The 576,716-nt window shown below is 43.6% G+C and overlaps 2 protein-coding genes and 1 non-coding gene across 4 annotated transcripts; all 3 read left to right on the forward strand.

The window, feature by feature from the left end:
- The first annotated feature begins 48,996 nt into the window (after window positions 1-48,996).
- trnastop-uca (transfer RNA opal suppressor (anticodon UCA)) lies at window positions 48,997-49,083 on the forward strand. The gene has a single exon. It is a non-coding gene; the product is annotated as a tRNA-Sec (tRNA).
- A 133,190-nt stretch (window positions 49,084-182,273) lies between these two features.
- Window positions 182,274-444,025, forward strand: nebl (nebulette). Of its 2 annotated transcripts, XM_078234595.1 has the most exons (8): window positions 182,293-182,479; window positions 183,241-183,335; window positions 299,172-299,256; window positions 342,114-342,221; window positions 409,278-409,452; window positions 436,967-437,091; window positions 442,996-443,059; window positions 443,854-444,025. In XM_078234595.1, the coding sequence occupies exons 1-8, from the start codon at window positions 182,411-182,413 to the stop codon at window positions 443,928-443,930; spliced, it is 798 nt and encodes a 265-aa protein (XP_078090721.1). In that variant the 5' UTR covers window positions 182,293-182,410; the 3' UTR covers window positions 443,931-444,025. The 2 variants fall into 2 exon arrangements, with proteins under 2 accessions (XP_078090720.1, XP_078090721.1); XM_078234594.1 differs by lacking the exon at window positions 443,854-444,025 and having other exon boundaries at window positions 182,274-182,479; window positions 442,996-443,309.
- Window positions 343,391-408,976, forward strand: LOC144507399 (uncharacterized). The gene is made up of 25 exons (XM_078234593.1): window positions 343,391-343,590; window positions 344,034-344,129; window positions 344,607-344,696; window positions 345,910-345,985; window positions 359,164-359,235; window positions 359,613-359,717; window positions 360,393-360,503; window positions 366,935-367,045; window positions 377,760-377,861; window positions 383,514-383,618; window positions 388,031-388,144; window positions 392,320-392,424; window positions 394,535-394,639; window positions 394,732-394,839; window positions 396,107-396,217; window positions 399,359-399,469; window positions 399,626-399,736; window positions 399,851-399,961; window positions 400,702-400,806; window positions 401,000-401,104; window positions 403,659-403,763; window positions 404,274-404,366; window positions 408,006-408,098; window positions 408,276-408,368; window positions 408,658-408,976. The coding sequence occupies exons 3-25, from the start codon at window positions 344,671-344,673 to the stop codon at window positions 408,766-408,768; spliced, it is 2,289 nt and encodes a 762-aa protein (XP_078090719.1). The 5' UTR covers window positions 343,391-343,590; window positions 344,034-344,129; window positions 344,607-344,670; the 3' UTR covers window positions 408,769-408,976.
- Window positions 444,026-576,716: the final 132,691 nt, after the last annotated feature.

Below are 576,716 nucleotides of genomic sequence, written 5' to 3' on the forward strand. Positions count from 1 at the left end.
TTGTGTACAATTTAAACTGTCGTGGCCTCTCCTAGAAATATTAATATCCTGAGCAGGATAAACATTCACAGGTAAAACATTTGAGAAAGGGAGAGAGAAGAAAGATGACATATATTCCTGACCACCCACCCTTGCCCGGTGGTCGCAATTGTGATACCTTGCATTAAGAAACGACGTGAGCCCAAACTCAACGTACTTTGAAGTCTACACATAGGCACATAAATGTACTGGAATTTATTCAACTTAATTTACTAAGTACCCATGATAAAAACAGGTATTGTAAAGCATTGTGTTGGGCTATCCCTTATTTTAAATACGTGTTCTGGGAAATATATTTGGGCGAAGAAGGTATTTTTGTAACACTTGCTAATTTGAGGAGTGCGATCGTTTAGCGAGAACTCACTTTCATTTATCAGATGCTTGGGAATGGTACAATAATACCAAAGCCCTCTCAGCTATCTTCTGCAGATTCCCTCTGGAGTTTGGAGAAAAGGAAAGGTTAACGTTTGTTTTTGGAGGCAACCCCAACAAATGGGATTAGCAAAATAGCAATAAAATTTCCTGTTTTGCATGCATAGAGATTTGTGACAAGGAGGAATATTCAAATTGGAAGTTGAAGCCGAAAATTAAATTGGAATGACCTTACTCTAAAACCTGCTGAAGTCAGTGTCAACTAATATAATTGCAGAGCAAGGCGTGGAACATTTCGCCTAGTTTCACGTTTCTTCTACATATTCATAATTCAAGCTCAGTATCTCAGCATTAAAATTGACCTCTTGCAGCGTAAACGTTCCTAGCCGACAATGTAAATACTCATGTTTAGCAATGGGAAGTGCAAATATGGGGGGGAGCAGCAATACCTGTAATCATAGTCACAATCTAGGGTGAATGACAGAACTCCACAATGAATGAAAGAAAAGGGCACTTAAGGTTCAGTGGCTTGTATGATGAACTTTTGTAAACTCGAAATAAACCCGAGCTGTGAGGTACGCCAAAATGTGCTGTCGTGTTGACCAGGAGCCAACATTCCTTCAACTTCTGTATCAACGCTCACATTGTGATTAAACGTGGACGATCCCTTTAAGCTGTTTAATATATTGCACATTTATCTATCTACCGGAAAGATAAACGCTTCTGGCATCTGCATGTTCTGGCTGTCGGGTTTTACTTAACAAATAAGAAGATGGACCTGATATCCTGCTATAGAATGATATACAAATACATCATGTCTCTCTAAAGAGTTCCACACTGTGTAAGGTCGACATTTTACTGTGTTCACTGTTAATTCATGCAGTAGATATTCTGCAGGAAGCCACCTCACCTAAGTAGTGATATTTGGAAAACTTCGGATTCCCCCTCTTAATTTAATACACAAACCTTTCTAGGAAGTAAGACTTTAAACATAGTCTCCAGTCAACGTAGCTGAATAATGAATAGCATTCACGTTCACTTTCCAGCAATCTTTACAAAAATTCAGAAACAGACGCAAGCATCTGGCAGGGCGTACAGCATACTTCAGAATTCACCATTGTTACCAGACACCTTTAACAACTTATTTAAAGGACAAAATCCAAAGATGGCGAGTATGTTTGGACTTGTAGCTTTATCTTCTTTGACTGAATTATTTTGGAAATCCATTAAAGCTCCCGAGAAGGCAGGAACTAGAAAGCACATGACAAGGATTCTACCCCAGATAACCAAAGATAAGAATGATAAGAACAAACAAAAGAGTACACATAACAACTATTATGCCAGAGGGAAACTCCGGTTGGATGTTCAAATCTTTGTGCTGCACTTAAATAGAAGGCGACCACTTAAAAAGTCATGTATTAGTCCTATAGATTGGAATCCAGAATCAGCGTACACATTTATTTGGAGAAACTTTTGTATATTTATCCGGTGTGTAAAACCCTAATTACCGATGTCGCCAGAAAATGCCAGTCCTTATCATTCCACATAGTCGGTAAATAGTGTGAGATCAGGTATCTTCCCAATGATACCAGAACTCACAACCGCCGCTTTCCCTACATTTGCAACCTTGGAAAAAGAAAACGGAATTAAATATCTGATATGAGGCAGTGTCTCGCATTGCTTTAATGAGATGTACCACACTGCTTCTATTGGGTTTCCCGTCTGCATTCATTGTCCTTTCCAGTGGCTTGATTTAAATAAACCCAGAGTAGTCTCAAAACGTGCTGAGTAAACACGATTCTGTTTGTAAAGCGGCAGGCAACATCTCTAGCTGAAAGATTGGGACTTTTTTCCCCCTCTCTCTTGGATTTAACAAAATAATGACCTACATTACGAATGAGTGATCAGACGGCCATTTCATTGTAAGTTAATATAAGAGGAAAAGCAGTGACGTTGGACACAAACAATGGCATTCTGAATCAGCTCCTTTGATTGACGTTTGGGCTGCCCGACCTCGGGGAATAGGTTTCATTACGGAGAAGCACGCGAACATTAGGTAGGATTATTATATGTTTTAGGCCCAGCTTTACAGCCCTTAATTTTATTTCAATATCGCACATATCCAAAAACCAAAACAAAAATGTGGCGGGTTGCGGCAGGAAAAAAAACCAAGATAAAATGCAACGCCCCGACTTGGACACACGTTCCTGCCAAATACATTCAGTGCTTTCGAACGGTAAAGTAAGATTTTTTAAAAAAGATTAATAAAATGTGTTATTTGCGCCACCCTAATGAATTCACGGCGAGAGCGGACAGCTAACACGGTGGTGAGCAGCCCCATGTTTTACACGACTTCATAAAAGAGGCTTAACTTCCACCTAATTCACAGGAGAAGTATTCAATCCGATTTTCCAAAACTTATTTTTAGGAAAGGCGTGTTGGGAAAGTACGTTTTCCAAAGTCCCAGTAAATTCGGTCACCTGGATCGGCAAGAGTCAGGGATCACCAGGATTCGCTACCCTTAAGAAATCCCAGTCACCAACTCTGAGGGTCACCCAATTTTTCTTTTTTAAAAAGTGACACACAATTCTCCAAAGTGCCAATTTTTGTTCCACCTCCCCCCCTTTTTTTGCTTCAAAATTCTTCCTCCTGAATCGTGGGTAGCTCAGGGCAGAGAAACGACAATGGGGTTGATGCTGAAATCTCTGACTTTTTAACAGCTTTATCGCTGTGATTTCACTTGGGGTTCAAGAGCTGGTAATAAACTAAACTCCCCTGGTCACGTTAACAGCTTCACGAACCGCAGAATCGGGCAGCGTGAACTCAGAAGGAGAGAGAGAGAGAGAGAGATGGGAAGAATCCCTGCCACACGCAGAACATTCCCATTCTCCTAACTTCATCTGGAAGGATTAACTTGCACTAACTGTTTTACAGTTAAATCGCTCTCGAGATGAGAAAATCTCCGCGTGAGCTGCATCTGGTTGGACATGTGAACACGTCGCGACACATGTTTAACTTCGCCTTTCGAAACGGTTTCAAGAATAAAAGTGGTTTTGTATCCGGTGGTTGTCGCCTATCATTACTTGTGGATCACCCTCCTCATTACTTGTGGATTCCACCCCCCCCCCCCCCCCCCCGCTTTTGTTGTGTTGGATTATATTGCTGTAAATCGCAGGAGCGGTTAAATAAGCCTACATGTCCCTTTCAGGAGAGCAAACCTGCAGCACCCCATTCCGGAGAGAAAGGGAACTGCGGAGAGGCGCCTGCAGTCACACTGGTCACAATTTAACCCCTTCCAACCTCACACATTGACCAAGCGATACATTTTATTGAGTGTCTTCTCTTGACTAACAGACGTACCATTTTAAAACCACAAAATCAAAATTAGACTGATAATACTTATCTGTTCCGACATATAAATAAAAACAGAGTCTTGAAGACTTTACACAGGCTAATTTGATATATTCGTAATTATTATGTTATTAGTCAGAATCGCGTTGACAAAAAGTTTTTTAAAAAACAATTTCCAGTTCGCAGCATTGACTTTTTTCCTCGCTCCTATTCCAAATGTTTTACAAGTGCCGAGTCGTTTTTTGCTTCAGATTGAAATAAAACATTAATCTGAGATTGCAAGCGGAGCGTGAATAGAATGAAAAGAAAATGACCCAAAACGTGTCTGATGGGTTGCAGGTTGAGATTCCGAGTCGCTGAGGAAGGAAGCCCCATGTATTTCACAGGCTTCCTGCATCTCGCCAAGAATCTCTAATCCATATCTTCTATCAAAATCAGGAGCCCGGAGTTCCGCTGATCATTTCAGACCACGTCAGCTGCTGTACGAAGTGTAGAGTTGCAGCGAAATGCAAACACCGTTAACAATAATTCCAAATTGCTCCGTAGTAAGTATTGATTTCTGGTTTATTTTCAAAATAAAGAATTTGAACACCCCTCCAGCTGTTTCAGCTGCTGTTAAAATGAGCGGAGTCCCTCAGCGTTAGGATCAGCGGACATGGTAACCTTTAAGGACTGGTGTTAAAGCGCACAATACAACTCTACATGCTAGTCCTCTCCACACTTCTAGTATTTGACCCTCATGAAAGCACAGTTCACACTTTTAAAAGTTTAGAATCCAATTATGAACCAGACGGGGGTCAAAATAAGAACGTTCTGCATCCTAAATTGGCGTATTACATCGAGACAATTTTATTACCGGTTTCAACTGCAGAACCTAATTTATAACTGCCGAATGCATATTCGCCAATGAAAATTTAAAAAAAATAAGTTAATCTTGCAAACAAACTGGGAAGGAATTTAGTACAAAACGCAGTCGATGGATTAACTTCGCGCAATAAAGGCTATCGTTGCCATTGAACATCCTGAAATTCAACATGTTGAAATTCGTCACCCTTTCTCTTAAATGGCAACGAATCTGAAACAAGGACCCACGTGTAGTCTAAAAAGTATATGGAACCGTAGAGGTTTGGCGCACAAAGGGAGGCCACCCTGCCTGCGTCTGCCCTTCTCCAGAGTAATATTTATTAATTTAAAAGTGCGTTACTTGTGGTCAACATACCGTCTATAGATGTGGCATTGCATTCAAACAAGTAACCAAACTCCCAACCACGCATGCAGGAAGAATATGCTGTTACATTTGCAATTCGCACGAATTTCCCGCGGGCGTGTTAAATGCTTTTAAGTGTATTTAGTATCACGACCTGCACTTATTCCATTTATCATTTCATGCCAAGCATCACATTTTATTTCTACAATCTCAGGAATGTTATTACTAGGTAGTTAAGTGAAGTGCATGTGCTTCTTCATTTTATATGCAGTTCCACAAAATAGACAGCCTTGGATTTGCCGGTGAGTACACTTGCTAGGATGATAAAACGCTGTAATTCCAAAAAAGATCAAACTGCACTTTTAGATGTCCAGATGTGCTAACGTGGCGGTAAAAATCAAAGAAGGTATTAACATTCAATAACAATTTTAAATGATAAAATATACCCCTGGTAAAAATAATGTCATGATGTGGAGATGCCGGCGTTGGACTGGGGTAAACACAGTAAGAAGTTTAACAACACCAGGTTAAAGTCCACAGAACAACTGGGGTAAACGTTCTCGTGCTTGCTATGTGCGAACAACATCAAAAACATAATTGAAAGATGTTTAAGATATTTATCTATTAGTGTCACAAGTAAGCTTACATTAACAGTGCAATGAAGTTACTGTGAAAATCCCCTAGTCGCCACACTCCAGTGCCTGTTCGGGTACAGGGAGGGAGAATTTAGCGTGGCCAATGCACCTAACCTAAGTCTTTTGGACTGTGGGAGGAAACTGGAGCACCCGGTGGAAACCCATGCAGACACGGGGAGAATGTGCAGACTCCACACAGACAGTGACCCGAGCCTGGAATCGAATGTGGGTCCATGGTGATTGCAATAACATTTAAAAATGGCAATCATAGGAACTCTTCCTGCTATGTTTATGATTTCACTGACATAGTGGTTAGAAAAAGCAATCCTTTCTTAAGTGGCAAAATTCTTTTTAATATATGTAAAACATCAACATATCTCTATTTGAGAATATCAATAAACATAGGCTTTGGGCAATAAGAACAAAGTTCAGGTGATGCACAAATGATCAGTCAGCATCTGTAACCAGAAAATGAAGGTTCTGACTTTTTGAAGTCTTCATCAGTTTGAAATGAAATGAGCTGCCCTTTGACTTTACTGGTGTTGACTGACTTACTGTTATGCACATATAGCATCTTTTTCCTATTAGCAGCAGTGAAGAACTAGCAGCCAACTGCTGTGCATCAAAGATCCTTTAATCTTTCTCAACTTAAAACTAAAACATTATAATTATAATAATTATAAGATTATTATCGAAAAGAGGGACATGTTGCCAAAGATTTAACTTGCATTCATCAGGACAAACACAAGAATGCCAAAATTTCAAACCATCACAACAGTTTATACTACAGGAGAAGATTGTGCTGACTGGTTGGCAAGTTGACTAATTGGCCAAGGCATTGCTATGGAGAAAGTAATGGGGAACTATAGGTACCCAATCTCCAGCATAATTCAAAAAAAGGAATACAATAAGGAAAATTATATAGTCAATTGTTAATTTTAAAACTGCAATGGTTAGGTTTTTGTTCGCCAAAAGTATCAGAGGATTTGGGGCAAAAGGCAAAAGGGGTATATGGCGTTTAGTCACAGTTCAGCCATGATCTAATTGAATGGTGGAACAAGACCTAAATGGCCTACTCTTGTTCCGTGTTCCAAATGCTTACTTTTCAGGCTTTGATTACTGCTGTAGCAGTTCCTATTTAATTACCCAAGATGCAAACAAAAAAAACAGCCTTTTCTCCACTTTTGCTAACATTTGTCAATATGTTGTGGTAGGAATCCTTAGAGTAACACAAACACAGCTGATAGTTTGTTAGTGCTTTCTCCCCTTCATGTTTTCCAATTACAGCAAAGAAACGTGCAAAGATTATCAGAGTTAAATACTTTATTTGGAAGCCTTTCAGCCAGTTAGTTGGTATTTAGCACCGCACAGGTGAGCTCCTCAAGGTTCAGACGTAGAATCATAGCATGCTAGAGCATGCAAACAGAAACCAGAATTCAACTCATCAAGTCAAACTCATTCAGTTAGTAATTTTTACACACAAGCAACATAGTATAATCCTACCCTCCTGCTTACTTTTCATATCCTCTAATAGTCTTCCTTTAGAAGCAACTGTTCTCCCATTTTAAATAATTTCTGGATTCTGCTTGAACAATAATTTCTGGCAGAGAATTTTGCATCCTGAATACCATGTGTACGGGTGCTCCGGTTTCTTCCCACAGTCCAAAGATGTGCGGGTTAGGTTAATTGGCCATGCTAAAATTGCCCTTTAGTGTCCTGAGATGCGTAGGTTAGAGGGATTAGTGGGTAAAATATGTAGGGATATGGGGGTAGGGCCTGGGTGGGATTGTGGTCGGTGCAGACTCGATGGGTTGAATGGCCTCTTTCTGTACTGTAGGGTTTCTATGATTTCTATGATTGTAATTAATTTCTTAACCTTCAATTTTGCCGATGATGATTTTAATTTTGTGTCCCCTTGTTACTATTTCACCAACCAGTGGAAAAAAAAACATTATTGATCTTCTCATGACCCTTCATAATCCTGAAGGTTTTTAACTTCTTCCCATTTGTTTACTTTGAAGTACATCTTCTATTTATTAGTTAGCCTAATTCTTTTTTTCTGTAATTTACCATACTTCCAATTTGGTGTCAACAGTACATTTCAACATTCAATTTTTAATTCTAGATCATTCATGTATGTTACAAATAACAATGGGTTTAACAAAAACACCTGTGCAACATCACTTACCACATCTTTCCAGTCCATGATAATCTTCGTTACTCCTACACTCTGCTTAATACCTATCAACAAACTTTCCACGTGACCATATCCCTCTTAATTACCCTCTGTTTGCACTTTACCAAATACTTCTGAAAATCCATATAAATCACCTGCGCCTCAACTCCTTTATCTCTCCTCCCTGTTTTTTTTTACTAATTCAAAAAGGCTGGTCAATCTTGATCTTCCCTTTATGAATCCATGCTAGGAATCCATCCCAGATTAAGTCATGTTTTTCCAAGCGCTTAGCAATTTTATTCTGTGTCATAAGCCCAAGCAGTTATCCAACACCCTCAAATGAAATTAACTGGCCTATGACTTCCTAAATTAACTGTATTTCCTTTCTTGAAGAAAATAATCCACATTTGCCTTGCTCCAGTCCCTCAGCAATATTTTGTTACAATCCCTGTAGAGACTGATAACTTTTAAAAAGATATTTGAATTTCTTGTGACTGACTGGAAGGATCACATGACAAGAATTAACATTTTAAAGATTTTTAAAGCTAAAAGCAACATTGCCTAAACAATATTAAGTAGGAAACTTATACTCTAAACTACACAGAAGATCCCCCAATTAATTTTTGGAATGATCAAAAATAATTCATCCATGGTTATACATTACTCTATGCCTTAAGTGAACATTTCATTTTCCAGGAATCAGCCCAAGATATTCTTAGCTCCCGATGGCTTTCTTTATTTCCCATTTGCTAACCAGATTACTTCTAATCCTTGAACTGACTTTCACAGTGAGGATTACCACAGAGATTCCTCCCTCTACTCTAGCTGGATCGTCTAGTCTCTCTTTCTCTTGGCTCTCTCAAGTAGTATTATAGAAAAAAACCTGCAACCCAATCCCACAATTGCTTCCTATGGACTATTCCCTCCTAAAGCCCATCTACATGGCAACATGAATCAGATAGGCCTGGTATTGAGGTAGAAATGCTAATTACTTACCTTCTAAACCCTCAGCTCTGTTCTATCTTGGAATTAAATAGACAGTTTCATTTACAAAACTTGACATTCCTAACATTTCCCAGTGAGAATTGCAGACTAAAATTCTATCCAACCTCAGCAAAGTGCTTTAGTCATTGTTTACAGGTGTGAACATCTTGCACCTTCTTCTCAGTAAATCACTGTCCCCATAGCAACCAAATCACCCATGCTTGTTAAGACCACGTGACCCGCTTCACTACTCCATTTTACCTTAAATGTGCAAACTCCACACAGGCAGTGACCCAAGTCGGAAATTGAACCCGGGTCCCTGGCGCTGTGAGCAGCAGTGCTAACTACTGTGCCACCATGCCATATCTCAGAATCTTTGGGTGTAAAATTACCTGGTATCATTTTTATTTGAATAAACACCTCCAGTACAGTTTACTACCTACATCTGGTGGATGTACTATCTGAATATCCACCTTCTCTGTGAAAACAAAAGAAAAATATTTCGCTATCTGTCATTTCCATTCTACATTATAAGCTTGGCTCCTACAACCGTCAGTGGTTGCACTCTATCTTGGGCTATACTTAATTAATATGCATGTAGAAAGGATTACATTAATTGCTTTTTGTGATTTTTTCCTAATGTTTTTGATATACCTTAACCTTTCTGATCTACCTTTTATAGATTTCTGATATGTTCAATAGGATAAAAATGTTGAGTGAATTTAACATTCTAAAGGCGATCATCTGTAAATGACTAAATTGTAAACACTAGTTTGTATGTATCTGTCAAAATTATACTTTGATTGAATCCTCAAAATAAGCAGACAAAGTGGCAGGACAGAACATATCTAGAAAAGCTGTTTTTATTGAACAGAAATAAGCAAACAAATCTCCATTATGGAAATATGTAGACAGAAGAAAAAATGCCCGCTCACCGTTGTACAAGTTATAACCTCCATTTATTAAGTATTGAGCAAGTTTTTGGTCACCTTTCTGAGTAAATGTTCTGCTGCCATCTCAACTCTTCACAACTCAGCAAGTTTTGTGCACACCAGGTAAGTTCATGGCTTTGGTTCCCCTTCCACTGAGCAGGTTTTGACTCCCATTTCATGGTAGATAAGCTGGTCCAAGCAAACAGTAATTATGTTAGACACCGGACTCCGAGGGGAATTGTCAGCATTTGATTAACAGTAATAAAGGAAAATCAAGCCATGACTACCAACACCTTCCCTCCGACCAAAAGACCCCCAGCCGAGCAGGAAATATGAACCCCATTCTGCTGCACAGTTACTCTAGCCTGTGTGATGAGAAGGGTCATGGATTGCACTCAAGCAATCCTAAAATTTCCTGAGGGCCTGTTCTTCATCTCCAACTTTGTCTTTTTTCAGGAACTGAATCTTGCAGGTCTCTAGGGTTTCTGTGAACCTTGACAGCAGAATGGATTTGGACTGTCTCTAGTGCCTGATTTGTATTGATGTCATTTGGTGCTGGTGGCTCTAAGCTACAGGGAAATGGAAGCTGCCAGGATTCCCTGCCCTGTTGCCACCACTTGAACTAGGCAAAGTGTGGATGTAGATATGAAGATATGAAGAAGATGGACACAAGCAAATGTTTCCATTTATTGAGGCAGAGATTGGGCTTTATTTTCTGATGAGCCTTCCCATGCATATTTGGAAATGGACAGTGGAAGATCAAAGTCGATATGCACATTTTAACACTCCTATGCAGCTCGCAAACACTAACAACTTTGACACCAGTGCCCTAGTCTATCTTTAGTTTTGCATGTCAATTTGGTAAGCTAGCAAAAACTGATGAGCAGCTTAAAAAAATGGACAGAAGCCTTAAAGCCTGACAATTGAAGACTGAACCTGATTATATATTATGAAAATAGCCACTTAAACTGTAGGTTATTCAATTTTGGTTATACATAAAAGAATAGAATAGATTACCATGAGCAAACCTGTGAATCATATGTAAAATGCCAATCCAGCAAACAGTAGTCAGCATAGATTCTGGTTAGCTTTTTCTTTTAATCATTTGTTGGACATGGGTGTGGTTGGCTGGCCAGCATTTATTGCCCATCCCTAGTTCCCTGAGGGCAGTTGAGAGTCAACCACATTGCTGTGGCTCTGGAGTCACATGTAGGCCAGCCCAGGTAAGGATGACAGATTTCCTTCCCGAAAAGACATTAGTGAACCACCTGGTTTTTCCAAAGATCAACAATGGTTTCATGGTTATCAGTAGATTTTTAATTCCAGATATATTTTTTTGAATTCAAATTCTACCATGCGCCAAGGCAGTATTCAAACCCGGGTCCCCAGAACATTAGCTGAGTTTCTGGATTAATAGTCTGGTGATGATACCACTAGGCCATCACCTCCCCTACGAACTTGCTTAACTCCTTTGAGGAAATAGCAACCTAAACAGACCATGGAAAATTCCAAGATGTGCTGTACTTTTGCTTCAAAAGGCTTTTGATGACATTTGTTAATTAAAGAAGTGCTGCAGATGCTGTAAATCTGAAATAAAAAAACATAAAATGCTGGATTCTGCAGGTCAGGCAGCATTTGCAGAGAGAGAAAGACAGGGTTAACTTTTCAGGTCAGTGACCTGAAGATGAAAAGCCATTGACCTAAAACATTGGGCAGGATTTTATGGCCTGGCTTGAGTGATACCGGAAATTCCTGCCTGAGGTCAATGGACATTTCCATTGTCTGCCCCTCGCCTGCTCTGATTCCATGGTGTACGGGGTGGTAGAATTCCGGCGATTAACTTTGTTTCTCTCTCCACAGGTACTGTCTGACCTGATGAGTATTTCCAAGATTTTCTAATTTTAGTACAGCTATTTGTTAAGATTAACATTGAGGTTTTAGGGTAAATCCTCAGAATAGATAACAAACAGACTAAATGATAAGAAACATGAGATACCCATTGACGAAGTTATGCCAGAATGGTGCAGTTCAGTACTTAATGGGATTCCTTATGGCTTGGTGTTAGGGCAGCTGCTGTTTAGAATTAATATACATGACCTGAATTCAGAAACTCAATGCAGAGTAGTCAAATTTTCCCATGATGCTAAATTAGGTGGGGTAGTGGAATCAGAAGAATCAGTTGGGAAGCTATGGGATAATTTGGACAAAATATGTATGCAGGTGGAGCTATATTCAGGCAGATTCCATTAAACATCTTCAGGCAGGTGTAGTTTAATGGAAACAAGTGTTAAGATTTACACAAAGGTTGAAAAAATAAATGATGGGAACTCTGTGAAGAGTGTTGAAACAGCTAAGGATTCACTCTGAAAGGAACATAAGAGTTTTGGAGGGCTTGATGCTCAATATGTCCAACCAATGCAGAGTAGCAATCAGCAGAGCCACTAGGATGATGAGCTGTATAGCCAAAAAGAGTGGGAAATCAGAGGAAATATTACTCGAACTTCATGGCAGTTCTGGTCACCAAAAAAAATCAGAGAGATATTCAATTGCTGGAAGCAATACAGAGAAGAACCTGTACTCATTCTCAGAGCCAGAAGTTTTGAATTGTGAGTTAAGACTTCAAGAGATTTTGGCTTTTCAGAATCGAAAGGAGGCAGCTCAGAGGTGATCATAAAAAGATATACAAAATTGTTAAAGATTTAAGATAAAGCTAATCCTGAACATTATTTAAGTTAAACAGTGGCAACAGAACTTGGGACACAGGTTCAAACTTGTGAAGGGTAGCTTTTGCACTGATATTTGAAAAGTGATTAAGCTGTGGAATAGACTTGCACAGAGAATGGTGGAGGTAAAACCTTGGAATGAATTGAATTCTAAAAAGCAGGACTTTTGGAGCTCAATGGATGGATGTATTAAAATGTGCGGAATGACCTTCCTCATCTATAATCTTAAAATGATGTGAAGAAGAGATACATTTGTATTCACAAAATTAGTGATATATTTCTATTGGGGATGAAGGGGGCGGTCCTAGATGTGTTCTTCTAGAACATTTTGAATTTTTACACTAAGAATTATGCATTTTGTTGATTTTTATAAAACTTTAATGTTATAATACTTTCCTAATCTAAAAAAAGGAATGACAAAGTGACAAATGGGTCAAGATTTTCTTCAAGTTGTCAACCATTTTTGGGCAGATTTCTGTTGTCTAATAAAGGAAAATCAGTTAGATAGATAGATAGATACCCTACAGTGCAGAAAGAGGCCCTTCGGCCCATCGAGTCTGCACCGACCACAATCCCACCCAGGCCCTATCCCCATATCCCACCCACTAATCCCTCTAACCTAGACATCTCAGGACTCGAAGGGGCAATTTTAGCATGGCCAATCAACCTAATCTGCCCATCTTTGGACTGGCCAAGTCATTGTGCCAAATGCCCTCTCCTAATAACCCAGTAACATTTTGCATCTTTGAAGTTAATGGAAATGAAAATCAGAAGAGATGCATGACGAATGATGCAATATCTTTTGTTATAAACTATTGTTCATGTCAAAATTATCCCAAATAAACGTGAGGGCCAACCTACAATTGGCATCACCCTGCTGCTTCCTCCTCTGCCATTGTTTCCTCCTGTTCCCATCCTCATAACTGCTAGCCCTCAGCACCGGTCTCTTTCTTCCCATTTCACCTCCACATTTTACAAGCTTATCATATTTATAAGCCTCAGTTAATGATTATTCAACCCCCTTCTCAATGAATTCCTGATCATACAAATTCTCTTTTTGTCAAATCCTTGTTGAAATTATCAATAATTTCTTCATCTCAACAGCAATATTTCTTGCAGGAGGTCTTGTGGTGAAGTGGTGAGTGTCCCTACCTCTGAGCCGGAAGCTCAGGGTTCGAGTTTCACCCCAGGACCTGATGGCCACGGAGGTGTGTTTGTGGAATGGTCTGGCAGGTTGATTGTCAGTTTGTAAATCCTCTGATTATGCCTATGGCAGGCGGTAAGAACAGGAGAGTTTCATGGTCAGCCGGAACTATGTGGTAGTTGCAGTGCCTCCCCACATTATAAGACTCCACACAATAGGTGGGCTCTGTGGCAAGTGGTCACCCCATTTTCAGGGATTGCTGGAGCAAGAGATTCCTTTTCCCTCATCAAGATTGCTGTTATCATCCCTTTTCAAAACAACACCCTTGACTTTTCAGTTCTCATCAATTGCAATCCCATCTCCAACCTCCCTTTCTCAAGTAAGAAAAATGGACTGGAGTGAATGGTGACAGAATTGGACAAAGAAAGAGGGAAAGTGGGATCCTGTGTGAGCACATTGATGTTCCATCTGACTGTAACTGTAGTGAAAGAAGATGGAAGGATTCACTGAATGCTGGACAATGGAAAGATTGAGGAGGAGGATGAACAATGTACCACAGAGGATGTTAGTATAATTAAACAGTGTGTGATGTGATCATAAGTTAGGCAATATGAACAGTGCAGACAAGCACCAATAGAAGTAATTATCCACTGTTTAATTTTACGTGAACTGGATCCAAAGCTTTTATTAGAGGCAGACAAAAGAAAATCAAGAAGTTGCTTTCAGAATTTATTTTCAAAAATTCTTTTCCCCTGTGCTTTGGCAATTTTACACATGACCAGAAGAAAGAGGATTAAGAATAGAAGGGGAACTAGTGTATGAATGCCATTAGAACTGAAGATGGAATTGCTCCATTTAACTCACTTCCTAATGATGCTTCCATGTTTTGTTTGTAAATAATTTTCCTTCTTCCTGGCTTCTTGCACAACAAACTAACGATGGAGGACTCTTTTTTAAATTGATTCATGGGACATGGGCGTTGCTGGCTGGCCAGCATTTATTTCCCATCTAGTTGCTCAAGGGCAGTTGAGAGTCAACCACTGTTGTGGCTCAGGAGTCACATATAGGTCAGACCAGCTGAGGACAGCAGATTTCATTCCCTAAAGGTCGTTAGTGAACCAGATGGGTTTTTCCGACAATGGTTTCATGGTTATCAGTAGATTCTTAATTCCGTATTTTTTAAAATTGAATTCAAATTCCACCAACTGCCCTGGCGGGATTCAAACCCAGGTCCCCAGAACATTAGCTGGGCTTCTGGATTAATTGTCAAGTGATAACACCACTAGACCCGTTGCCACTCATCTGAGCTTCTGGAGAAGCTGAGTGCTTGTTTACCTTCAACTCATTTTCAATTGCATTCTTCAAGCAGTCTCTATACTTTGTAGACCAGTTTGCAATGATTCACCGGATCTGCTGGATAGTCTACTTTTCCACTGAGAAATTTTATAATGACTCTGAAATCCATGACATAATCCATGACAGGTCGGCGCAACATCGAGGGCCGAAGGGCCTATACTGCGCTGTAATGTTCTATGTTCTATGTTCTATAAGGCATGATTATATGACAAACTTGTAATGGTTTCTGCTGTAGAGGGGCACACTAAGTATGGTTAGCTTGTGACGATGGTGGCAGGAGCAATTCCAGTTTTCTTTTTTGCTAGTATGAGTATGTAGATATCCGTAGCTAAGCCAAGAGTCACACTTCATCCAATGAAAAGCTGAATTTGACTCCAAAATATCAATTGACTACCTTTGTTCCAGCTCATTTAGCCTGTATGGTTCAGTGACACACTGCTTACCAAAATTGAACCATTAGGGTGGCACGGTGGCACTGGTTAGCACTGCTGCCTCACAGCACCAGGGCCCCGAGTTTGATTCCTGGCTTGGGTCACTGTCTGTGCGGAGTCTGCATGTTCTCACTGTGTCTGCGTGGGTTTCCTCCGGGTGTTCTGGTTTCCTCCCACAGTCCGAAAGATGTGCTGGTTAGGTGCATGGGCCCGACTAAATTCTCCCCCAGTTCACCCGAACAGGCGCTGAAGTTGGCAACTAGGTGATTTTCACAGTGACTTCATTGCAGTGTCAATGTAAGCCTACTTGTGACTAATAAAAAAACTAACTTTGAGTTTTAAAAGAAATAAAAGGATTATGGAAGAAAAGTCAACAGAAAATAGAATGCTGGATGGTGAATGTAGTGCAAGATTCTTTAATAATGAAAGTGATGTTGTATGATTGAATAAAAACCTAAGAGAGGCAGAATGGAATATATTCCTTAAGTGTACAGTAAAGATAAAATCGAGAAAGAAAAAGAAAAATGGGAAAGAAACCTGCACTTAAATGTGTTGCAAACCCTTTCTCTTAAAAAGGGGTCAGAGACATTTTATTACAAGAATCTAAGGCTCAGGTTGCAGTGCCTGGAGCTGCAAATCTTGAAACAACTTACCGTCACCATATAGATGATTGCATTCGCTGCTCTCATTATTGAAGGGACTCATGTACCCAGCATGGAAATCAATCACGTCCCCATTAAAAATTGTTGGAAAATGTCTTCCTTATTTCCTGCAGTTTTGGAAAAGTAAATTTATATGGTTGTGAATGTGTTTTTGGATAGATGTAGGATCCTTCTCAGGACTACCAGCATGCTGGACCTCAATCCCATGCTCTGCAGAGCTCATTGCCAGCAACAGTGACACAAGGCTTGCAGGTATTCATTGGAGGAAGTCTTACCTCAATTACTGATGCTTGAAATCTGTGGTAGAAATGGCTGTCAAATGGGCTCTTTCCAGAATCATCTACCTGTGGATTATTTTAAATAGCTGGAGATAAACAGGATTCTTATGGGAACAAAAAAATCAAAATTCATTGGCCACAATATGAAAATATATGATACCGATATGGGGTATTTTCAAAAGGGTTACCATAATACCTCTGTGATGTGGAGACATCGACGTTGGACTGGGGTGGAGGAGCAGCGCTCCGAAAGCTCGTGATTCTAAATAAACATATTGGACTTTAACCTGGCGTTGTGAGACTTCCTATAATATCTCTGGACTCCCTTTAAGGTCCTAATTAAAACAAAAGGTACACTTGTTCAGCACTGCTGTAATTCTATGTAACTATTAATATTGTGCAACATAATCATATGAATATATTCTAAATGCACTATAGAAAATTTTAGGAAACTCAACTCAGCCTTTGCCTCTCATAGGTGGTTTTAGTTAAATAGATATACCTCAAACAATTAGTTCTCACTTCATGAGGTCCTTCTTTAATCTAAAACATTGCAGACTACAAGCGGTTGGGAAAATTTGTTTTCCAGGATGGTCATCAGAGAAATAAGTACAAAAGGAGACATTTCAGATAACTCAGTGCATTTGTTTGAAATGTTGCTTCTGATTACGCACATTCTTTCAATTTTATTTCATTTTTAACTCGCACAGGGGAAGATTTTTTAAACTGTTACAATTTAGGGGTCTGAAATTTTAGGTGTGCGGGTGAACATGTAGTCGGGTCTAAGTAATTTGAGGTGTTACCCAGATTAGTTGGATTTCTACCCTGAGAATGAGAGATGAGAATGAGAATGAGGTGATGACAGCAGATTCTTCACAGGTGAAGATCATGGGAAGGTTTGTCTCCATAAGTTGGCATGATCACTTGGCCACTTCTTGATCTGCAGGCTCTTCAACAGTTGGGGCACAGGAGCTCCTGGTTTGGAGGAGTTCTGGCATGGCGCGGCACGGTGGCACAGTGGTTAGCACCGCTGCCTCACAGCGCCAGGGACCTCAGTTTGATTCCCGGTTTGGGTCACTGTCGCTGCAGAGTTTGCAGTTCTCCCCGTGTCTGTGTGGGTTTCCTCTGGGCGCTCCGGTTTCCTCTACAGTCTGAAAGACATGCTGGTTAGGTGCATTGGCCGTGCTAAATTCTCCCTCAGTGTACCCGAACAGACACGGGAGACTGGCGACTAGGGGATTTTCACAGTAACTTCATTGCAGTGTTAATGTAAGCCTACTTGTGATACTAATAAATAAACTTTAAATAAGCAGACACCTTTCTTCCTTTGTCTACACTTTCGTTCAGCAGCCTCATGTCTTCTTTTAAACCTATAAGTTGTTGGTTGTTGTAATTTACTCAAAAGCGTAGTTTTTATTGCTGCGTTATTTTAAAAATGTTAAAATTGGGAGGGCTTGAACTTATCTAATTCACTCTGTCATAAAGTATGTTCGCTGTTTGCAATTTCACCCCGTGTATGGCTTGACAGGAATGGAACCCCCTGAGTTGTGGACTTTTACTGTACATTCTACTAGAGATTCCAGTGAAATGGTGAGCTCATTGGTGACCCAAACGGCAGCATTGCAACAGTTAGCTTCTACATGTAAATTTGACATGCTTACCAATAAACTAACGCACAACCAAATAATTGAACAGACTCCAATTCCAAAAATAAGGGAAAGCCTCCACATGAAGGGTGATTATTTAACCCTGGAAAAAGCCATGACCTGGGCAATCCAAATAAAAAAGAAATCATTTATGGGATGTGGGCATCACTGGGCCAGAATTTATTGCCCATCCCTAACTGTCTTCCATTTCAGAGGAAATTTGAGAGTCAACAGCATTGGTGTGGATCTGGAGTCACATGAAGGGCAGGTAAGGACAGCAGATTTCCTTCCCTAAAGGACATTAGTGAATCAGATGGGTTTCTACAGTAATCAACAATATTTTCATGGCCAGCGTTAGACTTTTTAATTCCAGATTTTTATTGAATTCAAATTTTACCCTCTGCTATGGTGGGATTTGACTCTGGGTCCCCAGATCTTGCCCTGGGTCTCTGCATTATTGTCCAGTGGTAATACCACTACAGCACTGCCTCTCCAATTGAGTCTGCCATGTTAGATTGAAAGAGGTTGCACAGAAGTGCACCCTCAGACTCAGTGTTGGAGCTTACCCAACCAGCTCAACTGCAAAGATTTTGGGTAAAGAGGCCTCAGCAGTATCATCAACATGTATCCTAACACAGTCAGATACCTTCAAAACTGACTAAATTGTAGGAGTGCTCATCGATTCACAGTGCCATATCCAACTCAACGGAAAAAGTGCAACTCATACTTAGAGTGGGATAATTTTGCAAAGCTGTGTAGGTGAAAGGAGAGGACTTGATCGGTTCAACATGTTGAACACTGCTCCAAGCCACGCACCATTCTGACTTGGAAACAGATCACTATTCCTTCACTATCATTGGGTCAAAATCCTGGAACAAATAATGAAGAATTCTTTTGAAATGTTGTCACTGTTTCAATTTTGGAAAATATGGCAGCCATTTTTCATGAAGATTAATGAGATAAATGTCCAGATAATCTGTTTTTGGTGATATTGATTGTGGGAGAAATGTTGGACACAACATTGAAAGAACTCTTCTGCTCTGCTTTAAATAGTGTTATTGAATCTAAAGAAGTTGGGGCCTTAATTTAACAATTCATCTCAGTACCACATTGAAGTGAAAGCCTAGAATCATTTAATCAGCTGGACAGGGGCTTGGATCCTCATACTAGCTCTGAACCAAGACTATAGACTCGATTCTGATGAAAGATTATTGACCTGAAACATTAATTTTGTATCTCCCTCCACGGATGCCATCTAATCTGCTGAGTATTTCCATCATTTTGTTTTTATTTCAGATTTCCAGCATTTATAGTATTTTGCTTTTGAGACAAAGAATTATGAAGATTAACCAAAATAGGATGATACTAATACCAAGAAACAACTCACAATGAGCACGAAAACACTCTTCAACACAAGAGAAAGGAAATTTTATACTGAAAAACATATGGCCGGAACTTTCTGGCCATTCATGCCGGCGGGATTCTCTGGTCCCTCCAGCAGCGCACGCCCGCCCCTGAGTTTCCGACCGGTGTGGGGTGATGTCATTGGGAATTCCCACTGACAGCATCGGGGCCAGAGAATCCTGCCGCTAGCAAACAACGCGCCATCTCCCACCGGCAGGAAACACGCGGCTGGGAGGCTGGAGAAACCCGGCCATAGGGCGCAAAATTCTTCTGTGTGTTAAAGCCTGTGTATGCAATAATTGTGCATTAGTTTTGTGCTTTAGCATGAACAGGACAAAGACCATTCTGGATAGACTCTTCAAATTTCTCCCAAGAGTAAACAGCACAATTCATTCTCAGCATAATTTCATAATTCAGCACACAGACAAAACATTAATATTTATTTTACTTATTAACTCCTTCTTAATCAGCACTTAATGGGAAATGAGTAAATTTAATCTGCAGTTACTTGATTTGCTCATTAAATTTACAGAATTGAAACTGACATAAAAGCACCTGAGGGAGCCGACAGGGGTGAGAAGTGAGCAGAGTAGGAGATAACTTATGGAAACTGTCAAAGAAAACACTTTAGGTGATTGCAGCAACATTGGTATAGCATGACATTTTAATCGTTAACACTTGGCTAAGAAGAACAGGAACAGTAGGCTATCCCAACTGTGGAGATTCAGTGAGATCTCCCACTCCACCTGACGAAGGAGCAGCGCTCCGAAAGCTAGTGGCGTTTGCTACCAAATAAACCTGTTGGACTTTAACCTGGTGTTGTTAGACTTCTTACCAGATTCAGTGGCACAGCATTCATTCTCAGCACTCACTGCTGTGCAAGGCAGCATGAACACTGCAGTCTTAGCAACTTCTTAAATGGTTTCAGGTCACTATTATTCTGCATGACGGTCCAATGCCCAATTGAACTCTTGATTATGAATGTTTAAATTAGCAGACTTGAGCTGGAGAGAGAACAGAAACTCATATGCTCAGTGAACTGAAGGCAATTAACTTTGAGTGGGATTTTCCAGCCCTTCCCACAGGCGAGACCTTACAATCCCACCGAAAGTGACCCCCAGTGGGCTGGCTGGCAAGCAATACAAATGGCCATTGACATTGGCTGGACCGGAAGATCCCGCCGGTGATCAATGGCGAGCTGCCTCCGCCTCTGAAAAACCTGTCATGGGGAGAATCCCGGCCTTTGTATTTTGTTGGTCAACATGTGTTCCATATGATGGGTAAAATGACAACTACCCTACTATAAAAGATGACACCAGAAATCACATGATTATGACAAGCCACAGTGCACAAAGGCAAGAGTGAATTAAAGTATTTCTTTGAACATCCCATTCCCTTTTCATAAGAAGAACAGAAAATACTGCACCCACTATCATTTGCAAGTTCCCCTCATACATGGGTTATAAAGAAAATCAGCACTCATGAACAAAAAAACTGTTTGTTCATTCTAGTCTGCCCCATTTTCATCTGCCCCTACAAATGAATTGCACAACTCACCTTTGAGGTGTTCATGTTGTCTAATGGTGCGCATTCGGCTTGTTGTTGGATGTTTGTCTGGTGTCTGCTGCTTCCTGGGGTAATGTTGCCTCTCCAGGCAATGTCATTGCAGTGGCAGCCAACATAAAGGGAAATTCCAGTCTTCTACAGGCATATAATTCGTAAAAGTGTGGTAAGAGGAGAAATACGGTTGATTAGGGACCTAAAAGGGAATTTACACATGGTGGCAGGGTACATGGCTGCGTTATCAAATTAATACTTAGCATCTGTCTTTACCAAGGAGGTTGATGCTACCCAGGACATGGTGAGAATGGAGGAAACTTTGTCAATAGAAGAGTTCAAAATTGATAAGGAGGAAGTACTGGATAGACTGTCGGTATTAAAGTTGATAAAGCACCGGGACCGGATGAGATGCATCCAAGGATATTGAAGGAAGTGAAAGCAGAAATTGCATGGGCACTGGCCATAATCTTTCAGTCTTCCCTACGCTCAGGGGAAGTGCCAGATGACTGGAGAATTGCAAACAGTACACTCCTGTTCAAAAACGGTTATACAGAGAAACCCAGCAATTACAAACCAGCCAGTTTAACGTCAGTGTTGGGCAAGTTTCTTGAAACAATTATTTGAGATAGAATTAGTAGTCACTTGGAAAAAATTGGGTTGATTAGGAAGAGTCAGCAGGGATTTCAGAAGGGGAAATCATGTTTAATTAGATTGCTGGAGTTTTTGAGGAGGTAGCTGAAAGGGTTGATGAGGGTAATGCTGTTGATGTGGTGTGTGCAGACTTTCAAAAGGCACTCGATAAAGTGCCACACAAAAGCCTTGTGAGAAAAGTTATAGCTCATGGAATAAAAGGGACAGTAGCAACATGAATACAAAATTGGCTGAATAATAGGAAGTAGTGTTTGCAATTCTCCAGTCATCTGGCACTTCCCCTGAGCGTAGGGAAGACTGAAAGATTATGACCAGTGCCCATGCAATTTCCACTTTCACTTCCTTCAACATCCTTGGATGCATCTCATCCGGTCCCGGTGCTTTATCAACTTTAGTACCGACAGTCTATCCAGTACTTCCTCCTTATCAATTTTGAACTCTTCTATTGACAAAGTTTCCTCCATTCTCACCATGTTCTGGGTAGCATCAACCTCCTTGGTAAAGACAGATGCTAAGTATTAATTTGATAACGCAGCCATGTACCCTGCCACCATGTGTAAATTCCCTCAAAATAAAGGGGGGTCAGTTTAGGACAGAGTTGAGGAGGAACTTCTTCTCTCAGAGGGTGGTGAATCTCTGGAATTCTCTGCCCACTGAAGTGGTGGAGGCTACCTCGTTGAAGATGTTTAAATCACGGATAGATGGATTCCTGATCAGTAAGGGAATTAGGGGTTATAGGGATCAGGCGGGTAAGTGGAACTGATCCACTTCAGATCAGCCATGATCTTATTGAATGGCGGGGCAGGCTCGAGGGGCTAGATGGCCTACGCCTGCTCCTATTTCTTATGTTCTTATGTTCTTATGATATTTTTAGGCTTGAGGAAGATTTGTAGTGATGTTCCCCAGGAGTCAGTATTGGGACTCTCGCGTTTCCTTATATATATTAAGTATCTAGACCTTGGAGTGTAGAGGACAATTTCAAAGTTTGTAGATGATACAAAACTTGGAAGTATTGCAAGTTATAAGGACAGTATAGAACTTCAAAAAGACAAACAAGTTGGTGGAGTGGGCAGATAGGTGGCTGCTGAAGTCCAATGTGGAGAAGTGCATGTGATGTATTTTGGTAGGAAGAACATGGAGAAACAATATAAAATAAGGAGTACAATTCTTAAGGGGGTGCAGGAACAGAGGGACCTGGGTGTGTATATGCACAGATCATTGAAGGTGGAGAGCTGTTAGTAAAGCATATCGTATTCTGGACTTTATTATTAGGGGCATAGAGAACAAGAGCAAGGAGATTATGCTGAACTTATACAAGACTCCAGTTAGACCTCAGCTGGAGTATGGTGTACAGTTCTGAGTGCCATGCCATAGGAAGAATGTGAACTTATTGGAAAGAGTGCAGAAGAGGTTCACAAGAATGGTTCCAGGGATGAGAAACTTAAGTTATGAGGATAGATTGGAGAAGTTGGGACTGTTCTCCTTGAAAAGACGAATGCTAAGAGGAGATTTGATAGAGATGTTCAAAATCATGAGGGGGCTTGGCAAAGTAGATGGGGAGAAACTGGACCCACTCTTAAAAGGAGTGAGGCTGAGAGGCATGGTTTTAAAGTGATTTGCAGAAGATGCAAATGTGATATAAGAAAAAAACCTTTTCACACAGTGAGTCGTTCAGTTTGGCATGCACTGACTGGAAGTGTGGTGAAGGCAGGTTCAATCCAAGTATTCAAGAGGGCATGAAATAATTACTTGAATAGAAACAATGTGCAGGGGTACGGGGAAAGGGCAGGCGAATGGCGCCAAGCCATGATGCTCATTTGGATGCAGACACAATGGGCCAAATGGCATCTTTCTGCAATGTAACTGTACAATTGTGTGATCGTAGATCTCACTGAGGAGCAGAAAAGCCAGATATGAAATTTTGGAGGCCTTGAAGACACACTTTGAACCTTCTGACTAATGTTATTTATGAATGCTATGTGGTTAACATCAGGGTTCAGGAAGAGATAGAGAATATTGGTCAGTATGTGACTGTATTGCGCTATCTAGCTGAATCTTGTGAGTTTGAGCAACTGAAGGATGATCTCATCAGAGATAGGGTTGTTTTAGGAACAAGCTATCCTGCCATGAGAGCATGTCTGCAGAGAGAAGAGAAATGTACTCTTAAGAAAGCTATTGACATGTACAGCAGTACAGCAACTCTCAGGTGGTCAATTATCAACTGAAGAGCATTGATGGGAGAACTAACAAAGCTTTACACTCTGCTAAGAGGCAGTTCAGGCCTTCCAAACATAAGTCAATGAAGAAAAGGAAGGACAATTTAGAGAAGGGACAGCAGAAAGGTATGTACGTCATCTTCTGTGATTTTAAAAGCTGCTCTCTTGTTTCTGAGAGAGTAGAATGGGTAAGAGCAGGTAGATTAGTATGCAATGGTCTGCCAAACACAAACTCTGCTGGTGATAGAATAGTTGCATTTAAAGGTGTCGATCTCAGATGTAACATTGTTTGATCTATTGACATTTGAGATTTGGGGATTTCACTGTACAAATCATTAATTTAGTTAGGCCATTAGATCTAGAGTAATGAGGAGAAGACATAGTGTGATTCATATTCCACTTATCACAAATATTCTGAAATGGCTTACCAATAAATTATTATTTGTAATGATCTCTCTAGGCACACCAAATACACTAAAAATATCACTTAGAGTCTGTGCGACAATTGTGCTTGATGTATTGTGCAATTGTTGAATCATAGAGGACTTGATAAAGTAGTTGACGATGAAAGTGAGGTCAGTGCCATAAACAGGAAGGCAGTCAGATGTGATTTTGGACCAAGTTTGGATAGTGGAAACTTCATGTGGAATCAATGGTGTTTTGTGCTGACTTGGCATATACTCTTGACATGCCTCACATTTCTTATTGTCAACTTCAATGTCATTGTTCATAACCGGCCATAGATTGTGTTGCTTGTCAGCCTTCTCGTCGAATCTATGCCCATGATGAAATTGTTGAAAAATATCAGGTCACCAAGTTTTGGTATGGTGACCTGCCTCCTTTAAAAATGATTCCACAGAAGATTTCTAGCTTGTCCTGGTAAGTCACATGTTCATGACATGCTGAACTGATTCATACTATCCCAAAGATGGTTTTCCATAATAGTGGAGAATCTTTAGCCATTTCTTCTTGCAGCTCCTGGCATTGCGTTGCTCAAAATGTGCCAGATCAATTTGGGCAGCATCTTCAAATTCGATGTCAATGAAGTCAACTTGTAAATCTAAGGACGTATCTTCTGTTTTCACTGGGTTAGGCAACATGTTAAGTGCATCCAATGTGACCATCAGGTTTTCTGGCTTGTACCTAACCTCACGGTTGTAACCTTAAATCTTTATTGAGCCATGTTGCAATCTTGATGGTGCACTGGTCAACGATTTTAGCCAAATCATCTCCAGTGGCATCTCCAGTGGTCTCTACCATAAATCTTTTGCTAAATACATAAGTATGAAAATACATGATTCCAAACATAAAAGCTAATGTTTCCTGTTAAATGTTGAAGTAGTTGGCTTGCGTTACGGGCAGAGTTGTTTTGAAGCAAATGCAATTGGTTTGCCTTTGTGGAATATGCATGCTCCCAAACCTTTCAGAGAGATGTCTATCTCCAAGGTGGTTTTTTTCCCCTTAGGATTGTAAATTTGCAATGTAGATGCTTCTGATGATTAATGTTTCAATGCTTCAACGAGGTATTCCTGGTCTCTGTGCCACAGGAAAGCCACATACTTTCTTAATAATTCCATTAGTGGTTAGCATTGCTACCTCACAGTGCCAGGGACCCGGGTTCAATTCCAGCCTTGGATGACTGTCTGTGTGAAGTTTGCACGTTCGCCCCGTGGCACTCTGGTTTCCTCCCACAGTCCAAAGATGTCAGGTTAGATGGATTGGCCATGCTGAATTGCCTTGTAGTGTCTCAAGAAGTGTAGGTTAGGGGTAAATACATGGGGTTAAGGGGATAGGACCTGGGTGGGATGCTCTTTAGGAGAGTCGGTGCAGACTCAATGAGGCGAATGGTCTCCTTCTGCACTGTCGGGATTCTATGGAGTAGTGATGAAGATTTTGGGCAAAATTGGAAAGTATGGATTCAAAAACATAAAGAGGCCTCAACATCTTAGCAGAATGTCTTATCTTGAGGCATTGGCACGACCTTAACATCTTCTATTTTACTTGGATCAGGATATATGCCAGCATTGGAATAAATGGAACTAAAGAAATTGACCTGCGTCAAGCTTATCTTGCATTTCAGACTGTTGAACATCAGTGTGTTCATTATGTGCCTCTTGCATCATAAATGCATATTGTGGCCATGATCTTGCTTTGTTCATCCCACTACAATGATATCAATCATCTGCAATACAGATGCATCCTGCCACAATGCATGTAATGTGGTCCATGTGAGTTTGAAAGAGATCCTGGCTAACAAATAGTCCAACAGGAAGCCATCAAAAACAGTATGGTCTGAATGGGGCATGAAATGCAGCAAGCTCTTGGGATTAGTTCACCGCTCTTTGTCTGGTTGGGTACATCATTGTCATTTTCTGGTTTGGCAGTCACCTCATGTATGTGTTTCTGCTGGGAAGCTGGATAGTTGCTCTTATTGCTTGAAGTACCAGTAGTGTACGCTCAGTTTGGATCAGTGCATGGCTCTTTGTAGCTGCATCAGCCTTTGCTCTGATGCACTGCTGTTGCCAATGGCCCTTCCTGTCACATGCCTTTCATAATTGATGAAACATTGGGCATTTCTTTGGTGCATGCAGAAGTCCATACTTTCCACATTTCTTGCTGGGTTCTATGGATGTGTCAACAGTTGGGGTCGTATTTTGGACCTGTATGCTTTGTTGACCTACGAGAATAGCTTTGTCCTTATGTCTATCCATGAGTAACTCTTCTATGCTTTACACTGGGCTTTTCTAACAGATCATTCATGGGAGCAGATGCAATCACCAACTCAACAATTCTGTCTGCTAGCTGGGCATTTGAAAAATCGCACCATGTGACTTTTTTTTTTCTATCTGTTGACCAACTGATCAATGGATTCTTTAGGTTGTTGTTGAAATGACATGAACTCTAGGTGATGAATACAAAAAATTAACCTGATTCTGAACCTGCCTTCTAATGAAGTCCATATCTTTTGGAGATCCTTTAGCTCTGCCTCTGTGATTCTTCTATTAATCCTAATGAGTTCAGCCTGTGTAGGCCCTCATTCCCTATTGCTAGGTGAATATTTATGGCTTGCTTGTCTGTCTGAAGCCAGAATTCAGACAGACCTGAATCAAGAATACATAGCTTTGTACATTGTTTCAACATTTTGATTTGGATAGTAGGCCAGCTGCATTCCATTTCAAGCTGGGAAATTTTGTGGACACTTTGACACTATTCCTTTAACTTTCCTTCTTTTGTAGTATCTGTGATGATTGTCACTGTAGTCGCTTGCATAGGTTTTTTAGAAGCGTTATCATGATGATGAGTTGCGGCAGGAACGCACCACAGAGTAACGGCATCCTTGCCTTTTATTCAAGTTATTGTTCAGTAACTCCCAAAGCTATCCATTATAATTGCAACATTCTTTGGCCCAACTTTTATGACTTTTTTTTGTTTGAATCTCCCTTGCTTGCTATCGTTCCAACCCACACCGGGGCACTTCCCTTTCCCGACTCAGCTAACCTGGTGATGATCCACTTGACATGCTGTCCCACTCACGGAACTAACAGATTATGCCCTGCAATCCTATCATGAGGGATTTTTTCTGCTTACCAGCTCATTACCTGAGTACCAGCTCAGCACTGTTGCTTCAGAGCTTTCCTTTGCATTCACGAATCTGGGTTTTCAAGTTTTTGATGCTGAGACTTTGTTGCAGTCTGATCAAAATGTCAAGGGCTGCCTCATGCTATGTCACATAATCTAAGGCATTCACCATGTTGTAATCTTGTTGTCACCTGCCTGACCATCATTGATATCTTGTGACATTATCATAATATAATACTTGGGTTTATTTACTGTACAAGACACAAGGCACCAATCATTCATAAGGGATTGGGTAAACAGCTTTTGAATTAATTTATTAACACTGGGAACAAGAAAGCAGTTGTACATTGATGTAAAGCTTGAAGACATTAGAGCTGTGCGTGTGTGCTTTGCTCAAGCAAAGATGAAACTAAGACTGGATCGCATGACACATTTCCCTTCTAGTGATATCATACTGATATCCTTTGAAGGAATATTACAACACAATCCAAGAGGACAAACTGAGCTGAGAGTTCAGTACAATAGAAAGAACAAAGATCTGCCGTTTTAGATAGTAAACTCTAAGTAAGTACGTTCGCTAGATTGATTCCGGGGATGAAGGGGTTGACATATGAGAAGAGATTAAACAGTTTGAGCTTGTACTCTCTGAAGTTTAGAAGGATGAGAGGGGATCTGATCAAGGTATATAAAATTTTAAAAGGGATTGATAAAGTAAATGTAGACCAAATGTTTCCTCTTATGGGGCAATCTCGAACAAGAGGTCACGGGTATAGGTTGTGAGACAGTAGATTTAAAACTGAGATGAGGACGAACTACTTCTCACAGAGGGTGGTGAATTTGTGGAACTTGCTGCCATGTAGTGCATCGGAGTCTGAATCATTGAATGGTTTCAAGAGGGAATTAGACATATTTCGAAATAAAAAGTGAAAGAGGGATCTGGGGAACAGGTAGGGAGGTGGATTTGAGACCAGGGATCAGAGATCAGTTATGATCTGATTGAATGGTGGAGCAGGCTCGAAGGGCTGAATTTGGCTACTTCACAGAATCACAGAATACTACAGTGCAGAAGAGACCCTTCGGCCCATCAAGTCCGCACTAACGCATGAAAAGTCCTGACCTGCCCACTTAATCCCACTTGCCAGCACTTGGCCCATAGTCTTGAAAGTTATGGCTTGCCAAGTACTCACTTTTCAAAGGATGTGAGGATGTGAGGATGCCTCCACCACCCTTACAGGCAGTGCATTCCAGACCATCACCATCCTCTGGATAAAAAGGTTTTTCCTCAAATCTCCGTAAACCTCCCACTTCTGCTCCTAATTCCTATGTTCCTATGCTCCTATGTTCCTAAAATCTCCTCATCTAACCAAAACATGCCAAAAGATTGGACTGGTAACCCTCCATTTGCAGGGGTCTGGGGAAAAGGCAAGGGAATGGCACTAAGTCATTATGCTCGATTGGACAGCCTGTGCAGACACAATGGGCCAAATGGCTCCTGCTCTGTAACAATCCTGTGATTCTGTGATGTGCCAGATGAAATTTGTGATGTTTCACACAGCACCAAGCTGAACAGATTCTGACAAATTACGAAAATGTTTTCACAGGTCTGGTGAATATCATCTTGAAGCAGATGAGACTGTGAGACCAACTCAGCGTCTTCCGAGAGGAGTCCCAGCCACCCTCAAGTCCAACCTGAAAGACAAGACAGAGGAGTTTGAAAAGATGGGAGTAATCAAGAAAGTGACATCTCTCACAGAATGGATTAGCAGCAATGAAAAAACATGGAAAGCTGAGTCTGTGCATAGATTCAAAGGACCTCAATAAAACTTTGAAGAGATCTCACTATCCCATGACAACCATTGAAGAAATTTTGAAACAACTTGCCAAAGCAAAGATCTTTACTATCTAAAACCCTTATTTACATAGGATGACAATGGAAGTCACATGACTACAGCGAACAACAGTGCACAAAGGCATTTCTCCACACAATGTCTTCATTTGGGCATCATAATCATCTACATTCTTGATCTGCTTCAATGGTTACTCCATCACAGATGCCTAAGGATTCATTTATGGATCTACTAGTCTCTCTTTTGCTACCTTGTAAAAGCTTAGGTGGTTAGACACCAATATGAGACCATTTGTCTCTTGCCTTTGTCCAACAGGAAATATGCAGAATGATGATCCTTGAAACATTTCCATAGTTACCAATTAGCTGAAGTACCTATGGATCAGCAATAAATGGGGTGTGATAAATGGCCAGATTGTAGTTACACTGCCAGCGTCATGCAACCATATTTTTTATGACCAATGTGTACACAAACATACTTTGAAGACTTGGACTGTGGGACCTGTGCATATTCTTCAGAAGTTGTTGTAAACTGGCAAATCCACAAGACTTGAGGTCTCTCTCTGCGTGGCCTTGCAGAGTAGTTTGTTCGCCAGGGATATGCCAGACTTAGAGATATAAAAGTAGGATAAATCCTCAGGAGAAAAGCTTGCTTTGTGAAGTTCACCGATTATATGGTACTGGCATGGGACGCAGAAAAGTACAGCAATTGACTACGCAGTTTTTAGAAGCTTTGTAACGGCATTTTACATGGCACTAGGAAGTCTTGTATCACTGATCAGTGATTTTCTTCATAAGATACGCAACACTCAAGTGTCTTGGGTAAATACGAATATATGAACTAGGAGCAGGAGTAGGCCACTTGGCCCCTCGAGCCTGTTCCACCACTCAACAAGATCACGGCTGATCTGATTGTCACTTCAACGCCACATTCCTGCCTATTGATACCTTGCCCCCTCCCCCCCGCCTTGTTAATCAAGAATCCATCTAGCTCTGCCTTGAATGTATTCAAAGATTCTGCTTCCACTGCCTTTTGAGGAAAAGAATTCCAGAGACTCACAACCCTCTGGGAGAAAAATATTCTCCTCATCTCTGTCTTAAGGTGCTAGCCTTAAGATAGAATCATACAGTGCAGAAGGAGGCCATTCGGCCCATCAGGCCTGCACCAACCACAATCCCACAGGTCCTATCCCCGTAACCCCAGACATTTATCCTGGCTAGTTCCCCTGACACTAAGGTGCAATTTAGCATGGCCAATCCACCTAACCTGCACATTGTTGGACTGAGGGAGGAAACCGGAGCACCCGGAGGAAACTCAGACATGGGGAGAACGTGCAAACTCCACACAGACAATGACCCAGCCGGGAATCGAACCCAGGTCCCTGGTGCTGTGAGACAGCAGTGCTAACTACAGTGCCGCCCCAATAAAGATAAAGGATGACTATAAAGTCAGAGTGGCTGTCTGTGTTATAACTGATTGGGTCAAGGTGTTCAGCTACAAGAGGGAATTTGCAAAGCTTGGTACCAGGTTTGTGAGGCTGCCACTGGATGGATTAAATGCTAAGTGATTTCTTGCTTCATTACCTAAAGTGATAAACTTCAGTGAAAGCCTGTTATTAACATTTATTGTTCCAACTGGTCCAATTAGTGCAACCTCCGAGCCAAGGAGAGCAGCTAGGCAAAAGTAGAAGGTCTTCAAAGTGGTATTTGGAACTAGTTGCATTGAAATATTTTGTGGCCGATCCAGTAAGGATGAGTGCTTACAATTCCAGGGTTTTCCAGCACAGATGAGTCAAGGCAATATTTCTACCTGCTGCCCTGACCCGACTGTGACCCTGACCCACTTTACTGGATTGGGGCTCATTAAAAACACATGGTGGCTTCTTGGTGGGGTTTACGACACACAGTGGGAGCCCACCTCTGCTGGCCAGGGACAGACAACCACTTCAAAGCCAGGAAGTGAAGAGCCACCTGTAAAGGGGGCAGAAACACTTTGATGATCAGCATTGAATTAAAATGATAAGACCATAAGATATAGGAATAGGAGTAGGCCTTTTGGCCCCTTGAGCCTGCTCCACCATTCAGTAGGATCATGGTTGATCCGACATTCCTAGTGCACTTTCCTGCCCTTTCCTTGTAACCCTTGATTCCCTTACTGATCAAAAATCTATCTCAGCCCGAAATATACATAAGGACTTTGCCCCCACAGCTCTCTGTGGCAAGGAGTTCCAAACACTCACAACCCACTGAGAGAAGCAGTTGGTGACGTTGTGGAATTGTTGCTGGACTAGCAATCTAAGGACGCAGAGTAATGCTCAGGGGATGCTGGTTCAAATCTCACCATGGCAGGTAGGTTGTAAAAACCCGTTTGACTCATTAATGTCCTTAAGCGAAAGAAATTTGCCATCCTAACTTGGTCTTGCCTACATGTGACTCTGAAATGGCTACTCTGTTGTATCCAACCACTACAAAGTCTACATAAAGGAATGAAACTGGACAGATGGCCCAGCATTGACCAAGGCACCAGAAACGACAACAGCAAACCCAACTCTGTCAACCCTGCTAAAATTGGGAGAGCTGTCTCACAGACTAGTCAAGCAACAGCCTGACATATTCATGCTGATGGAATCATGCCTTAGAATGTCCAATACACCATCATCACTATTTCTGGGTATGTCCTGTCCCATTGGCAAGACAGAGGTCCCCAGCATCACAGATGTCAGGCTTTGATTCACTTCACGTGATATTGTGGCATGGTGGCACAGTGGTTAGCATTGCTGCCTCACAGCGCTAGAGACCTGGGTTCAATTCCAACCTTGAGTGACTGTGTGAAGTTTGCACATTTGATGCAGACTCGATGGGCCAAATGTTCTCCTTCGGGAATTCTATGATATCAAGAAACAGCTAAAGGCACACGGTACTGCAAAGGCTACAGGCCCTGACAATATTGTGGCAATAGTACTGTAGACTTGTGCTCCAGAACTTGCTGGGCCTCTCGCCAAGTTGTTCCAGTACAGCTACAACTCTGGCACCTACCCGGCAATTTGGAAAATCACCCAGATATGTCCTGTACACAAAAAGCAGAACAAATCCAACCCGGCCAATTATCCCCCTTCGGTCTACTCCTGATCATCAGCAAAATGATGGAAGGGGGTCATCAACATTGAAATCAACTGGCACTTGCTTAGCAATAACCTGCTCAGTGACGCCCAGTTTAGGTTTCGCTAGGGCCACTCAGCTGCTGACCTCATTGCAGCCTTCGTTCAAACATGGATAGAAGAACTGAATTTCAGAGGTGAGGTGAGAGTGACAGCCCTTGACATCAAGGCAGCATTTGATTAATTGGGGCATCAAGCTGCCCAAGCAAAACTGGAGTCAATGGGAATCGGGGGAAAATTCTTGGCTGGTGGCAATTATAGCTATTAGAAAGGAAGGTAGTTGTTGTTGTTGTAAATAAATCACCTGAGCTCCACGACATCACCGTAGCAATTCCTCAGGGTAGTGTTCGAGGCCTGACCATCTTCAGCTGCTTCATCAATGACCTTCCTTCTATCATAAGATCAGAAGTGGGGGTGTTTGCAGATGACTGCACAATGTTCAGCACCATTTCCAAGTCCTCAGATACTGAAGCAGTCCATGTCCAAATGCAACAAGACATGGACAATATCCAGGCTTGAGCTGACAAGTAGCAACTAACATTTGCACCACTCAAATGCCAGACAATGACCAGCTCCAACAAAAGAAAATCTAACCATTACCCCTTGATATTCAGTGGCATTACCATCACTGAATCCCCACTAACAACATCCTGGGAGTTACCATTGACCAGAAACTGAACTGGACTAGACATATAAATATTGTGGCGATAAGAGCAGATCAGAGGCTCGGGATCCTGTGGCAAGTAACTAAACTCCTGACTCCCCAAAGTCTGTCCACAGTCTACAAGGCACAAGTGAGGAGTATGATGGAATATTCTCCCTTTGCCTGGATAAGTGCAGCTCCAAAAATACTCAAGAAGCTTGACACCATCCGGGAAAAAAGCAACCACTTAATTGGCATCCCTTCCACAAAATTTCACTCCCTTCACCACCAATGACAGCAGCAGCAGTGTGTACCATCTACACAAAGCACTTCAGGAACTCACCAAGGTTCCTTAGACAGCACCACTCTCCTCTAGAAGGGTAACTCAGCAGATACATGGCACCACCACCACCTGGAATTTCCCCTGCAAGCCACTGACCATCCTGAGTTGGAACTATATTGCCATTCCTTCACTGTCGCTGGGTCAAATGGCTCTGGTAGTTCACAATGGTTCTGCAGATATTTTGGCTGCATAATGGAATTCCACAGAATAGTGGTGTGAAGAAACCCAATCGGTCACCAGGAGATGCAAATGGCTGAGACTCACGCCTATTGTGTATCAGCGCTCAAGTCATTAGGGACCATTTATGTGGAGAATGGGAAAACAGATACTATGGTCACACGATAGAAACCAGGCCGTGATAAGAAACATCTGTTAAGACACATTTTGAAAGCAGCCTCAGTCAGTCAATTTGGAAGACAAGGAGACTCAGAGGAGTGAGATCCAGCCCAGAAACAGAAGAACCCTGCCTACAATCCATTAACAGGCAGAGAAGTGGCCAGCCTTTTGTCCACTGCTTTTAAGAACCAAGACAGATCTTCAGTACAGGGGCTCAACTGCACTTCAACTGGAGTAAAGACAGAAACCTGCTGCTGCCGCAGTGAGCCACTACAAATTAATTGCTGGAAACCTCCAATTTCCATTTGTTCAGTGAACTGAAAAGGAAATTTTGGGGCTGCGATGTTTTAAGCTTCTCGCTCAAGAGACTCAAGTATACCAGTGATTTTTTTTGGACTTTGTAAAAACCTAAGTGCATGATACCTCTTTTATAATCACCTTTTCTTGTGCTTGTATGCTTGTAGAATAGATTCATGGAACCCCTACAGTGTAGAAGAAGGCCATTCGGCCCATCAAGTCTGCACCAATTCTTCGAAGAGATCTTAGCTAGGTCCATCCTCTTCCCCTATAATACTGTGCACTTACCATGATTAACATGGCCAATCCACCTAACCCGCACATCTTTGGACTGTGGGAGGAAACTGGAGCACCCGGAGGAAACCCATGCAGGCATGTGGAGAATATGCAAACTTCACACAGAGAGTGACCCAAGACGGGAATCGAACCTGGGTCCCTGGTGTTTTGAGGCAGCAGTGTTAACCATTGTGCCACCGTGCCACCCCTCAGTTTTCGCTGATCCAATGAAAACAATCAAAGTCTATCCAACCTGACTTCATAACTTAAATGTTCCATTCCAGGCAATATCCTGATGAATGTCCTCTGCACCCCCTCCAGTGCAATTACATTCTTCCTATAATGTGGCGAGCAGAAATGCACACAGCCTCACCAAAGAGCTATATAACTCTAACATGACTTCCTGTTTTTGTAATCTGTGCCTCGATTGATGAAAGCAAGTATCTAACTTGCCTTTTCCACTGTGCCACGAACATGACCTTCCGCTTTCAGAGGCAAACACACCAAGGTCCATTTGACCATCCCGTCCATATCTTCCTGTAGCCCATGACACTCAATCTCACTGTTAACCGCTTGGCCAATCTGTGCCATCTGCAAATTTACTAATTTTATCCCCCACATGACCATCTATTTTGTTTGTATAAATGACGAATAATAGGGGATCAGCACAGATCCCTGTGGTACACCACTGGACATTGGCTTCCTGTAACTACAGTAAGAAGTCTCACAACACCAGGTTAAAGTCCAACAGGTTTATTTGGTAGCACAAGCTACTAGCTTTCGGAGCGCTGCCCCTTCACCAGGTGAGTGGGAATTCTGTTCACAAACAGGGCATATAAAGACACAAACTCAATTTACAAAATAATGGTTGGAATGCGAGTCTTTACAGGTAATCAAGTCTTAAAGGTACAGACAATGTGAGTGGAGAGAGGGTTAAGCACAGGCTAAAGAGATGTGTATTGTCTCCAGCCAGGACAGTTAGTGAGATTTTGCACAGGTTCATGCACAGGTTTGAACAAGACCTCTTCACCGCACGGGACCTTCAACCGAAGCTCACTAACTGTCCTGACTGGAGACAATACACATCTCTTTAACCTGTGCTTAACCCTCTCCCCACTCACATTGCCTGTACATTTAAGACTTGATTACCTGTAAAGACTCGCATTCCAACCATTATTTTGTAAACTGAGTTTGTGTCTTTATATGCCCTGTTTGTGAACAGAACTCACACTCACCTGGTGAAGGGGCAGCGCTCAGAAAGCTAGTGGCTTGTGCTATCAAATAAACCTGTTGGACTTTAACCTGGTGTTGTGAGACTTCTTACTGTGTTTACCCCAGTCCAACACCGGCATTTCCACTTCCTGCAACTAAACAGCCTTCTGTCATTGCCCTCTGTCTTCTATAACAAATGATTACTGATCTAACAAATTACTGGGAGCCAAGTTCCGCACACATGAGGACGGCCTCAACCGGGATATTGCGTTCATGTCACACTATCTGTAACCCCCACAGCTTGCCTGGACTGCAGAGTCTCACTGGCTGTCCTGTCTGGAGACAATACACATCTCTTTAACCTGTCTTAATGCTCTCTCCACTCACATTGTTTGTATCTAAAAGACTTGATTAGCTGTAAGTATTCGCATTCCAACCATTATTCTGTAAATTGAGTTTGTGTCTTTATATGCCCTGTTTGTGAACAGAATTCCCACTCACCTGAAGAAGGGGCTTAAGGCTCCAAAAGCTAGTGGCTTTTGCGACCAAATAAATCTATTGGACTTTAACCTGGTGTTGTTAAACTTCTTACTGTTATTCTATAACAAAGGTAGTCATGATGTGGAGATGCCGGCGTTGGACTGGGGTGAACACAGTAAGAAGTCTCACAACACCAGGTTAAATTCCAACAGGTTTATTTGGTAGCAAATACCATAAGCTTTCGGAGCGCTGCTCCTTCGTCAGATGGGAATTTGCTCCCATCTGACGAAGGAGCAGCGCTCCGAAAGCTTATGGTATTTGCTACCAAATAAACCTGTTGGACTTTAACCTGGTGTTGTGAGACTTCTTACTGTATTCTATAACAAAGCCAGTTTTGAATCCACCTTATCAAATTACTCTGTATCCCATGTGCATTTGCCTTATTTATAAGTCTCCCATGTGGGATGTTCTCAAAGGCACTGCTGAAATCCATATAGACTACATCAAGTGCACTATACTCATCTACACATCTGGTCACATCCTCAAAAAATTTTATCAAATTTGTTAGGCTTTACCTCCCTCTGACAAAGCTATGCTGACTATCCCTAATCAAACCTTTCTTTCTCAAGTGGAGATAGAGGCTGTCCTTCAGAATTTTCTCCAATAGTTTCCCTACCACTGACATGAGACTCATGGTCTGTAGTTCCCTGGCTTATCTCTACAACCCTTCTCAAACATGTTTCACAGGGAACCACATTTCTCCAGTCCTCTGGCACTCCCCCCCGCCAACCCCCGCCACCCCCCGCATGGCCAGAGAGGAATTAAAAATTCAGATCAAAGCCCCTGCAATCTCCTCCTATGCCTCCCACAATAGCCTGTGACACAATTCATTCAGACCTGGAAGTTTGTCCACTTTTAAGCATGTCAACACCTCCAATATCTTATCACTCCCTATGTCAATTTGCTCAAGAACCTCACAGTCCTTATCCCTGAATTCCATACCATCGTCCTCATTCTCTTGGGTGAAGATGGATGTGAAGTATTTGTTCAACACTCTACCAATGTCCTCTGGCTCTACCCATAGATTGCCCCCTTGGTCCCTACTGGGCCCTACTCTTTCCCTGATTATCCTCTTCCTTTTGATATACTTAAAGAATATCATGGAATTTTCCCTACTTTTACCAGCCAGAGCTTTCACATATCCCGTCTTTGCATTCCTAATTGCTTTGTTAAGCTCCACTAATGCTCCACTGATTTGCTTCCCTTGTACCTGCTAAAGACCTTTTTTCTCCTTCTCATTGTATTCTGAATATCTCTGGTCATCCATGGCTTTCTGAGCTTGTTACTCCAACATATCACCCTGGAGAGAACATGTTGGGCCTGTATCCTTTCCGTTTTCTTTTTAAATGCCCCCTCTGCCCACCTGTAGATTTCCCCACTCGTAGCTGTTCCCAGTCTACCTTGGCCAAATTCTGCCTTATTTTACTAAAATCTGCTCTCCCCCAATCTAAAACTGTTTTTTTTGCAACTTGTCTATTTCTTGGTCCATAATAAACTTAAATTGTATCATGTTGCAGCCGCTATCACTAAAATGCTCCCCTACCACCACCTCAACCACCTGTCCAGCTTCAATCCCCAGAGTTAGGGCCAGCATTGCGTCGTTCCTTGTTGGACCCTCTACAAATTGAGCTAAAAGTTTCTTCTGTACACATTTCAAGAAATTCACTCCATCCAAGCCTTTAACACTATGTCTATCCCAATAAGTGTTGGGAAAGTTGAAATCATCTAATATAACTACCCTATTATTGTTTTTACACACCTCTGCAAATTGTGCACACATTTGCTCCTCAATTTCCCACTGACCATCTAGACATCTATAATAAACACCTAGCAATGTGGCTGCCCCTATTTTTACTCCTAAGCTCTACCCACAAAGCTTAATTCAATGCCTCCTCCAAGATATCATCTCTTTTTACTTTTTACAGTAACGGACTCCTTAACTAATAATGCAATGCCTCCTGCTCTTTTATCCAAAATCCCACCCAACCCTTATCCTGTAGCCCCATGCATTTACCCTAGCTAATCCCCCTGACACTAAGTGGCAATTTAGCATGGCTAATCAACCTGAGCCGCACATCTTTGGACTGTGGGGGGAAATCGGAGCACCCGGAGGAAACCCACGCAGACACGGGGAGAATGTGCAAACTCCAGACAGACAGTGACCCAAGCTGAGAATTGAACCCGGGTCTCTGGCGCTGTGAGGTAGCAGTGCTGGGCCACCGTGCTGCCCCAGATTCTATGCTTCTGCCCACAAAGCTTCATTTGATGCCTCCTCCAAGATATCATCTCTTTTTACTGCAGTAACGGACTCCTTAACTGATAGTGCAATGCCTCCCCCTCTTTTATCCCTTCCTTTGCTCACCTGGAGATTCTATATCCTGGAATGTTGAGCTGCCAAGCCTGTACCCTTCCTCAACCACGTCTCTGTGATGGCTACTATATCACAATTCCACGTGTTAATCCTCATCCTTAAACATCCTTTTTTACCTGTAATACTCCTGGCATTAAAGTTGAAGCCATCCAGTTTTACCTTAATCCCTCGAAACGTAATACAGCTGTACTCTCTTTGATTTGATTGTTGTACTGTATGATGCTGTGTCCCTACTCTGCTAACAAGTCTGTCCCCTCCTCCTGCTGGATTAGTTAAAACTCCTTCCAACAGCACTAGCAAGCCCACCCACAAGGATGTTTTGCCCTGGTTCAGATGTAGACCATCCCGCTTGTACAGGTGCCACCTTCCCCAGAAATGGTCCCAGTGATCCAGGAATCTAAAACAGATATGGGGAGAACATATAAACTCCACACAGACAGTCACTCAAGGAAAGAGATAGAGAATCTGGGGAAATGGTGCAACGACAATAATCTCTCCCTCAATGTCAGTAAAATGAAGGAAATTGTCATTGACTTCAGGAAACATAGTGGAGGACATGTCCCTGTCTACGTCAACAGGATGAAGTGGAAACGGTTGAGAGCTTCAAGTTTCTAGGTGTCCAGTTCACCGACAATCTGTCCTTGTCCCTCCATGCTGAAGCTACTGTTAAGAAAGCTCACCAACACCGCTACTTTCTCAAGAGTCTAAGGAAATGTGGCATGTCCACTAGAACTCTCACCAACATTTACAAATGTAGCATAGAAAACATTTTTTCTGGTTGTATCACAACTTGGTATGGCTCCTGCTTTGTCCAAGACCGCAAGAAAGTACAAAGGGTCATGAACGAAGCCCAGTCCATCACGCAAACCAGCTTCCCATCCATTGACTTTGTCAATACTTCCCGCCGGCTCGGAAAAGCAGCCAGCATAATCAAGAAACCCACGCACCTCGGACACACTCTCTTCCGCCTTCTCTCATCGGGAAAAAGGTACAAAAGTCTGAGGTCACATACCAACCGACTCATGAACAGCTTCTTCCCTGCTGCCATCAGACTTTTGAATGGACCTACCTTGGATTAAGTTGATCTTTCTTTACACACTAGCTATGACTGTAACACTACATTCTGCAATCTCTCCTTTCCTTCTCTATGAACGGTATGTTTTGTCTGGATAGTGTGCAAGAAACAATACTTTTCACTGTATATGAGTACGCACGATAATAATAAATCAAATCACTAATCTTAAATTCCCTGCCCCATGATTGCCTGGCTCCCATTCTCAACTGACACCTCCCTAGCCTCCCACCTCGTGATTTCCATTTCTCCCCTCCCTGTTTGACTACTGCATTCTCTTCCTGCCTTCCCATTAATTTTGAACTCAATGAGGAAGATAGAGATCAGGGAGCACAGACATTTTGAAAAGGAAACAGTTAACATTGATGGACGCATACTGTACTTGCTGCTTACCTGAAGATGGCTCAAATGCATATTTGTTAGTTACCTCCAGACCAGATGAGTTGTTTATTGGCCTGAGTGGCTCTGTTTCTCTCCACAGATGCTGCCAGACCTGCTGAGTTTTTCCAGCATTTTCTGATTTTATTCCAGCTAGTCACTCTTCTCCTTGGGGAGTGGGGTCTCTTTGTGGTCAAGTTGACTCGAAGATGGCAGGGCCTTGGAACCCACACAGTGCTCTGCAGGAGATCTGGTAATCTGATAGCTGGGATACATAGGCCTGCAGGGCTCCAGGTGCTGCTGGTAATTGACTAACTAGTTTGACATTTTAATGGAATCCGGAGGGGTAGACCTGTCACTCAGATCTGGGTTTCTTCTCACTCACTTTCATCTAATCCTGTAAACCAATACTCTAATTGATAATGTGGATCGAGCTGGACAAGAAACGAGATGCTTCCCAACAATGTGCCTGATGTGAGTTCACACTTGCTCCCTATAGGGCTTCCTTTCATGAACTGTTCAGTTTTAGGTTGGCGAAGCCTAGTTGTACATCTACACAGACGTGAGTTTCCTAAATATTTGCTCCTTACAAAATGCTGCCAGGTTATTTGTATTTAAGTATGTGGGGTGACTCACTATAATTCAGAGAAAGCATATATTCCAAAATATAGACGCTTAAGATTGTTACTGGGTTTCTATTTGGGCAGATACCTGGATGACTAAAGGATAGCTGGATGTCATATCACAGATGAGGAGCTGGATCTAGATTCTGATTTTGGGCTGATTTGGAAAATCTCACCATTCTGCCGAATTATTTGTAGGCAACAATGGGAAATGTTTAATAGTTAACTGTTCACCATATTTGGACAGATGTATTCAAATAAAATGCTAATGATGCCTGTTATTATTTGCGTATTTTTGATTGCCCATGACTTAGCAACACTACAGCCAGTATTGTACTCCCAGCAGCAATGTCCTCGTGGTGTGGGATTTCCTGTGACACTGCTAGAACCTGGGATGGGGTTCATCATCCGTAGATCAACATCCATCAAGAGAAAGCCAGTCATTAGGCAGGTGCAAAGTCCCAGCCAAGCATTTAAAGGAGCAGAGGCTTCGCAATCAGCATGTTGGTGAACTTACGCAGAGACTATGGCCTATACGGGAAGGTAAGTGGGGGCTGGATTCGAGAGTGAAGAGGCCACCATATGGTGCCATGAGCAAGCAGCATTAGTGCTGCTTGCTCATGGCAAAATTGGGAAGCAGTAGTGGGCAGGACGGAAATCCTAAGGGTTTCTGAGCCATTTTCATATGACATTATACTTTTTTTCATTTTTCTCCCTTTGTCATGGCCCATGTCACTGGCTTGTTCTTTTATTCTATGGCATCCGTGGGCAACCTGCAGCCTGGGGGCCACATGCGACCCATTTGGGTTCTGAGTGCGGCCCATAAGACATTTTGTTGTCCGTTGTCCACAAACAGGGGTGCCACATTCAGCTGATTTCTGTCCACGTAGTTCTTTTCCCTCCCGGCATGACTGAAGTGATGCGTATGTAAAGCAAGGGCAAGTGAAGTGAGGTGCATGCTGGTTGCTCACAACATTGACTGTGAGAGCCGTGCGCTCCCTCTGCGTTCAAAGAGTAGATAATAAATATTTATTTTGTTTTTACCATTTGAAGTTGATGATAATTCCATTAATATATAAATGATTAAGCATTCTCTATAATTTGTTTTGAAATATTTGGCATGTATTAAATGTATTTAATCTTATTCATGAGGTCATGGTTAGTCAACAAGCCTGATTTCAATCTTGTGGCCCACTGAGATGAAGGAGGGCCACTCGTGCAGCTCACTCACTAGCCGAGGTTGCCCATCACTGTTGTATGGGATCCCAGAGACTGATCGAGCAGCACATAATCATCAACCCTAAAATGAAAGGCCACTCCTTGATCCAGCTGCGCGATTTCAGTCAGGACTCTAAGACCGGGCTCTCGCTTGGGGTAGACTTCTCTAACTTCTGCCATTGAATGCAAGTTGCTGTGATTATCTTTTGTCCCACAGAGGCAAATCCATTATAAAGGAGGGCTACATACTTAATATGACAAACAAAGGAGCAGAAAAGCCTCCTGATTGTGCTCAGTGCTATAATGTATGTCAGTGCATCCCACAGATTGGAGGTATCCTTTCACTGGATTCAATCTAGCCCCTGACAGGCTTGGGGTCCTGTGCCATAGCATTGGCTGCACAGCCTTAACAATGCCCTCAGGTGTTTAGAGCCACTCTTTTCTTACATATAGTTCAGAGATCATTGCGGAAGAGAACTGAGAAAGAATGAAGGGGCTACAGGTAGACGGGGAGTATTAACTGATGTAGATGCATGATGTGGTTTTTGGCAAAGCACACCAACTGCAGTCATTTGTTGTCTTTTTCAATTGCACTGATTGGCCTGATCCAGAGGAGTGTGTAGTTTGAAATGTATGCATTCAATGATTCCCAGGACCCTAGGGAAATCAGCAGTGTGACAGATTGTTGTTGAATTTGTTTTTGCTGCAGGGTTTTAGGGAAACAGATGTGACTCTCTGCTCTCTTACCCCCGATACAGCTGTGACTTGGTGGATATGTTTCCATGTGCTGAAGTGAGTGATTCTTACGTAATTGGCAAATAAAACTTGGATGATAACAATGGCGTAGGATGCAAGTATTCTGGTTACTTTTACTGCTACAGGCAATGCCTCGGTAACTATAGACTCAGTAATAAATGCTGGGACTCATATCCATCCACCCTTATCTGCTGATTCTGAATCACACGAGACACTGCTGCTCTGAGAGAATCAGGTTGTTATTTGAGGACCTCTGAACCATTTCTAAGGCTTGGGGCTGTGCAAGTCCAGTGCTTTACTGGGAGCTGGTGGCATAATCGCAGATCTTGTGCAACACAAATACAGCTGTATATCATAAGAAAAAAGGGATGTTTGCTTTATTCTCTACAAAGTGTAGACTTATTGAATGAACTGTCGCCAAGGGGCCATACTGGAGAGCTGAGTAGAGGTGATTTAACCTGAGGCTCACCACACTTCAGGTAAGGGGCAAAGTTGAGAAGGCAGGCCTTCATGAATGACTGCAGCAGGCACGGGAATTGAACCCATGCTGTTGGGATCGCTCTGCATCACAAACCAGCCGTCCAGCGAATTATCCCCCTACACAAAGTGTCAACTTAATTGACAACTGTAGTTATCTGATAATATAACTGAACCCAAAATGGCATAAGCTCTCTTTCCTCTTTCCAGATGCTGACTGACCCACTGTGTATTTTCAGCACTTTCTATTGTTATTTAATCTGCTCTTATAATCTTTTACAAGGTGAGAAAGGCTTGACAGGGTAGACACTGGGAAGTTGCTTCCACTGTATGGGGAACCTTGAGCATGGCAGGGTGTGGGGGGAGAGGTGGTGATGGGGGTAGCAAGTGGAGGAGGGGGTACAGTCTAAGGATAAGGGTTGTAAATCTTTGGAATTCTTTGCTCTATCGGGTATTGTTTGTTCCATCACTGAATATGTTTTAGATTGAGATAGATAGCTGTTTGGTCTCTCAGGAAATTAAGCTTCATGGAGAGCAGGCGGGAAAGTGAAGTTGCAACCAAATATTAGCTATAATCATATTGAATAGTAAAACAGGCTCAACAAGCCTTCGGTGTATTACTGCTCTCTCCGATGTTCCCATGTTGAGAAGTGATGTATCAAAAGAATAACTTTAGCTACTGTAGTAACTCAGCTAAATACCAGGATCACCAAAGATCCTTTATTGTGCACCAAAGAGAAGGGCCACTCTTGCAGCTTAGGGCTAGACAGTCTACACCTTGTGGCTTACAGTGAGACAGTCTACACCTCGCAGGTTACAGTGAGACAGTCTATACCTCGCGGGCTACAGAGAGACAGTCTACACTTCGCGGGTTACAGTGAGACAGTCTACACCTCACGGGTTACAGTGAGACAGTCTACACCTCGCGGGCTACAGTGAGACAGTCTACACCTCGCAGGTTACAGTGAGACAGTCTACACCTCGCAGGTTACAGTGAGACAGTCTATACCTCGCGGGCTACAGTGAGACAGTCTACACTTCGCGGGTTACAGTGAGACAGTCTACACCTCGCGGGTTACAGTGAGACAGTCTACACCTCGCAGGTTACAGTGAGACAGACTACGCCTCGCAGGTTACAGTGAGACAGTCTACACCTCGCAGGTTACAGTGAGACAGTCTATACCTCGCGGGTTACAGTGAGACAGTCTACACCTCGCAGGTTACAGTGAGACAGTCTACACCTCGCGGATTATAGTGAGACAGTCTACACTCCGCAGGTTACAGTGAGACAGTCTACACCTCGCGGGTTACTGTGAGACAGTCTACACCTCGCGGGTTACTGTGAGACAGTCTACACTCCGCGGGTTACTGTGAGACAGTCTACACCTCGCGGGTTACTGTGAGACAGTCTACACTCCGCAGGTTACAGTGAGACAGTCTACACCTCGCGGGTTACAGTGAGACAGTCTACACCTCGCGGGTTACTGTGAGACAGTCTACACCTCGCGGGTTACTGTGAGACAGTCTACACCTCGCGGGTTACTGTGAGACAGTCTACACCTCGCGGGTTACTGTGAGACAGTCTACACCTCGCGGGTTACAGTGAGACAGTCTACACCTCGCGGGTTACTGTGAGACAGTCTACACCTCGCGGGTTACTGTGAGACAGTCTACACTCCGCGGGTTACTGTGAGACAGTCTACACCTCGCGGGTTACAGTGAGACAGTCTACACCTCGCGGGTTACTGTGAGACAGTCTACACCTCGCGGGTTACTGTGAGACAGTCTACGCCTCGCGGGTTACTGTGAGACAGTCTACACTCCGCAGGTTACAGTGAGACAGTCTACACTCCGCAGGTTACAGTGAGACAGTCTACACCTTGCGGGTTACAGTGAGATAGTCTACACCTCGGGACATTCAGTGAGAGTCTACACCTCGCGGGTTACAGTGAGACAGTCTACACCTCGCGGGTTACAGTGAGATAGTCTACACCTCGGGACATTCAGTGAGAGTCTACACCTCGCGGGTTACAGTGAGATAGTCTACACCTCGGGACATACACGCTGGTCTGGATTGAGCAATAGGTTTAAAAACCCCCGTTGGCCATTTTTCACTGGGCAAGCCTTCGCTCGCTGAATAAAGAAGCTCGTACTCTATAAAGCCCATGGGGAGATCTATCGATGATCCCCTGTGGCCTTTGTGACCATCATCAACAGCTGCTTATTACTGCTTTTCCATAGATGAATAAAATATCTTTTAGCAAAACCTCTGTTGCTGTTTGTTGATTGACTCTTATCTCTAGTCGCTGCTGATTTTTCTCTACTCAGACTCTTTTTTGTTATGTTCTTTGAAGTTCACTCAAATTCATTTAGCTTGCTGATTTCTGGTAATTTGCAATAACAGACGTAACCTAACACTGACCCTGAGACATTTCAAAATTCTCATTTTTTCTTGACGTTCAGATCCTTATTTTCATCGCAGTTTTTTGTAGGGATTAAGATAATAACTTACCAAGCATATGCTTACACCATATTTCACTTGAAATGTTAACTCTGTTTCTCTCTCAACAAATACTGTGAGACTGGCTGAGTATTTCCAGCGTTTCCGTCTTTATATCAGATTTCCAGCATCCACAGTATTTTGCTCTTATTTAGTATAAACTTAGATCACCTTACCCAGTATGAGAACTCATTCCCTAGTTTCATTAGGGGCTTTTTACAGTCATAGAACAGTCGTCGAATCCCTACAGTGCAGAAGGAGGCCATTTGGCCCATTGATTCTGCATCGACCAAAATCCCACCTCGGTCCCACTGCCACACACTTACCCTGTTAATCCCAGGACACTAAGGTCAATTTAGCATGGCCAATGCACCTAATCCTCACATCTTTGGACTGTGGGAGGAAACTGGAGCACCCGGAGGAAACCCATGCAGACACGGGGAGAATGTCCAAATTCCACACAGACAGTGACCCGAGGCTGGAATTGAACCTGAGTCCCTGGAGCCGTGAGGCAGCAGTGCTAACACTGTGCCACCGTGCTGCCCCTTCAACAATAACAAAAGAAGAAGAAATTTGCTTCCTCTATCCTAAATTAAATCTGTCTTGTATCCAACATACTGAGGTAAGTTGACATAATATCAAGCTTATGTAACAAAAATGCATTTTCACCAAACTCAACCTGTGAGGTACTTAAGGACTACCGGATGACTAAGGACTGGTGTGTGTTCTCTGAACCAGTCTAGTTTTTAATCATATAATATGAAACTAAAAATAAGCTAAAATTCTGCATTTCCAATCTATCATGTATTTATGATTTAAACAACTGTTATCCTAAGATCTGCTTCTTCAGTTCTCTGCCTGAAGGCATGTCTGACCCCTGGTGCCATGATTTGCACCACAGGAATGGCAAGGAGACACATCTCAAATCCATCCCAGTTGGAACAGGGACCCAACCCTGTGATGTGGGCACCAATCTGATCCACAACTGCCATCCAACCAACTGAACCAACCGACTTCCCAAGTTGCTGTGGCTACATGCACTTTTACATGCATTTTGTTGTTCAGAACTATGAACAGTGATTGTAGAGGCTCCAATTTTATTTCCATCACGTGGCTGACCCAGGATCTCTCCTCTACCACTTACCATTGGAGTATGTTGGAAGGATTTGTGGATTGATGTTCACCCTGTGTAGCTGTGTTATGAATGAACCTTCCTTCACTATGAAGTCCTCGAGTGGGACTTGAACCAGGAGCTTCTGGTTCAGAGGCACCACCACCAGACCTCCTATCCTAATGTACCTGATGTGCAATACAGAACATTCAAAGCACTGGTGGTAGTATGAAGAAAATTCATAAGTTTGATCCCCAGTGTCAGGGGTTTGAAGAAAAGTTGGAAATGGGTGGCAGTGTATCAGCCTTATATTTTACACCTTGCTGCTTTTTCTTTTCATTGAGGTCCCTTGCTTTTATTTAGCCTACAGATGCTCACTGTCAAAGGTCACCCATGAATAACGGACAATAACAGAAGGTGCCAGAAGGTGGCTTTGAAAGAAAGGTCCACTAACTGCCTCTGCATGCTGGCAAGGAATGGGCAAGTGGGGCCATGGAATGAGAAAAAGATCCACATCTTCTGGTTACATTTAATGCCCGGGTTTGATTCCCGGCTTGGGTCACTGTCTGTGCGGAGTTTGCGCATTCTCCCTGTGTCTGCGTGGGTTTCCTCCTGGTGCTCCGGTTTCCTCCCACAGTCCAAAGATGTGCAGGTTAGGTGCATTGGCTATGCTAAAAACTCTCCCTCAGTGTACCCGAACAGGCACTGGAGTGTGGCGACTAGGAGATTTTCACAGCACCTTCATCGCAGTGATAATGTAAGCCTACTTGTGATGAATAAACTTTACTTTTTTTGGAATAAAGTGATTTTGTGTTATATGTGCATTTTCACCTAAATATTACAATGCATGCTGATGTATGTATATTAAATGCAAACGTTACTTCACAATTGACCAGTGGAAAATGCACTGTCCGCTCAGTTCACCCAAATGAAATAGCCAACAAGGTTATACTAAGCCAGATCAGAAAGGAAGTGACTCTTTAAAGGTGAATTAACTGTATTTTCCAATTATAGCTTTTCAAAGGACAGTTTAATTGTGGGACCTTGATCTTCCTCTGCTATCTTGCCCCAAATTGAGTGGAAAATCAGGGAAAATAACAGGAAACTAGCAAAGTGTGACCTTTTGCCCTCTTACTATCCTGATTTTGATTTTTCTTTTAATGCTCCTGATGCAGGAGCCACCAATCATCCTACCCTGCCCACTGCATATGAGGGAAGTGAGGCCCAGCAAGTTGTCTATTTCTCTGCCTTCTTCTGTTGATTCCTCTGATGAGATCAGAGCCTCTTGATGCACGTTTGGGGACCATCCTCCCTCATTCGGTCTCAGTTCCTTTCCAGTTTTAAGCTTTGGTCCCAGCCAAAGCACAGTAACTACCTTTTTCTTTCATTGCATTGGGTTCTTCTGCTCCTTTAACTTTGGCTTCCCTCCTCATTGAGTCCTCCAGCAGCAATCCCACTATAGGAGGCCAGTGGTGGGCTGTAGCTGTCCTCATTGCGTATTTAATATTTCTTCGTACTGGTTTGGGGGTCATGGTGGGGGTCAAAGTAACAGGTGGATGTTCTGCTTCAACATTCTTGAAGAAAGTCTTGGGATGGCTGCACAGCTCAATGGTGTCTTACAATTCAGCACAACAGGATAGCCAAGCTTGTGATATTTTGCTGCACATTGCATGGCACCTGCCCATTTTATAACACACGTACTGACTGAGCAAGAGAGACGGGCCGCTTCAGATGGTTTATTGTCCCAAAAGCTAGCAGCCTGTTGCAGCCGTGCTTCTGCTGCTGGGTTGTGCCTCAGCGTGTCTGGGCATCTGTGTTAGCAGACATCAAACAGCAATGAGGACAGTGCAACTCACCAAGCTGAAGCCAAATGATGAGATCAAGTCCTTCATTATAACATTCAAAAGAACTTCCTGAAGTGTGTGAAAGGCCTCCATAACTTGGAGGTCTGCTGCAGTTGCTCCTGAAGTTGAGTGTGCTTCTTTCAGACAAGTGGTCATGCTTCACAGTACAGGCATACAGTCATGGACTCCTTCACATTTGCTGCCATGTTTTTCATGGTTCTTGGTCGTAAAATGACAGCAAGATAGTTAATGTTGATATTTCCTCCTAACATTTAAATTCAGGCCCAGCGAGGTCCATATTCTTACACCCTGAGGTGAAGCTGACTAACGTCTCGGCCTGCGGTTTCCTGCTCTCCCTGGGCACATGCTCCTGTTCATCTGTGATTTATCTGGCATTGAAACATCTGTCGACATTCCTCAGGCTTGATGTAGGTAGCTGTTGTGGATAGAATGATAGCCCAGGATGCTGTGTGATGCTGTGTTTGTTGCCACCTGGAGGCTGATACTTAGGGTTACCCACAGAAACAGCTGAACGATATATGTTAGAATGCTGCAGGACAATTCTTTCAAACAATGTTCACATAACTGGCATGCATGTTATGATCACGTGCTGGAATGCACATCAATAAGTGAGTGAATAAAAAATACTGCCTGGATGACCCTCAGTGGTCTGGGGTGCAGGCTTCAAACCTGCAGCTGTCTAGTGTCAGAGTAGCTCAATTCTACCTTTCAGGCACTGTAATTCTTTTGACGGCATGGTGGCACAGTGCTTAGCATTGCTGCCTCACAGCGCCAGGGACCCGGGTTCAATTCCTGGCTTGGGTCACTGTCTGTGTGGAGTTTGCACATTCTCCCCGTGTCTGTGTGGGTTTCCTCCAGGTGCTCCGGTTTCCTCCCACAGTCCAAAGATGTGCCGGCTAGGTGGATTGGCCATGCTAAATTGCCCCCTTAACGTCAGGGGGACTAGCTAGGCTAAATGTATGGGGTTATGGGGATAGGGCCTGGGTGGGATTGTGGTCGGTGCAGGCTCGATGGGCCGAATGGCCTCCTTCTGCACTGTAGGGATTCTGTGGTTACATTCGTCAACTTAAGAGTGGCTTCCACATTCACTCTGGCTCAATCTCAATGTTCTCTAGCCTCAGAATGCGTCAGTTCAAAGGAACACACAACTTTCATCTGTCATTGAGGTAAGTATGAAGGACATTCACAATAACACTCTCCTGTCCACCCTGTATCCTAGCCTGTGGGTGAATAATGACTCACCTTTTCAGATGCAAAAAAAGTTTCAATTTGAAATGGCAATGGTAAAGTGCTGTGGTATAGAATGTACGTCAAATTTGCTTAGAGCTGTTTTCTGAGGGGTTAGCATATAACCTCAGCTATGGTGTAAACTTTATGGCCTACATACTTTGCCCATGATATTAGGAAAGACTGCATACCCTTAATTTGGCAGACTTCCTGAGCCTATTAAACTTTATTTCATCTGCTCCTTTGTCCTTTGGGCATTGGGCACATCTTTAACTCATTAGGCCAGATCTTTCCAAGCTGAGTGAACACTTCTCCTGAGGGGAGAGTACAATGGAGACCCTCTTTTCCTGCCCTTCTTTCAGAAGCACCTTCATTTGGGGTATCAGTGGTTTGCAACATTTTGCAGATGTCTCATAAGTGTCATTGTTTGTAGAAAAACAAGTAATACACACTCTGTTTAATCAGCAGTCACAGCCTTTAAGAACTGCAAAAGTGCACCATTTCCTGACCTGACTGCAGGCAGTGAGTTCCTGCTGACAGGCCCAATCCGGGTAGGGAGTTTCCTATTAGTAAATATGTCAACTTGGGAAATCATGTGAGATTGACCCTTCCATGGTTTCACTAAGTGTGGTTTCACTTGCTGCACTCCAGTTCCAACATTTCAACGCTGGGACGTATCAAATATAACTGTACAAAATCAATCCAAGGGAAATCAGGAGTGCAGAAAATTGGTGAAGATTTATTTTTAAGATTGCTTACCCAGACATCCAATGAGACAAAAGGGCTGGATTTCCCTCCATGGCAGGATTACCCGACTATAGGATCGGTGACCCTGCTCTGACCCCGTTGCATTTCCTGGGTCAGCTTAATTTTAATACTGAATAGGGGGCTCCAAGCACTATTTGCATCCTCCATTGGAGGCTGACCTCTGCAGGGGAGGAAGGAAATCCAATGCAGATGCAACAGCTTAGAAGGCAGGCCAGACAGACAGTGTTTGAGCAGAAAGCCTTCATATACTCTATTTTGTTCTTAAAGGAGAAATATTCCACATTCAGAGAATGAACTGCCACGGATGGTGGAGCTGGAATCCTCAGGTCTCTCATGACATTTAAGAAAAACATGCTGGAACTCTTGGGCAGGCATATGAGGAAGCTGTGAGTAGGGGGTGTTGTGCGGGGGTGGGGGAGTTCCTTCAGTTCTTGTTGCTCCAGTGCACATTTGCATCTCAATGTATTTTAAATGTTTACGCCCACATCTTGTTCTGAAAGCGCTATGACTAATGAACACCTTGTTTATCTATTTAATCACTCTCTTTTTTCGCTCCTTGGAGTACCACAGTAATAAGGTGATGTCAAGAACCAAGAAGAACCTAATCCCTCTACTTCTGGGTCACCTACCTCCCTCCCAATTTATGTCTGCTGGCATTCATTTCTTGTTGCCAAAAAGTTACCAAAAGACCCACACTTGGAGTAAGTACCTGTAGTAATGAGATGACAGGGAGTGCGAATGGTGACACACTGAGCACAAATGAGCAACAGGATGCTGTTGAAAAATGAAGAGGCAGTTGTTCCTGGATTTGGCTGAGGAAGCGTCAACCATCCTGCTCAGGTTTTTTAGGAGCCGAACCTCAGCGGTCCAACATTTATAGGAAAACAACGGTAACTATCCTGAGCTGCTTCCACACATGGAGTTGGCCTTGTGGCAACTTGGACTCCCCGCTTCTCCAGTTGATTTACTTATTGAATACTCCCGCCCCACGTTGTCTCCACTGAGGTCTTCAGTGGGCCTTTGTTGCAGATATTTGGGGTGCCTCTGATTTTCTAACACCACTTGCTGGATCTTTTGTGTGCCACAATGCTGATAGTTTTTTCCTTTGCACTGGGAAGCTTGCTCCTGCTAGGAGACCACGGTGCATTCTTAATGAGTCCTAATCCAAGAAAATGGTTATGAACCCAACGCAAAAGCAGACACATAAAGAAACATATGCAGAAGTCCTGCCCTGTTGAAACTCTGCCCTATTGAACAGAACTCTACACTCTACTACAAGGCGACACAGTAGTTAGCACTGCTGCCTCTCAGTGCTAGGGACCTGGGTTTGATTCCTGGCTTGGGTCACTGTCTGTGCAGAGGTTGCATGTTCTTCCTATGTCTGCGTGGGTTTTCTCCGGGTGCTCCGGTTTCCTCCTGCAGTCTGAGAGACGTGCTGGTTAGGTGCATTGGCCATGCTAAATTATCCCTCAGTGTACCCGAACAGGCACCGGAGTGTGGCGACTAGGGAATTGTCACAGTAACTTCATTGCAGTGTTAATGTGAGCCTACTTGTGACACTAACAAAATAAACTTTAAAACTTTATATTTACCACCTCCAAATAGGCAGATATAGATGATAGGCCATCCTAAAACGAGTTAATTCAGGGAAAATTGGCACTTTGATATAAATAAAATGAAGGTCCTGGACTGATCATAATAAACCAATCCTCAGGGTAGGTGGTATATATCCTTGAATGCTGAGAATACTGGATCAAAATTTATGAGGATTTGACCATAATGAACAGCACACCTGTTCCTGCAAAATCCACATTGGTGGGGGTTGGAGTTAAAATCTCATTGTTGATCTCACAGTGTCACAAGTTGTGAAAAGCAATTACAGGTCTCTGCAGGCAGAATGGCAAAACAAAATGCAGCTCCCAGTTGCAGAAACTGCGAGCGAAACTCTCCACCTTCTCCAGGCTCTGAAACACCTCACTCCTGCACGACTTAGTTGTTGCTGACAACAGCTGCTCCTTGTTAATGATCATTTTAAATTACCTTGAGTGATTTGTGAGCGCAAAAGCAGGAAACTCAGAGCCTGAGCACCACTGACCCTCATTATCATATATTTAAATGGGCTAGTTTGGACTTGACTGGCCAGAAAAATGCAAGGAAGTTGAATGGGTTAGTTTTGGTGAGGTAAATGGCTTCTGTCCCATTTTCCTGCTGCAAATGTTTAATTGCACTGAATATATCCTGAAATTGTGCCAAATCCAGCATGGAAGTTTTTCCCTGTGGTTCATCGCATAATTTGTCTAATTTGTCTCATGTATAGGTGTGGTACTCTGTTTCTGCAAAAACTCTGAACGTAGAGACAAATCATAAACAAATTACTGTAGACGGTTGCCTGGGTGAATTTGGATGAGTCATTATACGACTGCCATCAGTCATTATGTACATTGTACAATATGAATCATTGGTTACGTCAGCGAAAAAGATGAGAAATGGAATCTTGAAGCACCTACTGAGGCTGTAACCATTAGGGAGTCTCAACCAATGATCAAACAGATCATTGTCGTCAAATATCTCATTTGGTGTCCCATGGAAGGAAAAACCAGCTTTCAAGCAACTTATTGTTATTTTGCTAGTGGTGTTAAGTATCGTGCATATCCCTGGGGAAGTTGAGCAGTAGTCTGTAACTACCAAGGAAGGAGTGCTAAAAAGATGGTTACAATCTTTCACTGTAGTGTTGACTGAGAATTCAGTGGTTTCACTTATTGGTTTGGTTGACCTATTTTAAGTGGAACAAGCAATTTGCTACCAGATAAGCAACATCCTGATCTATTCATGAGCTTTTATGCTCACTAAAAAAATATCTGTGCCATTTCTCGCATAAATCTTTTTGCAGCATTTTAAAATAAGTTCTTTGGCATTATTATTTTATTTCTTCTGTATATTGCTCCAACTATTAAACATTCAGCATACTTGTCTGTGGAACATGCTTGTTTTACCTATTGTCATCCCACTAGTATAACTTATCTGAAAGATTTCTGAGATCTCCTCCCTTTTCTTTCTGTGTGATGTATTTCAACTTCTGGCAAGATATGAATAGGTATGTTAATATAACCTTCTATTTCCTCAACAGCTTCTTTATTGGACTTTTAAAATCCTGCTGCATTGCTCTTTGTACACAATATATATAGGCGATTTTTCACAGTAACTTCACTGCAGTGTTAATGTAAGCCTACTTGTGACTAATAAATAAACTTTATGGGCGGGATTTTACCAGCATGTCCACCCGAGGTTCGTACAATCCCGCCCGAGGCCAACAGAAAATGCCGTTCTCCGAGCCTCCAGGGGCGGGTGTGCCGGTAAAATTCCAGCCTATGTGTTATACACATATATACCTACCTGTTTCAGCACATGTGATATCTTAAGATCATCCGTCTGTAGCCATTCTTTGCACTTGCAAAGGAAAATCATTCAAAGATTTTGCCAAGATAGCAATAAGCAGCATACGGTGCATTTCAATGCAAATGATATAACAATGCCATTCTGATTACAAGCAAATGGAGTACTTAGAAACTCTTCTGAATCTATGCACATCCTACTTCCAGGTGTTGCAAATGCAGCACTGTCCATGTTCCTATTTGTGATTTTTTTTGATCTTTCAAGATCATTCACATCAGAAAAAGTTACTGCATTAACAATGCCTTTATTTTTCTCCATTTTGTGTTTCCCGTTCCATTTATTAATATTTTCTAGCAGTATTTCAAAAGCAAAATTCAGTTCCCTAGCACCGGTGGTTTGACTTCTGGCATGGTTTGTGCCAAAGACCATCTGAATGCGGGCATTATGAGCAAGAACCAAAACTATGCAAAGTAGGTGGATCGTAACATCGGTCAGTGTCCAATGCTGCCATTTTGGACCTTGCCACCCCAGATAATGTCCTTCCTTAAACATGTGCAGATGAACCTATGAGCAGCAGCTGAAAGAACTCCTCAACAACATTCAAGCTTGTAATAAAAACAGAAAATGCTGGAAAAATGCAGTAGGTCTGGCAGTATCTGCAGAGAGAGAAAAACAGTTCACGTTTTGTGTCCATATGACTCTTCATATTTAGGCTTGGGCTGATAAATGGCAACTGACTTTGTGCCACACAAGTGCCAGGCAATGAGTATCTCCAATAAAAGAGAACCTAACCATTGCCCCTTGACATTCAATCATTACCATCGCTGATTCCTCCCCTCTGTCAACATCCTTGGGGTTACCATTGACTAGAGACTGTACTGAACCGGCCATACAAATACTTGTGTCCATGAGCAACTCAGTTGTTAGGAGTGCTGCGGTGAGTAACTCATCTCCTGACTCCCCAAAGCTGGTTTCCCATTTACAAAGCTCAAGTCAGGAGTGTAATGATTTACCCTCCACTTGCTTGGATGAGTGCAGTTCCAACAAAAGTAAAGAGGTTTGATACAATCCAGGACAAAGCAGCCCGCTTGATTTGCACTCTGTCCACCACCTTAAACATTCACTCCCATGGTTTGGATCTTGTTTGTCTCTCTTGTGGGGACCATGAATTGGATTCAATTTGAATTTGGTTTTTGGTGCAAGCCAGGAATGGATTTGGGTCTGCCCGGTCCACTCTGAACATTGGCTTTGTATCCTTTAAGAATGGAGTGAAAATAAAAAAAACTGACACACAGTGCAGCAGTGCAAGAAGGCTTAAAAATCTACATCCTACACCCCCTAGAAGGACAAGTGCAGCAGACACATAGAAACACCATCACCTGCAAGCTCCCCTCTACACCACACCATCCTGGCGTGAACCTATATTGGCATTCCTTCACTGTCCCTGGGTCAAAATCCTGGAACTCCCTTCCTAACAGCACTGTGGATATACTTGCACCACAGGGGCTGCAGCAGTTCAAGAAGGTGGCTCACCACCACCTTCTCAACGGCTATTAGGGATAGAAACATAGAAAATAGGTGAAGGAGTAGGCCATTCGGCCTTTTGAGCCTGCACCACCATTCAATATGATCATGGCTGATCATGCATTTTCAGTATCCCACTCCCGCTTTCTCTCCAGACCCCTTGATCCCTTTAGCCCCTAGGGCCACATCCAGCTCCCTCTTGAACATATCTAACGAACTGGTCCCAACAGCTTTCTGTGGTAGAGAATTCTATAGGTTCACAACTCTCTGAGTAAAGAAGCCTTCCTCATAGAATCCCTACAGTGCAGAAGGAGGCCATTCGGCCCATCGAGTCTGCACCGTCCACAATCCAACTCAGGCCTTATTTCCATAAGCCCATGCATTTATCCTAGCTAGACCTCTGATACTAAGTGGTAATTTAGCATGGCCAATCCATCTAATCTGCACATCTTTGGACTGTGGGAAGAAACCGGAGTACCCGGAGGAAACCCACACAGACATGGGTAGAATGTACAAACTCCACACAGACAGTGACCCAAGCTGGAAATCGAACCGGGGTCCCTGGCGCTTTGAGGCAGCAGTGCTAACCATTGTGCCACTGTGCCGCTCATCTCAGTCCTGAATGGTTTACCCCTTATTCTTAGACTGTGACTCCTAGTTCTGCAGTTCCCCAACATCGGGAACATTCTTCCTGCATCTACCCTGTCTAGTCCCATCAGGATTTTATATGTTTCTATATCCCCTCTCATCCTTCTCAATTCAAGTGAGTACAAGCCCAGTCAATCCAGTCTCTCTTCATATGTCAGTCCTGCCATTCCAGGAATCAGTCTGGTGAACCTTCACTGGTCTCCCTCAATAGCAAGAATGTCCTTCCTCACATTAGGAGACCAAAACTGCACATAATACTCAAGGTGCTGCCTCACCAAGGCCCTGTATAACTGCAGCAAGACATCCTTACTCCTATAGGCAAATCCTCTTGCTATGAATACCAGCATGCCATTAGCTTTCCTCACCACCTGCTGTACCTGCATGCCAACCTTCAGCAACTGTTCCACCATGACACCCAGGACACATTGCACTTGCCCTTTTCCTAAATTGCCACCATTCAGATAATAATCTTTCTTCCTGTTTTTGCCATCAAAGTGGATAACCTCACATTTATCCACATTATATTGCATTTGCCAAGTATTTGCCCACTCAGCCAGCCTGTCCAAGTCACCCTGCAGCCTCTTAGCATCCTCCTCACAGCACACTCTGCCACGCAGCTTAGTATCATCTGCAAATTTGGAGATATTGCATTCAATCCTGGGCACCAAATGCTGACCTAGCGAGTGACACTCACACTCCATGAAAGAACTTTTTAAAAGTTATGTTATAGCTGTATAAAACACTGATTCTGCCTCAACTGGACATTACACTTTATGAAGAATGTAGAAGCATCAGTGAGGGTGCAGAAAGTACTCATGAGAGTGATTGGTGAAGTTGGGACTTTTTTTTTGAGAATTTAAGTTTAAGAGGAGATTTGATAGAGATATTAAAACTCATGAGATGTTTCGACAGGATAGATAGGGAAACACTATTCCCATGGGCAAGTGGTTAGGATCTGGAATGCACTGCCCAAGTGTGTGGTGGAAACAGGGTATTTTTAAAAATTCATTCATGGGACCTGGGCGTCGCTGGCTGGCCAGCATTTATTGCCCATCCCTAGTTGCCCTGGAGAAGGTGGTGGTGAGCCGCCTTCTTGAATCACTGCAGTCCATGTTCTGTGGGTTGACCCACAATGCCGTTAGGAAGGGAATTCCAGGATTTTGACCCAGCGACTGCGAAGGAACGACGATATATTTCCAAGTCAGGATGGTGAGTGGCTTGGAGGGGAACTTGCAGGTGGTGGTGTTCCCATTTATCTGCTATCCTTGTCCTTCTAGATGGACGTGGTCGTGGGTTTGGAAGGCGCTGTCTAAGGATCTTTGGTGAATTGCTCAGTGCATCTTGTGGATAGTACACACTGCTGCTACTGAGCGCGGTGGTGGAGGGATTGAATGTTTGTAGATGTAGTGCCAATCAAGCGAGCTGCTTTGTCCTGGATGGTATCAAGCTTTTTGAGTGTTGTTGAGTACATTGAGGCTTTCAAAGGGAATTGGGTCATTATCTGAAAAGGAAAAATATTGCATGTCTATGGGGAAAAAGCAGGGAAGTAAATTGTTTGTTCAGAGGGCCAGCACAGACATGATGTGCTGAATGGCCTCCTTCTGTGCTGTAATCATTCTGTGATTTTATGATTTAAAAGGATCATCAACAACTTACAGGTTAGTTGCTGATTACTTTCTACTGGCTCGGTTTGAGTTTGTCGAATTGCTTAGTGCTTTGAAGAGTTAATTACAGTTTGCAAAGTCTGCAAGGAGTTACCCTGTTCACTGGAAATGTGTTGGTTGTGACTGAAAGGGCCTCTGGCACACCACTTGTTCCCAGTCATGGGTGCCACAGTAATTCCTCTTGGGCTACAGCATGAGAGGGAAATGGTGCAGAGGGAGAAAATTAAAAAAACAAACTGTTCACTGAAGGAGGAGGAGGGGGAGAAAAGCTCTCAGTGGGAGCTCTTATCCACTGAGGTCTTCTGGGAGCACTTTTCTTATCTCCCCCTTAGCCAGGAACAATGTGTGCATCATATGTGATTCATTAAGGAGGTGTTTACAGAACGCTGCCACCTCTTGAAAACAGATCTGCAACCACAGAGCAGAGCAGGGTCGGCACTGCTATTGGCAGTGGCTCCGAATTGATTAAGATTGTTGGTGGGCATTGGATAGTGATGTGGTGAATGTTGCAGTGTGTAAGACTAGTGGTTTGTTTGTAAAGAAATGGCATGTGAAGATACATTCGCTGACCTTGTCTGCTTGTATGAGTTATAAAATGTCTTATAGCACTAACTCCGGTTCCTTAGAGCTGCACTGCTGGCATTAACTTTCTTCTCGCAATGTCTCCTGTTCTCATGAGGGAAGTGGATCTCTCTATGCCTTTGCACATCCTGCGCCAAGGCCTCTGGCATTGCACAGTACTGAACCTTGGACATGCTCTCTGGCCCGTTGCACCATTTTTCAAAGATTTCCCTTTTTCTTGTTACTTGACTCCTCATTCACCATTTCCAGCCCTGCTGCAGCCAGAAATCATCTTGTTTTTCATTAGAAGGCAGCATGAAGTTTGTTTGCTGCCTACATTACTTTGAATGGCAGTGGATTATTCATAGATTGTGCTCCCTGTGGCCAATTTCAGGGTCTATTCAATTTTGTTCCAGGACCATTAATATGAATTTGGAAATTGACCAGAGCTGGGAATCTCTGAATGTTTTTCTTTCACTCTGGATATGGCAAATGTTCAGTAACTCAGACTTTCCTTTTTTCAGTTTGCGTGCCTGTTGTCAGGTGTGGCTCAGTGGCAGCATCCTGGCATTTGAGTCGTAAAAGTTATGAGTTCAAACCCCACTGCAACCATCTGAGCACACAATCCAAGCTGACACTTTAATGCAGTACTGAGGGTAGGCTGGACTGTCAGACGTGCTGCCCTTCAGATGAAATGTGAACCTGCCTTCTCAAGTTGATGTAAAAGATCCCATGGTGCTGTTCAAAGAAAATCAGGGAATTATTCCTTCAACCAAAATTACTGGAAGCAGGCTATTTGATTAGTTATGTCATTACTCTTTATGGGACCTAGCCGTGTGCAAATTAACTATCATGTTTCTCCAAATTATGAGTTATTACTCTTGATCAATATTGAATTGGCTGTAAAATGTTTTGAGACATCCTGTGGTTATGAAAGGAGCTACATTAGTCCAAGTTATTTCTTCAATACTTTCAGGATTGATGATTTCAGTCAAAAAGCATGAGCTCAGTGACTTCAAACACATATTTGTCTTTATTAAGTGTCAAGTCATTTTTCAAATTTGCACAAATGCCAGACTATTCAGTCACCTATCAATACGTTGTCACTATTTATATGCTCAGGTATTGTCATATCAATGGATTTGTATAATAATTTTTGGACACTTCCAGATTAGGAGCAATGCCAAAGGGAAGTCACAAGTACACATGCCCCCCATCAGCAGTACTAAGTGTGCAATACTGAGAACTGACACACATCTGGCTCAAAGAAGGACAGGAGTTGATGCAAGTGGATACAAGGGCGGCACGGTGGCACAGTGGTTAGCACTGCTGCCTCACAGCGCCAAGGGACCCGGGTTCGATTCCTGGCTTGGGTCACTGTCTGTGCAGAGTCTGCACGTTCTCCCCGTGTCTGCGTGGGTTTCCTCCGGTTTCTCCAGTTTCCTCCCACAGTCCGAAAGGCTGGTTAGGTGCATTGGCCATGCTAAATTCTCCCTCAGTTTGTGCCAGGTGGCAGAGTGTGACGACTAGGGGATTTTCACAGTAACTTCATTGCAGTGTTAATGTAAGCCTACTTGTGAGACTAATAAATAAACTTTAAAAGGAAAGATCAGTATTGATTAAGGATAGGAATGCAGTGCTGGATGTCCAGAGGAGGCAAGGATGAAATCTATTTGGCTGGAGCTAAGGAATAAAAAAGGTGCGATTACATTGCTTGGTGTAGTCTATAGGCCAACAAATAATGGGAAGGTTCTAGCTGAACAGATTTGCAAGGAAATTACAGAGAGATGCAAAAATTATACAGTATTTATAACAGGGGACTTTAATTATCTGAATAGAGGCTGGAATATTGGCAGTGTAAAGTGCTGTTAGGAGCAGGAGTAGGAATTTGAGAAAATGTTCTGCAGCAGTATGTTTTCAGTGCACCACGAAAGGAGGCACTAGTTGACCTGATTCTTGGAAATGAGGAGATCAAGTGAATCAAGTGTCAGTGGAGAACATTTAGGGACGGTGATCATTGTATCATAACGTTTAGGCTGACAATGGAAAAAGACAAATACAATCCAGAGTAAGGATAGAACATAGAACATAGAAAGCCACAGCACAAACAGGCCCTTCGGCCCACAAGTTGCGCCGATCACATCCCCACCTCTAGGCCTATCTATAGCCCTCAATCCCATTAAATCCCATGTACTCATCCAGAAGTCTCTTAAAAGACCCCAACGAGTTTGCCTCCACCACCACCGACGTCAGCCGATTCCACTCACCCACCACCCTCTGAGTGAAAAACTTACCCCTGACATCTCCTCTGTACCTACCCCCCAGCACCTTAAACCTGTGTCCTCTCGTAGCAACCATTTCAGCCCTTGGAAATAGCCTCTGAGAGTCTACCCTATCCAGACCTCTCAACATCTTGTAAACCTCTATCAGGTCACCTCTCATCCTTCGTCTCTCCAGGGAGAAGAGACCAAGCTCCCTCAACCTATCCTCATAAGGCATGCCCCCCAATCCAGGCAACATCCTTGTAAATCTCCTCTGCACCCTTTCAATGGCTTCAACATCTTTCCTGTAATGAGGTGACCAGAACTGCGCGCAGTACTCCAAGTGGGGTCTAACCAGGGTCCTATAAAGCTGCAGCATTATCTCCCGACTCCTCAACTCAATCCCTCGATTAATGAAGGCCAGTACGCCTTCTTGACCGCATCCTCCACCTGCGAGGCCGATTTAAGAGTCCTATGGACCCGGACCCCAAGGTCCTTCTGATCCTCTACACTGCTAAGAATGGTACCCTTCATATTATACTGCTGCTTCATCCCATTGGATCTGCCAAAATGGATCACCACACACTTATCCGGGTTGAAGTCCATCTGCCACTTCTCCGCCCAGTCTTGCATTCTATCTATGTCTCGCTGCAACTTCTGACATCCCTCCAAACTATCCACAACACCACCTACCTTGGTGTCGTCAGCAAACTTACCAACCCATCCCTCCACTTCCTCATCCAGGTCATTTATGAAAATGATAATTAACTGGGGAAAGCCAATGGAGTAAGAACGGATCTGGGCCAAACAAATTGGAGTCAAAGATCGACAAGGAAAACAATAGCCAAACAATAGGCTACTTTTAAAGAGCAAGTATTTCGGCCACAGTCAAGGTATCCACCCTAAAAAGGGAATCAAAGAGCTCCCTGAATTACAAAAGAGAGAGAAAACAAGATAAAGGAGAGAAAATGTGCTGATGATAAATATCAGGTCAAAAAATATAATTGAGAACCAGGTTTAATATAGAAGGTTCAGAGGGGAGATGAAAAAGAAAATTAGAGAGGTAAATAAGGAAGTATGAAAAGAGACTGACAGCCAACAGAAAAGCCAAAATAAAAGGGAATCCCAACATCTTCTATAGACAGATAAATAGTTAAATGAGCAGTCGGGCCAATTAGGGCCAATTAATAGTTTACAGAGAGAAATTGATAGGTTAAGTGAGTGGGTAGAAAATTGGCAAATTGAATTCAATATGAGATTGTTCATTTTGGAAGAAAGAATGAGAAGGTGGATTATTACTTAAATGGAGAGACTGCAGAAAGCTGTGGCACAAAGGGACTTGGGGGCCCTTGTTCATGAAACCCAGAATGCTGGTTTTTATTTCAATGGGGCTGGAGTATAAAGGTAAAGAGGTGTTGCTGCAACTGTACAAGATATGAATGAGGCCACATTTAGAATATTGTGTACAGTTTTGGCCCTGTTATTTAAGGAAAGATATATTGTCATTGGAGGGACAGTCATATGAGGAAAGATTGGACAGATTGGGCCTGTGCTCCTTGGAGTTCAGAAGAATGAGAGGTGATATGAAACATATAAGATTCTTAGGTGGTTAGACAGGGGAAATGTTGGGAGGATGTTTCCACTCATGGGAGAATGTAGGACCAGAGGGCATAGAAACATAGAAACATAGAAAAGCTACAGCACAAACAGGCCCTTCGGTCCACAAGTTGCACCAAACATGTCCCTACCTACTAGGCTTACCTATAACCCTCTATCTTACTAACTTCCATGAACATATCCAAAAGTCTCTTAAAAGACCCTATCGAATCTGCCTCCACTACCACTACCGGCAGCTGATTCCACGCACCCACCACCCTCTGAGTGAAAAACTTACCCCTAACATCTCCTCTGTACCTACTCCCCAACACCCTAAACCTGTGACCTCTTGTGTCAACCATTTCAGCCCTGGGTAAAAGCCTCTGAGAATTCACTCTATCAATACCCCTCAACATCTTATACACCTCTATCAGGTCACCTCTCATCCTTCACCTCTCCAAGGAGAAAAGACCTAGCTCTCTCAACCTATCCTCATACGCATGCCACCTAATCCAGGCAACATCCTTGTAAATCTCCTCTGCACCCTTTCTATGGCTTCCACATCCTTTCTGTAAGAAATCATAGAAATCATAGAAACCCTACAGTGCAGAAGGAGGCCATTCGGCCCATCGAGTCTGCACCGACCACAATCCCACCCAGGCCCTACCCCCACATATTTACCCGCTAATCCCTCTAACCTACGCATCTCAGGGGCAATTTTAACCTGGCCAATCAACCTAACCCGCACATCTTTGGACTGTGGGAGGAAACCGGAGCACCCGGAGGAAACCCACGCAGACACGAGGAGAATGTGCAAACTCCACACAGACAGTGACCCAAGCCGGGAATCGAACCCGGGACCCGGGACCCTGGAGCTGTGAAGCAGCAGTGCTAACCACTGTGCTACCGTGCCGCCCCGAGGCGACCAGAACTGGGCACAGTACTCCAGGTGGGGTCTGACCAGGGTCCTATACAGCTGCAGCATTATCTCCCGATTTCTAAACTCAATTCTTCTATTGATGAAGGCCAGTATTCCATACGCCTTCTTAACCACAGCCTCTACCTGCGACGCTGCTTTGAGCGTCCTATGAACCCAGACACCAAGATCCTTCTGATCTTCCACACTTAATACCACCCTTAATATTATATTCTTGCATAGTCGCAGAATAAAGGTGTTCTCAGTTAAGGCGGATTTGAGGAAGAATTCCTTCGCTCAAAGAGTGGTGAATCCTTGGAATTCTTTACCCCAGGAAGCTGTGGAGACTGATCCCTGAACATTTTCAATGCTGAGATCAATAGATTTTTAATCAGTAGAAGCATTAAGGGTTATGGCGATAAGGCAGGAAAGTGGACTCAAGTTTTAGATCAGTCATGCTCTTATTAAATGGTAGAGCACGCTCAAAGGGCTGAATGGCCAACTCCTGTCCCTATTTCTTAGTCTTATGGTCATAAAAAGGGTATTTACACATGGAGGCAGGGGTCATGGTTGATGTATTAAATGAACATTTTGCAACTGTCTTGACCAAAGAGGAAGATGCTGCCCAGGTCATGGTGAAAGATGAGGTAATTTGGCCATTAGAAGGGTTTAAAATTGATAAGGAGGAGGAATTGGATAGGCTGTTTGTACTTAAGGTGGATAAGGCACCAGGACCAGATGAGATGCATCCAAGGATATTGAAGGGATAAAAGCAAAATACTGCAGATGCTGGAATCTGAAAGAAAGGCAGAAAATGCTGGAAAGTCTCAGCATGTCTGACAGCATCTATGGAGAGGGAATAGAGCCAAAATTTTGAGTCTGGATGACCCTTCGTCATTCAGAAGGGTGACCCAGGTTCGAAGCGATTGAAGGGAGGGAGTGTATAAGGCATTTTGATTTCTCCTGTATTTCCGTTACATTGTAAGACGTTTTTCATATCACGTACATTTCTGTTTGTATATAACCAGTTGTGGTGTGGACCAGGTGTGGAGCTCACCGGGTTTCAGGGCATGATGTGCAGAGGATATAGGAATAAAAGGAGAAAAATTCTGATGGAAGACATCATTGCTGGGACTCCTCCTATTAGGGCTTTTACAAAAAAGACAGTCTAATTGAACGGCGACACACGCACACAGACTGTAACCCCACACATTCACCATGGCTAATCTACCTAACCTACGCATCTTTGGACACCAAGGGGCAACATCTTAGGACGGTGGGAGGAAATTGGAGCACCCAGAGGAAACCCACGCAGACATGGCTTAATACTGATACTTAATAGTAAGTAGAGAATCACAGAATCCCTGCAGTGGAGGAGGAGGCCATTTGATCCATCGGGCCTGCACCGACAACAATGCCACCCAGGCCCTATCTCTGTAACCCCTAATTCCCCTGACACTAAGGAAATTTAACTTGGCCCATCAACCTAACCTGCATATCTTTGGAGTGTGGGAGGAAACTGGAGCACCTGGTGGAAACACGCAGACACTGGGCGAATGTGCAAACTCCACACAGACAGTCACCCAAGACTGGAATCGAACCTGGGTCCCTGGCGCTGTAAGGCAGCAGTACTAACCACTTTTTCAATATATAAAAGGTAAGAGAGAGGCAAAAATACACATTGGACCACTGGAAAATCAGGCTGGAGAAATAATAATAGGATACAAAGAAATGGCAGAGGAACTGAATAGTTACTTTGCATCACTCTTCATGGTGGAAGACACCAGTGGGATGCCAGAGCTCCAGGAGAATCAGGGGGCACAGGTGAGCGTAGTGGCCATCACTAAGGAGAAAGGTTCTGGGGAAACTGAAAGGTCTGAAGGTGGATAAATCACCTGGACCAGATGGACTACACCTCAGGGTTCTAAAAGAGATAGCTGAGGAAATTGTGGAGGCATTGATGGTGATCTTTCAGGAATCACTGGAGGCAGGGAGGTCCCAGAGGACTGGAAAGTAGCTAATGTGACACCGCTGTTTAAGAAGGGAGGGAGGCAGCAGACAGGAAATTATCGGCCGGTTAGCCTGACTTCGGCCATTGACAAGATTTTAGAGTCCATTATTAAAGATGAGATCGCAGAGTACTTGGAAGTGCATGATAAAATAGGACTGAGTCAGCACGGCTTCGTCAAGGGAAGGTCATGTCTGACAAAGCTGTTAGAGTTCTTTGAGGAGGTAACAAGGAAGTTAGATAAAGGAGAACCAGTAGACGTGATTTATTTAGATTTCCAAAAGGCCTTTGACAAGGTGCCGCATAGGAGACTGTTAAATAAGTTAAGAGTCCATGGTGTTAAGGGTAAGATCCTGGCATGGATAGAGGATTGGCTGACTGGCAGAAGGCAGAGTGGGGATAAAGGGGTCTTTCTCAGGATGGCAGCCGGTGAGTAGTGGTGTGCCTCAGGGGTCAGTGCTGGGACCACAACTTTTCACAATATTGATTTGGAGGAAGGAACTGAAGGCACTGTTGCTAAGTTTGCAAATGATACAAAGATATGTAGAGGGACAGGTAGTATTGAGGAAGCAGGGGGGCTGCAGAAGGACTTGGACAGGTTAGGAGAGTTGGCAAAGAAGTGGCAGATGGAAGTTAATGTGGAAAAGTGTGAGGTTATGCACTTTGGAAGGAGGAATGGAGGTATAGACTATTTTCTAAATGGGGAAATGCTTAGGAAATCTGAAACACAAAGGGACTTGGGAACATAAGAACATAAGAAATAGGAGCAGGAGTAGGCCATCTAGCCCCTCGAGCCTGCCCCACCATTCAATAAGATCATGGCTGATCTGAAGTGGATCAGTTCCACTTACCCGCCTGATCCCTATAACCCCTAATTCCCTTACTGATCAGGAATCCATCTATCCGTGATTTAAACATATTCAACGAGGTAGCCTCCACCACTTCAGTGGGCAGAGAATTCCAGAGATTCACCACCCTCTGAGAGAAGAAGTTCCTCCTCAACTCTGTCCTAAACCGACCCCCCTTTATTTTGAGGCTGTGCCATCTAGTTCTAGTTTCCTTTCTAAGTGGAAAGAATCTCTCCACCTCTACCCTATCCAGCCCCTTCATTATCTTATAGGTCTCTATAAGATCCCCCCTCAGCCTTCTAAATTCCAATGAGTACAAACCCAATCTGCTCAGTCTCTCCTCATAATCAACACCCCTCATCTCTGGTATCAACCTGGTGAACCTTCTCTGCACTCCCTCCAAGGCCAATATATCCTTCCGCAAATAAGGGGACCCATACTGCACACAGTATTCTAGCTGCGGCCTCACCAATGCCCTGTACAGATGCAGCAAGACATCTCTGCTTTTATATTCTATCCCCCTTGCGATATAGGCCAACATCCCATTTGCCTTCTTGATCACCTGTTGCACCTGCAAACTGGGCTTTTGCGTCTCATGCACAAGGACCCCCAGGTCCCTCTGCACAGCAGCATGTTGTAATTTCTTTCCATTTAGATAATAATCCAATTTGCTATTATTTCTTCCAAAGTGAATAACCTCGCATTTGTCAACGTTATACTCCATCTGCCAGATCCTCGCCCACTCACTCAGCCTGTCCAAATCTCTCTGCAGACCTTCTACGCCCTCCACACGATTCACTTTTCCATTTACCTTTGTGTCGTCTGCAAACTTTGTTACCCTACACTCAGTCCCCTCCTCCAGATCGTCTATATAAATGGTAAATAGTTGAGGCCCCAGTACCGATCCCTGCGGCACGCCACTAGTTACCATCTGCCAACCAGAAAAGCACCCATTTATTCCGACTCTCTGCTTCCTGTCAGATAGCCAATCCCCAATCCACGCTAACACCCTACCCCCAACTCCATGTGACCCAATCTTCTTCAGCAACCTTATGTGAGGCACCTTATCAAACGCCTTTTGGAAATCCAAAAATTTGGGAATCCTTGTTCAAGATTCTCTTAAGTTCAGGTTCAGTCGGCAGTTAGGAAGACAAATGCAATGTTAGCATTCATGTCGAGAGGGGGAGAATACAAGAGCAGGGATGTACTTCTGAGACTGTAAAAGGCTCTGGTCAGACCCCATTTGGAGTATTGTGAGCAGTTTTAGGCCCCGTATCTAAGAAAGGATGTGGTGGCCTTGGAAAGGGTCCAGAGAAGGTTCACAAGAATGATCCCTGGAATGAAGAGCTTGTCGTATAAGGAATGGTTGAGGACTCTAGGTCTGTACTTGTTGGAGTTTAGACTGATGAGGAGGGATCTTATTCAAACTTACAGGATGCTGCGAGGCCTGGATAGAGTGGACATGAAGAGGATGTTTCCACGAGTAGGAAAAACTAGAACCAGAGGGCACAACCTCAGGCTAAAGAGACGATCCTTTAAAGCAGAGATGGGGAATTTCTTCAGCCAGGGAGTGATGAATCTGTGGAACTCTTTGCCGCAGAAGGCTGTGAAGGCCAGGTCATTGAGTGTCTTTAAGACAGAGATAGATAGGTTCTTGATTAATAAGGGGATCATGGGTTATGGGGAAAAGGCAGGAGAATGGGGATGAGAAAAATATCAGCCATGATTGAATGGCTCGATGGGCCAAGTGGCCTAATTCTGCTCCTATGTCTTATGGTCTTATGTGCCACCTTGCCGCCCTGTTACTAGGGTTTAATACCAAGCCTTGATACTAAGGCTCAATCTCTTAGTTCCCAGTTGCACAGATTCCCAAACTTGCATGTGTCCTGGTGAGTAGAATTAGACACACTTCTCAAGGGGAACTATATACAGATTAAAATAACACTTGCATTTATATAGTGCTTTTCACATCGGACAGCACTGTTCAGCCAATGAAGTACTTCTTGAAGTGCATTCACTGTTGTACCATAGGAAATGCGACAGCGAACTTGCGCAAACAGCAATGTGATAATGACTTGTCTGTCTTTTTTGTGATGTTGATTGGGTGATACGTATTGGTCGGGACCCCAGGGATAACCCTTCTGCTCTTCTTCAGAATAGTGTTACGGAATCCTTTATATTTACCTAATCATACAGATGGGACTTGGGTTTAACATTGCATCCGAAAGACCACCACTAGAATTCTACCGCCTCGCCCACCACAGAATTGGAGCGGGCGAGTGCCGGACAAATGTCTGTTGACCTTGGATGGGCATTTCCGGTCTCTCTCGAGCGAGGCCTTAAAATCCCACTTGCGCGCACCTCCAACACTGCAGTGCTCCCTCAATACTGCACTGGAATACCCACCTTGATTTTTGTGCTCAGGCCGTGGACTGGGACTTGAATGTCAAATATTGTGATTAAGAGGTGAGTGTGCTACTAATTGATCCACGGCTGACGCACTAGATTGATTTGGTTTTATGAGCAAAGATATATTTTATTGTCAAAAGTGCCATAGTAGTAAACAGTTAGCGCTTACAAACAAACAAGTGTCGTTTTAAAAGAATTGGTCGCACTGAAGAGTTTCTCATCAATGTTTGGGAATGTGGAGCCCAGAGTGAACCCAATGTTAAGATTTATCGCTGACAAAGTCATACCTGTAGGAGTGTTCAGGTGCAGGTCAACTTTGGGTTATCAGCATGGCAATACTTTCAATTGAAGCCTCCAAAAACACCGTCTGACAAATGGAGGCATGAAAACCTCTGTCTCCACAGTCTGGTGAGGCGGGTAATGAATGGTGAGTACAGCTTAACCTGCCTGGCCTTCCTCTGTTGATCTTTCGATCTTTTTCTTTAAAAAAACACATGGGGTTTCCATGGTAACACTCATTATGCTATTGTTATGGTGATGGCTGAAAAATGGCTGTGCCTAAACAATGACCCCAAAAGCATCAGGCAATCCAAGTAGCAAAACAGGATAAAAAGTAATCAAGAGCTGCAATAGCAGTGCAATGCTCATTTTAATTATTTTACATAACTTCTTAAAACTATCTGACAGTTATTTTATATGGTCTGACACATGAAACAGCATTAGGCAAGCATGAATGCTGGACCATCTGAGGCTATGAAGTCGCTGACTTCATTTGCCAGGATTTTCCTATGAATTAGCTGACTTGTTTGATTCCCGTTATACGTAATATGGGGAAATGAGATGTGGCACTAAAGGGGCAAAATGGCTCTACACCCCAATTTCTCGTCAATTTTGAATGAGGTGGAATGGGTCAGAAATTGAACTCTTACACTATTTGTGAGTTAGATTGCTTTTAAGGTATTGACAAATCCAGCATCAAGTGATGAAGGAAAGAAAACAACATGACTTGCTATAGCTGGAAAGTATTATCTCTCCATCAGCACCCAGGAGGTCACTGTTAGCTTCCTAACTCCATGTGGCAGACGGACTTACTTCTGCAGCCTGGATCTAACCAGTTATTGCTTAGTTGAAATAGTGAGAGCGGGTCTCTGTTTAAAAATATCTAAGTAAATATATTTATGAGACACAAGTAGGCTTACATTAACACTGCAATGAAGTTACTGTGACAATCCCCTAGTCGCCACACTCCGGTGCCTGTTTGGGTACACAGAGGGAGAGTTTAGCATGGCCTATCCATCTAACCAGCACGTCTTTCAGACTGTGGGAGGAAACCAGAGCACCCGGAGGAAACCCACGCAGACACGGGGAGAACATGCAGACTCCGCAAAGACAGTGACCCAAGCTGGGAATTGAACCCGAGTCCCTGGCACTGTGAGGCAGCAGTGCTAACCACTGTGCCACCGTGCTGCCCCTCATTCATTTCACTCATTTCAGGCAGGGATGAAGATAATTTTTTTTCACTCAGAGGGTCGTGAGTTTTTGGAACTCTCTTCCTCAAAAGGCAGTGGAAGCAGAATCTTTGAATATTTTTAAAGGCAGAGCTAGATAGATTCTTGATTAACAAGGGGGTGAAAGGTTATGGGCGAGTAGGCAGGAATATGGGGTTGAGGTTACAACCATATAAGACATGATCTTATTGGAGCAGGCTGGAGTGGCTTACTCCACATTCCTCATTCGTATGTTTGTATGTTCATAAAATAATTATCTCTACATGTCCATTCTCAAAATGTTATATGATTACAACACATGCCCAAATGTATCAAAGAGCCTCATATAGACAGATTAATCTGAAGCATGGGGTCATTTGTTGTCCTTTTACAGCCACGGACAGAGTTCGTTTCTGCATTTCAGTCATGGTTCAGCTGGTTTATTCAGAAATTTACTTCCCCAAGTCAGTCTCCCACAACAATAAGTCAAGATCAAAGGCAGTATTGATGCCAAGAGGCTTACAGGGCAAGGGGAAGAATTGGACCATATGAGGAAGCAGGTGTGAAGGGAGCTAAGGAGCTAGGGAGGCACGGTGGCACAGTGGTTAGTACTGCTGCCTCACAGTGCCAAGGAGCCAGGTTCGATTCCCGCCTTGGGTCACTGTGTGTGTGGAGTTTGCATGTTCTCTCCGTGTCTGCGTGGGTTTCCTCCGGATGCTCCAGTTTCCTCCCACAGTCGAAAGATGTGCTGGTTAGATGGATTGGCCCTGCTAAATTGCCCCTTAGTGTCAGGGGAACTAGCTAGGGTAAATGCATGGGGTTATGGAAATAGGGCCTGGGTGGGATTGTGATCGGTGCAGACTCGATGGGCCGAATGGCCTCCTTCTGCACTGTAGGATTCTATGATACAGTAAGAAGTCTCACAACACCAGGTTAAAGTCCAACAGGTTTATTTGGTAGCACGAGCTTTTGGAGCATTGGCCCTTCATCCTATCAATTCTATTTTAGGAAGGAGAGGGATGAGGGAAGTGAGGTCAATGTGGGGTGGTGGGATGCAGTCAGAAAATCCAATCAGCAGAACAGGGATGCCAAAAGCGGGAAACCCAGGTTAGAGGAGGATGGGAGGGATACCAAAGATGGAAGGTGGAATGCCGAGAAAGAAAAATCCAGTGAATGGGAAGTGGGTGTGCCGAGGAAAGGGAAATCCCAAACAGATGATGCCAAGGCAGAGGAAGCTCAGCCTGTGGAACAGGGTGATACTGAGGACTGGAAAATTAAGGTGAATAGGGATAAAAACATAGGAAAAATCATCAGCAGGGGAAATCTATGTGGAGGAAGGGAAAATCCAGCCAGCTGAAGGAAGTGTTGAGAAACAGGAACTCCAACCAGTTGGGGGAGGGGAGAGGGGTGATCAATGCACTGGGGATTCACTGTTACACATTTATTGTTCACAACAATTCTTGTCATACATTCATTATTCGCCAGGAAGCATTGTGACACAGGCATTACTAATTACTGTGGCAAAATGCCCAGAAATCCTCTGTTATAACTGGGTTGCTGAACAGTTGAGGTACATTTTATAAATATTGTATTTTTCAAAAGGGATATATAAAACTGTTCCGATGTTGGTACACGCATGAACAAGTGACAGGGTTGCTGGGAGTTATTTTTTTTAGCGCACACTTCTGTGTTGCCCTGAAAGCATTACCTTGCTATTTAAAGATAATGACGTTTCTGCAGTGTCTCAAAGTGTCTCAATAATAGCATTTTAGGTATGCCTCCAATATTGCAGAATGGTGGGGGTTGAGGCAGACGCTGAGAGGGCATGCATGGTCGTTTGAGTGAAATGTTGGGAGGATGTGTGCATGGAAATCACACTCTGCAGGAGATTTATATTCCATTCAATGCCCTCTTTGTATTTGATTTAGAAGAATTATAGGTGGGTATACAAATGAAAAATACATTAGTTGTATGGCTTTATTCTGTAACCCGCAATTGCAATCATAGCTACAATCAGCAGTGTTACAACCTACAAGCAATTGTATTCCATATAGAGGCTAAACTTACTACTAAGACCAGAGAAGGTGAATTATTGTGGTGCTTGTTTTGGTTTTTATAGCGTTTCCCGAGGAATTTCCAGCAGATTTATTTCCAAATGCTGACGACACCCAAGATTGTCAAATAGTTACCCAGAAGGACCTGGCTGATGGTTGCCAACGTACTAACCAGTTTTGTATTACAGCAGTATTTATCACCTGCTTATTTTTTGAGGAAATTATTTTTGCAAATATGATATGTGTGCTGCGGGATAGATTTTAAATGTTCCCAGCCTTTGGAGGAATGATAAGAAATGTTGCTCTCAATCAATTGCTTTTTTTTGCAACCAAATAAGCCGGAAATTTAATCTGGAGATGTGCTTCGAAACTCGTAAGCAAGTCTTTCTGAAACTTAGAAAAGCGTGGTAGCTATCTATAGCATCATTCCAAAGCACGGACTCGATGCGATTCGAATCCATTAAACTAATATAGCAAATGCAATGAGAACTTCTTCCCTTCTCTATTCACCTGTAAAGCTGTTCACCAACTTGTAGACAAATTTTGAAATGGAGAAACTTCAGACCAAGACAAGTGAAGAATCTTTTATCTTCAATTGGAATGTAGTTAAAAGGCGGAATGGTTTCTGCATTTCTCTATGCAGGAATGTCCCTTTTATTTCTACCACTTAACTGGGTCTCTTAACAGAACGCGGCTGGAATTCCCCCTATTCATAGGCAAAGCAAAATGCCACTTTACTTTGTTCAACTGCAGCAGATAATGGAATCATGTAAACATGAAGAATTTGTCAACACAACCTGAAACATATAAATCTGGTTGTATAGGAGCTTGGTGGATGCAGTGGGTCAGCACAGTCTTCTTTCATCTACGCTGACAGGCATTTGAATCCAGCTCACACTAATGGGCTGAGAAAGTCTCCTCCCCTCTCTCTGGCAGTAAGGGTCAAGTTGCATGATTTCAAGCAGTTTCAAACCAGTGTCTAGTGAATGTGAGTTCACAGCTAAAATTGACCATAATTTGTCGCAATTCGTCACTAATTGGCACTTTCATGTCGAGACCACAATAGCAGCAATGTGGGAGATGAAAATTCAAGCAAGGCAAAAGGAACATGTACTTTTGAGGAGTTGAGAGAAGATAAGACACATGAGAGAGAGTAGCCATGTAGCCACAATGGATAATCTTGCACTCCACTATATGTAAATATACGTATAATTGTTCCCTTGGTGGGGCCAATGAGTGTTCCTTTAATTTGTCAGCCCTAAGGAGCTTCTCAGCAGAGAGGGAGGATATTTCCTCATCCTTTTTTTTACACACAACTGTAGGGCTCTTAGTTTGGATCCGTGCCACTCTGGCAGCTCCTCTTCCTCTCCTGGAACAACTCAGTGCTCATCCAACTCTCCAGCTGCTGCTCTCCACTCTCAGAGCCCACCCACAGCTCCGGGATGCTCTCTCAGCTGTGCTGTAACTTTGTGCGTGCTCCCATTGATTTGTGGAGGCTGTTCCTGGTTTTTTTTTGCATGGTTACTCATGCCGCTGACCCACAGCTTTCCAATCTTTTTTTCCATTGCTCCCATGACACCTTGCCACTCCCTCTGTTCTGTCATGGGCTGCACCCTGCAGCACTTTTGGGGGCTTCCTGCCTTTTTCTCGGCTTTCCCCAGGGCAGATCACTGCTTCCCGGTGTCTACTGATTGCTCCTCCCTCTCTCAGTGACACCTCGTTGCATCAAGATGGTGACAAATCCTTTCTTCCGAAGGGCCAGCCAATACAATCATTATTTTACTGCTGCCGATTGTTTACATGTAATCTAATGGTATCCCTTATCCTGGTGGCTTCTCCTGTATATGTTGTTAGTTTTGCTGCAGTACCTCTCAAATTCAATGGCTACTCCCTACTTGTAAATATCAAAATATGTGTTTTCCTATTACCATGGCAGAAACTCCCATATCAATTTCTGTGGTGGCACAATGGTTAGCACTGCTATCTCACAGTGCCAGGGACCCGGGTTCGATTCCCGACTTGGGTCACTGTCTGTGTGGAGTCTGCACATTCTCCTCGTGTCTGTGTGGGTTTCCTCCGGGTGCTCCGGTTTCCTCCCACAGTTCGAAAGATGTGCTGGTTAGCTGCATTGGCCATGCAAAATTCTCCCTCAGTGTACCCGAACAGGCGCGGAGTGTGGCGACTGCAGTGTTAATGTAAGCCTACTTGTGATGCTAATAAATAAAACTTTAAGGACATACCGTTTACCGAAAGCATCACAGTGAGAGGTGATAGCTTGTCTGCTTTCATGTTGGAAAATGAGTGAATGTTTAAATCCTTAGTACTGGCCTCTTCCATATTATACACTTGTGATGGATACTAACTCTGTTACTGGGTTGACTTGGCTTACATTCACATCAGTGCCTTCAGTGAGCTTTCCTCTGCAGAAAAAACATTCAGCCTCTTTATACCTGCAGGCTTCCGGGGAGTGATTACTCCAGCACTGGGAACACTACTTCAATTCTAGTTGATTGGTTGTATCTTTTAAATCTTCTCACTCTTTTTGTGGATGCATTTGCTTCTTTTTAAAAAATTACATCTTCATTTTTGGTGCCACAACTGACTGCAGCTTCCCTCCATAACTAGTGGACTGCACCATTTTACATGGTCTGAAGCTCCTGTGCACTCTTCTCATTGTTCGCCATCACTAGTGCTATCTGCAGCACCTGCAGTCCAAAGATGTGCGGGTTAGGTTGATTGGCCATGCTAAAATTGCCCCTTAGTGTCCTGAGATGCGTAGGTTAGAGGGATTAGCGGGTAAAATATGAAGGGATATGGGGGTAGGGCCTGGGTGGGATTGTGGTCAGTGCAGACTCGACGGGCCGAATGGCCTCTTTCTGCACTGTAGGGATTCTATGATCTATGATTACCTTCTCAAAATTTATATCTGCCTCTGCTAATGTCTTCCTTTGGATAACCTTGTTATTTACCCTGGGGACTAAACGGTCCCACAGCATATCATTGAGGGTGACTCCGAAGTTGCAGTGCTCTGAGATCTGTCTTAATTTAGTGATATAAGTTACAATAGTTTCTCCAGGGGCTCACCCGGTTGAGTTAAGCATAAATCGCTGCAATTTTACAGATGGCTTCGGGTGGTAGAGTGTTTTCACCAATTCAACTATCTCAGTGAATGACGTGGAGTCAGGTACGTTTGAGGATGTGAGGCTGTGTATTAATTTGTAGGCCTGGATCCCACACGCACTCTTTCTCTTCCCCATCTCCTTTATTCCATTGGTCTGGAAATAGTAGCCCAAACATTCAATGTATTGTGTCTAATCCTACACAGAGGCATCAAAAGGATCTATACATCTGAATTGGGGCGTATATGCAAACACCCTTCTGTTTCTCAACTTGAACTGAACTTCACCGTGACTTTATACTGCTTTTTAAAAAATCCTCATCATCAATGTAATAATTCTGGTTCACCAGATAGGTAAATAACAGCTGCAATGTTTATTTACATATAACAATAATAGAGAGGTTCATCACCTCATGGCTGCCAGTTAGCTTCCAAGATGGTTCTGGAACAAAAGCCCAAGCTCACCAGGATGATCCCCCACCCTGCTCCCAGACTCGTTAAGAGTTTTAACAACACCAGGTTAAAGTCCAACAGGTTTATTTGGTAGCAAACACCATTAGCTTTCGGAGCGCTGCTCCTTCGTCAGATGGAGTGACTCGTTCCCAGGGTCATGTGATATTGATTCTGCATTGGTCCTTAAAGGGACAGTCACTATTTCTGGGTGTTCCAGTTTCCTCCCACACTCCAAAGATGTGCAGGCTAGGTGGATTGGCCATGCTAAATTGTCCTTAGTGTCCCAAGGTGTGTAGGTTAGAAGGATTAACCATGGTAAAATGTGTGAGGTTATGGGGATAAGGCAGAAGAGAGGGTCTGGGTAAGATACTCTGTCAGAGAGTTAATCCATTCCATTGAAGGTCTTCTCCTTGTGGATATAAGTGTGCTTTTATTTCTTTTCATTATCTTCAGTCTCTACAAGATATGGTCTCGGACTTAGTGTTTTTTGGAGCTAAGAAACATGTGGCAGAAACTACTGGGGGATGTTGCTTATAGGTCCCCTAATTGTAATTGTAGTGTAGATCAGAATATACATCAGGAAATAGAGCTGCATGTAATAAGGGCAATACAGTAATCATGGAAATTTTTAATCTTCATATAGTCGGGGAAAAACAAATTTGCAGTAATTGTATGGAGCACAACTTCATAAGATGTTGAGAAAATAATTTTCTAGATAACCATGTGGAGGAAACAACTAGAGAACAGGCCACTTTAGATCGAGTATTAGGCAATGAGAAACGATCCATTAATAGCCTTGTAGTAAAAGAATCTCTGGGGAAGAGTGACCATAATATGGTAGAATATTATATTGAGTTTGGAAGTAGTTTAGTTAAGCCTAAAACTGGGATCTTAAATCCGAACAAAGTAAATGATGTAAGCACGAACAGCAAATTGAGACAATGGATTAAGAAATTATTGAGAGATATGACAGTAGATCGGTAACAGTGAGCATTTAAAGAATTAATACACAATTTGCAACAAATATGCATTCTTCTAAGGCACCACAATCTACAGAAAATGTGGTCCAACTGTGGCTAACAAGATGGTAGTATTCGATTGAAGGAAGAAGTTTGTAATATTAACAAAAATGTTACAAGCTTGAGGATTGGCAGGATTTTAGAATTCAACAAAGATAGACTGAGAAATTGATAATGAAAGAGAACAGAGAACATGAGAGTAAACCAGCACAGTTGAGAGGCATAAAGAGAGATTATAAATGCTTCCATAGGTATGTAAATAGAAAGAGATTAATGAAAGGAAATGTGGGCTTATCAGAGGCAGAGACAAGTGAAGTCATATTGGAGAACAAGGAAGTGGTGGAGATATTAAGCAAATACTTTGGGCTGAATAAGTTGCTGTGAAAACTGGAATGTCATGTAGCCGTACTGACCTATTATCAGGTGTCGTGACGTCAGGTCACCATCCCGATGTCATCATCCCTTATCTGGATAAGCAGGCGGATCAAGAACCTGTCCACATTACTCAGATTGTATTAAATGGTATAGTTAAGCTCATTAATTTCCCAGTTGACTGCATGTGGTGTAAGCAATAAAACACTTGAAGAGTGTGTTTCACGCCAGATAGGTTTCTTGTTTTTTTTATCAGGCAGCTTCTTAGGGCGGGTTTAAATTCTCCAGCTGAGCTGTGGGTTTCAACTTGGCAGTTCCGCTGCTGTCACAGAAAAGAGATAGAGAATCTGATGAACTGGTGCAGTGACAATAATCTCTCCCTCAATGTCAACAAAATGAAGGAGATAGTCACCGACTTCATAAAGCGGAATGGAGAACATACCCCTGTCTACATCGACGGTGATGAAGTTTAAATGGTCGAAAGCTTCAAGTTTCTAGGTGTTTAAATCACCAGCAACCTATCCTGGTCCCTCCAGGCTAACGCTATAGTTAAGAAAGCCCACTAACATCCCTACTTTCTCCGGGGGCTAAGGAAATTCAGCATGTCCACTATGACTCTCACCAATGTTTACAGATGCACCATAGAAAGCATCCTTTCCGGATGTATCACAGCTTGGTATGGCGCCAGTTCTGACCAAGACCACAAGAAACTACAAAGTGTTGTGGATGTAGCCCAATCCATCACGCAAACCAACCTCCCACCCATTGACTCTGTCCACACTTTCCACTGCCTCGGAAAAGCAACTAGAAGAATCAAGGACCTCATGCATTCCGGACATTCTCTTCCACCTCCTTCTGTTGGGAAAAAGATACAAAGTCTGAGATCATGTACCAACCGACTCAAGAACAGCTTCTTCTCTGCTGCCATCAGACTTTTGAATGGACCTACCTTATATTAAATAGATCTTTCTCTACACCCTAGCTATGACTGTAACACTATGGGGGGGGGGTGGCAAATCTCCCATCCTGTTGCGCTGCTTTCGTAGCGCAGCAGGCTAGAGACACAAGTGGAAGCCATTTCACAGGCTTCCTGCTGGGCGCCACAGCCTCCATGAGTCTCTGAGCGTCAGATTTCCAGCACCTTCAGGTCTGCGCCAGATATTGAGTGGAGCAGTGGAGCTGCATAATGTATGCAGCTTCTAATTTCAATACAACTTAAATCCCATTAACGGGCCAGGGACTGAAATCTCCGGGCACACTGTCATCTTCCCCTGCCATGAGTGGTTCACTCCAGTGGGGTTTTGTATAGCTCCCCACTTGTGGGGAGCTGGCGGCCTGACCCCGCTGGAGTGAAGGGGTGCGATCAAGGCTGCCCCCAAAGGATTGGGTGCTGGGGGGGTGCCCCCTGGGCATTGCCACCTTGGCAGTGCCAGCCTGGGCCCCTGGCACTGTCAAAGGGGAAAAGTGCCAATGTCCAGGAGGCATCTTGGCACTGTCCACCGGGCATAGGGCAGTGCCAAGGGGGCGGGGTCTTGAGTGGCGATCAGTGGGGGTGGGTGGTCCCACTGCCACCCTGCATTTGTGCTGAGCCATGATGTGGAGATGCCGGCGTTGGACTGGGGTAAACACAGTAAGGAGTCTAACAACACCAGGTTAAAGTCCAACAGGTTTAGGCGTTTGCTACCAAATAAATCTGTTGGACTTTAACCTGGTGTTGTTAGATTCCTTACTGTGTTTGGGCTGAGTGACAGAGGGAATCTGTCACTTGGGGCTGGCCATCAGGTTGGGGGGGTGCTCAGGGCTGCTGGGTGAGGTTCGGGGCTGCCGGTGGGGGGAGGATTGGGAGTTCGGGACTGCAGGAATGGGGGTCATTAAGCCTGGCTGGGGGCGGGGAGAGGGTCAAGGCTGGTTCAGGCATGTTCAAGGGACCAGCGATTGGGCTGTGGGGGGATGGGCACTGCTGCAGGGTCGTGGGGCTGGCCAGCGATTGGGAGGCCGACAGTGCGGGGCCGCTGTGCATGCGTCGATCTCCACTCTTGTGCTGCCAAATAAAGCTGTTGGACTTTAACCTGGTGTTGTGAGACTTCTTACTGTGATCAGCGCATGCGCAATGGCTCACTCAGTGCTATGTTGCCGGCCTCTCCAGACCCTCCCAGCATCCACTGACTTTTGGACTGATTTACGCTTGTGCACTCTGCAAAGCACAGAGTGTGGAAGATTCATTTTGAAACTCACGCAGAAAAAAACAGTGGGATTTACTCCAGTTTTACGCGAATTCGACACTTAGAATTGTTTTGGGAGAATTGCCCCCGATATTCTGCATCCACTTCTTTCCTTCTCCCCTTTGTACTCTATGAATGCTGTTTTTTGTCTGCATAGTGCGCAAGAAACAATACTTTTCACTGTGTCCCAATACATCTGACAATAATTAATCAAATCAAATAGTGAACCTATCAGCAGCAAACTGTCAGTGATTGGAGGAGCAGTTCCATGAAAAATCCTCCATTCAAACTTACCTTTTTGACCAACATTTTGAAAACTGGCTCTGGAGGCTACATTGAAGGGCTTTACAAGCCACATCTGGCCCACAGGCCGTACATTGGACAAGCCTGATCTACAAGATGCACTACAGCAACTCACCAAAACTCTTTGACAATACCTCCCACAACCTCTACCACCTGGAAGGACTAGGGCAGCAGATACATGGGAACACTATCACCTGGAAGTTCCCCTCTAAGTCACTCACCATCCTGATTTGAAAATATATGTAGGAATATGGGGTTAGCGTGGAAGGTGGAGGTGAGGTCGAAGGTGCCATGATGTTGTTGAATAGTGTGTGTGTGTGTGTGTGTATGTGTATGGAATGGGGGGGAATCAATTTGACTTTACACTGCTCCTGCCATGCATGTTCTAAAATGCATACAAAGTGGCAACTGAGTTGGCTGTGGAAATCTGCAGGATAATACTCTAAGCACTAGGATGCTACCGGGGCTTGATGGTTTGAGTTATAAGTAGAGGCTGGATAGACTGGAACTTTTTTTCCTGGAGTGTAGGAGACTTGAGGTGATCTTGTGGAGATCTATGAAATAATGAGTGGCATAGATCAACTCGATAGTCAACATTTTTTTCCAAAGGTAGGGGAGTCTAAAACTAGAGGGTCTGGAACGAGCTGCCAGGGGCAGTAGTAAATGTGGGTACAATTTTGTCTTTTAAAAACCGTGTAGACAGTTACATGGGTAAGATGGGTATAGAGGGATATGGGCCAAATGCGAGCAATTGTGACGAGCTTAGTGGTTAAAAAAAGGGGCGGCATGGACAAGTTGGGCCGAAGGGCCTGTTTCCATGCTGTAAACTTTATGACTCTATGACTCAAGCAGCATCATTTACAATCAGCAATAAATGTTGACTCAACTAACTACAAGCCAAACTGCTGTCAGAACTTGCATGGTGAGAAATTTTTGTCAGGTCACATAAATACAAAGTACTTACCTGGAAACAGACACTGTCTGCAGTTCGAGATAAATGGAACGTGCAGTTTTTTGGGGGATCTGAATTTTTTTTGAATAATTCAGCTCAAAGTTTAATTTTGTCACTGGACAATGCGATAATCTTTATCAGTCTTACCCCCAAATATTATTTGATCCGGTAGGAAATGAAATCATTATTGTATAAATATTGAGAACATTTATCAAAGCAGTCAAGATTTTTTGATTTAAAAGGTTATAAGAGTATATTAAATAAAATTGTTCCGAGATCTTAAAATTGCCATGAGTTTGTGCCAGTCTCATGCTGTCAAATTATCAGCACACGGTGGGACAAATCCACAAAAGGCTTTTAGATAACATCATCTCGCACAACGGGACTCAAATGTTGCAATTCTTTGCTGTAAGACAATGGCGATATAGAAGTAATCTAACGTTGGAGAAAAGAAGTGCTCATCCTCTGTGAAGAATTTGTCACGCAAGTGGGAACATGTGCCAACTTACAAAACCATGAACATCTGTCCTTCACTAAAATAAAAACCTGCTTACGTTCAGGGTTAATTAAAATTGAGAAATGAATAGCACAAGCTTGAAAGCAACTCTGTACAATGATGCACCACGGTTTATGGCCTTCAGCGTAGCTTTATTGTAAGTACCTTGCCCTCAGAGCGTTTGAGAGCTGACTGAGTGCTTTTTAATTATCAGCAATATGTGTAAATATCAGTTGTCAGTTTTCAATCGTTTTCAGATGCACTAATTCTTTATGATCCTGCCGTACTGGTTCCCAACCCATCCTCACACTTCACTGTATGTTACGATTGCCGAGATTGCTGGACCAGGTCAGGTTAAATGGATGGGATGTTCAACCTTTTGGAGCAGGCGTGGGTTTGATCCTTATAAGGCAACAGCCAGCGAGCGGACTATGTCTGATTAGGAATGCACTTCCAATGAGACTGACTATCATTTTAAATCTAAAGATTATTATATCCACAGAGTTGTTGTCGTCAAATTATGTTATTTCATTGTAACTTCTTCAAGATACCTTCAGATATGTTACCTACAGTGGTCTGTAATATAATTCAGTCAAAATATAAAGTGCTGTCAACTGGGAAGGGAAATAAACAGAGCGGAATATAAATGACAAAGCTCTAAGCTGAAGAACAAATGAAAGGGATTTGAAGATATTTTGGAAACCAAAGCCTAGGAATTCTATAATAAATAATCCAGCTTCAGGAGGCTGAATGGTTGCATATGCCTCCAATATTACAGTCGAGCAAGAAATGGCCAACATCAGACTGGCACAGGCAAATATTTAGGATTTAGGTCCTTTGCATTTTCAAATAAGGCATTGATAGGCAACCTAGGCTAGTGAGTAGATGGCCTGAGTGGCCCTCCTTCACTGGCTGCCAGGGTGGGGGGGAGGGAAGAGAATGAGAAAGAAAGAAAGAGAGAGAGAGAGAAAAAGACTGCTGGGGAGAGAGACGGACACCGTGGGTATGAGTTCGTGCACCCTGAGACTGGGAATGAGTCAGACACAAATGCACTCACCCTCATCATTATTAATCAGTCATTGAAAAAAATGATCACTGTATTGCTTTGACATTGCTTTATTTTTGCTCAACAAATTGTTGCTTTTCTTCATACTTCAACTTCTTGTTTTGAAATTCAGGTTTAACATTGTGCCAAACCATATCTTTCCTAAAACTTGCACATCAACCCCTTGAGTGAGGAAGAAATTGAAATGTGGTCCCTTGCGTCTAAAGGTTGCATAAGTCTGATCTACAAGATGCACTGCAGCAACTCACCAAGGCTTGTTCAACGGCACCTCACAAGCCCATGATATCTACCACCTAGAAGGACAAGGGCAGCAGATACATGGGAACACCACCACCTGCAAATTCCCCTCCAAGAGACACACCATCCTGACTCAGGATCACATCACCATTCCTTCGCTATCGCTGGGTCAAAATCCGGGAACTCCCTCCCGAACGACACTGTGGGTGTACCTACATCTCATGGACTGCAGCAGTTCAAGAAGGCAACTCACCACCACATTCTCAAAGACAATTAGGGATGGATAATTAAAAAATTAACAAATAGAAAAAATTGGATCACCCTGAATACAGGGCCCAATTCCCTCATCCTGACGCGTATGTTTCTAGCTCACCGGGTTGGGAGATGCACGTGTCAGCCATTTTGCGGGATTCGCCCATGCGTTCCCGACACATGCACGTCTCCCACAGCCGGAGAGCAGGCGCAATCAGGACCGTGCTGGAAATCTGTGGGAAGACAGGTAAGTGATTTAAGTCTGTTTTTAATCTGATTTAAATGCTATTATCGGGCTCAGCATGGAATTCTCTGGGCCCAATAGCATCTCCCACCCCACCAGGAGTACTTCATTCCAGCGGGGTTTAGAGTAGCTCCCCACTTACGGAGAACTAGCAGGAGACCCCGCCGGAGTGAAGGGGAGGTAATCGGGGCCCCACAGGGGGTTGGGCAGCGGGGGGATGGTGCCGTCTGGACATGGGCACCCTGGCAGGCCAGCCTGTGCCCCCGGCACTACCCAAAGGGGCAAAGTGCCCATGCCCACTGGGCAGGGCCAAGGGGTGTGGCCTATTGTGGATGGGGCCTATGGGGGCATTCGGTGGGGTTGGGAGGTCCTCTGCATAGGTCGGGCTGGAGGGAGACCAGAGATCAGGGTAGGCTGGGGGGGTTGGTCTGCTGGGAAGAGTCTGCCTCCCATGGCGGGGGGGGGGGGGGGGGGGGGGAGGGGTCTGCCTCCTGGGGTGAGGGGTGGGGTCAGCGGTGGGGGAGGGGGGCTGCCAGGGGATGGGAGGGGAATCATCACTGCTGGGGAGGGGGGGAACGGTGTCTGGAGAATGCAGTGCTCCGTGATGGGGCAGGGGTAGGGGGTGGCCTGGGAATGCTTGTGCGCGCCACGATCAGGCCATGGGGGGGCGGCTGGAGGGGCAGCACTGCGGGGTCCTGGGCTGGCCAGCGATTGAGCTGGCCCGCAAATGGGGAGTCTGACAGACCGGGGCCAATATGCATGTGCCGAGTTCCGGAACTGTCAGATTCTGGCGTGAATAGGCCCCGCCCCCGAGCTTTTAATGAGATTCACAATTGTGATCTCTGCAGTGCACAGAGTGGGGAGATTCGAGTGTGAACTCCCACTGAAAAACACAATCGTGATTTACACCATTTTTCTCACCAATTCAGCACTTAGAATATTTTTGGGTGAATCGGGCCCACAGTTTTTGCATTTCGGAGAATTAGGTTGAAATAGAGCCAAACAGAGATCTATAAATGTGTGCTGTCGGCTGCAACCAGCAAAGCAGTTGAACTTTGTAGACGAGTCAAATGGACTCGAAACGTTAACTCTGTTTCTCTCTCCACAGATGCTGCCAGATCTGCTGAGCTTATCCAGCATTCCCCATTTTTATTTCAGATTCCAGCTTCCGCAGCATTTTGCTTTTATTAAAGTGAGTGATCCTCCTGTCTTCACACCAAACCCGCATGATGCACTGTTTGTCATCACTCATCTCTCTCTCTCGTCCTATTGTGATCCTGACCGGCCAGCTCCTGCTACCTGAACAGCCTCCCACAGCTGTGTATGGGTGGGAGCTAACTGTTCTTACAGGATCCACATTAAGCTATGTGAACACAGAAAGCTTAGCCGCTCTTCAGGGGTCCAGAGTGGCCTCTTTAAGGACTGCAGGTTGGGCCTTTGTAGATATTTGAAAATGTGTGCGGCTTATGTTCTGTTTGATTTTGGGAATCCTGAAACAGGGCTTAAGTCTCTGATTGGTGTCAACAGGCCTAATGTGTATTTTTGCTGGGTTCCCTGTTACTCAGAAGTTGCTGGCTGCCAATTTGGCAATTGCTGTGTGTCTGAGGGATTGGGAATGGGAGGCCATGGCCAGAAATCTGTCCCATCAACATGAATTTTTCACCCAATGAACAGGCTCAATGTGGACTGCCACCTTGGTGGGATCCTAGCTAATCAAAGCCACACCTTCCATTGCCTTTATGGGGTGGCATGGTGGCACAGTGGTTAGCACTGCTGCCTCACAGCGCCAGGGGCTCGGGCTCAATTCCCGGCTTGGATGACTGTCTGTGTGGAGTTTGCAAGTTCTCCCCATGTCCACGTGATTTCCTCCGGGTGCTCCGGTTTCCTCCCACAGTCCAAAGATGTGTGGGTTAGGTGGATTGGCCATGATAAATTGCCCCTTAGTGTCAGGGTGACCAGCTAGGGTAAATGGATGGGATAATGGGGATAGGGCCTGGGTGGGATTGTGGTCGGTCCAGGCTTGATGGGTCGAATGGCCTCCTTCTGCACTGTAGGATTTTATGAGCTGTGAACTTACCCTTTATGTTAATACTATTGAATGCTCCAAACATCACACAATGTTATGCAACATGACCCTACTTTTACACTACCCTAAAATTCAGGGGGATTGTAAATTGCAGAGAGGATATGGATTTTCCACCGTCCGAAATTTGGGACAGAACCCGGATCTGTCTCCCGTAAAAATACTGGTTTGTTGTGGTGAGGGCTGATTGGGGCACTCGGCAGGCATATCTGGAGACCTCCCAGGTTTCTCCAGAAATGATGTCCATTCTGCCCAAACAAGTTGCTGAAAATTATTAGGAAGATAGAATTCCTCAACTTTATAAGATGGCTTCCTTGGGAGTTAAAGAAAATAATGACTTCCTTCTTGTTTTGGAAGGTCTTCCAGCTGGGGGCCTCCAGCAGAGCGGCTGCGTGATGCTCCAATTACACTCAGAACCTTACCCTTGGCATCTAGGAAAAGATCCGTCATCATCATGTTGATGGATGCACCTCACTTCTGCCAGGAGAGACGGAACCCCAGCCTTTCAGCCCCTATATCTCTAAGTGCAAAACTAAGTTATTTGATATGATTTGATTTATTATTGTCAGATGTATTAGTATGCAGTGAAAAATATTCTTTCTTTAATGCTATACAGACAAAACATACCGTTCATAGAGAAGGAAAGGAGAGAGTAGTGTTACAGTCATAGCTAGGGTACAGAGAAAGATCAACTTAATGAAAGTAGGTCCATTCAAAAGTCTGATGGCAGCTGGGAAGAAGTTGTTCTTGAATCGGTTGGTACGTGACTTCAGACTTTTGTATCTTTTTCCCGACGGAAGAAGGCGGAAGAGAGAATGTCTGGGGTGCACGAGGTCCTTAATTATGCTGGCTGCTTTGCCGAGGCAGTGGAAAGTGTAGACAGAGTCAATGGATGGGAGGTTGGTTTGCGTGATGGATTTGTAGTTTCTTGCGGTCTTGGGCAGAGCAGGAGCCATAATAAGCTGGATGCCTTGTGACAAATGTGGTTCTTTCTAACTCAGTTGTCTTGCCCCTAAAATGACCAACATGTTTATTTAGAGACACATTTTCAGTCTTGCCGTTCCCACAAAGGAAGCAGTTGCCACGAGAATTAGATTTAAACAAACAAGCAATCACACAGTGGCTTTATGCTGTAAGTAGCTCTGTTGCTTAGACCAGAAATGGCCCATGAACTGTGTTGATCGTTGCTGGATGTAGAAAAGTGGCCTCAGCACCGCCGAATTTGGGAAAGGGGAATCAACTACCTGTTGACATATAAAGAACTTGTATTTATATGGCACCTTGCCATGTCTCTAAGGACACCCAATGAATTAATTGTGAAGTGCAGTTGCTGTTATGTAAGTGAATGCGGCAGCCATCGCGCACACAGCAAGGTCCCACATACAACAATGACATGAATGACCAGTTCACAAAAAGAACAGTTTTAGGGAACTCTTTTTAATACTGTGCCTTTTTAAACCCCCGACTGCTTGCGGAGAATTTGTCAGTTTATTGCTATTCATGACAAGTCAATACAACCGGTAAAGATTTAAAAAAGGGGAGACTGTTCAAAGTAAACTCGTTGCAACAGCAGGGAACAGCAATAAAAAAAAATCCAAAACACCCACTAGCACACATCACTGAAATGCCATGGCACATATTAACCCTTCCGAGTACTCAAAAGAGTTGGAACTTGCACATTTGTTAACTGCCAAAAATGATTTTTCTGCAGTCGCTAGAAATCAGAAACAATAACATGAAAGATGTATCTGTCTTTTGTTTCCACAGAAGCTGTGAATCCTGCTGTGTATTTTGTATTCTCTTTCAAGAACAGGCAGGACATTTGATCGCCACATTGCAATGCAAACTTATTCCAAAAAGCAGCTATAATGTAAATGCCGCTGTGATAACCCCCACGAGGTCCATGGGGAACCACTGATTAATCTCCCTGAGAGGCTTGTTGGGCACGAGTTCCCCTGGTAGCAGGCAGTGGCCTGGCCAGCTGAGCCATTAAGAGGTGCAGGCTGGCTTAAAAAAGTGCAGACCAGCTTTAACTCACCTCACCATGCTCATAGTGGAACACCAACACCATGCATGACCTTGGAACTGTAAATAGTTAAAGCCTACCCTTAAAGGTGTTTATATTTAAACACACAAGTCCCGAGACCTCATCAATGAAATACCAGTACAACAACATAAAGAACCCACATCGTGACATGGTGTCAGAATGGGATTTGGTGATAGTCCAATGCTGATGAATGGTGATGATCAACGGTGATAAGAAAGTTGGCAGAAACGCAGAAACGCAGAACAGTATCCCAAGGTATGGAACACTGAAGCTGAATTAGAGAGATACAAAAAAGTTAAAGTTTATTAATTACTGTCATAAGTAAGGCTTACATCAACCCTGCAATGAAGTTACTGTGAAAATCCCCTAGTCGCCACACTCCGGCGCTTGTTCGGGTACCCTGAGGGAGATTTTAGCATGGCCAACGCACCTAACCAGCATGTCTTTCAGACTGTGGGAGGAAACCGGAGCACCTGGAAGAAATCCACGCAGACATGGGGAGAACATGCAAACTCCACACAGACAGTCACCCGAGGCTGGAATTAAAGCTGGGTCCCTGGCACTGTGAGGCAGCAGTGCGAACCACTCTGCCACAATGCCACCCAACACACCTAAGAAGAGATATTGCTAGGCCCTGAGTAATGTCGAGACATGGAACATGGACAGTTAGATGAGAAACGTAAAGAACACAGATTGATCCCTGGTTCAGAATCCATAAGAAGGGTGAACAAAATACAGAAAAGTAGCTGTACTTACATTTTAGAATAGGTGGTGGTCCCAAGAGGCTCGGCAGATTAAAGGAGTTGAAGCAGACAAAGAAAAACCTTGAAAGAAAAAAGAAAAAAGACCTGTAAAATCGGTTGGCAAAATCAAATGTTTAGAAAAGAAACTTACAGAGTTTAAAACAAGAGAACCAAGAAGTGCTGTGACTTTAAAACAAATTGCTGAAAGGTTCAAAATGCAGTTGCTTTAAATTTAAAACAAAGTCAAAGGAAGAGTGCAAACAACCTGCAGAGTTGAAGCCTCATGGCTTTTAAAATAAAGGTGCCCATCGGGTCTTCCAAAGCGGTGGTAGATCAATGACGTGAAGAAGATGATAGTTTGCAACTTCAAAAGGAAGCATGCCTGCCAAACCTCCCATGGCACAGGCCGTTCAATAAAACTGCAGTCATTTAAAACAATAAGATTGTTTTAAAGCAGCTACGATCGCCGATCTCGTTATTGGGGGAAAAATCGGGTGAAAAAGAGACTCAACTGGCAGTTGCTGACAGCTGCATGAGAAGAAACTAGTGACAGTCTTAAAGTGGCAACATATTTAAAGCAACCATAAGTCGAAACAATCATATCGGGTGCCTGTAGCTGCATCAAAGTAAGATGCAGGAGGCACGACTGGCGGGGAAGGGTAAGACAGAGGCTGGAATGGTGGAGGGGGTGGGAAGACGAGAAGGGAGGGTGAGGCAGAGACAGGACTCGAGGTAGGCAAGGATCAGAGGGGTAGAGTGAAAGACTGCCTGGGGGCTGAGGCCATAGGCTGACCTGGGGCTGAGGCCGCACTATGGGGGGGCATATTTAAGGGGCTATATAGGCCATGTTAGAGGGCCCTGCATGACCTGCATGTCGTTGTCCTGGTCTCGAGTATGGGAAGGCCTCTCTGGGCAGTGTCACGCCTGCACAGGTTAGCGTGCAGGCCATGGTCAGTCAACTAAGGCATTTGGTCCTGGGGGTTCGAGAAAGGTATAGGGAAATAGAGGGCACAGTAATGTTCAGGGGAGGGATCTGGATTATGTTGCCGGAATTTTACGGCTTTGCCTGCCCAAGGCTCGTAAGATCCTGCCCGAGCCCAATGGTGAATGTTGTTCTGCGAGTTCTGGCGCCGGTAAAAAGTCCCTGAAAATTATTAGGAAGATAGAATTCTGGCCTATACGTCTGAAGCTGAAGAGTCATGGGAGGTATTGGATGGTCTCTCATAGGGAATGGAGATGAGCAAAAGGCAATGCTGCACATACCTTTTCTTATCTAGGGATGTGGAAGCTCAGATTTACCACTTTCTTTGTGAGGAACATTCCGCAAGGACTTGGAGGGCTATACAGACAAAGCATACCGTACATAGAAAGGAAAGGAGAGAGGGCAGAATGTAGTGTTACATTCATAGCTAGGGTGTAGAGAAAGATCAACTTAATATGAGGTAGGTCTATTCAAAAGTCTGAAGGCAGCAGGGAAGAAGATGTTCTTGAGTCGGTTGGTACATGACCTCAGACTTCTGAATCTTTTTCCCGATGGAAGAAGGTGAAAGAGAAAATATCCGGGGTGCGTGAGATCCTTAATTATGCTGGTTGCTTTGCCGAGGCAGCAAGAAGTGTAGATAGCGTCAATGGGTGGGAGGCTGGTTTGAGTGATGAACTGGGCTTCGTTCATGATCCTTTGTAGTTTCTTGCAGTCTTGGTCAGAGCAGGAGCCATACCAAGCTGTCCTACATCTGGAAAGGATGCTTTCTATGGTGCATCTGTAAACGTTGATGAGAGTCATAGTAAGCATGCCGAGTTTCCTTAGCCTTCTGAGACAGTAGAGGTCTTGGTGGGCATTCTTAACTATAGCGTCAGAGTGGAGGGACCAGGACAGATTGCTGGTGATCTAAACACCTCGAAAGCTAGAAGAGGGCAAGGATTCAGTTGAGCAACACGAGGAAGCCATTGCACGGGTATAACGCAGCAGACATGCCCATGACAACATTATAGCTACAAGATTCTAGAAGCATTAAGGTAAACACAAATTGTCACCACTGAAGTTTCCTTCAGTCTTCAATCTGTGGGGTGCAACAACACCTCATGGAAATAGTGTTAGTCACTTTCTGCCCTAACAATGGGGTCAATTCTTGGAAGGCAGAGTTGCCGTGACAACATGTGGAATGTGATCAGCACTTCCTTACAACTCCACTTAGTACAGTCCTTTCAACCATGGCGTCACCAAGCCAGTGAGGATGGCAGCTTTTATGTGGCTGAAAAGTCAATTCACACAGGTATGCTCTCATGTCTGTATGACACCAACTTAGTAAGGTGACCTGAACACAGCATTCTTCAAAGTTTTGTGTTTGAATCTCCCAAGAGGGAGCAAAATGCAGAGAGCTTCCTTTCTTCCATTACCAGCTCTCAGCAACGTATGATGCAAAGGCATCAACTTTCTACTGAACCCCAATCACCCTTTGCTTAGCATGACGCAGAGACCTCCCACCGGTACCTGGATTAGAGAGAAGAGAGGATTAGTGATTGAGTAGGCAGGCTCCAACATTATAAATCACTCACAGTCATTGTACACATGTAGTTGATGTGTACTGGATGCACCCTCACTGGTTTGTTGTGAGGCGCTGACCTTGTCCTCCACACAGGAATGATCCCTAACCTCACCGTTCAGCTCTTTCACCCACTCTTCAAAATTGACAGGATCTGCAAGTCCTGAGGTGCCTGTCAGTCATACATCTCTCCCCTTTTTATGTGAGACCTTGACTCTGAACACTATGAATGAAAAAGTAGTTCAGAATATGAACCCCCCTCCCCCCCCACCCTACCCCCCCCCCCCCCCCCCCCCCACACACACACACACAATACGCCCCCCAACCATGGAACCCAGCTATTTGTGCAGGAACTTGCATGAGATGGTGAGTTAAAGTGGCTGTGAGACATTCAGTGCTGATGAGGGCAGCACGGTGGCACAGTCGTTAGTACTGCTGCCTCACAGTGCCAGGGACCCAGGTTCGATTCCCGGCTGGGGTCACTGTTTGTGTGGTGTTTGCACATTCTCCCCGTGTCTGCGTGGGTTTCCTCCGGGTGCTCTGGTTTCCTCCCACAGTCTGAAAGACGTGCTGGTTAGGTGCATTGACCCGAACAGGCGCCAGAGTGTAGCGACAAGGGGATTTTCACAGTAACTTCATTGCAGTGTTAATGTAAGATTATTTGTGACACTAATAAATAACCTTTTAAAAAATCTGCTGGTTGTGAGTAACATGCCTGTGGGCTCTAACCCTTGAACTACCCAATGCCCTTATGAGAGTGTGAGTCTGGAGTGTGTAGAAGCTTCACTTATCCTGGTGGACCAGAGCGGATCAGTTATCCATTTCCTGCACTGCGGGGTGGTCCTTCTCAGTGCACCATGAGCGCTAACTTCCCTGGCAACTCCCTGTCAGACCAACGTGGTCAGGTATAAAGATTCCTGCTCCCATCCCTCGGAAAGTGGAACCCTGGTCTTTCCTGGGTGGCCAGGAGGAGAATCACCAGGGAGGCTTTGTTGAACCATGGTGCAGAGGGTATGCTGCTCATGGGGCCATTGCTTTCCTCTCCACCACCACACCTGGCCTGCACTGAGTGAATGTCTGGGTGCCATTTAAACATGGCGCCCAGACCTTTGACCCATGAGGCAACAGCGGGGCCGATGAATTCCTGCTCGCCCCACCCTGAGATCATCAAGCTCTTCGCTGATGCAAAACTAGTGAGCTAAAAAGGGGAAAATCGCAAATGTTCAGACATCCAGCTGCTGGCAGGAATCAAATCACCTTTCCCATCTGTAGTGGATATCTAGAGATCTGTCTCCAAAAGGCTATTGAGGCTAAGTCAATTGAAATGTTCAAGACTAAGTTTGATTGATTTTGATCAGATAAGGCTGTTAACGATGAAAAAAAAATTGAGGTTACATATCAGCATGATCTAATTAGAATCATAGAATCCCTGCAGTGCAGAAAGAGGACATTCAGCCCATTGAGTCTGCACCGACTCTCTGACAGAGCATCTTATCCAGGCCCTATCCCCATATCCTCCGTATTAACCTCACTAATCCCCCTAAACAACACATCTTGGGATACTAAAGGGCAATGGAGCATGGTCAATCCACCTAACCTGCATATCTTTGGACTTAAATGGGGGAACATCTGAAACGGGTGAATGGTTTATGCCTCCTTAATGTTGCTCTGATTGTTTTCTATGGAATTGTTTTATACAGTTAGTTCTAAAAATTGTTCCTGATAATTGCATCATTTTGCACAGAATTCATGTAAAACTAATTAGCCTGTAGTTGCTTGTGTATGCTTTTGCATCTCTTGAATATGGGCACAATATTGCTCTGTTTCCGATCTACTCATTCCTTCCAAATGTCCATTGAATTCCTCATAACAACTGACTGTCTATAAAAACCCTTCCTCACCTCTCTCAGAACACTGGGATGATGAACATAATCTAAAGCTGGGGATTTCCTTTCAGCTGATCTAGCACTTACAACGATTACATTTTTGCCTTCTTCCCTTTTTTTTGGGGAGGGCATGTTGTTTTCTGGATTCTGCCAAGGAACTAATCATTCAGAATATTTATAATTTCATATTCACCCTCAGTTTCAAATATATTTGCATAACTTATTATGTTTACCTGCCCTTATTCTGACTGTAATATTACAAATCTTGCCCGTTCAGTTTTCCACTGCATGTATGTCCTTTTCTGTGTTAGCTTCTTTGATGTCTAAGTGCTCTTGTAGCCAACCCAAGCAATCCATTCCCCTTGCAAGATTTGTCAATGTAATTTTTCCTCTTTAATTTGGTTCGGTTAATCTGTATAGTGCTACACTTTATTTAGTCTGAACCTGCTAACCTATAATAATCATTTGTTCTGCATTCTCAATATTATTTCTTAAAGGTGTTTCACCAATACAAAGAACAAAGAAAAGTACAGCACAGGAACAGACCCTTTGACCCTCCAAACCCATGCCGATCATGATGCCCTAACTAAACTCAAAATAAACCTTCTGCCCTTACTCAGTCCATATCCCTCTATTCCCTCCCTATTCATGTACCCATCCAGATGGCTCTTAAATGTAGCTAATATGCCTGCTTCCACCACCTCCTCTGACAGCATGTTCCAGGCACCCACCACTCTCTGAGTGAAAAACTTCCCCAGCACATCTCCCTTAAACTTTCCCCCTTTCACCTTGAACCTGTGCCCCTTTGTAATTGACACTTGCACACTGAGAAAAAGCCTCTCTCTATCCACTCTGACTATGCCTCTCAGAAATGTTGATGAACCTTCCCTTCCAATCCATTTGCTTTAGTTGCTCCTTTGTTTTTGTTTCAAAGTTCAAGTGCCTCCCTCTGAAACTCTGTCTTTTCAATCCACGTTGCTGGCTGATGGACGTTGCCAGCCCGAGAACTAAAGTCATATTAAAAATATTTCTGCCTTCCTGATGTTCCCACCTCCCCCCCCTCCACCCACCCAGCCCCCAAACACACTCATGCAGGTCAACCCGAACTGATATTAGATTTAAATTTGTCTCCTTCACCAGCTGGGCCTTTCTTTGCAATGCAGTATCTGTACACATTGCACTGTGCTCCAAAACAGACTTCCAAATCCAATGATTTAAGATTTTAAACTTAACTTTCAGCATCCACCCGCCCTAATCTTTGCACAAGCCCATGGGATAGTAACAGGGCCAAATTTTGGTGCAACTCTCACTCAAGTATTGACAATGTTTCTCCTCCAATCTCTTTACTTCAATTGTTTCTGCAAAATCTTAAAATCCAGAAGCATCTCTCTAGAAATCTTTTCTTCAAGTTTACGTCTAAAAACAGGGCAGTAGCAGAACCACAATTATGGGAATATTTGAAGCACTGACCTCTCGCTTATTGTCCGCCCATTCCAATTGTTAGGTGGACCTCGACCTAAGCTGCCAGATCTCCAACTAGAAGCAAGTCAAGAGTCTAATCAGTAAATGGAAGTCAGGGTCAGGTGAAATAGTTATGACGCTTGACTTCAATTTCATCTCTGCCTATATTGATACCATCAGTCCCTGACACTGCCCATCAAATGTGGGTGGTTTGAGTCAGAAGGTGACAATTTCCACTGATAGTTAAAATGATCCTCAGTTTCTCAGGTAATATGATGGAACATTTTAGAAAACGTTTTACTTGTCTTCCATGGTGATTTTTCTGCAACTTAGTTAGTTTCAGCGAGCTTATAAATCCTGCAGAACGTACTGAACCTTTAAATACTTCTGTCAATGGATATATTTCTACATTTTGCCAAGAGGAAAAGCAGGAGCAACAGCTTGGCAAGGGAATGTAACAGACACAAGAAATAGGAGCAGTAACTGTTGTGGCTGCTCTGCCATTTAATACGATCTTGGGCTTCAACTCCATTTTCATGGCCATTCCCAAAATCCCTGGATCCCCTGAGAGACCGAAAATCTGCCTATCTCAGCCTTAAATATATTCAGTGATGGAACATCCACAACCCTCTGAGGCTTTGCTTCTTTAGGAAGTCCCAGAGTTGTGATGCCATATACAATGAGATATGACTGAAGCATTTGCAAAGAGAATTCCATAAGGTGAAGTAATTTCTCCTCATCACAGTCCTAAATGAACTTCCCCTTATTTTGAGACAGCGCCCCTGTATTTTGGATTTCTCGACCAGTGGAAACAATCTCTCCACATCCACCCTATCAAACCTCTTAAGAATCCTGTAGGTATCAATGAGATCGTCTCTCATTTTTCAAAACTCCAGAGATCATAAGCCTTATTTACTCAGCCTCTCATCTTAGGACAACACCTTCATCCCAGGAATCGATCTAGTGAACTTTCATGTATTACCTCCAATAAAAGCCTATTCTTCCATAAATATGGAGGTTGAAACAGAACCGCAATATTCCAGACGTTGTCTCACCATTTTGTACAATTGTCGAAAGACTTATCTCTTGTACTCCATTCTCCTTGCAATAGAAGCCAACATACCATTTGGCTTCCTAATTGCTTGCTGTACCTTCATGCAATTTTCTGCATCCCTGTATGAATACACCCGCGATCTCTCTGAACATCAACATTACAAATTTCACACCCTTTTAAAAAAATTCCACTTTTCTATTCCTACGGCCAAAGTGAATAACCTCACATCCTCCCACGTTGTACTCCATCGGCCATCTTGATGCCCACTTACTTAATCTGTCGACATCCCTTTGGAGCCTCTCTGTGTCCTCCACACAGCTTACCTTCCCACCTAGTTCATGAGCAAATTTTGATACATTACTCTCTGTTTCTTCATCTAAGTCATTAATATAGATTGCAAATGGCTCTGGTCCTAACACTTATCCTTGCAGCACTCCACTAATCATAGCCTGCCAACTTGAAAATGCCTCATTTTTGTCCACCCTTTGTCACCTGTCCATTAATCAATCCAAGCAGAGCAAATAGAGCTCTGGTTTTAGGGAGAGCAAATATAAGGAGATGTGTTCTCTGGAAACATTACCTTTCCGATAGCATGTATAGATACAGGAAAACATGGCTGCAGTCCTCTGAGGAGTAGTGCATGGAGGCATTGCTTCTTAAGGAAGTCACAGAGTTGTGATGCCAGACACAATGAAATATGAATGAAGTACTCACAACAATCTTCAGCCAGAAATGTCGAGTGGATGATCCATCTTGGCCTCCTCTAGAGGTCTCCAGCATCACAGATGCCACTGTTCAGCCAATTCAATTCACTCCACATGATACCAAGAAATGGACCATATGACATAGGAGCAGAAGTAGGCCATTTGGCCCATCGAGTCTGCTCGGCCATTCAACGAGATCATGACTGATCTGGTGTGATAATCCTCAACTCCACTTTCTTTCCTGATCCCCATAACCCTCGATTCCCTTGATTAACAATCTGTCTACCTCAGCCTTGAACATACTTAACAACACAACCTCTCCAGCTCCCTGCGCTAAAGAATTCCACAGATTCACTCCTCTCTGACAGAAGAACTTCCTCCTCACCTCAGTCATAAATGGGCAATCCCTTACTCTGAGATTATGCCCTCTGGTCCTAGACTCTCCCACAAGGGGAAAGAACCTCTCAGCATCCACCCTGTCAAGTCTCCGGATAATCCTACATGGCTCAATAAGGTCACCTCTCATTCTTCTAAGCTCCAATGAATACAGACCCAACCTGCTCAACCACCCCTCACAAGAAAATCCCTCCATACCTGAGATCAATGTAGTGGACCTTCTCTGGATTGCCTCCAATGCCATTAGATAAGGGGACCTAGCAATATTCGGACAATAGTACTGAACGACGAATACTTGTGCTACAGAGATTGCAACACCCCGAGCCAAGTTGCTCTATACAACCATGCAAAACCCCTACAATGCAGAAGGAGGCCATTCAACCAATTGAATATCTGCATCCATTCTCTGAAAGAGCATCTTACCCTGGCCCAGGCCCACTGCACCCCCACCCCCCCCACCCCCTGCCATTCTACCCCTGTAACTCCGTGCATTTACCATGGCTAATCCACCTAACCAACACATCTTTGTACTTTGGGAGGAAACCGGAGCACCTGGAGGAGACCCATGCAGACACGAGGAGAACGTGCAAGCTCCACACAAACAGTCACCCAATGCCGGAATAGCCCTGGGTCCCTGGCGCTCTGAGTTAGCAGTGCTAAGCGCTATGTCACTTTGCTGCTAAAGTACAGCCACAGTACTGCTAAAACAGGACCGGACAGGGTATTCCCTCGGACTTTGAAGGAGACTAGTGTTGAAATTGCAGGGGCCCTGGCAGATATATTTAAAATGTCGGTATCCATGGGTGAGGTGCCGGATGATTGGAGGATAGCTCATGTTGTTCCGTTGTTTAAAAAAGGCTCAAAAAGTAAGGCGGGAAATTATAGGCCGGTAAGTTTGACGTCAGTAGTAGGTAAATTATTGGAAGGAGTACTAAGAGATAGGATCTACAAATATTTGGATAGACAGGGACTTATTAGGGAGAGTCAACATGGCTTTGTGTGTGGTAGGTCATGTTTAACCAATCTATTAGAGCTTTTTGAGGAGGTTACCAGGAAAGTGGATGAAGGGAAGGCAGTGGATGTTGTCTACATGGACTTCAGTAAGGCCTTTGATAAGGTCCCGCATGGGAGGTTAGTTAGGAAGGTTCAGTCGCTAGGTATACAGGGAGAGGTAGTAAATTGGATTAGACATTGGCTCAATGGAAGAAGCCAGAGAGTGGTTGTGGAGGATTGCTTCTTTGAGTGGAGGCCTGTGACTAGTGGTGTGCCACAGGGATCAGTGCTGGGTCCATTGTTGTTTGTCATCTATATCAATGATCTGGATGATAATGTGGTAAATTGGATCAGCAAATTTGCTGATGATGCAAAGAGTGGAGGTATAGTGGACAGTGAGGAAGGTTTTCAAAGCTTGCAGAGGGAATTGGACCAGCTAGAAAAATGGGCTGAAAAATGGCAGATGGAGTTTAATGCAGACAAGTGTGAGGTATTGCACTTTGGAAGGACAAACCAAGGTAGAACATACAAGGTAAATGGTAGGACACTAAAGAGTGCAGTAGAACAGAGGGATCTGGGAATACAGATACATAATTCGCTAAAAGTGGAGTCACAGGTAGATAGGGTCGTAAAGAGTGCTTTTGGTACATTGGCCTTTATAAATCAAAGTATTGAGTATAAGAGTTGGAATGTTATGGTGAGGTTGTATAAGACATTGGTGAGGCCGAATTTAGAGTATTGTGTGCAGTTTTGGTCACCTAATTACAGGAAGGATATTAATAAGGTTGAAAGAGTGCAGAGAAGGTTTACAAGGATGTTGCCGGGACTTGAGAAACTGAGTTACAGAGAAAGGTTGAATAGATTAGGACTTTATTCCCTGGAGCGTAGAAGAATGAGGGGAGATTTGATAGAGGTGTATAAAATTATGATGGGTATAGATAGAGTGAATGCAAGCAGGCTTTTCCCACTGAGGCTAGGGGAGAAAAAAACTAGAGGACATGGGTTAAGGGTGAAGGGGGAAAAGTTTAAAGGGAATATTAGGGGGGGCTTCTTCACACAGAGAGTGGTGGGAGTGTGGAATGAGCTGCCAGATGAAGTGGTGAATGCGGGCTCAGTTTTAACATTTAAGAAAAACTTGGACAGGTACATGGATGAGAGGGGTGTGGAGGGATATGGTCCAGGTGCAGGTCAGTGGGACTAGGCAGAAAAATGGTTCGGCACAGGCAAGAAGGGCCAAAAGGCCTGTTTCTGTGCTGTAATGTTCTATGGTTCTATGGTTCTAAAACACTGGCATCTATTTGCCAATGTGGAAAATCACCCAGGTATATGCTGTACACAAAAAACAGGACAAACCCAACCTGGCCAATTGCTGCCTTATCAGTCTACTCTTAGCCATCAGTGAAGTGATGGAAGGAGTCATCAGCTGTGCTATCTAGTGACACATGCTTAGAAATAACTGGCCACTAATGCTCTGTTTGGGTACTGCCAGGGCCACTCAGCACCTGACCTCATTACAGTCTTGATTCAAACATGGAAAAAAGAGCTGAACATCAGAGGCGAGGTTAGGAATAGACTTAGGGTTAGGGGATTGCCCTTGACATCAAGGCCTCATTGATCGAGTGTGGCATTAAGGAGCTCCAGTAATACTGGAGTCAGTAGGAATCAGGGGGAAAACTCTTCGCTGGTTTGAATCATACCCGGCACAAAGAAAGATGGCTTTGGAGGTCAATCATCTCAGCTGGTGCAGGAGTTCCTCAGGGTAGTGTGATAGGCCCCAATGTCTTCAGCTGCTTGGGCAATGATCTCCTTCAATAATAAGGTCCGAAGTGGGGATGTTTGCTGATGATTGCACAATGTTCAGCACCACTCGCAAACACTCAGATACTGAAGTAGCTCATGTCCAAATGCAACAAGACCTGCACAATATCCAGGCTTGGGCTGACAGTGCCAAGTGACATTCTTGCCACATAAGTGCCAGGCAATAACCATCACCAACTAGGTAGAATTTAATCATCACTGCTTGACATTCAATAGCATTGCCATCACTGAATCCCCCATTATCAACATCCTGAGGGTTACCATTGACCAGAAACTGAACTCAACTAGCCATATAAATACTGTGGCTGCAAGAGCAGGTCAGAGGTTAGGAATCGTGCAGTGAGTAACTCTTCTCCTGACTCCCCAAAGTCTGTTCACAATCTGCAAGGCACAAGTCAGAAGTGGAATGGAATATTCTCCACTTGCCTGAATGAGTGTAGCTCCAACAACGCTCTAGAAGCTTAACACCTTCCAGGACAATGCATCCCGCTTGTTTGGCACCCCTTTCATGAACATTCACTCCCTCCACCACTAACACACAGTAGCTGCCATATGTACCATCTGCAAGGTGCACTGCAGGAACTCACCAAGGCTCCTTCGACAGCACCTTCCAAACCCATGACTGCTACCATCTGGAAGAATAAGGGCAACAGACATATGAAAACACCACCACCTGCAAGTTCCTCTCCAAACGACTCACCAATCTGACTTGGAAATATATCGTCGTTCCTTCTCTGTCATTGAGTCAAAATCTTGGAACTCCTCCCTAACAGTACTGTGGGTGTACCTACACCACATGGACTGCAGCGGTTCAAGAAGGCAGCTCAACGCCACCTTCTCAAGGGCAATTAGTATTCTAGGTCTTGTTGCTATTGCTCCTGCCAACCCAACCCAAAGGCCAAAGCTGACTGAAGAACCCAGCAAGGCCCAGAATCTGGTGATTACATGAAATTTTTTTGGCAGGAATTCTCATGAATACTTTTTTGTTCTGTCTCCCACCCAGCAGTTGATCATATTTTGACCTGGCCGGCAGATAGGAGGAGGAATCACAGCTGTGTCCAAGAGGTGATCCTTGGGGAAGATGTGAGTAATTGGTGGGGAGGTGGTGGGGGGGTGAGGGGGTGGGGGGGGGGGGGGGGGGTGGGGGGGGCATGAGGCTTCCTTCTGGGCCTTCCTTCTACCCCTGGCTGAAAGAGGCACTCTGTTTATGAAACTGGCAAACCCCTACCTCCTTTTACTGTTAACTGTCCCAATCCCAGGTAAACCGAGGAAGAAGCAGAGAGTTTTGAATTGGCTCCCAATTGTGCTCTGGGAGCCTGATTTAAACTTAATTAAGTGTCTTGCTACTCCACACTCAGACACATGGATGTCGCAATATCTGCTGCTGTAAAAAAGGTGCAGGTGTGTGGATATTGGAAATATGTTCCGCTTATTTAACTTTTTAATCCTGCCACCCTCTGTGCGTGATGGGGGTTAATATCGAGGCCCCAGTGCAGCTCCAGGTCCTGTTTCTCCCACTGCCCACGTCATATCTCTACTGCTCCTGCTGCCCCATTTCTGCTTTGAAGTCTGTCAAAGTTTAACTAAATCACATTAATCACAGGTTAAAATGTTCCACCAATTTTTATTTCTGATCTATTTTTTAAGAGGTTATCCAGCAAAACCAGGATAAAACCTAACAGTTCAATGCCAGTGAAACAATGGTATTTGCTACCAAATAAACCTGTTGGACTTTAACCTGGTGTTGTGAGACTTCTTACCGTGTTCACCCCAGTCCAACACCGGCATCTCCACATTGTGAAACAACATGCAGACCCCACAATAAATCATCCCTTTCAGCAACATGCCTCTTAATGTTATGTGTGCAGCAGCTACCAGCAAAGTTAAATGATTTTTTGATTTGACCATTGAGCACACAAAACGAAAAGGTTGAACTGGGGGAAAGAAGACTGAGAGTAACTATTAAGGCCCATGCGTTATACCCAGTCAGACATTTGCTGAAGCTCAGTGCAATATTTGGCTGACAAGTCATTCATTGTAATCAGTTTCTGAATAATTTTAATACTACTTGTGATTTATTTTATTAATCAGAGGGAGAGATGTTAGTGTGGAGGATCGGAACGTTTTTCATTTGAAGCATCGAATATTTGGGTTAAGTGATCCCGGGTAAAGCACTGGAATGTTGACTATAGATCCATTTATACTTTCTAACAATGTGTCTCTCACCTTCACTCCCCAGAAAGCACTGCCTGCTGCAACAGTGCGAATTTTCCCATTTCTCACACTAACTATTCAATGGCCTCAATGACTGATATTGCCAATTAGTGCTAAGTTAGGAGCAGTTTAATGCTGTGGGCCCACTAAGGACTGGATAACACTGCCCACGTTTATTTTTATCACTAATCACCAGAGGATACTCTGCTTTTCAATTCAATTTCAGCTGATGCACACAGTAATTTAATCTAAATTCACATACCTTAAGTCTGTCATCCACTTAACACTTCAGTCAATGCCTCTGGTCAGTCTACATCACTCGTGTACATTATTGCCATTACATTTTCTCTGTTGCATTGAAAATTGGAATCATTAGGATCCTAATTGTTTAAGTTTACCGGAACTTTCTGTTCATAGATACTCAACAGCCATTGTAAGATTCCTCCAAATGCATCAGGAAACACCGAGGCTCTTTGGCTCACCAAGATTCAAATTAAGCTTCTGTTTTTCATCTACTGAAGCATCTGTCTGTCTGAAAAAAAAAGGTCTTCTGCAATCAGCTGAAATATGGATGATGCTTAAATGATTTCTTAGACGACACTTTGAGTCTTCACTTTTCTCACAGATGCACGTTGCTGATGAATAATGATCTGGTAAAAGAAACAAGATAACAGCGGGGTAGAAATTGGTTTTATCGCTATATAAGAGAAAAGTAGAACCAATGATTTATCAGCTACTTGACAGCAGGTTTATAATCAAGAAATGAAAACAAAAAGAACTATAAATGCTGGAAATCTGAAATAAGAACAAGATAATACACAGCAGGTTAATCAGCATCTGTAAAGAGGAAATACAGACTGTGACAGTTCAAGAGTGCATCTTTCATCAGACTAAATTGATACTTTAGTGTGCAATTGCTCAATGCATTCATTTGACATCCTGTGTCCACTATCTTAACACAGGCAGATTAAAACCTTTTAATACAGGAAAAAGAGAAATGCCATAGTAACACATGCTTCTTTTAGGTATTGTTTTGCAAATTTTCTTTCAAAAGGCACTACAATTGATGCCAATAACACTGGCTACAAAGAAACAAGAAACAAGCCAGCCAAGGTTTCCTGCCGCTGATTGCTCAGTGACCCCTGCTGATAAAGATGCGCATGTGTGCTGCCCCAGCCTCCGCAACCTCGAGGTCAGAATTTTTCAGATGGCAGTGTCTCATTTCCCGCCATCCGGAGGGTTGGTGGGGGACACATTCCCGCCAACTCCGAGTGCCCTGCAGACATTTCATGTTCGAATGAGCATTAATTGGCTGCAGACAGGACTTCTCCCTCGGGAGAAGTCCCACATTAGAGAGCTGCCGGCCAATTTGAATGGCTGGCATCTCTCCAGTCCCTGTACCAACTGTGCTGCAGGAGAAAGAGAGGAAGAAATAGAGGACGATGCCTGAGACTAAGTCTGAGAACTGGATGTCCAGATAAAGTTTTCCCTGGGTGGGGGGGGGGGGGGGGGGGCGCAAAGCGGGTGTTCAGGGTTTCAGGGGAGAGGCCAGGGAGGGCACAGTTGGGAAATTTGAGAATCTGGAGAGAATCCTGTCCCTTCAATTTTGCACTCCCCTGCTGCCTAAAAGCCCGCTTGTTGGGGGGGGGGGGGGGGGGGGCGGATTGGGTGTAAATTCTGACCCCTGTCTTACATTCCATTCCATATTCTTCAGCCTTTGGTTTCCTGTGTTTCTCTCTCTTTCTTTGCCCCACATCTGCCGGCTGTTTTCAGTCAGCCCACTGTCTGAAACTTCTATCCTAAACCCACCTCGCTAAAGTTAAAGTTTTAAAATTTATTTATTAGTCGGCTTACATCAACACTGCAATGAAGTTACTGTGAAAATAGTTACTGTGAAAATCCCCTCGTCGCCACACTCTGGCGCTTGTTCGGGTAACACTGAGGGAGAATTTAGCATGGCCAATGCACCTAACCAGCACATCTTTTGGACTGTGGGAGGAAACCGGAGCATCCGGAGGAAACCCAGGCAGACACGGAGAGAACGTGCAGACTCCTCACAGACAGTGGCCCAAGCCAGGAATTATGTTCGAGTTATATAAAATGTTGATTAGGCCACATTTGGAATACTGTGCCCAATTCTGATCACCACAATACCAGAAAAATGTGGAGGCTTTGGAGGGAGTACAGAAAAGGTTTACCAGGATGTTGCCTGGTATGGAGGGTATTAGCTATGAGGAGAGATTGAATAAACTGGGATTGTTCTCCTTGGAAAGACGGAGGCTGAGGGGCGACCTGATAGAAGTTTATTAAATTATGAGGGGCATAGCTTTGGTAAACAATTGGAAGCTTTTTCCCAGGGCAGAAATGACAATCATAAGGGGACACAAGTTCAAGGTAAGGGGGGAAAGGTTCAGTGGAGATGTGCGGGGAAAGACTTTTACACAGAGGATGGTGGGGGCCTGGAATGCACTGCTAAGTGAGGTGGCTGAGGCTGATACGTTAGCGACATTTAAGACTGATCTGGATAGGCACATGAACAGGTGGGGTATAGAGGGATACAGGCGGTTGGTCTAGGTAGGACAATGTGATCGGCGCAGGCTTGGTGGGCCAAAGCCTGCACTGTTCCTGTGCTGTACTGTTCTTTGAACCAGGGTCCCTGGCACTGTGAGGCAGCAGTGCTAACCACCATACCACCATGCCACTGCTGCCTTTTAAAAGCCTTCTCAAACCAAAGTGCAGCAATTTGATTAAACTTGGCAGGATGTATGAGCCTGATCATGTGATCCCATGGACCATGTGAAGTTCATGCTGGGACCTCAGCAAAATTATTCGGGTATGTACCCAGTGTCCCCCGGGCTGTTCACTGTATGAGCGACATGGGAAATCAGGCATCTCTGATGCCATTAAAAAGCTACGTCTCTTTAAAAAGGAAGTGCATAATGCCTTGCAATCAGCAGGGAAGTTTTGCAAATGGGAAAAAATGGTTGGTAGATGTCCAGATGGGGCACCCACATTCTCCAGTGCCACACTAAATGCCTTTGGCCAGGCAGTTGATGGGAGGAAGAAGATCTTGTCACCACAAATTGAAAGAAAGCCCTCAGGACAACACCACTGCTACTAGTGGGGTGGGAAAAGGTTGGTTGAGGTGGTCTATGCCAGGGAGTGGCTGGAATGAAGAAAATTCAATGACCTCACCAGAGCAGTCATGGTCATAATATTTACCCTCTTACTTCCTCTTCACACTTTTACCACCTCCAGCCTCACTGCTCACAATACACTCTCTCTCATTTCCCTTCACTTTCCTGCAATCACTGCACTAAATTTCACTCCATCTTATGCTTGCATGGAGCCCTGGGAGAGCTGAGTAGCAATCTCAGGAGCATGGTTTCACAGGAGCAATACCAACTGTCCTCTCTCGGGATGAGAGCATTCCTGCCATACAGCCCCTGGTGCCCTCATTGGTACTACATGTTCTGCTGGACCAGACTGCCTGGTCTACAGTGAGATGCTGCAGTCTGTAGCTGGGTCCTCGAGGTCAGAACTGCTCTAGCTTGCCCATCAAGGCTATTTGAATTCTCCTCAATGGAAGCTTAGCAAGCTCCCATCTTGCAAGCTGTACACAGCCACTGGGGAAATAATTTATAGGAGCATTTGGAGAGATGAACAAGCACAGGAGACATTCACTAAAGGTTTGTTCCCCAAGGATGATTCATTATTTCTTTTTGTTAGCTATCATTTTTTGGATAACTTTTTTATTTGTTCTTGGTTTGGTGTTGTTATTTTAGGATTTGTTGTGAAGTGACGTTCTATCAGGCTGGATTGAAGGATAGCAATCAGAGAATGTTGGATGAGCAGCCCTCTGAGAGATCTGGCTCCTGGTAGCACTGGAGATTGATGCTGCCTATGCTGGTCCCTTTCTTCATGTTCCTCCTTCTGCTTCTCCTCCACCTCTTACACTTCTTGGTGACCAGATAATGGTAAAGATTGGTGCCTCTTGATGATAAAGTTATGCAGCATGCAGCAAATGCCAACAAAGTTGCTGGATACCTGGAGACTGAAGCCTTTTATATTTAGAAAGATGTCAAAATGGTGATGGGGAACATGCAAGGCAATATGGGTTTATGTATGCCATCTTGCACCACAGGAATCCCACAATGGTCAACTGTCTTACTTTGCTCTGTGGTGTTAATTCTGGTGTAGACAGTGGTCTCCCTATGGACTGTAAGGTATGAGATACCATTGAGGTGACATGATGTAACTGGATGCAATTATGGTTAAGGTTTACGGTGACCTTGATGAGAGTCAGGGGATGCTCTCCATGCCTGGCTTGTAGCCTGGGTTGTGGCTGCAGCAAGTGACATCAGAACTGGTCATCTAGAGGTCATCGATCAAAATGTTAACTCTGCTTCTGCACTGATTCCAGTCCTGAGTAAGTTAAAGTTTATTTATCCGTCACAAGTAGGCTTACATTAACACTGCAATAAAGTTACTGTGAAAATCCCCTAGTCGCCACACTCTGGCGCCTGTTCAGGTACACTGAGGGAGAATTTAGCATGGCCAATGCACCTGACCAGCACGTCTCTTGGACTGTGGGAGAAAACTGGAGCACCCGGAGGAAACCCATGCAGACACAGGGAGAATGTGCAAACTCCACACAGACAGTGACCCATGCTGGGAATTGAACTTGGGTTCCTGACGCTGTGAGGCAGCAGTACTAACCACTGTGCCGCCCAGTATTTCCAGCATTTTCTGTTTCTCTTTCAGTTTTCCAGCATTCACAGTATTGTGCCTGTGTATAAATCAGTGATAGCCTCCTATGCGAAGCAAAGCCAGATTTCTCCTCAGGTAAGAGCCCTGCTCTCTGATGACCCCATTGTGGGGGTGTGCTGTTCTCCACACTACCGTCCTCCTCCCCACTCTCTCTTGCCTCCCTGCTTTCTCTCCCTCACCCTCCAGCGCCAGAAATAGCCTTTACCAGCCTCCAATCACTGCAGTGAAGCTGATTTGAAGGCAGCCAAAAGCAGTGCTGCCCCAGCAAAATGTTCCTCGCGAAAGTCAGATGTGAAGTGAAAAAGAAAGGCTGGAAAGACACCCAGACATTAATTGGCAAGCAAAAAAAAGCAGACAAGCAACCAACTTCCGCGGATCACCCCATTAAACGGTGCAGCTGAAGTGTCTGCTCGGACCATGAGTTGCTGAGTGAACTTATCATGTGGCGTGTCGTGTGCTGGGCCAACTCGTTTCACAAAAGGATCCGACAGCACGTTTAGGAACCCCTATTCAAGTATTTTAATTACTGTAACATATATTAACATATTTCTGGTGTGCGCTGTGGATGGCGAGGGATGTGTATAGCCCAATATGAAAGGCAATGTGTGCAGAGCCAGGCGCGCTTGCACTTCCCGCCTCAGTGGTCGTTTCACCACCTGATTTATGCTTGTAAAACAATTCCAGTGCCGACGAATGTGTGAGGCTGCAATTCTTCAACCCAGATTTCAGCGGTCTCAGCCGAAATTTCCCCAAAAGACTGAATCTCCCTCTCCTTCCGTGGTTTCCTGGTACCTGCTGTATCGAGGGCAGCAGACAAATGTAAGTGATTGTTGTTGAGGGAGAGGAAAGGAAGGGGAATTCGTGAAGGTATTTGAACACAAGGTATTTTATAAGGTATCTGAACAAATATGTTGGGCGTTATATTCCACAGAATATCCTGGAAGATCGTGAGGAGAGAACAGTACAAGCTCCCAGTGGCTGCACACCGGAAATGCAACTTAATAAAATTACTCCTTTTATGCAGACAAACTTTGATGTTGACTGGATGGCTGGCGATGGGCGCTCCACTTTATTTTTGCAGAGCTCCCACTGAGCATTGCAATGTAAATGAGAGGAGAGCAACTCTGCATAATGTCTCCAAGTGAGCAGGAATACCAGAGTAGCAGCTCCTCTCCGTGTAAACAAGAGCCAGTTTGATGTTAAGACTACCTAGAGTGAGTTGTGTCATTCCTTCTGCTCGCGATAACCGGAATAATTATCTTAACGGACTCCCTGGAGGGAATAATGTTTTCGCTCTTTGACTTGATGACAAGAATGATTACTTAGCTGACTGCATTTACAAGCCCAGTTCACCTCTGCCATAGGGAACATGCTGGAGGCGCACGGGGAGGAATCCCTGATCAACTCAACAAAAAAACTACTTGAGATTAAATAAATAAATATAAGAGCTACTTCCAATTAAACTCCAAGACGCGGTTGCGTTATCTCTAATCAGATCTTTCTGTCCCTAAACAAGAAAATTCTTGGGGCATCTGTGTGACATGCAGGGAGAATGGATGAACACAGCCCACTGAGTTTAAGGGGCCCTAGTTGCTGTGGATGGAGGAGGGGGAAAGAGGACAATCAGTTTAGTGCGGACTGCAAACCAGATTACAAGGAACGCTCTCTCACTCAAAGGAGATTTTCATTCTCTCACACTTACACTGGGAGCGGGAGTGAATCATGGAGTAAGTGTAACTCACTATTGGGACATTAACCTAGATTTTCCTCTCCGGTTTATATCCTAAGGGTGTCCCGCTCATCTGACTGACCCGAGACTGGCCTTGGTGAAATTGATAAGATCAACATCATTTAAGTTTCTCCCCGGCAGTCTCCCTACCCTTTGGTGAAGGGTAAAGGGAAAGCGGCTGCTGGAGAAATTCAAGCGCCTCCAGCGAGCTGAAGGGCACGCATCAATTTCACAACATTCAGATTTTTCAACCGTGAAGAGTTCACATCCAGATATCTGGGTTCCTAAGTTTACTCAGGCTGCCATCAGAATTCGCACAACAAAGTTCAGATGAGGAGCGAGGCTCAGCTTGGAATGCGGGGAGGTTGGCACAGGAAACAGGCACAGTGCAGGGAGATTGGCACAGGAAACAGGCACAGTGCGGGGAGGTTGGCACAGGAAACAGGCACAGTGCGGGGAGGTTGGCACAGGAAACAGGCACAGTGCGGGGAGGTTGGCACAGGAAACAGGCACAGTGCAGGGAGGTTGGTGCAGGAAACAGGCACAGTGCAGGGAGGTTGGCACAGGAAACAGGCACAGTGCAGGGAGGTTGGCACAGGAAACAGGCACAGTGCAGGGAGGTTGGCACAGGAAACAGGCACAGTGCAGGTTGGTTGGCACAGGAAACTTGCACAGTGCAGGGAGATTGGCACAGGAAACAGGCACAGTGCGGGGAGATTGGCACAGGAAACAGGCACAGTGCGGGGAGGTTGGCACAGGAAACAGGCACAGTGCGGGGAGGTTGGCACAGGAAACAGGCACAGTGCAGGGAGGTTGGTGCAGGAAACAGGCACAGTGCAGGGAGGTTGGCACAGGAAACAGGCACAGTGCAGGGAGGTTGGCACAGGAAACAGGCACAGTGCAGGTTGGTTGGCACAGGAAACTTGCACAGTGCAGGGAGATTGGCACAGGAAACAGGCACAGTGTAGGGAGATTGGCACAGGAAACAGGCACGGTGCAGGGAGCTTGGCGCAGGAAACTGGCACGGTGCAGGGAGATTCGCACAGGAAACAGGCACAGTGGAAGGGGGTTGGCACAGGAAACAGGCACAGGGCAGGGAGGTTGGTGCAGGAAACAGGCACAGTGCAGGGAGGTTGGCACAGGAAACAGGCACAGTGTAGGGAGATTGGCACAGGAAACAGGCACAATGCAGGGAAATTGGCACAGGAAACTGGCACAGTGCAGGGAGCTTGGCGCAGGAAACTGGCACAGTGCAGGGAGGTTGGTGCAGGAAACAGACACAGTGCAAGTAGGTTGGTGCAGGAAACAGGCACAGTGGAAGGGGGTTGGCACAGGAAACAGGCACAGGGCAGGGAGGTTGGCGCAGGAAACAGGCACAGTGCAAGTAGGTTGGTGCAGGAAACAGGCACAGTGGAAGGGGGTTGGCACAGGAAACAGGCACAGTGCAGGGAGGTTGGCACAGGAAACAGGCACAGTGCAGGGAGGTTGGTGCAGGAAACAGGCACAGTGCAAGGAGGTTGGCACAGGAAACAGGCACAGTGCAAGGAGGTTGGCACAGGAAACAGGCACGGTGCAGGGAGTTTAGTGCAGGAAACAGGCACAATGCAGGGAGGTTGCCATCAGAAACAGACTGCAAGTTAGTTGGCATAAGGATCAGGCAATGAAAGGGGGTTGGCACAGAAAACAGGCACTGTGCAAGGAGGTGAACACAGGAAACAGGCACAGTGCAAGCGGGTTGGCACAGGAAGCAGGCACAGTGCAAGCGGGGTGGCACAGCAAACAGGCACAGTGCGGAGATAGTGTCCTGATAGCAGGCTGTTTGGTTGTAATTGTTTCAATTGTAACGGAACCTGACCATAGGAAAATGGTGCAACGCTACTTTAGGACTCCCATTGTCACCCCCAACAAAAAACATCCAATTTTATTTTCACTGAATTATTGGAGGGTAATAATGGCTGAAGTGCAGAACCAGCGTTTAATCTGATTCCTTGGGCTTCCTGCCTGTTGCATTAGGTGAAAATTATCCCCAATTATCTTACAAGATTAGGCAAAGAAGCATTAGCCACAACATCAGCTCTGATGAAGGGTCATCCTGACTTGAATTGTTGGCTCTATTCTCTCTCCACAGATGCTGTCAGACCTGCTGAGATTCTCCAGCATTTTCTGTTTTTCTATGAATGTGTTTTATTTAGCATTCCTTTCACCGCCCTCTCATTGTGTTGAAACTCTTCAAGAGCTTACCATGATTGGCCAGATTTTATTCTCCTGACCTTTGCAGGAAAGTGTGACATTACTCACAACCTAACATACATATACCCCACTAAAAGCCCCACATGTATGTAGTTGTTTGTTACATGCATCTTCTTGACGGTTGACGCTGGGGTTAAGCTATGTCTCATGGTAGCCAGAGGGCATTTATTTTTTCCAGCTGAAGTAATGACGGGAATGAGTGGAAGAACGGGAAAGGGATCACCCATAAAGTATCACAATCCAGCTTTGGGTCCTTACCTGCTGGCATCCTGAGGAAAATGTGGGCTTTCCTCATTCTATAACAAATTAATTAAAAATGCTATGATTTGTACACATGCACCCCGGACATTCTCTCTTCCACCTTCTCCCGTCAGGAAAATCATGCAAAAGTCTGACATCATGTACCAACTGACTCAAGAACAGCTTCTTCCCTGCTGCTGTCAGAATTTTGAATGGACCTACCTTGCACTAAGTTGATCTTTCTCTACACCCTAGCTATGACTGTAACACTGCATTCTGCACTCTGTCGTTTCCTTCTCTATGAACGGTATGCTTTGTATAGCGCACGAGAAACAATACTTTTCACTGTATCCCACTACATGTGACAATAATAGATCAAGTCAAATGCAATCATAAAGGAGGCGGTTAGTTCTCATCTGAGTGATCCCATTAAATGGCAATAATAGTGAAAAATGAGTAAAGCTTGGGTGAGGAAAAGAGATTTAGAATTAACAGACAAGCCGCACAGTAATCTAAAATTGCTGTCAGGTACCACACCCAGCCCCCAGTGTTGTGAGGAGTAGTCTCAGGGCCACACATAACTCTTTCAATTTTTAGCTAAACTCGCGAGAGCTGACCCACTGAGTCCTGATGAGACGGACCTAAATTGCCACCAACTATGAGATAATGGCTGAGATTTTCCTCCTTTTTAATCACCTGTTTTTGTGGCAGATTTGGATCAGCGGGGTCAGAAAAATGAGTCGGGGAGGCCTGGTGCTGACTCTCTGTGAAATAAACCATTGAAATTTCCCTACACCCATAATATGGACAGCCTGCAGTGCTGCTGCATTCCCAGCCTTGTGTGGAAATTCAGTTTACATTTCTGTTTTCAGTGAAATGTTTCATTTTTTTCCTTTAATGCCTGTGACCCACCTCTCTGAATGAATGCCAGAGTAAAAGAAGCACTGCTGGTTGCTAGGCAGTCATCGCCAGGTGGAACTATAGCTAAAGGCCACCATCTGAGGATTTTTTTTTGACAGTAAAACTTCGCTGCTCACTGCTTGTTTTTCGCTGCTTTGTGCAGCTCAACCTTGCTAATAGGTTCAGCCTTGCTCCTGGTGCTATGTCCCCCTCATTTTTTTTTCATCTGAATACATTCACCACAGGAGACTATGGTGTTTCCTTTGCGCATTTCCTTTTATCCCTGTCATGAGGAGGAAGAAGAGGAGGATTAGGAGGAACAATACGGAGATGCCAGGCTAATCAAGCACCATAGCCTGGCTTACTGGCAGCACTCTTCCCTCTGAGTTCGAAGGCGATGGGTTCAAATTCCACTCCAAAGACTTGAGCACATAATCTAGGTTGACACTTGAGAGCGGCACTCAGAGTGTTGCATTGTCAACGTTGCCGTCTTTTGAATGCAAAAGATCGCTTGGCACTATTTGAAGGAGAGTAGGGGAGTTCTCCTGGTGTCCCAACTGACATTTATCCCTCAACAATCAACACGAAAGAAGATTAACTGATAATTCATCTCATTGCTGTTTATGGGACCTTGCTGTGCGCAAATTGGCTGCACTGTTAAGCCTATTTAACAACCGTGACTACACTTCAAAATAAAGCATTCATTGTGAAGCACTTCAGGACGTCCTAAGGATGTGAATGGTGTTATGTAAATGCAATTCATTCTTTCCTCTTATACAGACAGCATTCATTCTCCTCCCACAGGTAACCACATTGCCAGTAAGAGTAAAACTCACTGCAGCTTTCCATTTTCATGCTACTGGATCACTCGGATATTTGGATTTCAGGCAGCAGCAAGAGAAATTTATGAACAGAGACTGATGCTGTGTTGTGCGGGCTGCCCTGTTCATTTTCTTATCGATCCATCTTGCACAGCCCTATGAGTGGGCTGGCAGTTTTTATATACTGAGTTTCTCCTGGTCAAAATTGTAGTCAACAGGAATGATGGCACTACATGTGCCCTTTCCAGAACACAATAAACATTCTCAATGACAACCTAGACAATTCCTCAAAGTGGCTCTGTTGTGCAATGGGAAATGATGATGTGTTTGAATGCACACTGTCAAGAACACTTCCATGTTCACTTGTTTAAAAATCGCCCACCATCCCACATTGTTCGTCAGTCAAAGGCTGTTGGGTAACTAAGGTTACCCAACAGCCTTTGGTTGACAACACCAGCTCATATTCTGGGAACCCTGAAGGAACCACCAATACAGAGGTGCTCGGGTTGCTATTGAACAGACCATAGGTTTTACAAACTCTGTTTGAGAATGGTGGAATAGCAGTAATGTTACTAGACTAATAATCCAGAGACATGAGTTCAAATGGCAGCATGGTAGCTTGTAGAATTTAAATTCAATTAATGAATACATTAATATAGCAGAGATGATCATGAAACTACTTGATTGTTGCTAAAATAACCTCTGGTTTAATAATGTGCTCAGGGAAGGAAATCTGTCACCCTTACCAGGTCTGGCCTACATGTGACTCCAGACCCACACGATGTACTTGACTCTTAAATGACTCCTGAAATGGCCTTAAGCCACTCAGTTGTAGCATACTGCTACAGAAAAATTGAATAAGAATAAAAGCAGGCAAAACACCAAGCTCTGTTTAGGCACAAGAAAAGAAGGCACATCCTGCCCAATCAACCCTGTGAAGGCCTCCTCACTAATATTTGGGGTTTGTGCTAAAATTGGAAAGATGTGCCACAGATCAGTCAAGCAACAGCCTAAGATAGTCATATCTACTGACCTTACAGCTAATGTATCATTGCCATCCCTGACTATGTCCTGCCCCACTGGCAGCACAAACCCATCAGAGGTGTGTGGTAAGCCACTGTTAGCTTATTGCCTGTGTGTGTGACATGCCTGGACACATCTCTGCCGGCCCGGGACCCCCCTCCCCCCCTCCGGTCCAGGTATAAAGGCGACTGCTCCCCACCCCCTGCCTCAGTCTGGACCAGTTCATCGGCATGGGTGTGCTCCAAGTCTTTTGCTAATAAAAGCCTATTTGTTCTTGCATACAAACTAGTCTTTGCTTGATTGATAGTGCATCAATTTTATTAGCAAAAGTTTTGGGATGGAGCAGATACTAAAACCCGATAAACTCGAATTGGACCCTCAAGCTGTAGGAGCCTCTAACAGCTTCGATCACTGGCTGTGCTGTTTCGAAACTTTCCTCACCGTCTCCTCCTCCGTCGTCCGGACCGAAACTGACAAGCTACACGTGCTCCACGCCCGGGTAAGCCATCAAGTATTCTCGATGATTAGAGACGCTGAAACTTACAAGGATGCAATTGAACTTTTAAAAGGCCAGTACAACAAACAGTCTAATGAAATCTACGCCAGACATCTTCTGGCTACTCGCAGACAGCGGCCAGGAGAATCGGGCGATCAATTCCTGCGTGCGTTGCGAGCACTTGGCAGGGCCTGCAACTGCAAGGCCGTAACAGCAGCCCAAAACACTGAGGACTTAATCAGAGATGCCTATGTCATGGGTATCAGGTCAAACTATATCCGACAACGACTGCTGGAACAGGGTGGGCTGGACCTACAAAAGACTGTGGCGCTTGCCGACTCGTGAGAGGTGGCCTTCCGTAATCTCGAGGCCTACACCCCCGACCACGGGGACGCATCATGGACACCGCGGCCGCTGCCACCTCTGTACTCGGGAGGGCCGCAGGCCTACGCCACGCCACGCCCCACCAATGATCCGACCGCTGCGGCAGTCTCCGGAGGCCCGAAGTGCTACTTCTGCGGCCTGGGGAAGCACCCCCGACAACGCTGCCCGGCGAAGGATGCGATCTGCTCCGGGTATGGAAAGAAGGGCCATTACGTGAAGGTATGCAGGGCGAAATCGACCTCCAAGCCCAGTGTGGCCACGTGCGACCCGCGGGGGCCGCCATCTTGGACACCATCAGCCGCGTGTGAGCCGTGCGGGCTGCCATCTTGGATGCCTTCAGCTCCGTGTGGGCCATGCGGGCTGCCATCTTGGACGCTGTCAGCCGCGTCGCAAAATCCAACGGTGGCTTCGATTACGCTGGACCAATCCAGGCCTCACCAACTCGCCAGGTCCATGATGGACATCGAGGTAAACGGTCACACTACAAACTGTTTATTTGACTGTGGGAGTACGGAGAGCTTTATTCATCCTAACACAGTGAGTCGCTACGCCCTTTCAGTACTGCCAGTGAAACAAACGATCTCCATGGCTTCAAAGTCCCACTCGGTGGATATCCTCGGGTACTGCGTGGCAACCCTGACTGTACGGGTCACAGTGTGCAAAGATTTCAGGCTCCTCGTGCTGCCACAACTCTGCGCTGCCGTACTCCTGGGGCTAGATTTCCTGAGTCACCTTAAGAGCGTCACCATGGAGTATGATGGGCCTTTTCCCCCGCTCTCTGTTTGCAATCAGCAGTTCTTAGATCGCCCACCGCGCACCACCTGCAGCCTCTCGACCTTTAAAGTCGCCCCTCCCTCACTGTTTGAAAATCTCACTCCCGATTGCAAGCCCATCGCCACCAAGAGCAGACGGTACAGTGCTGGAGACAGAGCTTTTATCAGGTCCGAAGTACAACGGCTCCCAGGGGAGGGGATCATTGAGGCCAGTACCAGCCCCTGGAGAGCCCAAGTAGTAGTTGTTAAAACTGGGGAGAAACATCACATGGTCATTGACTACAGTCAGACCATTAACCGATACACGCAGCTCGACGCGTACCCCCTTCCCCGCATATTTGACATGGTTAATCAGATTGCGCAATATCGGGTGTTCTCCACCATCGACTTAAAATCTGCATACCACCAGCTCCCTATCCGCCCGGAAGACCAGCAATATACTGCCTTCGAGGCGGATGGCCACCTCTATCACTTCCTTAGGGTCCCCTTCGGCGTCACCAACGGGGTCTCGGTTTTCCAGCTTAAGATGGACCGAATGGTAGACCAGAACGGGCTGTGGGCCACCTTCCCGTACCTGGATAACGTCACCATCTGCGGCCATGGTCAACAGGGCCACGACGCCAACCTCCACAAATTCCTCCACACCGCCACACTCCTAAATCTGACCTATAATAAGGAGAAGTGCGTATTCCGCACACACCACCTCGCCATCCTTGGTTGTGTTGTGGAAAACGGGGTCATCGGGCCCGATCCCGACCGCATGCGTCCCCTCCTGGAACTTCCCCTCCCCACTAGCCTCAAAGCACTGAGGAGATGCCTGGACTTCTTCTCATACTACGCCCAGTGGGTCCCCAATTATGCGGATAAAGCCCGTCCGCTCATCAAATCCATATTTTTTCCCCTGACGGCAGAGGCCCGCCTGGCCTTCGACCGCATCAAAGCAGACACCGCGAAGGCCACGATGCACGCTGTAGGCGAATCCATCCCGTTCCAGGTGGAGAGCGATGCGTCTGACTTCGCCCTAACCGCCACCCTTAACCAGGCGGGCAGACCCGTGGCCTTCTTCTCACGAACCCTCCAAGGCCCTGAAATTCGACACTCCTCTGTCGAAAAGGAGGCCCAAGCCATAGTGGAAGCTGTACGGCACTGGCGCCACTACTTAGCTGGTAAATGATTCACCCTACTCACGGATCAACGGTCAGTTGCATTCATGTTTAATAACACGCAGCGGGGCAAGATCAAAAGTGATAAAATATTGAGGTGGAGAATCGAGCTTTCCACCTACAATTACGACATCTTATACCGGCCCAGGAAGCTCAATGAGCCCCCGGACGCCCTGTCCTGGGGAATATGTGCCAGCGCACAAATAGATCAATTGCAGACTCTCCACAACGACCTCTGACACCCGGGGGTCACCAGGTTTTTTCACTTCATTAAAGCCTGTAACCTGCCCTATTCCATTGAGGAAGTCAGGTCTATAACCAGACACTGCCAGGTCTGCGCAGAGTGCAAGCCGCACTTCTATCGGCCAGACAGAGCACACCTCATAAAAGCCACCACGCACCCGACAATCGGAAGGGACTACAGACGACTCGAGCGACTACGGCCTGGCGCCTGAACCAACACCGCGGCCACCTGAACCGACACCACAACCGGCACTACGGCGGTCGCAGCGGCAGATCAAGCCCCCAGAGAGACTCAATTTGTAATTCTGTAAATATCGTTCCACCCACCTCACCCCCGCCGGACTCTTTTTAAAACAGGGGGTGAATGTGGTAAACCACTGTTAGCTTATTGCCTGTGTGTGTGTGACATGCCTGGACACGTCCCTGCCGGCCCTGCTTGGGACTCCTCCCCCCCTGGTCCAGGTATAAAGGTGACTGCTCCCCACCCCGTGCCTCAGTCTGGACCAGTTCATCGGCATGGGTGTGCTCCAAGTCTTTTGCTAATAAAAGCCTATTTGTTCTTGCATACAAACTAGTCTTTGCTTGATCGATAGTGCATCAAGGTGGTGCCATTGTGATATACAGACTGGAGGCAGAGACCCTGGAAGTTCTCAATAATGACTCCAGATTGCATGAGCCTGTGGCCATCAAGTCAAACATGGGCAAGGAAACCACCGCTGATTACCACCCATTGCGCTCCCTCAGCTGATGAATTATTTCTCCTCCATGTTGAAGGTAGCAAGTGCACAGAATGTGCTACAGCTGAGGGACCTCTATGTCCATTACCAAGAGTGGCTTGATGGCATCATTGTTTACTGGGGTAGCCATGTTCTGAAGGATATATTTGCCAGACTGGGCCTGTACCGGGTGGTGAGGGAACTTACATGAGGGAAAGACCTACTTGACCTTATTCTTACCAGTCTGCCTGTCATTGATGCACCTGTCCATGACAATATTTGTAGGCGGGACCACAGCACAGTCCTTGTAGAGACAAAGGCTGGAATTCTCCCGCTGGTAAATGATTCACCCTACTCACGGATCAACGGACGAAAAGAAATTGGTTTAGGTTGGAGGGTCACAGTTTTTTTTTAACTGGTCGGTGCAACATCGTGGGCCGAAGGGCCTGTTCTGCGCTGTAATGTTCTATGTTCTATGTTCTATGTTCTATGTTCATGTCCCGCCACCACTGCAAGCGAGGATGGAGAATTTGGCGCTCAGCCAAATCTCTGTTCACTGCAGTGGGACCAGAGAATCCCGCTGGCATGAACAGCCAGAAAATCCTGACTGAAGTCCCATTTTTACACTGAGGACATCGTACTGTGTGACACTACCACCATGTAGCTGGGATAGAATCAGAAACGATCTAGCAGCTCAAAAGTGAGTATCTATGAGACACTTGTAGGCCATCAGCATCAGCAGAATTGTTTTCAATCACAATCTGTAACCTTATGGCCCAACACATACCTCATTCTACAATTACTATCAAGCCATGGGAACAATCCTTGTTCAATGGAGAGTGCAGGAGACCACATGCCAGGAGCAGCACCAGATGTACCTAAAAATTAGGTGCCAATTTGGTGAAACTGCAAACTGGACTGCATGTATGCTAAACTTTGGAAGCAGCATGTGATAGACAGAGTTAAGTGATGACACGATCAATGTGTCAGATCAAAGTACAACAGTTGAGAATGGTGGCAGACTGTTAAACCACTAATACAAGGAGGAGGCTCCAAAATACATATGAACAAGTAGCAGGGGTAGGCCATTCAGCCTCCCGAGTCTGCTCCACCATTTAATAAGATCACGGTTGATTTGAAAATCAACCTCAAATTTGCACTCTGCCTACTCCTGATAACACCCCCTTGCTTACTAACAATCCATCTTCCACTGCCTTAAAAATATTCAAAGGCTCTGCTTTTGCTGCCTCTTCAGGAAGAGAGTTCCAAAGACTTACGAGCCTCTACGTGAACAAATTTTGCATAATCAGCAGTGCTAACCACTGTGCCATCGTGGTGCCCTATTAACTCCATTAGCTTTCCTAATCACTTGCTGTAACTGCATATTGGCCTTTTGTGAGTCATGCACCAGGACGCACAGATCCCTCTGCATCACAGACGGCACAGTGGTTAGCACTGCTGCCTTACAGCACCAGGGACCCAAGTTCAATTCCTTCCATTCCTGGCTTGGGTCACTGTCTGTGCGGAGTTTGCACATTCATCCTGTGTCTGCATGGGTTTCCTCTGGGTGCTCTGGTTCCCTCCCACAGTCTAAAAGACGTGCTGGTTAGGCCATGTTAAAATTCTCCTTCAGTGTACCCGAACAGCCGCCAGGTTGTAGCGACTAGGGGATTTTCACAGTGACTTCATTGCATTGGAAATGTAAGCCTACTTGTGACACTAATAAATAAACTTTAATCCTCAGAGCTCTGCAATCTCTCACCATTTAAGTAATAAACTTTTTTGTTCTTCCTGCCAAATTGGACAATTTCACATTTTCCCACATTATATTCCATTTGCCAGATCTTTACCCACTCACTTAACCTATGTATATCTTTTTGCAGCCTCTTCACAACTTAACTCTCCTACCTATCTTTGTGTCATCAGCAACTTTGGCAACTGTTCCCTCAATCCCTTCATCCAAGTCATTTATATAAATTGTAAATGGTTGAGGCCTCAGCACTGATCCCTGTTGCACACTACACATTACAACTTGCCAACCTGAAAAACACCCATTGTTGCTTACTCTCTGCTTCCTGTTAACTAGCCAATCATATGCCAATATGTTACCCCCTCTAACATAACATTCAACGTTTCTGACTGGAAATAGCAGTTTCTGTTAACAATGGGTCCACTGAAAGTAATTTTTACGCCAAAATGTTGACGAGGTTCACTGAGGAGAACTGAAACTTTAGTAGACTGAGAGAGATGCAATCCAGATATACTCCCTTCATGTTATATGAGCAAGTGGTTGAACTCAGCAAAGTCTATGGGCCCCGATGACATTCCATCTGTAGTGCTGAAGCCATGGGCCGGAATTTTACCGCCCTGGCCGCCATGGAAATCGATGCGGGTGAGAGGCAGACCATTGAAAGGTCTATTGACCTCAGGTGGGATTTTACGGTTTTGGGACGGGCGAGGCCATAAAATCCCGCCTATGTGTCCCAGAACTAGCTGCGTCTCTGGCTGAACTGTTCCAGTACAGCTCCAACAATGGCATTTACCCAACAATGTGGATAATTGCTCAGGTATGTCCCTTTTAAAAATGCAGGAAAAATCTAATCTGCACAATCCTCAATCAGCCCCATCAGCCTATTCTCAATCATCAGCAAAGTGATGGAAGTCGTGGTCAAGTGTTCTGCCAAGCAGCACCTACTCAACAATGATCTGCTCACCTTGCATGCAGCAAAATGTGGCCAGAATTTCAGTTTGGGCTGATACGTGCCAAGTAACATTCATGCTACACAAGTGCCAGGCAATGGTCATCTCCAATAAGAGAGAATCTAACCACCACCTGCTGACATTCAACAACATTGCCATTGCTGAAAACCCCACCTTTAACAGCCTGAGAGTTACCATTGACCAGAAGCTTAATAAGAAGTCTCACAACACCAGGTTAAAGTCCAACAGGTTTATTTGGTAGCACGAGCTTTCGTGCGAACAAAGGGGCAGCGCTCTGAAAGCTCATGCTACCAAATAAACCTGTTGGACTTTAACCTGGTGTTGTGAGACTTCTTACTGTGCCCAGCCCAGTCCAACACCGGCAACTCCACAGCATTACAAATACTATGGCTACAAGAGCAGGTGAAAAGCTGGGAATTCTGTGACGAGTAACTTCCCTCCCAATTCCTGAAAGGAAGTCCACAATCTACAAAAACAATTCAGGAGTGGGATGAAATCCTCCCCATCAAGAAGCTCAATGCCATGCCAGAGAAAGGAACCCACTTAATTGGCACACCATTCACCACCTTAAATATTCACGCCCTCCACCATCGATGCACAGTGGCCACCATGTGTACCACCCACAAGATGAACTGCAGCAACTTGCCAAGGAGGACTTTGACAGCACCTCTCAAACCCACAACCTCTAACACCTAGAAAGACAGGGCAGCTGAAACATGGTAACACCACCACCTGCAAGTTCCCCTCCAAGTCACACACCATCCTGACTTGGAACTATATAACTGTTCCTTCACTGTTGTTGGGTCGAAATCCTGAAAGTCTCTGCCTGGCAGCACTTCAGGACAAAATAGTAACTGCATTGTGTTAAACAAATACTTCATTACATGATGCTGACTGTGATAATTGTGCCCATAATAGACAGTCCAGCTCTCATGTATTCTGTCAAACCTGTTTATCATAGATTACACACAGTCATACTCTGTTAACCTGCTGTTGGAAATAATGTTATTTCACCTTGGCTAATACAAAACACTGATTCATGTCTGGCACTCAAGGACATTTCTTCAGTCAGAAAACAGTTTTAAAAACTTGACCTTGGTTTCATCCCTGTTAGTCAATGTAGCCAAGGAGCATAAAGTTCAGAGCGGACTTTGTGTTAACACCCACATATTCTCCCTCAATTACTTATTTTGAAAAGTTTATTAAAGCGAAGCATTGTACTTAAAATAAAAGTCATAAAATAAAAGGGAGGGACATTCATGGAAATAATTATTGGAATGGATGAGGGATTGTGCTTAATTCCCTTAATGATTAATGTTTATAATGAACATATAACAGTATATGTAAAGTAATGTATTATTTCCAAAGCCAGTGCTGTGCTAGTAAGAGGATTGTGGTGAATACTTGTGACCATCCAGTTTTCATTACTTAGGTATGTATATGACTGACAGGGGGCAAGATTGTCTCATTTATTGTACATAGCAAAGTTATTATTGCATGTTTGTATGAAGAACACATTTACGTTCGTGCTAAATGTAATGAATACAGGAGATCATCCTCTAAAGCTGGGAAGATTTATTGTTACAACTCCAAACTTTAACCTTGAAAAACAGAAGAAATTCCATACGAAATAGATTTGCTAAGAAACAGCAGATTGAATTTAATGGATACTAACTGATCTTCTGTATCCTTGTTCATGGGGCCAGTTGCATGGCTGTGAGATTTTATTGTGATCCCATTCCAAGATGAGGAAGCCAAGCAGAGCAGGGGGTCATGAGTGGAGCACGGGGTGGGGGAGGGGGACCCAAGCGAGTAGTGGGATACAGTGTTCTGAAAGTAAAATCACACAAGTTCTTGAAAGATGTAGGATTTGACTAGTTTAACAGCACATGGGGCATGGAGAAACGTGATGGCAGTCATTGCGAGAAAATATTTCTCTCTGCTCAGTCTCATTTCCCAGTCAGTAATGTGAGGGAAAAGTTTTTTTTGATAAAGTTAGCTTCATGTCTTTAAAGGGCGAGCACAGTATCCCATCTGAATATCAGAACTGCTACAATTTCTGCTGGGTTTTGGGCTAATGCCCTATTCACAAGCTGAATTGGAAACTCACCTGTTGCTTTAGAAATCAGGCTGGGGCCATTGTTAAAGTTAAAGTTTATTTATTAGTCACAAATAAGCTTACATTAACACTGCAATGAAGTTACTGTGAAAATCCCCTGGTTGCCACACTCCGACACCTGTTTGGGCACACTGAGTGAGAATTTAGCATGGCCAACACACCTAACCAGCACGTCTTTTGGATTGTGGGAGGAAACCGGAGCATCCGGAGGAAACCCATGCAGATACTGGGAGAATGTGCAGACTTCGCACAGATAATGACCCGAGCTGGGAATTGAACTGGGTCCCTGGTGCTGTGAGGCAGCAGTGCTAATTATTCTCCAGCTTCATGAGCACGCTGCCAGTTCACTTTCTATGGCAGCTCAAAACACTCAGGTAAGTGTGGGGAGGGAATCTACGGGAAAGTTTCATGAGAGTATTGATAGGAAAAGAGACCCGGGTTACAGGTACACAGGTCACTGAAAGTGGCAATGCAGGTGGAGAAGGTAGTCAAGAAGACATACGGCATGCTTGCCTTCATCAGCCGGGGCACTGAGTTTCAAAATTGGCAAGTCATGTTGCAGCTTTATAGAACCTTAATTAGGCCGCACTTGGAATATAGTGTTCAACTCTGGTCCCCACACTATCAGAAGAATGTGGAGGCTTTAGAGAGGATACAGAAAAGATTTACCAGGATGTTGCCTGGTATGGAGGGCATTAGCTATGAGGAGAGATTGGAGAAACTTGGTTTGTTCTTACTGGAATGACGGAAGTTGAGGGGAGACCTGATAGAAGTCTACAAGATTATGAGAGGCATGGACAGAGTGGATAGTCAGAAGCTTTTTCCCAGGGTGGAAGTGTCAATTACTAGGGGGCACAGGTTTAAGGTGCGAGGGGCAAGGTTTAAAGGAGATGTATGAGGCAGATGTTTTACACAGAGAGGGTGGTGGATGCCTGGAACTCGTTGCCGGGGGAGGTAGTGGAAGGCGATACGGTAGTGACTTTTAAGGGGCATCGTGACAAATACATGAATAGGATGGGAATAGAGGGATATGGTCCCCGGAAGAGTAGGGGGTTTTAGTTCAGTCGGGCAGCATGGTCAGTGCAGGCTTGGAGGGCCAGAGGGCCTGTTCCTGTGCTGTAATTTTCTTTGTTCTTTGAAAGAGCAGAGGGAAGGCCAAGGGAAGGACATCAAACTTTCCTTACAGGCCTCAGAGCAATGCTCCTGATTCTCCACACTTCCCAAAGGAATGGATCCGAGTGGGGTAGTGAGGGTGAGTAAAGCGACCTGGATGCATTTAACTCCCACCCATCGGGTTTCTGCGGGTTGGCTCAGATTAAAATGACTCCTTCCTGTTCCTAATCCCCACCTGACCAGTACTGAGGAGGCAAAGGCCTAACTTCTTAAAATATGCGGTGGCTTTGAGAGGCATTGGCTGCCTAGCCTCAGCAGCCCATATCGGAGACTCACGTGTACAACACGAACGATTTGCTGTCTGAATCAATATGTGGAGAATTGTGACCGACACACCTACGAGTTTCTAACATACGACTGCAGCAAACGATGCCACCAACGCACACTTGGAATGCTGCATTCCGGTAATTAACAGAGGAAACTGGCCTGCTTTAATTCACCAAGTACCTGCAGCTGGCGATCCTGCTCTGATTAAAGCTACCTTAGTATTCTTCCGTCTGGACAGCTGGTGTATTGTCCACAACATGTCCTTTTATATCATCCATGAGGCTATACCTTGGTGTACTTTCTAAAGAAAAGGAGGTGCAGCTTCAGCAGGGCCTGCACACTGCGATGATACTAGCCTCAACCCTGCTTGCCATTTACAATGCCACATTATCCTCAGGTCGGCCAGCCTAAAAAAACGTGTCCTGGGCTGCATTACCAAGGATACGAGTGCCTGCAGGGTTTTGTCTGTGAAATATGTTTTGAGTTGTTGTTTAACAGCTGCCATTGCCGACAGGTAATTGCTTGCTGCTCAGCTGTTGTAATGAACTTTCAGCCTTTAAATACTGGTTAAGTGCCTAATAATTGCTACTTAGGAGCACTCATTGTGCAAACATTGGCTGCAGAAAAGTTCATAAGCTGTGCCAGAATGGGTCATGCTGGAAGCACTCTTACACAGAGTAGGAAGTAGCGAAAAGTTTCTGACTGGAAATAGCAATTTCAGTTAGTAATGGGGTCAATGCATTTCTCATGCCCTGAAAGTAATTTTTACGCCAAAATTATGAAGAGGTTCATTGAAGAGAACTGAAATTATAGTAATCTGAGAGAGGTAGTCTGAGAGAGGTGGAGGCCAGACTTGTTGAATGTTGATTGCATAGGCAGAGTAAATTCAACAGGTTATTGAATGTTAACTCTGATCGTAGGATTAGAGAGCAAATACAAAATGATCAAGCGTCAATTATTGGATAATAGATCAAGTGAACTCCGTTATGGGTTTTCTATCCTTACCCTCCAGTTTTCCTCCACCTCCCCAGGTTTTTTTTATTCTGTGGGCGTCGCTGGCTAGGTCACCAATTTTATAGCCCGACCCCAATTGCTCTTAAGAAGATGGTGGTGAGCCGTCTTCTTGAAATGTTGCAGTCCATGTGTTGTCGGTACACCCACAGTGCAGTTTGGGAGGGAATTCTAGGATTTTGATCCAGCAACAGTGAAGGAACAGCAATATCGGCCAAAATTCTCCGGTCATTCACACTGTCGGGATTCCCTGGTGCTCCGTCCGGCAGGTTCCCCAGCCTCAATGGGAATTCCTACCGCCGAGAAAAACACTGAAGGGTGACTGGAGAATCCCATCCATAGTTTCAACTCAGGATGGTACATGACTTGGAGGGGAACTTGTAGATGGTGGGTGTTCCCATGTGTCTGCTGGTCTTGTCTTTGCAGGTGGTGTTGAAGGAGTCTTGGTGAGTTGCTGCAGTGCATCTTGTAGATGGTACGCACTGTTGCCACTGCATGTTGGGAGGAAGTGAATGTTTATAGTAGTGGATGAGGTGCCGATCCTGTTTTGTCCTGGATAGTGTCGCACTTCTAGTGTGTTGGTGGAGCGGCACTCATCTCAGATGATTATTTAGTGTGCGAGCACAAAGATGAAAACTGAACTAAGAATTACTCCTGCACAGAAGCATGATGTAGTGAGTATACAAGACCAAAGATAGCAATATCTACTGAAGAAAAACTCTGACTAAAAGCTAGATTGAAGTTACAAAAGATATTGGCCGGAATTCTCTGACCTTGCCAGTGGTTGGGATTCTCCGGTTCTGCTGCAGTGAATGGGTTTTGATTGACTGCCAACTTCTCCGTCCTCACAGACAGCAGTGATGGGGTGAACGAGATCAGAGAATTCTGGCCATAAACTCTTCACAGTGCTTCCAAACATTACATATGACAGTGGTTTTAATCATTTTACATTCAGTGAAGCTGCCCATGCAGTGCTGTCATGTTGTTGGAATTGAAGGAAACTACAAAGCATAATTTAGATTTAATTGTTAACATGGATGTCAAGGATTTTCAACTATTTTTCATATTTTTTGTTGCTAGTTGATGTTCCTCAGATGAAATAAGTTTGGGGGAGTTTTTGACTTCAAATTTAACCTGGTGCGCTACCTTGATGTTCCTAACCCTCAAACTATGAAGCAATGGAATGAAACAATTCTCCTGGAATTCCCTCCCTAAAGGCATTGTGGGTCAACCCACAGCACGTGGACTACAGCAATTTAAAAAGGCAGCTCACCATCATCTTCTCAAGGGCAACTAGGGATCGGCAATAAATGCTGGCCAGCCAGCGACGTCCATGTCCCACGAATGAACAAAAAACAAACATTATATACCTTTATAATAACTCCAGGAGTCAGCTATAAAGGAACTGCTTTATTACACAAAATAAAGTAAAAGACAAAACACCCTGTGATGAACACAACCGTTCTCATCCAGACTAAGGAATAACGGACCCACTCAGGGGTCTGCTTTAAATATGGCTCAGTATACGAGCTCCACCTGATTAGTAAATTATCTATCCCCAGGAACCTCGTATTCAACGATTCCTACAGGGCGATCAATCAAAGATTCCCCATGCAAGTCATGGGGGTTATCACAACCTTAGACTTTATCATTGTACTGCCAAAAGAGTAGGCTTATGTATTTCCTCTTGTTCTTTCTAATCAGAGTGCTCATTATTAAGCAATGGAATGAAACACTTCTCCATTTTTTGGACCAAGTGTCCGAGGAAAGTAATCTGAGATCAGGACTTGAAGAGGACAAATACAGAGTAAACTCAGGAGAGCACATTCTTCTGCGCTACTTTATATCTTGGTGCCCCTTATGTCAGTCATCATCATAGCCTTTTTGAGAAAGTTGTTGGATTTGAAATTGCTGGGCATGACAGTGTGCGACAAGAGTGTAAATTAGGCAAAGGAAAAGAGAGCTCTGACGAAGGGTCATCCTGACTCGAAACATTGGCTCTATTCTCTCTCCATGGATGCTGTCAGAGCTGCTGAGTTTTTCCAGCATTTTCTGTTTTTGGAATGGAAAAGAGAATTGGATGAGATGCAGATTGACTCTCTCCCTTTCATGCTACCACAGGAGTCCAATTTCATCCCCTTGAACTTTTAAATACATCCTTCCTTGCATATGGCAACATTGGATGCCACCCCTTCTTCACCACTCTGTCCACCTGTGACTCCACTTTTAAGGGGCTATGAACCTGTACCCCTAGACCTCTTTGTTCTACATCTCTGCCCAACGCCCTACCATTAACTGAGTAAGTCCTGCCCTGGTTTGATCGACCAAAATGCATCACCTCGCATTTATCTAAATTAAACTCCATCTGCCATTCGTCAGCCCAAAGAGCGAATGTAACTTGATTGGAAAGTCTAGGTTCTTCTAGTTTGCCTTTGGGCTGTCACAGCAATTGTATTCTTTATGTTTTAGTCCAATGACAATGGCTGGAAAATCGCACACAATCCACCAATGATTTTCTTGTGCCTTGTTGGCAGTATACAAGACCTTGTTGGTCTTACTTGGTCTCAGGAAAATTTCATTTCCAAACCAAACCCCTCACACTCTCCTTTTGTAAAAAAGTAACTAGCATCTCAGTAACATTTCTTTCCATTCCACCCAAATCTGTCTCTTGTCATTTTATAGATCTGCCGGCTTGTTCAAACTGTCTACGACCAAGAACATTTCTCCAGTTGATCCTTTACTATTTTGAAAAGCTCAGTCATACCTCCTATCAGTTTTCTCTTGTCCAACGAAATGTTGAGTTCTCTGAGCCTATCCTCAGATGTATTATTTTGCAGTTTCTCTATTAGTCCTCTTGTTCTTCCCTGTGACTTTTCCAGTTACATTTTTCGTGACGTTTGTGTTGCAAAACTACGCCAAGTTTTATATAGTACCAGTGTGGCCACTTTGGTCAACATTCTGACCATAAAAAAATGTGATGTTGCAATCCCTGAAATTCTATCAGGATTATTCCTTCCAGGAAGCTCCATTGCTGATGCCAGTGGACTTTCTGGGTTCAGGGAAGGTTCGCGGTTCCGCATGGCCCGATAAGGACCTCAGTACTAAGAGATGTATTACTGGGGTGGGAGGGTGGGTGGTTCTGAGGTAACTTCCTCTTTCTCGCTGGGCCTCAGTTTCTCTTGTCTCAGTATGAGGGTGCTTTCCAACAACCAGGTTCCAATTTCAAAATTGGATTGGAAATAAAGGTTCTGAATTGGGGCAAGGCCGATTTTACAATAATAAGACGGATCTGACCAAAGTGGACTGGGAGCAGTTACTTGTTGGAAAATCCAAACCAGCACAGTGGGAGTCATTCAAAAAGAAAATAGAGTACAAATCCAACATGTTCCCCTGTAAAGGTAAAAGGTAGAACCAAAAAATCCAGCAAATCCTGGATGTCATGGGAAATAAAGAATTGGATAATGGGAAAAGGGAAGGCTTATGCCAGATACAGGGGGCTGGAAACAGTGGATGCCTCAGAGAAGTATAGAAAGTACATGGGAGTTTTAAAAAAATAAATCAGGAGAGCGAAGAGGGGGCATGATAAACACTGGCAAGCAAACTAAAGGAAAATCCTAAGGTGTTTTATAAGTATGTTAAGGGCAAGCAAGTAACCAGGGAAAGACTAGGCCTCATTAGGGACCAAAGTGGCAACCTGTGTGTGGAGCTAAAAGACATAGGTGAGGTATTAAATGAGTATTTTGCATTTGTGTTCACTATGGAGAAGGATGATATAGGTATAGAAATCAGGGAGGGGGGGGAAACTGTGATATAATTGAACAAATTAGCATTGAGAGGGAGGAGGTGTTAAATGGTTTTAGTGGGTTTAAAAGTGGATAAATACCCAGGCCCAGATGAGATGTATCTAGGCTGCTGTGGGCGACAAGGCAGGAGATTACAGGGGCTCTGACGTTGGTTGTCAAATCCTCTCTGGCCACAGGAGAGGTGCCTGAGGACTGGAGGACAGCTAATACAATATCATTATTCAAGAAGGGAAATAGGGAAAAAACAGGTAATTACAGGCCAGTGAGTCTAACATCAGTGGTAGAGAATTATTAGAAAAGTTCTGAGGGACTAATCTCCACTTGGAAAGGCAAGAATTAATCAAGGATAGTCAGCATTACTTTGTCAGGGGGAGATCATGTCTAACAAATTTGATTGAATTTTTCGATGAGGTGATTGGGTGTGTAGATTATCAGACATAGGCATAAGATAAGGGCAGTCCAGTTGATGTAGCCTACATGGACTTCAATAAGGTTTTTGACAAGGTCCCGCATGGGAGACTGATCAAGAAGTTAAGAGCCAATTGGCAAATTGAATCCAAAATTGGCTTAGCGGCAGGAGACAGTGGGTATTGGTTGAACGTTGCTTTTATGACTGGAAGCCTGTGTCCAGTGGTGTGCACAGTAAGAAGTTTAACAACACCAGGTTAAAGTCCAACAGGTTTATTTGGTAGCACAAGCCACACAAGCTTTCGGAGCTCCAAGCCCCTTCTTCAGGTGAGCCACAGGGATCGGTACCAGGTCCCTGTTGTTTGTAATGTACATTAATGATCTCAGCGTGAATGTAGGAAGTATGATCAATAAGTTCATACATGATCAAAAATTGGAGGTGTGGTAAATAGTGAGGAGGAAAGCCTAGATTACAGAATGACATATTTAAGCTGGTCAGATGGGCATAACAGTGGCAAATAGAATTTAACCCTGATAAGTGTGAGGTGATGTATTTTGGGGGGACTAACAAGGCAAGGAAATATACAATGAACGATAGGACGCTAAGTGGTACAGGGGGACCTTGAGGTGCATGTCCATAGGTCCCTGAAGGCAGCAGGACAAGTAGATAAGATGGTTAAGAAGGTATATGGGATACTTACCTTTATTAGCTGAAGCACAGACTATAAGAGCAGGGAGGTTATGATGCAGCTGTATAAAACGGTCGTTAGGCCACAGCTAGAATAGTGTGTGCAATTCTGCTTACCACAACACAGGAAGGATGCGATTGCAATAGAAAGGGTGCAGAGGAGATTCACCAGGATGTTGCCTGGGCTGAAGCATTTCAGCTGTGTAGAGAGCTGGTTAGGCTGGGGTTCGGACCTGATTGAGGTGTACAAAATTATGAAGCAAATAGATGGTGTAGATAGGAAGAAACATTTCCCCTTAGTTGAGAGGTCAATAAGCAGGGGGCATAGATTTAAGGTAATGGATTGGGGATTTGAGGAAACACTTTTTCACTTAGAAGGTGATGGGAATCTGGAACTCACTGCCTGAAAGGGCAGTAGAGACAGGAACCCTTACAACATTTAAGAAGCATTTAGATGAGCACTTTAAATGCGTTAGCAGACAAGGCTTTGGACCAATTGCTGGGAAAATGGGATTAGAATAGATAGGTACTTGATGGTCAGCACAGACACGATGGGCCGAAGGGCCTCTCTCTCTGTGCTGTAAAACTCTATGACTCTCTGATTTTGGTGAATGAGAGGGAGATTTCAAGCAGGCCTAATTTTGCTTTGATGGGAGGCAGTATCTTCAGATTTTACTGCTGGGGGAGTGATCTCATTCATCAAAGCTACAGGTATCAAGCTAGATTGCACTGATTTGATTCTTGAGGTACTGTGCAAACATCGTCAAAAATGACTCCAGAACAATATGCGGCTGTTATAACGGGTGGTGCAGGATTAGGTTCAAGGGACTTTAATAAAGGAATTAAACTAGTGAACAGGGAAGGGAGTTTTGAGAAAATGGAAGATCCCTTCAGGCAAGGGAAGGTTTTCATACACGTGGTGAGTTCAATCTCCTAAAGATTACATCAGGTCGGGACCCTAACATCATCTTGCCCTTTTGTGGGTTTCTATAGGGCAGGATTGCAGGCAACCAGGGACGTCCCTTGGATATATCGAGTAAATCATTCAGAAATCAATGAAGAACTGGATTTAACCCTTTACTGGGTTTCCCAGCAGGACACGTATTTCCCGGTCAGACAGCAATTTGCCAGGTTCACTGAAGTTAGTGCACAGAGGGAAGAGTTTCTCCAGTGAAACTGACAGGCAAGGCTTTGATCAGTTGCATTGAAAAGCTCCATTCATGGCCATTGAGAAACCGTTGCTCAAAGCATTTCCACCCTCAGAGAGTGCTGTCAACTTCTTGCATGACATGTCACCTGTAAAGGGAATCACTGACCTACAGGTGGACTTCCCTGTTACCTGGCTTTGCCATAACACGGGAGCACCTTGCAACTCTGATCATTGAATCATAGCATTGTTACAACATAGAAGGAAACTATTTAGCCCATCGTATCTGTGCTAAACCTATGCAACCTATAGATTGTCCCACTCCCCTGTCCTTGAGGGACAAGAGAGGCCACACCACTGCCAACAGCTCTAGCAGCAGCACAGGCAACATTAGCCACAGCACTAACTGCCTTCTCTTCAGCCACATGGTCCTCCACAGGAGAGAGAGGATGATTCACTGGGATCTGGGAGGTGGACTTCCAGTGCAGGGTCCACAAGCAGAGAATCAGCTCTCTCGACATACCTGCACACAAGTACCTCACAAAGATTAGGCATTTGTGGTAGATCACTGCTGACATCTGCAGCCTCTCGGGACAGGAACTCTTTCCCAGTGGCACAGAAGGTGTTTGTCCCTGGTCCGGAGAATCTCCCCTCATCTGCACACCAGCCTCCATCCTGGGTCTCCAGCTTTTGCCAAGGTTGTGTGCACTCTTCTCCTGCAAGAAGAGAAAGCAGAGAGGTATGAATGTGTGCAATGATTTGTGTAGCGAGGTGGGAAGGATGACACTTGGTGAGGCATGGGTGCGTATTTATTGTTCAAATTGGGGTGTGAGGTACCTGGAGAGGGAGAGGAATGAATGGAGCCGGATGCTATGTTGGCCTGAGGAGTATTACGCAGGAAGATGCTGAGCAGGTCAGAGTCACACCACTCAGTGTTCCTGAATCCTGGATCCTCTTTGTGCACTGTTTCAGGGTTGGAGGGCCAACACTTCTGCAGTTGACTTCCTTGACCACTTACCTACTCAATTGGACAGGTTTTCCTCTTTCTTCTGTACTCAGAAGTGAGCTTGCCTCACTGCAAACCCTTAGATCCCAAAGCAGGGCATTCAGCTAAGTGTGAGATTCCTGAGCAGCAGCCTTCCCAGGTCTCTCTCTCCATTCCTGTGATTGCTGCAGCCTCACTACCCCAGTGTTGTTAAATCCTTGTAACCCATGCCGTGCTCCCTATAATTCAAACAGATTGGATCCATCATACTGACTGCCCTCTCTGATTTTTTAAAATTATTCATTTGTTGGACATGGGTGTCGCCGGCTAGGCCAGCATTTATTGCCTATCACTAGTTGCTCTTGAGAAGGTGGAGATGAGCTACCTTCTTGAATCACTGCAGTCCACGTGCTGTGGGTTGACCCAAATGGTCAGAATATTAATGCCGTGGCTTTCTTAAGGAGTCTCAACAAAGTCCGCACCTTTGCCATTTGGGTCCCTGACCTGCAAATGGGGGTCCTACTATTCCCAAAGGATTAAGTCTGGAAAATTCCACCCACTGGAAGGTTGGACCAGCTATTTGGCGAACTATGTGGGGTAGGGAGAGAACAGCTGTTTTGGGCACTTTGAGAGACTGTCTGGGAACCATTGTCATTTTGGCAGAATCGGAAGGCAGCAGGAAACTACTTTATGAAACAGATTTTAAATTTTCTCTTCAGCATTTCCTTAGCTCCCGTCATGAAGCCCGAGCGACAGATCACAGCCCGTGGCATATCCCCACCCAGTGGTAAGAGCTGACAATAGCATGGAGAATCACAGCAGTATTTCTTTGCATTTCCCTTTATTTACTCTCCCTATATACAAGTCAATTATGAAGCATTAGGCTGTCACATAATGTTAGTTTAAAAGTAGGATGCTTAATTACCTTGGAAATCTTTTATCTCAGCGCCATCTACAGGCATATTTTTACAATGAGTTTTCTCAGTGACTGGGACTATCTTCTTCAGGTTGGTGTTCCAGATCTACCTGTTTGTTTTTCAAAGTTGGACTCTTTTGCACAGTGGATTCCCAAGGAATTCCGGAGGCCAGAGTGAGCAGCATGTCATGTGAAATGCCAGCAGTGGGACTGGGCTGCTGTTAGAATACCCAAAGAGGTGGGCATGGCCTTAAGGGACAGAAGCCTTCTGAAGATGGCAGGATCTGTGACCTTGCAGGTTTCAGTGTAAGTTACTGGAGAACAAGCGGTCATCTATTTGGCCCTCTCCATAAATCCAGGATTGTTACATAGAATTCCCACAGTGCAGAAGGAGGCCATTCAGCCCATCGAGTCTGCACCAACTCTCCAAAAGAGCATCTTACCCAGGCCCACCCACCCCCCTCCCCCATATCCATATTCTCACGCATTTACCATGGCCAATCCACCTAACCTGCACATCTTTGGAGTGGCTTTGGTTCTGAGATAGACAGGCTGTGACAACCAATCTTGACAGAATTTCCCAGCAAGAACTCAAAGAGATATCATCAGAGAGGGTTCTCGGCCAAGAACAAGGAGGAAGATATTCAGGAACTAACTGCTGTATGCTGAAAATAATCTGAACATATTTCAAGTATCGTAACCACAGAACTAGTGAGGAAAAAGAATCTCCTCTCTCCCAAAACCTGCTGAGTCCACCTGAAAAAACAAACACAGTCCAATCAACTACAGAAACCATTGCTGCTGCTGAACTCAGTTCTTCAACTTCAACTCTTCACTCTCAAAGCTTCAACTCCAAACTATCATCTGAAAGGGCTGAACTGAATTCCAGCTTCCTAAGCATCTTTGTAACTCTTATCTGCATTTAATCCTTCTATGTACTCAATTATCATAGAATCCCTACAGTGCAGAAGGAGGCCATTTGGCCTATTGAGCCTGCACCAACAACAATCCCACCCAGGTCCTATCCCTGTAACTCCACATATTTACCCTCCTCGTCCCCCTGACACTAAGGGGCAATTTAGCATGGCCAATCAACTTAACCTGTACATCTTTGGACTGTGGGAGGAAGCCAGAGCACCCGGAGGAAACCCATGCAGACACGGGGAGAATGTGCAAACTCCACATAGACAGTGACCCGAGGCAGGAATTGAACCCGGGTCCCTGGTGCTGTGAGGCAGCAGTGCTAACCACTGTGCCACCGTGCTGCCTAAGTAACTCAATTATTTTTACTTAACTAACTTATGGCAGTAGTTTTATAATAGACAAACCTTTACCTTGTTTAAGACTAAAGCTTTCCTGCTGGTCATTTTTTAAAATTGAATTGCTCACAAATTAACAAGGAGGTTAGAAACACACGCACAAATTCTTATTTCTTGGACCACTTTGAGGAAATGAGTTTTACACGGTCAGGACAGTGGGATTAGTGAGGACAATCGCAACCAGCAATATCCACTCTAAATTTATTTTGTTGTACGTGGCCTGTTCATTTGAATGTGTGGTACCCTAAATTCTTTTGCTTGGACTTGGCCATGCATGTGCTGTAACCTGACAGGGACACCTTGTGAGTGGCCTGGATTGCTGGCTAATATGGCATAGTACTTTTTAATGCATTCTAAACTGTGGCAGAAGTGTTGGCAACCAACAGATACTAACTTAAGGTGGTTGGGAAAGAACCAGAGATGACATGAGGAAACCTTTGAAAAGGTTGCTATGATTTGGAATGTGGTGCTTGAAAGAGTGGACAAAGCAGATACGACAGTAACATTGAAAAAAGATCTGAAAAAATACTTTCGAAGAGCCAGCACAGGAAAAGTGGGCCAAATGTCCTCCTTCTGGGTTGCAAGATCCTCTAATAAATAATGAATGTTACAAGGTACAGTCCAAAGATCAGTGGGATTCCACTCATCACATTCCTTCACCCAGAATACTTTTACATTCACACAAACCCTTTGTTTTCCATCACTCATCGTACTGCTGCTAAGTCTGCTGGTTTTCGAGTCCAGTTTTCTCGAGGTACTGCATCAAAAGCTTTACTAAAATCCAAGTATGTAATATGTCCACTCTTCCCATGTTGATTGTTAATTTATCAAACAAAATCAGTTAAATTGCTCAATTATGACATCCCCTTTGTAAATTCCTACAAAGTTCTACCAATTTGCTTATTACCCCCAGGTGCTTTGTTGTTTTGTCTTTATTAATTGGTTCTAGAATTTGGCCTGGCACTGATGTGAGACTAACTAGTCTCTAGTTCTTGGCATCCCTCAGATCTCTTTTGAAAGAAGACACCGCTGTTCACGTTTTCCAGTGCCACAACATTTTGAACAGATTCCAAAATATTTTTGCCAGTGGCTCTGCCTTGAGGGCACTTAGGATCCGAGTATTCGTCCCATCCACCTCTGGTGCTCTTTCTCACTTAGAATTCATTCACCTATCCAACCACTGGTACAAACTCCTCAATCTGGGACACCCATTCTGCCAGTGCCAGTGTATTGTCTTTTTTAATCAAGGATTAAACATGTGTGCAATTTTTAACCCATGTCTACATCTTCCCTAACCGTGAGACCTGTTTCAAAAGCAGGAGATCCTGTATGTTTGCATTTCCCCCTCTTCCCCCACCCTGCCCAAAAAACTTTGAGAATAGAGCCAACGTTTTGAGTCAGGATGATCCTTCAAAGGCTCTATTCTTTCTTCACAGATGCTGTCAGACCTGCTGAGATTTTCCAGCATTTTTTGTTCTTGTTTCAGATTTCAGCATCTGCAGTATTTTGCCTTCATATTAAAGAATTTTGATATTGTCTTTGACTTATTGCCCCGACAAACAATGAGATCTCTTAAAGCATGGCTGCTTCACCCTCTGTCTTGCACTGTGCCTGAAGATTGTGAGTAGCCTTGACCTGTAAGAATAGCGCAGTAATGGAGATGATAGCAAGTGCTGGAATTTACCAAACTGCACTGGGTATGTTCTGACCTCTCTTCCTGTGCCAGACTTACTTACATTGTGTCTTTCTGACATGACGGTTTGATGGTGCCCTGTGAAGTGTTGAGATTGTGGGACTGTGTTTGGTGACAGTGATGGACAACCTCCGCTGAGCGTTGCAATTTCCTGTATGGAGCTGGGAAACCTGACAATTTTATGGCTAATATTTCTGATTTAAGCAATGTTGCATTTTTTCATTAACAAAATAAATGCCTATGATCGGAATTTTATTTTTTAGTGTCACAAGTAGGCTTACATTAACACTGCAATGAAGTTACTGTGAAAATCCCCTAGTTGTCACACTCCAGTGCCTGTTCGGGTACACTGAGGGAGAATTTAGCATGGCCAATGCACCTAACCAGCATGTCTTTCGGACTGTGGGAGGAAACCGGAGCACCTGGAGGAAACCCACGCAGACACGGGGAGAACATGCAGACTCTGCACAGACAGTGACCCAAGCTGGGAATCAAACCAGGTCCCTGGCGCTGTGAGGCAGCAGTGCTAACCACTGTGCCATCATGCCACTCATGGCATGTGATGTTTATGGACACAAATATAAGGTGTCATCTAAAATTCCTCACTGCAAAATTTGGTTCTGTGGTGCCACTGGTGCTGGTGGCATGGAAGTCAGGCATAGGAAAATTGTGGTGGAACTGCTTTTCATCACATTTTGCGTGGCCCGCTCAATGTGCCATGCTTCTAAGGAGACTACTGTGGGTGTGCCATGCTGTGTCTATGCCAGAAACATCCAGAGTGGGCAGATTGTGCCATTGAACAGTGACTAAGGTTTATTTGGTACCAAACCCTGGTCCTGTTAATGCCCTATCTTATACATGTCCAGCAGAACATGTGTTCAGCTGCGTGCAGGTCCCATCCGTAGTGTTACAAAGAACAAAGAAAATTACAGCACAGGAACAGGCCCTTCGGCCCTCCAAGCCTGCACCGACCATGCTGCCCAACTTAACTAAAACCCCCAACCCTTCCGAGGACCATATCCCTCCATTCCCATCCTATTCATATATTTGTCAAGATGCCCCTTAAAACTGACTATCATATCTGCTTCCACTACCTCCTCCGGCAGCGAGTTCTAGGCACCCTCTGTATAAAAAACCTGCTGTTTAAAGGCATCTGTATGGGACTTTCCAGTGAGGTGCTTTCAACCTTCTTGACTCTGAAGGTTTGGAAGCAGATAGTCTCCTAACACTAATAGGGGCTGCAGTTGCCTCTTGAGCTGCAGAACAAGGAAATGGAGCACAAGCAGCAGAGAGGGGTAACTGCACAGAGGAAAGAGGTGGAAAGCTCTCAGTATAATGCTGGGCACACCATGGTATTCAGGAAGCACTTCTCCTGCATTCAACTCAGCCAAGAGCTGAGGTGGCTACATTTCACCAAGGAGGGGGTCACCAAACTGTGCCAAATCTACTGTAAGAAGTCTCACAACACCAGGTTAAAGTCCAACAGGTTTATTTGGTAGCAAATACCATAAGCTTTCGGAGCAATGCTCCTTCGTCAGATGGAGTGGTCTCTGTTCTCAAACAGGGCACAGACACAGAAATCAAATTACAGAATACTGATTAGAATGCAAATCTCTACAGCCAGCTATGTCTTAAATGCACAGACAATGTGGGTGGAGGGAGCATTCAACACAGGTTAAAGAGATGTGTATTGTCTCCAGACAGTACAGCTTGTGAAATTGTGCAAGTCCAGGAGTCAAGCTGTGGGGGTTACTAATAATGTGACATAAATCCAACATCCCGGTTTAGACCGTCCTCATGTGTGCGAAACTTGGCTATCAGTTTCTGCTCAGTGACTCTGCGCTGTCGTGTGTCGTGAAGGCCGCCTTGGAGAACGCTTACCTGAAGATCCAAGGCTGAATGCCCGTGACTGCTGAAGTGCTCCCCCACAGGAAGAGAACAGTCTTGCCTGGTGATTGTCGAGCGGTGTTCATTCATCCGTTGTCGTAGCGTCTGCATGGTTTCCCCAATGTACCATGCCTCGGGACATCCTTTCTTGCAGCGTATCAGGTAGACAACGTTGGCCGAGTTGCAAGAGTAGGTACCATGTACCTGGTAGATGGTGTTCTCACGTGAGATGATGGCATCCGTGTTGATGATCCGGCACGTCTTGCAGAGGTTGCTGTGGCAGGGTTGTGTGGTGTCGTGGTCACTGTTCTCCTGAAGGCTGGGTAGTTTGCTGCGGACAATGGTCTGTTTGAGGTTGCATGGTTGTTTGAAGGCAAGAAGTGGGGGTGTGGGGATGGCCTTGGCAAGATGTTCGTCTTCATCAATGACATGTTGAAGGCTCCGGAGGAGATGCCGTAGCTTCTCCGCTCCGGGGAAGTACTGGACGACGAAGGGTACTCTGTCCACCATGTCCCGTGTTTGTCTTCTGAGGAGGTCGGTGCGGTTTTTCGCTGTGGCACGTCGGAACTGTTGATCGATGAGTCGAGCGCCATATCCTGTTCTTATGAGGGCATCTTTCAGCGTCTGGAGGTGTCTGTTGCGATCCTCCTCATCCGAGCAGATCCTGTGTATTCGGAGGGCTTGTCCGTAGGGGATGGCTTCTTTTACGTGTTTAGGGTGGAAGCTGGAGAAGTGGAGCATCATGAGGTTATCCGTGGGCTTGCGGTACAGTGAGGTGCTGAGGTGACCGTCCTTAATGGAGATGCGTGTGTCCAAGAATGCAACCGATTCCGGAGAGTAGTCCATGGTGAGTCTGATGGTGGGATGGAACTTGTTGATGTCATCATATAGTTGTTTCAGTGATTGCTCACCATGACTCCAAAGGAAGAAAATGTCATCGATGTATCTAGTGTATAGCATCGGTTGAAGGTCCTGTGCGGTGAAGAAGTCTTGTTCGAACCTGTGCATGAAGATGTTGGCATATTGAGGTGCGAATTTTGTCCCCATGGCTGTTCCGTGTGTCTGGATGAAGAACTGGTTGTTGAAGGTGAAGATATTGTGATCCAGGATGAAGCAGATGAGTTGTAAAATTGCATCTGGAAACTGGCAGTTGACGGCATTGAGTACTGAGGCCGTTGCAGCAATGCCATCATCGTGGGGGATGCTGGTGTAGAGTGCCGAGACATCCATTGTGACGAGGAGTGCTCCTGGTTCAACTGCTCCATGTAATTTGATTTCTGTGTCTGTGCCCTGTTTGAGAACAGAGACCACTCCATCTGGTCTCTGTTCTCAAACAGGGCACAGACACAGAAATCAAATTACATGGAGCAGTTGAACCAGGAGCACTCCTCGTCACAATGGATGTTTCGGAGCATTGCTCCGAAAGCTTATGGTATTTGCTACCAAATAAACCTGTTGGACTTTAACCTGGTGTTGTGAGACTTCTTACTGTGCTTACCCCAGTCCAACGCCGGCATCTCCACACCAAATCTACTGTCCAGGCTTACGGCTGCGCAGAGAGTCAGAGGATGTGAAGACCACTACGGCTCTCAGTTACTATGCAAGCAGTTCCTCCTAGGCAGAAGGAGATGGTATTGCCAATGTATCACAGTTTGTTATGCAACTCTGCACCAAGAAGGTGACAGGGGGTCTATATATCTGGAAAGGGGACTTCATTGTCTTTTCTTTACCCAGAGAGAAGCAGGGGGAGTGAGCACACAACTTTGCCAGTCTAATGGGCTTCCCAATGGTGGAGGATACTACCAACTGCACATATGTGGCCTTACATATTAACAAGGAAATGTATCACAACTGCACAAATCACCACACTGCGAATGTGTAATTGGTGTGTCGCCATGCAAAGAACATCATGCCAGGAAATGCCCACTGTCCTGTCAAGAGCCATCACACTTTCACCCTGTGTCAGTCAGCTGTTTGAACACCACAATTAGACAGGGGCTGACTGCTTGGTAATCTGAGTTACAGGCTCTATACATGGCTCATGACTCCTCTCTCACACGAACCACACTTGGACAGTGTGCCTTTAAGAAGAGCCATGCTGCCATCAGGAAAGTTCTGGAACTGGCCAGCAGCATCCTGACAGAATGGTTCCACTGCCTGAGTAACGTGGGGAGAGTCCCCCAGTACTCATTGGAGCTTGTCTATGAGTTTTTGGCCGTCCGTGTGTCCTCTACAATCCACTCTTTTTGCCACCAGGCCTTCAGAGGTGGAAGAGCAAAGGCATCTGGGACCCTTCACTCCAGCAGGATTGTCCATCACTGGCCACTCAGACTCCCCACTGCTCCACAATTCCCTTCCTTTCCACCCCTCTGCTCAGCACAGCGTTCTCTTGTCAACAATTCTGACAAGATGTGACAAAAAAACTCCATCACAACTTTATCCAACCAATCTTCCAATAATGAACACAAAACTGAATATTTGCCCTTTTGTATTCGCCCAGTACATGTCTCTGCCAGTCCTAATGCTCCAATGCAGTGCAACATACCACAGTGGCTGCTGCACAGCTGTTGGAAAGCTGCTGCGTTGCACTGGAGAGATTGCAGGTGGCCCCGCAGGATGCCCTTGAGCAGCTGTAGGTCTTAAAGGTGCAGTCTCAACTGCACCGCCTAAAACATGGATATCCGCTTTCTGGGCTGGCTGGCTGGCTGACAGCAATGGCAAGATCATAAATGCTGTCATCCCAAGAGGGGACAGCAGATTCCGGCTTCACAGTGCCACTGTCACTCCTATAGCGGCACGGTGGCACAATGGTTAGCACTGCTGCCTCACAACGCCAGGGACCTGGTTTCAATTCCCAGCTTGGGTCACTGTCTGTGTGAAGTTTGCACATTCTCCCCGTGTCTGTGTGGGTTAGATGCATTGATCCTAACAGGCAGTGACTCGGGAAATTTCACAGGAACTTCATTGCAGTGTTAATGTAAGCCTACTTGTGACTAATAAATAAACTTTAATTTAACTTTAACAGGGTCTGCACCTCAGCCATCTTAGTCATACGCTGAAGCACAGATCATTGCACAGGTTGAAACCTATCTGGTCCACTAATGTCCTTTTGGGAAGAAAATCTTACCTGCTCTGGCCTACATATGACTCCAGACGCACAAGTTGATGCTTAATTGTCCTCAGAGTGGCCCAAGAAACCACTCAGTTCAAGGGAAAATCAGGATGAGCAACAAATACTGACCAGCGACATCCACATTCCATGAAAGAATAAGATTTTCAAAAAACACTGGATGGAATTCTCTCATTCGGGATTAAGTCCCGTGGCAGGATTGGGGATAGGGATTGGGACAGAGGGTGTTTCCTGCTGTGGAGGTTGACATGAAACCACGCCACATCTTCCGTCCTCGACATAATTCAATATGCATCCAGGGGTTTTGTACCATCTTCTGTGGCGAGGTGGGTTTGATGGCGCGCAACCCGCTGTCATATCCAGGTGCCATATTTAAAAGGCCCACAGTATCACTGACCCACCATTGAAGAAAGAAGATGGACCTCCAGGAACACATTGAGGATGGAAGATGGACCTTCACGGAGATGTTGAATCAGGGAGATCCACCTGAAAGATGCTCCCCCAACTCACTGCTGTGGTGTTCCAAGGTCCAGGCTTGCTGGTGGCTTCCAGCCCCAACTCTGGAGCCAGCCCCAGGCATTGGTCAGGTAAATTCCATCTTTTGTATGCTACGTTTGCACAGACGTGTTCCGGACTGGCATATTTTTCCACTAGTATTGGATAGGCACATGGAGCACACCAGGATGATAGGGAGTGGGATAGCTTGATCTTGGTTTCAGATAAAGCTCGGCACAACATCATGGGCCGAAGGGCCTGTTCTGTGCTGTACTGTTCTATGTTCTAGTATCATGGAGAATCGGATATTTGGTGAAGATTCTGGTTTGGCCAACTCCTGTATGCCATTTGTATGATGCAAATCAGTTTCATACCAGCTTCCAGCAGGATTCTCAATCCACCACAGTGGACAGCATTGGAACACCCAGCTGTATTTCATGAAACTGACTTTTGGGCCTCCTGCCAAACCCTTCACCTGTCTACCATTGACCCCCCCCTCCTCCCGTGCGGGCATGGGAGAATTCTGCCCACCTTGTCTGTCCCTTCGAACACTGCTATCCTGAGCCATGCTGGCAGCTGTCTGAACCTGCATGGCACCAAGCTGGGTTAGCACGACATCAAATACTGATCTGATAATACCAGCCTGAGCTTCCACAGTGGTACTGCATCACCTCCTGCAGCTTCCTCCTGTACTGCAATGGAAGCAGAGCTCTTGGCCACCCGACCGTGTTATGGTTGCTTCTGCAAGTGCTGTCACCAATTCCACCTGGGAAAGAATGGATTTCAAGCTCTGCATGAAGCCCTGCGGCAAGTTGAAGCTAGACAACTCCATGCTCCTTATTAGTAATAACAGGCTCTCTGCCAATGCCCCAAGCATCTCAGTATGCCTCCTATCAGCGTTCCCCATTATGTGACCCATCAAAGCTCTGATCTGTATATAAGGGGAAAGTGTAAATCCATGCCCGAAGGTATTGGATTCACTTCGCACTTCAGAAACTTGCACAACTGGCTGAGTAATGCTGGTGGAGTACTGAGGGAGTCCTGCACTGTCAGCGGCACCAACTTTCAGATGATGCATTAAACCAGGTCATTGTCTTTCCTCTCAGGTGGACATGAAAGACTCCAAGACACAATACAATGAAGAGCGGGGAAGTTATCCAAAATATATCATGCAAACAATACCTAAAAGAGATTGTCTGGTTATTTATTTTATGATTTGTGAGAGCTTGCTGTGTTCAAATTGACTATCATATTTCTTATAAGATAACAGTGACTTTGCTTCAGAAGTACTTACGTAGCTATAAAGAACTTTGGAATACCCTGTGACTGTAAAAGATCTGATATAACTGCAAGGGCTGAATGGCCTACTCCTGCTTCTAGTTTCTATGTTTCTATCTTAAGTTTTCTTTCTTGGGCGACACGGTGGCACAGTGGTTAGCACTGCTGCCTCACAGCACCAGAAACTTGGGTTTGATTCCCGGCTTGGGTCACTGTCTGTGTGGAGTTTACATGTTCTCCCTGTGTCAGCGTGGGTTTCTTCTGGGTACTCTGGTTTCCTCCCACGGTCTGAAAGACGTGCTGGTTAGGTGCATTGACCCGAACAGGTGCTGGAGTGTGGCGACTAGGGGAATTTCACAGTAACTTCATTGCACTGTTAATGTAAGCCTTGTGACTAATAAATAAACTTTTTTTCTCCTTGGAGTCTGATTCAGCCATCAATGCCGAGCTCCACCTCTTTCTCGGTTAGTATAAATAGGCCATGATTTGTTTTGACAATGTTTATATAAAATTATGTTCTGTTTTCCAAGAAAATCCACATTAAAGGAACCCTCGGTTTCCTTCCAGTTACATCCATTTCCTATGATGATTGCTACAAAGTATGACCAGACTTTTCTTCCTGAGGATAACTGTCCAATCGTCTCCCAAAGGCCCACAGCTTCTCTTCATCTAAACTTCTGCTGCATCATTCCATTTGGATGCCCTTTTCCGACACTATCAAAGATTGATACATCAGAAGCTAACATGAAGCAGACTTTAGGATAACTCCTAACAGACTTATTGCACACTATAATGTTCTCTTCTTCAGGACAGTATTCAAACGTCACAATATTAACAGCAGGCAGTCAAACTACAAAAGAATGATGAAAATGACAAAGGGCAAAAAGAAAATGTGCCGATATTGAAGTTCTAAGAAGGAAACTAGCCTCCTCCCAAATACTTCTGCTCGTAACCATTCTGCAAAGGCAATAATCCATTTTTAACATTACCTATATAAAACTGTTTTCAGTAGTGTTCCACGGTGGTAGCAATTCAGTTTTGATTTTACTGCCTGGGAAATGTAAACTTTTATAACTCACTCATAACTTTCCATTAGTGAATTATGTGGTCAGCTTCACTCATGAAATATATTGAAAGCAACTGTTGACCATGAAGCAATCCTTTAGATAAATTATTCAGACCTCCAATTTTGCCTTCATACAACTGAGGAGTAATCTCTAAGGCACAATATCAAAGACAGTATGTGTAGCCATTTATCTGTGATCACTTAAGTCAAAACATCTGCTAGTTATTGAATATTATATTTATTTCATATACATTTCTTGTTTGGTTCACTCTAATAATACAGAAGTATTTTTCCCAATGAATACCATGTCGAGTATTGGAATATAAATTCTGTACTTCTTTATCTTGCTTCTTGATCTGAATATAACATCAAGCGTGGCACACTGTGAATTTGCTGGTTATTTGGCAGGGGGACAAAATTAAACTTAATAGGGGCAATCTTTTACTTCCAGCTTATTATTTGAAATGGCCGTAAAATTGTGCACATCATCACAGTTTGCAGTATGTTGACTCAGATCATGGGTTCCCCACGGGGAGCACAAAGCCACAAAATCCCTCTTCTTAGGGAAGCCAAACAATTACTACAACTTCAGCTTAACAATAAATTTAATGCACTGACAACAGTGTGACTTGTATTAACATACATCGAGTGCCTAGCCTACTCCTGTCTTTGTACAAGAAATTAAAATTTCTGTCAGAATTCCCAAATTCCAGATGTTAGGTAGCAACAGCTCTAATTTCCACTAGAAAGATCCCATTAGATTGAAGTAAGCTGTAGGCAATACATCAAAACCTAAGTGTTTAACAGGCAATAGTTCGAGAGAACACTGAATAACAAAATCAAATTGTGGAAAGTGCAGAACTTTATAGTCTAATTCGATCATAAAACCATTACTAAACTGAACCTGATGTACTCTGCTAAATAATTTCATTCAGTAGAATTTACATTTTACTTGCTGTCCTCACTAATCTATGTTGGCTTCATCTCCCCAAAGGCTTCACTTTTTAAATTCTCATCGTTATGCTCAAATCCCCTCCTGGCCTCTCCCCTGCCTATCTCTGTAATCTCACTCCACCTTCAACCTAGCCCCTTTTGACTTTCTAGTCTCCTACTTTTTCCTGCTCTTCCATCACCCTATGAGTGCTGGCTATGCTTTTAGCCACTTAGGCATAAACTGTAAAAGTCCTCCCCTTAGCCTCTTCACCCGAATCATCTCTAAGAACTTATTAAAAAGGAATGCTTAACCTTTTCGTCATCCCCTCTAAAATCTCAATTTTTGTCTATATATGCATCAGTGAATCACTGTAATGCATTCATTTTATGTTAAATCTACCACGAGTGACAGTGTGGAGTTTGCACATTCTCCCCGTGTCTGTGTGGGTTTCCTCCGGGTGTTCTGGTTTCCTCCCACACTCCAAATATATGCGGGTTAGGGTGATTGGTTGTGCTAAATTGCTCCTTCGTGTTAGGGAGCTGTCGGGAGGACTAGTAGGGTAAATGTTGGGGTTGCGGGGGTGGGACCAGGGTGGGATTGTTGTCATTGCAGGCTCGATGGGCTGAATGGCCTCCTTCTGCACTGTAGGTATTCTATGGTTCTATGATTCTATAAATGTGAAGAAAGAATATATGATATATTTTCTGACTGCATGATGTTCCAAAGTGGTTTACAACTACTGAAGTACTTTTGAAGTATAGTTACTGTTGTAATGTAGGAGAAAACAACAATATCAGGGCGGCATAGTGGTGCTGCCTCACAGCACCAGGGACACAGGTTCAATCCCCAGCTTGGGTTACTGCCTGTGCGGAGTCTGCACGTTCTCCCCGTGTCTGCGTGGGTTTCCTCCGGGTGCTCTGATTTCCTCCCACAGTCCGCAAGATGTGCTGGTTAGGTGCATTGGCCATGCTAAATTCTCCCTCAGTGTACCCGAACAGATGCCGAGAGTGGTGACTTGGGGATTTTCACAGTAACTTCATTGCAGTGTTAATGTAAGCCTATTTGTGACACTAATAAATAAACTTTAAAACATATGTATACATAATAAGCTCCCACAAACAGCAATATACTAATCACCAAAAAATATGATTTAGTAGTGTCAATTAAACAAAAAATAATGGGGTCAGGACACTTTTGCTCTTAGATAAAATAATGTTATGAGATCTTTTCCATCTACCAGAATTTGTTGACATCTGATCTGAATAACAGCACTTTTGATAGTGCAGCACTCCCTCAGTACTACACTGAAGTGTAAGGCTGGAATTTATGTTCAAATCTGTGAAGTATGACTTGACCCCATTATCTTCAGACACAGAGATGGGAGTGTTCCCAGACCCAATAGGAAAACACAGTTCAGACCAGTATTCGTATTTCCCGGTTTTTACTGGTATTCCATTTTGAGGTATACAAGACTAGTTCGGACCAGTGTACTTATTTCCCTGTTTTTCATGTTTTTTCCTTCTATCAGTCACAGCAACGTTGCCATCTACCAGTTGTTTTCATTAACTTTTCTGAAACATTTAATTTTATTCAATGCCTGTTACTTTGCTGTCCTTTTCACATGTTCTGCACCCATTAAAGACGTCAAAAGGTAAAGATTAAAGCAAAGGCAAATACTGCAGATACTGGAATCCTTAAATAAAACCAGAAAATGTTGGAAATATTCAGCATGAGGCAGCATCTGTGGAGAAAGAAGGTGGATTAACATTTCAACTCAATTTTTTTTGTCACAACCAAGAAAAATTGGAAATGTAACAGGTTTTAAGCAAATACAGAGGCAGGGAAAGAGGAGGGACATGAGTGAAAAAAAAACCCAAAAAGGAAATATCTGAGATAATGTATTTAAATAGTTACATGATTGCTTTAGGAGCAGGTCACATGATTTGATGGTGATGTCATTGGGGTGTTGCAGAGGGTCTAACTTTTAGTTTTAGTTTCTGTTCAGTGCAGAGAACATCTCTCAATAAACCTGTTGTGTGTTATTTTGAATCTACATGTGCAAACTACATCTTTTCTTTTTGTTTAAAACCCCTAACCCCCAACGTAGAACAGTACAAGGTGGAAGTCAGAATTTCAGATTTTTTTTCCTGGATCACAAAACATTTTTCTTATTACAGGTTTTGCACTGAGTTCGAGCACAACATTTACCCAATTTTTAAGAGGCAGTGGTATAGTGGTATTTTCACTGGACTAGTAGTAGACCCGGGGTAATGTGCTAGGGATCCGCGTTTGAATCCCTTCATGGCAGATGGTGAAATTTGAATAGCTCTTCCCCTGAACGTATTTATAGAATTCTTGATGTAAGACCTCATTCTTCAGTTTACCTATAATTGTTGGTACCAACATGTATCATGACCGCTACCGCATCACCTTCCCCTTTCAGGGTGCCCTGCAGCCCTTCAGTGACATCCCTGACCCTGGAACCGGGAAGCAACACACCATCCTGGAGTCATATCTTCAGACACAGAAATGTTTGTCTGCTCCCCTGATTAATGAATCACCTATCACTATTGCTCTTCCACCCTTATCCCTCCACACACAGCCCCCCCCTCCCCCTCACCTCATACAGTCAATCCACTTGTGATGCCAGAAGCTTGGCTCTGACTGCACTTCTCTGAGGTACCCCATTAGCTTCCAAAATGGAATATCGATTTGTGAGCAAGACCCTCAGGGACTCCTGCACTATCTGCCTGTTCATCCTGGACTGCTTAGTGGTCACCAATTCCCTTCTTTCCTCTAGTCCCTTGAGCTCCAGTTCCAGATTCCCACCACCTTCTGGGTGCGAAAGCTATTCCTCAAATCCCCTCTAAATTTCCTGCCCCTTACATTAAAAATATGCCCCCTGGCTATTGAACTAAAGGGAAAAGTTTCTTCCCATCTCCCCCATCTATGTCCCTCAAAATATGGTACACCTCAATCAAGTTCCAACACAGCCTTCTCTGCTCTAAGGAAAACAACCCCAGCACTAACCAGCCTCTCTTCATAGCTGAAAGCCCAGGCAACAAACACCTTGGTGAATCTCCTCTGCACCCTCTCTACTGCAAACTAGTGAATGTGACACTTTGTTTTGTACAAACTGATATGCATCATATTTTGCCAGATTTTTAAAAATATATTAATTTTGTTCTGGTACTGTGTTCTAAAATAGACACAGTATTGAAAAATAAGGAAAATGCCTAGGGCTGGCTTGAAATTGCCAGGCCCAATTATGCAAGGAAAACCAGTTGACATCGATAGCACTATGCTGATAATCAAATTTATCTTGCACGGAGGGTAATGCTATTGTACACTTTCCACACACCGAGGAAGAAAAGGCAAATTTTGTTAAGTCAGATATTGGATTTCCAAGAATGGTAGGTGGACAAGCTGAGCTCAAAGCATAAATGATTCACATGTTTATCAATGATTAGATGCTTTTAAAACAATTAACCTATGCTCAGTTTGTTTGAAACATTTGCATCACCAATTTGAAAAGCTTTAATTTTAGCACCCGTAAGATGTCACTTTTACTGACAAAATAATGCACATAACTTAAATTTCTGCTATCTGAAATCATCATCTTTATATCTCCTGAAGGCCTGGAAGATCCTTCTTACAATTAAGTGATCAAAATTGCATATAGTACTGCAGATGCCAGGCCAACAACTTAAAAAGCAACAATATAACCAGTTTTGATTTATATTCTTGTCATTCTGCTAATGCAAGCCTGTAGTTTATTGACATTTTCACTGAAGTCAACCACAGTGCTGATAGCTTCATGGATTTTTCCCATAATCCATCTCTTGATTGGCATGTTGTACAACTTTAACACACATTCTCTCCTTGGCTGCTTGCTCCCATATTAATGACATCAAAGAGTAAATTATGCAGTCTGTGCAGAGGGTGAAGATTCAGTTCAGGCCAAGTGTGAAAGTGGGACATTTGAGATTTATTTGAGGCATTTAACACAAAACGGATTAGAGAAGAGAAACGTTAAAATAATGTGCTCTAAGTTACCATATTAACCAGACCATAAGGCACAGTGGACAAAGGAAGCACCACGGTTTTAGGTGGAAATATTTCGGCATAATCTTCAATCATAAGATGCGCGACAACTGTAGGTGACTTTTTTTCAAGAACAAGGTGTGTGCCGTGATCCTATATGACAAATACAGCAATAGTTTGGCAGAGATTTAAAATTTGCTGCACTGCTCTGAGTTGAAGGGGAGTGTTTCTGTTAGCTAGGCATGGAAGGTGTGTTTACACAATGGCGAGGGACAAGAGTTAACTTGATTTGTCATCACACGCTCAAGTATTCAAATAAAATAAACTAAAACAAAAAACTATGTAAAATACCTCCATGATTTTATTTTGATATGTTTCTCACCGCTGCCTCCAGGAGATTAAATTTTAATTCATCTTGACTCCAGGTCAGATCTGGAAGGTTAGAGAATCTGGGTCAGAGGGACAAAAAGAAGATTTGTATTCAGTGAGCTAGTTCACAGAATCACAAAATACTACAGTGCAGAAGAGGCCCTTCGGCCCATCAAGTCGGCACCAACGCATGAAATGCCCCGACCTGCCCACCTAATCCCACTTGCCAGCACTTGGCCCATAGCCTTGAATGTTATGGCGTGCCAAGTACTCATCCAGGTACTTTTTAAAGGATGTGAGGCATCCCGCCTCCACCAACCTCCCAGGCAGTGCATTCCAGACCCTCACCACCCTCTGAGTAAAAATGCTTTTCCTCAAATCCCCCCTAAACCTTCCACCCCTCACTTTTAACTTGTGTCCCTCGTAACTGACCCTCCAACTAAGGGGAACAGTTGCTCCCTATCCACCCTCTCCATGTCCCTCATAATCTTGAACACCTCAATCAGATCACCCCTCAGTCTTCTCTGCTCCAACGAAAACAACCCAAGCCTATCCAACTTCTCTTCATAACTTAAATGTTCCATCCCAGGCAGCATCCTGGTAAATCTCCTCTGCACCCCCTCCAGTGCATTCACATCCTTTCGATAATGTGGTGACCAGAACTGCACACAGTATTCCAGCTGTGGCCTCACCAACTTTCTATACAACTCCATCATGACCTCTCTGCTTTTGCAATCTATACCCCGATTGATAAAGGCGAGTGTGCCATATGTCTTTTTCACCATTCTATTAACCTGCCTTTCCGCCTTCAGAGATCTATGGACAAACACACCAAGGTCCCTTTGTTTTTCGGAACTTCCTAGTGTCAGACCTTTCGTAGTATACTTCCTTGTCAAATTACTCGTTCCAAAGTGCATCATCTCACACTTTTCAGAGTTAAATTCCATCTGCCACTTATCTGCACATTTGACCATCTCGTCTATATCTCCCTGTAACCCAAGATACTCAACCTCACTGTTAACCACCAGGCCAATCTTTGTGTCATCGGCAAACTTACTGATCCTACTCCCTACATAGTCATCTATGTCATTTATATAAATGACGAGCAATAGGGGGCGTAGCACAGATCCCTGTGGTACACCACTGGTCACTGGCCTCCAGTCACTAAAGCAGCCGTCGATCACCACCCTCTGTCTCCTACTGCTCAGCCAATTATGAATCCACCTTGTCAGATCACTTTGTATCCCATGTGCATTAGCCTTCTTAATGAGTGTCCCATGTGGGACTTTGTCAAAGGCTTTGCTGAAATCCTTGTAAACTACATCAACTGTGCTACCCACATCCACACACTTGGTTACATGCACAAAAAATTCAATCAAATTTGTTAGGCATGACCTCCCTCTGACAAAACCATGCTGACTATCCCTGATCAGGTCACACAATGAAGGCTGGCCAGGGACAAGTGTCAAAATGCCCTGAACCAGAAGGCTGAGCTGGGAAGGTTTTGCTGACTCACTGGTGTGGGATCGTGTGGTCTTTTATTTTTCTTATTTTTGGCGGAGTGGCTCAAAGTTAAGTGATGTGTGTGAGTTTTGATTATAGCTATCAATGTACATTCACTTCCTTCTGTAAAGAGTTAAAGCAGCTTAATAATTCACATCTTTCCTTGCCCGACTGAAGTGTTTCAGTCCTCCTACTGAAAGATTGGAAAAGTGCACATCAGGTCGTGTACGAAAAATACAATATTCAGTTCAGATTTCAAGAGAGCACAATTGTTACACCATCGAATTACTCAGTGGTAAATAAACTGCCAAATTTAAAACCTGGAGGCCACTTATGGGAATGATCAACACCCCTGGATCTGAGAAAATGTGTAGGAGTGGGACTAGGTCTTGAAGTCAATGGAAATGAATCCTGGGCGACGTAAGCTTTTCTGCCGATTCACCATCACTTGTTTCACATTACTGCACAATGTCAAGATCTACACAGAGATTCGGGCATCACCTTTTTGAGGAAAGGTACAAATACAAATTTGATTAAATATATTGTAGAGGAAAATCATCAACTTAGAAACAGAAACTAGAAGCAGGGGTAGGCCATTCAGCCCTTTGAGCCTGCTCCATCATTCACTTTGACCATGGCTGATCATCAAATTCAATATCCTGATTCCGCTTTCCCCCATATTCCTTAATCCCTTTAGCACCAAGAGCAATATCTAATTCCTTCTTGAAATTACACAATGTTTTGGTCTCAACTACTTTCTGTGGTAGTGAATTCCACACATTAACCAACCTCTGGGTGAAGAAATTTCTCCTCACCTCAGTCCTAAAAGGTTTATCCCTTATTCTCAAACGAATGACACCTAGTTCTGGACTTCCCCGCCATTGGGAACCTTCTTTCTGAATCTACCTGTCTAACCCTGTTAGAATTTTATAAGTTTCTATGAGATCCCCTCTCATTCTTCTTAACTTCAATGAGTATGGACAAACTGACTTGGTCTCTCCTCATAGACCTGCCATCCCAGGAATTAGCCTGGTAAACCTTCGCTGCACCCCCTCTAATAAGAACATAAGAAATAGGAGCAGGAGTAGGCCATCTAGCCCCTCGAGCCTCCCCCGCCATTCAATAAGATCATGGCTGATCTGAAGTGGATCAGTTCCACTTACCCGCCTGATCCCTATAACCCCTAATTCCCTTACCGATCAGGAATCCATCTATTCGTGATTCAAACATACTCAACGAGGTAGCCTCCACCACTTCAGTGGGCAGAGAATTCCAGAGATTCACCACCCTCCTCAACTCTGTCCTAAACTGACCCTCCTTTATTTTGAGGCTGTACCCTCTAGTTCTAGTTTCCTTTCTAAGTGGAAAGAATCTCTCCACCTCTACCCTATCCAGCCCCTTCATTATCTTATAGGTCTCTATAAGATCCCCCCTCAGCCTTCTAAATTCCAACGAGTACAAACCCAATCTGCTCAGTCTCTCCTCATAATTAACACCCCTCATCTCTGGTATCAACTTGGTGAACCTTCTCTGCACTCCCTCCAAGGCCAATAAGGGGACCAATACTGCACACAGTATTCCAGCTGCGGCCTCACCAATGCCCTGTACAGATGCAGCAAGACATCTCTGCTTTTATATTCTATCCCCCTTGCGATATAGGCCAACATCCCATTTGCCTTCTTGATCACCTGTTGCACCTGCAGACTGGGTTTTTGCGTCTCTTGCAAAAGGACCCCCAGGTCCCTCTGCACAGCAGCATGTTGTAATTTCTTTCCATTTAGATAATAATCCAATTTGCTATTATTTCTTCCAAAGTGAATAACCTCGCATTTGTTAACGTTATACTCCATCTGCCAGATCCTCACCCACTCACTCAGCCTGTCCAAATCTCTCTGCAGACCTTCTACGCCCTCCACACGATTCACTTTTCCACTTATCTTTGTGTCGTCTGCAAACTTTGTTATCCTACACTCAGTCCCCTCCTCCAGATCGTCTATATAAATGGTAAATAGTTGAGGCCCCAGTACCGATCCCTGCGGCACGCCACTAGTTACCATCTGCCAACCAGAAAAGCACCCATTTATTCTGACTCTCTGCTTCCTGTCGGATAGCCAATCCCCAATCCATGCTAACACCCTACCCCCAACTCCGTGTGACCCAATCTTCTTCAGCAACCTTTTGTGAGGCACCTTATCAAACGCCTTTTGGAAATCCAAAAACACCGCATCCACCGGTCCCCCTCCGTCAACCGCATAAGTCACATCTTCATAAAAATCCAACAAGTTGGTCAAGCACGACTTTCCCCTCATGAATCCATGCTGCATCTGCTTAATCGAACCATTCTTATCCAGATGGCCTGCTATTTCTTCTTTAATGATGGATTCCAGCATTTTCCCAACTACAGACTTTAAGCTAACCGGCCTGTAGTTACCCGCCTTTTGTCTATTTCCATTTTTAAACAGCGGCGTAACATTAGCCATTTTCCAATCCGCCGGCACTACCCCAGAATCCAACGAATTTTGATAAATAACCACTAACGCATCCGCTATTTCCTCTGACATTTCTTTCAGTACCCTGGGATGCATTCCATCCGGGCCCGGGGACTTGTCCACCTTCAGTCCCGTTAGTCTACCAAGCACTGCCTCCCTGGTAACATTAATTGTATTGAGTGCCTCTCCTCCTACCAACCCTCTATCGTTAATATTCGGTAAACTATTTGTGTCTTCCACCGTGAAGACCGACACAAAAAACGTATTTAAAGTTTCAGCCATTTCCTCATTTCCCACTATTAAATCCCCCCTCTCGTCCTCCAAGGCTCCAACATTCACTCTTGCCACTCTATTCCTTTTTATATCTTTGTAAAAGCTTTTACTATCATTTTTTATATTTAGAGCTAGCCTAGCTTCATAACCTATCTTTCCTTCCTTTATCGCTTTCTTAGTCGTTCTTTGTTGTTTCTTAAAGTTTTCCCAATCTTCCGATTCTCCACTATTTTTGGCCACTCTGTACGCATCGGTCTTTAATTTAATACTCTCCTTAATTTCCTTCGTTATCCATGGCTGGTTATCCCTTTTCTTACAGTCCTTCTTTATCACCGGAATATATTGTTGCTGAGTACTGAAAAGGATCTCCTTAAAAATCCTTCACTGTTCCTCAGCTGTCCTACCTACCAGTCTGCTCTCCCAGTCCACCTTAGCCAATTCAGCCCTCATCCTATTGTACTTCCCTCTGTTCAAACAGAGGACAGTGGTATGGGACCCTACTTTCTCCTCTTCCATTTGTATCAGAAATTCAACCATATTGGGATCACTTGACCCAAGAGGGTCCTTCACAAGAACATCCTTAATTCTACCTACCTCGTTACACATTACCAGATCTAAGATAACTCGTTCCCTCGTCGGTTCTGTAACATACTGTTCAAGGTAACTATCCCGACAGCATTCTAAGAACTCTTCCTCCATCCCATCCCTTCCAACTTGAGTCAGCCAGTCAATATGCAGGTTGAAGTCCCCCATGATTACTGCCGTTCCGTTTTTGCACGCATCCATTATTTGCTTGTTTATAGCCCTCCCCACCTCAACATTATTATTTGGGGGCCCAGAGACCACGCCTACTAGTGTCTTTCTCCCCCTACTATTCCTCATCTCTACCCATAACGATTCCACGTTTTGTTCCTTAGAGCCTATGTCATCCCTCACTACTACTCTGATATTATCTTTTATTAACAGAGCTACCCCACCACCTTTTCCTTCCTGTCTATTCTTCCTAAATACCTGATACCCCTGGATATTCATCTCCCAGTCCTGGTCTCCCTGCAGCGACGCTTCTGTAATGGCCACGAGATCATACCCATTTGTGCTGATTTGCACCATCAACTCATTAACTTTGTTCTGAATGCTTCGTGCATTCAGGCAAAGTGTCTTTATTCCAGCTTTTATCTGGACCCGATTTGATGAAATGCTATCAACCTCTCCCTCGCCCTCTACTCCTTTAACTACTTGAATGCCCTCATTCACTTGCACTCGCTCCCTCTCCTCTACCATTGATTTCGTAATTCCTCTTACCTCTGCACCCTCCCCCCCAAAAATTAGTTTAAAGCCCGATCTACAGCCCTAGTGATACGAGTCGCTAGGACTCTGGTCCCAGCACGGTTCAAACGGAGACCGTCCCATCTATACAGGTCCCATCTGCCCAAATACTGGTGCCAATGCCCCATGAATTCGAACCCATTCCTCCCACACCAATCCTTGAGCTACGCATTCGTCTCCTTAATCCTATTAACCTGTAGTAACCTGTAGTAAGGACATACTTCCTCAGATAAGGACACCAAAACTGCACGCAATACTCCAGTGTGGCCTCACCAATGCCCTATACAATTGTTGTTAAACATTCCAATTCTTATACTCAAATCCTCAAACTGACAATATTCCCAAGAGAACGCAATTTAAAAGACATGATGAGATGATGATATGGAGATGCATTAAAAAGTGGACACGTTACAGTTAGTATTTTTGCTTGTTACTACAGAGCTGAAAAAAAAAAGTGATATGCTGTCGAGTCTCTTTTTTTTAAGAAATTACTATTTTAAGTCTGATTTAGAAGGACTAGGACAGCAGATGCCTGGGAAAACCACCATGTGGAAGTTCCCCTCCAAGCCACTCACCATCCTGATTTGGAAATATATCATTGTTCCTTCACTGTGGCAGCTTCAAAATCCTGGAGCTCCCTCCCCAGCAGTGTGGATGTATTTACACCACATGGACTGCAGCAGTACAAGAAGGCAGCTCAACACCACCTTTTCAGGAGCAAATAAGGATGGGAAATAACTGCTGGCCTAGCTAATGAAGCCCATATCTCGTGATCTAGGATCGGGTTCATCAGCTACACAAGGCCCCACAGAACCCCTGACCAATGACACACAGGGGTATATTTTCCCATTCCGCCCACCACGGGAATCATAGCAGGCGAGAGGCGGACCATGGAAAAGTCTGTTGACCTTGGGCAGGATTTTCCGGTATTGGTGCTCGGGCGGCTGGAATATTCCGCCCACAGTTTCTTAGGTGGACAATCATAGTCATTAGCAAGTGATCATCAAAGAAGTAGACTATCTTAAGCAATGGGTCTTGACTTTTCCACATTTTTCCAAATTTTACTGCTTTATTTTTTCCATCTGTGTCTGACATCTTCAACTGAAGTTAGTGTTGAACTGTTGAAAATGCAATTTAAAATATGCTGAGTTCTGGGTGAAATAAAACAATTTGTAATTATGATGCAGGCAGCTAGAGGGCGGCAGTACAAACTGTAAATGGAGTTTAATATTTGTCAGTGACCATACATTCTCTATCCTCAAGCTGAACATTCACTGTTTCTCTCTAGCTTATTTTTTATTTGTCTATGTACAAACCATGACGGTAGCACAGTGGTTAGCACTGCTGCTTCACAGCTCCAGGGTCCCGGGTTCGATTCCCGGCTCGGGTCACTGTCTGTGTGGAGTTTGCACATTCTCCTCGTGTCTGCGTGGGTTTCCTCCGGGTGCTCCGGTTTCCTCCCACAGTCCAAAGATGTGCGGGTTAGGTTGATTGGCCAGGTTAAAAATTGCCCCTTAGAGTCCTGGGATGTGTAGGTTAGAGGGATTAGCGGGTAAAATATGTGGGGGTAGGGCCTGGGTGGGATTGTGGTCGGTGCAGACTCGATGGGCCGAATGGCCTCCTTCTGCACTGTAGGGTTTCTATGATTCTATGATTTCTAGTATGGCTTACATGAGCATGGCGTACTACAGTAATCCAGATCAAAGATGCTGTCTGACCTGCTCAATATTGTTCAATCGTTACAAACATCCCACTTCTGACCTTATGATGGAAGGGTGATCATTGATGAAGCAGCTGAAGGTGGCTGAGCCCAGGACATTAACTCTGAGAAACTCCTTCAGTGATATCGCAGGACTGAGATGATTGGCTTGAAATAATCGGCTCATTGGTGGAGGGGCTGAAAACCAGAGAATGCTGATTTAAGAAACATGGCGACAGAGGCAAGATGAGTTAATGGTTTTAACATAGTCACTGCTACTATCTTGAATGTACTGCCAGGGCTTGAGGTGGAAGCAGATTCCACCACTGATGTCAAGAGCAAATTGAATGGGAAGCTGAAGGGAGAAGATGTACAGGGTTAATGGCGAGAGGGCCACATCAAATCAGCCATGATCTTATCGCTTGGAGGAGCTGCCCCGAGGGGCAGAATGGCCGACAATTTCCTCTACTTTTTATGGTGTCTTCAAGGCCACTGCACTCAGCTTTGCAGCAATATTGCCCGACACTCTCCATCTCAATCACTCCCCCTCTCTCTCGCTTCTGTTTTTGGCTCAGGTGGGTCAATCAGAGTAGTTAAATATGGACATGAATGATTTGACATTGATAGAATTATAGAATCCCTACAGTGCAGAAGGAGGCCATTCAGCCCATTGAGCCTGCACCAACAACAATCCCTTGCAGGCCGTCATCCTGTGTATTTACCCTGCTAATCCCCCTGACATTAAGGGACAATTTAGCGTGGTCAATTCCCCTAACCCACACATCTTTGGACTTTGGACTTTGATTTAACTTTGATTTAAATGTAAGAAAGGTTGTTTTCATATGGTGTGGGCACCAGTCATATTACAGTGCAATAATATATTTTTTGTTTTCTGATAATTGGTACATCTTCATGTCTAATACCTATTAGTATTTTAACTGGAATTAGCATTACACTGAATATAACAGCTTTGAATTAAACTGAAGTCCAGTCCGAATGCTGATTTAAACTGAGCACATAGGATGGATTGCCACATAATGAGAAAACATTGTTGAGGATTACTGAAATGTGGTGCACCATATGCCCCGTGACTGACCACCGTCAGTTCACTACTACATGGTGAGGTGTTCATGAGCAAGTGATTCAGCTGAAAAAAACTGTGTGCTGTGGAATTGTTTGTCTCATTGAAGTCTGCTGTGTTGCTGAAAAGGTTGGGAACCACTGATCTGGAAGGACAAGGGCAGCAGATACATGAGAACATCACCACCTGGAAGTTCCCCTCCAAACCAATCATCATCCTGACTTGGAAGTATATCGCCGTTCCTTCACAGTCGCTGGGACAAAATCCTGGATCTCCCTCCCTAGCAGTGTGGGTGTACTTACCCCACATGGACTGCAGCACTACAAGAAGACAGCTCAACGCCACCTTCTCAGGCCAATTAGGAATGGGAAATAAATGCTGGCCTAGCTAGTGAAGCCTTCATGAATGAGTAAAATAAAAATGAAAGGCCCATTTTCCTGGGCCTTTCAGGGTCAAAGATCAGGACAAACAGATGAAGAGTAAAAGGATTGGATCTCTGCCCCTTTGTCATTGCCATAGCATTTCCAGGGCTTTACTGTTTAGGAAGGTTGTGATGGTCACAAGCCTGATACAGCAATGTTGATGAGGCGGGAGAGACATTTCCAGTCTCCGCCATGCTCTGATACAATTTTTGCTTCAGGACACCCAAGGGACAGCATGGTGTGGGTGGCACAGTGGCACAGAGGTTAGCACTGCTGCCTCACAACGCCAGGGATCTGGGTTTGATTCATGGGTTGGGTGACTGTGTGGAGTCTGCACATTCTCCCTTTGTCTGTGTGGGTTTCCCCCGGGTGCTCCAGTTTCCTCCCACAGTCCAAAAGACATGCTGGTTAGGTGCATTTGCCATGCTAAATTCTCCCTCAGTGTACTCGAACAGGCATCAGAGTGTGGCGACTAGAGGATTTTCACAGTAACTTCATTGCTGTGTTAACGTAAGACTATTTGTGACAAAAATAAATAAATTTTAAAGGACATGTACCAGGTCCCTGGTCTCAGTCATTGGGATCTGTGAGGATCCTAGGACAGACTGATGATGCCTATTTTTGGATAGCAGTGAATTTTAAATTGCGCCTGGGATTTTGAAATCCAGTGAGGATCTTCCATCTGCCAGTGGAGGTTGGCAGTCAAAAGATTCTGACCTTTGACCCCATGCAACAGCTGGAGGCCAGAGAGGCCTGCAAATGAAGCTCACTTTTAAGCCTCTTTCATGGGGATGTCTAATCCTGCACTGGGGTGAAATGGGTTGGGGGTGGGGACAATAAAGACATGTAAGTAGACCAGGACAAGATATCTTTGCATTTATATAGCATATTTCATGACTTCAGGATATCTCAAAGCATTTTACTGAAATACTCTTCAAGTATAGTGACCATTGTAATATAGGAAACACAGCAAGGCCCTAGGAAAAAACAAAGGATACAAATCTGATCTTTTTTTTTTCGTGTTAATGACTCGGGCTAAGATATTGGCTAGGACATGGGGACAACCCCTCCATTCTTCTTGGAAATTTTGCCATAGAAGTTTTTACATCCACTTGAGATAGTGAGCAGGATTTCAGTTTAATATCTCATCCAAAAGAGATCATCTCAATTTTATTTGATTTGATTTATTATTATCGCATGTATTGGTATATAGTGAAAAGTATTGCTTCTTGCATGCTACACAGACAAAGCATACCATTCATAGTACATAGGGGAAAAGGAAAAGAGAGGGTGCAGAATGTAATGTTACAGTCATAGCTAGGCTGTAGAGAAAGATCAACTTAATATTCATTCAAAAGTCCATTCAAAAGTCTGATGGCAGCAGGGAAAAAGCTGTTCTTAAGTTGGTCGGTATGTGATCTCAGACTTTTGTATATTTTTCCCAATGGAAGAAGGTGGAAGAGAATATGTCCAGGGTGCGTGGGGTCCTTGATTATGCTGGCTGCTTTTCCGAGGCAGCGGCAAGTGTAGATGGAGGGCTTCCTTAACCATAGTATCGGCATGCAGGGACCAGGACAGGTTGTTGGTGATCTGGACATCTAGAAACTTTAAGCTCTTGGCCATTTCCACTTCATCCCCATTGATGTAGACAGGAGCATTGATGCACTACTCAAACACGAGGCCTGAAGCTCAGTAAATGAAAGGCTTTTATTTACTGTAATGAAGCTGCCAGAACTTATATACACTATCCCAGACTGAAGGGGTCCCGGCCAGAGCAGGGACTCTTATACCTCTCCCCAGGAGGCGGAGCCTGACTGGGATGTGCCACAACACTACAGTACAAAGGTGTAACAACCCCACCCTAACCCCAACAGCAACAATAGCACAATCCAACAGTAACATATGTACATCCTTGTAGTACTGGCCAGCCCCTGGCTCAGCACTATCCAGTGGGAACCAACGATGGTTCACCACAGGCATGTCCACAACTACGCTGCCTGAAGTCGATGACTGGGAGAGATTCATGGAGAATCACAGAATTGTTACGGCACAGAAGGCATACGTTTGGCCCATTGTGTCTGCACTGGCTATCCAAATGACTATCCAAATGTATTTGCTACCAAATAAACCTGTTGGACTTTAACCTGGTGTTGTTAAAACTCTTACTGTATCCAAATGAACATCATGGCTTAATCCCATTCCCCTGCTTTTTCCACATTGTTCCTATTCAAGTAATCATCCGATGCCTGCTTGAACGCATTGAACCTGCCTCCACCACACTTCGAAGCAGTGCATTCTAGACTCAAACCACTTGTTGAGTGAAAAGGTTTTTCTCACATCACATTTGCTTCTTTTGCGAATCACTTTAAATCTGTGCCCTCCTCTTCTTGATTCTTTTATGAGAGGGACATGTATCTACTCTGTCCAGCCCCCTAATGATTCTGAACACCTTTATCAAATCTTCTCTTAGCCTTCTTTTCTCCAAGGAGAACAGTGCCAACCTTTCCAATTTATCCCCATAACTGAAGTTTCTCATCCCTGGAATCATTCTCGGAAAGCTCTTCTGCACTCTCTCCAATGCGTTCACATCCTTCCTATTTTGTGGTGCCCAGAATTGTACACAATGCTCCAGCTGAGGCTCAGTGAAACTCAATGGTAAGAGTGCTACCAATTCAGCCATGATTGACACCTCCTACTTTATGAGTTACTGGTGCTGAGGAAGAGATAGCAGAATCTCTCTCTACCGGCAGTTCTGATAAGGCTTTCCTCATTTTAATAATCCTCTGCATAAAAAGAACTCCATTTCCTTCTTCTAATTATAAACCTTAACTTTGTTAATAAATAACCAGCTAGTGGAACCAACCTTTCACTGAACCCTCGAATCCCAGTATCTTTCCAGTAAATGGATACCGAGAACTACAAGCAGTAATGTACTGCAACTAAAACAGAAAATGCTGGAAAATATCAACCAGTCAGACAGCATCCCCAGAGAGAGAGAAAAGAGTTGACGTTTTGGGCGGGATTTTATGGCCTCTCTCAGGTGAGATCGTAAAATCCCGCCTGAGGCCAACGGAGATTTCCGTTCTGGGAACCTCGCCCGCACTGGAATTGGGGCAGGCGAGGTGGTAGGGTTTCGGCCTTCGATCTGGTTGACTCTTCATCAGAGCTGAAGACAATAGAAAATAGGATGAGATTTATACAGTTGTGGTGAGGTGGTGGGCGGGGGGAGCGGGGTAGTGTGGGAAGCTGTTGGGGCTGGCTAGAGAGCTAGTCGTTGGTGGAAACGGGAGAGATTGACAAAGATTTCATAGACAAAAAGACAAAGGGAATGTAAATGGTGGTGATCATGGTTAAGAAGGGTGCTGATAGTGACATGTTAAGATATATAATCTTACATATGTAAATGACTTGGATGAAAACGTAGATGGGTGGGTTAGTAAGTTTGCAGACAACACAAAGATAGGTCGAGCTGTGGATAGTGTAGAAGGTTGTCAACGGATACAATGGGATATAGATCAGCTGCAGATATGGGTGGAGAAATATCAGATGGAGTTTAAACTGGGCAAGTGTAAGATGCTGCACTTTGGAAGATCTAATGTTAAGGGTAAGTATACAATTAGTGGCAGGACACTGAACAGCACTGATGTATAGGGGAATCTTGGGGTTCAAGTCCATAGCTCCCTGAAAGTGGCCATACAAGTAGATAGGGTGGTAAAGAAGGCATATGGCATGCTTGCCCTTATTGGTCGGGGCATTGAATACAAGAGTTAGGATGTCATGTTGCAGCTTTATAAAACTTTGGTTAGGCCGCACTTAGAGTATTGCGTTCAATTCTGGTCACCACATTACAGGAAGGATGTGGAGGCTTTGGAGAGGGTGAAGAGGAATCAGGATGCTGCCTGGATTAGAGGGTATGAACTATAAGGAAGGGCTGGACAAATTAGGGTTGTTTTCTCTGGAGTGGTGGAGGCTGAGAGGAGACCTGAAAGAAGTCTATAAAATTATAAGAGGCACAGATAGGGTTGATAGTCAGAATCTTTTTCCCAGAGTTGAAATGTCTTATACTAGGGGGCATGCACTTAAGGTGAGAGGGGGAAAGTTCAAAGGAGATGTGAGGGGCAAGTTTTTTACACAGAGAGTGGTGGGTGTCTGGAACGTGCTGCCAGGGGTGGTGATGCAGGCAGATATGATTGTGGCATTTAAGGGGCTTTTAGGTAAGCACATGGAAATGCAAGGAATAGAGGGATATGGACCAAGAGCAGGCAGAAGGGATTAGTTTAATTTGGCGCCATGTTCGGCACAACATTGTGGGCCGAAGGGCCTGTTCCTGTGCTGTACTGTTCTATGTTCTAAGAGATCAGAATGTATAAATGGCAGAACAAAGGTAAGCAGTGTGTCAAAGGTCAACCCGAAACAGGCAATAAATGGCTCACATGGGGTTGGGGGGAGGGAAGACAGAGCTAAGGGATAAAAGATGGAAAGCAAGATTTAAAAAAATATAAAGATGAAACAATGGAAGAAATGAAAATAAATTTAAGAATAATCAAAATAAATGGGCGAAAATGGGGTAAAATTGGAGGAGAGAGTTCATGGTTTAAAGTTGTTGAACTCAATGTTGAGTCCGGAAGGCTGTAAAGTGCCTAATCAGAAGATGAGGTGATGTTTCTCCAGTTTGCTTTGGCGTTCGCTTGAACATTGCAACAGGCCAAGGACAAACATGTGGACAGGAGAGCAGAATGGCAAGAAATGGCAAGCGACAGGAAGGTTTGAGTCAGCTTTGCGGACGGACCGAAGGTGTGCAGCAAAGCGGTCACCCAGTCTGCGTTTGGTCTCTCCGATGTAGAGTAGACTGCATTGGGAACAGCGAATGCAATAGACCAGACTGAAGGAGGTGCATGTGAAGCGCTGCTTCACCTGAAAGGGGTGTTTAGGACCTGGGATGGTGAGCAGGGAGGAGGTAAAGGAGCAGTTGTTGTACCGTCTACAATTGCAAGGAAAGGTGCCGTGGGAAGGGGGTGAGTTGCTGTGTGTGATGGAGGTGTGGACCAGGGTGTCCCGGAAGACACTGTTCCTGCGGAATGTTGATGGGGGACTGAGGGGAAGATGTGTTTAGTGGTGGCATCATGCTAGAGTTGGTGGAAACGGTGGAAGATGTTCCTTTGAATGCAGGGAGACTGGTGGGGTGAAAAGTGAGGACAAGGGGCACCTAATTCTGGGAGGGAGGGGAAGGGGTGAGGGCATTGTCACGGGAGATGGGTTGGACACGGTTGAGAAACCTATCAACGACAGTGAGTGGAAAACCAAAGTTAAGGAAGAAGGCAGACATAATCATAGAATCATAGAAACCCTACAGTGCAGAAGGAGGCTATTCGGCCCATCGAGTCTGCACCGACTACAATCCCACCCAGGCCCTACCCCCACATATTTACCTGCTAATCCCTCTAACCTACGCATCTCAGGACTCAAAGGGGAAATTTTTAACCTGGCCAATCAACCTAACCCGCACATCTTTGGACTGTGGGAGGAAACCGGAGCACCCGGAGGGAACCCACGCAGACACGAGGAGAATGTGCAAACTCCACACAGACAGTGACCCAAGCCGTGAATCGAACCCAGAACCCTGGAGCTGTGAAGCAGCAGTGCTAACCACTGTGCTACCGTGCCACCCCTGTGCTACCGTGCCAGCGTCATTTTGGAAAGTGGCATCATCAGAAAAACTGGAGGAGAAGGAACTGAGAGAATGGGATGGAGTCCTCACAGGATGTGGGATGTGAAAATCTGTACTCAAGGTGCTTGTGGGAATTGGTGGGCTTGTAATGGATGCTAGTGGACAGCCTGTCACTAGAAATGGAGACAGAGGGATCAAGGAAGGGAAGTGTCAGAGATGGAACTTGTGAAGGTAATAGAGGGGTGGAAGTTGGAAGCAAAATTGATAAATGTTTTCAGGTCCAGATGAGAGCATAAAGCAGTATTGAAATAGTCATTGATATACTAATTAAAAAGTTGTGGGAGGGGACTAGAGTAGGACTGGAACAAGGAATGTTCCACATATCACTGTCACTGTCTGTGTGGAGTTTGCACATTCTCCTCGTGTCTGCGTGGGTTTCCTCCGGGTGCTCCGGTTTCCTCACACACTCCAAAGATGTGCGGGTTAGGTTGATTGGCCGGGTTAAAAATTGCCCCTTAGAGTCCTGAGATGCATAGGTTAGAGGGATTAGCAAGTAAATATGTGGGGGTAGGGCCTGGGTGGGATTGTGGTCGGTGCAGACTCGATGGGCCGAATGGCCTCCTTCCGCACTGTAGAGTTTCTATGATTTCTATGATTTCTATGATCCCATAAAGAGACAAGCATAACTAGGACTCATGTGGATATCCATAGCCACATCTTTTATTTGGAGGAAGTGAGACTAGCTAAAGGAGAAATTGTTGAGTGAGAGAACAGGTTCAGCCAGATGGAGGAGAGTGGTGGTGGATGGGCTTGTTCTGGCCTCTGTTCGAGGAAGAAGCGAGAAGCCCTCAGATCCTCCTGGTGGGGAATGGAGGTGTAGAGGGTTTGGACATCCATGGAAAAGAGGAGGTGGTTTGGGCCTGAGAACTGGAAGTTGTTGATATGATGTAGGGCATCAGAGGAATCACAGATGTAAGTGGGAAGGGATTGGACAAGAGGCTAAAGGATGGAGTCAAGATAGGTGGAAATGAGTTCAGTGGATTGACCTTCACTTCACAGAGGCTGAGCGCCAACTCTCAAACACTTCCTGGCACAGTGGTTAGCACTGCTGCCTCACAGTGCCAGGGACCCGGGTTCGATTCCTGGCTTGGGTGACTGTCTGTGTGGAGTTTGCACATTCTCCCCGTGGGGGCAGGAATAGGCTGACCCAGTGGGCCTACTGGGGGCAGTTCTGTTTGTGGATTTTGGGAAGGAGGTAGAAATGGGCTAGAAACCGTGAGAGACTGTGAGGTTGGAAGCTGCGGAGGCAAGATCTACAGAGAAGATGCGATCAGTGACAGTTCTGGAAACAATGGCTTGGTGATCGGTGGTGGGGTCATGATCCAGGGGGAGGTAGGAAAAAGTTAAAAAGTTAATTTATTAGTCACAAGTAAGGCTTACATTAACACTGCAATTAATTTACTGTGAAATTCCCCGAGTCACCACACTCCGGCGCCTATTTGGGTCAATGCTCCTAACCACCACCTTTCAGACTGTGGGAGGAAACTGGAGCACCCGGAGGAAATCCACGCAGACATGGGGAGAACATGTGAACTCCACACAGACAGTCACCCAAGCCAGGAATCGAACCTGGGTCCCTGGCACTGTGAGGCAGCAGTGCTAATCACTGTGCCAGGAAGTGTTTGAGAGTTGGCCTCTATGAGGTAAAGATCAATGCACGAGATAACGACAGCCTTGCTGGCGTGTTTGATGACAAAGTCAGGGTTCGGCCTGAGAGAGTGGAGTGCAGCAAGTTCAGAAGGAGACAGGTTGGAGTGGGTGAGAGGAGCAGAGAAATTGAGATGGCTGATGTCGCACCAACAGTTCTCAATTAAAAAGATCAAGAGCAGGTAAGAGGCCAGAGGGAGGGGTCCAGGTGGAGGGAGAATGCTGGAGTTGGGTGAAAGGATGCATTGAACGGGGGGAGAATCTTAATCAAAGACGTGGGCACGGAGATGAAGGCGAAGGAAGAAGAATTCAGCATCATGTCAAGCCCGAAATTCATTGAGATGGGGGCATAAGGGTAGGAAGCCGAGTCCTTTGCTGAATACAGCATGTTCAGCCTCAGAGAGGGGAAAGTCTGAGGGGAGGCTGAATACATGGCAAGGGCTGGGGTTAGGAAGGATGGGGTCTGAGTGATAGGAAGGGGAGGAGGGTCCTGGATAGGCGTTGGTATCGATGAATTGTTAGAGCTTGCATTACTTAACACCTGAAAGGAAGAGAAAAAACTTCTTGTTAAGGCAAAAAGCAATCCAAATCAAGGATTAAATAGTCATTTAATATTCCCTTGAGTTTGGGAGATTGAGAGGTAATATGAACAAGGGTTTTAAAATGATAAAAGGGACTCAATGGGATATTTCTTCATATCGGAATCCCAGAACAGGAGAGCACAATCTTAAACTTAGAGCTCTTATAATCGGTAGTTTCAATGTCAAGTCATGCCAAGGCCCAAATCACACATATCAGTTGCAAACAAAATAATTCCAACATAGACGCCGGGGGTGCATCAATTCAAAACTACCCACTCACTCTTTTCTTTTCTATCTGTGCCCTCTCTAACAATGCAGCTACCTTGTTGTTAACTCCATGTCGCTTCATTTTTGCAACAAATCTGATATGTTGCACATTCTGAAGATCCATATATAAAACATCTCTTGAATTTCCTCTGTGATCTCATAAAAAAAATCAATTAACTTAGTCTTTAAACACCAGCAATTTACCTTGATACATTTGCTTCATGAGCACTGATCCCCACGGTGGGATGCTGGATAATGTCACTCTAAAGCACTTCCAGGGCAACTGGAGCATATCAAACACAACAGGATTTGAACACCAAAATAAATCGTCCCCACCAGTTCCAAGAAAATAATCTGGGCACCAAACCAAGTTCCATTAATTTGGTAGGTAGGTGTTGTACGAGTCCAATAGAAATTATTCTCTGCAGAGCACCTCCCCTTCTCACCTCGGCCCTTCCCACCATCCAGGGTCCCAAACACTCCTTTCAGGTGAAAGGATAATTTACATGTATTCCTTTCAACTTAATATATTTTAGTCTATTAACCCCATCCACCGCCTTCAACATGCATTCCCTCTACTACCGACGCACAATGACAGCCATGTGTACCACCTACAATATGCACTGCAGCAACTCACCAAGGCTCCTTTGACAACACCTTCCAAACTCGTGATCTCTACCACCTAGAAGGACAGCAGATGCATGGGAAACAAACACCACCACCTGTAAGTTCCCCTCCTGGCTGCACACTGTCCTGACTTGGAAATATATCGATGTTCCTTCACAATCCTGGAATTCCCTCTCTAACAGCACTGTAGGTGTACCTACACTACATGGATTGCAGTGGTCCATGATGACAGCTCACAACCACCTTCTCAAAGGCAAATAGGGATGGGCAATAAAAATGTTGGCCTCGCCAGCGGCTCTCACATCTCATGAAAAATAATTGAAAAAGTCATTGTTTACAATATCATCTCCTCTACAATGAATGGCTTAGATTGGGTGACGACTTTGCAGAACACCCCATTTAGTCTGCAGTCATGACCCGGAGCTTCTGGGTCATTTTAATACTTATCCACTCCCACTCTGATCTCTCTGTCCTTGATCTCCGAAGCTCTTCTAATGAAACTCAATGTAAGCTCGAAGAACAGGACTTTATCTTTCACTGGGACACTTTAGTCCTCTGAACTCAACTTTCAGCTCAACCAATTTTTTAACCCTGCCCCTGTTTTTCCTGACAGTTGTAGGGAATGATTCTGCTTTCCCACTTACGCCTCCTCTGGACCCCTGACTTCTTTTGTTCCTTTGCTTCTCCCATTACCATCTCCTTTTGCCCTTGCACCACCATACCTTTTGACCTTTAATGTTTTCTGTCTTCACACAGATCTTCCTTTTCGTTCTTGCCCCCACTCCTCCCCCCTCCCTCTGTACTTGCTTAGAGCCTGTTTACATTTTTAACTTTTCCACGTTTGAAGAAAGGTTATCAACCTTTATCACTGATGGGACAGAAAGTTTGATGGACCAGCTAAAGATCCGTTGACCTTGGATGGGAATTTCCTGTCTCGGGGTGGATTGGACTGGAAATCCCAGCCATCAATTCTATTTTTCTCTCTGCAGATACTGCCTAGCTTTCTGAGCATTTCAACCTTTTCCTGTTTTTATTCTTCTCCCAGCTTTGACTTTGCGTGAGTGGTGTCATGACAACGGTAGAAGTGAGTATGCAGTAGCCAGAAATAACTCTCCAGTGGAGCATGGTTCCACACTGTGGCATGTGGACACCTCACAAGCATGTGTCCATTTTTCCCACAATTCCATGTTCAAACTCCTCCAATCAGATTTCCACCCTTGCCACAGCACTAAAATGACACTTAATCAAGTTCCAAATAATATTTTATGTGACTGATTGTTGTAAATGATCCTTCCTCCTCCTTCTTAACCTGTCTGCAGCCTTCATGGCTAATCAGACCATTCTCCCTAAATGTCTTCCATTGTCCAGTTGTATGGAACTTTCCTCTGGTAGGTTATATTCCTATCTAAGTTGTTGTAGCCATAGGATCTCCTGTAATAAGTTCTGACATACACATCCCTCGAGAGTTTCTCATGGCGACACAGTGGCACAGTGGCTAACACTGCTGCCTCACAACGCCAGGGACCTGGATTGGATTCCTGGCTTGAGTCACTGTCTGTGTGGAGTTTGCACGTTCTCCCTGTGTCTGTATGGGTTTCCTTCGGATGCTGTAGTTTCCTCCCACAGTTCAAAGATGTGCGGGTCAGATGGATTGGCCATGCTAAATTGCCCCTTAGTGTCGGGGGGACTAGCTAGGGTAAATATATGGGGTTATGGGGATAGGGCCTGGGTAGGATTGTGGTCGGTGCAAACTCAATGGGCTGAATGGCTTCCTTCTGCACTGTAGGGATTCTATGATTTTATGAGAGTTCCCTATAGATCTCTACTTTAACTCCTCCTATTTATCATTTACATCCTGCCCTTCTCCAAAGCATCGCCCATCTATTTCTGTGCCTCAGTTCGTGCTCATCTTTCCCAGAATTCCATATTTGAATCCTTCCAATCAGCTTTCTGCCCTGCCATGGTACCAAAACCGTCTTGCCAAAGACACAATGGACATTCCATGTGATTGTGACAATGGTAAATTATCCCTGCTCTTCCTTTTCAGCTAGTCTGTCCTCCAGTCGGGTGGGATTGCATTCCCTTTGTCCTATTCTTATTTATCTGCTACAGATGTTGACGTACGAGTCAATCTTTGAAGCCTCAAAATATCTCTTTAGGAAAGCCGGGGGCGGGGTGGGGGGGAGGGGGGCACAGGTCTCTGCATTCTCTTAGATTACCTCAGGTCCCTTCTAATATGACCCTTTAAATCAGGCAGTGGGTGGTACTGTTCTCCAGTCCCACTTTAGCCAATGCTGTGCCAAACTCCCTTATATTACAATGTCTGTTTACCACAGTTTGTTTTTCAGGGAACAGGTCACTAGTCAGAAGCCAGAGATAATAGCTTGAGGAACACTGCTCCACATCAAACATGGCAGACCCAGTCCCCAGCCAACATCTCTTACTGAAAAGACATGCTGGTTAGGGTGCATTGGCCGTGCTAAATTCTCCCTTAGTGTACCCGAACAGGCAGGTTGACAATCAGCCTGTTTGGCCATGTTATGAATGCACCTTCCACGGCCGTCAGCTCCTGGAGTGGGACCTGGACCCAGAGTTTCTGGCTCAGGGGTAGGGTCTGTACCACCAGACCTCCTCCGCTGTGACAGGGCACCAGATAAATTCAAGCATCATTATTGTCTGATCTCGACTTTAGTAACAAGCTGTGCGAGCACCTGAATTATTATCGATGTGCTGCACTAAGAGGCCTTGTGGGATTGTTAACGCTAAACTTGAATTTACTTAACAAGCATTGATGCCAACAACAACAGTGAATTGCTGGCAGGGTGTGGATGGTCACCATTTGGAAATGTCATCAGCATCTGATGTAAAGAGTGCGCTGTTTTACTATCACGTGCATCTTCACAACACACCCCGTAATAACTGCTTTGAGCCCTTGTACCCAACTATAAGGAATTTGTAAGTAAAACATGCATTTGTGGGGTATAACATTTAGACTGATCAATAATACAAGTATCCATGTTGTGGCTGAAAAGGTGGGACAACTTATACATTGCAATTTATGTTAATTGTAGCCATTTGCAATGATTTCACCCAAGGATCAATCCTTGGGCCCTTCCTATTTCTTATCTACATGTTTCTGCTCAACTACAGCATCTGAAAACAGGGTTGCAGCTTCCATATAAATACCAGTAACATCCAGCTTTATCTCACCACCACCTCCCCCGAACCCTCACTCTCTCGAAATTATCAGACTGCTTGTCCAACATTCAGTGTTGGATGAGCAAAAATTGCCTGCAATTAAATATATATGAGTAAGACCAAAGCCATTATCTTCAGTCCTTGACACAAACTGTCGAGTTGAACCATCAACTTGATCATCTCCCTGGCAACTGCCTGAGGCTAAAACAGACTGCAACTTTGGTGTCATACTTGAATCGGAGGTAAGCTTCTGACTGTGTATGTGCTGTATTTCCAACTCCATACTATCGGCTGACCATGAACCCGGGCATCTGTTTATGTGCTGCTGAAACCCTCATTCATACCTTTATTACCTTTAGACTTGATGGGAGTGATTCTCCCAAAGAAATTCTAAGTGTCGAATTCGTGTGAAAACTGGAGTAATTCACACTGGATTTTTCAGTGGGAGTTCAGAGAAGAATCTCCCACACTCTGTGCACTGCAGAATGCACTAGTATAAATCACATAAAAAATCAGGGGGAGGGACCTATTCCCATTGGAGAGGCCAGCAGCATAGCGCTGAGCAGGCCACTGCGTATGTGCCGATCTGTCAGCGCCGAGGTCAGCACATGGACAGTGGCCCTGCACTGCCAGGATTCTGATCGCTGACTAGCTCAATCACTGGCTGGCCCCGCGTCCCCCGCGTCGCCAGCTGTTCCACGCCCCCATGGGCTGATCGCTGGCCCCTCAAGCATGCCCGGGCCCAGCCTTGACACCCCCTCTGCAGCCCCGATCTCCCCCGCCCCCACGCTGATGGCCAGCCTCGATCGCTGGCCAGCCTCGATCGCTGGCCTTCCTCCCTTCCCCACCAGTCCTGACTGCAGAGTGGCAGCGCGATCCCCTACCCACACCGATTTCCCCATCAGGTCCCGTCACCATAATGTCCCACCCTATCAGGTCTCACCCTCATTAGGCCCGGCCCCTTGGCACTACCCAATGCCCAATGGACAGTGGCAAAGCACCCCCTGGGCACTTTGGTGAGAGAACCTTCACAGACGAGGCCACAGAGACAAGTGAGCCTGGATGATAGTGTCCCAGGCTAACTTGTAATATTTAAATGTATTGAGATCAGCCTTGCCCCCTTTTTGATCATGAGGCTGATCTCGCCGGATATCCGGTGCCAGTAAGATCGCAAGAGGCGAGAAATCGGGCTCTCTCACGATCTTACCAGCTCACCCTGCCCATCAGCCGGTGGGGTGAGAAGGTAAGATCACCCCCTTTGTCTATTTTTCCTCCTTTCTGACACTCATAACTCTGACCAAAGTTTTGATTACTTATCCTTTAATGTCCTCATGTGGCTCAGTGTCAGATTTTGTTCGATAACATGTATCAGACATGTTTTTAGATATTTTATTACTTTAAAGATGGCTTGACAGTATTGTTGTTTCCTGAGAAAATGTTGATTTTTGACACAATTTGCAATTTAAACATATGAAAAGCACCCGTCTTGGTGATTTTATCTCTCGGGTAATTCAACTGTGCAGACCAACAAGGCAAATTAACTCACTGCCCTGCAGCCTGTTACCGATCACCAGCAACCAGTCCCAATGCAGCCATCAAATATAAAAAAACAGAGATAGCGAAAGCGACAGGGACGATACTCAAAATCAGCCATTCATTCCTTACCTGATAAGTAGCCAGGCAGTAACCAATTCGTTGGGGGTGGTGGGGGGCATATATGTCTCAGCTGATGCAATTTTCAGATGTGTCTATAAATGAGTTTAAGCAAAATCTGAATTCAATAAAAAAAATCTGGAATTAAGAAGCTACTGAGGATCATGAAACCATTGTCGATTGTTGGAAAAACACATCTGGTTCACCAATTTAGGTAAAGAAATCCGTCGTCCTTACCTGGTCTGGCCTACATGTGACTCCAGACCCATAGCAATATGGTTAACTCTCAACTACCCTCGGGCTACTAGGGAAGGGCAACAAATGCTGGCCAGCCAGAGAAGCCCATGTCCCACAAATGAATTTTAAAAAATGTTGACCTTTCCCTCAGTTCCTGACACTTCATAATATTTTATATTATATATTTGCTCAAAAGATCACTATCTGGACAATAACTCTTTAACTACTTAACCAGCCATGCCGTCTTAGATTCATGTAACAAGCACAATAAGAGAGCCAAACAACTCATCAAGTCACATGTGAGGACACCTACACAATTGAACTTTAATTCTGAAAGTTTATTTGTTATCCATTTAACATTCAGATTACATGATCCATATGTGCACATTTTTAAACAAAAGAGGGAGTTGCAGTTAATTTTACCTGGGCTGAGCCTTAAATGGGTCAATTAATTTAATTTGTGCTACAACCTTAGCACAATCATAATATGAGGTGACTAATGTAACACTGAGTTAGAATGTTTAACGCTCTTGATGCTGGATCTTGGTTTATGGTTACAACCTGCTTTGCTCATGTTGCTTCTCTTTAATGACACCAGGTAGATAACAGCAGCAGCAGTCTACACCAAACAAAATACAGGGAAAGGCAGTGACAGATAATTAGAAAGATGCGGAGGTACCAATCAGGATTAAACCTTGATATGGCAAGATGGTTTCTGAAGGAAGTAAACATCAAATAGTAGGCCACTTTCATCAGTTTTGGCAGTAATAAAACTACAAAGTCATTCAGCATCATTAGAAATATGCAAACTGTTCTACCAAGTCTAAACCAGTTCTGCAAGCTGTCTGCATACCATAGGAAAATGCTTTACACCTAATTAGATCCTTGAAATATTACATTATTGGATTTAAGGTGATTTTAAACAGATTAAATAGTTAACTGTGTGATTCCCGATGAGTTGATAACCCTGCCTTTGTGTCTGTGGATCTCATCACATTGACAGTTGAAAATTAAAATCAAATTCCTAATATTTGCATGTGTACACGTTGAAGAGAAAGAAAATGACATGCATTCTAGTGTCCCTCAACATGCCCTAAAGAATTGCAGTGAAACTCTGCCACCATTATTATTTAGGCAAACATGGGAGTCATCGCAGCTGTTTATTTCAGTTATTGCAAAGCAAATCATGACCAGTTAATCTGTGTCTGTTGGTTGTGAAAGACAGTAGGCCAGGATAGAGGAGAGAAACTCCTTAATCAAACTGACCGTCTACACTGATGCTCAGTGTTTGGTCATTCGCATTTACCTTTATTTTCCCAATCTCAGTTTACATGGAAATTTCTTTCTGTTTATCTGTAAGACATAGGAGTCAGCTGTGTGTGATTATGTTGTGATTGCTATTTCCTAATTATTCTCCCACTCCCATACCAGTTACCTTTTACATTTATTTCCCAGAACAAAGTCAAGCAATGTTATTTTTCTTGTTGGACTGAAAATAGACTGATCTGAGAAACAGCCATGGCAGCATTCTAAAAATAGCTCTCCACTTTGGCCTTTGTTTTAGTCTATCTTGTGGATATGTAGTTGAAATCAGGCAAATTATTGCAGTTTATTCTGGTACGTTTCTAAATTTTCTGATATTCTTGCCTTCAATTTCATTTCCAGTGTTTAATCATCTGTAATGTACACCAAGAATTGCTGAAACTACTGCAAGTGCTTTGTAAATTGTGAAGAAACTTGAGGGATTCAGCTGAGCCATTCATTGCAGAATACCCGGCCTCTTACCTGCTCTAGTGATCACAGTATTTATGAGGTTGGTTCAATTGAGATTTTGGCCAAAGGTGACCCTGGCAGGATGTTGATGGTGTGAAATTCAGTGATAGAAATGCTATTGAATATCAAGGAGTAGCTCGACCCTCTATTGTTGGAGGTGGTTATTGCCTGGCACTTGCGTGGTGTAAATATTACTTGGCATTTATCATCCAATGTCTGGATGTTTTCCAGGTTTGCATGCAGGCATGAACTGTCACATTATTTGAGGAGCTATGAATGAAGTTGATCATTGCACAGCCAAAAGCAAAAATCCCCACATCTGACCTTAGGATGGAGGGAAGGTAATTTATGAAACATCTGAAAATAGTTGAGTTCACAATGCTGCCCTGAGGAACTAATTCAGTAATGTCTTGGGCTGAAATGATTGACCTCCAACAACCCCAACCATGCAAATAAACTCCAACCTGCTCCCTTTGTGCCACATATCACTCCAGTCACAGAGATTTCCCCTTGATCCCCATTGACTTCAATTTTATGGGGTTCCATGGTGTCACTTTTAGTGAAATGCTGCCTTAATGTCAAGGGCAGTCACTATCATTCACCCTGCCTCTAGAATTCAGCTTTTGGACAAAGGTGAGTGATTCTGGCAGAACCCATCTGAACATTAGTAAGTGCATTATTGATGGGTAAGTGCCACTTAGAATCTCTACAGTACAGAAGGAGGCCATTTGGCCCTGGTGGCACTGACTGTGACTCCTATTTCCATCACTTTGCTGATGATTGAGATTAAGCTGATTGGCCAATAATTGGGCCAGGTTGAATTTACATTGAATGTGCAGCATTGGAACAAGTGACGGTGACCATGAAACCACTGAATTGTCACACAATCATACCTGGTTCATATATTAAAATTGGGAAAGGAAATACGTCAATGGTGCCTGATCTGGTCTATATGTGATTCCAGACACTCAGCAATGTGCTTGACTCTTATATGCCTAATGGCTTAGCAAGCCATTCAGCTGTATAAAGCTGCCAAGAAGTCTATAAAGAGTGAAACTGGATGGGGCAGTAGGCATTGACCTAGGCACTGGGAACGACATCCAGCACTGTCAACCCTGCAAGCTTCTCCTCACTAACATTTAGGGACTTGTGCCAAAATTGGGAAATCTGTCCCACAGACATGTCAAGCAACTGCCTGACATAGTCATGCTCACAGAATCATGACTATGATACAGCTATGACTGTAACACTACATTCTGCACTCTCTTTGCCTTTATAGCGTGCAAGAAACAATACTTTTCACTGTACACTAATACATGTGACAATAATAAATCAAATCAAATCAACCTTACAGACAATATTGAATGTATTCAAGAGGCGGCTGGATGTAGCACTTGGGGCGAATGGGATCAAAGGTTATGGGAAGAAAGCAGGATTAGGCTATTGAGTTGGATGATCAGCCATGATCATAATAAATGGCGGAGCGGGCTCAAAGGGCCAAATGGCCTCCTCCTACTCCTAACTTCTGTGTTTCTTCTATGTTTCTATGTCCCAGACACCACCTTCACCGTTCCTGTGTATGGCCTGTCCCACTGACAGGACAAACTCATCAGAAGTGGCAGCCCAGTGGTATCCAGTCAAGAAGGCCTGGGCGTCCTCAACATTGACTCTGAAACCCATGAAATCTCATGATATCAAGTCAGATACGAGCAAGGAAACCACTTGCTGATTGCATCCCCACCCCCACCGCTGCTTAGATGGTGAATCAGTCATCCTCCATGTTGGACACCAGATGGAGGAAGCACTGAGGGTGACAAGGGCACCGCATGGCCTGCAGTGGTTTAAGGCAATGGCTTACCACCATTTCCTCAAGGGAAATTGCAGATGAGCAATAAATACTGGCTTAGCCAAAAACCCATAGTATCCCTGCAGTGTGGAAGGAGGCCATTCGGCCCATTGAGTCTGCACCGACTCTCTGAAAGAGCATCTTACCCATGTATACCGCTCCCCCCCCAGTCCTATCCCCATAACTCTGTACATTTACCATGGCTAATCCACCTAAACCCCACCTCTTTCATCCACCTCCTGTGAAAGAATAAACAAAACAACTGCATGAGATCAATCCTACAAACACTGTCGGGGGGAGACACACCCACAACAGGTAGATTGGTGAATATGAGACAATTAGGTTGCTGTTTGTGGGACACGGTTGTGCATTTCCCTGGATTACATTGCAGCCTCTTAGGCCTTCAGCTGCGATATTGCATAGAGTAGAGGAGGGAGTGGGAGAAAATAAAATCAACAGAAATCATGCCATGTGGAGGAGGGAAACAAAAACAAGAGTAAACGGTTATTAAGACGTTCAGCAGAAAAATAAGCAAGCTCAATTAATTTTAAACTTCAAACTCTTCTGCAATTTTTGAATTTTATGGATTTGCTGAACAAAGTGAAATCTCAAGCTGACTTTACCCTGGCCTCCGCCTCTGATTCTCCACCTACGGCGACCAAAAATCAAAGTCTGATCAGAAAAAGTGTCTTTACTCCTAAATTTTGGGTGAATTTTTAAATTCTCTTTCAAAGTAAGTGTGGAGTGACCTGCTCCCAAATCAGTTGAAACCAGTTGAAGATGGCAACTATAAGTAAGTAGTCTCCGTTAGGAATACCCAGCACTCTCTGGGAGAAATGGAAACAACTGGGAAATCCAACTACGAATCAGTTTTGGATTCGTCATATTTGTCAGCCAACTTTGGCTGCGGCCAGCTTTGATTTACTGGAAAAGGTTGACTTGTGAACTGCGAGCAGGCTAAAATCTGCTGATACTGCTCCGCATTCCTGTGTGTCAGACGATGTGAACACTGTTCCCCATTATGTGTGCCACTTGTCAGACTGTACAAACATAGTTCCCCATTCCTGTGTGTCACTTGTCAGACTGTATACACACTGTTTCCAGTTTATGTTTTAGTTATCAGGTTGGACACAGTTCGTATACCCTTTCCCGTGAGCTGGTTATCGAATTTTGCCAGGTATTATTGTGTGTTAGTTAATGATGGTATTAGCACAATACAGAGGGTGGACCTAAATTCAGGAAACCAGGATATGGAGATGGTTTGCATAGAGATGAGAAATGGCAAAGGCAAGAAATCACTTGGAGTCGTGTACAGGCCCTCTAACAGTAACCACGTCGTAGGGTGGAGCATGAAGGAAGAAATAATTGGAGCTTGTCAGAAAGGTACGATGATGATTATGGGAGATTTTAATTTATGTATGTACTGGAAAAGTTACATAGTTAAAGGTAGTCCAGGGGTTCATTGAATATTTTTGGGATAGTTTCTCAGAACAGCATTTTCTGGAGCCACCCAGAGAGGAGACTTTGCCAGATATGGTACTGTGCAACAAAATGGGAGTAATTATGGTGGAGGTCGTCCTATGATTGAATTTTACATTCTGTTTGAGGGAGAGAGGAGTGGGTCTGAGACTATGTTTTTGAACTAAAATAAAGGCAATTATGAGGGCATGAAAGCTAGGCTGGCTAAAGTAAATTGGAAAATTAGGTTAAGGGCTAGGTCAATAGAGATGCAGTAGCAAATATTGAAGGGGAAATTTCAGAATGCACACAATAGTCGCATTCCAATGAGTAAATTCCAAGGGATGGTCCCAGCCCCTGTGGTTAACTAGTGAGGTTAAAGGTAATATCAGACTTAAAGAAAAACCATAACTGTGCAAAGCCTGGTGGCAAGGCAGATGATTGGACAGAATATAAGGAACAGCAAAAGATGATTAAAAGATTAACAGGAGGGAAAACTTAGAGTGTCTGGCTTTGAGGAAAATTGCAGGTGGTGATACTCCCTTGTGTTTGATGCCCTTGTTGTATATAGGTTGTGGATTTAGAAGGTGTTGTCGATGAAGCCTTGCCGAGTTACTGCAGTATGCCTTGCAGATAGTATACACTGTCCACTGTGCGTTGGTGGAGCTAAGAGAGACTATTTAAGGTGCTGATCAAGCAGGCTGCTTTGTCCTGGATGATATCAAGTTTCTTGACTGTTAGAGTTGCACTCACTCAGGCAAGTGGAGAGTATTCCATCAGATTCCTGACTTGTGTCCAGGGGATGGTGGATAGAACAAAGAACAAAGAACAGTACAGCATAGGAACAGGTCTTTTGGCCAACCAAGTCCGTGCTGACACAGATGCTTCTCTAATCTAATATTTCCTTGCTTCTACATGGTCCACATCCCTCTATTCCCTTGCCTATTCATGTATCTATCGAGATGCCTCTTGAACGTTTTTATAGAATCTGCTTCCATCACCTCCTCTGATGGCGCGTTCCAGGCATTGACCACCCTCTGTGTGAAAAACTTGCTCCTTACATCTCTTTTAAACTTTCCCCCCTTACTCTCAACCTAGGCCCCCGAGTAATTGACCCTTCGACCCTGGTAAAAAGACTCTGACTATTCATTCTGTCCCAGCTTGTCATAATCTTGTAAGCCACTATCAAGTCCCCCATCATCCTCAGGCGCACCAATGAAAACAATCCAAGTTTGTGCTCCCTTTCTTCATGGTCCATATCCTCCAAACCAGGCAACTTTGGGAAATCAAGGGGTGAGTTACTCACCACAGAATTCCCAAATTCTTTGACCTGCTCTTGTAGCCACACTACTTATATGGTTATCCCAGTTCAGTTTCTGTTCAATGGTAACTGACAGGATGTTGATAGTGAGGGATTCAGCAATGGTAATACCACTGAATGTAAAGGGGTGATGATTAGCTTCTCTTTTGATGAAGAGGTCATTGCGTGGCACTTGTGTGGTGTGAATGTTACTTGTCACTTTTAGGCCCAGGCCTGAATGTTGGCCTGGATTTGCTGCATCTCTGAGGAACTGCAAATGGCACTCAACATTGGGCAATCATCGAACATTCCCACTTCTGACTGTATGTTGGAAGGAAAATGATTGATGAAAGGTAGCTGAAGGTAGCTTGGCCTAGGACACAACCCTGAGGAACCTCTGTGGTGATGACCTGGGACTAAGCTGCTTGGCTTCCAACAACCATATTCTGTTGTTCTAGTTATGGTTCCAACTAGTGAAGAATTTCCCCCCTGATTTCCTTTGACTTCAATTTTGTTAAGGCTTCTTGGTATTACGTTATCAAATGTGTCCTGCTGTCAAAGATGGTCATTCTCATCTCACCTTTGTGGTTCAGCTCTTTTGTCCATATTTGGATCAATACAGTAACAAGTTCTGGAATGGGTGGCCGATGACATCTCCCATTACTTTCCTGATGATTGAGAGTAGACGAATGGGCCACTAATTGGCTAGACCTGGGTGTATATGTGCACAGATCATTGAGGTGGCAGGACACGTGTAGAGAGCAATTAGTAAAGCATAAATTATCCTTGGTTTTAATAGTGGCCCAGAGAATAAGAGCAATGAGGCTATGCTGAACGTATACAAGACACTAGTAAGACCTCAGCTAGAGTATTGTGTACAGTTCTCAGTGCCAGACCATGGGAAGGATGTGAACACATTGGAGAGAATGCAGAAGAGGTTTCAAAAGAATCATCTGCTTTTTGTGGATACGGATGTACCTGGGCAATTTTGCACATTGTTGTGGCACTGTGACAGTTTAGCATGGCTACTTCTGGAGCACAGTTCTTCAGTGCTGCATCTGCAATGTTTGCCTGGAGGATGATTTGTAGTGGGGGGAGTTCCCCAGGGATCTGTATTGGGGCCCTTGCTTTTCCTGACATTTATTAATGATCTAGATCTTGGTGCAGGAGACAATTTCAAAGTTCAAGTTTGCGGATAATACAGAACTTGGAAGTATTGTAAGCTATGAGGAGGACAGTGTAAAACTTCAAAAAGACATAGACAAGTTGTGGAGTGGGCAGATAGGTGGCAGATGAAGTTCAATGCAGAGAAGTGTGAGATGAAGCATTTTGATAGGAAGAATATGGACAGACAATATAAAATAAGGAATACAATTCTTAAGGGGGTGCAGAAGCAGAGAGACCTGGGTGTATATGTGCACAGATCATTGAGGTGGAAGGACACGTGTAGAGAGTAATTAGTAAAGCATAAATTATCCTTGGTTTTAATAGTGGCCCAGAGAATAAGAGCAATGAGGCTATGCTGAACTTATACAAGACACTAGTTAGACCTCAGCTCGAGTATTGTGAACAGTTCTCAGTGCCAGACCATGGAAAGGATGTGAACACATTGGAGAGAGTGCAGAAGAGGTTTCAAAAGAATCATCTACTAGTTTGAAAAATAGGAATGGTTCCAGGGATGAGAAACTTCAGTTGTGATGATTGATTGGAAAGGTTGGGACTGTTCTCCATGGTGAGAAGAAGGCTAAGAGGAGATTTGATAGAGATGTTCAATACCTGAGAGGGCTGGACAGAGTAGATATCCATATTGTTCACACTCGTTAAAGGATCAAGAACAAGAGGGCACAGATTTGAAGTGATTTGCAAAAGAAGCAAAGGTGATGTGAGAAAAATCTTTTGCACACAACGACAGGTTTGGGTCTGGAATGCACTGCCTGCAAGTGTGGTGGGGGCAAGTTCAATTGAAGAATTCAAATGGTCATTAGATGATTATTTGAATAGAAACAATGTACAGGGGCATGGGGAAAAAGAAGGGGAAAGTCATGATGTTTATTTTGAGAGCCAGTGCAGACACGTTAGGCCACATAGTTGCCTTCTGCACCAAAACAGATTTTGTGATACATTTCACCCTTTATGGGAATAGGCTAACGTACTCTATTATACTACATTTCTTCCAAGTCCCTTAGACTTCAATGTTCTCTGACCCTCCTGGAAACCCATTGCTTAAGCCTCAGAGCTATTCTGAACATTGCAGTATTTTGAACTCTCGTAGGAAATGTAGCCTCTTTTTGCATGACAGGTAAAAGTAATTTGTCTTTCTCTCTCCATGTTCTCTTCTTGTTCTCTCTTCTCTCTCCTTCCAATGTTTTTATGAGATTCTTGCCTTCTCTTACATTAATAAGGGTTTTGGTGTCTTCACTGGTCTATTTTACCTCATTGTCCTCTCATTTGCATACTGCTGTTGGTCCTCTGGATGTTGTTAAAATAATTCAAACTAGCAGATGGTTCTTTTGATTCCTGTTTGCGAATTGTACACATGATACATCTGGATATCATTTCTTCCAATGACTTTGAGAGACCTAGCCATCAAACCGAATATCGTGTTCAGACTCTGCATTTAATAATGCCTATCTGACCTTGATGTTGTAAGATTTCAAATTCAATGTTCTTGGGATTACTATTCTACCATTGTAAAGAAAGAGATTGACTGAAAGATTAGAAAAGGAACCATTTCACCTATTAAAGAGCCAACTTGTTGGTGTTCAGGGATGGTACTGATTCAGAAGCCAAATGGTTCCATACAGTATGTGAGCAAACAAATAAGGCTGTGAAATTGAAATCCATCCAATGTAGATGAGAATGTAAGAAAATTAGGGAAGATCTATACTCTCTAAATTAGATGCTCACAATGGATTCTGGCAAATAACCATTGGTGGTCTAAGCTCCTCTGAACTTTCATAACACCATTTGGAAGATTCTGTTTTAACAGTGTTACCCTTTGGAATAACATCATCAACAGAGAACTTTCAAAGAACAATGTCAAATCTCTTATAAGGCTTACACAGAATTGTTTGCCATATGGATTACATGTTGATACATGGGTCCACACAAGCTGAATATGACAGAAGGTTGAGAGCAGTGTTGAGAAGAGTACAAGAGGCAGATTGACACTCAACAATAAGTGTAAGTTTTCACAGCAAACAATCAGCATTCTTGGTAATATGGTAAGTGCATCAGGAACCACGTCTGATCCATTGAAGAGCAGAACCTCCAAGGAACATTATAGAGTTACAAAGGTTCTAGGGAATGGTGAATCAATTGGCAAAATTTCTAAAAAACTTAACAGACTTCAATGAGCCAAGGCAATGAATGCTGTTAAGAAGGACTTTGAAATCATTCAACAAAATCAAGGAGAGGTTGATGCCATCAGAGAAATTATGTTCCAGAGTTATCTACAATAATAGCAGCAGATGCATCATGTACAGGATTATGCGAAGCACATGTTCAGGTAAGAAGAGATGGAAAACACAGACCAGTCTATATGCAAATCTCTTGTACCACTTTGGCCACACTTCAGCCTGATTTAGGCCTGCAAGTTGGGGTAACACGTGGCACAATGGTTAGCACTGCTACCTCACAGTGCCAGGGACCGGGTTCAATGTGTGGAGTTTGCACGTTCTCCCTCTGTCTGCGTGGGTTTCCTCCGGGTGCTCTGCTTTCCTCCCACAGTCCAAAGGTGTGCAGGTTAGGTGAATTGGCTATGCTAAATTCTCCCTCAATGTAGCCGAATAGGTGCCTGAGTGTGGCAACTAGGGGATTTTCACAGTGACTTCATTGCAGTGTGAATGTAAGCCTACTTGTGACTAATAAATAAACTTTACTTTAAGTTTCTCAAAGCACTCCGGCAGAGGTAGAGATTTTTCTATTACCATCTTTTTACTGACTAGCATTTATCGTTGTGCTGTTAGGTTGGAATTGTTTCAGCAAATCCTGTAACTCCTGTATTAGCTGTAAACACTGTGACAAAACTGTGCCTTTAAGAAATATATTTAATCATGTACCTTTGTAAGATTTTATTGGCACCGAAATATCTGTAACTAATAGCTTGCTGATTTTAGTCTGAACTAATGCAGGATCCTGTGGCTTTTTTAATGATCCCTTGGGATTGCTGAGTGGAGCTTGACTGACAGTTTATGTCATGTGGCTAGGGACAGCTATGTTTCACAGAAAAGTCCAGCTTTTAGTTTTGCTTCTCAGTGATAGCTTGAAGTGGAGAGAAGTAACAGTGCTTTCCCCCCTCTCTGGAGTTGGAGTTTTAGTTTTGGTTCAATTGCTGTTAGAAGCTGGTGGATGGAGCCAGTCTCTCTCTCTCTCTCTCTCTTTCTCCAGAGGAGTGTGGAAAGTTCCAGGACTGGGAAGCCTCAGAGATTTGTTCCAACATTCAAAGGACTAATTCACAGCAAGTGTAAAAAAGCTGAAGATCCAGCATCACATGAGCATACTTGCTTCTTGTGCTATGTCTAGAAAAGGGTGTATATCTATGGGGTGGTGTTTGACTTGGGCCAACATAGATAGCTAGCTGTTAAAGTAATGCTAATTATTTTTATTATATTTTAACTGTGTTCTTAAATAAACTTTGTTTGATAAAAGCTTCCTACTGGGTCACTTGAATCATACCTGGAAACATTTATGCTCACCCGTACCAAATTCAAATGTAAAAACTTATGGTCTAGGCTATCTTCATAAAACACCTTGGAGTTTCTGGCCTGGGTCTGAATAATACTTTAACTTTATTACAACATATCTTATTGTGACATATCTGCAGTTATGAGAACACTCCTTTATACCAGCTTCTTTCAATGCTGCTTTCTCCAAGTCACTCTCCATCACATTAGTAGCAATTCCTCCTGTTACAGTTAACCCTCTATGGGATATACTCCATTATATTACAGAATGTAGCATCAAACAGCTTAAATTGTTTGGATCCAACTCCGTAGTTGAATGAGAGGCTGCCTCACAGCGCCAGGGCCCCGGGTTCAATTCCGACCTCGGAATTCACTGTCTGTGTGGAGTGTGCACGTTTTCCCCATGTCTGTGTGGCTTTCATCCGGTTGCTCTGGTTTCCTCCCACAGTCCAAAGATGTGCGGGTTAGGTTGATTGGCCATACTAAATTAATCCTCGTGTCAGGGGATTAGCAGGGTAAATATGTGGGGTTACCGGAATAGGGCCTGGGTGGGATTATGGTCAGTGCCGATTCGATGGGCTGAATGGCCTTCTTCTGCACTGTAGAGATTCTATGATTTGATTTATGATTGTCACATGTGTTAGTATACAGTGAAAAGTACTGTTTCTTACCTGCTATACAAAGCATACTGTACATAGAGAGAGAGTGCAGAATGTAGTGTTGCAGTTATAGCTCGGGTGTGGAGAAAGATCAACTTAAAGTGTAGGGGTTGGGGGGGTTCAGGCAGAGGAGCCGAATGGATCTGGCAATTCATACAGACCCATAAATCGCTACAAGTAGCAATAGCAGCGGCACAAGTTGACGAAGCCACACAATGAAGCAGGCATTGGCGAGAGACAGTGGAGAGAGGGGGAGCTTCAACATGCTGACCAACACGGGATGGTCTGGCAACAAGCGTTGAGTGATTGATGTGTCAGTGCGTGCGCGCGCGCCAGGGCGCTCAGCCGTAATCACCGGCTGGAATTCCCGGTGGACGGTGAGGCGCGCGCGCGCTGGTCTGTATGTGCGCGCGCGCGCGGCCAGGCCGGTGGCGCGCGCCGCCAGGCACGCTCCCGCGGGGAGGGGGAGGTGTCGCAAGAGGCGGAGAAGGGGTGAGAGAGAAGCAAGTGTCAGAGAGGCAGAGCTGGGGCTGGGAGTTAGCGATTCAGCAGCTCCGCTCCCAGTCTGAGGGAGGTGGGAGAGGACAAGATGAATCCTCAGTGTGCTCGCTGTGGCAAAATCGTTTATCCCACGGAAAAAGTCAACTGCTTGGATAAGGTAACTGAATTGAGTTATTTTTATCCTCCCTATCCAACCTCACCTCTCACACACACACACAGCAGCACTGATGGTTGCACTGCGGCTTCTCATCACTTCACATCCTCTCGGATAAAAAGTGTTAAATGCAGAGACAAAATGGGAATGTTGTGTGAGGCTTGAGGGGAGGAGGAGGCTGCGTCCAGATCATCCTGCCTTGCTGGTGCATTAAAATGGAGTTCCCATCCTCCTCAACTACGCGAAAAAGTCTCGATTTCAGGTATCGAATGCTTCAAAAGGCTGGGAATAAAATCTAATTTACTTATTGAATATGTGGCGCATTGCTGGCATTTGAGTGACAACCGGGCAAGCTGTCAATGTTACTCTCTACCTGGTCAGAATCGTTTAAAATATCCATTAAAAAGATATCTATTTCATACACTTGGTTTATCCATGATTTTTTTCATCTATTTCTATATATATATATATATATATACAATTTACACGGTACTCCTTTTTTATTAAAACATTCTGCGTTTACGTTTATGAGATTAATGACCCATAGTTTGACGCAGAATTTATTGTGGGCAGAATAGAGCGAATTATTTTTTTTGTGTACAGCTTTCTGGTCACACCTGTGATTTGTGCATGTTTTGAGGCTGCTTTCGGGCTACGCAGTCGAATTTCATGTATGTCGTTTTCTCTTGAAGCATTATGTTGTCGTTTTGGATTGCCCAGGTGAGGGAGAACTCTCACATATTTTCGTCTCTTGTAATTCGCAGTACTGGCACAAAGCATGTTTCCACTGCGAGATCTGCAGGATGACCCTCAATATGAAAACGTATAAAGGATACGAGAAGAAACCTTATTGTAATGCGTGAGTAACTGTTGAGTTCTGTGTGCGTGGAGCCTTATCAGTGCCGTTTCTTCTCCCCCCCCCCCCCCCCCCCCCTCCAAAAAAAGATCTTCACTGTTGTATTGTCATTCAAATCTCTCGCGATGAGCATAGAGTGATAAGACAGTGATATTCTGGAAACAAGTTTAGTTGCCCTGCCCGAAGGTGTGGCAGCTCGTTATTCAGCATTTGTTTTTGGTTATTTACATACCTCCATATGTGAAAGATGCTGCCTTATTGTGTGGCAAGTAGATTCTTCTGCGATTACTTGGTCATCAAAAGTTTCAGCACCATGACAGTTACATCAAAGCTCTGCCTTTTAAATTTATAGCATTAAAGTTACATTATTTCATGGTTATCTTTTGTTTCTGTGATCAGATAAAGGGATTTTAAAAATCACCTTCTGGATACTGCAACATTAGAACTGGAGGCACATTAACAGCATCATGGGGTTAAAGGTTTGTACTCCTGAAGCCAACATCGTTAGTAAGGGCCAAAATTGGGACCCTTTTGTGAAAATGGTGTTTGTTTACATCTGGAATGCCATTTCTTCAATCTGTTCATCAAATTACTCTTGTCAACCAACTTTTATAAGCAGTGTTTAAAAGGGTCCTCATTGTTTGCTTAGGTAAGTATCTGGAGGTCATTTTAGGCAATCAAGTTGCTTTTGGGCCAACATTGTGGCTGTTTTGTGTATTTTTTTATTGAACTGCTTTTGCCGAGTGAGATTGTGGAGAACAGAAAGGGTTTTGTAGGACTTGAATGTTATCAGTTACTGAATATAGGAATGTTGCTTGGGTTTACCCTTGAATCTGGCAATCTGGAAGAAAATAGCACTGGGATTTTCCTACATTAGGGGTCTCCTGCAAATGCAATGCACAATAGACTGCATGCATGTAGGCCTAAGTGCTTCTCATCATGAGCAAGTGTTGTTTCTCAGCTGAAAGGACTTCCAATTGCTCAACATTCAATTTGTTTGTGGCCACTACCATTGATACTTTCAGATCTGACTCTGGTTTCATGAAAGTAGTCTTGTTTATACTGTGCCTATCTTCAACAACCTCTTTGTTCCATCCAGATGGTCAGATGACAGATTGGCTGCTTGAAGACTCGGCTCTCCCTCTCAAATTGGTCAGTGACTTCTCTCAGGAACTTGGGCAGACGTACCGATATAGTGAACCAAGAAGAGTTCTAATTGAGGAAGCTATTGATGTTTGGAAATTGGGTAACTTGTAAAGGTCATTCAGTACAGCCAAGAGTAAGCATTAAGATTAATAACCATTTGCTGTGTGCTTTACAGTATTGCAGTCAAAGGGGCCATTGCCTTACAACAAACTACAGTAAGAAGTCTCACAACACCAGGTTAAAGTCCAACAGGTTTATTTGGTAGCAAATACCATAAGCTTCCGGAGCGCTGCCCCTTCGTCAGATGGAGTGCAGAATCTGACGAAGGGGCAGCGCTCCGAAAGCTTATGGTATTTGCTACCAAATAAACCTGTTGGACTTTAACCTGGTGTTGTGAGACTTCTTACTGTGCTTACCCCAGTCCAACGCCGGCATCTCCACATCATTACAACAAACTGCCAGAGCTGTAAGGCAGCAAATTATTGATGAGAGTCTCTTGAACCATATCTCTACTCCCTAGAGCACCAAAACTTCCTCCTCCCCTCTGACCCAATCCTGACACCCACCCATATCAATGCTGCCAAGCATTATGAATTCATGGGTGTTCCTGTTACGTCACTAAGATTATGAAAGCCAACAACAGTACCAAAAAATTAGCTCACTATTCCAAAAGAGTTTAGTCTTTATTTGACAAATGGTTTCATGTCTGAATCTTACGTGTAGAGTGTCTCAAAACCAACAACCTCGGAACTGAGTCTATGCTGGAGTTCAGAACTTACTAGTTTTCAGAAAAAAATCCGAACCCCTTAATTCAGTGAATAGGGAACATATGAAAACCAAATGACATGATTACAAAGCACTTTAAGTTATTGCAACCTCTGCTGATATTAATTCACTTATTACACCCTGGATTTAATAACTTTCATGCCTTCCCTACATCAGCGCAACCTGTTTAAAATGAGAAAAGTTCAATCAAATGGAAATTGTTAAAAACAGTTATAACTGAGAACTTTCTAATTTAAATTCAGATAATATTGTACTGTAGTCTCTGAAATTTCTCTTTGAACTGACTTGGGCCAGCTGCAGAAGGCAACCAGTGCCCATGGAATTTAAAGGCTTTTGGGAATCAAGTGCAAGTTTGAGTTTAAGCCTGTGGGCTTCTATTTGAGTGGCTTTCATGGCATCAAAACTCAAGATGTGGAGATGCCGGCATTGGACTGGGGTGAACACAGTAAGAAGTCTCACAACACCAGGTTAAAGTCCAACAGGTTTATTTGGTAGCAAATACCATAAGCTTTCGGAGCACTGCTCCTTCGTCAGTTGGAGTGGAAATGTGCTCTCAAACAGTGCAAACAGACACAAAATCAAGTTGCAGAATACTGATTAGAATGCGAATCCTACAGCCAGCCAGGTCAAAACTCAATACAGGAACCCAATTCTGCAGTAAGAATAGGCACATGTCCTGATCCCAAGTGCAATACATAGCTAAGTATTCGACCTGATCAGATTCTGCCAGTCTTTTGCTCTTCCTGGGTGATTTTCCACATCTTCAAAAACTTGTAGCATTGTAAACGACTAGTGCATGAAGCCACACCGATGTGCAACTCCCTGAACTTTTCCAAGCTAGGTCAGTTGGGTGTTAAGGATTGCTTAGGCACTCAAAACATCATGTGCATGAAGTGGAATACTACTTGGCATGCCATTGTAGCAACTCCCTGAACAAATCTGTAAGGTTTTCTTACCCATTTAAAGTTCTTGCAAGGCAAGGTCTGCTTTAAAAAGAAGTCCAGTTTTCGAATGCCATTGTTTTTCAGATAACTGGATTTAAGGCACTTTATGTACATCTGTGCAGAATTCTAATGGTGTCTATCCTGTGTGTTTGGCTACTATTTTTGTGCCTTGAATGGCAACAGCAATGTATGATATTGACACCTAGAATCATAGAATTCCTGCGGTGCAGAAGGAGACCCATTGAGTCTGCACTGAATCTCCGAAAGAGCATCTTACCCAGGCCCACATTCTGCCCTGTCCCTGTAATCCCACGCATTTACCATGGCTAATCCATCTAACCCGCATATTTTTGGACAGTAAGGGGCAGTTTAGCATGACCAATGCTCCTAACCTGTCCATCTTTGGACTGAGAAACCGGAGCACCTGGAGGAAACCCATACAGGCATGGGGAGAATGTGCAAACTCCAGACAGTCACCCAAGGCCGGAATCGAACCCGGGTCCCGAGTGTGCACACGCATATGAGCTCCCATTTAACAGCATGAGTAGCATAGGCAGTCAACTGATTTCTATTTCCATTAATCAACAGAATCATTAGTGTGCCCACATGATCCTGTTTAGATCTATTTAATTACAATTGATAATATGTCTGTGTTGCTTGTTGTCTTGCCTCTGTCTTGTTGAACATTTTCAATTCTGATTTTATACTTGTTGGCACTTTTCAATTAAACAAAATGCAATGTGGCTGAATAAGTTAACACCTCTGGTGGGAGCTATGATTAGACCTATGCAGAATGAGTTTGGAAAATTCCTGTTTAGTTCTTCGGGGCAAAGCATGCTGTGAAAAAGTGACTTGAAAGTTACAGTCTCGTTTGTAGAAGCTCTAAGAATGACTTGGAAAGGAAACAGAACACTTATATTTGTGCAAGTTGTTTTCTGTATGACCAGACCAAATGTGGCCTGAAATTGCTTGATCTGAACACCATTAGAAAGGTTCTTGTTACTTACAGGAAAATCATAAACCTACTCATTGTGCACATGTTTACAATTTTAATGGATATTGCTTCCTGTGTTTCCTTCATATTGACAGTAGTGAATAAATTTAATCTTCTGAAGAAAATTTTGTTGGGCTTCTGAAAAGTTACATTTTGTCCAATTATAAAGCATATTAGTCTTTCAGTGTGTCCTTTAATCTATCCTTGTGAAAACAGTGTCTCGCCACATAGCCATGTGCAACAATGACTCCATATTCTCACCGAGTTGAGGAGGAATTTCTTCAGCCGGAGGGTGGTAAATATATGGAATTTATTGCCACGGAAGGCTGTGGAGGCCAGGTCACTGAGTGTATTTAAGTCAGAGATAGATTCTTGATTGGTAAGGGGAGCAAAGGTTACGGGGCAAAAGGTGGGAGAATGGGGTTGAGAAACATATAAGCCATGATTGAATGATGGAGCAGACGTGATGGGCCAAATGGCCCAATTATGCTCCTATATCTATGATCTTGCGGTTTTATGATCTTATTAACAGAACTGCAAAAATTGTCCTCAGTTACAACAATCTTGCATCTCCAATTCCTTGATTTGGTTGCAGAGTTATAAAATAAGAAAATTTTAACAATGAGTAACACCTCTATTCTGAATGTTTACGCAATCTTTGGATTTATCAGTTTTTATTACTACTGTTTTTAAAACGACTTTTCCATCCTTTATGCATATGCCCTTTGTTTCTGTTTACAGCGCACTCAGTTCTATTCATGTGCCTGGTCATTTGGAAATCTCTTAGTGCATTTATTAAACTTGTCCCTGACAGAGTATCACCGTTGATTATAATGAGAATGAGTTCTTTTAAGAGTTGATGTAGTTATGTAGCTGTGCTTTTTTTGATAATGGGATGTACATTCATTTGTTGATTCTTAATTGATAATTCAATGTTAACTGATTATTCTGAATAATTAAAGCTTCTTTAAAAAAATTCTAAACAAGGTAATGAAGTCTACTGAAAAGATTTGTAAACAGCTATATTTTGCCTAACATTAATTTGTTAGTGAGTCATTTCAGTTTATCAGTGTTGGAGCTGTGTCTCCAACCATCACTCACTTACAGGAACATGTCCATTGGCATCCAAATTTCATACTTGAATCACAAACTTGCAACATTGATTAAAAATCAGTTTAGGTGCCTAATGGCCACAGAGAGAAACAAAGAACAGGTTTCAAAATGACAAAATAAACCAATAAGGAAAGTCTTGTTTTTTTTTGCATAAATGGGAATGTCAGAAGGGGGAAATAGTAGGAGACAAAATACATTTGGTGGTGTTACTTAAATATTTGTAACTGAACAAAATGTACTGCACACATTTTATATCAATACTGTATGCAGCCAGCATGGATGACATCAGGCCTGACCTGTTGCTGATGTGTTTTGAACATTTGGCCTGTGGTCACAATGCACAAGTTAGATCCAAAGTCATACAAATTGGCAGAATAGATGAGACAATATCAAGTTATGCTCAAATTTCATTTGGAGTAGGATTACATGAAAAATCAATGCAAACAATGGAGGCCTACAGAAAGCTCCAAACATGCACAGTATATTTCCCTCTAAAATATGAAAATTAAAGATTCAACTAATTTCACCATTATTCATGAATATTGGGCATTGCATATCTAAGAACGTGCAATAACGCAAACATTTTAATTCTAAGGGTTACTTATACTGATGCTGTAAAAATACATTTAAAGAACAAAAATACAGTGCACGTCTCAGTGAAGGTAACTTTTTTCTTTAAAAGATCAAAAATTGTAATATGATATTGTAAAATTATTTGTTCCATTCTGTGCTGGAAATCTGATTATAATTTGAAGAGAGCCTATGAGCAATTGTAAATGCAGGAAACCTGTGTGCAGGCTTTAAACTTTGGGTTGGGCATCTATAATACATGGTGGATGCAGTGATAGATGATTGCAAAGATCAAGGAGAGTTGGGAGGATTGTACCTGTGCGTGTGCTAAAACAGTAAGAAGTCTCACAACACCAGGTTAAAGTCCAACAGGTTTATTTGGTAGCAAATACCATAAGCTTTCGGAGCACAGCTCCTTCGTCAGATGGAGTGGATATCTGTTCTCAAACAGTGCAAACAGACACAGAAATCAAATGACAGAATACTGATTAGAATGCAAATCTCTACAGCCAGCCAGGTCTTAAATGTACAGACAATGTGGGTGGAGGATTAAAAACTAATAGATGGATTTCAATAAAAGTTGGTACACAGATGGGGTATGGTCCAAGGAAGAACTGATTAGTTTTTGGCGAAGTGCAGATCTGGATCTTGGAATTGTTTTAAGGATCTGATAACATACCCACATTGTCTGTACATTTAAGACCTGGCTGGCTGTAGAGATTTGCATTCTAATCAGTATTCTGTAATTTGATTTCTGTGTCTGTTTGCACTGTTTGAGAACAGATATCCACTCCATCTGACGAAGGAGCTGTGCTCCGAAAGCTTATGGTATTTGCTACCAAATAAACCTGTTGGACTTTAACCTGGTGTTGTGAGACTTCTTACTGTGCTTACCCCAGTCCAACGCCGGCATCTCCACATCGTGTGCTAAAATTCAGACATCCTTTAGGCAGCCTACTTAATTTGTGCCCTGTTTGTTTCTGGGTGAAAATACACAGGAGATTGCAGCCAGTGATGCCACCTTAGTTTGTTTTTGAACATGGTAAAGCTTGAAATTAAGCAGATACCTGAATGGCTATTGAATTACAACAGTTTAAGGATGAATTATTTAACACAGTTCACTTTTAATCCTTTTAGTGGGAAATGTTTATGTCCTATTTAATTTCTGTTACTTTTAGTGGCACATGGAGGCAAACTTCAAGAACATACATTTACACTTAAGTTGTGCTAATCAACTGATTGACTACTTAGGAATGCAGATATAACATTGAAAACATTCCTTGGCACTTCAAATTTTAGAGCCATGGAAGGTGTAAAATTTGTGGACCAAGAAATTGGTTATTGCTTCTACCTTTTTTTTTCTCTTCGGTTTCCCTGTGGCACATATCTTGCAGAAGTAATATTTTTGCCCCGCTTATTGGTCTGTTTGCATATCTTAAAAACTAATAGATGGATTTCAATAAAAGTTGGTACACAGATGGGGTATGGTCCAAGGAAGAACTGATTAGTTTTTGGCGAAGTGCAGATCTGGATCTTGGAATTGTTTTAAGGATCTGATAACATTGTGAGCTGGAGCGAACAGACTCTTTGTTGAGAATATTGTAGATTGACTGAGTATGTGTCTGTGCAGTTCATGGACAAGCTTAGCCATATTTTTACCTCTTTAGTGCAATCATGGAATACTGCTGTAGTTCCAAAATATAGCTGAATCCCAAATTAGATATATATTTTTGTTGATTTTGAGACCTCAAAATAACTTTATCTGATTCCATGTTTTAGTTTTCTGTCCTTGAATTGTATCTGTTGTCACTGGGAAAGTGCTTTGTGCCAGCAGTAGTTTTGAAGAATGCCTCTCAGTCGAAGTAACACTGTGGAGTTGGGTACTAAGAACAAATAGGGCATGTCTCTCTGCTCTTCTGCTCCTTTCAAATTTTTACCATTTAGCCTACGTGTCCTCTATCTGTTCATTCTTTTCAAATGTCTTGTCTCTCATCTCTCTCTCAAATTTCACAAAATACATTTCTCGCCAGCCTATTAATCTATCTGATTACTTAAATCAGGAAGTGGTGTTGGACTTGGGTGGACAAGATGAAAGGTAATTTGACTCCAGGTTATAGTCCAACAGGTTTATTTGAAATCACAAGCTTTTGGAATGCTGCTTCTTTGTCAGGTGATAAAGCTTGTGATTTCAAATAAACATGGACTATAACCTGGTGTCGTGTGACCTCTCCTTGTGTTAAATCAGAAAGGAGAGACATGTTCCATTGACCCACAGGGGAACTGCTATTTATGTCCCTTCAGTTTGAAGATCATCTGTTAACATACCCTGATAAGTCATTCAACCAGCTTCCTATTTCATGATGTCAATTCCCTTACATATTGATTTGATTTTTAAATTTGATTTATTATTGTCACATGTATTAGTATACAATGAAAAGTATTGTTTCTTGCGCGCTATACGGACAAAGCATACGGTTCATAGAGAAGGAAAGGAGAGACTGCAGAATGTAGTGTTACAGTCATAGCAAGGGTGTAGAGAAAGATCATAGAAAGAGAGTGAAAGATAGAACTAGAAGGCATGCTAGGTGTAGCTTGCAAGAAGTCACCTCGTTCTGGGGCTATCTTGGAAATCTGTGTACTTCAGCATCACTAAGCCTCCGATGTGGCATCTTATCAAGTTCCTATTGAAGTTCCATGTGCACAACATTCATTCTGTTTCCTTTATCAATAAACTCTTATTATTTTCTCAATTAAATTTCAGGCATGACTTGCATTTAATAAACTTGTATTAGCTGTTGCTAATTAGTCAAAGCCTTTCTAGGCAGTTATTATGTTTGTCTTGTATTGTAGCCTCTGGAAGTTTCCTGATGTTTTTCTGACAGGTCCATATTTTCTTGGTCTACCCCTTTCTCCCCTTTTAGAACAGATGCTCTGTTGGAAATCTTCCAGTCCTCTAGCTCAACTTCCATATCCAATCAAGTATGTTTGAAAGATTGTGGTCAGAGTCTCTGCATTTTTCTCCAAAGTGTCTCAGCATTCTAGCATTCATGCCATTAGAGTCCAAGATTTTGCTATTTGTGATCGTCATATTTTTCAGTGCTAATTCCTTGCGTAACTGATCCGCTGCCTCCTCCTTGTACCCTACCATTCTCACTACCATACTCTATTGGAAAACTGGGGTTAAGTAGCTAAGCTTTTTCACTTTCTGTGAACCTGTTTACTTCTCTAACTCTTAATGATGTTACCTGCCAGTGTTTCATCATTCCCTAAAACAAAAGCAAAAAACTGCTGATACTGGGAATCTGAAATGAGAACAGGGAATGCTAGAAATACTTACGGGGCAGGTATCATCTGTGGAGAGAGAAAGCCAGTTGTAGGACAAGTGTTTTAGGCGAGACAGAGGAGGGGCCAAAAGAGGTGGGGGAGTAGCAGTATTAGTTAGAGAGCATATTACAGCGGTGCAGAGGGAGGACAATTCAGAGGGGTCGTGTAATGAGTCACTGTGGGTGGAGCTCAGAAACAGGAAGGGCGCAGTCACTATGTTGGGGGTATACTACAGGCCCCCCAACAGCCCAAGGGAAGTGGAAGAACGGATATGTCAGGAGATAATGGATAGGTGCAGGAAAAATAGGGTTGTTGTAGTGGGAAACTTCAATTTCCCTGGTATAGACTGGAAATCGCGTAGGGCTGGGAGTCTGAATGGGGAGGAATTTGTCAAATGCGTACAGGAAGGTTTTTTGGAACAATATGTAGATAGCCCGACTAGAGAGGGGGCTATACTGGACCTAGCACTAGGGAATGAGCCCGGTCAGGTCTTCAAAGTTTCGGTAGGGGAACATGTGGCAAATAGTGACCACAATTCTGTTAGCTTTAGGATAGTGATGGAAAAGGATGAGTGGTGTCCCAAGGGTAAGGTGTTGGATTGGGGAAGGCTAACTTTAGTGGGATTAGGCAGAAGTTGGCAGCAGTTGATTGGGAGAGGCTGTTTGAGGGTGAATCCACATCTGGCATGTGGGAGTCTTTTAAGGCACAGTTGTTAGGGCTGCAGGATAGGCATGTGCCTGTAAAAAAGAAGGATAGGAAGGGTAGGATTCGAGAACCTTGGATAACCAGGGAAATTGAGGGACTGGTCAAAAAGAAAAGAGAGGCGTACGTTAGGTCCGGGCAGCTAAAAACGGAGGGAGCTCTGGAGGAATACAAAAAGTAGGAAAGAACTCAAACGAGGAATTAGAAGGGCAAAAAGAGCTCACGAAATGTCCTTGGCAGACAGGATTAAGGAGAATCCCAAGGCATTTTATTCATACGTTAGGAACAAAAGGGTTGTCAGAGAAAAAATCGGACCTCTCGGGGACAAAAGTGGGGAATTATGCTTGGAGCCCAAAGAAGTAGGGGAGATCCTAAATAAATACTTTGCGTCGGTATTCACAAAGGAGAGGGATGTGTTGACTGGGAGTGTCTCGGAGGGGGGTGTTGACCCGTTAGAGAAAATCTCCATTACAAGGGAGGAAGTGTTAGGTTTTTTAGGGAATATAAAGACTGACAAATCCCCAGGGCCTGATGGAATCTATCCAAGGCTGCTCAGGGAGACAAGAGATGAAATCGCTGGGCCTCTGACGCAAATCTTTGTCTCGTCACTGGACGCAGGTGAGGTCCCAGAGGATTGGAGGATAGCTAATGTGGTCCCGTTATTTAAGAAGGGTAGGAAGGATAACCCGGGAAATTATAGGCCGGTGAGCTTGACGTCCGTGATAGGGAAGTTGTTGGAGAGGATTCTTGGAGATGGAATGTATGCACATTTAGAAAGGAATAAACTCATTAATGATAGTTAGCATGGTTTTGTGAGAGGGAGGTCATGCCTCACTAACCTGGTGGAGTTTTTTGAAGAAGTGACTAGAATGGTTGATGAGGGAAGGGCCGTGGATGTCGTCTATATGGACTTTAGTAAAGCGTTTGACAAAGTCCCTCATGGTAGGTTGGTGCAAAAGGTTGGATCTCATGGGATAAAGGGGGAGGTGGCTAGATGGGTGGAGAACTGGCTTGGTCACAGAAGATAGAGGGTGGTAGTGGAAGGGTCATTTTCCGGCTGGATGCCTGTGACTCGTGGTGTTCCGCAGGGCTCTGTATTGGGACCTCTGCTGTTTGTGATTTATATAAATGATCTGGAAGAAGGTGTAACTGGGGTGATCAGTAAGTTTGCGGACGACACGAAAATGGCTGGACTTGCAGAGGCTACAGAAGGATATAGATGGACTGGAAATTTGGGCAAAGAAATGGCAGATGGAGTTCAATCCAGATGAATGCGAAGTGATGCATTTTGGTAGAACTAATGTAGGGGGGAGCTATACGATAAATGGCAGAACCATAAAGGGTGTAGATATGCAGAGGGACCTGGGTGTGCAAGTCCACAGATCCTTGAAGGTGACGTCACCGGTGGAGAAGGTAGTGAATAAGGCATATGGCATGCTTGCCTTTATAGGACGGGGCATAGAGTATAAAAGTTGGGGTCTGATGTTGGAGTTGTATAGAACGTTGGTTCGGCCGCATTTGGAATACTGCGCCCAGTTCTGGTCGCCACACTACCAGAAGGACGTGGAGGCTTTAGAGAGAGCGCAGAGGAGGTTTACCAGGATGTTGCCTGGTATGGAAGGGCTTGGTTATGAGGAGAGATTGGGTAAACTGGGGTTGTTCTCACTGGAAAGATGGAGAATGAGGGGTGACCTAATAGAGGTGTATAAAATTATGAAAGGCATAGATAGGGTGAACGGTGGGAAGCTTTTTCCCAGATCGGTGGTGACGTTCATGAGGGGTCATAGGTTCAAGGTGAGGAGGGGGAGGTTTAACACGGATATCACAGAGGGTGGTGGGGGACTGGAATGCGCTGCCGGGCAGGGTGGTGGAGGCGGACACACTGGGAATGTTTAAGATTTATCTAGATAGCCACATGAACGGAGTGGGAATGGAGGGATACAAAAGAATGGTCTAGTTTCGACCAGGGAGCGGCACGGGCTTGGAGGGCCGAAGGGCCTGTTCCTGTGCTACTTTGTTCTTTGTTTAAATACTTTAGGCTTTAAAGAACCTCTGAGGTGATCAGGATGGTTCTTGAGTTAAAACATTGGTTTAGCTAGCACTTGGCACAAGTTGCCTACTTGGTAAAGGAGTTAAAACCACAACTCCCAAGTTTGGTAAACAGTTGATTGCCGCTTAAAATGCTTACAAATGCTCATCAAAGAGGCTGCACTTCATTTTGGTAGCTACCACTTCAACTAATTCCCTCTCCGAAGACCAAACAGATGTTCTGGAGTAAACAAAGCTTCGGTTTTAATCTCATGCCACTTATTAAAGGGTTACTCAACATTCCAAGGCCACTGCTGTTGAAGTTGTGAAGAGGATCTCTGAAACACCTTGGAAGACTTTCTGCGACACTTTGTCAACACTTCACTTGAGCAATGCTTATTTCAGAAATTCTCTGAGGACCTCACCTAAAAAGGATGGAATCACCAAGAGAAAAGGAGTTCTTGATAGCTTTCCAGCCAGGGGTTCCCATTGGTCTGAACCCGAAATGGAAGGAGCACATAAAGCAAGGGAGAGCACCACCAGGGAGCTGCACGAGAAGGGGACAGAAAGCTGAGGTGGCACCCTTCTTCTTTTTGGGGGTGCAGGATATTTCTCCCACTGTAGACCTCTTCCTCTATACCACAGAGCCTGTGTGTCCTTTTTTCTCAGTCCCTGAGACACCCTGCAAGGTGCTGCAGTGTGCCAGCCGGAACAATCCACATCTGCAGTGGAAGTAGTTGTGAGGAGCCCACATATGCTGTACCACAAAACCTGCATCTAATTAACACTGCAGGTTTCTGGTTCGGCAGCTCAAGGTAGAATCAAATTATGGCGATGAATAACTGGGACCAAAATAAAAGCAAAATGCTGTGGATGCTGGAATCTGAAACAAAAACAGAAAATGCTGGAAAATCTCAGCAGGTCTGACAGCATCTGTGGAGAGAGAATAGAGCCAACGTTTTGAGTCTGGGTGACCCTTCGTCACAGCAGAACTGGGACCAAAATGTCAGGTTGTTGCTTGATTGGTCTATGGGGCTACTCTCCCAATTTCTCCGATATTAGTAAGTAGGACGTTGCTGGGTATGCATTCACCGTGTCAGAATTTGATGGTTAGATTGAAGTGGTCAGTCTGGTTCATATTTAAAAATCTATTAAGTTAAGAGTCAACCATATTGTAGTGTCTGGAGCCACCTTTTGGCCAGGTCTGGTAAGGATGGCAGGTTTCCTTCTCTAAAGGGCATTAGTGAACTAGATAGCCCTTTTGGACAATCCAAAACTTAATGCTCACCATTAATAATATCCTTTATTCTAAATTTATTTTGATTTAACTGAATTCAGTTTCACAAGTTGTAATGATGGGATGTGAACTTGTATCTGCAGATTAATAGTCCATAGAATAACAGAATCACTGTCTGTGTGGAGTTAATAACAGGTCACTGTCTGTGTGGAGTTTGCACATTCTCCTCGTGTCTGCGTGGGTTTCCTCCGGGTGCTCCGGTTTCCTCCCACAGTCCAAAGATGTGCGGGTTAGGTTGATTGGCCAGGTTAAAGATTGCCCCTTAGAGTCCTGAGATGCATAGGTTAGAGGGATTAGCGGGTAAAATATGTGGGGGTAGGGCCTGGGTGGGATTGTGGTCGGTGCAGACTCGATGGGCCGAATGGCCTCCTGCACGGTAGGGTTTCTATGATTTCTATGATTCTATGAATCATACAGTACAGAAGAGGCCCTTCGGTCCATCGAGTCTGCACCGACACATTAGAAAAATCTGAACTCCCACCTAATCCCATCTGCCAGCACTTGGCCCATAACCTTAAATATAAGATGTGTCAAGTGCTCATCCAGGTACTTTTTTAAAGGATTTGAGGCAACCTGCCTCCACCACCCCCTCGGGCAGCAAATTCCTGATGCTGATGGTGTAGACCGTCAGCACCTTCTGGATAAAAAACGTTTTCTCACATCACCCCCCCCCCCCCCCCCCCCCCCCCGCACCCCCAAACCTCCTGCCCCTCACTTTGAACCTATGTCCCCTTGTGACTGACCCTTCAACTAAGGGGAACAGCTGCTCCTTATCCACTCTGTCCACGTGTCTCATAATCTTGTACACCTTGATCAGGTCGCCCCTCACTCTTTGCTCCAATGGAAACAACCCAAGCCTATCCAACCTCTCTTCATAATTTAACTGTTCCATCCCAGGCAGCATCCTGGTGAATCTCCTCTGTACCCCCTCCAGTGCAATCTAATCCTTCCGATTAATGTGGCGACCAAAACTGCACACAGTACTCTTGCTGTGGCCTCACCAAAGTTCTATACAATTCCAACATGACTTCCCTGCTTTTGTAATTTATGCCTTGATTGATAAAGGCCCATATGCCTTTTTCACCACCCTACTGGCATGCCCTTCCGCTTTGAGATCTGTGGTCAAACACGCCAAGGTTCCTTTGTTGCATGGAACTCCTAGTGTCCTACCATTCACTGAATGCTTTCTTGTTAAATTACTCCTTCCAAAGTGTATCACCTCACACTTTTCATGGTTAAATTCCATCTGCCACTTATCTGTCCATTTGATCATTCCATCTATATCTTTTTGTAGCCCATGACACTCCACCTCACTCTTAACCACCCGTCCAATCTTTGTGTCATCCGCAAACTTACTAATCCTACCCCCCAGGTCGTCATCAATGTCATTTATATAAATGACGAATAATAGGGGGCCCAACACAGATCCCTGTGGTACGCCTCTGGACACTGGCTTCCAGTCACTAAAGCAGCCTCCTGTCATCACCCTCTGTCTCCTACAGCTGAGCCAATTTTGAATCCACTTTATCAAATTACCCTTTACCCCATGTGAATTTACCTTCTTTACAAGTCTCCCATGAGGGACCTTGACCAGATCTCAAGACTTACTCTCATAAAAGCAAAATACTGCTGATATGGCGATCTGAAATAAATACAGAAAATGCTTGAAAAGCTCCAATCTGGCAGCATTTGTAGAGAGAGTAGCAGAGTTAAAATTTTGAGTTAAGTATGACTACTTTGGTTCAGAATAGTTGTTAATGGCAGTAAAATGAAAAGCTGTGTCTAAAAGCATAAAATCAACATGTAGACTGGGCCTTGGGGGAAAAAGAAATCAAGATGGAGAGCGGAGTTGATGGTCTGAAGTGTTGGAACTCGATGTTGAGGCCATATTACTGGTCCAGTAACATAACCACCATGTCGCTGTATCCTATTTATAAATTTTTATTTTGCTATATTCCTTTATCTTAGTGATGTTGGCCTTTTTGAGCCATTGTTTTCTCTTTCCCTTTCATATCCAATATTACTGTCTTTGTTTTTGATGTTTTCCTCTATCCTTGTATTATTTGTGCTGCTTCACTTCAGCAATGTCTCAGTTTGGATTAGATGCATAAATATGTAGAAATAGTGTTGGAAACATTGCAGCTAACTTTCATCTTGTAACCATACTGTTTTAAGCTTAACCTGATGATGGTGGTTCAAAATTGTGGAAGAACTCAATTTGCTGACTTGCTGTCAAAGGTCCGGCTGTTCCGTTTTTCAAGCAGGCATTTATTTAGGTGAGCAGCACTTAGATCAGAAATGAGCAGGGGATTTATTAAAACATGAAAATAGGGCTTAAGCGACCCAGACAAGAATCCTAAGCCATTTTTGTATTCGCATGTGTTGCAACTGTTAGGCCTTCAGGCCTGCCCACTGCTCAGAGTTGAGAAATGGTATCCAAATGGTCCTCAACTATTTTTTAACATGTTGCAAAGTTTTGAGAGGTGTTTTTCTTGTACTTCATTGTTTTGTCTGGCCACTTAAAGATTTCCAAGTGCTTGGGATGGCTACAAAATAATTTGAACTCTTGAGAGGTTTTGGGCTGTAGTTTATTTTCTGATTCCACTTTGGTTAGAGGAGGAGAGATGCCAGCAAGGGAAGAGCAAACAGCAGTTTGTGCACGTACACCAAATATAGGCTTTGTTAATAGGGCAACATGCCTGCAGTTCTCTGTAGAACTGTGCACAAGGAGGCTATGCTTCTCGTGGGAGGTTGTCATAGAGTTGTGTCGCCATCTGCATCAACCTGCAACCAACTGTCACAGCTAACACAGCATTGCGTCTTGCAGTCAAGGTCACTGCAGCATATTAAATGTAAATGAGTTCCAGCTACATAAATTGATTTGGGCTTTCCACTGACCTTATCTGGCAGGGAGAGTAGACATCCTGCCCGCTGCTTGACTGATGTACATCCACTGCAGAATTGTTCCCTGTTGTAAAAATGTTTATCTTTGCTGTTTAAATTGCTCTTAACCGAGTGTATTCCTACTAATTAAAGTTATCCATTATTATAGCTGTCTTGCTCTTGCATTTTCTGTAATTTGTCTGCACGCTTCTTCCTCATTCTTGCTGATCAGAAGTCTGTAATATGCTTCCAATAGAGAAATAGAACCATAATATTCCTTAACATCTGTGATCTAGTACTGTAAGACAATATTTGATTAATAGTCAGTCCTTCCTCTTTGTTTCCTACTTTGTTCTTCCGGAATATTTTGTAACTAGGAATAGTCACTGCTTATCATGCCTTGGCCTAAGTCCTGTCTTTGTTACTGCTACATCAAACTGTACCTAATGTTCCCTTTCTACTTTGAGCATTTACATCCATAGAAATTAAACCTGATTCTTGTTTGTCAGTTCTAATTTAATCGTTCAAAAGACAATCGGTTTCTCTGTAGCTAAAATTTCTATTGTCTGAAATAAAATTTAAACAATGCAAGAAACAAATAGATGGAAAAAAACCAATAATACCATATGTATCCAAAGCAATAGAAAACGTCCTGGAATGCACCATATGATAAAAGTAGAGTTTGACTTATTCATCCTTATAAATTAGTGGCCCTGGTTTTTTTTTGTATAACCACTTACCGTTATAATGCTGCATATTCCTGTTGGTGCATGCTTAACCCAATGATAGAACCTTTTGACCCAGAAGGTTGTGGAGTTAAGTCCCATTTCAAGGTTCATGCATCTAGACAGTTACTACACTTCAGCTGAAGTATTTTATTAGCTATCAAACACTTGGTAAGTTGTGAAATGAGAGGCACTAAACAAATGAAAGTTCTTTCCATCCATATTTGTTGCCTTGTATTGGTCTGTGTTTCCTTTCCACCCTCCTGCCATTTCCCATTCACTGTTCTAGGAGATTCGGTTGTATCCATTATTTGATAAATCAGTATGTAGGAGGCATTAAAAAGTCAGAAGTACCTGTTCATATTGCAGGTGTCATTTTGGTAAGTATTTTCAATGTTAAATGAATCTCTTGTTCTTTTACGCTGTGCCGTGTATGTAGGCCAAAACAAAAAACTTAAACATAGAAAATTAGAAGCAGAAGTAGGCAATTTGGCCCTTTTGAGCCTGCTCCACCATTCAGTAGGATCATGGCTGATCCTCTATCTCGACGCTAGACTTGTGCGCTCTCCCCATATCCCTTGACACCTTCTAGAAATCTATTTCCTACTTAAAAAAATATTCAGTGACTTGGCCTCCACCGCCTTCTGTGGTAGAGAATTCGACAGGCTCACACCCTCAGTGAAGAAGTTTCTCCTCATCTCAGTCCTAAAAGGCCATCGTGTATCGTGGGACTGTGACCCCTTGTTCCTGATTCCACCCAGTCAGAGGAAACAACATCCCTATGTTCCATCTTGTCAGAATTTTCTACCTTTAAATGAGATCTCCTTTCATTCTTCTAAGCACGAGTGAATGCAGGCCCAGTCGACACAATCGCTCCTTGTACAACAATCCTACCATTTCAGGGATCAGTCTGGTGAATCTTTGCGGCAAGTATATCTTTTCTGAGGTAAAGAGATCAAAACTGCGCAAAAAAACTTGAGATATGTTTATGGAGATTAGAAAAACTGGGATTAAACTTGACTGTTTTTGTTTCAAATGAAAATCCATGCCTTTTTAGTCTCTTCAAGTAGTTCTTTCAGTTAAATTGTTAAATATGTGGGAACTTTGAGAAAATGATGTGGGAAATTTGATGGAAAGGGAGAAGTAGTCTGGCTGGGAGTTCTCCGACCTTGTCTGCGACTGAGTTTCTCCATCCCGCTGCAGTGAATGGAGATTTGGCTGAGCGGTAAATGCTTCATTCTCGCTGGCAATCGTGACAGGATGTCCGACATCGGAGAATTTTGGCCATAAACTGAACAATTGCATTCTTTACCCATGAAATCTGAAATATACCCTTTGAAAACAAGTAGGATATGTTATCTTTTTTGTTTTACAGCTTTCACCACCTCAACTTAAAACAGCTTCACGTAAAATGTCAATTGGTTGTGGTACAAAGAAAATTACAGCACAGAAACAGGCCCTTTGGCCTGCACCGACCATGCTGCCCGACTTAACTAAAATCCCCTCCCCTTCTGGGGACCGTATCCCTCAATTCCCATCCTATTCATGTATTTGTCAAGATGTCCCTTAAAAGTCATGACCGTATCCGCTTCCACTACCTCCCCTGGCAGCGAGTTCCAGGCACCACCCTCTGTGTAATCTGCAGTAATAACATAGTATCAATCATTGTTCATCTTGGTTTTATAGTAGGGGATGGTCACTGATATGTTTATAGAGGGAAGGTTAATATCTGAGCCATGATTAGTTTGCTTTCTTTTATGATAAATATGATGAACAAATTTACCATCTGTATAAATCTTCATCAACATATTTATTTATAAAACTTTAAAGGTGTTCCTTCTAACTTTTTTGTGGATGGTAAACATGCGCTGTTTATTTGGTTTTCTTTACTGATATATATATTTGAGTAGCCTGCACTTTTGATGACTTACTGACTGTCATTCCTTTTTATTCCCACTTTGATACTAACAAGTCCATAGTCAACAAATCATAAAACTAAAAATCAATGAAGTTGCAAACGGGAAGAGGGATCAAGTTACTTCTACCGTTAAATTTATAGCAAATTTAGAAGTTGTTTGGTAAGAGGAATTTCCCAGAAGAACCTTTAGGTATTACCACTGCAATCATATGGATTCAGATGAACAAAACAAATCAAATAATAAAAGTACTGTATTTTGTATAGTTTACTGAAAATGTAGATTTTTATTTCTGGTCTTGTTCACCTGTTCCGATACGTTTTAACAGCTTGTATCAACCCTTTTCTCTTTTCTTCAATTGTTTCTTTTAACAAGTACCTGATATTTGTTTTTAAAGCTATTCCCAGCAATTTATTTTACCTGTTTATTTTCTCTTCTGCATCATGATTCTCCATAATACCAAATCTGACGATAGACCCGCCTGCTGTCAAAGTTTGACAATGTACATAGCAAAATTCTATGCATGTGACATTTTTCAAGCAATGTATGGCAGTTGTTACATGGAGAGATGTAACCTGCATTGGAATTTGTAGTGATATTTAGCAGGAAGAAAGAACGGGAATATGTTGTGGTTGATTTATTAAAGAAGCATTGTCCTCATGGACCATGAGTGGTGGTGAACCTATATTTGGAGGGAGATAGAAGAAAAAACTTTTTTTTTGCCATTCTGCCACATGGCGTGATGATGCAACTTTACATAAGTTACATAGCTTTGTTGTGATTTTAAACCAAAACATTGTCACAAATGTACTCATGAATGTGATGTCCATTTAAGTCATGTTCTCAAAGATTTTTTATTGAAGGGCCCTTTTTAAATTGGATTAGTAATTGTGGGGAGCACCAGCTTAATTGGGGAAAAATGGCATGCAGGGCAAATGTGTTTGGTGTGTTTTCATTGAGACACAGAATCATAATACCGCTACAGTGCAGAAGGGGGCCATTCGGCCCATCGAGCCTGCACTGACTACAATCCCACCCAGGCCCGAGCGTAACCACATGTATTTAACCTGCTAATCCCCATGACACACTAAAGGGCAATTTACCATGGCCAATCAACCTAACCGGCACATCTTAGGGCAATTTACCATGGCCAATCAACCTAACCCACACATCTTTAGTGTGGGAGGAAACTGGAGCACCCAGAGGAAACCCACACAGACACAGGGAGAATGTGCAAACTCCGCACGCACAGCCGGAATGCAACCCAGGTCCCTGGCAGTGGGCCACCATGCTGGTTTCAGTAGGTAACGTTTATTTTACAATGCTCCCCTCTTGAACAAGGCTGAATTCACCTGGCACCCATATCAGCCTTGGTAACTACATGGCAATCTTTCTGCTGCTCTGTGCTCCTCCATGTTTGCCTTCCTCCTAGGTGAGGCAGTCAACCCACTCTGTACTGCACGTGTGACAACCGAGCTCCGTTTCTGGCTTCCTGCTTGCACCACCTCTGCTTGCCTGTCATTCATTCACATTTGATCACGGCACCAAGTGGTTATCCACATTGCCCACTGACTGACTCAGTAGGAACTTTCACACTATTTCACGCAACTCCTGAAAACCCCACGTATGCAAACCCCAGTTTGAGAATCTTTGCTTTAAGACCTGAGTCCTGTTCAAGGAAGTGCGATGGAATTTAGTGTTGCAGTTGCCCGTCTTGAGATATGCCTAGCAGGTTAAGACAAATTGGCAGCAACATGCTAATGTTGTGTACAGCATGACTTTGTGAATCGTAAAGAGAATATTATACCTGTTGCTTACAGCATTGTGGTTTGCCTTCTGTGATGGCTGGTTCATCCTGTCCACCTGCATCATTCATAATTTTCATTAATGAAATATCCATTAAATAGAGTTGATGCAGAAACTGCTCAGCAGTTCGGGCAGCATCTGTGGAGGCAGAAGCAGAGATGACCGTTCCCAGTTGATTATTTTTCAGCGGAGTGAATGAGGGGGGGCGCTGAACCTGCTTTGTGTCTCTGTGGTGCTTTGTGCATTCTGGATGATAGTGAACACCAGCATATAACCAACTGGAAGAGAACTGTAAGGCTTTGTTTATTGTCTGATCTAATTCCCAGATCCAGTTAAACTGAGATGCAAACTCTTGTATTCTTATGTTTGGTCAATCCATGGATTTTTGCTAAAGCTGCAAGATTTCCTTTTACAGAATTTTGTTCTCTCACTCCGATTTGCTTTTAAGTTGGAGGAACAGGAACAAAATGGTATTAACCAAGACAACGGGGTGAATTTTCCTATCCCCCCTTATTGTACTGTAGGGAATTGTAGCAGGCGAGAGGCGGACCACAGAAAGGTCCATAGATCTCGGGTCGTATTTTCTGGCTTCAGACGAGTGCAGCTGGCAAATCCCGCCCAGTGAGACAGCAATGTGTAGACCTGCATCTTGTCTTTATCAGGCCATGTCATGCATCCTGGAGTAAAATGATGACAGTTGCCAAATAAGCATGTTATGTTTTTTTTAAGGAAAGTGGTAATACATGTTAGAAATACCAGTAGTGACTGCACATTTTTGAATTTGCCAAATAGGTGTCTTGTGAGCCAAGAAACAACAGTGTATCTTGGCTGCTCGGTGCTTGAAAATATGGGCAATGCTGTATAAACATGAGCTCCAGCATTTTAAAAAATATAGTCCAGTACTTAAAACATGTTTCAGCATAGACATTTCTTCCTACACCTCTACAGTGTTTGTCCGTTGAACATTTAAAAAAAAAATGAAATAGGAAGAACAGAAAACCGCAACTGATCATTATGGCAAGTAACAGCATAAGGGAACTGAATGGCATCTCGTTGCCAAGGAAACTGCTGCTGTGCGACCAATATTTCCTCGCACTTCTTGTGTTTTTCTCCATGCTGAAACTACCAATTCTAATGAGTAGTAACTTTCTTAGTGGCTGCTTCTGCTTAAAATAACAATTTGAATCAAAGATTAGTAGGATCAGTAAGAATGAAACGGGAATTATGATGCTTAATGAGAAATAATCTAAATTATCTTGATTGCAAGTGACATTATTTTGAGTGTTTCCTTCGCAATTAAACATCATTTGGATGCCATATGTTGCTGTTCCTGCCTTTTTAAACTGTGCGGCTGTTTTAGTTGGCTGTCGTTGCTATGGTGCATTTGCGTGTCATTTTTGGACTACCAAAATATTGGTAAGCATAAACATCAAGGGAGTTTGTTGGTTGAATCTGTGATCAACAATGGTGGAAAGTATATATTCAAGTTAATTTAGCTGCAAATCATCAAATCATGGTACGAGTTCAAAGATTGGGGAGAAAAATGAATAATAATATTGGAGTACCACAATGTTTATGCACAATCAGTCCACTAAATTGTTCTTGCAGAAATAAAGGAAACGCAGCAGCATATGGGGTCTAAATGGAATCTTGTTGCTAAGGCAACTCAAAAATAATGCCAGGTAAAATCAGGATCATTTGATTATCGTGTGTTTTTGTTGTGCACATGATGTTTCATATTTCAATTTTTATTCGGCTCCTATTTTTTTGAGGTGATTGAGAGCATCGACTCCCAACGTCCTTTTAATCTTTAAGAAAATATTCTCATGTTTTAGGAAATTCTTAAGTGCCAAAAATGCTTGGCAAGGAACGGTGGTAGATCCATGAGGTTCCTATTAAGGTAATTCTGAAGCTATTTTGTTCTACCCTCTCCACCTTCCAATATTAAGATCCACACAAGATTTTAATATTGTGTGTTACTTCGGTGAAGTAAATCTTGGACAATCACTTTTGAGAGTGATGATCAAAATTAAGTATGAGTTTGGAACATTAATCTCCATGCTTCACCTCTCCTGGCGCACCATGTTCCAGCCTTGCTTCAATTTCTGGGTCAATTAAGTGCTGAGAATGGAAATGCCACCATGATGTTGCTGAGGGGCAGTGCCACATGTGGCCTGCTTTGTTGTATAAAAGGTTCAGGATCTGCATCTGTTAAGTGTTCTTCTTTGTGATTCAAGGGCAATTAGGGATGGGCAATAAATAGTGGCCTAGCCAGCGACACCCACATGCTGCAAAATAATTAAACAAAAACACATATCTGTACACCAAAAACTATGGACAGGTTTTTGCATGCCTTTGTAGGTTTAGAGAAATGGAGATTAATGAACAAAATATTTGATATGATTTATCCAAAGAGAGAATGTTGAGCTGTTGAAACCATATAGTACAAAGAATGATGAGCATATGCACCTTAGATACATAGAAAAAGCAGGCATTAATCTGCATCATTGAACATATAGGAAAGTATGTATAAATTAGGATATTACATTCAGCACAGTCTATGTCCCAGCTGTAATATGAGTGTATAGTCTGCCACGTGACATGAACCCATGCAATTTATTATCTGAATCAAAACAAATGTCTCCAGTGGTCAGTTTATCATTACCAATATTAGCCAGTAGCTTTAAATTACCATGCAAATGAAGTTATCAATTCATCATTGTTATGGATTATTGTACAATATGCATGTTGTCAATATAAGATACTAAGTTGGCAAATTTAGTTTAGGTTCATAGTCATAACAGTGATTTGCATTCGTGCCTCATAGCGCCAGAGATCTGGGTTTGATTCCAGCCTTGGGCAAATGGCTGTGCGGAGTTTGCACATTCTTCCCATGTCTGCGTGGGTTTCCTCACGTGTGCTCTGGTTTCCTCTCTCAGTCCAAAGCTGTGCAGGTTGGGTGGATTGGCCATGCTAAATTGTACCTTAGTGTCCATAGATGTGTGGTTGGGGGGAATTTGTGGGGTAAATATGTGGGGTTATAGGAATGGAGCCTGGATGGGGTGCTCTGTCAGAGTCGTTACTGACTCGATGGCCAAATGGCCTTCTACACTGTAGGGATTCTATAATTTGTACAGGATGGATGGGATGCACCATATTTCTTGCATTATCTGAGCAAGATATAAATGCAATAAATGTGCTCACCTAGGCACAGCACACCTTTTTGGTACTACTAAAAATTTGCTGACTTCTGATACTAGGAATTCAGTGCCGGATGATGCAGAGACAAGCGGGCACTGTCTGACTGATACATGGTACCTTTTTTATGTCCAAGGTACTGAAACCTGGTGATTGACTGGCACTAATGTCTATGTTAATCAAGGGCAGATTACACCTCATCTTCAAATGGATAAGGCTATAAAAAAACAAATTAATTACTTGATTTTATGACCACAGGGAAGAAATATAAAATTGGAGATGCAATTATGAATATGTATATGAAAAGATAGAAAGATCACATGTAATTTTGTGCAATTAATTCCGTAGCATGGAGCACCTCTCAAATGGATTCCTCAACTTCTGGATCTGCTATCCCTCAGGGCATAACTTGATACTTTGTAAGGTTTCTCTCCATAGTCTTCCACAAAGGAATTTTCACAAGAGGGGCACAATGAGTGCAGAGATTACATTAATTTTTTAAAAGGTTCAGCAGATTTTCTTTAAATGAGTCTTTAAAGGGCATGGAGATACAGGTTTGTGGGATGTTTCTTAATTGTTCTATTGGCAGTACATGGTACACTTTGGAATATTCATTTTGGGGGTTGCCAAAGCTGATAACGTCTTAAACAAAGATCTAAGCAAGATGCGATGTAGATAACTCTGGAGAAAATCTTAGAGTCATAGAGATATGCAGCACAGAAATGGGCCCTTTGGCCCAACTCATCCATGCTGACCAGGTTTCCGAAACTGAACTAGTCCCATTTTCCTGTGTTTGGCCATATCCCTTTCCTATCCATGTACCTGTCCAAATGTATTTTAAATGTTGTAATTGTACCCGCCTCTACCACCTCTTCTGGCAAACAATTAGTCAAGATATAACTCTTCACATGTTCACTTTGTGTTATCTTCCCATTTTTAGGGAAATGGTAAGCCCTTCATAAATGAACATGGACCTAGATGGCACTATTCCTTTAGGAAATACACATTCAGACTTCTACAGACATCTGAGAGGGAAGAGTTCCTTGATAGTACACATTCTGCAAGACTGTGAGTTGCTGAATTTGGAAAATTCATAAGAGCAACTATCTTGACCGCAATGGCGCAAAATGGAATCCTATCCTGTCCAAGTAGCAATCATTGGACCCATAGTACAATATTTCAATCTGCTCTTAGGTGACAGTGAATGGGACTGCTCTGAGAGGAAGAAGAAAGAACTAGTGATGAACCAGTCAAGGCCAGTTTGTTACAGCAAGCGGCAAAACAGAGGCACAAGTTTCTCTATATATCTCAATCGAGCTCAGGTTCCTTTGGACAAAAGCAAAATTAATTATTCTTGCCTCTTTAATGTCATCCAGTGATTTCATCGGAGTGCTTATGATCACATACGCGTGCATTATCACCTAATGGGTACAGGGTCCACCAAGACTTTGGATCAGTTGTCTAGTCTGGTGCACTATAACAGCTGTAGACTTGACTTTTATTTCCAGTTGCCTGTCATGGATAATCCACCATGCTGAAGATCTAACCTGAACTTCCCAACCTAATGTTCAAGCAAATTCATGCGCTGGCCTGATAACTTCTCCAAAAGAGATCTAAGAAAGTTATGATGAGCTGTCCACAGGATCTGTTCACTAATGGACCGTGTAATCCCCAGTCAGTTGTTGACATTGTTGGGATCCATTCCCAAAATACATTTCTGCCTTGTATAATAAATTCAGCATGATGCAATTGTCTTGCCCTGAACCTGGCAGCAAATTCTGGGTTTCAGCATTTCATTGCATAGCTTGGAATGGGAGCAGAAGTGATCGTGGTAACTTTCCCTCGTTGTCAAAGGTCTGTTTTGGTCAGCAGGTAGATCAGTTGCTGGATCTACATCTTAGGATCTTAGAAGTGGCTGCAGAGAGAAGACATTGGTTATAATCTTCCAAAATTCCTTAGAAATCATAGAAACCCTACAGTGCAGAAGGAGGCCATTCGGCCCATCGAGTCTGCACCGACCACAATCCCACCCAAGCCCTACCCCCACATATTTACCCGCTAATCCCTCTAACCTACGCATCTCAGGGGCAATTTTAACCTGGCCAATCAACCTAACCCGCACATCTTTGGACTGTGGGAGGAAACCGGAGCACCCGGAGGAAACCCACGCAGACACGAGGAGAATGTGCAAACTCCACACAGACAGTGACCCGAGCCGGGAATCGAACCCAGGACCCTGGAGTTGTGAAGCAGCAGTGCTAACCACTGTGCTACCGTGCCGCCCAGAACCTGGAAGAGTCTCAGCCAATTGGAAAATAGCAAATGTAACACCTTTATTCATAAAAGGGGGAGTCAAAAAACAGGAAACTATAGGCTGGTTAACCTAACATTTGTAATAGGGAAGTTGCTGGAATCCATTATTAAGGAGGTTGTAGCAGGATACTTGGCATCCTTATTTACTTACAGGGTAATGGGATCAGGGGGGAGTCAACATGCTTTTGCGAAAGCAAAATAATGTTTAACTAATTTATTAGAGATTCTTTGAGGAAGTCACAAGCAAAATGGATAAAGGAAAATCTGTAGATGTGGCGTACTTGGATTTTGAATGGGTATTTGATAAGGTGTCATATCAAAGGTTATTGCACAAAGAAAGAGCTCATAGGGTAGAGGATAACAATTTAGCATGGATAAAGAATTGATTAACTAACAGAGAAAAAGCGCACAGACCACCTCAGAAGACAAACACGGGACACAGCGGACAGAGTACCCTTCGTTGTCTAGTACGACATCATCTCCGGAGCCTTCAACATGTCATTGATGAAGACGAACATCTTGTCAAGGCCATCCCCACACCTCCACTACTGGCCTTCAAACAACCCCGCAACCTCAAACAGACCATTGTACATAGCAAACTACCCAGCCTTCAGGAGAACAGTGACCACAACAACCTCTGCAAGACGCGCCGGATCATCGACACGGATGCCATCATCTCATGTGAGAACACCATCCACCAGTACATGGTACATACTTTTGTGACTCGGCCAACATTGTCTACCTGATACATTGCAGGAAAGGATGTCCCGAGGCATGGTACATTGGCGAGACCATGCAGATGCTACAGACAACGGATGAATGGACACCGCTCAACAGTCACCAGGCAGGAGTATTCCCTTCCTGTCAGGGAACACTTCAGCAGTCAAGGGCATTCAGCCTCTGATCTTCAGATAAGGATTCTCCATGACTGCCTTCACAACACACAACAGAATCGCTGAGCAGAAACTGATAGCCAAGTTCCGCACACGAGGACGGCCTCAACTGGGATCTTGGGTTCATGTCACACTATCTGTAACCCCCATGGCTTTCCTGGGTTTGCAAAATCTCACTAACTGTCCTGGCTGGAGACAATACACATCTCTTTAACCTGTGCTTAACCCTCTCACCACTCTCATTATCTGTACCTTTATGATTTGATTACCTGTAAAGACTCGCATTCCAACCATTAAATTGTAATTAAGTTTGTGTCTATATATACCCTGTTTGTGAATTGAACTCTTCACTCACCTGATGAAGGGGCAACACTCTGAAAGCTCGTGCTACCAAATAAACCTGTTGGACTTTAACCTGGTGTTGTGAGACTACTTACTGTAACTAACAGGGAGCAGAGAGGAGGGAATAAATGGTTGGCAAGCTGTAACTAGTGGACTGCCACAATGATTCGTGCTGGGGCTTGAACTATCTACACTCTCTATCACTGACTTAGATGATAGTAGTTAACTTTGCTGATGACATCTAAGATAGATAAGAAATTAAGCTGTGAAGAGGACATGTATCTATAAAGGGATGTTGATGTGTTAAGAGTGGGCAAAAATTTGGCAGATGGAGTATAATATGGGAAATCTGAACTTGTCCACTTGAGCAGGAAGAATAGAAAAGCAGTAAAATATTTAAATGGAGAGACGTTGCAGAACTTGGTGATAGAAGGATCTGGGCGTCTTCGTGCATGAATCACGAAATATTAGTATGCAGGTACAGCAAGTGATTCGGAAGGCAAATGGAATGTTGATGTTTATTACAAGGAGAATGGAATATAAAAATAGGAAGGCTTTATCACAGTTGTGCAGGGTCTTGATGAGACCTTGGTGTTTTGGTCTCCTTATTTGAAAAAGGATATAATTCATAGAATCATAGAATCCATTGACTCTGTCTACACTTACTGCTGCCTCGGCAAAGCAGCCAGCATAATTAAGGATCCCATGCACCCTGGACATTCTCTCTTCTACCTTCTTCCGTTACGAAAAGTTACTAACGTCTGAGGTCACGTACCAACTGACTCAAGAACAGCTTCTTCCCTGCTTCCATCAGACTTTTGAATGGACCTACCTTGCATTAAGTTGATCTTTCTCTGCACCCTAGCTATGACTGTAACACTACATTCTGCACTCTCTCGTTTCCTTCTCTATGTCTGTAAAGCGCGCAAGAAACAATGCTTTTCACTGAATGCTCACATGACAATTCAAATCAAAATCCCTACAGTGCAGAATGGCCATTCAGCCCATTGAGCCTGTACCGACAACAATCCCATCCAGGCCCTATCCCAGCAACCATGTATTTACCCAGTTAATCTCCCTAGACACTAAGGGGCAATTTAGCATGGCCAGTCCATCTCACCCGCACATCTTTGGACTGTGGGAGGAAACTGGAGCACCCGGAGGAAACCGACGCAGGTACAGGGAGAATGTGCAAACTTCACACAGACAGTGAGTTGAACCCTGGTCCCTGGCGCTGTGAGGCAGCAGTGCTAACCGCTGTGCCACCGTGGCGTGCATTAGTAGCAGTTCGGATAAGGTTTGCCTGACTGATTTCTGGGTTAAATGGCTTATCTTATGAAGAAGGGTTGAATGGGTTGGGCCTATACCTATTGGAATGTAGAAGAATCTTACTGTAACATGGAAAGATCGTGAGGGAACTTGATGAGGTGGATAATAGGAAAATGTTTCCTCTTTGGGAGGAGACTAAAACTGGGGGTCAGGGGTCTTCCTTTAGGACTGAGATGAGAGTTTCTTTTCCACAGAGGGTGGTAATCTGTGGAATTCTCTTCCCCAGAAAGCAGTGGAGACTGGGTCATTGAAGTTACTCAAGTTGATAGATAAAGGATTCAAGGGTTACGGGTGGCAGGCAGAAAAGTTATCGAATTGCGGAGCAGGCTCGAGGGCTGAATGGCCTACTCCTCCTCAATCCTGTGTTCCTAATATGGAAAAGCATTATTAGCATTATTACATATGAAATAAACTGCAGCTGATCGCAAGATAATTATTGACAAAGATCCTCATTTGGCACACATTAGTTCATCCATCCGAAGTAACCTAAAGTTTCCAATTGCAGAATCTAATTTTCTTTTTAATAATTCCATGTAGAGTGATGGCCAAAAGTCTGGAAGTGAATTCAAAGTGGTGTTCACTTTATTTGCATGAAGGAGAACTTAATGGGGGATAAAAGCGACATCTGCCGTAATACATTTTTCAACCAGAAGTTGTGAACGGAAGCTAAAAAATTCCCTGATCATTTTCTGCATGGTTGTTACGTGACAGAGGTCATTGTAATGCAGTCTGGATATTGTAGCTTCAAAGGAGTTAGGGTGTTAAATATAGTACTGATGTACTGCATCTTTTTCACATACAATATTTTCTTACAACAGCTAATACGATTATTTAAAAGCACAGAAAATGCTAGAAATACTCAGCAAGTCAGACAGCATCTGTAGAGAGAAAAAGAGTTGATGTTTCAGTCATGATGACTCTTTGTCTGTATTACTAATATTTTCTGTTTTTATTTCCAATTTTGAGCATCTGTAGTATTTTGCTTTTGAAATGACTGTTAGCCTGGATCAGATGAAAATTCTAAATTGCACTCCAGGCTGCACATAAACAAAAGAAAAGATACATGTATGTAGGTCTCTTTACATGGGGAATGAGTACCTTGCAGGCATTTGTTCCAAATAATTTTGTAGATAATATTTTTGGTAATTTATGTTTGCAAAATTGTATGTTTTTCTGTTTTTAATGAGTAGTGGTTGCAATGCTAGACTAATAATTCCGAGAACAGGAGGTCAAATATTTCAATGCTTCCAATCAGTTTAAAAAGAAAAACAGGGTTTTTTTTCAATAATAATCCAAAGTGCCGCACTAATGACTTTAGGGAAGGAAACCTGCTGTCTTTGCTGGGATCTGGCCTGAATGTGACTCCAGTCCCAATGTGGTTGATTCATTGTGCCATCTGAAAGACTCCAGTAAGCCCTCATCTAAGAAAACATAAAGGACTTGTTGGGTGGGCAGCACCAAAAACTGGATGGAGGGAGAGATGATTGCGGCCAACAGAATTGCAGTGAGTAGTAGAGAAACCTTCGGCCGTATTTGTGAACTATGGCTAATGATGGGTGGAAAGTGGCTTAGAAGATGCTAGACTTGTTCACGAGGTTTTGAACATAAAAACAAAGAGGCAATTTTACAGGGTGTCAGAAAGACCCCATTTTGAATCTGGGCCTGGCTCTTCCATGACGTGGCAATCATTGTCAGATTGTTATTCTGAGCAGCATCAAGGCTTGGAAAAGTTCAGTGTTTCTCTTGCCAGGTTTTCTGAGCTCCACATCCCCAGAAATGCGGAGCACAGTGTCCAACGGAAAACTCCATCAGAGTGCTGAAGGGAAGTCTCCTTCCCTGGTGTCAGAGGGCATACTTTTACAGCATGAGCTGACGTATGGCAAGTTTAAATGCCTATTATGAGTGGTATTGAATCAGTGAATGGGTAGGGTGGCTGAGGTAGCAGATGGGTACAGTCAGGAGAGGTCATCTGTTTGGGTTGGGGGGGGGATGCTAGCGGGGTAGTTGGGGTCAGGTCAGGAGGGAGACGTGGATTGGATTGGGTCGGGGGAGTGCGGAAAGCAGCAATTGCAGAGGTGGGGGCGGGGGGTGGGTGCGGGTGGTGTCAAGGAGGATAGTGAGAGTGATTGGGGAGGTCAGTTCTGTAGTTACCCAGGAATTAGGTTGGAAATTTTCTGTCTAACATTTCCTAGAATTGTGCAAAGTCTCCCAGAGTCTGAGAATTTAATGGAGGGTCTCTGGGAGCAGGGAAATTGCCCACTGGAAGTTGAAAACTTCCTTGGAAATCCCATCGTTTCCAGTGTATTGGGACTTCCACAGTACTTGGGTTGTACATCCGGTCTTTGACAGTCCAGAGACTGGAAGATATGGTTTTTGTGTTCGTTTTGAAGGATTTCCACATAAGTACATAGAGAAAGTTCAGTGATGATTCCCCAGAATTATTCCTGGCACGGAAATGGATTGGGAAAAGCTTGGATTATATTCGCTGAGGATTGTGGAGATTTAGTGGTGATCTGATTCAAATGGGTAAAATAATAAAGACAAAATATAGCTTGACTCTTTCCCCTCTCATCAATTAATCTAGAGTATAATCTAAAATTGAAGCTGAACTGATGAAAAGTATATTGTAGAAAATCTTTTCATACAAAGAATTGCAAAACTGTGTGCAGAGTCAATTGAGATGTCTGAAGTGAATTGGATAACTACTTGGAAAGCAAGGCAGAATGTGTGACACAATTATCTCTGTATTTTCAAGATCACATCTATGAATCAATTTTTTTTCCTGTAAGTACCATTGGATCAAATTGTATAGTGACGTCATGTAATGTCCTAACTATGTTACGGGTTTGTGGGTTTTACACAAAAATAAAAAGATCAGGTTTGCACGTGTCGATTCAAAATACCAGCAACAGGTTTATTCCAGGAGCTGTTGATTGTACAGAGTATAAAATGAAACTGAGGCAGAAGCCTGTGAAAAACTCCAATGACATTTGATTTGATTTATTATTGTCACATGTATTAACGCACAGTGAAAAGTATTGTTTCTTGCGCGCTATACAGACAAAACGTACCGTTCATAGAGAAGGAAATGAGAGAGTGCAGAATGTAATGTTACAATCATAGCCAAGATGTAGAGAAAGATCAACTTAATGCAAGGTAAGTCCATTCAAAGGTCTGATGGCAGCAGGGAAGAAGCTGTTCTTGAGTCGGTTGGTAAGTGACCTCAGACTTCTGTATCTTTTTCCCAATGGAAGAAGGTGAAAGAGAGAATGTCTGGGGTGCGTGGGGTCCTTAATTATGCTGGCTGCTTTGCTGAGGCAGCGGGAAGTGTAGACAGAGTCAATGGACGGGAGGCTGGTTTGCCTGATGGATTGGGCTACATTGCCATAAAATCATGTGATCTTAAAGCAATCATGCAACCACTTAAATATATAACACCCCTCCCCCTTTACTTTTGTGCTCATGCCAATAAATGACTACCTTGTTATACACCGGACCAATAATCTCTACTCAGTACAATGCACTATTAATCGTTGCGCACACTCAATAAATAAGTCATTTAGGAGGACATCTATTCCTCTTTGGTTGTATATGATGTTCTGGAACTTGGCTGTCCTTGACCCATGATTTGGAACTTCAGTAGTCATTTGTGCTCTTGAACAAACTCTACATCATTCTCACATGATATAGTAGCAAAAGACACAATTATCAGGCAACTCATTAAACTGGGTCGTCCGTAGCAGTATTCACAACACTAGGGACTAAAGAAGTTGGTACTTCTGGAGATGATTCTGAGAAATCATTTCGAGATGACAACAATTGGTCAGCATGGTGTTGTCAAACTCGTTCACCTTTGGTTTGGACTGTGTGAGAAATGAAACTGTTTTTAGCAAAACTATGGCTGGTACCCATTTCTCACTTGTGGCATAATTATGCGCTAACTCTCAAAATGAAGCTATGCAGAAGAATATATTTTCATTTTTTTAATGAGCAATTTATCTCCCCAAGCCTTAAAATGTGTTCCTAAGTTGCGTCATTAATTGTGACTTTTTAGGAAGGTATTCTGCCAATTTGGGTAATTTTTAGATTGGTTCTTTACAAAAAAAAAAGTTACATCTATGAAATTACATAACTTCAGACAGGATTAGACTATTGCCTACCTAATCTAACTTTTACCAAGCTGTTCTTGTCACATTCCTAGATATGAGAATGGTTCCAGGGATGAGTTGTATGTTTGGACTTAGATTGGAGAAGTTGGCATTCTCTTTAGGGAAGAGGAAGTTGAGAGCATATTTGATAGAAATGCTCAAAATTGAGAAGTCGAGACAGAATAGATGGAGAAAAACTACTCCCTTTGGTGGAGTGCATGAGAACAGGAGAACACATTTAAAGTGACTGGCAAAAGAACGAAGGGCCACGTGAAGAAAATCTTTTTATGAAGCAAGTGGTTAAGATCTGTAATGCACAGCCTGAGAGGGGAGTTGTAAAGATGCTCATTCACCAGTTTAGAGAAAGCACAACTGGTTTTTTGTTTTTTTACAGCTTAAAGCTGTACAAACGCTTGCAATCATGGCAGCAATCAGTTCCTGAGATGACTCTTGAGTATAGAAGCCTGTGCTTACCAGGGTGATCCCCGATTTGATTCCCTGGGACATGTAACCTTTACTCTGCATATTGATCCTTAAAGGGGCAATTGCCACACTAGTGGAGACAGATTTAATTGTGGCTTTGAAAAGAGAATTGGGTAAGGACCTGAAGATCAAAATAAATGCAGTGTTTTGGGGTAATAGGTGAGGGAGTGGGACTTGCTGAATTGCTCTTGCAAATAACTGGCCCAGAGACAACGGGCTGAATGGTCCCCTGTCTTGTAACCATTGTACAAAACAGCACAATCTGACAATAATTGCACTAAAATTGATGATGCCAATTAAAGAAGCTTCATTAAACATTGGGATAGTACAAAGTGTTTTTTTGCGGTTAAGATTAAGACAGATTAATGAGGAAGAATAGATGAAGCTTCATATTGCTTCTGGTTTTGCTGTACCATACCTGGAGAAGCAACATTTGTCTCATGGAAGCTCTGTACAAAAGTTTGATTTAGGGCCAGTGCTAATTTTACTAGGAAATTGTACTAAACACTTTAATCTGGTGTTAACTCAGCATAAGAACAAAGGTGACACTGCATGTTTGCAATAGGTTATATAAACGGAGTTGAAAACATAATCAGGCATCAGCTGTTACCATTACATAAGTCTGCTTTCACTGGATTTGCTCAGAGTCCGGTGCAATTGCAAGGTAGCCCACCGCCTCTGGAAATGCTTAATTGTTCAAGCAGGATGCTAGCAGTAGAAAATCATTTTCTTCCTCAGCATGAACTGTAATAATCTGATGGGCTCAAAATGACATTCCTTGCCCATAAACACTTTCAGAATAAACAGCAGAAGGAAATGGGCCACAACGTTGCAATGCAGCATTGTGATCAGCTGTAAGAAAATCAGGAAGCAGAAAGTACTATTCAACTAAAAACATTTGCTTAGTCCAAGTTCTACATCAATTGGAATACTGCATTGTTGGTAGTATCTGACTTTGCGACCTGCCAAAGTAGTTGAAAATCTGTTTTTTTAAATTTACCTGTTTAATTTAATTATATTTGTTTATGGTAATGTGTGAGCCAGCTCTTAAGATCTTACAGCACTGGGATTATAATTTTATAGAATCTCTACAGTGCAGAAGGAGCAGTTTTGGGCCCCGTATTTAAGGAAGGATGTGCTGGCCTTGGAAAGGGTCCAAAGGAGGTTCACAAGAATGATCCCTGGAATGAAGAGCTTGTCGTGTGAGGAACAGTTGAGGATTCTGGGCCTGTCCTCGTTGGAGTTTAGAAGAATGAGGGGGGACCTTATTGAAACCTGCAGGATACTGCGAGGCCTGAATAGAGTGGACGTGGAGAGGATGTTTCCACTAGTAGGAAAAACTAGAACCAGAGGGCACAACCTCAGGCTAAAGGGACGATCCTTTAAAACAGAGATGAGGAGGAATTTCTTCAGCCAGAGAGTAGTAAATCTGTGGAACTCTTTGCCGCAGAAGGCTATGGAGGCCAGGTCATTGAGTGTCTATAAGACAGAGATGGATAGGTTCTTGATTGATAAGGGGATTAGGGGTTATGGGAAAAAGTCAGAAGAATGGGGATGAGAAAAATATCAGCCATGATTGAATGGTGGAGCAGACTCGATGGGCCGAGTGGCCTAATTCTGCTCCTACATCTTATGGTCTAAGAAGGCTATTCGGCCCATGGAGTCTGCACCAACCACAATCTCAACCAGGCCCTATCCTCGTAACCCCATCTATTTACCCTTGCTAATTCTCCTGACACTAAGGGGTTATTTAACATGACCAATAAACCTAACCCACACATCTTTGGATTGTGAGAGGAAACCCACACTGACATGGAGAATGTGCAAACTCCACACAGGCAATGAGCCGAGGCCAGAATTCAACCCCAGTCCCTGGCGCTGTGAGGCAGCAGTGCTAACCACTGTGCCCCTGACATTTTGTTCAAATGTTTTAGCCTGTACACATTTCAATGAAAAGGAGAATTAATAGAAAAGTAGACTGCCACTAAAAGCAATTGGAAGATAGCCCTGTCTATTTTCTAACATATGATAACCTGATTCTACAGTACATTTATGGCATTCAGCCCAGTTTCACCTTGCATTAATGCATCCAGATGGTGAGTCGTGTAACTTAACTAATGATGTATAGGCCACACAGAACATACATAATTGTCAACTGCTCTATTATTTAATCAAGAATGTTTTGGAATATTGATAAAAATCTTCAATAATAGCACAATATAGATATTTTATTTTGGTGAACAAAGACTATCTCAACTCCCCCCAGGTTATTTAGCTCACAGTAGCAGCAGTGTTGATGCAGAATGCTTACGGCTGAACTCTGGGTCATTGTTGTAGTCTCAGATGGTGTATTTTATCTGTAGGTTACCAGCAGTGTGGAATGACTTCTTAAAAAAATTCATTTGTGGGACATTGGTGTCACTGACTGGCCAGCATTTATTGTCCATCCCTAGTTGCCCGAGGGCAGTCGAGAGTCAACCATATTGCTGTGGCTCTGGAGTCACACGTAGGCCAGGCCGGGTAAGGACAGCAGATTTCCTTTCCTAAAGAATATTCGTGAACCGGATGGATTTTTCCGACCATCAACAATGGTTTCATGGTCATCAGTAGATTCTTTATTTCAGATATTTTTCTTTTATTGAATTCAAATTCCACCATCTGCTGTGGCAGGATTTGAACCCGGGTCCCCAGAACATTAGCTGAGTTTCTGGATCAATAGTCTAGCAATAATACCACGAGGATATCACCTCCCCATTGGAAATTCACGGCACAGTATGATTCTTCCTGGAGGTTCATTGTTTATTATTGAGGCAAATACATTATCCTCCTCCTCAAGATTTTACTGTTTTCTAACTCCTATTTGTTTAAAACAGAAAAACAAATTATTCAAATTGAAGGAAAGAAAGCTAGAGCTGTAGTCTCTGTATACCCGACAAGCATGTGCACATTTGATTTCAAATATTCATACATTTCTACTAATCTTTGGCAAATTTTGACATTTTCTGAAGGGTGAGCAAGTATGGAACCAAAGAAAGGTCACGTGTGTCTCGGCTTTCTGGACTGTGGTGAGTGGGATGTGCACATGGAATGCTGTTACTTATTGCAAGGAGAATTGTACATAAAAAGGAAGGATGCTTTGCTTTAATTGTACAGGGTGTTGGTGGGACCACATCTGGAGTACCGTGTACGGTTTTGGTCTCCTTAAGAAAGAAAATAGTTACATAAGAAACAGTTCAGAGCGGGTTCACTTGACTGATTTTTGGGTTGGGGGGGGGTTATCTTCTGAGGAAAGGTCGGACAGGCTGGGCCTGTATCCATTGGAGTTTAAAAGAATGAGACGTGATCTTGTTGAAGAATATAAGATCCGCAGGGGACTTGGCAGGGTGGATGCTGAGAGGATGCCACTCCTTGAGAAAGGGACCAGGACAAGGGGACACTATTTTAAAAAGGTCCCCTCATTTAAGATGGATTTGGGTGAGAGGGTCATTTTCCAAGAGTGACAGAGGCAGGGTCATTGAATAGTTAGATGGATTCTTGACTTACAAGGGAATTGAAGGATACGGTGGGGGGGAGGGGTTAGAAGGAAAGTGGAGTAGAGGCCACAATTAGATCAGCCACATTATTATTAAATGGTGCAGCAGGCTCGATGGACTGAATGGTCTTCATTCTAATAAGAATTAGTGCCCCTAATTCTTGCACTTGCATATTTGTTCCTTTTTGGGAAAACAAAAACTCTATCTATATGAATTAGTTTGCTATGTAGACTTGTATTACCTTACATTTCATTGCATAGGGAATATTGCATTTTTCGTGGTGTTGTATTTCAGAGGACATATTAAACCCAGGCTTCACCTAACCATGGTATTAATTGGAGAGCAAGGTCAACATGTCTCCTGGAATCAAAACCAGTTGAACTGGTTATTCATCTTGTTTGTTGTTTGTAGAATTTAGATGTGTATGGTTGGAATCCTTCCATCTATGAAAGATGATGGGAATACAAAGTCAGAACTTTGCTGGTGTCAGTTGAGATTATTTTTGATGGCTGAACAAGCCAATTTTGGAAAGATCAAGGTTAGGATTTTCCAGTCCTGCCCACTGCCTGGATCTTCAAGTCCCATCAAAAGTCAGTGGACTTTTGGCTTGCCCACCACATCCCCTGTGGCAGGGCCAGAAAGACTGGACCAAAGTCTGCCACATGTGCCACAATGGACACTTCATTCCACACTGCTGGTATCCCACAGACTGAAACTACCCCATCTGTGACTGCAATAGTAAACACAGTAAGAAGTTTAACAACACCAGGTTAAAGTCCAACAGGTTTATTTGGTAGCAAAAGCCACACATTGTGAACAGAATTCCCACTCACCTGAAGAAGGGGCTTGGAGCTCCGAAAGCTTGTGTGGCTTTTGCTACCAAATAAACCTGTTGGACTTTAACCTGGTGTTGTTAAACTTCTTACTGTGTTTACCCCAGTCCAACGCCGGCATCTCCACATCATGACTGCAATAGTAACCCAGAACTTCAGCCTTGCATATTTGCTGCTGTTGAGAGCTAAACAACCTGGTGGAGTTGAGATGGTCTTTGTTCACTAAAATAAAGCATACACATTGTGATCTTACCATTGAATATTTTCATCAATAATGTTCTTTGTTTGATTAGCACCAGTATGTTTGAAAAGATTGCTTCATTGATGTTTCCATGTGATGCCAAGGATGCAACAGCGACACCAGAGATGGTAGTTGGGCTTTTGTTTTTGGTTGATGTAAGGTGCCCATGCTTTGCTGTCATACAGCAAGCAATGTTCTGAGGCTGCAGGCCTTGGTGATAAGTATCCTGGTCCTGTGGGACAGTTTGTTTTTTCTTGCCTGTTTTGTTATTCTGCCAAAGTTGATGGTGCCTTTCCAGTCTGGGTGCTGCACCCTTCATCAAGAGGCAGGTTGTCTGCCACTAAACCCAAGCCAGCAGAGTTTGCTGACTACTTCCTGTGGTGTGTTGTTGAGTCTGATCACTACTCTGGGACATCGGTGAGGGAGATCAAGCATGGGACAGACAATCAATGAGTCTTTGGAGTTTGGCTTCCGTTTAGGCAACTAGTGTAGCAATGTCAGCATACAGAAGTTTGTTGATCACGACATGCCACAGTTTTGTTTGGCTTTCAGTCTTGATCGATTAAGATGTTTCCTGTCTGATCATGTGGAGGTAAGCTCCTTTCATTTTTGCAGGGAAAATAGGATCGAGAAAAGGCGCAGACTTGTTTCACTCCATTCTTGATCTTATTACTGTCAGAGGTGGAACTGCTGAATTGAATGGTGCTGTATACATTATCATGGAAGGATCAGACAAGACTGTGAAACTTGGGAGAACAGTTGCGTTTTCTCCAGTATCTGATAGGGGCCTGCCTACTCGTGGTATTAAGTGTTTTTGTGATACTCACAGAAGCAAGCTCAAGTGAGGTTTGCTACACTCTGCACTTAAGTTGACATAGTATGAAGATCATATTTACTGTGGATTTGTCTGTTCTGATGCTGGGATGAAGGAGCCGCGTTAGAATGACTGTGACAAAGACCTTCCCAGTGATATGGTGAGAAAAGAGATGCCCTCGTAGTTGTTGCAATTCCCTCATTTGACTTTGTTCTTGTATGGAGAAGATGGAATTTGCAACCCACATATGTGATGGACAGGAAATGGTGGTCATGGAGTTATGGCAGCAGATGGGGCTTTCCAGACTTCAGTAGTTCCATCTTTTCCAGATGTTATCCTTGCTGCTCGAGAGTCTATGTCCTTTTTGAATTCAAGTAATGAGGGTTCTGCATCAAGTTCATAAATAGGGTCATAGAGCAATACAGCATGAAAACAGGCCCTTTGGCCCAACTGACCCATGCCAACCATGGTGCCCTCCCAGCTAGTCCCAATTGCCTGCATTTGGCCCATATCTCTATAATCCTTTCCCATCCATGTACTTGCCCAAATACTCTTTAAATGTTGCTATTGTACTTGGCTCAACCACTTTCTCTGGCAGTTCATTCCATATACGTATCACCCTCTGCGTGAAGAAGTTGCCCCTCAGATCACTTTTAAATCTTTCCCCTCTCACCTATGCCCTCTTGTTTCAATTCCCCTTTGCAGGAAAAAAGACTCTGTGTTCATCCTATTTATGCTCCTCATGATTTTATACACCTCTAGTAAGGTCACCCCTCATTCTCCTATGTTCCAAGGAATAAAGTCATAGCCTGGCCAACCTCTCTGTATAACTCATGCCCATTAGTCCTGGCAACATCCTTGTAAATCTTCTTTGCACTCTTTCCAGTTTATCAATGTCTTTCCTATAACAGGGTGACCACATGACAGGTAGCTGCTGAAGATTATCGAGCAGAGGCAGAGAGGTATCCATCCCGCAAGTATGCTGCTCTTCTCAGTGGGCTATTTACTTGTTTCTGTCAGTAAGTACTTGTCAATTCAAAGGAGCAACATGGGTGATGGTGGGGCCAGTGCTCTTTTGATACTTCTATCTATATTATATATATGTGAGAATTACCATTGTCCCTTGCAGCTTGTATTTCGTTGCAAATAATGATCAAGTATTTGTTAGCACAGTATATTGCTGTCTTAAGAACCATCTTTAACATTCATCTCTTCTTCACCAACACACAGTGGCAGCAGTGTGTACCATCGGCAAGATGCACTGCAGGAAGTCACCAAGGTTCCTTTAACAGCACTGTCCAAACCCATGACCACCATCACCTAGGAGGACATTGGATGCATGGAACACCACCACCTGGAACTTTTTCTTCAAGCCACACACCATCCTGACTTGGAACGATATCACCGTTTCTTCACTGTTGCTGGGTCCCTCCCTAATAGCACTATGAGTGTACCTCCACCAATGCAGCGGTTCAAGAAGGCTGCACACCACCACTTTCACGAGAGCAAGTGGGGCTGGGTAATGAATGCCTGTCTAGCCAGCGATGCCCAAATCTCATGAATGATTTTTTTAAAAAGTAGCTCAGCTGTTGTATAGGAATTCCATTCTCTTTGTCATTGACATAACTGTCAGCTATGGTTCAGTGGTAGCACTCTTGCTTCTGAATCAGAAAGTTGAGTTCAAGTTCCACACCAGATATTTAAACGTGAAACCTCGTCCCACACCCTTCCAGTCCAGTGTCAAGGAAGGAGTACTGCACTGTCAGTTTTCAATTAAGATATTAAACCATGAATCAAGTTGACACTTTTTGAGATGGCTATATTGCACCAATTGTGTTTACTATCTACTGTCGGTTCTGGCTTAATCACCTTGAGCACCTTTGCCTGTTGCCCTCAACTATGAAAATGTCTTACTGTTCCAGGATATTCAATGTTAGTCTTGGAGGGTAAAGGGAATGTATTTCTTTTCCACAAAAGCAATTTTAATTGGGCTCCTTTTCTCTCTATTGATTCCAATTGCAGGTTGTCATGCTGTTCCCAAAATTGTGATCATTCAGGCAACTGTCTCTATCTTCTACTTTTTCATCTTTAACTTCACCTTCCTAACAAAATGCTCTGCAGCTTCTGTCTTCAAGCCCTCATCAGAATGATCTCATCTGCACAACCTTCAACGTGCTTCATTCACCCCCTTCTTTATCCATCTTGTAACTTGTAAACGATCTCGTCACAACCCGTGGTTGTCATGTGGACATTGCTAACTGCTCCTTGTTGTTGCATTGTTTTCTGAATAACCTCCAACTTAAGGCCACATTGACTTGTCCTATCTTTTGCAACCAGCAGCTTAGGTTTAATCGCCCTTTCCTCCCTAGTGTTTTGAGTACATGTTGATACAACAAAGCTCCATTGCTTTTACTTCCTGTTTGAATGCTTTCAGCCTGGTTTCCACCCCACCCGTAAGATTGAAACTATCTTGGTCAAAGTCATTGACGGCCTGTATGATTGGGACCATAACACATCAATTCACTGCATCTTTCGTAACATCGTGAAGCCATTTACAAATCTCTTGATGGCCTTATTTCACTGTCTCTGATCTCTTCAAGCCCAAAGGTCCAGCATGACTCTGGACAGTACTGTGCACCTTCTCCCCACCTGTCTTGAGCAGAAACTAGTTGAATTATCAGTGGTGTCATTGAATTCTCTAATTGTACAGTGTATGGCTTGCAACTTCCAAAAACCAGCTCTTTAACCATGCCTTCTGTCATTGTTCGACACTCTGCTTGATACTAACCAGCCCTTTGTGAAATGCCCTTGGGATATTTCGTTAAGATAATGAGTTATGGTATTGCATTAGGTCTGTTATCTATGCTTTCATTTTTTAAAAGTTTGAAAAGATAAAAAGAAAAACATCGTATAACATTTCTTTTTGATTTCTTGTTTACTTGGGCATGAATGTCTGAAAAAACGAATTGTTGAGGTCTTGAATACTTGCACTTTATTGTACAATTTTCAGGCTGGATGCCCATGCTATTGATGCTAGTATCCATGCAAGAGTCATGACTAATCTCCATGACTGTTCTGGCGGTGCCCGCTGCTTTCAACTTGGCTTCTTTTTACTTTGAATTATGTCACCTGGGGTCAGAGCCACCAACATGTTATCTTTGTAATTAGCCCTGATTTGATGTTTTGATCTCAGTCAGAGTTCAGCATGGGCTCAGTTTCAATATTTCCCATCATTGGCAGATGCATGGGAATGGTGGCTGAGATGGTTAAGGTTGCAGTGATAGTTGGTTAGTGTTGCTGAATGTGATTGTGGCAGCTGTAATCTTTTTGTTTGTATTTTATTGGGGAAATGCTCATATTTTTAATATCGAATTGGCACTTTCCTTTCCCCCTCTCTTTCAGAGCTGTGCTGTCATTTTATCCTGGGTACTTTTCTCAAATTCAAGACAAGTATTAATGCCCTATGCACTTCCAACGCTGCAACACACACAAAATATGAATGTGAAATGTTCTTTACAAAGCAAATGATAGCCGTCTGTTTACTTTTTGTTGTGAATTTGGGAAGAGTTTGTGTGAACATGTACTGGTCTGAAAATGCCCAATCTCTGCTCTCGGAAGCTAAGCAGACTCGGGCCAGTTAGCACTTGGAAGGGAGACTGCCTGGAAATACCAGGTGCAGTGGGCTTTAAAAGGGCAGCACGGTAGCACAATAGTTGGCACTACTGCTTCACAGCAGCAGAGACCTGGGTTCGATTCCTGCCTTGGGTCATTGTCTGTGTGGAGTTTGCATGCTCTCCTCGTGTTTGCGTAGGTTTTCTCCGGGTGCTCCGGTTTCCTCCCACAGTCCGGAGATGTGCAGGTTAGGTTGATTGGCCATACTAAATTGACCCTTACTGTCAGGGGGACTAGCAGGGTGGGGGTTACGGGGATAGAGGATGGGTGGGATTGTGGTTGGTGCAGACTTGATGGACGGAATGGCCTCCTTCTGCACTGAAGGGATTCTATGATTCTATGTGAAAATGCATGCAGTATGAGAAAGCAAATCTTGTATTTTGTGCAGCAAATTAACAAGGCTTCACAATCAAACTGAACCCAAGTAGAATCTAATACAAATCCAAATCTTGGGGAGAAAGAAACTTTTACAGTGGGAGTTATCAATATCAATTCATTCAATTCAGAAAGTGCAGATTTCCTTTTCTCTGTAGATTTGTGGTGACTAATGGCTGGTTCCCTGAATTGAGTGAAACTTTAATCAGCTGATCTAACTTCAAAAATGCATTGGGAGAGGTCTGACAAGCCTTGTAGCAACCCCACCCATAACTCAGTAATTACGCAGGAGTAGCAGGCATATATCTTGCAGCTTGTCTTCTGATCTCTTCGATCTAGGAACACTGTCATCAGTGACTGAAGTCAGGTTCAAGCGCTTCACCAAATGCTAACAGGCTCTCAGGATGGCAGATGGTTATTATTGGTGTTCCTTTGTTAAAAACTTCGCACTAACTCAGTTTCTACTTCAGTTTACTCAGGCTGCGTTACTTTTACCAGGTGAGGCAGTCTTCGTTGTTTTTAGGTCATTAGAGAAAATCCAGTGGGAATGTTGAGATGTTGATTCCTGTCTACAGAGCAGCTAACCTTCTTTGGCATGGATTCTGCTGACAATGACATTGTCTGACATGGCAGAACTACTTCTGCTGCGATTAGACAAATTGAATCATCTGGTACTCCAACTGAGCCTCTTATACTGCAGGGAAAAAAAATCCTGCAACTATATTTTCGGCACTGGTAAGTACTATTGACACAGCTCCCCAGTTCATTCAAGGGATGTGGGTTTCACTGGCTAGACCAATATCTTATTGCCCATCCCTAATTGCTCTTGAAAAGGTGCTTTCCTGGACCGTTGCAGTCCATGTGGTGTGGGTCAATTCATCAAAGATCCTTGGACAGCATCTTCCAAACCCACGAGGACTTCCATCCAGAAGGACAAGGGCAGCAGATACATGGGAACATTCATCACCTGCAAGTTCCCCTCCAAGCTACTCATCATCCTGACTTGGAAATACATCGCTGGCCAAAATCCTAGAATTCCCTCCCTATTGGTATTGTGGGTCAACCCACAGCATATGGACTGCAGCAATTCAAGAATCCATCTCATCGCCACCTTCTCAAGGGCAACTAGGGATGGGCAATAAATGCTGGCCATGTCCCACAAATGAATAATTTTTAAAAAAAGAGGTAGATCTACAGTGCTGTGAGGGAGGAGTTTTTCCAAGTCAGAAAAGAGGAGAACTTCCAGGTGATGGTGTTCCCATTTGTGTCTGCTACCCTTTCCCTTCTAGATGGTAGTGGTCGTGGATTGGAAGGTACCGTCAAAGGACCCTTGGGGAGTTACTGCAGTGCATCTTGTAGATAGTACTCACTGCTACTACTGGGTTTCGGTGGTGGAGGGAACAAATGTTTGCAGATGTGGTGCCAATCAAGCAGGCTGCTCCGTCCTGGATAGTGTCAAGTTCCTTGAGTGTTGGTAGAGCTACACTCATCCAGGCAAGTGGAGACATTTCATTACAGTATTGACTTGTGCCTTGTAGATACTGGACAGGCTTTAGGGAGTAAGGAGGTGAGTTACTCATTGCAGGATTTCTAGCCTTTGACCTGCTCTTATAGTCACAGTATTTATATGGTTGGTCCTATTCAGTTACTGGCTAACGGTAACCCTCAGGATGTTGATGGTGGGAGATTCTGCAATGGTAATGCCACTGAATGTCAAGGGGCAATGGTTAGATTCTCTTTTGTTGGAGATGGTCATTGTCACTTGTTTGGTGTAAATGTTATTTGTCACTTGTCAGCCCAAGCCTGAATATTGTCCAGGTCTTGCTGCATTTGGGCATTGGTTAACAATACATAACATGAAGTAGTCAATGCATCTTGGTGTAGTGTGTCACATGATTACATGGTGACATCATCAGAGACATTTAGGAGATTTTCCCTCTTTTCCATCCTGGATTGTAAGCAAGCAACACCTATTTAATAAAGCGCCATGAACTGGATAAGTAACCTACTGTGTGGCAAACTTTTCATTCTTTTATCTTGCTGTACAAGTGAGCTGACTGCATTAACATATAACACTCAGTATCTGAGGAGTTATGAATGATGCTGAACATGATGCAATCATCAACAAACATCCCCACTTCTTACCTTCAACGAAGGTCATTGATGAAGCAGCTGGAGATGCTTGGGCCTACAAACACTGCCTTGAGGAACTCCTGCAGTGATGTACTGGAGTTGAGATGACTGACCCCTCACAGCCATCTTTCGGTTTTGCTAGGGCTCCTTGATGCCATGCTTGTCTTGATGTCCAGGGCAATCAGACACGCTTTGCATTTGGAGTTCAGCTCTTTTGTCCATATTTGAATCAAGGTGTCACATGCTCTGGAGCTGAGAGGCCCTGATGTCAATAAGTAGTTATGCAAAGCAAGGGCTACTTGGTAGCACTGTTGATAAACCTTTCCATCACTTTACTGATGATTGAGAGTAGACTAATGGGGCGGTTCTTGCCGGATTCAGTTTGCCTTGCTTTTTCTATACAGAACATGTATCTGGGAAAAATACCACATTGCTGGAATGTGCCAGTCTTGTAGCTACACTTGGACCTCTTGGCTAGGGGCACAGCAAGTTCTGGAGCACAAGTCTTGTGTACTATTTCCAGAATGCTATCAGGGCAGCAGAACTTTGGATGACCTCAAGTTTAGGAAGGGTAGAATATAAGTGGCCAACTAGAAGAGTGTTGGAATACACTAGCCCTGAGGTTACATAGGCAGGAATGAGTATTTCAGCAGCAGTTAATCTGAGAAGGGGTAAGGTTTAGCAATATTTTGGAGGTGAACATAGAAAGTTTATTGTTGCATGTGGTTAGAATGCTCACCTTGGAATCAAATTTGATGCCAAGTTTGCGAACAGCCTAGTTTAGTCTCAGACTGTTGTCAGGGAGATGGGTGGAGTTGGTATCTAGGGAGTGGGGTTTGGAACAGGGATTGAAGACAATAGCATAATGTAGAAGGAATTTCAATAAATGTCATTGTGATTCCTTTGTAGAAGCATGAAATAAGATGGGATGGGCCACTGAATTGGTTTGAAATTACATGTTACATGTATCCTGTGTTCCAGATGTTTGAACCAAGCTTTAAGATACAGTACTGTATTTGCATATATTTCAATTTAAAACAAAACTGTCTTTTTGCCAATGTGAAACGTATCTTTTACACAGTGTTCATATGCTTGATCTGACATCAGGGTGATGGTGGTGCCTGTGCAGATTTATCCTGGTTTAGCAGGTATGTCTGCTTGTGGTGCTGTTACAGCCAGCAAGAGTGGTTGAGTCTGAGAATAAAGCAGGAGCCATGGGCAGTCTGAGGCCTGGTTACTCGAGTGGGAGAAGAAACCATTTTGGGGGAAGGTTTTGATTTTTCAATTTATGCAGGGCTGAGTCTGCTTTCCCATGTCCACCCCCACCCCCCCGCAGCATGTTTTGCACTGGCGGAGGCGGCCTGCCTCTGGCCAGTGGCAGGATCTTCCGGTCCCGCCATTGTCTGTTGTTCATACACTCTGCAGCTGGGAAACCTGAGTGGGGACTTGCCACTGGTGGGACAGGACAATTCCACTGGTGAGAACAGCTGGAAAATCCTGTCCCTTGACTTATTTCCCATCCCGCCCCTGTTCTCCACCCTCCATCAACTTGGTTGAGTGAATGCAGTGTCATGGGATGACCTTTGGATTGTTGCCTTAAGCTGAAGGGAATTTGGAGTATGGAGTGGCATTTTCAGTGACCAGCAATGAGTGCGATGCAGGTGGTGCACTATTTTTTTTTGATGCAGTGAAAAGTGGGATTGGATTGATCATGGAGAAATGGGAGGACTTGAATAATGCTGGGAGAGGGTTTTTGGAGTTGAGTGGCTACGACACTTGTTATTATTTTTGGAGAGGAAGTGGAGGTTATAGGGTGGAGTGAAAACATTCAAACACTTTGGGTGCAATTGTCTGACCTCACTGTGCCTGGTGCAGATTGTACCGATACCAGAAAATAGTGTGCGGACCTAAGAATTGGTTCCTTGCCCGGCGCCAAACTGTTTGCCCTCGTTCTCCACTACTCACTGCTCTTCCTGATTGTGTGTGTGGGATGATTGCGGTCCAGTGCACGCCTGATGGACCAGCACGGATTGCTCTGGTTTTCTCACCATTATGACTCTTGGGGTTGGATTCTCTGACATCGCCTGCAGCTGGAATTCCCTGGTCCCGCTGCAGTGAACGGAGATTTGGCTGAGTGTCAAATTCTCTTTTCTCGCTGACGGTGGTGGCAGGGCGTGAATGGCCGGAGAATTTTGGCCATACTGTTTTTGTGGGAAAGTTCTATCTATTTATTGTTTGACATGTCTAGGAATAGTCATTTGTTTAGTAGCCATACAGATGGGTTGGCTTTACCTTATTTTTTTAAAAAAGTTGTTTCTCAAATAGGTCATCTGTGTGAATGATGATAGCCTTGGGTTTATCAGATGGGTGGATTTAACTGCTTGTCATAAATCTTGGCTGCATTCAAACCTGATTTCTGCCTCATGTTGCTGATCCTTTTTTATAGTGCAACAATCTGGAATAGATTTTACATACCAGAGAGTGGACTTGAGGCCTCGGGCACTACCTAACATCATCCTGTTTTCTGTTGACAGTAAATTTGACCCAAGCACTCCCCTCAAATGGTAACCTTCTAATTAGTGAGCTGTGTCCCCTTTATTCAAGCATGCAGCGTGATTATTTCAGACCACTGTGTGCCCTTTGGTTGTTGACTAACCAGTGTTTAGTTTAGTTTAACAGGTCACTTCCTATGAGCTGGTCAGAGCTCCTTTGTTCTTGCCTGTGAGAAATTATTTGGCTCATATGCTGGAGTTTTCCCAAAACTACTACACCCAACTCACCACAATTCTCTACTGTAATAAATTAAATTTAATAGCATTTCCTGGTTCTCCAACTGTGCATGATAAAACAAAACACTGTAGCTGTGATTTCTTAAACCTTGGCTGATTGAGCTGATGAACATTCTGTAGTGACAATTTTTCTGCAGTTGTGAGAACATTGAAAGTTCTATGACCCTTCAATTTTAAAAAGCAGAACAGGAAATGGACGGCCTATTAAGTCTGTTCGTTCCAGCACATCCTATACATTTTATGCTAACATGAGCAGTCTGCAGAAATTTTAATCCTGTACAATCTTAATAATCACTCCCAAATAATTGCCCAAGATGAGAACTCACTGACATTTCTCACTGACTTCAATAGTAAATTAGAAAAATTACAAACCACCATTCTAATATTGAGGATCACTTTATTCAATTTTGACCAGTGGCAATCAATAGATGGGATTTTCATGGGCGTAAATGCCTACACTTTGATCCTTGAATCTAATTTATAGCTGGATGTTCATGCAATTGTTTCTGAGAGAGCAGTAAATCATATGTGGCTTTTATTGCTTTGATCTGATGTCAGATCAGTGTTAGAATTTGTTGCTTGTCACCATATCGTACCCATCTGCCAGACATAATCCCAGTAGTATTTCTGAGTTTATACATGCAGAATGCTGAGAGGCCTCAGATGCTATCTAAAATAGAGAAAACATGTTTACATCTACTATTGTGTTCTAATGAAGCATGATTTGCTTGTACGTTATATTTACTTCCCCATTTTCCATCCTCTGATTCCGGATCAGTGTAAAATTTGCCCTCATTCCAAAGCTAGTGCCTTTAGGACGTTGATGATAGCAGCGCAGGTTAATTTGCCCTCTGTTTCACCTCTACTCCTGTTTCCCATAGGCAAAGTATCATGTCTCCGTAATGCTGCTGCATCTTCCAAGTGGGCTGTCTTGAGATCTCCAGGTTGTGAAAATCTTCCATGCAACCTCATGGCCTACTATTTTACAGCTGTGTCCATTGATTTGTTGGCATGCTGTGTCACAAGACACATTACATTAATAGTGTAGTCTTCCAAGTGTCCTGATTACAGCCAGCTTACAAATGTAAGGGAGATTGTTCATGTTTCAAGGGATTTTAGTTAATTAATTAGATGTATTAAGAAAGTGGCAAGCTGTTAATATTGATTCATTTTAGTACAGAAAACACATGAAAGGTGAGTATAATATTTTTTAGGTTGGCAGAAAGAGGGGTGAGGGACGATCAAATCAGAGGTAGAACTAACTCAAATTGCAATTTATAAGAGATGTGAAAAAGTAAACTTGTACATGATGCAAATTCCAGATCACAGCTGCTGAGTGAGGTCAAGCAAAAATTTAAGAAAACAAGCAGTAATGTTTTAAGGAAAAGCAAGGAAATGTTGAGGAGGATAATCAAAGTAAGTTGTTGATGAGGATTAGGAAATAGTAGAGGTGTTGAATCTAACTTCATAAATGACTGTGGACATTATGGGTCAGTGGAAATTAGTGAAGCATGGATAATGAATAATCTCCAGGAATTAATTATATGGAGTACTTGAACCAGATGGCTTACTCCCTGAAATCTCCCAAGGAAGGGAAGAGAAAATAAAGAATGCATGGAATACTATTTTAGGACATTCATAAATACTTTTGGCTTGCGCTTGATGGTAGTACGACAACAATAACACTGCATTAATGTAGCACCTTTTAAAAATATCCCAATGTGCTTCACAGAGGATAAAACAAAATATGACACCATGTCATTAGAGAGATTTCGGGCAAATGGCCAAAAGCTTGGTCAGAGTTAGATTTTGAGGATTGCCTGAAAGGAGGAAAGTGAGTTAGCGAGGCAGAGAGATTTAGGTAGAGAATTCTAGGGCTAAGGTAACTGACGGCATTGTAATGTGTGGAGTACATTGTGGGCATTTTCAAAACCATAACTTCAAATGAATGGGAATGCATTCAGGAAAATAGATTTATGGACAAACAAAAAATTAAGGAATATTGTGGAGCTGTGGTTATGATGCTTGACTTGGAGCTGAAAGATCCAGTTTAAACCTAATATGGCAAATTGTGAAATTAAATTCAATAAATCTGATAACATATGGGCTGATGCCAAAACTCCGACTATAAAAGCAGCTGGAAAAAAACAACTGTTGTAAGGACAAAATTGATTCACTAATGTGCTGCAGAGAAGGAAATCTGCCACCATTACATGCTGACTTTTGATGCCCCCTTAAGTGACTGAGCATCTCACTCGATCACAAGCAGGGCAGCTAGCAATGGGCAGTAACTATGGCTTTGCTTGTATTGCTGTAACCCTTCGTGGGAAAGAAGAAAGGTTCACAAATTGAACGTGGAAAGATTGGGAGGGGTTTCCATTTGGCGTTTTAAAACGTCGAATGCGAGGAATGTGTGTGTAGGATCTTTACCGTAGACAGTGATGATGTAAATAGAATATCAGAATGGTGGCAACCTTCAAACAAGACGATAAATTGCAAAAATCTTTATCTGTCTCCTCTCTCTCATCTGTTCTAGTTGTGTGGAAAATGGAATTCCACACAATATAGCTACTGGTATAATTAACTAGCTTTAAGCACAAGCTGGATCAAAGCCTGGTTAAGGACAGGATTAAAGGTTATAGCAGCATGCAGCACAGAAGGAGGCCATTTTGCCCATCATGCCTGTGTCAGCCTTTGAAAGAGCTTTTGAATTAATTCCACTCCCTTGTTACTTCACCATTGCCCTGCAGTTTGTGGCATTTGCAAATTTATGGATCACTTATGATGCATTTACACTAAAATGGTATATATGGTTTCACTTTACTGTGAATGTCTTAATGTAAATGTGGAGTTGGGGTTTAAAGTATCTTTGCATATGTTTGATTTGAGCAGTGGCAGCAAAATATGAAGGTTTTGAGATCCTACTGATTGCAAGATTGGGAGAGTGAAGAGGTTCATGAACAGGCTCAAATGAAATAAGAGAGGAGCTGAGGAGACTTTAGGTCAAGTTTGGACTAACAAAGGGATCCCTGGGTGCAGTATTATCCACAGGATCATCTCATGAACTTTTTATCGATGAGCATCAAGGTTAACTTCCCCCCCCTTCTTGTCATATTTTAAGGCTGGGTTGCCAGGGAATATATAGAAGCTGTAGGAAGGTTTATCATTTCCGAAGCCTATTTCACTGAAGCCATTATAGTCTCGCATTTTAGAACAAGGTTAACTGAGCAGGTGCTTTTTTTCATCAGCTTGTTGATGCCAGTAATCCACCGCCTGCTGTCTCCACATTTCTGTGTTTCAGAATGTCTCCATAAATTTAGAAATTGCAGGAACTGTGTAAATTGCAAAAATTTTACATGTAACAGAGTAAATTTGGCAGATAATTATTTTTGTGCTTCTTTATCAGATATTAACCCCTTATTCAGATGTCCTGGCTCTTAGGTTTGAATTGGTGTTTTGCCAGAATGTAACTGCATAGCTTCCAACAACTTCCTGTGTATTGATGAAAAGAAAACGCAGCTTGAAATGTGTCAGGTTAGCAATTCTGGTGGAAGTAAATACTGCTTCTTGATAGCTATCATTTATGATTAAAGCGCACTGAGGAAAAACAGCAGTTACTTAGACCACACACACATTGCTGCGTCCAAATTGGGTAGTAATCTGCTGGTGCTCTGCTTTGGAAACTAACTGGGAGGCGCAACACTGCTATGAAATTGGGCCTTAGGCCTTATCTAAATAACCTGGGCAAGATGCTGCCCTACCCTCCACAGTAGTTCACCTGACTGCTGAATGGAATTTTGGGCTGAGCGGTCTTCCAATAAGTCATGGAGGGTTGAGAAGAAACCACAGCAGTCGTCTGGAGAGCCTGTTGCAGTCCTCCTCTTGGTTCCAGAAGAGTGTTTGTAAAACTAGTCTCTTTTAAAAACATTACTCTTTGTTGGCGGCTGCTGAAGACTCCTGACTGGGTTTAACCTGATGATTGTCCCGCTCACTGGACCAATTCCGGCAAGGAGGACAAAGTTAGTGTTCAAGCCCTCACTTACACGTCTGAGGGGCCAACTGTTAATTTCAGGTGGGCTTCTGGGATCTCTGAAAAATGATTCAATTCAGTTTTGGTTTGGACATTCTTGAGGCATAAAACCAATGTAACAAGCTTTTAAATTTTTATTTTATTTATTTGTGTCCTAAGTAGGCTTGCATTAACACTGCAACGAGGTTACTGTGAAAATCCCCGAGTCGCCACATTCCAGCGCCTGTTCAGGTACACTGAGGGAGAATTTAGCATGATCAATGTACCTGACCAACACGTCTTTCGGATTGTAGGAGGAAACTGGAGCACCCAGTGGAAACCCATGCAGATACGGGGAGAACGTGCAGACTCTGCAGAGGCAGTGACCCAAGCTGGGAATCGAACCGGTGACCTTGGCGCTGTGCGACAGCAGTGCTAACCACTGCGCCACCATGCCGCCCATCATGTCCTGCATGACTGAATTGACCTAGATTGCTGGTGAATGGGTGTTGTCCCTGCACATTTTAAACTGAAAGGAACCGATGTTTGAGATGAAATTCTAAACTGACAAAGAAGCACATCTTTTACGAATTACAAGCTGACGTTCTGCTATGCTCTCATTGTAAAGGCAGGTATGTTGTACAAAGGTTTTGAGAAATAGCCCATTAATGTGGCTTTTGAGATGCTTGGGGTGGGATTTTATGGCCTCGCTTGTCCCGGAAAAAGTAAAATCCTGCCCAAGGTCAATGGACCTTTCCATGGTCTGCTCCTTGCCCACTCTGATTCCCGTGGCAGGCGGGACAGTAAAATTCTGGCCTTAGTGTCTAATAATTCAACTGAAATTTGGACTGTAATCATTTTGTCCATTTTATCATTAACTCTTTCCATAACACTCCCTTTTGTCTCAACTTTACACCTCGTCTCCCTTGTCCTCTCTTACCTGCCTTTTCATTTTCTGCTTCTCTAATTTTCTCAATTTTTCTCCTGGCCTGTTTCCCCTGTCCCTTAATTTTCTTTGTTCCTTTGTGATCCTATAAGCCACATTAAAACAAAAATCACTTTGAAGAAATGTTCACATGTTTTACCATGTTACAATGCTTATTAAATTCAGGGACATGACTGACGGCATTTAATATTAAAAAAATTGAAAGGACACAAACTCCTTTTTACTACTAAAAGATTAACGTGAAGCGTGACTGGGCAAATATTCTATTTATTGATGTACATTATTCATAAAATAGGAGCGCTGCATTTTCCAGAAAGGTGAATGCCAAGTTTAGGTTCCTTATTTTCATCACAGAATCATGGAATCCCTACAATGCAGAAGGAGGCCATTTGGCTCATCAAGCCTGCACCGACAAAAACCCCACCCAACCCCGTAACTCCACCTGTTTGCCCTGCTAATCCCCCTGATGGTTTCCCATGGCCAATCCACCTAACCTGTACATCTTTGGACTGTGGGAGGAAACTGGAGCACCTGGAGAAATCCTCCACAGACACTGGGAGAACGTACAAACTCCACATAAACAGTCGCCCAAGGGCGGAATTGAATCCAGGTTTAAAAAAAAAAGTAATGTTTATTTATTAGTCACAAGTAGGCTTAGATTAACACCGCAATGAAGTTAATGTGAAAATCCCCTAGTTGCCACAGTCCGGCGCCTGTTCGGGTACACTGAAGGAGAATTTAGCATAGCCAATGCACCTAACCAGCACATCTTTCGGACTGTGGGAGGAAACCGGAGGAAACCCATGCAGACACACGGAGAATGTACAAACTCCACACAGACAGTGACTCAAGCCTGAGGCAGCAGTGCTAACCACTGGTCCCTGGCACTATGAGGCAGTGTCGCTAACCACTGTGCCACCGAATGGAGGCTACATGTTTTGGTCTGCCGGTTAGTTCCTTGTTTACCAGCCTTGCCTGTGTACTCGGTCCTGACCTGAAGGGCACAGAATAACAGAGCTTTCAAAGAAAAGACACATTTCGACTACAGAAGAGCTACATGTGGTTTGGACATGCTGATTTGGTAGATCTGAGGAGGTGTTTTCCTGTCTATGCAGGAGTTGTTGTGTTTACTGAGGGTTCTGAGTTTCTTGTAATTGTACACATACTTGGCGTTCAGAAAAATGCTGCAAAATCCTGGATCTTGCTGACTAAATTAATGGTTTTCCACTTAAATGGTGATGCTTAATGCCTGTGATTAATTCACAACACTAAACATGACTTATCTGTTAATAATGCCTGAAATCGATCTGGAGCCAAGAAGCAATTTTCCACAGTGCACTAATAAGACAGTACCGCTGACAAAATCATTTCACATGACGTATCAGTACTCATCCATGTTGAACACAACTTTGAAGAAGCACTGAGTGAAACCAGGGAGAACACTATCTTCAACATCCAAGGCAGTATCCTACGAGCAAAACTGGAGACTAATGATGAGTAGCCAAGACTTCAGTCAGCTTCATTAATATATTTCCTCCATTATTATCACAACCAGACTCTGGTTGTCTTTCATAGAAGAGAGCTGGAAACCATTCTGCTTATAAACGAGTTAACATTTATTGATGACATTTACAGAGATGTACTTTGTCAGGACTCCCTTAGAACCTTCTTCCCTCAGATTCGAGTGATGTAACATCATCTGACATCACTGATGATGCACTCTAGCTATTAGCATAATCACTATTGACCTTTTTCCCATCCTCATGACATCAAAAGTGGGCTGTTTGCTCATTATTCTAGAGTGTTGAGCTCAATCATAGCTCCTCTGGCAGTGAAGCGGCCCGTGCCAGACATGTATCTATGCTTGGGCTAACCATAACCACAAAAACATAGGAGTAGAATTAGGCCACTCGGCCCAGCGAGTCTGCTCCGCCATTCGATCTTGGCTGATATTTTTCTCATCCCCATTCTCTTGACTTTTCCCCATAACCTCTAATCCCCTTATTAATCAATGACCTATCTATCTCTGTCTTAAAGACATTCAATGGCCTGGCCTCCACAGCCTTCTGCGGCAAAGAGTTCCACAGATTCACCATTCGCTGGCTGAAGAAATTCCTCCTCATCTCTGTTTTAAAGGATCGTCCCTTTAGCCTGAGGTTGTGTCCTCTGGTTCTAACTTTTCCTACTAGTCGAAACATCCTCTCCACATCCACTCTATCCAGGCCTCGCTGCATCCTATAAGTTTCAATAAGATCCCCCCCTCATCCTTCTAAACTCCGAGTACAGACCCAGAGTCCTCAACCGTTCCTCATACGACAAGCTCTTCATTCCAGGGATCATTCTTGTGAACCTCCTCTGGACCCTTTTCAAGGCTAGCACATCCTTCCTTAGATATGGGGTCCAAAACTGTTCACAATACTCCAAATGGGGTCTGACCAGAGCCTTATACAGCCTCAGAAGTACATCCCTGCTCTTGTATTCTAGGCAAAGCCATCTTAAAAAGAAAAGGATCCAAGCATTCATTCCAAAAGTTCAGTTACCATCAACATTCTAGGCAGTCACCATCGCTTATTAAGAACTTGTTGAAGTTGAGTCACTGTTGTATTGTAGGAAACCTGACTGCAAGGGTGCCTGCATTGAAATGACTCCCCTCAGATGTTCTACACCATCTACAAGGCTCAAATCAGGAATGTAATTAAATATTCATCATTGACATGGATGGCTTGACACCATTCAGGGCAGAGCAGTTTGCTTGATGGGTGTCCCCCATCATTTATTCGCTCCACCACTGAAACACTGGGACAGCAGCTTGTACTATTTTCAGGAAGCAATTCACAAACTTTATTTTGATTTCTTCATATCATTATGAAGAAAGACAGGAGCAGTAATATTATGGGAATGTGATTAAGTCCATGCTCCACTCCAAGTCACATGCCATTCTGAAATGGGCGTACATTGTCATTTCACGATTGCTGTTTGGTCAAATTAACATCTGCGGAAACTGTAATGTTTCGAGGTTCATCACCATCTTGGGCATGGCAACCTTGATGGATTGACTGACAAAACAAGCAAAAGGTGATGCTGCACTCGATGTCTAAATAGCTCGACCTTTTCTGACTTCCATTAAGATTCTTAGTTGAAGAGCTTATTTAAATAAGCTTGAATATGGAAATTTTCAAAGACATGCATGTGAATTTCTATCATATTCTGAAGTTGTAGAATTTTAGAATTTTGTAACAGAAATATAAACCTGCTGTTTACAAGATTGTCAACATTTAAGTTGACAGGGAAGCGCAGAACTGAAAGTATTAATGCTGTACAAATGGAAGGCTGGACTTAGTTCTTAGTCATTTAGTTGCATAGAATATCACAAATCGCGACATGCTGTCAAAGAATCATAGAATCCTACAGTGCAGAAAGAGGCCATTCGGCCCATCGAGTCTGCACCAACCACAATCCCACCCAGGCCCTATCCACATATCCCTACATATTTACCCACTAACCCCTCTAACCTATGCATCTTGGGACACTAAGGGGCAATTTAGAATGACCAATCAACCTAGCCCGCACATCTTTGGACTGTGGGAGGAAACCGGAGCACCCGGAGGAAACCCACGCAGACACGGGGAGAATGTGCAAACTGCACACAGACAGACAGCAAACCGAGCCAGGATTCGAACCCAGGTCCCTGGAGCTGTGAAGCAGCAGTGCTAACCACTATGCTACCGTGCCGCCCCAAAGCTTTTTGTTTTGCACTTAGCGGGACAGATATGCAAGAATACCAATTGTAAGGGGAACAATAATTTATACTGCATGAGCAGGGGAGTGCTGATTGGTTGGCAAGTGGACTCTCCACCAATCGGAGTCCACTTGCCAATCAATCAGTACTCTGCTCGTGCAGTATTAATTGTTGGTCCTGTTACAGTTGCTATTCTTGTGAATCTGTCCTGATGAATGCAGGACGAAAAGCTTCGACAACATGTCTCTTTATTCAGCAATTTTTATCTCCCCTTATGTCATGGCATATTATGCAATGCTTTTGTACTGGGCTGAAAACAATTATTTTGTTTAGCTTTATGAAAGAGCCATTGTGCCTCTGAATTAATTTGCAGAAGCTAATTCAAATGTAGCGACATGCTGGAAATGCAAATTTGCGACATGAAGGAAATAGCCATATGCAATGATGAAAAAGTTCTAAAATGCATTCTTTATGTGTGGCTGCTGCTAGTTTGGAATCTCTCTTCAATGGCATTCTAATCTGAAATTACATAAAATCAGAGTGTGTAGCACAGAAACAGGCCTTGCGGGTGTTTATGTTCCACTGAGACTCCTCTTTATCTAATCCTTCTCAGGATAGCCTTCAGTTCCTTCCTCCCTTCTATTTTTTTGAGCTTCTCCTAAAATGCATTTATGCTCTTTGTCTCAACTATCCCTTTTTGAACAGCGTTCCATATTGTTCATATGGCAGATTGAGGTGTGGAGCACATTTCAGTTTAGAGTATGGAGTGATATTGTCAGGCACTCCCATATCAGATGTAGCGTATGATGGATGTGGGCGAAGCTCCTTTTATCCTGCTGTATGTGAGTGACTGCATATGTTGACTGTCAGCTGTGGCTCAGTTGGTCGCAATCCTGTCTCTGAGCCAGAAGATTCAAGTCCCAGTCCAGAAACTTGACCACAGAAATTTAGGCTGACACTCGAGTTAATAAATAGAAAGTCTCATAAAAACACCAGATGTAAAGTTTTTTTGTGTCTTACCATTTTGATGGTTGTCTTCCTTCAGTCAGTGCCCAGTCTTTTGCTGTTTCTTCCTTCGTGTAGAACATGACCATTCTCCAGTTGGATCTATTTGTGTTCCTTTTATTAGTGATTTAAAAGCCTGCCAGGTGTCCAGGGGGGCATGGAGATTAATGTGACCTGGCTACTTCAGCGTTTTCACAGATGACAGGCAGGAATGAAAATATTGAGCAGGGAGCTGCCTGAAATCGCCATGTCAGGGGTGAGCCATGGTACCCCCATCCCAGGGGCCAGTGCTGAGATCAACCCCTTGCCCCCCTGCCCAAACCCATCGGACCTCCAGGACCCTTGGCGGATCCCCCCTTTGCAGCTTGGCAGTGGCAGAGAGGCAAATGGTCACTGGACCTACTACCTTGATTTACTCCCCCCTTCGTGGGCCCAAGGCATCAGGCCAGTGTGTCGGTGCCACGGGACAGTACACTAGCACTGCCAAGGTGAATAGCTGGGGGAGGGGGGTGTCAGGTCGAGTCACCTTCATGCCTGCCTGATGTGGGGAGATGATGACCCTTTACTTGAGTGACACGGGGATAGCGGGGTAAAGAGGCTGTCCCTTGTTGCTGAGGAGTTGTTGATGCTTCTCTGGTTGGTTGTGGGGGTGGGAGGGGAGGGGTGCTCTTCGCAAACGTGGAGATTGGGGAACCCTTTCAAAAGGGTGCCCTGATCTCTGAACAGCTGGGCTGGCCAGCGTGAACCATGGGATGCATGAATTTGCATTCACTGGTGCGTGAATCACCCTTGACAGACACTCCCAGTGCCAGTGCAAAACTCTCCTGTTTTCTTGCCAGAATAAAAACAGGAAAATTCCACCCAAAGTTTCTAAAAAGCCTTTTATGTCATTAGAGTTACCAGTTTAATGGACTCTTCTTAAAGCTCACGTGTAGCTTTAAGCAATGTAAAGATATTGAACAAATACCAGATACAGTACAATTGTACATGATGATACATTTTTCCAAAAAACAGAGGTAGGGAGAGAATTTAAACACACATTTTTCAAGAATAGTCAGTGAAGCTTTCAAAGAGTCATAGATATGCAGCATGGCCCTTCAGCCCAACTCGTCCATGCCAACTAAGTTTCCTAAACTGAACTAGTCCTATTTGCCTTTTGAGTTACCTGATGCTGTTTTACTACTTACTTCCCAATACCCCATTCCACTCTTACTGATTGCTTCTTTGGCTGCTTTGCCTTTACTGTCTGGAACACAGTAAATCTGGTGTACCATGTTCCATCCTGTGCTCAAAACCTTTCTCATAGAAGAATCATAGAATCCCTACAGTGAAGAAGGAGGCCATTCAGCCCATCGAGCCTGCACTGACAACAATCCCACCCCGGACCTATCTCCGTACCCCCACATAACCTCTGCCTGCATCCCCTTGACACTAAGGAGCAATTTGGCATGGCCAATCAACCTAACCCGCACATCTTTGGACTCTGGGAGGAAACTTGAGCACTTGGAGAAAACCCACGCAGACACTGGGAGAACATACAGACAGTGACCCAAGCTGGTAATTGAACTCGGGTCCCTGGCGCTGTGAGGCAGCAGTGCTAACCATTGTGTCGCAATGCTGTCCATTCTGTAAATGCTTTCCTTTGACCCTGTTGAATCTTTTTCTTGTTCTCTTCCTTCTCCAGCTCAGTGTATATTCATTGTTTATCACCTTGTGAAGTGCCTGGTAACATTTTTACATGTTTATGAGCCATAGGAGTTGTTGCTTTCACACTTAGTTAACTGTTCAAACTTAGCAAATTAAAACCATAACTTGTTGCTTAGAACAAAACTGGTCATGCCTCACAAATTGACTGTTTTAATGTAATAATAGCCAGGTTTATATGTGTCTCTGGATTCCATTGTGCTCTTGTGTGTAATGTTAAGTTTCCGAGTGCAGCTCATGCATAGTTTACTGTTTTTTTAACCATGCTGATTTATTATTTCCTCTCCCTTGATGTGTAAAATAAATATTTATGATATGTATAAATAAGATGTTAATAAAGCAACATTAAATTGCAGGAAATCCTACGTGATGCTGTTCCTGTCCAAAAAATAAAGTGCACTCTAGTGAAATATGAGAACATCTATGTAAAGCCATTTAATATATATTTACAGAATGTGTTGTCACAACCTCGGAGAGATAATTTAATTTGTAACTATCAATAACCCTGTGAATTAAACTGCTTTCATGTCACTAATAGAAATTTGGACCTCTGTTTCAGAATCAGTAAACTGATGATTTGAAGAAGACTGCAGATTTCATTTTTAGAGCATTCCTGGACTAACCATCTGCCTTTATAATGAATGTCCTTCATTACCCTCTTCCCATGTGCATGTTAACTTTTTCTACTGTTCTCGTATCTTGCCTGGAATTAAAACATTTTATGAGATATAGACTCTGATGATGGTGGCGTCTGAGCAGCACCCTTTATATTAATTGCATGCTTCGAAGAGGTTGCCAACAGTATTGTAAAATATAATGAAGATTGCAAATAAACTCTGCAGCAGACATTCACAGCCCACATCATCAAAATGCTGCTTGGACCATAAATGATACAATTCCATAAAAGGAACCAGAGGGAGAAAATGGGTGGTACAATTAAAAGATGTATATATTTTTGTGTCCAGCTTGCCCTGGAGATGATTTGCCAATTATTCACAAAGCATGGTCATCCAGAAGACCCTTTCCTTTCTAAATTTGTTGAACACGTCTATGTTTCTGTGGAATATTGGGAGAAGAGTGGATCAGGATGTTGAATTCGATGAGCAAAATGAATGGTGGAGCAGGCTCAAAGGGCCGAAGGGCCTACTCCTGCTTCTGTTATACGTCCAAAATCTGTGTCAATATTGCCTGCAGCTCCTTGTTTGAATTTTCTCCAATCAATTTCCTATTGCTGTGATAGCATCAAAATATCCCTGATGAAAGTCACAAAGGACATTGCCTGTGACAGTAACTGTAGTGCATTATCTCTGCTTTATCTGACTTGAGCACTTTGACATGGTTGGCCACACCATCGCTCCTTGATGTTATCCCTCTTTTGTGGGTTTGAGGCAGAATGCTGGAGCCTCCTGGGATGTTCCTGCATCCCCCCCACTGCCTCCCAACCTGGAGGCCTTGATGGCGACAATCTCCATGGTCCAAGCAAGTGGGGACCAGGCGCCGAGGACTCCGAGAGAGCGAGGAGGTAAATACTCTGTCCAACTTTGCCCATGGGCTCTTCAACCACTGCCAGGCAGCAAAGGGGGTTTCTTCAAGGGACCTGGGGGTGACGGGGAAGGGGTTATCCTTGTGGGGGAGGTCTCCCCTGGGATGGGAGTCTCATGGCTGTACTTCTCCATGTTAACCTGGAAAACTTGGAAATCACTCTCAGGCACCTTTCTGACAAAATCTGTGTGCTGTAAAAGCTTTGAACTTGCCTGGTCACATTAAAATCCATGCCCATGAACACCTAGAAGCCTTCAAAATCACCAACACCACATTCCACAGTAGGGATTGCCCTTGGTTGATTTCATAAGCCCCAGCTGCTCTCAATATTTTTGAACTGTTTTGCTTGACAGGAGCTGTCAATTTCATTACAACCGTTAGTGTATGTTTATACAATCAGCTTCCGCTCCATTGAGTTTTACAAGGCTGTTTGATTGACAGCTCCAGGACAGATCAAACAGTTCATTGTTTATTCGATCAGTTTACATTCCATGATGATGAATGGCATGATGACTGGCAGGACTCTGGGAAGCACCGAGGATCAGAGGGATCTTGGTTTGCATGTACACCAGTCCCTTAAGGTAGCAGGACAGGTGGATTAAGGGGGTAAGGAAGGTAAATGGTATGCTTGCCTTCATTAGCTGAGGCATAGAGTTTAAGAGCAGGGAGGCTATGCTGGGACTGTATAAAATGTTGGTTATGTCACAGCTAGAGTATTGTGTGCAGTCCTGGAATCCTCATTATAGGAGGGATGTGATAGCATTGGAACGGGTACAGAGGAGATTTATCAATATGTTGCTTAGACTGGAGAGTTGGAGTTATGAAGAGAGATTGGATAGACTGGAATTGTTTTCCTTGGAACAGAGGAGACTGAGGGGGGACATGATTGAAATGTGTAAAATATGAGAGGCATAGATAGACAGTCAGAAATGTTTCCCCTTAGTGGAGGGATCATTGACTCGGGGGCGTAGATTTAAATTGAGGGGCACGAGGCTTGGAGAGAGTGGTAGCAGTCTGGAACTCTCTGCCTGAAAGCATGATGGAGGCCGAAACCCTCATAACATTTAAGAAGTATTTAGAAAAACAGTTGTGTTGCCAAGATATCCAAGGCTATGGACCAAATGCTGGAAAATGGGATTAGAATAGTTACGTGGTTGATGCGACGGGCCAAAGGGCCTTTTCTGTGCAGTAGACCTCTGACTCTGACTCCATGAAGTCTGCAGTGCTTCCTCTTTTCACCACAGCTGTCTGCCTGGCCCCATTTTTTACTCTGCGGTTATTTTTCAGATCTCTGACCTTTCCTAGAAAGCAGATATGTTTTCTAATGCTGTTTTCTTAACCATTATCTTTTTTTTATTGTTTGCAAAGCTTCTTGCAGAACCCATCAGCTTTATATTACCGCCTTTTTCTCTTATTTTCTTTCTTTAAACTCTACCAAGCTTCAAGATTGGATAGTCTGGGGTATTTATCCTCAGATGGAGGAGGCTGAGGGAAGATTTAATGCTGGTCTCAGCATCTCCGATGCTAGCCTCCAGCCAATTTCGATTGACTGCACGTGATATCAAGAAACAGCTGGAGGCACTGGATACTGCAAAGGCAATGAGCCCTGATAACATTCCGGCACGAGTGCTGAAGACGTGTGCTCCAGAACTTGCCGCTCCCCGAGCCAAGCTGCTCCAGTAGTTACAACAGTGGCATCCACCTGACCATGTGGAAAATTGCCCAGGTATATCCTGTACACACAAAGCAGAACAAATCCAACCCAGCCAATTACCGCCCAGTCTACTCTCGATCATTACTGAAGTGATGGGAAGGGTCATTGACAGCGCCATCAAACAGCATCTGCTCAGCAATAACCTGCTCAGTGATGCCCAGTTTGGGTTTCTCCAGGGTCACTCAGCTCCTGACCTCATTGCAGCCTTGGTTCAAACGTGGATGAAAGAGCCGAATTCCAAAGGTGAGGCTCGAGTGACAGCCCTTGACATCAAGGCCGCAATCGACCGAGTGTGGCATCAAGGAGCCCTAGCAAAACTGGAATCAATGGGTATCAGGGTGCAAACACTCCGCTGGTTAGAGTCATATCTGGTCCATTGGAAGATGGTTGTGGAGGGTCAGTCATCTCAGCTCCAGGACATCTCTACGACAGACCCTCAGGTTAGTGTCTTCGGCCCAACAATCTTCAGCTGCTTCATCAATGACCTTCCCTCTGTCATAAGGTCAGAAGTGGGAATGTTCGCCCATGATTGCGCAATGTTCAGCACTATTTGCGACGACTCAGATGCTGAAGCAGTCCATGTTCAAATGCAACAAGACCTGGACAATATCCAGGCTTGGGCTGACAAGTAACAAGTAATATTCTCGCAACACAAATGCCAGGCATTGACCATCACCGATAAGAGACACTCCAACCATGGCCCCTTGAAATTCAATGGTGTTACCATCACTAAATTCCCCCACTGTCAACATCCTTGGGTTACCATTGACCAGAAACTCAACTGGACTCACCACAGTGGCTACAAGAGCAGGTCGGATGCCAGGAATACTGTGGCAAGTAACTCACCTCCTGACTCCCCAAAGCCTATCCACCATCTACAAGTCAGGAGTGTGATGGAATACTCCCCACTTGCCTGGATGGGTGCAGCTCCAATGATGCTCGAGAAGCTTGACACCATCCAGGACAAAGCAGCCCGCTTGATTGGCACCACATCTACAAACAATCAATCCCCCCATCACCGGCGCTCAGTTGCAGCAGTGTGTACTAGCTACAAGATGCACAGCAGCACTTCCCCAAAGATCCTTAGACAGCATCTTCCAAACCCATGACCACTTCCATCCAGAAGGACTAAAGGCAGCAGATACATGGCGCAAGTTCTCCTCCAAGCTGCTCACCATCCTGACTTGGAAATATACTGCTAGACCTTGGCAGTCGCTGGGTCAAAGTCCTGAAATTCCATCCCTAACAGCATTGTGCGTCAACCCACATCACTGGACTGCAGCGATTCAAAAAGGCAGCTCACCGCCATCTTAAGGGTAACTAGGGATGGGCAATAAATGCTGGCTCGCCAGCGACGCCCATGTCCCATGAATGAATTTTTAAAAAGTACATAAAATAATGATGGCCTTGAAAGAATGGATATGGAAGGACCTATTTCTAATGGCTGAGGAGTCATCAGAGGGCATAGATTCCAAGTGATTGGCTGAAGGATTAAAGGGAAGTTGACAGGAAATTATTTTAACCAGAGAGTCAGGGTGGGAGGTGAGTGGGGCATGTAGAGGCGAGAAAATATAAGACATGCAGTGCATGGTTATGCTTTAGATGTACCATGATCTGCAGGGCTACTGCCAAGAGCTGATAAATGGAATCCCTTTCAGCCGGCAGACATCTGTTGGGCTGATTGGCTGCCTCCCCTGCTATTAACTTTTATAAATATAAAGCCAATCTCCCCTCATCATCCAAAGATATCATCAGAAGGACCACTCATATTAGTAAAATAAAAGCTCAAAATAATTTTGCCAATGACATATAAGATGAGGATGGTAGAATCTTGTCTATTTGAACATTGGCTCATTTGGTAAATTATTGGCTCTTTGAAATTTCACAATTCTGACTTTTGTTGTTACTACCTTGGATTTGAAATTGCCCTTACAATTATGACAATACCACACTTAACAAACATGCTCGATCCTACACGAAAAAACTATTAATGAAAGCTCCAGATTCTTTTCACATGATTTTCCTTTCACTTCATCAATGCTCACCTTCTTAAGAACAGTTATTAATATTTCAGTATAATTCATTGGCACTCTGGAACATCATGAAGATATGATGAGGTGCTATGCAAGTCTTTTTTTCATGGTTTTTAGAAGTTTATTTATTAGTGTCACACATAGACTTACATTAACATTGCAATGAAGTTACTGTGAAAAACCCCTAATCGCCACGCTCCGGCGCCTGTTCGGGTAGAGGGGGAGAATTTAGCATGGCCAATTCACCTAACCTGCACATCTCTGGACTATGGGAGGAGCACCTGGAGGAAACCCACGTAGACACGGAGAGAATGTGCAAACTCCACACAGACAGTGGCTAGCTGGTTTTCTCATCATATTCACCGTCTACAAGTGAGATGATGAGCAGTTGCTCCCTAGGAGATATACAATGGCTGTTTCCAAAGACTGCCTGTGTGTGGAGTGTTTGCCTTCCAATAATTAGCTGAAACCGGTAACTCGTGGGGCATTGTATATGCTAGTCTATATCTCTCTGCTTTGTTATATACAAACTCAAAACCTGAGTCGGGTGGTGGTGGTGGTGGCGGGAGAGCGGGGTGGTGGTAACAGGGGGAGCGGGGTGGTGGCGGGGGGAGCGGGGTGGTGGGGAGAATTTAAGAGGTTACCCTCTTGCAGTCATTAGTTGGAATGCAAAATTGAATAGTTACTCTGTTTTCACCAGCTGTTCTTGGTCTTGCCAAGTGTGGCATGACGCGCTCACTCAAGGCAACCCCCAATCTAGAGGGGTAGCAGATTGGGATGCTGTGCCTCCTTTCACCTCTGCTGTTTTTCTGATTGGCATGTCCTTGTAAACAAGGCTGTCCTGTGATGTGGGTCTTAACCTGCCAGTTTATTTGCTTTTGTGTTGGGACTAAATGCCCTGGATATATTTGACATGGTGTTTGGGGGAACTATTTTGGGTGATGGTGAAGGGATTTGGGAAAATAACGTGAGTGAAAAGCATTTGTACATTTCCAATAGTGTGCAGTGACTAAGAGGGTGAAAATAATGAGTCCATAGGGAGGAGTGGGAGCCAGGAGGGGTCATTCCATCAGGTGTTAGCTGCAGATGGTTGTGACTACGCATTGAATTGAATATTCTTGTCTCAAATCCCAGTCATGGTGCTGCTGACTTGTTTATGCCAAAGCAGATGTTAATGGAATCCATATGCGTAGTCTCTAAGTATTGTTTCTTCCCATATTTGCTGTATGTAAGGACTATTTCTTTTACTATGATGTCCCAATGTATTTGTAACATAAACTTCTGAGTTCTCATCCATGTACAGTTGTGTTTTCGGTGCTGCAAGTTCCATTTTCGTCCTTATGACGAAAATGTGAAGATGTTACTTTGCAAATGAACATCTCAAGCTGCATGTGTTCGTTTCAAACCAATGTTTTCTCCTCAACATGGAATAAGAAGATAAAAGTAACCGAGATTCTTAGAAACCAATAACATTGTAAAGAATGGATTTTTATACTTGATGAGTAAACTTGTGATGGAAATCTTCACCTAATTTCTTGAGTTGGCCCAACAGCATTGCAAATAACTGTAATTTTTATACCCCTTGATCTAAAGTAAATACCAAAACATGAATGGGAGTGATTTAGATTTTGTGCTTTAGTGGGTGAAGTAATTGAATGAACTACTAGTCTGCAATTTGCGGTGGGCTCAGAGTGCAAGACATTGTTTTCTCTAACTTTGGTTTGATTTATTGTCATATGTATTAGTATACAGTGAAAAGTATTGTTTCTTGCGCACTATACAGACAAAACATACCGTTCATAGAGAAGGAAAGGAGAGGATGCAGAATGTAGTGTTACAGTCATAGCTAGGGTATAGAGAAAGATCAACTTAATTCGCATTCAAAAGTCTGATGGCAGCAAGGAAGAAGCTGTTCTTGAGTCGGTTGGAACTTGATCTCAGATTTCTGTATCTTTTTCCCGACGGAAGGTGGAAGAGAGTATGTCTGGGGTGCGTGGGGTCCTTGATTATGTTGGCTGCTTTTCGGAGGCAGCGGGAAGTGTAGACAGTGTTAATGGATGGGAGGCTGGTTTGAGTAATGGACTGGGCTTCATTCACGACCCTTTGTAGTTTCTTCCGGTCTTGGACAGAGCAGGAGCCATACCAAGCTGTGATACAACTGATCCCCATGCACAGTTAGCTTGTGTTCCTTATACAGCACATTCCTGATTGATGTGGGGTTGCGCAGCTTTGAGGGAAATTGGTGGAGGGGGAAGTCTTGTCAACAGGTCACTAATCAGTTTCTTCCCCTAGTATGGGAATCACATTTGACATGGGTGAAAGTGATGGCCTTGTGTGTTGCTTACCTTCCCAGCTTGAGTCAGATCATTAAACTTCTTTAGGCACTGCTCCTCATCCTGGACGTGGTTGAAGAGGCATTCGGAACATCTGTGATCAAGTCCCACAGCCACATGTGAGGACTTTGACGATGATGAGCTAATCAACTGCTGCTGACTTCTTTCCATTATATCCAAAAGGACTTGAGAATTTAAAAATCTGCAGGCCAGACAATGTGTGCTGCCAGCCCCAATGACACTGTTCCATCTTTCAACTGTATTTGGATATCCTGATTTATGGGTTCTTTGTTCATCCTTATTATCAATTAGATTGTGTGGATATTTGGATACAATTTGACATTGATAAAATGGGCGGAGCTCCTAGAGCAATTTCTGCTCCAGTTTCCTGATTGTACCTGTGGAGGGAACTCCAGGCCGTATCATGATTTAAAAGGCTTTAAGAAAATTATTTTTTTGAGTAGTGTGTTTTTAGTACTCATCTTCATTTGCTGGGGAGGAAAAAGGAAAGGATAATAAATTGGGGTCCTTCGAGATGCCAAATGATGTCCGTGACATGTGCACATGTGCAGGGTGAAGCATGCCAAATGCCATATTGGTGCAGGTGCATTGTGAACACATGCTGAGAGTGTGCAGAGGAGGCCAATCAGGACTTCAGCTGGGTGATATGCTGACTTTATGCTGTTTTGGAGCTCAAAATGCCAGCCGAAGCGCTCTCAACCCAGCACAGCTAAACACGAGTTCAGCTGCAAGAAGGAACCCCATTTAAAGGATCATTAATTGCATATAGCTTTGTGGCTGGTTGCTTTCCTCTGGCTTTCACAACACTTCTACAAGCATTTGATGCTTTCCAGAGTTGTTTTAACTTAAAAAGAAAATTGGAGTGAGTGTTGCGGCAGGTTCTTCAGTAATCTTCAGTGTTCACCAAAGAGAGGGGCCATGTTTTTGAGGATGAGTGTGTGATACAGGCTGATAGGCTGGAGGAGGTAGATGTTCTGAGGGAAGATGTATTCGCAATTTTGAAAAACCTGAAGGTAAAGTCCCCTGGGCCAGATGAAATATATCCTAGGATTCTTTGGGAGGCAAGGAATGAGATTGCAGAGCCTTTGGCTTTGACCTTTGGGTCCTCACTGTCCACGGGGATAGTGCCAGAGGACTGGAGAGTGGCGAATCTTGTTCCTCTGTTCAAGAAAGGAAATAGGAATGACCCTGGTAATTATAGGCCGGTTAGTCTTACTTCGGTAGTCGGTAAGTTAATGGAAAAGGTCCTGAGGGATAGGATTTATGACCATTTAGAAAGATGCAGCTTAATCCGAGATAGTCAACACGGATTCGTGAAGGGTAAGTCTTGCCTCACAAATTTGATTGAATTTTTTGAGGAGGTAACTAAGTGTGTTGATGAAGGTAGAGCAGTTGATGTCATATACATGGATTTTAGTAAGGCATTTGATAAGGTCCCCCATGGTCGGCTTATGATGAAAGTAAGGAGGTGTGGGATAGTGGGGAATTTGGCCGATTGGATAAGTAACTGGCTATCTCATAGAAGACAGAGGGTGGTGGTGGATGGAAAATTTTCAGACTGGAGACCAGTTACCAGCGGTGTACCACAAGGATCAGTGTTGGGTCCTTTGCTATTTGTGATCTTTATAAATGACTTGGAGGAGGAGGCTGAAGGGTGGATCAATAAATTTGCGGATGACACCAAGATTGATGGAGTAATGGATGAGGTGGAGGGCTGTTGTAGGCTGCAAAGAGACATTGATAGGATGCAGAGCTGGGCCGGAAAATGGCAGATGGAGTTTAACCCTGAGTGCGAGGTGATTCATTTTGGTAGGACAAATTTGAATGCGGATTACAGGGTCAAAGGTAGGGTTCTGAAGAATGTGGAGGAACAGAGAGATCTTGGGGTTCATATCCATAGATCTCTGAAGGTTGCCACTCAAGTGGATAGAGCCGTGAAGAAGGTCTATAGTGTGTTAGCGTTTATTAACGGGGTTTGAGTTTGAGCCATAGGGTTATGCTGCAACTGTACAGGACCTTGGTGAGATCACATTTGGAATATTGTGTGCAGTTCTGGTCACCTCACTATAAGAAGGATGTGGAAGCATTGGAGAGAGTGCAGAGGAGATTTACCAGGATGCTGCCTGGTTTGGAGGATAGGTCTTATGAGGAAAGGTTGAGGGAGCTAGGGCTTTTCTCTTTAGAGCGGAGGAGGATGAGAGGCGACTTAATAGAGGTTTATAAGATGATGAGGGGGACAGATAGAGTGGACTTTCAGAGACTATTTCCTCGGGTGGATGTAGCTGTTTGTAGGGGGCATAACTATAGGTTTCATGGTGGGAGATATAGGAAGGATGTCCGAGGTAGGTTCTTTACGCAGAGAGTGGTTGGGGTGTGGAATGAACTGCCTGCAGTGAAAGTGGAGTCAGACACTTTAGGAACTTTCAAGTGGTTATTGGATAGGCACATGGAGCACACCAGAATGATCGGGAGTGGGATAGTTTGATCTTGGTTTCGGACAAAGCTCGGCACAACATCGAGGGCCGATGGGCCTGTACTGTGCTGTACTGTTCTATATTCTATATAGGTGCTGGACAACTTATTGCTGATGTCAAGGCTACTGCACAACAATGCTGCCTGACATTAGTTCACTGGAAGCTGTTCTCCTTGCAATGTGGCATGGCTTGTAGAATGAACACAAGCCATGGAGAGCTGCTGGAAGAATGTGGAAATGAGTCTGGATGGTAAGGGCTTCTAGCAAAAGGCTATATCCATTCAAGGAGCAATTCTCTACCTGAACCAATGTGTAAATTAAAACGTTAAAAAGTATCCTGAATCATGCGGGGTGGGGTGGAAAGGTGTGATGGTGGGACTGGGTTGGTTGGTGTGGTTGCAGGATGATTATGAAGGCAGAGCGTAGGTAGTCGCATGGCTGACGAATACCAAGGTGGGCTGGTCAGAAATACATCTCTGTTCTCTGGGCCTTCACCCCAGTTGCTTCAGAAGCTGTTAGGTTCTCTAGCCCTCTTCACCCACCCATCTCCAAGGTGACTCATGCCTTCCAGCCATCTAGCGTGCCTGTCCAGATCATGACCGTTAGTTATACAAACCTTGTCTGCCCTTTTTCAAGAGCTTTTACATCTACTCCATCAATTCATGATTCCCATCCTGCGGGTTAAGGTTCTTGCAGCAGCCAAAATGGAATCTGTTGGAACTGAACACTAAGTTCAAATGGCCTGCTGAATTTGGGATTCCCACCTCTGTGAATCATGTCCCTCCCCCTCTCCCTGCTGACAGCAATTGGATGTGTCAGAAGTGCTGGCGATTTTTCAAGAGTCTTCCCACCTCCACAAAAATCTGACCCGATGCATCACTTCCAGAGTTGCAGCCTCGCTTTAAGTAGTGTGTGCCACTCGTGATATTGGCCCCCAGCTGATGGGTCCAGCCAGTGAGCAGCATGGTTAATGCTCATTGGATGCAACGATCATTCAGCTGAATGTATAAAATGGCAAAGCAGCCAGCATAAGAACAAAGAACAAAGAACAGTACAGCACAGGAAACAGGCCCTTCGGCCCTCCAAGCCTGTGCCGCTCCTTGGTCCAACTAGACCAATCGTTTGTATCCCTCCATTCCCAGGCTGCTCATGTGACTATCCAGGTAAGTCTTAAACGATGTCAGCGTGCCTGCCTCCACCACCCTACTTGGCAGCGCATTCCAGGCCCCCACCACCCTCTGTGTAAAAAACGTCCCTCTGATGTCTGAGTAAGACTTCGCCCCTCTCAGCTTGAGCCCGTGACCCCTCGTGATCGTCACCTCCGACCTGGGAAAAAGCTTCCCACTGTTCACCCTATCTATACCCTTCATAATCTTGTATACCTCTATTAGATCTCCCCTCGTTCTCCGTCTTTCCAAGGAGAACAACCCCAGTCTACCCAATCTCTCCTCATAGCTAAGACCCTCCATACCAGGCAACATCCTGGTAAACCTTCTCTGCACTCTCTCCAATGCCTCCACGTCCTTCTGGTAGTGCGGCGACCAGAACTGGACGCAGTACTCCAAATGTGGCCTAACCAGCGTTCTATACAGCTGCATCATCAGACTCCAGCTTTTATACTCTATACCCCGTCCTATAAAGGCAAGCATACCATATGCCTTCTTCACCACCTTCTCCACCTGTGTTGCCACCTTCAAGGATTTGTGGACTTGCACACCTAGGTCCCTCTGTGTTTCTATACTCCTGATGACTCTGCCATTTATTGTATAACTCCTCCCTACATTATTTCTTCCAAAATGCATCACTTCGCATTTATCCGGATTAAATTCCATCTGCCACCTCTCCGCCCAATTTTCCAGCCTATCTATATCCTGCTGTATTGCCCGACAATGCTCTTCGCTATCCGCAATTAAGGGCCCCACGCACCCTGGACATTCTCTCTTCCACCTTCTTCCATCTGGAAAAAGATACAAAAGTCTGCGGTCACGTACCAACCGACTCAAGAACAGCTTCTTCTCTGCTGCTGTCAGACTTTTGAATGGACCTACCTCATATTAAGTTGATCTTTCTCTACACCCTAGCTATGACTGTAACACTACATTCTGCACTCTCCTTTCCTTCTCTGTATAGCGCGCAAGAAACAATACTTTTCACTATGTTAATACATGTGACAAATCAAATCAAAGTTGGCTTGCTGCATTTCAACCTGCCAGCATCAAATAATTGCATATTGTAATCCATGTGTCCAGTTTCTGGTGGCTTTTCGATTCACCCTGTAAGAATTTTGAGAGTTGCCCATCACCTGAAGTAACCCCAGTTAAGTACAATGGGAAATGTAACATTTGTTGTCCTCACTAATTAACAAGTGCTGTGTTTAGGATTTATATATCTATGGTTACCCTGGTTACAAGTGTTCTGGCCTTCTGCCTGGGTGACCCAAGGGAAGAGACTGAAGTAGTGGAATGTTCTGGAATTGGTTAACTTTGGAATAAGGCTGGAGACAGACATCGTGATTTCTGGAGACATTAAATTTATGGATGAGCTCAACTGGAAACCATCTTGCTTCTTACAAAGAGTCCATTTAAAGAGCCTGCGGAAGGGCGGTTGTTGAAGAATTAGATTCTAAACACGAGTGATAGAAGCAGCTAAAATTATGATCCAGAAGTCAGCTATTAAGACACTGATTGTCTGGCCAAGATGTTAGCTGAGCTCCACTTGGGGAAAACTATGCTGAGCTCACTGAGCGTGGAGTTTCCTGAGAAGTGAAGTGGAAAATGACTGCATAGAATTTACACAGGGGGAAGTCATCTGACACATCAGACCTGTCCTTACTGCTGCTTCACAACCTGAGTTGTGAACTTGAAACACATTTTCCTTTATCTTTTATATTTCTTTTCATTCTTTTCGCAGGAACAGAGAAATTAGGGGCAGGAGTAGGCCATTCGGTCTGTGGATTCTGCTCCGCCATTCAACCACGCCATGGCTGATCATCTCCCTCTTGTAGCATTTTCCCCCACTCTCCCCATATCGCTTGATATGAGTATCCAGAAATCCATCAATTTCTGATTTGAACATGCTCCATTATTAAACTTCCACAACCCTCGGGGGTAGGGAATTTCCAAGGTTCACCACCCTCCGAGTGAAGAAATTCTCCAAGATGGCGCTGGAGCAAGGAGACCTCTTGCAAGCTGTGCCCAGCATACCTTTTATTCTATCTTTTACACTCATTTTATGCTTCTAAAATTTCATTCTAACTCTCTTTTTTGTAACACCACGTTCTGCACTCTCTCCTTTCCTTCTCTATGAATGGTATACTTTCTGTATAGCGCGCAAGAAACAATACTTTTCACTGTAGGTTAATACACGTGACAATAATAAATCAAATCAAATTCCTCCTCACCTTGTTCCTGAATGGCCTGCTCCTTATTCTGAGAATCTGTCCCCTGGTTCTACATTCACCAGCCCTTTCTTCCACATCTACCCTATCATGACCTGTAAAAATGTCGTTAATTTCAATGCGCTGTCTCAACTAGAGAATAGCAGCCCAGTTTCCTCATAAGACAACGCCCCCATCCCAGGGATTAGGTTGGTGAATCTCTGTTGTGCTCCCTCTATGGCAAGTACATCCTTTCTTCAGTAAGGGATCAGAAGTAAGCTGGCAAGGTGGATACAAAACTGGCTCGGTCAAAGAAAGCCTGGAAACCAAGATCGAATCCATATTCTCAACTTGCGCTCAGGATGCAGACCAGCTGCGAAACTCTGCCAAGCAGACGAGACAAAGGAACTACACCATCTACATGCACACCAAGAACAGGAAACTTGAGAAACTCGGCATCACCACCAGCAGCAGCCAAGCCTCCCCCGGTACCACAGTAGAAAACAGTACCACTGCAGGAAAGTCCATTGTCAACTTATCAGACTACACACTTCAGCCAGATGAAATCGAAGTTCTCAGCCGAGGGCTCAACTTTTGCCCCACTACCAAAATAGACCCCATCAGTCTCGCAGCGGACACAGAGGAATTCATCAGGCGAATGAAGCTGCGGGAGTTCTTCCACAAACCCCAAGAGGCCAACAGCGAACACAATTGAGACAGCTAATGAACCGGAACAGCAGACGGAGAGATCCGCAGTGCAACCGAAGAGGAAAGAGTTGAATTGGACTCCTCCGGAAGGCCGCTGCCCTCGACTTGACATGTATGCCCAAGCCATCAGGAGGTGCGTCAACACCAAATTCATCAGCCGCACTCACAAGACAGCACCGAACATCACCCAAGCACAACGCAACGCCATCCACGCTCTCGAGACCAACTGCAACATTGTCATCAAACCAGCAGACAAAGGAGGGGCCATCGTCATACTGAACAGAACGGATTACTGCAAAGAAGTGTACCGACAACTGAACAGCGAGGAACACTACAGACAGTTACCCACAGATCCGACCAAAGAACACACCCGTCAACTCAACACTCTGATCAAAACCTTTGATCCGGACCTTCAAAACACCCTCCGTGCTCTCATCCCACGTACTCCACACGTTGGAGATCTCTACTGCCTCCCAAAGATACACAAGGCAAACACAACCGGCCGTCCCATCGTTTCAGGAAATGGAACCCTGTGCGAGAACCTCTCCGGCTATGTCGAGGGCATCTTGAAACCCATACAAGCTCCGAAAGCAAGTATGCATCCCCTATGGACAAGCCCTCCGAATACACAGGATCTGCTCGGATGAGGAGGATCACCCAGCTTTTGTCGCGACACTACGGACTTCCTACAGAAACTCAACACACATGGAGCAGTTGAACCAGGAGCACTCCTCGTCACAATGGATGTCTCGGCACTCTACACCAGCATCCCCCACGATGATGGCATTGCTGCAACGGCCTCAGTACTCAATGCCATCAACTGCCAGTTTCCAGATACAATTTTACAACTCATCTGCTTCATCCTGGACCACAATATCTTCACCTTCAACAACCAGTTCTTCATCCAGACACACGGAACAGCCATGGGGACAAAATTCGCACCTCAATATGCCAACATCTTTATGCACAGGTTCGAACAAGACTTCTTCACCGCACAGGACCTTCAACCGATGCTATACACTAGATACATCGATGACATTTTCTTCCTTTGGAGTCATGGTGAGCAATCACTGAAACAACTATATGATGACATCAACAAGTTCCATCCCACCATCAGACTCACCATGGACTACTCTCCGGAATCGGTTGCATTCTTGGACACATGCATCTCCATTAAGGACGGTCACCTCAGCACCTAACTGTACCGCAAGCCCACGGATAACCTCATGATGCTCCACTTCTCCAGCTTCCACCCTAAACACGTAAAAGAAGCCATCCCCTACGGACAAGCCCTCCGAATACACGGGATCTGCTCGGATGAGGAGGATCGCAACAGACACCTCCAGACGCTGAAAGATGCCCTCATAAGAACAGGATATGGCGCTCGACTCATCGATCAACAGTTCCGACGCGCCACAGCGAAAAACCGCACCGACCTCCTCAGGAGACAAACATGGGACACGGTGGACAGAGTACCCTTCGTCGTCCAGTACGTCCCCGGAGCGGAGAAGCTATGGCATCTCCTCTGGAGCCTTCAACATGTCATTGATGAAGACGAACATCTCGCCAAGGCCATCCCCACACCCCAACTTCTTACCTTCAAACAACCACGCAACCTCAAACAGACCATTTTCCGCAGCAAACTACCCAGCCTTCAGGAGAACAGTGACCACGACACCACACAACCCTGCCACAGCAACCTCTGCAAGACGTGCCGGATCATCGACACGGATGCCATCATCTCACGTGAGAACACCATCTACCAGGTACACGGTACCTACTCTTGCAACTCGGCCAACGTTGTCTACCTGATACGCTGCAAGAAAGGATGTCCTGAGGCATGGTACATTGGGGAAACCATGCAGACGCTACGACAACGGATGAATGAACACCGCTCGACAATCACCAGGCAAGACTGTTCTCTTCCTGTGGGGGAGCACTTCAGCAGTCACGGGCATTCAGCCTTGGATCTTCAGGTAAGCGTTCTCCAAGGCGGCCTTCACGACACACGACAGCGCAGAGTCGCTGAGCAGAAACTGATAGCCAAGTTCCGCACACATGAGGACGGCCTAAACCGGGATGTTGGATTTATGTCACATTATCAGTAACCCCCACAGCTTGCCTCCTGGGCTTGTAGAATCTCACTAGCTGTTCTGTCTGGAGACAATACACATCTCTTTAACCTGTGTTGAATGCTCCCTCCACCCACATTGTCTGTACCTTTAAGCCTGGCTGGCTGTAGAGATTCACATTCTAATTAGTATTCTGTAACTGGAGTTCTGTGTCTGTGCACTGTTTGAGAGCAGATATCCACTCCATCTGACGAAGGAGCAGTGCTCCGAAAGCTTATGGTATTTGCTACCAAATAAACCTGTTGGACTTTAACCTGGTCTTGTGAGACTTCTTACTCTGCCAAAGAAGACAGAGGGTCGCAGTGGAAGGGTGCATTTCTGAATGGAGGGCTGTGACAAGTGGAGTTCCTCAGGGATCAGTGCTGGGACCTTTGCTGTTTGTAATATATATAAATGATTTGGAGGAAAATATAACTGGTTTGATTAGTAAGTTTGCGGACGACACAAAGGTTGGTGGATTTGCGGATCGTGATGAGGACCATCAGAGGATACAGCAGGATGTAGATCAGTTGGAGACTTGGGCGGAGAGATGGCAGATGGAGTTTAATCCGGACAAATGTGAGCTAATGCATTTTGGAAGGTCTAATACAGATAGGAAATGTACAGTAAATGGCAGAACCCTTAGGAGTATTAATAGGCAAAGGGATCTGGGTGTACAGGTACACAGGCCACTGAAAGTGGCGATGCAGGTGGAGATGGTAGTCAAGAAGGCATACGCCATGCTTGCCTTCATTGGCCGGGGCATTGAGTTTAAAAATTGGCAAGTCATGTTGCAGCTTTATAGAACCTTAGTTAGGCTGCACTTGGAATATAGTGTTCAATTCTGGTCGCCACACTACCAGAAGGATGTGGAGGCTTTGGAGAGGATACAGAAAAGATTTACCAGGATGTTGCCTGGTATGGAGGGCATTAGCTCTTGAGGAGAGGTTGGAGAAACTTGGTTTGTTCTCACTGGAGCGACGGAGCTTGAGGGGAAATCTGATAGAAGTCTACAAGATTGAGAGGCATGGACAGAGTGGATAGTCAGAAGCTTTTTCTCAGGGTGGAAGAGTCAATTACTAGGGGCACAGGTTTAAGTGTGAGGGGCAAGGTTTAAAGGAGATGTACGGGGCAGATTTTTTACACTGAGTAGTGGGTGCCTGGAACTCGTTGCCAGGGGAGGTAGTGGAAGCGGATATGGTAGTGACAAATACATGAATGAGATGGGAATAGAGGGATATGGTCCCCGGAAGGGTAGGGGGTTTTAGTTCAGTCGGGCAGCATGGTCGGTGCAGGCTTGGAGGGCTGAAAGGCCTGTTCCTGTGCTGTAATTTTCTTTGTTCTTTGAGACCAAAACAAATAGTACATAATACTGCAGATGTGCTCTCACCAAGGCCCGATACAATTACAGCAAGATATCTTTACTCCTGTACTCAAATCCTCTTGCATTAAAGGCCAAGATACCATTTGCCTTTCTAATTGCTTGCTGCACCTACATGTCAGCTCTCAATGACTGAATGAACAAGGACATTCTTTGGACATCGACACTTCCCAACCTCTCCCGCTTAAGAAATATTCTGCCTTTGTTTTTTGTCGCAAAGCGTACTTCACCCTTTTTCAGATTATATTCCATCTGCCATGCCCTTGCCAATTCATTTAACCTGTCCAAATCTCCTTGTATCCTCCTCACAACTGACATTCACACCTAGTTTTGTGTCATTAACAAATTTGGAATATTACATTTGTTCCTCACATCCAAGTCATTGATATAGATTGTGAATAGCTGTGGCCCAACACTGCTTGCGGTACTCCTCCAGTAACAGTCTGCTATCCTAAGAATGATTTGTTGACACCTTGGCTGGGATTTTACCGGCTCGCCCTGCCCATCGATGGGTGGAATGAGCCGGTAAAACCGTGTGACAGCTGGGAAATGATCACACCCGATTTCTCGGCTCCTGTGCTCTTGCGAGGGCCGGATTTCGGGCGAGGTCAGCCTTTTGCCGGAAATGTGCGAGACGCTGAATAAACTATTTAAATTTATTCCAACGTTAATTTCCATCTGTTTAGTGAGGCCAGCACTCAATCATCCAGGCTCACTTGCCTTGGTGGCCTGACTGGGAGAGGTTCAGAGGAAAAAGCTTACTCCCCATGAACGGGGAACAATCATGTTGGCCTTGCCAGTGGAACCGGAGGCCATTGAGGCCCCATGGTATTGTGGTCAGGTTTAATTTTTATGCTCTCTGGACAGCTGACAGGATTTTGTAATAATCGGTGGCTCTCCATTCTGCAGCAGGGAGCAGAATTCAAGGGAAAGCGGACAGTATTATGAGTGAGAGGCAGTTGTAGTAACCAGAATTAAAGCAGACCTCAGTGGTAAATCAAAAGTTTGATGCCATCTTAAGAGTTTGGGAATCGATAGTTGAAGCAATTGTGAATAGCTTGTACCAAGACAAATAAAGGGGAGCTGTAAAACTTGGATGCTGGATTCATTGTTAAAAGTGAAGCGGAAGCTTTGCTCAAAAGAGGAATTGGAAAACCTAGATTTCGGAATGCTAACCGCTGATGGAAAGCTTTGTTGCGATTTGAAAGTGTGCTTTTTCGGTAGTGGAGCTTGGAAACTCCCACGTCACAATCATTTGGGGGGATTTTGAAGACAACTCCATGGCCAATCTGTGTACTTCAGAGGACTTTGTGTTCGAGTGCATTGTAGTTTAAGATGTACTTTGATGTGGAGATGCCGGCATTGGACTGGGGGTGGGCACAGTAAGAAGTCTCTCAACATCAAGTTAAAGTCAACAGGTTTGTTTGGAATCATGAGCTTTCGGAGCGTTGCTCATTCATCAGGTGAATGGACCTGATGAAGGGGCAGTGTTTCGAAAGCTCGTGATTTCAAACAATTCTGTTGGACTTTAACTTGATGCTGTGAGACTTCTTAAGATGTACTTTGTAATCCGTGTCAATCTTAAAAGCTGTGTGAATTTGTCAAGCTAAGGGGGGAGTAAAGGAGTATTGTCGCATAATCTAACCTTTCAGCTTTAATGTTTTTTTTGCTTCTTGTTAAAACTAATTAGCAGTCTTGTGGCTCTGTTCCTCCATGTTTTCAAAGAAACAAGATCTTTTGAGCCAGGGTTCCATTCTGGGATTGACCCGTCCAGTTATGACACCAGCTGGCAAAGTAACAATGTAGTTCACTCTTAACTGCCCTCTGCAAGGCCTGGCAAGCCACTCAGTTCAAGGCCTAGTAGTATTGTCGCTAGACTATTAATCCAGAAACCCAGCTAATGTTCTGGGGACCCGGGTTCGAATACCACCACGGCAGCTGGTGGAATTTGAATTCAATGAAAAATATCTGGAATAATAAGTCTAATGATGACCACGAAACCATTGTTGATTGTCAGAAAGCCCCATCTGATTCACTAATGTCCTTTTTAGGGAAGGAAATCTGCCATCCTTACTTGGTCTGGCCTACATGTGACTCCAGAGCCTCAGCAATTTGGTTGACTCTCAGCTCCCTCCAAGAGCAACTAAGGATGCGCGATAAGTGTTGGCCAGCTAGTGATGCCCATGTCCCATGAATGAATTAAGAAAATAAACTAGTAGGGATGGGTAACAAATGTCGGCAATGCCCATATCCCATGGAAGAATTTTTAAAAAATATTGCAGCTATAGAAGGCCTTAGTGAGGCCACATCTGGAGAAGTGTGTACAATTTTGGTCTCCTTTGTTTGAAAAATGCTGTAAATGCATTAAAACAGTTCAGAGAAGGCTCACGCATATCATTCCTGGGATGACGAACATACCTTGCGAAGAAAGGTTGGGCCTATACTCATTGGAGTTCAGAAGAATGAGAAGTAATCTAATTGAAACCTGTAAGATCCAGTTTAAAAATGAGGTGTCTCTCTTTTAAGACTGAGATGAGAAGAATTTTATTCTCTCGAGGGTTGTCAATCTCCTCTCTATAAAGCATTGGAAGCTGGGTCATTGAATTATTCCAGGCTGTATTGGATTGATTTCTGATTGAAAAAGGGAGTCGAGGGTTTTGGGGATCAGGTAGGAAAGTGGAGTTGAGACCACAGTGAGGTCAGCCATGATCTTATTCAATGTTGAAGCAGTCTCGAATGGCCTACTCTTGCTCCTATGTTCTTGCTTTGTAGTGCATGTCGGATTCTCTGTTAATTGAAATACACTGCTTCAGTACTAACTTGTGATAAAACATTCTATAATTGGTGAGGATACTTTCTGTTTCTTCCAGGGATAATCTTGAGCCTGTCCTTTTGCTACCAATTTCTCAACCAGCAGAACCTGTCTTTCGCAATTTATCCTTTCAAAAACCTTACCTGGTTGTGAAACTTGGTTAGATACCTACTCTAATCCATTGGAGTGGGGCAACAGGGTGGTGGAGGGGTCGGCAGTCTTTGATACTTATTTTCATATCTATAACCCCTCATTTACGTCTTCTGCAGATTCAGTTTCACTTTGGTTTTCTCTTCACTGCCCAGAATTCAAGTTGCTGCCTTTATAGCTTTTTAAGCAGAGCTCACATCTTTTGAGGATCTATTTATCTGTGTGCTTAGTTCTCTCTGGTCCTCAAATTTGTTAGGAATCCTGGTTTAGAAGTCACCTCCATAAATGCTGTGCTGAAGTGTCAGCCTGAATTATATGTACATGTTTCTGGAGCAGGCCTGAACTCTGAACCTCCCATCTTAGAGCCAAGGTTAACAACATTCAAATAAAGATAAACCTGACACAAACTGCTTAGCCTAGTGCTGATAACTTGGAAATAAGACAAAAATCTCTGATAAGTTGGGTACAGATTGATTAGTTCATACCATTTAGAATTTCTAAGAAGAATCATTATCACTGGAAATAGATGAACGTGCGAGAAAAAAAATAACATTGGAGAGGTCTGAATTTTCACATTAGTTGGGACAGGATCCTGGAAATCTCTCAACTCATTGCCACTGACTTGGGAGAAACTCAGTTGGATGGCGGGATGTTTGCCTGGGGTGTGGGATATAGTTGGGCTTAGTGTGTCCTAGACATGTATATGTGTCTTTTGTTTAATAAATAGTCTTTAGTAACTATTACACAATAACTAGGCTGGTAATTCTCACTGGGGATTTCACATGATTACTCTCACCATTCCAAAACAAAACTATACATCACCACGAACTAATGTTTCAAGTTGGGACACCCTCGCTGATAACATGTGCATGGTTCATGACATCCCTGCCCTGTCAAACTGTGAACCTTGATTCTCTACTGAGGTAATGATAGATTGTGAAAAGCAGCTGAGCTTTAATAATGATTATATACTGCCCCTTGGAGTTAAGCCAACAAACAGCCAGTGTAACAGCTGGAGCAGACTGGTTCAACTCTCACTTACACAGTGCAGTCTATTTTTTTTTTAATTTTAAAGGGTTGGCTATTTAAATAACTTCACAACATGACAATCCTACAGATCTTGTATGCCCCTCAAGAGCATTTATAATGGCTCTAAAAATTAGTAACTCCCACACAGTGTGTTAAAGCCCATGCTACAGCGAAATTGAAGTGCATTCAAATGGCCCTGATGAGTTCGGGTTTCCGTCCTGTGAGAGCCACACGTAGTCCCCTTTTCCCGACCAGCAGAAATGGGACTTGTCCAAAATGGGGTTGGGACTTCCAAATCCAAGTCCTGCCAGCCATTTTTAAAGTTTTGTGGAATTTACAGGATTCTGTGGAAATCATAGGCTGGATGTAAGATTGAAGTTAATGGAAATCAAGAAAGAAGTTGAAGTTATGAAGGCAAATGGGATGTTGGCCTATATTGCAAGGGGGATAGAATATAAAAGCAGAGATGTCTTGCTGCATCTGTACAGGGCATTGGTGAGGCCGCAGCTGGAATACTGTGTGCAGTATTGGTCCCCTTATTTGCGGAAGGATATATTGGCCTTGGAGGGAGTGCAGAGAAGGTTCACCAGGTTGATACCAGAGATGAGGGGTGTTGATTATGAGGAGTTTGTATTCGTTGGAATTTAGAAGGCTGAGGGGGGATCTTATAGAGACCTATAAGATAATGAAGGGGCTGGATAGGGTAGAGATGGAGAGATTCTTTCCACTTAGAAAGGAAACAAGAACTAGAGGACACAGCCTCAAAATAAAGGGGGGTCAGTTTAGGACAGAGTTGAGGAGGAACTTCTTCTCTGAAGGTGGTGAATCTCTGGAATTCTCTGCCCACTGAAGTGGTGGAGGCTACCTCGTTGAATATGTTTAAATCACGGATAGATGGATTCCTGATCGGTAAGGGAATTAGGGGTTATAGGGATCAGGCGGGTAAGTGGAACTGATCCACTTCCGATCAGCCATGATCTTATTGAATGGCGGGGCAGGCTCGAGGGGCTAGATGGCCTACTCCTGCTCCTATTTCTTATGTTCTTATGTTATCTTGAGGGCACAAAGATAGTTGTGGTTGTTGGAGCCCAATCATTTGAGGATAGAGATGTTTTTGGAGCCGCCGCCTCAGGTTTCTTGTTTAATTGTCCACCATTGCTCCCGATTGGCAATGGCAGAACTGCAGCTTTTTATTTGAGGTCACTTAGCTTTGTCTGTGGCACACTATTTCCGCTGCTGAGCATTCATGTAATCTGGGTTAAAACTTCTGCTGGTTAGCCGTTATTTTCAGCTATGCCTAGTACTGTTTCTGGTACTCCTGCACTCCTCATTGAACCAGAGATATGTTGGACAATGAGGTTACAGATTGTGGTAGAATACAATTCTGCTGCTGTTGATGGCACACACTGCCTCATGAATGCCCAGTTTTGAGCTGCTTGATCTGATCTGAGCCTGTCCCATTTAGCAAGGTGGTGGTGGCGTGCAACACGATGATCAGACTTCCCTTCATGCAAACTGTTGAGGTGGTTACTTGCTGCCAGTGCTGTCATAGACAGGTGAGTCTGTGACAAGTAGATTATTGAGGACAAGGCCAAGTAGGTTTTTCCCTCTTTGGTTACGGTAGGCTTAGTGTGTTAGGTATGTCCTTCAGGACCCAGCCAGCTTGGTCAGTAATGGTGCTACCGAGCCACTCTCAGTGAGTCCCCACCCAGAGTACATTCACTGCCCTGGAATAACGATCTGAAGAGAAAAATTTAGGAATGCGGGGATAGGCATGGTTCTTGCAGAAAGCTGGCACAGACATGATGAGCTGAATGGCTTTCTCTGTGCAGTCATCAATGATTCCGTGTTTGCCAAATTTTTTTCTCATTGATTAGATATCTTTGCGTTTATAGCTAGTTCTGTTTTCCTTCTTTCCAATTGTTGATGCTTGCAGTATTCATTAATTTCGTGGCCAAAATATTTGTCTTCAAATGTTTTCCCAGGATAGAAATATCAATTACTGGGGGACATAGGTTTAAGGTAAAAGGGGGAAAGTTTAAAGGAGGTTCGAGAGGCAAGTTTTTTAAAAAGAGGTTGGTAAGTGCCTGGAATGCACTGCCAGAGGAGGTGGTAGAAGCAGATACGATAACGACGTTTAAGAGGCATCTTGCTTGATACATGAATAGGCAGGGTATAGAGGGATACGGACCACATGGAGGCAAAAGGCCTTCTGTTTAGAAAAATATCATGTGTCGGCACAGGTTTGGTGGGCCGAAGGGCTATGCTGTACTATTCTTTGTTCTTTTGTTCTTTGTTTGCCTGCATTCCACCAAAAAAGTCAACACCATTGCATTCTAGCAACAGCCAATTTTCTAAAGAACAGCTCCAATGTCATCACCAGCCCCTTGGGTCTGATGTAACTTGGATAGAAACAAAATGCGCACATGTAGAAATCCATTTCTAATGATTCGAGTTCTTACTAACAATTATGTAGTCAAGCCTCTGTTTCATCTCATTTTGGATACCCCAACAGTGGGCTCGGCATTCACACCTCTCTACTACCTTCTACACTCACTCCAACTGTATAGGACATAGGTGGTGATCGACCTGCATCTCCCGCTCTCTCGTCCTTCAACTACCTGGCCTGTTTCTCACTGTCTTGCAATATAAGCACAGCAAGAATTTGAAGAGCCAAAATGGAGAGATACAGCAACATAAGTGGGGAACAAAAACAGAAGAGAGAAATGGAAAGCAAAAAGACTGAAGAAAGGTTAAAGAGACAGAAGCAAAAGCGAAAGAACAGAGGAGTATGAGAGGTTAAAATAAAAAGAGGAGAAAAAGTGTAGATGCAGAAATAAAAGAGGCACATCAGTAAAAGCTTGAAAATCAATGGCAGTTCTGCCATCTATTAATTAACACACTTTTTGAAAAAAAAGTAATGTAATCCAAGGATTAGGAAGGAAAAATGTTAAGGAGATGGTTGCTCTATGGGCATTGCAGGATCAAGTGAGAGAGAGTTGTAGCAAAGGCAGAAAGAAAAAGACTGTTTGGTAACCCAGGCAGGTGAGGCAGAGATGTAGAGTGTTGCCTGCTTGTCGGGAATGGAGGTTCGCAACTCCCAGCAGTCTTTGGACCTTCGTGCAGAGATGGGGAAAGATCCTGAAATGAAGTCTCAGGTAAGGGACAAAGGCAGGTGGTAGCAACAGGTCCCAGTTAAGTTAAGAAAAAGAGAGGGGCAGAAAAAATAGTTCCAATTCGAGAAAAGAGCTGCAGGGAGAAGACTTTAGATGAAGTAGGTTCGGGAGAAACCCTGATAATCAAAGACTGCTCGGAAGATACCCTAAAGTTCCAAGAAGGCAGCCAAAGGTTACTCCATGCTGTGGGCCATTGGAGCACAGGTATCCCTTTGTAGCAGTGTTGCTCTGCTTGGCAAGGCCAAATAGCTGAAATGGTATTTTGAAGATGCTTATGTGTAGTCGAGAATCCAGTGGAATGGAATCTCCTAAGTTGTGATTGAAACCCGGCAAGCTGGGCCATCTTGAAGCTATCCAAATTGAAGTGGTGTTCGCAGAGAATTGGAAAGTGAGGTCTTTGAAGGAGAAAATTGGAAACCCTCGAGAGAGCTAATGTTTCAGTGAGATTGGTTTGACTCATTGTTACAGACTTCTGGGTGGGTTACTGCAAAATCCTTGGAATTTGCTTTGGCCGCATTTGGCTTTAATTGTGTAGTATAATGTGTTCAACAACAGTTGGCTTGTTAATTCACATGCGCCTCTTACATATCCTGCATGTTAGATTGTGAGATGCATATTGTAAATTGTTTTGCCTTTCTTAACTTCATGTAGTAAAGTTTTTTTTTTGTTCAGAACTCGTGGAATCTTGTGGCTTTCTTCACTAAAGAAAACATTATTGGCCGCTAAGCGGGTCTCACCAGCACTTGGGGTCTGGCCAAGGATCATAACAAATGTTATTTACGACTTGATATCTCTCTCAACCTCTCTGCCTCTCTCCCCCTCTTTCCTCTTTAAAGACACTTCTTAAACTTTACCTCTTTGACCAAGGTTTCGGTAATCTGCCCTAGGCCTTGTGTAGCTTGCTATCCAAATTTGTTTGATAATGCCCTAGTGAAGTGCTTTGGAATGCTTTACTACTTTAAAGGCACTATATAAATACAATATATTGTTCTAAGATTGCTGAGGTTGATCTGTGCATCAGATCTACGCACAGTTTACATTTGATTAACAGATCACGGGTAGGCATGACAGTGAAGCAAGTGTAGTCTAGTTGTGTGTAAGTTGCACGTGTAGGTTTACATCAACTTAAACAGGCGGAAATAATTACAATGAAGGGATAATTGGCATAGAAATTGATTGCTTTGTGATGGCAATGGTCAAGTGAATACAGTGCAACAAAAAAATCGTGTTTTTAATTGAAATGTTACCAATTGAGATGGTGTGCCAGATATTGTTTGCGTACATTTCACTTGAGTGATCTGTTTGTCATTTTAAAAAAATTACAGAATGAATTGCCAGTACTTGATCAAGTAGTGTTTTGACAAAACCCCCCCAAAAATTGAAATATTTTAATGGTGGCACAGTGGTTAACGCTGCTGCCTTATTACGCCAGAGACCTGGTTCAATTCCATCCTTGGGTGACTGTCTGTGTGTGGAGTTTGCATGTTCTCCCTGTGTCTGTAGGTTTTCTCCGGCTGCTCCGGTTTCCTCCCATAGTCCAAAGATGTGCAGGTTAGGTGGATTGACTATGCTAAATAGCCTCCAAATGTCCCAAGCTGTGTAGGTTAGATGGATGGTAAATGTGCGGGATAGGGTAGGGGAGAAGGCCTGGGTAGGATACTCTGCCAGAGAGTCAGTGCAGCCTCTTCTGCACTCTAGGGATTCTATGATAAATTGCGAATGAATTTTTGTCGCACGCTAACTGACGAGCCAATGCCCTTCGTGAAATGGATCCAAAGCAGAGAGTGAATTTTGGTTCACTTCTTTATCTGAACTAATTGTTCACTTAAATATGTGTTTTGTAGATTGAGATACGCCCTGCCCAGCTGTTTATCTTGGCAGTAGGAAAAGGACGTTTGATTTCTTTGTTTCCATGATGTTTAAATAAGCAAAATGTTCCTTTGTATAGCAAGAGGAAGTGGCTAAATTTCCTTCTACAGTTTACAGCAGGTTTTGAATTGGCTTTATTAGGGTTTTTAAAATTTAGTCTGCCAAATAATTCAATTACAAGAATGCTGTTGTTCAATTTCTAATTTTAGAGTTAAGCTAATCAAACCAGAAAAAAAATCAACATTGGCGCTTTTGTTGAAAATTGCTAATGTTTCTCTAATCACAAAGTTATTAATGAATTGCAGTTGATTTCTGTGAATAATTTGTCATTTGCTTGACAAATGGAAAAAGGATGAGGTAGGGAGACTTTGGCAGGTGGGCAAGCCTGGGGATTGGGCCGCTGTTCTCCTTTCTCATGTCCCCCTCTCAGTGGGTCTTAAAAGGTTTCTTGCCCTGAACCAGTGCACAGGCTGCCGTTGCTTCTGCTACTGCTGGAAAAAATGAGATTGGAGGGTTTAGATGCTGATGAGGCGGTGGGTGGGAGGACAGATTGGGAGATTGGAGCCGAGGGTCGGAGGGAGGTGTGTGGTTGGAGGCTTCACGTGTGAGGATAAGGCTTCATGGGAGACGTAGGAAGAGATTGGAAGTGTTGGAGGTGTCCAATCATGATAGAGGTGGTGAAACAACTGCAATGATCTAGCGGGTAAGTGTAAAAGATCCAGCTGCCCCCTCCTGTGTTTCCTGAGGCCAGTATATCTGGTGGGCTTGAACTAAATTTGAAATATCAGCTGTAGTCTCATTGCATTATTTAAATTGCCTCCTTTTGAGTGGGTTTTTTGCCCAACTCCCATCCCAGTTTTCTTTTGGAAAATACTTAGCTGGAAAACTGTTTTATTTTGTTGCCATAAACGTATTAAAATAATTTTTTTTTCCTTATTGGGTAGAAGTTCCATGAAATATGTTGTTGCTTCTTGCTAAAGATGACGAGCAGTTGGAATTGCAGAAGTGACATATGGGAAATGCAAACAGTTGAACTGAAACAGCCATTCTTACAGATAATAAACAATAGTTATCACTTCAATTACACGGCTACTACTTCTGTTTAGTTGCTGTGATCTGTTCTGAATTATAGTAAAATCTTTATTACCCGGCATATCCGAGGAGTCGGTGGTGCTGCCTAATCCAAAATGCAGGTTAACAGAACGTTCCATTTAGCAATGTATTGCAGCTCAATCCTTGCAATGTGAACTAATATGTAAGTACTCAGGAAGTAAGGAACAGTATTCTTTTTACTTCTAATCTTCAATAGTACATTGTAACGTGAAGCATAAAATAATACAGTACTGTGTGTAGGTACAAGTTCCGGATAACTTAGTAATTACTTCTGGTGGTAAAGTGGCGATTTGTATTCGGGAACATAAGAAGCTTTGGCTAGCAGAGTATTCTGGTTGGCAGAGTGCCAGATAACACACACTTTACTGTATTTCTCTTTGTTGGGAGAACTGGCCTCACTTGATAATTTTCAACATTATACTATCTTTTAAAGATGGAGATCTTCTTGGTATGGCGCAATAGCTTGGAAGGAAAGGTGCAAGCTGGGATGATTGCTGAAACATGATGGGTGATTTTGGTGTGTCTATCACTATTTTTGGCAAAGCCACAATGAGAAGCTTCCTGCAGTTTTCAGGGCTGCTGCACTTTTTTTGAATAGTCAGGTTGCCACCAGAACTAAGTAGAAGTACGCGATTTGGTAGCCCACTGACACCCAAGCGATCAGGTGGTAAGCTGTGCCTTTACTGGGTTTGCTGAAGGCTGCTCCGGAAAAGCCAAAATGAAAGTTGGTCGAGGGTAGGGGCCAGGATAAGCACGTTTGCATCTCTCATCCTCCAGAAAAATCCTTCTGAGCGCTGCCTGACTTACCGCCACTCTTCCATGCCCCTACCCCCAGCTATGAGCTTAGCTTTCCCTCTGGATGTCCCTCTACACCCGCAGCGCCAAAGAATTGCTGCAAAATGTTATGACTCCCTGTCCCCCACACTCCATGGTGGAAGTGTTTGGACGGCTCACCAGTTCCATTTGTGTCAAGTTTGACAAAGTCGTTCGGACATCTCACTGGTGACAGCTGTTTCGTGTATCCATTGCTTTGCCCACCCGATGGGGACACACAATTATACGTCCTGAGGTGACGGAACAATGGGAATGTTCTGCCAAGAATGAATGAATATTTGATGTGTGGTTAGAGATATAGTCAAAAGTTTCATTAAATTTATTTTTCTAATGGGATAAAAAAGGTAAATGATCAATAGAGAAAAAACACGTCTTGGGATTTTAATACCGTAACATTGACTGGTTTTATTGCCTTTGTAAATTGAACGTAATACCTGTACTATTTTTTATTTTGACAAGTTGTACTTTTTCCATAATCGTTAGATAAAATCTTTTGCAGATGGATTGAAACGAATAATCTCACAAATTTCCCTAAATAGGAAAGATTTAAACAGTTAGAACATAGAACATAGAAAAGCTACTGCACAAACAGGCTCTTCAGCCCACAAGTTGCGCCGAACAGTTTCCTTACAGTCTAGGCTCATCTATAACCCTCTATCTTACTAACCTCCATGAACCTATCCAAAAGTCTCTTAAAAGACTCAATCGAATCCGCTTCCACCACCACTACCGGCAGCCGATTCCACGCACCCACCACCCTCTGAGTGAAAAACTTACCCCTAACATCTCCTCTGTACCTACTCCCCAGCACCCTAAACCTGTGGCCTCTCGTGACAACCATTTCAGCACAGGGTAAAAGCCTCTGAGAATCCACTCTATCAATACCTCTCAACATCTTATACACCTCTATCAGGCCTCTATCTCATCCTTTGCCTTTCCAAGGAGAATAGACCTAGCTCTCTCAACCTATCCTCATAAGGCATACCACTTAATCCTGGCAACATCCTCGTAAATCTCCTCTGCACCCGTTCTATGGCTTCCACATCCTTTCTGTAATGAGGCGACCAGAACTGGGCACAGTACTCCAGGTGGGGTCTGACCAGGGTCCTATACAGCTGCAGCATTATCTCCCGATTTCTAAACTCAATTCCTCTCTTGATGAAGGCCAGTATTCCATACGCCACCGTAACCACAGCCTCTACCTGCGACGCCGCTTTGAGCGTCCTATGAACCCGGACCCCAAGATCCCTCTGTTCTTCCACACTGCCAAGCGTCTTACCCTTAATATTATATTCTTCCATCCTATTCGACCTGCCAAAATGAACCACCACACACTTATCTGGGTTGAAGTCCATCTGCCACTTCTCTGCCCAGTCTTGCATCTTATCTATGTCTCGTTGCAACTGCTGACGTCCCTCTACACTATCCACAACACCACCAACCTTTGTGTCATCAGCAAACTTGCCAACACATCCTTCCACTTCCTCATGCAGGTCATTTATAAAAATCACAAAGAGCAAGGGTCCCAGAACAGGTCCCTGGGGCACCCCACTGGTGACGGACCTCCATGCTGAAAAAGACCCATCTACAACCACTCTTTGCCTTCTGTGGGCAAGCCAGTTCTGAATCTACAAAGCAACGTCCCCTTGTATCCCATGCCCCTTCACTTTCTCCATAAGCCTTGCATGGGGCACCTTATCAAACGCCTTACTGAAATCCATATAAACCACATCTACTGCTCTTCCCCGTCTAAGTGTCTAGTCACATCTTCAAAAAACTCAATCAGACTCGTAAGGCATGATCTGCCTCGGACAAAGCCGTGCTGGCTACTTCTGATCATACTATTCTTTTCCAAATGTTCATAAATCCTGCCTCTCAGGATCTTCTCCATCAACTTACCTACCACTGAGGTTAGACTCACCGGCCTATAATTTCCTGGGCTATCTCTTCTCCCTTTCTTGAATAACGGAACCACATCCGCCATCCTCCAATCCTCCCTCTCCCGTCTCCATTGACGACGCAAAGATCATCGCCAGAGGATCAGCAATCTCTTCCCTCGCCTCCCAAAGTAACCTGGGGTACATCCCATCCGGTCCTGGTGATTTATCTAACTTGATGCTTTTCAACAGCTCCAACACATCCTCTTTCCTAATGCCCACATGCTCAATCTTCTCAGTCCACTGCAAGTCTGCACTGCAACTATCAAGATCCTTTTCCACTGTGAATACTGAAGCAAAGTATTCATTGAGTACCGCTGCTATTTCAACCGGTTCAATACAGACTTTCCCACCGTCACATTTGATAGGTCCTACTCCTTCACACCTTATCCTCTTGCTCTTCACATACTTGTAGAATGCCTTGGGGTTTTCCTTTATCCTGTCTGCCAAGGCCTTCTCATGTCCCCTCCTGGCTCTTCTAATTTCCCTCTTTAGTTCCTTCCTACTAGTCGTATACTCTTATAGATCTCTAACATTACCTAGCTCCCTGAACCTTTTGTAGGCTTTTCTTTTCTTCCTGACTAAATCCGTTACAGCTTTCGTGCACCACGGTTCCTGTAACCTACCATAAAGAACCATAGAAAATTACAACTTAGAAACAGGCCTTTTGGCCCTTCTTGTCTGTGCCGAACCATTTTTGCCTAGTCCCACTGACCTGCACTTGGACCATATCCCTCCACACCCCTCTCATCCATGAACCTGTCCAAGTTTTTCTTAAATGTTAAAAGTGACCCCGCATTTACCACTTTATCCGGCAGCTCATTCCACACACCCACCACTCTCTGCGTGAAGAAGCCCCCCCTAATATTCCCTTTAAACTTTTCTCCTTTCACCCTTAACCCATGCCCTCTGGTCTTTTTCTCCCCTAGCCTCAGCGGAAAAAGCCTGCTTGCATTCACTCTATCTATACCCATCAAAATCTTATACACCTCTATCAAATCTCCCCTCAATCTTCTACGCTCCAGGGAATAAAGTCCCAACCTATTCAATCTCTCTCTGTAACTCCGCTTCTCAAGTCCCAGCAACATCCTTGTGAACCTTCTCTGCACTCTTTCACCCTTATTTACATCCTTCCTGTAACTAGGTGACCAAAACTGTACACAATACTCCAAATTCGGCCTCACCAATGCCTTATATAACCTTACCATAACACTCCAACTTTTATACTCGATACTCCGATTTATAAAGGCCAATGTACCAAAGGCACTCTTTACGACCCTATCCACCTGTGACGTCACTTTTAGGGAATTTTGTACCTGTATTCCCAGATCCCTCTGTTCAACTGCACTCTTCAGAGTCCTACCATTTACCCTGTATGTTCTACCGTGTCGTACCGGAACATTGCCATGCAGAGCTCCAGACAAATTTTGCTTGAAAATTTGCCACATTTCTTCCATACATTTCCCTGAGAAAACCTCCTTCCAATTTATGCCTCTAATTTCCTGCCTAATAGCATCATAGTTGCCCTTACTCCAGATAAACACTTTCCGAGCTTGACTGATCCTATCTCTCTCCAATGCTAGTGTAAAGGAGATAGAGTTATGATCACTATCTCCAAAATGCTCTCCCACTGATAGATCTGACACCTGCCCAGGTTCATTCCCTAATATCAAATTAAGCACAGCCTCTCCTCTTGTGGGCTTATCCACATACTGTGTCAGGGAGCCCTCCTGAACACACCTAACAAACTCCTCTCCATCTAAACCCCTTACCCTAGGGATATTCCAATCGATATTTGGGAAATTAAAATCTCCCATCACGACCACTCTGTTATTATCACATCTCTCCAGAATCTGCTTCCCAATTTGCTCCTCCACATCTCATCTACTATTGGGCGGCCTATAGAAAACACCCAGTAAAGTTACCGACCCCTTCCTGTTCCGAACCTCCACTCTCAGAGATTCCGTAGACAATCCTTCTGTGGCATCCATCTTTTCTACAGCCGTGACACTATCCCTGATCAACAGTGCCAATCCCCTACCTCTTTTGCCTCCTTCCCTGTCGCTCCTGAAACATCTGAAACCCGGCACTTGAAGTACCCAGTCCTGACGCTGAGATAACCAAGTCTCTGTAATGGCCACCTTTCTTTGTGAATGGTTAATGGTTTGTCCACAGTATAAACTTCCCGTTCATAATTTGATGTATTCAATGTTGCATTCATAGATGGGTTATCTTGTGAAAATACACGAATGCTACTTTGCCCTTTTTTCCTGTTATTTAAATAATTTGCAATTATGCTGATTAACAGCAAGAAATGCAGCAGTTGATAAACCAAACATTCGACGTGCATTGCGATGGTCTGGTTAAATTGAAAAGAGGATCAGTGATGTCCTGTGAAACTTGTATTGAGTAACAATAAAGGGAAAATCTAAAAGTCTATATTTCAGTATTGATGCCTTGGAATTGCTGGTTTTCTGTTGCTGTTTTCAGTGTGTGCTACATGGTATTCAGGAAGAGCCAGCCCTATGGTATTAGTTAATGGCAATGCTATGTAATTAATGAAACTACTGACTGTACAGTTGTATGTAATAGTTAGATGTGCCCAAATGAGACCGTAGAGAATTCAAACTATGCCATTAATGAAGTAAGGGCCTTAGCTGAATGTATTGGATTATCTGCTCTTCAATTTCTCCTGGAGTATGACATATATGCAGGTTGATGAGAAGAGCTCAAAGGAAACTTGTGGTTTTTTTGGAAAAGCAAACAATGGCAAATTCCAAGTATGAAATGCAAGTTATTTTTACAAGGAATTTTTCAATGGTCATCTCCTGTTACGCAAAAAAGACCGTGTGGTGGACCTCAGTTGTGCCTTTGTCCTATATGGACCACCGTTATGTGTGCTTGTCATACCTGGACACATCCCCTTCCAGTTTGGGTCCTCCCCTCAGCACCTAGTATAAAGGTGGCTGTCTCCTCCCTCTTGTTCAGTCCAGGTCGGTTATTTGTTGGGATCTGCTCCTGATTCTGTTGTGAATAAAAGCCTACACTTATATTGGCATATCGGTAGTCTTTCGCCTTATTGATAGTGCATCAGACAGAATAGGCATGATACTCATAACAGATTGGAGAGGCATCTTGTTATTTATTTTGTTTACATAGATTGTCACAGAGTGCCATTAAAAATAGAACATGCTGGAAATATTCAGCACTTCCGACAGCATCTGTGGAGAGAGAAAAAGTTGATGACCTTTCACTGGAACATTAACTCGGTTTCTTTGTTTCTGAATTGAGGTGAGAGTGACTGCCTTTGGCATCAGGGCTGCATTTGATGGAGTATGGCATGAAGGAGCCTGAGCAAAGTTGGAGTCAATGGGAATTGGGGGAAAAAAAATCTCTACTGATTAGAGTCATACCTAGCACAAAGTAAAATGGTTGTGGTTGTTGGTGGTCAGTCATAGCAATTCCACATCACTGCAGGAGTTCCTCAGGGTGGTGTCCTAGGCCCAACTAGTTTCAGCTGCTTCATCAATGACCTTCCTTCTATTGTAGGTCAAAAGTGGGGAGGTTCACTGATGACTGCACAATGTTTAGCACCATTTGCCACTCCTCGGATACTGAAGCAGTCCATGAAAAAATGCAGCAAGCCCTGGACAATATCCAGGCCTGGCCTAACAAATGGCAAGTAACATTCATGCCATTTGTGTGCCAGGCAATGATAATCTCCAAAAAGCAAGGCTCTAACCATTGCCCTTGACATTCAATGGCGTTGCCATTGCTAAATCCCCCATGGTCAACATTGTGGGGGTTACTGTTGAACAGAAACTGAACTGGACTTGCCATATAAAAATTGTGGTTGTAAGAGCAGGTGAGAGACTAGGAATCCTGTGGTGTGCAACTTGCCCCCTGACTCTCCAAAGCGTGTCCACCATCTACAAGGTGCAAGTTGATAATGTGATGGAAGGCTCTCTATTTCCCTGGATAAGTGCAGTTCCAATAATACTCAAGAAACTCGACACCATTCAGGACAAAGCAACCCGCTTGATTGGCACCCCATCCGGAAACATTCAAAACCTCCACCACCTATGCACAGTGGCATCAGTGTTACTAGCTACAAGCTGTACTACAGGAATTTGCTAAGGTTCCTCAGACAGCATCTTTCAAACCCAAACATCTCTCATTTAGAAGGACAAGGGCAGCAGATGCATGGGAATACCACCTGGAAGTTCCCCTCCAAGCTCCTCCTCATCCTATCTTGGAAATATATTGCCACTCCTTCACTGTCACTGGGTCAAAATTGTGGAACTCCTCCCTAATGGCACTGCAGATGTAGCTACACTAGTTGAAGAAGGTAGCTCACCACCACTTTCTCAAGGGCACTTGGGGATGGGCATTCATTTCTGGCCTAGCCAATGACACCCATATCCCATGAATGTATATAAAAAATGCAGCATTTTCTGTTTTTATTTCATATTTAAAATACCTATGCATTTTGCTTGTGTACTTCAAGTGGTAATTTGGCATTAGTACAGTGCTCTTGCCTTTGAGTTGGAAAGGTTGGAAGTTCAAGGACTAGGCTAATGAAATCCACTGTGACAATTTAAAGCAGACAATTTAAAACGCAGCAGTTCCTGAGGTATCACTCATTAATTGTAATCATTAGTGATACAGAAGGACAATTGTCTCTGAAGCTGGAGCAATGCACAACGAGGAAAGTTTGGAGCAATATCTGGAGTAACAGATGGGTACCCAGTGGTAATAATCCAAGTAAGGATTAATGACAAAAGGAGAAATAACATGGTGTATTTAAAGCTGTTTGTATGAAATTTGGCTCAAACCTGGGGACTTTTTTCTCTGGTGCGTAGGAGGCTGAGGGATGATCTTATAGAGGGGCACAGATCAGCTAGACAGTCAATATCTTTTCCCAAAGCTAGGGGAGTCTAAAACTAGAGGGCATAGGTTTAAGGTGAGAGGGGGGATATACAAAAGTGTCCAGAGGGGCAATTTTTTCACACATGGTGGCGAGTTTCTGGAACAAACTGCCAGAGGTAGTAGTAGAGGCGGGTACAATTTTATCTTTAAAAAAGAATTTAGATAGTTACATGGGTATGATGGGTATAGAGGGATATGGGCCAAATGTGGGCAATTGGGACTAGCTTGGGGGTTTAAAAAAAAAAGGGCAGCATGGACAAGTTGGGCCAAAGGGCCTGTTTCCATGCTGTAAACGTCAATGACTCTATGGTGGCCTAAATTTTCATAGGTTATTCTCCACGAGGGATCTACGTTGCTGCACCCCAATATTTTGAAGACCAGCAATGAAACTTCACATACTGTCCTATAAGTCAGTCAAAAACATAAAAGGCATGTGTTTTCCTTTCACCGTGTATGGTTTACCTCATTATGAAACTTTTAAAATCAAATTATTCCAAAACAAATCGCATTGAACAGCATTAATATGGGTTGTTGGCATAAATCTGAATGCAAATTCAACAAAGTATATGATTGCATTAGTGCGAGCACAGAGTAAAATATTAGTTGGCAGTGTGAATGAAGTCTTAACGGGACTATGGGGTCTCTATTTTGGGATATTCCAGCATCACTGCCCTCACCAGCATGACACTTGCAATTGGTGCACATATGTCTGGTACCATTAGCTGTACCTGCCAAATCCTAATGGGAATGAAGCCGTTTAGTTATCATATGGGCATGTATAGGTAGAGTTTTTGGGAGGATAGGGCAGAGCATTTGTGCTTCATCACTGCCAAAGGGCCACTTCAATAGACCCCTGCCCCTGACGTAAAGACTGAGGTTAGCCATCGGGCTCCTCGAGCTTGTTTCATCATTCCAGTAGATAATGCCTGCTTGGTACCCCAACTCTGTTTATCTACCTGATGAAGGGTCACCCTGTCTCGAAACTTTGGCTCTATTCTCTCTCCACAGATGCTGTCAGACCTGCTGAGATTTTGCAGCATTTTCTGTTTCTGCTTATCTACCGTTTGCTGCATATCCCTTGACAGCCCTTTGTAAGAAAAACCTATCGATTTTTAGAGTCTTTAATTTTAAAAGTCTTTAGAATTTTATTGGACCCAGCATTTGGAGCCTTTGGAAGAAACCCATTCAGATTTCTCAGAGGAAAAAGTGCTTTCATTCCAAAGAGGCATGGCTCTAATGACTAAACAATTTTCCAATTGAGGTCATTGGCAGAGATTCGCGATGTCTGAGCTCCCAGCAGAATTGTTAGGATTTCACTCCTGCAGATTTTCCAGCCCAGGAATTGCCCAATGCAATCTGAAATATTGATATTGAGTTTTGCAATTATCAATGATGACAAAGAAAGTGATTCATAAGCTCAGATACACTAAGTTGAAGAGTACCTGGCATAGCAAGAGTTAATGTGGGTCTGGGAAACAGTACCGCCCACATTGTGATGTAAAAGCACACAAGACCTGAGACTTGGGTCAGTTGTGAACTGGACAGAGACCCATGCAGAGGTAAATATGGAATTAACTCCCAGCTATACCTTGTATATATGTACATAGTTATGTGTTATCAATAAACACAATGTTAATCATACAAAAGTCAGAGCTTCTTTGTGAGACTTACTGAACATTCAACATAAGATGGACAGGAAATACATGCCGTATGAAAAAATATATTAAGTACATTAAAACCTTGTGCCTGCTGTTTATTTCTCATCCACAAATCTTTCTTCTTGGTTTTATTTACATCTTTTATGACATTTATTGTGGAAAAAATCCATAGGAACATGTCAGTTCTTTGAAAAATGTTGTCACCAATTTTTCTTAGTAAATAAAATTTCTCACATTCTCTCCCATTAATTTTGGCTTCACTCTCTGGTGCCTCATGTATCCAATGTCTCTTAACAATTGTTGGCTGCAGCATTTTCAGTCTCCTCAGCATTATGTCTGGAACTCTCTCCTTAAATGTCTCAATACCTTCACTGTTTTCCTCAAAATCCACTCGAAACCTTTCTTTCTGAGCTGGCATTCAATCACCTAACCTTTCACGGAATGTCTTTTATTTTCCTTTTCATTCATCCATAAGGAATTTTGACATTTTGTCTGTTTAAAAATACATGTATAAATACAAGACACATGACCTGAGACTAGGGCCAGTTGTGGATTGGTCTTCAGCAGTACCTATGAAACTACTCTTTTTGACTCCTTCTCTTCCCAGCCCACCTGCATTGTATTGAAGTCTCCTTATTCTATTCCTACCTGTTGCATGTTTCCACAATTTAAAAAAAAACTTTTCCAATTCAATCAAATCAAATCCAATTCAGTCTCAACAAGTTGAGACATTTCAGATCCAGGCTGACAAGACAGGGCGAGCGACCAAACCACTCTGTCCTGGGCCTGATCTACATGAGCCAAGCTGATTGGAGAAGGGGGAGGTTCCTCCTCCAAGACTTGAGCTCATTTGCATCCTAGCCAAAAGGCCGAGATGCCGCTTTTAAAAATTGCTTCATATGAAACATATGAAGCTTCAGTGTAACCTAATGACCTCAACCAAGTGCGGCCGACCATGGGCTGCTGACCATACTACACTTGATCTTGGCCAAAAGGCCGAGAATTTGCACAAATGGTTTACCTTCACCAACCCACATGGTCACATAGTAACCCATGGTTCCATCCTTTCTGCCCTTGTTAATTACATGGTACACCTTAATGTATTCATTATTTACATATTACATGTTGGTGATGATCCTCCCATGCTGTTAGAAATGATGAAATACAATCAAATTCCTGTCTAGTGACAAAGCTCCAGGAGCTGCTGCTGTCCCAGCTGAACTCTATAAGGCTGGAAGTAAATGCCTGGTTGTGAAGCTCACTGAGCTCTTTCGGTCTATGTGGGAGCAAGGAACCATCCTGCAATAATACAAAGATGTTTCCATTGTCCCTGAACAAGTGGAAAGGAACTTGCCAATTTTGCGACAATCAGAGGAATCTCATTTTTTTCTATCACCAGCAAAATCTGCACTAGAATTCATTTGAACACTTAGTGCAACATCTTGACCAGGATCTGTTGCCAAAGAGTTGGTACGATTTCAGAAAAGGCTGAGGAACCATTGATATAGACCCGAGTTCTCCTGCCGTTCATGCCAGCCAGATTCTCTGGCCCCACTGCAATGGACAGAGATTTGGCTGAGCGTCAAATTCTCTATCCTCACTTGCAGCGGCAGCAGGGCGTGAATGGCCAGAGAGTTTCGGCCAAGGTGTTTGCAGTCAGACAACTCCAGGAGAAATACCAAGAATTGAACATGGACCTCTACACCAGGTTTGCTGACTTCACCAAGGCCTTTGGCACAGTCAGCCATGAGGGCCTTTGGAAGGTAATAGAGTAATTTGACCGTCCTGAAAAATTCATTATAATGGTTTGACAGTTCCATGATGACATGCTCATGTGCGTACAGGATGATGGTGAGTTCACTGACTGATTCCCAGTCACTCATGGATTTAAACAGGGCTCTGTTAGTGCCACCTTTCGCCATGTTTTTCTCCACCATGCTCTCCGATGCTTTCCATGTTATTGATCCTTGCATCAAAATCAGCTTTCACATAGATGGGAAGCTGGTCAGTGTGAGACGGCTCCAGGCAAAGACCATGGTCTCCTGATTTCTTTCCTGCTCAATGACTGGCCATTAGCTGTCAGTTCCGAGCTGGGCATGCAATGTATTATGGGCTTACTCTCCAATGCCTGCAACAACTTTGTCCTTGTGATCAGCATGAAGAAAATGGAAGTAATGGTACAGCCTGCCCCAGGAAGCCCTATCTTGAGCCCAAGTTTCAGTCCCTGACCAGAATCTGTCAGCTGTGGCTAAGTTCACTTATCTCAATAGGAGAGAAGCTCAAGCTGTCTATATTGATGAGACTCATGCAAGAATTGCCAAGCTTTGCAGACTTTGAATAACAGCCTATGAATTAAGAGGAAGAGCCTACCAAACCTGCAAATCTACAAAACATTGGTCCTGCTCACTCTGCTCTATGCATGCAAACCCTGTACCAGTATGATGCCAAGAAGCTCAACCACTTTCACTAGAGCTGCCTTTTTGAAGCTTTGAAAATTAAATGGCTGGACAAAATACCAAACACTGAGGAGCTCATCTGAGCTGGCACACCAGTCATCGATGCCATATTGAGATGGCCGCAATTGTGTATGTCTGGTTACATAGCCAGAAAACCTGAACACTCACTGAAGTGAATTTTCTATAGAGCTTGAGGTTCGGGTGCACACTCCTGGCAGCCAAGCTAAGCACTACACGGATACTCAAAACTTTACTTTGGAGTTTTGAAGCTGACCTGGAACCCTAAGAAAAGCCCGCCTAGGGTCACTGCACCTGACAGAACCAAATAAAAATGGCATGGCACGGCCTCCTTTGAAAGCAAGTGCCTATCAAAGGCAGAGAGAAAACACAAGGGGAGGAAATCCTGAGCCAGCAACTCTTCCCAAAATCATTTGTCTGCAGTCAGCTGTCCTATCTGCAGCAGAACCCTTTGGGTGCAAATCCACCGTGGTAATCACGCCATACCCTTCTAAATAAATGCTCCAAATGATGAACATGTTCATCCTTCGAGGTGAAGATGAACAAGATTTATATACTGCACCTTAGTGTATTTGTTGTTTACATATGACACCTTGGTAATGTTATCTGGAATTATAGAGTCAACTTTCACCTGCATCCTGATGACATCCAACTCACCACCTGTTCTGTATAGCATCTATCTGACATTAAGCCAAAATTGCCACCAACTAATTTTGGCAAAAATGATAGACATGCTGTGTCCAACGTTTTCTACCTTTTGTTTCCTGTTTCTGCTGTGGTCAGTTAACTGAGAAACCCCTGTGATTTCTGGCATCCTTATAAACTCCCTAATATCAGTCATAGCCAGTTGGATTAAAAATGAAACTTCCAAACAGACACTTTATGATATTTTGGGCATCTTCCTCCATTTATTGTGTAGAATTCAAACAACCTCAACTCGTCATACAAACAATAACTACGGGCACTGAACATGTAACCAGGGTCAGAGTCATTCTGACTTGGACTCATTCACCTGACTATATGGCTCCCTAAAGTAAATTTTGGTCTAATAATACTTTAGTTGCATGAGTAAATAGGAAATGGGACTATGACTCCTGTGGTTCGCTGAATTTGTTAACTTTACACATGTTCATGAGGCCCCCACCATACACTTGGAGGAGGTAGCATTTAAATAACTCTGGGTCCAGTCGAATTATTTGGATATGGAGGCAAATAATTGTTGTGATATGAGAGCGAGAATTATGCATCATGAATGTTTGACTGCGTCACGTTTGTACTGTTTATTTTCCCATTTCCATTGTGTATTTTGATGTATGGCTGTTTGTTTAAATCACTATTTCAATAACATCTGAATTAATAATGCTAGCAGGACTGTCTCATGGAAAAGAGGATTTGTCATAGTATGATAATGAACACTGTGCCTTTTAGCTTGTATTCCAGATCATTGTTGAATAAGAGTACGGAAATGTGTGTCCAGTGTTCGAACCAGGTTGAGAGTCGAGTGTTTTTTGAATATGCATTTTTTTTGCTGTCAAATCAGTTGCATTATATTCATCAATGGAAAATATTGCAGATGCTGGAAATCTGAAATAAAGTTAGAAAATGATGGGAGTATTCATCAAGTCGGCCAGCATCTTTGGAAAGAGAAAGAGTTAACGTTTTAGGTTGCTAACCTTTCATGAGATCTCGAAGAAGTAGGAGATTCATTAATTTTTAAACATAGCTGCGTAGGGAAAAGAGTGCGGGGCTGGGGCAGTGTGAAGACATTGTTCCTTTTCATTTTCTGATCAGGTAGAAAACAGGAGCAGTTAGATGACAAAGGTGAGATAGTAATGGGGCAAGTAAAGAAATGAAATTTGGGCCTACCTGAACTGCAAGTGACAACAGTAGAACCATTATTACCACTTACAGCACAGGAGGAGGCTATTTGGCCTGTCATGTCTGTGCTGGCATGGAGGAACAATTCACTGAGTACCATTCACCTGCCTTTTCCCTGCAGCTTTCCACATTCTTCCCTTTCAGATAATTTTGAATGCCTTGGATTGAACCTTCATCACACTTAGGCAGTGCAAACTAGCTTCTAAACACTCGCTACATAAAAAGGGGCTGCACAGTGGTTAGCAGTGCTGCCTCACCCCACTAGGGACCCGTGTTCGATTCCCAGCTTGGGTTTCCTCTGGGTGCTCCGGTTTCTGAAAGACGTGCAGGTTACCTGCGTTGGCCATGCTAAATTCTCTGTGTAGCTGAACAGGCCCAGGAATGTGGCGACTAGGGAATTTTCACAGTAACTGCATTGCAGCATTAATGTAAGCCTACTTGTAACACTAGTAAATAAACTAAAAAAAAACTGTTCTCCCTCATGTCACCATTGCTTTGTTTTCCCAATTGTTTTCAATCTGAAATCTGTGTCCTCTGGTTCTTGATCCTTCCACCAGTGAGAACAGTTTTTCTCTACCTGCTCTGTCCAGACCCTTCATGATTTTGAATACCTCTATCAAATCTTCTCTCAACCTTCTCTTTTCCAAGAAGAACAGCCCCATCTCCAATCTTCCAATGTAAGTGAAGTACCTCATCCCTGGAACCATTCTTATGAATCTTTTCTGAACTCTCATGCCTTCCCATCCTTCCTAATGTGTGGTGCCCAAAATTGGGTTCAGTGCTCCAGTTGAGGCTGAACCAGTGTTTTATACAAGTTTAACATAACTTGCTTGCTTTTGTACTCTACGCTCCTATGAACAAAGACCATCATATTGTATGTTTTATTAACTTAACCCTCAATATTAGAGTATAAGATTGATGTTGTAAATTATTTTATCTTTCTTTCTGCTTACTCAAAGCAGGTGGAATCTTGTGGCTTTATTCACTTAGAAAGCATCTGGAATCTCAAATTTTATTTACTTTGAACAAAATGTTATTGGCTTCTAACTGGATGTCCCTCCCCATGACCTGGGATCGAGGCCACGAAACATAATGAGTCAGTCGTCTCAGTCCCAGGACATTGGGGATTCCTCAGGGTCCTAGACTGTCCTGGCCCAACCATCTTCAGCTGTTTCATCAGTGGCATTCCATCCATCATGCAGCCAGAAGTGGGGATGTTCACTGATAAAATGTTTAGCACCACTCGTCTCCTCAGATACTGAAGCAGTTTGTCTGCATATGCAGGAAGAGCTGGACAATATTCAGGGGTGGACAGAAAAGTGGCTCGGAACATTGCTCCACACAATTGCAAGGCAATGACTATCTCCAACAGGAGAGAATCCAACCATCTCTCCTGACATTCAATGGCATTACAATCACTGAATCTCCCACTGTCAACATTTTGGGGGTTACCATTGATAGAAACTGAACTGGACCACCCACACACATACTGTGGCTACAAAAGCAGGCGAAAGGCTGGGAATTCTATGGTGAGTAACTCCCCTCCTGACTTCCCCAAAACCTGACCAACATGTCCAAGTCAGGAATGTGATAGAATACTCTCCCCTTGCCTGGATGAACGCTGCTCCAACAGCACTTAATGAGGCTTGACATATCAGGACAAAGCAGCCCGCTTCATTGGCACTCTATTCACCAAATTCAACATTCACCCCCCCCCCCCTCCACCCCCAATGCACGGTGGCAGCAGTGTACATCATCTACAAGATGCAGTGCAGCAACGCACCAAGGTTCCTTCGATAGCAAAATCATGCCCTCTACCACTAGGACAAGGACAGCAGATACATGGGAACGTCACCACCTACAAGTTCTCTTCCATGCCACACACTATCCTAACTTGGAAATAAGTCACCATTCCTTCACTGTTGCTGGGTCAAACTCCTGGAACTCCCTAACAGCATTGTGGGTTTACCTACACCATATGGACTGCAGCAATTCAAGAAGGTGGCTCATCACCTTCTCGAGGACAGTTGGGGATGGATATTAAATGCTGGCTTTGCCAATGACAACCCTATCCTGTGAAAGATTAAACAAAAGTGCAGAATGGTTTCTCCCCATCAGAGTTACTAATGTAGGAGATTGAGAACACAGCTTCTATTTCTGGAGCGAAAACTCAGACCCAGTATCACCAAGAATTAATACGAGAAGGTAAAACAGTGTGACGAAGAACAGAGAAGCAACCAGGCTCAGAGCTTTAATGACAGGCATTGAATATGTGAGTTACCAGTGAGGAAGCCAGGGAAGAGAGTATGGGTCTGAAGCTAACAGAGAGAATGCACAATCTTTGAAAATACTTCACAACCAAGATCGTACAGAGTTGAGACAGATTGGGGTATCGTGAGGAGAAACTACGGTACCTTAATATCCTTTAGAGAGATAGACTATAGAAACTTGGGCTTACTACTCAGATCCTGATGAGGAAGATTAAACATTTGACAACAAGCTGTGTAGCCACCCAGGAGAAGAAGACTCGCATCGACAGAGAGTACAGAATATCCTTTACCTCAAAAGATCAGAATGAGATCAGGGAGATTGTTTAGGCACCTCAGTGACTAACTCTGAGAATTCTGGGCAGCACAGTGGTTAGCACTGCTGTTTGTGCCAGGGACCTGGGTTCGATTCCCGGCTTGGGTCACTGTCTGTGCGGAGCTTGCACGTTCTCCCCGTGTCTGCGTGGGTTTCCTCCGGGTGCTCTGGTTTCCTCCCACAGTCCAAAGATGTGTGGGCTAGGTGGATTGGCCATGCTAAATTGCCCCTTAGGGGTGTAGCTAGGGTAAATGCATGGGGCTATGGGGATGGGACGTGGGTGGGATTGTGGTTGGTGCAGACTCGATGGGCCAAATGGCGGCCACCTGCATTGTAGGATTCTATGATTCTGTGAATTATGAGACTTTGGGGGAGAAGTAGGAGTATGTAAATATGATTGTGGGGGTGGGGACAGGAGATGTAGGGTAAAGGGTTAACATCAGAAGTATAATGTCCAATCACATGACTGAAGTAAGTGACGCTCCAACCTCCTGTCAAGATCCAAATGCGTAAATATGTGCTGTCAAAAAATAATGGTTTTGAAAAACTGCAGATTCTGTCAGCATAATCTGGGAGAATAAACAATACCTAACAGCCCTGACTGGACCCTGACCACATAATACAATACTGCTTACTGTTCACACTGCTTCCAAGTTTTGTATTGCCCACAAATGTTGAAATTGTGCCTTGTACACCAAGGCCTAGCTAGGTCATTGATGTACATCAGGAAGACTAGGTTCTAACACTAGCCCCTGGGGATCTCCATTCTCCGCCGCCTTCCTAGTCTTCCTGCTGCCCATTTAAAAAGGAGTAATTGTTATGATCTAAAGATATTGAAATTCCTGTTGTGTCCGAAAGGTTGTAAAGTGCCTAATCAAAAGGTGAGGTGCTGTTCCTCTAGCTTGCGTTCATTGGAACCATGTAGCAAGTTGAAGGCAGAGGTTAGAGCGAGATGATAAAATTCAAATAGCAAAGGACTGGTGTTCCTCTACAGCGTTACCTGAAGAGAGCTAGAACAATGGCATTGGTTTTGAAATACATAGCTGTGGAAAGCGGTTTCAGCCTCTTTGTGTAAGTGGAGCGAGAGCAAGATGTGGTGAAGCAGCAGGAAGAGGCAGATTAGAGGACAAGAATGTAACAGCAGCAGCAGAGCGGCCACAGTAGGAAACAGCATGGGTTTGGAATGCTATAATTTGGGAGAGCTCTCTCTCCTTGAAGTTTTATTTTGTTTATCTGAATATCCTTTGTCTTTTATTTAAGCAAAACATTTACCATTACTTCTGGAGAAACGTCAATGTAAACAAAAAGACTGACTGCAATCTTTGAAGTGCTGTGTTGTCTTTATCGCAAATAAATGCGAAGATGTAGAATTAATTTCATGTAATGCACTTTCCTCATGTACTTGGTTTGGAAAGATTTTCCAGTTACTTGGCTCACAGTCGGTAGAAATGAGAGATCAGCAGTAACTCAACAGCATCAGTGTGTTTTTGCCACCTGAGTTTATTGCAAGTATGTGTGAAATTCCCTTCACATAACTAATGCTATGTGCTGCCAAACAGTAGACTACAGAACAGGGAACTCTTGATGCATGACAGTCCACTAATAAACCCTGTGTTCACCAAGAAAACATGTGATTCGTACACCTTACAATGCTGCTGCGATATCTATTACAGGGAGAGTTAAATCCTATTCCTGGATGGAAATAAAGGTTACCTGTTAGCTTCATGCTCCAGAAACATGCTATAGAGACCAGAAAAAGCTCCCTCAGTAGCTGAAATGATCCATGAAGCATCCTGTTGGAGTTTAGGAGTTCTATGCTGGTATGTGCAATGGCTCTATGCTGGTATGTACAATGACCCTTTCTTCAAAAGGGTGATATGATCAGCTAAGTTCTTGGTTAGGGTTTGTTTTGTTGCCCCTGCAGAGTTGCAGTATAGCCTTTCTATTTATTGCCTGGAGATCAAAAGGCAGATAACCACGATGTCTTGACAGAAATATATTCCCCTGAGGGCTGTAATTGAGGACTGTCCAGTGTATAAAGTTCATGGGGCTGCTTGTTCAATTATCAGAGGAGAATTGTGTAAATTTTAGTTCTTCAATTGTTTCAACTCAAAACAACTACTTCTGTTTCTTGAGTGTCAAGGGAATGGATCTGAATCTTGCTTCTTCCTGAATGTTGGAGTCTGATGTACTCTGTTAATTTTTCTATTGGTTAATCGTGTTCCATACTTCACAAGAGCTAAGGAAATGCGTTTTCCAGTATTTTAGTATTAATTTATAAGTCAATACCGAGGCCCTTTCCCAATAGGTTTTAACACCAGCATTACGAACCAGCATCATTATAGCTTTGCAAACAATACTTCCTGTTATTCTTGACAGATAAACATTACCCATGACCTTCACACTCCCAAAACAAACAAAATGAGACCAGTCATCCTCCACAAATGAAATTATTGAATGCAAGTTGCCGATTTCACAATGGCTGTTTGTAGAGTTTTGGAAACCGCTAGCGATTCATCTTGAGGATTCAGCATCCTTTATCAAAGGGGGCTCTTTGGCTGCTGAGTGTATCAATGGATGCCATTTAAAATAAGATTCTGAGCAGTCATTTAAAACTGTAATTGTGAATTGAAGCATTCTGGTTGCCATAAGAATTGCCATAAGAATTAGCATGGCAACCACATGCACGAATCATTCAGCTCAGTTTAAAAACCTCCTGCTGTTGTACTGATCACCTCTGGGGACAAAAAAAGAAGTAAAGTTTTTATTACCAATTATCTTACAATCTTAAGGTATCTAAAGCCTTTCGGCAAAATATTTTGAGAAATAAAACCTCTTGCCATACATTTTACTTTTCTTTTTAATAAAGTAGAGGTCAGTAGATTTCTAGATGCCAAAGATATCGAGGGATGTGGGGATAAGGTGGGAAGTTAGCTTTGAGGGAGTGCCATGATCGAGTTCAGTGGCAGAGCAGGCTTGAGGGCCAATTGTCCTACTACTCCTATGATCCTATGAATCATGCCATTAGATTTATAATGATTTTGAAATGGCCTCATTGAGTTTAGTTCAACATTCATTCTCTGCCTTGTTCCCAAAAATGAAATGCCTATTTTAAAACTTCAAAAAAATGCTGCATGCCTGCCTATTACGAATGTTGTGGAGATGCCGGGTTTGGACTGGGGTAAACACTATTATGAATGTTACCAAATTGATAACCCAGTGAATGATGATGAGATTTTATTATTGATCCAGAACAGGATTTGATTTATTATTGTCACATATATTGGATACAGTGAAAAGTATTGCTTCTTGCATACGAGACAGACAAAACATAGCATTCATGGAGTACATAGGGGAGAAGGAAAGGAGAGGGTGCAGAATTGCAGTGTTAAAGTCATAGCTAGGGTGTAGAGAACGATCAGCTTAATGTATGGTAGGTCCATTCAAAACTTTGGTAGCAGGGAAGAAGCTGTTCTTGAGTCTTGATATGCTGTTAATGTAGAGGATGGGTTGTGGCTGTTTTGGATTGAATACATGAGCAGTTCTATAGTCAATCCTGTGCCAGTACAGTAATAATATGCCAATTAATACTAAGTCAAAAATAATTTGGTTACTTACAGATGGGATCACTGGCAGTTTTTACTGAAATATCAAGCTGATTTATTTTTATATCAAAAATCTTGCCTTTAGTCTGAGCAACTTTTTATGTGACAGGTAAGCAAGACTTCATGTTCCCCAATAGTTTGATTTGATTTATTATTGTCACATGTATTGGGATATAGTTTTTATTCATTCATGGAACATGGCGTTGCTGGCTGGCCAGCAGTTATTGCCAACCCTAGTTGCCTGAGGGCAGTTTGAGAGTCAACCACATTGCTGTGGCTCTGGAGTCACATGTAGGCCAGACCAGGTAAGGACAGCAGATTTCCTTCCCTAAAGGACATTAGTGAACCAGATGGGTTTTTCCGATAGTCAACGATGGTTTTGTGGTCATCAGTAGATTCTTAATTCCAGACATATTTATTGAATGCAAATTCCACCATCTGCTGTGGCAGGATTTGAACCAGGGTCCCCAGAACATTAGTTGTGTTTCTAGATTAATAGTCTAGCAATAATACCACTAGGCCATCGCTTCCCCCAGTGAAAGTATTGTTTTTTTGTGCGCTATACAGACAAAACATGCCGTTCATAGAGTGCATTGGGGAGAAGGAAAGGAGAGGGTGTAGACTATAGTGTTACAGTCATAGTTAGGGTGCGGAGAAAGATTAGCTTAATATATAGTGGGTCCATTCACAAGTCTGATAGCAGCAGGGAAGAAGCTGTTCTTGAGTCGGTTCCTACATGATCTCAGACTTTTGCATCTTTTTTCCAACGGAAGAAGGTGGAAGAGAGTATGTCCGGGGTGTATTGGGGTCCTTGATTATGCGAGCTGCTTTTCCGAGATAGTGGCAAGTGTAGATGGATGGAAGGCTGGTTTGCATGATGGACTGGGTTACATTCACAACACTTTGTATTTTCTTGTGGTCTTGGTCAGGGCAGGGGCCATATCAAGCTGTGATACATCCAGAAAGGATGCTTTCTGTGGTGCATCTGTAAAATGTGATGTGATTTGTCGCGGACATGCTGAATTTCCTTTAGCCTGTTGAGAAAGTAGATATGTTTGTGGGCTTTCTTAACTATAATGTCAACGTGGAGGGACCATTACAGGTTGCTGGTGATCTGGACACCTTGAAACTTGAAGCTCTCAACCATTTCCATTTCATCACCGTCGATGTAGACGGGGGGATGTCCCCCACTACGCTTCCTGAAGTCTATGACTTTCTCCTTCATTTTGCTGACATTGAGGGAAAGATTATTGTCGTCACACCAGTTCACCAGATTCTTTATCTCTGTCCTGTACTCAGTCTTGTCATTGTTTGAGTTCTGACCCACTACAGTGGTTACATCTGCAAACTTGAAAATTGAGTTGGAGGGGAATTTGGCCACACAGTTGTTGGTGTATAAGGAGTATAGTAAGGGGCTGAGGACACAGCCTTGCAGGGCACTGGTGTTGAGGATAATTGTAGAGGAAGTGCCATTTCCCATCCTAACTGTGGGTTAGGAAGTCTAGGATCCAGTCGCAGAGGGAGGAGCCGAGCCCTAGGCCACGGAGAGTTTTGTTGGGATAATGGTGTTAAAAGCTGAACTGTAGTCAATAAATAGAAGTCTGACCGAAGTGTCAGATGTGGTAAGTGTCAGTAGTGTATTTATACTCATTATTGCTGTGGTATTTTATTAATTGGCCATTTAGCACATCTTCAGTCCACATTTGAATTGTCTATTTGAAATTCATTCCCCTGCACCTTTCAATACATTTGGATTTATCTAATGATGTGGTTGACTTGGCGTCCTATTTGCTTGTAGTAATGTATTGCAATAATACATGATGTGAAAAAAGTTTTCTGGCCTTTTTCTTCATTCATCTAACCTTGAATTTATGATCCTTTTCATAAATTCACCAACAGTTGAAATAATCTTTCGCAATTTACTCATTCAAGTTCTTGCCAAATTCTGAGCACTTATGTCAGATTCCCCAATAATTGTCTTTGTTAAAGTCAATGCATGCATTCCTGGATTTTCATTGCACCCCAATGAATCTGATTTCTATATTTTTTGACGGGGGCAGGGAGGTTCACTGGCACTGTTTGACAATGGTGGGAATCCTGATTGCCTGCTGAATCGGGCATTGGGGCATCAAGAACCCCCATTGTTCTTAACCACAATGTTTACACAAAAGAGAAAGTGAAAGCATTTAGCTGGTTTGAAGTTGCCTGAGATGCATTAAAGAGTGAAGGGACAGGTGAATAACAGCTGACTGCATGCTGAGTCAAAACCATTAAGCTGTCAATCAAATTAGAGTTCAAAGGACTGGAATGAAATTGAATGGATACAAAGATTTTGAGTGGGTTGGAAGGTACTTCAAAGGCTCTTTGCTATCTGTGAAGCTAAGTGACTTGAAATAAATGCTGTATTAAAACAATGGGGCTGAGTGAACAGCGGTGGAGGTGGGAACTTACCCCCTCCCGAAAGTGGCCATCTTCTGACAGTCAGAGGACTTGAAATGGATCTTCTCTCGCCTGCAGCTTCCTAGACAGGTAAAGGGGATCCCTTCTGCTGAATGTAGTGATGTGGTGATTTGGAAGCCTTCCGCCTATCCAGGAGGCATAGAGATTAAAGTGACCAGAGAATTTTAATGGTTTTGGAAGTCAGAGACAATAATGAGTATTTTATTCCAGGATGGTGACTGAATTCATCATCCTAAAACTGAACAACAACTTTCCCAGGGTGAGAAGGGCAGACTAATCATGAGATGCCCATCCCAAGGAAGAGTGCTGAGGTCAACCCCTTGCCCTCAATCCGAATCCACCTAACACTCGGGACCCTTGGAGGACCTTCCACCCGGTCGTGGCAGAGGGACGCATGGGCACTGGACCTACCTCCTTGCCCACCCCAGTTCCAGGGTGTCGGGGGCAGTGCACCATTGGGCTCTGACAAGGGGTGGGACCGAAGGGGGATGGGCTGAGAGGGGAAATGATGGGTGACCCATTATTTCAGTGGAGGAGGGGGGGGGGGGGGGCGGGGGGAGGAGAAGGGGAGGGGTTGGAGCTGCTGCCTTTATTAACGGGGGCGGAGATGGCACCATTTCAGTTTTTGGTGGGAGAGGGGTACCTATCGGCAGAGATTGGGGTGCCCTTTCAAAATGATGCCCCGATATCTGAACAGCGAGATTGGCTGGTATGATTCCCAAGATGCATTCATTTGCATCTTTCAGGTGGGTGAATCCCACCTGAAAGATGCTGCCAGTGCCAGTGGGGGACATTCTGGTTTTGCTGTTGGCATGGTCACTTGGTTCCAATTTGGGTGAATCGTGGCCTACAGCTCCAATATCTATTATGTAATGGGATGTCCAAATCGCTCATTCTATTCTAGGTGCAGCGCAAATAATAGATTGAGTCGATTCGTCACCATCTTTCTCCAGTTTTCGATAGCACGACCATGCGGAATGCCCCAACATCTTTGGCACGCGTGTCATTGCTGATTAGATGCTAAACCGGACCCATCACATCAACATCATAACATGAATTTCTCAATTCCTGTTCATTCCAAGCCTCTCTAACATGTACAAGATTGAAATCATTAAAACACACATCCTGGAAGATTTAATCCAGAGCAGAGAAATAAATTCTGCTTAATTGATGCCCTTGCCACTTAGTAGTTTCCACCCCTCGCCCCCATTCCCACCTACACTTTGACTGCAGAATGTATGATCTACATAATGCAGTGCAGCAATTCACCAAGCTTGCTGTTACAGCACCACAACAACAACTTGTATTTATATCACCCCTTTAATGCATTAAATGCCCCAAGATGCTTCATAAGAGCATTATAAAGCAAATCATGGCACCGAGCAGCACAGCATCTCGGGGCAGATGACGTAAAGCTTCTTCAAAAAGGTAGGCTTTAAGGACTGTCTTAAAAGGGAGAAGTGTGGTAGAGATGCAGCTGGAAAGGATTACAGTGTGCATTCCAGAGTTTTAGGGCCAAGTCTGACACACCGGTTGTAAACAGTCTGATCCAGCCTCAGGCATTTGCCAGGGAGTGAGACAGAGTCAGCGATGAGGGACTGTAGTTTGTTGCAGGGCAGAAGCTTTAATCTTTTCAATATTTAATCGGAATAAACTTCTGCTCATTCAATACTGCATGTTGGGCAAGCGGTCTGATAGTTTAAAGACAATGAAAGAGGTCGGGTGAGGTAAAGGTGTGTGCCTTTAGCGTACATGTAAAAGCTGACATTGTGTTTTCAGATAATGTTACCAAGGGGCAGCATGTGGATGAGAAATAGAAGGGAACCAACGAGAGATCCTGGTTGGATACAGGAGGTCGTCTGCGGGAATGGGAAGAGAAGCCATTGATGGCAGTTCTCTGGCTATGATTAAGTAAGAATAGAACCAGGCAACTGCTGTCCCATCCAGCTGGACCGCAGTGTTAGAGGAGGACAGTGCGGCCAACTGTGGCAAGATTGTTGACAGACCAAGAAGAACGAGGGGGAATGAAAGTTTGCTTCTGTCCCAGTCACATAGAATGTCATTTGTGACTTTGAGAGCTGCTTCGCTATTATGGTCAGTTTGGAAACCTGATCAGAGGAATTCAAAACATGAGGTTTTGGGATAGATGGGCATGGATTTGGGAGGCGATAACATGTTCAAGGACTTTGGAGAAGAAAGGGAGTTTGAAGATGGGGGTAGTAGTTTGCAAGGATGAGGGGTCAAGGGCTGATGCAAGGGCTGATAATGGGGAAGGGAGGGAAGTAGAACAGGCAACTGATTGAATAGTCTCAATCTTGGTGACAAATAAAGCAAAAGCTCCTCACAGTTATTGTTGAAGGGAAGTGTGGCATAGAGGGATTTAAGCAGCTGGCTTTTGGTCAAGAAAGGAAGTTGTGTTGATCCTGGAATAGTAAGTAGTTTTTGTGGACCCGAAAGTATCCTATTCAGCCATATCTGGAGGTAAATCGAAAACCCAATTGTCCCACCATATCCATTCAAGTCTGCATCACTTGGATTTGAGAGAGCAGAGGTGAGGGACCTACCAGCAGAGTGACCATGGCGAGAGTGTGTTATGATTTTAATGGGGAGGACGGCATCAAAGGTCAAGATCAGTATATGCTCGAGTAGATTGGTAGGGACATTTGTGTAAATATCTTTGGGGTGTTTACCACTTTCTAAAACTCTGGTTTCTTTCCCTTTTTTCTTATGTTTGACACCTTAGGGTGGAATTTTCCTGTCCCGCCTGCCATGGGAATCGTAGCAGGTGGGGCATGGCCATGCAAAGATCCATTGACCTTGGGTGGGATTTTCCGGCTTTGGGGAAAGCACGGCTGGAAAGTCCCGCCCTTCATCTCCAATCTATGACATCAGTCATTAAGCCAGACAGTTTCACAACAGTTTTTTTAATGTCCCAGGCTTTAACCGAATAAACGTTCCTGAAATCCCACCTGCTGGGTGGGAGTGAGAATTTGGTGACGGAAGGTTGCAGCATGGGACCTGTGGGAATGATTCTTGCTGTCGGATGACTAAAATTGCAGATTTTATCCTGATGATGTTTGTGGAACTGATTAGCATGATAAAGAAGGATCCAGCTGTGTCTTCCTGTTGGTGTTTTATCTGCTTGCAAAGACTGCCTAACCCCACCTCACATCTACCCCTGCCTCAGCTGCCATCATCTTTTGGTATTAACTTGGGGAAAGCTGCATTGACAAGATAAAAATTAGAACTTCTATGTGATGCCGCATTTGCCTTATCAAGATTTTTTGGTAAATTTAAAGGACTTGCCCAGGAGACAACTAACTAAATGTCTCCACAGCAGATGAGTGTGAAGCCCTCATTAATGCCTTTGTGGCCTTGAGAGTTGACTGTTCCAATACACTCCTGGTCGACCACCAACATTCCACCCACCATTAACTTGAGGTCATCCAAAGTTCGGCTAACTGTGTCATAACCTTGTATGAAATTTTGTTCATCCACTCTCCCTGTACTTGATGACCTATTGGCTCTCAGCCAAGCAATGCTTCAATTAAACCAAACTCTCATCCTTGTTTTAAATCTCTTCCCGACCCCCTCCTTTTCTCTGTAACCTCTTCAGGCCCCATGATCTTCGGAGATATCTGTGCTCCTCAATTCTGGCCCTCTGATCATCCCTGATTTTAATCTGTCCAATTTTGGGAGGTTTTATAGAAGGGGACATGATTTCTTCAATTTTCTACTTGATGCAAATACTACACATTTGGTTTGTTAGGTTACATTTGGACTCTTGCTTAGTTTTGATGGCTTTTTGTAGGAAAGACAGCAAGGCTATGGAAAGGGTGAAGAAGAAATTCATAAGATGATGCTGGAGATGAAGTGTTGTGGCTCTGAGAAGTCACTGCAGAAATAGGGATGCCTTTCTTAAAAGACGCAGACAGACCTAATTAGATTATTTTGTGGAAGCGACAAACATCATAGATTGGGAAATATAATGGAGTAGAATAAATGGACCTCAGGAAACTCTTTGATAAAATTCAATTCAATGGGAAATTTAGGGGGCGATCTTTAAGAAAACAATTCTAAGTGTGAAAACGGGAGAGTTTCTGATCCGTTTTTGGGCGAGTCCAAATCTGTGATCTTGTGCACTAATAGCAAAAAAATCAAAATCCGTTTCCTGCCGGTAGGGGGAGGGGGTGGAGCTTAAATTGCCTGAACGCTGGCTGAGAGCAGCAGAGGGCATCATTGTGCATGCACAGGTCTCTTTGCTCTCGGCCTCTGCCTCTCTCAGCCAGCTTCCTTGGCCTAATGCAGGCCTCCCCCACAGCTACTGCAATACACTCCTGGTTGGACCAATCAACCTCCATGACCACCCCCAATTAAAGAACTAATTAACTGTCCAGGAATATTAGTTTGTTCTCCCAATCTTGAAACTAGGGTTAGTTACCTTTCTCACTGCCTATTTGCTGTAATGATGCACCTTGATGCCCTGTACCTTTTGGTAGTAATTTAGGGAAAGCCCTGATGACTAAATGAATTTTCTAACTTATGAGTTGCTATCTTTAACTTTTCAAGATATTTCTGGTGCATATCTTGAAATCAAACTTCAAAGAACTTGCCCAGGAGGGATCCAACTAATGCCTCCATAGCAAATCTGCTCAAAGAGAATCTCGACATATGTCCTCTGGCTAAATGAAACCACGTTTGTGAGGGGTTGTTTTCTGCTTCTATGCACAGTGGTGCCAAAGATAACCGCAGCAGATTCCCTTGTGTTTGTTAATGATGGAGATTGAGAGTTTCAAAGGTGATACCTTAATCCTCTTTCTGGGCAGAGTGATTCTGCGAATGCTTCACTGGACTATATGTTCTCATTTGCAATTGATTTGTTTATTTCTCTTCTGGTTCTTTTACTTTGCGGCGGTCCTGAAATTTGAAGAAATTACTGAAGAAATTATTGCCAGGAGGTACACCACCGTGACATTGATAATTGAGCACAAGGTATTGGAGAATACAAGTCGAGGCACACTGTTGCCCACAATGTGTGTTTCTATCTATGCAAAATAAGCAGCAATCAAAGAGAGATTTATCAGAAAATTGAAACAAAAATAAACTCTGTGTTAGTCTACATTACTTGGCTTTTGGCCACATTGAGATGGACATACATGGGAGTAGAATAATGATCCCTGATGAAGCATTTGCTTATGAGGAAGGGTTGCACAGGTTGGACTTGTATCCATTTGGAAGAATGAGGGGTTATCTTATTGCAACTATAAGATTCTGAAGAGACTTGAAAGGGTGGATGTACTACAGAATAGGCAGGCCCAGCAATAATACAATTGATACTGCATTAACTGTCAACGAATGATGTGCTGCAGTCCTGGAGTATGAATAGAAGTTACTAGTTAATGAGGGATGAATAATTAACAGAAAACGCCAGAGGCACTAAGTAGGCCAGACAACATCTGTTGAGAGCACAGGTCAGTTGATGTTTTGGATATGAATCTTTCCTCAGAACTGGAAAGTATTACCAACGAGTGACATTTAAAAAGGAGAAAGGGTGAAAAATAAAGCACAATTAACATCCAAGAGGAGAAGAAGTAGAATGTGGCGATTGGCCAGGGCTTTGGGGAGACCACATCTGGAGTACTGTGTGCAGTTTTGGTCTGCAAATCTTCCAAAAACTACCTCCCGAAAATTCACATGCTGGGACATCTGTCTTGCAACTTTGACACCTTGGATCGGACCCGAGACAAGGACTTGTCAAAACTTGAATAAAACTGCAACATGTGGCAACTCAAGCCAAGCCCTGCAGAAACAGTACCCAGCTTATTCCGTCTTCACAATGCAAAAGCTAATAAAGAGTTCAATATCCAAATGAATGGCTACAAGTTAAAGCATCGCCCAACTCCAACATACCTCGGAGTGACCTGAGATAGGACGCTAACTTTCCGGGAACACCTAAAACCAACTGCAGCCAAGGTCAAATCCAGAAACAACTTGATTGCCAAACAAGCTGACTCATGGTGGGTGCTGCTGCCATCACCCTCTGAATCTCAGCGCAGCAACAAAATACTGCACCCCCATTTGGTCAAGATCGTTTCACACATACACAATTCATAACCAGCTGAATGTTACCATGCGTATCAGTACTGGAATATTACGTTCATTACCACTCCCTTGACTCCTTGTATATTGAAGACTGGGATAGACAGACTTTTGAGTGTTCGAATTGTTAAAGGGAGATAGGGCAATGGGTTAGGAAGCATGAGAGTCTGAGAAATCAAAACAGCTGTCAGTGGCTCATAGCTGGTGGGAAGAAAGAACAGGCCAACACCAAGACTGCTGATCTTGCTACCAACATGTTGTTCCAAAGGATCCCCACCCAAACCAGTAATCACACCCCGTTCCCTTATGCTTTGAATTACCTCAAGATCCATCTTGTGTTGCCAGCACCTACTGTTCCAATGAAGCTCAGTGCAAGATCAAGGGACAACATTTCCTTTTTCTATTGGGCAATTTTCAGTCCACTGGCCTTCATATTGATTTTAACATGTTTATACTTGAAATATAGCTCCTGTTTTCTCTCAGGCTGACTGTGTACAATAGGTGTGCTGGTGTGTTCTCTCAACATACGCTGTCATGGCTTGAGGGTCTCCTGTATTTGCTAGTCTTTGTTTCTGGGATCTGCAGCATTTCACTTTGCATTCAGGATGAACTATTGCCCTATTTTAGTAAACTACATACTGGCGGTCCGGTGCTGCAATATCTCTTTGAATTGGTGCAATACTAAACATGAGTTTGTTAATACAGGGTATAGTCAAGCCATGTAAAAGTGAAGCACACTTTCTTTCTGTTTTTGTATTTAACATACTTGATATTTATTGATTCTGATTGGTGCTCTGTCTTGTTTCAGCCATTACCCAAAGCAGCAATTCACCATCGTTGCTGATACACCAGAAAACCTTCGCCTGAAGCAACAAAGTGAACTGCAGAGTCAGGTAATTGTCAACATAAACTGTTGTCTGTAGTTGTACACTAATTGCTAGAGGTTCAACAGTTTAAAAGAAGTATAAATGACATTAAGTTTCTCCCTTTTGTTCTCCAAGGTAAGCAGAATGCGTAAGTTACATTTCTCCATGTTTTTCCATTAAATTATGCCCTTATTAAGCAGAGGGACATTAGCACTGTTTTTCATCTTTGTCTTGTTGTAAAACAGTCCTAGGTTTGACATAGTATGAATCAGGGGAAAACCACCTTTTGTGATCCTTTCTCCCTCGGTCTCCTTATGCTTAGAGTTTCCATTGGTGAAAAAAATTGTATTTTTATCTTGGTACCACACCCAGCTAGTCTGTCTTCCTTAGGCTGTAAATATTTTGCTGCTTGCTCAACAGTCATTACAATTAAACTGGGACCTGGCCTCGCCTGACAGCCCGCGACATATTTTTCAAAATTCTGACCATGCAGTCTTCAACAGTTAAGCTGAAAGACATGAGTGGGCTGCATCAAAATGCCTCGGGGGGGCCACATTTGGCCTGTGGGCTGGAGTTTGGACAAGCATTGCCCAGACCTGGAGTTCACTGTCAAGCTCCTTGTCTCTCTGCCATTCTTTCTCCTTTATGACATTCCTTATGTGGCATGATGGTGGTGATCCGGTGAAGCACCTTGCGGTATTTTGCTACATTAAAGGTTCTATATATAGGCAAGTTACTGTTTCATCAACCTACATTTTGAGAAATCTGTCAAATGTTTAGCAATGAGGATACAAGAGAAACATTTGAGAACTAAAATCCCAGAGAAGAAATAAGATGTATTTTTATTTTCATTCATTTATTGGAAGTGGGCATTGCTGGGAAATTTTCAGTCCACTGGCCTTCATATTGATTTTAACATGTTTAGACTTGAAATATAGCTCCTGTTTTCTCTCAGGCTGGCTGTATACAATAGGTGTGCTGGTGTGTTCTCTCAACATATGCTGTCATGGCTTGAGAGTCTCCTGTATTTTCTGGTCTTGATGTTTCTGGGATCTGCAGCATTTCACTTTGCATTCAGGATGAGTGATTGCCCTGTTTTAGTTAACTACATACATCTCTTTGAATTGGTGCAACACTAAACACGAGTTTAGCCAGCATTTACTGAGCATCCCTAATTGCCTTCAATAAGGCCTTGAATTGCTGCAGTGTGGTGAATTTGTTGCTACAATGTTGTGAGGGAGGGAGCTTCAGAATTTTGATCCAGTGATGGTGAAGGAACTGTGACATAGTGGTGTGTGTGGTTTGGAGGACAACTTGCAGGTGGTGGGTGTTCCATTGCATCCACTGCCTTTGCCTTTGGAGGTGATAAACATTGTGGGTATGGGAGGTGCTGTCAAAAGGACCTTGGTGAGTTTCTGCAGTGTATCTGGTAGATTGTACACAATGCTGCCATTATGCCTTGTTTGTAGAAAGAGTGAATGTTTAATGGGGTGCCAATCAAGCAAGCTGCTATGTCTTGGATGGTGTCCAATGTTTAGAGTATTTTTGGAGCTACATTCATCCAGGCAGGTGGAGAGTATTCTATCACATGCCTGACGTGATGGCCCCGATGGAGTACATCTGGGGTGCCTTTGACAGCATATGGCTGAAAAAAATGACAAGGTATCGGACTTGTCACTTTTAGAATCTGTTTGCATTGCATAGTGGTTTTTACCTCCATGTAATAGTTTTCTTGAGCCTTATTTTCTACCTCATGCAGTGATGCTAATGTTATTTATGGCGATACAAAACTGTTGCCCCAAATGTTGCAGTTGCAGACGGATTTATATGCACAAGTCGTGTCTGTGGTATTGTTTTTCCTTGGCCTTGATACAGTGGAACCAAAGCATAAATAATGCACAGAGGCCCCGTCAGCGCTGCAACTGAAGCTACGAACTATAATCCACTTTCTTGATATTTCCGGTTCTTTCTTTATTAATATTTATCCAGTTCCTTTTGAAAATGCTCTATTCTCTGCCTATGTGATCAATTATAGCAACATGTTCCAATAATGGATTCAAACATCTGAAAGGTTGAATTAAAGAAATAAGGGAGTGGGCTGCCATCCAGTTCCATTATTTTCCTCACTTACAGCTATAGATAAACATGAAATTTGAGATCATTTTGTCGCTGTTCGTGCATAATTAAAGCTATTTTTCTTCCTTCAGATCATCTTCTGTTTTCAGCAAGTTTATATACAAACCATGCGTAACAAACAGAATAATCTTCCCCTCAACTGAACGGACTTTGTCCATTCCCTGTATATGAACACAAATGAATGCAAGTGTCTACCCTAGGTGTTCTTTAGCTGTGTACAACAAAAATAATTGCACCAGTGAGAACTTGGCATTTAACTTAACAGTGAATTTTTCTCTATTGGAGGATAAATATTAGTGCACTTGGTTTCTCATTGTCCACAATTCTTTAATCAACACACTGCACTTAGTTTTTAAATGGAGAGGCTGGGGGAGGAGATGTGATCAAAGATCTTTGCAAATGGGATTTTCTAAACAGGCTGCTCCTGTGAGGTAAATGAGAGCGATTCTCATTTCCCCAGCAGCTAGATGGTTTAGTTAAAATCACAAACTTCTTGTCTAGAAAACTGAAGGCATGAATCCTTATTTTAATATTTGAGCTCATCTGATTTTTTTTTTCCCCCCAAACGTTTCCTTTGGGATCAGCTCTGTGGTATTGTCTCTTCAAAAAAAAATGCCCTATGTTTTCCAGCGTTAGACAGTGTCCCTGTAGCATCTGCAATTCAATTAAAATAGTTCCTGTTGGAGATGGCTCAACTAATTAATGTGTGACGAATAACTGAACGGCACACATCACACAGTCCCCACATCACAGTCTTTGCTGAGTTGGGTAATCTCAGTGATGGCTGTAGTGGGATACCTCAAGCAGCTGTGATCTCCCTGGGTTAGGAAGTGGATAATTGTCTGTAGTTCCTGTTGCCGCTTGCTGTCCAGCAACCTATGCTGGAGTTGTGACAGGCTGCGGACAGCTGTGGGTCTTGGCAGTGGGCAAAGGATTCTCTTTTCTGAAGTAGTGGAGGGTGCCTTGTGGTTGTAGAACTGTACCATGCAAGCTCTGTTCAGCAGGATTGGAAGAAAGAAAATTGGGAGAAAAGAGGAAAAAACAAAGACAACAGTAAATGTTGTCTCGTGTTTTGTGATCTAAGTGCCCCGAGTCTGTTCCATTCACTCTGAATGTGTAATGGGCTAAAAATAGGGAAAAGCCACAGATTGGAAAAATCTATTTACTTAGTTCTCCAAAAATGAACTCAAAAATGTTTGAAGCACTGTTAATTTAGAAGTTATTTTTCAAAGAAATTCACTGTTTCTGAACAATGTTTCTCATAATGCTGTGTGAGACTTCAACAGTGTTCAAAACTGTAAGTTTCCATTTAAAGAAGTATAGATTTCCTGAAGCTTCACTTTTTAAAAAGAAAGCTGAACTTGCAAAGCTACCACTAATAACGCAATTATTGAAAATATATTCCAGGAATAGCAATGTAGATCCACGAGGCTTTGGGAAAGAGCCATTCAGTCCTTTTGCACAGATTGTGGTGTATTTTTTTAGTGTAGAGCATGAAGCTTGAGCATTTGGGTAATCACACATTGCCAGCTAGCTGATGATAAAATTGAACTGAGCGAGCTTGTATAGCAGTTAACATGCATGAGTCAGTGAAAGTGAACAAAATAATATTTTTCAAGGGGTACCTTATTCATGAAAAACGAAAGCCTAAATTGCATCAAAATGTATAATCATTTTTGTCTCTGCCATCGTAGCATTATGATGAAAATGGTTAATGGCAGTTCTGACTCATGCTACTTAAGTAAAATGCATTTACTGGCAGCTCCCTTGGTGATGTGCTATCCTTTTGAATCTTTTAAAGAAATCCATCTTCCTTATCTATGTGTTGTCCCTCAAGGACATACGCAGGTACAGGATCAGTTTCCATAAGTTATCGATTCTACCGCACGGTAGGTTGTTGCATGAGGTTAAATCTCATGGGATCCAGGGGGAGGTAGCCAATTGGGAACACAATTGGCTTGACGACAGAGGGTGGTTGCAGAGGGTTGTTTTTCAAACTGGAGGCCTGTGACCAGCGGTGTGCCTCTGGGATTGGTGCTGGGTCCACTGTTAATTGTCATTTATATTAATGATTTGGATGAGAATATAGGAGGCATGGTTAGTAAGTTTGCAGATGACACCAAGATTGGTGGCATAATGGACAGTGAAGAAGGTTATCTCGGATTGCAGCGAAATCTTGATCAATTGGGCCAGTGGGCTGATGAATGGCAGATGGAGTTTAATTTAGATAACTGCGAGGTGATGCATTTTGGTAGATCGAATCGGGGCAAGACCTACTCGATTAATGGTAGGGCATTGGGGAGAGTTATAGAACAAAGAGATCTCGGAGTACAAGCTCATGGCTCCTTGAAAGTGGAGTCACAGGTGGGCAGGGTGATGACAAAGGCATTCGGTATGCTTGGTTTCATTGGTCAGAACATTGAATACAGGAGTTGGGATGTCTTGTTGAAGCTGTACAAGACAGTGGTAAGGCCACACGTGGCATACCGTGTACAGTTCTGGTTACCCTATTATAGAAAGGATATTATTAAACTAGAAAGTGTGCAGAAAAGATTTACTAGGATGCTACCAGGACTTGATGTTTGAGTTATAAGGAGAGGTTGGATAGACTGGGACTTTTTTCAGGAGTGTAAGGAGGCTTAGGAGTGATCTTATAGAGGTCTATGAAATAATGAGGGGCATAGATAAGGTAGATAGTCAACATCTTTTCCCAAAGGTAGGGCAGTCTAAAACTAGAGGGCATAGGTTTAAGGTGAGAGGGGAGAGATACAAAATGGTTCAGAGGGGCAATTTTTTCCAGAGGGTGGTGGGTGTCTGGAATGAGCTGCCAGAGGCAGGAGGAGAAGTGGGTATAATTTTGTCTTTTCAAAAGCATTTAGACAGTAAGATGGGTGTAGAGGGCTATGGGCCAAACAACGGCAATTGGGACTAGCTTAGTGGTAGAAACTGGGTGACAAGTACAAGTTGGGTCGAAGAGCCTGTTTCCATGCTGTAAACCTCTATGACTCTGTGACCTCTCCCTCACTCCCTTTCACAGTAGCTTCATTGCTGTGTTAATGTAAGCAGACTTGTGACAATAATAAATAAACTTCAAAAAAATCTTTTAAACCCCTTGACTCTTTCAGTGCTATCAGCCTCTTGTATGACATTACATCGTGGATTAGTCATTCTGTCCTCCAACTCAACTTCGTAAACACCAAAAATCATTGTTTTCAACCTCCGTCATGAACTCTGTTTCTTTTTCACTGACTACATTCCGCTCCTTGGCAACCATTTCAATCTGAGTCAGTGTGCGTGCAAGATTGCCATTCTGTTGAATCCTGAGCTGAGCTTTAATTTCACTTCTATCTCATGCTGGATCACATTTCCACCTCTGCAACGTTGTCCCCCTGTATCTCTCTCCATACCCAAACTCTTTGTAATTTGAAACCCTTATTCATCTTTTCATTTTGTCCAGAATTGACCCCAGTGTGCTCTTTGCTCGCCTTCCATCTGGTACCCAATAGAGACTGCAACACAAACTTTCCTTGCCTATTTTTTTGATTTGATTTATTACTGTCACATGTATTAGCATACAGTGAAAAGTATTGTTTCTTGCGCGCTATACAGACAAAGCATACCATTCATAGAGAAGGAAACAAGATAATGCAGAATGTAGTGTTAGTCATAGCTAGGGTGTAGCAAAAGATCAACTTAGTGCGAGGTAACTCCATTCAAAGGTCTGACGGCAGCAGGGAAGAAGCTGTTCTTGAGTCGGTTGGTACGTGACACCCGACTTTTCTAGCTTTTCCCCTGACGAAAGAAGGTGGAAGAGAGAATATCCGGGTTGCATGGGGCCCTTAATTATGCTGGCTGGTTTGCCGAGGTAGCGGGAAGTGTAGACATGTCAATGGATGGGAGGCTGGTTTTTCTCTCCACTCACCATTACCCTTCCTCACTAAACTGCAGCAGCTCCATGTCCCTCAATGTTTTAAATTTAATACCCCTATGCCCCCACTGGCTAACCTCTTCATGACTTGGGTGAGCAGTTTCCATTCATGTAGTTACTTTGCAGTTTCTGAAGAAAGAAGTAGTCTTCACCATGTCACGTATACATCAAAGTCAGGTTTGAGCCCAGATTATGAGCCTATAATTTACTAAACTCAGCAATGTTCAGTTTTATCTCATTATGGCTGTCATTGAATTTTAAAAAGGCAAATATGATATACTGGCAATAGAGTAAAATTGAATGCACTTAATTAAGCTCCCATGGCAGGAATAAAACACTATTTATCAGTTGGGATGACAGCAGGCCACACGTGAATTTATCACTGCAATCTTGAACCCCCGAGAAAGATTGAATATTTTGATGATTACAGGATAACATCAGATTGTCTGATGGATGAGTTATCCTCTGACTTTTTCCTTGTCTTTGATACATTTGAATATACCCCTTTTCCCCATTGCAACTCTGTTGTGATCTCTTCTGTGACTATGGCACACCCTGAAAAAAAATACATCACATTGCTGTCAGCAATTTCTCCTCAGTCAATTTGTTCAACTCCAGTGTAGCCCAAGGCTTCTTTCTTGCTTCTACCATCTTTATATGCCATCTCTGTGCTATGATGAGAAGATGGAGTGGCGATTGTGGCGATTTTCAGCTTGTATTTGCCGTACGAGAATGGCAACAAAGAACAATACAGCACAGGAACAGGCCCTTCGGCCCTCCAAGTCCGCGCTGCTCCCTGGTCCAAACGAGACCATTCTTTTGTATCCCTCCATTCCCACTCCGTTCATGTGGCTATCTAGGTAAGTCTTAAACGTTCCCAGTGTGTCCGCCTCCACCACCTTGCCCGGCAGCGCATTCCAGGCCCCCACCACCCTCTGTGTAAAATACGTCCTTCTGATATCCGTGTTAAACCTCTCCCCCCTCACCTTGAACCTATGACCCCTCGTGAACGTCACCACCGACCTGGGAAAAAGCTTCCCACCGTTCACCCTATCTATGCCTTTCATAATTTTATACACCTCTATTAGGTCACCCCTCCTCCTCCGTCTTTCCAGTGAGAACAACCCCAGTTTCCCCAATCTCTCCTCATAACTAAGCCCTTCCATACCAGGCAACATCCTGGTAAACCTCCTCTGCACTCTCTCTAAAGCCTCCATGTCCTTCTGGTAGTGTGGCGACCAGAACTAGGCGCAGTATTCCAAATGCGGCTGAACCAACGTTCTATACAACTGCAACATCAGACCCCAACTTTTATACTCTATGCCCCGTCCTATAAAGGCAAGCATGCCATATGCCTTATTCACTACCTTCTCTGTGGTCAGCAAATCATGTGCTGGGGATGGAAGTGGTGTTCCTGGGGGGTAGTGTGCCGAGGGCTTTGAGGGGGGGAACTTGCAGGTACGGGCAGAGGGGTGGGGAGAATACTTCCAAGAAATTGAGAGAATCGGGAAATTTCTCTGGAGAGAGTCATGTTTACTGAATACACATTGGCAAGGTTTACAACAGCTTTTTAAAAATGTGTTTCAGTCTACGGGGTCCTGCCGGGGGTGCAGCTGGAGGAGAGGGACATGCCCTGGCAGTGAAACAGGTTGGTGCTGCCAGGTTGGCATTGGCTAGTACTACCCTGGCAGTGCCAACCTGTGCCAGGGGTGAGAGTGGCGTTCCTCTGGGGGTAGTGTGCTGCGGCCTTTGAAGGGGGGAACCTGCAAGCTCAGGCAGGGAGGATACTTCCACTGATATCTCCACGGTGGGGAGTTGAGCTTTTGATCTTCGGTTCTGTTCAGGGCACCCTTTAACAATGGTGCCCCGGTCTCTGTGGAGCTGGCCTTGCTGGCTCTCTCAGTTCCTGCCCCACCAGTGTGACTGCTTAAACCACACCCACTTTTTTTTTTGTCTTTCAGAGAGGCTCAAGATCTGGAGTGAAAACTGGCCTTTGCAGCTGGAGAACTGCACACCAGTTTTCAGTCAGAGCCTGGCGCTTTATATGCTGCCAGGATTTTGCCTGCTTTCTCCTGCAATGCCTTGGCTGTTATTGTACTCCGTGTTTTTCTGACATCATAGGTCACCACTTAATTGCCTCTAAACTTAACTTCACCATTCTCCTTGATTGCCACTTCATGGTATGTCCAGAATCTTGATCTGCCTCTCCTTGTGATACAACCAATAAGTCATCCAGGAATTAAGTTAACTTCCCCAATCAATCATATTAATAACACATTCTTCCACTTACAATGTTGCCACGTTATTCTTTGTTTCTCAGTTCCTTGTTGCCAAAATTCATACTTTTATCCCGTCGAGGTTCAATTTGTCTTCTCTTAACATTTTTTATAAACTGGGTTCTGGCCTTGGAGTTATAACTGATTTATAATGCCAGTGACCATAATTCCTATAATCCAATCATCCACCTAATTTTTCTCAGAACCTGTCTTCAAGGTTCTTGTTTATCCTGTGAAATCCCATTATGGCTTTGTGCTAACATATGTCTGATCTGCTCCTGTACATCTTTCAACTGAGCTCTCCACTTTATACTGTTTCACTATCAATGATTATTTTTTGTCACTATGCCCCTGCCTTCTAAATTCTCTCCATGCATTTCTCAATCTTGACACCTACCTTCCTTCTATCAATAATGTATTAAAACTCTCTTCAGCTGTATCTTCACCTCCATGCAACCTTTGGATTTTCCCTTTATACTTCCTGTTCCGTCTATTTATTTTCTCTGCCAACTATTTTGGAGCATGCAGTGTTTCAAAAATTATTAATGAACTATCACAGAATACACTTTTTAGTGTGTCGCATCAGGAATATCTTTGCTGACACAAGTCATTGTGCTCAGAAAAATTATGCACATTTTGAGATGTTCTTTTAATGTAATCCTAAAAATGCAAACGTTTTCCCTCTCTTTTATCTTTATCTTTGCCTTTCCTGTCTTCTTTCTTTCTTATCAAAACTGCAGGGAATAAAAGTGACAAAGCCACTGTTGGTATTGTTAAAAAGGATACCTTTGGACGTGTCTATATTAATATGGCTTCCTTGATAATCTTAGCCCAAGGACATCACTGCAAGAGTTCCTCAAGGTAGTGATCTAGGCCCAAACATCAACCGCTGCTTCATCAATGACCTTCCCTCTATCTTAAGGTCAGATTGCAAAGTGATCAGTTTCATCCAAAAAAATGAAACCGTCCATTCTTGCATTCAGTAGGACCTGAACAACACTCAGACTTGGGCTCATAAATAGAAAGTAATATTTGTGCTACACAAATAATCAGGCAATGGTCATCTTCAACAAATGCTAGTCTAATCACCTCTCAAAGAACAAAGAAAATTACAGTACAGGAATAGGCCCTTCGGCCTTCCAAGCCTGCACCGACCATGCTGCCCGACTTGACTAAAAAAAACCCTACCCTTCCGGGGACCATATCCCTCTATTCCCATCCTATTCATGTACTTGTCAACATGCCCCTTAAAAGTCACTACCGTATCCGCTTCCACTACCTCCCCCGGCAATGAGTTCCAGGCACCTACCACCCTCTGTGTAAAAAAAACTCTGCCTTGTACATCTCCTTTAAACCTTGTCCCTCGTACCTTAAACCTGTGACCCCTAGTAATTGACTCTTCCACCCTGGGAAAAAGCTTCTAACTATCCATTCTGTCCATGCCTCTCATAATCTTGTAGACTTCTATCAGGTACTTCTATCAAGGACTCCTCCTTGACATTCAACAGCATTACCATTGCTGAGCCACGCACCATCAATGTTCTTGGGGTGTAGCTGGCGAGAGAGGATGTGGTAGTGGTGTGGTCAACAGTGACCAGAAATTTAACTGTATTAGCCACATAATGCTGTGGCAAACACAACACATCTAAGGTTGGGTGTGCTGCGATGAGTGACTCAACTCCTGACTTCCCTCATAGCCTGTCCACCATCGTGTCAGTGTCATGATAGAATACTCTCCACTCTATTCAAGAAGTTCAACACCATCCAGGATAAAGCAATCTGGTTGACTGACACCCCATGTACAGCCTTGTGCGTTCATTCCTTCCAATAGTAGTTCAGTATGGCTGCAGTATGTACTGTCTACAAGATGCACTGCAAAGCCTCACACAGCCTCCTTCAACAGCACCACTCAAACCTGTAATCCCTTGAAGTACAAGGACAGCAGGCACATGGGAACACTGTCATCTGCAAGAGCTCTCCCCCCCCCCCCCCCCCCCCCCCCCCCCACCCCTACCCCAAGTCACCTGCCATCTTGACTTGGAACTATGTCTGTGTTTCTTCATTGTTGCTGGTAAAAATCCAGGAATTTCCTACCTAATAGCATTGTCAGAGCACCAATACCTCATAGGGTGCAGCAACTCAAAAGGTTGGCAGTTATGGATGAGCAATAAATGCCGGCCTTACCAGTAATACCACATACTGGAAATGAATTTTAAAAAAAATTATTCTGTTCATTTTTCATTGAAAAATAATTGATTGTGGTGTTGTACTCCTAAACAGTATGAGTAACACATGGCTGAGTTCCAGACTTGGTACTGAGCAAAAGTGCTGAAAGCTGCCAGATTGTGCCTCCTCCTCCAATTCCCTTTTGTGATTTAACAGTGCTACATTTTAGCTGATTATCCTGTGTTTCTGCAGTGAACGTGAAAGCGTTATAGTAAGTCTCAGTTACTGCTCAGATACACATACATTGAATGGCAATATAATGTGATATTTGGAAGCTAACCAAAATGAGGCTATGTAAATAGTTCACTTCTAGCCAAATAAGGTGGTTCATTCCCATCTGTACTTTCCTGGCTATTTAAGTATGGGCAGCTTCTTGCTTGTGACACAATTTGCTCCCAATCTCTTGTGACAGCTGTCCCCCAGCTTGTTGGTTTCTTTCTCGCCTGTGCTTCTGCACTCCTTGTTAATTCATTTCACTCTTGGCAATTCCCTCTTTACCTTCAGCTTGTAACTTGGCTTCTTCATTCAGCTTACAGCTCATTTCCATTTTCTCCCCACCTACATCTTCATCTGCTCAGTTGTCTCTATCTAATCAATGGCGTTTATGAAATGTATTGATGACATACTGGCATGATAATCTGAATACTTATTTAAGTGAAATTACTGTATCTTCCCTGAACAATATATAAAAAAAATACTTTTTCTCACGCATTCAACTTTAGATTGGTGTATCACTTTACAGAGTGCAATCTTAAGAACATGATCATAAGGTAAACCATGTCATTGTGTTGATGTTTTGGTCAGAAGCTGTTTGCCCAGTCGCTCTAATAATGTTTTGCTCTGAGCTGCAGTTTCTTGGTCAGGTTATCCATGGCTTCTTGTTCATTTCAGGCCCTAATTTGAAACATTGTGGTGAATGTCTTGGATGATTCTCAGTGACTACAATCCATGAAAGCTGTTTATTCTAAATACAGTTCCACCTGTACAACCTGTAGATTATTCTTCTGCTCTCTGCTGTGTCAAGAGGGTAAATGCCAAAAAGCTACTTGTCTATGAGGCCATCCACAGCTGTAATTTCTATCAGGGGACATTGGCTAGCAGTAGCGCTAGTAAGTAGTGAGAGATTTTTCTCTCTTCAGTTCATTGTCACTGTGACTTATTGTAACACCAATTGCTGACTTTCCAGTTTTGATCTGCTAACTTAGTCGAACCCATGGGCTGGATTTTATTAAAGATTGGGGTCAGATTGGAGGTGGCTGGGCATACAATTTGACACTCTTCGCTTCGATGCTGCCTTCCTGCCATGATTCTGACCCAGAACCGCATTGAATGCAGAGAGCTTGGCATCAGATTGTCAGAGACCCAGGGTAATGCCTATGTTCAAATCCCACCTCAGCAGATAGTGAAATTTGAATTCAATAGAAAATCTGGAATTAAAAATCTAATGATGACCATGAAACCATTGTTGTTTGTCATTTAAAAAAAAACACCTGATGTCCATTTAGGGAAGGACATCTGCCATCCTCACCTGGACTGGCCTACATGCGATTCCAGATCCACAGCAATGTGATCAATGTGATCCTAGTCCAGGATTCTCTAAAGGTAAACTTGCAGGTTGAGTCCGTAATTAAGAAAGCAAATGTAATGTTGTCATTTATCTCAAGAGGCTTGGAATACAAAAGCAGGGATGTACTTCTGAGGCTTTATAAAGCACTGGTTAGGCCCCATTTGGAGTACTGTGAGCAATTTTGGGCCCCACACCTCAGGAAGGACATACTGGCACTGGAGCGGGTCCAGCGGAGATTCACACGGATGATCCCAGGAATGGTAGGCCTGACATACGATGAACGTCTGAGGATCGTGGGATTATATTCATTGGAGTTTAGGAGGTTGAGGGGAGATCTGATAGAAACTTACAAGATAATGAACGGCTTAGATAGGATGGACGTAGGGAAGTTGTTTCCATTAACAGGGGAGACTAGGACGCGGGGGCACAGCCTTAGAATAAAAGGGAGTCACTTTAGAACAGAGATGAGGAGAAATTTCTTCAGCCAGAGAGTGGTGGGTCTGTGGAATTCATTGCCACAGAGGGCTGTGGAGGCCGAGACGTTGAGCGTCTTCAAGACAGAAATTGATAAATTCTTGATTTCTCGAGGAATTAAGGGCTATGGGGAGAGAGCGGGTAAATGGAGTTGAAATCAACCATGATTGAATGGTGGAGTGGACTCGATGGGCCGAATGGCCTTACTTCCGCTCCTATGTCTTATGGTCTTATGATTGAGTCTTAAATGACCTAGCAACCATGGTAAATGTGCAGGGTTACAGGGATAGGGTAGGGGGTGGGCTAGGGAAAGATGCTGTTTTGGAGAGTTGGTGCAGAATCAATGGGCCGAAAGGCCTCTTTCTGCGCTATAGAGACTCTATGGTACGGCCCAGTAACTGAAATTCCTGCATGAAGTGCACTGCAGAACAAGTGTGTAACTTTTACTAAATGACAGAAGAGTGGATTTTATCAGATCCATTTGGCGATACTGAAGTGGAAAACTGTTAATGATCCTGAGCTGCATTGACCCCAGTCTATAATATCTGAATAAATGTTGAGATTAGTGAGTAATAGGGATTCAAATGTCTTCATATGTCATAATGCACAATTGGTGAAGCTGAACACATTCAAAGCAGTAAACTAGGTGTTTCAGTGGTTTGTCCTCTGCTCATTTCTCCATGTCCAACAGTCCTATGCATCTCTATTCGGTCACTCCTCCGAGCACTCAATTTTCAATCTCAATGAGAAATTAGCAATATAACTAAGGAAAAAGATGCATGAGGTGGTTTCCCATTACCTTCCTCAAACTAGGTGCAGAATCAAATAAAAGCAAAGAATGCTGGAAATACTCAGCAGATCAGGCAGCATCTGTGGCTGTAATGAAAATGGTGAGCTTACTTAGCATGCTGACGACTGCCCCGCAGCAATTCAATGCTGGGAGCAATGTTAATTGCTTTTAATGTGAAACGTTCACCCCTAACTCGGGAGAAAGTCCTTCCTCAGTCGGTGACCAGAAGCACCAGGCGGGGGCAGCAGCCACTGCTGTGACTCCAGCCAGTTCCGACAAAGAGGAGTCCTAATTTTAATTTTGATTTATTATTGTCTCATCTATTAGTATAGAGTGAAAAATATTGTTTCTTGTGCGCAATACAGACAAAGCATACCATATATAGACAAGGAAACGAGAGAGTACAGCATGTAGTATTACAGTTGCAGCTGGGAAAGATCAACTTAATACGAGGTGGGTTCATTCAAATGTCTGATGGCAGTAGGGAAGAAGCTGTTCTTGAATCGGTTGGTACATGTCCTCAGACTTTTGTATCCTTTTCTTGATGAAAGAAGGTGGATGAGAGTACATCCAGGGTGCGTGTGGTCCTTAATTATGCCCTGCTTTTCCGAGGCAGCGGGAAGTGTAGACAGAGTCAATGGATGGGAGGCTGGTTTGCGTGATGGACTGGGCTTCGTTCACGACCCTCTGTAGTTTTTTGCGGTCTTGGACAGAGTAGGAACCATACTAAGCTGTGATACAACCAGAAAGAATACATTCCATGGTGCGTCTGGAAAAGTTGGTGAGAGTCGTAGAGACCTCCTGAGAAAGTAGAGGCATTGGGGGGCTTTCTTAATTATAGCGCGGGGTGGAGGGACCAGGACAGGTTGTTGGTGATCTGGACACCTAGAAATTTGAAGCGCTCAACTATTTCCACTTCGTCCCCATTGATGTAGACTTGGGCACGTCCTCCACTACGCTTCCTGAAGTCTGTCTCCTTCATTTTGTTGGCATTGAGGGAGCGATTATTGTCGTCGCACCAGTTCAGCAGATTCTCTATCTGTTTCCTTTATTCCATCTCATTATTGTTTGAGATTCGACCCATTATGGTGGTCTCATCAGCAAACTTGAAAATTGAGTTGGTGGGCAATTTGGCTACACAATCGTAGGTGTATAAGGAGTATAGTAAGGGGCTGAGAACACAGTATTGTTGGGCACTGGTGTTGAGGATGATCGTGGAGGAGGTGTTGTTGCCTATCCTTCCTGATTGCGGTCTGAGGGTTGGGAAGTTCAGGAACCAGTTGCAGAGGTTGGAGCCGAACCCCAGGCCATGGAGTTTGGAGATGAGTTTTGTAGGAATCACTTGAGGTGAGTCCAGTGTATCATCAGGCTGGCTGGCTGGCACTGATGATGGGGGTAGAAGGTCGGTCTGAGAGGCAGGCAGCGAGGATAAAGGCAGAAATATGACCTATGGGGTGGGGGAGGTAATCTTCAATGGGCACAAGGCATCTGCAAAGTAAGATTCCCCTCAAACCCCCTCGCAGGGAAGTAGAAAGGTCAGTCCAGTGTTTCATATCAATGATCTTTCATTTTGACAGAAGTATTTTGTTTTTGTATAAATGCACAGCTCCTTCTCTTGAATTTAAGTTGGAACAATTTGTACTGAATTTAATGGAAATATCAGTACCCATATGAAGCAGAACTTGGTTACTTAATTTTAAATCATTTTTGAGCCTTGGGTGGTTAGCTGGCTGAGGAAAATTGGGGCCAATTTTGTAGTCTCCAGCTAGCGTGCAATGACACTGCAATAGGTTTTGAATAGTCTTAAGTAAATTTATTACAATAACCTTAAAGCACTTAAGGTAAGTATGTTCATATGAGTGCTAAATCAATTTGAATCAAAAAGATAAAGACATCTGGATTATGCTCATGAATTCATCTCGCAAGTAATTCATCTTCAATTTTAAAACCAGCTTTATCTTTACTGTATTTTGGAAATGATACAATGTAATATCATTTTTTGATGGCTGACAACTGGTTTTCTACATATGAGTCATGGTAACATGATTAAATTTATCCATGAATATCTGTGTGCCTTTTATATTTTCTTTTATTCATTCTTGGGATGTGGCTGTCAGTGGCAAGGCCAGTAGTTATTGCCTATCCCCAATTCCCCTTGAGAAAGTGGTGGTGAGCTGCCATCTTGATTGAACTGTTGCAGTCTATATGGTGTAGGTATACCCATGATTTTGGCCCAGCGACTGTGAAGGAACAGCAATATATTTCCAAATCAGGATGGTGAGTGGCTTGGAGGGAAACTTGGGGGGTAGTGTTCCTATATGTCTTTCTAGTGTCTTGTCCATCCAGATGGTAGTGATTGTGGGTTTTGAAGGTGCTTTCTAAGGAGGCTTGGTGAGTTCCTGGAGTGTATCTTGTAGATGGTGTACACTGCTGCCACTCTGCATCAGTGGTGGAGGGAGTGAATGTTTGTGGATGGGGTGCCAATCAAGTGGGTTGCTTTCTCCTGGGTGGTGTCAAGCTTCTTGAGTACTGTTGGAGCTGCACCCATCCAGGCAAATGGAGAGTATTCTGTCACACTCCTGATTTATGCCTTGCTAATATTGGATAGGCTTTGGGGAGTCAGGAGGTGAATCACTCGCCTTTTAGGGTTATCTTCCTAAAATGTATTTTTGAAGCTCTGAACTTCCCCCAGAGGTCTGGGCATTGTCTTGACATTTGTGCTTTGAATGTTGACTGTTAATTGCCAACATTTATCCTTCAGACTGTTTCTAGATCCTGTTTGAGCATGCACAATTTTCTAAATGTGTCAGTAGCATATGGATTAATCAGCTGATGGAAAATGACTGTCTCCGTCTCTGACAAAATATGTTTTTCAAAAAATCATGTTTAGTGTTTATTTTAAACAGAGGTTGGTGCAAGAGAGAAAGGAAAATAAACATGAGGGACTGTACTGGTAAAACATCTATTGTACCTTTAATTGATGCTGACCTATAAATACTTCATAATATTCAAAGTGTATTTTATTGAGACATACTGGTAAAACAGCATCTTTCCTCGTTTTAACTTGAATTTTCTTTAAAAAAAAGAATTTTGAAAACAAGTTGGAAGTCTATCAACTAATTGTCACCTATGATGACTTATGACACTCATGATACATGGCTCAAAGAATTGTAAAACACTAGTATTCGCCAGGTTCCCTCGGACAGTTCAGTGCTGCTTACCATATGACGTCACTTACTCAAATATTGCAAGGTTCAGGTTATTCCCCATTTCTCACTGTTGACAGGTACCAGCACACCTGACAGGAACTCCGTACGTGTTAGGAAAGGAGCAGCAGAGTTTTGGCTAAGCTACTGTTTATACAACATGGGAGGCTGACTTTGAACATTGGAAAAGCTAAATTCTGGCCCTGGTCCAAATGGCTTGAAAAACCAGACATCTTATGGATCAGTCATTAAATTGAGGACAAATTAGTCCCCCTAGGCGGATATTAAAAAAAATCTTATTGAGCATAAATGAGCTCAGAGTAGACTAAGATCCCTTGAGCTTGCTCTGCCGTTCAATAGGATCATGGCTGATTCTTAGCCTCAACTCCATTTTCCCGCCTGCTCCCTGTATCCTTGATTCTCTAAGGGACCAATGATCTATTTGTCTCAGAGGTTGAATATGTTCAACATGGAGCATCCACAACCCTCTGAGCTGTACAAGTCGAAAGATTCAAAACACTTTGCCGAAACCTATTGTCATCTCAGTCCCAAAGATCAACCCATTGTTCTGAGACTGTCTTCCAGATTCTCCAGCCAGGGGAAACAACCTCCAAGTATCCACGCTATTCAGCCCCTTCAGATTCTTGAATCGATGAGATTGACTCTCATTCTTCCAAACTGCATAGTAACTAGGCCCAATTTACCTAGTTTGTCATAGGACAACCCTCGCACCCCAGGAACTAATCGAGTAAAACTTTGCTGTACCACCTCTAATTGTTCGTTCTGTGTCATCATAGCCTTAACGGGGCTGTTGGCTTTGTCTCATTTCTTCTCTGGCTTTCTTCACCTTCCTCCAACCATGTCCCAAGGTTATCCAGCTGTCTGATGTTTCTTGTTCCTCTTGTGCTTTACCCTCAATTTCTTCTTCACTTGTTGCCAGGACAAGATCTTTGTTTCCAATTTCAGTACTTGGTTATCTTTCTCTGTGTACTTGCCAACTCTTTTTTGATACTTGACTTCTACTTCTAGCCCTCTCGAACCATATTTATGGAGACCAAGACAGCACACCTGCATACTCCAGGTGTGGTCTCATGAGAGCACTGCACGACTGTAGCAAGACTTGGCTATTTTTGTACTGTAATCCCCTTGCAAGAAAGCAAAATATGTAATTTGCCTTCCTAATGGTTTGCTATACCTACATGCCAGCTTTGTGTTCTTGTATGAGTAAACTCAAGTCCCTCGTTGTCAACATTTATAAGTTTCAAGCCTTTAAAAGTTCTGTTTCTCTATTCCTACTGCTTCTGCTCATAGCTACTCCTGCTAGGAGGTCTGCAGTCATGGTATGTCACATTTATCTGTCATGTGCCATCTTCACATACCTGTAGCTCATCTGTAGCCACTCTGATATCTGCTATCCAACTTCTCTGTAGCTTTTTAGATTTGATAAATGGCCAAAATATTCGAGTATTCTTCTTTGGATGTCACTCTTTAGAGTTCTTTTTGCCGTTGTGATTTCAGGTACCTCTTCATTTATCTTCTGGTTTGGAAATCGAATTTCTAACATACGTCTTAGTATCCACATGTCAAAGGCCTTGATTATATTCCATAGATTTTTATTTATCATCCAGGTTTCTGGGACATACCAGAAAATGGATTGAATAGAGCAAATTAGCTTTTTTGCCCCCGTTTTCCCTGGTGCTCTGGTGTTTCAGTACTCTGGCTGAGAGTCTAGAAATCCATTAGTCTGTTGAAACACATGAGCCCAAGGGAAATTATTGCTTAATTGACAGTTCTGGCTCTCTGATCTATGCTGTCATTTTCACTCTGTTTATTTTCCCAAGATAGAGGTTTCAAGTGTTTGCAATTTTCGCTATTGATACTTTAAAGAATCTGGCTGATTGATGCTTTTATTGGACTGTAAGAAAGTGGGAAGTTATCAATGACTTTTTACAAAGCTTTTTTCACGCATCCTACTGTTGCTATATCATTCATTGCTCCTGTACAGTGTATTAGTGCGTGAATAGACATGCAAATGCCATAGCTGGGCATGATGGTGGTCGTTTGGGGGACATGGGGGGAATGATGATTGGTAGGTTGAGGGGGGTGCAGAGAGATTGCTTGGCTTTAGGGACATGAGCTGCCACAGCTGTTGCATGAGGGAGATGAGAGGCATTAAGGGGGGCAATGGGAGCATTAAGAGGCCAGGATCAGGCATTTGGAGGGGAGGGGGCAATGATGGGTGTGAGGAGTGAGGGCCTTTGTTTAGATTAGGTGGTGGATTCCCACAGTACTGAGATTGGCCTTTTAAACAGCCATATTGGCACCCAGTAAACCCTGTGGCTGCCTATGAACATTTTCTTGGTCCAGACAAGCAGGCTGAGCCAGCCATTTTTTTGACTCCCGCTACACACATCAAGGATGAAAATCCAGCCCAAAATGCTTGTTCAATATCCCTTCCATTTCATCATTCACCAATGATAATTTCTCCTGTCTCTGCTGCTAAGAGACTGACATATTCTCCTTTTCATATTCTTACAATCAGTTTTGATATTCCTGACTAGTTTACACTCATTCTATTGTTTTCCCATTTAGATGGCCCTTTGATGGTTTTTAAAAATACTCCGAGTTCTCATGCTCACAACTGTTCTTTGTCACATTATAAGAATTTTAAAATTCTAATGCTGCCGTTAACTTCCTTTGTAACCAAGGGATGGTTATTGTTGAGTTTGTTTTTTTAATTGAATATATTTTTGTGGAACATTTTTGAATTGCCTCTTTAAATGTTTCCCGCTGCGTATTTATCAGAATACCCTTTAGTCTCTTTTCCCAATTAACTGTAGTCAGCTGTCCCCATATATCTATATAATTGGCTTTGTTTAAATGCATGATACCTGTTTGGTACTGGGGTATGTCACTTTCAAACTTAATAATTGTATTACTTTTTCCCAGCGCACCTTTTGCGATGAGATTTCTAACCAATCCTGTCTCATTGCCCGACACTAGATCTAAAATGGCTTTATCCCGAGTTGTTTCCACAACATCATGTTCCAGGAAACTTGTCATGAAAACATTCTGCAAACTTAGCTTCGAGATCACCTTTGCCAATTTTATTTGTTCAATCTATGTGCAGATTAAAGTCCCCACACAATTATTAATTGCCTTTGTGACAGGCTTCAACTATTTCTTACTTAATGTCCTGTCCAACAGGAGACCTGTAAGCTACTGCTGCCAGTGTCTTCTATCAGCCCTTACTATCAAGACTACTGCCCCTTTGCCATCCTTGTCTCTATCTTCTGTCTGTTCTACACCCTGGAATATTTATTTCCCAACCTTGGTCATCTTGTAAATATGTGTCTGTAATGGCATTTAGATCAAGATCTGTTGACTCTGTTGTGCTGCTGGTTCACCCATCATATTGTGAATGCCTTGCATCTTCAGATAAAGCCTTAATTTTATTTTAACTGCTACAGCGTTATTTGCATGAACCTTGTTAGCTGAAGCCTTAGTGCTGCTAACCACCCTGTCCCTCCCCCGCCAATCTGCTCGTCTTTATCCAGATCGACACTATTCCATTGTCATCTTCCTTTAGATTTCTAAATGTCTTCCCTCATCCACCTCTTACCTTAAACCTTATCCAAAGCCCTAGTTATATGATTCACCAGGATACTAGTATCAGCAAGGTTTAAGTGGAATTCTTCCCAATGGATTAGCTCTCTCTTTCCCAAGTCCTGGTGCCATGCAGTGCCATTCTTCCCATACTATTCTTTGAGCCACACGTTTAATTCTGTAATCTGCTCCACCCCTTGCCATTTGGCTATTTAGAGTGGGGTAGGTCTCTGGGTGTCCTGACGAACATTTATCCCTTAGTCAAAACCACTCATGATATTTGATCTTTTATCCCTGGTTGTGAGATATTGTTGTGTGCAAATTGGTTCCTCCAAGGCATTATATGATGTGATAATAGAACATAGAACATTACAGCGCAGTACAGACCCTTCGGCCCTCGATGTTGTGCCGACCAGTGGAACCAATCTAAAGCCCCTCTAATCTACACTATTCCAATATCATCCATATGTTTATCCTATAACCATTTGAATGCTCTTAATGTTGACGAGTCCACTACTGCTGCAGACAGGGCATTCCACGCCCTTACTACTCTCTGAGTAAAGAACCTACCTCTAACATCTGTCCTATATGTCTCACCCCTCAATTTAAAGCTATGTCCCCTCTTGTTAGCCATCACCATCCGAGGAAAAAGGCTCTCACTATCCACCCTATCTAATTCTCTGATCATCTTGTATGCCTCTATTAAGTCACCTCTTAACCTTCTCTCTAACGAAAACAACCTCAAGCCCCTCAGCCTTTCCTCATACGATTTTCCCACCATACCAGGCAACATCCTGGTAAATCTCCTCTGCACCCTTTCCAACACTTCCATATCTTTCCTATAATGCAGCGACCAGAACTGTACGCAATACTCCAAATGCGGCCGCACCAGAGTTTTGTACAGTTGCAGCATGACCTCCTGGCTCCGAAACTTAATCCCTCTACCAATAAAAGCTAACACACCGTACGCCGCCTTAACAACCCGATCAACATTGGTGCCAACTTTCAGGGATCTATGCACATGGACCACATAGATCCCTCTGTTCATCCACACTACCAAGTATCTTACCATTAGCCCAGTACTCTGTATTCCTGTTACTCCTTCCAAAGTGAATCACCTCTCACATTTCCGCATTAAACTCCATTTGCCACCTCTCAGCCCAGCTCTGAGCTTATCTGTGTCCCTCTGTAACCTGCCACTTCCCTCTGCACTGTCTACAACTCCACCGACTTTAGTACGTTACAAAACTTAATAATATAGCTAGAGGTGGCAGTGCCTCGCTCTGAAGGTCTTGAAGGAGTTAGTAATGATTTGAGTATTTGTATCTGGTCATTTTATGCTTTCAGCTATTTGGATAGCGACAGAACAGCTGTTAGTGACTTAATGCAATTTGTTTTGGCACAGTTTATGGAACAGGAACAAAGTTAATCTTACCAATTAGTCAGAAATCAATGGACCTCTCAAATACTCTTGATGGCCTGAAGTATTCATGAGACTTTGAAGATCGTTCATTTAGAAAATGGAAGATGGTGGTAATGTTAAGAGCGAGTGAATTGAAAAAACTGAATCATTGGCTCCCATTTTGTTTGGGTACTATGAGTGCCATAGAATCCCTACAGAACCATAGAATCTGTACAGTGTAAAAGGAGGCCATTCGGCCCATTGAGTCTTCACCAACTCTCTGAAAGAGTATCTGCCCATCCACACACAACATTTGCCTAGTTGCTATTCATAACCCTGAGCAATTGGCCTTGCTTTAGCCTTTATAAGTTAAATCTGCAAGGACTTTCTCAACAGAAATCCGTCTGTGACAAGGCCGGCTGTCCCCTATCTGGTACTTCCGATTAAGCTCCAAATTCCTTCCAACTATCTGATTCCCTTTGTTTTATCTGTCTTATTAATTTATCCTCCAGTTTATTGGCAGCCTCAAAAACTTCACCGTAACGAGGACTTCTGCTTCTAGTCCTATCTCAAGAATGTACTGTAGGCCATTTTTCATTGTGCAGTTTATTAAGTTGGGGCTTCTTCTTGCACCTTGGTGCCTTTTGAGATGACTACTGTAAGATATCTTTTCCACACTGTTGGAGGCTCTGGGCTGGATTTTCTGGCCGCACTCACCCCAAAACTGGAAAATCCCACCGGAGGTCAATGTACCTTTGCATGGTCTGCCCCCTGCTCCTATGATTCTTGTGGCGGGTGGGATAGGAAAATTCCCACCTCTCTCTGATATGTGGTCATTTTCTAACACAACTTGCTCTTCGATGCACTGTTGGAATGTGAACTACTTTCTATTCCTACCTTATGTTACAATAATGAGTTTGGAAGAGTATTGTGTTAAGGACTGTGTCTTTGAATTTAGGTTAAAATGAAGGGGGTATGTGACCATTTTGAATCCTGCCTCACAGCAAGCCTGCTTAGCAGGGTTTGAAATTCTCACACTTGGGAACAAAAGGCAAGGACAGCTGTGCGAACAGTAAGTAGACTTGTAGACTCTAAGCTTTTGGGCAGAAGAAAAAAGCAATGATTGATTTGGTCAGCAAAGAGAAGGGTGGCACAGTGATTAGTGCTGCTGCTTCACAGTGCGAGGGACCCAGGTTCAATTCTGGCATTGGGTGACTGTCTGTGTAGAATTTGCACATTCTCCTCATGTCTGCGTGGGTTTCCTCTGGGTGTTCCAGTTTCCTTCCACAGTCCAAAAATGAGCAGGTTCGGGGGATTGGCCATGCTAAATTGCCTCGACGTGTCTCAGGATGTGTAGGTTAGGGGGATTAGTGGGGTAATTGGTTAGTGTTACGGTGATAGGGCGGGGTTTGCTCTGTTGGAGAGTCAGTGCAGTCTCAATGGGTCAAATGATTGCATTTTGCACCATAAGGATTCTAAGAGGCTGCAAGTTCTTGGCAAATCTCTGAAGCTGGATGGGGGAGAGAGATGGCCTCTAATCAGAGATTTTCAGCCATCTAAGGAATTAGGAGATTCATTCTAGTGTGGCTGGTAGGGGAAAGAAGAATAATTGGAGTGGGCTTTGCTATAGTAGTGGATATGGGAAACCAAAAATTGGGTGAATCCAGGAGATGGTCACTTGATGTCACTACTCGGCGAAATGGGAAAAGTGAACCCATTGGGAGTGACTGTGATGTGTGCGAAGTAAAAAAAAGAGGAACGTTCCATTCTGCAGTTTCAAGTATAAGTTGTCCATAGAAAGAAAAGTGGATAGTTAGAGTTTTAAAATGTGAAATTTTGGCATGTCAATCCTTTCGGCTCGCAATTGGAAGTTTGAATTTCTTCTGAACGTTATCAATTTCTCAGGGAATTGTAGCACTTATGCTCCATTGGACCTCCCCTCTTGGTCATTCATCCTGAACAATTAACCAATGTTTAGATTTGCCTGCAGCTTTTCCTGCACATCCCACAATTGTTGCAGCCCTTCATTCACTTAGCTCTTTGGGAATGTATGCCACCCATTCTAGGCAGTTGGCCTTTGGATGTGAGCGTCCTGTCCTGCATGACATGGTCACTCATCTTAGCACTATCCGGCCCTTAATCTATTATATTCTGTTTTAAACACCGTAATGACAAAACATATGGCTATGTGAAATATAGGGCCCCTCATCACCTTCGATCATTTGCTCAAATTGAGATTTTGTAATCAACCCTGATTAACAGTTTGATTGTCGTTTTGGATAACCACTGTCTTACCATCATCATCTATTACTTTTTAACCAGGGTTTTCCATTCCTTATGGAATTTGTAATACATCAAATCTCCTGAGTTGAAATCTATTTGGATGGTTTTATGCTATGCCTTAGAACTCCCTGAAAGACTTCTGACACCTTGGCTTGATGAAAGCTCTTCTGCTGCATGCAAAGCATTTGTGTGCAGAAAAAGTGGAAATAATACCTTCTAGATCAGCAGGACTATTGTGCAGTGCAGAGAGTAATTTGGGACTTCTCTCATGGACCAATTGCTAGGGACTCCAACTATCTGAAGCAAATCCTTTGCATGATCGGCCAAGGCCAGTGCAGTTGTCAACTTGCTAATTGCTCGACCCGCTAAGATTTCAGGTGCTATTTTATCAGTCACTGGGTGATTCCTTTCACAGAATCCATTGATGAAATTGCAGCATTCATGATCATGTTCATGTGTTCATAGATGCCTCCAAACTAATCATTAGCAAATTGACCTCCATTATCATTCCAAAACTCAGCTGGTGCCCAAGTCCATTCCCTATCGCGTTCACCCTATTGTCCTTGCCATGCATCATTGTAGCAAGACTAAATTTGGTTGACCATGTCTATAAAGTTTGGCATATTGTGATTTGCTATTTGTGATATATTTGCTATAGATTTACTATAGCATATCTGCTATTTGTGATTTTTATTAATGACCTAGAGGAGGAGGCTGAAGGGTGGATCAGTAAATTTGCTGATGACATCAAGATTGGTGGAGTAGTGGATGAGGTGGAGGGCTGTTGTCGACTGCAAAGCGACATAGATAGGATGCAAAGCTGGGCTGAAAAATGGCAGATGGAGTTTAACCCTGATAAATGTGAGGTGATTCATTTTGGTAGGACTAATTTAAATGTGGATTACAGGGTCAAAGGTAGGGTTCTGAAGACTGTGGAGGAACAGAGAGATCTTGGGGTCCATATCCACAGATCTCTGAACGTTGCCACTCAAGTGGATAGCGCTGTGAAGAAGGCCTATAGTGTGTTAGCTTTTATTAACGGGTTTGGAGTTTAAGAGCCGTGGGGTTATGCTGCAACTGTACAGGACCTTGGTGAGACCACATTTGGAATATTGTGTGCAGTTCTGGTCACCTCACTATAAGAAGGATGTGGAAGCGCCGGAAAGAGTGCAGAGGAGATTTACCAGGATGCTGCCTGCGTTGGAGGGTAGGTCTTATGAGGAAAGGTTGAGGGAGCTAGGGCTGTTCTCTCTGGAGCGGAGGAGGCTGAGGGGAGACTTAATAGAGGTTTATAAAATGATGAAGGGGATAGATAGAGTGGACGTTCAAAGACTATTTCCTCGGGTGGATGGAGCTATTACAAGGGGGCATAACTATAGGGTTCATGGTGGGAGGTATAGGAAGGATACCAGAGGTAGGTTCTTTACGCAGAGAGTGGTTGGGGTGTGGAATGGACTGCCTGCAGTGATAGTGGAGTCAGACACTTTAGGAACATTTAAGCGGTTATTAGATAGGCACATGGAGCACACCAGGATGATAGGGAGTGGGATAGCTTGATCTTGGTTTCAGATAAAGCCCGGCACAACATCGTGGGCCGAAGGGCCTGTTCTGTGCTGTACTGTTCTATGTTCTATATTGAATGTCATGAATTTTCTCATTTTTCATGTTTGCTTGTGCTGCCCTTTGCTTTCATCTGAATGTCTGTTTTTGGTGAATCTCTGTATCTAAACATGGAGATTTGTTTTAGTTGAATTGGTCTTTCTGTAGCCTCTGCTGTATAGCCTCTGCCTATTGACAATGGCTCCTGGGCTGCGTTCAGCTTACTTGAGGATTTTGGCAGTTTTGACTTGTATTAATCCCCTGTCTTTATGGGACTCGGATGTGATTCTGTACATTTTAATGGAACACAAGTTTTCACCTTGTGGCTCTTATACTTGAAAATCATTGTTCACAATGGTAAGTTACTCTTAACTTGTTTGTAAGTCTAGGCATAAATTTAGTGCAATTCTATGAAAGATAGGGAACATTTAAATTCTTGTAGTTTTGTGAATTTGCTTGTTAGATAAATAACTTCTCCAGTGATGATGTACAACAACCAGATTTAGCCTCCTGTGGATATTCTTGTTTTTCATCTATAATAGAAAATAAAAATGTTCCCTCAATATCTGAGATATTTAACTTCACTGAGCAAAAATGGTGATGGCAATTCACCTGTTCTTCAGACATTAATGCACTTCAGTCTTCATTCTTTATGATCCAACTTTTAGATAATTGGTCACTTGACTTATTTAATCAGTTGATTTAGTTATCTTGTTGTAATTAATAACTGAAGAAAACCAATCAAACATTCTAAAATCCTTCCATAGAATGAAATTTTACTGTTTAGCATAAATGCTTTTTAAATCGGTGGGGGGAGGGAGTGGAAATCTATTTTTCCAATGGTTAAAAAGTATTAACGTAACGATGATGTTCGGGTAAAGACTAACACTGGTTAATTTAATTGCAATTTTTGATGATTTTGAAGCCACTTGGAGGAAGTAAAACATTTTAATTTTACTTGCTGAAAGAACAATACTCCTCCCATATTGTCAAATTTTAAAAATGAAGATCGAGTATTTAGATAATATTCATCTGAAGAAACTGGGTATTTGATGATTTGACTCGGGTAGAATGGGTTAGCTGTTCTGATTAATTTAATAATTTAATTACTCTCAGTAATAACTGCTAAAGAACTAAAGGATTCTGTACTATTCAGTGTTCCTTGCCTGTCTTCAGCTTCTGCTTTCCTTTCTCTCCTTCCAAGGTTCCAGGCTTCCTGCTTTCTTTTCTGAAGCTCGCCTCTGCAGTTCCTGATTTTCCTCATGCCTGTCTTGGGTTGCCCAACTCTGAACAGGAGTGGCAGTGAGCAGAATAACAGACAATCAAATCAAAATTTCCACTTGCTGGGGCCCTTTTGATTAATGGAGCATTTTGTGTCTTGGTCAACTTCTTTTTCTTTTTGAGTTGGAAATTAGAGGTATTATTCTGTACACAGCCTGCCACATATGCAAATGCATATGTGATTTTTTGCATGTCCTTTGGAATGTGGCCATCATTGATATTACATATACAAAGAACAAAGGACAGTACAGCACAGGAACAGGCCCTTCAGTCCACCAAGCATGCGCTGATCACATTGTCCTATCTAGGCCAACTGCCTGTATCCCTCTATTCCCTGCCTGTTCATGTGCCGATCCAGAAAAGTCTTCAACGTTGCTAACATGTCTGCCTCGACCATCTCACTTGGCTGTGTATTCCAGGCCCCCACCACCCTCTATGTAAAAACTTACCTGCACATCACTACAGAGCCTTTCCTCCCTTACTTTGAAATTGTGCCCCCTTGTAATTATCATTTCTGCCCTGGGGAAAGAGCTTCCAACTGTTCACCTTATCTATGCCCCTCACAATTTTATTAACTTCTATCAGGACGCCCTTCAGCCTCCATCTTCCCAGGGAGAACAATCTCAGTTGATCCAAGCTCTCCTCATAGCTAATAACCTCCATACCAGGCAACATCCTGGTAAACCTTTGCTGTACTCCCTCCAAAGCCTCCCATGTCCTTTTGGTGGTGTGGTGATCAGAATTGGACACAGTATTCCAAATGTGGGTCTAACCAATGTTTTATATAACTGTAACATAACTTGCCAACTTTTATACTCAATGCCCCGGCCAGTGAAGACAAGCATGCCATATGCTTTCTTCATCACTTTTTCCATCTGTGCTTCCAGATCTCTGTGTGTTTATGCTCCTGATGGTTCTGCCATTTATTATATAGCTCCAACCTGAATTGGATCTACCAAAATGCATCACCTCGTATTTGTCTGGATTAAATTCCATCTGCCATTTCTCCACCCAATTTTCCAGCCTATCAATATTCTGCTGTAATCTCCGACAATCTTCATCACTATCCACAACTCCAGCAATCTTAGTATCATCTGCAAACTTGCTAATCAGACCAGCTGCATTTTCTTCCAAGTCATTTATATATTACAACCAATAGAGGTTCCAGCGCTGATCCCTGCAGAACACCACTAGTTACAGACCTCCATTCAGAAAAACGCCCTTCCACTGCTACCCTTTGTCATCTATGGCCAAGCCAGTTCTGAATCCATCTAGCTCTTTCACCATTGATCCCGTGTGATTTAACCTTTTGTACCACCCTGCCATGAGGGACCTTGTCAAATGCTTTACTAAAGTCCATGCAGACAACATCCAGAGCCCTTCCCTCATCAATCATTTTTGTCACCACCTCAAAAAACTCAATCAAATTAGTGAGACATGACTTCCCTCATTCAAAACTATGCTGTCTGTCGCTGCTAATAAGATCATTCAGTTCCAAATGTTACAGATCCTATCCCCAAGAATCATCTTCAACAATTTCACTATCACTGACGTCAAGCTCACTGGCGTATGATTGCCAAGGTGCATCCTTGTTACTCTTCTTAAATAACGGGACAACATTAGCTATCCTCCAATCCTCTGGTACCTCACCAGTGGCCAACAAGGAAACAAAGATTTCTGTTAGAGGCCCAGTAATTTCCTCTCTTGCCTGCCTCAGTAATCTGGGATAGATGCCATCTGGCCCTGGGGGTCCGTCTACCTTAATGTTTTTTAATACGCCTATCACTTCCTCCCTCGTAATGATGACTTGCTCTAGAGAGTTTATACACTCTTCCGAGACATCATCAATCAGCGTGTCCCTCTGCTTTGTGAATACCGATGCAAAGTACTCATTAAGGATCTCATCTGCTTCCTTTGGTTCTATGCATAATTTCCCTCCTTTGTCTTTGAGTGGACCAACTCTTTCTCTAGCTACCCTCTTGTCCCTTATATATGTCTAAAATGCCTTGGGATTTTCATGACTCCTTTTTGCCCTCCTCACTCCCTGTTTAAGTTCTTTTCCACTTTCCCTGTATTCTTTAAGTGCTTCATCTGCTTTTAGTTGCCTAGACCTTATGTATGCATCCTTTTTCTTTTTGACTAAACTTGCAATTTCTCTGGTCCTCCGTGGTTCTGGAATCTTGCCTTTCCTGTTCTTCCTTTCCATAGGCATATGCCTGTCCTGCACTCAAATCAACTGCTCCTTAAAAGACCCCCACATGCCAGATGTGGATTTACTCTCAAACAGTCTCTCCCAAACACCAGCCTCCAAATCCTGCCTAATCAGATTGTAGTTAAGCTTCCCCCAGTTGAGCACCTTAACCCTAGGGCAACAACTGTCCTTTTCCATGAATATCCGAAAACTGACGGAATTGTGGTCACTGTTTGCCACATGTTCCCCCACTGCAACTTTGACGACCTGGCCAGGCTTATTCCCTAGTACCAGGTCCAGTATAGTTTCCCCTCTAGTCGGACTATCTACATATTGTTTCAAAAACCTTCCTGGACACACTTAACAAATTCCTCACCTTCCGGACCCCTTGCTCTAAGGGAAATTAAAGGCTCTCACCACAACAACCCTATTATTTCTACATCTGTCCAGAACATATCCGTTCCTCAACTTCCCATGGGATGTTGGGAGGCCTGTAGTACACCCCCATCATAGAACATAGAAAAAATACAGCACAAACAGGTCCTTCAGCCCACAAGTTGCGCCGGTCATGTCCCTACCTACCTAGGCTTATATATAGGCTTACCTATAACCCTCAATCCTATTAAGTTCCATGTACTCATCCAGAAGTCTCTTAAAGGACCCTATCGAGTTTGCCTCCACCACCACTGACGGCAGCCGATTCCACTCACCCACCACCCTCTGAGTGAAAAACTTACCCCTGACATCTCCTCTGTACCTACTCCCCAGCACCTTAAACCTGTGTCCTCTCGTAGCAGCCATTTCAGCCCTGGGAAAAAGCCTCTGAGAATCCACCCGATCTATACCTCTCAACATCTTGTACACCTCTATCAGGTCACCTCTCATCCTTCGTCTCTTCAAGAAGAAAAGACCGAGCTCCCTCAACCTATCCTCATAAGGCATGCCACCCAATCCAGGCAACATCCTTGTAAATCTTCTCTGCACCCTTTCAATCATTTCCACATCCCTCCTGTAATGAGGCGACCAGAACTGAGCACAGTACTCCAAGTGGGGTCTGACGAGGGTCTTATAAAGCTGCATCATTATCTCCCGACTCCTAAACTCAATCCGTCGATTGATGAATGCCAGCACACCATTCGCCTTCTTAACCACCTCCTCTACCTGCGAGGCCGATTTAAGAGTCCTCTGGTGTCTAAGAGTCATTGTGACTGCCCCCTTCCTGTTTTTGAGCTCTACCCACAGTGTCTCGTTACATGATTCTTCCAAGGTGTCCTCCCACTGTACAGCTGTAATTATGTTCCCTAACCAGTATTGCAACTCCCCCACCTCTTTTACCTTCCCCTCTGTCTCGCCTAAAACATTTATATCCTGGAACATTTAGCTGCCAGTCCTGTCCCTCTTTTAACCAAGCCTCTGTTACCGCAGTCACTTTGTCTCTCCACTCCACTGCTGTCAAACCCAATGTCACTTGCAATAGCTCCACCTTTTCCCCCTATCGAGCACTGCCAAACCCCAAAGTTTCCTCGCCCTCAAGAATCTGGAAACTCCAAAGTCATCTTCCTTTTTGAGGCAGCTGAACTCATCAGCAGCACTGCCAGATCCTACAGTTCACCTTGAGCGATGGGAGAATTGCGCACACTATATTAAAAGTTGCACATACCCTAATTTTCTGTAACACTTCACATTTCCAACATGCTTCTTTCCCATATTTCTGTGATGTTAAACTTAGTTCTGCTTGTGTGCTTTCCAGTTCCATCTCCAAGCCAGTTAGTACGTTTTAAAACAAGTCTGGATGCCTGTACAAGTTGGGTCTGTTGACTGAAACACCTACAAAGGCATCTCTCATGATTGAACTCTCCCCACACAGCCTACCATCTTCCTGCTTTCATTGTGCTACTGTATCCTTATCATGTTAAAATGCCATTCCCTGACCGCTATCTCCCCCTCCAACCCCCTCCTTCTCTGCACCCTCAGAAAAGTGCTGGAGCTGGGTTTCTAGCCAGTGCCTTGGGGGCTTTCAGTCCTTTTATAGCACTTATTTTTAATGCACTTTCTTCCTTCTTGTTTAAAAGCGCAGAATGAGCTTTGAAGAGCTCAATGCAAAGACCAGGAATGTAGCAAACGAGAGATGCATTTCCATAGGGTGGGTCTCTACACAGCATCTTATCAGCATTAAGCCCTATTTTAATAATTTAAAGCAGTTAGTAGACTGACTTAAAGCCCCGATGCTGTAGATTTTCAGTAAGACTTTCCAGCACAATATTGTGTGACCATGAAATTTTAGTCAAATATTTTACAAGATCCTGGTTGCAGGGTCATAGAAGTGTCTGTGCAGTTCACTGTGCCAAGGATTCCACTCTCCGATTGGGGTGAGGAAACTCTCATGTGAAGTTTTACAGCAACATAATTAAGCCTGTGGGCACTGGGAGCTGGAGCAGTTTTTAAGAAAGAGAATTTAATTGCTCATTTGTCATTGGGCTGTTTTCTGGGTAATGCACTTAATTTACTTTGTGATGGAAAGCATTGCAAAACTGTCCATGTAAGTTTTAAACTCTCACGTGAGGCTGTAGCAATGCAGGATTCCAAGAGGGCACCCCCCCCCCCCTTGCCCCAAGCTTGACTGAATGATGGAGAACATGCCTGTGTTTCTCTAAAAGTCCTGTTGGAAGAGGAAATGGTTGACAGATCGCTAAAGGGGTGAGGATGTGGCTTAGAAACATAGGAGTAGGTGTAGGCCATTCGGCCTAAAAGCCCGCTTCATCATTCAGCTAGATCATGGCTGATCTTGTACCTGAATGCCCTTTTCCCGCACTGTACCCACATCCCTTAATGTTTGGAAAATTGGGTGAGTAAAAGAAAACAGCGAGTAATGGTGAATGGACATTTCTTGGGCTGGAGGAAAGTTTATAGTGGAGTTCCCTAGGAAATTGGGACCCTTGCTTTTCCTGATGTATATTAATGCTCTAGATCTTGGTGTGCAGGGAACAGTGTCGAAGTTTGTGGATGATACAAAACTTGGAAACATTGAAAACTGCGAAGAGGACAGTGTAGAACTTCAAAGGGACATAGACAAATTGCTGGAGTGGGCAGATAGGTGGCATATGGAATTTAATGCAAACCATTGAGGTGATTCATTTTGGTAGGAAGAATATGGAGCGACAATGTAAAAAAAGGTTACTAAAATGTGTGTGGGAGCAGAGGGACATAAGTCATTCAAGGTGCAGGACAGGTGCAGAGAACAGTTAATAAAACATATTAATGGGGGCATATGTAATGTCCCAACTATGTTAGAGGTTGTGGGTTTAACACAGAAAAAAGCATGATTTGCACAAGTAGATTCAAACTAACAACAACAGATTAATTCTAGAGAGTTTTGCTTGTACAGTGTACAAACTGAAAGGAACACTCCAGTGACATCACCATCAAACCACCTGAACAGTCCTTAAAGCAACTGTGCAATCATTTAAATATATAGCAGTACAGAGCACAAGAACAAGGAGGTAATGCTGAACTTGTATAGGACACACCGAGGCGGCACAGTGGTTAGCACTGCTGCCTCTCAGTGCCAGGGACCCGGGTTCGATTCCCGGCTTGGGTCACTGTCTGTGCAGAGACTGCATGATGTCCCTGTGTCTGTGTGGGTTCCCTCTGGGTGCTCTGGTTTCCTTCTACAGTCTGAAAGACATGCTGGTTAGATGCATTGGCCATGCTAAATTCTCCCTTAGTTTACCCGAACAGGCGCTGGAATGTGGCGACTAGGGAATTTTCACTAACTTCATTGTAGTGTTAATGTAAGCCTACTTGTGACTAATGAATAAGCTTTGCCTTTGCCTTTTAATTAGACCTCTGCTGGAGTATTGTGTACACTTCTGGGCACTGCGTTTTAGGAAAGATGCGAATGCTTTGGATAGAGTGCAAAAGAGGTTTACAAGAATGGTTCCAAGGATGAGAAGCTTCAATTATGAAGATAGATTAGAGAAGTTGAGACTGTTCTCCATAGAGATGTTCAAAATAAATACGATGTGAGAAAAACTCACACAGCGAGTGGTTTGAGTCTGGAATACATTGCCTGGAAGTGTGGTTGAGGCATTCAAGAGGGCATTAGTGATTATTTGAATAGAAACAATGTGCAGGGGAAAAGCAGGAGAATTGCACTAAGACATAATGTTCATTCACAGAACTGATGCAGACTCAATGCACTGAATAGCCGCCTTCTGCACCATAACAAGTGTGAGATTCTGAATATTAATTTCCCATCCTTGGTCATCCTGCAGCCATTGCTAATGACAAGTAGATCAGATCTGTTTACTTCTATTTGTGCCATCCATTCATCTACTTTGTTGTGAATGCTGTGTGCATTCAGAGAGGGAGCCTTTAATTCTCTTTTTAAAAAAATATTTTTCCAAGCTCTTGCCTTATTTGCTGGCGCATTCATAAGTTTCTGTGCAGTGTCTCTTCCTGCCACACTCTGATCATCATTTCCCTTAATACTTTGCTGTCTGCCCTTCCTTCTCCCTTTAATTTTTCACATCTTCCCTCACATGATTCTTCGCCTCCAGTATATATTTTAAAGCCTTCTTTCCTGCCCTAGTTATATGACTCACCAGAACACTGGTTCTAGCCTGGCTGAGAAGACCGTAAAGTTCTCACTTTGCAGCAAAGACAGAAAATGCTGGAAAATCTCAGCAGGTCTGACAGCATCTTGTGGAGAGAGAATAGAGCCAACATTTCAAGTCTAGATGACCCTTCATCAGAGCAGTTATCACTTTCCTCGCTCTAGGTGCCAGTGTCCCATGAATCAAAACCCATTTGTTCCACATAAATCTTTGAGCCACATATTAAATTCCCTAATCTGATTTGCTTGTGGCTCAGGTGGTAATCCAGGCTATCTGGGATTATTATCATTGGGATTCTGTTTTTTAACTTCGCCCCTAGCTGCTCATACTTTCTAAGCAGAACTGTTTTTGTTCCCATGTGGACTACAACAACTAGATCCTCCCCCTCTCTCTCAGATTTTCTCCAGCCCAGAGCAGAAGTCTCAAACCCTGGCATCGGGCAAGCAACACAGCTATCTGGACTCCTGCTCTCAGCTGCGGAGAATAACGTCAACCCCCTGGCTACACGGTTTCCTACTGCCACTATATTCCTAATGACTCACCCTGCTCGAGTGCCTTCCTGCACAATGGTGTCATGGTCAATTCACCTACTTCACCCTGCATCCCTGCTTTTGCCTAACCAGGCTTAAGAACCTCAAACCCATTGGACAATTGCAAAGGTTGACTCTCCTCCATTTCTACCTTCTCGATCCCTGACCTGCCTCACTTGCAGTCACTGCTGGGACTCGTAAAGGGTGTGACTGCTTCCTGGAACAAAATGGCTCAGACCTTGAGGATCTTAGAACATAGAACATAGAACAGTACCGTACAGCACAGAACAGGCCCTTCGGCCCACGATGTTGTGCCGAGCTTTATCTGAAACCAAGATCAAGCTATCCCACTCCCTATCATCCTGGTGTGCTCCATGTGCCTATCCAATAACTGCTTAAATGTTCCTAAAGTGTCTGACTCCACTATCACTGCAGGCAGTCCATTCCACACCCCAACCACTCTCTGCGTAAAGAACCTACCTCTGATATCCTTCCTGTATCTCCCACCACGAACCCTATAGTTATGCCCCCTTGTAATAGCTCCATCCACCCGAGGAAATAGTCTTTGAACGTTCACTCTATCTATCCCCTTCATCATTTTATACACCTCTATTAAGTCTTCCCTCAGCCTCCTCCGCTCCAGAGAGAACAGCCCTAGCTCCCGCAACCTTTCCTCATAAGACCTACCCTCCAAACCAGGCAGCATCCTGGTAAATCTCCTCTGCACTCTTTCCAGCGCTTCCACATCCTTCTTATAGTGAGGTGACCAGAACTGCACACAATACTCCAAATGTGGTCTCACCAAGGTCCTGTACAGTTCCAGCATAACCCCACGGCTCTTAAACTCCAACCCACTGTTAATAAAAGCTAACACACTATAGGCCTTCTTCACAGCTCTATCCACTTGAGTGGCAACCTTCAGAGATCTGTGGATATGGACCCCAAGATCTCTCTGTTCCTCCACAGTCTTCAGAACCCTACCTTTGACCCTGTAATCCACATTTAAATTAGTCCTACCAAAATGAATCACCTCACACCTTAATTTTATCTTTGTTGGTTTACCATTGTTTAGATACTCTTCTGATTCCCACTTTCATGCTCAAACTTTATCCCATTAAACTCTTCTGTACTCACCATTGTCCAGTTGCCAGGAATGCCTAATTCTCCTGTCCAATCTTTAGACTCTATCTGTCACTAAATGCTTGTCTCACAGTTCCTTCTCAATCTTTTACCCACTTGGCTCCCACCTGCATCCCCACAGCTGCATTGTCCTCGCCCCAATAATTCATCCTTCCAAAAGTGAAGCCCCTCCAATGCCACAAACCTTCTTAACACTTATGCTTTCTCTCAGTCCTGCTGCAGAATGACACAACTGCCTTTTTCCATGGCATGAAGTCCTTCCTTCAGAAAAAAAGCTGGGAAAACACCAGGAGCCTTTAAGTTGCTTTTGGAATGTTTTTTCCACTCAATGCCGTTTTGAACCTTTGCACTTTGAGTTCCTAATTCTTCTGTCCTCTTGACAAATAATTTAACCTGGTTTTATTCTGTCTCCTGGCTGCTTACAGGAGATTTCTTATCCTACCAATTGTGTTTCTGTTGGCTTGATTTTACAATTTTGCTTCTTAAATGCCTTTCTTTCCAATACATTTCCAATAAATAATGAATTGGCACAGTCATTGAAGTTTGTGGCTACTTGCAATGTGTTTAATAAGTCAGAAAACTACCTGAGTCCTTTGAACCTTTCCATTTAATTTCTTCTCCTTTTGTACAATTTTATACCTTCAAAGTGATCGGGACTTTCTTCTCCTTGCTCTTTTAATGTGATAACATCAAATGCTCTAGCTCATTCTGAGCAATGCATTCGGGCATTTGATGTTATCACATTAAAATGTGTTTTTTAAACATTGTACCAACTTTTAAGGCACTTTGCAAGGTTGCAGACGCACCTCTAATGTTCCAGTACATTTATTTCAGTAGTTAGAGTAAGGCTATATATAATAGGCACCGCCTGCAAACACACTTCATTTCATGTCAAGCTTCAAAATTACCTCAGTGTGTTTGTTCATTTTAATGATTTAATGGCCTATGATACTTTGCAGCTCATGATTTATAAATGATTAGCATTTATAATTGAAACAGTCTGTGCTCTTCTGTATCCTATTTGATCAGGCCATCCCTATTGAAAATTAAAAATACATGCCCCCACCGCCCCACAACTCCCAGCCTCTCGAAAGTAAAAAACATATTTCTGTTTAAATTCAGCTTTGCAATAAAGGATGAATCTTGATGTTCACTACTTTGTTAGATTTTTACATTGCTAATAAGGTAGACTATCCTTCAGTATGTTGCTTTCCTTTTCAAGGAATAATGGATTATTGCCCAGTTTATTCCATTTCTCTGGTTGAATGGATTATGTTGTTCTCTTTATTGTATATGTACGAAAAATCTCTTATAAAGCAACATTGAATATGTGCATATATGCTCTGATACCCTGGAGTATTGGTTCAGCACTTAGAAGCCCCTTCAGGCTTTGATGCATCTATAGGCCAGGGTTTTACAGCCCCTCACATCTGGCAGGGTACTACAGTCCCACTGAACTGAATGGCGATTTAACTAGCTCGCCACATCTTCTAGAAAGAGAATGCCTTGGCAGGGCTGTAAAACTCTGACTGTAATTTTTTCCCCTAGTTATGAATGATGGAATTTTGTCTGCCAACAAATTGCTAAGTTTTACCTTGGTGCACTATCAGTGTAATTGCTTGATTTTGAATTGTTGAATTTTTAGCATTGTCAGCATTTTTGAAGTTGGTCACTGTTTGTACAGGCAATTTCAACGGAAGATTGCTTAATTAACACACAGCAAGCTCATCAGCGAAGGTTCAAGTTCAGGCAGTAAAGGGGAATGTGACAATATGGGTATGAAGTGGCTGAGTAGAGAAGTGGTGATTGGTTGTCTTTTTTGGATTGCAGGAGTGGTGATTGGTTGTCTTTTTTGGATTGCAGGATGGTTTGCAGTGGGGCTTCCCACTGCAGGGGGTTGGTGTTTTACTTGATGTGTATTGATGGCCTAGATTTAGGTATGCAGGGTTTTGTCAACTGTGAGGAGACTAGTGGTAGACATCAAGAGGACATGGGCGGACACAAGGCAGAGGAAATTTAATCATGGCAGTGAAATGTGAAGAGACTCTTCAATTGGAAGAACACAATATAAACTAAAGGATGCAATTCTAAAAGGGGTGGATGGGCAGAGGGATCTGGAGGAATGTGTACAGGGCAAATTGAGCAAACAGTCAATAAAGTTTGAATTTTTAGACTACGCTCCAGTCCCAGACTTCCCAACCAGCCAAAATAGTTCCGCTCTATTTGCCCTACCTGTTCCCCTTAACAGCTTGAAAACTTTGGTGAAATCATCCCTTAACGTCTAAATTCCAGGAATACAACCCCAGTTTGTATAATTTCTTGTAATTTAACCCTTGAAGTTCAGGTGTAATTTTGGGCTTAGAACATAGAACATAGAAAAGCTACAGCACAAACAGGCACTTCGGCCCACAAGTTGCGCCGAACATGTCCCTACCTACCAGACTTACCTACAACCCTCTATCTTACTAACTTACATGAACTTATCTAAAAGTCTCTTAAAAGACCCGATCGAATCTGCCTCCACCACCACTACCGGCAGCCGATTCCACGCACCCACCACCCTCTGAGTGAAAAACTTACCCCTAACATCTCCTCTGTACCTACTCCCCAGCACCCTAAACCTGTGACCTCTTGCGGCAACCATTTCGGCACTGGGTAAAAGCCTCTGAGAATCCACTCTATCAATACCCCTCAACATCTTATACACCTCTATCAGGTCACCTCTCATCCTTCGCTTCTCCAAGGAGAAAAGACCTAACTCTCTCAACCTATCCTCATAAGGCATGCCACCTAATCCAGGCAACATCCTTGTAAATCTCCCCTGCACCCTTTCTATGGCTTCCACATCCTTCCTGTAATGAGGCGACCAAAACTGGGCACAGTACTCCACGTGGGGTCTGACCAGGGTCCTATATAGCTGCAGCATTATCTCCCGATTTCTAAACTCAATTCCTCTATTGATGAAGGCCAGTATTCCATACGCATTCTTAACCACAGCCTCTACCTGCAACGCCGCTTTGAGCATCCTATGAACCTGGACCCCAAGATCCTTCTGATCTTCCACACTGCCAAGCGTCTTACCCTTAATATTATATTCTTTCATCCTATTCGACCTGCCAAAATGAACCACCACACACTTATCTGGGTTGAAGTCCATCTGCCACTTCTCCGCCCAGTCTTGCATCTTATCTATGTCTTGTTGCAACTGCTGACATCCCTCTACACTATCCACAACCCCACCAACCTTTGTGTCATCAGCAAACTTGCCAACCCATCCTTCCACTTCCTCATCCAGGTCATTTATAAAAATCACAAAGAGCAAGGGTCCCAGAACAGATCCCTGGGGCACTCCACTGGTGACGGACCTCCATGCTGAAAAAGACCCATCTACAGCCACTCTTTGCCTTCTGTGGGCAAGCCAGTTCTGAATCCACAAAGCAATGTCCCCTTGTATCCCATGCCCCTTCACTTTCTCAATGAGCCTTGCATGGGGAACCTTATCAAACGCCTTACTGAAATCCATATAAACTACATCTCCTGCTCTTCCCTCGTCTGTGTCTAGTTACATCTTCAAAAAATTCAATTAGGCTCGTAAGGCATGATCTGTCTTGGACAAAGCCATGCTGGCTATTTCTGATCATACTATTCCTCTCCAGATGTTCATAAATCCTGCCTCTCAGGATCTTCTCCATCAACTTACCAACCACTGAGGTTAGACTCACCGGTCTATAATTTCCCGGCTATCTCTTCTCCCTTTCTTGAATAACGGAACCACATCCGCAATCCTCCAATCCTCCGGAACCTCTCCCATCTCCATTTGATGATGCAAAGATCATCGCCAGAGGCTCAGCAATCTCTTCCCTCGCCTCCCACGGTAACCTGGGGTACATCCCATCCGGTCCCGGCTAAATACATAAAGGGCATAGAATACAAAAGCAAAGGAGTTATGAAGAACCTTTATAAAACATTGGTTCAGCCTCAACTGGAATACAGCACTTAAGGGGCAGAATTCTCCCATCCGGGACTGAGTCCTGTGGCAGGGGCAGGGATGTTTCCCTCTGTGGAGGCTGGTGGGAAACCCTGCCATATCTCCTGGCTCCCATGTCATTAATTATCCAAATGGGTGTGCTGGATTCTGTGGCGGGGCAGGTATGATGGCATAGGTCCTGCCATCCTATCTGGGCACCATATTGAAAAGGCGCCCAAGATCACTGACCCACCAATGAAGAAAGAAGATGGATCTCCTGGAAAAAGAGGATAGACTCTCAGGAACATTCTGAGGCTAGAAGATGGACCTCCCCCATGACATTGGACCTAGAAGATTCACCTGTAGTTACAGTCCGAGGCACTCTTCAGATATGGCTCGATTCTGCATGCCATGTTGTTCCAGGCATTTTCTGCACCGGTGCGATTTCCCACTAGTGGGATGCAGATCAGGTTCCCATTGGTCTCCAATGTGTTTCCCGATCCCCCACCTTCCCCCTTCCTCTGTCTCCAGTAGCTTAACCAGTTTCCCACCCACCTCAGTAAGTGGTCTTCACTTGCATGAGCTTCAACTTTAACTAGCCGTTTCTTATGCGTGACTTTATCAGATACATTTTATGTCAATGACAAACGACAAATGTCGCTGGACCAGTAATTCAGGGGCTCCGGCTAGTGCTTTGGGGATACGGATTCAAATTCCATCACAGTAGCTGGTGGAATCTAAATTCAATGAATAAAAAATCTGGAATTGAAAACTAGTATCAGTAATATTGACCATGGCACTGTCATCAATTGTTATAAAAACCCATCTGGTTCACTGATGTCCAATTAATTTATGTCCTATTTATGCACATTCATGTCTAATTTTAACAATCCAAAAGGGTAACAGACCTCTCCCAAAGGTGTCCTGGGACCGTATCCAAAAAAGGCACCCAACTTCTCCAAAGAACTCCAGTGAGATTAAACCTCTACCACAAGATATCCCACGAGTGACAACCAGACCTGACTGAAGCAGCAGCTCTCTGGGGAGACCATTTAGGACTGAAATTAGGAGAAATTTTTTCGTTCAGGAGGTGGTGAACCTGTGAAATTCTCTAACACAGACGGCTGTGGAGGTCAGGTCACTGAATGGGCGGCAGGTGGCACAGTCGTTAGCACTGCTGCCTCCAGCTTCAGGACCCTGGATTCGATTCCTGGCTTGGGTCACTGTCTGTATAGAGATTGCACATTCTCCCCATGTCTGCGTGGGTTTCCTCCGGGAGCTCCAGTTTCCTCCCGCATCCAAAGATGTGCAGGTTAGGTGCATTGACCATGCTAAATTGCCCTTTAGTGTCCCAGGATGCGCAGGTTAGGGATTAGCGGGCTAAATATGTGGGATTGCAGGGATAGGGCCTAGGTGGGATTGTTGTCAGTGCAGACTCGATGGGCCAAATGGCGGCCTCCTGCATTGTAGGATTTCTATGATTCTATGAGTATATTTAAGAAGGAAATAGATTTCTAGACTCTAAAGGTGTCAAGGGATACCGGGAGAGCGTGGGAGTGTGATGTTGAGATAGAGGATCAGCCTTGCTCATATTGATTGTTGGAGCAGGTTCGACAGACTCCTGTTTTCTCTATTTTTGTGTTTCAGCTATTCTGGTGATCTGGCCAGCCCCCTGTCTTCCACACTTTGAACTTCAGTTCATCCAATGCTCTATTGCCTGTGTCCTATACCACACCAAGTCCTACCTCCCCAAAACTTCTTGACCTACATTAGCTCCCAGTTTCCCCAATTCTTCATCTGTGTTTAAATCTTTGCAAAGCTTTTCACGTTAATATTCATGGATGACAGATTCAGCAGAGCAAACATGCAAATTAGACATTCTTCTGGCAAAGGGAACCAAATGTTAACTTGTAGTAGTCAATACAGAGATAGCAGTTGAGAGTTCCTGAATGCCTCACTTATAGGAGTGAACAAGAACTGAATCAATGCACAGTTTGGCCTCCAATTGTGTTAATAAATACTGCAAGCAGAAAATTAGATTTAAATAAAGTATCTGTACTTGGTGTGGAGTTTCAATCGATTGAGGCAGTGAAACGAACAAATAGATGGCCAGAAAAGCCAGCTGCCTTGGTGAAGTTGCTGATCCCCTGAAATAATAATGCTTAGTTTTAACCAACTATCTCCTCTAGGTGGCCATTTTGTTTTCAGATATTTTTTGGAACTAACTGCTGCAAGAGGACTCTATCACATGCAAGTGACAGGATTTTGTTGAGATAATTACTCTATAATTTATTGTGAAGAGCATGAACACAATAATAAAGGCCTGACAATACTAAATAAATAAATCTTCACAATGTTAGATCGTTGTTTCGTTTTAATCCCAGAAATCAGATTACGTTTATGTGAAGCCATTGAAATATTTGATGCATATATGGACTTGTAGAAGGCATTCGATAAAGTTACGCACAATAGACTTGTTAGCAAAATTAAAGGCCATGGGGTTAAAGGCAGCGAGAGTACGAAATTTGCTAAGGGGCAGGAAACAGGAGTGATGAACAATTGTTTTTCAGAGGATGGAAGTATGCAGTGTTGTTCCCATGAGGGTTGGTGTTGGGAATAAGTTCTGTCTTTGAAATATGCAAATAAACTGGACTTGGAAATGCAGGGTATAATTTCAAAGTTTGCAGATGATATAAAACTCAGAAATATGGTGGATAGCAGCACACTTCAGGATGACATCGACAGCTGGCAAAATGAACAGACTCGTGGCAGATGAAATTTAACACAGACATTCTTCCTACATTTTAGTAGGAAGAATGAGGGGGGGCTGTATGAACTGATTTGTACAATTTTCAAGGAGGTACAGGCGCAAAGATGTCCTGGTGTGTACATACAGAAATCCTTAAAGGTAGCAAGACAAGTTGAGAAAGTTGTTAAAAGCTTGTTAAAAGTGGTACTCTTGGCTTTACAAATTGAAGAATATAAAATACAAAAGAAAGAAAGCAATGCTAAAACTTTTTTAAACACTGGCTAGGCCTGATCTGGAGTATAATTTCACTTCTGGACACCCGCACTTTACAAAGGATTTTAAGCCTCTCGAGTAAGTGCAGAAGAGATTTACTGGAATGGTACCTGGGATGAGAGAGCACAGGGATTGGGAAAACTGGGCTGTCTTAATTGGAGCAAAAGGTCTTTTGAGAGAAAATTTGATAGAGGTATTGAAAATCATGAAATGTTTTGAGAAAGAGTAAAGAAGGAGAAATTGTTCTAGGTTTTGGAAGGGTTTGTTAATCAGAGAACACAGACTTGAGTAACTGGCAAAATAATCTGAGCCATCATGAGGAAAGTATTTTTTATGCAGCGAGTTGTTGTGATCTGGAATGCGGTGCCTGGAAAGGATGGTGGAAGCAAAGTCGATAACAACTTTCAAAAGGGAATTGGATAAACATTTGAAGGGAAAAATATTTACAGGGCTGTGGGGAAAGAGCAGGGTCATGGGACTAATTTGATAGCCTTCCCAAAGAACTACTAAGGATCCTGAAAGGCCACCTTCTGTCCTTTATCATTGTATAATTCTAAATATATCTGGGACAGAGGGACAGGAAAAATGAACACACTTGTTTACTTTGATATGCACCCTTGAATTATATTTTCTTCTCATTCCAGGCCAAGTACAAAGAAGACTTTGAAAAGAGCCGGGGAAGAGGATTTAGCATTGTTACTGACACTCCCGAACTGCAGAGATTAAAAAGAACTCAAGAGCAAATCAGTAACGTATGTAATGTTCTGTGTGAGAACATGCATGAGGACAGTTTTTTTCCCTTGTTCTGTTTATAAATTATTGACAGTGGAGATGGTGCTGCAGTGTTAGGTGAGAATGCATGTGTGTATGGTGATAAAAGAATGCCTGATTTATAGAATGTGGAATGATATGGGAAAACCAGATGCTTCTCGCCCAGACTACCTCGTTTTCATTGTCGCATACAGTTCATCCTCCCCGAAAAGAAATGTTGTGTTAATGTGTTTATACAATTAGAGTTCGCAGATCATGAGAACCGTTTTTATTTCACATGGATTCTGGAAGTGCATGTGAGGATCTGAGTGTTTTGCGACATACACATGGACATTTATGCACAAAAATGCATCATACATCATATGAATGTAACCATCACAAATTGATTCAAAACAAAAAATTGTTTAAAAGTGCAATAATTTTGCCTTTCTTTTTAAAAAAAAATGTATTGACTTGTTTTCCCATCTCTTAATCTCTGAAGGTCTGTGCAGACTGAGGGGATGTTAGGCTTTCTTGATCTTCCACTACCTGAATTAATTCAAGTTCAATACATCTTATGTTAAGTAAAGGTACCTTCACACAATCTGTTCCTCTGTCTGTGCATTGTCTGTTGAAGACCACATGAATGATTGGAAATTTATATCACTGAATTTTACTTCTAAGCAATGTATTTGTTTAAAATAACAATGCCAAATTCCAGTTGAATTATCTTACTAAGGAAAAAAATTGCTGAGATTGGACCAGAATTCTTGTGGCCTTTAAGAATTGTGTAAATGCAGTGGGTCACTTAACTTAAGCTGCATGAACTAATAACATTAACATGGAACTGTTTGAGCACAATGGATTTTTCTGGTGTTTGCTATTACCAAGAATTGTTTTCACACCACTCCAAGGATCATTAAAGCACGTTGACAACACAGTTAATCATTTTGAGTTGAACGTTTTGAGTTTCACAAGTTAATTTTCAGTGCATCTACAAAGACTAATGGGCATTGAAGAATATTGTGAAATAAGGTAGGCCTGTTTTTATTTGAATTTCTTAAAAAGTTGATTGATTTTTGTATTATGAACTGATTAGCTGAATCAGTCAAAATATTTTTTCTGTATCGGCAGTGAACATTGAATGGCTTTATTTTCTTCTTTATTACAGAAAAGCCACAAGTCACCAACATCGAACCCTGAAGGCACAATTTGTGAAATATACCCTTAAAGTGATTTAACATGTACTGAGAATGGTATGTGGACACAGTAAGGTGATCAATCATGTGAATAAACGTGCATCTGCATACCATTAAATCTCAGAAAATGTTTGCAGTGCGGATTATGTTAACACTTGCTAATTGATCTTTGGTGAGTTGACTGAATAATCTTACGTTTGCAGGGCATAGAATGACATTAGCTGGTCTTGGTATTGTAAAATGAGTGCTCTATTTAATGAGATAATGCGAGTAATTTCCTTATTCTTTTTACTAAATGGATATCAGGACTTTCTATAAATTTAGCACACCATTGCTGTTGGCGGGTAGAAGTGCGTAACAAAAGCACTTGTTTTATTTTGAACGCATATGATTAATCTCTGAAACATGAAATTCCCTCATCTCTCTACTGATCATTGTAATAGCTAAAATATCTCACGAATTTTATTTGCTTAAACCTCAAATTCCTTCCCATGATTGGCAGTGCATTATATCACATCACTAATGACTTAAATTTTCTGAAATGCCATTATTTAATATATTTAACTGGTAACTTTCTCTCATTTTCCCCCCGGGTTTCTTTCAAATATGGACAAGTTAAGAACTACCACAGCCTGTTGTTGCTTGTATTTTGGTGAATCTCTTCACCCGAGATGACCTTTCTGCCATTAGTACAACAATAGGCGTTTCAAGGTAAGATGTAGTGTGGCTGTAATTTCTAGTTTCCCTGTGTTCCAGCATTATATTTTGGCCATATAAAAGAACAGCATAAACCACCATTATAGATGTCCTTCAAAGTATAACAGTCAGCTTTGGTTGAGTTATGGACAGTTTATGCTGTAAATTGGCACCCAGTTACAAGTACTGGGTTGAAAGAAACACAGAAAATGCTTGATATACTCAGCACACCTGGCAATATTTATGGAGAGGGGAACAACATTTGATTAATGACCTCTTATCAGAGAAGTGGTGCTGTTTTGAGTCCACCCAAATAATGTTATATAGAGATGACACCGTCAGCTAGGATGAAGTGGTAGTATCATTCCATGAACCTAGAATCCAAATTCCGTATGGAGAACTGAAATGGAAAATGCAGTTTATTGAATATTGAAATATTGGTACTGTATCAATAATGTTATAGGTTACTGTTCATGCATTCTTTTGTATCAGCTATTAACATAACCAATGGGGAAGATTTTGAATCTGCACTCTTCATTTGCGGAAATGGTGTTGTATGCTCAAAATCCGCAATTCGCACCGGTGAGTTTCCAAGTGCTGATCTTACCAGCCCTTCCATATTGAAGTGATGTGAAACATGCCACGGGGACTGCTGAAAGCTTATTTTAATATATGAGCATGTCATTAGCAAGAACTCTCTCCGGGACTCCTCCTCTTCCATCTATGAAGAGAGAAACCGAGTTAATGTTTCATTTCGATGATGTTTCATCAGAACTGGGAGAAGTTAGAGATGTGATAGCAAGAGGTGAGATGAGACTAAGTTAAAGGGAGGTCTGTGGTAGATAGAAGAGATTGAATGACATGAGAGGTATTCATACAGGGCCAAAGGGAATGGTGAAGAGACTAAGAAACTTGCCCTTAGCAAGTTTAAAGTTTATTTATTAGTGTTACAAGTAGGCTTACATCAACACTGCAATGTGTGCTACTGTTTGAAAGCAAAAATAAAAGGAAAACTGAAATGCACAAAGAAAAGCAATCAAAATGGGTGGCGGGGGGGAATTTACAGTCTCAAATTATGGAGCTCATTGTTGAATCCAGGAGACTGTAAAGTGTTGAATCAAATGATGAGGTGCTATTCCTCAAGGTTACATTAAGCTTCACTGGAACAATGCAGCAGGCCAAGGACAGATCTCAGTGAGAGAGCAAAGTGGAGAATTAAAATGACCGGCAGCCAGAAGATCAGGGTCGCGTTCTGAGACGGAACATAGATGTTCCACAAAGCATTGTGGTCTGGTACACTGAAATTCAATCTGCAACCTGATTTTAACTGTCCACTTCTTGGCTTTTGTTGAGAAGGCAAGGTTAAAATGACCCGTCATAGTATGAAGATAAAAAGCAAACACGTGTTGCTTTTCCCCTATTGAAGCATTTATTAAGATGTTTTCTCTTTTAGCCCTAGCCAATATTTACAAATTACTGGTTCCTAGGAAGCAGTAATCACAAACAACTCCATATCATCCGTTCTTGATTAAAATAACTTGTAAACTTGTCACTGTGTTCTGTTCCAGCAGTTCTTCGCAGGAAGTGCTGCGTGGAGTCTGTGGGTATATAAACCCATAACGCAAATTAAGTGAAATGATTTGGATTTAAGATTGGAACAAAGAACCTGTGTGAATGTTTGGCAATGTAATTAAGATGTATAGAGACAGCATGAAGAATACTACTTTACTTCAAGTATTGTAAAACAATCATCACTGATTTTTTTTTCCCATTAAATATTTGTATTTCATTGCAGAAAAAATGCTTTCCTTGATAATTTGAGAGAAAGAAATAAAGTCTGCTGGATACCACCATCTGAGAGAAAGTTACCAGTGAGTTTATTAGTAATACCTAACTCCAGTTGATGAAACTATTGTTCTGTACAACTTTGTGTCAAACAGCAACTATATTTTGCGACTGTATGAATGTCTCCATACACAAGTTGATTTTGTTTTGCGAAAAGGGTCAGTCAGTTTTAATTGAAGAAATTTTGTGAGGAAAATCTCAGTGAAATGTTACTATGGTAAACTGCAAACTAATTCTTTGATGTGCCACAAAAGTATTTGTTCATTTTTGGGTGATCTTTCCTGCCAACACATGGTACTGTTGCTACAAGAGTTGCAGTAGCCAGCGGGTAAGTTAGCAATGGCCTGGGGAGATGGCAATCCACAGGCAAGTGATCAGTGATTGTGAGGTGGGGATTGCATCCCACATGTAAATGATCGTGGGATTTTGGTTTGATGAGGGGTCTTGGAGCTCCCATATTTCCATATGTAAAGTGTCTAATGGCTGTTTAAGATGCAGCTCAAGGACACCTCTTGTTTGGCCTAATAAGTGTGCATGATCTTTCTGCACATGAATTGGGGAGAGGCTGTTTTTTCAGGTACTAGCCACTGTTCGTTTTGAACAGAACAGAGCTTTAGTCAGCTGTGCTGAATCTTAAGGAATTATATTAACTCTGCCTGCTGAGAAACTGGGCAGTTAAAGTGATTTAGCCCATCATTTATCTTATGGGTTGTAATTTTTAGCTGCTTTTTTAAGCAGGTGAGAGGAACTTTTGATGGAAGATATGGGGTCCTCCTTGAGATATCCAGCCTTTGATAACATTGGGATCAGACTAAAAGTTTATCCTGAGTCTGTATGCTCATGGGCTGTCCATTAGGCCATCCAGGCTGCAAGAGGAGCTGTGGCCATTTTGTTTTGCCTCATTGAAGAAAAACTGAGGTCATCTAAAATGATGCCCAAAGGCAGATGTAACATCTAAAGGGAGATGTGCATTGTTACCAGAGGATTGTTACCCTCAGGGAGTGCTATTCCAAGAAGTGCCCAAGTATAAAATCTGGTCAAGGCTGTATCCTTCCAAGAATACAAAATCAATTTCTGGGCAGCCAACACTAGCACTGATAATTCAGAACAGGAAATAGTGGGAAGGGGCAAGTATATTCCAAGAAATCTAGCTTTGGATCCTGACAAACATTTGGTCGAAAATGATCTGAAATTGCAAAGCCCTTTTGACTGGAAGTGAATTATTTTGCAAATTAAGAAAGAACAATTCTCTCCAATATGGATAACACTATGCTTCCACAATACCCATTAAATTTGTATGTACATCCAATGTCGCCTTCTGTGGCATGGCATTTTATATTCACATTTTCAGCAGGTCAACATTATGTACCCTTTGTGTATTTTCTGATACAATTCCAATTTGCTTTGTAAGCGGAGTATGATTTGTGTGTGGTGTATTACCGATCATCGTACATTGAAAACTAATCATTCCATCAATAAGCTGCAAAGCAACATTTACTTACTATACAAACAGAGATGTCTGTTTCTAGTGATTGGTTTTAAAGAAAAACAGTCAAGTGAATGATCCAAAATAGTTAAGCGTTTTCAGCTTTCAGAATTCACCAAGCGTTGGATTGTTCACCCACTAATAGGGAACGTGAGTTGGGTTAGACTGTTGTGAGACAGGTTAGTTTTACCCGACTGATGATAAAGTGCTGTTGCAATAGTAATCCTGCTCAGTACGAGAAGAACTGTAGGTTCAGACATTTGATCGATGTGCTTGACTGAAGAGCAAGTGATGCAAAACTACCATCTGTGGGATTATGACTGGACGCCTCGAAGTCAGAATTCCGCCTAAAAGTTTTCAGCTTGTGTGCTTATCTGGATTTAAAATGGTTGCTTGCTGAATCATAAGGAATAGAATATGAGCCAACAGAATATCATAAATTTGTGAAATATGATATATTAGATGTGAAATAGATTTGTAGTTCGTAATTGTTTTTTGTACTTTAATTGTTCTTCTGGTAGATAATGTGCAGACTCTGCATTAATATTGCTCCGTAGCCAGTTGCTTCGAGAAGTGTTGAAGACTGGCTTGAAGACTCGTCGTAAAGGGCAACTTGTATGAAAAGGCTAGTTTATGTACATTTTTGAACAACACAGAGGAAAACATTACAGGGCAATGTGGAAAGAGCAGGATACTGAGATTTACTGTATTGTTTATGTGGTGAACCATTGTTGGTTCCCACCAGGTAGTGCTGAGCCAGGGTCTGGCCAGTACTATGAGTCTGTATATATGTTACTGTTGGGGTTAGGGTTGGGCTGTTCTACATGTTACTGTTGGGGTTAGGGTTGGGCTGTTCTACCTGTAATATAGTTCTTGTGGTACATCCCAGTCGGGCTCCGCCTCCTGGGAGAGGTATAAAGGTCACGGCTCTGTCTGGGACCCTTTAGTCTGGGATCGTGTATTATATATGGTAGCTCTATTGTTGTAGTCAATAAAAGCCTTTATTTCCCCGAGTACCTCTAGCCTCGTGAGTTATATCGCGCATCAATTTATAGGACCCCTTTCTATGTTGTATCAAGGGTGATACAGTTGGTCACCCTTGTGCCTGTAGGAGTGGGGGTTAGTATGCCCCTCTTTGGTGAGGAGTTGGTGGCGCTTGCCTGGTCAGTGTGGGTGCACCATTCCATTTTTTGGGAGGTGGGGGGGCCTGTCTGAGCACAAAGATCGGGGCGCGCTTTAAAAATGGTGCCCCAATCTTGGAACAGCGGGCTGGTGGGTTTCCCTAGATGGCCTCATTGACATCTTTCAGGTAGGTGAATCCCATTTGACAGATGCTCTCAGCACCAAAAGGAAACGCTCTTGTTTTCCAGCCAGTGTGGGCACTTAGAGAATTCTGCCCTATGACTCTTAAGATGCCAAGTGGCTTAAAGAGGATTTGGACAGGCCTCGTGAGTGCACAAGAACTGCCCCATCAACTTTACTGTTGATCATCAGTAAAGTGATGGAAGAGGTCATTAACAGTGTTATCGAGTGGCATTTGCTTAGCAATAACCTGCTCAATGACATTCAGTTAGGTTTCCACCAGGATCACCTCGCTCCCAACCTCATTACAGCCTTGGTTCAAGCATGGACAAAAGAGCTGAATTCCAGAGGTGAGGTGAAAGGACTGCCCTTGACATCAAGGCAGCATTCAACGGAGTGTGGCATCAAGGAGCCCTAGCAAAACTTTTTGAGTAACCTCCTGAACCCAGGTTTGTATTTTACTCCTATTCTTTCCCGAATGCCCATCCCGCCCCCCACCCAATCACCAATGCTTTAAACTCCTCTTTTTGAAACGCTTTTGCCATCATATATTTCTCCAAGTATATGCAAATAACCAAATTGTGCAAATTAGAATTAGACAGGCAGGTGTGGGTTGTTGATCATTCCTGCCTGCACCGATTGGTTGGGAAACCAGGAAGTGTGATGATAATACTGTGACTGAGTAAATGAACCACAGCAAAACCTGCTGCATTGTTTTGGCTTTCTGATCCACTGTCAGCCTCCTTCGCTGCAAGTACTTCCAGACGTTAACATTTTGCCTCATGAGTTTGTGTTAAACTGCTGCCGTTACCAATATTTAAAAAAAGCTAAGGGTAATTAGCACCATAAATGTACAATGATGAGGATAAGAAATGAATGTACTTTTGTTCTGTTAAATACAAAATTGATGGTTTGATTGTTGTACTGCATGACCCAACAAACGGCAGCAAAATTTATGAAGCTTGTTGTACTTTGCCCAGTCCTGTAACGCAGGAAAGGCTGTGAATACAAATACATGAGGAACTTCAGTACTCCATACAAATGGATAAGAGCAACAAACAGCTAATGTTTTGCCATCATCTTGGGTGTCATACAACAATGCGATGATAAACCATCATCCGAGGCAGGCTAGTGGCTTCATAATTATTGAAATGTCAGTGCAAATGACTTAATTCATACCTCAGCATCATTTTGGTTTTGGAAAGCATTTTTTATCAAGCAGCAGCAGGCTTGGATGAGAAATATTTTTATCGTTCTGACTCAAAGCAGGCTTCTCTTGGTCAGCTGAGGAACCTTGGACTCTGCTCCTGACTTTCACCCTCCAGTCTTTTCCAGCTGGGATTGACCTTCCCGTCCTCCAATCTACTACTACTTGCTAAAGGCTGTTTTCCAACCTCCCCACCCCCATCCCTTGCATGGTTTGGCTTCCATCCTAATTCTTGTTCTGACATTAGGCTGTGATGCCATTTTTTTTTTACTGGTTTAGGCTGGGAATCAGGCCTGAACAATTTGAATGCGACTCAGGCCCATCTGCAGAGAAACTCTAAAGACAGAATGCAGTCACATAACAATAATGTGGGGTGTACTGACAGCTGTACTGAGATCAGCTGTTGGCACAGAAAGGGAGCTAACTCAAACTTACATAGATCTTCATAAAATTAACAATGCAGTAAAACAATACGTCAGAGAGATTGTAAGGCAATAATATAATCAGGACTTAAAAGATAGTTGTAAACCACTTCATTTGGTTTTAATGCTATCTAAACTGCTTGATTAGATTGCAGTTTTCTAATCATAACAAATTTTCTACATGGAACAAATAAGCAATTAAAGACAACTTTATTTTCATCATAAAGAAATTATTTCCCAAAGTGGATGAAATATTACTGCAGAGAGTCAACTCCTCTTAGTTACAAATACCTCGATGTGGAGATGTCAGTGTTGGACTGAGGTGGGCACAGTAACAGGTCTCAAGACACCAGGTTAAAGTCCAACAGGTTTATTTGTGAACTCACCTGATGAAGGAGCAGCGCTCTGAAATTTCGTGATTTCAAATAAACCTGTTGGACTTTAACCTGGTGTTGTGAGACTTGTTACAAAAGCCTTGGCAGCCAGCCATTTGCATTATACCAGGTATAAAAGTTACTAGTTATATTCACACTGTAAAGATGGAAAGTTAAGGAATAGGTTTGGAATCATACGAACATATGGAGCAAGAGTAGGTCACTTGGCCCCTCAAGCCTGCTCTGCCATTTTAATAAGATCATGGCTGAGCTAATTGTATTCTCAAAACCACATTCCTGCCTAGGAGGCGATGATCTAGTGGTATTATCGCTAACTATTAATCCAGAAATTCAGCTAATGTTCTGGGGGACTCGGGTTCGAATCCTGCCATGGCAACTGGTGGAATTTGAATTCAATAAAAAATAAATCTGGAATTAAGAATCTTCTGATGACCATGAAACCATTGTCGATTGTCAGAAAAACCCATCTGGTTCACTACTGTCCTTTAGGGAAGAAAATCTGCCGTCCTTGCCTGTTCTGGCCTACATGTGACTCTATAGCCACAGCAATGTGGCTGATTCTCAACTGTCCTTCAAGGACAACTGGGGATGGGCAATAAATGCTAGTCAGCCAGCGACACCCATGTCCCATGAGTGAATAAAAAAAATCGTTAATTCCCTTTTTAATCAAGAATCTATCCTCATCCATTTTGGGATCTTCAGAATGGACTGGCGCTTCCTCTTATTCATTTTCCTCCTCCTTAGAGGTTGGAGCTCTGCCCATAGTGTTGTCATTGAGTTGTATGCTCCTCTGCTGTGCAATGCTATGCATGCAGCATGCAACACATGGTTGCTATGCTTAATTCTCTTGCTGGGCCATATTGCAGAGCTCCACCTGAGCAGTCGAGGCACCTGAAGCACATCTTTAATTGCCAGCTTGTCAATGCTCCTGATGACGACAAGGCTGCCTATGCCTCAGTTTGTGGGGTCTGAAAGGGGATCGTTAGCCAAGCCTTGTCCCCGAGAAGCCAACCATGGATCTGCATTGGTGACTAACATAACTGAGGAGTTGGGAATTCCTTCGTATGAAGCAGTCATGGCAGCAGGGGACCTTGCACACATAAAGGAAGAACTTCTTATGGTCACAAACCACCTGTACATTGCGTTTGGGGCTCTTATGGCAATGTGGGTGCAATCAATAACCCCCTGTCCCTGAAGGAAATCTGCTAATTGTCTGTCTGTACCTGAGATGCTCAATCTACAGAAAAATTAATGTAATCACCCACATGAGCAAACAGCCTTAGTGGAGCTGTGAGGTGCTAAGTGGGATTTCCCAGACAGGCCTCTGGATGATCCCTGGAAATATCCTGTGGCCTAAAGGGTCCTGCCCTTTATGGAAGGAAATCTGCCGTCCTTACCCAGCCTGGCCTATGTGTGACTCCAGATCTGCAGCAATGTGGTTGACTCTCAAAATGCCTCCAGGGATGGGCAATAAATGCTGGTCCAGCCAGTGACATCCCAGGAATGAATAAAATAAACACAAAATCCACTTCTTGTAAACTTCAGCAGCTTTAAACAACTCGAAACCACCAAACTTACAACTACAGCAAGAGCATTAGGAATCAGTTGGCACTTCACCTTAAGTTGTTGTTGGTGTGGGTTCTTCCTGCTGCTCAGTGTATGCTCAGCTGTACATCCATAACAGACAACATTAGTTCCAAAATGGCAATGCCATTTACATGTCAATTGACTCACCATTTGCCTACCCTGCATATTTCTGGAAGATGCTCCTCAGGCGTGCATATGCCCTCATTAAAACAGCGCTATGACTCTCGCTGGAAGTGTGCACATGCCATTGTGAAACCCTAGTGGCATATAGTGCCGAATATGGGTGTGTAGGAGTCAAATTTTGTGGTCGTAGTATTTCCTTTGACTGACCCCTGCTGGTATGAGAAGATCTTTCTCACTTGCTGCTCTATTCTAATCTCGTTATTTCTTAGTAATTCCACTCTCTCTGACCTGCTTTTGTCTAAGCTTTTACTCAGTTGCATGGTCATCCTGTCATTCTCCCTTCTACCATTGTAATTCTTTTTCTTATATTTCTGTGCATTCTGATATATACTTGCCCTGGGTGACGTGCTCGATGGATTCAAAAATCTGCAGGCAAAGCTTCTTCTTTGCTGCTCACTAGAGAGAAAAGAGTCACTATTTTAGTTTCTCTTACTGTGACAGATCAGAAATCTGTTGCTTGTAACCAGAAAAAACGAGTTCTATATTTCTTTGTGGAATTTTGGTGGTTATCCAATTGGGACCGTTCATATTTGTTCACAGTTGCCTGGAAACAGACTGGCTGAATGAATATCTAGAATATGTTTTTCTGTACGTAATATCACTTCGAAGTGGGGAATGAATCACCTCTCTGTTAGCAACTTAAATGCTAATATTGAAGTACAGACGAAGGGACAGAAGCAACATTACCCATATCTAGGTTTTTAGTGATTCTCTACTTCACTGCGCTAAAATGGGGGCTAGTGGGAGCACTTTGTGAATATTAATTGCACACATAAATTCCTCATCACCAATACTGGTCTAAGTTAAATGGCATGATGATGAGCCTGATTGATTCTTCTGAAATGTGTTTGGGATCAAAAATTGTACTTTGTAATAACATTTTAAAATCTGTTTTGTTTACCATTGCTCCCGTTAATTTTACATACAATTGATTCTATGATTTATAGTCTGAGTTACAAGGTCTTGTTGACAATAATTTCTCTAATCTCAAAGAGAATATTAGGCACAAACTTATCCGCGAACTTATCAGAACAAGGGGTTTATTCTTTACTCTAAGTATGGAACCTTCAAATTGCTTTGTATGTATGTATGTATGTACTTTGTATGGGCAGCACAATGGCACAGTAGTTATCACTGCTGCCTTTACAGTCATGATGTGGAGATGTACAGTGCCAGGGATCCAGGTTTGATTCCCAGCTTGGGTCACTGTCTGTGCAGAGTGATGCGTGATAAATCACACGGGAGGCTAGATTGTACCCGGGAAATAAAGGCTTTTATTACCAACAATAACGGAGCCACTATATACAATATACAATCCCAGACTAAAGGGTCACCAGACAGAGCAGTGGCCTTTATACATCTCCAGGAAAGCGGAGCCAACTGGAGTGTACCATAGGACAATATTAACAGGTAGAACAGCCCAACCCTAACCCCAACAGTAACATATCTACAAACCCATAGTGCTGGCCAACCATGGCTCAGCACTCTTGGTGGTAACCAACAATGGTTCACCACACAGAGTCTGCACATTCCCCCTGCGTCTACATGGGTTTCCTCCGGGTACTCTAGTTTCCTCCCACAAGATGTGCTGGTTAGGTGCATTGGCCATGCTAATTTCTCCCTCAGTATACCCAAACAGGCGCTGGAGTGTAGCGAGTAGGGGATTTTCACAGTAATTTTGTTGCAGTGTGAATGTAAGCCTACTTGTGACAAATAAACTTAAAGGTCAGGTTTTGACTCATAGGAAAAGCAGCTAACATGTAGATCTGGTGTTTTTGTGTGAAGCGAAAGGCAAGTGTCTGGAGAGTGTCGGAATCATCATCATGTTTCCTCAAAATGTTTTCTTGACTTTTAGCGCTTGACTTTCTAAACAAAAAGTGGCACAAATAAACTTGAGGGATTTGACGCTAAATAAAGACAAAATGTCACTTGCTCAAAGTCTAGGTAGCCCCACAGTGATAGCTGGAGCTATGATTAGTCAGACATCCACATCAGCTGTTTTTGCATGTGACATTTCAGCCTGCCCCCCAATTTTAATTAGGATAGACTGTTCCTTCAAGGCAGCAATAATGATTTTTGAGTTGAACAAACTACAAAGGAAAATGGAAATGGACATTACAGTAGTTCCAAACAGCCAGATTAAAATGGCCTTCATATAATTGGATTCCTTCATGAGATGATTAACTGCTGTGGCAATGGAACACAACTTGTTTATCTTATTTCACTCATCAAGAGTTAATATATGTTGTGCAGTAACTGGCCTAACGGTACTTGAAAAAAATAATTCAGTAGGATTTTTATGCCACAAGGAATAGTGTGAGCTTGAGGTCAGAAGCCGAATTGTACATGAAGGAAGCAATAACAAAAGAATGAACTCTTTCTAACTGAATGCCAAGATTTTAAAAATAGCAGGATATTAACAGTTACCATGGCTGCATTAAAAGATATGCCAGCAAGGTGAAGTTTCAGCTAGTTTGTAACTAAACTATGTAAGGTAACCAAGACACATTGTTTTTTTTCAGTTGTACATTTTGGAATCCAAATGCATTTTTTTAAATTATTTATAGAATGCGTTGCTAGCTAGCTGGGCCAACATTTCTTGCCCATCCCTAATTGCCCTTGAACTGAGTGGTTTGCTCAGCCATTTCAGAGGGTATTTAAGAGTCGTCCACCAGTTCAAGTTAATAACTTTTTCCATGCATTCAGTGACTGAATTGCTGTCAGCTACAGATACCTTCTACCTATCTTAATAAAAAGCATTGATCATATTTTGGCGCCTAGAATTTGATTTCATTTGCTGTGTATTTTGACTTGCTAACATTGAAAGCTAATTGTGGGTTGGGCATAGGAGGCGATATGAGAGACTTGGGGGGGAGCAGGATGGTGCAGCAGAGAAATGGTGCATTTCTATACAATCCTCTGCTCCCCTCGCACCTTTTTTAAGAAAAATAACTCCCATATCGGAGTCTCTGTCTGTTGTCCCGTTTGAGCTCTGGTGAACACACGATTCAAAACCTCAGACTGGCATTTTGGTATTGTTTTGGATATCCAGCATTTGCAGTCTTTTTAAATATATGCATATTTTACATATGTTTCTCAGTTTCATTTAAAGTGGCACTATCTTCATGAGTGTTTTTTTTTTACTTGCGTTGAGAAGGGCGATGAGTCAGAAGAATCGGGCATCGTTTTGCCTGGTAAACAAGTAAAGGCTTCTGCAAATACTACTTTAATCAGCCTTTTGTTATTTTCTTGGCAGCTGAATGTAGTTGCACAGTTTTTATCCAAGTATATTTATAATGAAGGCAATTCTTTACAAACGTGTGTTCTCTATAGGTAATATTTACCGTCTTGTGGCAGCACCTATTGCACTTTCATGTGGTGACCTTGGCTTTTGCTTCATTTCTACAATTAGTGATTTATTTTGTGGAATAATGCAATTTTCTTAGTATATTTGCCAAGAATGTTACAAATCTACAGTAGTGTGGAAACTGCATGCTAATGAATATAAAGAGAGTGCACATGCAGGTAGAAATTATATTTCAGGAATAGATTCTTCACCCCAAATGGTTAATGCTGATTTTTATTCCTCACCTCAACAGTAATCCGTCAGTCGCTTGTCCATCCTGTTTTGATATCCCTTTATTCCCTGTTCCTTCACTCAGCTGTCTAACCTATTCCTTATTGTTAACCTAATGCTTCATTTAATCCCACAATCCAGTGGGCCATTCAATAGCCTCACAGTCTGCTGTGGAAAAAAAAAACATCTTTCATCTGCTGTCTTGTCTTAAATCGCTTACATTTATTTTGTCATCTTTTGTCCCCTCATTCTGAACTCCCCAATCACTGGGAGCAGTCTCTATTGCTTTGAGGGTGGGCACGGTTGCAAAGTAGTTAACACTGCTGCCTCACAGCATCAGGGACCCAGGTTCAATTCCAGCTTCTGGTCACTGTCTGTGTGGAGTTTGCACATACTCCCCGTGTCTGCATGGGTTTCCTCCCACAGTCCAAAGATGTGCGGGCTAGGTTGATTGGCCATGCTAAATTGAACCTCAGTGTCAGGAGATTAACAGGGTAAATATGTGGGATTGCGGGAGTGGACCTGGGTGGGATTGTGGTCAGTGCAGATTCGATGGGCCGGGTGGCCTCTTTCTGCACTGTGGGGATTCTGTGATAGCCTTCCTATAGTATGAAGCTCAAAACTGCACACAGCACAAAAGTTATGAATGTTTTATGTTAATTCTCCATTGGATCACGACTTTCACACTTTCATAAAACTCTATTTTCCATAAGATTGTTTTTTTTGGTCTTACCCATTTGTGGTGCTGCCTCCAAAATCTTATGAACCTGTACTCAAATCTCTATTTTCTTCAGTTATCCAGCCATTCCAAGTATAATTATTACTTTTTTAAAAAACAAAATTGTATCACCTCAGAGTTACTGACATTGAATTCCTCGGTTTCCCCCTGCTCTAGCCCAGCGCTTCTACCTCCATCTGGTTTCTCTCCCATCTTCTACATTGCCTCCCACAAGCTCATCTTGTCCATGAGACCCACCTCCCACTCCCTTGTCTCCAATCCCACTAAATTACTGGTTGCTAGACTTCCTTTCCCAGGCCCAAGGTTAACTAATATTATTAATGTAATGGTTTGCTCCCTTTATGTATTTTGTCTCTCTCTCCTTTAAATCTGTCATCAGCATCCCTCTGCTCCAAACATCAACACTTGACGCCTCCATCCTTGCTACCTACTACCATGCCATCTTCAACCTCCCTTTCCCCTCCAAAGCCCTAGATTGTGTTGTTTCCTCCCAAATCTGAATCCACCTGTCCTTGAATTCCATGTTTGAATGTTTCTACTTGAGTGTGTGCTCCTACCATTGTACCTATGCCACCATTTCAGTCTTCAATGACTTCTGATGTGACTGCGACTATCCTTCCTCGTCCTTAGCATCTGTGGTCTATGGCATCATTGATCATTGTCCCTCCACTGTTGCCCAGGTATGTGGGATGGCCCTTGCAATCCATTCTTACCTATCTAATCCTAGCCAAAGAATATGTTACAATGGTTTCTTTTCACCTGCTGCACCTTTGGTGTTCCCTAAGAATCTGTCCTAGGTCCCTTTTCTATTTCTCATTGGCATGTTGCCCCTTGATGTCATTGTCCAATAACACTATTTTTACATGTACACTGATGGTATCAAAGGTAGGGGAGTCTAAAACTAGAGGGCATAGGTTTAAGGGGAGAGATACAACAAGGTCCAGAAGGGCAATTGTTTCACTCAGATGGTAGTGAGTGTTAGACTTTGCTTTATGTGCAACATCTAACATGTGATGGGTGCCCAGTGCCTTCTGTTACTGGAGGTTTACTGGAGTTATCAGTAATACCCAAATATCAACCATTTCCATTTGCCACCTAGTCCTCACTAATTTCAGATCTAAAATTCTGGGGATGAACTCTCAAAATGTGCTCATTGTGAAAATCCTGACCTAATTCATGGTCATTAGTATAACTATTACAGCCAGTGAAGTACTTTTTGAAGTGGAGTCCCTGTTGTAATTCAGAAAACGTGGCAGCCAATATGTGCACAGCAAGCTCCCATAAATAGCATAGTGTTAATGGCCAGATAATCTGATTCCTGTAATGCTAACTGAGAGATGGTCAGACCCTGGAGATAACTCCCTTGCTCTCCTTCAAATAGTGCCATGGGATCTTTTGCATCCACCTTAGCAGGCAGATTGGCACTCCTCCCATCTAAAAGACAGCACTTCTGACCGTGTAGCACTCCTTCATGCCACACTGGAATGTCGGTGCAAAATTTTATACTCCAGCTGTGGGATGGGAATTGAACCCAGGACTTTGTGACTCAGATGTGAAAACATTACCAACTGAAACATATTTGAAGGTCTTTGGTCCTGTTGTTTGTGGTTAATTGAATAAAGTAAAATTTGTTGCACACCGTTTTCATTTCTATTAAATATGAAATATTCAGTGCTGGCATGCAAGCTGAATGTACTTCTACCATTTAATTTGGACAGGGTATTCAACATTCTACAGATAATAACATGGCATAGGCCAACGATACACATTCCAAAGCAATGAAATTCCTTCATTGCCCTTCTGGCTGCAGAATACTTGTGTTTGGTCAGCTGGGAGTGAATTTAAACTATTCAGATTTTCTCAGCACCAAATTAAATTATATTCTCAACTCTTGCAGACAGAGTTTAGGTAGGTTCTGTTTATCTTTAAAAAAAAAATTATTTGCTCTAAAGAGAATTTGGTGACTGGGCCATCTGCGAAGTTTGTGTGTTCACTTCTGTTGAATTCTTGAGATAAAGACCATCAACTTATCAAGTGCTTGCTTACTAAATTAGGATGTGCTCTTACACTATCTTCTACGTAATGGACATTAGAATAGACTACTGCAAAGCAGTTGCAGCTACTGAAACATTTGTTGTGAGACTGTTTCTAATTCAATATCAAAACAAAAAATGAGGGTTCCTAATTCCAGAGAAGAGGATGGAGAAGAAGACCAGGAAAAGGTTAATAACTTCATAGTTGTTCTGCTATATTTTAGTAACTTATCATGAAAAGATATTACAGCAATATTGGCGTTTCCTTCTCAGATCTTCAGTAAACCCATTGTGAAAGACTGGAGTATTGAATTTGCCCAGAAATGTAGCAATCAAATAAGTGATGTAAGTATTTTTTTTAGAAACAGCATCTTGATGAAATGCACGGAGTCAACATTCTTATTTTGTTGTGATATTAGTCTTTTAAACCCGCAAGAAAACAGTGAGTTCTCACCTTGCTTGTTGCGTCATCACCAACGTGGTCAATTGTTTGGTGTTAAATTATTTGGAATGCTTTGAGCAGTTTGTATTAAATTCTCTCTTTTAAAAAAAAAATTGTCAGCAGTTTTATTCCTAATGGAACGTAACAAATGGAATGACTTGCATGGAGAAATGGACAGTGCATCTGCTAAAATGGCGGTGTACGTTTGCTTAAAGGTTATTGAGTGAGTGACCTTGTGGTTTTCAGTTTGTGCTACGGACATCAATTTTCTTCTTTTTAGGTTAAATACAAAGAAGGACACATAAAGTCAAAGGGAAAGTATACTTTTGTGCCAGACACACCTCAACAGCAATCTATGAAAAATGCATCTGTTCTTATTTCTGAGGTAAACCACACAGAAATTTATTCTTAATTGATGCAGGGTATTTATTTGTTCTGAAGTTTCTACCATGTATGTACTTTAATTGATTTACACCCGATTTAAAAGAAACACATAAACCTTATGGGCTGTCTTGGAGGTCGTTGACAGGTCTTCTGTCTCTACTTCCAAAAACACAGCATTGTTCCCTTTCAACCCTTCAAATTTCTCACTGGTCTTGGGGCAGATTTTGGAAAAGTAACTGCTGTCAAATCATTAAAAATGGAGATTTCTTCAAATTTGTGGTGTCCTACCCATAATTGGAAAAGATAAAAGAAGCATTCTTTTATCATATTATGTTCCACACACAAAGGTTTGGAATGGGTAATCATGTATAAGCGTACTCAGAAGTGGGTGGAAAGCAGGCAAAGCAAAAGGATTTGGTAACCGAATGGACCACTTATTTTAATGAAATGTAAGTGTTTCCACCCTGATCAATGAACCCAAAAGTTTCTTGCTGTAAATGTTTGTGAAAATTCCACTATGTTAAGCAATCTTGAAGAATATCAAACACGATTATTCACACAAGATTGCAAAACTTAATTTTCTTTAAAGACTTATTGATCTCCACGAATCTAGGCCTAGTTAAAGTATTAGGCTGTACTTTCATTCAGGTAACAGCAGACTGTTTCTTATTTTCAGACTAAGTACAAAGAACTTGCGAAAAAGGAAAGTTCTAAGTGCTTGTATGCACAGATGCCAGCCACCATAGATACTGTATTTGCTAAAGAAGTTTCACAGATTCAGAGTGAGGTACGATGATGTGGGCAAGTATTCCAGCTTTCCTGATGTGACTAATGGTGTTTGGTAAGGATCTGAGTTGGGTTCTCAATCCTTCGCTGTAATTTGTAATGACTTAGATGATGAAATATAAAGCTACATATACAAGTTGACAAAAATAGATTCAAGCATAAAATCAGAGATATTGATTGAGTCACTATCAAACATTGTGGCAAATGGACTTCAGCGTAGGCAAATAAGAGGTCATCCACTTTAGACCTAAAAATGATAAAGCTGGAAACACTAAAGAAACTTGGAGGTTCAATTATAGTACATAGATTATTTACTGTATCTGTTCATATTTTAATAATCAAATGATAATCAAATCATACGGTCATAGAGGTTTACAGATTGGAAACAGGCCCTTTGACCCAACCTGTCTGTGCCGCCCTTTTTTAAAAAAATCCCTAAGCTAGTCCCAATTGCCCGCATTTGGTCCAAATCAAATCATCATGGGGCAGCGATGGCCTAGTGGTATTACTGCTGGAAAATTAAATCAGAAACTCGGCTAATGTTCCAGGACCTGGGTTTGAATCGTGCTATGGCAGATGGTGGAACTTGAATTCAATAAAAACAAATCTGGAATTAGGAATCCACCAATGACCATGAAACTATTGTTTATTATTGGAAAAACCCATCTGGTTCACTAATGTCCTTTTAGGGAAGGAAATCTGTCGCCCTTACCTGGTCTGGCCTGCACGTGACTCCAGACCCACAGAAATGTGGTTGGCTCTCAACTGCCCTCTGAACAAGGGCAACTAAGGATGGGCAATAAATGCTGGCCAGCCAGCGATGCCCATGTCCCACGAATGAATTTTAAAAAAGCCTTTATAACTAGGGGATTAGAATACACAGGAGTAGGAGTCACACTATAGTCTACAAAGCCCTGGCTATACAATACCTGTAGGACTGCATTCAGGTTTGGGCATCAAATGTAGGAAGGATAAAATTGCCTTTAAGGGACTGCTTTAAGAGATAACATCTGGCCTCCATGGGTTTAAGTTATGAGGCATGATTATGCAAACTAGGCTTGTGGCCCCCTGGCATTTGTAAATTGAAGGATGATTTGATCAAAGTTTTCAAGATATTAAGGGGAAAGATAGGATAGATTGGGCAAAAACTAATTTAGCTGATTGGAAAGTCTCGGATTAGGGGGCATTGCCTAAATAATAGAGCTAGTCCTTTTCAGGAGTGAAATCAGGAAACGCTTCTACTCAGTGTTAGAAGTTTGAAACTCATGTTCGCAAATTGGTCATTGGTGCTAGATCAATTAGTATTTTTTAAGTAAGATTAATTGATTTTTTTATTAACCAAAGATTAAGGGATATGGGGCAACGGTGGGTATTTTGGAGTTAGGTCACAGTTTAGACATGATCTCTTCGAGTGGCGGAACCAAATTGAAGATTTAAGTTGTTTCTTCCTATTACTATTCACCATGCTGAAGTGAGGAAATTAATAATGAACAGTATAATAAATTGGCCCCATCACTCTGATAGAGGCATTTTGTAAATAATAACGAGACAATTGAACATCCTTCAGTGACTATATTGCAGTAACTTTAAAGATGATATGGTGCCACAATCTGCTAAACACTAATAAATTTGCATTATGTACAATGATTTGAGGAGCTCACTACCTCTAAGCTACCCAGGAATAACTGGAAAATACAAGGGAGTGCTGGCTCAAAGATTGGTACAGGTGGTAGATAGCAAGATCACTTTGAGCAGCAGTAGTGAATGATGGCACAGCAAAGTGGGTTAGCAGATCCAAGATAAACATAGTTTACTATTGATGGACTTCTCTGGAAGTTTGAGGTCAGTAGCCTGCAGAAACAGTTGCATAACAGTAGTTTTGTAATGTCACATTATTTCAGCAGCCAAGAAAAAACTAAGAGTGGTACTATAAATTAACTATTCGGAGAAGAGTCCCATTTTAAACTTTGCTTGGTATTGTTCATGCCAGTGGGATCTTTCCATCTCCTGATGGCGCACCCCACCATGGGTTTCACGGTGGTGCAGGGTGCATTCAAAGGGAGTGATTGATAACAACAAGACCAGAAGATCCCACCCCACCAGCCAATGGCGGGCTGCCTCTGCTGCCGCAAAACACGTGATGGGTTGCATGGAAAATCCCAACCGTTATTTTAATTCCAAGATAGAGTGGAGTTGGGGCTGTAGAGGATAGCTGATTGGCTATTCTACCTGGATACAAGGCCCATGTGATGGGTTTTGAGAGGGGAATTGCAATAGCTGCAAGGAACTGATGGCCAACAAGGCAGACAAGCAAATAGGGATATATTTGGGGGGAAAACAACCATATACAAGACAGAGACAAAAATGCTTCCAAACTCCATGAGTCCTGGACTCCCATTGCTGGAAAAAACACGCTTCCGCTCTTGATTTGCATGCCTCGCCGCGATTGGCCTGAAGGAAAATGAATCCAGTGGGAACCATTATAAGATCAAGTTTTCCTAAGATATCACCGAATCAGAGCGAGGTCAGACTGAAGGAATCTGAGACAAAGAGACAGCAGAGAGTTAGAGGCAGCTAGTCTCTATTCTACATATACAGAATGTAGGTGGGCGATTAATCTTGGATTCAATTGGATCTGATTTATGAGAATTTAAACAGTGCTAGAAGAATCATCTAGCTTTGGCGAGAGGGAGGAATCTCCATGTTAACCCTTACCTTGAAAATTAATTCAGGGGTTAGAAATTATCCGGTTGGAAAAAGAAGCAAGATATTGGGAAGGGGAAAGGAAGCAAGTCATTGGGAGCTGAGAGTAGCTTTGGACTGGTTCCTGGAGAATGAAATGTCCACTTCAGGAGCAGAATAAAGTATAACCATGGAGGTGAACTTCTGGTTATTTTTAAAGTTAAATGGTGGGTTTTTTTTCCAAGCAGAGAGTGCAAGTTGCCTACTGAATAGTATTTGTACAATGTTGCTTGTAGTTTGTTTATCATAGAATCTCTACAGTGCAGAAGGAGGCCATCCGGCCCATTGAGTCTGCACCGACCACAATCCCAACCAGGCATTTACCCTAGCTAGTCCCCCTGACACGAAGGGCAATTTAGCATGGCCAATCCACCTCACCCGCACATCTTTGGACTGTGGGAGGAAACCGGAGCACCCGGAGGAAACCCACGCAGACATGGGGAGAATGTGCAAACTTCGCACAGACAGTGACCCAAGCCGGGAATCGAACCCGGGTCCCTGGCGCTGTCAGGCAGCAGTGCTAACCACTGTGCCACCATGCCGTGCCTACTGTGTTACAGTAAAAGCCTTAAAACTTGAAATCTGAGAGATCTGCCAGTCATTTGGGTGCCTGGAATGTGCTGCCAGAGGAGGTGGTGGAAACAGACACATTAGCAACATTTTTAAGAGGCATCTGGGTAGGTACATGAATAGGGAAGGAATTGATATACGGATCGAGTAAGCGCAGAGGGTTTTTTTTTGTTTAGTTAGGGCATCATGATTGGCACAGGCTTGGAGGGCCGAAGGGCCTGTTCCTGTGCTGTATTTTTCTTTGTTCTCTTTATTTACTGGAAATTCAAATATCGTTTTATATGTTATTAGTCTCTGCGGGGATTGTAACAATGTGCTGAATGAGTTTATTTTGATTAGATGCTGTTAAAGTGGTCCATTGTTGATCTTATCTTTGCCCTTTTAATGTCCATGATAATTTGCTCTGCAAGTTAGGATCATAGTCGTACAGCACAGAAACAGTTCCTTCGGCCCACCATGTCTATGCTTGCCATCAAATACCAATCCACACTAATCCCATTTACCAGTAGTTGGTCCATAACCTACTATGCCGTGGCAATTTAAGTGTTCGTCCAAATGCTTATTAAACATTGCAAAAATACCTGCCTCCACCATCCTCTCAGGCAGCGCGTTCCATGTTTCCATCACTCTCAAGGTGAAAACATGTTTCCTCAAATCCCCTCTAAACTACTTACTCACTTTAAACTTATTCCCTCTGGCCTTCAGCACCTCTGCCATGGGGAAGAGATTCTTATGATCTGCCCTGTCTCTGCCTGTCATAATTTTGTATACCTGTATCAGATCCCACCTCAGCCACCTCTGCTGCAGGGAAAATAAGCCCAGCCCATCCCATCTCTCCTCATAGCTGAAACTTTCCTTCTCTGGCAACATCCTGGTGAACCATCTCTTTTATTCATTCGTGGGACATGGGCATTGCTGGTTGGCCAATATTTATTGTCCATCCCTAGTTGCCCTTGTACAGAGGGCTGTTGAGAGTTAACCACATTGCTGTGGCTCTGGAGTCACATGTAAGCCAGACCTCTCCAATGCAATCACATCCTTCCAACCGTGTGGTGATCAGGTTACACACAACATTTCAACTGTGGAAATATTCCAAGTTATTGGAAGTGCAAGATAAAACCTTGAGTGAACAGGGCAAGCAACTATGGATTGTCTTAAACAATCAGATTGGAGGATCATAAGATTTGAAACCGAGAGTTCAGGGACAGGTAGAATGGTGAAATCCATGCAAAGCCAGCACAGCAATAGAAATAAAGAAAGGGAATGAAAATTGGACCAAGAGAATGGGGGACATGCATCATACATGGAGGTGCAGATTAAATCTTCTACCACTTGCAGCCTGAAATGCAGATATGATTTCAGCAGTCTGAGTCTGCCTGGCGGCAAACTGAATATGAAACATTTAGTGAGCTCCAACTGAAGAAGCCAGACATTGCAAGCTTTTGTTTGTGCTGCAATTGAACACCAGTCATCAGATAAAATAGTAAAAACCTTTATTCGCAATGCAAAGTTGGAAATCTGTCTTTGGCTTCACCTCCAGTATAACGTATAATCATACAGTCAGATATCATACAGATGCTGCACTATGTTTTGGTGCACAAGTGTGCTGATGGAGTTGGCCACCACCTACACACTGGAAAGGGTGGGTTCCAAGTTCTGTACAAAGATCTGTGCCAAGTTGGTGCCAGACTCCTCTATTCCTTTACAGCAACTGCAGAATTTCAGGCAACGTGCCAAGTATTTCAGAGTTCTTCTGTAGCTCATCTCATTCAAGTCCTCACCCAAGTCCTTTGCAGCAAACTCATGTGCAACCTTGCCCTTCAGTGAGCTACTCTGTAGCTACTCTTGTCCTATGCCACGGTTGCTGGTCACTTGTGCCTGTTGCCTTCTGCCTTAGGTTTCTCCCTAAAATGTGCAGTATCATTATTTGAGCTGCTGATTAAGAGCATGAGGTTCTGTTCTTCGTCATTGCCCTCCTGCTCTTCCATCTCTTGATTTTTCATCACTGGCCAGGTGACTGTTCTTGGGGATCTGAAGGTGAAAGGCTTGGGGACAATACTGTGGGGCAGGGAATGGGAAACGAAAGCTACATGCTTACCAATTGCAGCTTTTAAATGGAAGAGATTGAGGTGTGAGAAAAAGTTTAAAACTTATTTATTAATGTCACAAGTAGGCTTATATTAACACTGCAATGAAGTTCTGTGAAAATTCCCTAGTCGCCACACTCCGGCACCTGTTTGGGTACGTTGAGGGAGAATTTAGCATGGCCAATGCATCCAAGCAGCACGTCTTTTGGAATGTGTGAGGAAACTGGAGCACCTGAAGGAAATTCACGCAGATATGGGGAGAACATGCAGATCCGCACAAACAGTGACCCAAGCCGGGAATCGAACCTGGATTCCTGGCACTATGAGGCTGCAGTGCTAACCACTGTGCCACCAAGAATTCGGTACATGGATACCCTGATCTTTGATTTGAGCCCTGCCACCACTACTTTGATGGCGAGCAGCATAGAGCTAAGGACATGACTTAATGTGTCTCCCCCCACTTGCAAATTCCTTCTGCCACCAGTTATGCTCCACTTTGTCCTACATTGCATTGACCATAATGGCTATCTGTCTTATTGTCTCCAGAGTTTGCCTGGAGGGCTTCCTGGCACTCTTCAAGAGGTACAAGGTCACTTTATGCATTGCAGACTTGCTTGAAATGGTGATAATCTTGCATGAACTTTGTCCCCTGCAGCCACTCAGCAGTGCATTTAGCACTGGCAGTTATCATGTAAATCCACAGGCAGCACAAACTTTGTGTGCCTCCTGCATGAAGAGGAACTGGTGCAGTTTAATTGCACATATCAAATCCTGTACAAGCTTTTGGAGGTTATCCAGAATTGCACCCATTTTAAGTTGCAGTATAATTGTATAATTTTGCGTCCCAATTTTGTTCATTATTTTGCTCAATTGTAAAAAAAAATCTTTGCAATTCTGCTACATTCTGAATGTGATTTAAACTGCATTCAATTCAAAATGGGGGGAAAAAAAAGAGGATTTTTAAAAATGTAAACATTATTGCTGCATTTTATCCCTGTCTGCACTCTATTGAGGTGCCTATTTTTCTTATTAGAGACAATATAAGCAAAAATACGATGCAGAGAAAGGAAAGTCAAATTATTCCATCATGAAAGAACTGCCGGATGTTAAATATGCGATGGAAGTCAATAAACATCAAAGTGATGTAAGTGAGTGTCTGCATTTTGTTCATACATGTGGTCAGGTATTCTTTTGGCAGAGGAACTGGCCTTTGAAAAACAAGTTAAGTTCCAGTTTTATCCATATGAAAATAACAGATTTTTATCTTACTGTATATCTCCGATGTTGCTAAGTTCGGAGCATGATGGAGAAATTATGCATAGTAAATTCCTCCAAATAGCCTTGAATGTGCAAATGAATCTGTTGGTTGTAGAAAAAGTCTTTGATTAGTTCTGTTATGATCCCAGTTGATGTTAGTACTGGAAGGGAAGATCCCAGGATAAAACCCTGGCTAAAAAGACCATAATTTTTAGTTATTGTTAAAAAACATGGATGAACAGTCACAGGACTGCCAATTAGCTTTTAACAACAGAAAAAAAAATTACACGTAAAGTTTGACTATAATGCAATATTCCTTCACTCCCACTTATCTTCACAAGTGTACGAAGACTTTAAGGATAACAAAGGGTACAAAATATATCTTGTGCTATAATGTTCCCTGCAAATACACAGTCGTAAAGTCATAGATTTGATTTATTAATATCTCATGTATTAGCATGCAGTGAAAAGTATTGCTTCTTGCGTGCTATACAGACAAAGCATACCGTTCAGAGAGAAGGAAGGGAGAGGGTCGAGAATGTCGTGTTAACAGTCTTGGCTCGGCTGTAGAGAAAGATCAACTTAATATGAGGTAGGTCCATTCAAAAGTCTGATGAGAGCAGGGAAGAAACTGTTCTTGAGTCGGTCGAGATATATAACACGGAAACAGGCCCTTTGGCCCAACTCGTCCAAGTTTTCTCAACTGAACTCGTCGCATTTGCCTACGTTTGGCTCACATCCCTCTAAACTTTTCCTATCTATGTAGCTGTCCAAATGTCTTTTAAATGTTGTAATTGTACCCGCCTCTACCACTCCTCTGGCAGTCCATTCCATATATGCACCATCTTTTGTGTGAAAAAGCTGCCCCTCCGATCCCTTTTACATCTTTCCCCTTTCACCATAAACCTGTGTCCTCTAGTTTTGGACTCCCCTACCCTGGGTAAAAGGCTTCAGCTATTCACCTTATCTATGTCCCTCATGATTTTATAAATCTCTATATAAGGTCACCCCTCGTCCTTCTACGCTGCAGGGAACAAAATCCTAGCCTATCCAGCCTCTCTTTCTAATTCAGACCTTCCAGTCTGGGTAACATCCTTGTTAATCTTTTTTGCACCCTTTCCAGTTTAATAACATCCTTCCTATAGCAGGGTGACCACTCGAGGGCAATGGAGGGAAGTTATGAGTGGAACCACAGGAAGTGGGTGAAATCCTTAATGAGTGCTTTGTATCCGTATTCACCAAGGAGAAGGATATGACAGATGTTGAGGTCAGGGAAAGGTGTGTGAACACTCTTGAGAAATCAATATATAAAAGGAAGAAGTGTTGAGTATCCTAAATTGTATTAAGGTAGACAAGTCCCCGGAGTGGGATAGGATCTATCCTAGGTTACTAAGGAGGCCAGGGGAGAAATTGCTGGGGCCCTAACAGCTATCTTCACATCCTCTTTGACCACAAGCAAGGTTCCAGAGGACTGGAGAATAGTCAATGCTGATCCCTTGTTTAAGAAAGGAAGCGGAGATAATCCAGCAAATTATAGGCCGGTGAGCCTGACGTCAGTGGTGGGGAAGCTTTTGGAGAAGGTACTGAGAGACAGGATAAATGCACATTTGGAGGAAAATTGACTAGTTAGTGACAAGCAGCATGGTTTTGTACGGGGAAGGTCATGTCTCACCAACTTGATTGAGTTTTTTGAAGAGATGACAAAAAATTGATGAGGGAAGGGCTGTGGGTTGTTGTTTATATGGACTTTAGTAAGGCGTTTGACATGGTCCCACATGGCAGACAGGTACAAAAACTAAAATCACATGGGATTCGGGGTGGGCTGGCTAGATGAATACAGAACTGGCTTGGCTATAGAAGTCATGATGTGGAGATGTCGGCGTTGGACTGGGGTAAACACAGTAAGGAGTTTAACAACACCAGGTTGAAGTCCAACAACACCAAGTTAAAGTCCAACAGGTTTATTTGGTAGCAAAAGTTACACAAGCTTTCGGAGCCCCAAGCCCCTTCTTCAGGTGAGTGGCGCCACTCACCTGAAGAAGGGCCTTGGGGCTCCGAAAGCTTGTGTGGCTTGTGCTACCAAATAAACCTGTTGGACTTTAACCTGGCGTTGTTAAACTTCTTCCTTCGTTATGGAAGACAGAGCGTAGCAGTGGAAGGGTGTTTTTCAGAATGGAGATCTATACCTAGTGGTGTTCCACAGGGATCACTGCTGGGACCTCTGTTGTTTTGTAGTATATACAAATGATCTGGAGAAAAATGTGGGTGGTCTGATTAGTAAGTTTGCAGATGACATGAAGATTGGCGGAATTGCTGACACGCCGAGGATTGTCAAAGGATTCAACAGGATATAGATTGGAGACTTGGGCACAGAAATGGCAGGTGGAGTTTAATCTGAACAAATGCGAGATGATGCATTTTGGAGGATCAAATTTAGGTGTGAATTATACTGTAAATGGCAGAACCCTTAGGAACATTAACATACAGAGGGATCTGGGTATGCAGGTCCATAGTTCCCTAAAAGTGGCAACACAGGTGGCCAAAGTGATTCAAAAGGCACATGGCATGCTTGCCTTCATCAGCTGGGGCAGTGAATACAGGAGTTAGGAAATCATGTTGCCGCAATATAAAACCTTGGTTAGGCCGCACTTGGAATATTGCGTGCCGTTCTGGCCACCACGTTATCAGAAGGAAGTGGAAGCTTTGGAGAGAGTGCAAAGAACACTCACCAGGATGTTGCCTGGTCTCAAGGGTCTTGGCTATGAGGAGAGGTTGAATAAACTAGGATTGTTTTCACTGGAAAGATGGAGGCTGAGGGGAGACCTGATAGAGGTCAACAAGGCATAAACAGGGTGGATAGTCAGAGGCTATTTCCAAGGGTAGAAGTGTCAATTACAAGGGGGTACAGGTTCAAGGTGAGAGGGGGAAAGTTTAAGTGAGATGTGTGGGGGAAGTTTTTCATGTCGAGTGGTGGGTGCCTGGAATGCGCTGCCAGAGGATGTGTTGGAAGCAGGCATATTAGCAACATTCAAGAGGCATGTGGATGTGTACATGAATAGGGAGGAAATAGAGGGATACAGACCAAGTAAGGGCAGAAGGTCTATTTTTTAGTTGGGGCATTATGATCGGCACAGGCTTGGAGGGTTGAAGGGCCTATTCCTGTGCTGTACTTTTCTTTGTTCTTTGACCAGAATTGTACACAGTACTCCAAATGTGGCCTTACCAATGTATTGTACAGTTGTAACGTAACATCCCAACTCCTGCACTCAATTATCTGACTGGTGAAACAAGCGTGCCAAGTTCCTTATTCACTGCCCTGTCTACCTCTGAGGCCACTTTCAATGAACTCTGTCCTTGTAATCCAACTGGCCCACTATGGTCAGACACCCCTTAGTGGTAGATGTCACCCAATTGGACTTCTCCAGATTTCTCCTCAACTTCCCCCCAAATTCTAAACTCCACTCTCAAACGACACGCTTTAGAATCTTCTTACAAACAATACTTTCCCTCAGCTGCTTCCAGCAAGGATCAACCTCCAGAATCGGGACCTCTTCTTTCAGTATTCCTTTGTGTTAAATAGCACCCACCCTACTACAGAACTTGTTCAGAGGCCTGTAGAGTTTAGCTGACAGTGGGCCCTCTTGAGCAGCCAAACTGCCGATGAGGGCAGGCAGTAGGGGGGTAATTGGCTATTGATTCCTTCAATTATTTGCTCCGTCGGCAGGGCTAAGGAAATTCGGCATTTCCACTATGACTCCCTCCAATTTTTACAGATGCATCACAGAAAGCATCTTTGCCGGATGTATCACACCTTGGTACGGCTCCTGCTCTGACCAAGACCACAAGAAAGTACAAAGGGTTGTGAATGAAACCCAGTCCATCACATAAATCAGCCTCCCATCCTTTGACTCTGTCTACACTTCCTGCTGCCTTGGAAAAGCAGCCAGCATAATCGAGGACCCTATGCACCCCGGACATTCTCTCTTCCAACTTCTTCCATTGGGAAAAAGATACAAAAATCTGAGAATACATACCAACCAACTCTGGCCCCTGCTGCCATCAGACTTTTGAATGGGCCTGCCATATATTAAGCTGATCTTTCTCTATACGCTATCTATAAATGTAACACTATATTCTGCACTCTCTCTTTTTCCTCTCTTCTATGTACTCTATGAACAGTTTGTTTTGTCTGTATAGTGCACAAGAAACAATACTTTCCGCTCTATCCCAATACATGTGACAATAATAAATCAAATCAAATCTGCACCGCCAAGGTTCCTGCTACTGACAATACGGCACAACGATGGGAATACATTGAGCTCTCCTCCCTATTCACTTCCCTGGCATATTGCCAGCCTTTCCACCTTTCCGCCCATTGAAGTTGGGCTAGGAAAACTCAATCCATAGAATTCTTAATTTTCTTGACAGTGGATGCTGAAAAAGTTCTAGAACATGGAGTCATTGTTTCAGCATAAGGGGTCAGCCATTTACAACTGAGATGAGGGGAAGTTTCTTCTCTGACCTTTGGAATTTTCTACCCCAGACAGCTGTGGTTGCTCAGTCATTGAGTATATTCAAGAAGAGGTCAGTAAATATTTGGATATTAAAGGAATTAATGGGTGTGGGATAGTGTGGGACCTATCCAATTCAAGTATGCAATCACGATGGGATGAGCTTCCCTGCAGGTATATCATCCCTGCATGATCTTATTGAATGGCTCGAAGGTCCAGATTACCTATCCTTACTCCCATTTCTCAGGTTCTGATGAGAGTGAACCAAACAGATACTTGCACCTGGCTTTTCTATTTTTACTAGAGCTACTTATTAATATGTTTTGCATTACTTCCTTTACAAGAGACAAATGTGCACATGCATAATTGAGAAGGAAATAAAGGTGGCAAAATTACCTATGAATTATGAATATATAATCTAGGCTGATTTTGGTGGGTTGACTTCCCAATGTGTTCCCGCCTCTGTTCTTGGGTTTCCAGCGGCAGTAGTCAAGTTACCTAATTGAAAACTCCATTAGCATCTGTTCTGACATTTCACAGTCATACAGGGGCCTCCCAGTGTCTCAGGAGCTCAGTAAGGGAATGAAAGTGGCTCTTGAGTGGGTAATGGGAGCACAATCATGTGATCTTGCAGATTCATGCACCAATAAACAAAGATTGTAATCTGCACATCTGTAGGCAGTTACAGCTGTTGCCCTTGTACACTGATCCCCGGGATCACTGGATCAGTTTGGGCATTCAAAGGATGATGCTTCGACATTTAGAAGAACTTTTCCATCCTGTGACACCGTCTTTCAGTCTTCCTAAGCAGTGCTCTCCTTTCCCAGTGGGACTGCTAGCTGGCCCTCCTGTTGGCCCCTCCATTTGGTCCTCCTGTATCTAAGTGCTGTCTACTGTCCATAATTGGGAAGTAATGGTGGCATACCTCCTGTAAAATTAGACCAGCAGGCTGCTACAAAAACACACAAACACAGAATGTGGAAGTGCCTCAACGAGGAGCTCCCAATACCTGCAGGGAAACTCATCCGATAATAATTTCATACTTGAATTGGATAGGTTCATCATATGGTGATGATAATTTTCACCTCATATACAGTTGTAAGTAATTACTTGGTCCGGGGTGGATAGAGATGAATGCAAGAAGAGATGCGAGAGCAAGTTTAGAGTGTTTTTTTATTTCCTAGGCATGTCCCAAAGCACCTTACTGCGAATTAATTACTTTTGAAATAATGCAGCAGTGCCACATTTTCTCTCTCTGCACTGGCCATAGACCCCCATAAACCATCCTAACAAAGTGTTGTTTAAGGCAACAAATGCATTCATTAAACTGTTATCACTGTTAACAGAGCAACACAAGGTCTTTGTATTTCCTGAGTTGTTTGCCCAATTTGAGCTTTTGTTAAGTAAATGAACTTTCAGCTGGTTTTTATGATGCCAGGGGGAAAGCAGAAACAAGGAGGTGGGAACATAACTTGCCACAGGTTTTTTAGATCCTTGATTATTAATGAATGGAAAGTCATAGAAGATTTAGATAGGAACTCAAGATCCTATTGGGCTTCGGTCAGATACAGTATATCTTCATAAGTGACAAACTGCAAGAGCAGTGACTTGTACTTTTTACTTGTTTTCCATGGATTTTTAAAATTGTTTCCTCAGAGCTCCAAGGGTAATTGATCAAACATATGCAGAGCAATATGAATTTACTGAATGTAATCGCTTAATATTGTTAGAAAGGATATTGTTCCACGACATACAGGTATGGCATGGTACTACATTTGTTATTTCTGTCATGACTCCTTTAGGTTGGCCATCCCCTCACCCATTTGTGTGCGTACCACAGCATGACGGTTCTCTTCTCCTGTATGGACAAAAGTGCGTTCATTAGTCCACCTTCTACTTGAAACATTATATCAGCCTCCCCCACCAATTAGCACTCTGAATCTTACACCCCTGAGCGCCGTGAAAAATGGCCACCTTTCAAAACATCTTTACACAGTTCCATGCCAACTTAGGACACACCCTTGTGGAGTGAAGAAGATAATTAAACCTTTGCGGCATGGGATCCATGTGCACCACATCACATTATGCCTGTTCATCTGAGTGGCCATCTTTGTCCACACCCTATTTGTCTGGTTTGGTAGCATCGTGTCATGCCTGGCACTCTCTGCCTCTACTAGAATATGTAAGTATTTGTCCAAGAAGCAGGGCGCAGGATGCCCACTGACATTGTTCTCCCTCCTGGTGTGCCCAATAGGTGCAGAGGCCATGGCATCTTACAAATGCAAAGTATTCAGTTCTTTTGTGGACAGCTCCCTCAGGGTACCTCCTCACAGCCCTCAGGGAGCTGTCTGTGCAAGGCCCCATTAGACCTGGCACCTGACATGCTCTTGCCTGTGCTGGCAGTGCTGAGCCTAAGTCCAGCTGTTTTTCAAGCTGACTGGCTCTTAATTGGCCAGCCTGCTTGAAATTGCGTCTGGCTTGTGATTGTGGGTGGAAGCAGATAACACATCCACTTGCAGTCCCGCTGATCACGCGAGAACGATGTCTGTAAAATTTCAGATCTATGTTTCCATGTTTCTACACATACAATACAAATAAATTGCATGCATAGATCTATATATTTTAATCTTAGAAATATAAGTTAACTATGAATGTTTGAGAGAGTTATTCCTTTAATTAAATTTACACATCTAAAAAAAATGTCTATCAATAAAACTGAATTACACCATGTTTCTGAATGTGAACCTAAAACTCTGATGCAATTTGAAACACCACTCTGTAGTCATTGATATGTGTTCAGAGTTGAAGAATATATACAGGTTTTATTTATTTAGAATCTTTGTACTGTCATACATCATCCTTTCAAGTTCCAGTCTGCATTAAGCTTCTATAAGATAAAAGAATAGGTTATATCGTAAGGTTTAGTTGGCTATGGAAAAGGAGAAAGAATAGTCCAGTGTGAGAATAGTTAATTGGGGGAAAACTAACTTGAGTGGGGTAACAATGGACCTGGGACAAATAAATTGGAATCCAAGGAAAAATGGTAGCTGAAGAAATAAGAAGTATTTCTGGCGCAGACAAGCTATATTCCCTCAAAAGGGAAAGATAGGGCAAACAATTCCAGAGCTCCCTGAGTGACAGAAGAGATTGAAATTAAGAAGAAGAAAAAGTTATGCTTATTACAGATGTCAGGTGGATAATACAATGGAGAACCAGGCTGAAAAGTGAAGGTTCGGGGGGAGAGATGGAAAAGCAAAAGAGAAGGAAAGGGGGAGTATGAAAAGAGCCAACATAAAAGGTATTTCAAATATTCCAGTCCTGCCTGCGGCAGGCATTGTCGTAGACAGCACGAGAAAACTTGGAAAGTGGGCAAAAGTCACTTTTGGCTGCTCTGCAAAATTCCCCGCCCACAACGATGCCCCCCCCCCCCCCCCCCCCCCCCCCCCCCCCCCACTGGCGGAACTGAAAAATCCTGGCCTAAGTCTTCGGTAGACATATGTAGTAAAAGAAGTGCTAATTGTGGATTTACACATGGAAGCCAAGGGCATAACTGAGGTATTAAATGAATACTTTTGCATCTATCTTTTCAGAGGAAGAAGGTGGTATTGGAGGTTTTGAAAAACATTAAGGTGGACAAGTCCCCAGGGCCAGATAAGGTCTATCGCAGAATACTGAGAGGCGAGGGGAGAAATTGCTGAGGCCTTGGCCAAAATCTTTGTATTCTCTTTAGCCAGGGGTGAAGTACCAGAGGATTGGAGAGTAGCTCACATTGTTCCTCTGTTTAAGAAGGGCAGAAGAGACAATTCTGGAAATTACAGGCCTGTGAGCCTTACATCAATGGTGGGGAAATTATTGGAGAAGATTCTTAGGGGCAGGATGTATTCACATCTGGAAGAGAATAGGCTTATTAGCGATAGGCAGCATGGTTTTGTGAAGGGGAGGTCGTGTCTCTCAAATGTGATTGAGTTCTTTTGAGGAAGTGACAAAAAAAAATTGACCAGGGCAGGGAAGTGAATGTTATATGTATGGACTTTAGTGAAGGTTCCTCATGGCAGGCTGATACAGAAGGTGAAGCCAAATGGGATCCGAGGTGAGCTAGTAAGATGGATACAAAACTGGCTTGGGCATAGAAGTGGAGATGCCGGCGTTGGACTGGGGTAAGCACAGTAAGAAGTCTCACAACACCAGGTTAAAGTCCAACAGGTTTATTTGGTAGCACGAAGGGGCAGCGCTCCGAAAGCTTATGGTATTTGCTACCAAATAAACCTGTTGGACTTTAACCTGGTGTTGTGAGACTTCTTATTGGGCATAGAAAGCAGAGAGTAGCAGTGGAAGGGAACTTTTCAAACTGGAGATCAGTGACAAATGGTGTTCTACAAGGATCAGTGCTGGGGCCTCTTGTTTGTAATATATATCAAATGATTTGGAGGAAAATGTAGGTGGTCTGATTAGTAAATTTGCAGATGATACAAAAATTGGGGGAGTGGCGGATTGTGAGGAGGATTGACAGAGGATACAGCAGGATATAAATTGACTGGAGACCTTTAGTTGAGTATAGGAATTGGAAAATCATGTTGCAGCTGTATAAGACTTTGGTTAGGTCGTATATGGAGTATTGTGTACAATTCTGATTGCCATGCTACCGGAAGGATGTTGATGCATTGGAAAGGGTGCAGAAGAGATTTACCAGGATGTTGTCTGGTTTGGAGGATATGGACTATAAAGAAAGGTTGAACAAACTTGGATTGTTTTCATTGGAGCATCGGAGGATGAGGGAGGACCTAATATAGGTTTACGAGATTATGACAGGCTTGGATAGAGTGGATAATCATAGTCTTTTTCCCAGGGTTGAAGGATCAATTACTCGGGGGCATAGGTTGAGTGTGAGGGGGAAAAGTTTAAAAGAGATGTTAGGGGCAAGTTTTTCACACAGGGTGGTGAATGCCTGGAATGCACTGCTGGAGGTGGTGGTGGAAGCAGATTCTACATCATCATTCAAGAGTTTTTGGATAGATACATGAAAAAGCAGGGAATCGAGGTATATGGACTAAGTAGAGGCAAGAAAATATTAGATTAGAGAGGCATCTGTGTTGGCACAGGTTTGGTGGGCAGAAGGGTCTGTTCCTGTGCTGTACTGTTCTTTGTATGCTACCCAGGCCATGGTGTGAGAGAAGGTAATTCAGACACAAGAAGGATTTTAAATTGATCAGGAAGAGGTATTGGAAAAACTGGCCCTAACGTTTCAGTCTTCCTTAGACTTGGCTGGTGCCAGAGAACTGGAGAATTGCAAACATCACACCCTTTTTCAAAAGCTCAGCAATTACAGACCTGTTAGTTTAACACTGATTGTGTGAAAACTTCTAGAAACAATAATTCGGGGTCAAATTAATAAATGGTGTAATTGTAAAGGGGATGCAGGAGTTCAGGGACCTGGGTGTATATACATGCTTAAGTCACTCAGTGGCAGGCTGAAAGCACAATAATAAAGTATACAGCATCTTAGGCTTTATTAATAGGGGAAAAGAGTACAAGTACATGAAGGTTATGTTGAAGTTGTCTAAGACACTAGTTCAGCCTCAGCTGGAGAATTGCATCTAGTTCTGGATGCAGCACCTGAGGAAGAATGTGAAGGCATTGGAGAGAGTGTAGAAAAGACTCATGAGGTTGATACTAGGGATGAGAAACTTCAGTTATGAAGATAGTTTGAAGAAGTAAGAACTGTATTCCTTGAGGGGTCTGGATAGAGTACATAGAGAGAAACTGTTCTCGCTCATGAAATAATCAAGAAGGAGAGGGCAAAGATTTCAATTATTTGGTAAAGGAAGATATGAGAAAGAACAGCAATTGGTTAAGGTCTAGGATCCCTGCCTGAGAGCATGGTGGAGGCAGGTTCAATAACGGCATTTAAAAGAGAATTAGACCAAGTTGACGAGGAAGAATGTGCAGGAGAATGGCACATAGTGAATTGCTCATTTGGAGAGCTGGTGCAAGCACGATGGGCCGAATGGTCTCCTTCTGTACTGTAACAATTCAATGATTCTGCGCTTTTGGTGTAAATAAAATGAGTAATTGTTTTCTTTTTCTGAATAGATATTGTACAAGAAAGATGCACAAGGCGTGCACAGTTACACGGAAATTATCGATAGACCAGACATCAAAAAAGCAACACAAACCACCAAGCTGGTTAGCAATGTAAGGAATTTTTGAACAGTACTCAAACTTTTTCTTGATGAATTTCAGCATTTATTTCGAGTGAACATGTTTGTTTTGCAAACATTTGTGATTAAGAAGGACATTAGTGGATTGTTGAGCTATTTTAAGATTTTCATTTTGAGTTTTCTCTGAATACCACTGGTACAGATCTGAGGCCACATTGCAGACAGCCAAAATGTCCACATGACCAGCCTTGGGGTTTCCTCCAATGCTGTCTGCGCACACACAAAGGGAATGATTCTCTCTGCTAAAGGAGCACAGCGGCTGGGAGACATCGGTGGTGGCTGTTTTGCAGGATCCCCGCTGGGAGTCACGGCCTCTGAGTCTCCCAGATTAAGTTTTTGAACATAAGCAGCTGTCAGAAATAGGGGCTGGCCCAGGGAGGTCTATAAGGCCAGCAGTGGAGGGGTTGTGGATTTGGCCAAAGATCTGCAGGCTGGCAATGGGGGAGCCACTGTGCATGCGCTGATCTCCACGCTGTCAAATTGGGACATGCGCGGTGGCCCACTCAGCGCTATGCTGCTGGCCCCTCTGGTGGGAATAGACCCCGCCCACTCAGACAGAATCCCACTTGGGCATTCTGTGATGCACAGAGTGGCGGAGATTCATCATGGAAATAGGGCGGCACGGTAGCGCAGTGGTTAGCACTGCTGCTTCACAGCTCCAGGGTCCTGGGTTCGATTCCCGGCTCGGGTCACTGTCTGTGTGGAGTTTGCACGTTCTCCTCGTGTCTGCGTAGGTTTCCTCCGGGTGCTCCGGTTTCCTCCCACAATCCAAAGATGTGCGGGTTAGGTTGATTGGCCAGGTTAAAAATTGCCCCTTAGAATCCTAAAATGCGTAGGTTAGAGGGATTAGCGGGTAAATATGTGGGGGTAGGGCCTGGGTGGGATTGTGATCGGTGCAGACTCGATGGGCCAAATGGCCTCCTTCTGCACTGGAGGGATTCTATGAAATCACACTAAAAATGGCGGGATTTACTCCCATTTTCCAGCAAATTGGGAACATAGAATTTTTTTGGGAGAATCCTGGCCATAATATTGCTATTCTGCAGTACCTGCAAAAATTCAAATGTAATTTCTGACAGGAAATTATCTTTCTCTATTAATAAAAATATCACCAAATCTTTTGTGCATTTCAAGCTGCTCATAATTTATTTAGTCCCACATTAGGACAGTCTGTATAATCTATAAATGATGTGGGCTTTATACTAAATAGTGAGGGTCAGGGATCAAGTTTGAGAAGTTGTGATGAATTAAATAGAGAAGACGAGGCAAGAGAGCAAGGTAGGAGTAAGGGACATGATCAGTGTGTGTTAAGAAGGGACAGAGTACAAATCTGCACTAGCAGATAAGACTAGAGGTTACTAAAATATTAACCAGATGGAACTAAAGGGTCCATATCTGAATGCATGTAGCATTTGTAACAAGACAGAAGAATTGATAGCACAAATAGAAATAAATATATATGATCTGTTAACCATGACAGAGAAATGGCTGCAGGATGACAAAGACTGGAACCTGAATACTCGAGGGTATATGACATATAGGAAGGACAGGAAGCTAGGAGGTAGTGGAGAGATAGCTCTGTTAATTAAGGATGATGTGGAGATGCTGGTGTTGGACTGGGGTAAACACAGTAAGAAGTCTCACAACACCAGGTTAAAGCCCAACAGGTTTATTTGGTGGCAGAAGCCACTAGCTTTCGGAGCACTGCCCCTTCAGGTGAGTGGGACTTCTGTTCACAAACAGGGCATATAAAGACACAAACTCCATTTACAAAATTATTTTGTAAATTGAGTTTGTGTCTTTATATGCCCTGTTTATGAACAGAAGTCCCACTCACCTGATGAAGGTGCAGCGCTCCGAAAGCAAGTGGCTTGTGCTACCAAATAAACCTGTTGGACTTCAACCTGGTGTTGTGAGACTTCTTACTGAATTAAGGATGACACAGGGAAAGTTGATCTTAGTTCTGGAGATCAAGATGTAGATTCAGTTTGGGTAATGGTAAAGGTCAGCAATAGGTAAAGGAGAGAAATAATAAAGGGGAGGAGTCACTTATGGGTTTATAGACCCCTGAACAGTAACCATACTGTAGGACAGGATGTACAGGAAGAAGTAATGGGGACTTGTAAGAACAGTTTGGTGAAAATCATGTGTAATTTTAATCTACATATAAGTTACACAAATCAGATTGGCAAAGGTAGCCTGGAAGATGAATTCATAGGGTGGGATTCTCCGATTGTGTCTGTGCCCGCCCCACTGCAAGTGGGAACGGAGAATCTGGTGTTCCAGCCAAAACCCCATTCATTGCAGCAGCACCGGAGAATCCCAGCCGTGAATGAGAATGGAGGCTTTCGGTGATGGTGTTTTTGGGGCAGTCTCTTAGAGCAGCAAGTTCTAGAGTCAACTGGAGAGGAAGCTATGCTAGATCTGGTAGTGTGCACCAAGACAGGATTAATTAATGATCTCATAGTGAAGGCACCCTTATGCAGCAGTGATCAGAATATGATGGAATTTTACATTCAGTTTGAGGGAGAGGGGAGTGGATCTAAGACTAGTGTTTTAAAGTTAAAGAAGGGTGATTATGAAGGCATGAAGACAGAGTGGTAAATAGAGATGCAGTTGCAGACATTTAAGGAGATATTTCAGAAGATTCAGAAAAAATACATTCCAGCGAGAAACAAAGACTTTGAGGGAAGGACACACCATCCATGGCTCACTAAGAAAATTAAGGATAGCATCAAGTTGAAAGCAAGAGTATATAATGCCACATAGATGGCTGACAGGTCAGAAGATTATCAAGGAGGGAGAAATTAAAATACGAGAGAAAACTAGATATAAATATAAAAATATAGTCTGAGATTTTACAGGTATTTAAGTAATGAGAGTTTTGGTCCTCTGGTTTGTATTAATGGAAAATAGGGAAGTGACAGACAAATTGAACAGATATTTTGCATCTGTCTTCAAAGTAGAGGATACAAATAACATCCCAGAAATAATTGTGAATCCGTAAAGGATGGGAGGAACTTTAAACAATTCAGCAGGGAAAGGGTACAAAGAAAACTATTAGAACTAAAGTTGACAAGTCGTCAGGTCCTAATGGACTTCATTTTAGCGTCTTATAGGAAGTGGCTGCTGAATAGTCGATGTATGGTTTTAATTTTCCAAAATTCCGTAGATTCCAGAAAGGTCCAATCAGATTGGAAAACAGTGAATGTGATCCTCTGAAGAAAGGAGAGAGACCAAAAATGGGGGAAACATAGGCTGGTTAGCCTAACATCTGTTGTAGGGATAAAGGGGAACCTGCGGATGAGCTGTACTTAGATTTCCAGAAGGCATTCAACAAGGTGCCAGATGAAAGGTTAGAACAAAAAATAAGAGCTCATGGTGTAGGGTGTGACATATTAGCACTGATAGACGATTCGTTAGCTAACAGGAAACAGAAGGCCATTTTAAATTATCAGTGGGTCATTTTCAGGTTGGCAAGATGCGTCGAGTGACAAAGGGATCAATGCTGTAACCTCAACTATCTACAATTTATATCAATGACTTGGATACAGAGCCAAATGTATGGTAACTAAATTTACTGATGACACGAAGATAGGTAGCAACTCAACCAAGTAGCATCAGGCCTTCCCCATGATTTAGGACCCTGGCAGCAGAATTCCCACCTGGTGAGAACTGCTGGCTAATCCGAGGCTGGCAGCGAAATATTGCTGGCAGCCAACACCGGGAGCGTGGGTTACTGCTCATTAATTTCCCTTACCCATTCTGTTTAGCTGTCTGGTACTCAGTATTCTCTTGAATGTTGGCAATTAGAAAGAGATGAGGTGAAGATTTTTTAAAAATCAATTATAATGACAAATTATTGAATTGCTAATTATTTGCAATCTATAAGGAAGCACTGTGAAGGTTAGTTTTTTAGCATTTTATACAACTTCTATCATTTTTTGGTAAACTTGCTGTAATACATGTGTTTTCCAGCTCTGACATAAAAATGTCTCTTCTACATAGATTATTTCTGGTTATTAAAAACGGCCTCAAATTCTAAAATGTGACAGTAATGTATGTGACATGAATTTCTTATTCTCCACTTATTAATTTGTGCAATTGACGTCAGCAGCACTATCACCTTTCTTAGTGAGAAAAAGCATAAATTATAGATCATGTGAAGCTAATAAGATGGGGCTTATGTTGCTGATAAAGAGTGATGCCAGTACATGTAATTCCTATTCCAATTAAGCTTATTAGACAGATTAGTTTGTCTTTTGCAACGCTTATTCTGTGTTTTGCTTTGCATTTATTAATTCATTAGAAAATAAACAAGGAAAAAAGCCTTGCTTTTACATAGTATATCACGGTGTCTGGAGGAAGTCTTAAATAATTTACAATCCTTGTATCGAATTTGAAGTGCAGTCATTGTTATAAAAACAAAAACGACAAAATGTTTACTGCGCGGTATCATAAACCACGAATTAATAAATGACCACATAATTTATTGTTGGGAGCATTGAAAAAAATGGTGGCCAGGATATCAGTCTGTGGTAGTCTGAGGTCACGTACCAACTGACTCAAGAACAGCTTCTTCCCTGCTGCTGTCAGACTTTTGAATGGACCTACCTTGCAACAAGTTGATCTTTCTCTACACCCTAGCTATGACTGTAACACTACATTCTGCACTCTCTCCTTTCCTTCTCTATGAACAGTATGCTTTGTCTGTATAGCGCGCAAGAAACAATACTTTTCACTGCATACTAATACATGTGACAATAATAAATCGAATCTGAAAAATTCTCTGCACCTCTTTGAAAGATTCCATGGCACTGCTTAGGTTCACCTGAGCAGGTAGATAGGGTAGAGGTTACCACCTAATTTCAATGATTGTGGCCAGAATTCTCTTGCCTCACCCACATCTGGGATTCTCCAGTCCCGCTGCTGTGAATGGAGGTTTGGCTGAGCGCCAAATTCTCTGTGCTCGCTGGTAGCGGTAACAGAAGACTGGAGAATTCTGGCCAATAGATTTCAACTGTTAATCACCTGCATATAATAAAATATTGCAGTTTTATTACTTGATTGTCAAGGCCATGAACTGCTAGTAGATTTGGCATCAAAGTTTTAGCAACCTCATTCTCCCATATTTTATCACCCTCGACTTGTGGTGATATGTCAGTACAGTATAGTGAAAACCTTCAGAAAAGATTGCCACTGCTGAACAGCTTTATGTATTCGACTGGGAAAGTGGTTGTTTGTGTGAAGTGTCATGTGGTCACAAGCTGCAATGCATCCTTGGGCCAATTCTGTTTCTACATGGAAATTAGATTGGACATTGTATTATGATAGATGTTCACATTGAAGCACCGATGCTTTGTGAAAATTATTCATCATTGTTACAAAATTAGTTTAGTGCCAAGCAATCATTCATGTCCATTCATCTTACAGGAACTGTAGAGTCGAGAAAATCTAATCCCAAGTAATTGTGCACTTTCTATTTGTGGACAAACTGATTATTGCTGAGATGACTAAATGTCATTATTGATTTCTACTGGTGAACAAATGAAGAGATTCCAATTTCACAGAAGCACACATTTGCATCTTAGATGCATTATTAATTGAACTGCATATATCTTTTCAGGTTTCATATAAAAACCAAGCCAAAGCAGCAGCGTCTGTGAAAACATCGATCATTGGTAGACCAGACATTGAACATGCAAAGGAGGTTTCCAAAATCATTAGCCAAGTAAGGCCTTCGAATTGACAAGATTATTTTGTTAATCACTCACTTTGTTTTGTGTTGGAATTAATCAGATTTAAGAGCGCCAAATCTATTGACATCCCAAATTGGGGGAACCTAAGTGATTATAGCGTGTGGCTTCATACTGCTTAAATTTTTAAAAACCAGGAAGAATCTTGATGTTTAAAAAGTAAACAAGATGGTTAAGTATTTAAATATTGTTTAACTCGAGGTATATTATAGTAACAGTGAAAGCCTGACCTGATTTATATTTCCGGATGTACAAATCACAATCTGCAATAGCTATCACAGTTAATTTCTAAATTTTAAAATGGTTGGCTTTCCTAATTCTGGCATGTGATCCAGCACACTTTTTCTAATTGAAATAAATACAATCTTCACTAAATCTGGGTTGCACAGTGTTTAGCATTGCTTCCTCACAGCGCCAGGGACCCGGATTCAATTCTGGCCTCGGGTCACTGTCTGTGTGGAATTTGCATGTTCTCCCCATGTTTGCGTGGGTTTCCTCCGGGTGCTTTGCTTTCTTCCTACACTCTTGCGGGTTAGGTTGAATGGCCATGATAAATTGCCCCTTAGTGTTAGGGGGACAGGGAAGGTAAATATGTGGGGTTATGGGGATAGGACCTGGGTCGGATTGTTGTCAGTGCAGGCTCTTGGGCCAAATAGCCTCCTCCTCTATGGTCATTAAGATTAATAAATGTACAGGATTTTTTAAGTAAGAATTTTTGGAGGCAGTAGTTTGGTAAAAGTAAAATAGAAACATGAAACACTCGGTGGGCCAGGCAGCATATTTAAGGAAAAATGACATGTTGTGACAATTTGGATTAATATACTTAAACAGAATACTGGTTATTGGTGGAATTCTACATGTGGTAGTGCCCTGGAGTGCACATTGGCTCAAAGCAACAACTTTATCAGTTCTTGTTTTTGCGAGTGCCGTTAAGGGAAAATATATTGATTGTGAAACAGTGGGAATAAAAAGGCAACTTACAGACTAATCTTATGCTCTTTCCAGAATCCAGAGAGTAGCTTGGAAAAAGAGATTTTAAAGATCAGTGCCCAGTGGGAAGAGCTTCTTCTGTGAAACTGAGAGGCTGAGCAGGCTTTGATCAGTTACACTGAAGAGCTCCAGTCATGGCCACTGAGAGATTGCTGGTTAAAGTACTTCTCTCCAAGAGTGCCAACTTGTTGGAGACACTTCACCAGTCTAGCGTTTCACTTGCTTCAGTTGCACTTCCCTGCTTGATTGCCTTCACCACAGCATGGGAATAGCAAGCGCCAGCTTGCACTTAAGTGGACGGTCAAAAGCAGAAACCTCACCACCACGAGCAGCAGTACAGCACCAGCAGCATGTGTCAGTCACATGCTCCTCCACAGGATGGAATGAACAAGCACTAAGATCTTGGTGGAAGGAGGTATGCTCCGAACGTAGCCTACAGGCAGAAGGTCGGCTCTCTCGACCTGTCTGCGCAACAGTGTCTCTAGAGGCTCAGGTTCTCTCAGCAGGTGGCTGCTGACATCTGCAGCCTCCTGGGACAAAACCTCTTTCCAGTGGATTAGATGAGCGTACATTGTCAGTAGCTGTCAAACTGCCTGTCACTGGGGGGGAAAAACCCCTTCCAGGGTCTTTGCTGCTCTCTAAGTTGTGTGCTCTCTTCTGTAAGGAAAGAAAGCAGTGAGGTGAGAGTGCTGGCTGCTCAGTTGGGGATGTGTATGACAGGAGGGAGAGAGAGACATGAGTATGGCTGAGAAGTCAGATCTCAGAGGGAAACCTGCCTCGATAGATCCTAACTTTTTAGAAACCATGAGGAAAGTTGTTGAACAAAATCACAGGAGTTTATAATAAACTTTAATTTAAAGAATAAAACCTTTATAAACAAGGAAAAATGAACAATATTACAGCAGGCAAATAAAAAGATCTCAAAACAAATGCTAGAATACGATTCAAACTCTCGCTATTCCTTTCAACCCAGCTATCTCTTTACAGACACATACAAATTGGAAAGATAAAACAATTTACCATATCTGTTCTATATTCTAATATTCAGGCTAAGTATGCAATATATATGAACGAACTGGTGAACTGTGGACAGCCACATCACACTCTACAAAGTAAATGAATGATGCGAATAAAGCAGATTCTGTAGATTTCTCAGCAAGCCGCCCAGATGCTTGTCATACCGTGAGCCAATCAATTTCACATGAAATTGTGTTATCCTCAACGTCCACGTTGAAACTCGACTGGGAATTCTCTCGCACATGTCGCTCTCATGTGGGCGCTTCAACTACAATTCACCTCCAGGATCTTTAGGGGGTGATTTTACCACAGACCTGCTCCCCATGAACAGGGAGCAGCCGACTTGGCCTCGCCGGTGGAACCGGAGACCATTGAAGCCCCCCCAGGGAGGCCGAGGGCAAAGGGGGGGCCTCAATTCCCTTGAGCAGTGCCAGACTGGCAGTGCCACCCTGGTACCTGGGCAATGCCAGTCTGGCACCTGGGTAATGCGCACCGGTCTGTTGTGGGGAGTGGGGCTAATGTGGGGGAGGTAGCCTGCCGACACTCTGCAGGGATCAGTGGGGAATGGGGGGAGTGTAGGGAGGGAGAGGGGGTCTTCTGCCATTCTACAGCTATCAGTGGGGGGAAGGTGAGGCGGTGGGGGGAGAAGAGGGGGCCCGCTGCCACTCTGCAGCGATTGGTTGGGGGGAGGATGGTGAGTCCGCGATCATTTGGGGGAGGGTGGCATGTCTGCGATTGGTGGGGGGGGGGGGGGAGTCCGTGAGCGGTGGGAGGGGTCGGCGGGGGGTTTATATTGGGCTGTGGGCCCCCACAATTGCGGAGGGGGAGCTGCTTCAGGCTGCCTGCAGTAGCAGGGGCCTGACAACTCTCTCTTTTCTGTCAGGCCCCTGCTACTGATAATGTGCATGTGCAGCATCAGAGGCCTGCACATGCACACTACCTCCCTCTGCATAGTTTCTGGCGCATTAACTCCCGCTCACAGGCTTCTTCAGTGAGCAACAGGCTGATATTTTTGCAGACACAGTGCGTATTGCCGGGTTGCGGGGTGAGTTCTGAAAACATGCTGAAAAGATGGTTCTGAAACTCCCAGTTTCAAGTCTGCCCAGCACTTAGTAAAAAAAGGGTAAAATTACCTCCGAACACTTTTCTCCTGAATCTCCGCGTACAGTCCAGCTACACCTTCCCAGCACACATTCAGATCTTCAGCTGTACCAAGCAGGAAACCACTGCTGTAAAAGGGCACCTTTCCCCTTATGGCTTGCAGCATGTGGTCATTAACCTTCAGCTGCCCTCTCGGATCTTCAGGGCTTTTCTCCAGCTCCCTTTGATTAAAGATCTCCATGCAGCTCTTTTGTTAACTTGGAGCCTTTCTCTCAATTTTACTTAACAGGATCTGTTTCTGATCTCTGCCTTTTCCCTAACCTGGGACTGTCTTCTGGGACCTCTTTCTGTCCCACTTCCGTGTTTGGAATCGTCTCCCTTCCCCCACCCCATGTCCTGTTCCCTGAGACACCTGCTCTCTAAAAAGGCACTCTTTTTCCGTTCTCTTTTTCTTCCACGCATGTGCTGGCCCATCCAAAAATGGATAAACTGTGCATGAGCAGTCATTTTCCAGCCAGTACATTCCCAGAAAGCCTGAGGCCTACTTGGGACTGTCGCTCCCGAACTCCCGATTTCTGACCTCGACCTTAAATCAAGGTGAGTGTCTGGAGTTTTTTGCACACATCTTTCCTGCTGTCCCACGATCCTGGATTCTCTTGGTGTGCTTGCTCTCTCCAGAGTGGAGTAATCATACTCCTGCTGCTGACTTCCTCCAGGCAGTTCTAGGCACGCATGCTTGATTGGAGAGATCTCAACTCTCTGTAGACCCTCTGATCTTGTAATGGGAGCACCAGGTCGGAATGAAATCCGGGAAGCACCTTTCCGAGGTCGCCTCTCCAATGCTGCAACCTCAAAAATCCAAATGCTGGTGAAACATTCTTATCCATCTTGTGATCCCTTTTTAATTAGAACACTTTTTTTGACAGAATAGACCTGTCATCTTACTTGTCCTCCCTAATTTGTTAAGTGACCCAATGGCAGGGTGCTACTGTCGTGGCAGAGTTAAGGAGTCGCAGCTAAGTCAGGATCCTGACCTGATAATGGTCCTGCTGTTCTAGCAGGAACCAAGTCCAAAGGATTCTGCCCAGCAACTAGCATGAACTGATTTTGGCAAGCCGCAGAGAACAAGGTGTTTATATGTATATACTGTGTGTTCCTCAGAGACCTTTTGAATGAAGATGAGGTATTGTTACTTTTTTTGCAAAGTTAGATTTGATCAGAATGCTGTAAAATTTGCACCTTGATTCCATCTGATTACCTGTAGTTTGTTTTGTTCTAGGTTAACTACAAAGACAAATTTAATAAAGAGGTTAAGGGAAAGAGGCATCACTTCAATCCCCAGGAGAGTGCTTCCTTCAAACAATTGCAAGTTGCATCTGTTCTTGCAAGTGATGTAAGCAGGATTTATTCAGAATAATTGCTCACTTTCCTCTTTGCAGGACAAAATTTGGCAACTTGCATATTTGCCCTTTTTTTTGGCAAATTGTTTCTTCGGCTCATTAGCTGAATTGAATGCGAGACTATTCAGGCGCCTGGAGTTTTGTGAAGCTTCTGGGAACGCAGTTACTGTCTGGTTCCAGGTATTGAATAGTTACTTATTGATGCCGCTGGCCATTGTCCAGTTAGGGCTTCCATGTCCAGCTAGGAGCTGTAACCATTATTGTCAGGAATTCTTTTCCGACCAACTAAAAATCCAAGTGAATAAAAATCAGATTTTGTTTTTTTTTTAAACAAGTGCTCAAGGGCTCCCTCTAAAGTTCAGTGATACAGCCGGTCCCACAAGGATCCATTTCCTGAGGTGGGTGTACCAGAAACCTACGATAATGGTTCTTTGTTGAATCGACAAATGTCTCTCGAACGTCAATTAACAGCAGCTTTGAGAATAGTATATTGCCACAGTAACTTGATCTTCATTTGCTCCTGCCGTGTGACAGATTTCTGAAAACATCCTGGCTCACAGCTGTCATTAGCCTTGCTTTCTTCAACTGTTTTGACAGGAATTTCCATTCAGCTGCATTGTCAGGATTATAAATGCCACAGATCAATTATTTGTTGTTGATTTGTTGGACCGATTCAGTTACTAAAAATGCACACATTTTAATATGTTTCTAAAATAAAATTTTGGGTAAAGGGAAGAAAATTGGAAACCTAAAATAAAATCAGAAAATTGGAAATTGGCATCTGACAATAGAAAAGATTTGTTTGTAGAACGTAGAACATAGAAAAAATACAGCACAAACAGGCCCTTCAGCCCACAAGTTGCACTGGTCAGGTCCCTATCTACCTCGGCTTATATATAGGCTTACCTATAACCCTCAATCCTATTAAGTTCCATGTACTCATCCAGAAGTCTCTTAAAGGACCCGATCGAGTTTGCCTCCACCACCACTGACGGCAGCCGATTCCACTCACCCACCACCCTCTGAGTGAAAAACTTACCCCTGACATCTCCTCTGTACCTACTCCCCAGCACCTTTAAACCTGTGTCCTCTCATAGCAGCCATTTCAGCCCTGGGAAAAAGCCTCCGAGAATCTACCCGATCTATACCTCTCAACATCTTGTATACTTCTATTAGGTCTCCTCTCATCCTTCGTCTCTCCAAGGAGAAAAGACCGAGCTCCCTCAACCTATCCTCATAAGGCATGCCACCCAATCCAGGCAACACCCTTGTAAATCTTCTCTGCACCCTTTCAATCATTTCCACATCCCTCCTGTAATGAGGCGACCAGAACTGAGCACAGTACTCCAAATGGGGTCTGACGAAGGTCTTATAAAGCTGCATCATTATCTCCCGACTCCTAAACTCAATCCGTCGATTGATGAATGCCAGCACACCATACGCCTTCTTAACCACCTCCTCTACCTGCGAGGCCGATTTAAGAGTCCTATGGACCCGGACCCCAAGGTCCTTCTGATCCTCTACACTTCTAAGAAGCTTACCCTTGATATTATACTCCTTCATCCCATTTGACCTACCAAAATGGACCACTACACATTTATCCAGGTTGAAGTCCATCTGCCACTTCTCCGCCCAGTCTTGCATCCTATCTATGTCACACTGCAGCTTCTGACATCCCTCCAAACTATTGACAACACCACCAACCTTCGTGTCGTCGGCAAACTTACCAACCCATCCCTCCACTTCCTCATCCAGGTCATTTATGAAAATGACAAACAGCAGGGGTCCCAGAACAGATCCCAGGGGCACGCCACTGGTGACCGACCTCCATTCAGAAAAAGACCCGTCTACAACCACTCTCTGCCTTCTGCAGGCAAGCCAGTTCTGAATCCACAAGGCAACAGCCCCTTGGATCCCATGCCCTCTCACTTTCTCAAGAAGTCTTGCAAGGGGGACCTTATCGAACGCCTGGCTGATGTGGAGATGCCGGCGTTGGACTGGGGTAAACACAGTAAGAAGTCTCACAACACCAGGTTAAAGTCCAACAGGTTTATTTGGTAGCAAAAGCCACAAGCTTTCGGAGCACTGCCCCTTCATCAGGTGAGTGGGAGTTATAGAGTCATAGAGGTTTACAGCATGGAAACAGGCCCTTTGGCCCAACTTGTCCCTGCCGCCCTTATTTTTTTTTAAACCCCTAAGCTAATCCAATGACCCGCATTTGGCCCATATCCCTCCATGCCCATCGTACCCATGTAACTATCTAAATGCTTTTTAAAAGATAAAATTGTACTTGCCTCCACTACTACCTCTGGCAGCTTGTTCCAGACACTCACCATCCTCTGTGAAAAAATTGCCCCTCTGGACACTCTTGTATCTCTCCCCTCTCACCTTAAACCTATGCCCTCTAGTTTTCGACTCCCCTACCTTTGGGAAAAGATATTGACTATCTACCCTTGTCTATGCCCCTCATTATTTTATAGACCTCTATAAGGTCACCCCTCAGCCTCCTACGCTCCAGAGAAAAAAGTCCCTGTCTATTCAGCCTCTCCTTATAACTCAATCCATCAAGTCCTGGTAGCATCCTAGTAAATCTTTTCTGCACTCTTTCTAGTTTAATAATATCCTTTCTATAATAGGGTGACCAGAATTGCACACAGTATTCCAAGTGTGGCCTTACCGATGTCTTGTACAACTTTAACAAGACGTCCCAACTCTTGTATTCAATGTTCTGACTGATAAAACCAAGCATGCCGAATGCCTTCTTCACCACTCTGTCCACCTGTGACTCCACTTTCAAGGAGCTATGAACCTGTACCCCTAGATCTCTGTTCTGTAACACTCCCCAACGCCCTACCACTAACTGAGTAAGTCCTGCCCTGGTTCAATCTACCAAAATGCATCACCTCACACTTATCTAAATTAAACTCCATCTGCCACTCATCAGCCCACTGGCCCAATTGATCAAGATCCCGCTGCAATTGGAGATAACCTTCCTCACTCCACCATGCCACCAATCTTGGTGTCATCTGCAAACTTACTAACCATGCCCCCTATAGTCTCATCCAAATCATTAATATAAATGACAAATAACAGTGGGCCCAGCACTGATTCCTGAGTTGTGTTCACAAACAGGGCATATATAGACACAGACTCAATTTACAAAAATAATGATCATGTATATAATCATTATAATAAATATATATATTTTAAAAATATTTTTTTGTAAATATATTATTTTAATAAATTAACAAATTGTTAGATATGGTGAAGCATCACCATGTGAAAAGGTAACTGAACTTTTCACTCTCGTGATGCAATGCATCAGCATTATCCTTCCAGCACATTTTTAATTGAAGACCTTTCATCAGATAAAAGGTCATTGTTGTAGGGTGTTGAATGCCATTTGGTAGGTCTTAATGAAGTCTTTGGAGTCTTGGTTAGGTTAACTGTATGTATCTATGAGCTACAGGAACTATGTACAAATATACGGTAAAGGGTTCAAGTTAGGAGCTGCCTCCATGCTTGCTTGCGCGCACAGCTCTGTCCAACACTAGACTGACTCCTAGAAGGTGAATCATGTGTTCTTTTACATCACTATGCATGTGATACTGTACTCAGTCCCATGTTAACGCTATATGTATGATCAATATATGTATTATATATATATATATATATACATATATATTATAATGATCATTATATACATGATCATTATTTTGTAAATTGAGTTTGTGTCTATATATGCCCTATTTGTGAACACAACTCCCACACACCTGATGAAGGGGCAGTGCTCTGAAAGCTTGTGGCTTTTGCTACCAAATAAACCTGTTGGACTTTAACCTGGTGTTGTGAGACTTCTTACTGTGTTTACCCCAGTCCAACGCCGGCATCTCCACATCAACGCTATATGTGCCAGACCCTTTTACTACAGTCATCAACCTGAAGGACTGATACTTTTCCCTTCCTATCGATACTGACTGACCTGTTGAAGGTGTTCCCAGGATGTTCTGTTTGATTTCAGTGTCCATCATCTGCAATATTTTACTCTTTATCTTTTAATTTAAAGGGTTCAACTTTATTATTGCATTTATTTCTGTGACAGACAGCATCTGTAAAGAAACCAGATCCAAAGTTTCCTCTTTGTGTTTGAGCTGTGCCTCTTTTTCAGGTGAAATACAAGACTGATCGTCGTAAAATGGATCAGCCTGCATCAGATTTGCCCAATTTGTTGCACCTCGAGCATGTACTGGCAGCCAGCAAGTTGCAAAGTAATGTGAGTTCTGTTTTGCAATTCTTATATTTGTTGAAAATCAGGTCTAGTTATGTACTCAGATGGTGGAAAACATGTGGTAGACAAGTCAAAGAAAGAACAATGAAACATTTGTAACATGCCGTTTATGCACTTTAGAGAGCAAAGTAGACATGCAAGTCCAACTAGCATTGGATGCAGAAATATTCTGTTCTCCAAAACCTGCATCTCTCTTTCAAGTTGGAATGACGGTCTCAAAGTTAGCTCTGAAACACGATATTAGAAATTTTATCAAAATCCCAGACACGTATTCTTTGTGTCCATGAGTTACAATTGGCCAGAGGACTACTCATACTATGTATGAATTTGATCATAGTTGACAACATTATCATTTGAAGGCTCTTGCATTTGCAAAGCAGAACAACAGATTTGCCTAGTAACTATCCTGCAGCTGGCAAAATCTGCAAATACAATTTCCTAAATTAACACTCTGCTGAACTTTTCCACATTGTGCACTCTCTCTGTGGAGAGGAGGAGTAACCAGCCCCTTCATGATCTGTCAATGTAACCCTGAAACTGCGCACTGTGAGGTGCGGTAAGAGTTAACTTCGGTCTCCTGGTTTATTTTGCAGTCCTCCATTTTTTTTCTTTATCCCCAATGGAAATGTTTGTCCACTTCTTTCGCTTGCCCATGATGTCGTGGCTGAGACTGCCAGTCCAGCATGTAGAAGCCTCTGGGCATCAAACCACTGATTGCAGCCATCTGCTAGATTGGGGCTCTTCTATGTAAAGTATTTTAGATATTTTTTGAAAGAAGAGAAACTGTTAACAGAACTAATTTAGTGGCAGCTGCTAGCACTAAGGGCCTGATTCTCCCGTTTTGAGGCTTAGTGCCCATGCCAGAGGGAAAACAGGAGCGTTCTCACTGGGGCTCGCAGCGTCTTTCAGGTGGGATTCACCAAATTGCAATATGCTAATAAACTCATTTTGAGCAACCCACTGGCCAGCCCTGTCATTCCAAGACCATTTTTAAAGGGTGGCTCAATTTCAGTGCTCCAGAGATAGGACTGCTCCCTCACTGACCAGGGGAGCATCATCAAACGCTCACCAATGAGGGGGCAGCCTTCCCCCTCCCCCACCCATAAATAACAAGTCAGCCCCCCTCTCCCCCAAAACCCACTCAGGCCCCTATCTCCCTCACACCTCCTACTCAGCCAACTTTCAGACCACACACCTTGGCAGTGCGAACAGTGCACAGCCCCCTGGTACTGACACCCTGGCCTGGTGCCTTGGGCCCCAAGGACCTCGAGGAATTCAGTCCAGTGGTCATTTGCCCCTTTGCTGCTGCTGTCAGGCTGCAGAGGAAGGGTCCCTTTCAGAGTAACTTCATTGCAGTGTTAATGCAAGCCTGCTTGTGACACTAATAAATAAGCTTAAAAAACAATCAGGGTCCTAGATGTTGGATGGACACAGGCTGGGGCAAGGGGTTGACCTCACCACTCTCCCTGGAAGTCCTGAAGATCACTCCTGAGTGGGGAGGTCTGGGGGGGGGGGGGGGGGGGGGGTGTGTGGAATGGGGGGGGGTGGAATGGGGGGCTGAGGGTGGGGATCACCCTCATGCCTGCGTGGTATGTGGGGGGTTGGGAGTGGGGAGGGGGGCGGTGGGCAGTGGCTTGCAATTTGAGTGGTGGAGGGGGAGGATGCCCCTCTTTTCTGAGGGGTTGGTCTCTTGGACCCTCAGGGTTCAGCATGCTGTGTCCCTGCTTGTGGGTAGCCCATGTAAAGCCCACCCGGTGCTGTTCCCACTGGCGGGCCAGATGAATGTTGGGATGCTGATGAATGACCTGTCAAACCTGCTAATGACATTCAAATTAGCAGGTTTGCATAATTATTGGGTTGCTGCCCTCTCTGGGCAGGAACCCAATCAGCTCCAGCGGGGCAGGTCGGGTGAATCCCGAGAGCCCTCGAGCCCATTGGAAACCCTGATTATTGGCTGACACCTGGATTCCCACCAGCCATCTGATAAGGTCGGAGAATCATTCCCTGAATGTTTTTGACTTCAGTATGTTGTAAATTAACCTACAAATTGTAGTAAATATAGCTAGATTTGACATTTTTGTGATTTTGTTTGAAGCACGAGTACAAGAAGGAGTTTGAAAAAAGCAAAGGTCGTTACCATTTGGCACTAGATACTTCAGAACAGCTTCTTCATAAGGAGAATGCGATAATCCAGAGTCAGGTATTATAAGTTATATATTCAAGTGAATCAAAAATCCAGAAAATGTTATTTTCCTGTCAGACATTTCTCCTGGATTTTCTTGCATATTGCAGATCAAATACAGAGAGGAATATGAGAAGAATAAAGGGAAATCAATGCTGGAATTTACCGAGACTCCAAGTTATGAAGTAGCAAAACAGGCACAACACATCCAGAGTGAGGTAAAGAAATGGATTTTTGATTACTTGTTTTATACTTTTTTTGAAATACCATTTATGCTTTTGTACCTATAATGAAACAAGGCCTCGCCATGAACAGGTGGTGAACTGAATGGCCGCCTTCTGTGTTGTAACTTTTCTACAGTAAGAAGTCTCGCAACACCAGGTTAAAGTCCAACAGGTTTATTTGGTAGCAAAAACTTTCGGAGCACTGCTTTTTCATTAGGTGATGAAGGAGCAGTGCTCCGAAAGCTCGTGCTACCAAATACACCTGTTGGACTTTAACCTGTGTTGTGAGACTTCTGACTGTGCCCACCCCAGTTCAACGCTGGCATCTCCACATCGTAACTTTTTTAATCATTAAGATAATCTCACTGAGCAGTATGCGTTAATAAAGCTAAACATTCTCGGCTATAAACTTTGGCATTATAAGATGTTACTTGGGGGGAAGGACTTCAGTTATGTGGACTGGTTGGAAAAGTTAGTGCTGTTCTCAGGACAGAGAACACCAAGAGTTTTTTTATTATTAGTGTCACATGTAGGCTTACATTAACACTGCAGTGAAGTTACTGTGAAAATCCCCTAGTCACCACATTCTGGTGCCTGTTTGGGTACACTGAGGGTGAATTTAGTATGGCCAATGCACCTAACCAGCACATCTTTCGGACTGTGGGAGGAAATTGGAGCACTGGGAGGAAACCCATGCAGACGGACAGTGACCCAAGCCGGGAATCGAGCCTTGGTCCTCTGACGCTGTAAGGCAGCAGTGCTAACCACTGAGCCTAAGTAGAGGTCCTCAAGAGAATGAGAAATAGATAAAGGAAAGTTATTCCTTCTGGTTTGTGTGCCAATAACCATGAGTCGTAAATTCAAAATCATTAGCGAAAGAGAGGGAGATGAAGTGTTTTTCCACTGAGCGTTGTTGGGACCTGGAATGTTCTATTTGAAAAGGTGATGCATGCTGATTCCATAAATAATTCTAAGAGTTGGGCAGATATTTGAGGATGACAAACTTACAGGAAAGTAGGTGAGGGAGCAAAGAATGATTGCTCTTTCAAACAGTCTGCATAAACACGATAGGTCAAATGGCCTCCTCTGTATTGGAAATTTCTGTGCTGCTATAAATCTCAAATATTATATTATCTCAAATCATTATATCATTGCCAAATATTTATCTGCTCACAAAATAAAAGTATTACTTTTCTTTAACATGAATCATGCCTAATGAATGTGAAAATTCTGACATATGTGATCTTGTACCAACCAACAGAGAGAGTACAGAAAAGATTTTGATGAATGGATCAAAGGGAGTGTGTCAGTGGATCTTGATATGACCCCAGGTTACTTGCATGCCAAACATGCCACCAGCCTCCTCAATGAGGTAACTCACTTTTGTATTATGGTGCATACAATTCAAGGTGTGATTCCCATCTATGGATGAAGAGTACAGTATTGATCTGTATGAAAACCTGTAACTATTGAAAGTAGTTACATCAAAAAGTTTTGGTCAGAAATACATACAGTTATTGAAAAAATTGCCTTATTGCTTTGAAACACTTCTTGTTTCGCTGTCTTTAATAAACAGAGCTAACTTGACAATTTGTTAGAAACGTGCTTGATTCTGTTTTTTCCTTGTTGGCTGCAGGAGTTGCACTTTGAGTGATGCTATGTTCTCTCTGCTGTATTTTTCCTCTACCCTCACTACGTGAGGCATTAGTGGCCTGGAAAAAAAAAACTGGTATAGCCAAGCTTGGGTCCAGGATCAGAAATTGGCTTCTCCAAAAGGAAGTCTAGGATTTACCTCGAATACATGTCATACACTTTGAGGGTTGAATTAATCTTCAAAACAAAATGTAACTTTAAAGGAAAATGGTATAGCTAAGAAAAAAAATTAAGTAACAAACCATAGGTATTCTGCCTTCATAATGGGTTTGGAAATTATGGCCGGAATTTTGTCGGCACAGTGGGGGATCTTGATAACAGGTTCAAAAGATGGGCAACACTGTCCCAGGCGCTTGTGGCACCCCTGCTGCATTTCTTGGCTGTCAGTAACTAACCGTTAGGGCCCCAGGCCCTTTAAAGAATGAACAGCTACCCTCAGGAGTTGTGGGACAGTCCCCCAGCAGCACCATCAGGAGTGGAATGTGAATGTGGTATAGATAGGTAATGTGAATGTGGTATAGATAGGTTAAGTGAACAGGCAAAATTTTGGCAGATGGAGTGTAATGTGGAAAATATGAGACCGTCCGCCTTGGCTGAAAGAATAGAAAAGCAGAATATTCTTCAAATGGAGAGACTATAGAATGCAGTGCCTTTGTACATGTAAACCAGCGAGCAGCTACAGCAAGTAAATAGGAAGGCAAACAGAATGTTGGCCTTTATTGCAAAGGGGATGGAATATGAAAGTAGGGAAGTCTTGTTGCAACTGAACAGGGAATTGATGAGATCACATCTCAAGTAGTTTTGGTCATCTTACTTAAGGAGGGACTTGCATTGGAAGCAGTTGAGAGAACGTTTGCTCTGCTCATTCGTGGGATGAGGGAGTTTGTCTTGTGAGGCAAGGTCGAGCAGCTTGGGTCTGTGCTCACTGGAGTTTGGAAGAATGCAATGTAATCTTATTGAAACATAGTAAGATTCTTAAGGGGCTTGACAGGATGGATGCTGGAAGGAAGTTTCCTCTCCTGTGAGAACTTAGATCTAGGGGGTCCAGTTTAAAAGAATAAGTAACCTCTCATTTAAGATGGAGATTCGGAAGAACTTGATTGTTGAAGTTGATTCATTTATTAGTCACAAGTAAGGTATACATTAACATTGCAATGAAGCTACTGTGAAATTCCCCTAGTCGCCACAGTCCAGTGCCTGTTCGGATCAGTGCATCTAACCAGCACGTCTTTCAGAATGTGGGAGGAAACTGGAACACCTGGAGGAAACCCACACAGACACGGGAGAACATGCAAGCTCCACACAGTGACCCAAGCTGGGAATTGAACCCGGGTCCCTAGCGCTGTAAAGCAGCAGTGCTAACCACTGTGCCACCGTGCCGCCCCATCATCATCATCTTGGAGTTGTTAGTGTTTGGAATTCTCTTTCCTAGCGAGCAGTGGAGGCTGTGTCATTAAAGATATTCAACGCTGAGTCACAGATTTTTGATCTTCAAGGGTGTCAAGGGTTATGGGGGAAGCAGACAGCAAAGTGGCATTAAGGCCACAATCAGATTGATAATGATCTTAATGAATGGTGGAATGGGCTCAAGGAGCCCAATGGCCTACTCCTCCTATTTCTTATGTTCATATGTTAAAGATAAGAGCATTTTGATACATTTTATCCCATTACATTATTGAACACCGGCATCCTGGACAAAATAGCCTTAAAACCATTATTATTATTGTTAGGATGTGGATTAGCCATGGTAAATGTGCAGGGTTACAGGGATAGGGCTGGGGGTGCAGGCTTGGGTGGGATGCTGTTTCGGAGAGTTCGGGCAGGATGGATTTGCCAGATGGCCTCTCTCTGCACTGTAGGGATTCTATGATTCTATTCTTTGTTTCTAACTGGCTTGTGGTCTTCATTATTACTGTGTAAGGTGGTTCAGATGTAAGCTGATCCGCTGGAACAAATCCAGTGTTTTATTAGCTTAACCTCCACTAATTTCTCTTGCATGAAATTCTTAATCAGGGTAAGTTGTACTTTTTTAGAGTTTTCTTTAGAACTATTGTACATTCCTCATAAGCTGAGGTGGCCTCTAATATGTTTATCTGCAAGTCTGCCTCATTTCCCAGCCATTACAGGATGACAGTAAAAGCTTGCAAACGTGTACACAGTATATTGTGAAGGAGAAAAACAAATTAGGTTTCATCCTTTAAAAAAAAAGTATATGGAATGGTTGTAGAATTTTCTCGCTTTGGTTTTTAAACTGAATTTTTGACAGGGTATACAGCATGATGCTACATTCCCGTGCTGCACATCAGTTCCAAAAGATGCTGCAGCCTCCAGTATGTATAGAATTGCTTCAATTTAATTGCATCACATCTGACTAAGATATAGGTATATTCGCATTGATATTTGGAAATCACTATGAGTTAGTTTTCCTGGACTTCTACCTTCCCGAGAAACTGGGGAAGATGACTTGTAGACCTGTTACAAGAACCCAAAGTTAGGCACTCTGCCTGCCATAGTCAACAGCACGGTTTCCTCTACATCTGAAAATAAACACCTATATTGCTGTTGGAAATGATACCTTCATGGGCCAGTACCTTCTGTGCATACTGCCACTGATGATACTAGTATTGCCTCATTTATTTTGCCTTATTGCTGATGACTCGGGACTTCAGGAAGGGACTGAAATTTCAATGGATCCTAATATGCTTTGATTTACAACATTTTAGATCAGTCGGTTGATTTGGTTAAAAAGCGTGGCTGAAAATGGAACTTATTCTTGGGAGAGTTCAAGCAATTTAGTTCAAATGCAACATCCTAAAATAAATATGAAAGATGGGTTAAACTCACTCGATAATCTTTTCAGAAAGAATACAGAAAAGACTGGGAAGAAAACATAAAAGGAAAAGGAACAACTTTAGTAGAAGATACACCTGACATGCTTCGGGTCAAACATGCATCCCAGATATTGGATGAGGTAAATTTTGAAACGATTCAGTTGAATTCAAAATATCTCCCTGAATGAACCACCCTCTTGGTAACAGAATTGAATAAATAGTTTAATAGTTATCATGTTGCACCAATTTGACTTTTAAAAAGATGGCTTAAACAAACTGCCTATCTTTTTTTATAGAAAGAATATAGAAAGGATTGGGAAGAAGGGATAAAGGGAAAAGGGCTAACGCTGTTGGAAGATACACCAGAAATGATTAGAATAAAAAATGCATCCCAGATATTAAATGAGGTAAATTCACTTGATCATAATCATTCAACATATTGTTTGCAAAGTTTCATCTCATTATGTTTAAAGATTATAAAAAATGTTATAAATACCAGATATTAATTTTCATTGATTCAGAAAGAATATAGAAAGGATCTTGAAGTCCAAATCAAAGGCAAAGGGATGGAACTGAGTTCTGATACTCTTGACATCAAACGTGCCAAGAAAGCATCCAAAATTGTCAGTCAGGTAAACTATTGATTACAGACTATTCAGTCCTTTATTTTTTAATCAATACCAATTTCTTTACACTAATAGTTCTGATTCTTTATTTTATATAATATTTTGTTGTGACATTTTTGAAACTGAAAGTGATAAATACTGATTTAATTCTCTTCTAAACGTGTGTTCAAACTAAAGGTAGATTGATGCTGATGAGAGTTCATAATCTTATAGCTATGAAATATTAATAACAATGACAACACTTGGTGTATTTTGGAAGTGTGCGCAAAATGAGAAGTACATATTTCATAGGCCCATTTAGGCCCTGAGCCTATTCTGCCATTCAATGAGATCATGGCTGCTTTACAACAAACTGCATGGGTTGAAATTAGTGGGTGCCAGGAAGGTGCCCCACTAATGTCAGCTGCTCCTCAGTTCTTCAACACGTGTTAATTAACTGGGGGAGAGACTCCACTCCTCACTTGGGAGGAAGTCCTGTCACAACACCAAGGGCCTCCAGCCCAGGAGTGCTGCGACTAAAAGTTGTTTCCAGTCATGTCACCAGTCATGCCACTGCAGGGATTCCAAGCAGTTCAAAGTCCAGAACCAGGATGGAAGAAAGTGCTGGAAAGGGGAGGGGTGGGTGGTGGCATGGTGAGAATGGGAGATGGGGGACCTGCCATTCGGTGGGTGAGTGGCTTCGGGTTGTTCTTTGATCATGGATTTTGCACATTAGTTTGCTCAACTACAACTGTATTTTATTATAGGTGATATATAAGCAGGCATCTGACTTGGGACAAAGTAAGTATGGAACTGTTACGGACACACCAGAAATGATGCATGCTGCACACGTAAAGGACATTTATAGTCAGGTAGGTAACGACTAGTAAGAATTCTGTTGATTAGATGAGGAATAGACAATATTTTATTAAAGGAAAACTGAATTAAAAGTGGAAAATTGTACAATCCTTGACAATCTGTACAGATAAGTTATGATGATTCAGGTGTGTATCTTTGATCAGATGCTGAGAGTTAACCTATAATCAGAATCTGATTATCCCACAGAGAAAGTACAAAGGTGAAGCAGAAAAGATGTTAAGTATGTGCACTACGATTGCAGATTCTCCAGAAATAGAGAGAGCGAAGGAAAACCAAAAAAATGTTAGCATGGTGAGTGTGCATGATGATTTTACTTTTTTAAATGCATGTCAAAATGTTTGGAGTCATTTTGATGAAAAGAGGCACTAAATGGGTACTGGACTAACTGATACGCCATGGCTGTGATTTTCAAAGGGCCATGATGTTGAGAGCTGGTGCTGGAGTGGCCCTTTGCAGATCATGGTCCCTTATTCAAGAAGTGTAAAATTTTTAATTAGCTGCCCCTTAAGGAGCTTGTTAAGGGACCTGTCTGAAACAGCCTGCAACATTGAAAATTTTCCTTGGTGACCCACAATTTGTGCATGTGCACAACTTAAGTAACTTGTTTAGCACAACTTAAATTTAATCAGTGGGTCCAATGAACATTATAGAATAGAATCCCTACAGTGCCATTTGGCCCATTGAGCCTGGACTGTCAACAATCCCACCCAGACCCTATCCCCGTGACCCCACATATTTACCTTACTACATCCCCCCGACACTAAGGGGCAATTTAGCATAGCCAATCAACCTTGCCTGCACATCTTTGGACTGAGGGGAAACTGGAGCCCCCTGAGGAAACCCACACAGACACGGGGAGAACGTGCAAACTCCACACAGACAGTGATCGAGGCTGGAATTGAACCCTGGTCTCTGGAGCTGTGAGGCAGCAGTGCTAGCCACTGTGCTACCCATTGGTATAGCACTGGTCCTACCTGTTTCGATATGGCCACTTGAAACTTATTTCCACTTTGAGGAGCCGCCTGGTCTAATCAACTTGACTATTACTTGCTCTTCCCACTGGCACAAAAGTGGGCATGATTCTCCCGCTCTGCTGTGCTACTACACAGCGGACTGGGCGATATCAGCGGGAGGCCTGTAATGGGATCCGCAACCGGCGTTCAGCTAATCGTGACTTTTCCGGGTTTTTAAAAATGTAATCAACCTCACACCAGAAATCAGTGTGAGGCTGATTACGATATGAAAATATAAATTTCCATATCATTAGCGAGCCCAGGACGGGACCCTCCGGGCTCACTCATGAGTAAATGTTTAACCCTCCTCCCTGCCCCGTAGGGAGAGGATCCCACCAGCATGGATTGAAGCTGATCCCCATAAAGGGGCACGAGGTGTTGTCACCCTGCTGCTGGGGACAAAGGCCATTGAGGCCCCCCTGGGAGGTTGGGGACCTGGGGGTGCCCCTTGGGTAGTGCTGGCCTGGCATCCAGGCACTGCCCACTGGGCACCGGGTGGGGCCACGGGTGGGCCTACTGGAGGTGGGGTCTACTGGGGTGGGGGGGGGGGGGGACAATGCTGATTGGTGGTTGGGGGGGGACCCGCTGCACACCCTGCATTAGGGATCGGTGGGGTTGAGAGGGAGGGGGATGATGTCGGGGTTGGACATGGGGAGGGGAGAGTGGATCGGGCAGGCCATGGGAGGGAGAGGGGGGTGGGCTGGGTTGGACATGGGGGGGTTTTGGCCTGGCTAAAATAGGATAGATAGAGGCAAAAGAAGTAACATTACACGATGGGAAAAAGAAACCATTGTATGAGATTTTCTGGCTATGATTAGATAGGTAAGAATGGAACCAGGTGAGTGTAGTCCTAACTGGACGACTATGTAGAGGCTTTGGAGGGGATGGTGTGGCCAAACCTATCAACAGATACAGACAGGTCAAGAAGGACGAGGTAGTTTACCTTTGTCACAGTCATACTTAGATTTATCTTATCTAAATGATAAGAGCCATTTCAGAATCATAATAGGGGCTGAAGCTTGATTGGAGGAATCAAACACCGAGTTCTGGATAAAATGGTGATTGGGAAACGATTGCACATTCCAGGACTTCGGAGATGAAAGGGAGGTTGAAGATTGGCTAGTGCTTTGCAAGGACGCAGTGGTCAAGGGTGGTTTTAGTTTTGAGGTGAGGAGTGCTGATGGTGGATTTGAAGAAAAGAGAGACAGTACTTGGAGAGGGGTCTGTAAAAGGGTCAGATGGACTTGAAACATTAACTCTGTTTCTCGCTCCAGAGATGCTGCCAGACAGTTCATCCAGCATTTCTGTTTCTATTTTACACTTGGAAGAGAGGGAACTGTTAACAATATCAGCCAACATAGGAACCAGGAAGGGAAGTTGGATGGTCAGCGATTTAGCGGGAATAGGATCTAGGCAATAGAAAGAGGGTTTCAAAGATAGGACAAGATGAGCTCAGAGAGGGTATGGGGAGAGTTGGGAGAGAAATTAGAGAAAGATATGAAGTTCAGTGTTGGGACACAGTGGAACCTTCAAGGACATTCAGCACAGTGGACTAGGGGAAGGGAGACAAGAGGGAGCTGATCAGATGGTCTCTATCTTGGTGACAAAAAAGTATTGGGTTACTATGGGATATAGAGTCCACGTTTGAGTCCACAGAGCATTGCAACAAGATGTGCCTCTTGCAAAATGTTTAATAGCCCACAGTTAATCTGGAATAAGAAATAAGAAATAGGAACAGGAATAGACTATTTGGGCTTTGCAGCCTGCTCCATTCAGTACAATCATGGCTAATCTCTTTCACCACTTTATTCCATTTTGCTTTGTGTTTATAGCTGAAGTACACAGCAGACTTGCAGTTGCTTAAAGGCAAGGTAACAGCTGTAAATGAAACGCCGGAAATCCGTCTTGCCAAAGAAAACTGCAGGAGGGTTAGCAATGTAAGTTATTTTTACTCCAGAGTACTCTCAATCACCTCACTTCCCATTAAAGAGTGGAAAACTGAAAGCTTTTAATGGAACTCTGTCACTGTGTTGCTGTTGCATTATTCACAACAGTAGAACCTGCAGTGAGTCCAAGTTAGTTACTCGTCTTTGGGTTTAGCTGTTCGAATAAACTCAGATGTTTTGGTGTCATGCATTATGATATCAATTCAATCTGCTGATGTATTAATGCCATGGAACATGCTACATATTCTGAGGCATTGCCCTATATATTTTTCTTAACATAACTAGTAAAATGAAATGTGTTGAGTAAACTGAAAGCATTTCGTTTTAGAGTACTGTTTAGAAAATACAAAGAGTTTGTTTAGTGTATGTACAACAAAAGTTCAGCTCACTAATCATACAATTAATAGACATTCATAAAGTCTCGGAGAATGCAGAGACTGCCTAAATTGTACCTTACAGTTAATAATTAGCTTTTCTTTTTGTTATTTTTGTAAACGTAAGGTGCTTTATAAGGAAGAGGTAGGTCCTGGTACAGCAGTAAAAGAAACTCCAGAAATGAAACGTGTTAAAGAAAATCAGCAGAATATAAGTGTGGTGAGTCAGTTTAATATTTATAATTTTCCTTAGTTTTCCTTTCACCCATGCTCCTTTTATGCTTTATTCTTATGTGACAAATGAACTGCATATGGGCAATTTCAAACTAAATATTAACTCTGATTATTTATGTAAATGCATCTTAATGGTATGAATGAAAATAAGCTGAAAATGTCACTATGTTAATGACACACATTGTATTAATGCGCAAAATGGCCAAGAAATTTAGGAGATTAAGAGATATGCCGTGAGTGGCGAATCTGCAGAATTTGGTAGCCAATTTATGCTGCTCCACTGTTTGCGCAAACAGCATCTCACTCACCTGTAACCTCCCCATTTTTTCTGAGAACTGGTTGAATTTAACATTGATTACCCATTAAACTCAGTGCAACAAGTTGTGACGAGATACTTCTTAAATGACATGATAACTGTTGAAGCAAAGCTCTCTGTTTCATCAAAATAACAACTTTAACTCTTCACTCTCAATCCTGTCACTTGTTAGAAATCCAAAATAAATTAAATCTTTCCTTTCTATCTTTTTTCTCTTTTAATACATTTTTTCTTTATCGGTATTTCTCTTTCTGTACCTGATTCAAGTTGGGGTAGTTCACCCACTCTAGCAACCTATTTCAGTTGTTCCTCTGTTTCTTTCCCAATTCTTAAATCGCATTGTTTAAAGGGATACAGCATTGTCCTATCCTTCACTCGGGTCCCAGATGCACTATTTCCCTTGCTGCAGTGCCAGCTTAAATTTGAAGAAAACGATGGTGCAAAGAAATTTTGAGCTGAAGAGAGGAGGCAAAAGTATAACGGCTGGCCTCATGCCTTCTAGGAGTTACATTCGTGGGCAGCGTATGTTCTGCAGGTGGAAGCTATTCTGCTAGTGCTTTCAGTGCTTTCCAACTTTTTAAAATGTGCTGATTTGACTAGTTCAATATTAAACTCTTATTGGCGCAATCACATTCTACCCTATGAGAGATGGTGAAAGCATTAATTCCTCCTGTACTGTAGGACAGGTTCTTAAAACATGTTCTAATAATAAAAGTTTTGTTATCACTAGTCAAAATTAAAAGCAAAAACATACTTGTATAAAAATACAGAAATGGTAAATATTATTTTATATGAAAAAGACTTGTAAATTCCCAATTGTTTGTCAAGGATTCTTCATGCACTGCAGTGGATATTTTTTGACTATTTATTAGTGTATAATCAGACTGTTACTTGCTGGAAGTTTCCACTTTTATAAGCTTTGCTTTTGGATTGTCTAAACATTCAGTCTTCCTCAGCTGGCTTCCTGTCTGAACACCAGGTTGTAGCCATGCATATAAGTGCCTAGGGAGCTGTTGTTGTTTGCCATGACAAGATCTACCTCCTCCACTGGTAGCACAGCTACGCAAAAGGACAATTTGGAAATTGGCTGTCAAGTTGATACCATAGTCAATTCTGCTTTTCCACTAATGCTCCAAATATTTGGAAAATTGAACGTTTGATGCAATTGTTCCAGTTTGCAGCTAATACATAAATTTCAGTTGTTATTGATGGCAACAGCACTTGTAGAGTTGAGTTTCCATTAGTGTGGAGTTCAGGATGCTGACTGACAGAACAGACCATCTGTCAGCCATGCAGGGAGGCTTGGTCCATTTCGTGATCTGGGCCTCCATTTGCATTGGGTTGGCAGCTGATGGTGGGCAAAATTTGTTGTGGAAGAGGAGGAGGGGGCCGTGAATGTGACTGGATATGGGGAGCCTAGTGGAACACACACCTCCTGGATATACACTCCTGCACCTCTAGGCTCTTCACAAATCAAGAACTCAACTTGGAAATCCACCTTTGGCTGGACAATCACCTAATATTAGTCAGAACATGCATGGCACACATCCACCTGTCCTGCCTAATGATGGTAGTCTGGAATGGAGTGGGGTCATAGGTCCCCAATTAACATTTTTAATAGTCCTGCAGCTTAATGCTATCCTAGCTGCTTGTAGCCCTGCAGAATATTTACCAAGAGTCATTGCCCTCCACAGTTGGGGTACACTAAAGTTGAGTTGAAGGTTGCTTCTCTTGGTAAACATACATTAAAGAACTAGGGTTAGATCTGTTTGAACAAAAAAAATAAAAATGACATGTAAAATATTTTAAATATATTTTGAAACTATCAGATTTCTTAATCTATCTTTTATTTGGTACAAATGTTTCTGTCTTGCTTAATGCTTCAAAAGTTTTATTTATGCATTCAAGGGATGTGGGCTTCACTGGCTAGGCCAGCATTCATTGCCCATCCCTAATTGCCTCTGAGAAGGTGGTAGTGAGCTATCTTCATGAACCATTGCAGCCCATGTGGTAGAGATTCACCTACAGTATTGTTAGGAAGTGAGTTCCAGGATTTTGACCCAGCAACAGTGAAGGAACAGAAATATATCCAATTCAGAATAGTAGACGGTTGGGAGGGTATATCTGCTGCCCTTTTCCTTCTAGATGGTAGTGGTCATGGCTGTCTGAGGTGCCCTGGTGAGCTCCTGCAGTGTATCTTATAGATGGTACACTGCTGTTATTGTGTGTCGGTGGTGGAGGGAGTGAATGCTTGTGGAAAGGATGACAATCAAGCGGGCTGCTTCATCCTGGATGGTGTCAAGCTTCTTGAGTATTGTTGGAGCTGCATTCATCCAGACAAGGGCAGAGTATTCCATTACAATCCTGACTTATGCCTTGGATATGGTGGATAGGCTGTGTGGAGTCAGGAGGTTACTCACCGCAGAATTCCTAGCCTCTGACCTGCTCTGGTAGCCACAGTATTTATATGGCTAGTCCAGTTGAGTTTCTGGTCAATTGTATCGCCCAGGATGTTGATAGTGGGGATTCAGTGACGGTAATGCCATTGAATGTCAAGGGCCAATGGTTAAATTTTCTCATTGGAGATGGTCACTGTCTGGCACTTGTATGATGTGAATGTTATTTGCCACTTGCTATCCCAAGCCTGGATATTGTCCAGGTCTTGCTACATTTGGGCATGGACTGCTTCAGTATCTGAGGGATCACAAATGATACTGAACATTGAGTGAATGTCCCCCCACATCTGATGTTATGATGGAAGGAAGGTCATTGATGAAGCAACTGAAGATGTTTGGGCCTAGGAAACTACCCTGAGGAACTCGTGCAGTGATATCCTGGAGCTGAGATGATTGACCTACAACCACCTTCCTTTGTGCAAAGGTTTGACTCCAACCAGCATGAAGGTTCCCCCCCGATTCCCATTGCTAGTTTCTGCTGGATACCAGTTTGGCTAGGTCTCCTTGTGTGGAAAATGCAATGCAAAATAAGGAATCATGTCAACAAGGCAATTACTTCTGAAGAAAAGTCATTGGCATGAAATGCTGACTCAATTTCTCTCTCCACAGATGTTGCCATTCCTGCTGAGTGTTCCAAAGATTTTATGTTTTGATTTTTAAGACAATATATGTTTTATAAAGATCCACGATTACAGTACTTATTTTCACGTGCTTAAATGTTCCTTAGGAAAAACTGCAGTCAATACTAGTTTAATTATATGTTTGACATTGCTAAGTCAGTCAGGACTAATGAGCATGACAAATTCTTACACTCATTGAAATAGAACAGTTACATTCTTTCTGTTTTGACTAGGTGAAATACAAAGAAGAAGTTGGACAAGGAACAGCAGTTCCAGATCTTTTTGATTTAAAGCAAATCAAAGAGAACCAGAAGAACATCAGCTTGGTTTGTTTATATAATAAAATTAATTCTTCAAAGGGAACATTTCCGACTGAGAATTGCTAAAGAAAGCATTATTTTAACCCTTTTGGACAGCTGTGGTCATTGTGTTTTTGTCATGTTTAGTTATTCTAGTCTTAAGAAAATGGAAGAAAATTAACCATTTATGTATTTGTATACAAGGTTAAATATAAAGACCAGCTTGGCACAGGCACTGCTGTCAGTGTTACCCTTGAGATGGAACGGGCCAAGAGGAATCAATCAAATGTCAGCTCGGCAAGTCCTCGTAACTTTTTTTTTGTTTCTAGCTGTGTTGTTCATGTGTCCACACCCTTCAGAAATATCTGGCTTCCTCAAATCAATAAAGTGTAATGGTGATTAGAAATAGGACATATAAAAACTACTATATAAAACTACTCATTATTATCCAATATTTTAGCTAAATACTGACAGTCCTTTATTTAATTCTCATCTCATCCAAGTATTTATTGTTGCTTGATTTAGCATATAGCAGGGGCTATGCTCACACTTTGTGACCCCAATATTGTTGATTTGTTGTCTGTAGGTGCTGTACAGTAATGACCTGAAGAAAATGAAAGGCCGGCCGGTTCAGCTTTTAGACACTCCAGAAATGAGACGTGTCCGTGAAACACAAAATAATATCTCCATGGTATAGTGGAGCAGGCTTTCTAACAACAGCGTTTACATTTTTATTACTGGCTGTCTCTCACTGTTGGTAATGAACTCCGGCGAGCTAATCAAAACCGTGTACTAAGACCACATTGGCAAATGAACACCTATGGCATGAATCACTATTTTAAACCTTCCTTGATGGATGATATTGAAAAGAATGTGTCTTAATAAAAAAAATTAAATGGAAACCTAGCTCCTTGTGTCTATTCTGTAGCACCAACACTGCTCACGTAACATTCACATATCTGATCCACTGCACACAGTTTGAATGATTTGATGTGTGAAGCAATTTGATGGCAGTATGTCTGGTTAGGGAGCTGTGTATGACTGAATATTAGAACGTGCGACTGCATGGTTGCTTTTGAGTGTATAAAAATAGAATTCAAATAATGTCAATGCTTTGATAGGTATCCTTGATGAGGAATACTAATTATTTGGCTTATCAAACTTGGAAATAGGTAACTAATAATTTATAATTTGTTTTGTTGATAGATTAAATACCATGAAGACTTTGAAAGGACAAGAGGCAAGGGTTTCACTTCAGTATCAGATGACCTGGTAACAGAACGAGCAAGGAAGAACACTCAGTTTATGAGTGATGCAATGTACAAGGGAGTGCATCCCCATGTGGTTGAGATGGAGAAAAGCAGATCTGGCATCATGGGAGGTAATTTTATAGTTCTTTAAAAATTAGCATTTATAAAAAGATTTATATCATTAAAAATATATTGCATTTTCAATTGGTGAAAAATGGATTGCAACATAAAAATAATTCAAAGCTTGAATGATCGAGCTAAGTATTACTGTTTTTGTAGATGAAGATTGTACATGCCATTTTTTGAGCTGTCGTCAGGTCTGCTTCTAAAAACATCAAACTTATTGATCATAGGGTCATAATGGTACAGAAGGAGGCCACTTTACCCATTGCGTCTATGTTGTTGTATGGAGAGCAATTCAATCAGTCACATTCCCCTTCTCCATCCGTATAGCCTTATGGGGTTATTTCCTGCAAGGTAGCATCCATATTCCTTTTGAAATTGTTGATTGTCTCCGCTTCCACCACGCTTGCGGACAGCGAGCTCCGTAAAATAAATTTTCCTCACGTCCTCCCTGTACCTCTTGTCCAAAACGATATCTGTGTCCCGTAGGTCATCTGCCATCATCTGATGGTAATACCTTTTTTTGTCTACCTGATCTAAATCTGTGATAAGCTTATACATGCCTATCAAATTTCTCTTGAATTTCCTCTGCTCCAAGAAAAACAACTTCAGGTCCTCCAACCAACCTTGTAGCTAAAATCCCTCATCCTTGGAATCATTCAAGTAAATCTCCTCTGGATCCTCGCAAGAATCATCATATCCTTTGTGAAATGTGGTGATTAGAACTGGATGCGATGCTCTAGTTGTGGCTTAACCAAAGCTTGTTCAGCATAAGTTCCATGATTTTATACTGAATATGCTGGAGGTGAGAATTTTCTTGACATTGCAGTTCTGCTTAATGTCCTGACAATGCCAACCAACAGAATTTTTATCTCCTGGATGGTGGAAGTATGGCCTGGAATTGGACTTTTCTCTGAGACAGAGGGGGAGTTGTGCTGATAAAAACATAGAAATTAGAAGCAGGAGTTGGCCATTCGGCCCTTCGAGTCTGCTGCGCCATTCATTTTGATCATGGCTGATCATTGAATTCAATATCCTGGTTCCCCCCTTTTCCCCCAATATCCCTTAATCCCTAGCCCCAAGAGCTATATCTAATTTCTTCTTGAAATGAGACAACATTTTGGCCTCAACTATATTCTGTGGTAGTGAATTCCACACATTCACCACCCTCTGGGTGAAGAAATTTCTCCTCACCTCAGTCCTAAAAGGTTTACCCTTTATCCTCAAACTATGACCCCTAGTTCTGGACTCCCCCACCATTGGGAACATTCTTCCTGAATCTACCTTGTCTAACCCTGTTAGAATTTTAGAAGTATGAGATTTCCACCACCCCCCCCCCCCCCCATTCTTCTAAACTCCAGTGAATATAATCCTAACTGACTTAGTCTCTCATATGACAGACCCATCATCCCAGGAATCAGCCTGGTAAACCTTCGCTTTACTCCCTCTTTAGCAAGGACATCCTTCCTCTGATAACGGCACCAAAACTACACGCAATACTTCAGGTGTGGCCTCACCAATGCCCTATATAATTGCAGCAAAACATCCCTATATTCAAATCCTCTGGCTATGAAGGCCAACATACCATTTGCCTTTTTTGCCGCCTGCTGTACCTGCATGCTTGCTTTTGGCAACTGGTGCATAAGGACTCCAAGGTCTTGCAGATGCCGAGGCAGTCAAGTTAGAGGGCCCATTTTCCAAGGCATCGGCCTCGTTCTTCAGATCAATTTCAAGCTTCCCTCAGCCTCCCCCACTAAGTGCCATTCGCCTCCCTTCAACATCCTTGTCTCCCTATCCCCCCTTACCCTCCTAACCTAGTCGCCACTTAATAACAAGCTGACAAGCCCTGCAATAATATTTGGAAGAATTTAAAAGCTCTCAACTCTGTCCAAATGAAGAAACATAATTGGAATAGGTCTTGACATCAAGGCAGCATTTGATGGCATCAGGAAACCCTTGAAAAGTTGGAGTCAATGGGAATTGGGGGAAAATCTCCATTGGTTGGAGTCATACCTTTTCCCAAAGGAAGGTGGCTGTAGTAGTTTGAGGCCAATCATCTTAGTCCCAGGACATCACTGCAGCATTCCACAGGAAAGTGTCCTAAGCCCACTGACCTTCCTTTCATTATAAGGTCAGGTGGGGATGTTCACTGTTGACTGCACAATGTTATAGAACCCCAACAGTGCATAAGGAGGCCACTTGGCCCATTGAGTCTGCACCAACTCTCGAACAGAGCAACCCACCCAGGCTCTATCCCCATAGCCCCACGTATTTACCCCACTAATCTCCCTAACCTAAGGGACAATTTAGCATGTCCAATCCACCTAACCTGCACATCTTTAGACTATGGGAGGAAAGCAGAGCACTCGGAGGAAACCCACGCAGATATGGGGAGAACATGCAAACTCCACACAGTCATAGAATCATACAGCGCAGAAGAGGCCCTTTGGCCCATTGAGTCTGCACCGACACATTAGAAACACCTGAACTCCACCTAATCCCATCTACCAGCACTCAGCCCATAGCCCTGAATGTTATGGTGTGCTGAGTGCCCAGCCAAGTGCTTTTTAAAGGATGTGAGGCAACCCGCTTCTACCACCCTCCCTGGCAGGGCATTCCAGACCGTCAACACCCTCCTGGGTACAAAAGTTTTTCCTCGCATCCCACCCCCCGCCGAATCCACAAACCACCTCACCTTAAATGATGTCCCCTCACGATTGACCCTTCAACTAAGGGAAATAGCTGCTCCTTATCCACTCTATCCATGTCTCTCATAATCTTGTACACCTCCAAATGGTCGCCCCTCAGTCTTCTCTGCTCCAATGAGAACAACCCAAGCCTATCCAACCTCTCTTCATAACTTTCATGTTCCATCCCAGGCAGCATCCTGATGAATCTCGTCTGCACCCCCTCCAGTGCAATCACATCCTTCCGATAATGTGGTGACCAGAACTGCACACAGTACTCTAGCTGTGGCCTCACCAAGGTTCTGTACAACTCCAACATAATCTCCTGCTTTTGTAACCTATGCCCTGTTTGATAAAGGCAAGTGTCCCATATGCCTTTTTCACCACCCTACTAATGTGCCCTTCTGCTTTCAGAGATCTGTGGACAAACATGCCAAGGTCCCTTTATTCCTCAGAACTTCCTAGTGTCCTACCATTCATTGAATACTTTCACTGGTTTCCAGTCACTAAAGCAGCCTTCTGCCATCACCCTCTGTCTCCTACATTGAGCCAATTTTGAATTCACTTCATCAAATTACTCCGTATTCCATGTGAATTTATCTTCTTTACAAGTCTCCCGTGTGGGACCTTGTCAAAGGCTTTGCTGAAATCCATATCAACTATATCGACTGGACTATCCTCGCCTACACACCAAGTCACCTCCTCAAAAAATTTAATCAAATTTGTTAAGCATGACCTAACAGTCACCCAAGGCTGGAATTGAACCCGGGTCCCTGGCGCCGTGATGCAGCAGTGCTAAGTACGATACCACTGTGCCACCCTTGTATTCCTCATACTGAAGCAGCCCACGTCCAAATGCAGCAAGACCTGGACAATGTTCAGGCTTGGGCCGATAAGTAGTATTTGCGCCATACAAGTGTCCGGCAGTGATCATCTTCAACAAGAGAGGATCCAACCATCACCCATGACATTTAATAGCATTACCATTGCTGCATCCCCCACTATCAACATCCTGAGGGTTACCATTGACCAGAAACTTGGGTAGATTAGCCATCTAAATACTGTCGCTACCAGAGCAGTCAGAGGCTAGGAATCTGGCAACGGGTAACTCACCACCTGACTCCCGAAAGCCTATCCACATCTACAAGGCTCAAGTCAGGAGTAATGGAATACCCTCCACTTGCCTTGATGAGTGCTGCTCCAACAACACTCAAACGTGACAACAGCCAGGACAAAGCAGCCTGCTTGATTGCTACCCCACCCACAAACATTCACTCCACCACTGATGAAAAATGGCAGCCATGTATACCATCTACAAGATGCACTGCAGCAACTCACCAAGGTTCCTTTGGCAACAACTTCCAAACACAGGACCACTGCCATCAAGAAGAACAAGAACAGTGGATACCTGGGAGCACCACCACCAGGAGTTTCCTCAAGTCATTCACTATATGACTTGGAAATATATTGCTGTCCTTCACTGTCACTGGGTCAAAATCCTAGCATCCCCTTCCTAACAGCACTATGGGTGCACCTACAGCACATGGAATGTAGCGGTTCAAGACTGCATGTCACCCACCACAACCTTCTGAAGGGCAACTAGCGATGAGCAATACGTATTGGCCTTGCCAGCAAAGCCCACATCCCATAAATGAATTTAAAAATTCCCAAGTCAGGATGGTATGTTGTTTGGAGGAGAACTTGCAGCTGGTGGTGTTCCCCATGCATCTGCTACCTTTTGTCCTTCAAGATGGTAGCGGTCACAGGTTTAGAAGATATTGTTCAAGGACTCTTGCTGCTGTGCATCATGTAGATGGTGTACACAGCTGTCAAGTTGCACTGGTGGTGGAGGGAATGAATGTTTAAGATGGTGGTTGGGGTACCAATCAAGTGGGCTGCTTTGTCCTGGATAGTTTCAAGCTTTTTTGTGTTGTTGGAGTATTCCCGAGAAAACGTGACATTTTTCAGTCCCTCAAAGATCGTGACTTTTTGTTCAAGTATCATCATTTTCCTGGGAAGTTTTCTGCTTGGTTCTGACTCACTCATTCCTGACTTGTGCCTTGCAGATGGTGAACAGGTTTTGGGGAGTCGGGGTGAATTACTCTCATCCAGGACAAAACTGCCCATCCGCTTGTTTAGCACCCCTTCCACAAACATTTACTCCCTACACCATCTATGTACAGTGGCAGCAGTGTATGCCATCTACAAGATGCATTGCAGGAACTCTCCAAGCTCCTTAGGCAGCACCTTTCAAATTCACTCCCATCTAGAAGAACAAGAACAGCAGATAGCTGCGAACACCACCACTTGCAAGTTCCCCTCCAAAGCCACTCACCAACCTGACTTGGAACTATATCGCTGTTACTTCACTGTCACTGGGTTAAAATTCTGGAACTCCTTCCCTAACAGCATACCTGGGCAATCTTCCACATTGCTAGTTAAATACCAGTATTGTTGCTGCACTGGAACAGCTTGGTTCAGGGCACGGCAAGTTCTGAAGTACAAGTCTTCAGTTGCCAGAATGTTGTCGGGCCCCATAGTCTTTGCATTATCCAGTGCCTTCAGCCATTCCTTGATATCACACAGTCTGACTCGAATTAGCTGAAGACTGGCATCCGTGATGCTGAGGCCCTGAAGAAGAGGCCAAGGTAGGTCATCCAAGGCATTTCTGGCTGAGGGTGGATGTGAATGCTTCTGCCTTGTCCTTTGTAATGACGTGCTGGGCTTCTCCATCATTGAGGATGGGATACAATCAACTCTTGCTGTTCATGATCTCCTCTATCATGAATTTGTTTGCCCGTGCGAATGTGTTTGTACATCCGATCGCAGTTCTTCATCCACAATTTAACATGTTAAACTTCTCACCTAAACACATGTTGGTCCCAAAAGAATAAAACAGATTTCAGAAGTAATAAAAAGTACTGCTTGTTGTCTTTCCCACATAGAAAGTGTACAATGCGCATGTGCCATCTCGCATTGCTTGAGGTTTGCTGCGATTTATAGGATACAGTAACCTATATTTTACAATGCAGCACTTTAGTAAAAAATGAACCAAGCACAAAACTTCCCAGGAAAGTGATAATGAACAAAAAGTCACAATCTTTGATGGACTGAAAAATGCCACCCTGTTGGCTAGGGAATACTCTGTCAATGAATACACAATCAGATACATTAGGCAATCTAAAGAAAAGATAAGGCCTGGCGTTAATGTTTCTGGTAATCGTACTGTCATGTTAACCTTTGTGAGCAGGAGAGATCCATACTTGGAGGAAATGGAATAGTTACTCATCATGTGGATAGGACACCAACATGAAAGGAGGACCTCAGCAAATGGTCCAGTCATTCGACACAAAGCACTTGAATTGTACCAGCACATTGAGTAGTAAATGGGCAGTGCGAGTGTCACTGGTGACGATGAAGGTAGTGCAGAAGGTGCCTTTCTTTCACCTTACAAAGGATTCTCAACCAGTGTTGGATGGTTTGAAGTGTTCTGGGTTGCATTATGTGAAGTTGATGGTGGGAGGCTGCTTCCGCTGATCATACAGCTGCAGGAGAGTTTCCCAAGGTGCTGCAGGAATGCTTTGAGGAGAGAGGCTTACAAGCAGACAAAACTGGCCTGCTCCAGAAGAAGATGCCAAATAGGAGCTACATTTAGAAAGAAGAAAATACTGCTCCAGGTTTTTAAGCAGCAAAGGACGGGCTGACACTTCTGCTGTGTGCTGATGTATCTGGCATTATGTTTAACCCAATACTCGTTTATAGGTCTAAAAACCCTCAAGCTTTTAAAGGGAAAAATAAATCTCATCTGCCAGTTTTTGGGAAGGCTAACAGCAATGCCTAGGTTACAGCTGTCGTATTTGAAGACTGGTTTGCCAATTGCTTTGTTTGAGTCCACACTTAGCTGAGGAAAAGTAACATGTCTTGCAAGGTCCTACTAATTCTCAATAATGTGCCTGGACATTCTCTCACACTTGCAGAGAATCATCCAGATGTTGACGTTTTATTTTTAATGCCCAAATATGATCTCACTTATGCAGCCAGTGGACTGGGGGGCCATTACCCCATGCATGGTTTACTACACCAACAAAGTTTCAGCCACATCCTTCATTTTCTGAAAGCAGACTCTTCAACCCTGGTGCTGTTAGGAATTCAACATACTCATAGCAATAGGTATACTTAAGGACTCATGGGATGAAGTTAGGTCTTCAGCCATAAATCTTGCTGGAAAGAGTTTGGCCTGAGCCTGTGAATGGGAACTCTGTGAAATCAGTGTGGATACTGAAGTGGCCAGGATTGTTGACTTGGCGAAAGGAGGTGGAGGGGAGGAACCATAGCTGAAGTGGATAAGTTCTCAATCTCAAAATGAACTTAATATGGAAGAATTGTTTCAACTGGAGAGATTAAGTAAGCCTGAACAGTAGCAGGTGAAGAGCCTTCAAAGGCTCAATTCACAACCAAGATGATGACGGATCTCATCAGGATAACCCGAAGATTTAAAAAACAGACTATGACACAAGCATGGGAAGAGGTATTGTCTTTGGCCAAGCGATTGACACAGCTGTCACTCCTTCCCAAGAACTTCACAAAATTGAAAAACAGAATGCACTGCTGCAAAGGGTGGTAGGTTTCTTACCTTTAAACAGGAAGGACATGTTCTAGCATTCTGTTCAATTTCTGCATACAATCCAGGCCACCAGAAATAACTTCTTGCTATTTCCTTCATGCATATGACTCCTCAATGGCTCTCATTATTAAATACCTGCTTTCTCACTGGTGGACTGATCATTGAGCCCCCAAAGAAGATATCATGACTGTACTGACAGCTTCATTCTCCTGGAGTGTTAAGGTTTCAGCTGAGTTGTTAATTCCAAAGTGTTTCCTTCTAAAACCAGATCCATCACTTCTGAGAGCACAGGATCACTCCGCGTGTGTTTTCTCATTTGTCTAGAAGTGAATGATGAGCTGTTTATTTGTTCAAAGTAGAAGGTACTCCTGCTTGAGTAGTCTGACGAACTGCCTGGCAGTGGTAATCGTCAAAGTCCATCCGCGTTACAATGTAGATTTGATTGTCGATACTTATTGGTGTATGTGCAGACAAAAGCAATGCCCATCCTTGAATTTTGCTTGCTGCTAGCGACTGAATTCCTAAAAATGGTAGTGAGTGGATGATGGTCCACCAATAAGGTAAATTCCCTCCTGTACAGGAATTTCTTTACTCCAAAGATGATCTCTAATGCCTCCTTTTCAATCTGTGCATACTTACTTTCAGCCTTGCTTAACGTTCGCAACACAAAGGTAATGGGTCTTCCTTCACCTGATGGCACAATATGGGAGACCACTGCTCCTACATCATAAAGGGCTGCATCACAAGCTAACTGTAGGGTAAAGTAGGATCAAAATGTGCAAGAACTTCAGATTTAAGTAATCCCTCTTTGGCTTGCATGACGGCATTCATAGAATCCTTACAGTACAGAAAGAGGCCATTTGGCCCATTGAGTCTGTACCGACCACAATCCTACCCAAGCCCTATTCCCTGCAACCCTCGTTTACCCTGCTAATCCCCCTGACACTAGGGTCAATTTAGCATAGCCAATCAACCTAACCCGCACATCTTTGGAGTGTGGGAAAAAATTGGAGCACCCAGAGGAAACCCACACAGACATGGGGAGAAAGTGCAAACTCCACACAGACAATGACCCGAGGCTAGAATTGAACCCGGGTCCCTGGAGCCGTGAGGCAGCAGTGCTAACCACTGTGCCACCCAGTTAATTATGCATTATTTCATTGATCTGACCACTTCCACGACTTGTTCTGGCACAAGAGGTTATATAATGATTTCAAGATTGTTGCCAAGTTTGGAGCAAATCTTCCATAATAGTTCAACAATCTGAGGAAAGAACATAACTGGTTAACATTCTAAGGTGCCTCTGTAATGGCCTTGACCTTCGAAGTAGATTTGTGAAGGCCAGTGGCATCAATCACATGTCCCAAATACTCAATGGAGGATTGGAAGAACTCATACTTGTTCTTGTGGACTCTCAGCACTAATCTTCCAGTCTCTGGAGAATGGCATCCAGCTTCTGAAGATGTTCCTCTTTGTCTCTTCCAGTGACTAGGAAGTCATTCAGGTAGCAGTGGACTTCACTCAGTTCACTCAGAATCTGATCCTTTGCTCTTTGGAACAATGTAGGTGATACCAAGCAGCAATCTTCAGTACTGGGACAAGCCTTTGTGTGTTACAATTGTCAGAAGTTCCTGTAACTTGTCCACATTCATCTGTAAGTAAGCCTGGCTCAGGTCAATTTTGCTGAAGTGTTGGCCTCCTGCCAATCCCACAAACGAGTCTTCGGTGTGGAGTAATATGGACTGTTCTGCACATAACTCTGGATTAATGGTGACCTTGAAGTCTCTGCAAATCCTTAGCATCCTTCCTTCTTGATGACTGGAACAATTGGCATGGCCCATTCACAGGTTCCAAAACTCCCGTCTTCACAATTTGTTCCAAGTCACCTTCTTCCTTTGGTCTAATAGCATATGGTACAGACCTAGCCATCAGCATTTTGTTTGGCTTCTTCCTTTATCTTTCAGTCGAATTGAAATATCTTTCATGTTCCCTAATTCTGCATCAAAAACAACTGCGTGCCTCTTAAAACATTTTCCGTGAGGCCTGATTCTCCATTGGTCATATTGACTTGGGGCCAGTTCAGGTGAATCTTCTCCTGCCAGGTACGACCCATCAACACTGGATCATTGTCATTTACTCCATGTAGAGACAAATCTGCTAGATGCCCGCTAAGTTGCACAACTACTTTGATGCGGCCCTTCAGTGGAACCACGTCACTTGTGTCATATTCTTTATTACTGTTTAAAATCTTTGCATCAACAAGAATAATAGCTTGTATTTTTATAGCATCTTTTAATAAAAGATGCTACAGCACCTCACAAAAAAATATTTTGACACTGAACCACGTGAGATACAAGAGAAAGTGAACAAAACTTTGGTCAATCTTAAAGCAAGAAAAAGAGATGGAGAGACGGAGAGGGTTTTGGAAGGACCTTGACAGCTGAATGCGTGGCCACCAATGGTGCAATGCTTAATCAGGATGCTCGCAAGGTTAGAATTAGAGTAGCGAAAATATCTTTGGTTGGGACATAGGTAACACTGGGTAAAGCCATGCAGTGATTTGAAAATGCTGACTACGAAACAGGGCTTGTAACAGAACTGAAGACAATGGCCTTGGTCTTCCCAATCTTAGTGCAGTTTCATCCACAGAGTATTTTGCAAAATGCAACACATTTCTTCTAGTTTTTCTATCTTTGTATTGCCAAACGGTTAGTTCTGGTGGCAACTGCATCAACTTTGCAATGTTGTAGGATTGTATCTATACCAAGAGGCTGATGCAGATTTAGACTGGTCAAAATGATGACCATATTTAACTAATTTTGTGGAGGGAAGATTTCTTTCTATGCTCCCTTTATACTTAGCACAGTTGAATTCAACCAGGAGTAAGAATTGTCATCATCATTTCGACTAGTGAGCTCAATTCGTGATTTAAAATGGAACCCATTTTGGAGAACAGAGGTGAGAGGGAATATCACTTGCATACAACTGAAATATTCCTGTTGATGGAAGGTCAAAGTGATTCTGTCTTTGTCTAATAGTTACACGATCGCAGTTCAACATATCTGAGTGCCATCAATGCAGTTTGGACTAAACTGAGTGTCCTGATGATAGATGAGTTACTGGTACACCAATTGATTATCCACTTCTACCATTGTTGTCAGCATTGATGCAAGATAGAAGTTGGTCTCATTTCTGTCACTATCTGAGAAGTTTCTCCTCGAGTCAAAACTGAGAGCCTCTCATGACTCTAGTTCTGCACATCAAATGGTATGTTATGTTAAATCACCCTTTAAATAAATAAAACTGAATTTCCTGCTCTCTGTAATCAACCTTTATTCAGTGGATTTTGCAAAAAAAATATATTTTGGGGGAAAATCATGCCCTATCTTATTTTGTGGTTTTGAAATGCAGCCAAAATGGATCCTGTCCACAAGTGAAATTTACCTAAAAGGCATTTGTGCTACTTTTAAAAGAAGAAGTTCAGATGAGAGTGATCCTGAACTTGATGCGACATTGTGTGCCTGTTCTCAGGGAGGCTACAACCAAATATGGAGGAGGCATCGTGCAAATAATGGAGACATGTATTCAAATTTAAATATTTCGGTTGTAAAGCTGCAAGCCACAGCTCCCTGAATGCCAGCTAATGTGTTAGCTTCTATGCAACTTTGTTTCCATGTTATTGATATTAAAAAGACCATATTGATTTGGGATAGTTCACATGGTTTGTATCCTCAACAAGGTGACAAATGGAAACTAATTTTACAAATTACAAATAATTAAAAACTTAGCAATCACTTAATTGATAGATCAACAAAGAACATCAAATGGGATTTCAAAGTACAGTTTAATATTGTATACATGCAATTGAAAGCTTTGTACTTCATGTATTTTTCAAGTTGCGTAACTACTTTGGTTTAAAACAGCAGTACACCTGTAAGTACCTTCATCAATGGCTAAGTGAGTTTATCCAGTGAGTAAATGAATCCTAAAGATCAAGAAGACCAAGTCTAAGGGTGGGATTTTATGGCCTCGCTCGTCCCGAAACCATAAAATCTCGCCTGAGGTCAATGGACCTTCCCATTGTCCGCTCCTCGTCCACTGCAATTCCCATGGCAGGCGGGTCAGTAAAATTCTGGTGTAAATTTCTGAACTGTGCTAACTTAACTGACATCAGGAAGATGCCAAGGGCACTGCAATAGGCGTTTAGTGCCGTGGGTTAGGGAGGGAAATTGGGCAATGGTCACTTCTGCTCCTGATCACTGCCATCAAGTGTGAGTGAACACAGTGAAAATGGGATCAGCTTTTGGCTATTATTTTCCATATGATCAAATATCCTGCCAACATTAGCTGAGAAAGGTGGCAAAATAATAGTGCCTCTTCTGGGAAATACGAGAGGCTGTGCGTCATCCACTGAGCTGTTAAGAACACAAAGTCCTGAGGAACAAGACAGTGGGGTTGGCGACATTGTTGACAAAATAAACTGTTAATTATGCATTGCCTATTTAAACACCTATATAAAAGCTGCATGAGGCTCGGGCTTTACTGTCTAAGCTATTAGCATCTCTCATATCCTTTCCTTTTCTGCTAAAAGAATTTAAAGTATGGCGCACTGATCCTGGCTCCATCTTTGACTTTGATCCTCTTGAAGACAACATCCAATCCAGGAGTCTTCACTTGCTCTCCGGTATAGCACCTGTCTGCTTTTAAGATTTTCTTTCTATTTTATTTGTCTTTATGTAATAGAAATGCAATATTACCTAATCAAGTGAATTTGGTGCCATGTCTTATTCAGACGTAAAGAATAATAATGTGTCAACATAGCACCAATGGATTTTTAGCCTTTATTATGAGCTGAACTATAATAAGTAAAGGATATTAAACATAAGTGTAAGTCACTGGAATATTTACATATAAGCCAATTAGTTTGTTGAAATTTTTGATAGGAAATGACTGACTTGGATGAAGGCAAATCACTTCCTTTCACATTATTAGATGAGCTTCTGTAAAGTATTATGGTTGGGCAATAATAATGATGCATGAAAAAATAAAGGTAAACGTTTTTATTACTAACACAAGAATTCTTCTTGAGTTTTCTACCTAAAAAGGCAGGTTCTTAGCAACTATTTGTCGAAGCACAGCAAAGTGCTGTGATTTTTTTAGAATCATAAAATCCCTCTGGTGCAGAAGCAGGCCATTCAGCCCATCAAGTCTCCACCAACAGTCTCTAATAGAGCATCTTACCCCAACCCTATCCCTGTAACCCCACATCTTGGGACACTAAGGGACAATATAGTGTGCCAATCAACCTACCTCACACATCTTTGGACTGTGGGAGGAAACCTGAGCACCCAGAGGAAACCCACGTAGACACGTGTTGATGCGCAAACTCCACGCAGCCAGTCACCCAAGGCCGGAATTGAACCTGGGTCCCTGCCACGGTGAGGCAGCAGTGCTAACCACTGTGGCACCATGCCACCTACTATGGATAGGGTGAACCCTGACTCTACCTCTGGCGGAATGGAGATCAAACCTGTGCTGTTGCTGTTATCTGATTCACACACTAGCCGTCTAGTCAAATGAGCTAATTGGACCCCTACCCACCTGCTACATACTTTAAATAATAATCAGTCACTATAATTGCATTGCACCATTCTCATTTGTCAGTTTAATTCAATTAAGCTTATTTTCAACCTTATTAGTATGTTAGGCTAATTGACTTATTTTGCAGCTTCAACTTCTTTACTTAGAGTGACTTATTAAACTCATCGACGGTATTCTGGTTTATAGTTAGCTGCTTGAGAAAGAAATCAACTATTATTCCCTCGAGTTGTGTTCAGTTTGATAAGGGTTAACATATAAGGCAAGTCTTGTTCAGCAAAATTGATTTGCATCTCTTCTCAAAGAGCAATTCTGGTTAGATAACTTTTAGCAAATGTTATAGCAAATCTGAAGAATGATTTGGACAGTCAGTGTGCAATACAAGCAAACTTCATCTGAAAATAAAATATTTGTGACCATTTTGTTTTAACTATTGTATAAACAGACGTAGTGGAAGCAATTTCAACACCCCCATCCCCGTGTAAGTGGGTGGGTTTGGGTGGTTGGGAGTTTAAAAATATCAAGCCTTAACTGCACCCACCCATGCCCCCTTTGGTTTTAATAGAAGCAAGATGAGGGACGGTGAACTATTTTGCTCCCAAGGAGGAGGGTTGGCCATTCAAATATTAACAACAAGATTTAGTATCTCAGATTTATTCTTCATTTTAACTCTGGCCAGTCAGGTTTCCTGAACCTCGGGTAACCCAGAACCTAAAGGGAAGTGAGGAATGCTGGATCCAGCAAGTGTCTTTCCACTTGCCTATTAGGTCCTGCTTCCATCCCAAGTCAGGCTCTACCATCTTGGACCCTACTAAGCCACAATCCCCTCTAGTTTGGACTCGGACATACTTGAATGATACTTGGAGAAATTCAGTTTCGATATTTAAAACAGCTAGTTTTAATAGTTTTTAATTGCTCTGTCATTTTGCATCATTTTTTCTTTGTATGCTTTCCTTCTCTTGCTGTAGAAAAGGCAAAACGTTATAGTAAACAGTCTCAGTCCGCAGGTGTGGGTAGTATAAGTGTTGGAGATGAAAGGTCAGAGACAACTGAGCTTAACCCCAGCATTTCCAGCTACAGCGATCATACAATGGAGTTCTCTGAAGAAGGAGGTACATAAATAGTAATTTCAGTACTAACACTGCACAGCATTGCATGTGAAGTGCAATGACCAGTTATGAAAAGGAATTGCATTACAGTTAAAGTATCTCAAATCCGGCCACCTGAAAACCGGCAATATCTGAAAGGCAGTCTTTTTTTCTGCCCTCAGCACATCTAACCCAACTCGGAAAAGTTTGGGCAGTTGCTGAGTCCTGATTGTCTTTGCGTGCCTGATGTTTCCATTGCTGCAGCGAACCTTGACTTCACCTGCCCCAGGGCAGGTGTGACAGAAAAGGTTGAACGCATCCAGAAAAAAACGAAAGACTCTGGCAGAATCTGATGAGGTTGAATATTTAGCAACGTATTGTACTGGGGATCAGGACATGTGCCTGTTCTTACTACAGAACAAGACAGCTGTATTGAGTTTTGATGTCATTAAGGCCACCCATTTAGAATAAACTCAACTTAAACTCAAACACTGTGCTTGACTCTCAAAAGTCTTTTAGGTTCCACAGGCACTGGTTGCCTGCTATAGCTGGCCCAAGTCAATTCTGAGAGAGTTATTAAAGATTACTGTTTAATATTGTATGAATAAGAAACAAGTAGTTTTCAGTTACAGCTACAGGGTATTTTTAACATCAGTTACAACTGTTTTTAACATCATTTCAGTTTTATTGATCTTTTCTCATTTTAAGCAGGGTGGGCTGATGTAGGGAAGGTGAGGGGGCATGAAAGAGTTATTAAAGAGTTATTAATTCCCCCCCCCCCAAAATTGGCAAGTTCTGAAATCCGACATGGACTTGGTTCTGAGGTTGCCAGATTTGAGTTCTGCACCTTTCGTACACTTTTAGTCTAACCTCACCCATCATTAAACTGATGGAATTGCATTTGCTGCTTGTTTTGTATAATGCCTGATTTTAATTTTTCTCAACTTCAGTGGAAAGTGAAATAAGACAGGGAGAAAAATGAGTGATTGCTCGCTTGCTGAGCCAGTTTGGTTAAAATTACTCCCAATTCCCTTTCAGTTATAATTTCGAGGTAAGATGGCTAAATATCTCTTGATGCACAGTAGTTACACATGTATTCTGAAATGTTAGCACCCCCCCGCCACCCACCCAGCCAAACAAAAACACCCCACAGCCAGTATTCTTTTGAGTTTTCCAGTGGTAAAATGGATCACATCTATGCCAATATTGGGTCTAATTTGTCCATTACCAAAATTCTTGCTGTGCTTTCATCTGGATTAATGAGCATTTTGTGGACTGTAACATGCCCGGTTTACATGTATTGAAGCAGGCAAATCATGAAGTTTGGTGTCTATGCATTGTTATCCTTTACTCACTCTGTATTATACATCATGTGAGTGGTGCTTTCCCAGTACACACATTCGTCTCAACGTTAAGTAGCATTAATTAGAGGCAATACCAGCTTTCAGACTTGCTGTATAGTCAGACTTCACACTGCTCTGGGTCTAAAAGAGAACACTTCCATCATAAACAGCCCAGTCCAATGCATGCATAGCATTGTGTTCTTTCTCATGGTTAAATGTCAATTTGAAATCCGACTGCATGTAACAGTCGCTGCAGCTTGCTTTCTGGGTAAAATGCATGGAAGTTGATGTTTTGTGGCCTGTGTAGTGGTTTAATGTTTCTCCAAAAGAGGGTGCACTCTGAGTGGGATAAGGACATAGATCACAATAGACATAGGAGCAGAAAATGGCCACTTGGCCCATTGAGCCTGCTCTGCCATTCAATGAGATCGTGACTGATCTGATGTGATAATCCTCAAGTCCACTTTCCCGCCTTATCCCTATAACCCTTGATTCCTTTACTGATTAAAAATCTATCTATCTCGACCTCTACAGCCCTCTGTGGTAAAGAATTCCGCAGATTCACTACCCTCTGAGAGATGGAATTCCTCCTCATCTCGGTCTGAAATGGGCGACCCCTTACTCTGAGATTATGCCATCTGGTCCTAGTCTCTCAACCAAGGGGGAAACAACCTCTCGGCATCTACTGTGTCAAGCCCCCTGAGAATCCTATGTGTCTCAGTAAGGTCACTTCTCATTCTTCTAAACTCCAGTGAGTACAGGCCCAACCTGCTCAGCCTGTCCTCATGAGAAAATCTCTCCGTACCCGGGATCTTTTATTTTTATATATGAATTAATAAAAGAAGACTGAAAGACATTAATCCACTGCACTACAAGTTGATCAATTGTTCCTGAGTCTTTATTCAGAACAATGTTTGATTACCAGAATGTAATTGGAATTGCATACATTTCAGTATTTTGCCTCAAGTACATTTTTACATGGACAGTTTGGAGACTTGCCAGCTAGGTTCAGGATAAAGGGTTGCATTCTGCAACAAATGTAGTGATTTGCCAATCCTCACCATTTAAATGAAGAGTCTACCCAGGAACTTCATTCTTTCAACTTTAGGACCTGCAATTCTAATTTAGCACAGATTTGGAGGATGAAGATATCCTGGCTCTGCTGGATGTTCAGGGTCCAGTTGAAATGAGTTTGGGTAGTGACAATCTAGCTGCTATCAAATGTAAGCAATAACCATTAAAGGAAATGGAGATATGCCAGTATGGACACTGCTTCTTTAAAATGCAGTTATATGGCTGACATGGAAATGCCTGATTCTGTCATTCAGTGTCTAAAATGCGAAAACACCAACAGAATTCTGAATAAGTACATCAGTACACCAAAACCACCTTTGTCTGCACAACTCCATTTTGACTCCAATCTTGTAACTGCCCTTCAGTCTGATTTGAGTCAAATAGTATATCCTTACCCGTGCATAATTCCTTGTGACTTTGGACACAGTTAAGCTTCAACAACGGAGTGGAATTTTACGATTTATTTTCAATGTGTCAGAGGGCAGCTTTACTCGCCGGGGGGAGAGAGAATTGAGGGGGCGAGCCCCATGATGTTATGTTGGTGGGGCGGGCAGATGCTCTGATCTGAAAAAATAAAATGAAAGCAGAAATAAAACATAGAGATGAAAGTAGAAACACCCCAGGGAACCCCCCCTCCCCTCCACAGATACTGTGCCTTGCCACATGGTATTGACTGCCCATGGCCCTTTCCCCTTTGGGGTCTGCACTTACCTGTGTGCCCTCGGAGGGGACAGTTCACCAGGTCCCCCTTTATCCAGACATGTTGTACACACACCGTGTGGGGGGCAGGGTAGAGAATCCTTACGGGGGAGTTGATACAGTGGTGAAACTCGCTTAAGCGTATTTATATGAATGCAAATGAGTTTCCTGACCTATCGTGGCAGGAACTCCATTATGTCATTGGCAGAGGGTGGGGATAATCTCAATGGGAAGTCTCATTGGGATAAAAGTCATTTGGGGACTCCTGTTGGGTTCTCTGTCCCCTCCTGATTTTGGGGGTGAAAAGATCCCTCCCAACTCTATATAATGAAAATTGGTGAGGTTTGGAATAGCCTTTCATTAATAGTTTTTTATTTGTTTGGTTATTTTGCCGTGCATCAATTTTTTCTTTGTATGCTTTCCTTCTCTTGCTGTAGAAAAGGCAAAACGTTATAGTAAACAGCCTCAGTCCACAGGTGTGGGTAGTATAAGTGTTGGAGATGAAAGGTCAGAGACAACTGAGCTTAACCCCAGCATTTCCAGCTACAGCGATCATACATTGGAGTTCTCTGGAGAAGGAGGTACATAAATAATAATATCAGCACTAACACTGTACAGCATTGTATGCAAAGCACAATGATGTATCCTGTTATAAAAAGGGATTGTGTTAGTATACTTTTAGCTTAATCCACTCAGCAGGCAACTGATGAGATTGGATTTGTTGTTTGTTTTGCATCCTGCTTTGTTTTACTTTGTATTAACTTTAATGAAAAATAAAATAAGACGAGTGTAAAACAAATGATCAGTTCATCTCTATCACTCGTTCACTGGGCAGGGTTGGTTAATATTGCTGCTAGTTGTCTTTCGGTAATAACTTAAAGAAATGAATTGGACAAATGGCACTTGCTGCACAGTAGTTACACACATTTTTAACTAAGGTAACTTGAGTCACAATCTTTTCAATTGCAAGATCAGTATTTACTATTGATTTTATTTACTTTAATTGCTCCCGAATTATCTGTTTGTTAGTTGGGGAAAGTGTCGGATATCCCTACAGTGCAGAAGGAAGCCACTCAGCCCATTGAGCCTGCACCTACAACAATCCCACCCAGGCCCTGTCCCCGTAACCCCATGTATTAACCAGCTAATCCCCCTGACACTAAGGGTCAATTTATCATGGTCAATCCACCTAACCTGCACATCTTTGGACTGTGGGAGGAAACCGGAGCACCTGAAGGAAATCCACGCAGACATGGGGAGAACGTGCAAAGTTCACACAGACAGTGACCCGAGGCCGGAATTGAATCCGGTTCCCATGCGCTGTGAGGCAGCAGTGCTAACCGCCTCTGTTTTGCTTTGTATGATTCACATATGGCTATTACGCCTGGACAATAAATGTTGGCCTTGTCGGTAGTGCCCATATCCTGAAAATGAATAAGAAATTGGATAAGAAAAAAAAATTCAGTAGTCTGAAGATTGAAGCAAAAATTAGCTTGTGGGACAGGATCTGAACATAAAGGTCAAGGCTGGCACTCCATCGCAGTACAGAGGGGAGTACCACATTGTCGATTGTACTGTCTTTTTGGTGGGATGTTAAACTGAAACCTGACCTGCTTTGCCCGGGTGGATGTAAAAGAACCCAAGGCACTGTTTCAAAGAAGAGCAAGGAGTTATCTCCAGTGTTCTAACCAATATTTATCCCTCAACCAACATCACAAAAACAAAACCGATTATCTGGTCATTATCACAACGCTGTTTGTGCAAATTGGCTGCCACGTATCCTGCGTTACAACAGTGGCTACACTTCAAAAAATACTCCATTGGCTATAAAGTGCTCTGAGTTATCTGGTGGCCATGAAAAGCACTTTGTAAATGCAAGTCTTTCTTTTTTTACTTTACACACAAACCTCAGGAGATATAGCATCATCCTGGGAGAAAGATAAAGCTAGGAATATGGTTTTGCAGTGTCTCTGCTAGTAATATGATCATGCAGCATCTGTCATCTGGGGATTTGTCTAGGACCAGGAACTACCATGCTGTGCTATTAGCTAAGAGCCTGAAGTACTTGAGTGATGGCTTAGTACGCAATTAAACTGTAACATCTGGTGTTAGGTTTAGCCTGAAGAGCAAGCTGTGGTTTTCTAATCCTGACAATGGTATTGTAACTGTATGCCACTCTGTTCTAATTGTACAACCTCCATTTATATGTTAGTCATTTTTATTTCTCCGTTCAGGATTACCATTTCATAGCATTGATAATGTTTGGAGTTGAGAATTATGTAGCTTAAATAAGGATTAAGTGATTAATTAGGCACTTGCAGATTTTTGTGCTGTTAAGCTTTTTTCAAGTGCTATCCTGGTATATTTATTACAAATTGTTACTATTTACTGAAGGATCATAAGTGATAAAACATCGGAGCTTGTGAACAATAATGTTGGTTTGATCTAAAAATCAAGTCATCAGTGAGAAAGAATATTTCAAAATGTTATGGATGAAAATAAATGCTGTTAAGTTGAGGCAAAGAAAAATGGGAAAGACATTGAGTAAAGGGGATACTTATTGTCTCCTGCATGCACGTTTATAATGACAACGCGGGACTTCCGAATAAAAAGAGAAATGACACTGTCTAGAATTTTGCTAATCATTGCTTTCCCTCTTCCAATTGTCAAGTGAATAGTCCAATTGGAAATTGCTGGGGGGGGGGGGGGCGGGGGGGGGCGGTGGGGGGGGTCAGGAGTGGATGGGGTTCAAAGGTTGATGGGTGTGGTGGAACAGAGCGCACAGCTTTTTATGTATGACAAAGGAAAAGTGAAAAAAATGTTATTTAAATTGTGAGATTAGCCCAGAACCATAATGTTGCAAGTTAATATGGTGGAATTGTTTGTACACAAGTATGGCAAGGGAATTAGTTTTTATGTTCTGGAGCAAGGTATCACGTTTCTGTAGCTGTTTTCATTTATTTAAGTATACAAGTCTCCTCTCTAAGTGTAGGAGTCAGCTTGCGTTCATTAAGGCACCTATCTTAAGCTGAATTTTCACCACCGAGATGGGAAATGGGAGTCGGGTTTGTTTTCAGGTCAAACACTTCCCGCTGGTGGGAAACTGATTAGACTTCAGAGTTTTGCACGCGGAACAGATTTCCTGTCCACTTAGAGCCAGTGGGCCAGAAACCAAGGGGGGTCAGATAAAGTGACTCCTATTCCTACTCCTGCTGTGATATTTAGACTCCAGCTGCAGCTAACACTGAGAGAGCGATCTGTAGAATTTACCAAAGTCTTCCATTGTAACGCAGGGAAATGAAGTGTCCCAGTGCAGCCAGATGCCTGGCACCTGAGCATGGCTGCCTCTCACTTCATTGATGCTGATCTGGACCTAATGCTTGAGGCCATTAAGGGGAGGATGGAGAGTGGCAGTAAAAGGCGGCCTCATCATGGTGCACTTCTCTGTTCAATGTAATCTCCTTCCTTTTCCTCTTTCTCCTCCTTGCTTAGTCCTTCCAGGGTCTTGCTGTGTACAAGATCCATAGGTCTCTGGAGAACTATGAATAGTGAGCACTGCAGACTGTCACCTGAGACTCTTGCAGTAGAGTATTGAAGGTTCCACTCAACTGGTCCATGCAACATAATCAAGTCTTCAGAATCCCATTTTCCTGCTCAGTGCTCATCCAGTTGAACAGGTGGCTTTGGTTGTATCACCTGTTTGTGACTCCCATAGAAGGTGCAGTAGCCATCTCCAAGGGCTATCCCCTGATCCCTAGAATCCATTGACATAGTCTGGAGGTTAGGGGAATAATCTTGGGCAATATGAATGAAGAGCTTATGGCAGCAGCCAGGAAAGTGAGCATGCGCATAATGGAAGCTCTTATTGTGGTTGCAGACCAGTTGGACATTGAGGGAGTGGAACTCCTTCCTATTGATGGATTTTACTGGCTGGTCACTTGGTGCATTAACAGCCACATGGTTGCAGTTGATGATGTCTTGCCCCTGGAGGATTTCAGTGATTGCTGCAAAACCCAATAACCGCCCTGTGAAACCATGTCTGTTATTAAATGAACGCACTGTCCAGTTTTGGCAGAAAGGCATCAGTGATCAACACAATGCAGTGCTGTACGTCCAATTTTGAAATGCCACTAAGTCCACAGGTGCTGTTTGGCAGGACCCAGAAATAAAGAAGTTCCAAGAACGGAGTGACTTTGACCGCCATTGGCAGGTCATGATAACCAATTCTGCGAAGTACAAGGTCGTTGGGGACAAGGGCCCAGATCTCTCTGTCCATCTGCCTGGAATGTCACAGCCTTGTTGGTCATCTCCAGGGAGCACCACCTTTGTCAATAGGTCCTGTGTTTGGCTTTGGCCTATGTTACCTTCCTGCCCCTCTTTCCTCTCCTGATGCCCAGGGTTCTTCCCTTTCTATAAAGAATGTTGCTGCTCAGTGCCACTGGGCCAAAGATCTGACAGTTATGCCCCCAGTACCAGCTGTGGCCTTCCTGCTGGGCTGGGTGACTGCCCAGTTGTCTTTGGCAGTCTTGCCTCCTAATCCTTTGCCCCACTATGCCAATTCGATTCAAACCTCGAGCCGAGTGACCACTCTCGCTATCACCTGTGTAGTGCCAAGAGCACCCCCTAACAGGTTCATTTTTCATCTGCTGACCCTCTTATGGGGCCTGGGTGATGGCCTGAGGCAGCCAATAGTGGCACCCACTCTTTACTCGCCTGTCTTTACCTGGTTCATTTCTGAAGGTATAGGCAACCTGCCCGCTTCTTTAAAAATTCAATCCCCCTCTTCCCCCAATGAGCACTTAACAAGATACCCTGATTTGGGATTCCATTTCTATCATTATTGCCAACGCTGAATTCAGCACCTTAAAATTGGCACCAAGACTGGTGCTGGTATTTACAAGATCTTTCCTGCCTTTAGAGGGCCCTGAAAATTCAGCCCCTGTTTCAGCTCCTGAGGGTAGTTTCTTTGTGCCAGAAGTTTAAAGGAGCACACTGTTCAGAAAATGAGCATTTTCCCAGGAGCTCTTGGGCACTTCCTAACTGCTGTTCATCCATGTCTCACTCAGCTGGCAATTGGAAATTGCTGGGGCGGGGGGCGGGGTCAGGAATGGATGGAGTTCAAAGATCATTTGGTGATAGAGAGTGGTCACTTGGCTCGAGGTTTGAATCGAATTGGCATAGTGGGGCAGAGGAATAGGAGGCAAGACTGCCAAGGACAACTGGGCAGTCACCCAGCCCAGCAGAAAGGCCACAGCTGGTAGTGGGGGCACAACTGTCAGATCCTTGGCCCAGTGGCACTGAGCAGCAACATTCTTCATAGGAAGGGAAGAACCCTGGGCATCAGGAGAGGAAAGAGGGACAGGAAGGCAACATAGGTCAAAGCCAAACACAGGACCTATTGACAAAGATGGTGCTCCCTGGAGATGACCAAAGCTTACTTGGTGTAACTTTTAGCTGGGACTACAATAGGCAAGTGGCCTGTCCACTTCCTTCCAGTGGAAAGCTCCCAAAACATGCAGATCAGAGCCCTATACCATATTCTTGCTGGAGCATGGACAGCATGCATACTGCTCATTTGTACTATAGGAGCCTGACCTTAAAAGGACCACTCGTCACTGTTCATAAAATGACAGGTGTTCTAAATGTTGTGGTGTGAAAAGTTGGGCCTACCTAAAAGCTGTGTTGCTCCTGGCCTACACATGGCCCTATCCCTTGGAATCACCTCTCTGGTCTAACCTCAGGTGGGAGTCCACTAATTTCTCTGTCCTCCCACAACAAGCAGCTATTTGGCACCCATAGCACTGCCAATGCTGTCTTCTGATAAAAGTGGAAGATTGCTTAAACCACCACCACCAAAGTTTGTACCATAGAACATAGAACAGTACAGCACAGAACAGGCCCTTCGGCCCACGATGTTGTGCCGACCTTCATCTGAAACCAAGATCAAGCTATCCCACTCCCTACCATCCTGGTGTGCTCCATGTGCCTATCCAATAACCGCTTAAATGTTCCTAAAGTGTCTGACTCCACTATCACTGCAGGCAGTCCATTCCACACCCCAACCACTCTCTGCGTGAAGAACCTACCTCTGATATCCTTCCTATATCTCCCACCATGAACCCTATAGTTATGCCCCCTTGTAATAGCTCCATCCACCCGAGGAAATAGTCTTTGAACGTTCACTCGATCTATCCCCTTCATCATTTTATAAACCTCTGTTAAGTCTCCCCTCAATCTCCTCCGCTCCAGAGAGAACAGCCCCAGCTCCCTCAACCTTTCCTCATAAGACCGACACTCCAAACCAGGCAGCATCCTAGTAAATCTCCTCTGCACTCTTTCCAGCGCTTCCACATCCTTCTTATAGTGAGGTGACCAGAACTGCACGCAATATTCCAAATGCGGTCTCACCAAGGTCCTGTACAGTTGCAGCAAAACCCCATGGCTCTTAAACTCCAACCCCCTGTTAATAAAAGCTAACACACTATATGCCTTCTTCACAGCTCTATCCACTTGAGTGGCAACCTTTAGAGATCTGTGGATATGGACCCCAAGATCTCTCTGTTCCTCCACAGTCTTCAGAACCCTACCTTTGACCCTGTAATCCACATTTAAATTAGTCCTACCAAAATGAATCACCTCACATTTATCAGGGTTAAACTCCATTTGCCATTTTTCAGCCCAGCTTTGCATCCTATCTATGTCTCTTTGCAGCCTACAACACCCCTCCACCTCATCCACTACTCCACCAATCTTGGTGTTATCAGCAAATTTACTGATCCACCCTTCGGCCCCCTCCTCTAAGTCATTAATAAAAATCACAAAGAGCAGAGGACCAAGCACCGATCCCTGCGGCACTCCGCTAGCAACCTGCCTCCAGTCCGAAAATTTTCCATCCACCACCACCCTCTGTCTTCGATCAGACAGCCAGTTACCTATCCAATCGGCCAACTTTCCCTCTATCCCACACCTCCTTACTTTCATCATAAGCCGACCATGGGGGACCTTATCAAACGCCTTACTAAAATCCATGTATATGACATCAACCGCCCTACCTTCATCAACACACCTAGTTACCTCCTCAAAAAATTCTATCAAATTTGTGAGGCACGATTTGCCCTTCACAAATCCGTGCTGACTATCCCGGATTAATCCGCATCTTTCTAAATGGTCGTAAATCCCATCCCTAAGGACCTTTTCCATCAATTTTCCAACCACCGAAGTCAGACTAACCGGTCTATAATTACCAGGGTCATTTCTATTCCCTTTCTTAAACAGAGGAACAACATTTGCCACTCTCCAGTCCTCTGGCACCATCCCCGTGGACAGCGAGGACCCAAAGATCAAAGCCAAAGGCTCTGCAATCTCATCCCTCGCCTCCCAAAGAATCCTAGGATACATTTCATCAGGCCCAGGGGACTTATCGACCTTCAGTTTATTCAAAACTGCCAATACATCCTCCCTCCAAACATCTATTTCCTCCAGCCTATTAGCCTGTAACACCTTCTCTTCCTGAAAAACATGGCCCCTCTCCTTGGTGAACACTGAAGAAAAGTATTCATTCATCACCTCGCCTATCTCTACTGATTCCATACACAAGTTCCCACCACTGTCCTTGACCGGCCCTAACCTCACCCTGGTCATTCTTTTATTCCTCACATAAGAGTAAAAAGCCTTGGGGTTTTCCTTGATCCGACCCGCCAAGGACTTCTCATGTCCCCTCCTAGCTCTCCTCAGCCCCTTTTTCAGCTCGTTCCTTGCTAACTTGTAACCCTCAGTCGAGCCATCTGAACCTTGTTTCCTCATCCCTACATAAGCTTCCCTCTTCCTTTTCACAAGACATTCCACCTCTTTTGTGAACCACGGTTCCCTCACTCGGCCATTTCCTCCCTGCCTGACAGGGACATACCTATCAAGGACACCCAGTATTTGTTCCTTGAAAAAGTTCCACTTTTCATCAGTGCCTTTCCCTGACAGTTTCTGTTCCCATCTTATGCCCCCTAATTCTTGCCTAATCGCATCATAATTACCTCTCCCCCAATTGTAAGCCTTGCCCTGCCGTCCGGCCCTATCCCTCTCCATTGCAATAACAAAAGACACCGAATTGTGGTCACTATCTCCAAAGTTCTCTCCCACAACCAAATCTAACACTTGGCCCGGTTCATTTCCCAGTACCAAATCCAATGTGGCCTCACCCCTTGTCGGCCTATCCACATATTGTGTCAGGAAACCCTCCTGCACACACTGCACAAAAAGTGCCCCATCCAAACTATTTGACCTACAAAGGTTCCAATCAATATTTGGAAAGTTAAAGTCCCCCATGACAACTACCCTGTGACCCCCACACGTATCCATAATCTGCTTAGCAATTTCTTCCTCCACATCTCTATTACTATTTGGGGGCCTATAGTAAACTCCTAGCAACGTGACCGCTCCTTTCCTGTTTCTAACTGCAGCCCATATTACCTCAGTGTGCATATCCCCCTCAAAGTGCTTTTCCGCAGCCGTTAAACTATCCTTGATTAACAATGCTACTCCTCCACCTCTTTTACCAGCTTCCCTACACTTACTGAAACATCTCTACCCCGGAACGTCCAACAACCATTCCTGTCCTTGTTCTACCCACGTCTCCGTAATGGCCACAACATCGTAGTCCCAAGTAGCAATCCACGCCCCAAGTTCATCCACCTTGTTCCGGATGCTCCTTGCATTGAAGTAGACACACTTCAACCCATCTTCCTGTCTACCGGTACCCACCCTTGACCTTGATACCTTCCCCAATACCTCACCACCCTCAACACTGACTTCTGGACTACAACTCCTTTTCCCACTCCCCTGACAAATTAGTTTAAATATAAAGTATTTTTACCTAATCTATGTTTTCTAAACTGAAACTTGTATATTCTATTTTAATCAAAAATTTCTTTCAATTATGGACATTTTTTGAACATTGATATTCTGCCTTCACCATCCTTTAATGTTTCCTTCAGGCTTAGAAGTATATCATAGCTGGGATTTTGCAGTTAACAGCAAAGTTTATTTTATTTATTAATGTCACAAGTAGGCTTATGTTAACACTGCAATGAAGTTACTGTGAAAATCCCCAAGTCGCCACACTCCAGCACCTGTTCGGATACACTGAGGGAGAATTTAGCATGACTAATGCACCTAACCAGCACGTCTTTTGGATTGTGGGAGGAAACTGGAGCACCTGGAGGAAACTCACAGAGACACGGGGAGAACGTGCAGACTCTGCACAGACAGTGACCCAAGCCGGGTCCCTGGTGCTGTGAGGCAGCAATGCTAATCGCTGTGCCACCGTGATGCTGCCCAGCAAAATGATGCACTCAATGCTGACCTTGTCGAAATGTACCCCATCTCTGTGGAATAGATTTCACCTTGGAGAAAGTAAATTTCTTACCGACACCAGCTATAGGGGATCTGTGATAGCCAGTGACATAGATGTCAGCAAGCAGGTCATATAGCCAATCACTTTGAAGAATTCTCAGACAGAAAATGGAAAATATCAAGCACTGACTATGTTCTTGTTTTAATGATTTTATAGGGAGTAAAATAATGTTTGAAACATACAGATCAGGTTAATTTAAAAGCTAAAATATCATGGACAAATTCTTATTTTATAAATATATGAATTTTTTAAAGCCTAGTAACGCCTTGTTCAATAAAACAACTTTTTCAAGGGTTTTTACAGCGAGACCAATAGTGTACAAAGTGGAATTTCCCACAAAATCAAGTGATTTCTTAGATTACCATCTATTGGAACTTTAACAGCACGTGTGGTGTTCACTGACGGTGACTTACAAATTTCTGCGTGTGGATATCAGGATGTTTAGGAGAGTGTTGAGTTGGGAAGCCAGCAAAGGCCTTGAAGATAACTTAAAAAAAAACTTTCCTTAATGGTGCCAGGATAAACAGAATGAAAATCTGGGCTTTCGGCTGAGTTTTCCCAGAATTTCAGATCCTTTCTGTAAATCAAAATTACTCGCAAAAATTGGTAGCTGGTCGTTTGATTTCATCCTAAGAGCTAACTGTGGTTTGCAACACGGAACTTGGATCTTATTCACGAGAAACTATTTTGGCCGGAGTTCTCCAGCCATTCATGCTGGTGGGATTCTCCAGTCCTGCTGGCAGCGCACCTCTGCCTGCGGGTTTCCCACTGGCATGGGGTGATGTCAATGGGAATTCCCATTGACAGTGGTGGGACCAGAGAATCCTGCCGCTAGCAAACAATGTGCCACCTCCCGCCGGCGGGAAACACGTGGCTAGGAGGCCAGAAAATATCGCCCTTTACGTTTTGCGTGCATTGAGGTAAACACAAAATTAAATCAAAAAGTGTCAAAATTGTAATGTTTTGCTTTTGAGCTTGATGTGTTGTTTTTGTTATCAATTAGCTGCTGTACTTCCTGGAGCTTATCAGCAGATGCATTCCCCTCATTCTGCTGGATATGGCTATATGCATCAGTCCAGTGTTTCCTCTATGAGGCCGCAGCATTCTCTTCCTCATGCGATCAATATGGTGAGTGTCTTCACTGATTAATGAGTCATCGAAACGTTTGCTCACAAGAGGAGATCACTCGACCCATTGGGTTCATGCTGGTGGATTTTCCCTTGCATTGTATTAATCATTAGGTGAATTATTTGTTGTTTTTTTTAAAGAAAAGCAAGTTTTCCACCAACTAATTGACCCATGTTTTTCCGAACAATGGGGGAAATATTCAGGACTATAAACCTATCTATATATCTCCCAGCAGTGTTAGTTTATTTTTTAAAAAGTGTCAGACATTATATGTTCAATTATAAGTTGAATTGCTTGAAAGGAACTGGCCAATAATTCAGGAATCTTAAAGTTATTTATTAAAAAAAAGGGAAGAGGGTGGAAAGTTAATAAAATATGTATCGTTATTGGCTTTGACAAAGGATCACCTGGACCTGGAACGTCAGCTCTTTTCTCTCTTTACAGATGCTGCCAGAGCTGCTGAGACTTTCCAGCATTTTCTCTTTTGGTTTCAGATTCCAGCATCCGCAGTAATTTGCTTTTATTATGTATGGTTATTACACTGCTTATGGTTTATAGAATGGATGCACTATGAAACAGGCACACATCACTCTCCCTTTAAAAAGAGGCAGAGCTTTAACTTCCCCCATTTTATGAGGAAAAATATTTTTTCCATTGTGCTCTTTGAGAAGATTTCTCAACGGTTTGGAGTCAGATGAGCTCGAATGAAGGTTCTTCCCTCATTTCTGCTCCATGACATCACTAATGCATGGCCTCTTGAATAGTTCCATTACAAACACCAGGGGACCTTACTTCAGCCCAGCATGGGGATTTCTAAGGAACCATAAGCCCCAAGGGAACCGTGCTATTGTTTGGTTATCTGCCTCTTGCAGCCAGTGGTATGGGTTCCTGACAAAGGATCATCCTGACTCGTAACGTTGACTCTATTCTCTCTCCACGGATGCTGTCAGGGCTGCAGAGATTTTCCAGCACTTTCTGATTTTGTTTCAGATTCCATCATCTGCAGTAATTTGCCTTTTATATATTTTATATATATATATATATATAGTGGTGGCCTAACTTTTAAGCTGGCACAGATTTCAAGATGTGCTCCTCCATTTCCTGATGTGCTTGGCTGATGTGAAGCAGCAGCTGAGTGCAGAGGAAAAACCCCATTCTGCCTGACCCTCAGCAGCCGAGCAAATCAAAGAAAATATTGCTGGTGTTCACTTTCCAGCGTAGACTATATAAAAAGGGGGATCAGACAGAATAAGAATACTCCCTTAGATTTGCTTCCCCCCCCCCCCCCCTTCCTTCTGGACAGCTTGGATTTCTTCAATTGAATTTTGAAATATCTTGCACTGAACTACTTTGCTGATTTATGTGTCCTGAACGTTTGTCTGGATTGCAAATTGAGAGGGCATTGATTTACTGTTATATGTAGTGTTGTGTTTGTTAACATTTGACTCCTGCAGTTTATTCAGTGTAATTTAAAAAGGGATGAAACTGTAATGACTTGTTCACATGTGGTAATGTTGTTTTACATCGTTGCTTTTTCATTATTAGAGCTAGCAATGACTTATGGAAATGTCGAAAAATATATTATGAAGCCATTTACCTTTCCTATTTTTAATGGAACTGAACTCATTATGCAATTCTATGTATAATGAAATATAAACAAGTTAAAAACTTATACACACAATTATATCCTGTTCTTGGCTATGTGAATATATATAGAACTTTTTTTCCTGAATCTGTCTGACAACTTAGATGCACGGCTTTTGTGAAATCTCCTGAAATAAAACAACAAAAGAGTCACCCAACAGCCTTTTATGCCCATACCTGTCAGAGTTTATAGATTTATTTAACTTTGGATTGCAACTTTTCAGTTAACCTTGACTCAGTAGCAGGATTTATGCCTCTGAATCAGAAAGAAGGTCACAGCTTCAAGCTCCATTGCAGAGACTCGTGCACGTAACCTGGGCTGACACGTCAGTAGATTACTGAAGTAGAGACAACATTAAACTGAGGCCATGTTTGCCATTCAGGTGGATGTAAAATATCACAAAAACTTTGCAAAGAGGGGGACTTTTCTCAGTGCTCAGGTTGGCTAAGGCTACTGGGGAGAGTTTAAACTAGATAGGTTGGGGGGAGGGGATCAAAGTGACGTGACTGAGAGTGAGGAAGGTAGCTCGCAAACAGAGAAGGGTTATAGGCAGTGCAAGAGGGCAGGTGGACTGGGAACAGAGAAGGGGAAAGGTCAGACCATAGGATTGAGATGTGTCTACTCTAATGCCAGGAGTATAGTGAATAAACAACTAGCTAAAGGAGGAGAGGGCTTGGGAGATGTTAGTAGCGCTTCAACAAACCGGGTCCAGATAAAGGCTGGCATAAAGACACTTTGCCTGAATGCACGAAGCATTCGAAACAAAGTAAATGAGTTGATGGCACAAATCCATACAAATGAATATGATCTAGTGTCCATCACAGAAACGTGGTTGCAGGGTGACCGGGACTGGGAACTGAATATACAGGGTTATCAGGCATTTAGGAAGGATAGACAGGTAGAAAAAGGAGGTGAGGTAGCTTTGTTAATAAAGGATAATATCAGGACGGTAGTGAGAGACGACATAGGCTCTAAGGAGCAAAACGTGGAATCGTTGTGGGTGGAGATAAGGAATAGTAGGGGGAGAAAGACACTGGTAGGCGTGGTCTATAGGCCCCCAAATAATAAATAATAACTTAGAGGTGGGGAGGGCTATAAACAAGCAAATAATGGATGCGTGCAAAAGTGGAACGGCAATAATCATGGGGGATTTTAACCTACATATTGATTGGTCGACTCAAATTGGACGTGGAGGGCTTGAGGAAGAGTTCTTGGAATGCTGTCGGGATTGTTTCATTGAACAGTATGTTACAGAACCTACGAGAGAGCGAGCTATCTTGGATCTGGTTCTGTGCAATGAGACAGGTAGGATTAAGGATCTTCTTGTGAAGGATCCTCTTGGGATGAGTGATCATAATATGGTGGAATTTCTGATACAGTTGGAGGGTGAGAAAGTAGGGTCCCAAACCAGTGTCCTCTGCTTGAACAGAGGGGAGTATGATAGGATGAGGGTGGAATTGGCTAATGTAGACTGGGCGAGCAGACTGGTAGTAGGACAGCTGAGGAACAGTGGAGGATTTTTAAGGAGATTTTTTTAAGTACTCAGCAAAAATATATTCCGGTGATAAAGAAGGGCTGTAAGAAAAAGGATAACCGGACGTGGATAACGAAGGAAATAAAGGAGAGTATTAAAATAAAATCAGATGCGTACAGAGTGGCCAAAAATAGTGGAGAATTAGTGGATTGGGAAAGCTTTAAAGAAAAACAAAGAACGACTAAGAAAGTGATTAAGAAAGGAAAGATAGATTATGAAACTAAACTACCTCAAAATATAAAAAATGATAGTATAAGTTTTTACAAGTATATAAAAAGGAATAGAGTGGCTAGAGTGAATGTTGGACCCTTGGAAGATGAGAGGGGGGATTTAATAGTGGAAAACGAGGAAATGGCTGAGACTTTAAATAAGTTCTTTGTGTCGGTCTTCACGGTGGAAGACACAAATAGTTTGCCGAATATTAGAGATCGAGAGTTGGTGGGAGGGGAGGTCCTTAATACAATTACTGTTACTAAGGAGGTGGTGCTTGGTAGACTAATAGGACTGAAGGTAGACAAGTCCCCGGGCCCGGATGGAATGCATCCCAGGGTACTGAAGGAAATGGCTGAGGTAATAGCAGATGCGTTAGTACTAATTTATCAAAGTTCGCTGGACTCTGGGGTAGTGCCGGCTGACTGGAAAACAACTACTGTTACGCCGCTGTTTAAAAAAGGAAGTAGACAAAAGGCGGGTAACTACAGGCCGGTTAGCTTAACGTCCGTAGTTGGGAAGATGCTAGAGTCCATTATTAAAGAGGAAATAACAGAGCACCTGAATAAGAATGGTTCGATCAAGCAGACGCAGCATGGATTCATGAAGGGAAAGTGGTGTTTGACGAATCTACTGGACTTTTATGAAGATGTCACTAGTGCGGTTGACAGAGGGGAACCGGTGGATGTGGTGTTTTTAGATTTCCAGAAGGCGTTTGATAAGGTGCCTCACAAAAGGTTGCTGCAGAAGATTGGGGTACACGGAGTTAGGGGTAAGGTGTTGGCGTGGATTGGGGATTGGCTATCTAACAGGAAGCAGAGAGTTGGGATAAATGGGTGCTTTTCTGGTTGGCAGTTGGTGACCAGTGGCGTGCCGCAGGGATCGGTGCTGGGGCCTCAATTGTTTACCATTTACATAGATGATCTGGAGGAGGGGACTGAATGTAGGGTATTCAAGTTTGCTGATGACACGAAGGTGAGTGGGAAAGCGAATTGCGTGGAGGACGCAGAAAGTCTGCAGAGAGATTTGGATAGGCTGAGCGAGTGGGCGAGGATCTGGCAGATGGAATATAACGTTAGCAAATGTGAGGTTATCCACTTTGGAAGAAATAATAGGAAATTGGAATATTATTTAAATGGAGAAAAATTACATCGTGCGATTGTGCAGAGGGACCTGGGGGTCCTTGTGCAGGAATCGCAAAAACTCAGTCTGCAGGTGCAGCAGGTGATCAAGAAGGCGAATGGAATGTTGGCCTTTATCGCGAGGGGGATAGAATATAAAAGCAGGGAGGTCTTGCTGCAACTGTACAAGGCACTGGTGAGGCCGCAACTGGAGTACTGTGTGCAGTTTTGGTCCCCTTATTTGCGAAAGGATATATTGGCCTTGGAGGGAGTGCAGAGAAGGTTCACCAGGTTGATACCGGAGATGAGGGGTGTAGCTTATGAGGAGAGATTAAACAGATTGGGTCTGTACTCGTTGGAGTTTAGAAGGATGAGGGGTGATCTTAGAGAGACATATAAGATAATGAAGGGGCTGGATAGGGTAGAGGTGGAGAGATTCTTTCCACTTAGAAGGGAAACCAGAACTAGAGGGCACAGCCTCAAAATAAGGGGGGGTCGGTTCAGAACAGAGTTGAGGGGGAACTTCTTCTCTCAGAGGGTAGTGAATCTCTGGAATTCTCTGCCCATTGAAGTGGTGGAGGCTTCCTGGTTGAATATGTTTAAATCACGGGTAGATAGTTTTCTGATCGATAAGGGAATTAGGGGTTATGGGGAGCAGGCGGGTAAGTGGAACTGATTCGCTTCAGATCAGCCATGATCTTGTTGAATGGCGGGGCAGGCTCGAAGGGCCAGATGGCCTACTCCTGCTCCTATTTCTTATGTTCTTATATTTCTTATCTCTCAAACAGCAATACCAGAAGCATGCTATCAGACGATTCATCTCATTGTCGTTTATTGGATTTTGTTGTGAGCAGATTAACTGCCATGTTTCCTTACAATACAACAGCAACGACACTTTACAAGGATTTAATTGGCTGTAAAGCCCTTGGTGTGGACAGAGATTATGAAAGGCACTACATCTAAATATGAGTTCTTTTCCTGCTTAAGAAAAACTGTAACATTGCAACTGCACATTCTAGGTAAAAAGGAACTTGTACTTACGAAAGCAGGTATTGTGAATTTTACAGCCCCCACCTGCATCTTTGAAGGTGAAGAGGCACATTGAGCAAAGCTTTACCGCCTCCTTCCTGCCCAAATCTGTTCTCTTTCGCCCCCCCTCCCCCCCCCCTCATAAACCCACTTTGTGCCTACTCCCTGGACTCTAAAACCTGACCAAAATGCCTGGACATACCTGAAATCAGACATCCGACGACATTGGTTCTCCCCAGGACTTGTAGTTCCAGCAGTGACCACTTAACCTTGAGCTATTTACTTTAACAAATGTTTCCCTGATGTTTCTTTGTTGACTGTTTTAGAAAGTAATTCTGTATTAATTGCATGTATTTTCATTCCAGAGGACATACCGAGCAATGTATGACTACACTGCTGCTGATGAGGATGAAGTTTCCTTCAAAGATGGTGATTACATTATCAATGTACAAGCAATTGATGAGGGTTGGATGTATGGCACCGTCCAGAGAACTGGAAAAACTGGAATGCTTCCAGCAAACTATGTTGAACCTCTTCACTGAATCCAGTTTCTCGCCGTTCGTGCTTAATCCTTTATTTTTATTACACTAAATGGTAATTAAAATGTTGAGGAAGAGATGAACCTGTTAAGTATATTAAAATCCTGTTTGCTATCTAAGTAGCTTTTCATTATTATATTCCTGATGTATTCTTAGGACTTTCTAAGAAACTGTTCTTCTTACTGACCAATCTTAGGAAGGCAGTATAATAGACCATGGTTTCCTGCAGTCAGTAAGGCTTTTAATAATGTTGATGTATCAACAATGATTGTGCTAGTCTTTAACAGCGGAACAGAAACTTTTTCAGCTGTTGGACTTGTGTTACAAGTTATGATCAGCTCTGATCATAGCTTACTGTATCACAAGTGTGATAAGATCAATTGCTATGTGCAATTTTGCTTAGTTTGCTTCTAGAGTATTTGCAGATTTCTGTTTTTGCAAAGTGGTCTAAGTTCAAGATACTTATCCTGAAGATAATGTCTGTTACAACTGAATGTGGGTTAATATTGGAGAGATTTAATAGTAACTAGTGCACATTTGTATTTTGCCTGTGAGATGCACACGATTACTAATGTCAGCTGTATAACTTGAAGTATTTCCTTAGTGGAACTTTTGTCTTTCTTCCTATGCACTGTGGATATTTCAAGCACTTTCTTAACACTGAAATGAATTGTCCCTGTACAGGTTGCTCTGCAATGTTTAACTCCAGAAGAAATTTTTGCCTTTTTAACCATGGAGTAATTTGGATTATTCGAAACTGAAGTCCTAATATACAAGTGTCACCTGGTTTGGTTTGTTTTGCATTGCTTTGCTTGGTTTGGTTATTGGTTCTGCATGCTTTGTCTACAATGTCTTGTTAGCCAATAAAGACAGTTTATTGAATTGGTTATAAAGTAACTCTCATTAACTTTTATCCTGGTGAATGAATAGTTCTGTATGACTGGCACAACAATGCTGTGACTAGTGCCATAAAGGGTTAAATAAAGAAACTGAAGTATGTTTTTTGACTGGTAGTCAATATTTCTTTCAAAGCCAGAAAGCTATTGCACTTTACATGAATGCTGTGTAGACATTGCGATTTTTGTGCAGATGTTTATTGTGTAACATTCTGAGATGTTAGCTATTGCTACTTTACTATTTGAGGAGATTGAGAGTGAAAATTATAGACCTGCTATAAATCAGATTATAAATCAGAAAATTATAAAACTGTTGGTCTAATGTCTGATGTGAGGATGTCATTGATATGTGTAATTAAGAACAGAATGAGCAAAATTTGAATTGATTAGAGAGAAACAACAAGCATTTTTAAAGAGTAAGTCATACTTAATGACCAAATAGAGTTTTTTGAGGAAGTAGCTAAAGAGTAACGTGGAATGTCTATGAATAAAAATTATATAAACTTCCAGAAGGCATTTGATAAGGTTATATATAAGAGACTGCAAGTTAATATTAATGATTGTTGAATTGAAGGCAAATTACTGACTTGGTTATGTCATTGGTTAGGATAATGGGTACGTGCTCAATATTTTAAAAATTATTTAATGAAATGTGGGCCAGTGTTTATGGACCATCTGTAATTGTCCACGGACTAAGTAGCTTGCTTCAGAGGATGATTAAGTGTCAACCATATTACTGTGGGTCTGGAGTCGCATGTAGGCCAGACCAGGTAAGGATGGCAGATTTCATTTCCTTCTCTATCAGACATTTGTGAACCAATTGGGTTTTTACAACAATGTTCCTATGTTCCTACATGGGATATTCTAGTTATTTTCTAGGGCACAATGCAGGAGAAATTCAATTTGGTTAAGCTTCTGGTGCTGAATGGGCGATCGAGCTGACCAGCAAACTGCAGACTGACAGTTCGGGGCCACTGCGCATGTGCAGAGTTCCAGAACTACAGATTCTGGTGTGACTAGGCCCCACCCCCGAGCTTTTAATGATATTACGATTGTGACCTCTGCATTGCACAGTGTGGGAGATTCGAGTCTGAACTCCCACTGAAAAAACAATCGCTATTTACACAATTTTTCCTGCGAATTCAGCACTTAAAACATTTCTGAGACAATTGCCCCCATTAGTTCTGACAATGTGGAATCTATATGGATAGAGCTGAGAAATGTCAGGGGGCAAAAAATTGTAGGAATTGTATACAAGACCCTTAAACTATAGTGATGATGTTGGGAGCGACATTAAATAGGAAATTAGAGATGCATGCAATAAAGGAACATCTGTAATTATGGGTGATTTAAATCTGCACATGGATTGGGCAAATCAAATTGGTCACAACACCAAAGAGGAGGAATTCCTGGAGTAGGATGGTTTTCTGGACCAATACATTGAGGAACCAGCTAGAGAGCAGGTTATTCTAGACTGGGTATTGTGTAATGAGAAAGGAATAATTGGCAATCTAGTTGTGCGAGACCCCCTTGAAGATGAATGACCATAACATGATGGAATTTTTCATCAAGATGGAGAATGATGTTGTTGATTCTGAGATTAGGGTCCTGCACTTTAATAAAGGAAACTAAGGTGAAATGAGGTGCGAGTGGGCAATGATAGATTGGGAAATGTCACTTAAAGGGATAATGCTGGATAGGTAATGGCAAACATTCAAAGAGCACACGCGTGAATTGCAACAATTGTTTGTTTGTTTGTGGCGCAAAAGCAAAACTGAAAACTGGCCAAACCATGGCTTATAAGAGAAATTAGAGATAGCATTCGATCCAAAGGAGAGGCATACAAATTGGCCAAGAAAAACAACAGACCTGAGGATTGGGAGCAGTTTAGAATTCAGCAAAGGACCAAGAGAATGATTAAGAAAGGGAAAATGATGGTAAGCTTGCAGGAAACATAAAAATTGACTCTTAGTTTCTATGTGAGGAGAAAAAGACATTTGTCTTCATCAATAAGTCCCTTACAGTCAGAAACAGGAATTTATAATGGGGAACAAAGAAATGGCTGACGAACTCAATACATACTTTGGTTCTGTCTTTACAAAGGAGGACACAAATAAGATACCAGAAATGTTGGGGAACACAGGTTTTTAGTGAGAGGGAGGAACAGAAGGCGATCATTATTAGTAAAGAAATGGTGTTGGGGAAACTGATGGGATTGAAGGCTGATAAATCTCTAGGGCCTGAGTACTTAAGGAAGTAGTTCCAAAAATAGTGGATGCATTGGTATTCAGAATATGTTAATCATTTAGATGAGGGAACTGAATATATCTCCAAATTTGCAGATGACACAAAACTGGATGGGTGATCTGTGAGGAGGATGTAGAGATTCTTCAGTGTTATTTGGACAAGTTGAGTGAGTGGGCAAATGAATGGCAGATGAAGTATAATTTGGATAAATGTGAGGTTATCCACTTTGATAGCAAAAATGAGAAGGCAGATTATTATCTGGCCATGAATTAGGAGAGCAGAATGTACAATGAGACTTGGGTGTCATTGCACACCAGTCACTGAAGGTAAGCATGCAGGCACAGTAGGCAGTAAAAATGGCAAATGGTATGTTAGTCTTCAAAGTGAGAGGATTCGAATGCAGAAACAGGAATGTCTTGCTGCAATTATACAGGACCTTGGTGAGGTCACACTTGGAATATTGTGTGCAGTTTTGGTCTCTTTGCCTGAGAAGGATCTTCTTGCTCTAGAAGGAGTCCAAAGAAAGTTTACCAAACTGACCCCTGGGATGGCAGGACTGATGTATGAGGAGAGAATGAGTTGGTTAGGGTTGTATTCACTGGAGTTGGGAAGAATGAGGGGGGACCTCATAGAAACCTATAAAATTCTTAACAGGACGAGACAAGCTAGATGCAAGAATGATATACCCGATGGTGGGGGTGTCCAGAACCATGGGTCACAGTCTGAGGATACAAGGTAGACCATTTAGGACAGAGACCAGGAGAAATTTATTCACCCAGGGAGTGGACAGCCTATGGAATTTGCTGCCGCACAAAATAGTTGAGGCCAAAACATTGTATATTTTCAAGAAACAATTCGATATAGCACTCAAGGTGAAGGGGGTCAAAGGAAATGTGGGGAAGGTGGGATCAGGCTATTGAATTGGATGATCAGCCATGATCACAGAGCAGTCCTGAAGGGCCAAATGGCCTCCTCCTGCTCCTATTTTCTATGTTTCTAAGACTTTGAATTCCCATCGTAATCATCAAATATATCTGAATAAAATTCCACCGGTGACATCTTTGGCTACAATCCACAATTTAATTAAGATAATTTACTAATGTCTATTTGAAAGAATGTGTATCTAGGGATCTTGCTGAATGTCGTGGCTCCAATCTTTCACTGTAAATTGTACCTGGCCGGTACTTGTTTTGGAGAGTTGGTGTAGTGTGCTTTGGGACAGGTTTGATGAAGCAAATGGCAAAATCAGTACTCAAGACCTGTTATAACATCACATGTTTTATGTTCACCTTATTCAGCCCGTTAACTCTGAAACAGGAAAATCAAAGTGACTTCTTAAACATGCAAACCAAACACTCCAACTGGTGTAGGATTATGTCATCATTGGAAAAAAAAGTAAACATTAATGAATACCATAATTGTTTAATAAAGTGTTTTATAATTTGAATGGTCAGAAGTGTAAACCAGTCACTAAATTGTGAATGGACAATTGTTACAGATAAAAGTCAAAGATGATTATTCTACATTATATTGAAACATTATTTCTCCATTCTTTTGTTTCTGAAAAGTTACTGATTTCCCCGCAGAGTATTCTTCAAATGTCTCTTGGATTATTCTAACTTGCTTGTATAGCTAAAAAAATCTTATTTTTATAGTGAAGTATTCATTCTCGTACACAGCAGTCTATTGTGTTGGTCTATTACTAAAGTGTATATCCTATATATGTATAATACTTTACTGTGCAAACTAAATGGAAATAAATAAAGCCAGCTTTCAGTTGTCGAGCCTTTATTCTCAGGGCAATGTATGCCCAACAACCTTTTCTCCTTGTGCCAGAAAAGCAAAGCATCTCTAGATTGAGTAGTAGAATTTTGTCTTGTTATTAATTTGATTATACATTTTCTATTTGGGTTTGGTGTTTCATTGTACTACATTAGGGACACTATATACCTGAAAGTTCTTCAAATTGTTTCTGATATCTAATGTATCTTCCATTTCTTTTGCATTTTTATTTACCTTAACCGAGGCTCATTTCCATATCTTTTTTTAAAAGGAAGTCTTAATAGAAAAATTGGAAGTTTGTAACTAGACAGTTCCATATTTGCATCAGTGTTCGAAAGAGACAGAGGGCGCGATCTTAACAAATAAATTCTAGTGCCAAATGAGCGTGAAAATGGGAGAGAATCGCACCCTTTTTTTTTAGGCGAGCTCCCGTATGGCACTTAGCAAAACAAATGAACCCAAACATGATTCTCACCAGCAGGGGGAGTGGGCGGAGTCTATTCACACTGGGAGGGGATCTCCCAACACACTGTATACAGTGTGTACACAGCACACTGGGAGATCTGTCACTTCCCACCACCCCCCATTGGACATCCCCCCTCTTTCTCTCCCCCACCCCCACCCCCCCGCCCAACACCCCAGCCATTCTCCGCCCCTGAATAGTTTAAAATTGGATTTAAATTACCTAATGCATATTTAAATCAGCCTCGCACCCTTTCTGGGCACGGTGCCGCTTTTGCCAGCAGGGCGGGGCCAGCAACATCGCGAGAGGCGAGAAACTGGGCACGAGCCTGATTCTTTTGCACCTCGCCCGATCTGAGCCACGCTGATCAACCGGCATGACTAGCAGTAAGATCAACCCCAGAGTTGATAGAGTGGGGATTGTCAAAAATAGCAGGACAAAATAACGCATGCCAAGGGGAATACCCTAAAGCAGCATTTCTGACATTTACCATTAACCAGAGTAGGAAATTCACATCCAGCTGTGAAGATGTCCAAACAGAAGCTTTTTATATGGTCTCAAATTGATAACATGTGAAAAGTGACAAAGGAACCTGGTAGTAAGTTAATTGCTATTTGTATTATTGAGACAATGATACAACATAATTTCTATGTAATTTGTGTTTATATTCAAAGCAGGTTATTGAAGGCATAGGGATTTATGTGGCCACGGATAAGGAAGACCATTAGACACATCCTAGTTCCTCAATCCTTATTACAGCATTCAATAGCTTTCTCTGAAAGGTTTCAGAATTTTTATCTATTGTTACCTTCACTGGACCCATTTCATGTAGCGATCACTCATATGAAGAAAAATACCCTGACAATTACCCTAAAAGTGATTACCTTTTCAGTTAAGTTTGTGTCCCTGTGCCCTTGTGACACTGTTTATTGTGACATCCAATTTCAAATTTACATTTTTTTGCAATTTACCATCTTTGGTATCTCCTCCAAGTAACATCCTTTGAGGGTTAATTACTGAATAGTTTCTCCCTTCTTTCCTCATAACTCAGTCCGAGTGATCAATCTTGGAGCTCATCTCTGAATTGTCGCGAAGCTTTTTACATCTCAATTGAAACTCAGGAACCAAAATTTGTCAAGGTGTGTTCTGTTCACTGCACTAATCGCTCTGACTTTTATTTTGGTTTTATAGTTAATTTTTAAAATTTGTTCACAGGATGTGTGTGTTACTGACAAGGTATGGCATTTATTGTCCATCCCCAATTGTCCTTGAGAAGATCAGCTGTCTTCTTGAACACCATTGAGTGGCTTTCTAGGCTATTTCAGAGGCCTGTTTAGTGTCAATCACATTGCTGTTGTCTGGAGAGATGTACAGGTCAAAACAGGTAAGGACAGCAGATTTCATTCCCAAAAGGGCATTATCAATCCGGTGGTTTCATTGTCACCAATACTGGCTTCTTAATTGTAGTTTAATCCTCTGCTGCTGAGTGTGGCCTTTAAATTCATGTCTCTGGATCATTAGCCACCTCTCTGGATTACTATTGCAGTGACATAACCATTATGCTACAGTATCCATTAGCTGTTTTCCTTTGTTACTTTGCTAATCCAAAGTGATTGGACTTATTCGTTAGAATTTTACCATCCCACCCACCACAGAATCGGAGCAGGCGAGGGGCAGACAATGGAAATGTCCCTTGACCTCAGGCAGGATTTTCCGGTCTTGCTCAAGCGAAGCTGTAAAATCCCTCCCATTAAGTGTTCAGTCTACTAATATTCTGGAATGCATCGAACTTCAGCTTTAGCATTTTTGGAGACGTTAATGAAATTTGTATGAAATACATTTGTTCTCCCTATGTACAATACTTGAAACTTATTTGTCATATCCTCTGCTTTTTAAATTTCTGAATCCAAATCACAAACCTAAGGCTAGAAATAGTAAATATCATAACACCAATCCCTCTAGCACTTGACTCAGTATATGCGCCTGACTTCCAACTCTGCTATTATTCCCACAACAAGCAACCACTGTTTGTTGTTTTTCTGTCCATCTCTTTCTTGTTTCACGATTTATTCTACTTAGACCCCTACTGCTTTAAGCTAATCTGGCAGTTTTCATTATCAGAGTTCTGGAAAGATACATTTGTAATATTGTTGGTGTTCCATAGTACTTAACATGTCAGTTTCTCAGAGAGAGGTTGACCAGGATAATTACCCTCTAGATATACACTGGCAGTTAGTAACTACAGGCTTGCCATTGAAGTAATCCTCAAATGTTCTTCCATGTACTGATAAAGGGGTGGCACAGTGGTGCGCAATGCTGGCTCACAACATCAAGGACCTGGGTTGAGTTCCAGCCATGGGTGACTGTCTGTGTTGCCTATGTGGAGTTTGCACATTCTCCCTATGTCTGTGTAGGTTTCCTCTGGGTGCTTCAGTTTCCTCCCACACTCCAAAGATGTGCGGGTTAGGTTGATTGGCCATGCTTAATTGCCCCTTAGTGTTAGAGGGATTTTAAAAGTAAATACGTGAGGATACGGGGATAGGACCTGGAAGGGATTGTTGTCGGTGAAAGCTCAGTGGGCCGAAAGGCGGCCTCCTGCAGTGTAGGGATTCTATGATTCCATTATTTTATTCATGGGGTGTGGTTGATCTGTAGTTGCACAAGTTTTGTCATCTTCATTGAAAATGGGTGTTACATTGGCCTGTTTCCCAGCTAAATGAGACCGCCTAGAAACAGGAGTAGGCCATTCAGCCCATCAAGATTGCTCTGCCATTAGAACATAGAACAGTACAGCACAGTACAGACCCTTCGGCCCACGATGTTGTGCCGAACCTTTTCCGAAACCAAGATCAAGCTATCCCACTCCTTATCATTCTAGCGTGCTCCATGTGCCTATCCAATAACCGCTTGAAAGTTCCTAAAGTGTCCAACTCCACTATCACAGCAGGCAGTCCATTCCACACCCCAACCACTCTGAGTAAAGAACCTACCTCGTACATCCCTCCTATATTTTCCACCACGAACCTTATAGTTATGCCCCCTAGTAACAGCTACATCCACCCGAGGAAATAGTCTCTGAACGTCCACTCTATCCCCCTCATCATCTTATAAACCTCTATTAAGTCGCCTCTCAACCTCCTCCGCTCTAAAGAGAAAAGCCCTAGCTCCCTCAACCTTTGCTCATAAGACCTACCCTCCAAACCAGGCAGCATCCTGGTAAATCTCCTTTGCACTCTTTCCAGCGCTTCCACATCCTTCTTATAGTGAGGTGACCAGAACTGCACACAATATTCCAAATGTGGTCTCACCAAGGTCCTGTACAGTTGCAGCATAACCCCACGGCTCTTAAACTCCAACCCCCTGTTAATAAAAGCTAACACACTATAGGCCGCCTTCACGGCTCTATCCACTTGAGTGGCAACCTTCAGAGATCTGTGGATATGAACCCCAAGATCTCTCTGTTCCTCCACATTCCTCAGAACCCTACCTTTGACCCTGTAATCCGCATTCAAATTTGTCCTACCAAAATGAATCACCTCGCACTTATCAGGGTTAAACTCCATCTGCCAGTTTTCGGCCCAGCTCTGCATCCTATCAATGTCTCTTTGCAGCTTACACCAGCCCTCCACCTCATTCACTACTCCACCAATCTTGGTGTCATCCGCAAATTTATTGATCCACCCTTCAGCCTCCTCCTCCAAGTCATTTATAAAGATCACAAATAGCAAAGGACCCAACACTGATCCTTGTGGTACACCGCTGGTAACTGGTCTCCAGTCTGAAAATTTTCCATCCACCACCACCCTCTGTCTTCTATGAGATAGCCAGTTACTTATCCAATCGGCCAAATTTCCCTCTATCCCACACCTCCTTACTTTCTTCATGAGCCGACCATGCGGGACCTTATCAAACGCCTTACTAAAATCCATGTATATGACATCAACTGCTCTACCTTCATCGACACACTTAGTTACCTCCCCAAAAAATTCAATCAAATTTGTGAGGCAAGACTTACCCTTCACGAATCCGTGTTGACTATCCCGGATTAAGCTGCATCTTTCTAAATGGTCGTAAATCCTATTCCTCAGGACCTTTTCCACTTGCCGACCACCGAAGTAAGACTAACCGGCCTATAATTACCAGGGTCATTCCTATTTCCTTTCTTGAACAGAGGAACAACATTCGCCACTCTCCAGTCCTCTGGCACTATCCCTGTAAGAAGTCTCACAACACCAGGTTAAAGTCCAACAGGTTTATTTGGTAGCAAATACCATAAGCTTTCGGAGCGGTGACTATCCCTGTGGACAGTGAGGACCCAAAGATCAAAGCCAAAGGCTCTGCAATCTCATCCCTTGCCTCCCAAAGAATCCTAGGATATATCTCATCTGGCCCAGGGGACTTATCAACCTTCAGGTTTTTCAAAATTGCTAATACATCTTCCCTCAGAACATCCGCCTCCTCCAGCCTATCAGTCTGTATCTCACACTCATCCTCGAAAAAACATGGCCCCTCTCCTTGGTGAACACTGAAGAAAAGTATTCATTCATCGCCTCTCCTATCTCTTCTGACTCCATGCACAAGTTCCCACTACTGTCCTTGACCGGCCCTAACCTCACCCTGGTCATTCTTTTATTCCTCACATAAGAGTAAAAGGCCTTGGGATTTTCCTTGATCCGACCCGCCAAGGATTTCTCATGCCCCCTCCTAGCTCTCCTAAGCTCTTTTTTCAGCTCATTCCTTGCTACCTTGTAACCCTCAAGCGACCCAACTGAACTTTGTTTTCTCATTCAATATGATCACAGCTGATCATCCACCTAAATGCCTCCCCCCCCTCCCCCCACACATTCCCATATCCCTTTACGTGATTGGTATTTAGAAATCTGTCAATCTCTACTTTAAGCACATTCAACGATTGAGCTTCCACGCCCCTTGGGGTGGTGAATTCCAAAGGTTCACAACACTCTCAGTAAAAAATAATTCTCCTCATCTCCGTTCCCAATATTTTGAAATTGTGTCCTCTGGTTCTGGACTCCTCAACCAGGGAAACATTGGGGCAGAATTTTATGAGAGTGATTCGAAGTGTCCAGCTAGTGTTAAATTTGGAGAGTTGCAGATTTTTTTTGGGGTGAACTTTTATGCCCAATCTTGTGCACATAGTGCATGAAAAAATGTCTGGACCATTTCTAGCTGCTACAGGCAGTGGGCAAGACTTAATTCAACAGTCAGCCTGCAGAGGGAGATATTGCGCATGCGTATATGTGCACATGTACAATAGCAGCAGCAGAGGGAGCCAAGAAGTTGGGCGTGATCCTAATTTCTAGGCTCATGTGATTTTACCGGCTCCCTTTGCCCATCGGTGGGCGGGGTGAACCGGTAAAATCCTGGCCATTATTTGTATCTACCGTATCTATCCCTTTAAGCATCTCTCATTCTTTGAAGCCCAATTTCCCCAATCTCTCTCCATTGGATAGCTCTGTCATCCTTGGAACAAGTTTGGTGAACCTTTGTTGCACTCCCTCTATGGCAAAATATCCTTCCTGAAGTAAGGGACCAACATTGCACACACTGCTCCAGCACAGTCCAATCAACATTCTATATAATTGAAGCAAGACTTTGTTTACCCCTGTATTCAAATCCTCTTGTGATAAAGGCTAACATTTCATTAGCCTTCCTAATTATTTGCTGAACCTACATATTAACCTTCAGTGACTTATTGTTGAGAATGCTTCCCCCCCCCCCCCCCCCTCACTCTTCTAAATTGAATCCAATTCATGGTCCCCACAAAAGAGACATGCAAGATCCAAGCTGACAGGAAAAAGCATTGCACCCCATCTTGGGCTTGATCTGGCACTTGATCTTAGCCAAAAGACAGAGAAGTGACCCTTCAGGGGTCTCCTGATCCCCATGCAGAACAATGGTGTCTCTCTCCCTGTGCCACCAGTGTGACATCCTTCATCTGAGTCCCTCTGTCCACCTTGGTCTTCAGTTTGCAGGAGTTTCCATTGCTGAACTCTTTTTTTGTGTAGCTTCCACGAAGAGATCCTGCCGGTAGGAAATGGCAGGCTGCCTGCACCAGTTGGTCAGGAACAACGTCGATGTAGCCTCTTGTCAGCAACAATAGGAGAGCGAGAGCTGTGCTGGAGATGCCCACCCCAACTTGTGATGAAATTATTCAAACGATATGGGTAGATGGATTTTGTGTAGCTATGCACCGTGATCTAAATGGGCGCGGACATATTGTGAATGCGAACCTCAGCGCACACATTTTGGGGCAGATGTATTTCATGGCCATTGTGCGTTTGGAGGAGCAACTCATCCACAGCAGAGTTCAGAACCAGAAAACGAAATTACCTTCAGCACTCATTTCCGAATATAAATTATTCAATAGTGAGCAATGAAATTAAGGAATGTTTCATCTAGCTGTTGGTATGTGAATCTGAGTGTCTGGTTTGGGAATGATCCATTAAAAGCAATATTCAGTCCCATATCGTATGATACAAAAACTGACATGCAACGTTATTTGGTCTGTCTTTTCTTTTAGTCTGTAGGTGGCAGTGAACTACCTCTGAGCAGCTTTCCACTGAATTTCAGCTACCCCAGAATTAGACGTGTATTTTACAAGCTGAGGTGAGAGGCACAGTGAAATAAACAGCTGTTAGTCTATCGCCTCGGGAATGCTATATTCGTGACAGATTAAGTTTTTAATCTGAACAGTTTACCTTGCATAAGATTTGACTGATCCAAGTCATGTTTATAAATGTAAATAAAGTTTAACTGGAACATAAGTGAGGGTACAAGCTAAGAACTAATGAAGGTGGTCTGAGGTTGATTTGATTCAAAAGTATTAAGGATCCATTTAAGCTGACACTATACCATCTCCTAACTGTTTTAATAAGTTAGGAGATGGTATATGCAATACGTGACCTTATTTTCTCATTGTCATCTCTGTCATTGTTTTTCTCCCTTTTGACATTAAAGCCTCTGGAACAAATCAGCACAGTAGGTTGGATTCTCAGGCCATGCTCACCCCAAAACTGAGGAATCCCACCCGAGGTCAATGGACCTCTGTGTAGTCCGCCCCCCTGCCCGCTATGATTTGTGGAACGGGAGAATTCTCCCCAATATGAAGTTACATTTAGGATTATCTGGCAGTCAGATCCAATGAGACCAGAACAGTGTGATTTCCTACCCATTGGGTATGAATCAGCAGTTTTCTCAATCTTGTATAGATTTAAGAAAATCAGGCATGGTGGTACGGTGGTTAGCACTGCTGCCTCACAGCGCCAGTGACCTGGGTTCGATTCCCAGCTTGAGTCACTGTGTGGAGTTTGCACATTCTCCCTGTTTCTGCATGGGTTTCCTCCGGGTGCTCCGGTTTCCTCCTACAGTCCGAAAGATGTGCTGGTTAGTGTACCTGAACAGGCGTCGAAGTGTGGCGATGAGGGGATTTTCACAGTAACTTCATTGCTGTGTTAATGTAAGCCTACTTGTGACACTAATAAATAAACTTTAAACTAAAACTGAAAAGCAAGGACGAAATAAATGAAACGCTCTCAGTTGAGAGGAAATAATAGACCTGCAAGTCATACACAATCCTGTCTTTGAACTATATTGCTGCACTTTCACTGTTGCAGGATCAAAATCCTGAAATTTCCTTTCCATCAGCACTGTAAGTGTACCGACACCGCTTGGATGCAGCAGTTTAAGAAGGCAGCTCACCAATATCTTTTCAAGGGCAATCGGGGATGGATAACAAATCCTAACCATGCAAGAAGGACCCACGTGAGGCAATTAAAAAAAATATACTGACAGCAGCTTGCAGACATCACAAATACCTGGAGAGCTGATTAAATCTTGCATTGCTTTGGATAGATTTCTGGGAGTTGCTACTTCTCTACCCATGGTCCTGCCTTTGGAAGGTTCCCTACCAACCAATCCCATTAACTAACTCCAGATCTAAATCTGGAAAGAGGTTGTAGTAAACATAATTGATCACACTGAACAATTAATCAGCCCAACAGATTGATACCAATGTTCGTTCATACTTTCTATAAGTCTTCGACCATCTTTCATTTAATCCTATCAGCATAACAAATTTGTTTTCTCCACCAAGTGTTTATCTAATTTTTTAAAAATGCAATTCACCTTGTATACTCCTTAGCTGCGATTTTATAGGCTCACCCCACCCACCGATGTGCGAGGTGAGCTGGTAAAATCGTGCAAAATCTCTCAATCGTACTAGCACCAGATTTCCGGCGCGTTCAGCCTCCCACCCATTTCTGGCGAGAGGCTGAATAAATTATTTAAATATGTTTAAAACCGCATTAACATGTGATTAGCGAGTCCGGGACTCGATCGTCACTTGCCTTTGTGGCCTCACCCGGAGAGGTTCTCTCTGGCGAGGAAAAGACCTGCTCTGGAGGTCTTTGAGGCAGCCCCCACCACCCCCCCACCACCCCCCCCACCCCCCCCACCCCCGAGAGGTCAAGGCAAGTATGGGGACAGCCTGGCACCCTGGCATTGCTGACTGGGCTCCCTGGGAGGGGCCTACAGGGCAGAGCCTAATGGGACAAGCCCTACAGAGGGGCAGCGCCTTTGGGGGCAGCCTGATCGGGTAGAGAGGAGGGGCTCACTGTCACACTGCATGCGATTGATTTGGGGGGGAAGGGTGTTGCTGCCACTCTGCACACTATCAGTGGGGGGGGGGGGGGGGGTGAGAGGCACTCGCTATCAGCTGTGGGGCCCTGGGATAGCTGGGGGGTGGCAATGAATAAATATATAAGATTGGCTGCAGCAGCAGAGCTGATGGATCTTCCACATCTGTCAGTTCCGCTGGTGGCCATTGTGCATGTGCAGCAAAGGTGTGCACATTTGCAATGGCTCCCTCTGCTGCTGCAGCAGCCATCATAGAAATCATAGAAACCCTACAGTGCAGAAAGAGGCCATTTGGCCCATCGAGTCTGCACCGACCACAATCCCATCCAGGCCCTACCCTCTTATCACCAGCCTTGCTGGTGAGTTAAGCGCTGCCCACTCCATCTAGTATCTAGAAATGTTCTAGCCCGTTTTTTAATGTCTTAAGTCCATAAGGTTCGGAGTAAAGACTCACTCAAAAAAACGGATCTGAAACTCTCCATGTACACGCTAGCTTGACCCTTAGAATTTTTCTCATAAACTTCCACCCTTTGAATTTCTCTCGAATTCCCTATTGGATTCATAGTGAACAGTTTACATTTACGACATTAATTTTGAACCATATCAAACCCTTTCATTCTATTAAGGTTCTCGATCAGGTCATTCCTCAGCCTTCTCTTTTTCAGAGAAACCGTCCCAGACTGTTCAGAATTTTGTGATAATTACAACCAGAATGAGTCACCCCCGCGCCAACCTGTTCCTCGTTAAGGCCTTTGTAGAGTGTTGGGTTGTAATAACTGGTGACCAGAGCTTAACAACAATAGATGTTTATTGACAGCAACCAAGTGGCACTTACATGCTGTGTGCCTGCCTGTGCTGTGGGAGAACTCTCACGCTCCTGACACATGATCCCTTTTGTACCCACATCATCCCAATGTCCACATGACAGCCTTATTCCAAACATGGACAAAAGTGCTGAACTGGTGAGGGTGACAGCCCTTGATATCAAGACAGTAGTTGCCTGAGTGTGGCATCAAGGAACCCTGGCAAAGCTGAAGCCAATGGGAATTGGGGAGGGGAAAACCCTCCATGGGTTGGAGTCACACCTAAGAAAAAGGGAAATGGTTGTGGTTGTTGGAAGCCAATCATTTCAGTCCCAGGACTGTGCTGCAGGAGTTCTTCGGGATTGTGCCCTTAGGCCAGCTATCTTCAGCTGTTTCATCAATAATGTCAGAAGTGGGGATGTTCGCTGATTGCGCAATGTTCAGTACCATTTATGATTCCTCAGTTACTGAATCAGTTCATGTTCATATGCAACAAGACCTGGACAACATTCAAGCTTGGACTGATAGGTGGTAAGTAACAATTGTGCCACAAAAGTGCCAGGCAATGATAATCTCCAACAAGAGATTCTCACTTTGACATTCAAGAGCAGTACCTTCACTGAAACCATCACTATCAACTGCCTGGGGGTTATCATCGACCAGAGACTTAACTGGACTCGCCACATAAACACAGTGGCTACCAGAGCAGGTCAGAGGCTAGGAACACTGCGACGAGTAACTCACCTCCTAACTCTCCAAATCCTGTCCATTGTGGGTCAACCCACAGCACGTGGACTGCAACGATTCAAGAAGGCAGCTCAGCACCACCTTCTTAAGGGCATCTAGAGTTGGGCAATAAATGCAATGCCTATGTTCCACAAATGTTATATAAAAACAGTGAAAGCAGTGTGTACGATATACATGATGCACTGCAGCAACTCACCAAGGCTCCTTCAACAGCACCTTGCAAACCCACAACCCTCTAACCCCTAGACTGACCAGGGACAAAATTTTCCTCAAATCAGCTGAGGACAGGGGGCATATTTTGGGAGTTAATGCCTTAATCAGTTACCCCAGTTCAATGTAGTGGAGGCAAAGCTTTTAAATTTCCATCTTGTATTTAATATTTTCAATTGGATCCTGGAAAACAATTATTGTTTTATTTGCTTATGGAGATCTGATCTTAATTACAAAATTGAAAAAGGAATTCCTTTCATTTCTGATCTTTATGTCCTCTCCATGGGGTTACTTCCAGAGAAAATTAAAAACAACTGCTAGCGTTAGCTTTCTGGTTCTTTATTAATGGCACAAGGTGGCAGCAGAGGAATATTCATTCCACATTTCATTCGGTTTAAGATGAACCTATCTTGCCATGAGTTTGTTGTGGCTGGTGTAGCATTCTGCTTTAATTAGAATTGTTTTCAAAAGGAATACTGATTTATAAGTTGATGGAAACAACCCCTATTAAGTATTTATTTGACAATTAAACAGATAAGAGTGATTTGAATTGCTGCTGTTTTGGACTGTAACTAACATATAATGCATTCTGGATACAAATCACGGCAAGGATGGATTGGGTACCATAGTGCATAGCTTTTTCACCTCCACAACAACATTTCAAGCTAAAGCAACAAAAGTCACTGTGGACACCTTTTTATGGGATCTGTAAGAATGTAAAAAACATGGGAAATTATGGAAAGTCTTAAAAGAGAAAACGTTGCAGACATATGGAGAAAGAAGAGATTTGATTTGATTTGATTTATTGTTGTCACATGTATCAGTATGCAGTGAAAAGTATTGTTTCTTGCACGCTATACAGATGAAGCATACTGTACATAGAGAAGGAAAGGAGAGAGTGCAGAATGTAGTGTTACAGTCATAGCTAGGGTGTAGCGAAAGATCAACTTAATATGAGGTAGGTCCATTCAAAAGTCTGATGGCAGCAGAGAAGAAGCTGTTCTTGAGTCGGTATTTTTTTTCCAACGGGAGAAGGTGGAAGAGAGGATGTCCGGGGTGCTTGGTGTCCTTGATTTTGTTGACTGCTTTTCCAAGGTAGCGGGAAGTGTAGACAGAGTCAACAGATGGGTGGCTGGTTTGCGAGATGGACTGGACTTCATTCGCAACCCTTTGTAGTTTTTTTGTTGTCTTGGGCAGAGCAGGACCCATACCAAGCTGTGATACAACTGGAAAGAATGCTTTCTATGGTGCATCTGTAAAAGTTGGTGAGAGTCAGAGCAGACATGTTAACTTTCCTTAGCCTCCTGAGAATGTAGAGGTGTGTTGGCCTTTAACTGTAGCTTCGGTGTGAAGGGATAAGCAGCTGCAAGGAGATCACCAAAAGGATTAAATAGCTCGGAGATAGAGCGGCAGGACCTCTCCGATGAATCTGATGTATACAATCAAAAACAAATCAATTATAGTTTTTCTTATCAATTATTCCTGCCTCACATTAGTTTAAAATCAATTACGTTTAGTATACATACATCAATAATAATCCCTGACATTCACCTCAGCCAATTGTATTCCACCATCCAGTATAATGATATCTCGTTCATCCATTAAATCCAGACACTAACTCCCATCTTGGCTAAAGTCACTTTCTTGTTGCCTGGTTACCCTAGATGCTTACTACAAGGGTCAAAGTGGACGTTTCCATCGGATCATTGCCAAACTGGGTAGACACGTGATCCCGCGTCCGGGCGCACTTCCAACCTAAGTCTAGGAAATGAATACATCTATTCATTTAAGTTGCGATTTGTGTTCCCGCATAAGAAACTTTCTGATATGAATTTCGCTAACTACAGGGGTTCCCAGGCCTTTGGCTCTGAACTATTTGCCTTTACCATCATACCTTGTGGTAACCTGCTTTCGGCTGAAGCGAACAATAATTCATACAATACTTAAAATACATTAAAATATCAATATATTTTTAAAATCATGATTACTTGTTTAATTCTCTTACTGATTCACATATGTGTAAACTATTTTCTCATTTGCTCATTAACTGGTTTCAAGAATCATTTAACTCTTTACTGGTAGTCCTATCAGTGTCTTATGTATTCTGTTTAAAAACCTTATTAACTGGTTAGAAATTTCCCACTTCAGCCTAATTATGTGCCATACTATACTGTGTTTCAGTATGAACACCTACTTTGTATTAATCCCACCCAGGAAGAGCTGAACCCGTACCAGAGGACAGACAGAGAAGCATAAAACCCTATTAAAATGAAACAAGATGATTGAATTTATTCCAGGATCTGCGTTTCCTTTGCCATTATAGCCACCTATACTACTAGTCCCAAATTAAGCAAGATTAGTAATTGGGAGCTGCTGTTCCCCACCAAAGGTAATGAATGAATGCAAATAGCAGCCACAGTAGTTAATGATATGTTGGTTAATTCCTTTAACATAAATAGCTAGGTTTGGAATATAATTAAGGATTCAAAGAATAAGTACAGCACAAATGATAAAAACGCTCTATAAGACTCTGTGATCCCGGGGCAATGGAACTGCCATTCAGAAAAGCAATAAACCAGTTGGACTGTAAAGGTTTTGAGGTTAGTCGCTGTTTTCTGGCTTTTCTTGAATTCCTTTGGCAATCAGCGATGACATTTTCTAACCATGAGGAGATGCAATAGCATGGGTGGTATCCGCTGGGACAAAAAGAGCCTTTACAGGAACAGTGTCTCAAAACGACTACCTTTGAACCAAGGCTGCATGGAATTACACGTCTTGCGGGATTTCAGATTGGACGGTTCAGACTGTGGGTGATTTGGGACAAAACCAGCTTGGGTGGGGTCATGGGTGACTTGGAATGCAGGAATAGACTGGTTAGTAAACAGTGAAGTAGGTAACTGGTGTGGCACTATGCCACCCCGAGATAGTGCCCATGCAAAATTCTCCAGATATGTTACCTTTTTAAAATTTCACTCAATTTAAATTGATGCACGGCACATTCTGAAAATGTCCACTTTTTGGGCAGTCTGATTTGAGACATCGTATCCGTTTTATTCCATACATTTTTACAACCTTGCAGAATATGATGAGGAATAATGATTCAATTTAGCATTCATCAGAAGTGCAATCCAATTCTTAACTGCTGGTTGCAGAAAAATGTTTTTTTTTTGCATATCACCTCAGGTTCTTTTTCCAATTATTAAATTTGTGCCCTCTCGTTACTGCATCTTTAGCCAGTGGAAACTGTTTGTTCTAATTACGAATATATGAATTAGGAGCAGGAGTAGACCATTTGACCCCTTTAGCATGCCCCATCATTTGATAAGATTGTGACTAATCTGATTGAGGCCTTAACTTTACTTTCCAGTCTACCTTTGACTCCCTTGTCAGGCACGAATCTATCTAACTTGACCTTAAAAACATTCAATGACCTTAAAAGCCTTCACTGCTCTCTGGGGAAAAGAATTCCACAAATTAATAACCCTCTGGGAGAAAATAATTCTCTCCATAGAAGCATCCACTAGTACTCATCCCTCCAATAAGGGGGAACATCCTCTCAGCATCCTCTGAATTTAATCTACCCAAACCTTTCATGGCTTTAAATGCCTCCATCAAATTTCAGTTTAGTCTGTTCTAAGGGGAACAACTCGAGTTTCTCCAGTCTACCTTTGGAACTACCTGATCCCTGGAAATGTTCTAGAAAACCTCCTATATAGGATTACATAGAATATGCAGCATAATTGGTTCAAAGAAGGGCATGATTGGGTTTTGAATTCTTGGATACAAGGTAAAGATAGGAAGAAAAGGGGGAGGAGTGGTCTTATTGATTAAGGAGAGCCTTGCAGTGCTGGAGAGAGAGGGGGTGGGATTTTACAGCCCCGCTCACAACTTAGGTTTTTAAAAGATTGGGGTGCCGTGATGTAAAAGAATAAAAATAGAAATGCATCCCCCCCACTACAGAATTCCTCCCCCAGCCCCCACCACCACCACCATGGAGCCCCACTCCGCGGAAACAGAACCCCCTCCTTGCAACCCTCCCCCACAATGCCAGTTGGCATTGTCAGGTATCAGTGCCAGGGCAATGCAAGGGTGATGTGCCAGTGTACTGCTTGGGCATGACCCTCTTCCCCTGGGTGGGGGGGGGGGGGGGGGGGTCTTACACATCTGTGCACTCCCGGCGGGTTCTACCTATCAGGTGCACTTTGTGGGTGACCTATCATGATTTATGCCAACGTGAATGGACAATTTAACGTGAGTAGACTATTGAGTGTAAAGGCCTGATAATTATATTTAAATGAATGCAAATTGGGATCATGATTTTAGCAGGGGCTTGGGGACAATGGATCAGGGAAATCCTGCTGGTATAAAAGCTGTTTTGGGGCTCCCGCTGGATTCCTTGTCCCTGCCGCCATTCCCCCTGCTCCACTGAATACAGGAGTTGTGTTGAAAATTTCTGCATTTGAATACTGATTAGTAAACTTGGTTTGCAATGTATCACTAAAAATAATTAATTTCACATTCTTTATGTCACCCAAGGATGGAACTGGTCTTTAAAATATCCTCGATTTTAGGATTCTTCATTGTAACACTTAGATGCTAACTTGTTCTGAGTGCATATTCAAGTCAACTGACGAATCAAACTTCACAACTGCTCTGTTTCATTTCTTTGTGACAACTTAACACAACTAACCAGGTTAGGAGTAACACGTTCTGGATAAGACTGCTGATTCAAAAGTTACTTCCGACTTATTCTGCCTAATATCTAAACCAATGTACTTAAAAACCCCTGAAGCCTGACTTCCCAATCTTAAATTCTTATTTTACTCTTATTAATAACACATCTCTCAAATTTCACTATACCACCCCATAAGAAATCATCAACATGCATCATGAAAATGCTTGAAAGTTTCCCTTTTGATATCAATAAAACATTGCAGGATCCACTTTTATTTGAACACGGCCTGCTTTCACTAAAACAGATCTCACTGAAAAATGCCCCACACTCAAGATATCATTCGGGCCATAAACACATTTGTTTCATTTACATAGTTTTCCTTCTGTATTGCTTGTTTCTTTAGTTAGTCTCAGAAACACTTCTCTCTAAATTTTTTCACCCTGTGGCTTTATGCCAATTCATCTACACTCCCATAAATGTGTCCAAAGGAGTTAACAGAACTTTCAGGATTACTTTGCCTGCTGTGGAGGAGTCTATTATAACATATTTATTGCTCTTCAAAACCCTGAGCAATTAGCCTCACTTTAGCCTTGTAAGTTTCATTTGCAAGAACATTTTTCACATAAATCCATCCAGGCGGCAAGGCTGGCTGTGCCCTATGTTATACTGCAGAATAAACTCCAAATACCTTCTAACTATCTAATTTCTTTTGTTTTGCTTCTTGAATGAACTTACCCTCTAATTTCTTGGCAAACAGAAGTTCATGGTGACATGGACTTCTGCTTCTACTCCTGTGACATTAGTGTCCCTTTAAGAAATCATAGAAACCCTACAGTGCAGAAGGAGGCCATTCGGCCCATCGAGTCTGCACCGACCACAATCCCACCCAGGCCCTACCCCCACATATTTTACCCGCCAATCCCTCTAACCTACGCATCCCAGGACTCTAAGGGGCAATTTTTTTTTTAACCTGGCCAATCAACCTAACCCGCACATCTTTGGACTGTGGGAGGAAACCGGAGCACCCGGAGGAAACCCACGCAGACACGAGGAGAATGTGCAAACTCCACACAGACAGTGACCCGAGCCGGGAATCGAACCCGGGACCCTGGAGCTGTGAAGCAGCAGTGCTAACCACTGTGCTACCGTGCCGCCCCAACCACTGTGCTACCGTGCCGCCCCACGGTAGCGGCACAAATGTTGTTTTTAAATCATATTCTCTGCAGCTCTCATAGCTTCAGGTTTTTTTTTCATCATGGCATCAGATGGCTGCTAGAAGTCATTTTATTACTACTTCAATGGCTTAAATGGGGTTTTGTTTATTTTTACTCTGGGATCTTTCATGACTTTTCATTGTGAAAGGGAAGATTGATTGACAAGTCAAAATCAGGTGGTTCCTCCCCAGGAAAAAAATCTAAGGATTCATTTTTAGTTTTAGTTTAGAAGGGGGTGGACATCAAACTGAAAAGCAGTGTTTCTCTCTCTCCTTGGTTTTGGAAGTTCTGTTGTTAGCTGGAAGCAAGGTTCCTGGCCTTCCTGGAATAGAAAATCTGCTGCTGGTGACTGGCTTGCCCAGAGTCTGTCTCTCCCTGGTGTTTCGGGAAGCTGTTCTGACTCCAAATTTGACTGTGTGCGCCTCAAGAGAACTGCAGCATTCAACCACAGGACTAAATTCTAGTATCACGTGAGCATTAGTCTTTGCTGTGTTCAACCTGTGGCAAAGATTTTATTTATGAGATTTGAATCATTGGAACGGTGTTAAGGTTTATACAATATCATGGTTGTTTTTTTGTTTGTAATTGGTAAACGTTATTGCTAATTTTCTTTCTATACATGTTAACATAGAACATAGAACATAGAACTGTACAGCACAGAACAGGCCCTTCGGCCCACGATGTTGTGCCGAGCTTTGTCTGAAACCCAGATCAAGCTATTTCCTCCCTATCATCCCGAAGTACTCCATGTGCCTATCTAATAGCTTCTTAAATGTTCCTAAAGTTTCTGACTCCACTATCCCTGCAGGCAGTCCATTCCACACCCCAACCACTCTCTGAGCAAAAAACCTACCTCGGACATCCTTCCTATATCTCCCACCATGAACCCTATAGTTATGCCGCCTAGTTACCGCTCCATTCACCCGAGGAAATAGTCTTTGAACGTTCACTCTATCTATCCCCCTTATCATCTTATAAACCTCTATCAAGTCTCCTCTCAACCTCTTCCGCTCCAAAGAGAAAAGCCCAAGTTCCCTCAACCTTTCCTCATAAGACCTACCCTCCAAACCAGGCAGCATCCTGGTAAATCTCCTTTGCACACTTTCCAGTGTCTCCACATCCTTCTTGTAGTGAGGTGACCAGAACTGCACACAATATTCCAAATGTGGTCTCACCAAGGTCCTGTACAGTTGCAGCATAACCCCACGGCTCTTAAACTCAAACCCCCTGTTAATGAACGCCAACACACTATAGGCCTTCTTCACACCTCTATCCACTTGAGTGGCAACCTTCAGAGATCTATGGATATGAACCCCAAGATCTCCCTGTTCCTCCACATTCTTCAGAATCCTACCTTTGACCCTGTAATCCACATTTAAATTTGTCCTACCAAAATGAATCACCTCGCATTTGTCAGGGTTAAACTCCATTTGCCATTTTTCAGCCCAGCTCTGCATCCTATCTATATCTCTTTGCAGCCTACAACAGCCCTCCACCTCATCCACTACTCCACTAATCTTGGTGTCATCAGCAAAATTACTGATCCACCCTTCAGCCCCCTCCTCCAAGTCATTTATAAAAATTACAAATAGCAGAGGACCAAGCACTGATCCCTGTGGCACTCCGCTGGTAACCGGTTTCCAGTCCGAAAATTTTCCATCCACCACCACCCTCTGTCTTCTGTTAGATAGTAAGAAGTTTAACAACAACAGGTTAAAGTCCAACAGGTTTATTTGGTAGCAAAAGCCACACAAGCTACCAAATAAACCTGTTGGACTTTAACCTGGTGTTGTTAAACTTCTTACTGTGTTTACCCCAGTCCAACGCCGGCATCTCCACATTCTGTTAGATAGCCAGTTACCTATCCAATCGGCCAAACTTCCCTCTATCCCACACATCCTTACTTTCTTCATAAGCCGACCGTGGGGGACTTTATCAAACGCCTTACTAAAATCCATGTATATGACATCAACTGCACTACGTTCATCTACACACTTAAGTTACCTCCTCAAAAAATTCTATCAAATTTGTGAGGCAAGACTTGCCCTTCACAAATCCATGCTGACTATCCCGGATTAAGCTGCATCTTTCTAAGTGGTCGTAAATCCTATCCCTAAGGACCTTTTCCATCAACTTACCGACCACCGATGTAAGACTAACCGGCCTATAATTACCAGGGTCATTTCTATTCCCTTTCTTAAACAGAGGAACAACATTCGCCACTCTCCAGTCCTCTGGCACCACCCCCGTGGACAGTGAGGACCCAAAGATCAAAGCCAAAGGCTCTGCTATCTCATCCCTTGCCTCCCAAAGAATCCTAGGATATATTTCATCAGGCCCAGGGGACTTATCAACTTTCAGTTTATTCAAAATTGCTAGTACATCTTCCCTCCGAACATCTACTTCCTCCAGCCTATCAGCCTGTGATACCCTCTCTTCCTCAAAAACATGGCCTCTCTCCTTGAACACCGAAGAAAAGTATTCATTCATCACCTCTCCTACCTCTTCTGACTCCATGCACAAATTCCCACTGCCATCCTTGACCGGCCCCAACCTCACCCTGGTCATTCTTTTATTCCTCACATAAGAGTAAAAAGCCTTGGGGTTTTCCTTGATCCGACCCGCTAAGGACTTCTCGTGCCCACACCTAGCTCTCCTCAGCCCCTTTTTCAGCTAATTTCTTGCTAACTTGTAACCCTCCATCGAGCCAACTGAACCTTGTTTTCTCAACCTAACATACGCTTCCTTCTTCCTGTTGTCAAGACATTCCACCTCTTTTGTGAACCATGGTTCCCTCACTTGGCCATTTCCTCTCTGCCTGGCAGGGACATACCTATCAAGGACATGCGGTATTTGTTCCTTGAAAAAGTTCCACTTATCATTAGTGCCTTTGCCTGACAATTTTTGTTCCCATCCTATGCTTCCTAATTCCCGCCTGATTGCATCATAATTACCTCTCCCCCAATTGTAAACCTTGCCCTGCCATATGGCTCTCTCCCTCTCCATTGCAATAACAAAAGACACCGAATTGTAGTCACTATCTCCAAAGTGCTCTCCCACAACCAAATCCAACACTTGGCCCGGTTCATTTCCCATTACCAAATCCAATGTGGCCCCACCTCTTGTCGGCTTATCCACATATTGTGTCAGGAACCCCTTCTGCACACACTGCACAAAAACTGCCCCATCCGAACTATTCGACCTATAAAGGTTCCAATCAATATTTGGAAGGTTAAAGTCCCCCATGACAACTACCCTGTGACCTCCACACCTATCCATAATCTGCTTAGCAATTTCTTGCTCCACATCTCTATTGCTATTTGGGGGCCTATAGTAAACTCCTGACAACGTGACCGCTCCTTTCCTATTCCTAACCTCAGCCCATATTACCTCTGTAGGCAGATCCCCTTCGAAATGCCTTTCTGCAGCCGTTACACTCTACTTGATTAACAGTGCCACTCCTCCACCTCTTTTACCAGCTACCCTACACTTACTGAAACATCTATACCCCGGAACTTCCAACAGCCATTCCTGTCCTTGTTCTACCCATGTCTCCGTAATGGCCACAACATCGTAGTCCCAAGTGCCAATCCACGCCCCAAATTCACCTACCTTATTTCGGATGCTCCTTGCATTGAAGTAGACACACTTCAACCCCCTTCTTGTCTGCTGGTACCCACCTTTGACCATGATACCCTTCCCAGTACCTCACTACACTCACTGACCTCTGGACTACAACTCCTTTTCCCATCCCCCTGACAAATTAGTTTAAACCCCCCCGAAGAGCCGTAGCAAATTTCCCTCCCAGGATATTGGTGCCCCTCTGGTTCAGGTGCACCCTGTCCTGTTGGTACAGGTCCCACCTCCCCCAGAAAGTGTTCCAATTATCCACATAGCTGAAACCCTCCCTCCTACACCATCCCTGCATCCATGTGTTTAACTGCACTCTCTCCCTGTTCCTCAACTCGCTATCCCGTGGCACCGGCAACATACCAGAGATGACAACCTGTTTTTTCCTGGCTCTCAGCTTCCACCCAAGCTCCCTGAATTCCTGTTTTAAATCCCCGTCCCCTCTCTTACCTATCTCTTTGGTGCCGACATGCACCACGACTTGTGACTGTTCCCCCTCCCCCTTTAGAATCCTGAAGACACGGTCGGAGATTTCACGGACCCTGGCATCCGGGAGGCAACATACCATCCGTGAGTCTTTCTTGTTGCCACAGAACCTCCTATCTATCCCTCTAACAAATGAGTCCCCAATAACTATAGCTCTACTGCTCTCCCCCTTTCCCTTCTGAGCCACAGGGACGGACTCAGCGCTGGCGATCTGGTCACTGCGGCTTACCACTGGTAGGTCGCCCCCCTCACCTGTATCCAAAGTGGAATACTTGTTGCTAAGGGGAACGACCACAGGGGATCCCCGCACCGACTGCTTCCTCCCAGCCCCTCTCACTGTCACCCATCTATTTTCATTCCCTGGAGCAACTATATCCCTGAAGCTTGTGTCTATGGCCCTCTCTGCCTCCCTGATGACCCTAAGCTCATCCAACTCCAGCTCCAGCTCCCTAACGCGGTTAACTGTATTCTTAAATAAACCTTGCATGATAAAAGCTCCCTAGTGGGTCAGTTGAATCATACCTGAAGTGAAATATCTCATGCTCACCCTTGCCAAATTCAAAGTGCAAAACTTATATCCAGGCAGACGACATATAAAACTTTGGAGTTTCTGACCTGAATTATAGAACCTCTAGAATGTTCTGTAGTCCTTCTTTCAATGCATTATCCACGCAAGGTGCAGCCTTCTAATTACTAATATAATGTCTCTCATGCACAGTTGGAGACTCTTTTGCAATTGCATGATTGTCTTTTAATGCAAGTTACTTTTGGACCCGCTTTTCGAATTCGCACTGTGTTCTTGCTTTCTATTTTTTTAGCCCATTCTTCTCACTGCCTCGTAATCATTTTAAACATTTAACCAATATTTAAACTTGCCAATAGCTTTGCCTATATGCGCCACTGTTATCAAATCTCTCTGATCACTGGATCCTTCTGGAACATATGTCACCTGAGTAGCCGGTTTAGACAATTGGACTTTGGATGTGATATCCCTGTTCTGTGCATTATGATTACTCACCCACCACCATCCAACCTCTGATCTACTGTATTCTGTTTCTCAGAACTGTCATTGCAAAACACATGAGTATATGACATACAAGGTGCCTTATCGCCTTTTATCAACTGCTCAGTTTGTAATTACTCCTGATTAACCATGAGGAATCGGCCTTAATAGTTTGATGTGGATAACCACTGTCATTCCATTATGCTCTAGTACCTGACTAGGCCCTTTCCATTATTTATGACCCTCTCTTTTATAATACACTGTATTGCTAGAATTAAAGTCTATCTCGGACAATCTTACATGATGCTTTAGATCTCAGAATTTTCTTCAAAACTTCAGCCTTGATGAAAGCGCTTCTCTCTGCGGTAAAGTCTTCAAATGTGCAGGATAATAATGGAACTAATTGTAGTCTCCTCCAGGAAAGGAGGACTTTCACCCAGCACAGAAAGTAATTAGGATTCCCGTCAATGATTAATAGGGACTATGTTCTCCAGCCATCTGAAGCAAATTCTTTGCATGACCTGCCCATGTCGATACATTTGTCAACTTGCAGTTTGGTTGATTTGATGATTTTATGCAATATTTAATCTATCATCGCATAATTCATTTTGGAGATCATTGCTGAAAGGACTCACAGGTCTCTTCACTCGTCATCAGCAAATTCTCCTCCAGCATCATTCCAAAACTTAGCCAGTGCCCCAAGCCCGGTCCCTATCCATTTCTCCATGAATTTATTCACAATCACCTATTGCCATGTATGACTATGGTGGTGTGGCCCCCTGAGGACCATGTGGTCAGGTTGGACCATATGGAGTGTTGAGGTGGGAACCTGAACCAATTGAGTGCCAGGGCATGTATCTCGAGTTGGGAAAGATTTTGGTTGGAGCCAAGGAGGGGTAGTGTGCTGTCACATGGTTATTCTGTCAGACCCTATTTGTACATATCATTATTCAAAGATCAAAGAACAATACAGCACAGGAATAGACCCTTCGGCCCTCCAAGCCCGCGCCGCTCCCTGGTCCAAACTAGACCATTCTTTTGTATCCCTCCATTCCCATTCTGTTCATGTGGCTATCTAGATAAGTGTTAAATGTTCCCAGTGTGCCCGCCTCCACCACCTTGCCTGGCAGCGCATTCCAGGCCCTCACCACCCTCTGTGTAAAATATGTCCTTCTGATATCCGTGTTAAACCTCCCCCCCCCTCACCTTGAACCTATGACCCCTCGTGAACGGCACCACCGACCTGGGAAAAAGCTTCCCACCGTTCACCCCATCTATGCCTTTCATAATTTTATACACCTCTATTAGGTCTCCCCTCATCCTCCGCCTTTCCAGTGAGAACAACCCCAGTTTACCCAATCTCTCCTCATAACTAGGCCCCTCCATACCAGGCAACATCCTGGTAAACCTCCTCTGCACTCTCTCTAAAGCCTCCACGTCCTTCTGGTAGTGTGGCGACCAGAACTGGATGCAGTATTCCAAATGCGGCTGAACCAACGTTCTATACATCTGCAACATCAGACCCCAACTTTTATGCTCTATGCCCCATCCTATAAAGGCAAGCATGCCATATGCCTTCTTCACCACCTTCTCCACCTGTGACGTCATCTTCAAGGATCTGTGGACTTGCACACCCAGGTCCCTCTGCATATCTACACCCTTTATGGTTCTGCCATTTATCGTATAGCTCCCCCCTACGTTAGTTCTACCAAAATGCATCACATCGCATTTATCAGGATTGAACTCCATCTGCCATTTCTTTGCCCAAATTTCCAGCCTATCTATATCCATCTGTAGCCTCTGACAATGTTCCTCACTATCTGCAAGTCCAGCCAATTTTGTGTCGTCCGCAAACTTACTGATCACCCCAGTTACACCTTCTTCCAGATCGTTTATATAAATCACAAACAGCAGAGGTCCCAATACAGAGCCCTGCGGACCACCATTAGTCACAGGCCTCCAGCCGGAAAAAGACCCTTCCACTACCACCCTCTGTCTTCTGTGACCAAGCCAGTTCTCCACCCATCTAGCCACCTCCCCCTTTATCCCATGAAATCCAACCTTTTGCACCAACCTACCATGAGGTACTTTGTCAAACACTTTACTAAAGTCCATATAGACGACATCCACGGCCCTTCCCTCGTCAACAAATTCGTTGCTTTAGCAATAAAGCCTTTGTGTTCCAAAGCCCCATCGAATCACCCTTGATTTATTATACTGGCGTTGAGGACGGGTATTTCTAAGTTCCTTGGGGATTGCAGTACACAGCTAGAGGTGGAAGAGTCTGGAGCGACAAAGATAAGAAAATGTAAGATAAAGGTGCAGTGTTAAAAAGCCTTTAAATATGGAAATTAGAAATCTGCGGCCAGTATGTAGAGAGACTACATTACTTTTTTGTAGCAAATGAAATACAACTGAAGAAAATCAGAAGGTTATTCTGCTCACAGGAGTTAGGGGGGAAGGAGCGTGGTAATGTGGCTCCTTCAAGGGGGCATTCCCTGAGGGCCATTTGGTTGGGCTGGACCCTATAGAGTGTCAAAGTGGGAAGCTGAGCCAATCGAGTCCGAGGGCACATATCCCAGGTCAGGAAGGATCGGCAGGGTAATGTATAGTCACATTGTTATTCTGTTGGATCCTATTTGTATGTATCATTTTTTGTTGCTTTAGCGATAAAACCTGTGTCTCTGAAGCCTCATCAAGTCACCCTCGATATATTACAATTGATATAGAAAGAGCAAATCTGGCTGCTGTCTATACAAATTGTAAAATGGAAATATTTCTGTCTTTGTCCCATACTTTTGGATCCACAGCAACTATCTTATTAAAGCCACATGTCAATGGAAGGCTGGAAGGCTTACAATAGGATGACCTTCGGTTCATTTTGCACAAATTTTTTTGCTGATCCTTGCAACATCCTCATCAATCATCCTTCAGCAGGATTTTCAATCTTTGTAAAGAACAGAGGTGGACTGAAACCTTTGGAAGCCCCATGCTCCGCCTCCATGACAGGGCCATCCCCATGATGTTACGACCCTCCCCCATCCCCAGTGACATGGCGTTCCACTCCGGGTGATGTCAAGACCCCACACCAAATTACATCAAGCCCCACTCCCAAATGACATGATGAACCTCTTGATAACACTTACCCTCTGCTCACACAGTGCACACCACAGAAATACAGAAGAGTACACAAATCACTGCTTCAGTGCTTTTTAACTCATGAAAACAAGCCTGGAATTCATATAACCATAGAAACCCTACAGTGCAGAAGGAGGCCATTCGGCCCATCGAGTCTGCACCAACCACAATCCCACCCAGGTTCTACCCCCACATATTTACCCGCTAACCTACGCATCTCAGGACTCTCAGGGGCAATTTTTAACCTGGCCAATCAACCTAACCCGCACATCTTTGGACTGTGGGAGGAAACCGGAGCACCCGGAGGAAACCCATGCAGACACGAGGAGAATGTGCAAACTCCACACAGACAGTGACCCGAGCCGGGAATCGAACCCGGGACCCTGGAGGTGTGAAGCAGCAGTGTTAACCACTGTGCTACCGTGCCGCCCCAAATTGATGAATTCAAATCCATAATGCAAGCCACAGGAACTCAAAAAAGTACAAGTAAGCAAATCACTGCTCACTGTTTCAGTGCTTTCTATCTGATGAAAACAAACCTGCAATTGATGAATTCAAATTCAAATCCATAATGCAAGCTGCAAAAATACAAAAGATACACAAATGACAAAATACTGCATAACTGCTTTAGTGCTTTTTAATGTATGGAAACAAGTCTGTAATTGATCAATTGAAATCCAAGGTGATCTGTTGTTAGTATATTGGTGGAGATAGTCAATATTGAGATCTATGTATCTTGAGGCGAGCAAACATGGAACTGACCAATGTGCAACGAGATGGAGAAATCAACTGATAATATGACTGCATCTCAGGCCAGTGCAGGACAGGATGAGCCAGAGAAAGTTCAGTGCTGGAGCAAATACTCCAATCAAGTCCAATATCAATGGCTTTGCTCATAACTGTTTGACAGGATTCCATTCTTTGTCAAAAAGAGATTTTCTGAAGGCCAGTATTGAGAGCGATGGGGGATGATGGTTACTCATCAGTTATAACTGTCTGCATGTGACAGCCATGATGTCAGACCAGAAAATAGCGGTCCCATTTGAAAAACAGAATTTAAACAAAGGAATATGAAAGAGGGGCATATTTTAAAGATTTTCTTTTTTCATCAGTTGTTTGCAATCCATGGCAATTTGGATAGCTTTTCTTCTGCACACGGTAAAATCTTGCATGGATACGTTTTCAGTCATCAGTATTGGTGAACTTGTCAAATGTTCCTGACTTATCGTACTTTGCAGATTAGTTTTAACTCTTTTCAATGCAGAGAAAGAACATTCACTGGAAGCATTTATGACAGGTATTGTTAAAAATACTTTCAGAATTGTTTCCGCATTTGATTTGATATTATTGCCACATGTACTTACAATGAAAAGTATTGTTTTTTGTGTGCTATATAGACAAAGCATGCCGTTCATAGAGTACACAGGACAGAAAGAAAGGATAGGGTGCAGAATATAGTGTTACAGTTATAGGTAGGGTGAAGAGAAAGATCAACTTAATATATGATAGGACCATTCAAAAGTCTGATGACAGCAAGAAGAAGCTGTTCTTGGGTCTGTTGGTACATGTTTTCAGACCTTTGTATCTTTTTGCTAATGGAAGAAGGTGGAAGAAAGATTTGGAAAGATTGACTGAAAACCGTCACATATAAATCAACTGGTGATCTCGGAACATAGAGCTCATCATTATAGATTAAATGAATGCAGTGGTTCACTTCATCTTCAAAAATGTTTGTGTCTATGTCCTCTCAGTAGAATTTAGTTCATTTCTTACTGCAGCGGCTCTTAGCATTCTCATTCAAACTTCTTTCGAAGAGCTCAGGAAATAATTCAACAGCTTTCTTCAGAGATTCACTTCTACTCTGCAATTGCAGCATTATTATACCACAAATAACATTGACAGTCTCAATTATGATCTTCTCTTTCCCTTTTAAAGTGATATCATTGTCTCTGCTTTCATCAAAAAATAACTTCCTCTTTTTGTACCCTTCAAATCAACAGACGGACCTGTATTCTTTCTTAATGTTAGTGCCTCTGCTTCCACTGAGATGCAGTCATTTTGAAATTCCATGACAAAATTTCAAATCGAGGCTAACAATTGTAAAGCATTCAGTAAGGTTGCATCAACAATTTCCAATGATTCACTGACAGCATTGATTCTTTGAAATAAATGGTTCCACAAAACAGTAAAAACTGCAATATCGTACTTTCAAAATTCTCTGCTAAGGATTTTTCTTCAGCTTTCAGACGTGGTTTCTCTGAATTTAATGTGATTAGGTCTGATAAGTATTCTTTTATATCGACAAAGTTTAGTTTCAAAGCCAAAACAGCATTTTCATGAGCGGACCAGCACAAATTCTTCTGACTGTCAAATGTTTTCCATATGCCTGCTCCAAGCAGGATTGCAGCCCATGACAATTTTTGATGTCTAAACCTATATTTGCAATGATTTCCAAAACAGTTGTCTCCAGGCACTCAGAAGTGTGGGATTGTAGCTGAACAAAAAAGAGAAATTGCTCTTTGGGTGGAATTTTACGACTGCATCACGCCCGTTTTTGGGCGTGACGTGGTCGTAAAGTGGGGCATGAAGCGATTAGCGTGATTGGTGCCTGTTTTTGCGACCGGTGTAATTTTACGACCCCAGGATTTCTGGTGTGGTCAGCCTCTCACTGGGAATGGGTGAGAGGCTGGTTAATTTATTTAAATTTATTAAAATGCTCATTTTAATGTGATTAGTGAGCCCAGCACTCCATCATCCGGGCTCGCTTGCCTTTGTGGCCTCACCCGGAGAGGTTCTGTCTGGTGAGGAAAATACCTGCTCCCCATGAACAGGGAACAGTCCTGTTGGCGTTGCCGGTGGAACCAGTGGCCAATAAGCCCTCCCCCAGGGAGGCTGAGGGCAAGGCAGAGTTGCTCCTTGGGCAGTGCCAGACTGGTAGTGCCACCCTGACAACTTGACACTGCCAGCCTGGCACCTGGGCAATGCCAATCGGGCTGTGTCAGGGGTAGAGGTCATTGGGATGTGGCCAGTGGAGAGGGGTCAGTGGGGGGAGGAGGCCTGCTGCCACTCTGCAGTGATTGTTGAGGGAGGGGGCCCTCTTCCACTCTGCAGTGATCGGTGAGGGGAGGGCAGTGGGGCTGCGATTGCTGGGGGAGGGCAGAGAGGATGCGATCGGTCTGGGTGGTGGGGGAGGCAGCAGGGATTACATCTCTGGCTGAGGGCCCCCGCATTAGCGGGGGGGAGCTACTTGAGGCAGCCTGCAGTATCAGGGTCCTGACAGCGCTCTTTGTCTGTCAGACTCCTGCCACTGTTAAGGTGCATGTGCAGAATTAGAGGTCTGCAAATGCACGATACCGCCCTCTACAGGCTGTCGGGCACATTAACACCCAGCCCACAGGCTTCTGCAGCAAGCAACAGACTCACTCAAAATTTCGCAGCCAGACTGTGTATGGGGGGCCTGAGAACACACCCAAACAATGGATCCCGAACTCTCCCAGTTCCACGCCCGCCCGACACTGAGACAAAAAGTCATAAAATTGAACCCTACAACTTCACCATCGCTGTTCACTTAAAATTTATGTTAATTGCTCCACATGATTCACATCTACTGTTGAATCAATTATTATGGAATAGTGTTTGATTCAATAGTGAATTGGTTTCTGAGCTGCTCTGCCATTATATTGATGAATTCATTGTAGGTTCTGTGCATTAAAAGGTTGGTCTGACCTGAGCCACAATATTGATAACTTTTCAAATGCTCTTTGAGAAGCTCGTCAAATTCACTGAGATATTCATGGCAGGCTAAAGAATTACTTCTTAAACCTGACATCGATGACTAATCACATCCTCTTAAAGGAAGTCCCAAGAAAGACAGGAGTTTGACTCTGGCAAAAACACATCTCAGCACTTTCATCCAGCAAGAACACTCATTTTCAAACTGAGTCACTTCTTCCAGATGATTTACATCTTTAAATGCACACGTTGTCTTTATATGGCTTTTGGAAGTATCATGACCAGCAAGATCTCTTCCGAAGTTTCTCCAGTTAGAGTGCCTGTTGACGAATGCTTGTTTCCCTTTACTAGGATCAGGGAATAATTTGCAAACATAACACTCGACTGACTGCCTTACAGACTTCTGAAAAAATCAACCACATTCTTCTTTCTGTCATCCCATTTCTTTTCACCCTCAGAAAATAGGACTCATGAAGACTTCTAAACTGCCTTTGGCCTCCAACATCAAACTCTTTTCTCAAATTTGTCTCTGTGTTCTCTGGTCTATTACAAAATATTCTATCGTACCGATTGGAACAGATTTTGGCCATAAGGCAATATCTGCAGGGTAGGTTTCTTCCCTCACATCAGCTGCAGAAGAATAATCTTAAGCAGTATCTTGTAGTTCTCACTGAGTCCACTTCTTCTTGTTCAACTTTTTCAGGTGATCTGGTATCTCAGAAAATTGGCAAGTCGAAGTCATCAGATAATTCACCCGTACTTCTATTCAACTCACTCAAGACGGCGCTGGAGCGAGGCGACTTCTTGAAAACTGTGCCCAGCATAGCTTCTAATTCTATCTTTTACTCTAGTTCTATGCTTCTAAAACTTCATTCTAACTCTTTACATTCTGCACCCTCTCCTTTCCTTCTCCATAAACGGTATGCTTTGTCTGTATAGTACGCAAGTGTGGTGGACCTCAGTTGTGCCTTTGTCCTATATGGACCACCGTTGTGTGTGTTTGTCATACCTGGACACATCCCCTTCCAGTTTGGTTCCTCCCCTCAGCACCTAGTATAAAGGTGGCTGTCTCCTCCCCCTTGTTCAGTCCAGGTCGGTTAATTGTTGGGATCTGCTCCTGATTCTGTTGTGAATAAAAGCCTACACTTATATTGGCATATCGGTAGTCTTTCGCCTTATTGATAGCGCATCAATTTTATTCACAACAGTTACTAGTATGGAGCAGTTTCTAAAACCCGACAAGTTAGCATTAGACCCTCAAGAGGTTGGAGCCTCTGATAAATTTGATCATTGGTTGGACTGCTTCGAAGTATTCGTCGACACCGCTACGGCCATCGACACCGACGCTGCTAAACTCCACGTGCTCCGCGCCCGGGTAAGCGAAACTGTCTATGGAATCTTCCAGGACGCTGCTACTTACGCGGACGCTATCAAACTCCTAAAAGGGCAGTTCCGAAAGAGCCCTAACGTGGTTTACGCCAGACACCTCCTAACTACCCGCAAACAGCAGCCAGGAGAATCGTGCGCCCAATTTCTGCGCGCCCTGCGAGTCCTCGCCCGAGCATGCGACTGTAAGGCTGTTTCAGCAGCTCAGAACACGGAGGATCTGATCCGCGATGCCTACGTTGCGGGCATTGAGTCTACATACATCCAGCAGCGTCTGCTGGAACAAGATGACCTAGACCTCCGGAAAACTGCCACGATGGCTGAAACGTTAGAAGCAGCCTCCCATAATCTCGGGTCTTACCTTGGATCCCGTTCCACCGACGGCTCCACTGCGACGGCTGCTCCAGCAGGGCCCAAATGTTACTTTTGTGGCCTCCCTAAGCACCCTCGGCGTCACTGCCCGGCAAAGGACGCGATTTGCTCCGGATGCGGTAAGCTAGGCCACTTTGTTAAAGTCTGCCGAGCAAAGCCGCTTCTGAAGACTCGTGGAGCCATGTGTGCTCCGAGGGCGCGGCCATCTTTGATGCAGGCGGCGGCTGCGCGCGAATCGCCATCTTCGATGCGGTCACCGGAAGTGCGGGAATCGCCATCTTTGATGCGGTCACCGGAAGTGCGGGAGTCGCCATCTTTGAGACTGGCATCAAGGCAAGCTGAGCAGGAAGCTTCATCCGTGACGTCATCAGACGGCGACAAAGATGGATTCTTCTTTAATTCAACAGTGGCATCGATTTGCTTGGACCAGTCGCAGCCACATCAACTCTCCAAGTCCATAATGGAGATCAAGGTAAATGGTTATGCAGAAAACTGCCTGTTTGACTGTGGGAGCACGGAAAGTTTTATACACCCTCGCACAGTGCGTCAATATGCCCTTCCCGTGCGACCCTGGAGCCAGACCATCTCCATGGCCTCGAATTCTCACTCAGTGGAGGTCCTCGGGTGCTGCTTGGTGACGCTGACGGTACAGGGCACAGTCTACGAGCGTTTTCGGCTCCTCGTGCTGCCACGACTCTGCGCAGCTGTACTGCTGGGGTTAGATTTCCTCAGCCATCATAGGAGCGTCATCCTGCAGTACGATGGCCCTTATCCCCCGCTCTCCGTCTGCAAGGCGCCGTCACGGCAGCGCCCCTCGCGCACCACCTGCAGTCTCTCGACCCTCAAGATCACCCCCCCCCTGTTATTTGATAACCTCACCCCGGATTGTAGGCCTATAGCCACCAAGAGTAGGCGCTATAGTGCGGATGACCAGGCCTTCATTCGGTCCGAGGTACAACGTTTGCTCCAGGAAGGGATTATCCAGGCCAGCACCAGCCCCTGGAGGGCGCAAGTGGCCGTAGTTAAATCGGGGGAGAAACACCGCATGGTGATTGACTACAGCCAGACCATAAACAGGTATACCCAACTAGATGCATATCCTCTTCCCCGTATCGCGGACATAGTCAACCACATCGCGCACTATAGGGTTTTTTCAACGATCGATTTGAAATCGGCTTACCACCAGCTCCCTATCCGCTCGGAGGATCGCCCATACACTGCCTTTGAGGCGGATGGCCGCCTCTACCAGTTCCTCCGAGTCCCCTTTGGTGTCACCAATGGGGTCTCAGTCTTCCAACGGGCCATGGATCAAATGGTGGACCAGTACGGACTACAGGCCACTTTCCCGTATCTGGATAACGTCACCATCTGCGGCCATGACCTGCAGGACCATGATGCCAACCTACAAAAATTCCTTCGTACGGCCACTCTCCTGAACCTCACATACAATGAGGCGAAGTGTGTTTTCCGGACACGCCGCCTCGCCATCCTTGGGTACGTGATAGAAAATGGTGTCCTTGGCCCTGACCCAGCCCGTATGCGTCCCCTTATGCAGCTTCCCCTCCCTACTACCCTCAAAGCACTGAGGAGATGTCTGGGCTTCTTCTCCTATTATGCCCAGTGGGTTCCCCATTACGCAGATAAAGCCCGTCCGCTCCTAAAATCGACCTCTTTTCCCCTGGCGGAGGAGGCCTGTCGGGCCTTCGATGACATCAAAGCGGACATCACGAAGGCCGCGATGCACGCTGTGGACGAATCCATCCCATTCCAAGTGGAAAGTGATGCGTCTGACTTTGCCCTAGCTGCCACCCTTAACCAGAGGGGCCGTCCGGTGGCCTTCTTTTCCCGGACCTTACAAGGCCCTGAGATTCGACACTCCTCGGTCGAGAAGGAGGCCCAGGCCATCGTGGAAGCCGTCCGGCACTGGCGCCATTATCTCGCGGGCCAACGATTCACCTTAATTACGGACCAGCGGTCCGTTGCCTTCCTGTTTAACACCAGGCAAAAGGGCAAGATTAAGAATGACAAGATCTTGCGGTGGAGGATTGAGCTCTCCACCTACAGATATGACATCATGTACCGGCCCGGGAAGCTCAATGAGCCCCCAGACGCCCTGTCCCGTGGATCATGTGCCAGTGCCCAACTAGACCAGCTACAGCCCCTCCATAATGACCTCTGTCACCCGGGTGTCACCAGATTTTTCCATTTTGTCAAGTCCCGTAACCTGCCCTTCTCCCTTGAGGAAGTCCGGACGATTACCAGGCAATGCAGGGTCTGCGCTGAGTGCAAACCGCAGTTCTACCGGCCAGGTAGGGCGCACCTTGTAAAGGCCACTCGCGCGTTCGAGCGCCTTAGCGTTGATTTTAAAGGCCCCCTCCCCTCCTCTAACCGCAATGTTTATTTCCTGAATATCATTGACGAATACTCACGTTTCCCTTTTGCCTTCCCCTGCTCGGACATGACCACGGCTACAGTGATTCGGACCCTGAACAAGCTCTTCACCCTGTTCGGCTTCCCAGCCTATATTCATAGCGACCGTGGGTCCTCTTTCATGAGTGACGAGCTGAGGCAGTACCTGCTCGCCAAAGGCGTTGCCTCCAGCCGCACCACTAGCTATAACCCCAGGGGCAATGGTCAAGTAGAGCGGGAGAACACAACCGTCTGGAAGGCCGTTCTATTAGCGTTAAGGTCTAGGGGCCTTCCAGTCAGCCGTTGGCAAGACGTCCTTCCGGACGCATTACATTCCATTCGGTCACTCTTGTGCACAGCGACCAATACGACCCCTCACGAGCGGATGTTTGCGTTTCCCAGGAAGTCCTCCTCGGGTACTTCGCTCCCGGATTGGCTGATGTCCCCGGGACCCGTCCTGCTTCGGAAGCATGTCCGGACCCATAAGGCAGATCCCTTGGTCGAGGAGGTCCAACTGCTCCATGCTAATCCCCAATATGCTTATGTAGCGTACCCTGATGGGCGGGAGGACACGGTTTCTGTCCGTGACTTGGCACCCGCGGGTGCCCCGGAGGTCACCACGTCCTTCCGCCCCACGGTCCCTGGTGTCGTCCATTCGGAGACTGCTACGCCTCTTCCTCCCTCAGTCCCTGTCCCCAATGTAGTGCGCCCAGAGCCTGTTGCAGCCCCCCACCCCCCAGCTCCGGTTCCCACTGTTCCCCATACGCCACCAGGGCCACAGCTCATTCCTCTCGCCCCTATGTACAGCTCGCTTGAGTTGCCGGAGCCGTCGCCACGCAGTACCCGACGACTGGACGGGACGACGGATCGGTCCGCTTCACACCACCGAGCGCCTTCTCTCGACGCTCACTGTACGGAGCCTGGGCCGACATCGCTCCCTGCTCGGACGACTCTGCGACCTGCACTACGACGATCGCGACGACGGATCAAGCCACCGGTTCGTCTGGACTTGTGATATTGTTTCCGCTTCACCCCCGTGTTGTTTTTTTTAAAAGGAAGGGGTGAATGTGGTGGACCTCAGTTGTGCCTTTGTCCTATATGGACCACCGTTGTGTGTGTTTGTCATACCTGGACACATCCCCTTCCAGTTTGGTTCCTCCCCTCAGCACCTAGTATAAAGGTGGCTGTCTCCTCCCCCTTGTTCAGTCCAGGTCGGTTAATTGTTGGGATCTGCTCCTGATTCTGTTGTGAATAAAAGCCTACACTTATATTGGCATATCGGTAGTCTTTCGCCTTATTGATAGCGCATCAGCAAGAAACAATACTTTCACTGTATACTAATACATGTGACAATGATAAATCAAATCAGATGGATACGGATGAATGTACAGTTTGTGCACAGTTCAATACTTCAAACTTTCTGAAGTAAAATGACAAACTGTCTTTGCCGAGTTTCATTCTCTTGCCTCACCTTCAATTTTCTGTGCTTTTGACTGCCAAATTGATAGTGTCGCTTCATACTGACTGATTTTAACAAATATATTTTCTGAAAGAGCAGGCCCTTTTTTTTTGTGTCCTCCTCAGACCTGGGGTTCAAGTTGCCCCTGCTCACATGACAACCTTGCTGCTCTGCTGGCTAACTGATTGCCTGTCTGGCCTCCTCATCTTACCCTTGGCTCGTGCGCCAGCCCTCAGGCCTGCTGGCCTGGTCGAGTCACCCTACTGCTTCCCTTGACAACTGTTGGCACCTCCTTAGCCCTTGAACCTCACCTTTGCTCAACGATGTTGGGGTCGAGAGTCACCCCACTGCTCCCCTCAATGACTGCTGGCCAGTGCCTGCCCTCCAAGCTTGGCCCTCGCAAGCTCGCACACCCTAACCCCCCTTCCCCCCAGGGTAAGCTCACAACCTCACTGTTGGCTCAGGCTACCTGCCGGGCTATCTGGCCTCCTCAGCCCTGGTTAAAAAAACCTGGGCTGCAGCTATTTTAAAAAGTATAAGATCCTCATTACTGCTGCCTGCTCTCTCCTCCAAAGTCACCAAAGGATCTTGCACGCTGTTTTCCCACGCTAAGGGGTCTCCGCCAATCAGAGCCCAGTGTTGCACTGCACTTGTGGCTGGTAGGCTCATTTGAGTTAAAAATTCAGAGTTCTCGGGCTCTGATTAGTGCCCCAAAGCCACCGGCCAGCACGGGGCCCTTCCATTGGTCAGAGCCCTGTGCCTAGGCATGATGTGTTTCATTGTAAGTCTGCCTTTGGTAAAGAAGACTGAGCAAATTGTCTCAGAAACATTAAGACAGTTTGCTTTCTTTTCTCTGATTCTTATCACCCGATATGATCAATACTTCTCTAACACATTCTGCATCATCACTGGTAGCAGAACCCACCCACCTTGAAATTTCCTCTCTAAACCTCATTATATTGCTATCTGACTCTCTCAGCTGGAATTTACCAGCCCTTTGGAGACAGGCAGGTAGGAGAGAGATCTCGTAAAATGGCAGTAGAAGGAATTGGGAGGGGAGGCCAGTGTCATCTCACCACTCGTGGATATTCTCAGGGACCAGAACCTCAGAGTCCCCGTGCACTGCTGCCAGGAAGCAAGCAGCCAATTTAACCCATTAAGAAACATAGAAAAACTACAGCACAAAACAGGCCCTTCGGCCCCACAAGTTGTGCCGAACATATCCCTACCTTTTAGGCCTATCTATAACCCTCCATCCTATTATGCTCCATGTACTCATCCAGGAGTCTCTTAAAAGACCCTATTGAGTTTGCCTCCACCACCACTGACGGCAGCCGATTGCACTCGCCCCCACCCTCTGTGTGAAAAACTTCCCCCTAACATCTCCCCTGTACCTACCCCCCAGCAGCTTAAACCTGTGTCCTCTCGTAGCAGCCATTTCCACCCTGGGAAAAAGCCTCTGAGAGTCCACCTGATCTATGCCTCTCAACATCTTTATACATCTCTCATCCTACGTCTCTCCAAGGAGAAAAGACCGAGCTCCCTCAGCCTGTCCTCATGAGGCATGCCACTCCATCCAGGCAACATCCTTGTAAATCTCCTCTGCACCCTTTCAATCTTTTCCACATCCTTCCTGTAATGAGACGACCAGAACTGAGCACAGTACTCCAAGTGGGGTCTGACGAGGGTTTTATATAGCTGCATCATTATCCCCGGACTCCTAAACTCAATCCCTCGATTGATAAAGGCCAGCACACCATATGCCTTCTTAACCACCTCCTCCACCTGCGGGGCCGATTTTAGAGTCCTATGGACCCGGACCCCAAGGTCCTTAACTGGCCAATTATTGGCCACATACCACTCCCCTGGAGACAGGCTACTGCTGGGGCCTGCCTGCCTAGCCCCAGCACATTAAATTAAAAACTTTGCCTTCAAGGGTATCTCGAAATGGAGATGTCCTCTTCTTCCTGCAGCATCCACCTCTATTCCACCTCTAGGAAAAGTGAATCGTGTGGAGGACGGAGAAGATCTGCAGAGAGATTTGGACAGGCTGAGTGAGTGGGCGAGGATATGGCAAATGGAGTATAACGTTGATAAATGCGAGGTTATACACTTTGGAGGAAATAATAACAAATGGGATTACTATCTCAATGGAAACAAATTAAAACATGCTACCGTGCAAAGGGACCTGGGGGTCCTTGTGCATGAAACGCAAAAGCCCAGTCTGCAGGTACAACAGGTGATCAAGAAGGCAAATGGGATGTTGGCCTATATCGCGAGGGGGATAGAATATAAAAGCAGGGATGTCTTGATGCACCTGTACAGGGCATTGGTGAGGCCGCAGCTGGAATACTGTGTGCAGTATTGGTCCCCTTATATGAGGAAGGATATATTGGCATTGGAGGGAGTGCAGAGAAGGTTCACCAGGTTGATACCGGAGATGAGGGGTTTGGATTATGAGGAGAGGCTGAGGAGATTGGGTTTGTACTCGTTGGAGTTTAGAAGGATGAGGGGGGATCTTATGGAGACTTATAAGATAATGCGGGGGCTGGATAGGGTGGAGGTGGAGAGATTCTTTCCACTTAGTAAGGAAGTTAAAACTAGAGGACACAGCCTCAAAATAAAGGGGGGTCGGTTTAAGACAGAGTTGAGGAGGAACTTCTTCTCCCAGAGGGTGGTGAATCTCTGGAATTCTCTGCCCACTGAGGTGGTGGAGGCTACCTCGCTGAATATGTTTAAAGCGCGGATGGATGGATTCCTGATCGGTAAGGGGATTAAGGGTTATGGGGATCAGGCGGGTAAGTGGTACTGATCCACGTCAGATCAGCCATGATCTTATTGAATGGCGGGGCAGGCTCGAGGGGCTAGATGGCCTACTCCTGCTCCTATTTCTTATGTTCTTATGTTCTTATTGGTGGCACTGTTGAGGATGTCAAACCGCCGGCTGTCTGATTTTGCCAGTGGATGTGGGAGAGAGGCTGTCATTGTCAACTGGCTGCCGCTGGGACATTATCACCCAGGGCTCCACTATCTGTGAGCCTGGGGCCTGCTTTTGGTGCTGGCAGCCAGACCTTTGGGCTTTGATTAAATTCCAGCCTCTTCCCCTCAAAAGCTGCATCTTGCGAAAAGCATAATTTTCAGGTTTTTCAGTAGATTAAACTTCTAAGATTCAAAGTTGTTATTGCCAGCAGTTTGTATAATTGTCTTTGTACACCTACATAGAAGGCATTTTGTCTACAATGTTTCTGTCATGTTTTTGGGATCATAACCTGACAACAATGAGCTAACTGTTTGTGGTGGACCTCAGTTGTGCCTTTGTCCTATATGGACCACCATTGTGTGTGTTTGTCATACCTGGACACATCCCCTTCCAGTTTGGTTCCTCCCCTCAGCACCTAGTATAAAGGTGGCTGTCTCCTCCCCCTTGTTCAGTCCAGGTCGGTTAATTGTTGGGATCTGCTCCTGATTCTGTTGTGAATAAAAGCCTACACTTATATTGGCATATCGGTAGTCTTTCGCCTTATTGATAGTGCATCACTGTTTTTGCCTATTTTGGAATGTGTGGGAGTTATTAGGAGGCTGCTTGGCTTGGGTAAACAATGAAATCTATTGACACAGAGGCAGCAAAACAGGCACATGGTCCCATAAGATAATGCGTGATTTAATGCACATTAGATAGACGTAAAGCACAGAATATTAGAACATTCTCAGATTTCAACTGAGCATGCTCAGTATTATCACAAGGCTATTTAAGGTCAATGAATTTGAAATTGTGTCGATGTTAGCAGGTTGTATGGCTTTTATTTTACAAGGTTATACATATAACCTTTGTACTTCACTCATTTATTTCTCTTATTATAGTTCATTTTATAACTAATAAACCAGGTGGGGCAGTCTTCTTCCTTTTGAAAATTATCAGGCATAGGGACCATTTTCAGATCTCAGTTCTGTCAGTATCTCAGTCAGAGGTACTCTGACAATTGATAATCTTACAAGGGCGGCCAATTGACAGATTGTTTCTATGTTTAAGGGTGGTGGGAAGGATCCTGGGCTAGGTAGGAGGCCCAATAGGACAATCACATGGTTCAGACTGATGCCTTTGCATCCATGTGACACAATGATGGGGCCAGCGAGAGGAGGCATTGTTGACCCTCCGACCTGTCGCTGGGAGTCCACCTCCAAGCTGCTGCTGGTCTCCTGACATAGTAAGGGGCTTTCCAATCTGGCTGCATGTGGGTCCTAATTGGTCACCTCCGCAGGGTTGGGAGATACCAGATATCAGAACCAGATTTATTTTAATGAATAGTTATTTGGTGGTGCAGAGAGAGAGAGAGAGGTTAACATTTCAAGTGTAACCCCTTATCCAGCTCTGACATTAATAGTGGACAAACGCACTGGTGAATGACCAAGTTATATGTCTGGAGTAAAAACAGAATGTGCTGGAAAAAGCTCAGCAGGCCTGGCAGCATCTGTGGAGAGAGGAACACAGAGATGCTAGCAGACCTGCTGAGTTCTTCCAACACTTTGTTTTTATTTTGATTTGAGTTGATTTATTATTGTCACATGTATTAGCATACAGTGAAAAGTATTGTTTCTTGCGCGCTATACAGACAAAGCATACCATTCATAGAGAAGGAAACGAGTGCAAAATGTAGTGTTACAGTCATAGCTAGGGTGAAGAGAAAGATCAACTTAATGCAAGGTAGGCCCATTCAAAAGTCTGACAGCAGCAGGGAAGAAGCTGTTCCTGTGTCGGTTGATACGTGACCTCAGACTTTTGTATCTTTTTCTTGACGGAAGAAGGTGGAAGAGAAAATGTCCGGGGTGCATAATTATGCTGGCTGCTTTAACGAGGCAGTGGGAAGTGTAGACTTATGGACTCATGGGCGGCACGGTAGCACAGTGGTTAGCACTGCTGCTTCACAGCTCCCGGGACCTGGGTTCGAATCCCGGCTCGGGTCGCTGTCTGTGTGGAGTTTGCACATTCTCTCTGTGTCCACGTGGGTTTCCTCCGGGTGCTCCGGTTTCCTCCCACAGTCCAAAGATGTGCGGGCTATGTTGACTAGCCATTCTAAATTGCCCCTTAGTGTCCCGGGATGCTTAGGTTAGAGGGGTTAGTGGTTAAATATGTAGGGATATGTGGATAGGACCTGGGTGGGATTGTGGTTGGCGCAGACTTGATGGGCCGAATGGCCTCTTTCTGCACTGTAGGATTCTATTCTATGAGACAGAGTCAATGAATGGGAGGCTGGTTTGCATGATAGATTGAGCTACATTCACAACCTTTTGTAGTTTCTTGCAGTCTTGGGCGGAGCAGGAGCCATACCAAGCTGTGATACAACCAGAAAGAATGCTTTCTATTTCAGATTTCCAATATTTGCTTTTATCATATATCTGATAGTTCATTTATGGTACATCAAAACACACCATAGGGGATGGTCAAGCTCCATAAATATATGTTTTCTCATTTATCGTATCCCCTTTTCCTTCTCTTTCATCCCACATTCAATTTTTGTATTTTCTCTCCATAATCTACTTGGCTGCAGCATTTGCAAATGCTTTGTTTTACATTGATTCATTAAAGAAAAGAAGAAAGTGCTTTGCAGGGAGAGCCGCAATTCCGAGGACTGGGAGCAAAAGTGGAAACCCTCAGTTAAAGCTAATGCCTCAGTTGATGTAATAGGAGGCTTGTGGTACCGCTCCACACAGATAGTGGTGTAGAGCCCACAACCTATAAAGGGCTCTTGTTTTCATCTGTTTATAGCTGCAATCCCAAAGCCACGTGAACTGTGAAGAGAAAGAATGTACAGAGAAAAGGAGGGAGGAAAAGACGGGAAAGAAACAAAGAGGAGGAACATGAGAAGAGGATAACAATTAGAATACATCAATAGCCCTTGGTTGCTTCCTGTATCCGACAAGACAGAAATTATTTACTGCTTTTAATGATATGTTTTGAATGAATCAGTGTTTCAAATCCATGAGTCAAACCTCAGCACTGCACACCTGGGCTTGCCCAGCATTGATAACTCTGGTTTGAATCAGTGTGTGGACTTTTTAGAGATGATTTTTTAAATAACAAATTGAATTGGAAGCACATGCGGTTTGGCTGGAATTTCATTCAAATAACAGCATGAATAAAAAGGTCAAATGGTTCCCTTTAAAATACAGGAATAGTACGAAGAACAAAACATGAAATTAAATGTATGGAGCTATAGAATTACAAGCAGAAGGAAACAATTTGACCCATCAAATTCATACCAGCCCTCAGCTATCCATTTAATCCCATTTCCCTGCCAATTTAGATCCTTTCCAAATATGTATTTACTTCTGTATAGGCTATTATGGATTTTGATTCCACCACAATTTCCTTTTGGATATTTAGAGGTAATATTCTAATTTTTGGACATGGGGGCCATGATGTATGATCACACCTCACCCACTCCTGTGGGGTCAGGCTGCACACACATTTCATGTTGCCTCCCCATCAAAATGATCCCAACGTGCAGCCTATGCTGCTGAGTGTCTGCATGCTCAACAGGGGGCCAAAGAGTGTGTGCATGATTAACACATGTTTCAGCTGGTCTGCATATCTTAAAGGAAACCTGCTCCTTATTAAGGGGGGCTGCCTCCATTGTACAGAGGTTGCTGTATACTGTCCATTGTTAGGCTTGGGTTAACAGACCTTCCAATTAAGTCCTAATTTGATGTCAATTGTTCAATAGAAGTTACTGATATAAAGGGGCCACAGTGGCAAGTTTATGAAGAAGCAGAACTCGTGTCTGCTTTACTAAACAGCAACCTAGAGGCTCAAACATCCATGGGGATGTTACTAGGGGATTTTCACAGTAACTTCATTGCAATGTTAATATAAGCCTACCTGTGACACTAATAAATAAATAAACTTCAAACTTCATGGTAGACTTGGATAGAAGGAAAAGCACAGAAAATGGAGTAATGGGCAAGAGGGAGAACTCTCAGGATTACTGATGCTGTGCTAGTGTTTTGTCATGATGACATGCACCTTTAAGGAGGCGTATCTTAAACCACTGTCAATTATTACCACTTTGACAAGAGGCAATGTAGATCCATGACTTGTCAGTCTGCGAGCAGCAGTGGTAGACATTGGATGTACCATACTTAATCTTCCAGTTAACGCTATCTGCATATAGCCTTAACTTCAAATAAACAACCTGTATTATTTTTTCACCAATCCTTGGGTACAATTGGTAAGTTAACATTGAAAGGAAGAACGTAACATTGGAAGCATTAGTTTAGAGATGGAAAAGACAAGCGATGCAATGCAGGGGAACAGCAGGCCCACAAGGCACATCTTGAGAAAGGAAAGGAAATTCCAGGAGTCTGGCCCCAAGGGCCTGGCAGAACCTCAAATGGTGGTCAGGGTCATAGAATCATAAGATCCCTACAGTGCAGAATTGGCCCATCGAGCCTGCACTGACAACAATCCCACATAACTCCAAGTACTTACCCTGCTAGTTCTCTGACACTAAGGTGTAATTTAGCATAGCCAATCAACCTAACCCGCACAGCTTTGGAGTGTGGGAGGGAACCGGAGCGCCCGGAGGAAACCCACGCAGTCACAGGAAGAATGTGTAAACTCCCCACAGGCAGTCACCCGAGGCCAGAATTGAACCCAGGTCCCTGGCGCTGTGAGGCAGCAGTGCTAATCACTATGCCACTGTGCTGCCCTATCAAAAAGAAAAACAATAAAAACATTTTCGCATGACATTTCCTACCTGCTGCACAACTGATGTCTCAAATTGTTCAATGTACTACAACCCTATCACTCATTCTTTAGCAATCTCAGGCAATCAGGACTCATGTTGAACTTTTAATTACACCATGTCACCCTCACACACACACCTACCAAATACCCCATACTTCAACCTCAAACAAGGCCAGTAGAAAGTAAGAACTTTCTAGCCTTCAAATTATTCATAATCCCTTTACATAACACTGGTAGGAGTTCCCTTGTGCTGCTGCATACACGTTGAGCTGTCTATGTATAAGAGATGGTATTAACTAGAACGACGAGGTTCAAATCTGCAGTGCTGGCACTTACACTACACCTGCCTCTTTCCCTGGCTGGAGCAGACTTGTGCCCATACACAGATCCCAAGTCGATGCTTTCACTTAAATTACAAAATATCAGCATCTGAGCTGGTGGCTGTGGGTTTGAAGCCAAGTGATGGTGTGTCTTCACTATCTGCTTCTTATCCTTGGGTATCTGAAATGAGAAAGGACATGGGTTGGGCTGCAAGGAGGGGAATGAAGAAAGTAAGAGGTGTATTCCTGCACCACCTGCAGGTTCTCAAACGATATGAGAATGAGGATTAGGTGTGCAGACATCCTCATCTGCAGTTGCTTCAGCCGTGTGAGTGGCCATAGTCTCAGCAATGGCCTTTCCTAAAATGACCAGCACTGCCTCCAGCATGGGGATTAGAATAAACAGGCCTCTCGCTCCACTCGGCCACAGACCTGAAGTGTTGAGCTGGGTTTTATGATGGTGACAGATATCCCGCTGCTGGCACTTGAGGTCGGAAGCTGGGGACAAAGCTACGTTGATGGTCAGCGGGATCCAGAGCCAATTTTGTCAGCAGGAAGACATTTTGTAACTATTGTCAATGCTACCATTGTCATTAAGAATAGTGGCTTACCCTAATGAAGTGCCAGCCAACCAGGGGGCTAACAGCTCAGGAAGATCAGCAGGACCAATTCTAGCGGCAACTACTGCTGGAGCTTCACTGGCAGCTGAGGACACATCAATGGCTGTGCGCCCTCACAGTCAGATCTGGGGGGTACCAAGACCAACAGGGAGACCCATTGAGGGAAGGGTAGTTTCTGAGGGCATATGGGATATTGTTGGAAGTATCAACATTGCTGCCAGTAGGCACATTCATGGGTCTAAGAGTGTCCAATAAAGAGAATGCCCTTCAGAGCCCCACACAGTGAAGAGCCTCCCACAAGCACTGGTAACATTGAAGTCAATGGGAATCGGGGAAAACTTCACTGGCTGAAGTCATACCGAGCACAAAGGTTGTAGTTGTTGGAGGTTAATCACCTCACTCCCAGGACACCACTGCCAAACTCCCTCAGGGTAGTGTCCTACACCCAACCATCTTCAGTTGTTTCATCAATGGCCTTGCTTCCATCATAAGGCCAGATGTGGGGATGCTCGCAGATGGCTGTACAATGTTCAGCAGATACTGAAACAGTCCATGGCCATATGTAGCAAGACCAGGACAACATTCAAGATTGGGTTGATGAGTGGCAAGTAACATTCATTCCACACAAATGCTAAGCAATGACCATCTCCAGCAAGAGAGAATCTAACCATCTTGGCATTACCATTGCTAAATCCCCCACTATCAACATCCTTGGGGTTACCATTGACCAGAAACTGAACTAGCCATATAAATACTGTGGCTACAGGAGTAGGTCAAAAACTGGAAATTCTGTCGAAAATAACCCATCTCTTGACTCCCAAAGCCTGTCCACCATCTTCAAGGCACAAGTCAGGACTGTAATAGAATACCCTCTACTTGCCTACTCCATCAACACTCAAGAAGCTCAAACCATTCCAGGACAAAGCAGCCTGCTTGATTGGCACCCATCCACAACCTTAACAATTCACTTTCTCCACCACCAATGAACAGTGGGAGCAGTGTGTATCATCTACACGATGCACTGTAGCAACTCATCAAGGCTCCATCAACAGCATCATCTAAACCCACAACCACTACAGTCTAAATAGAAGAACAAAGACAGCAGACAGAAGAGAACAGCGCTACCTGCAAGGTCTTCCCCAAGGCACGCACCATTTTGATGTGGAACTATATCGCCATCCCTTCAGTGTCACTGTGCGAAAATCCTGGAACTCTGTAACAGCACTGTGTGTGTGTGTGTGTACTTCCACCACATGGACTGCAGCCATTCAAGAAGATGGCTTGCCCCCACCTTCTCAAGGACAATTAGGGATGGGCAACAAATGCTGGCCCGGCCAGTGATTCTCACAACGTATGAAGGAATAAAAGAAATTGCTACTAGGTGTGGGAAGAGGTTATTAATTGGCTAATTAAATGGTTCTATTGGTCTCTGGGCTGATGAGCCACCTGTGATCTTTCCTCCCACTCGTGGAGGGCTGCTGAAATCCATCCCATTAACCCTGTTTCTCTCTCTCTATAACGCTCCGAGGTCTGCTGACTGTTTCCAGCATTTTTTGTTTTTATCTAAAATTCTCAGCCTTGTTTTCATGGTCCAGTCTCTCCCTATCTCTGCATCTCCTACGGTCTTACAAGCCTTGAAACCTTGAATTCTCATCTCTTGTGCATCTCTGATTTTAACTGCTCCACCTTTGGTAGTTGTGCTTTCAGCTGCCTAGGCCCCAAGATAAGGCTCTCCTAAACCTAAACCACCCGACCTGGCTTCTCTCTTCCCCCTTTAAATTGCACTAATTGCAATAACACTAACCACTTTATCCTAGCTATTGTTCTAATAGCTCCTTCCGTACCTCAATGTCAAATTTGATCATTGTGAACTGCCTTGAGATGTTTAGGGTGCTCTATAAATGCAAGTTGTTGTTATTAAATGAAGTAAAGAACTGATAAACAAAAAAGAATGCAGTAATGGGTGACAGTGATTAGGCCAAGTCACAACGGCAATTTATTTGGGTGTATAATGAGGTTGAGTGTCTGGATGCTACCTCAAACTGCCAAGCGCTATGGTCTTACAGATGATTATTCGATTACAAAAAGTTTTGTTTTAATAAATAAACAGTTTATTTGGACAAGGCAGAGTCATTATTTTTACTCAGAGCGAGCCAGATTTAATCAAATCTAAGCCATAGCACTATAATTAATTGACTTACTGGCTTATCTCATTCCTCTTTTCAAATATATGCATGTATTTGTTCATATAAAATGCATTGTTGCGTAGAGGGACACTGAATCACAAGGATAAAACATTAAGTAGAATGGAGTAATTGGTTAATTCGTCACTGTGTCAGGAACACTGATGATAAACAATGCTGAAAAACTGATATAGATTTATATTGTATATTAACATTAATGTAATTTAAATGGTTCCTTTCCAGTAACTCAAAGATATTCAACATTTCACTTTGTAATGGGAGAAAAACTATTTGTTTCAGCAGAATAAAGCTATTCAAAGATTGGAACAAATGTGATAATTATTCCACTTCTTAAACTGATACTTAAGTCCAGACGAGTATTTTCATTTGTGTGCTGAGTAAAGCACAGGGAAGCAGTAATTTGTCTGCGAGCTGCATAACACAGCTCAATTCGTACTTCCTCCAATTTATTCACAGTTAAATTTAGAAGGAAAAACCGCAGAACAGGTTTCCTCACAACCGGGACTTAGGGATTTAATATCAGTAAAAAAACGACTTAAACATTCACTTCCTCTGTTGTTGGTGCACAGTGGCAGCAATGTGTACCATCTACAAGATGCACAGCATCAAATTGTCAAACCTCCTTTGACAGCATCTTCAAAACCATCTTAACACCTAAAAGAACAAGGGCAGCAGCTCATAGGACATCACCTACTGCAAGTTCCTCTCCAAATCACACACCGTCCTGATTCGGAAATATTTTGTGTTCCTTCACTGTCGTTGGGTCAAAATCCTGGAACTCCCTTCCTAATGGCACTGTGCATGCACCTACATCGCATGGACTGCAGTGATGCAGGAAGTTATCTCACCATTCAAGGGAATTTAGAGATGGGTAATAAATGTTGCCTTACCAGTGTCATTCACATCCCAAGAACAGCAGCATGGTGGCACAGTGATTAGCACTGCTGCCTCAGAGCAACATTAACCCGGGTTCAATTCCGGCCTTGGGTGACTATGTGGACTTTACACATTCTCCCTATGTCTGCATGGGTTTCCTCCGGGTGCTCTGGTTTCCTCCCACAGTCCAAAGAAGTGCAGGGTAGCTGGATTGGCCATGCTCAATTGTCCCTTTGTGTCAGGGGAATTAGAATGGTAAATACATGGGGTTACGGGGATAGAGCCTGGGTAGGATTGTTGTTAGTGCAGATTTGATGGATTGAATGGCCTCCTTCTGCCCTGTAGGGATTCAATTCTATGATATCTATGATAACAAATAAAAAAATGTTCAAACAAGGGGTGGTTAAAATAAATGAGATGTCAAAACAAAGTACTGGCAAAGACTATTAATCATAACCACTGTAATCTATTTAGGTGATAGCAAACCCTTTAATCCGAGTAGAACAAAGAACAAATAACAGTACAGCTCAGGAACAGGCCCTTCGGCCCACCAACACTGTGCTGACACAGATGCCTCTCTAATCTGGGTGGCACAGTGGAACAGTGGTTAGCACTGCTGCCTCATAGCACCAGGGACCCAGGTTCGATTCCCGGCTTGGGTCACTATCCGTGTGGAGTTTACACGTTCTCCCTGTGCCTGCGAGGGTTTCCTCCAGTTTCTTCCCGCAGTCTTAAAGATGTGCTGGTTAGGTGCATTGACCTGAACAAACGCCAGACTGGGCGACTAGGGGAATTTCACAGTAATGTCATTGCAGTGTTAATGTAAGCCTTACTTGTGACTAATAAGTAAACTTTACTTTCTAATATTTTCTTGCCTCCATGTGGTCCATATCCCTCTATTCCCTGCCTAATCATGTATTTATCCAGATGCTTCTTGAACGTTGTTATAGAATCTGTTTCCGCCACCTCCTCTGGCCACGCATTCCAGGCATTCTCCATCCTCTGTGTGAAAAACTTGCCCCTTACATCTCTTTTAAACTTTCCTCCTCACACTTTCAACCTATGCCCCCGAGTAATTGACCTTTCAACCCTGGGAAAAAGACTCTGACTACCCACTCTAACCAAGTCTGAAATAATCTTGTAAACCTCTATCAGGTCCCCTCTCATCCTCTGACGCTCCAATAAAAACAATCCAAGTTTGTTCAACCTTTCTTCCTAGTCCATATCCTCCAAACCAGGCAACGCCCTGGTAAATCTCTTCTGTACCTTTCCCAATGCTTCAACATTCTTTCGGTAATGTGGCGACCAGAATTTTACACAATACTCCAAATGCGGAATAACCAAAGTCTTATACAGCTGCAACAGGATTTTCCAATTCCCCATACTCAGCGTCCCAACCAATGAAGGCCACCATGCCATACGCCTTCCTGGCCACCTTGTCCACCTGAACAAAGAACAAAGAAAATTACAGCACGGGAACAGGCCCTTCGGCCCTCCAAGCCTGCACCAACCATGCTGCCCGACTGAACTAAAATCCTCTACCCTTCCGGGGACCATATCCCTCTATTCCCATCCTGTTCATGTATTTGTCTAGATGCCCCTTAAAAGTCACTACTGTATCCGCTTCCACTACCTCCCCCGGCAACGAGTTCCAGGAACCCACTACTCTCTGTGTAAAAAATCTGCCTCGTACATCTCCTTTAAACCTTGCCCTTCGCACCTTAAACCTGTTCCCCTAGTAATTCCACCCTGGGAAAAAGCTTCTGACTGTCCACTCTGTCCATGCCTCTCATAATCTTGCAGAATTCTGTCAGGTCGCTCCTCAACCTCCGTCGTTCCAGTGAGAACAAACCAAGTTTCTCCAACCTCTCCTCATAGTTAAAGCTTTCCATACCAGGCAACATCCTGGTAAATCTTTTCTGTATCCTCTCCAAAGCCTCCACATCCTTCTGGTAGTGTGGCAACCAGAATTGAACACTATATTCCAAGTGCGGCCAACTAAGGTTCTATAAAGCTGCAACATGACTTGTCAATTTTTAAACTCAATGCCCCAGCCAATGAAGGCAAGCATGCCATATGCCTTCTTGACTATCTTCTCCACCTGCATTGCCACTTTCAGTGACCTGTGTACCTGTACACCCAGATCTCTTTGCCTATCAATATTCTTAAGGGTTCTGCCATTTACTGTATATTTCCTATCTGTATTAGACCTTCCAAAATGCATTACCTCACATTTGTCTGGATTAAACTTCATCTGCCATCTCTCCGCCAAGTCTCCAACTGATCTATATCCTGCTGTATCCTCTGATGGTCCTCATCGCTATCCACAAATCCACCAACCTTTGTGTCGTCCGCAAACTTACTAATCAAACCAATTACATTTTCCTCCAAATCATTTATATATATATTACAAACAGCAAAGGTCCCAGCACTGATCCCTGAGGAATGCCACTTGTCACAACCCTCCATTCAGAAATGCACCCTTCCACTGCTACCCTCTGTCTTCTTTGACCGAGCCAGTTTTGCATCCAACTTGCCAGCTCACCTCTGACCCCATGCGACTTCACCTTCTGCATCAGTCTGCCATGAGGGACCTTGTCAAAGGCCTTAGTGAAGTCCATGTAGACAACATCCACTGCCCTACCCTCATCAATCATCTTCGTCACTTCCTCGAAAAATTCGATCACGTTTGTGCGACACGACCTCCCTTTCACAAGACCATGTTGCCTCTCACTAATACGTCCACTTATTTCCAAGTGGGAAAAAATCCTGTCTCGAAGAATCCTCTCCAATAATTTCCCTACCACTGATGTAAGGCTCACCGGCCTGTAATTACCTGGATTATTCTTGCTACCCTTCTTAAACAAAGGAACAACATTGGCTATTCTCCAATCCCCACCCTGAGTTGCCACTTTCAGGGAACTGTGGATCTGCGCACCTAGATCCCTCTGTATGCTAATATTTCTAAGAGCTCTACCATTTACTGTATACTTTCCTTCTGCAGTAGATCTTCCAAATTGCATCACCTCATATTTGTCCAGGTTAAATTCCATCTGCCATCTTTCGGCCCAGGTCTCTAGCTGATTTATATCCTGCTGTGTCCTCTGACAATCCTCCTCACTATCCACTATCTCCCCAATTTTTGTATCATCTGCAAATTTACTCATCAGACCACCTACATTTTCCTCCAGATCATTTATATATAATACAAACAAGGCCCCAGCACTGATCCTTGGGGAACACCGCTTGTCACAGACCTCCAGTTAGAAAAGTACCCTTCCACTGCTACTCTCTGCTTTCTATGCCCGAGTCAGTTTTGTATCCACCTTACCAGCTCACCTTGGATCCCATATGAGTTCACCTTCTGTAACAGCCTGCCATGAAGAACCTTATCGAAGGCTTTCAGGGGCGGCATGGTGGCACAGTGGTTAGCACTGCTGCCTCACAGCGCCGGGGACCCGGGTTCAATTCCCGGCTTGGGTCACTCTCTCTGTGGAGTTTTCATGTTCGCCCCATGTCTGTGTGGGTTTCCTCCGGGTGCTCTGGTTTCCTCCCACAGTCTGAAAGACTTGCTGGTTGGGTGCCTTGGCCATGCTAAATTCTCCCTCAGTGTTCCCGAACAGGCGCTGGAATGTGGCGACGAGGGGATTTTCACAGTAACTTAATTGCAGTGTTAATGTAAGCCTACTTGTGACACTAATAAATAAACTTTAAACTTTACTAAAGCCCACATATACAACTGCCCTGCCTGGTCAATTTTTCTTGTCACTTCCTCAAAGAACTCAATCAAGTTTGTGAGACACGACCTCCCCTTCACAAAACCATGCTGCCTATCACCAATAAGCCTATTCTCCTCCAGATATGAGTACATCCTGTCCCTCAGAATCTTCTCCAATAATTTCCCCACCACTGATGTAAGGCTCACAAGCTTGTAATTTCCCAGATTGTCTCTTCTGCTCTTCTTAAACAGAGGAACAATGTTAGCTACTGTCCAATCATCTGGTACCTCGCCCATGGCTGAAGAGTATACAAAGATTTTGGCCAAGGCCTCAGCAATTTCTTCCCTCGCCCCTCTCAGTATTCTGGAATAGACCCTATCTGACCCTGGGGACTTGTCCACCTTAATGTTTTTCAAAACCTCCAATACATCATTCCCTTTTTATCTCAACATGTCCTAGAATGTCAACATCCTCCTTTTTACCTTCACCATCCACCACATTCTTCTCCTTTGTGAATACTGATGCAAAGTACTTGTTAAGGACCTCACCCACCTCATCTGGCTCCACGCACAAATTCCCTTCACTGCCCTTGAGTGGACCTACTCTTTCCTTAACTACCCTCTTCCTCCTTATATACGCATAAAAAGCCTTGGGATTCTCCTTAATCCTACCTGTCAAGGACATTTCATGGCCCCTTTTTGCCCTCCTAAGTCCCTGTTTAAGTTCTTTCCTGCTATCTTTGTATTCCTCAAGAGCTTTATCTGTTTTCAATTTCCTGAAATTTATGAATGCCTCCTTCTTCTTTTTCAATAAGCTCACAATTTCTCTTGCTATCTTTATACTTCATTGTTACAAGGTCATACTTGTCCTAAATTGTTAACAATTGACTTTTAAAAGACTCCCACATATCGGATATGGATATAACTCCCCCACCCCCAGTCTACATACCTTAGCTTGTGCCTGACACTGTCATAGTTTGCCTTCCCCCAGTTTAGTACTTTCACTCTGGGACAACTTCTATCCTTTTCTACAAGTATCTTGAAATTTATGGAATTGTGATCACTGTTCCCAAAATGGTCCCCCACTGAGACATCAATCACCTGTCCTTACTTATTCTATTATTCTATTTTGGTGTTGTACTGACATGAAATAAGTTCATGTGCCTCTCTGTTGATGAATTTTGTGATAGTATTTTGCCTTTATGGTATGCAATTCATTGTCCTGTTCCCAATTATTATCCAGGTGCTTTCAATTTTTGATTGAAGAAATGTTTTTAGGAAGTTGAGATTTCCTCACAGTAAAATAGAATCTGAAGAAACAATGTGAAATATGGAATTTATTAATGGTGCAGCTAATTCTCTGATTATATATTTTTTGCTACCTTGTTAAATTGCGACATTTCTTTCCTTTTGATTCTCTTGCTTGGTGTTCCTGAGGTGTACACAATTCCCTGCCAAAACAATGAGTCATTTACCTCCTCCTGGGTCTATCACAGAAGCTTTGTGGCCATCTGCTCGGAGATGCACAGCAGTGGTCCAGACAAAGACTAATGTTGCTGGTGACACCAGAGCACGCGCTGCGGGAGCTGTGTGTCCCAGTTAGTAATCGCAACAGGTAATAAATGGTAGGGAGATGAAGCTGGAATGCATGCCAAAACTGAGAAATTGCAAACGTTCATCTAAAAGTTACAGCTTGAAAGTCCACATTCAAACAGTGATAGCTGTAGAATCATCGAGCAGGAATTTTATGTCCCAGCAGGGGCAGGAACAGAGGGAGACAGATGATGGAAATAGCAAAACTGGTCGACATGTTGGTTTCCTGTCACCTTTCCTGCTGCTGGTGAGTTTCATCAGAACCTGCCCAATCTGCAAAAGTGCCCAATTAGAGTTGTTACAGAGTTCATAGAGAGTTCATTAAGGGGCATCTTGAAGTTTTGTGGAGGCTCAAAGATTACACACGGGGGCATTGGGAGACCAGGTGCGTGGGGTTGGTGCAGAGTCAAGGGCACCCCAACAAAAGGAGAGTGGCTCAGTGGGTGACTCAGCCATTGGCACACAAGTTTCATTTAGTCTGTGGGGAGAGTGTTCCGCATGCTCTCAGACAATGCAGGAGATCATCACCCTCCTGACATCTTGGGGGCACGAAAAGGGGGCAACGCTAATGGACGGAACAGTGGTTAGCACTGCTGCCTCACAGCACCAGGGACCTGGGTTCAATTCCGGCCTTGGGTGACTATCTGTCTGGAGCTTGAATGTTCTCCCCATGTGTTTCCTCCGGATACTCCGCTTTCCTTTCACAGTCCAAAGATGTGTGGGTTAGGTTGATTAGCCATGGTAAATTGCCCCTTAGTGTCAGGGGGATTAACAGGGAAAATACGTGGGGTTATGGGCATAGGGCCTGGGTGGGATTGTTGTCAGTGCAGAGTCAATAGGCTGAATGGCCTCCTTCTGCACTATAGGGATTCTATGGTTCCAAACACAGTTGGGAGGCCACTTGAGCACAAGGAAGTCAGCAGGTGACAAAAGGAACATGACTCAGATTTCACATCTGGTCGGCATGAGGATCCCTGAGGAAGACCAGGGACAGAGATGAGGGGCTGGAAGGACACACCCTCAGTTTTTGGTCTAGTAGCAAAGGTGGAGCTTTCTTGAGGTGAACGAGAATTAGTGCCACAGGAGACTGCCCAATCCAGGCAGATAATCAAACATTTGTGTCGTTGACATAGGAGACCTCATATCTCACAACACTTCTCACTGTGCCCTGCCAAGCCAGAAAAGTCACTGTTACCTTGAACTTATTTCAAGGTAACAAAATTGTTTACTTGGACCCTCAGAGTTTACATTCCTGGCTCCTTAAGTGCCTGATTAACAGTTGCACACCATTGCGTCTCGCTGGTCACCCTTGTAAGATGTTGATAATTCTACTGATTTTTAAGGTCGGTAAACTTTATGGATTTTATTTCTTAACCACTTTTTAAATGGTTTAGTTTGAATTTCTGTTAGTGAGACAATGGATTGTCAAAGCAGTTGGAATTCTTTACAGGAAGGCTATTGTTTCTGTGAAACAGACATTTAATTGTTTTATGTTGCCCAAGAGTCTGCATTCATCAGATCTGTTTGAAGAAATGGCTAAAAATAGTTTGTTCTGAGAATTCCCTCTGTCTTCTATGGCCAAGTTCTGTACCCATCTAGCTAGTTCACCTTTGATCCCGTGAGATTTAACCTTTTGCACCAGCCTGCCATGAGGGACCTTGTCAAATGCTTTACTAAAATCCATGTAGACGACATCCATGGCCCTTCCCTCGTCAATCATTTTTGTCACCTCCTCAAAAAACTCAACCAAATTTCTGAGGCATGACCTCCCTCGTACAAAACCATGTTGTCTATCGCTAATGAGACTATTCAGTTCTAAATGTGTATAGATCCTATCTCTAAGAATCTTCTCCAACAATTTCCCTACCACGGACGTCAAGTTCACTGGCCTATAATTACCCGGGTTATCCTTGCTACCCTTCTTAAATAACGGGACCACATTTGCCAACTTCCTATCCTCTGGGACCTCATCTGTGTCCAATGAAGAAACAAAGATTTCTGTTAGAGGCCCAGCAATGTCATCTCTTGTCTCTCTCAGTAATCTAGGACAGATGCCATCTGGCTTTGTCTACCTTAATGCTTCCTAAAACACCTAACACTTTCTCCCTTGTAATTGCGATTTGTTCTAACGGGTCGACACATCCCACTGAGACACTACCAATCAACATGTCCCTCTCCTTTGTGAATACTAATGCAAAGTATTCATTTAGGATCTCACCTATTTCCTTGGGTTCTAAGCATAATTCCCCTCCTTTGTTCTTGAGAGGTCCGACTCTTTCTCGGACAACCCTCTTGTTCCTAACATTTGTATAAAATGCCTTGGGATTCTCCTTAATCCTGTCTGCCAAGGACATTTCATGACCCCTTTTTGCCCTTCTAACTCCCTGTTTGAGTTCTTTTCTACTTTCTCTGTATTCCTCCAGTGCTTCATCTGTTTTTAGCTGCCTGGACCTTATGTATGCCTCTTTTTTCTTTTTGATTAGACCCACAATTTATCTGGTTATCCACGGCTCTCGAATCCTACCTTTCCTGTCCTTCCTTTTTATAGGCACATGCCTGTCCTGCACTCCTATCAACTGCTCCTTAAAAGACTCCCACATGCCAGATGTGGATTTACCCTCGAACAGCTTCCCCCAATCAACAGCCACCAAATCCTGCCTAATCCGACTGTAATTAGCCTTCCCCCAATTCAGCACCTTACCCATAGGGCAACACTCTTTTCCATGACTATCCGAAAGTTTACAGAATTGTGGTCACTGTTCGCCACATGTTCCCCCACTGAAACTCTGATGACCTGACCGGGCTCATTCCCCAGTACTAGGTCCAATATAGCCCCCTCTCTAATTGGACTATCAACATATTGTTCCAAAGAACCTTCCTGGACACATTTTACAAATTCCCCCCTGTCCGGACCCCCAGCCCTAAGGGATTTCCAGTCTCTATGAGGGAAATTAAAGTCTCCCACTACAATAACCCTATTTTTTCTACACCTGTCCAGAATCTCCTTACATATCCGCTCCTCAACTTCCCGTGGGCTGTTGGGAGGCCTGTAGTATACCCCCAGCATAGTGACTGCACCCTTCCTGTTTCTGAGCTCTACCCACAGTGTCTCGTTACATGATCCTTCCAAATTGTCCACCCTCTGTACCGCTGTAATATGCTCCCTAACCAGTATTGCTGCTCCCCCACCTCTTCTAGCCCCTCCTCTGTCTCGCCTAAAACACTTATACCCCGGAATATTCAGCTGCCAGTCCTGTCCTTCTTTTAACCAAGTCTCTGTCACTGCAACCACATCCAAGTTCTGCGCATGCATTAGGCTCTAAGTTCATCTGTCTTGCCCGTTACGCTCCTTGCATTGAAGCAGATGCACTCCAGACCTCCAGGCCCATTGAGTTCATCCTCCCCCAGATTGCTCTTCCTCTTAGGTAGCCTTGTCCAGGCCCCATGCTCGTCCCCAGTCTCTACGTTTACTGACCTATTGTTCTGATCCCCATCCCCCTGCCACATTAGTTTAAACCCAACCGAACCACACTAGCAAACCTCCCAGCCAGGATATTGGTGCCCCTCCAGTTCAGGTGTAATCCGTCCTTCTTGTACAGGTCCCATCCTCCCTGGAAGACTTCCCAGTGATCCACGAATCTGAAACCCTCCCTCCTGCACCAGTTCTTTAGCCACGTGTTCAGCTGCACAATCTCCCTGTTCCTAGCCTCACAAGCACGTGGCATGGGGAGTAATCCAGAGATTGCTACCCTAGAGGTCCTGCTTTTTAGCCTTCTACCTAACCCCCTAAATTGCTCTTGCAGGACCTCCCTTCTCTTTCTGCCTACGTCATTTGTACCAATGTGGACAATGACGTCTGTCTGATTACCCTCCCTTTTTAGGATGCTTTCTACCCGCTCAGAGACATCCAGGACCCTGGCACCAGGGAGACAGACTATCATCCTGGAGTCTCGTTCGCGCCCACAGAACCGCCTGTCTGTGCCTCGAACTATTGAGTCCCCCACTACTATTGCTCTCCTATTCTCCCCCTTTCCCTTCTGAGCCACAGAGCCCGACTCCGTGCCAGAGACCTGGTCACCGTGGCTTACCCCTGGAAGGTCATTCCCCCCCCCCCACAGTATCCAAAACGGTATACTTATTTTGGAGGGGAACAACCACAGGGGACCCCTGCACTGACTGCTTCCTCCCCTCCCCTCTCCTGACTGTCACCCAGCTAGCTTCGATTTTAGGTGTTACCACTTCCCGATAACTGCTATCTATCACCCCCTCTGCCTCCTGAATGATCCGAAGTTCATCCAGTTCCAGCTCGAATTTTCTAAGGCGGTCTGTGAGGAGCTGGAGCGGGTGCACCTCCCACAGGTGAAGTCAGCAGGGTCACTAATGGTGACCCTTACCTCCCACATCCTGCAAGGGGAGCATTGAACTGCCCTAACTGCCACCCTCTCCACCCAAACTCCCAACAAGATAAGAAGAGTTAGAAAAAGAAAATGCAAAGCTTACCCGTTCTCACACTGAGTCTTTTTTTTAGGTTAGAGGAGGAGGGAGGGTGGGAGACATTACACGTGTAGTGTCTCGGGTTTCCTCACCGTTCAAATTTATTGGGTAAAACAAAAATTACCCAGGTCTCCCCACGGCCAATCTCTGGTTTCCTGCTGCTCTGAAAAAAAAGCTCCAAAAAAGTAAGTTAAAATCAAAAACTCAGCTTACCTTCCAGCTCTCCTCTCCAAAATCGCTCCCCTCTCTGCCTGCTCTGCTGGAAGAATGAGGTCGAAACCTCGGAGGTAAGTGTCTTTTAAAGAAAAATACAAACCTTCCCAGGTCTCCCCACGGCAGACTTCCGGTTTCCTGCTGCTCTGAAAAAAAAAGCTCCAAAACAGTATGTTAAAATCAAAAACTCAGCTTACCTTCCAGCTCTCCTCTCCAAAATCGCTCCCCTCTCTGCCTGCTCCGCTGGACAAATGAGCTCTAGCTTATACAGCTGCAACATAAACTTGCTGTTTTTAAATTCCATTTGCCTTCTTAATTACCTGCTGCACCTGCAAACCAACTCTTTGTGATTCTTGCACAAGGACACCCAGGTCCCTCTGCACAGCAGAATGCTGCAATATTTTACCATTTAAATAATAGTCCATTTTGCTGTTATTCCTACCAAAATGGATGACTCACATTTACCAACATTGTACTCCATCTGCCAGACCCTCGCCCACTCACTTAGACTATCTATATCCCTTTGCAGACTTTCAGCATCCTCTGCACACTTTGCTCTGCCACTCATCTTAGTGTCTTTCTTTGCTTTCTGCGAACTTTGACACACTACTCTTGGTCCCCAACTCCAAATCATCTATGTAAATCATAAACAATTGCAGTCCCAACACTGATCTCTGAGGCACACCACTAGTCACTGATCGCCAACCAGAAAAACACCTATTTAACCCCACTCTTTGCTTTCTGTTAGTTAACCAATCCTCTATCCATGCTAATACATTACCCGTAACACCGTGCACCTTTATTTTATGCAGCAGTCTTTGCTGCGGCACCTTGTCAAATGCTTTCTGGAAATCCAGATACACCACATCCACAGGTTCCCCTTTGTCCACTGCGCATGTAATGTTCTCAAAGAATTCCACCAAATTAGTCAAACATGACCTTCCCTTCATGAACCCATGCTACGTCTTACCAATGGGACAATTTATATCCAGATGTCTCGCTATTTCTTCCTTAATGATAGATTCAAGCATTTTCCCTACTACAGAAGTTAAGCTAACCGGCTTATAGTTACCCACCTTTTGTCTACCTTTTTTAAACAGTGGTGTCACATTTGAGGTTTCCCAATCTGCGGGAACCACCCCAGAATCCAGCGAATTTTGGTAAATTACCACGAGTGCATTTGCTATTTCTCCCGCCATTTCTTTTAGTACCCTGGGATGCATTCCATCAGGACCAGGAGACTTGTCTACCTTTAGCCTCATTAACTTGCCCGACACTACCTCTTTCGTGATAATGATAGTTTCTAGGTTCTCGCCTGCCATAGCCTTCCTGTCATCAATTTTTGGCATGTTATTTGTGTCTTCTGCTGTGAAGACCGACACAAAATACCTGTTCAATGCCTCAGCCATTTTCTCATTTCCAGTTATTACATCCCCCTTCTCATCCTCTAAAGGACCAATGTTTACTTTAGCCACTCTTTTTTGTTTTATATATTTGTAGAAACTTTTGCTATGTGTTTTTATATTCTGAGCTAGTTTACTCTCATAATCCATCTTACCTTTCTTTATAGCTTTTTTCGTGGCTTTCTGTTGACTTTTGAAGATTTCCCAATCCTCTAGTTTCCCACTAATCTTTGCCACTTTGTAGCCTTTTCTTTCAATTTGATACCCTCCTTTATTTCCTTAGATATCCATGGCTGATAATCTCTTTTTCTACAGTGTTCCCTTATCACTGGTGTATATAAGTTTGCTGAGCACTGTGAAAATCGCTTTGAAAGTCCTCCACTGTTCCTCAATTGTCCCACCATAAAGTTTTTGCTCCCAGTCTACCTTAGCCAATGCCTCCCTCATCCCGTTATAGTCTCCTTTGTTTAAGCACAAGACACTGGTATTGGATTTTACCTTCTCACACTCCATCTGTATTTTAAATTCAACCATACTGTGATTGCTTCTTCCGAGAGGATCCCGAACTAAGATTATTAATTATTCCTGTCTCATTACACAGGACCAGATCTAGGATAGCTTGCTCCCTCGTAAGTTCCATTACATACTGTTCATAGAAATCATAGAAACACTACAGTACAGAAAGAGGCCATTCGGCCCACCCAGGCCCTACCCCCATATCCCTACATATTTTACCCACTAATCCCTCTAACCTATGCATCTCAGGACACTAAGGGGCAATTTTAGCATGGCCAATCAACTTAACACGCATATCTTTGGACTGTGGGAGGAAACCGGAGCACCCAGAGGAAACCCACGCAGACACGGGGAGAATGTGCAAACTCCACACAGACAGTGACCCAAGCCGGGAATCGAACCCAGGTCCCTGGAGCTGTGAAGCAGCAGTGCTAACCACTGTGCTACTGTTCAAGGAAGCTATCGTGGGTACATTCTATGAACTCCTCCTCAAGGCTGCCGTGACCGACCTGGTTTGAACTATTGATATGTAGATTAAAATCCCCCATGATAATTGCTGTACCATTTTTACATGCATCAGTTATTTCTTTGTTTATTTCTCACCCCACCATGATGTTATTATTTGGTGGCCTGTACACTACGCCTATCAGTGACTTTTTCTCCTTATATTTCCACCCAAATGGATTCAACCTTTTTTTCCATAGAACCTATATCATCTCTCACTACCACCACTACCTCTGCGAAGTGAGGGGCAGAGCCGCCCTGGTTTGCAGCCCTCTGCCTTCTCTGCTCCAACTGTAATTGATACGCAAACAGCCACAAACAGCTGCTATGGTCTTTCACACTCTTTCAGACTCTCTTCCTTTCACACTGCCTTGGACACTAATTGGCCTCCCCACCCTGCCTCCAGCATTTATTTCACTATTGATTTATTTATTAGTGTCACAATCAGGCTTACATTAACACTGCAATGAAGTTACTGTGAAAATCCCCTGGTCACCACACTCCGGGGCCTGTTCGGGTACACTGAGGGAGAATTCAGCATGGCCAATACACCTAACCAGCACGTCTTTCAGACTGTGGGAGGAAAGCGGAGCACCCGGAGGAAACACATGCAGACACAGGGAGAATGTGCCACCTCCGCACAGTCAGTCACCCAAGCTGGGAATCGAACCTGTGGACCTGGTGCTGTGAGGCAGCAGTGCTAACCACTGTGCCACCTTGCCGCTCAGTTGACAGGTCGACCCTGGGAAAATTGGGGATCATGACTGTTCCCCCCAGTGTTCCACCCAGAAAGAAAGCCAGACCCATAGGATTTGCAACAGTGGAGTGCATTGTCCATAGAAATTAGAGATAACCCATTTCCCTTCCTTTACTCATGTATTTTTATATTCTTTGTTTTGAACCTATATCCAATGATGTTATAGTTTCCCACTCAATAAAGAATTCCTCTGTGTAAAATATTTCTTCCTTGCTTTCATTCTTGAAGTGAATAATCCTAAATTTACAACCCCCAACTCACTGATTGATAGGCACACCCGAACAAGATTGGTCACTCAGCCTGTCCAGTCAGTCTGCCATTTAACTAAATCGTGGCTAAACATCACCTCAATTTACCCATCATGAAGTGGAAAGAATCTTTTACCATTTACCTTTTCAAATGCCAGATTTTGAAGTCTCTTGAAAATGTATGATATTCATAAAACATGTTTCAACATTTTGATTTAACGTGATGGGAAATTGTAAAGATTCTTCTCGCAGTTGCTACATAAAAATGATGCTGACTGTAATTATACATAATTTGATCTAGTGCGCACTTATCTATCAAAATTTCAGGCACTCCAATCTCTGGTCTTTAAAGATGTGGCTGCACTTGAAACATGTTAAATTTGATACATTAAATTGGAATTGATCTTAAAGGTCAATTCTGTAAATTATTGCATTGAAGATGATTGTACGTTCTGGGTGACAATTTACTAAATAAATGAAAAATAACTTTAATTAGTTGTACGCGTTTTCTCATTGCATTTTCACGAATCAGAACGAGATAATTTTTTTCATCTTGACTTTGGTTGGATTTGAATGTGTTACGTTTACAATTTCTTTTGCTTTTATTTTTGCCTTCTTTGATTCAACCTAATCTTCTCAATGGTCTCCCGCTCCCCACACTGTTGGGTGTTTTCATTTTCCTTGATAATAGGAAACCCTGGGTGGGATTGTGGTCGATGCAGACTCGATGGGCCGAATGGCCTCCTTCTGCACTGTAAGGGATTCTAAGATTCTATGAGTAGGATAATGAACGGATAAACCTTGGGCTGGGCAAGATTTTTTTTGGATGGCAGGGTTTCCCACCATAGAGTCATAGAGCTTTACAGCACAGAATTGGGAGGAAACATTGGGGTGCCCCCAATGGATAAAGGAAGTTTGCCCCTCTGCCTGACATCGACTTGTCCAGTAAAAGCTGTCGGGTTACCCACTTGGCATGGGTCTCTCTCTTGCCATGGATAAAATAATAGTGGGGGCAGGATGAAGCATTTAAATAACCATTAATTTGTCACTATAGGACCTCAATAGGCCCAATGGCAAACATCTCTACTGCCAGATTAGCCAGGGAGGCAGATTAGTGCGGGCAGAAACGTGGCAGGTAGGCTACGCACTGCATTTTACAAGCCCCTGCCTTCAAACCCCACTGTGGGCTACCGTAAAATCCCACCCTTAGTTTGCTTCACCTATTGATTCTGAACATTTCCACAGGATCAACTGAACAATATTCAGGCCAGATCTGACGGGTTCCTTGGAGAGTTAAAACTAATGAACAATCACCAACTGTTGTGCTAAAACTATAATCATATTTTACAAAGACAATGGGGGCCATTATCTGACCTTGACGTGCCTGGCGCAGATTGCGCCAATCCTGCAGAATAGCAGGTCTAAAAATCGGTTCTGTGCCCTGTGCCAAACAGTTTGCAATCGTCCCAATTGCAAACTGGAAAGGGCGTGAGGCTGATTAGCATATTAAAGCAGTATTTAAATATGCACAGCTGGTTCCACTCTCAGCGTTTGGAATCTTCCAGCCTTCGGAAGTGGCGCGAGAACGGTGAAAATCAGTATTGGTCGCTACCAGCGGAGACCTGGCACGATGGCAATGCTGGAGGGCTCATAGGCCATTGATGCCCCTGAGTGGTCAGGGGCAGTGCCCACTGGACATTTCAGCATTGACAGTTGGGCATTTGCCAGTGTGTCAGGAGCAGTGTCTAGGTGTTGGGGCCTGAGTGCGGGCAATGACAGAGGGGCTATGCAAGGGGGCAGGGGGTGTTGTGTGAAGGGGGGGGTCACGCAGACGTGGATCGTGATGGGGGTGGGCATGTCGAGGGTCAGACAGGGGAGGGCTCGTTTCGCGGAGGCTGGTGACCCGTGCCAGGGAGAGGTTGGGGGAACATGCCCTCAATGGGAGGGGGTCCCGATACCCGTGGGGCAAGGGAGGGGGTCTTCCTGTGCATTGTGAGATTGGGGCGCCCTTGCGAAATGGCGCCCAAGTTCTCTGAAACTGGGCTTACCGGCGTGTTTAGGCCCAGCGACCCCCACCCCGGATTCCAGTGCCCAAATCGCCACTCTCCAAAGAAATGACTGAGGGTGGGACGATTGCAATGTGGAGTGTGCCTGAGAGACTGGCACGGATCACTCTGTTATTCTCACCACTATAACACTTGGGAAAATTCTGTCCTTTCTTCTTTTCAAAGTGTGCTCCATCACATTGCTCTGCATTGAATTGAATATCTCACTTACCTGTTCACTTTTCTAATCCACTGGAGACTTCTGCATTCTTCCTCATTGTTTAATATAACCTTCTCACCCAAGTTGATACTCTCAGCAACTTTCATATTATTTCTCTTCTGCCTTTGTCCAAATCATTTACAAAAGAGCTGAGATCCTTGAGTTATAGTCTGCCAAATTAGAATCCCTCCATTTACCCTACCCTTTGCTCTCTGTCAACCCTGTCCACGCATCTACATTCTCTTTAATGGCATATGTTTTAACTTTTGTGATATACCTTGTAGTATTTTATCAAATGCTTTGACGAAATCCCTATGAGAAAATTCAATTAATGTAGTCAAGCATGACTTGCCCTCCACAAATCTGACTGTCCCTGATTAACTGGGCCTTTTTCAATGTTTGCAGATGACATACTTGAGACGTAAACTCGTAAAATTAGAATTAATAGCTGGACAGCATTTCTGGAAATTTCTGATATGTGGAACTACTGGGTGAGTACACTTTAGATGTTAATTCACAACTGCAGTAAGACTTGCTGATCCACAGTTTTTTTTTGCTTATCCTTTTCCCTTTTGCTGACATGCATAATCCTTTAGTCCTTTGACACAGTTCCCATTTACAAAGGTTTATGGTAGCACCTCCTGTTATCTGTTCCTTCTTCAGTATTTACTGGACAACTATAAAAGATTTGAACAAATATGACAGGTGTCTGGTGACTTTTGCTTGATTGGGACACCTGCACAGGACTCATTATCCACACTCTCCATCAGCTGTGACTAGTATCCAACTTCTAGGATGCACTACTTCAATCCACCAAGGTCATTTCGCCCTCTCTCTCCCCGCCACCTCTTCCATCGAGGATGTCCAAAAGCAGCAATATTGAGGGAACAGCATCACGTCTAAGTTCCACTTCAATTTTGACATCCTGACTTTGACACACGTCTTGTTGAATTAATGTTTTGGCCTTCTTTAGTTTAAAGTTTATTCATTAGTGTCTCAAGTAGGCTTACATTAACAATGCAATGAACTTACTGTGAAAATCCCCACTTCAGCGCCTGTTCAGATATACTGAGGGAAAACTTAGCATGGCCAATGCACCTAACCAGTACGTCTTTGGACTGTGGGAATGTGAAAACTCCACACAGACTGTGACCCAAGCTGGGAATCGAACCCAGACACCTGGTGCTGCGAGACAGCAGTGCTAACCACTGTGCCACTGTGCCATCCCTTTACCTCCCAGCATTGTGGGAGCAGCATTATTACAAAGGATGCAGTGGTTCAAGGGGAAATGATGGACAATAAATACTGCCTCGGTGTATCCCTTGTATCCTTTGGGAGGTGTTATTGTCACATAGACTAGTGACCCAGGGCAGGATCTGGAGACCTGAGTTCAAATCCCACCCTGATAGATTGTGGAATTTAAATTCAATAAAAGAAATCTGGAATCATGAAACCGTTATTGATCGTTATTGACTGATGTCCTTTAGGGAAGGGAATCTGCTGTCATTACCTGGTCTGGCTTATTTGTACTCCAGAGCCACAGCAATGTGGTTGTCTCTCAGTGCCCTCTGAAATGGAGGGCAGTTAGGGGTGGTCAATAAATGTTGGCCCAGCCAACGACATTCGCATCCCATTAAAGAATAAAAGAAAACTAATGACTTATAAAAAAACCTGTCAAATTCAAGATAGATCCTTTATTTTTATTTTTGTTTCCTTGACCAGGGTTTTGCTAATTCCCTTTTTGCACACAATCATTTTCTCTTTCACATTGCCACTTAGCTTTCATAGTCTTCATCTCTTTTTGTTTCCCTTTGCTACCTTTTCTTCATCGTCCCAGTTACATTTATCAAATGGCTGCTTTCTTAAAAATATAATCCTTTTTCTAACTTTTCTCTTTATCCATGAATCTGGCGCCTTTGAAGCAATCCTTATACTTCTAGTCGGAATATATTTAACATGTATCATATTCATCTCGTACTTAAATATCTCAGACCACTGAGCTGCTCTTTAAACTGCCATCTTCCCAACTAATTAAGTCAAATTACGTCCATTTCATGCCACTGAAATGCATTAGTTTCCAGTCAAGCACCTTTATCTCAACATCTTTATATGATCTATTCTTTATGTGAACCTAATTAGGTCCTAATCCCTGTTTCACAAGTATTTGCCCATCTTGCTTGGTAACTGGGTTAAATCATGCTTTTGTGCTGATCTCCTATCCCAACAAAATGTAACATATTCTTTCAGGTAACTGTAGAAATCTATTATTTGGGAAAGCTATTGTATATAAGTTGCACCGTATACTATAATGTTATGAATACTATCCACTTGCTTAGATGATTGGAACTCCAGCAACACCCAAGAAGCTTGACACCATCCAGGCTAAAGCAGCCTGCTTGGTTGACCCTCCACCGGCCACCTTCAACATCTGCTCCCTCCATCACCGACGCACAGTAGTAACAGTGCGTTCCAAGTACAAGATGCACTGCAGCAACTCGCCAAGGCTCCTTTCACGACACCTTCCAAACATAAAACCTCCACTTAGAAGGACAAGGCCTGCAGATGTATGGGAACAGCACCAGCTGCAACTTTCCCTCCAAGCAACCCACCATCCTGACTTGGAACTATATCATCGTTCCTTCACTGTCACTGGGTCACAATCCTGGAATTCCCTTCCTAACAGCACTGTGGGTTTACCTACAATGCATGGACAGCTGCAGTTCAAGAGATCAACTCACCAGGACATGCCCACAGAGTGGATAGTTAGAAGCTTTTTCCCAACGTGGAAGAGTCAATTACTAGGGGGCATAGGTTTAAAGTGCGAGGGGCAAGGTTAAAGGAGATGTACGAGGCAGGCTTTTTACACAGAGGGTGGTGGGTGCCTGGAACTCGCTGCCGGGGGAGGTAGTGGAAGCAGATATGAAAGTGATTTTAAAGGGACGTCTTGGAAAGTACATAAATAGGATGGGAATAGAGGGATATGGTCCCCGGAAGGGTAGGGGGTTTTAGTTCAGTCAGGCAGCATGGTCGAAGGACCGAAGGGCTTGTTCCTGTGCTGTAATTTTCTTTGCTGTTTGTTCACCTTCTCGAGGCAATAAATGCTGGCTTTGACAGTGATGTCCAAATCCTGTGGAAGATTTAAAAAAATGTTCATTCTAAATATTCTAAAATACTTACAATAAGAACTGATCATTTCACTAAACAGAATAGCAGGAGTAGGATTTATGGATATAGAATTGCACAGTTAAAATTGAATTCAACAAATAGAAACATTCAGGCTTTTCACACAATAATGTGGTGCTAAAAGGTATAAGTTAGAGATCAAAGACTGTAGGTAATTGGATAATTATTTTTATGTAAAAAATAAAAAATAGATAATGATGAAAGAGAAAGACTACTAGGCGATAAATTCAAAAATGGGACACATGCTGTCTTATACTCCCTGTAGTCACGGCAACGGCTGTATCCATATTTTATATGTTCATTTGTAACAGGGGAGGGGAAAGTAGGTCACTTGTGTTCCGCTCCATATTCTACATTTCCTTCAGTTCCATATCTATTTTAAACATTGAACAGCAGCATTCGAAAATCATGCCAATAGGGGTAGAAATTGATTTGCACCAGTTTCAGACACCATGCATGCCAGAAGAAGCCAGCTTGAAGACAATCCAAGCATCCAAGTTCCTATTATAGGTGAATCAGAGAATCATAGAATTCCTACAGTGCAGAATGAGGCCATTCAGCCCATCGAGACGGCACTGACACTCTGACAGAGCATCCCACCCATGCCCTCCCCCAATCCCTGTACCCTGCGCATTTACTTTGGCTAATCCACCTAATCAACACATCTTTGGACACTGAAAGGCAATTTAGCTTGACCAATCCACCTAACCTGCACATGTCCAAAGATGTGCTGGTTAGGTGGATTGGCCATGCTAAATCGTCCCTTATGTCAGGGGGACTAGCTAGGGTAAATGCATGGGGTTATGGGGATAGGGCCTGGGTAGGATTGTGGTCAGTGCAGACACGATGGGCCAAATGGCCTTCTTCTGTACTGCAGGATTCTATGATTCTATCTTTAGACAGTAGGAGGAAACCGGAGCACCCGGAGGAAACTCATACTGCTGTGCCTCGGGAGGTAGCTAGTTAGTGTCGAGGGTCTAATTTTGGACTACCTGCATTAGCAGCCTTGATTTTCAATTCAGTGAGGGAGGCTGTGATGAGATTGGAAAGGGCAGTAGTCATAGGGCAGCAGCAGCCCTTGGGTCGTGGGCCAACTGTAAACCTAACGATTGCTGTGAAGATAGGAGAAGCCCCTCCTTGATCTTCACAAATCTTGAAAAATACATTTACCCACTTCCCTGGATTGCATTCATGGCAACAAAACCTGACTGGAGGAGATCTGCACAAGAGCAACCCCATTTCCCAGACAGGCCCCAAAACAAGTACCAGGATCCTCATTAACATATAGAATACTCTGAAATGTAACCATCGATGACAAATTTAAATCATAGCATCATGAAATGAAACCACAGAAGGCTAGTCAGTCCATCATACCTATGCCGACTCTTTGTAAGAGCTATTCTGTTGGACCCAATCCTCTGTCCTTTCTCCATGTTACACTTTGTTTTCCTTGAAATATTTATCCAATTCTTCTTTAAGAGTTATTAGCGAAACTGCCCCCCCCCCCCCCTCCATGCCTGCCCCCCTATTCAGACAGCATGCTGATTATAACAGCTCATTTCTTAAAAATGTTTTTTCATCTCCCTCTGGTTTTTTCACCCATCACCTTGTTAGTGTCCAGTCTGTGCCTTCTGGTTACAGACCCGAGTGAGGGTGGAAAGATTTTCCCCCTATTTGCTCTGTCGAAACACTTGATCATGATTTTAAACACCTCTATTAAATGTTCCCTAACCTTCTCCATTCTAAGGTGAATAATTTCAGATTCTCTCGTCTCCACATAACTGAAATCTTCCATTCTGGCATCATTCTAGTATACAGCCACTGTAGCGTCTCTAAGGCCTTAGTTTAGTTTGGTTTTAGTTGATTTATTTATGTCACAAGTAGGCTTACATTATCCTTTCCAGAGTATGATGTCCACAATTGGAGTCAATACTCCATCTGACGTCTAACCAATGATCTGTAAGTATTTAGAACAACTTGCGTGTGTTTTTGCTCTAATGCCTCTTTTAACAAGGCCATATGCTTTATTAACTGAGAAATAAAAGAGAAATACTATGAATGCTGGAAATCTGAAATAAAACACAGTGGCACAGTGGTTAGCACTGCTGCCTCACAGCACTAGGGACCTGCACGCGGTGTTCCGGGGTTCAGGTGCTTGGAGGCCTCCATCTTCCGTCCTGATCTCTCCAAGCTGCTCCAGACCTTCTTCTGGTAAGTATAACATTGGATTATTGTAAAGTTGCTGGGTTGTGTGGGGATGATGAGAAAGAACTACAACTCCCGCAAATACTTGAGTTTGTTGAATGCAGCTTTGCGGTGCTCCTGCCAATACCATTCTACATCCTGGTGGGGAAGTTGATGTAGGGGTTGGGTTACCTCTGGTCATTCCCCCAGCACCCCCACCCCCCCCCTCCCCCGTGGACCGTCTGGGCATCTTGGCAATCAGAATGACATGTTTCACATAAGTGACTGCACCTGGTGACCTGCACTTTGCTCCTGACTTTGAGGTTCGTTCACCGATCTTGCGAAGTGCAGCACTCATGGGAAACAGGACCAGGTTTAGCAGGGAGCACCACATCGCTTTTGAGGGACTGTCACAGGCAATTCTCTGCCAGAGCAGCGGATAGGTGTGGTGGTGGGGGGGGGGGGGGAGGGGGAGGTTTGGCGGGGTGAATGTGTGATGAGCTGGCAAGTGTGTGAGTTGAGAGTGGTGGGGTGATTGACTTACCCTGGCAGCATGGATGACATCATTCAACCTCTCCCTAAATTGAGTGGCTGACCTGTTCTGTACCATATTGGCACTGACCACTGTAGCCATTGTCTCCTAAACCGGATTGATCAGCTTTCTGGACCTCCCGTGGCCAGAGCGGATAGAGGACATGGCAGCACCATTGGCTGTGCCCAGCGGGCGTTCCAGTGAGATTTTGGGGCATTATCTTCCTTGTGGCAGTCCTGGGCTGCAGACATTCAGAAGGCTGTACCTGGCTGCAGTTGATATACTGCACTTGTAGTGAGGAAGCAGTGAGCTCATGATGGGGAGACGAAACAGAGGCTGCCCAACAGTAATCTGCCATCTTTCCTGTGCATGTATAATTAATGCAGCAGGGAGCGGGTGAAATGGCACAATCGGTGGGCAGAACGCCTTTTTTTCACGTCTGCTACAGCATTTGATGCAATGGTGGGAAAATCTGTTTATTTTCCTGTCTCACTTTAATTTCTATGGTCAATTTCTATGGACCTACCTTGCATTAAGTTGATCTTTCTCTACAGCCTAGCTATGACTGTAACACTACATTCTGCACTCTCTTGTTTCCTTCTCTATGAACGGTATGTTTTGTCTGTATAGCGCGCAAGAAACAATACTTTTCACTGTCTGTTAATACATGTGACAATAATAAATCAAATCAAATCAAAGAAATTGCATGATAAGATGTTGGGCATGCGTCCCAACGTCATCACGCACTTGCATGTTCTCTCTGCCCACAGGTGAACGTGAGAACCGGAAGCCATCAAGGTGGCAATTGAAAGCAATTTCACGTGACCCGTCTGTTTTTACAGTTGGCGGGAGGGCCAGTTGTCCAGGCAACCGTTACATTTTGGCTACAACCTCGATCCAGAGCGGGCTTAATGTCAGGACTGAAATACATTATAAAATGGTGTCTGGTGACAATGGTGCTTGAATGTGCTGCCTAGACACTCAGTGTCGATATTTATTTTGTATCTGTCTGCGTAGCTTCCTGAGGCAGCTCTGCAACAGTTGTCCCCTTGAAGAAGCCCATTAGGAGCGCCAGCCCACATTTGCTATTTTCTCAGCACCCGCCCTCTTCCCACCCTCCCAGCGCTGAGCCTTTCCCAATTGCCGATCACGCCAGCTGTCTGTTAATTGACTAGCCAGTGTGAAAGTGCATTCCGTATTTATGGTGGCCGGAAGCAGTGTTGACCATTGCTGTCAGACCTGTCGAGTGCTGCACCCAACGGATAAACAGTTCAAGCACATATCTTTCGTAACCCACGGAACTCTATCTTTACTATTAAAGGACAATGAGAAAAATGTATTTGAAAAAAAAGCTTGCAGTTTCAGATATTGATATGGAGAAGGAAATGCAAGAATGGATTTTGTCATATTCCCTGCCCGACACCTGCCCAAAATGTCAGTTGGCCCATTGAAAGCCTGGCTGCCCCACAGCGATATTATGTTGGGTGCAGCCTTGGTTCTGTCAGAGTGGGACTCCTGCCCCAATCTGGGAGGAAGTCCCATCCTCGTGATGTGCTGGCCAATCTGGTTAACTGCAGGTCTCAACAGTGTCCCAACAGCTGTTTTGGTCCCAACAGCATCAGAATTGAGATGGTGGGTTGCCGTGTATGAGAGACCAATGGGAGAAGGTTAAAGGGAGGAAGGGAAGGGGTACAATCTTGGAGAGGGGTGCCTCCATTGGGCACAGTGGACCCTCCCCACCCCACCCCTCCCCACCAAAGGAGATACTCCCAATCCTTCCCGATAGCAGCCCGTGCAGCGAAGGCTGCTGGACAATCCATCAACCCTCCACCTTCCCTTGCTGCACTGAAATGGTGGTGGAGATGGTATGAGGCCCTTAAGTGGCCATTAGTAGGATATCCAATTAGGACCTCAACAAGTCTAAGAGTGGGCTTCCTGGTGCTTTACTCACCCACCTCATTATGGCAGCCAGGTTGGGGATGGATAGAAAGACAGTGGGAAGGTCAATTGCTTCATGTTCTTACTCCACCCCTATCTTAAAATACATTTTTGCAGGGCCATAAGCTACAGCCTGTAATACTATGTTGTGCTGTTTTTAAAGTGCCTAACTTTGTGGTTTTGATTTTTTACTTCAGAAAACATTTCAGCTGATGGAACCCAGCAAATATTAAAGCAATCCTTTATTTTCGACTTACATCTTTTCCAAAACTTGAAACAATTTCTGTATTCGATAAAGTTGTCTTTTCATCAATGGTTGCAGGGGAAATTGGAAAAGTTCAGTGAAAAGGAAAGGTATTGATCTTGATACAAAAGAGACAATTACTCCAAATGTTACATTAATAGCTGAGAAGCAGTCTCTGTTGTATATTCTTACTTTGATTGCTTAAGCACCTTTCTTGTTGATTGCACGCTTTCATACGTTTGAGGTCTGCCTTAATATTTGATTTCTTCAGAGGAATCATGGATTCAAAAATGGACCAACAATCCTAAAAACATTTAGAAGAGAAATTTCTGCATTTGGAGTTTGGTGAATTTGCCCAATTCTCCACAACAGAAAGCTTTGGAGGCCAAGTCATTGAGCATATTGAAGAAGGAAAGGGATAGAATTCTCAACACTAAGGGCGGGATTTTACGGTGTCACTCATCCCAAAACCATAAAATCCCGCCCGAGGTCAATGGACCTTTCCATGGTCCGCCCCTCACCCGCTCCGATTCCCGCAGCGTACGGTACGGTAAAATTCCGCCGTATAGGGTACAGGGAGAGTGTGGAGTATGGCGTTGAGATAGAGGATCAGCTGTGATCATGTTGAAGGGCAGAGAAGGCTCGAAGGCTAAATGACTCACGCCTGATGCCATTCTCTATGTTTCTATGTTCGTATTTTGTGGAAATTGAATGAGCAATAGCTCATTTTATACTCCGCAAAGGAACATCCCCCCCCACCCTCCCCCCCCACCATCCTCCCACCACCCTCCCTCCCCCAGAGTCCTTTCAACCCATTCCAAACTAGTCTTTGAGCCATGCTCCCTCCAGGTGAGCAGCATTGGTTGGTCCCTGCAGCTCACCTGATTTATCCTGATGAGGCTCTCTAATGAATTGATTTTGGCTCTCAGGATGCTGCATTCCATCACGCCATTGCTGCGTGCTGCTAGAATCATGCCCGGCTTGGACACTACAGAATTTAGGTCCCAGTGTATTGTAGCACATGATTAAGACATGTTTTCTAAGATATATATATATATAAAATACACTGCAATGTTAATTTTTGAAATGTATGATAAAAAATAAAGAAAATAGTTTTTTTATTGGGAAAATATAGCCTAGTCTGAAATGTAACTATTTTATGAAGGAGATACTGAAGAGTATGAGTGGATGAGGAGTGTCTATTAATTTTGAAGCTAATTGCACAACCGCAGCAACACTACACTTTTTATTATATACATGCAGTCGTAGCCTCAATTACTCTCAAAATAAAGCTTTTAGCCCTGATGATGGGACATTAGCCTTTCCTTGACGTCATGTTAAGTACAAACCTCTTGTCTCTGAGTGCACTGGCACATAGGCTGTAATCCTCAGATAGTGCCACTCAGGTTACATCCTGAAATGTATTTGCAAATGCTTTTCGAGTGGAACCACTATTTTTCAGCATTAGCAACAAATTACAACTAAAATAGCTTGCATATATATCGTGACACTCGGAGTGCTGGGATGTTTTACAAATCCAAGAAGAAAATAGATATCAACAGAAGAGAAGAAATGTAGAATGATTTGATTTGATTTGATTTATTATTGTCACATGTATTAACATACAGTGAAAAGTATTGTTTCTTGCAGACAAAGCATACCGTTCATAGAGAAGGACATGAGAGAGTGCTGAATGTAGTGCTACAGTCATTGCTAAGGTGTAGAGAAAGATCAACTTATTGCAAGATAGGTCCATTCAAAAGTCTGATGGCAGCAGGGAATGGAGCACGGTGAAAAGAATTCAAGAGTAATTGTGAGGATATGTCATTAGTAAGTGCAAAGATGCACTTTCACAGACTTCATTAGTGAACACCAAAGGTAGTTATTTATTAATAAGAATTGCATAGCAGTCGCATGGGCTGTAGCCAGCTCCCCAAAGTGTCTCTGCCTGGGAGCCTCTTTCACCATGGGGTGATTCCTGCGTCCCAATTGGCCACTCAAGCCAGGTGACCCTTATTCTGCTGTGTTGCCCTTAAAGTGTCAATCACCACATCCTTCTCTCTTTAACTCCTTTATACAATCTTCAGTAACTAATTCACTCCAGCCTAAATATTAACTGAACATTATGGACAGCTATTAGTTGAGTCTTTGAGGGGGGTCTTCTGTTTCTTGTACTGCGGCATAATTGTGTTGTCTGAGATGCTTCCACAGAATAGACGTAAACGGGAAATGGTATAACGGGAACCTCTTTTGGCACAGGGGATCATCACTATTTGCTTCCAAGGACATCAGTTATGTTGATAACAAGTCTATCAGGTACTTCGGTGTTTATGGGGTTGCTACCTTCTTGTATTATGTTGTATTCTTCCTCAGTTTTAGCTTGATCCTTCGGGTTATCTTCACCTATAACTCTTGATATTGAATTTCTTGTTCCTATGTCCAAAGAGTACAAAATACGGAGAAGGGAAATGGAAGAAAGGGGGATTCAGGGAGTGGGGTGGTGGCCATCACCTGATTGTGAGTTGAGCAGAACAAATTTGTTAAATTGATGGAAATGATGCAAAAAAGCAAGATGGGCAACAGTAACAATGAGGGAATTGTGATATAAAAGGGAAGTATGCACTGATGAAGGCGATCTGAAAAAGTCAGTTGCGAGAAATGAAGATTTAGAACTTAGAAACCAAAAGGCATCCTGCCAACAAGGAATGTTCAACACCATTCGCGACTCCTCAGACACTGAAACAGTCCATGTTCAAATACAACAAGATCTGGACAATATCCAGGCTTGGGCTGACAAGTGGCAGGTAACATTCATGCCACACAAATGCCAGGTAATGACCATCACCAATAAGAGACACTCCAACCACTGCCCCTTGACATTCAATGGTGTTACCATCACTGAATCCCCCACTGTCAACATCCTTGGGGTTACCATTGATCAGAAACTTAACTGGACTCACCACATAAACACATTGGCTACAAAAGCAGAAGCTGGGAATACTGTGGCGAGTAACTCATCTCCTTAGTCCCCAAAGCCTATCCACCATCTACAAGGCGCAAGTCAGGAGTGTGATGGAATTCTCCCCACATGCCTGGATGGGTGCAGCTCCAACAACACTCAAGAAGCTTGACATGATGCAGGGCAAAGCAGCTCGCTGGATTGGCACCACATCTGCAAACATTCAATCCCTCCACCACCAACGCTCACAAGCAGGAGTGTGTACTATCTACAAGATGCACTGCAGCAATTCACCAAAGATCCTTAGAGAGCACCTTCCAAACCCACAACCACTTCCACTTAGAAGGACAAGGTCAGCAGGTACATGGGAACACCACTACCTGCAAATTCCCCTCCAAGCCACTCACCATCCTGACTTGGAAATATATCACCGTTCCTTCACAGTCGCTGGGTCAAAATCCTAGAATTCCCCCCTTAACGGCATTGTGGGTCAACCCACAGTATGTGGACTGCAGCGATTCAAGAAGGCAGCTTGCCACTACCTTCTCAAGGGCAACTAGGGATGGGCAATAAATGCTGGCCAGCCAGCGATGCCCATGTCCTACGAATGAATTAAAAAAAACAGGAATCTGGAAGATAACAAAAAGGTAGAATTCAGGAAGCTAAAAGAAGAGGCCAAAGGTTGAAGGATGGCCAGAAATATGATGTGAAGATGGCTCTGGGATAGGGAATGAAATGCTGCTTTGGGGTTGTCAATCCCAAACCAGATTGGCACGTGGTCTGAGGCTGCCGAGTAGACCAAGATCAAGATTGGCAACTAACTCTGTATGGGTGATGTTAATTCCTGACTCCCAACCAGTGCATTAAGTAGCCATTGAGCCCAGATTGACATCATGTCCATCTTGTGGCTGCAGGTTAAAATTGTAGAAATGTAAAACTTTTGCTGGACATGGGACAATCAGGTACAATCTTTCTGCCTTTACTGGAACTGTGGCTTAAAATTGGAATTTGATTTTAAAAAAGGCATTCACTGGGCAACAAGGCAGAACTTCAAACCCCAGAAGTAGGCGTACAAAGGGTATTAGAATGAGGAACATTTGCCTAACATCTAAGATGGTTCATTAAGGTTGAATAAAATGATGAATTAGGATGAGAATATTAGAACCAGGGGATAAAATGACTGCCAAGTCATCAGATACAGGAGTGCAAAGGGTTTCTTTATTGAGGAAGAGAACTGAAACTGCCAAAAGTAATATCATGAATTATTCACTGATACAAGCCAAGGTTCAGTAGATTTTTTATTAAAAACGCATCTGCAGTTTTCAAACAACTCAGCAAAGGAGTAATACTTTAGTTGGGAAAGAAAATTTAATTATCTATAATGGGCTGCTAATGTTTGTGGTTATCTCACTAATCTTTCTCTAATAATTTCTAGTTTAACAAGTCTAACAATATTTATGAGAGGGCATCTTTATTAACTGGAAGCAGTTGACAAAGTCATGACTTAGGAAGCCCATATGCGCTTTCGAAAGTGTTACATATATATATGTACAACTACTAATGGAAACGATTTGCATGTTATTGGCTGTAGGATGTGGAATTATTGTGGTTTTAAAGTTGAACTGCAGCTTCCCTCAGGTTACTAATCTCTTTTTACAGCTCAGGCACTAAAGCTCATTCAGTGACAATTTGCAACCTCGAAACGACAGGAAGCCGATTACCTTGAAGATGTGCAGCGGTAGGAGCTGTCCTGTGCAAGCCTTGAATGTGGAATTAAAATACATTTGCATACTATTTGCATTTTATTCTACCTTGCCCTCAAACCCGCTTTCGGGAAGGATTCACTTTTGCTACTTTGCAGTAGAATCACCAATCCAAAAATTGTAAAACTTTTTGGGGGTAAATATTCTTCTGCACTGTTGCTTGTGATTCATGGCCCGTCCCCTCTGTATCCAGTGCAGGTTGGCGGCACTCGAACATGGTGTGTAGCGGATGGTGGAGTTCCCAAGGGATCACTGTTGGGAACCCTATTTTTCTTGATACTTTTTAATGAACTAGACTTGGGTTTACGCAGGCACAGTTTCAAAATTTGCAAATGACTGGAAATGTAGACTATGAGGAGAGTAGTAACATACTTCAAGAGGATATAGACAGGTTAGTGCATGGACAGAGAATTGGTAGATGAAATTTAACTCTGAAATGTGTGAAGTGGTTTATTCTGGTTGGAAGAATGTGTAGAGATAATAAAATAGAGGGTACAATTCTAAAGGGAGTTCAGGAGCAGAGGGACCTGGGGATATTTATGTGTAAGTCATTGAAGGTGGTAGGGCAAGGTGACAAAGCGGTTAATAAAGCATAAAGTATCCTAGGTTTTATATAAATAGCAGCATAGAGCATAAAGGCAAGGGAGTTGTGATAAAACACTGGTTCAGCCTCCACTGAAATATAAGGCCTAATTTTACCATTTTCATTCTAAGTGCTGAATCTGGGTGCAATTCAGATCCGACTTGGAAATCTGCTCACAGGCACTTGGAAATCTGCTCATTCGCACTTAGCCTGAAAAAAAATCATGGGTCCCATTTGCGCTGTGGATGGGGCTTAGCGTGCCCGAAATGTTCGGAGCTCTGAACTGAGCAGTTAGAAAAAAAATTGGAAAAGCGCACCCGTGTCAGATCGCTCCCGGGCCGCAGAAAGCGGGTAAAGCGGCCTGGGAGCAATGGCCCCCACAGACATCACTGTCCCCCTTATCCACCCACCCCCCTGCTACCCAGACTGATCATGACCCCCCTGCCCCCTCCCCCCACCACTGATCGCCCGCAGAGTGGCAGCGGACCCACCCTGCACCCCCCCCCCCCCCACCAGAGATCCATTTTACCCGCCTCCCTCCTTCCCCACCCCCAGAGAATGATCTGGCCTCACTCCCCCCGTCCCCCAGAGAATGATCTGGTCTCAGTCGCTCCCACCCCCCCCCCCCTCAGAGAATGATCTGGCCTCACTCCCCCTGTCCCCAGAGGTACATCTGACCTGCCTCCCCCCCCCAACGATTTGCCTTCCTCCCCCCCCAACCAGACAACGATCAGGCCTCCCTCCACCCCCCCTCCCCACCAGAGATACATCTGACCCGCCTCCTCCTCCCTCACCCCCACCAGAGAATGATCTGGCCTGCCTCCCCCCCCTTCCCCCACCACCAATCTGAGTCAGAGGGCCGTTGGAAGCACTGAACTCACCTCTTCAGCAGCTGGAGTGCCCGATTCAGACTTTTATTCAGCATGTCCATTTCGCCGCGATTCCAGATCGGCGAATGTGGTGGTAAAGGGGGAAATGCTGATAAAGTTAAGCGGGCAGTTCATTAATTCAATTAAAATGCATGCAAATACATTTAAATCACCGTTACGCCCGTTTCGGGCACGAATCGGATCGCGGCCATTCCCGGGGGTTGGTAAAGTGACTATCTGTGCGGACGAGGGCGCAGATCACGTTAATGGCCTCGCACCCGACTTTACCACATTTTCGCGCCCGAAAACGGGCCCATTGTGTCCAATTCCGGGCACCACGCTTTAGGAAGGATATGAAGACATTGGAGAGACTCCAGAAAAGATTCACCAGAATGAAGAACTTCAGTTACATGAATAGATTGGAGATGCTGGGGCTATTCTCCTTGGAGAAGAAAAAATTAAGAGGAGATATGTTAGTCGTGATGGGTCTGATAGGGATGAACTGTTATCATTGATTGAAGGATCTTTCTAGGACTAAACGACATTGCTCCAAAGTGGTTGACAAAATAAGAAACAGCGACATAAGGTTTAAATTCACTGAACAATTAGGTCTGGAACACACAGTTTGAGAGTGTGGTAGATTCAATCCTAACTTCCAAATGAGAATTAGATAATTATACAAAAAGAAAAAAATTGCAGGGCTATGGTGTAAAAGTGGGAATTCAGATCTTGCTTGCAGTGAGCCAGGAAGGATGTGGCAGGCTGAATGGCCTCCTTCTGTACTGTAAATTTCCTGTGATTCTATAACTGATTAAATCTGATCATATTAAGAGCATTAAATGTTAATAAATATCTAATAGCAACATTGAAGTATATTCAGGATAAACACAAGTATGTTATGAGGCAGTATTACCTTTGAACGGATTTTTGAAGATCACTGGAAACCCAAAGAATGCAATAGCCTGGAACACTGCTTTATTTTATGTAGTCAATGTATCCTTTGCCTTTTGTTGTAATTTTAATGATCCATCTTATAAACTTTTGGAGGTTGTTACAGTGTTCTGAAGCCTACATGTGTTATCTCACATGACAGAAAGGAAGAGATATTATAGTAATGTGATGGAAGTGCTCAGTAAAAGGACAAGGAATGGATTGCATTAGACAATTAAGAACTGGTGGTTTTCCAGCAGTGTGAGCGTAAATTTATTTTGTTATTTAAACCTCTTTGTAAATTTTCAATACAATAGGTATCTTTCATTTTAAAAAAACGATCAGCAAAATTTTCTTTACTAATTTCCTCCCATCCCAGTTTCTCCTCTTCAGAAAGACATTGGCCGTAATTCTCCAGCCTTGTACACCATGCTACCGCTGCCAGCGAAAACAGAGACTTTGGCGGTCAGCCAAATCTCTATTCACTGCAGTGGGACCAGAGAATCCCAGCCACGGACGCGGAGAAATTCGGCCATTGACTCCTTCTGGTGATTGGTTCCACTGGTACAAGATCTTGCTTGTCTGTATGTGTGATTCTCAATGGTGAGTGTCTTTGGCCCTTTCAACTGGAGGCATTGAAACCTAGTTCAATCACACACACATACACAAAGTTCCAGCACGGATCCCAAAATAACAATTAGGAACTAGAATTCTGACTCATTTTCCCCTCCCTAACACAAGGGTGCTGAGACTAATTGTAGTGTGAGTATTGCTACCCTGAGCTATCTCAGCACAAACCAGTGATTAATGTCATTCTTGGTCAATGTGACTTGCCAATGTGCTGAATAAACTCAGTGAGCAATGTGATAGGTTTTGTGGATGAAGTTATTTTGTCTAAGGCATGTCACTTATACATGTCTAAGTGATTTTCATGTTTCAAAGGATGCCAGTGCAGTGGAAATCAATGCCACTGACCTCGAAGAAAGCCCACAAAGATCTACTGGCCTCTGTGCCATAAATTTCGACTTTCCCAACATTAGTTTAAATCTGGCATCAGATGAAAGAGACCTCTAGGTGTTCGGTAAAAGCTCATCAAATCAGCTCATCAAATCTATGCAAGTTGAAGTATTCTCATAGACAGCAAAGCAGAAAGTAAATTACACTGATTATCCCCTATATTTTATTAGGTTTTATGGAGAGTTAAGTGATTGGGACATACACAACAGCAGCTGAAATATAATAAACAAACTGAAAAAAACCCTGAAATTTTTATTGAAATATTAATTTGGCAATACACAAATATAAAATTAGTTTTCCTGAACAGGAAAGTTTCTTAGCAGGAGCAATAACTGTTGCTGAAACACCCATTATCAATGTCCTGGGGGGTTACCATTGACCAGAAACGAAACCTGACGAGCCATATGAATACTGTGGCTTCAAGAGCAGGTCAAAGGCTAGGAATCATATGGCAAGTAACTCACCCAAAGCCAGTACACTATCTACAAGGCACAAGTCAGGAGTGTGATGGAATATTCTTCACTTACCTGACCTGGATTAGTGCAACTTCAACAACACTCAAGAAGCTTAAGACAGATGCATAGAAACATAGAAAATAAGATAAGCAGAGATAAATACTCTTTGAATGTTGCTGTTTCTTTGCTGATGAAGTGACAAAAGTGTTTTTGTGGTTTGAAAATGGCCAACCATGAGTCTAAGCTCAATAGTTCTGTGATTTTATGTGATGCAAAGGAATATAGTGTACTTGTTCACATTGCCTTGGTCCTATTGACAGTAAAGACCTTGATCCAAATGTGACTTAGAAACATTAGACATTATATCTTTTAAAATCACAATGTATAGAATAATGAAAAATAAGATCCCAAGGTAAATGCAGATATGGAAGGTCATATGGAAGACCATTCAGGTAATTTTTTCTGAATAATTAATTGGGTCTACTCTCCAATCCTTATTGCGGTTGTGCTTTTAGCTGCATTATAAAAGTCTATCAGTATGAAAAACCTACATAAGGATAACCAAGTGTTATAATCACCCACAACTGACTTTCATGCTTGGTCTGCAATTAGAATGTAGTGTTAAATGAAAAAATAAAGGCAGTTTGCAAATGTCCACACATTTGTGTGGATATATTCTATGGTTGGTATATTTTATTGTGGTTTCTGATATACAGAATTCCTGAATGTATGAAATTGACATGCACCAAATGATTGTGTCCATATGTTTTCACAGGCCTATAAGCAGAAAAAGGTAAGGATGTAGCCAATGATTTATATCTGCCAGATCGATGTCATGTTAACAGCCAGGAAACGGCAAGTATTAAGGAGCCAGTCATTCAGGAATGTGCAACCTGTGGACAATTTAGGCAAGTGTACAAGAAAAATCCATCAATTGCTGGGGCACTCTCGTACAATGCCTCAGTGTCTATCTTGTTAACCTTGCTCAGTTCAAAACAGAAAGAGGACTGGGTAGAAGGTCATGTGAGGAGGCTCATATTCAAATGAGGCTGTAGCTGCAGAGGCATAATAATGTTACTGTCTGACTTAACTGTGTTTAGTTTGTACCTGGTACCATCTTGTTACAACCAAGGTGCTGTTTGGAGCTTCCTTATTACAAGCAAAACCGCGTGCTTGTTTATTGACTTTAGTCAGGGTCACAATGCCATGGATAGTCAGCACGGTTTTGTGAAGGGTAGGTCGTGCCTCACAAACCTTATTGAGTTCTTTGAGAAGGTGACCAAAGAGGTGGATGAGGGTAAAGCAGTTGATGTGGTGTATATGGATTTCAGCAAAGCGTTTGATAAGGTTCCCCATGGTAAGCTTTTGCAGAAAATACGGACACATGGGATTGAGGGTGATTTAGTGGTTTGGATCAGGAATTGGCTAGCTGGAAGAAAACAGAGGGTGGTGGTTGATGGGAAATATTCATCCTGGAGTTCAGTTACTAGTGGTGTACCGCAAGGATCTGTTTTAGGGCCACTGCTGTTTGTCATTTTTATTAATGACCTGGATGAGGGCATAGAAGGATGGGTTAGTAAATTTGCGGATGACACTAAAGTCGGTGGAGTTGTAGACAGTGCGGAGGGAAGTGGCAGGTTACAGAGGGACATAGATAAGCTGCAGAGCTGGGCTGAGAGGGGGCAAATGGAGTTTAATGTGGAAAAGTGAGAAGTGATTCACTTTGGAAGGAGTAACAGGAATACAGAGTACTGGGCTAATGGTAAGATACTTGGTAGGGTGGATGAATAGAGGGATCTGGGTGTCCATGTGCATAGATCCCTGAAAGTTGGCACCCAGGTTGATAGGGTTGTTAAGAAGGCGTATGGTGTGTTAGCTTTTATTGGTAGAGGGATTGAGTTTCGGAGCCAGGAGGTCATGTTGCAACTGTACAAAACTCTGGTGCGGCCACACTTGGAGTATTGCGTACAGTTCTGGTCGCCGCATTATAGGAAGGATGTGGAAGTGTTGGAAAGGGTGCAGAGGAGATTTACCAGGATGTTGCCTGGTATGGTGGGAAAATCGTATGAGGAAAGGCTGAGGGGCTTGAGGTTGTTTTCGTTAGAGAGAAGAAGGTTAAGAGATGACTTAATAGAGGCATACAAGATGATCAGAGGATTAGATAGGGTGGATAGTGAGAACCTTTTTCTTCGGATGGTGATGGCTAACACTAGGGGACATAGCTTTAAATTGAGGGGTGATAGATATAGGACAGATGTTAGAGGTAGGTTCTTTACTCAGAGAGTAGTAAGGGCATGGAATGCCCTGCCTGCAGCAGTAGTAGACTCGTCAACATTAAGAGCATTCAAATGGTTATTGGATAAACATATGGATGATATTGGAATAGTGTAGGTTAGATGGGCTTTAGATTGGTTTCACTGGTCGGCGCAACATCGATGGCCGAAGGGCCTGTACTGCACTGTAATGTTCTATGTTCTATGTTCTATGTTCTATCTCCATATGCCGCTAATTAAGCAACATCCTGCCATAGCTCAGTAGGTAGCACTCCTGCCTCTTATACAGGAGGTTGGTGGCAGAATCTTGTGCCCTCCCCTGTGGTGAGTTTGACAATGGGATGGTCTAAAGCCTTACCTGTATATTTTTAAAATAAAATATATATGGATATCCTCGTGGTTATTTCTAAAATTTTAAAATTGGCCAAAGGCCTATAAAAATGGTTGATTCTCTCTATCTGTGGATCTCAAACGCAAGGAGCTAACTGGCAATGCCGGGGAAACTTGCATATCATTATCCCTGGAGAGATGCTAACATAGAAAGAATCATAGAAATCATACAGTGCAGAAGGAGGTCATTCGGCCCATCGAATCTGCACTGACCACAATCCCACCCAGCCCCTATCCCTGTCGCCCCACTTATTTACCCTGCTCATCCCCCTAACACTAGGGTCAATTTAGCATGGCCAATCAACCTAACTCGCTCATCTTTGGATTGTGGGAGGAAACCGGAGCACCAGAGGAAACCCATGCAGACTCGAGGAGAATGTGCAAACTCCACACAGACAATGACCCTAGCCAGGAATCGAACCTGGGTCCCTGGTGCTGTGAGGCAGCAGTGTTAACCACTGTGCTACCGTGCCGCCTCCCACGGGCAAAGTCATAGACCAAAGTCAAAGAAAGCCCCACAAAGGTCATCTGCATTTCATAACTCAGGTTGGCCAACTGGCATCTATTCATCTGCTGGAACAGAGGACTGCACAACCTTCCTTTCAATTCTTAATGATTGAGACATTTAACCATCTTGGGGACCCAGATGAGGGATACACATCCCTTGTCAAAGACAATGTGGAGAGCTGGGCATCATGTGACATTGACCTCTAGCTTGTGGAACCAGTTATATTGCCTTACTGTACTGCATATCAGTCTGCTATTTAGCATCTTACATGCAACCTCACAGTAAAGGAGCTCTGCCTAGGTTGAATACCTGGCCCCAACTACACTGTTTCTGTTAGAACTTCTGCACAAGATTGATTCATCTCTGCATGTCTATCTCACCAACACCACCAGAAAAATCAATTATACAGCATCTGTTTTCTGCCTGCCTACATCCTTGATGGAATACCTCACTGGACCTTGAGTCTGGATTCTGGATCTCACATATCTAGAAAAAAATATCTATTTTGTCTGTGGTCTCTGCACTGTAAATCTTTATTTTCTTCATCCCTCTTTTATTGTATGAATACAAAAGTGGCAAAATTGTGACCCAATTCCTGCATTTTGAGTGTGTGAATAAACTAACCCTTTGAGTTCATCCTATCGCGATTGCTATGAGATTATTATTAGAACATTGGATCACACCAAAACTGAGGAGTTGGGAAATACACCATTGTTTATGAAGAGAGAGCAAATCAAAACACCTTTCCTTTAACAGAGGAGTGGCGAGCGGAGAAATTAGTATTGCTTAAATTAACCCTGTACCTGCCCACTACAAGGGTATTATTCTGTCCTACATGCCAGTCATCTAGCCAACTGAGTTAACTGGCCCCTGAAACCTTATATACCTTTGATAAATAGTTTTGTCATGATCTTACCGGTGAGTATCTCAGATCTGAATTAGCTCTGGCTGAGTGGCGTCCCAAATACAATTGTTTCTAATGTAGTTTTTAGGTTTGAGCAGGTGTTTGCCTAAAATTGTCACCACCAGAGCAATCTAATATGGAGGAAGCCCTGACTGTGGAGTCTCACTGCATCCAGAAAAGGCATCAACACAATTCTTTCATTATTTTCTCTTCTAAAAAAAGATATAAATATGAACAATTGCAGTTTTTATTCACTCATAGGGCATAGGCATCACTGGCAAGTTCAGTATTCACTGGGAATCTGTAATCGTCCTTTGAGAAGGTGGTTGTATCACCTTTTGGAACAGTTGCAGTCCTTTGTCATCACAGTACTGTACAACTGATTGGCTTGCGAGGCCTTTTCGGTGGTTAATTAAGAGTCAACCACATTGCGGTAGGTTCAGTCACAAATAGGACAGACTGAGCTGCTTAAGACAGGGGGTTCCCAGACCTAAAATGGGCATCATCATACAAGATTTCATAAACATCTGGTAGTTTAATTATTACCAGGACACGTACTAGTTTTTTAAAATTCCAGGTTCACTTAATTTACTCAATATATATTCACCAGCTGTTAAGGGGGGATTTGAACTCCCATCTCTGCGTTAATAGTTGAGTAACATTCGTACTATTCTACCATACCTGACACTAAAGCTGAGTCATCGTAGGGATTTCTTATTCCCAGGTTATATCTGAAATTCAGAATTCAATTTTCACTGCTTGCACTATGCTGCATTATTTTCCGATAATTAACTTTTGATGGGAGAGGGTTATTTTTCCTTGCCACCTTTTAACATAAGAGTAAGACTAGAAATAGTGGTAAAACTTGAAGAGTTACGCTTTGCCACTTTCTCACCGACTCTCTTCCATTTTCATTCTCATCCATTCTTTCAGTAAAACTGACAAAGGAAGATCTCATATTTGATGAGGTGTTTACTGATTTGCGTGGGAGAGTGGAAACAGCAAAACGGTTGGCGGATATTCCTATTCAAACCCTATTCATGTTTGTACTCAGTAGCAGCCTGTCATTCTTGAAAAACTACGCTAGAGACATTTTACCAATGCTCCGGACGTAAAAGGAGACTCAAAATTGATGAAGGAGTCCAAATATTTGTCGAGGGATAATAAAGAATACCTGAAAGTGTGGGTCAATTTTTCAAATGAGCCAATACATTATTAAAGCTAATTAATGCCAAAAAACACAATACTGTTTATCCAGCGAGAATATAACCAGATGTTGCTGTCAGTTCTATGAGGTGCAAATCTCCAGAGAATAAAGTTTCTCCACAGAAGTCTTCTGCAAATATAAACAAGTTCCAAGTTTATTATTCACCATGTGTTTTTCACAGTTTAACCTCCAAGTACAAATACTAGACTCCCATATCAAACAGTAATGATAAGTTATCCAATGAAACACAGAAGCTTCCTGCAGCTTCAACATTGACATTTCTTTATACACACAAACATACACAAATTACATACTTCAAAAGATCTACTGCTCTATCCAGCCTGCGCCATGCATATGAAGTGGCACGATGCCACAGTGGTTAGCACTGCCACCTCACAGCGCCAGGGACCCAGGTTCGATTCCCTGTTGGGTCACTGTCTGTGCAGAGTCTGCATGTTCTCCCCATGTCTGTGTGGGTTTCCTCCAGGTCCTCCGGTTTCCTCCCACAGTCCAAAAGACATGCTGGTTAAATGCATTGGCCATGCTAAATTCTCCCTCAGTGTACCCGAACAGGTGCTGGAGTGTAAAGCCTCTATAGCAGTCAGTTCCATCGACACTGTAATTCCTACTACTGTCTTTAAAGCCAAAGCATGTTCAGTCAACATTCTTCTTTGGATAGCCTCATTTTGGAGACCACAAACTCGATGATCTCAAATAATATCTTCCAACAACTCACCAAACACATAGGGGGGAATTTTACCATTTTGAGCCTAAGTGCTGAATCTGGGCGTCAAATAGATCCGCGCCTGGAATCCTCTTTCCAGCGCGCCCATGCGCGTTTTGCCGTTTCCGGCCCGATCCGCGCTGTGGCCGGGGCTTAGCGCTGGCGGACCGATCGGAGCTCTGAACTGCGCATGCGCAGTTCGAAAAAGATCTGACAGAGTGTGCCCGGGCGCGGAAAAAAAGCAGAAAGCGGAGAGAGCGGCTCTCTGACGTTCATCCTCTGGTCGGGGTGGGGTGGGGGGGGGGGGGGGGGGGGGGGGGGGAGGGTGGGAGGGGAAGGGGTGTGACCGATCATCCCCTTGGGGGGGAGGAGGAGAGGGGGTATGATGTCTCATCCTCTGGTCGGGGGGGGGGGGGGGGGGGGAGGGGTCGGCTGCCTGTCACACCCCCTCTCCTCCCCCCCCTCCTCCCCACCCCGGGGATGATACATCACACCCCCTCTCCTCTCCCCCCCCAGGGGATGATCGGCCACACCCCCTCCCCTCCCACCCCCGCAGGGGATGATACATCACACCCCCTCTCTTCCCCCCCCAGGGGATGATACATCACACCCCCTCTCCTCTCCCCCCCCAGAGGATGATCGGCCACACCCCCTCCCCTCCCACCCCCACAGTGGATGAGGCGTCACACCCCCTCTCCTTCCCACCACCCACCCCCCCCGCCCTGCAGGGGATGATACATCACACCCCCTCTCCTCTCCCCCCCCAGGGGATGAGACGTCACACCCCCTCCCCTCCCCACCCCCCAACCAGGGGATGATACGTCACACCCCCTCTCCTCCTCCCACCCCCCTCCCGCCCGACCAGAGGATGACCTGGGTCAGAGAGCCGTTGCAGTCTCTGACCCCGCTCTTCGGAGGCTGCAGCAGCGACTTCAGACTTTTATTCTGCAGGTCGGTAACAGCGCGGACGCGGATCGGGCCAGAAGACGGTAAAGTGGGATTTGGCGGTAGAGTTGGGCACGCGGTTCATTAAGTCGATTTAAATGCATGCAAATGCATGTAAATCATCGGGCTGCCCGATTCGGGCATGCACCGGACCCGCGCCCGAATCGGGTGTCGGTAAAGGCGCGATCTGCTCGGATTCAGGTGCAGATCGCGTTAAAGGCCCGACGCCCAACTTTACCTTGATTTGTTTTAGTATAATCAGGCCCATAATGTTGTGTCAGCCTTTTTAAGGTTGCTGCAAACTGAGCAATGATTTCACTTTCCATGTTATTCCTTCAGTGGAACCTAAGCTGTTCGGCGATGATCAGTGGCTTTGGCAAGTAATGCTCTTCAAGGATCTCAAGTCATTGTAAATTTTGGTTCCTGGCTTTGCTGGATGAACCAAGCTATGGAGCAAATTAAAGGTTTTACTTCCTATTCTACTGAGAAAAGCAACTTATTTTCAATTTTATTTGCTTGTACAAAGTACAGAAAGTATTCTACATCGGAACTCCATGATTCATTTTCTTCATTGAAAAGACTAAGGGCCTGATTTTACCAAAACGGGTGCGAAATCACGGTAAAGTTGGGCGTTGGGCCTTTAACGTGATCTGCACCCGAATCCGAGCAGATCGCGGCTTTGCTGACACCCGATTCGGGTGCGGGTCCGGCCCGCGCCCGAATCGGGCAGCCCGATGATTTACATGCATTTGCATGCATTTAAATCGACTTAATGAACCGCACGCCCAACTCTACTGCCAAATTCCACTTTACCGTCTTCTGGCCCGATCCGCGTCCGCGCTGTAATCGACCTGCAAAATAAAAGTCTGAAGTCGCCGTTGCAGCCTCCGAAGAGCGGGGTCAGAGACTGCAGCGGCTCTCTGACCCAGGTCATCCTCTGGTTGGGGGGGGGGGGGGGAGTGGGGTGTGACGTCTCATCCTCTGGGGCGGGGGGGAGGGGAAGCCATCTCTCCCGCTCCCTTGCCCCTGCAGGGAACATAAGAACATAAGAACATAAGAAATAGGAGCAGGAGTAGGCCATCTAGCCCCTCGAGCCTGCCCCGCCATTCAATAAGATCATGGCTGATCTGACGTGGATCAGTACCACTTACCCGCCTGATCCCCATAACCCTTAATTCCCTTACCGATCAGGAATCCATCCATCCGCGCTTTAAACATATTCAGCGAGGTAGCCTCCACCACCTCAGTGGGCAGAGAATTCCAGAGATTCACCACCCTCTGGGAGAAGAAGTTCCTCCTCAACTCTGTCTTAAACCGACCCCCCTTTATTTTGAGGCTGTGTCCTCTAGTTTTAACTTCCTTACTAAGTGGAAAGAATCTCTCCGCCTCCACCCTATCCAGCCCCCGCATTATCTTATAAGTCTCCATAAGATCCCCCCTCATCCTTCTAAACTCCAACGGGTACAAACCCAATCTCCTCAGCCTCTCCTCATAATCCAAACCCCTCATCTCCGGTATCAACCTGGTGAACCTTCTCTGCACTCCCTCCAATGCCAATATATCCTTCCTCATATAAGGGGACCAATACTGCACACAGTATTCCAGCTGCGGCCTCACCAATGCCCTGTACAGGTGCATCAAGACATCCCTGCTTTTATATTCTATCCCCCTCGCGATATAGGCCAACATCCCATTTGCCTTCTTGATCACCTGTTGTACCTGCAGACTGGGCTTTTGCGTCTCATGCACAAGGACCCCCAGGTCCCTTTGCACGGTAGCATGTTTTAATTTGTTTCCATTGAGATAGTAATCCCATTTGTTATTATTTCCTCCAAAGTGTATAACCTCGCATTTCTCAACGTTATACTCCATTTGCCATATCCTCGCCCACTCACTCAGCCTGTCCAAATCTCTCTGCAGATCTTCTCCGTCCTCCACACGATTCACTTTTCCACTTATCTTTGTGTCGTCTGCAAACTTCGTTACCCTACACTCCGTCCCCTCCTCCAGATCATCTATATAAATGGTAAACAGTTGCGGCCCGAGTACCGATCCCTGCGGCACGCCACTAGTTACCTTCCTCCAACCGGAAAAACACCCATTTATTCCGACTCTTTGCTTCCTGTCGGATAGCCAGTCCCCAATCCACTTTAACACACTACCCCCAACTCCGTGTGCCCTAATCTTCTTCAGCAGCCTTTTATGGGGCACCTTATCAAACGCCTTTTGGAAATCCAAAAACACCGCATCCACCGGTTCTCCTCCATCAACCGCCCTAGTCACATCTTCATAAAAATCCAACATGTTCGTCAAGCACGACTTTCCCCTCATGAATCCATGCTGCGTCTGATTGATCGAACCATTTCTATCCAGATGCCCTGCTATCTCCTCTTTAATAATGGATTCCAGCATTTTCCCTACTACAGACGTTAAGCTGACCGGCCTATAGTTACCCGCCTTTTGTCTCCTTCCTTTTTTAAACAGCGGCGTAACATTAGCCGTTTTCCAATCAACCGGCACTACCCCAGAATGCAACGAGTTTTGATAAATAATCACTAACGCATCCACTATTACCTCTGACATTTCTTTCAATACCCTGGGATGCATTCCATCCGGACCCGGGGACTTGTCCACCTTCAGTCCCATTAGTCTACCCAGCACTGCCTCTCTGGTAACATTAATTGTATTAAGTATTTCTCCTGCTGCCAACCCTCTATCGTTAATATTTGGCAAACTATTTGTGTCCTCCACCGTGAAGACCGACACAACAAACTTATTTAAAGACTCAGCCATATCCTCATTTCCCACTATTAACTCCCCCCTCTCGTCCTCCAAGGGTCCAACATTCACTCTAGCCACTCTATTCCTTTTTATATATTTATAAAAACTTTTACTATCATTTTTTATATTAATTGCTAGCCTAGCTTCATAGTCTATCCTTCCTTTCTTTATCGCTTTCTTAGTCTCTCTTTGTTGTTTCTTAAATTTTTCCCAATCACTTGTTTCTCCACTATTTTTGGCCACTCTGTACGCAGCTGTTTTTATTTTAATACTCTCCTTTATTTCCTTCGTTATCCACGGCTGGTTCTCCCTTTTCTTACAATCCTTGTTTTTTGCTGGAATATATTTTTGCTGAGAACTGAAAAGGATCTCCTTAAAAATCCTCCACTGTTCCTCAGCTATCCTACCTGCCAGCCTGCTCTCCCAGTCTACCTTAGCCAATTCATCCCTCATCCTATCATATTTCCCTCTGTTCAAACAGAGGACACTGGTTTGGGACCAAACTTTCTCCTCTTCCATCTGAATCAGAAATTCGACCATATTGTGGTCACTAGACCCAAGAGGGTCCTTCACAATAAGATCCTTAATTCTACCTACCTCGTTACACAATACCAGATCCAAAATAGCTCGTTCCCTCGTCGGTTCCGTAACATGCTGTTCAAGGAAACTATCCCGACAGCATTCTAAGAACTCTTCCTCCATTCCACCCTTACCGACTTGAGTCTGCCAGTCAATGTGCATGTTGAAGTCCCCCATGATTATTGCCGTTCCGTTTTTACACGCATCCCTTATCTGCTTGTTTATAGCCCTCCCTACCTCAACATTATTATTTGGGGGCCTATATACCACACCTACTAGTGTCTTTCTCCCTCTACTATTCCTCATCTCTACCCATAATGATTCCACGTTTTGTTCCTCAGAGCCTATGTCATCCCTCAGTACTACCCTGATATTATCTCTTATTAATAGCGCGACCCCACCACCTTTTCCTTCCTGTCTATTCTTCCTAAACGCCTGATACCCTTGGATATTCATCTCCCAGTCCTGGTCACCTTTCAGCCACGTTTCTGTAATGGCCACTAGATCGTACCCACTTGTGCTGATTTGCACCAACAACTGATTTACCTTGTTCCGAATGCTTCGTGCATTCAGGCAAAGTGTCCTTATTCCAGCTTTTATCTGGACCCGCTTTGATGAGTCGCGAACACCCTCTCCCTCTACTCCCTTATCTAAATTACCGCCTTCATTCACTTGCACCCTCTCCTCTACCATTAATTTTGTAATTCCCCTTACCCCTGCATCCTCCCCCCCATCAATTAGTTCCTTGATCCTGGTCAACTCTTCTAGCTCCCCTCCCCCCAACCTATCTAGTTTAATTTCTCCCCAGTAGCCTTAGCCAACCTACCGGCCAGGATATTGGTCCCCGTGTGATTCAAGTTCCACCCATTTTTTGTATACAGATCACCCCTGCCCCTAAAGAGGTCCCAATGGTCCAGGAACCTGAATCCCTGCCCCCTGCACCAGTCCCTCAGCCACACATTCATCCTCCACCTCACTCCATTCCTGCCCTCACCTTCCCGTGGCACAGGCAGTGATCCTGAGATTACTACCTTTGCTTTCCTCTTTCTCAGCTGTCTCCCTAATTCCCTGTACTCCTTTTTCATGACCCCTTCTCCCTTCCTACCCACATCAGCGGTACCAATATGTACCGCTACCTCAGGCTCCTCTCCCTCCCACCTCAGGATTTCCGGGACGCGACTAGCGACATCCTGGATCCCGGCCCCAGGGAGGCAGACCACCATGCGAGAATCCCGCCTACCTCCGCAGAAACGCCTGTCTGTCCCCTTCACCATCGAGTCCCCGATTAATACCGCCTTCCTCCTCTTTTCCTTAGCCCTCTGAGTTACAGGGCTGGACTCCACTGCGGAGACACGGCCACTGCTGCTTCCCCCAGGCGGGCTGTCCCCCCCAGCAGTACTCAAGCAGGAGTACTTGTTGTGCAGGGGCAAATCCACCGGGGTGCTCTCAACCACCCTGGCCTTACCCTTCCTGGCCGTCACCCACTTGGCCTCCTCCCGTGGCCCTGGTGTGACCACCTGATGATAGCTCTTGTCTATCACCTCCTCATTCTCCCTCATCAGCCTAAGATCCTCGAGCTGCAGTTCCAGCTCCCTAACACGGTCCCTCAGGAACCGCAGCTCGACACACCCCTCACAGATGCGAAGAGTAATCTGTGGCTGGTAGTGTACCAGTGATGGTGTATCCCTTTACAGGCCCAGCTTGGTCCTTCTCCAGTGTCCACTCTTGGACTTGTACTGATCTTGTAGCTGGTTTTCATGCGGATCCACAGTGGAATCGGCCGGTTCTGCTTCATGTTCTTAGCGAGGGATCCCTTCATCCTGAAGGTTTTGTGGGATGGCATGGCTGCACGTCCACTCCGGCAGGAGGGATCGGCCGCAGACTGGCAGCGGAACCTCCCCGACCAGAGGATGAGACGTCACACCCCCTCCCCTCCCACCCCTCCCAGAGGGTGAGACGTCAACCCCCTCCCCCCCCCCCCCCGCAAAGGATGAGACGTCACAACCCCTCTCCTCTCCCCCCCCAGGGGATGATCGGTCACACCCCCTCCCTGACCAGAGGATGATCTGGGTCCCGCCCCCCCTCCTCCTCCCACTCCTCCCACCCCCCCCCCCCACTCCACACCCCCCCCCCCCCCCCCACCCCACCCCACCCCCCTCCCTGACCAGAGGATGATCTGGGTCCTGCCCCCCCCCTCCTCCTCCCACTCCTCCCACCCCCCCCCCACTCCACCCCCCCCCCCACCGCACCCCCCTCCCCGACCAGAGGATGATCATCAGAGAGCCGCTCTCTCCTCTTTCTGCTATTTCTTTCTTTCGCGCCCGGGTGCGCTCTGTCAGGTTTTTTTCTAACTGCGCATGCGCAGTTCAGAGCTCCGATCGGTCCGCCAGTGCTAACCCCCGCCAGAGCGCGGATCGGGCCGGAGCTGGCAAAACACGTATGGGCGCGCTGCAAAGAGGATTCCAGGCGCGGATCTATTTGACACCCGGATTCGGCACTTAGACTCAAAATGGTAAAACTCCCGTCTAAGTGTCTAATGTCCCTCCATTTCTTTTGCAGGCATTAGTGACTCAAGACTGATCAGTATATATTATTTTACTGTTTTCCCAGTACTCCACAAGAGGTGAGGCCACATTGGATTTGGTACTGGGAAATGAACCGGGCCAAGTGTTGGATTTGGTTGTGGGAGAGCACTTTGGAGATAGTGACCACAATTCGGTGTCTTTTGCTATTGCAATGGAGAGGGATAGGGCCGTACGGCAGGGCAAGGTTTACAATTGGGGGAGAGCTAATTATGATGCGATTAGGCAAGAATTGGGGGGCATAAGTTGGGAACAGAAACTGTCAGGGAAAGGCACTAATGAAAAGTGGAACTTTTTCAAGGAACAAATACTGGGTGTCCTTGATAGGTATGTCCCTGTCAGGCAGGGAGGAAATGGCCAAGTGAGGGAACCATGGTTCACGAAAGAGGTGGAATGTCTTGTGAAAAGGAAGAGGGAAGCTTATGTCGGGATGAGGAAACAAGGTTCAGATGGCTCGATTGAGGGTTACAAGTTAGCAAGGAACAAGCTGAAAAAGGGGCTTAGGAGAGCTAGGAGGGGACATGAGAAGTCCTTGGCGGGTCGGATCAAGGAAAACCCCAAGGCTTTTTACTCTTATGTGAGGAATAAAAGAATGACCAGGGTGAGGTTAGGGCCGGTCAAGGACAGTAGTGGGAACTTGTGTATGGAGTCAGTAGAGATAGGCGAGGTGATGAATGAATACTTTTCTTCAGTGTTCACCAAGGAGAGGGGCCATGTTTTTGAGGAAGAGAAGGTGTTACAGGCTAATAGGCTGGAGGAAATAGATGTTCGGAGGAAGGATGTCCTGGCAGTTTTGAATAAACTGAAGGTCGATAAGTCCCCTGGGCCTGATGAAATATATCCTAGGATTCTTTGGGAGGCAAGGGATGAGATTGCGGAGCCTTTGGCTTTGATCTTTGGGTCCTCACTGTCCACAGGGATGGTGCCAGAGGACTGGAGAGTGGTGAATGTTGTTCCTCTGTTTAAGAAAGGGAATAGAAATGACCCTGGTAATTATAGACCGGTTAGTCTTACTTCGGTGGTTGGTAAATTGATGGAAAAGGTCCTTAGGGATGGGATTTAGAAAGATGCGGATTAATCCGGGATAGTCAGCACGGATTCATGAAGGGCAAGTCGTGCCTCACAAATTTGATTGAATTTTTTGAGGAGGTAACTAAGTGTGTTGATGAAGGTAGGGCAGTTGATGTCATATACATGGATTTTAGTAAGGCGTTTCATAAGGTCCCCCATGGTCGGCTTATGATGAAAGTGAGGAGGTGTGGGATAGAGGGAAAGTTGGCCGATTGGATAGGTAACTGGCTGTCTGATCGAAGACAGAGGGTGGTGGTGGATGGAAAATTTTCGGACTGGAGGCAGGTTGCTAGCGGAGTGCCACAGGGATCAGTGCTTGGTCCTCTGCTCTTTGTGATTTTTATTAATAACTTAGAGGAGGGGGCTGAAGGCATGATCAGTAAATTTGCTGATGACACCAAGATTGGTGGAGTAGTGGATGAGGTGGAGGACTGTTGTAGGCTGCAAAGAGACATAGATAGGATGCAAAGCTGGGCTGAAAAATGGCAAATGGAGTTTAACCCTGATAAATGTGAGGTGATTCATTTTGGTAGGACTAATTTAAATGTGGATTACAGGGTCAAAGGTAGGGTTCTGAAGACTGTGGAGGAACAGAGAGATCTTGGGGTCCATATCCACAGATCTCTAAAGATTGCCACTCAAGTGGATAGAGCTGTGAAGAAGGCCTATAGTGTGTTAGCTTTTATTAACAGGGGGTTGGAGTTTAAGAGCCGTGGGGTTATGCTGCAACTGTACAGGACCTTGGTGAGACCACATTTGGAATATTGTGTGCAGTTCTGGTCACCTCACTATAAGAAGGATGTGGAAGCACTGGAAAGAGTGCAGAAGAGATTTACTAGGATGCTGCCTGGTTTGGAGGGTAGGTCTTATGAGGAAAGGTTGAGGGAGCTAGGGCTGTTCTCTCTGGAGCGGAGGAGGCTGAGGGGAGACTTAATAGAGGTTTATCAAATGATGAAGAGGATAGATAGATAGAGTGAATGTTCAAAGACTATTTCCTCGGGTGGATGGAGCTATTACAAGGGGGCATAGCTATAGGGTTCGTGGTGGGAGATATAGGAAGGATATCAGAGGTAGGTTCTTTACGCAGAGAGTGGTTGGGGTGTGGAATGGACTGCCTGCAGTGATAGTGGAGTCAGACACTTTAGGAACATTTAAGCGGTTATTGGATAGGCACATGGAGCACACCAGGATGATAGGGAGTGGGATAGCTTGATCTTGGTTTCAGATAAAGCTCGGCACAACATCGTGGGCCGAAGGGCCTGTTCTGTGCTGTACTGTTCTATGTTCTATGTTCTATCTATATCCTGCTGTATTCTCTGACAATCCTCAGCATTATCAGCAACTCCGCCAATCTTCATGTCATCCACTCTGCCTCTACACACGACAACAAATGCACAGACCCTGCAACATCGAGGAGTTGACCTGATTGCTTTTCCAGTAAGAAAAGCGATATTTATTTTTCTCCAATACTTGTTCTTCCTTCACTGGAACTTCAATCTTTCTTTGTCTATGACATCTTTGTCAATTGCCCCAACCCTAACAGTATTAACATTATCCGATCTTCTATTGTCTTCAGCTCTGATGAAGGGGTATCCAGTCTCAAAATATTAGCTCTATTCTCTCTCCACAGATGCTGTCAGACTGCTGATCTTTTCCAGCATTTTCTGCTTTTGACTTCAATCTTTAATTTTGTTGTTGATTTTTCCCAGCCTTCTAATATTCAAAGTGTGAGGAACCACAATGTTTTTATTAACTACTTTGGACCTTATCCCAATGTTCTAATCGAACTAAAATCCTGACTCATCACCAATTTTCTTTGTTGGGGGTTGTGAGTTTAAACAAAAAGAAAATGGCAGCGTGGGCTCAAAATGTGGAGGGTTCATAAAATTGTGATTCTCCCCGGCAAGATCACGTTTTCCGACTTTGAGCTAACCCCGTTAGTAGATGAACATGCCGGGGAAGGATGGGAACTTAATTTGAATGCATCAGCACATCATTAGCGAGCACTCACTCCGGATATTGAGCCAGCATTGAATATTCACCTGGCGTCAGTGTGATGTCACATCAGTGCCATTTACAACAGCTCTACATAAACCTGAACCCGGTGCCGTCATCTCTGAGGGGGTATTAGAGGTGAGCGCTCAGGCGACCATTACTTCCCAGGCTGTCCAACGCACAAGGGACACCAGGGGGAATGCTGGTGACACACATAAGTGCAGCTTGGGGCCGAGGGTGAGGGTCACTGTGTGCTGGCTGCCAATCGGGCATTGCTTCCCATTGGGCAGCGCGGTGGCACAGTGGTTATCACTGCTTTTTCACAGCGCCAGGGACCCGGGTTTGATTCCTGGCTTGGGTCACTGTCTGTGTGGACTCTGCATGTTCTCCCCATGTCTGCGTGGGTTTCCTCCGGGTGCTCCAATTTCCTCCCACAATCCGAAAAACGTGCGGGTTAGGTGCATTGGCCATGCTAAATTCTCCCTCAGTGTACCGACTAGGGGATTTTCACAGTAACTTCATTGCAGTGTGAATGTAAGCCTACTTGTGACGAATAAATTAACTTAACTTTAGTTCCTCCCTGCTGGATTAGTGTTCAAACAGCAGCAGAGTGGCTCCCCTTCCTTGTTGGGAGCTGTGGGAGGAGGCCACAACAGTGGGGCAGTACTGGATGCGACTATGAGGTCCTGAGGCTCTGCTTTGGGAGAGGCCAGGCTGCGAGAGCAGTGTGGGGGTATCAATGATGGGGGGACTACCCTAGCTCATGAGGCATAAAGACCCTCTCACCTGGGGGAGAGTGAATGCAACAAATTAACAACAAAAGCACTATTTCAGCCTCTTAAATGGCTCATTAGGTGCTGGAGAACTGTCAATAGAACATTGCTACGAATAGAACTTGATTGACCTGTTGTTTGTCTTTAAACTGTACAGAATCCCCACGGTAAAATCAGCTGCACCTGTCCCTTTAATCAGTGCTTTTAAAATGGACGGCACTCAAAGAAAAACCAGAGAGAATTGTACTCGCTAACATCTTAAAATCAAAAATCTTCCAGTTTTATTTGGAATGTGGTATTTCTGTTTCCCGACACAGAATCCGCAGGAAAGTAGAACGATTCGTATTCAAAGTAAATTCTTATAATTGAAAGTAGCAATCATTTCAATCCAGCTGCCTCAGACAGGCCTCCTGAAAGGCCCAGCATGCCAAAGGGTTGTAATGTTCAATTCAAATTCATTTTTAATTGAAATTTAATTCCAATAGCAATTTATTAATTTTGGGAAAACTGATTCTTAGGGGTGGATTTCATTCTGATGGGGAATCCCAGTGGGCAACTATTGGGATGAGTTAACTACCCATCTGCCAGAGGCAACAGGAGGCCATGGGCTGGATTGTGTGGGGTTTATGGGAAGGAGGGAGAGTGGGGGTGGGGGGAGAGGAGTGGAGCTGAGGGGAGGGGAGCAGAGGAGAGGGGGGAGGGGCAGAGTGGAAAGACTGTAGAAGGGGGAGGAGGAGAGGAGGAGAGGGAGAACAGAGGGACCGTAGTGGGGGGAAGAGGGGAGGGACCGTAGAGGGGGGAGAGGAGGGGCGGGAGAAGGAAGGGGGAGGAGGGGAGGGAGGAGAGGAAGGGAGGGGAGGGAGTGGGAGGATAGAGGGAGGAAGGGGATGAGGGCATACTTGTAAGGGGGAGATGGGAAGGAGGAGGATGAGAAGGGGAGGGGGAGAGGGAGAGAGGGGGGAGAGGGAGAGAGGGGGAGGGGAGGGGAGTGGGGAGGGAGTCAGGCTAAACAAGCTCAGCCTTTTGGAGCAGGGAGGGATTGGAGTGCTTATAGAGGGGGAAGATGGGTGTGGAGGGGCTGAGTTTTGGAGAGTGGACAGCAAGGAATGAGGTGGGATGCGACATCTTGCGGGGGTGGGGGGGGGGGGGGGGTGGGGTGGGGGGGGAGTGCACACAAGGCACAGGATGTGATTCCTCCACCATTCCTGCCCCAGCTTTCGAAAGAAATCCTTTCAAAAACCACCTTCGCTCTCTGGTCCACCTGCCACTGCCCAACATTTTCTGGCAGTGGAGGTGGATTGAGGTCCTTGATTAACAATTAATTAAGTGGTTACGGGCCTTAATAGGCCTGAGGGTGGTCAGCCTGGTGGGTGAGTAACTGACCTCCCCTGTATTGTGGGGAACAAGTTGGGGTGGATGGTATGGAAGTGGGCTGGACAGTGAATATATTTTATATGCCTCCCCCTACTGAAGACACACCTGGCAGGGGGCCGTAAAATCCAGCCTCACAGCTATTTTAACCACTGGCATTTATTTAAATGTTGCCAGTCTGCTTGCCAGCTCAAAGAGATAGGGAAGGATGTGGGTTGGCACTGCCAGGGGAAGATTGAGTGAGCTGCCTACTAATTGACACATATGTTTCCAGAGGGTCTTGCGGGAAGGAAAGCACATTTCTGGGAGTTTGTCCCTTTCCTTATGGAGCCTGGTGGAGCACATTTCCTCCTGTTTGCCACACAAAGGAATTTTTTGACTTATCCTGGAGGGCCTCTGCATTCTTGTTACCAGCATCCGACCTGCTTCAGTCTGGTGAGAAAGGCATGGCAGTTTATTCACTTAGATCCTAATTAAAATACCACTGGGTTCACATTGATGTACCAGCACTCTGATTTACATACCACATGAGGCTCCTGTTTGCTTTGGAATGGCCCCTCATCTGCTTATCTGCAGAACCCTTCATCTCAAGAGCAGAGATGATGGAAAGAGTTCTGGGTGCATAAATAACCTACCTCTTTTTAACTCTGAAAGCTCGTGATTCCAAATAAGTCTCACATTCCAACCATTCTTCACATTCCAATCTGTAATTGTTTTGCAATTGTGTCTTTGTCTATATATACCATGTTTATGAACCTACCTCTGTATTCACCTGATGAAGGAGCAGCGCTCCGAAAGCTCGTGATTCCAAATAAACCTGTTAGACTTTAACCTGGTGTTGTGAGACATCGTACTGTTTTTAACTCCCAACCACAGAGTGCATACCATTAATATTGACCCTTTAGTCTTTCTGGTTAATTGTCTCCGTTGGAGACCATTGTTTTGTGCTTTTAGCCATGAGAGGGTTAATTTTATGTGCCCATATTTTACATCAGGGTCTTGACAAAAGAAAATGCTGCAAATGCTGCATTTGAGGCACAAGATTTTTTTTTTTAAAAAAAACCTTCCTCTACACTGATAAATGAACTCAAATAATTGCTTTTTTGAGCAGCAAAATTGAAAGATTCATGTCTCCGCCAAGAACATTCTTGAAATGGAAATACTCTGGTAAAAATGTTCTCTCTCTCCAGGGAGACAAACTAGAACCTCAACTATTTTCTCATCATTTTAGGTGCCAAGTACATTGATGGTTGAAATAGGTCATTGGTTTCAGATTTGTAAAGCCAGCTGTCCCGTGGAATGAAGAAATCGTTTGACCGCGTGGAAATGAGCGCAGCTCCAAAGAAAGATTGGTGAAGTTTCCTTTAATGGTTTCATACAAATTCTAGCAATTTTGTTGGCGGCATTTTGTCATAATTGCAAACACCATCATTTGATATAGATCCGTGTATGGTCTGTAACTGACCATTCTGAAAGCCTTTATGAATCATATGGCAGGATAATAACCAAGGACTAATATTTTAGTATTCGTCACCAATACACCAGAGGCTGACAGATGTCCCCATTTGCTTTGCCCCACCATCAGTGGCTGTGTCTTCAGACCCTTAGCTCTGGAATTCCCTCCTTAAATCTCTCCACCATTCTCTTCTTCTTTAAAGGACACTGCCTCTTTGACCAAGTTTTAGTCACCCAACCTAACAGCTTCTTCCTTGGTACAATGTCAATTTTCATTTTCCTATGCCAAATGTGCTATACAAATGCAAGATGTTGTTGTAAAAAGTTGCCCGCACAACAACTGCAAAGAATAAAACACCTCAGAAGGTTCAATCGCCATTTCCCCGACTGAAGGAAAACCGGCATTTCTTCGAATTGGGTTTTATTTGCCCCATCTGGACTTTAAGTTCTCTTGTAGCAGCAGGGTGTTGCTTCAAGATTCACGCCAACACAGTGATTAGCGCTGCTGCCTCACAGCACAGGGACCTGGGTTTGACTCCCAGCTTGGGTCACTGTCTGTGTGGAGTTTGCACGTTCTCCCCGTGTCTATGAGGGTTTCCTCCGGGTGCTCTGGTTTCCCTTCACAGTCTGAAAGACATGCTGGTTAGGTGCATTGGTCATGCTGAATTCTCCCTCAGTGTACCCGAACAGAGTTGCCAGAGTGTGGCAACTAGGAGAGTTTCACAGTAACTTCACTGCAGTGTCGATGTAAGCCTATTTGTGACACTAATAAATAAATTTCAAACATTCCAAAGGATGGGTGTACCCCTACAGGCTGCCTGGGCTAATTGAATGATTCGACAGTCAGAATTTGGGGCAGGTTCATTACTGGTGGAAGCCGCAGATGGAAATCCATGCCCGACTTACCACACTTCTGTCAGTCCATTGATCCCACAGGATTTCTGCCATTTCATTTAAAACACAAATAAAGTTACTAAGACAAATGGAAAGGATGCAATGTTTCTGCTGCATTCTTTGTAGTGTTCAGGTAATAATGTGTCAAATGATATTCAAACATTGTTGCAACAAATATTCGGATTTGTTTTATCCTGGGATGTTAGAAAGTGAATATATAGCATCATGATTATGAGTTACTATTCAATGACAAAACACCTCAAAGCATTGCTAGCCATTTGTAGATGGGATACATTATTTTAAAATTAAAGTAGTGAAGCTTTAATCGCACACTTAGAACTCAGCCACTTAAAGGCTATTGACCAAGGCTCTATTCTCCATTAGTATCTAATTGAATCATTTAAATCAATTAATGTAATCTTCTTTGGTAGAATGGCTTATCATAATGAAAATGTTTAATGTCTCACAATTGTTTGTGTACATCATTCTGATGTTTAAGCATTAAACTAACAGTATTGCAGTCATTTATTAATAAGTGAGACATAGGGCCCGATTTTACCATTTTGATTCTAAGTGCTGAATCTGGGAGTGTTCCAGATCCGACTTTTAAACCTGTTCTCAGGCCCCCCATACGCACTCTGCCTGAAAAAAGCAGCGATTCTGAATGGCGCTGCAGATGCCTGTGGCGGGGCTTATCGTGCCCGAAATACTGCACCTCTGATCGGAGCCTCCAACTGCGCATGCGCAGTCAAAAAAAAGAAAAACGCTGCCCTGCCACATTGCTCCCGGGCCAGAGAAAGCGGTCTGGGAGCGATGGCCCCCACAGACATAACTGCCCCCTTGTCCATCCTGCTGCCCAGACCGATCGCGACCCCTTGCCCCACTTTCCCCCCCCACTGATCGCACGCAGAGTGGCAGCAGACCACCCCCGCCCCTTCCCCTTCGTCCCCCCACCAGAGAAAATCTGGCCTGCCTCCCTCCTCCTCCCCCCCCCACCCGCACCAGAGAACGATTTGACCTGCCTCCCTTCCCCCCCAACCAGAGATCCATGGGGCCCATCTCCCTCCTCCCCCCCAACAGAGAATGATCTGGCCTCCCTCCTCCCCCCCCGCCAGAGAATGATCTGGCCTCCCTCCTCTCCCTGCCCCCCCCCACCAGAGAGCCATCTGACCTGCCTCCCTCTCCCTCCCCCCCCCCTCCTCCCCCCCACCGATCTGAGTCAGAGAGCTGCTGGAAGCTCTGAACTTACCTCCTCAGGAGCTGGAGCGCCCAAATCGGACCATTGCGGACCCTGTCTATTTTGCGCCGAATCTGGATGGGTGATGGCGGTGGTAAAGGGGGAAATGCCGGTAAGTTTGGGTGTCCAGCTCATTAAGTCCCCGCAACAGACGTTGCGTCCGTTTCAGGTGCGGTGCCAATCACAACCATTTTAGCTGCTCGGTAAAGGGGGAATGGGTGCGGAGGTGGTTGCGGATCACGCTACTCGCCTCACACCCGACTTTACCAAGTTTTCGCGCCTGAAAATGGGCGCAACTTGTTGGTAGAATCGGGCCCATTATGATGATATTATGCAGTTATTCAATAATGATAGTGGCAAGTGCTTGAGCTGCAATCACAGAACTAAGGCAATCTGAGTTAAAGAAGCTTGTTACAGGACATGTACAGAATGCTTCTTTTGGAATCGGCAATGGTTTCACAATCATCATTCAACTTTAAATTCCAGATTTAAAAAAAATTGAACTCCAGTGTCACCATCTGCCATGGTGGGATTCAAACTCGGGTTCTCAGAGGATTACCCTGGGTAGTGTGGCTCATTAGTGCATTGAGAACACCATTATGTCACCATGGTCATATATAAGAACATAAGAAATAGGAGCAGGAGTAGGCCATCTAGCCCCTCGAGCCTGCCCCGCATGGTGGCACAGTGGTTAGCACTGCTGCCTCACAGCGCCAGGGACCTGGGTTAGATTCCCGGCTTGGGTCACTGTCTATGTGGAGTTGTCACATTCTACCCGTGTTTGCATGGGTTTCCTCCGGGTGCTCCAGTTTCCTCCCACAGTCCAAAGATGTGTGGGTTAGGTGCATTGGCCATGCTAAATTGCCCCTTAGTGTCCTGGGATGCATAGGTTAGAGGGATTAGTGGGCTAAATATATGGGGTTACGGGGATAGGGCCGAGGTGGGATCGTTGTCAACGCAGACTCGATGGGCCGAATGGCCTCCTTCTGCACTGTAGGGATCCTATGATTCTTTCCTGCCTCACGATGAATATCAGGGCCAATGTAGTATTCAGCAGTCATCTGCAAATTTGATGGATAGTGTGTAATTACAAGCCCCTCATGCATCTCTGAGACATGATACCTCCAGCACATTTATCTGTGTGTAATGAGGCAAACACAAATAAAACTATTACTGTAATTACTTAGACTCCGAATGGATTGAAAAGAGTGAGAAATTCTCAGCGATAAGGGGAGATGTATTTCTACCAAGCAAGTATTCTGTCTGAATTAGGAGGGGATGGGGTGTGGGCGTAGTGCGATGTGAAATCAATCATTTCTTTTAATTTTCCATTATAGACAAGACACCAGTCTCGCTCCTAAGGCTACTTCTGATGCACTAGCAGTATTTCAGAAATTATGGCAGAGGTTGCCTGCATAGAAGTATAAGGTCAAAGATCTGACAAAGGTTATTGTAGCCTCGCTAGCCACTGGAGAGGTCTGGAGGATTGGCGAGTGGCTAATTTTTTTTTAGAATCCCTACAGTGCAGAAGGAGGCCATCCGGCCTAACAAGTCTGCACCAAACACAATCCCACCTAGGCCCTATCTCTATAATCCCATGCATTTACCCGAGCTAGTCCCCTGACACTAAAGGGCAATTTAGCATGGCCAATCCGCCTAACCTGCACATCTTTGGACTGTGGGAGGAAACCGGAGCACCCGGAGGAAACCCATGCAGACACTGGGAGAACGTGCAAACTCTACTTAAGCAGTGACTCAAAGTGGGAATTGAACCCGGGTCCTTGGCGCTGTGAGGTAGCAGTGCTAACCACTGTGCCACCGTGCCGCCCTATGTTATTCGAGGGGGGAGTTGGAGCATGGGGGGAGAATTGGCTGGTGAAGTTGGGTCAGGTTGTTGGGGGGAAGTTGAAGCGGGGGGGAGGGGGAATGAGTTGTATAGTTACCCAGGAGTTAGACTAGGATTTCCTGGGTAACTATCTAGGTAAGTAAGTCAGAACCATCCAATGTCTCTCATTTTTACTTAAGAGTTGGAGTTTTTTTTGGAGGAACCCTTAAAGTAGGAATAGTTCTAATCAGAAGTTCAAACTTCCTAGGCAATTCCCACTGAGCCAGAGTGTTAGGACTTCTGAGGGATCCCATAGCACATCGTGGGGGATAAGTCTGGTCTCCGACTATCTAGAGACTGGGAGATCAGGGCCAATTTTTGAAGGTGAAAATTAACAAGTGTGTCTGTCATTTCATTGCATTTAGAAGCATGATGCACGAATAATTAGGAATGAATGGAAATATTGCTGCACAATGTTAGTAGTGAGTGCATTAATGAGGCAAATTTCTTGATGTCTTGCCTGGCCTCTTCCTGCCCAGTTTGACAGGGTTTAGCGGAACTCTGCCCATAAGTTCCATAAAATTCCCATCAAAGTTCCACCAACAGAGAGGGAGAAGCTCCAAGGAAATTCACTCAGTGTATTTATTGGAAATTCAGTCAACCACTATTTTAACATTCCTAAACCTGCTTGTTAACATCATCTTTAAAGCAGTGCTATTACAATAATGTGCCTTTGGTTAATTGTGCATAATAGTATTGCGTCATGTTAGTGCAATATTATCCATGCATGAATGCAAGTAAAACGTTGATGCTGTGGAAATATTTTTTCTGTTGCAACTGGCAGAGTAAAGATGTTATTTGTATAAATGTATTAATGACCCAGGAGATAAGAGTAAAATATGTGATTGAATATTTCATGCCATTTCACCTATATTTAAAAGGTATCATGTCTTCCCATCTGCAGACGAATTGAAATTGTGAGACCAGGATTGTGAATAAGGACAGGATTACGCTGGAGTTTTACATTCAACCAACAGTGATGCATTCAATCGTGCTGCATCAAAATTATAGTTTAGTCTCATTTGTATCCTGTTGCTGCTCACAGATTTATAAAGCAATGGCTGCTGAAGTTTTTGAGGACCCCTCAGTAATAAGCCCCAAAGACCCACAAACATATCGACACATGACAAGTTCCTGGAGCAGAATTTCACACCAATGTGGTGAGCAGATTGAGTAAGAAACCAATCTGTTCTGCCATCTGTGGCCAAACAATCCCATAGTTTTGCACAACCTGCCTGTATCAGTGTGTTACCAGACTGCACACTGGGGTAGACATTGTAAATGATCCGATAATGCAGGTGCAATGTCCTCTCTAATAGGCTCTTGGCTAATTGTAGGGGTTAGTGAAAGACCAGCATCTGTGTCATGTGTCTGAGCCATTTTACATTCTGTTGATAGAGGCTGAGAGAGAAACAAATACCTTTGGGAACCCTTTGACTGATCCTTTGTCCATTCACTGACATTCACACTGGACATTTCATCTTATCATGTGACAGCTCTTGCTGTATAAAAGAGGGAATGCCTTTTCTTTCTCCTGACACAACAGCGCTGCGATGGAACTCTCTGATGGATGCTGCTCCCCACATTTCCTGAGAAACCAGCTTGGAAACAGAGAAAATAGGTGCAGGAGTAGGCCATTCGGCCCTTTGAGCCTGCACCATCATTCAATATGATCATGGAATATCCAACAAGAAATTCAGAGTAGCGTCGCGGAGGGAAAAGTTTGAGTAGAGTAGCAATTCAATGATGATTGTCGCTTTGTGGAAAATTCAGACTATAACTTTCCTCACTCAAACAAAATATATTACACTGTGTGTGCTCAAGTGAGTAGCAGGATAGGCGCAATTCATTTTGTTATGAAAATGGGTCGGTCCATGGTGTCGTTAATATTAGTTTGGATTTTATCAGATTCTCAGCAGTAAAGATCGCAAGTTTGCCTTTGTTCACCAAAGTGACAAGATTTTAAATATCCTACATTGGTTGTAATGTACTTTGGGATTTCTTGAGGTTGCAGAACATAGAAAATAGAAGCAGGAGTAGGCCATTCAGCTCTTCGAGCCTGCTCCAACATTCATTTTGATCATGGCTTATCATCAAATTCAAAATCCTAATCCTGCCTTCCTCCCATATCCCATAGAAACATTGAAAATAGAAGAGGTGTACTCATTTACCCGACCCTCCAAATACCATCTGCCCTCATATGGCAGAGTCTGCATCGCACATTGGACTTACCAACTATCTCAGAATGGAACAAACCAGAGTGAAAGCAAGAGTATCAAGGGGATCATTGGGGTGCTTAAGCAATGGCTTCACCATCTAGACTGCTCTAAAGGAGCCCTGCAGCACATTTCACAATGCATGCCATGATTTTTTGTGGTCTGCTTCATCCTGTATCCTTCTTAGTGCACGGTTCTTGTCAGTAGGTACACAGCGAGCAGCTGAGGTGGAAAAGGGAGAAGGCAGCCAACATATCCCCTTTCTGCCAGGCTGTCTATGAATCATTCATTTGACCATGGTACCAGTGAACATAATCTCACTTTCAAATTCAGCAACGGTGCCACACATCTCTGCAACGGAGCATCCAGCATTCGCTCCACGACGCTACAATGAAAGCCACTCCAAAACAAACATTCCAAACCCGATTTACTCATCCTGTCTTCTCTGTTCCTTTGCCCATCTTAATGCTCCTTTGCAATGCCACCCGGGTGCTGTGGCCTAGTTGGTGGAAGGTATTGACTTTCACTGGAGGAAACTGCGGATTGCCTTGCAGTGCAACCTTGCCAGCTCTGACCCTAGATTGCACCACCGAGGGCATGGGCAGGAGGAGTCTGCTGTGGAGGATGGTAGGCAACATCTAGGGCATGATGGGTGGGGTGGGGGGGGGGGGGGGGCGGGGGGGGGGGGAAGGTGGTGGCACTGGTGGGAGGCTGAATACTGTCATTCTGAAAAAGGACCTTGCAGCTTCACAGAATCATTGCCATTCCCTTGGGTGATGCCTCAGAAATGTTCGCAGTATATTGAAGAACAGATTGCTGAACTTCTTAGAGATCCTCCAAGCCCCTTCAAACACCGGTATCTCCTCTTCTTCTCAGGCAGTTCAAGAAGTCATCGCACCTTCACCTTCTCAAGGGCAATTAGAAAAGGGCAATAAATGCTGGCCTAGCCAATGACATCCGCACCCCATGGATGAATTTAAAGAAATGTGTGGCAGTATGACTTTTGTTATATACACTCTGCCAACTTGTGGACACATTGTGTATCAGCGCTATGGACCAGGTAGTCAGTGCATAGCTCTTGTCATGCAGCAATCACCATGTAGTTTCTAGGGGTAACCCAAATGCTGATGTTACGGTGAACTGGCACAGAAGAAAGGCATTAGGATAGTGGGTCTTTGACTTGTACAATGTATCGAGTCTGGTTGTACACCAGCTGGATATTGAGGGGGTGAAGCTTTTGGCACATCACTGAATTATCGTGCGGCACCCGCAAAGTGCCGTGGGCACAGTCTACACTAGCCTGCAATATGGGCAAGTCCAATATCCTAGTAAAGTCATACGCTCGCACACGCTGCTTCTCCCTGGAAGCATGGTTTTATGAAGGGCAAATTGTGTTTGACTAATTTGTTGGAATTTTTTGAAGATGTAAAAGGCAAAGTGGATAATGGGGTCCTTGTAGATGTATTATATCTGGACTTCCAGAAGGCATTTGATAAGGTGTTGCATAAAAGGCTAACACACAAGGAAAGATCCCATGGAGTTGCAGGTAATTTATTCACTTGGATAGAGGCTTGGCTAACCAACAAAAAGCAGAGAGAGGGGATAAATGGCTCTTTCTCGGGTTGGCGAGCTGTTACCAGTGGGGTGCCTCAAGGTTCGGTCCTCAGGCCCCAGCTATTCACAATCTATATTAATCACTTTGATACAGGGTTACAATTTTAAAAAAATTCATTTCTGGGACATGGGCGTCGCTGACTGGCCAGCATTTATTGCTCATCATCCCGAGTTGCCCTTGAGAATTTACTATAGCCAAATTTGGAGACTGCACTAAAATAGATGGTTGCAATGAGGAAATAAGAAATTTGCAAGTGGATATGAATAGGTTAGGTGAGTGGGCCAAAATTTGGCAGTTGGAATTTAACGTGGATAAATGTGAGATCATCCATTTTGGTTGGAGAAATGAAAAGGCAACTTATTATCGAAATGGAGAGAAACTTCAAAATGCTTCAGTGTAGAGGGATCTGGGTGTTCTTGCGCATGAATCACAGAAAGTTAGTATGCAGGTGCAGCAGGTAATAAAAAAGGCAAATTGAATTTTGGCATTCATTGCTGATGGAAGAAAGTATACGAGGAGGGAAGTGCTGTTACAGCTGTATAGAGCATTGGTGAGACCACATCTGGCATAATGCACACAATTTTGGTTCCCTTACTTGAAGAAGAATGTAAATATGTTAGAGGTGGTTCAGAGAAAGTTCATTAGATTGATTCCTGGGATGAAAGACTTGTCCCAGGCAGAGAGATTGCACAGGTCAGGCCTATTCCTGCTGGCATTTAGAAAAAGGGAGGAGATTTAATTAAAATACATATGATGCTAAAGGGGATTGACAGGGTAGACATAGAACAGATGTTTCTCCTTGTTGGACATTCTATAAAGAAAAGCCATAATTTTAGGCAAAGGGGTGGCAGATTTAAAACAGAAATGAGGAGGAATTGCTTCACTTAAAGGATAGTGGATTTGTGAAATTTATTCCAGAGTGCACTGGACACCAGAACACGAAACAAATTTAAGGAGGAGATAGATAGGGTTTTAATTAGTAGTGCGATGCAGAGTTATGGGGAGCAGGCTGGGAGGTAGGAGATGAGGCTGAGATGAAATCAGCCATGATCGTTCATACTTAATGGCGGTGCAGACTTGAGGAGCTGATTTGCCTACTCCTAGTTTTTATTTTCTTAACTTTTATGTATTCCTCCCTCTTTTTGCAAGTTGGGCATCAGTGACCTCATTTACAGTGTAGTGGACAGCAAATTGGAAGATAATATCACTTGTTCCAACCTGGGAGGATCCTGATGCAAATTAGTCCAAGGCTACAGTCAAATTTACACCTCCTGGCAATGGTGTCCTGGCCCTACACTGAGGCTGCAGGCCTGCCTGCAATAGATGGCAGATTTCAGTGAGCAATTCCTTGGTGAAGCAGAGATTTTTTTTAATTCAATTCAAAAATATACTTTATTCATTAAAAAAAACTCTCAAATAAGACATTGCAAACGACAGATCCAAAAGTTACAAACAGTGCAAAAAGTGAATCATTTTTACAGTACAATACAGTGCTTATTTACAAAACATTACATTCATTACATTTCATTACTTTAAAAACTATGTACATACATCAGAGTTTACCGTGTGCCGTTATTTTTCAGATTGGCACACAGTTACGCAGGCCGAGGGTATTCTGCAGTTACCCGGCCCTCGGTCTGCCTCTGTTGAGACGCTTTACACGGTGGCCTTTCCCCATTGTGCCTTTGCGGCGGCTGCCCCAAGCTCGAGCGCGTCCCTGAGCACGTAGTCCTGGACCTTGGAATGTGCTAGTCTGCAACACTCGGTCGAGGACAATTCTTTCAACTGGAAGATCAGCAAGTTTCGGGCGGACCAAAGCGCGTCCTTCACTGAGTTGATGACCCTCCAGCAGCAGTTGATATGAAGCAGAGGTATTGGACATGTTGCTCCTTGCAAGGTTAAACTACAAGAACTGTTCCTTGAAGATAGCCTAGTTTTAGCCTTGTTCTATAGCCTATATATAAGCCTAGGTAGGTAGGGACATGACCGGCGCAACTTGTGGGCCGAAGGGCCTGTTTGTGCTGTATTTTTTCTATGTTCTTCTATGTTCTAAGATCCTGGGTGGATACAGCCTCCTGCTGAGAGCCCCTCTCTCCCTTCTCCTCCTCCCCCTCCCTCTTCAAGTAGATTGTCAATCTCTGATTAATCTTCTTGCCTGCTGCGGGCAAAGAAAAAATATTTTTGCTGTTAAATAAAGTGGAAGTTCCAAAAGCTATCAGTAGTGCAAAGGGATAAACAGCATCACATCATTTTATTTCACACCATTTCTTGTAGACTTCACCAACTTTAATATCAGTTCAAACCTCCACTAACTTAGCAACACCCAGAGGAAATCAATCAGAAACTAAACCAAAAGTAGTTGATGTTTTCACGTAGTGCTGGTGGGGATTCTTCCTGCTTCCTACATGTTCAGCTGTGCAAGGTTAAGATATGACAGTAGCTGGAGTTTTGAAGTCAAAATGGCGCCACTAGAACTGTTAGTGATTCACCGCACCCACACTAACAACCTACCACAAATGACACTCAATGTGGCTAGCACCTGAGGTCTGTACACATGGTGGATTTGAAATGGTAGTTATTGTGCAGAAAATACAGCCACATTTTTGTGGGCAGCATTTAAATCAAGAAGTATAAAGCAGGAAGTGTAAATTAGATTTAAATCATGCACAGAAAATGAAATGAAACAAAGATTGGGAAAGGTAAATTGGGAAAGATAAATGAGGGAGACAGACAGAAAAAGTTGAAGAAAACGCTTTTTAAATCTCCAAGGTTTGTTCATTTCTGGAGAAATGAGACTCGATACTTGTAAAATTAAAATTTTAGAGCTAGCGAAGTTGATTGATAATAATTGTCACTTGTCATGCTCTTAACAATACGCTTACTTGCGAATGCTCCCACCCTAATTATTAATAATAGGCCGGTGAGCCTGACATCAGTGGTGGGGAAGCTTTTGGAGAAGATACTGAGAGACATGAAATATGCACATTTGGAGGAAAATGGACTAGTTAGTGACAGGCAGTATGGTTTTGCATGGGGAAGGTAATGTCTCACCAAATTGATTAAGTTTTTTGAAGAGTTGACAAAGAAAATTGATGAGGGAAGGGCTGTGGATATGGTTTATATGGACTTTAGTAAGGTGTTTGACAAGGTCCCACATGGCAGACAGGTACAAAAACTAAAAACACATGGGATTCAGAGTGGGCTGGCTAGGTGGATACAGAACTGGCTTGGTTATAGAAGACAGAGAGTAGCGGTGGAAGGATGTTTTTCAGAATGGAGATCTGTAGCTAATGGTGTTCCGCAGGGATCAGTGCTGGGACCCCTGTTATTTGTAGTACATATAAATGATCTGGAGGAAAATGTGGATGGTCTGATTAGTAAGTTTGTGGATGACATGAAGATTGGCAGAGTTGCTGATAATGCTGAGGATTGTCAGAGAATACAACAGGATATAGATAGATTGAATACTTGGGCACAGAAATGGCCGATGGAGTTTAATCTGGACAAATGCGAGGTGATGCATTGTGGAGGATCAAATGAGGTATGAATTATACTTTAATTGGCAAAACCTTTTGGAGCATTAACATAGAGAGCGATCTGGACGCGCAGGTCCCCAGTTCCCTAAAAGTAGCAACAGAGGTGGCCAAGGTGATTAAGAAGGCATATGGCATGCTTGCCTTCATCAGCTGAGGCATTGAGTATATAAAACCTTGGTTAGGCTGCATTTGGAGTATTGCATGCAGTTGTGGTCACCACATTATCAGAAGGATGTGGAAGTTTTGGAGAGAGTGCAAGGTTGGTTCACCAGGATGTTGCCTGGTCTCAAGGGTGTTGGCTATGAGGAAAGGTTGAATAAACTAGGATTGTTTTCACTGGAAAGATGGAGGCTGAGAGGAGACCTGATAGAGGTCTGCAAAACTATAAGAGCCATAGACAGGATGGATAGTCAGAGGCTTTTTCCAAGGGTGGAAGTGTCAATTACAAGGGGGCACAGGTTCAAGGTGAGAGGGGGAAAGTTTAATTTAAGGGAGATGTGTGTGGGAAGTTTTTCACGCAGAGACTGGTGGGTGCCTGGAATGCGCTGCCAAAGAATGTGGTGGAAACAGGCACATTAGCAATATTTAAGAGGCATCTGGACGGGTACATGAATAGGGAGGGAATAGAGGGATACGGACCGAGTAAGGGCAGAAGGTTTTATTTTAGTTAGGGCATCATGATTGGCACAGGCTTGCAGGGCCGAGGGGCCTGTTCCTGTGCTTTACTTTTCTTTGTTCTTTGTATTACTTGTAACCCAAAATGCTGGATAAATTCAGCAGGGCTGGCAGTATGTGTGGAGAGAGGAACAGAGTTAATGGGCGGAAGGTTCCATTTTTTTTCAATGTGCTGGCTCAGGCAAGAAAAGTGGTATGCAAGACTCATACCGACTCGAAATGTTAAATCTGTTTCTCTCTCCACAGATGTTGCCAGACCTGCTGGGTTTATCCAGTATTTTGTTTTTATTTCATTCCAGCCTCTGCAGTATTTTGCTTTTATTACTTGTAACTGCCCTTGGTACTAAACCAAATGGCAGTTCCATTGAGATCTACCTTCTAAAAAACCCTTATAACATCTATTGGCCCGTTAGACTATCAAGCAAGATCCCGATGATTTCCTTCCTGGTAAAGTCAGCAATCAAACACACATCTGCTGCAAAAGCTTCACAGACTGTTTGGCCAATAAACACTTGGATTTACAAATCTCATAAAACAATAATTTCTGGTATTGTTTTTAAAGAGAAATTCAAGCATGTAGAGCCTGTAAAAGTTAATGGTTTACTCATAAACAAATTCCTCTGCCAGGTTTTCTGAAACACATCTTTTCCGTGGGGAACATTCGCCAAGGGAATGTTATGACAAATAAACACAACAGATTCCTATTGCTATTTCTCTCTTCCTAAATTTAGTGCAATTGCTTAGAGGAGTCACACGGCAGAAAGTTCGGAAAGGAAAATGTACGACATTTGCTGGAATTTTACTGGCTCACAGAGCGGCATTCTCCGTTGGCCTCAGGTGGGATCTTACGAACCTCGGGGGGGTGATGTGGTGAAATTCCAGCGATTGTTTTTTCACTCCAGCTTCAGGAATATTCATAACGCATTTCACCGGGCTGATAATCAGCTCGGGAATCCTGCCACCACTTACCCCACTGTTCCCCAAAGGGAAAAAAAAGTGGGAATGTATGCTAAAAAAAACTCCAACTTCAACAATATCAGTCTATCATCTGAATTATTCAACACAGGAGCATGCAATTTGGATTACATTGTGCAATGTACTATTACCAGGCAAAGATCTTAACACATTTATATTAGACTTGTTGATATTTGACTGCTGGGGTTAATGGGTTGGTGCCTTTGCTAAATGCGCAGACAGTGGAATTTCATGCGAGTGCATTTGTTACCTCTATTGCACTGCCCAATTTTAGCCCATTGAAGGGTTATGCTTGTGAGTAAAATATCAAAATTATCCCTGAAAAAAACAGAATAAAGATATTTTATATGCCGCTGTCTGACCATCGACGTTTGCCAGATGTTGACTAGGGTGGTGCTGGTTACACGAGAATGGGAAATATTACATTCAGGCAAATGGGCACAACTGGGCTGTGTATGTCCACAGTTTGGCAGCTTGTTGGTGTTAAAGCTTTCATTACACACTAACTTGGCACAATGGTTTGGAAAACTGAGGTTTCAAGAACAGCTGCTGCATCAATAGTATGCAGTTTAGCTCATGAAAATATCTGAAACAATGTCATAGAAAAATAATAGATTATTGTGCAGAAATAACTGGCTTCCACTATGATTAAAATGAACCAGGGCAACACTGCTCTCAAACCAAAATATTTTAGATAAAATTTTCTCCATAATGCAAATAAACATATGTCAGGGACATTTTAATCTCTTTGATCCTACTTGTTTCGTCTTGGATTTGGTGTTTAGACGGGATTTCAGGAGGAATTTTCTGTTACCTTAAGAATGCTACCATGAATTTTATTATTAAAAACCATTGTTGTTTATTTGCAGATCTATGCACATCTCAGTACTCCGCACGTTGATACTTTGGCTTCCCACCAGATTGTAGTTACCTAACCATATGACATTGCATCGCAGTTACATCAGCAGTCACATCATTATCAGGTGTTCCTGAAGAAGTACCGATCTTAGAAACTATCTCTTTAATGATGCATATCTACCAGAAGTGTGGCATTGAATAAAATTAGGGGAGGTGATGGCCCAGTGGCATTATCGCTAGACTATTAATCCAGAAAGTCAACTAATGTTCTGGGGATTCGGTTTCGAATCCTGCCACAGCAGCTGGTGGAATTTGAATTCAATAAAAAGTATCTGGAATTAAGAATCTGTTGATGACCATGAAACCATTGTAAATTGTTGGAAATACCCACCTGTCCTTTAGGGAAGGAAATTTGCTGTCCTTAACTGGTCTGGCCTACTTGTGACGCCAGAGCCACAGCACTGTGGTTGACTCTCAACTGCTCTCTGAAATGGCCTAGCAAGCCACTCAATTCAAGGGCAACTAGGAATGGACAATAAATGCTGGCCAGCCACTCATGTCCCACGAATGAATTTTTAAAAAAGTGTTTTTAAGACATGTTTCTATTGCATTAGCTAGTTAGTGCAAAACGTACCTGTTTCTTTGGTTGATCTAGGCTGATTTTAGTTTGTTTGTTACAGTCAAAATTTTAAAAATGAAATCTTGTCCTTCAGTTACTTCCATTGGTTATTTGGGAAATTCATCTCTTTTGTTGGGATTTGTATCGGTAAACATTAGAAATAAGGTATAGTTTTAAGTGTGTTTAGTTTCATGTTTCTGTGCCTGGAAGGGTAAAACCTTTTGTTAGATTCATGCTGGACAAAGGTGATGTACGTGTGGGGATTGGTTAATTTCCAACTGTGATTCTATTGTGCTTAGAGAAGGCATGAAGAGTAAATAAACCCATAATGGTTTCTTAGCAACTAAGGTAGAGAAGCTTTTAAGTTTTAGTTTAGCTGAATTTTATTACATTTGAAGAGAGAGAAGATAACTCTCACAGCTCTGCGAGAAGCAGTTTGTTTAAGAAGGCGATAGAGGGAACACCTTTTCCAGCCTTGCTGAAAAAAAGCCATACTATGGTGTAATGGTTAAGAAAACAGATGCTGAAAACCTAAAGTCCAGCTAGTTAAGGAAACTAGAGAAATGAAGAGAAGCTTCCATGAAGTCTGGAGTTAATGTAACAGAGGAAACTGGGAACTAGAACAGATAATTGTTCAACAAAGTCACAGAGAGTTGAAATAGCATTGAATGGTGAGAGGCTCAAAAGATATTTGCAGTAATGCTAATGTTTGTGAGAAATTACTACTATTATTTGAAATAATTGTGGGAATCGGTGGCTGGGCCTCAGAGTTTGTGTTAAAGTCTTCAAGACAAAGGAAACCTGAAAGGAGAGATGTAAAACTTAAAAGCAAAACCTTGATGGAAGGAAAGGAAGCATAAATTAAAAGTTTTGAACTTGTGACTTTTTGAAAGCGGAATTTAAAATCACTTATGTGGAAGCCAGAGTTCACTGTAACAAAGGATGCTCATGGTGTAAGAATCATCTGGGGGGATTCTGAGGAGAAATCCATAAAACTAACATGGGTTCAGAGCGAATTGCATGTGTTTGACCACGGCCATCTTGTGTACTTAAAAGAGAATTTGTGTGTTAATGGGGCCATTGTAGCTTAAGATGTACTTTGTAATCCATGTTGATCTTAAAACCTGGGTGTATTTGTTAAACTAAGGCAGCATTATATAATAATCCAAACTTTCATATTTAAAAAATGTTTTTTGTTTGTTGTTCCATTCTGAAATCTACATGTCCAGATATAACATCAACTGGGATCATAACAGGGGTAACAGCACAGATTTTCCAGAATGATACTCGGGTTTAAAGAGTCAGATTATGACAAGTTATAGAAACTTGACATTGATTCCCTTGTGTTTAGAAGGTTCCAGGTTGGTCTAATTCAGGAATTGAAACTGATTCAAGTATTTGATAGGTTAGATATAGACATTAGATATTTCCTTTACAGAGAGAATCCAGGATAACTTTAAAATTAGAGTCAATCTCAGAGTGAAATTAGGAAGCACCTTCATCCCTCTAAGGATTAGTAAAAAACTTTGAATTCTCGTCCCAAAATCTTAGATTTTTTTAGATATTGGGTCAATTAAAATCTTTAACACTGGGATTCACAAAGTTCTATGAAGTAAGAATATGATCGTCTGTACATCAAAGGTGGGTAAATGGAGCTAAGGTTCAGAGCAGTCCTAAATCAAAGGAAGAGTGTGCCTGTGCTGTTAGTGAAGTGGGGGAAGTTAAGAAACTTGAGAATCCTCAAACACATACACTGTTATTCCTCAAGTCTCAAGTGAGTAAGTAATATTCCCTCCATATCTCCTGTAATGCACTGATGCCATGTCCCTTCTCCTGCCGGCCAACCAGCGGAACAGGCCAGATATTCCTCACGCCGCCTGGAGCCATCAGACTCCAGCAGTGAAGAGGGGAACATCTTCAATCCCACCGTGAAAGATACATCACAGCTGTCACCCACACCCGGCACCAGTGCAGACATTCATACCTTGGTGGGTCCAATAAGTAGGCAGGCTTCTGGGTCACTCACTGGTGAACACCTCACAGTCTACAGCAGGTGGAGGCAGGGAGGGATACTGGCACTCGGAGGGATGCTGGAGCTCAGGGCTCTGCTGCGCCCCTTGCCGATGATGTGCCCCAAGGCCTGGTTGTCCCAGAGCTGCTGGAGCTGCAAAGGCAGAGCTGTTCTTAATGGCACCGATGTGACATCACCTTGGCGCCCACAGAAAATTCCCTGCGGCTTCAATATCCATGATGTGGAGAAGCCAGCGTTGGACTGGGGTAAGCACAGTAAGAAGTCTCACAACACCAGGTTAAAGTCCAACAGGTTTATTTGGTAGCAAATTCCACTAGCTTTCAGAGCGCTGCTCCTTCATCAGGTAAGTGGGAGTTCTGTTCACAAACAGGGCATATAAAGACACAAACTCAATTTACAAAATAATGGTTGGAATGCGAATCTTTACAGGTAATCAAGTCTTAAAGGTACAGACAATATGAGTGGAGAGAGCGTTAAGCACAGGTTAAAGAGATGTGTATTGTCTCCAGACAGGACAGTTAGTGAGATTTTGCAAGCCCAGGCAAGTCGTGGGGGTTACAGGTAGTGTGACATGAATCCAAGATCCCGGTTGAGGCCATCCTCATGTGTGCGGAACTTGGCTATCAGTCTCTGCTCAGCGACTCTGCGTTGTCGTGTGTCGTGAATGCTACCTTGGAGAACGCTTACCCGAAGATCAAAGACCGAATGCCCGTGACCGCTGAAGTGTTCCCCAACAGGAAGAGAGCACTCTTGCCTAGTGATTGTCGAGCGGTGTTCATTCATCCGTTGTCGTAGCGTCTGCATGGTCTCCCCAATGAACCATGCCTCGGGACATCCTTTCCTGCAGCGTATCAGGTAGACAACGTTGGCCAAGTTGCAAGAGTATGTACCATGTACCTGGTGGATGGTGTTCTCACGTGAAATGATGGCTTCCGTGTCGATGATCCGGCACGTCTTGCAGAGGCTGCTGTGGCAGGGTTGTGTGGTGTCGTGGTCACTGTTCTCCTGAAGGCTGCGTAGTTTGCTGCGGACAGTGGTCTGTTTGAGGTTGTGCGGTTGTTTGAAGGCAAGAAGTGGGGGTGTGGGGATGGCCTTGGCGAGATGTTCGTCTTCATCAATGACATGTTGAAGGCTCCGGAGAAGATGTTGTAGCTTCTCCGCTCCGGGGAAGTACTGGATGACGAAGGCGGACTCTGTCCGCCGTGTCCCGTGTTCGTCTTCTGAGGAGGTCGGTGTGGTTTTTCACTGTGGCACGTCGGAACTGTCGATCGATGAGTCGAGCGCCATATTCTGTTCTTATGAGGGCATCTTTCAGCGTCTGGAGGTGTCTGTTGCGATCCTCCTCATCTGAGCAGATCCTGTGTATACGGAGGGCTTGTCCGTAGGGGATGGCTTCTTAAACGTGCTAAGGGTGGAAGCTAGAGAAGTGGAGCATCGTGAGGTTATCCGTGGGCTTGCGGTACAGTGAAGTGCTGAGGTGACCGTCCTTGATGGAGATGCGTGTGTCCAAGAATGCAACTGATTCCAGAGAGTAGTCCATGGTGAGTCTGATGGTGGGATGGAACTTGTTGATGTCATCATATAGTTGTTTCAGTGATTGTTCACCATGAGTCCAAAGGAAGAAAATGTCATCGATGTATCTAGTGTATAGCATCGGTTGAAGGTCCTGTGTGGTGAAGAGGTCTTGTTCGAACCTGTGCATGAAAATGTTGGCATATTGAGGTGCGAATTTGGTCCCCATGGCTGTTCCGTGTATCTGGATGAAGAACTGGTTGTTGAAGGTGAAGACATTGTGGTCCAGGATGAAAGGGATGAGTTGTAAAATTGCATTTGGAGACTGGCAGTTGTCAGCGTTGAGTACTGAGGCAGTTGCAGTGATGCCATCATCGTGGGGGATGCTGGTGTAGAGCGCCGAGACGTCCATTGTGATGAGGAGTGCTCCTGGTTCAACTGCTCCATGTGTGCTGAGTTTCTGTAGGAAGTCCGTAGTGTTGCAACAAAAACTGGTGGTTCTTTGTATAATGGGTTTCAGGATGCCCTCGACGTGGCCGGAGAGGTTCTCGCACAGGGTCCCATTGCCCGATACGATGGGACGGCCGGGTGTGTTTGCCTTGTGTATCTTCGGGAGGCAGTAGAGATCTCCAACGTGGGGAGTATGTGGGATGAGAGCACGGAGGGTGCTCTGAAGGTCCAGATCAAAGGTCTTGATCAGTCTGTTGAGTTGACGGGTGTGTTCTTTGGTCGGATCTGTGGATAACTGTCTGTAGTGTTCCTCGTTGTTCAGTTGTCGGTACACTTTGCAGTAATCCGTCCTGTTCTGTCCTGCCACAGCAACCTCTGCAAGACGTGCCAGATCATCGACAAGGATGCCATCATCTCACGTGAGAACACCATCCACCAGATACACGGTACATACTCTTGCAACTTGGCCAATGTTGTCTATCTGATACGCTGCAGGAAAGGATGTCCCGAGGCATGGTACATTGGGGAGACCATGCAGACGCTACGACAACGGATGAATGAACACCGCTCAACAATCGGCAAGAGTGTTCTCTTCCTGTTGGGGAACACTTCAGCGGTCACGGGCATTTGGCCTCTGATCTTCGGGTAAGCGTTCTCCAAGGCGGCCTTCACAACACACGACATCACAGAGTCGCTGAGCAGAGAGTGATAGCCAACTTCCACACACATGAGGACGGCCTCAACCGGGATCTTGGGTTCATGTCACATTATCTATAACCCCCACGACTTGTCTGGGCTTGCAAAATCTCAGTAACTGTTCTGTCTGGAGACAATGCACATCTCTTTAACCTGTGCTTAACCCTCTCTCCACTCACATTGTCTGTACCTTTAAGACTTGATTACCTGTAAAGACTCGCATTCCAACCATTATTTTGTAAATTGAGTTTGTGTTTTTCTATGCCCTGTTTGTGAACTCCCACTTACCTGACGAAGGAGCAGCGCTCCGAAAGCTAGTGGCTTTTGCTACCAAATAAACCTGTTGGACTTTAACCTGGTGTTGAGTCTTCTCACTGTGCTTCAATATCCAGACAGAGTGTCATTAGCATACATGCTAATGTATTAAAATGAGTGTTTTGCGGTCCTGCGGTGTACTTCAAGCCATTCCACCGTCCTTCCCAGCGAGGGGCTGGGAAGATCGGAACTCGCAAACTGGCTGGCGCGAATCGCGTCCTCCGGATTTTGAGCACACGCCACCATTCCCACAGATGGCGAGTGCAGGCTCAAAATTGCCCTCTTTGTCTCCCACTTCCTAATCAATTACTGACCTTATGGGTGGGATTTTACAGCCTCGCTCGGGCGAGACCGGAAATTCCCATGCCCGAGGTCAATGGAGATATCTGTTGTTGGACCCTGGCTCGCTCCAATTCTGTGGCGAGCGGGGTGGTAGATTCCGGCCTTTGCCTTTCATACCTCCCCCACCAGTCAGTTAATCAGAAATAAAGGCTCCCAGGGACAATCTTGCCAGCGTCAGTGCTGGTACCTGCTCATTCACCTCCTGTATTTAACCAGGTCCCACTTCAAACCCTCGTTATGTTCCCCTAATCTACATACCAATTCCCAGTGACATCATCGAACTTCAAGGTTTCATAATTTAAGCACCACTAAGTGTTAAAGTTTGCAAACTTACAGATGAGTGCGTTAGATTGTAAATGGATGAAATGTTGCAAAGTTCCAAGTTTACATTGTTTAAACTTTAACAGTTAACATACAAACATTCACTCATTAACATGAAATGCAAACATCTTCTGCCATTGTGTCTTTGAATGCAGAGCTGTCAATCAATCGAGTTCAAAGTGCTTTTTGTCTGGGATATGTTCTGCAGACTTCCTCATTATCTCCCATCCAATTTCTGAACTTGACATTTAAGCCCTCTCATGCTGGAACAAATGGAATTCATGTGGCTCAGGGCATGGGTTTGCCAATATTGGCTACTGAGGGGGTATGTCACACTCGATCAATTCTGCCGAGAGGCCAAGGGTTGTCAGCCTCACCTCACCTCCTGAATACAGCTCTTTTGTCCATGTTTGTGCTAAGACTGTAATGAGGTTTGGAGCTGAGTGACTTTGGCAGAACCCAAACTACACACCGGTGAGCAGGTTATTACTGAGTGAACTTTCAGGCTGAAGTCCTCCTCTGTTAGGGCCATTATATGTGCAGGGCCAGCAGCTCTGGATGTAGAGAATAACTCTGTTCTCCTCTAAACCATTCACTTAGTGTTCCTACTCCTTTAAATAAAGTGGATGCGTTGGGACTGTCAGGATAAGGATAGCATCATTTAATCATCTGGCTGGTTTATCTAAGAATGCAAGTGCAAATCGAAGTCAGTAGTAAAAGTGGAACTGGCTGGAATGTATCTTGCATGGGCAGCATTTGATGCACATTCAGCAACAGCAATAACAACTTACATTTATATGGCGCCTTTTACATAGTAACATGGAAACAAGGGCGGGCCGGTGTAGAATAGCAAACATTGTAGTGTTCCAACTCGTAAGGTTTTTGTGCAACTCTTGCTGGTATCTATGTCCCTTCTTAGCTGTCCTTTAAGATGATGGTGAGCCATCTCGCTTTATGGGATAAATGTATCAAACTAAAACATTGAGCAGAATTTAATGGTGGCAGTGTGTCCATCCAGTGGTTGAGAGCTGGGGGTATCTCTACTGTGGCCATTTCCCAAGCTCCGTTGAGATTAAACCCCATTCTGGTAACCTGCTGGTTTCGGTTGGGGTTCACAGCTCCTGCAGGGGAAATTTCCTGCGCAAACTCCTCCTGCAAGGTGAATGGCCCACCTCCCAGAGCCTCCGTCCAATCAAAGGCCACCAGTTGTTCAGTATTGGAAGTGCCACCAGGAGTGGTGGCCACTGCTGGTACTGCAGGAGGCCCGTGACTAAAGATCAGCATTGGAGTGCCCGGAATATAGGTAAGCAGAACTGCTGGAATGAGAAAGGGGCTTTGGTGAGACCACAGCTGAAGTACTGTGAACCTTTGTTTAAAAGAGTCATTTGGAAAACTTAGATTGGAATTTGGAATGCAAATCGCGAATAGAAATCGTTATTGTGAAAGAAGATTTTAAAATGTGGTTTGGGGAGTGGAATTTGGAAACTCTCCAGTGACGATCATTGTGGGAGAGGCGGTTCTGAGGAGAAATCCACTTAATTTCACTTGGGGTTCAGAATGGAGAGTGTATTTGTCTACAGCCATTTTGTGTTTCCATGGACTTTGTGTTACTGACACCATTGTAGCTTAAAATCATCCACCTTTACACCATTTTCCCCCGTTATCCCCGTATCCCCTGATGCCATCATCGATTTCTGTTTTGAACATGCTCAATGGCTGAGCTTCCACAACCCTCTGGGGTAGAGAATTACAAAGATTCACCCCTTCCCCCTCTGAGTGAAGACATTCCTCCTCATCACAGTCCTGAATGGCCTGCCCCTCATTCTGAGACTGTGGGCTGCGCTCACCCGAAAACCTAAATCCCACCCAAGGTCAACGGCCCTTTGCATGGTCCGCCCCCGCCCGCTATGATTCCCATGGTGGGTGAGATGGGAAAATTCCCCCCCGACCCTCCTGCCATGTACCCTGTCTGGTCCCGACTCACCAGCCAGGGGAAAGCTTCTATCCACATCTACCCTTTCATGCCCTGTGAGAATTTTGTACGTTTTCACAAGGTTACCTCTCCTTCTTTGAAACTCCAGAGAATACAAGCCCAGATTCCTGATTCTCTCTCCTCATAAGACAATCCCGCCATCTCATTAGCCTGCTGAACCAAACTGAACCAAGTTACCTCTGTTAAATATGTAGAGGAATATATTTTAAAACATTTTAAAACATTGCCCGATAGTATTGATCCGTAGTAGATTTTACATTCGGAGATATGCAAATGAAATGTTTGCGAAAACTTGAGAAAAAAACGCTTTCCCGAAGCTGCCTAAGATTGGGTACAATTTATACCCATCCTGCTTATTGTGCCCAGAGTGAAAATTCGACCTCCCCTCCGAATATCAAATTTGCCATTTTGTTCCTTTATAGTCACAGTGGAAGATTTCAATTTATAAACTCCTTGTTAGCTTTCACTGCTTGATCAGTGTCATTAAATCACAGCATGGAAATCTCTGCCTCAGCCGCTCAATGAGTTCACCAGAAGATATTAAAACAAATTCATTCCCGTCACATTGATGGATGTAGCCACACAATAGAAGCGTGAGGAGCAGCTGAAGGTAATTCTTTTCACTTACAGAAAAATGCAAGTGCACAGGAAATCTATCACAGTGATATTAAAGAGGAGGGGGTGCTGAAATACACCAAGCAGTCACTCTGTCTGCTTTCTTGTGTTACAGTAAGTGGCAATTGATGTTGAAGAATGAAGATGGAAGCCCATTTTAAATGCATGTTGTTAATGAGTACAATGCTGCTGATTCCTTTCTATTATTATACATAAGTACAACATTAAAATAGGTGAGACCTACAGAAATAAATATAAATGGTGCGATCAAAGGTATTTATTTACTCTTTTCCAATTTATTGCATCCTTTTCCTTCCATGAATATAAATTACAATGCTGACTGGCAAGAGTTATTTGCCCACCAAGATGTTAACTGAATATTTATTGCAACTAATTAGCTGCATTCATTTGTGGATATTTCTTCACAATTGTTTTGGAAATAAGGCAATAGTCAGTTATGTTTCAATGTACAAATCATGATAAATTGTAGGTTTATTAGAATATTGGGAAACCTTGAATTCCAAGTGCATAGGTTAGAGGGTAGGGATTTGTATTCAAAAAGGAGCTGGATGTGTTCCAGAGAGAGCTAAGGTAGCACATAGAGGAGGTCAAGATGTCACATAGAGAAGGTTAGGTGGGTCATTTACCATACAGTCATGAGGAGGTCATGAAACTTGTTTGACTGCCTAGAATTTCTGGAGTAGTTTCCTAACTCAATGTAGTTTATTTTTCTCTTTTTATTTGCCTAAGGGGGATTTAATGACTGCATGGCTGAGGAGAGGGCAGACGATATTACACCACTTCATCAAAAGTCAGCCATAATGATCTTTAACTGGCTTTGCTTTTATGGTCAGAAGGTATCCTTACTGACCTCCCATCACCCATTATCCAGAAACTCCCATTTATCCAAAACTCTTCTTCGTATATTCTGTCCTTGCTGATCTACATTGGCTTTCTTCCACCTCCCCCCCGTTCCTTGTACAAACCCACCTCCAACACATCCCAATACTTCAAGTTAAAATTCCATCCCCAAATTTAAATCCTTCCTGCTTGCCACCTACCTCCTTAAGCTCTCTACGATTTCCTGTACTTAGTTTCTCTGATCCTGTCTCCAATGTATTCCCCATTTATCCCACAATGCTCCACACCATTTCCCCTCTCTGTACCTTACTGATTGGAATTCGGTCTTGAAATTCTTGCAACTCCCTCTCCTCCTTTAAAAATCTCTTGAAAATTTCTTCGATCAATATGTTGTCCATCATTTGTCTCCCTCTTGTCTTGACCGCCTTTCATTATATGGCTCTCTTTGAAGTGCCTTGGGATGTCTTTATGTTAAAGGTGTTCTATAAATGCAAGCTGTTGTTTATGATCACTTACGGTGACAGATGGTCTCACATTTTAATGTCTAATGTAACAGATGATACCTCTAACAAATCAGCACTCCCTCAGTCCCAGAATGACAGCCTGGATTACACGCTCAGGCCTCGTAGTTGAACTCACTGCTTTCTGATTCAAAGGCACTGTTAGCAACTGAGAGGAGACACGTTGACTTTTGAGACTCACAAGCTGAAAATGTTGATAGTCCCTTTAGGCCAATTTTAATTCATTGAAAAAATGGATGACAATCCACATTGGAATCTTTGTCAGAGGGTCGAGCAGATTTTCCACGCCTCATTTCAATGTGTAGGGAAGGTAAAGAAGATTGTGGAGACTATCAAGAGAAGGCTATCAGCCACAAGGTAATTCCAGGAGGGGAGCACTGTGGGGATCATGTGGCTAGGGAGTTGGGAAGCTGAGGATAACCGAGGCAGCACATTTCTTGTGGGGCCTGCAGGAAGAATTTTATTCTTACAGTTGCTTGCTAGTATGGAACTTGCATGTCACTGAAAAGAGAAACACATAACTGAAGCATTTTGGTGGGAATAATGTAGGGAGGAGCTACACGATAAATGGAAGAACCATAAAGGGTGTAGAGACGCAGAGGGACCTGGGTGTGCAAGTCCACAGATCTTTGAAGGTGACGTCACAGGTGGAGAAGGTGGTGAAGAAGACATATGGCATGCTTGCCTTTATAGGACGGGGCATAGAGTATAAGAGTTGGGGTCTGATGTTGCAGATGTATAGAACGTTGGTTCGGCCGCATTTGGAATACTGCGTCCAGTTCTGGTCGCCACACTACCAGAAGGACGTGGAGGCTTTGGAGAGAGTACAGAGGAGGTTTACCAGGATGTTGCCTGGTATGGAGGGGCTTGGTTATGAGGAGAGATTGGGGAAACTGGGGTTGTTCTCCTTGGAAAGACGGAGGATGAGGGGAGACTTAATAGAGGTGTATAAAATTATGAAAGGCATAGATAGGGTGAACGGTGGGAAGCTTTTCCCCGGGTCGGTGGTGACGTTCACGAGGGGTCATAGGTTCAAGGTGAAGGGGGGGAGGTTTAACACAGATATCAGAAGGACATATTTTACACAGAGGGTCGTGGGGGCCTGGAATGTGTTGCCGGGCAAGGTGGTGGAGGCGGACACACTGGGAACGTTCAAGACTTATCTAGACAGCTATATGAACGGAGTGGGAATGGAGGGATACAAAAGAGTGGTCTAGTTTGGACCAGGGAGCGGCGCGGGCTAATTGTTCCTTGTTTCTCATTTCAAGGCTTCATTCTATGATCATCTTGCTGGTGCCAGTACAGAGCGAGACTGCGGATAGTTGGGAACCTGTCTCGGGGGCAGGGAATTCATATGGTGTTCGTGGAAGTGGAAATGACTAGGGTTGGGAAGCATTTTCCGATCAGGGCCAGTGTGATCTCCTGGACTCGTTTCGATCGCCTCAGGGGGTCGGAGAGGAATTTCCCAGATTTTTTTTTTCCCCATATTGGCCCTGGGGTTTTCACTCTGGGTTTTCGCCTCTCCCTGGAGATCACATGGTCTGGAATGGGGGGGTGGGGGTGAGTTAATAGGTTGTGATGAACAAAGCATCGTAGCTGTGAGGGACAGCTCGGTGGATCGGATATTGGTATGTAGATAGGCTGGAAAATTGGGCGGGGATCCTGGATTCAGGATTCAATCCTGGACCAGGGAGCGGCGTGGGCTTGGAGGGCCGAAGGGCCTGTTCCTGTGCTGTATTGTTCTTTGTTCTTTGTTCTTTGTTTGAAGCTTTTTGTCTTGCACTTATCAGTAAAACACAAGCGTGCCAAATTTCAAACAATCATAGCAATTTATACTTTAGGAGAAACTGATTGGTTAGCAAGTCAACTCTGATTAGCTGAGGCATTGCCATGGAGAAGCTAACAGGGAACTAGACTTCCCAATCTTCCAGGTAATTTAAAAAAGACACAAGGTTTGAACATATTCCTTTTGTTTGCAGACAATGGGCCTCTGCGTATGAGTACATCTCACTTCTAGAAAGCATAAATGAGCCACGTTATGAACTTGACTGATTGCCTCAAATTGGTCGTTAATGCAGCTTTTTAAAATCATTTGTGGGACATGTGTGTCACTGGCTGGCCAGCGTTTATTGCCCATCCCTCGTTGCCTGAGGGCAGTTCAGAGTCAATCACATTGCTGTGGCTTTGGAGTCACATGTCGGCCAGACCAGGTAAGGACAGTAGATTTCCTTCTTTAAAAGAAATTAGTGAACCAGATGGGTTTTTCCAACAATCAATTCATGATCTTCAGTAGATTCTAAATTCCAGATATTCTTTATTGAATTCAAATTCCACTATCTGCCATGGTGCCAGAACATTAGCCATGTTTCTGGATTAATAGTCTAGCGGTAATACCACTAGGCTATTGCCTCCTGTGCACTTTATAGTAAATTCTGCCCAATCATGGAATCATATCTAACAAAAGACATTTTATTTTATGTTTTGCAAGTGTGGGCTGGTTGAGTACGGTCTGTACTCTGCCTATTATGAACCACCAAGACAACATGTTGTTTGATCTGATCAACCAATCATTGAGATGTATGTAGAAATTCCATTAAGGGCTCATAATCTGATAATGAGCGCTTGCAGTCAGCATCCAACATTTGGCCTTAACTGGTCTTTAGCAAGGTGCATCAGCTACCCTGCCACTTGCAGTCAGGTAGCCCTGCCGCCACTCCATCATGCCTCTGGAAAGCTGGATCTGTGGATGGGATAGCGCCAAGGAACGCCGGCCAATGACACAAAATTCTGTACCCATCTGCCACTAATTCCACCTCATTGTGGCCTAAATATTCAGCCCGTGGTGTTTGCAGCGTGTGCTTTGCTGCAACATTTAAAGATTCACAGCATTGGTCTGGTGCCAAGGGTACAACACATCATAACTCCCACTTCCCTTTAAGATCAGCAGCCACAAAATTGGTAAACGGACCCTCCCGGTCACCTCCACTTTAAACACTGAAAATCAGCAATTCTTTCTCAGAAATAAAATGGGGCTATGGTGAAAAAGATGATTCAAATAAATTTGGCATGCTTAATGAGGGGAACTTGTGCCATGTGAACTTACTCTCTGTTCGCCCTAATGCTAGTCTAAAATGTCATGGTGTACTCTGTACGTCTGTTATCAGCAAGCTCATCTGATAATATACACCATGTTTGCCTAATTATGTCTGCATCACTGGTGTACATCGTCATGTAATCAGTCATCAACTAACTACCGCAGATTGCATTGAAGACAGAGACAGCATTATTATTATTTTTCCTGGACCACTGAGGCACACATGACAGTAAGCAAACAACATTACTTAATTCTGTCTTGGACTCTTGCCTCTATCTTGTATATTTACAAGTTCACTTCAGCTGTGTCTATTGTTAGGTAGTGTTACACAACTTCCTCTTCATTGACCTTCACCTCTTGTCCCCTGTAGCTTCCATTTTCATGTTGCTTAGGGATCCTCCTCTAAAGAGACAGTCATAGTTAAACAATTCTGAAATATTCCAAAATAATATACAATATATGAAGGAAAACATTTTCACTCTTTTCAGTTATACCTCTGGTATCTTCCTCCTGTCTTTCAAGCACCATTCATATGTTGTTGCAGCCTTGTCGTAGGGGTTTCTCACCCTTATGGGAAAATTGCAGAATATTTCTGGACAGTTCAGTCTCATTTGCAACTTTATTTTTATTGGGGTCTGAAAATCATATCAATATTCATAAGAGCAGTGCCTTTGCTGGTTCCTGTTTACAAAGCACTATTAGTTTCTCCAGTGAAATGCTGCTCTTGGGTTGGCACAGTGGCTAGTCCTGGTGCCTCACAGTGCCAGGGACCCAAGTTCGATTCTGTCCTTGGGTGACTGTGTGGAGTTTATACATTCACCATATGTCTGTGTGGGTTCCCTTCGGGTGCTCTGGTTTCCCCCATCAGTCCAAATATGTGCAGGTTAGGTGGATTGGCCAAAATCAATGAGCGGGGTTACGGGGACAGGGTGGGATGTGGTCCTGGGTAGATGCTCTTTCAGAGAGTCAGTGCAGACTCAATGGGCTGAATGCCCTTCTTCTGCACAATAGTGATCCGAAGGTTTAACCAGTAAATATTGTGTTCTCCACTCACTTATTTTGATGTATGATCTCGCTACATGCATCAGTATGGAATGGTTTCTCTATTCCTTCGAGACATTCTGCCCAATAAAACTTGACTTGCCAACTGCAGCACTAAATTAAGGCTTGATCTGGGCAATATATAGAACTCCAGTGGAATATGCTATGTAGAAATTGGGAAATTACAGCCCAGCTAAGATTCATTATATTCTCCTTGCCCTTCAATACTTAGCTATAAAACTTTACTGGCTTTTTAAAAGACCGTCATAAAAGATGAACCAGTTTTACTACCACCCAGCTGCAATGGTCAAAAGCCACATGACAATAGGTCACGCTAAATTGCCACGAGATGGATTATCACTGTCATAATGGCTAGAGTAAATGAAAACTTTATAGCTAAAATTAATTATACAATCCCATAATTGTAAGTTAGCTACAGCTGAAGAAATGATAGCTATTGATAGAAAGCAGAGTTAGTGAATGGAAGGGAGAAAGAGACTGCAGCAATTCATTCCCCATCAAGCAATGAAATAAAAAGCAAAAAGCCGCAGATCCTGGGAATTAACTTGGACTATTCAAATAAGGATGATACTGTCTCATGCATTGAAGACTGATGCACATAGAGGCATCACACATCAAAATAATTGAGTGAAGAACCCAATGTTGATTGGATAAGGAGCAACGTTTCAGTCAAGGACACTACAAAAAGTATTAACCATGGTGTTATAGGGTTGAAGCCCTAATCTTGCCATTCAGTTTCCACAGTTTATCAGGATACAGCAGAGAAATTCTCAAAAGAGACAGCTGTCACGATTTATCAATCACGTAACAATTGGACTCTATTATTGCACTATATACTAATCTTGCCAGTGTGCTTGGCATTTTCGATTTCCACAATCGTACTGTTAGTAACTGCTCTTTGAAGACAAGAGGTTAGATAGAAAACTAATTGGCACGCAGATGTTCCTCTTTGGAGCTTCAGACAGTTAGGCACTCTCTGTGTAAACACATCACACATACTGAGATTGTCAGTGATAAATCTTGCTGTGCCTAAACCCGCTTCAGGAAATAACTGGTAGAAAGAACTGCCACCAGTTGAACTTAAGATCATTAGAAAGGAATAGGCCACATGTCCCATCAAGCTTGCCAGAACATTCAATCAAATCATGGATGATCTATATTGAATCCACTTTCCCTCCGTTCACATAAACAAAGCAACAGTGATAAATGCCAAATCAAAACAGAGAACTTTGGAAATATTCAACAGATCTGACAGCATCTGTGGAGAGAGACAAACAGAACTAACATTTCAAGCTGAGGGATGAATTAACTATTGTTTAAAATAAACAACTGAGAAATAAATAATTGGAAACACAACCTTTGCATACAACATCAATCCTTGATCTCTCAGCTGCTCCAGGAAGACTGTATTTTGTTAACATTTTGTTCAACTCCCATGTTGTGACAGGAAAACAACACAAGAAACAGAAGCAGGATCAGACCACATGACCAGTCGAGCCTGCTCCACATTCAATACAAGAGTGGATGTTCTTGGGCTTCAACTCTATCTGGGGCAGCACGGTGGCACAGTGGTTAGCACTGCTACCTCACAGCGCCAGGGACCCAGGTTCAATTCCAGATTCGGGTGACTGTCTATGTGGAGTTTATACATTCTTCCTGTATCTGTGTGGGTTTGCTCCGGTTTCGTCCCACACTCCGATGTACAGTTTAGGTGAAATGGCCACGCTGAATTGCCCCTTAGTATCCCAAGATATGTAGATTAGGAGGATTAATAGGGTAAATGCTTGGGATAATGGGGATAGGGCGCGAGATGGATTGAGATAAGATACTCTGTCAGAGTCGGTGCAGACCAGATGCATCGAATTGCCTCCTTCTGCACTATAGGGATTCTATGATTTTGTTGCCCACTTCCAATATCCTTAATTCCCTGGTCTATTCAAGCCTAAGGTATATTCAACGCTCTAGGGTAAAAAATCCAAACCCTTTGAGTGAAGTAATTTCTCTTCATCCCAGTCCTAACTGATCATCCCGTTATGCTGAGACTGTACCCCCACGTTTCAGATTTCCCTGACCAGCAGAAATATTCCCTCAACACCATTCCTATTGAGCCCCTTCAGAATTTTGTACCTTTCAATGAAATAGCCTCTCATTCTTCTAAACGCCACAGAATATAAGCCTGATTTACTCAGCATCCCATCAAAGGACAATCCCTCACCCCAGGGATCA

This window comes from Mustelus asterias, chromosome 2 (assembly GCF_964213995.1).
Source record: "Mustelus asterias chromosome 2, sMusAst1.hap1.1, whole genome shotgun sequence".
Taxonomy (NCBI): domain Eukaryota; kingdom Metazoa; phylum Chordata; class Chondrichthyes; order Carcharhiniformes; family Triakidae; genus Mustelus; species Mustelus asterias.

Bases quoted from the DNA above. Each gene is read 5' to 3' on its own strand.
- nebl (XM_078234594.1), top strand. From the start codon at position 182,411: ATGAATCCTCAGTGTGCTCGCTGTGGCAAAATCGTTTATCCCACGGAA. The intron at 299,257-342,113 runs GTAATTGTCAAC...TTCTCATTCCAG, and splicing joins AAAGTGAACTGCAGAGTCAG to GCCAAGTACAAAGAAGACTT. The intron at 342,222-409,277 runs GTATGTAATGTT...TTTTGTTGATAG, and splicing joins CTCAAGAGCAAATCAGTAAC to ATTAAATACCATGAAGACTT.
- LOC144507399 (XM_078234593.1), top strand. From the start codon at position 344,671: ATGCTCAAAATCCGCAATTCGCACCG. The intron at 392,425-394,534 runs GTGAGTTCTGTT...TTTTGTTTGAAG, and splicing joins CCAGCAAGTTGCAAAGTAAT to CACGAGTACAAGAAGGAGTT. The intron at 408,369-408,657 runs GCAAGTCCTCGT...TGTTGTCTGTAG, and splicing joins ATCAATCAAATGTCAGCTCG to GTGCTGTACAGTAATGACCT.